The following is a 504,805-nucleotide window of genomic DNA, read 5'->3' as shown; positions in this document are numbered from 1 at the left end:
TCACTGCTGAGTGGCAGTTGGCAGAGACAGATGACCTTTACTTAACCTTGAGAAGAACTCTACCCCTTCCCAGCCAACATAAGGAATGTGTGTCAGTGCCTATTGACAACCCATTTGCAGGAGTTATTGAATGTTTGGTCTAAGTCGATGATATCTTTGCCTTTTTGAACTTTATTTTACAAAATAAATATCTTTCCTGGGCCCGCTTGGGAGTTTGAGAGGGCCACACACCATGTACAGATGCATGACAAATTTAAAAGGTCACTTTTATCTGTTTTGTTTTGGTTTGGGGTTTTTTTTACTCAAACGTTCATCTGAATGAATATGGAGAAATAACCAAGTTCCATGTGCCACCTTCTTCCTGGAAGACAGTCTACTTTCATTCCTCCAGGTATTTAGAAAATGTTTATTGCTGTCAGCAACCCAATAGATAAGTGATTCCAAAACAAATCCTAAATCGAGCACTGCTTCTGGGCTTAACTCCTTCCCTCCCACACCTAGTTGTGTAATGATTTGTTCAGAGATGTGAAGTAAACGAAATCGGATCAGATAGCCCATCCCTCAAAGAAAATGGTTCCAGTGAAGTTAAATCCCAAAACTTGCCCTTGTGTTCACCTCTCTAACCCGTCGTTATCGGGAGCTTCCTGTCACCAATAAGATTAGTGGGAGTTAGTGCATCGGGCTAAATCAGATTTTTCCTGTTGGATTAATCACGAGAATGTCCTGAGCCAAATAACTTATGTGACTGAAGGGTATCGATCAGCCCGTCGACGAACACATTCTATGGCTCCATAGACTACATCAGAAATGCTGTGGTTAAAAGTCTGTAAGATTTTGGCTATTTCATGATTATAGAATTTTAAATCTACCTAAGTAATGAATATGGAATGGTATCTAATGGCCGATGTTTTAAATATTTTCATCGTTTTTAATTACTATCACTTATTTTTAAAGTAACACAGGTGCATTGTAGAGAATTTTAAAACTATAGAAAACAAAAAAAAAATTAAAATCACTCATAATTAATCACCCAAAGATAATTACTCTTAATAGTCTCTTATAAACCCTTCTAAGGATGTGTGTATGTGTTTGACAAAAAAAGAGATCACACTGTAAATATAATTTTGCCTCGTTTTTCAAATAACATTATATTGTGAGCATTTAGCAACTGCATAATATTGTGTCATATGGATACACCATAATTTATCTCACAAATTCCCTATTATTGGACTTTTAGGATGATTCTAAGTTTTTGTTTTCAGAAATTATTATAGCCAATATCCTTTTATATAGTATATACTATATATACTATACTATATACTATATATACCAAATACAATATAAAAATATTTGTCCTTATCTCTAATTACACCCTTAGGAAATATTTATAGAAGGGAAGGGGTATAAAATTTCTAAAGGCTCTTATTACTTATTGCCAAATTGCCGGGAAGGTAGCCTCAATTTTAGGCTCTTACCAGTAAAGCATGGTTGTTCGCTTGTCAACATCAGGTATTAATAACCTATTTATCCAATATGCATCTTAAGCTTTAATTATTTAACAATGTGATAGTGGGCCTTCTGTGGTCATTTTCAGAATAATGAAATAAGTTCAAAGAAGTTACAAAGTGGGCTGTGGAGAGTTGACAGGCCGTGATTTCTTAGGAATTTACTTAGACTTATTTAAAGATTTTTTATTTTTCCTCTTTCTCCCCAAAGCCCCCCAGTACACAGTTGTGTATTTTCAGTCGTGGGTCCTTCTAGCTGTGGCATGTGGGACATCAGCATGGCTTGATGAGCAGTGCCACGTCCGCAGCCAGGATCTGAACCGGTGAAACCCTGGGCCGCCGAAGCGGAGCGCGCAAACTTAACCACTTGGCCACGGGGCCGGCCCCTACTTAGACTTATTTAATAAGCAAATTTGTATTAAGAGATTCCCAGCAGGCCCCGGAGACAGAAAACACTTATTTGTATAGCAGGACTCAAACTTTGAAACTAATTTAGAAAATTCCCTTCACATACAAAATAATTATTTTGCGAGAATGAAAACAGCATGGGCTGGTTCAAATTTTAAACCTGCCTAAATCATCTTGTGTAAACGATTTGCAGGAACTTTCCGTGATACATAAAGACCTTCAGCCTCAGTGAGAGAGGCCTAGCAAACTCTTCTCTGTTGCAGTAACGGAATGCAAAGAGAAGAAATACAGTGATCTGATTATAGACATATGCAAGTTATTGAAGACTTACAGACCGTCCTGTTACATAGGTCTCAGTTAGCTTACCACATTGTTAAAAAGAGAACGGAGAAATCACAATTCTAAAACTATGCTTAAATCATGTCATTTTCACTTTTGGGGATTTACAAGAGACTTTAGAAACTTTTAGAGCCTTAGCGTCATTGTCAAGCACACCCGTTGTCACTCAGTTTTTGAAGCACACAAACCTCAGTTGACAGAAAGCCAGATCAACCCGCTTTCTTACCCAGTCCTTGCTCTTATTTCTCAGAAGTGTCACGAATTTGAATTCTGTTTCGCATTCTTTAGCTTTTTTATCCTAGTTGCAAAGATAGTCTCTTAGAGGAAATCCTTCTTTAAATCAAGTTCCATCTGGACAACGCCTTGTTTCAATCAGTAAGTGCCCAAGGCAAAGGGAGTTTCTTTAAAAGAGTTTGCATGCTAGACCCTTACGAGAAAGCTGTTCTGAAAATTCCTGTCTCAGGACTGGACTTTAGTTGAGATACTGCTGTCACGATGCCCTTCCGGACCTGACATTACCTGTCAGCCCTCCCCATGGAGGATGAGGCTGCCCTTGGCTTTGCATGTGTTACCGGAAAGGGCCAGGTAGAGGTGCACATGCCACACGTGTCCCACTTAAAGCACTTTAGTATCTTCTCCTTGCCGTTAGTGTGCACATGATCAGGCCTGTGCCTGCCTGCCCACCTCCCACCACTGCTTCTCCTGCTCCTTCTACTCCAACTCCACTGGCTTCCTTTCTGTTCCAACCCTCTAGGTTCTCATTTACCTCAGGGCCTTTGCACAGGCTATTCTCTTGCCTGGAAAGCTCCTTTCCCAGCTCTTTGCCTGGCTGGTTCTTCCTCACCCTTCAGGTCGTCAGATACCACACATTTAGACCAGGTTTTCCCGTGTTATTTCCTATCATGTTTTTCATGCCACAAATTGCAATTTATAGTTTAGAATAATGCTTCTCAAACTTTCTCAGGTGTAGGATGAATTTTTCTCAATTTCCAGTTTGTTACAGATCTATACTTCTGTAAAATATAATAAAAATGAATTACTAGAAAAACGAGATGAAAAAAAGACAAACAACAGAAGCTTGATTTTTTCTTTTTCTGCTAGACTCAACAAACATAAAATTACTCTGTCAAATGGCTCCAGAGGATTCTAAACATTTCTCTCAACTTCTGTGCTGACTTGTCTCAGCCTGGTAACACACAGGTTTTTGTCCAGCCTTATTGCACAGACTCCAGTGTGAGAATCATTGGTTTGTCCCCACTAGACTCCTCTGTCTTACTCACCACCTGTCCCTAAGGTCTGGAATGGTACCTGGCATGTAGGTAGGTGTTCGATACATTTTTACTGAATGACTTGAGTGGTTGAACAAACAATCAGTCACTGATAAGGGAGGGTATGTAGCAAAAAGTGGTCCACTGGGCAGTGTGGCCGGGTGAAGGTGGTCAAGTCTGCAAGCATCACGGGGGACCGGCAGGGGCCCAGGGGTGACTCGACAGCACTCTCACTGCCCAGGCCCATGGAGGTCAAGAGAGGCCCGGGGCAGCATCCTTTGCCAATGCAGCAGCTGTGTTTTATCCCAGAACAGCTCGGCTCAGCCCGCCCCCCATGCTCTGACTCGTGGCCCCTCTGATCTCTGACTGGATTCCCCATGAGGACCCTGGGTGGGAATTCCATTCAGAGTCTATTGATGTGACCTGGGTGGGTGGGGAGCCACCTGAGGGGAGATTCAGAGAGACCCTGGGAAGTCAGGTTTCGGTGGGATCGGCTGGCAGTCGTTGGCCCTCTGCTTGTGAGTAGATACCTAAGCAATGTGCAGCCTCGACACAGAGTCCCAGAGCAGGCCAGCAGGGACTCAGGCCTGAAACAGGGACAGAATCTACAGTGGCTGGGGGCAAGAGGGAGACCGGAGGCAGCCGAGTCAAGCCTGGTGGGCTTCCAAAGGTTGGCCCCTCTCTCTAGGGACACATGACTTCGAGAGAGAGTAGGCTTAGATATAAACTCACAACATAGATAAGGAAACTGAACTTTTCTGGACTTATCAACCTGGCCAGGAGAAATGTTGTGGGCAAAACATACAAGACAGAGAGAAATGGGCAAGGGGAGGGGGCTGGACCCAGGGGCCTCCCGGCCAGGAGGAGGAGGTGACGGCGAGGTCAGATAGGAAGCCTGAGCAGCCAGCCTCTTTCTCATGGGGGGTGGGGGCCAAGGTAGGACCAGCAGGCAACGGCAGAGAGAAAGCGCAGCAGGAAGCAGAGAGAAGAGGAGAAGCAGAGACGTGAGGATGCAGGATGGGGAGGCACCGGCAATTCTCCGAGGCTGAGCTGTCTGGTCCAACATGCAAGTCAGTCCGTGTGGAAACCTCAGAGACATCCTTAAAATTCACTATCAGTAAAGGGCCCCAGGAAAGGCCAACCCAGCCAGGAAAACTACCCTATGCAATCTCTAGGGTGTCTGTTATGAGCCCAATGTTTTCATTTTTATTTCTTTCTATTTTCCTATCACAATTAGCAGTAAGATGTTCCGAATAAAAAAGGCCTACATCCAGGTTGACCAATGTGAAAGTGCCATTTTTGTTAAGTCAAAAATGGTCAAATACTAGCTATTTCACGTCGTTCCACCTAACGTATTTGGGTCCAGAACAGGAAGCAGAGGGGAGCTAAGAGACGAACTTCCTCCTCAACTAGTTCTGGGTGTGTAGCAGAGCTACGCCTCAGGGACCAGAAAGGTGATGGCAGCAACGAAGAGGGAAAGTGGCTGCATCCCCTGGAGAAGAGGGAAAAGGGACAGTGACAAAGGGAGCTGCGCAGAAGAGCAAAGGAACAGGGTCCTCTCTGGCAGGAAGAGGGGCACCAGGGAGTGGGGTGGGGGGACTTCCAGGCTGAGCCCTGAGGCGCCGTCATCCCATTCTCAGGAGGGTGCCGGGCTCACACTGGCCCTGGCAACCGGACTGTGAACACAGCGGTGTAAACTAAGCCACCAGAGCTATGTCTGTAATGTATGAAATGTAAGTCTGTGTTGGTTTTAATCAGATTAGTGGGTCATTTTTTCCCTGTTCTGATGTCCCCAGGCAGCCCAACACTAAATGCCCAACCACCCTCGCTGCGATGCGGCTGCCCACTTCTGCCACCGTATAAAGTGGAATCGACCACCCTCAGTACCGCTGAAAGAAGGAATGCCCAATGTCACTGCCCCAGAACCGCCTGCCACTCCACCTGCAGAGGCCTGCCACCAGAAGCATCGGAGGGGAGGGGCCAGCTTTCTGAGGGACAGCACCCTTGCCCCCATTCCCCATGCCAGTAGGCCCTCGCCCCTGCCTGACATGGGAGAAGCTGCAATCTCACTTCCCTCTCTGGCTCCTGACCTTCCCTTTTCTCCCCACTGATGTCAGGATGGTGGTTGGCAGTGGGGAGAACAGTGACGCTAAAGCTGACTTAGGGACACGACACACTGGAGACAAAAGGACACATTCTTGTTTCACATTTGGGGTCCTCCTTCAGGCTGATCTACAGCTGTGGGGTCCCTGCTCTTCCCTCAGCATCCTCTGGCAAGGCCACCTCTCCTGCACGTCACCAGCAGAGCCCTGGGGTCTTGGATGCTGGCCCCCAAGTGTCCCCTATGAGAATTGAACACAATATTAATCTCTTACACTTCAGTATCCTCAGCTGTCAAGTTGTGAGAATAATGGTAGCTACATCATAGGGTCCTTGTGAGAATGAAATGAGTTAAATTCTTAGAACAGCACCTGGCACGTAGGAAGGATTGCATCAGTGTTACATAATGATAGAAGTATTATTGTCGTCATTGTTGAAAAGACACAGAGTTTCTCATGCAACTCAGGGCAGAAATGCAGCTGGGTATCAGGAATGCAGTGGAACCAGGAACTAACTAACCACCAGGTCCCTCGGCTGCTTATCTCTGTTCCTCCAACCACATCTGTTTCGTTTTGTGTCCCTCTCCAGATCAACCTTCTTTACTCCCCAATCCACACGGCCAAATATGTCCACCCGCATCTCCTAAATGCTCTTGTTATGGACTCAGCCGTGGTCCTAGGCTGGTTTCCCTTGTGAACTGGACAGTGGTCCCCAAAGAAGAGGGAAATAATGGTGAGCTGAACAAATCCCCTGAAAGGTGTCTACTATAAGACAGAAGAGAGCATTAATAGGAATTCCTCACACACTGATGTCAAAGTGACAGTTGAATTTCTGTCCTTTCTGGAGAAGTTGCAAAGCAAAAATCTATTGTGAGCTTGGACATCACTACCAAGAGAATTAAATCAAGGTACTACTTTGACTAATACAAAACTACGTTTTCTTCTATTTCAATGTGAATTTTGAAGTGATTGCTCTCCAAATAACAACCAGGGCAGACTGTGATACAGAGAAGGTGCAGCCCTGATCTCTGGGGCCTTGATGACTTAGAAGCTATTTTGAAATTTTTTTATGTTACTTTTCCTGTTTCTAATGTTATCTTCCTGTTGTATGTTAAATATTTTGTTGAATGTATGAGATAAATATGCTAAGAACCATTGTGATAGCTTTTCTGAGGTGACGTGCTTGGCGAAGTTCAGATGAATGCTGAAAAACACTTCGGGCAATTAAAATAACTGACAAACGAAACAACTATGAGGATGAGCTTTGTGGCCTTCCCTTATGTGCAGAAAACTAATTGTGCTCGTTTTCCTGGTTGATTAAGGAAATCTTCCATGCATCTCCTATTTTGTTTTCATTTAAAAGATCTAACAGCAGAGCAAACGGAAGAGGGAGAAAGTGTTAATGGTTTTAGGGATTCATTTAAACAAGGCAGCAGGTGCCATTGGTTTCTATTTACGATTCAACAATTAGAAAAGGAAGACACATGAGCATCTAATGTTGGGCCAGAATGCTTTTCTTTGGTGAAAGCCAAATAAGCCTACAATCATGGACCCTGTTTACAATTTTTTGCTGAAGTGATGCCACTCTTGGAAAGGATGGTCTCATATTTAGGAATAACAGGATTGCAAGGCTAAGATGAACTTTAAGAAGCTATCTAGAGAAACAACCCGAATGTCCATGAATGAACAAATGGATAAACAAAATGTGGTCTATCTACACAATTGAATAGTATTCAGCCATAAAAAAGGAATGAAATTCTGATTCATGCTAGAACATGGATGAACTTTGAAAATGTTACGCTAAGTGAAAGAAGCCAGTCACAAAAGTCCACGTATTATACGATTCCATTCCTATGAAATTCTACAATAGGGAAACTTATAGAGACTAAAGTAGATTTGTGGTTGCTTAGGGCTGGGGTGGGAGATTAGGGGCTTGATAGCAAAGGAGCATGGGGTTTCTTTTTGAGATGATGAAATGTCCTAAAATTGCAGTGATAGTCGCATGCATCTGTGAATATATTAAAACCACTGAATTGTACGCTTTAAATGGGTGAATTACAGTGTATGTGAATTCTATCGCAATAAAGTTGCTTTAAAAAATGAGTGGATGGATAGACAAAAACTGGTCAAAAAAAAACGCTGTCTAACTCATCCATATTTAGATCATTCCAAACATATGAAAAACTGAGAAGTGCTGGTTGACTGGGTTGGTCTCTTGATAAAGCCTTTTCAGACTCTTGTAGTGCCAAACTAGAATTCTAATGCCGACTGAATTTGCATTCATTGTATTGCATCTTATGCGACAAATAATTTTGTTACCCCAAAATAATTTCTTTCCACTTCATAAACCTAAACAAGTAGGTGATCAGTTGTCTTATATCTCTTTATATTGAACATTAGCCTTTTTTCAAATAACACTTTTTTCACAAAACATGTCCTGGGTAAAAGCTTTAGAACACAGCCACGGTTTATCAAAACATGAAAAACGTGACTGCATTCAGGAGCTTGGAGAATATAATTTCTATTCTGCCGATGGCAAACGAGAATGACAAAAATTGTGGCAATTTTTAAAGCAAACAAAAGCAGATAGTTAAGAACATGTGGTAAATTCTCTTAATCCTAAAAGCTAGGCTGCAAGATGTTTCTGGGTATTTGGGACACTAGGGTATGGCAGAAAAGAAATGAAAGATGTAGAGTCATTGCTTGCCATCTAAACCCAAAGACAATGGTGACCGTTCAAGAACTGCTCCTTCTATAGACTAAGTACCTCAGAGACTTGCAGAAGATCAAGCAACGACAGAAGGAATCCATGCAAAAAGAGAGGCTGAAAGAAAACGAAACTGAGACCTCCCTTCAGCCTGGTCCATTAGGGTGAAAACGCCCCCGAGGCTGGGAATTCTGGTGAGCCCATCAACCTCCCAAGGGCAGGCAGCAAGCCGGCGGGCCCCTTGTTTTCAGAGAAAGTTTTCCCCAAACCCAGATGGGCACCCAGTCCAGAGACCAGGAAGTGAAGTTGCTGTAGACACTCCCTGGGAAGTTTTCTCTGGATTTCTAGGACTAAGCTGCGCCATAAAAACATCCCAATGGAAGCACGTGCGCTGAATCAGGACTCCCTGGCTTGAATTCAGATATCAAGGTGGCAGGTCAGGGATGGGCTACGACATGGGGTATTTTGTGAGCCCACAGCTTCCCCAGAAGAACAGGTGATAGGCAAGAGCTTGTAGCCCTCCTGGAAGATGGCCACAGAGCTCCAGAAAATAGCAGAGAAGTGCCGTCTAGGAAGGAAAGACTCAGTCTGGTATCCTGTGCTAATAATTACCTTGGACTTTAAATAAATAGATTTCCAAACCACAGGAGGAAGTTGAACAAACTTAATGCTTTCTTTTGGATCAAAGCCAAGGCAGGAATGTAAGCCGTACTCACCCAGACTTCACCCCGGGAGCTTGCAGAAATGCCGGAAAGTTCACATCGGCGTTTCCCGGGGGCTGAAACCCCCAGGAGATAGTGTCTTTAGAAGTTATGTTTGTGAGACATCACACTCCGGTAACTTTGTGACTGATAATCAATTGTCCTGCTACGACACAGTTTGCTCAGGTTGACTCTGAAGAAGAATGGACGTGTGTTTATATTTAGGAAATTTCTGCATTTAGGTATGTTTACTCTTAAATCAACTCAAGTGACTTTCTAGATTTTAGCAAAATAAAATCATTTCTACTAAAGCCAGACATACACATACCCGAGGACTCAGCAACCACTCCTAGATATCTACTCAACAAAAATGTACACATATATACACAAAAGGCGTATTCAAAAACATTCACAGCAGCGTTATTCATAATAGCCCCAAACCTGGAAGCAATCCAAATGTCCATCAACACTAGAATGGATAAATGAATAGTGCTATATTCCTACGATAGAATACCATAGAACAATGGCTGACTCCTATGTACACAGTGTTGAGTAAAAGAAACCAGACACAAGTGAGCACATACTGTATGATTCCATTTGTAGAAACTTCAAAACTGGCTAACACGAATCTATGGTATTAGGAGTCAGAACAGTGGTTGTTTTGGGGAGGAAGTGAATGTGGTGGCTGGGAGGGGCCATAAGAGGGGCACCTGGAGTGATGGTAATCTATTTCTTAACCCAGCTGGCATTTCACAGGGTGTGTTATCTTTTAAAATTCATCAAACATTCATGATTTGCTCACTTTTCTGCATCTGCTATGTGTTGATAAGAAATATATTTTAAAATCAATTTTTAAAAATATCTTTTAATGGTCTATATGGTAGCTGTAACTATTGCTAGGGGCCAGTAAATTATTATAGAAACTATGTAAAACTTCTGAATTTGCAGGTGTACTGTTTGATGTACCTGGCGAGACCCCAGATTATGACACTGTGACCATTATTTTTGATAACTAAAGCCCCAAGTCTTACTCCTAACTTAAATCTGGATATTGTCTCTACCATGTTGTTTACCGAAATAATCCTGGAGTTTAAAGTAATTTAAGGCACTCACAGAAAGCTCTAGTCTAATGATGACCTGGATCTCCAAAACTGGTCTTCCCTTCATGTCTTACTTTGGAATTGAAATTATCATCCCAGAAGTACACCTGGGACCTTTTTACCTTTACATGATGGATGCTCAGAGGTCACTGCAAGTGTGTAGAAGACACGACCTTTACAAACCTAGGAGAGTCAAAAACTAAGAGTGTCAGGAAAGAAACTACAGGATTTCTTTAGAATGATTTCCTTGGAGTTACTTGTAGAAATTTAAATTTTGTCATGCTAAAAAAAGATTGTATTATTCCTTTAATGGCTCAGTGGCTAAAGAAAAAGATACAAATATTGTTTTACTAGAAGAGTCTAAGCTTTTTTAACAGCTTTATTGGGATGTAATTTACATACCATACATTCACCGACTGGCACTGTACTATTCAATAATTTTAGTAAATTTATAGAATTGTGCAACAAGCACCACAATCCAGTTTTAGGATGTTTCCATCACCCCAAAAAGTTTCTTTTCGTCCATTTACAGTTGATCCCTGTAGTGGGAGTGATGCCACTCCCAGCACAAAGTATTCTGTCACTATAAATTTGCCTTTTCCTGACATTTCATATAAATGGAATCATACAACACAGTCTGTGGTGTCCGGCTTCTTTCACTTAGCATAATGTTTTCCAGGTCCATTCATGTTTGAACATGCATTACTATTTCATTTCATCCCTTTTTATTGCTGAATAATATTCCATGGCATGGATAAACCACATTTTATTTATCCATTCACCAGTTGATGTACACTTGAATTGTTTTCAGTTTGGGATTATTGTGAATAAATGTGCTGTGAAAGTTCAGGTGCATGTCTTTGTGTGGACAAATGTTTCCATTCCTTCTGAGTAGATTCTTAGGACTGAAATTGCTGGGTTATATGGTAAATTTATGTTTAACTTTTTAATGAAACTGTCAAACTTTTTTCCAAACTGTTAATCATTTTACCTTCCCACCAGTGACATATGAAGATTCCAGTTTCTCCACATCTCTGCCAATATGTGTTATTATATTTCTTTTTAAAATTGTGACCATTCCAGCAGGCGCATGACAGTTTCTCATTGTGGTTTTAATTTGCATTTCTGTTAACAATCAATGACGTCGAGCATCTTTTTGACATATCTGAAATGATAAAATCTGTTTGTAAGGATTACTATGTAAGGATACAATGAAATGTTAAAATAAGACTGTATTTTGGATTTGCCCAGTAACCTCTAAGGCAGTTGAAAATATTTTTATAAACATCCATCATTTTCATGATCATCATAAAGAGTACCTATTTATGTATTGGTCTTTCACCAGCAATTCTATGAAAATGAGCCATGCAGACGTGATTCACGCCCTGCAGGAAAGTATTAAAACCTCCCTCTGGTGTTTCTGTATAGGGCAGTTTTTCTCTTGCTTAGATTTATCATCTTCCTAGCGCAAAAAAAAAGGTGATCAAAATAAACTGCTCGAAAAAACAAAGAAAAACTTCCGTCTTCCTAAAAAAAAAAAGCTTCTGTGAGTTCAGTTGATTGTTCGGGGTTCAAAATAAAATCATGGAAAAATCTCAGTAGTCTATGTAATTAACAAGGCAGGGATGTGCAACAGATGAGCGTAGAGACACGTGGCCTGTGGTCGGTGTAAGTAATTCTGGTGAGTGAAGCTGCCCAGTCACGGGGATGGAAGTTGGGGGAGGGGTCCGGGCTTAATGCTGGGAAGGGGGCTTCTTGTGGGATGTGGGTTCCTTTCTCAGATTTGACTCATTCTGTAATTGGATTTTCTCTGTATGTAAAGGGATGAGGCGAGTTCAAGAGCTTAGTTGAAACCTTAGTAAGTTCCTGGAAACTTCTTGGAATCTGCAGAAAAGAGTTCTTAGACTTTGTTCTCCAGGATCTTAAGGGATTGAACGTCCCAGGTCTCCTTTCTCATTTCCATTTTACATCCCATTCCCCAGTGAAGTAAGCTCCTAAATGCCGCTACAAGGTCCCAGTTCAGGAAGAACGAAGAGCTCACTGACTGCGGGCACTCACTGGGGCCCCAAAACACCTCTGAGCTCTGGCCCATTTTTAAAGATCTCACAGAAAAGAATGGCCTTGTTGGTAACCTTGTTCTTTTCCTCTGGAAATTCCTGGTCCACGCCCCCCTCTCCCCAGTTCTTAAATTATTTTTTAGCTGAAGGAGACCAGACATATGCAGGCCAGACTCTTAAAAATTATGCTCTTGCTTCCACTCCTAGACACACACACAATGGAAATGGGCACATATGCCCACCGATAGACAAGTACAGGAATGGTCAAAGCAGTGTTACTCCTCACAGCCCTGAGCTGGAAACTAACCAAATACTTATCAATAGGAGAATGGCCGAATGAATGGTGGTATATTCACACAATGGGGCTCTGTTCAGCAATGAGAATGAGCCTTACAACTGCACACACAGTGTGAATGAATCTCACAAACCAAGGTTAATGAGAGAAGCCAGACACACAAGAACACACGCCCTGTGATCCCACTGATATCGAGTTTGAAACCAGACAAATGACATCTATAGTATTGGAGGGTGGTGACCGGAAGGGAGCACAAGAGATTATTCTGGACGTCTGGTTGTGTTCTGTTTTTGACCTGGGTGCTATTTTCATCAACACGTTAACTTTGGAAAAATATATCAAGCTTATGATATATCTGGTTGCCCATAGATGTGTTATTCTTCAATAAAAAATTGACCTTAAAAAACAGCCTAGAGAAAATAAAGGATGGTTTTATTTTCTTCAAGTCAATATTTATAATACAATTGTTATGAAATTTCCTCTGAAAAAAACAATGCTCTCCAATATACTCTTCAAATAGACCTCTGAAATATAAAGATAAATGATAATCTTTTATGTAATTTCAGAGAGCAGTTTTATGCCTTATTTAATTAATTACTTTATTTATTTTGGTGGGGAAGATTGGCCCTGAGCTAACATCTATGCCAATCTTCCTCTATTTTGTGTATGTGGGACGCCACCAAGTGTTACCAAGGATGTGGAAAATGAGAACCTTCCTACACTGCTGTGGGAATGTAAAATGGTGCAGCTGCTTTGGAAAATAGTCTGACAGTCCCTCAAAAAGTTAAACATAAAGTTACCATTTGATCCAGCAATCCCACTCCTAGGTATATTCCCAAGAGAAATGAAAACATGTGTCCACACAAAAAGGCATACATAGATATCCAAAGGACAATTTAAAAGCCAAAAAGTCAAAACGACCCAAATGTCCACAAATTGATGAATGGATAAATAAAATGTACTCTATCCATACAATGAAATATCATTCAGCCATAAAAAGGAATGAAGTGCTGACACATACAACAGCATGGATGAACCCTGGAAACATCACACTAAGTGAAAGAAGCCAGCTTCCAAAGGCCACATGTTGTATGATTCCGTTAACATGAAATGTCCAGAATAGGAAAATCCAGACAGACAAAAAGCGGATTAGTTATTGACAGAGGCTAGGGGGAGGGGGAAATGGGAGTGACCACTAATGGGTGTTTCTTTTTGGAGTAATGAAAATATTCTGGAACTAGACAGTGGTGATGGTGCAACCCTGTGAATTTACTAAACACTGATGAAGTGTACACTCTTAAAGGGTGAATTTTATAGTATGTGAATTATAGTGCAATAAAAATAATTTCTGAAGAAGCTGGATTGAAAATAATACAGGTAATGCAAGCACAAGAAAACCACGAGAAAATGGCTAGACTCAAACCTTGGCTTTTATTACAAGCTCGTTGTCAGCCACATAAAAGGTAAGACATGTGATGGGATAATTGAAATTATCAAGAAAAATAATTGAATTATTAACATATAATCATTGAACCTCAAGCAAAGCATATATTACACCTCAGATATTACTGATCATATGTTTAATATCGTGTGATCCTAAATCTAGTATTTTACAAATTTTCATCAAACTTAATGATAATTGTTTAGAAAATTGTTTTGCAATTGTTTCTTCAATACAGAAGTTCAAAAAGAAACAGACCACTGGAAAAACACTTTTCCTTCCTACCACAGTAAAACTGGTTAAAATAGCAAGGAAACAATATGGCAACAAGTTGAAATGCATTCTTTTGTTAGCAAATCCGTTGGAATACTCAAGGAAAATAGGAGATTTGAAGAAATAAATATTACAGCAAATTATGCAGTGTGGGAGGTTTGTGATACAAATGTTTCTAACATGTTTCAGCTTGTGGGATTTGCAAGATTCTGCTTCCATAATCAAATTCATTACGAGCTACTGTTTGTGAGCCACTGAAAGAAACAGGCATCAGAGAAGTCAGCCACAAGCATAAATTACTTATTCAAAATAATATATTTTATGGAGACCTGGCTAAGGGTAACCATTGTTGGAGTGGCTGCCTTGATGAGAATTTTCAAGATTCTAGAGAAAAGGTATAGAGATACCACATGTGAAAGCTGTTTATTGCATCACTATTAGGCAAGCTACTGCAGAAAATAAATTGAAAGAGAAATGTAGGTTTTGGAAAATATCATCAAAGTGAGTTTTTTCCTTTTCGTAAATGAATGGAAATGAAGGGTGTGAGCCATAGGGAGTGGCGGTGACTGTGGAAACTGAGGAGAGCAGGTTGTTTAATGAAGAAGCCGGTGCTCACCTCCAGTTGATGGGTTCCATGTGGGAACACAGGCAACTGTGGCCAGAGATGGAGAGTTTTAAAGAGAAATTTCCTAATCTGTAAAGCCCCTGTGACAGGAAAATAAAATGAGTTTTTTGAAGGGCAATTTGTTTTCTCTCTCTCTCCACTGTTTTATTACTGTGGGATGAACATAAGCCAGTCGTGGCCTCCTGACTCCTTCAGAAAGATTAGACAATGTGGTTAATTTGATTAAAATAAGACCTTTAAAGTAGGGAACCTTTGCAAGCTTTTGTCTTCATATGGAGAGTGACCCCAACAGTCTTTCGAACTAAATAGAAGCCAGCCAGCTGTCTTCTGGCAAAAGAAACTTAAAAGATTTTTTACATTTTTCTGACCTTTTTTGGGCCAAGTGATTGTTATAAATATGCCAGTTAGCAAATAATTAAACATTTAATTAATATTTAAAGATTTATTTAAATATTCTTCAATGTAGAGATTTTTTAAAATGAGTGGAAAAGTAAGTGTTGAATCAAAGAAGTTCATGCCTGTGAAAATGCATGTTTGAAATTGTTTTTATCAATAGGGGATTTTTCTTGCTGAAACAGATATGTTACCTTAAAAAACCCCACCAAGTCTGTATATCTTAAGACAAAAACATTTAAACTGTTTAAAAAATTCCAAGACGTTTCAGTGCATTTTAGAATCCCTTGTCTAAAACATAAATATATTATATAGCTAAATAAAAATACAAAATCCAACGTCTCCTAATTGGTTCAAAAAACAACAAATTGACGTCAGAGAAGATGGAAATTTACTCATCAAATTTCAACAAAAACTTCTGCAAAATTGGTGGATGGGATTAAAAACAAATATTGTGATTTAATAAGTGTATGATGTGTTTCTTTCATTTGAATCTATGCTTCTCTGTGAGGTAGCTTAAATGTCATTAAATTATATACATAAATTTAATGAGCACAAAAGGATTTAAAAACTGTTAATTCCAGTTATATTTAAAATGGTTCTTTAGGGGCCAGCCCAGTGGGGCAGCAGTTAAGTGTGCACGCTCCACTTTGGCGGCCCAGGGTTCCCTGGTTCGGATCCCGGGTGCGGACTTGGCACCACTTGGCAGGCCATGCTGTGGCAGGCGTCCCACATATAAAGTAGAGGAAGATGGGCATGGATGTGAGCTGTGAGCTCAGGGCCAGTCTTCCTCAGCAAAAAGAGGAGGATTGGCTCAGGGCTCATCTTCCTCAAAAAAAAAAAAAAGAAAAATGGTTGTTTGATATTTGTATTATCCTTTAAAATCTGTAGTATGTGTATGTTTTATAACGTGAAACATGTTGGCCCCACAGTACATGTAGGTTGGGCATATGAAATTGCCATTTTTGTAGCTCAAAACAACCGAACATCAGCAATTTCAAATGGTTCAACATGAGGTATAGTTTATAAGTGAATATTTGTTAGGGTGCAGACTCAAGGTTCTTTTTTTTTTTTTAAGATTTTATTTTTCCTTTTTCTCCCCAAAGCCCCCCGGCACATAGTTGTGTATTTTCAGTTGTGGGTCCTTCCACTTGTGGCATGGGGGACGCTGCCTCAACATGGCCTGATGAGCGGTGCCACGTCCACGCCCGGGATCCGAATGGGCAAAACCCTGGGCCGCCCAAGCCCAGTGCGAGAACTTAACCACTCGGCCACGGGCGGCCCCTCAAGTTCTTCTGATGACGGGAATACATGATCAAAAGTGTGGCGCTTGCACGGGTTTGGGCTTTTATAAAGTCAATCTATGCAACCGCAATAAGCAAAGAGGGCCAAGGAGCCCCAACCTCGCCCTCTCCCCGTCACAATGTCCAACTCGGAGTACCTGTGGTTCCCTCACTGGCCATGGCTAAAGTGTCCTGTTTTCTGAATTTTCAGTAAGCTGACCAAACTCCAAGTAATTTAAGGAGAGTGTACCACGCAGCACATTTGAAGTTGCGGTGCTGTCAGCATGAGGACTAGGTTTGGTTTCTCAGTGCTAAAGTGGCGATGGGGCCAGATCTCTTGTCTCAGTAAAACTGGCTTACTAAGAAAACTAAACAAGGAAGAGTAAGGGTAAGACTTCTAGTATTTTTCTGTTAAAACGCAGCAAAATAGGAGGCCGTCTTAAACGCTTTCTGAAATAAGGCCAGGTACAGTTTTTTCTAAGTTTGAAAAGAAGTGCTTTAAACAAGTAAAAGAACAATAAAACAAAATAAGTTTAAAAGATTTTCAAAAAAGAAAAACAAAAATAACAAAAAATTTTAACAAGAAAAAGACCAAAAAGAGAAAAAACAAAAAAAGTAATTTTTTAAAGGGGTGGAACAATAAAAAAACCAATTGATGTTGGCTACCTTTGGACAGAAAAAGGGGAGGACAGGAGAGGGTGAAATTTACTTTATTTTGCAACGTATACTTTTCTACACTGTTTAGATTATTAAAATATTTGTGTGCGTTACTCCTATTTTTTAATCTTAATGGATTATTTGGGCATTGATGTTATAGGCCATTTCATCTCATTTTTTATTCTTTTTCTGCACTCTTAAAAACCATAAATATCACTGAAAGAGTTAAATATAAAAACATCCTGACAAACTTTTAAAAACTTTAAAGAACGAATTAAATCTAAAAATGTCTTAAACAAAAAAATTGATTATCAAACATTTTTTCTTTCAAAATATTTATTTCAAGTAGAAACTGGGAAGACAACCACACGTAAGATAGTTAAGTAAGAAACCTTGAGGAATACACTCATTTGATCATCAACATATAACAAAACTGAAAATAATTTTACATTAGATATTTTGATTGAAAACAGGGTGATTCTATTCAAGTAACAAGCCCAAAGCAATTCCCAGCTAGTTACAGCTCCTCTCCCTGTCTATTTATAGGCACAGAACTTGGACAAGAATCATGTAAATTTTTATCCAGAACGGTTCCCTAGAAATCCATGTCTTTTTATTTCTGTTGCTCTTATGGAAATTATTCAGTGTTTTGTTTGTTTTTCATAAATAAATTTTTTTCAGCATGCCACAGAGCAACCACATCAACCCTTGGACAATATCTAAATCATTTTTACAACAGCAGAAATAGCCAAATAATGAGTCTCAGGTTAAGTGAGAGGCATGGGTGGGTTATTAATCTGTATTGGAATGATTTGCCACTTGATCAGCAGAGTGACAGTACTGAACGTGCTTTGACAGTGGCCCTATCCGCTAACAACCCATGTTGACACCAACCTTCTCTTGGTCCTAGAATGCTTTCTCAACGGTATGCATGAGTGCCTGAAGAAGAATCGCCAGAAGGAAAAGTAAAAGCTGAGTTCTTGCCATGAACGGAGTGCTGACCAGGGAGAGTGTAGGCAGCCCTGACCCCTTACACCCAGCAGAAATGCAAAGTGTCCTGGAGCAGCTGTCCCCAAGAGCGTGTGTGAGGTGGGTCTGGCATGGGAGAGAGACCCGGCTTATTTGAATGAGGTGCACTCAGCGCCTCCCGGAGAGTCACGGTGGGGGAGCAGACCCTTACCCCCGAGGCCACCACATCCTCGGTATCTCCGTCCTGGGTTTGTCCGTAGGCCTCTGCCCTTTGCTCCCAGGCTGTCTTCCACTGGACCTGCCACCTCCTGGCACGGAAGGTCAGGCGGCTGGGCTTCATCCTCTTGCTCTTCATCATCTGAATCGGACGCATCGTTGTAGAAGTGAATGGTGGCTTGCACTGGGAAACTGGCCAGCACTTTCTCCCCGGAACTCTGCAGATATTCTTGACTCTTAGAAATGGGTAAATAAAGTCTAACATTTAAGAAACAAATACACCATTAATCAACTTTAAAATCCTTCTAAACTCCATCTAGAGGGTCCTTTTCCCAGAAGCAGCTAACTCCCAATCTTCATCTCTGATTTGGCCTTGGCTGCACACAGCAGTTTTTTTAAGCCACCAGAACACAAAACTGTGGGAAGATGGAGGTACCTGGTCACACTAATTCAGAAAGGAGCCGTAACATGAGTGAGCAAATCCACTGAGACCAACACAGGGAAAAGGGTGGGCTTCCGTGAAGGTAAAAGGAAATTAAAACGGAGTTCCAAGATTAAGAGGCTCACTCTGATCAAATGGAGACCCGGCTCATTCAGGACAATAAATGTTCTATAGTTGTGTGTCCTTAACGTCAAGGATGCGTTCTGAGAAATGAGTCCTTAAGCGATTCCATCCCTGTGTGAACATCACAGAGTGTATTGAAAGGGAAACAAAATTTGCCACCCCAAAATGTGTCTGTTTAACATGAGGATTATTTTATGCTGATTATTTTTAAGAAACAAAAGTTTTAGAAAATTTTTCCTATTACCTCCGCCTTATCTGCCTAAAAGAATTCAGATGAAAAAATCTGTCTCAGGAAGCAAGCTATCTCCTTAACATAACATGAACCAGGTGGTAGACAGGGAGGAATCTAGAAAAGCCTGTTTGTTGGGCTCCCCTCTGTGTTCTTCTGTGTCTGTGCAGCCAAACAAACACTTGTTTTCCATATATTTGCTCCTTTGTGCCTACATGTGAATTGCCTTCCTTCCCATTGAAGCCCTTGACTCTCCCCACCCCCAACGTCTTCTTCCGTCTTTAACTGAGAATGGCATTTAAGGTGAGGGCTTTGACCATTTTGGCAAGTTACTTGATTTTCCTGGGTTTCTCCCAGGTATACATGTTATTAAACTTTTGTTTGTTTTTCTCTTGTTAATCCGTCTCATGTTAATTTAATTCTTATACCGGCCTGAAGAACCTAGAAGGGTAGAGGAAAATTTCTTCCTCCTCTGCAGCACTTACACAGACCTGGATGGTACAGCCCACCACACACCTAGGCTATATGGCACGAATCCTATGGGACTACTGTCGTCTAAGTGGTACAAGACTGTATTTAGGTTAGACCCCACTCCTCCAACACCCCCAAGCATGGGGAATGTTGTGACCCTTTTGGCTCTGAAGGAGACGTGGCTCCAATACCAGGTCTAGAGAAGTGGTTAATCTTTCTGGCTGTTGCTGTAGAGAAGCTGTAGGGGTGGGCCCCTCACTTTGCCAGAATAGAAAATGGCAACCCTGGCTACTTGTCTGGAAGGAAGGAAGGAAGGAAGGAAAAAGAGAGGGAGGGAGGAAGGAAGCAAAGAGAAAGAGAGAAAGAACAGAGAGAGAGAGAGAGAGAGACGGAGGGAAGGAAAAAAAGAAAGAAAATAACTTAAATATATAAAATTTGGAACCTCTAAATCCAGGTTTTGTGAACTTAGGATTCCAGTTATACATGGAAAGTATTAAAAATACTCCCCACCCTCCCCTTAATCTCTTATCCTTGTTCCTTTTACTCACTAATGTGTTTGCATTGTTCCCTGGGGCCTTCTGAGGAACTGAAAGGGATTATCAACTGATCACTGCTTATTTGCAAAGCTGATTTCAATTTCTCGCCTTTTTGGATAAGGGAGAAAAGGGAGAGAGAAGATGCCTTGTTATAAATAACGCACGACCATTTCAAACTTTCTAAGATTTCCAGTAGACCCATGCTTCTTAACCCCCAGGGGACATCTGGCAATGTCTGGAAACAATTTTGTTCTTATAACTGAGGGGAAGCTACTGGCATTGAGTGGGTAGAGGCCAGGGAGGCTGCTCTACCTGCTCGATGCCTGGGACAGCCCCACAACGAGAATTCCCCAGTCCGAAGTGAAACAGCGCTGAAGCTGTAAGACTCTGCAACAGACAGAATGGATATACGTCTATCGAAGACAGAAATATAGGCAGTTTGGTGGCTGGCCATGTTAAGAATTAGCTGTTATGTTGAAGTATTTATAGGCAATTTTGTAGGATGTCTGAGATTTTCTTTAAAATATTCTAACAACAACAACAAAAATAGTTGGGAGAAAGTGATAAATATGAACAGATCTGAAGAAAATGGATAATTATTGAGGCTGGTGATGGGCACATGGGGGTTCGTTGTCCTATTCTCTCCACTTTTCCGTATGTTGGAAATTTTCTGGGATAAAAAGATAAAATAAAATTGTGTATTTAGTTTGCAATGCAGTTACATGGATGCAGCCCATGCCTGGCCAGTCACTGCATTTTCCACCAATCAAAACTTGGGGAGCAACAGCAGACAGTGAGGCAGGCCCGCGGGGAGGGGGGGGGCAGGTAAATGCTGACAGGGCATGAGAGGGTGGTGGCTCTGAATCCTGGCTGCATGTTAGGATCCCCTGGGGAGCCTATAAAAATACGGATAGCTAGGCCTACCCCCAGAACAAGTGCGTCAGAACCTTCCAAAGCAGCCACGCAGAGTTTGTGCTGCTAAAGCTTCGCCAGTGAGTTTATGAGGATTAAGGACCATGATGGAAGGGATGCCAGGAAGGCTTCCCATTTCCAAAAATCACTCTTTGACCAATCTGAGGGGCTCTGGATTTCACCTCTAACAATTAGTGTCTTTGGGTTTTATTAAGGCTTCTGGTTTTCCGGGATAACCCAGATAAACACAATGAAGAAAGGTGGCAGCATAGGCTGGGTTCCTTTTGGTGAAGGAAATGAGAGATGGAGAGAAACAGACTGAGAGAAATGAGAGAGAGATGGAGACAGGGAGACAGACAAAAGTCCTGAGCATGAGCCACTTGCCTAAAATGGATAGAATGAAGAGAGATACAGCAGTGAGGTCCTGATCACCAGCAGGACCATGAAAACACTACCGGGAGAGGCTGTAGGTACCGATTGTGGTGGAACACCCACCCAACTGTTCATTTATTCAGCACATAAATTTTGGAGGTCTACTTGGCACTAGAAAACATATTAACTTCTATAGTGGGAGAAGAATAGAATTGTATCTAAATACCTAAGTAAGTATGTATGTATATACAATTAATATACAATTAAATTTAACACAAGACATAGTATGCAATGAGAGGTATAAACAAAAGGTATAAAGAAAAGAAAAGCCAATTCCAGCTTCCAACCAAACACACAATTAATGAATGGATTCCAGAAACCCAACAAAATATCCTTGAAGTTCCTTGGCATAATAATAACTCAATAATATTGGAGAATAGACTACATTATTTTCCACTTTGTTGAAAATGCATACGGTTGAAGACACCAGGCGTATTAATGCTTCTATCAAGAGGAAGTTACATATTTCTTACTGTGGAGTCATATATTACCTTACAGGATGCTGGAACCCAAAGGCCCCCTTTGATCCAGAAGTTTGTTGGTCACCCCCAGACTCAGGCTGTAAAGACAGACACATACGAACACAGAGACAGTTAAGGAGCCTCTAAAGCAGCATCCCGGGGTTTTCAAAAATCAGGAGGAAGTAGTCCGCCCTTGTCGGTATGAGGACGGATTTTAGCAGTATTTGATAAGCCCTCTTCCTGTTTCTGTTGTCGGCACTGTGAGGGATTCAAAGGTGGAAGGATGGGTCCAGCCCAGTCCTTAGTTCAGACGCTTTAAGCCTAATGGGGAGAGACACATGTGGGCAGCTAACTGCACTACAGAGCATGGTACAGGAAGATGCTAACGATCCTACGTGGGCAGGAGGATCGGGAAAGGGCTCACAGAGGGCCTGGCAGAGGCATCAGTGGCACTTGGGAGAGCAAACTGGACACCATTCCTGGAGGAGGTGAGCATCAAATTCTGAAAGGCGGGAAAACAGGGAGCACAGGTGGGGAAGTGGGGGGAGCCCAGGGTGGAATGAACGAGAGGCTGCGTTGGTCAAAGGGCTCCCTTGGGAAGCTGATTCTCGATTACAGACTATTTAACTCTTTAGATGGCCACTAGTAAGTCTAGGCTTCATTCTGGAGACAGACACCAAGACCACTACTGATTGTTGAGCTGGGAGTTCAACAATCAGGTCTGTATTTTAAGGATAACCATCGCCGTGGGAGCAGCACAAAGCTTGGAGGCGCCTGCCAAGAGGTGATAAAGATTTGAACTCAAGTAACAGCAACCAGGGAGGGAAGGAAAGACAGACTCCGAGGACACTTCAGTAGCCTCCAAAGGCCCAAGACGACCCGAAGATCAAGAGTGGAGAGGAGGGCCCCGAACAGCCAAAGCAATCTTGAGAAAGAAGAACAAAGCTGGAGGCATCACACTTCCTGATTTCAAACTAAATTACAGAGCTATAATAATCCAAACTGTATGGTATTGGCATAAATGCAGACACATAGATCCATGGAACAGAACAGAGCTCAGAAATAAACCCATGCATATATGGTCAACTGATTTACAACGAAGGAGCCAAGAATATAAAATGGGGAAAGGATAGTGTCTTCAATAAGTGATGTTAGGAAAACTGAACAGATGCAAAAGAATGAAACTGGACCTCAGTCTTACACCACACACCAAAATCAACTCAGACCGGATTAAAGGCTTGAACATAAGACCCGAAACCATAAAAGTCCTAGGAGAAAACACAGGCGGTAAGCTCTTAACATCAGTCTTGGCAATGAATTTTCGGATTTGACATCACGAGCAAAGGCAACAAAAGCAAAGATAAACAAGTGGGACTACATCAAACTACAAATCTTCTGTACAGCAAGGGAAATCATCCAAAAAAAAAAAAAAGAGAGAGAGGCCGGCCTGGTAGCACAGCGGTTAAGTTCGCACGTTCTGCTTCTCAGCGGCCCGGGGTTCACCGGTTTGGATCCCGGGTGCGGACATGGCACCGCTTGACAAGGCATGCTGTAGTAGGCGTCCCACATATAAAGTAGAGGAAGATGGGCATGGATGTTAGCTCAGGGCCAGTCGTCCTCAGCAAAAAGAGGAGGATTGGCAGTAGTTAGCTCAGGGCTAATTAATCTTCCTCAAAAAAAAAAAAGAGAGAGAGAGGGAAGCTAGTCTGAGCACCAGGAAACTAAGGATGATATTGATGGGTGGAGACAAGACACAAGCAGAGAGAGAGCCAGGCTTGTCCCTGCTAACTCTGACCTTGGTGAGCAAGCCTTACATTTTAGCAGCCATATTTTTATAATACCCTGTGGGGGACTAAGGCAGTTCAAAGGAGGCTCTTCGGAACAAAATGTTTTCCAGGATGAAGCTCACTCTGCAGGGGCTCCAGGTTTCGCGTCTGTGTTAGCTCTGTTTGTAACCATAAAATACCGCTAATTGCTCAGGCCCAGCCTACCACTGTAAGCAATCCTGTGCTGCCAGAGGGGATCTCACTCCCTGTGAGCGGGCAGGATCTAAAGCGACAATGCAAACTTTGGAGGACACCAAAAGGCAGTGTTCGGTGGTACAGAGAAACAGCTTCCTTAAAGCGATTAATTCTAACCAGACTCTGTGAAACATACAGCACACCTTTATACACTTTTAAAACGTTACCCCACAAACATACACAAACTTTAAGAACTTTACACCACAGATATCCTCTTACTAAAGATCCTTTTCTGAGGCCGGAAATGTCTAAAGATTCACAATTTGATAATTCAAAAGGAACAAAAATGTATACAAGTCAAGCACTGTGTTTAAGGGGGGGTATGTGCAATTTTTTAAGAGCGAGAGAACAGAAACCAGCAAAGACTTTCTGAGGCTCTCGCCTTCTCCCTGTGCACGCCTCTGACGTCACTAAAGCCAAAACGTGGGAAGCCTGGAAGATGGGAGGATGGAGGGGCGCAGGAGAACACAGTCCCTGACATCTCCTTCCAGGAAATCGCCTCCTCCCAGGGCCGGCAAGGGGCCAGGAGGGAAGTGGAACAGAGGTCAACAAAGGTTTGGGCTGTCGTTCATTTTTCCCAGGCAGCAGAGGGAGACAGCTCCCAAGGAGGGGTAGGGGCACCGAACAGAGGAGTGACTCCACTGCTCAGGACACAGGGCCTTGAGCCCTTCCGTCGAATTTAGACTTTATTCTAATTTTTCTCTTCCTGCCGGCAGTCCTTGTACAGGTCATTAGTCAGCAGCCCCACCTCATCCCCTTCCACTCTCCGCCAAAGACATTTCTCGGGAAATAGTCTACAGGGCTCCGGAGCCGAGGAATTGTCCTGCTTTGGCGGGAGAGGGCGCTGTTGAGCAAGAAGCGGTCCCTCCCCGCGCGGCGCTGCGCTCCTCGGGCCGGGGCTCCCGGGGACCGTGCGCGGCACGCGGGGGCAGCAGTGGCCGGCCGCGGACCTCTCCGCCCCGCCACCTGGGCTCTGCGAAGTGCTGGCCCGGGCGAAGCGGGGCAGCGAGCTCGCCAGCTCTGCAGCCCCCACGAAACACGCGCCCTCCCTCCTAAAAAAATCCACCGACACATCTGCTTCTTCCGGTGTGCGGTGCTGACAACCGACTAGAACATTTTTCTGCAAGCATTCCATTTTTCTCACAAATGGCCTTCTCTTCATAACAGGAAAAAAACACTTGTCTTACATTAGGAAGGATGCTATAGTATTTTTATTCTTGCAAACAACTGATAGGCTTTACATACATTTCATTTAAAAGAAAATTGGATAATTGTAAACTTCTATATACTCTCTCTCCCAAGCACCTTTTAAATCTTAGGTTTGAGAACTAAATTCAAATGCAAAAGAAGGAATTATTTTCCATTACTTAGATATTGCACGTAAGAATAACGTGGGTTAAAAAATCGTATCCTTAGTTAATTCGATATAGATTTTATTTGCTTCACTTTTAAAGTAAAAAATAGTCACTGAATTAAAACTCCCATTAATCAGACTAATTGAATAAAGTAGTCTAAGTACAAAAATACGATGGTCTGCTTTCCTGCACCTGGGTTTCTTATCACATTACAAATAAGTGCGCCCTAAACCGTTTGCCACAGCGTTATGTAAATTAAACACACAGTCCTTCGCAGCCTGATTAACCTCAGCATTTTAAAAGTCATCAATTTACATTTTAAAATAAACAAAGGAAAGGTAAATTCTCTGAAAGCAAGTCTTGACTTCAGTAAGTATCAAGCAATGAGGCGACCAATGCAGGGGACAAAAGAATAGTGGTGGCGATTAATCTTCACCCACAAAGCCGTCGGCTGGAGTGTATTTGCTCAGACAACATGAGTTACCCCAGGAGTGCTTGCCGACAGGGCTGAAAGTGCTTCAGAAAGGGCCAGACGGCGGGTGGGGGCTTTTAGCCACACCTTCTGGGCACTCCAGACGGGGCTCTGCCCATATTTGCACGGTGGCACCAGCCCAGCGCTAATGGTGCACTCAGCTTTTCTCTAGCTAATGGTGCACTCAGCTTTTCTCTAGCTAATGGTGCACTCGGCTTTTCTCTAAGGCGGGGGCAAGAGAGACAGCCTTCTCCCCTCCTCCCTCTTATTGTTGGTTTGCAGGAAAAAAACACAACATGGAAGAAATCTCTTATAATGCCCGTGAAACAGCTCTGCCAGAGTGGCTTTGCTTCTCAAGAAAGGAAAAACAAGCAGGAACTGAATCCACACGTGACTCAGGTCTGAACACCTCGCCCACCTACACTCCTGCTCCCAGAGCTGGAGGCAGTTCTGCATTGGATGACCAAGGGAGGGACAGGCCAAGGAGGCCTTTCACGGTCCCTTTGTTTTAGAGATTGTAGCGCTTTCTACCTTAACTGTTGACACCTACAACGCCCACCTTAACCTTACCGGGTTTCCAGTTCCGGCTGGTTCAGCATCTTGGGGCGACCGCATCCAAGGTCTCCATGGTGTAGGGCTGGAATGGCAGGGATCAAGAAGGAACCTCAGCATTTTCTGCTGTCTTTTAAAATTATATGATATGAGTTATCATTCTTATCATTTCTAATGTCTGCCTGAGAAAGTCACTAGACATCCCAGAATGTCTTCTCAAGTTCTCAGTCTGTGGAAAACCCGGTACCATCTGTGTTTAAATCCTCTTGCCACATTCCCAGTTCTCTGCCCTCTCTGGGCTTTGAGAAGTCCCGCATGTGATACAATGATCAGGGAAGACATTAGTTGAGGGATTTCTCTCCCAGCCTGGCTGGATCCTTCCATTCAGATTCCCCACTGTAGCTGGCTACTTTGTCGCTCACTCATTTCAACCGCACCACCTGGGTTATTGAAGGATCTTGACTCTACAGAGAGGTTTCTAGAGCTCTAAGATGCCAAAAGGGGGAATCCATTTCTCCTCTCTGGCTGCCTGGCCACCCAGCCCCTTCCACGCCTCCCCGGCTAAATTGATTATAACTTGACTACCTCATAAAGTGCTGGTGCCGGGGGCAGTGAATGCTGAGCCCCAAGCACACGGCACACAAAGACTGTCACTAAAAGTGTGACAGTCAGACTGAGGAGATCCCCCTGCAAGGCTCGCTGAAGGGCCCCGACACTTCAACGTGCCCAGCCGGGTGAATTTCAGATCTATAAACGAAAGGCTTGGCCCACTTCCTTGGCCGCCACCTCCTGGGCCTCCGCACTTCAGAACCGTGCGTTGGACCGAGCGGACTCTGCGTCCCTGTCTCCGGCTAGGGAACTTGCCCCAAGTCGCCGTCGGGCTCTGGGGCTCGGCGGCGCCGCCGCGTCCCGCTCTGCGCTCCCCGCACCGCGCGCCTCTCGACGCATCCAGCGGGGCCACGGGGACACCCTCACCTCTCGGGCCCGCGCGGCGGCGGTGGCCCCCTGGGACCGTCCCCGGGGCAGTGACAGACGCGCCTCCGCGCCTCCCGGGCTCCGGCCGCCGCCTCGGGTCTCATGGTGCCCGCGGAGCCCGCGCCCCTCCAGCGGTGCCAGCGACTCGGCCGCGCCTTTAACCTCTGGGCGAGGGCGCTCACCTACCAGTGCGCTCGGCGCCAGGTTTAAAAACGGGGGCGGGGCGGGGAGGGGACACGGGAAACCCGGGAGGAGGTGGGGAGGGCACAGGAGAAGCTCCGGGAGGGGACAGGGGGAGGCGGAGAGGAGGAGGGGACAAGAAAATCTCCAGGAGGGAGCGCCGCGGCGGGGTGGGAGGGCGATGTCTAGAAGGGGACTTGGGAAGCCCGGGACAAGGGTGTGAAGGGGACAAAGGAAACCCTGGGAGGGTCTCCGGGGCGGCGGCGGCGAGGAAGCTCTGGAAGTGGACGGCGGGAAGTGACACGGGAAGCCCGGGGAGGGCGCACGGGTGGGGGCGGGGGCCGTGGGCGTTTCCGCAGGGCGCGCTCCCTCTGGGTGAGGGGTGACGGGACGCTAGCCAAGGGGCCTCCTCCGCCACGTGCGGGAGGGGAGAGGTCCCTGGCTTCTTCTCGCCCCTGTGGGGGTCTCCCGCTGCCCTCGGGGCTAGGGTTCCCGCGTGAGCATCTAGGTCCCGAGATTTCCGGAGACTCTCGTGTCCACCTCTTTAGGGCGACCGCGGGTTTTGGGGGGCGGCTACAGAAGCCTCCGGCTCCGCGTGGGCCCTCCCTGCCTTGGGGGCCGGACAGCCAAGGGGAGAAAAGGCAGAAAAAAAAAAAAAAAAAGATTGGCAATAGCTGTTAGCTCTGGTGTCAATCTTTCTTTTTTTGATTCTATTTTTCTTTTTCTCCCCAAAACCCCCCGGTACATAATTGTGTATTTTTAGTTGTGGGTCCTTCTAGTTGTGGCATGTGGGACGCTGCCCCAGCATGGCTTGATGAGTGGTGCCATGTCCACACCCAGGATTCGAACTGGCGAAACCCTGGGCCTCTGAAGTGCAGCATGGGAACTTAACCACTTGGCCACCGGGCACCCTGGTGCCAATCTTTTTTTTTTTTTTTTTTAAAACAGGTTTACCTCCAGCAGATGGGTGGGGTAGTGGTTAAGTTCCTAGCCCCAGTTTGGGGCGTGTTGGCTGGTTTGGATTCTGGATGTGGACCTAGCTAGCACCTTTCGTCAAACCATGCTGTGGTGGCATCCCACATACAAAATAAAGTAAGATGGGCACAGATGTTAGCTCAGGGCAAATCTTCCTCAGGAAAAAAAAAGTTCACCTCTTGGTCCAGTAATTCTAGTTCCACATCTATACCTAAGATATATTTTGAAATGGGAATGAAGATATCTTTAATCACAGAGAGATGTTCATTATAGTGTTATTTATAATGTTGAAAAATATGGCAATGATTAAATAAATGATGGTGGAATATCATGCAGCTGATAGAAATGTTTACTGAGTTTTGAACAGCATGTGAAAACAGTTATGATATAAAGTTAAAAGGGCAAAATTGTATGAGTAGGATCCAACCTGTACACAGAGGCTGCAGACGACAAAACAGAAATGGCCACTGAGTACTAGGATTACTAAGGATTTAAAACATTTTTAAAATGTTTCCTAAACTTTCAGCGATGAGCATATATTACCTTTTTAAAAATTGTGGTCAAAAAAAAAAATTAGGGGCCAGCCCGGTGGCGCAGCAGTTAAGTGCACATGTTCCGCTTCTCAGTGGCCCAGGGTTCGCCGGTTCGGATCCCAGGTGCAGACATGGCACCACTTGGCAAAAGCCATGCTGTGGTAGGCATCCCACACACGTATAAAGTAGAGGAAGATGGGCGCAGATGTTAGCTCAGGGCCAGTCTTCTCCAGCAAAAAGAGGAGGATTGGCAGCAGTTAGCTCAGGGCTAATCTTCCTCAAAAAAAAAAAAAAAATTAAAAAAAAGAAAAGAAAACTTTGTGGTAGGGGCTGGCCTGATGTTGCAGCGGTTGAGTTCGCACATTCCAGATTGGTGGCCCGGGGTTCGCCGGTTCAGATCCCTGGTGCAGACCTACGCACCACTTGTCAGACCATGCTGTGGTCAGTTTCCCACATATAAAGCAGAGGAAGATGGGCATGAATGTTAACTCAGGGCCAGTCTTCCTCAGCAAAAAGAGCAAGATTGGCAGCATATGTTAGCTCAGGGCCAGTCTTCCTCAATAATAATAATAAAAAAGAATAAAGTCATTCATTAAAAAAAATTGTGGTAAAATATACATAACATACTATGTACCATTTAAACTATTTTCAAATACAATTCGGTGGCATTAAGTACACTCACATTCTTGTGCAGCCGTCATCACCATCCATTGCCACTACTTTTCTATCATCCAGAGCTGAAACTCTGTATCCATGAAACACTGACTCCCCATTCCCCAGTCCCCCACCCCTCAAACCACCATTCTACCTTCTGTCTCTATTGATTCGACTAGTCTAGGCACCTCATATAATTGGAATGATTTTGTTACCAAACCAAAGTGGGTCCACTTCCTGACGAGTTGAAATCAAAGCCTTCCCTGAAAGTAGTTGTCACACAAAGTAAGATTTATCTGCAGCAAATAAGGAGCCCACAGGGAAATATTTCCAAAGCGGTGGCTCTCTGAGCAGGGGCCTTTTGTTTTAGATGGGGAATGAATACTCAAAAGGGAAGTTTCGTCATCACATGTAGAGGTGGTATTCGTTTGTGCAGGCTCAGTTGGGAAATGTGCTTCCACATACATCGCATGTTATGGTAATAAGGCCTAAGTTTCTCCCGGGGCAGAGATCTTAACATTAACATGAAGCAAAGGTCATCTCTTGGGCACTTTGCTGCCAGTCTGCACAGATGTTGCTCTTGTGGTGGCGTTTGGACCCGTTCAGGGTGGTTGGTAATTGCATCTCTTAACATAATTAAACAAGAATTTGGAAAAAAAAAAAACCTTCTGAAACCTCCTTTGAGTTCCTTGGGGCAATTGATTGGTGATGATTTGTCCTTTTATGGAGCATGTATATATATATGTATTTTTTTTTAATTGGCCCTGAGCGAACATCTGTTGCCAATCTTTTTTTTCCTTCTTCTTCTCCCCAAAGCCCCCCAGCACATAGTTGTATATTCTAGTTGTGGGCCCTTCTAGTTCTGCCATATAGGATGGCACCTCAGCATGGCCTGATGAGTGGTGCTAGGTCTGCACCCAGGATCCCAACCAACAAAACCCTGGGCCACCAAAGCAGAGCGTGAGAACGTAACAACTCCGCTGCGGGGCCGCTTCCAATGGAGCATATATTAATTTTATGTTATCCATTTAATCGACCCCAACTCTGCTGATAGGCATTATCTTCATTTTATAAATTAAGAAACTGGGCTTCAGCGAGGTTAAGTAATTGGTGTAAAGTCACCGTCTGGTTGAGAGCCAGGACTCATGCTCATGAGTGGTACACAGGCTTTGGAAAGTGAAAGCTACAAAAAATAAATTTAAAGGGTGAAAGGACCCAACACAACACGTACTCAAGGTAGACACTCAGTTTTGTCTTTGTTTGTTTTTCCTTCTGCCAAGCACTTGTAAGACCACGTGGCCAAAGCTGGGACGGGCTGGCCTGGTGGCGTAGCAGTTAAGTTCGCACGTTCCTGTTCTCGGCGGCCTGGGGTTCGCCGGTTTGGATCCCGGGTGGGGACATGGCACTGCTTGGCACCCCATGCTGTGGTAGGCGTCCCACATATAAAGTAGAGGAGGATGAGTATGGATGTTAGCTCAGGGCCAGGCTTCCTCAGCAAAAAGAGGAGGACTGGCAGTAGTTAGCTCAGGGATAATCTTCCTCAAAAAAAAAAAAAAAAGCTGGGACAATTTGAGCAACAAAATAAAGTAGTATTGGATTATAACCCAAAGTATAAAACAAATATCAAGGAGCTCATATTGATATCAATAAATATTGAATAGGTGACTATATGGGGAGAAGAAGCCAGTCTCCTAAACAGAAGAATTCCAAATAATTTACGTAGATACTCTATCCTCAAAGAGGTGAAGTGTCACTCCACAAACCATTAGTAAAATCAATAGTTATGCATGTTTTGGTTGAAAAATAAATTCATTGGTGATACAGAATAAAGGTATTGTTTTTAAAGTTCTTCTTTCTGTGGTAGATGAATTAGAAAACAGTAAAAGGAATAAACTGCTACTGAGATAGTTGGAAATTCAAAGGACTTCTGTGTTACCAAGTGTAATTACTTCTTAAACTTTTTTGGGTCCAAGGAAGACTTTTACGACAGAGGAAGTAATTTGACTAAGGATATAGAAATCTTAAGAAACTTAATTAGGCCTGTGGTTTATAAACTGGGAAAAATTGCATAACTTCAAGTGCGTGAATTCCTGCCTGGGAGGTGATGAGGGAGATAGATAAAACTGTGATGTTATTCCTTACTCTGTTCTCTTTAATTAAAAATTCTTTTTCAAAAGCTGATTTTCTGTCATTGCTTAGAAACAAAGAGTGAAGATGATAACCTCAGGGTTTCCGGCTTGCCTGGGAGGAGAATACCAAAAGTCAAAACATCTTAGAAGGCAGAATATTTTTACGTAAACAGTGCTGAAGACAAGCAGGAAAATGACCGTTTCCTTTCCTTCTGTTGGGCAGACCCCGTTTCCTGTGATCCGTGCCACAAAGTGCTCTGCACCTTTGAAAGCTGGTTCAGAAGCTACCGAGAGGTTATTGCCGTTGATGTGGTTATTTTCTGAAAGATTTTTTGGAGATAAAAAAAAATTAGTGTATTTGTTCCATGGGATTAAGAGAGATTTGTTTTGGGGTTTTAAAAAACTAATTAATTATATTTTTAAAAATTATGGTAAGATAAAAATACTATAAAATTTATCATTTTAACCATTTTTAAGTATATGATTGAGTGGCATTAAGTACATTCACATTGTTGTGCAGCCATCACCACCATCCATCTCCAGAATAGTTTCATCATCCCAGTTGAAGCTCTGTATCCATTAAATCATAACTCCCATTTCCCCCTCCCTCTGACCCTGGTGACCTCTATTCAACTTTCTGTCCCATGAGTTCGATTATTCTAGGTACACTGTATAAGTGGAATCATGCAGTATTTATCCTTTTTTTTTTTTTTTTTGATGAGGAAGATTGGCCCTGAGCTAACATCTGTGCTAATCTTCCTCTGTTTTTGTATGTGGGATGCCACCACAGCATGGTTGACAAACAGTGTGGTCTGTGCCTGGAATGTGAACCCATGAACCCAGGCCACAAAAGCGGAGTGTGCCAAACTTAACCACTATACCACCAGGCCAGTCCCTGTCCTTTTGTTGACCAGCTTATTTCACTCAGCATAATGTCCTCAAGCTTCATCCATGTTGTATCAGGTGCCAGAATTTCCTTCCTTTTTAAGGCTGAATAATATTCCGTTGTACGGACAGACCACTTTTGTTTATCCAGTCATGAATCTGGTGGATGGACACTTGAGTTGCTCCCTCCTTTGGGCTGCTGTGAATAATACTGCTATGAAAAGCATTCATATGAGTCCTGCTTTCAGTTCTTTTGGGTATGTACTCAGAAATGAAATTACTAGATTAAATGTATTTGGTTTTGAAAAGTTACTTTAAAGCTTGAGTTTGCTTTTGAAAAAAAATTTGTTTTAACATGAAGGTTGTATTTAAGGTGTGAAAGAGGGGGAAATTGGATATGGTTCATAACCAAGCTTCTCTCTGTGACTGCGGACATCCTTAGCTTAACCACGTGATGACTGACATCTGGACGCTGGAACCATCTCATCTACAGACACTCCCTGCTTTAAAGCCAGGACCAAGGCAATGAGCCCCCTGATCTCCTTCCCACTCCCTTTGCCTCTGGATCTCATCTACTGCTCTCCCCTCCACCCCTCCCTCTGGAGCCCCAGGCTTCTGGACCGTTTGTGGACCAGGAACATCGCAGGCACAATCGTTTCTCTCGGAGCCTCTGCCTGAAACACTGTCCTTCCAGATATCCTCACAGCTTGTCCCCTCACCTTCTTCAGGTCTTTAGTCAAGTGTCTCCTGAAGATGATGACTTCCTTGATGATGATGATACCGGTTTAAAGTGTCTATTACATTTAACATACTATAGATAAAGATTTTTTGTTTTGTTTTGCTTTTAAAGATTGGCCCTGAGCTAACATCCTCTTTTTTTTCTTTCTCCCCAAAGCCCCCAGTACATAGTTCTATATTCTAGTTGTAGGTCCTTCTGGTTGTGCTGTGTGAGACGCCACCTCAGCATGGCCTGATGAGCGGTGCCATGTCTGCACCCGGGATCTGAACTGGTGAAACCCTGGGCTGCTGAAGCAGAGCATGTGAACTTCACCACTTGGCCACCGGGCCGGCCCCAACATGCTATATTTTTGTCCGTATGTTTTATTTATTGTCTGCCTCTCCCATTAGGACATCAGCTGCATGGGGGCAGGGCTTTTGTTCTCTGCTGTATCCTGGCACCTAGAACAGCATCTACACATGGCAGGCGCCCAGCAGGTGTTGGAGAGTGTGTAGCTGTGATCGCGGTTACCTTCAGAAGAAAATGAAAAAAAAAAAAAATGGGGCTGGCCCCATGTCTGAGCGGTTAAGTTCGCGCGCTCCACTGCAGGCGGCCCAGTGTTTCGTTGGTTCGAATCCTGGGCGCCGACATGCCACTGCTCATCAAAGCACGCTGAGGCAGCGTCCCACATGCCACAACTAGAAGGACCCACAACGAAGAATATACAACTATGTACTGGGGGGCTTTGGGGAGAAAAAGGAAAAAAATAAAATCTTTAAAAAAAAAAAAGAAAATGAAGTACTTTGCAGTTGTTCAACTTAATTACGTACTTTGATTTAACCCCAAAAATGAGAGAATATAGAAAGCAGAGAGTTTTATTCACATATGGCACACGGTAAGTAGCAGTTTCTTGCTTCAGGCTGTCCCCAAAGTCAGCAGGATGGTACTCCATTGGTAGAATAGGGGGTTGAATAGTGTCCCCTAAAAGGACATGTCCAGGTCCTAACCCCCAGAACCTGTGAATGTGACCTTACTTAGGAAAAAGAGTCTTTGCAGATGTTTTTAAGTTAAGGATCTCCTTAAATCCAGAGGCGATCATTCTGGATTTAGAGTGAGCTCTAAATCCAATGACACATATCCTTATAAGAGAAATTATAAGAGAAAGGCAGAGGGAGATTTGAAACAGAGACACACGGAGAAGAAGGAGATGTGAAGACAGAGGCAGAGATTGGTACATCCCTGGTAAATGACTTGGCTCCTTTCTAGCCCATGGCATTGTTTACCCTTGGCTGGATGCTCCTAAATCAGGTGGCTGGTACATAAGCAACACTCAATAAATGCCTTTTATTTTTAAAAAATTTTTCCTACTTCTCCCTAAAGCCCCCTAGTACATAGTATATATTTTTAGTTGTGGGTCCTTCTAGTTCTTCTATGTGGGATGCCACCTCAGCATGGCTTGATGAGCAGCGCTAGGTCTGCGCCCAGGATCTGAACTGGCGAAACCCTGAGCAGCCAAAGCGGAGCAGAAGAAGCCAATTAGTCAGCCATGCGGCTGGCCCCAATGACACATAAGAAATGTCATTTATACAACCAAATTCTATTACGTTTCAAAGCATTTATCTTCCCAAGTAGAATAGAACTGTATTATTCACTTGCATTATAGAATCCAGAACAGTCTCTGTGTATTAGTGCAGACAGAAGTTTAGCTGCACTTCTGAGACCCCGAGAGCAGTGACTTACACAAGACAGAAGTTTATTTCTCACGTAACAGTCTAGAGGGAGGTGGCTGGGAGCGGGTAGGTGGTCCAGCTCAGTGAGGTTGTGTCGGCTCCCTCCATCCTCCTCAGGTGCTGCCATCATCTTCATGATCCACGGTGGCTTGTCACTATGTCCAAGTTCCAAGTCGCAAGGTGGAGACAAGGAGGGGACAGGCATGCCCTCACCTTTCAGGATAAGACCCAAATGTTGCACACAGCACTTTTGCTCAAATCCCATGATGAACTTGGTCACGTAGCCACACAAGTGCACGGGAGGCTGGGAAGTCCATTACAGTGGTTATTCTGGACTACCGTGCATCCAGCTGAAAATTCTGCTATTATGGAGGAAAAAGAGAGTGGATACTAAGAGACAACTAGAAATCTTTGCCACCCCATGTCTCCTAATAGATGCTGAATAAATACTTGCTGAATTAATTAAATATCAATTAATAATATATGGATGTAATAATAATAATGTTCCCGGGCATGATGAAGATCTTTATTTTAAAAATACACCTAAAACATGTAACTTTTTATTAACGTAAGTTGGAATATTTACCATATATAAAGCTAAAGATTTTCAGTGAACACAACAGAAAATATTGCTAGATTTTGTAACCTGAGGAAACAACTCAAAAAAGATGTCCCTAAACACGGGGACGTAGAGAAAAAACCCTCAAAATAGCTAACATATAGGTTAGGAAGCTGAAATATACATTATGGTATCAATGTAAATTTCAAATCTAGACCAAAATAAAGGTCTAAAACGTAAGCAACCTTAAGCAGTATTTTACATGCCAAAAACAATTAGAGTAAATACACTCATATGGTGAACATAACTTCTATGACTAGGATCCATTTATTTCAAGCAGCATTTGATATATAAGAAGTTCAATTTTTTTCTGTGCTGAGGAAGATTGTCCCTGAGCTAACATCTGTGCCAATCCTCCTCCAATGTGTATGTGGGATGCCACCACAGCATGGCTTGATGAGCCGTGTGTAAGTCTGTGCCTGGGATCTGAACCTGGGAACCCCAGGCTGCCGAAGTGGAGTGCACAAACTTAACCGCTATGCCACCAGACTGGCCCCTGGAATTTTTCTTTTTAGATCTTCCTGAAACCCTCTATGTCCAGTCCCAGCTCTCATTTCACTCCTGGATCATGCCACGCCTTCTCCATGTGGGTCTCTCCTCCCTCTCATCTGGACCATGCACTGCCTTGAGATGATTTTTCCTGATTCTATGTCCTGGTTCAAAACATCTGATGATTCTCTGATCGGTTCCTATCCTCTTAGCTGAGCATGTGGGATTTCCATAGTCACTTGCTATTCAGTATATCCAATCTACCCCTCACTCTAGAAAACCTGCTGTCTGGATGTTCTTCTTATTCATTTGATGAGTAGATCATGTGTTCACAGCGTTCAGAAATAACAGCATAAAAAGCGACAGAGGGAAAAGTCTTCTTCCCACGCTGGCTCCCATCCACGTCATTCCCCTGTCCCCACTCTTCAAAGCTTCTTGTGCATGCTTCAGTGTTCTTTATGAAAATATAAGCAAAACAGTTCTATTTTCTTATCAGCTGCCCTGCCTTTTATTCAAAAGGCAGATTACTATATTCCGATATTCCTATTTCTATATCAATACACAAGGAGCTTCCTTGTCCTTTTTTTCTCACTTCCTTTTTTTTTTTTAAAAAAAGAGCTGTGCAGCGTTGCAGTGCTTGAAGCACCAACCTTTATGTAACTGTCCCTACCTGATGGACACTTAGGTGGTTTCCAACCTTCTGTTATTACAAACAATGCCTCAATGAATAACCTTATAAGCACATACACCATTTTGCTCATACCTGACTCTATCTGCGGCGGAAGCTCCTAGAAGGGTGCCTGGGTTTTTCACCACAATGCTGGGTCTCCTATCTTTGGTACCACCTAAGGGCATAGGCCTCTGTGCCAGGGGCCTGTCCCATTGCTTTGGTTCCTTGGAGAGATTTACTCCACAGGACAGTCGGAGTAACTGTTGTATTGTACGCATGACTCATGAGACATAATGAACACAACTTTATCTCCTGCCATCTCCTTTTTTTTTTATTTTTTGAGGAAGATTAGCCCTGAGCTAACTGCTCTCAAGCCTCCTCCGTTTGCTGAGGAAGACTGGCCCTGAGCTAACATCTGTGCCCATCTTCCTCTACTTTATATGTGGGACGCCTATCACAGCATGGCTTTTGCCAAGTGGTGCCATGTCCACACCCGGGATCCAAACCAGCGAACCCCAGGCTGCCGAAGCAGAATGTGCGCACTTAATGCTGAGCCACCGGGCCGGCCCCTCCTGCCATCTCTTTAAAATACATCCAGTGGAAGTTATCTTCACCTGCCCCAGATGAAAACTCTAATAGGCTGTATCAATTTCCCAGGACTTCTGTAACAAAGTACCACAGACTGGATGGCTTAAAAGAGAATTTTATTATCTCACAGTTCTGGAGGTTCGAAATTCAAATTCCAGGTCTTGGCAGGGATGTGCTTCCTCTGAAACCTGTAGAGGAATGGTTGTCTGCCTCTTCCCAGCTTTGGTGGTACGCCGCATCACTGCAATCTCTGCCTTCGTCCTCGCATGGCGTTCTCCCTGTGTGTCTCTGTCTTCACACAGCCTCCTAATAAAGACGTCAGTCATATCAGGTTAGGATCCGCTCTACTCCAGTATGACTTCATCCTAACTCATTACATCTGCAAAGACCCCATTTCCAAATAAGGTCACATTCTGAGATACTGGTGGTGAGGACTTCGAAATATTTTTTTTGGCTGGACACAATTCAACCCATAACATAGGTCCAAAACTTCTCTGCTCACTTTAGGTAGGAGACAAAGTTAGGGTCACTTTAATTCACAAGCTCATTCTCAATTCAGAAACTAGTATGTCCAGTCCTTTGAGCTCCATTCTAAGGCCAACTCCGGTCAGGGTTTGGCAGCTGCCCGCCTGCAGGAAGCGGGTGTGGTTGGAGGTTACCACTCTCTGCTGACCTCCCTGGTGCCCTGCCCATTCGCCTCCATCCCCGCCACGGTTCCATCTCCTTCCAGAGTGGGAGAGGTAGGAGGATGGCTGGGACAGGTCTGACCTGCTGGCAGGCTCTGTGCCTGAGGGCCTGCTGTTGCTGTCCTTTTCTTCTCATGAGTTTTCTGGGCATTTCTTGGGAGATTTCCACCTTGGAGACTTCTTGGCTGCAGATCTCCAGGTTCTGGCAAATGCGACTTGGTTTTGGGAATTAACTTGCAACTTCTTCTTCAGCCCTGGAAATCCAGGTTTCCTCCCTCTGCCCCAGGCATCCCTTTTGGACAAGACTCTCAATGATCCAATGCCAGCCTCCCCTTTCCTCCCCATGGCCCACATCTGATTCAAGGAGTACAGGCAGCAGCATGCTCCTAGCCTTGCCACCAAAGCAGTTGGTCAGCCCACTCTTCTCTGGATTTTCCAGGTGATGTCAGACTTGTGTCTGGCAGGGAGGGGTCCCCCAACTGTGGGACACAGGCTAACAAGCACTCTGGGTTTCTGCCGGGGGATGGGGGAGTCAGGAGATGAAATCACAGCAAGACCAGGGCTGTCCCCAAAGAAATCTCACCCCAACCCTTCTCTCCTCACTCTGACCTCTTGTATGTTCTCATTCTGATTGAGATGCTGAGGGCCCAGGTCAGCATCACTTCGTGTGCACACTCCCTTTGTATCTGATACATATCCATCATTACAGAACCTCAAGATTCCCCTTCTAGTAATCTCTTCCCACCTGTCAGCACACTGACCATAAACATAGCAAGGCAGTGGTCATTTACAAATTCTCTCTCTCTGCCTTTTTCAGGGGAAGATTCTCCTTAAGCTAACATCCACTACCAATCTTCTTCTCTTTTTTTCTTCTTTTTCACCCTAAAAGCCCCAGTACAAAGTTGTGTATAGTTGTAAGTTCTTCTGGTTCTTCGATGTGAGCCACTGCCACAGCACAGCTGCTGACACATCAGTGGTTGGTTCCGCACCCAGGAACGGAACCCAGGCAGCTGAAGTGGAGCATAAGGATCTTTATGCTAGGCTGGCAGGCTGGCTCGCTCAGTCTTTGAAAGAAGGTGGGACCTGAATTGAAGGACCTTTTCTTTTAGTTTTTGTAAAAATAAATTTTATTTTTAGAATAGTTTTAGATTTACAGAAAATTTGCTAGGTAGTATAGAGTTCCCATAAACCAGTTTCCTGTCATTAATATCTTACATCAGTATGGTATATTCGTTACAATTAATAAACCCATATTGGTACAATATCACTAACTATAGTTCATACTTTATTCAGATTTCCTCTAGTGTCCTTTTTTCTCCTATCGTCCTTTTTCTGTTCCAGGATCCCATCCGCAAACCACATGACATTTAGCCAACAGCTTAGGCTCCTCTTGGCTGTGACAGTTTCTCAGATTCTGCTTGTTTTGGATGATCACAGTTTTGAGGTCGATCCAGGTATTTCATAGAACGTTCCTCTATTGGAATTTGTCTGATATTTTTCTCACGATTAGGTGGGGTTACGGGTTTGCAGGAGTGTGGTATTATAAAAAATACATTTGGTCTTTGTCCCCTGTTCCTGGCTCAAAGCTCCTAAGACCCTTGGAATTTCCTGAGTAAGAGCTCTTTGTCGTTTATAATGAGCCTCTTTCAATTATATCTGAGTTTATGCTAATGAGGTGATAATTGGTGTTCTCCTGGATGGGGGCTGGTAGCCAGAGGAATCAACCAAGTGATTAGAGGGGTGGAAATTTCCGCCCCCTCTCCCTCCACTTACGGAAATGAAACCTCCATAAAAACCGTAAACAAAGGGGTTTAGAGGGAGGTGCAGTCTGGTGGGAACGCGAAGAGGGCGTGGAAGCTCTGCGCGGCCCCTTCTCTGCAGCTCTTCCATTCGGCCGTTCCTGTGTTGTACCCTTTATGGGAAAGCAGTAATAGTAAGTAAAGCGCTTTCCTGAGTTGTTTTCTTTGAGTTGTTCTAGGGAATTATCAAAGCTGAGTGGTGAGGGGGCCAGCCAGGTAGTGGAGCAGTTAAGTTCCTGCACCTGCTTCTGTGGCCCGGTTTCCCCAGTTCGGATCCCAGGCGCGGACTAACGTTCGCACCACTTATCAAAGCCATGCTGTGGCAGGTGTCCCACATATAAAACAGAGGACTAACTTTCCTCAGAAAAGAAAAAAACCACTCAACTGAGTGGGGGGGCGTGGGAACCCATGAATAGGTAGGCAGCTGGGCAGAAATGTGGGTTGCCTGGGCACCTCACCAGCGGCTGGCGTGTAAAGTGGGGGCAGAGACTTGGAGAATTGGTTGTCGGGCTTGGAAAACACACCATGTGCTTCCTATCAGGGGGATGAAACCTCTCTGGGAGGCAGACCAGAGAGGGAAAGGGAGGGCCCCCATTTTTGCTGCACATCTTGAGACATGGATCTGTAAGGCTGGAGTAAGGGCCTGAGAGCCTGAAGGAGGGTAAAGACAAGACAAGGGCTACAGGGGCAACGTGGAGGAGAGAAGAGAAACACCGAAGGGCTCTCTGTCTCCCCTAAGGCTGTGGTCCAGCGTCTGATGCTGGAGGACCTCCAGGAAGCCCTCCCCCGGCCCCAGCCCAACCTGCAGAGGCCGGACCGGCCGCCAGGGGGCGCAGCGAGGCGGGGACACGGAGGTGGAGCCGCCTGGCCTCGCCTCCACAGTAGGTCCGGCCGCCGCGGAGCAGGGCGGGAGTCCGGGTCGGGGTCGGGGTCGGGGTCGGGGTCGGGGTTGGCGGGGACGGGCCGCGTCGTCGGTCAAGGCTGCGGGGTTGCAGCGGAGAAGGCCGGGGGACCCGCTGTAGCCGGTGAGAAGGGGGCGGGGTTTCCGGAAGATCCGCGAATGGGATTTCAGGGACCGGACAGCGCCACCGCCCTCGCGCTCCTCCCCGCTGGGCCCCCACCGCAGGATCGGGCCCGCTTGCTAGTGCGCACGCGCAGCCCGCGGCCGGCTGAGCAGCTGGGTTCCAGCGCCCCGCCCGCCGCCGCCCGCTTGCTGGCACTGTCCCCGACGCCGGTATCCCAGTTGCCAGTGTCCGGGGCAAAGAGCAGGACCCGCCTCCCACGGCCAGAAAGCACGGGTGAATTCTTCTATAATCTGGGTGTGGGCAAGGGCTTTCCAATAAGCCAAAGTCCAGATGCAAGAAGAAAAATAAAGATTGCTACGTTTGTCAACATTGAAAAACAAAAACCGTATAGCCAAACGCACAAACAAAAGCCTACCGTACATAAAGTAAAAGACTGGCAACGTATATTACAGATAAAGGGTTAATATTCCAAATATATAAATAAGTTCTAAAACCAAACACGAAAAATCCAATTGAAGAAAAGGCAAAAGACATGAATGGGCAATATGCAAAAAGTGGTATAAAGCTGGCCCTTAAACAAGTGAAAAGATGTTCATTTCCTCTCATAATAAGAGAAATGCACATTACTCTGAGATACCACTGGTAACCTATAAAGTTTGCAAAAAGTCAAAAGCAAAAGCCTGTGGGGAAGCAGGCACTCTGATACATTGCTGGTGGGAATGCAAGATGGTATAATCCTATCATAAAAGGAGATTTGGCAATATCTAATGAAACTTAGTATGCCTTTACCCTTTGACCCAGCAATTTCACAGCTAGGGACTAACCCTTAAGAAACACCTACACCAATATAAAAAAATATGTATGTTCAAGGTTACTTATTGCAGCATTGTTTGCAACGACAAAATTTTGGAAACAATCTCAGTCAATTGCGTGAATGAGCTCTGGCACATCCACACAATGAAGTACTATGCGGTTGTTAAAAAGAGTGAGGGGGGCCGCCTGGTGGCACAGTGGTTAAGTTCACACATTCTGCTTCCACGACCCAGGGTGCGCGGCCCAATCCCGGTTGCGGACCTAGCACCGCTTGGCAAGCCATGCTGTGGCAGGCGTCTTCACATATAAAGTAGAGGAGGATGGGCATAGATGTTAGTCAGGGCCAGTCTTCCTCAGAAAAAAAGAGGAAGATTGGCGGCAGATGTTAGCTCAGGGCTAATCTTCCTCAAAAAAAAAAAAAAAAGAGGAAGATCTCTATGAACTGATATGGAGTGATTTCTAGTATATATTGATAAGTGAAGAAAGCTAACTACAAAAGAGTACACATGTTATGCTACTTTGTGTAAAAAAAGGGGAAATAGTAAAATATTCAAGTATCTGTTTACTTCTACACAAAAAACTCAGGAAGAATAAACTAAAAACTAATACGTTGGTTACTTACAGTGGGTGGGTGGGAATGGTGTGAAAGGCGAGGAGGAAACCACACTTATTCAAGCATAACTTTTTTTGGTAGTCTCAACTTTTGGAAATGTGAGTGTTTTAATATTCAAAAAAATAAAATTAAGTCAACAAAGATGGGGGGAAAAGAAACCTAAAATTGAATCCAAACAGAAGTAAACAAATGAACTAAATTGTATAGTAAATTAACCACAGGAAATAAAAGTAAACACAAGTTACTTTTTTTTAAGGAAGATTAGCCCTGAGCTAACATCTGCTGCCAATTCTCCTCTTTTGCTGAGGAAGACTGGCCCTGAGCTAACATCCATGCCCTGTCTTCCTCTACTTTATATGTGGGACGCCTGCCACAGCATGGCTTGCCAAGTGGTGCCATGTCCGCACCCGGGATCTGAACCGGTGAACCCCGGGCCACCAAAGTGGAACTGCGAACTTAACCCCTGTGCCACTGGGCCAGCCCCTAAGTTACTTCTGAACACAGCTCTTTGACTATACACCTTCTGTATGTAAATAAGCAAACAAAACTACAAAGACATTTTGAACTTCACTTGGTAGTGATCTGATATAGCAATTCTGAAAATATTTTCTGGGTACTGAGGGATTAAGCAAATTAGTAAATAGAACGATATTACTAGGAGGCAGGGTTCTCACTGCTCGAGAAGGGTGATACAAAATGGGGAAAGGGAGGCGAGGAAGAGCTCTGTGGATTGGAATCTATTTCCTAGATCTGTCTGCTGAAGGAGCTTCGGGAGCAGGGCACCCCAACACCGATGAGCATTCCATGTGTCCATATCTTGGTTTCTAAATACCTTTCTCCATTAAAAGAAGTCAGAGCTCCTTTGAGAAATGGCTTGTCTGGGGAGGGGCAGGGAAAGTGAAAGATGGGCCAGGAACACCCTGTGCCAGCTGCGAGCGGGTGGTGCTCAAAGAATGATGGAGATGGTTAGGAGGACACAGGGGCCAGCCTGACAGGGCTTCTAGTTGCCAAACTGGGAGCAATTTGAGCATCAAAATGAGTAAGGACAGTAAAGAATTCTCACATTGAAAAAAAAGTATCCATGGGGCTGGCCCCGTGGCCGAGTGGTTAAGTTCACGCGCTCTGCTGCAGGCGGCCCAGTGTTTTGTTGGTTCGAATCCTGGGCGCGGACATGGCACTGCTCATCAAGCCACGCTGAGGCGGCGTCCCACATGCCACAACTAGAAGGACCCACAATGAAGAATATACAACTATATACTGGGGGGCTTTGGGGAGAAAAAGGAAAAAAATAAAATCTTTAAAAAAAAGAAAAAAAAGTATCCATGAGTCCAGAGTGATACTAAAAAGCAAATAAACGTACAAATAAATAGAGGTAAAAAGGACAGCTCTTCTTTACAGCAGAACACCAACTAATAAACGCTGATTGAACAATAGAGTTAGAAAAGTTGCCACATTGCAACTATTATAGCAATAACTGATTCAGGCAGGAAACATTCATGGATGCAAAAACTGCTGCGTGGAAGCCTGTTGGGGAATAAGATATTCCACAGTCTCAAAGTCTCACTCCACAGATTATTAATTACGAAAATGAAAAAGGAAGTGGAAAAATCCGGTGGGTGCCACCTCAACCACGCGGTCAAAGTCAGCATCGCTAATAATGGTCGAACTGACGTCAGGTGCCAAAAATGCATAACCTGAACTGAATTCTAGGAAACATCAGACGAACTCAACTTGAGCGACTAGCTAAAAAATCATGGGTCTGACTATTAAAACATATCCAGCTCACCAAAGACAAGACTCAGGAACCGTTCCAGGTTAAAAGCAGATAAACAGACATGACAATTACATGAAATGTGTGACTCTGAATTAGGAAAAATGATCTTGCTATAGAGGATGCTATTGGGACAATTGGCCAAATGTGAATACGGACTGAATAGTAGATAATACTATTGGATCAGTGTTAAATTTTCTGAATTTGATCACTGCAATGTGGTTACGCAAGAGAACATTCTCGTTCTTAGGAAAGATACCGTGAAGTACTTGGGGTGAGGAGTCATGAATTCTGCAGCTTAATCTCAAACGGTTCAGGAAAGAAGAAAACGCCTCTGTTATACTTTGTACTACTGAGTGGCTATAACACAACTTTCGTAAATATGCTCCCTGTTGAACGTTTAAAATTTTCAATTTAAAAAAATCACTCTTACAATGTTGCTATTAACATCTTTACAAATCTGATTTCTTTCTTCTTTGGTTACCATTTTCAGGATAAATGCCTAGGATTATGAATACCAAATCAAAGAGTGTAAATGTTTTTATAGCCTTTAAGAAGAGAGTAGTAATTCAAGATGCCAAGAGTGGCTGATTTAAATAGAAGGTTGTATGTAACATGGGAGGTGAGAGCATAGAGCCACAAATAGCAGGAGATTCTGAAAGCAGCTGCTCCCGCTATTGTGCAAAGGACTCTCTCGTGTTATGGGAGAACTCTAAGCTGACAGCAGACTTTTTAGGTTAGTAACACCCCTGCCACTGTCCTAGGACCCAGGGGTCTAATCCAAGCCACCAGGGCCTAAATTTAGTCGTTGAACAATAAGAGATTTGTAATTAGCTGGCTTGTTGCCTCTAGAGGATTCTGACAAAGAACCACAAGGTGTTTTGTGTTCGAGAACCTTGTAATTCTCCAAGGCAGTTGTGAAAAGCAGTATAAACCTAAAATTGAAAAGAAGAAGTGTTCAGCCTAAAAGATTTTTTTTTTTTTAGGAAGATTAGCCCTGAGCTAACATCCGTGGCCAATCCTCCTCTTTTTGCTGGGGAAGACTAGCCCTGAGCTAACATCCATGCCCATCTTCCTTTACTCTATATGTGGGACGCCTCCCATAGCATGGCTTGCCAAGCGTTGCCATGTCGGCACCCAGGATCTGAACCGGTGAACCCCCGGGCCGCTGAAGTAGAACGTGCGAACCTAACTGCTGCGCCATCGGGTCGGCCCCTGGCCTAAAAGATATTGAGTTGGAAACAAATAAAAACCACTGGTAATGGGAGTATAAATTGGTCTAACTACTTTGGAAAACAGTTTAGCATTATCTTTTAACACTGGACGTTAGCTCAACCAGTAATTCCTCTTCTTGGTCCAAACCCAGAGAAACCCTTGCCCACGGGCCCCGGAGACAAGTGAGGGGCTGTTCAGAGCAGCACTGTTTGCCAGAGCAAACAAACTGGAAATAACTCATGTCCAGCAGAACAATGGCTAAACAAATGATGGTTTAGACATACCATTGAACCTTATACAGCAGTGGAAACGAATAAAGTGCAGCTATGCCCAACTGTATATGTGTGAATCTTAGAAACACTAAGTGGAAAAGATGCAAGGCTAAGAAGTCTACTTAATGAATAACATTATTTTTATAAAGTTATAAAACAAAACAGGGTACTTTGTAGGGATAACATTCATTTGTATTTAAGATTCCTTCCTTCCTTCCTTCCTGATTGGCCCTGAGCTAACATCTGCTGCCAATCCTCCTCTTTTTGCTGAGGAAGACTGGCCCTGAGCTAACATCCATGCCCATCTTCTTCTACTTTATATGTGGGATGCCTACCACAACATGGCATGCCATGCGGTGCCATGTCTGCACCCGGGATCCAAACTGGCGAACCTCGGGCCGCCGAGAAGCGGAACATGAGCACTTAACCGCTGTGCAACCAGGCGGGCCCCAAAAGTGGAATATTTTGTATTCATCAAAAATCATGTTATTGAAGATATCAGTTCCAATCACCCCTGAATTCCAGCTCTCCTATTTACCAGAAACCTCAGCAGTGATGGGAAATTCTCACCTGAGATTTTCTCTGACCTAGAGTTATTCTGGAAACCATTCATAAGCGCTTCCCCAGAGGTCAGACATGATTCCTTTCCCCAAATGCTTAGACTTTCCATTTATTTCCTTCTCTTTCGGTGGAGTACTGGAATAGACACTGTGTGTCAGTCTGGGTCAGACTACAGGATAACGAATTCCCTATTCCCCAAAACAGACAGGGGGAAGCCTCAAGTCCTTGTTTGATATTGCTGTGCTGAAAACGAAGGTTTCAGGGTTCAGAGGGCAGAATTAAGACTCCATCCATCCAGCCTTAGGGTTGCCATGGAAATCTGCTTGTGCCCTTAGTAAAGGACAGTAAGAGTTAAGTATCCAGATTTCAGTTACTCTTGTAATGAAGGAAGGAGTAACACTGGGGAAAGAAATCCACTGAGTAAACAACTTGAGCCCATACTCTGTACCTCCTTCTCCAAACACCCTAACACAAGTAGCCCACTTGGGCGACTTTTCTCTCATTGAGCAAAACCTTCAGCCAACGTCACTATGTGCCAGGAATAAAGACAGATCCGGCCCCTGCCCCCAAGGTTTTCCAGTCTCCAGGGGAAGGCAGACACGCACGGTACAAACACTTGCAAAGGGGTGAGTGTTGTTGCAGCGGAGGTGGGAGGGAGCCTCTCTTAGCCTAGGAGTGGAGGAGGCCCATCCCCAGGAGGTGACATTTTGGCATTTAAATGAAGACCTAAAGGACAGGTAGGCGGATGTTGGGGATGTTGGCGAGGCAGTGTTCTGGGCAGCCAAGCGGAGGAGGGCAGCGAGAAGGGCGCTCTGGACGAGCCAAATATCCGGGCCAGTGGGGCCAGTCGTGGCCGGAGCCGGCTGGAGCGCGGTCAGGGTTAGGGGCCGCGCGCGCCTCGGCAGCGGGGCCCCTCCGAGGGGTCTGCTGTCCTGGCCTTTCCCACCGACTGTTCCCCACGCCCCCGCTGCCACCTGCTCGGTGCTGGGCGGCGACGCCTCGGCCCCCTCGGGTGCATTTCGGCGGCGGCCGCCCACTCCGTTGGCCGCGGCGCGGGGCGCAGGTGCGGGCGCGGAGGCCGGGAGCGCGGCGGCGGGGGTCCGGCTCGGCCCACGGGGACGTGCGGCGCTGATTCCTTGGGCTTGGTCTTGCCAGGTAAGGGGTTGAGGCCCCTGGGCTGCAGCTCCTCCCGGGGCACTAGGCACACGCTGGTGGGTGGGCCAGATACTCCTGCTCGGTTTCCCGCTTCGATCCTCCTGTTTACCCGCCTAGGGGGAGTTTTTTTTTTTTTTTTTTTATAGAAAAGAATATTTTAATCACGGCTTGCTCTTTTGATTTTGCTTTTCTCTCATTCGAGATGCCCGATGGGGTCTGAATGCAATCACCCTTCCAGGGCTGGAATCTTGTAGAAAGCAGGCTGCAGAAGGCAGAGTTCCAATTCAGCAGCATCATCTGCTCTTGGCTTCTCCAGCAAAGGGCTCTATTTACTATTTCATAAACACAGAACACGCTGGCCCTGTGGTTACTGAGTTGCTTCTTCCCTTTCCACAGTCTGAATTTCTCTTTTAATGCCACCAGATTTACTGTTATTTTATTACAAACTGCCTGCAGTGCGTTTGCGGCTAAGAAGCAGGGTTTGCATAAACGCATTGTAAAAATCACAGGTTGACTTGTACAGCCAGGGACATCAACAAGGGGCATGGTGGCTTTGCTGCCCCCCTTCCTGGAGACTCGATACTGGTGCCTCTGTGGAAACATAAATGCTGTGAGAACAAGGAAGCAAGGCCACGGGCTGGGAACCTGAGCTGTATACAATGTTCCCGTTCTCCCACAGGTTTTTCCCACCAAACTTCCCTTTCCAGACCCATGAAATTTACAGTAGTAAAGGTTTATAATAGGTATGACTTTTTTTTCCCCCCTTTTAAGCAGTGATTGGCTTTCCCTAAGCACAGAAGTCTCACTTCCCAGGAGAAAATGTTTAGGTTGGCAGAGGGAGAAGAGAAAATTCTGTTATGACGTCACTCATCGGCCCCTTGTCATGGTGTTTTCAGAGGACGCATCTGTGCCGGGTGTTACCACAGTGTATGTCATTTCAGGCTATCTAGTTGTTGATAGTTACTGTCATCTGTGCGTTGGGTGACTCCATACTCCCAAGGCACTCTGCCTGAGGACACTTAGTTTTTGACCCCTCAGTGCCTTTACTGTCCCCATTGTCCCTTGATGCCCCTCTGGTTGTCGCTGTGGTCTTTCCTGCCCCGTCTCAGGGCTAAGATAGGTGCTGTTCTCGATTCTACCCAGATGATCAGGCTGCAGTTTCTCTCAAATGTTTCTGTCCTCCGTCCTACACAATGGGGGATCCTACAGTATATTTTCTGACTTAATGTGATAGAAACTATTTAAAGCAGCAGCCCAGGACTGGATGCTGACTTCAGTTTAAATCTTATTCCGTCGGGAGATGAAATGACTTAACCTGAAGGGGTGGTTCAAGTGGTAGAGACGTCAAGCGCTGTGACTGACAAGCTGAGGAAAATTTTTAGGTGAACCCGCTTTTCCATGCCTGAGAAAGACAGCGGGGTCTAAGGGAAAGGAGCCTCACTTTGTGTAGACCTCAGAGCCCGAGTTTGCTGCTCTGTTAAAAAGAGGTAATAATACCCCAGAGTTCTCACGAGGATGAAATGAAAGCACCTTCCCCTTTATTCCCTTCCTATTGACTGGGTCCAGGTGGGTTGATCCTTGATCAGAGCAGTCACCCCCCAGCTGTGTGCCCATGCTCCGTCTTCATCTCATGGCCACATCCTCGTGGATGCTATTATTCCTGCAGTAGAGCAGTGGAAAGAGAGACCCTTGCCCATGTTCACATGGCCACTGAATGCATTCACGTGTCGGTGTGGGGAGTTGGGGGTCTGCGGCAATACTTGAATCCAGCATGCCTGACTCTGGATCCTGGCCTCTATAACTTCACTATACTAACTATACGGCGCTCAGGCTCAGCCCCAGACTGCTGAGGGATGCGCTGTTAATGCTTTTTCTCATTTTGTTTGTAAAGGTTTTAGTCAGTTTCCACATTCATTCATCTGATCTCCATAATCGGCCCTTTAAACCTGAGGCCTTTACTCAGGAAATGGGACCGGATGGTTAGGAAGACAATCAGTGATGTACTCCGTGTACCTGGAGCGTCAGTAGTCACTTGTTTGCAGTTAGGTCTCCGAACCATTGAGATGGTTTAGTCTTGAGGCTGCTGAGTGTTCGTGTGTGTGTGTGTGTGTGTGTGGGGGGGGGGGGGGGTTGTCTGATCTTCTGGAAGCTTATGGTACTAATTGCCCCAACTGGAGGTTCTGTTTGATGGGCAGGAAGCTCCTCACAGATGCTGACTCCCCTCCCCCACCCAGGAAGGAATTTGACGTGCCCGGGACGTAAAGGACCACTCCCCTCTGCTGGATGGAGATCAACTTGCTTTCAATAGAGACAGTTTTGTGACCACTTCGCTCTCTAGTGGCCAACTGGGTAAAAGAGATAACAGTGCTACCTCCTTTTACACATGGAGGCATGAGCCAGTTTAGTTTCAAAAAGTTGATTGAGCACCTACGCCGTGCTGGCACAGTGCTCAATACCAGGGATATGAAGGTGGGTCAGAGGTCGCTGCAAATCACATCCTTGTAAGTGGAATCACGTGTAAATGTATTAGGACCCCCCCCCAGAACTTTAGAGCTTGAGGGGGCAGTTAGAGATGATCTGGTTTGTGTTTCTCCTTTTTTTTTTTTAAAAACAGTTGAAAAACTGGGTTCCAGAGAGATGAACTGATGTGCTGGAGATGTGCTAGTTAAGGACAGAGAAAAAAAATGCCAGTGAAATTCAGTTGCAAAAATAGTACAGAGTTCTTCACCCAGTTTCCTCCAGTATTAACATCTTAGACAACCGTGGGTTAGTGCAAAACTAATTAAGCCACGGACTTCAGATCGCCCCAATTTTTCCACTGAAGTCCTTTTTCTGTTCTAGGATCCAATCCAGGGTACCACATTGCGTTTAGACCCTGTAATTTTTACCTTTGGGTTTTCCTAGTCTTGAGATTCCTTAAAACAGTAATGAATTGGTGACATTCAGCTGTGACAGTGTATCTCAAGCCTCTTTTGTCTTCTGGTATATGCTTTGTGCGTTTTCAGAGCCAGCTGCTTGCCCAGTGGTCTCCGTGAAATCCCACTTGGTGTGTCCAAGTTCCGGATGACCCCAGCCTGTCCAATATCTGGATACAGAAGGCTGTCCTGGGGCTAGCAGTGGCACACCCCGAACCTTCTGCCGCTGTTCCTCTTGGATCTTGAGTCTCATTTCAAGGTATTAATGTTGTGCATAGAGCATTCTTCGCTCTCCGGTGCCTAGTTTATCCAGTGAAGGACTTTGGAGACAGAAAGAGATAAATTCAACCCCCAGCTTCCCCACCTAGTCATTGGACCTTGACCAAGTCTCCCAGTGGTGCTAAAATTCCATTTCCTCCGCAAGATGGAGACAGTAGGCACCCTTCTGGGTTATTGAGTGGGTTAAATGAAAGAATGGACAGTGAGCTTGGTGTGATGTGGAATGAATGAATGGACGGATGGATGGCACTAAGGGGAGACCAGGCCAGGAGGGTGCAATGGAAGGTCTTGAACGCCAGGCAAGACCCCCTGAACTTCCTGGTGGGCAGAGGCAGACACTGAAGGGTCTGGGAAGGGGAGCGATGGGCTCAGAGCCGCACTTTAGAAGGTCAAGTGTGGAGGTGCGCTGGAGTAAGCAGAGCTGTGGGGCACGCGAGGGTGTCGTGTTAGCTCTGATGAGAGCAGAATGGGGGCCTGGACTGGGGGCGTGGTGGTGGGAAAGAGAGACGCTCGAGAGACCGTGCGGAGGTGCCCTCCACTGATACAGGAATAAAGAGGATGCGGGGTGGAGGGGCGTAAGGACTCCAAGATGACTGAATTCTAGGTCAGGTGAAAAGGAGACTGTGATGTCATTAACAGGAGAGAAATCAGAATAAAGAGGTAAGTTGTGGGAAAAAATGTTATTTGGTTTTACTCATGTTGCATTTGAGATACTAACAGAATATCCAAGTAAAGATATGTAGAGGCGATGATCCTGGCAGTGGAGCCTGGGAGAGGCCAGAGCTGGCAAGGAGAATCTGAGCATCACGCCCAGGAGGGTGGTGCTGAAACCGAGGGCAAGTGGAACCACCAGAGAGGCCAGAAGTTGGGGGCAAAGACCCACTCATACCCAGTGCTTCAAAGGAGGGTCAGAGAGACACAGAAGGGGTTACTGGGAAGTAGGATGTATTAGTCAGCTCCGGCTGCCTAACAGAGTACCACAGACTAGGGCACTTAGACAGAAGAAATTTATTTCCTTACAGTCCCGAGGCTCAAAGTCCAAGATCAAGGTGTCAGCAGGGTTGGTTTCTTCTGAGGCCTCTCTCCTTGGCTTGTAGACGGCTATCTTCTCCCTGTGTCTTCACCTGGTCTTCCTTATGTGTCCTAATCTCTTAGAAGGCCACCAATCATACTGGATTAGGGCCCATCTATATTTTTACCTTAATCACCATTTTACCTGAATCACCACCTTAAAGGCCCTCTCTCCAAACACAGTCACGTTCTGAGGCACTGAGGGTTAGGATTTCAACGTGAGAATTTTAGGGGGAAACAATTCAGCCCATAACACAGGAATAGAAATGGAAAAGTGAATTTTGAAAGAACTCAAGGGAAGAGTTTCAGAAAGGACAAGGGCTGGCTACTGGCATGTTTCTTCTCAGATCCACTCACCCTCGTGCCTCTTCCTCCTCTTTCCCCTGATTCTCAAGGAGCGAGGGCCCTTTGAGGTTCCTCTTCTGTTTGGCTTCCCCTGAGGTTCAGCCAAGGGGATGGTAGGAGGCCAGAGGAATGGGGAAGCCAGGGGAATTTCCCCCTTCTCTCTAGCTCTGGCCAGGTCTCCAGCAGGAGCTGTTTTCCCTGTGGCTCCATCTGCCACAGGACAGATGTGTGAGGTTCAGGCTTCCACCAGGAGACCCTGGCTCCCAGGCTGAGGTCACTCCATCTCCTTGCGGTGTGTAGCGGCTTTCTACTATTTCTATTCTCTGGGTTGCCTCACTGTCCTGTGTTTGCCGTGTGAGCACCTTCATCGTGTCTGTAGCCAATTCTGAATACTTAAATCCCCCGTTTGAACATCTAGAGTGGTTTGTTTCCCTGACTGGTGGAGACATGATGGCCAGGAAGGCAAATGCTGCAGAAGATGGAAGGATGAAAACTGGACACGGCTAGATCTTTGAGACATGAGGGTAGAAGCTACAATTCTGGGGCTGAACAAGGGGATCCTTGTCTATCTGATGGGTTTATACCAATTCTCACTAAGGTTTTAGTGTATATACTTTTGAGATTGAGCACCTTTTCATGTTTATTGGCCAAATGGGTATACTGTCTCTGAAGCGCTTGATCAAGTCGTTAGCACCTCTTCTTTTTTCCTGACTTTCTCTTATTGGAGTTCTTTATATACTGTATTCTAGACATGGATCCGTTATCAGTTGTGTTATCTGATAAAAGTTATCTGTCTCATGTTCTCATTCCATGCCTTCTCATCTATAATGTATTACCTATTCTCCTTCCACAACTTGTCTTTTTTATAGTGTCTCTTAATAGAGGTTCTTAATTTTAACATATCAATCTTTTCCTTTAAAATTAGCATTCTTGGGCCAGCCCCGGTGGCCTAGTGGTTAAGTTTGGTGAGCTCTGCTTCAGCAGCCAGGGCTTTGTTCCTGGCACTGACCTACACCACTCGTCTGTCGGTGGCCACGCTGTGGTGGCGGCTCACGTATAAAAAGAGGAAGACTGGCAGCAGATGTTAGCTCAGGGCAAATCTCCCTCAGCAATAAATACATAAATAAAATTAGTTTCTTAGTATCTCGACTAACTAGTCTTTCCTTATTTGGAGGTCACAAAGATATTCTATATTTTAAAAGCTTTATAGTGTTTCCTTTTTTAATCACAAGATTTTTTTAAATAAAGGGAATAAAGTCGGGGCTGGCCCCGTGGCCAAGTGGTTAAGTGCATGCCTTCTGCTTCAGTGGCCCAGGGTTTCGCTGGTTCAGATCCTGGGCGCGGACGTGGTACCACTCTTCAGGCCATGCTGAGGCGGCGTCCCACATGCCACAACTAGAAGGACCTACAACTAAAATACACAACTAGGTGCTGGGGGGATTTGGGGAGAAAAAGCAGAAAGAAAAAAGAAAAGAAAAAAGAAGACTGACAACAGTTGTTAGCACAGGTGCCAATCTTTAAAAAAAAAAAAAAGGGAATAAAGTCAATTAACTGTTAAAGGACAGAGCAAAACCGATTCCCGGACTCTTTCGATTCCTGTATGCCACACCTTCCCCATCTCTTTACTTTTTCTTCTTTTAACGTTTCTTCCTCCTGAAGTACACCCCTTAGTGAGGGTCTGTATGTGGTAAACTCTCTCAAGTCATTGTATTTCTGAAAACATCTTTTTTTTGTTGTTCTCAGCTTGAATGCTAGTTTGGGCAGGTACGCAGTTCTAGGCTGAGTTGTTTTCTCTCAGTATTTCGAAGCTATTATTCCACTGTCTTCTATGCAACTCCTCTGACTGTGAAGTAATCTGTCTTCTTTCTCAGGTAGCTTTGGAGAGTGACTCTCTCCTTGGTAGTCTTCAGTCCCACTCTGCTGAATCTAGGTTTCAATTTGTATTTATTACATTTGGTATTTTCGGTTAACTGTGGAAAATAAACTGCACATTTGACTTAAAAGCAAGAACTGCTTGGGAGGTAGGTAGGTAAGAAGGAAGGAAGGAAAGGGAAGGATGACAGGAAGGGAGGAAGGAAGGAAGGGAGGAAGGGAGGAAGGAAGGAGAGGTTTGTGCTTAGTATATGCCAGATCTTGAACAGTCAACCTCACAGGTGTCCTTTGCACATGACTGTGGCCTCCCCTCACTCCACAAAGTGCCCCCTGCCCAGGAGGGAAGAGGGGGCTTGTGCCACAGTTGAGGGGGGAGACCTCATGAGGCCAGTCGGGAGGGAAAGGTAGAACTTGTGGTCGTGAGACTTCAAAAGGCTACCTGAAAGGGGTCACAGTGTTTGCCCGAAAAACATTTAGGATCGATCATTTTGTGGAGCATTTTTCTGTCTCCAACGACTCACATGTAGTACTATCTTTTTTTTTTTGAGGAAGATTAGCCCTGAGCTAACATCTGTTGCCAATCCTCCTCTTTTTGCTGAGGAAGACTGGCCCTGAGCTAACATCCGTGCCCATCTTCCTCTACTTTATACGTGGGACGCCTGCCACAGCATGGCTTGCCAAGCAGTGCCATGTCTGCACCCGGGATCTGAACCGGTGAACCCTGGGCTGCGGAAGGGTTAACTGCTGTGCCACCGGGCCGGCCCCTCACATGCAATAGTATCTTATATGGAGGAACTGAGTTCTTTCTCCTCCTCTGTGGACATACCGCCCCCGCATACATATCTGTATATTCATAGATACGGTTTTCCAGAGTTCATAACTGCTCTCCTTCGTTAGACAGACAAGGGAGGAGGGGCAGGGTCTGCCTGCAGTGGGTATTCAGGACGTGGGCCAGACCTCAAGTCCTTCTCAAATTAAATCTCCTTTTTAGGTACTGCAATTGCCTGAACAAACAATTCCTATAAATCTAGCAAATAAAACTTAGCAGTATGGCAAATCTAATCTTCACTTAGATGTTTCTATACTGTTCAGAAACTCAGTAAGATTTCAACTTAAAAGCAAGTACCTGTTTCAAAGCAGTTATAAGGCTGTCCCTGAAACAGCCACATGCTCTGACACATTTCAGGTGTATAAATACCAAATACACATAGATTCTTTATTAATCCAGAAACATAAATCTATGGTTTTGGCTCTTCCAAGCCTTTCTATACTTAACTCAAAATTTTATTGGATTAGGAGATGGATGCTCTTAATGAAAACAGTCACTGTCCCAGTTGACTGAGATCATTTATCTTTGGAGATTTTTGCTGGTTTTTTAATGAGATGCTGAATTGTCAGCTACTGTCATTACGTCAGTGACTGTGCAATCTCAAGGAGCAAGTTCAGTTAGCCCCTCTCGGGATTTGGGTCCAAGCATTACCTATTTCTGCCCGCTCAGAGGAGCCTGCAGCTCCCAGACAGGCTGATCAATTCTCCAGATGTATTTAATTTTTAAGATCTCTGGATCTAATGACATCTTGTACTGTCTCAGAGTGTTAGGACCATCCAGCTCTTCAGGAGCTTAAAACGAGATCCGATTGACTTCTGGTTGTGTCTTGTGGCTCTCTCTGCTGTGGCACACAGCTTATGAGGTCTTTGTACTGGGGCTCCTTTGGGTCAGAAACAGCCTTCTAAAGGGAGAATTTACAATTTACTAATCTTCAGCAATATAATAAATGAGTCAATTATACAAACATAACCAAATAATAAGACTCAACTACAGCATATTTTATTGTACTTTCTTGTACGATACTTAAACTTTTATTGTGGGTCATCATGGACTCATGGCTCTTCATAAATTTGATGCATTTCAATTTGGTACTCAGATTGTCCTAATTTGGCAAGTGCGCGTTCCTTTGGGTTGGCTCCAGTATTCTTTTGACACGACCCTATTTTTCTCGGAAGCTGTCCTGCTTTCTAGCATGAGGTGTCCTGGCTTATCAGGTACCTCCCTTAACACCTGAATTGGCCATTTCTCTAAGGATCTCTAGTTCTTTTTAACAGAAAAAATAGCATGCATACCAGGATCTGAGCACTATGGCGCATTCTGGGGTAAAGTTACTCTGAGGCCATCTCAATGGATACAACTAGAAAAGCCTTTCTTTTTCTCTTAAAGACATGAGTTCACATGAACTATTTTCAATAGTTTAAGGTGTTCTAACTTAAAGTTCTTTTGATCCCCTAATTTTATCTGCTCTTTATTTTGCATAATTAATAAAATAGCTCTTTGCTTGATTTGACAGTGTGATTGTTCTAAAACAATTGATATTAATATGAGTATTAGAGCTACTCAGTAGAGATCAAGGTTGTCTGCACAGTTTCTTTAGTTTTTAGTGTCCCGGGAAGGATGTGGTAATTCATCATCTTGTTCAGTCCAGCTCTTCAAATATTCATCTGATGGAGAGTTTGGTTCCATTGGTTCACTTTGCTTTCAACTTGAGGCTACTGTTATTCTAAGAGGTGAGAGTTTTCTTAGAAGGTGGTAGAATTTAGCAAGCAGTCTCCAGCCACCTTTAGATACTGAATTACCGGAGGAGGGTCCATCTTGCCATTCCATTTTGAAATCAGTTCAGTCTACAACGTTCTGTAAAAGTTTCATCACTAGCGCCTCCATCTATTGTCACTTAAAACATAGTTAAAAGAGTCATATATGTATGATCTCTAGCCAGACTAACTGGTTCTGCCTATTATTAAATTTCTGATATTAGAAAGTACACATTTTACACAGTTGGTAAATACATTTTAACTATACTCAATCCTATCTTAAAACTTAGATCTTGGGCTGGCCTCGTGGCCAAGTGGTTAAGTTTGTGTGCTATGCTTCAGCAGCCCAGGGTTTCACCGGTTCAGATCCTGGGTGTGGACGTGGCACCGCTCTTCAGGCCATGCTGAGGTGGCATCCCACATAGCACAACCAGAAGGACCAACAGCTAGAATATACAATGTATGGGGGGGGGGGGAGTGGTGTGTGGAGGGGGAGGGAGTGAGGGGGGAGGGGGAGGAGGGGGAGGTGGGGGAGGAGGAGAAGAGAAGACTGGCAACAGATGTTAGCTCAGGTACCAATCTTTAAAATAAAAACAAAACTTAGATCTTGTTTTAAAATATATGTAGCATTCTCTTAAAAATTTAACATAGTATGTTACATATTGTTATACCAAGATTTATAGTAAATAAATTCAAACAATTCTCTCAGTTAACATTATCTTGACCTCCTACTAGTCAATGTTTATTTTTACTGCAGGGAGCTAGCTATATTTTGACATTCCATATAATGAAGAAATAATGACACATTACATATAGGCTCTGAAGGTTTTATGTGAAAGCATCTTTTAATTCTTGGGTCAAAATTCACATCTTGCCTTGACCATTATCCATATTTTTTTTTTTTGAGGAAGATTAGCCCTGAGCTAACTACTGCCAATCCTCCTCTTTTTGCTGAGGAAGACTAGCCCTGAGCTAACATCTGTGTCCATTTTCCTCTACTTTATATATGGGACGCCTACCAGAGCATGGCCTGACAAGAGGTGCCATGTCCTCACCTGGGATCCGAACCAGGGAACCCCGGGCCGCTGAAGGGAAATGTGCACACTTAACTGCTGCGCCACCAGGCCGGCCCGTTATCCGTATTTTTAGTTATAGACAACTCTGGTGTAGAACTCAGAGTCTTTTTGATAAATATAAAACGTCCCAAAGCAATAATATTAGAAAAATAACCAAAGTTTATAAAAATAAAATGCAATTAAATTAAAAAAATTCTTTAATACAAAATTTACCCATCTGGAATAAATACTTTTAAAAATTGGGATTCCAAAATTAATCTTTGACCAAGGGTAGCGGTGGTTCATTTGATCCCTACCTTAATAGGGCCGGCGCATTTGCTAATCAGCAAGATTTAAAATGCCAACTTTTTTCCCTTTGAGGCCCTGACCATGGCCCAAACCTTTAATCTGTTCTTTCTCCCATAGCTTGCTTCTATCAGTCCAAAACTGCATTTTTCTTTTTGAGTTTAAACCAATAATAAAAAGGATTATTGGTTTAAAATGGCTTAATTCACTTAACTTTTAACTGCATACACAGATGATCACCCTGACACTTTCTGGCTAATAAACACACAGATCACAGAAAATTGCATATTCAAAGAGAAGCTCTTAACATTTTATATTTTTTACCAACAAAAGCTCATAATTTCAGTCAAATATCTATTTAAATTATTTTCTTGGAGGGCACTTTTTCAAACAGATGGTCATTCTTGAGACCCAGGGGTCTCTGAACGTCATTTGTTTTTAACACTCCAACACTGTTGTGGAGGGAAGAGCTTCTTTTATCTATAAAACAGAGAGTTTGTCCTTTAACTGCTAAATGTGAACAGTTTACAGTGACAGTGATTTCAATTTCAGCATCTACTCAATGCTTCTTACTAGACGGGGATTCTTTATTTCAAAAACAAACCATCCTCCCCAGCTCTGGCCACGTGACTGATTGGCGCCCGGAATGCTTTCCGAGTTCAGACAGGGCTAATGCAGTCTGAAGGCTCCCCCTGGGGAGGGGCAGTCATCCGTTTAATGGGGGGCGGACAGCTTCCTCTAGTGGAGTGACATTCTTTTGGTTAACACCCTGCCTCATCCCCAAACCATCATTTCCAGGCTATGCCTCTTAAGGGTAGGAGACTGGAGCCTATGGGTCTGGGAAGGCTTTTCCTGAAGACAGCCAGTCAGATTTTAATGGGGTACTGGGTTACTGAGGTGATCTTCAGTGGCTGGCTGGTAACCGCTCCATCCTTTCTGCATTGACGTTCTTATAATTAACAAAGTCCTGCTTTTAAATTCCTAGTCTGTGGTTTTATTCTCCACAACAATTTGGAAGAGTCTCGTTAAGACTCTGGAGCAGCGCAGACCCAGGAAATGACAGGTGGTCTTTAGCATGCTTCTCAAACTTAATGTGCTTGTGAATTAACTAGGGGTTGTGTTGAAGGGCAGATTTGGATTCAGTGGGTCTGGGTTGGGGCCTGGGATTTTCCATTTCTAGCAAGCTCCCAGGTGACGCCCATGCTGCTGGTCCAAGGACCAGACTTTGAGTCGCGAGGGACTATAGGCTGTGAAGCAGGTACACACACAGTAAGATCCCCTCATATCTTAGTTTTGCATCCTTCCCCGTTTCTTTTGCTCTGTGGGGATGATGAAGCTAAGTTCCATGCCTGAGCCTTCTTCATCATTTTAGGTAGGATCATAAACAGAGCCTGCTGTGTGACCGTTTGACTTCTCTTACTCCTCCCCTTCTATCTGCCTTCCTGTATTCCTTCCCTGTGTGAATGGTGTCAGTGCTCCTCAATGTAAGGGTCAGGAAGGCACCTTACCCCCTTCTCAATTCATGTTGACCCACTGTGATCCTCATTCCTTATAACCCAGAACTGGTAGACAGATTGACCCCTACATTTTCCAGTGATGTCCTCTGAGACCATGCCATCTTGGAGCACCTAAGGGTAAACCTGGAAAATTCCCATTCTGGCCAGATGGAGTTGTGGTGTCTGTGGGAGGGTGAGGTTGCAAAGCTGTTAAGGAACTTGGAAAAACTGGAGATGCTTGTGACCTTCAGGTAAAGAGATGACCTCTCCTTACCTAGCAGGGGTGGAGAGACTGGTCCTTAGAGCTGTAATTCAGCAGGCTCCAAGAAGGCCATCTCAAGTGTTTGTCCAGTAAAACACTTAGGCCTTACCATTTTGCTAAGCTTTTTCACTAATTCCAACTTACAGCCCCACGTTATCATGGCGGGGCAGAGTCCCTCTCAGAGCGGACTCTCTCATTTATTTCTCTAATGACACCATTTCAGGTCCTGTTACCATGCAGGAACCCACTTCCCAACTGCCATGTCCTGTAGGGAAGTGTAGGATATGGCTTCGGCCCTGCTCATCGCTCTGGTCTTTCTTCTCTTTCTGTGATGCTTACTTTGTTTTTGAGCCCAATTCTTTCTTTTTGGATTCTCTCTCTTTTTAAATCTATGGTTGCTATACGCAATGGGCAGAATTCATTATGTCATTTGAGCAGAAGTCTGATGTTCTGAAGTGGGCTTTCTATACTCCTATCTTAAAGCAGATGCATAAATGTCAGGGTACTTTAAAAATCTATCCCTGGATGAAGTAAGATTAGGAAGTGGTGTCCCTCATTGCTTTAACTGCATTATGCCACTCACAGTGAAAATCTGTGCTCTGCTTCAGAGCTGTGGAGGGCATTATTCTTTACATACTGCCTTTGAAAAAGATGAGGTTTCACGAGAGAAATCTCATGTCAGCGTGAGGAATAATTATGCTTCTCTTAGGGGACAAGAACACTGTGAATCATAACTGATGTCTCCCTTTTTCTACTGGTCTGAGGATGCTCACCGTCAAAACTGGTGGCCCACATGTACAAGAATAGGCAGCTTTTTTAGTGCTGATCTGTCTTCAACTTGTTTCCTGCCCTTATGTTAAAATATGACTCTCTCTCTCTCTCTATATTATTGCATTGTATGAATTTATGTAATTTATCTTAAAATCCTTTTTGCATGAAGGCCTAGTATCATCTAATCAAAACAGCTTCACCTTATTTTCCCAACTGTACTGGGTAGAGGCTGCGTGTGCTGGCACACTGACTCCCGGTATGGTGCTGGTTAATTAGCGTTACGGACATAGACACAGCCCCTTCCTCAATCTGCCTCCCACTCCTCAAGGAAGGGAGGCCGGACTCTGGCTTAAACAGGCCAGGCAGCCACTGAGCCTACCCCTTGGTCCCCAACGTGTCACCAGCCCCAGCATCTCTCGTCTCCCTCCATCACCCCCTCCCACCCGAGCCCGCGCGGCCTCCCGTCGCTATCACCCCCGGATTCCCCTCGCGCGGCCTCCCGTCTCCCTCCATCACCGCCTTGGGGCGGCCTCTCCCAGGCGGCGCGGCCTCTTCCGGCCTCGGGAGGGCGGGCGGGGGCGGGGCCGGGGGCCGGTGGTGCGAGCGTCCCGGGCCCGCGCCCCGCCGCCGGCGGCCGGCCATGCTCATCACGCTGTGCTACCTGTACCTGTGGGCGCGCTGGGGGCGCCGGCCCGCCGCGCTCGTGCGCGCCACGGTGCAGCGGCTGCGCGCCTCGCGCTGCTCCTTCACCTTCTGCGGCGCGGCCGCGCTGCCCCGGGGCGCCCGCGTGTGCCTGAGCCGCGGCGGCCGCGTCTTCTGCGTCGGCGAGAGCCAGGTGGGCGGGCGCGGGGCGCGAGGCGGGGGGCGCGGCGGGGGCTCGGGCGGGGCGGGGCGGGGCGGGGCGGGGCGGGGCGGGGCCGGCGGGGGCGCGGCCTCCCGGAGGGGTGCGAGCCGGAAGCGCCCGCCGGGACCCCGCGCTCCGCCCGGTGCTGTGCGGGCCGCGGGCGCGCGGTGCCCACGGGAGCCGGAGGAGGGGACCGGAGAGCGGCCGCCTCTCCATGTCGTGCCGGGGCGAGTGTGTAGCCGCGTGGCTCGTGGTATCGCGAACACGCGTGGACCTGTGTGCCTGGGCGATGGCGATTCGCACCTGCACGCCGGAGGAGCGCCCGCCCAGAGTCTCTCTCCTGACATCGTTGCCTCCACTGTGGGCTGGAGTTTGGTTGAATTCAGAGAAACTTAAATCCTCAGCTTTCTGTCACGTGTCTCCGGAGGGACAAAAACTGCCTTGTCCCCCTCTCCTCAGTTGGGACATTTACCACCCAGGGCACCCCACTGATTGTCGTTGCATCTTTTTTATTTCGGTTTGCGCACAGTCTTTGTTTTTTGGGCCAGTGCGAGGCCTGGTGTCTCAAGTTTAGCAGGCTCTGTCACCCATTGTGTGACTTGGGCCGTTCGTTTATCCTCTGCAAAACCTCTGCTCTTTTTCTGTAGAGGGAACGACAGTTCTTTCCATTCAGGTACTGGAAATGGACCTGACTTCTCAGAGCAGTTTTGCGTGAATTTCCATTGCCATCACTCATATTGTTTTCATTGACATTTTAAGATTGACACCGGAGCTAACAACTGTTGCCAAACTTTTTTTTCCTTTTTTCTGCTTTTTCTCCCCAAATCCCCCCAGTACATGGTTGTATAGTTGTATATTTTACCTGTGGGTCCTTCAGGTTGTGGCATGCGGGACACCACCTCAGCGTGGCCTGACCAGCGGTGCCATGTCCACGCCCAGGAATCGAACCTGTGAAACCCTGGGCTGCTGAAGCATAGCGCGTGAACTTAAGCACTTGGCTCGGAGGCGGCCCTTGTTTTCATTAAGATTTTAAAGTGTTTGGCTTTCCATTGGTTTCCTGCCCTTTCCACTTCCTTCTGGAAAGTTGGCTTGCTTCTAGCATTAAAGTGAGATTTTTCTATGTGTGTAAAACTGTAACGCTGGTGTGGGAATTAAAATCTTGTCTCCTGTTTGAATATGTTGTTGAGGTTCTGCTCAGGCCTGGGATTATACTGTGCTGCTAGCAAATCAGAAATACCCTTCCTTGTTAGTATGCAATCACACACAGAAAGGGAGTAACTGTTTTCTCAGTTCTAAGAGAGTGTATCTCTAGTACTACCCAGAAGCTGGGGGAAGCTGTTCATTCATTACGTACAATGGAGCCTGGGGGGCAGGCGGCCTTAATTCTTTCCAGGAACGCTCATTGAGAAAGATAAGAAAATGAGGAAAAATGGAGTGGTGGATTTTTCCTTTGCAGTGGTTTCCAAACTGGATTCATTTCCTTAAAAACGTAGCCTCTCAGGTTTAGATTAGAGTAGAAATTTTGTATGTTCAAAAATATCCAGATGTAACTATCTTTAATTTTCTTGGAAGACAGTCTTACTTTTGAAGGCCCCCATGACTTGAGGGGTCTACTGTTGACTGCAGCTGATGCTTCGCTCCAGCCCGGTGCCTGCGGCCAAACCCGCCGTGGGCTCTTAGGGGTTCTGTAAGGTGCTGTGCACCAGCTCTTTGCACAGTTCACTGTACCTCACCCGAGATCTTTGCCCACACGTCACTGTCTCCCAGAGATTCTCCCGTGTTCTCCAGACTAGAGGGGACCACGTGCTCTGTGTCCTCATAGCCTTTAGATTACAGTTCGTATTTCCAGTTTTTTCCTTTTTCTCCATAGGAACTGGGTCTGTTGAGCTTAGCAGCTTGACCTGGAACAGTTGCTCAGCATTTCAGTGAGTGAAGGAGTGTTTGCTGGTTGTTGGATTTAAGCTCTGATGTTGAAGGCCTACAGCTGGAAAGCCTGACAGTTTATTTGTGATTAGCTGCTGCTATGTTAGAATTTAAAACATCATGGGGCTGCTGATTTGGGTTGGTTGGTACCTGGTTGTCAGTCTGCGTGGACTGAAGTAACGTTATAGACCTGAATCGCAGGCCTTTGTTGTCTGTATTTTATATAACTAAAATTGGATGCGGAAGTACTGAACGTGTATGTTTATATAATTGAAGGTCCCACAATAATTGATAAGTTTAACTAAAGATGGTTTATACAGACAGGAAATTTTAAACTTTTTGTTTAATATATGCTTTCTATGTTTAAGTGGACAGTCTGTTTTTTGTTTTTAACTACTGTGTTGATAATTATGTTTACCCGTGGAGAGGAGTTGTTTCTTCCCCTAATTTTCATTCATTCATTATTTCAACAGATGTTTATTAAGCATCTACCATGTGCCAGGTTATTAGGCCCGTTGAAAAGACCTTTTGATCTTCCCAGCAAGGGTGGGTTTGAACCGATCAGCAACACCGTGCAGCCTGACCCAAATGTCTTTTTTTGGTGGTGATGATAAGGTTTGGCCCCTGCAACCTTAGATTTCAGCTATTTCTGCTCTGAATGTGGCTTGGTTTTAGTGGGTTAAAGCCTTTTAAAATAACCACCATTTCAGGCCGGCCCCATGGCTGAGTGGTTAAGTTCGCACGCTCCACTTCAGTGGCCCAGGGTTTCCCTGGTTCGGATCCTGAGCATGGACATGGCACCGGCTCATTAGGCCATGCTGAGGCGGTATCCCACATGCCACAACTAGAAGGACCCACAACTAGGATATACAGTTATGTACCAGGGGGCTTTGGGGAGAAAAAGGAAAAATAAAATCTTAAAAAAAATAAAATAACCATCATTTTAGAGCGATTTCAGGAAGGAGAGCAGAGATAAAGGGACATAGCCAATCCACTAACCAATCTCGATGCTGTAATGACCAGAGGAAATGGAAGAACAGCTCCTCAGGCTTCTGTCCACCAGCATGGCCTTCTGAACCCCTCATCTTTAAATGTGCTTCCGAGTTGTAGTTTGGAAAGCTCTTCCATGCTCCAAGCAGTAAGGAATGGGGAGGAGAAGCTCCGTTTCACAATTAATTGCTTGGTAACAAATATCTAGAGATGTTAAAACTGTCGTGAGTCATAGAGGGGATGTTGCGGCTGTTTGAATAGTCCCAGCTCAGTGAGAAACGCTGGGTTAACGTGGTATCTGGGAGCGCATCCTGTCACCTGATTTAGATCGCACCTGGAATTACAGACGAGGGGCATCTGGATGTTGCTGTGAGTGACAGCTGTGGTTTGAAGTGGTACTGAATCCTTTTATTTTGTTTCTTTCCCTCTGTCCAGTCCATTGATGACTTGAACAAATGGGCCCTGTTTCTCGTTTCTCCATTTATCCTTGAAGCAGAACACGTAGCTTTTGTGACAGAGAGCATTTGGGTGCAAGGTGAGAATTTGCAGAGACCGTCCTCCTCTTCAGAAACCGTGAGTAACGTGTTTTTCACTTGTGTACCCTAAGGAAACTGGGTGTGTTAATCAAAACTAAATTTGTTTTTTGTGAGCGCTCTTTCCGGGCCTTTGTGACTCCATTTCTTTTTGGATATTTTGGGGTAAAAAAATATATTAGTAAAATTCCTTTCACCTGTTTCTTTTTACGTGCTTGAATATGGCTACTAGAAAATTTAAAACTACCCGTGGCTTGTGTTTATGGCTCACATTGTGCTCCCATCACTTCAGCTGCAGCGGAGGCTGAGAAACGTGGTCCATAGCTGGACAGCCGTAGGTTCAGTGAAAACCTGAGGTTCTTTTACTGTAAGGGAGAAAGACAGACTAGATATGGGGAGATAACGAACATCTCTGCCACAGTTAGCATCTCATTTAATTTGTGTTCTAAGGAAAATTTAATCAAGATCTTGCTTAATGGCAGTTACTTATTCTTAATTTCCTGGGGTGGAAAGATGCCGCCCTACCAAGGAAGATGGCTAGTATCCAGTTAACTCATTTTATTTATGATCAGAGAGTTTGGTGGGTCTTGTAACCAGGAGCAGGAGATGTCCCGAGCCGGTGTTTTGACCTCTCTGGCTATGACACCAAACTCCATTTTATAAGTTGGTCTTTAAAACTTAAAAAGGCATTGATCTCATAGCTCGCTGTCTTCTCTCTAAGTCTGCAGGTCCCGTTCAAGTTGATTGCTCAATGGGGTTTGCATTTTGTGGGGGCTCTTCTGAATCTATGTATGTATTTTTCACCTAACCCTAAAGTCATTTGAGTTTAACAGGATCCTAAGTTATTCAATGGAAAATACATACATAAGGAAGACTTTTGAACTTGACGAGATCTTATATTCTTTCACATTTTTAGGACTGTGGAACTCGTACAGATATTTTTATTTATTTATTTATTTATTTTAAAGATTTTATTTTTCCTTCTTCTCCCCAAAGCCCCCCCAGTACCTAGTTGTATATATCTTAGTTGTGAGTCCTTCTAGTTGTGGTATGTGGGACACCACCTTAGCATGGCCTGATGAGCATTGCTAGGTCCGTGCCCGGGATTCGAACTGGTGAAACCCTGGGCTGCTGAAGCCGAGTGTGCAAACTTTAACCACTCGGCCATGGGGCCAGCCCCTCGTACAGATATTTAAAATTATATCTTTTTGTATTTTGGGTATCTCAAATGGCTTTCATTTTTGATCATCATACAGTCCCCAACAAGAAGTAATCTTAGGAATCTTAGAAATTCAGTTTAAAAAAATATAGCCTTCATGTATTCATATTTTCACTTAGTCATTCATTCGTTAACACATACTTATTGAATATCTGCTGTGTTCCAGTTATTTTGCTAGGTGCCATAATAAATGGCAGATTCAGCTCCATTTTCAGTATCTTCTGTAGTGATACTAGCAGTCCTGTTTAGTAAGAATTGATTACCCAAAGAATGTACACAATTCTTTCGTTGTGGAAAGCTCACTTATATTCCTTGTACTCTATCAAGGCATTTCATTCATCCAGGGTGTACTGAGTGCCTGTTACCTGCCAGATCATGTGCTAGGGCTGGAGGTGTGTATCATGGAGATGAAAGATGCGTTTAGAGGTGACGGTGCCTGTCATCTTAAGGAGCTTCTCTCCCACTGTGGTGTGGTAGTGAGCTCATCTAGAGGGGGAGAGGTTAGGAAGGACTTTCCAGGGGGAGGTAGTAATCTGAGTTTTAAAGGAGAGAGGAATTAGATGAAGGAGGAAGGGGCTTCCCCTGCAGAAGGCAGGTGTGGAAGCACACAGAGAGTTTGCACGTGGTTAGTACAATTAGAGTCTGCGTTAACGTGAGTTGGGGGTATGGCCCGACAGAAGGCCAGAGGGGAAAGATGGGGCTGGAGTATCGGGTGGGAAATGACCTTGATGCAGTGGTAGCTTTTAAGAACGGGAGCAGGCAGGCCGTCCCAGCGGCCACAGAAAAGAGCGCCTCGCAGACCAAGCGAAGATGCTCAAATCGTGCAGTTTATTAAATCAATTCAAAACACGCGGCAAGAAGCAAGCGGAGAGCTCTGCGCCAGGTGAATAGTTAGGATGGGGTCCCCATGGGATACACGGACCACGCACCTGAATCCCGGGCTATGCAGTGTTCTCCTGTCCCACCTCTCTGCTGTGTCAGCCCTCCTTGCTGAGGAGGTAGTTATGAGGACCAGAGTGGAGGTTAAATGGGTCTCAGCAGAGAGAAGGTGCCTGTGGCCAGCACACACTGGCTCTGTTGGAGAGACTTGAGACAAGTACGCCTGGAGGAGCTGTGGCTTCCCAGTGATCTGCTCAGAAGCTGTGCTTTTTTTTTTTTTTTTTGAGGAAGATTAGCCCTGAGCTAACATCCACTGCCAATTCTCCTCTTTTTGCTGAGGAAGACTGGCCCTGAGCTAACATCCATGCCCATCTTCCTCTACTTTTTTATATGTGGGACGCCTACCACAGCATGGCTTGCCAAGTGATGCCAGGTCTGCACCTGGGATCTGAACCTGTAAACCCCGGGCCACCAAAGCGGAACGTATGTACTTAACTGCTGCACCACCAGGCCGGCCCCGAAGCTGTGCTTTTTATCTATGTTTCTAGGCAGAATATACATGGGGCCCTAACCGGTCGCTGACTTAGGGATGACGTAACTGTCAATCTGGAGGTGGCACAATTTGTGTCTGACTAATACTTAAGGTTTAATGGTCTATCCGTGACTTTCTGCCTAGGAGTAATACTCTCTTTTGTTCTGTCCTTTTTTTGTTCAACACATGTGTGTTCCGTTTATTTCATCTATCTTTAGCGTGTCTTAGAAATTGCTGACTTACTATATCTGATGAGTTTCATCCGTGCTGTTTTTCTTATTTCCTATGTAGCAGAATTGAATATTCTTTAATAGTATGACAAATACACATAGTACACAGATTGAAGAAGGTTTATATGCACTGATTAGGAATTTTGGTTTTATCCTGTGGACAGTAGGCCAAAACTTTTTTCTTTTTGGTGAGGAAGATTGGCCATGAGCTAACATCTGTTGCCAATCTTCCTCTTTTTGCTTAAGGAATATTGTCCCTGAGCTACCATCTGTACCAGTCTTCCTCTATTCTGTATGTGGGACACCGCCACAGCACAGCCTGATGAGCAGTGCATAGGTCCACACCCTGGGATCTGAACCTGCGAACCCTGGGACGCCAAAGCGGAGTGCATAAACTTAACCACTACGCCAGAAGGCCGGCCCACCTTTTTCTTTTTAAAGCTGAATGATCAGATTTGTGCTTTTGAAAGATCACAATCAAGCAAATTGGAGAATGGATTGGAGAGAAGCAAGCCTGGAACAGCTTGTATTCCATGTGGGGAAAGAGTGGCCTTGAAGAGTATTGGTGGCAGGAAGGGTGAGCTGGAGACAGATGTGTGAGCTTTTTGGGAGATGCCGAGGGGGTTCAGATGGATGGTGGATCGTTGGTGGAGATGAGCATACAGCAGGAGGGGCTGGTGGAGGGGCTGGCGGGGGGGCCTCGGTGAGGAATGCAGTTTCGCTCTTCGTTTTAGTCGGCTCTGCTGAAATGACAGGCAACCTGAGCGTCTCAGTGGCTTCTAACAGCAGATCTATGTTTCTTGTTCCTGTTACACGTAGGCTCGTTAGGCTTGCTGCTGTTCTTTCAAGCTGTGACTCTGCTCTGGGCTCTGCTCTGTGCGTCCTTCCCCCCCGGGGACCCAGGCTGAAGGGGCCTGTCCATCTTGGGATGTGCCATTCTCACGCAGAGGGGAGGTGTAAGAGAGCCGGCAGAACCTCAGTGCAGTAGATTGATTTGTTTGTCCAGTAGGATGTGGCAGAAGTGACATCATTCTGGGACTTGTAAGAACTGAGACTTATAGATCCCAAGGAATCTTGCAGCTTCTGCCTGAGCTCTTGGAACCCAGCTCCCATGTGGGGAAGCTCAAGTTGCCCTTGGCAAGGTGCACGTGAAGAAGAACCGAGGCGCTCGGTGGACAGTCCTAGCTGAGTTCTCAGCCAACAGGCAGCTCCAGCTTGCCAGCTGGGTGAGGGAAGCGTCTTGGAAGTGGATCTTGAGCCAGCCTAGCTGATTCCATGTGGAGCAGAGTTGAGCTGTCCCTGCCCAAATTGAGATTTGCGAGCAAAATAAGTGATTGGTTGTTTAAGCCACGACATTTGGGGGTGGCTTTTGCACCGCGATGGATAACCAGAGCACTTGAGATGTCAGTTGAAACTTCACCTTTCTGGGGGCCAGCCCAGTGGCGCAGCGGTTAAGTTTGCACGTTCCGCTTCGGTGGCCCAGGATCCACCGGTTCAGATCCCTGGTGCAGACCTATGGACTGCTCACCAAGCCATGTGGTGACAGGCGCCCCACATATAAAGTAGAGGAAGTTGGGCATGGATATTAGCTCAGGGCCAGTCTTTCTCAGCAAAAACAGGAGGATTGGCGGCAGATGTTAGCTCAGGGCTAATCTTCCTCAAAAACAGCAACAAAGGCAACAACAACAAAAACTTCAGCTTATCTTCTCAGTGTGCTGGGGATGTAAAGGGGCAGTGACAATTGTGGATGCTACTATAGGTTACTTTCGACAGTGGGCCTCAGGTGCTTATGGGGCATCAAAAGAACACAAATAATATAAAAGGGTTTATGACAAGAAGGGTATTTTTTTTTTATTGAGTTAATGATAGGTTATAATCTTGTGACATTTCAGTGGTACATAAATGTTTATCATTCGTGTTGCAGGTGTACCACTTCACCCTTTGTGCCCACCCCCCACCCCACCTTTCCCCTGGTATCCACTAAACTGTTCTTAGTCCATAATTTTAAATTCCTCATATGAGTGGAGTCATACACAGATTATCCTTCTCGCTGCCTTATTTCACTTAACATAATTCCTTCAAGGTCCATCCATGTTATTGCAAATGGAATGATTTTGTTCTGTTTTGCAGCTGAGTAGTATTCCATTGTATATATGTACCACATCTTCTTTATCCATTCGTCTGTTGCTGGGCACTTAGGTTGCTTCCATGTCTTGGCTATTGTAAATAATGCTGCAATGAACATTGGGGTGCATAGGACTTTTGGGATTGCTGACTTCAAGCTCTTTGGATAAATACCCAGTAGTGGGATGGCTGGATCGTATGGTAGTTCTAGTTTTAATTTTTTGAGGACTCTCCATTACTGTTTTCCATAGTGGCTGCACCAGTTTACATTCCCACCAGCAGTGTATGAGGGTTCAAGAAGGGTATTTTTTATTATTTTCGGATTAACTCTCAGTTATTCAGAAAATTAAAATACCTAGACCACCCTTTTCCTTGAGCGTCTGGTCAGTCACGGTTTTAAATTTCACCTGTGTGAGTTTATCGTTTCAGCTCTTGCTTGCTGTAGAATGTGTTGTCCTTTACACCGTCACTCTATTTTCCAATACCCTCTCTTAAAAGTGCCAGAAGGCATATTATCTTTTTAAGTAATCGAGGTTGGAAATGAGTTTTGTGGTGTTCCTCTATCCTCTCTCTTTCCAAACCCGAAAGACCATGAGCACAAGTGAACATCAAAAATAAGCTCCACCCTTTACTCTCGTGGGTTCACGTTGTTCGCATCTCTGTGCGTCTGGCCCTCCATCCAGTTCATTGCTAGAAGTTTAGAAAACCTAACGCGTAATTAAATTGATTTGGAAGAGGAGAACGAGGGCCAGAAAAATTAGCAACATCAGTCATCTGACTTGGTAACTGATTGTAACTTGTTTTAGTCTGGGTTCTCCAGAGAGACAGAACCAATAAGGTGTGTGCGTGTGTGTGTTTATACATATTCATATATATGTATATATATGCACTCATGCGTCGCTTAATGATGGGGATACGTTCTGAGAAATGCATCATTAGGCAATTTCATCATTGTGCGAACATCGTAGAGTGTACCCACACAAACCTAGATGGGCTAGCCTAGTACACACCTAGGCTATATGGTACTAATCTTATGGGACCACCATCATACATGCCATCTGTTCTTGACCGAAACATGAGTCACATCACTGCACAGAGAGAGAGAGAAAGAGAAATTTATTTTAAGGAATTGGCTCACACTACTGTGGAGGCGGGCAAGTCCAAAATCTGCAGGGCAGGCCAGGAGGCTGGACACCCAGGGAAGAATAGATGTTGCAGCTTGAGTCTGAAGGCAGTCTGGAGGGAGAATTCCCTTTTCCTCAGGGCGGGGGGGGACCTCAGAGTTTTTCTCACAAGGCCTTCAGCTGATTAGATGAGGCTCACCCACATTATGGAGGATAATTTGCTTTGCCCCAAGTTGACTGATTTAAATGTTAATCACATCTAAAAAATATCTTCATAGTCACATCTGGACTGAGGTTTGGCCAAATATCTGGGTACCACGGCGTAGCCGAATTGACATACAAGATGAACCATCGCTTGACTGGTGGTTGAGATTTCTGTTCCCCATTTGCTGCAGAGCTCCAGGGCACCACATGCTGCGGGCGGCATTGGCAAGGGCAGTCCACAGAGGAGCCACCCCCGCTGGTTTAACCTGTGCCTTTCGGTTGAGTGGAGCAGATCCATCACTGCCTGCTGTAATCAGTGCCATCTCAAGTGGAGAGCTGTGGTTGAGGAAGGGATTTCTGTGTGCTGCTTTTCGGAGGAAATCCCTTTGTTTAGGGCTGACCAGGGCTTCCTGAGCTTTGATCTTTGGGAGTATGCTTTTTGCTTGACTTCCCCTTTCTTTCTCGACCCCTTTGTTTCTATCTGGAAGTGCCAATTGGAAGTGCCCTGTTTGCTTTTAGCCCACAGATGGATGGCAAACAGCCCCGGATGAGTATCAGTGACCGTGCGGCTCTGCTTTGATCGGAGCACATGGCGCTGCTCCGAGGCATTTGCACGGTCTGTGGCTCGGGGACCACGTTCCTAGAAAGAGGAAAGGCGTGTAGGTGGGCAAACAGCAGGCGGAGAGGAGAAACTTGATCAGGGACGTGCGTATATTGTTCTCTGGCCGCTTCCTGCCCTTCGCCCTGCCTTGTTCACCTCCCATTCTCTCTCCGTCAGACGGACGTGAGAATTTAATTATTGGCTCCTTTTACACTAAGTGCTCATGGGAGGCATCCCTCCAGCAGGGTGCCACATCAACGTTGGAGCAGCCTAATTCTTGGCTGGGTCTCCACTGGCCGAGCTCCTCTCCTCATTCTTTGATGACCAGTGATAATGCTGAGAACAAAGATGCTTTTAGCTTCATGCAGGAGGCTGCGCTGGTCCTCATGTTTCCCACCCACCCTCCTCTGGCAAGTAAGCTCTTGCCAAGATGGTCCTCCTGAGCTGACATCCTTCCTCATTCCCAGAGCTAGAAATCAACAAAATATCTGTCTGAATTGTAAGCTTCAGCTCTCATCCTAGATCAAAGATACCATCTTTGAAATACGGAGTCCTACTGAAACTTTGGTCAGGCCCGACCCTCCAGGTGAATCCTCCTCTCCTTCTGGCTGTGTGTCTGGGAGGAGGTGGGAGAAAGGGTGATACAGTGCAGGAAAAAGTGGTTAAGTTCGCACATTCTGCTTTGGCAGCCTGGGGTTCGTGGGTTCGGATCTTGGGTGTGGGCCTACACACCACTCATCAAGCCATGCTGTGGCGGCGTCCCACATACAACATAGAGGAAGATTGGCACAGATGTTAGCTCAGTGACAATCATCTTCAAGCAAAAAGAGGAAGACTGGCAACAGATGTTAGCTTAGGGCCAATCTTCCAAAAAAAAGAAAAAAGAAAAAAAGGGACCACTGTATTTACTATTGCTTTTAAACCCAGATTCACAGTAGCTAATAATAGCAGCTTTCATGAATTGAGCACTTTTTCTGTCCCAAGCATTCTTCTGGGGGCATTACATATACTCTTTAATCTCAGTAACACAACAAACCTATAAGATGACCGGTATTAATATTATCCTTATTCCTGTTTTATGAATAAAGGACCTGAGACTTGAGAGGTTCCCAGACTTGCCTAGGGCCACACAGCAATGATTAGAGGAGCTTGACCCAGACCCAGGTCCTGGGACTCCAGGCCCTTAACCCCAGGGGGCTGCCCTTCTGCTTGTCCCAGTTTCAGATTCTTCTTTTATGAGAACTGGAAGGCTTAAAGCCCTGAATTTGGTTTGCTCTCATTTTCCTTGTCCCCCTTGTGGTGGAAGTGGGAACTGCGAGCTCCCTGGGGAGTCTTGAGTTGTTCTCACATTTCAGGAATCGGTGGGGAAGTGTGTTTAAACTTGGTTCCCAGGCTGCAGTTCCAGAGGGTCTGGAGCGCCAGGTAGTGAGTGGCGCCCAGGAGCCCGAAGTTTTTGTGTGCTCCTGGGGAGTTCTGTTGCAGCTGGTCTTGGACCCCACTTTGAGAAAAGGCGGTCTGCAGGTTACGTTATCAGTCACTGGATACTGTGGACTTATTTTCTCCTAGTTCCTCTTCCTGAACTAAAGGGCAAGTTCAGTTTTTCTTGTCTCTGGGGAATGGCCCCTTCCCCTTTTAGTTCCTTGAAAAGTGGTTGTGACTTTAATTACTTTTTTTTTTTTTTTGAGGAAGATTAGCCCTGAGCTAACTGCTGCCAATCCTCCTCTTTTTGCTGAGGAAGACTGGCCCTGAGCTAGCATCCATGCCCATCTTCTTCTACTTTATACGTGGGACGCCTACCACAGCATGGCTTGCCAAGTGGTGCCACGTCTGCACCCGGGATCTGGACCGGCGAACCCAGGGCCACCGAAGCAGAACTTGCACACTTGACCACTGCGCCACCTGGCTGCCCCTTTTAATTCCTTTTAAATGGGAGGGTTGTATGTAGTGCTTGTAAGCCCTGTTAGATAGAAGTAAGAGTGTTTGAGCCAGAACAGCCTTGCTGTTAATAAAATGCAGCGCCCGGTAATTCGTCACGTTTGACTAGAATGTGGTGGGGGGGAGCTGAAGGGAAAAGTGAAGGAGGTGGTTATTTTAGAGAAGAAAAATCTCACCCTCTCCTTTTCTTCCTCCTCCCTCACCCGCTTCTTCTCAGCTTGTGAAGTGGTCAGACTGTTGTTTGCCGTTGGCCTGCAGACCTGGGGATCCGTATCAGTTAATTGCCGAAGCCAGTGTGGACGACTTCAGTAAGCTGGGGGTGGCGTTCCTGGAAGACAGGCTCCAGATGGCTAATGGACTGATCCCCCAAAAGATCGTGTGTAAGTAACTTTAGAAAATGTTTTCATCACAGCTGGATGACATAGGTTATTAGGTTAAGGATTGTTGAGTCCTCCTGTTTGGTATGACTGCAGAGCCTGCTTATTTTCGGTTCACTTCAGTCAACAGGTTGGCTATAACCATAACAGTATAAAATTCACACATATGTCAGGTTTTTGGAGATGCTTATTCCAGAGTATATAATTAGTGCTTTTTAAATTCTTAAACAAGGATTTCTCATAATTGCATTGTCTGTGAGATGGCATGCACATTTAGAACCCATGTAGTATTTATTTCACACAATCTAATACAGTATAACTAGTTTCTACACTGTAGTTTGATTGAATGCAAATCATAGCGAGCATTACTACAAAGTTCTAAATCTAATGGTTTTTTACTTAAAATATACATACCACAATATTTTGGGACACATCTTTTTTCAGGAAACATGCAAGATGTTCTTCCTTAATTAGGCTTAAAAGCAGACTTTCTATGTCCATGAAAGTGTTCATTTGTATCTCAAGCAAATGAGTGTCTCCAGCTCTGGAAATTTGTGTAAATCGCTTAATTTCCCCATCTGCATGTGCATGTGCCTAATACCATGTCAGATGCGTGGCAATAAGTGTTTTTGGAATCAGTGGTTATAGATTATATTCCAGCCCTGAGATAAGGTACCGGGAAGCCCCTTCTCCCCGGTTGATCCTATGAAATGTCCCGAGAGTGAGTTTTTCCTGAGATGTGCTTGGATAGACTCTAGTTATGTGCTTTTTTTGTTTCTTAGTCTTAGTTTCATTATATGTAGGAGATTGACACCCAAGAAATTAAATCTATAAGTAGGTAAGCAAAATCACCTCTCTGAATCTCGTCTTCTTCACAGTCACTAAGGGGACCTGGAGTTTTCCGATTCTTATGGGAAAGGTGGTGTGGAAACTTGGGGTTTCACTAGGGACCGTCTGGGGTCCCCTCCTAGCAGGCAGGAGCAATTGTGTGGGTCTGAAGGATGCTGAGATTGAGGTGGGGATGTGGTGGGAGCCGTGCAGGTGGGCCGCCCTGGACCATACGTCATGGAGTGCAGAGAGTGCACTGAGTTTGTGAACTGAGCTGCGTGACAACGCAGAAGAGCTGACTTACTGTCTTTTCCGTTCATGCCCCAGCTGTGCACTTGCAGGACTCCGCTCTGAAGGAACTTAAGGATCAGGCCTCAAACAAACAAGCTGAAATCCTGCAGCCGAGCCCTGAGGCTTCTGTTGAGAATAAGCCTGAGCTGGACGTCATGGAGCACATTGGCCAAGAGGAGCCGAAGGTTCTCGGGCCAGAAGCCACGCAGCAGAAAGGAGGTGCCTCTGGGAGCGAGCCTGCCGGGGAGAGTGACAGAGGAGTGGGCTCTCTCGAGCTCTGTCACCTCCATCTGTCTAGTTGCCACGAGTGTTTGGAGCTTGAGAACAGCACCATTGAATCCGTCAAGTTTGCATCTGCAGAGAACATTCCGGATCTTCCCTATGATTACAGCGGCAGTTTGGAGAGTATTGCTGATGATGTCTGCCCTGAGAGAGAAGGGAGGAGAGTCAACATCACGGGAAAGGCCCCCAACATCCTCCTCTACGTGGGCTCTGACTCCCAGGAAGCCCTGGGCAGGTTCCAGCAGGTCCGGTCCGTTCTGGCCGACTGTGTGGACACCGACAGTTACACCCTCTACCACCTGCCGGAGGAAAGTGCTCTCAGAGACCCATGGTCAGACAACTGTCTGTTGCTGGTCATTGCCACCAGGGAGTCTCTTCCCGAGGACCTGTCCCGGAAATTCATGGCCTATCTTTCTCAGGGAGGGAAGGTGTTGGGCCTGTCTTCATCCTTCACATTTGCTGGCTTCCAGGTGACAAGCAAGGGCGCCCTGCAGGAGACAGTCCAGAACCTGCTTTTCTCCAAGGTCGACCAGAGCCAGGTGAAGCTCAGCGTCCTGAGCAGCGGCTGTGTTTACGAGCACCCTGGGGAGTGGCTCAGCCTGGGCAAGCTCCAGGGCCACCTGGAGAACGAGGACAAAGACAGGCTGATTGTGCAAGTGCCTTTTGGAACATGTGGAGGAGAAGCTATCCTTTGCCAGGTACAGAGGTTGGCATCCATGATGTGATCTTGGTGTGTGTGTTTGACTGCGAATACGCTCTAGAAGGCTGTGCATTGAAAGGGCTGAGAGTCTGTGTGGGGTGGGGTACTTTTGACCTTTGGCTGGGAATTTTTGCAGATGGTGAGTCGAAGGTTGAGATCACGGCCTTCCTGTCGCGTGAATATCCTGTTTCACCAGAATAGTTGTGATGGAGGAATGAAGCACAAGGTGTTATGGCTAATTCAGGATTGCTGGTTAGCCAAGGATTAGTCAGAAAATTCCTTTTTGTTTTGATCTATACTGGTAATAGTCTGTCTACAATACATTGGTCCGCTCTCTTTCTTCAAAGCACACTCTGGTCAATATCGTCAAGACTTTATTTATTGAGTGCCTCAGGGTGGTGAACCACGATGTTAGGAACCACGATGTAGTTGATGTCCGAGATTTGCATGAATCCTCCCCAGCTTCTGGGGTATCAAGTGTTGCAAACACCTCCAGATCCTCAGTTCCTTTATGATCTGTCACTCGTAAAATCTAAGTGCCGAGAAAAATGTCAAATAAGGGAGTATTGAAGCGATTTAGATTTATGACATATTATTACATAGGTAAGAAAAAACTGGAAAGGGAGATGACAGGAAAATGCTGCTCTCTTCCCATCCTTGGGGGGGGCCTTTGGCTCATCTATTGATTTTTTCCCCCCACTTTTTTTTCCTTGTAGTTTTTTGTTTGTTTAAGCAAATGATAGCAGGATAGACTATTTCAGAATTTCTATCATTTATAGCAAATCTTTTAATGTCTGAGGGCAAAAGTTTATGTTATAGTTAGATGGACAAATCCTCCTTAGGGATTTGATGATGTAATGAGAAAACTAAGTAGATATAGGTATTTTGCCCAAAATAGTTCCCAGGATGAGTATACTAGATTGTGTTTTATTATAGGGATCTTTTTATTGAGTTGGGGAAGTCTTTGCTGTTTTTTGTTGTGTGCTTTCCTTTCCTATCCTATGGTAGGATTTTTCCACCCCTTCTAAAAGCTAAGTCTCTTGAGTTTTCTGACCAAATATTCTTCAAGGGGGTATCGATTTGTTTCTGTACTATTCTAAAGCCCACTCATTTGTTCTTAAGGTAATTCTCAGGCAAAGATGCATATAATGAAGAAATCTGGAGATCAGGACCGATGACCGCGTGCACCCCAAGCAGGTTTCATGTAGGCTGCAAACCACATGAATTCGTTTTTGGAGGCCTAATAAATACTCCTCTTATCTTTTTGTCTGCAAGTACGGTAACTATAGTAACTGTGCATTCTCCGAAAATCCACTTAAAAACCCGACTTCCTAGAGCCGTATTTCAGTTTCGAATGGTGAATTTTGCCACCCCTGTATACAGATTTGTTCTAGAAAATTGATTCGGCACGTTGCGATCCATTTCTGTGAGTTACACAGCAAATCTGCTTGTTGCACCATTTCAATTGACCCCATAACTGTCATAAAATTTGATACTGCGTGCATTGCCCTAGAAAAAAGGCAATATGATGCAGCTTCAAAAATCAGATTCAGAGGATTAGAGTGTCATTTTTGATTTTAAATGACTTCCAGTCTCTGTGACAGGGTCAGTGTTTTCCCCTCAGGCCTGTGTCTCTACAATACCTCGCCGCCGGGATCAACCAATAAATATTATCACAGGCTGGTTAGTTTCCTCTTTCCCTGTTCAATTTCATAGTCTTCCTCTTCGTAATAAATCGAGTCCTGATGTAACCCAGTAAGAGGAGATGAAGTCCTTCAATGGCAGACCACAGCTGCACGGTAGGTGGTGGTCTCAGGGCCAAGGGGCTGCCTATCGGTGCCTTGGCCATTTGTCAAAATAGAGAAAGAGGAAATTTTGGTATACTTGCTGTACTGCTCAGGTTTGCTGGGAAAATGTCAGGCTGTGGATTAATGCAGACTTTTGGTTATCAAATAGACCAGGAGTTTGGCATGAAGTTGTCCAAATAAAGTCTCTAAAATGGTTTTAAAGATATTTTGTTTTCTTATGTAGCTTAGCACATGGAAGAAGTCCTTCTGCTTCTGTAACAGAGTTTTTTTTTCTTTTTGAGGAAGATTAGCCCTGAGCTAACGTCTGCTGCCAGTCCTCCTCTTTTTGCTGAGGAAGAATGGCCCTGAGCTAACATCTGTGCCCATCTTCCTCTACTTTTTTTATATTTGGGACTCATGCCACAGCATGGCTTGATAATCAGTGCATAGGTCTGCGCCCAGGATCCGAACCAGCAAACCCTGGGCTGCTGAAGCAGAGTGCATGAACTTAACCGCTATGCCACCAGGCTGGCGCCTATAGCAGAGTTTCTTAACCACGCTACTGTGGACTTTTTGGGCCAGATTCCGTGGTGGGGTCGTCCTGTGCATTGCGTTGTAGGGTGTTAGCACTACCCACTAGATGCCAGTATCACCCCCCTTCCCCTGTTTGTGACTGGACACATTTTTAGTCCTGGCTTTTGGTCTAGTCAAAAAACCTTAATTTTAGAAGAAGCCAAGTTACAGAAATGGGCCCATCCCTATGGTGACAGCCTTACAGCCAGAGGACGAGACATTTGTCGGATACCACGGAGGACCAGGAGTGCAAATCCAGCACACACGCTCTGGCGTGTCCTTCTGTCCTTGAATCGAGGTGCAGAGCCAGAGGTGGCCTGTCTCCTCGCTTCTGCTGTGGCAGCACCTCATCTTGAAACCAACACAAGCACTCCTCACAATGTCAGTGGCTGTCCTCCCCCTCGCTTCCTGGAACTCTGGAGGCCTGCTCGTGGGGCAAGCGCTCCCTTCCTCCTCGGCATCGCTCGTGTGTGACGATGAGTGCAGTACAGCACCCTGCGTGTGCTTCTCGACTCTTCTGTGTCTTCACTCAGTCCAGGGAGGACATGGGCCATTCATCACACTTGCCCCCTTTGCCTTGGGCTCAGGCGGGGGTAGAACTATGCTCATTTTATTTCTGCCACCTGTCAGCGTTCATCTCCAGGCTAGCCATGTGCTCATGTGCGTTCAATGTGACCTGCTACTGTGCTGATTTCCGTAACAACACGGGCTTTGTCTTCTGCAGAGCAGAGGCACACCTTTAGGGTAAGAGCGTGCGGCAGAAGGATTTGGATACTGTAAAGTGTTTCCCTTTTCACCCTCCTCCCCTGTCCGGGCCTGCTTCGAGGGCAGACTCACCTCTTGCTCCTGGCGGACAGGCTCAGTCGTGGGAGCAGCAGCCTGCCTGCAGCTGTGGTGTGGGGACGCTGTTGGACAGTGCTCTACAAGCCTTTTCAGATTGGCCTCAACTTGCAACAGTGGCACCATTTTGGGCAGTGTTTTTGGCTTGGTTAAGTCTTGGGTGGAAACTGAGAGATTTTAAGTTGCCTGAAGGCTGGCGCCTTGCTTCTTATTTTCATAATGCTCATCTAACATCAGGTGGGGAGCTCTGCATACGACAGAAGCCCACAGCTGACCCCTGGCAAGAGCAAAATAAAACAAAACCAGCATGCCTAGATTGCTTTTCTGGGGACTCAAAATTCTGAGTCCTGGGCTCTAATGCACAGTTAAAATCTGATCTCAAGGGAGCTAGAAGTTCTCGTACATTCCTTATACCAAGACACACACCACTGATAGGAAAGTTCTAGCTCAAGGGAACTTGAAGTTCCAGTATGTTCTTTCATGTCAAGACACAGACCGTTCAGTGATAAGTGGGGGCTGTTTTGATTTTAGCTGGATAACAAAGCCTGAACTAAATACATGATGTTCCATATCTTAACATTCAGTCAGGCGAAGGAGGATGGTGGGGTAGGTCTCTCTGGGGTCCCCCCAAACCCCTCTCATCTGAATTCCTGCAAACACAGCAAACGATGACTGGGGTTCCTCTGCTCCCCAGCAGTTATGACTAATTGGGGGAGGAGTTCGAGCACGACCCTCTGTGCCTGCCCCGGTTCAGGAGCGACTTTAGTTGGTTCTCAGCACAACCGTATTTATAAATGTTTTGGTTGTATATTCAAGTTAAGTGACTTGCCCAAGGTCCGGCGACTGGTTAGCGATAAAAACTGGGACCTGGAAAGAGTTTGATTGCTATCCGGCATCGTTTCGACCACGGCCCCTCTGCCTGACAGCCACGATTCTAGTCTTCTCCTTTGAAGCTTCTTACTGCTTGTCATATGCTGTTGATACTTAGAAGGATTCATTTTTTTTCAGAAAAACTGGTAAAGATGCTGGTTCTCTTTTTTCTTTTTTGGTGAGGAAGATTGGCCCTGAATTAACATCTGTTACCAGTCTTCCTCTTTTTTTTTTGTCCTTCCCCAAAGCCCCGTTACACAGTTGTGTATTCTAGTTGTAGGTCAGTCTAGTTCTTCTGTTTGGGCTGCCGTCTCAGCATGGCTTGATGAGCGGTACTCTGTCTGCGCCCAGGATTCGAATCAGCTAACCCCAGGCTGCTGAAGGGAGCAGGCAAACTTAACCACTCGGCCATGGGGCCAGCACCAACTGTTTTTCTTAATGTCGCTAAATGCCCCCGTTTATCCAGTGGTGTCTTTTTCCCTCAGGTGCACTTAGAACTACCTCCCAGCTCTTCAGTGGTGCGGACTCCGGAAGATTTTGATCTGCTCAAATCGAGCAATGTGAGAAGATACGAAGTGTTGAAGGAGATCCTGACAACCCTGGGCCTCAGCTGTGACGTTCAGCAAGTTCCTGCCTTAACGCCTCTCTACTTACTGTCGGCGGCCGAGGTGAGTGGGCGCGCTCAGTGGGGCGGGAGGGGAGCGCCTCTGATGCCCTTCTTCGGAGCTGACCCTTTTCCTCAGTCCTTCCATTGCAGTGGGTTTCGATTTTGATTTCCAGTTCAAAGGTGTCCAAGTATAACTAATTTTTTTGGTGTTTGTGTGTAAGGGAGGGAGAGAAGACTTGGAGTTTGAAGGTGTTAAGGTTACGGTTTTTTCCACCTAAAGGGGAAAGGTTATTGCTTTACGTGTCAGGAGCGTAGTTGGAAACCACAGTTTATTCATTTGGGATTAAAAACCTTTGTTTTGATTTGGGCCTCTCTCTTGGCGAATCTTCGGAAGGGAAAACCACGGGTTTCGCTTTGTTTGTGCTCATGTCTGCCATCTGGTGGCAGAGGGGCTCTGGAGCTCCGTTTGCATCTTTTAGCTGTATCCAGAAGGGAAAAGCTCAGGGAGGTGGGAGTGTATTCAGGAGGTTTCCCGGCCCTGTTTCTGCATTTGATGCCTGTGGTTGATACCTGCTTTGGGCAGGTTGCCGGATTCTCCAGGGGCGATTATCGCCGATCCCTTCTCTTTGCCCAGCTATCAGTTTCTTATTAATTGTGGCCAATTATTTCGTGGGTCTATTTCTGTGGTCTCCCCTAAATAGGGAAATTTGTGAGTTTAAGGATGTAACCGAGCAGTTTCAGCAAATACCTAATAGTCCATGTGACTCTGAACACCAGACTTACCTGCTTTCCCTTGAAAAGAACAAATGATACCTCCTACCCCAGCATTTTTTTTTTTTGAGGAAGATTAGCCCTGAGCTAACATCTGCTGCCAATCCTCCTCTTTTTGCTGAGGAAGACTGGCCCTGAGCTCACATCCATGCCCATCTTCCTCTATTTTATATGTGGGACGCCTACCACAGCATGCGTGCCAAGTGGTGCCATGTCCGTACCTGGGATTCGAACCGGTGAACCCTGGGCTGCCGAAGCAGAATGTGCGCACTTAACCACTGCACCACCAGACAGCCCCATACCCCAGCATTTTTTTTTTTTAAGATTTTATTCTTTTCCTTTTTCTCCCCAAAGCCCCCCAGTACATAGTTGTATATTCTTCGTTGTGGGTCCTTCTAGTTGTGGCATGTGGGACACTGCCTCAGCGTGGTTTGATGAGCGGTGCCGTGTCTGCACCCAGGATTCAAACTGACAAAGCACTGGGCCGCCTGCAGCAGAGCGTGTGAACTTAACCACTCGGTCGCGGGGCCAGCCCCCCATACCCCAACATTTTTAAAAGAGGAGGAGTTCTCTTTTGGGTTGTACCTTGTCCCTTAGTAAACTTACTTTTCAGAGGAGAGCGAGCTGTGAGCTCTCTGGGTGAGATGTGCTCACTTGGAGGAGAGAGATATAAAACCTGAGAGCATATAGGATTAGGGTACCTTATAGGATTATTTGCAGACTAGATGAAATAATAGACGTGAGAGTTCTGTGTAAATTGTATTATTTATTTCTAAGATAGTGCTATGATTACTTTTATTATTATTACTCTTATTATTATTAGATGGCTGAGAGTTTGAATAAGTTGTAGGTGTAAACTATGCCTGACAAATGCCTGGTGTCTAAAAAGAGTGCAGGAAATATTTTTAATTTTAAAAGTTAATAATATTGCAATGGATGATTTTTTTTTTTATTTAAGAAACATTCTCTTGTTGTGTTTTCATTGCCCCGTTTTTGGCCAATTTGCACTCTCTTTCTTGGGTGCTCTTGGGAGTTAGCGATGTGACTTTTTTTGTACCTTCCTTGCAGGAACTCAGAGCTGCACGTCATTTATGTCTGATTTGCGTGTTCGGTTAACAGAAGAACAAGCATCAGCTGTGTCTTGGGGCTTATGAAAATGTATCAAAACAGGCTGGTCCTCAGAGCTTCCACTCCCGTAGGTGACCCACCTCCAGACCTCCCGCCTTGGAGGGGTGGGCCGAGCCATGTGGGTGAGGGTTTCTGGCCCCCAGGGACATGTGACTGTCACTCTCCTGGACCTGCTCTCTCCTTCCTGTCCTGAGCGAGGAGGGCTGCGGCCGGACATGTGAGGAGGTGCCTGCCTGCCTGCCCCGAGGTCAGGGAGCGAGAGGGACCCGGGCTTACCCTGGGCAGTGCCCGCTGACCTTTCCCGGGAACTCTTCTGACCATGCTGGTCTTGGGACTCACACCTCTTGACTCTTGGACGTAGCAGTGGAGAGGGAAGAGGATCCCAGGTTCCTCTCCTGTGAGCAGAGGTCTGAACTCTGGGCTCTTCCCGTGCTGCTTTAGGACGGGCATGACCTGAAATACCTGAGTAGAGCCTTTGTGTTGCGTGTCTGTTTATATTAACATACACAGTGGATGCTTCGTATTTTTTTTTTTTGAAAGATTTTTATTTTTTTTTCCTTTTTCTCCCCAAAGCCCCCCAGTGCATAGTTGTATATTCTTCATTGTGGGTCCTTCTAGTTGTGGCATGTGGGACGCTGCCTCAGCGTGGTTTGATGAGCAGTGGCATGTCAGCGCCCAGGATTCGAACCAATGAAACACTGGGCCGCCTGCAGCGGAGTGCGCGAACTTAACCACTCGGCCACGGGGCCAGCCCCGGATGCTTCTTATTTTTGTCCTTTGGTTCCTTAAACTGCCTGGAGGTGGGGGGCATATGTTTTCCCCATTGATTGGCACCCACATTCACAAACCATGGGAATGAAACGCTTGAACAAGATTAAGGCAAATATTTGTTCTATATGCACATAAACAAACACTCCACATGGACTCTAAGCCTTGTGGTCCCTTATGACATAAGAAGTTCAGAAAAGAGTGCTCACTTCAGAAATGCTCACTTCTCATTTTGGGTCCTCCATTTGGTCTGCTTGATCTTGGGTGTCTATACTGTGGATGACATTTTCCTCCCAGCTCTTTCTGTCCTGGATTTCCTTTTACTTTGGGAGCCCAAGGAACTGAGTGAGTGAGTGTATGATTGTTGTGTGGATGCTCATTTCTTATTTTTTTTTTAGATTTTTATTTTTTATTTTATTTTTCCTTTTTCTCTCCAAAGCCTCTGGTACATAGTTTGTATATTTTTAGTTGTGGTTCCTTCTAGTTGTGGCATGTGGGATGCTGCCTCATAGTGGCCTGACGAGCGGTGCCATGTCCGTGCCCAGGATTGGAACGGGTGACACTCTGGGCCGCCAAAGCGGAGTGCCTGAACTTAACCACTCGGCCACGGGGCCAGGGGCCGGTCCCTGGATGCTCATTTCCTAGTGTTGATTAACTCCTTTTAGAAGACCTTGAATCTGCCATAGAAGGAAATGTAAGAATTCAGGGTTTCAGAGTAAGTTTTCCTGGAACACAGATTCTCTGAAGGATTAGCGTGCGAATGAATGTGAAGGTTGCTGTTCACTGACTGTGATGTTCTTTCTGGAGGCAGCTGGGTGATTCCTCCTGCTCTTCTGATGCTGAGGCCGAGACATTTTGGAACACCTTTTAGCCGTTGTGCTGGGGGCTCAATTTATTTAGATGACAGATTGGGAATAGAATTGGGTCGTACTTTCGATTTGGCTTTCTTTCCTGCAGCCTTCTTAATAGATCTCATTGATCCTCGTGGAAGTAAGTCACTTGGAGAGGATCTTGGCATCCTAACATCCGTCATCTGTTATGTGCGTTCCATCATCCTTAGGTTCATCACCTGCGTTAGGAATTAGATGCCTGGGCTGGCTCTCTGCTTCCTGCTCTGTGCTGTTGGGAATCAAAGATCTCACCACACGGTGTCGCTGCTGAGCTAGGCTTCCTGAAGGACAGACGCCCTGGAACCACAAAGCAGTTTTCAGAGATTTAATTTTTTCTCTCTCCATCAGTTTCACATAGTATAATTTAGGAGTTTTCCATTATGTTGGTGGCACTTTCTTTTGGGCCTGTAGAAATTATTTCACTGTCACGGTTAATAATATTCATCTTTCATTAAACATTTACTGTGTACTAGGTACTGTTATAGGATGGAACATGAAAGCACAAAATAAACACACTAGTTATCTAAATAGTTCTACAGCGGACCAGCTGTGTTTATACGGTTTGGTGCCTAGACACTCGCTCTTTATGGCAAATAGCACAGAAGATTTACAAGGCACCCGTGTGCTGCCATGTTACTGCGATATAAAGGGAAAAGAATAGTATGGTGATCCAAGTAGGGAAAAAAGGCTAATGCAGAGTGCAGTCGACCCTTGGCGTTTGCTGGGGATATGTTCTGAGACCTTCAGCGATACCCAGACACCACAGTAGCTTGTGATTTCCGCTGTGAAATCCAGTCACGTATGACTTCATGAGCATCTCCATGCGTGACACCACAAGGAAGCAACGTTCTGTGGAGGTGCACACTCTGGGTGCTGAGTTGGACGTCTTCTCTCACCAGAGGGTCTTCCCATTTAATCAAACCGCCCAGGGGCAGGATTAAAACTCGGGCCTCTGCAAAATTACGCTAAGTTAAAGCAAACCAGAAAACACAAGAGCACACGTATGTCACAGGCATATGCCCATAGAGAAAAGACTGGAAAGAAATACAGTATATATAGGATATATTTCTGGGTGATGGGCGTAAGGATGATTTTTGTTGTTGTTGAGGAAGATTAGCCCTGAACTAACATCTGCCGCCAAACCTCTTCTTTTTTGCTGAGGAAGACTGGCCCTGAGCTAACATCTGTGCCCACCTTCCTCTGCTTTATATGTGGGATACCTGCCACAGCATGGCTTGACAATCGGTGTGTAGGTCCACACCCAGGATCTGAACAGGCGAACCCTGGGCCGCCACAGTGGAACGTCTGAACTTAACTGCTGTGCCACTGGGTCGGGCCCAAGGATGATTTTTAAAAATCGCTTTTAAAACTTTCTTTGTATTTTCCAAATTTTCTATAATGCACGTATTATTTTTAATAATAAGCAAAGCCAGTTATTAAAAATTAAAAAAACAAATTACTGTATGTCATTGGACTTTGAAGGCATTCTATAAATGGTCAAAACTTGAATGTTAAAAAGCAAGGACTCTGGGGCCAGCCTGGTGGCGCAGCGGTTAAGTTCGCACGTTCTGGTTCAGTGGCCAAGGGTTCGCCGGTTCACATCCTGGGTACGGACACGGCACCACTTGGCAAGCTATGCTGTGGTAGGCGTCCCACATATAAAGTAGAGGAAGATGGGCACAGATGTTAGCTCGGGGCCAGTCTTCCTCAGCAAAAAGAGGAGGATTGGCAGCAGATGTTAGCTCAGGGCTAATCTTCCTCAAAAGAAAAAAAAAGGCAAGGACTCTCGTGAATATTGATGGTTTATTTAATATTTGACATCTATATTATTTAAAAAGCATTGGCTTTGTTAGTGAATGACTTTACTCTGGTGCATGACTAGTTATAGCTCCAACTGGTAAGTTAAGTTGTGGCTCTCGTGTTAGTATGTGGATGCCTCTGGGCCTCGGCAGTGCATTTGCTCCTGTGGGTGGGAGGTGCTCCTGGTGGGAGCTCGTAATTCAAGCGCCCCCGCCCCTGCTTAGCTGTAGCAGTTTCTTGATAGAACTGTTTCTCTAAGAAGGCCGTATACGTGCTGGTGTCTACACAGTGAGCCGTTTCAAACAGATGATCTCCTTTCTGGAGCTATGGGTGGAGCGAGACTCAGGAGCACGTTACATGGTCGACTGCTGGGTTCTGTGGCGCGAGATTACCAGGCAGCCACCACACCAACCTTCTGCCATTGGGGGTGACGTGCACTTCGCAGGAATGCACGTTTACTGTGGGGGACACAAGTGTGTTTGTGAACGATGCTGAGATTTTAGAAGAAACACTTCTTTCCTTGCAGAACCTAAAGTCCAAGTGAGAAACTCATCCTCTTGTTTCCCCTTTTCTGGGCTCCATTTCCGTTTTTCTCTCTGCCAGGAAAGTGGCAGGAAGGAAGAGGGCATGCAGCACAACCACGAGGGGTTTGTGCCGAGAGGGGCAGCTGTTGATTTGGACAGACCCGACTGGAACCTGAACGCAGGGACTGAGCCTCAGCTGCCACTCTACCCCTGCAGAGCCGGCTGTCAATGGGTCCCTTTGGATCCCCCCCAGCGCGGCTGGAGGAGGAGGAGGGTGGGACCGCACAGCCTGCCCACTGTGCTCCCCTACCCCGCCTGGAGAGCGTGCGCTTCTTTCCGAAACTGCAAAGCTGGGATTCTTTCGCGCGTTGTGACTGGTGGCTAATGATTTGGGGGTGACCTGAGAGACAGAAGCAGGCGGGATGTTGGTGGGAGTCCTGCACGAGGGGCTTCAGTTCCTTTGCCTCAGGGTCAAGATGTAACCCTAACAAGAAGTGACAACGGGGTTTGTTATTAAAGCAACCGGGCAGAAATCACCATGTTGTGCATGTCTAATTTTGGTAGGGTGGGAGTCATGGGTTGGATCATATGTGCTTAAAAACAAAGACCAGTATAACATTTCATTTCCAGTCCACCTCAAATTACTTTCCCTGAAACTTTTTTTTTCCCCCTCCCCAAACAGGTATTGTTGGTAAGGATAATTTTGATATTTGTAAACGTGTCAAAAAACTGCCGTGTGCTCCCTTCCACGTGGGGAATTACTTTCTGGATGTGGTTGCTTTATGAAGAAACATAGACTAAATCATGCCACATGGTTTTTACGCCCCCCTCCTCGAACCGACCTTTGTTTAGCCCACATCCAAGTGGCTACTAACTGAGACCTTGCTGCAGAAGTTTCTGGAAAACGAGATAATTTCTCATCTTCACAGCCTGCTTTATAGTTAACCAGGTGCCTTCCCAGGGGTCAGGACCTCATCTGGATCTCCCAGTGGCCACGATGGCGGGGGAAGGCCCGGGAGGGGTCCTCACCCCTCCGAGGAGCACTGGGTTGTGGGGCTGTGGAGAGTCTCACGTAGTTTTTTGAGTTAATTAGAATTCTCCAATTAAAAAAAAAAACACTTCACTTTCCATTTTTTTGGCTTCTTTTTGGCACAGAATCCTCCCTCCCTCTTTTAATCCTAGTTCTGAATCTTGAGTGTACAGTGAGAGAGAAACTTCTTGTGTTCCTTTAAAATACAACTTCAAAAATAATTTTTAGAGGTCCAAATTAGAGAGAAACGCAGACTTCCAGGTGCGCCCTGAATAGCTTTTGACATGTGGCTGATGTGGTGGTGTGGCGGCATTTTACCATCGCGCACCAGCCACAGAGCAGCTGGCAGATTAAAGCAGACATTTAAAAGCTTTTATAGCTATGAGTGTTTTTAAGGGTCTTTCATATGCCTCTTTCTCTCCTTTCTTTCTTCCTTCACCCTTCACCCAAACTGGAAATTTATTGTTCATTTTAACTGACTTCCTGTTATCAAACATAATACCTATGGCAAAGGGGACATGATGAGTTTTGACATTGAAATGCCAAAGAAATAAGACTTGTGGTGTTTTCCTTAGCTGCCTTTATTTTATGCTATTTTAGTGGGGGAGAGGCTTTTCAGCTACTGTACGTACTGTATTTTTATTTGACTCTTGTTTCCACAGGAATATTTCAAAGGGACTCCTTCAGAGTAAATCCTTCTTGACTGCAGTTGAGGCAGTGACTGATAATATGCCGTGGGAAAAACAGACACAACTTTGGTTGTTTTCTGCTTTTATTTGGTGCTGTTGTAGTTTTGGTTTTCTCTCTGTTGCACCTCTTGCTGGCTACTTGGGGTGAGTGGGTCCCCAGCGAGAGGGAACATCTTTTCCAGGGGTGTCTTTCTCGGGGTAGCAGCCGATCTAGGAAAGGCAGTTTTATTTCCTTAGACTATTTATATCCACTGCTTGTGCAGTCACAGATTTGTGGATGGGAACCAGGCTCTTTTGGAATAAAAAATCCTCTAAGACCAAATGCTTTCTGTCTTCTGCACCAGCTCCTAATAGCTGCCATGTGTGAGCGGGTATGGATTATGGCGTTGCCTCCTGGGGAAGTCGATTGAAGCTGTCTCGCGGAAGTCTTGCAACGTTCTTAAGCGCAGATTTTTGTCTCACAAGTCTGAAAAATACATCCCAGGGAATATGCCCACGGTAGTGCCAGGTTAGAGGGCATGATCAAAGGGCCCTCACGATCGGGCGCCTAGCTGAGGGCCAGGATTGAGGCGGGCATGGCCGCGAGGCACTCCGTGACGACAGCAGGACCATTTGGAGCATGGTTCTGCCAGCTGTGGAGCTGCCATGTCAGTTCAGGAATGTTGGGGTCTGAGCCCTGAACACCGTTGGATAGATGTTCTCCTGCAGTTTTCGGGGATGTGAATTATAGTTCAGGAGCACATTTTGTTTCCATTCCTGCTAATAATTTGAGAATATCGCTCCAAGAATTGTGCTGTCTTGAAAAAATGTTTAGAGTGCTTCGGGGTTTCAAAACTGATGGGCAGTTTGTGGACCTGAATGATCCTTAATCCTCCACTTCCCCTGCCCGAGTGGGAAGGGTAGAGACAACTCAGGGTACCCGGCTGGTGGTATTCCTGTGTTGAAACTCAGCAGTGAGGCTGGGTCGGGGTGAGGCGGAGATTTCTTCGGCTTCCTCATGAAAGCAGGCCAGCTTGGCACCAGGAAAGCTCAGCCAAGGTTAGTCTGTCTGTCTGTCCGTCAGTCTCTTTCTCTTGGAGATAAGAAGAGAATGCTAATTGCTTTCTTAGTTTTGTTTGTTTCAGCCCCCTGGGGCTCCCTGTGAGTGGAGCATCCTTCTAGGCATTCCTGTGCCTAGTTTGGCCATGCATAGCCTTCCAGGTGCTGTGTGTTTCTAGAACAATTCTATATTATTCTTCTGCTTCTGTTGTGAGTATTTCTCTTTCTTAAAATGTTTCCAGGCTTTGGTTTAATAATGTAATCAGTGGAAGAAATATTGCAGTACAGCTTATAATTTTGGTTTTTATTGAATGTCGGAGATACTATTCCTCATGCAAAATTCTGGAGATCAGACCCCATTTGATCAATTGAGGAACAGGCTTTAAACGAAAACAACTTAGAGTCTTTAGAGTATTTGTTTTAATTGATTTTTTTTTTAGCGGTATTTGAGTCTTTATAATTTTTTTCATTTTTTTTTAAGATTGGCGCCTGAGCTAACATCTGCTGCCAATCGTTGTTTTTCTTCTTCTTCTCCCCAAAGCCCCCCAGTACATAGTTGTATATTCTGGTTGTAGGTCCCTCTGGTTTGCTGTGTGGGATGTGGCCTCAGCATGGCCTGACGAGCAGTGCCATGTCTGTGCCCAGGATCCAAACCAGCGAAACCCTGGGCCCCCGAAGTGGAGTGTGCGGACTTAACCACTTGGCCATGGGGCCAGCCCCTGAGTCTTTGTAATTTTAACGTGAATTTTATATATATATATACATATGTATACATAATCATATGTTTGCTTTAACTGAAACTAAGGAAAATACATAAGATTGCTAAACTAGAACCTCTCTTTGTGGAGAGGTCTTTTTCCCATTTACCTCTGAGGATGAGAGAAGACTTAGGTTATAATATCTAGAGATTTTTGCTAAAAAGGACATGTACTTTCCCATTGACACATGGAGATTTACGACCTAATTTTATTGTGGAGGTGGAAGTTCTCCTGTGTGTGTGTCCGAGTGTGGAGAGACAGGGCTTATGAATGAAGAGGGGGACTATGTTATCACTTGCTTCTTGCACCTCTGAGGTTTATACAAGTTCTAAATAAAATCTCTTGGGAAAGTGGGCTGGCATCAACCGTCACCAGTCAGCAGGATCGCCCGATTCCGAACGGACGCATCACCGGACCGTTCATCTTTCCTGAGCACCGAGCTGTGAAACTTTGAGTGTAAATCTACTTGCCTCCTGCAGGCAAAGTAAAAGTTTGAAAAATTAAAAGTGAATGGCGTTCTAAGACAACTTGTAAAGGTTTGCTTTTCTATGCCGTAGGAAAGTATTTGACAAATTGTTTTCTTGTGTTGAGCAAAAATGAATCCTACATACAGCAGTTATTCAAGAGTAATTGAATCATGGCACCCCAATCCCCCTTCCCATTTTTAATGGCGGTAAATAAGGAAATATAGCTTTTAAAAGAAAAGATCAAACTGTGGTTTCATAAATTAAAAAATTATGATTCATTGTTTTGGGAATTGGGCGTGTGGGAAATGTCCAGACTCTTTCTGACTAGCATTGCCTAGATTATTACTCTATATTGTTGCTTTCCATAGGCAAACTTGATAGATGTGATGATTTAAGTTTTTCTGCGTCTTTTTAGTCTACAAAATGCTTGAGGCGTCAAAGGTCTATAATTTTCAAAGTTCTCCTGTCTGTGTGTATTTTCCTTCCGTGTTGATGGGATTAGGTGTGGTGTCTTGAATTGGCTGAATGAATTTGTCACAGAAGATGGCTTTTTAAAGGACAGACCACTGTCATTGAATTCTTCTGACCAGACCTTCGCCATTCTGTTGGGAAAGGGTAAATGAGACCCTTTTCACGTCCTTTCAGGGACTTTGTAGTATTTATGCTGGTCCCAGCGAAGCAATGAGATGGAAAAAAAATTTTTTTAAAACTTTTTAGGCAGTTCCTCTAGATATGGTCTTTTGTGAGAATTTGTGATTATTACCATTTTCATCATTATACTGGAACAATTTGAAATGGTGGACAGGTACCTTTCCATAATTAATTTAAGCACAATGAAAGAACGTGTTGCTTTCTGCTCTATTTATTTCAGGCTCTTTCTCAAATTAATTTTACTGTTAACTTAAGAATTATAAAGGTAATACATAGGAGCTTCAAATTTACAAACAAGTTGTGTTTTCAAAGTTTGTGTGCTAAATTGGTGTTTTAAAAACATGGTCCCTATTATTTATGCCAGTTGGGTTTTCTTACCAGCTCATGTATGTCCTCATGCTCCATAATGCAATTAAACTGTGGAATGCCGTCTGGTACCGTCTGTGACAGATGTGGCTTGGTGGATCACTAACGCAGTGCGGACACCGTGAGTGTCTCTTTCTACTTCTCCAGTGTTCGGCTGAGAATTTAACAGCTCATTTTCAGACATTGATTGAAAATGGTCATGTTGGACACCTAGTAATTCTGTGGTGTGTATATATATGTCCTTACGGGGAATTAATGGGGAATTGGTAGGTTAATTCCTCTCTTATATTTAAGAAAACATTTTTTTCTTTTTTGTAGTAATTGTTGAACTGCACACACAAGTAAAAGAAAACGTTTCATGGGAAATTTCAAATATACAGAAATAAACAGAACCATGTGATGCACCCTTGTGTACTGATCACCGTGCGTCACAATTTTCCGTTCTGACCAATCTTATTTCATCGATTCTTAACCAGTCCTCCTCTTATGTTATTTTGCAGCAAATCCCAGGTATTGTATCCAGTTTCTCATCTGTAAATATTTTAGTATGGGTCTCTAAAAGGTAAGGGTTCTGTTTAAAAACATAACCCATACCACTGTCACACCTAAAGTAAAACAATTCCTTCATATAATGTCTTATCCAGTCAGTGTTCCAGTTTCTAACAGGACATATTTAGAGATGGGCAGTATTATCCATGCATTGTGTATAAGCATGTGGGTCCCTTTATAAAACTAATGCAAGAAGGAGGCACTGAGATTTGTAACTTTTTGGGGAAGTGATTTGGAAAGCTCCTTTCTGTGCTGTTTTGAATGCCATATGTTAGCTCCTGTTATCAGGCCATTCTGAAAATAGCGGCAAATAACCAGTGGTAATAATATGCAATACAACCCTGCACATTGAAATATGGGAATTTTGGTCCGACTCTTGCCCCTTCAGAACTCCCCGCGAGGTTCCCGCCTTCTTTTCTGCACGCGGAGTCCTGGTTTTGTCAGCAGGGACGGTATTGATTTTTGTTCTGTATGCTTTGGTTCGGGTTGGTGTTTAGCCTTTGACCCAGCCACTTTCTTCCAATAAACAGTTTGTTGATGAGAGCAGCTGCCCAGCAGATTATTTCCAGATCCTTCTCTCATGGCCAAGGACACAGTGCACCTTACGAAGAAGTCGGCTTGAGGCTAGTGACTTCTCCTTCCTACAGCTCGCTACCTTTGAAGCCGGCTGTCAGCCTCTGAGCATCCTTCTGTTTATATCCAGTGAAGTGGGGTGAATCTGTGGCACCAGAATTTAGGCCTCACTCACCATGTTGACTCTTTTATTTTAATCTCTGAATGAATGATACCAGCATTTTTTGGAAGTTTCTGCCTCATGGAGCAATTCCATATATATACGTGGAAATTAGTGTGCCAGGTGGTGGTATATAGGGAAGTAGAGAGAAAATGCTTTATTTTGTAAGAATTCATGCACCTTGAATGTTTAAGGGTTATCTACACAATTGAGAAAGGAGATAACTTTCAAACTAAGGTAAGTATTATCTGCCTTGTATTATTATCTTGCCCTTTTAAAGTAAATTCTCACTTTTTTCCTCCTTTTGAAAGCAGTACTCTTTCTCTCTCTCTTTTTTTTAATGCAAGCAATAGGTACCCTAATGACTTGGCAATTTATGTGACTCAAAGGTGCACCTTAGTTTGGATTTTTGTTGCTTCTCTAATAACCCCCCCCACCAGCTGTTACCTAGAATGGCCTGTCGGTTTGCAGCAACCTTCATTAAGGCGAGGTCAGAACTTCCAGCATCAGAGCCAATACTTTTCACTAAACTGGCCACCAGGGGCTGCTGTCAGAATGGTGTGGCTGAGCTCACCTCCCCAGAGGCAAGTTTACTTTTTCTACAACCAGTAAATTTTGTTAAGCTACCAATCCTGGTTTCAGAACTCAGGTCTCACTACACAGCCTCCAGTCACCAAGCATGCTTACGGCTGTATCCCTTCCAGCCAGGTATTACGTAGAACCTGGACTCGGTTCAAGACCTAAGATTAAGACTTGTGTGTTTTTCATTCAGTGCCAGTAAGCTGTTAGTAATACACCGATTCCACATATACTGAAGAACTCCATGGAACGCACTGGGGTTTGTGCCTGGGGAAAGTGCGGCCTGCGTTTGGACTGTTCAGGTTCCAGGCCTCTGGAGGAATGGTCCATGGCAATCAAAGTCTGGTTTTTCAGGGAGGTGTTCTTGCCTGAAGTGGCCTTAGCATCCCTGCCCGGAAGCAGACAGCATGAAGGGTTTTGCTGATCCAACTAAGATGTGAAACGCTAAAGGTATTCTTGGTGGTGGTTGGTTTCTTAATTTTTATTTTTTATTATTATTATTTTTTACAAAGCCTGCATCTTTGATGATCCCAGGATTAACAGCGGAACAAAGATACAGCGACTGTCGGAGCTGGCAGGGGCCTTAGAGTTTCTGGAGCCAATCCCTTTGTTTCTCCCTAACTTTTTACTTAAAAAAAATTTAAAACCTAAGAAAGGGTGAAAGAATGGTGCACAGATCCCGTGTAGCCTTCACCTGCATCCACCCCTCATTAATATTTTGCTACATTTTGATAAAGAAGGTTCAGTTTTTTTGAAAGATGCATATGTCACTGCCTTTAATTGATACACAGGCCACAGAACTAACTGTAAGTTGTTTGTGAGAGCGTGAAGCGTCTGCATTTTTGCTTCTAGGAGTTGGCAAGAGAGTGGCGCTAGTTTCCATTTGGCCCTGGGCTTGTTATTTGAAGTAAAACCAGTAGTCCTACTGGTTTGTCATGGTTCTGGATGGCCAGTCTTCACCTTACTAGGCTGTGGGCACACCCCATCTTCACATGGTCCAGCATGTATAAAATTCTTACAATATGACATATCTAAAAGTCCTAAATTTTGGAACTTAAAACATCTAAGCACCACAACTAGTTGATCTTTTATGCCCAACAAAGCGATTCTATCCTCTGATCTAGGAAAATTCCACCAATGACCCTTCCTGGATCTAGGATTTACACGTTTTCTTTCAACTTTCTGACTCGAGCATGGTGACGCGGGAACTTGGCTCTGATCGCTTGCTTCCATAAGAATTTTTTTTTTTTGGTAAAACTGTACATACTGTACAAATGCCATCGTGTTATTTATGTGAGTATCCGTCTGCCCCACTAAACCGTAATACAAGAGCATTTGAAGGCAAGGACCATATGTTGTTAATCTCTGTCTCTCTTTTCCGGTATTTTCCTATAGTAGGCATTTAGTAAGTGTGTCTTGTTTGAACACTTAAAAAGCATTTTGGCTTTTCCCTCTAATGTATTGTGAAACACTTCCTCTGCTCCTGTGTCTGGGGGACCCACGAGGCTTCGGGGTACAGGCCAGCGGTATACAGCCCACCCAGCTCGGACTGGCTGCCCAGTCCAATCCGACTCTGTCACCCCTTATTCAAGGTATAGCAGATATTTTGTAAATAACCAGGTTAAACAGTTTAAAAGAGTCTGCTGTCAATGTGCCTGAGGCAGACCGACAAGATGGAGCTTCGGGAGAAAGTTGGAAGAGTTTTATCTGTTACTAACGCGCTTTCCTGTTTAGAAACGACACCAAGTACACGCTGGTTGTCCGCCAGCTGCTCCTTCCCGAGAACTCGTGGTACTTTGGGAAACGCATGCTTCTTAGACCATCTCCTTTGAAAGCTTGTATGTGGCTCCGCCGTCTCCTTGCACGCTTAGGACAGTGTCCTGCGCCCCTCCCTGCTCCCCACCAAGGCGCTGTTCCCTGGGATTCTCTGAATTTTCCAGAGCGTCATGGTGACAGCCACTTGAACCAATGGACTTTTGCTAAAATAAGTGGATTAGAATAGTAAGCGCTCAGCCTTCTCTGAATCCTTCTCAAGACTGGCCACTTCTCTCTTTCCATGTACATTTTAATTTTGGAATCCTAGAGATGTTGTTAAGAGTTTTAACCGAGCATTAAACATTTGGGACTAAACAATAAACCTTGATGCTGCATCTTGAATGTCCCAGCTGAAAGGAATGTTCCAGTGTTCTCGTTTTAGAAATGGAAGGACTGAGGCCAGGACAAGCAGGGCCTCTTGGTGTCTCCCAGCTGGTCGGTCACAGAGCTGTTGGCCCAGTTCTGGGCGGGGGTCTCCCACCTCCACACACAGTGCTCTAGAGAGCTCGAGGCCAGGCCCGCAAGGGATGGGCAGATAGTTTAGGATGGATGGGGCCTTGCGATGTCCTCAAAATCAGTCCTGTGCCTGGCACTCCAGACCTGCTGCTCCTCAGCATTGTGGAGGCGGGGACGTTGACATCTGTGTGTGGGTGCGTGAGTGTCAGTGTGTGTGTGCGAGTGGGTGAGCCAGGATGCACCACCTCAGAGCGAGCCAGGCAGGGCCGCCCACAGGCGTTCCCACTTATACCCTGGGCTCACAACACACAGCTTTCTTGGCTTCGCAGCCCACGTCCCCGCTCTGTCAGAAGCCTGTTTGTGTTGGCCTGGGACAAATGGCGGGCGTTTTACACAGGCAGGCTTAATGAAGGCCCTGGAGACTTCGACGGATGTTGAACGCAAACCCGCGTGCCCTGTCAGTGGAAGCTAGCGCCTCTGGAGTAGGAGCCGGGTTTGGGCCCCGACCGGAGAGCCTCCCTCTCTTTCAGGGCTGTCCGTGGCTTTCTTTTGGTCTCCGCGCTTGCAGACTAGATTTCACCTCTAAAATGAGCCCGTTTGGCCCAGCAGAGGTGTGATGCCTATAAAACCAGCCTTGTTAGAAATGACTTATTCATTACCTCTGCTTTACTGGTCCACCTCAGCCCTTTGTGGTCTTCGCTAGTTGGCAGGTAAGAAAAAATGCAGTAAATCCGTGGCCTTTCAGAGCCTGAGCGATACCTTTCCATAATAAAAGGAATACAGTTTAACAGACATTTATTGAGTGCCCACTGTGTCCCAGTGCATGGGGGACCTAGAAGTGACAGTGACAAGTTCAGCTTGTGCATGGGGGACCTAGAAGTGACAGTGACAAGTTCAGCTCGTGAGGAGCTCCTATTCCTAGGACTTAGATATCTGATGCCTTCTGTTGTAAATCTGTCAGAGTTGCAGAGTTACCGTTCCAGGTCTGGTCCAGTGGCTAGTGGTGGATCAGGATGTGTAGACATTTATCCGTTGTTGGGCCCCAGTTGGGCATCAGGGGTGGCATGTGAGGGGCAGTCACTTGAGAGGGGGTGTCCCCAGCCGGCTCCGAGCAGCTTTGGGTTCTCTCTCAGCAGGTGTTGGCCACCGTCCGGTTTACTCTGTCCCCTTGTTCTCTTCTGTTTCCTGGGCCCTGGTTGCTCTCAGCCTCAAGTTTGTGCTAGCAGGAGGTTGACGGGCAGGAGGTGCGAGGTGGATGGGTTTCCTCCGTGCCCTCTGGGTGGACAGCCCCCGTGGGCGGCTCTGTCCTCTTGCTCTTTCAGGCTGATGCTGGTCCAGGTGCATCTTCCTTGCTGCTTTTTGATTCTCTTAACTCTGCCCACAGTTTGTAAGTAGCCCTTCTGTGAAACCCTTTTGAATATGTCCTCTCTTGCTGGGTGAAACCAGAGGGTGGTGAGCGGTAATTCACTTAAGTGATAAAAGCTTTGTTGCTTTGTGAAATGTCCTCATCTGGGCTTGCCTAAGTAGACCCAGTTGGTTAATGGCAGACCCAAGGTTCAAATTTAAGTTTCTTTTACCAAACATCCTACTCTCTTCCCTGCCCGCTCCATTTTTCCCTTCCCCCACCGCAGCTCAAGCCACACACATCTATTTTGTTACTATTTCATAATTGCATGTTGTATGGAGTTTATATCTTTGTGATGCCTTCGGTGTTTTGATGACAGTAAATAGGCATTGTCTGTGTTTCTGCATTTTGGGTTAGGTCCTGAAGACTGGGGGATAGGAATTAGAGCAAGGATTTGGGAGCCAGACAGGTTTGGTGTGGGGGTTCAGATTCCAGCTCTGTGACTATGTGGTGTGGGCATCGTGAATGCTCTCTGGGCCTCCATTTCCTCTTCTGTGGATGGTGCTATAGTGCAGAGGTGTTGCTTGGTGAGGATTGGGGTCCTGGGTCTGCAGCACCCAGCACTGTGCTCCATGTGGAGTGGGTGTGCGGCAAATGGTAGCTTTCATACCACGGCTGTAGTCAAGAGCCTGACGGAGCAGAACTTAAAATCATTCAGCAAGAGGCATTGCCAGTCACTTCTCTGTCGAGGTGGAAGGTCACTTGGGAAAAGATTTATTCTGAGAAATGACTTGAGTGGCCTCTCTTGGTGCTACATGGGTAGGGCAGGGGGGAACCCTGAGGAAAGCATCGTCTGGTCCCTGGGGTACTACACAGGCTGTCCCTCCATCTCCTCTGTGTGTGCAGGGCCGATCGATGGGGAGCAGTGGGCCGATCACAGAGAGGGCAGGGAGCTTCTGAGGATTAAAAGGGTTGAGACTTTGACTCAGTAAATGGAAATTTTTGATACGATGACAAAACTAAGTCTCCATATGACAGTAATTACTATAAATCTAAGCAGATTAAATTCCAACTAAAAGACAGGGACAGATTTCATTAAAAAAATCCCAACAATGGGTTGCCTAAAGTAGATACACTTTTAAAAACTACAAAAACCTTAGACTAAAGAAGTTGGCAAAAGACATACTCTCTCTTTCTTTTTCTTACTGTGGTAAAATATATGCCACTGAATTGTACACTTAAAAATGGTTAAAATAGCAAGTTCTATGTTATTTGTACAACCATTGCCACTATCTATTTCCATAACTTTTTCATCACCCAAACACAAATTCTGTACCCATTAATTGCTAATTCCCCATTCCTCTCTCTCCTTAGCTCCTGGTAACCTCTATTCTACTGTCTGTTTCTATGCATTTGCCTATTATAGATATGTCATGTAAGCAGAATCATACAATATTTGTCTTTTTGTGTCTGGCTTGTTTCACTTAGCATGGTGTTTTCAAGGTCCATTCATGTCGTTGTAGTATGTTATCAGAACTTCATTCCTTTTTATGGCTGAATAATATTCCATTGTATGTACATACTACATTTGGTTCTCCTTTCATCTGTTGATTCATCTGTCGAGACTTGGGTTATTTCCACCTTTTGGCCATTGTGATAATGTTGATATGAATGTTGGTGTTCAAATGTATCTGTTTGAGTCCCTGCTTCCAGTTCTTTTGGGTATATACCTGGGAGTGGAATTGCTGGGTCATGTGTTAATCTTATGAATAACTTTTTGAGGAACTGCCAAATTGGACCCCTTCTATTTTGAGAGTCAGCATCGCTAGAGTCACTCTGATGAATTATGATGGACCTAACTGGAGAGGAACATCATCGGGGGCCCCATGGGAGATCTTGCTGGATTGGTGCCAGAGTTGATACCAGGGCCAAGATGAGTGCTCTCAAACCCAGATGCGTATGGGGCAGAAGCGGTGGCATATAAGAGTCCAGCTGGGGAGTGTGTCCCTGAGTAATGAGTGCTACTTCGCTCCACCCAGTTATTGCCATGTGGGGAAAGAGTTTCCATTTTTTCAAAAGAAGTGGGAAATTTGATGTGAAAAGTCATAATTTTTAAGTATTAGAAACTGGTTCAAAATGGGTGGGCCAAATAAAACACATGCTGGGTTCATTTTGGCCTGTGGGTGCCCGTTGGCAGTGGTTGACCCAGATGTCTGTGGGGATGGATTGGTTTCAGTAAAGTGTGTCACTAAAGCTAAAAGCCCCTCCAGGTCCATTCATTCTGGGGTGACAGTGCTTGGGGTCAGTGGCTGAGCGTTATTAGGGGAAGCACAAAGGCAGGGGCCTTGGGAATCTATGCTAGGATACAGTGCTGTCTAAGGAGGAATCTGGACAAGTGAGGAAAGGGTTGGTCAGACTGCAGTGGGCCCGTGGGGCTGGGACAGAAACATCTGCATAGGGTACCAGTCAGGTGAAGAGGAACACACACGCCTCAAACCCTGCCCGACACTTTGCTCTGCTTAGTTCTGGTGCTCTGAACAGAAGTCCACCCCGAGGGTTGCTACATGAGCAATCCCTGCCTTGAAAGAGGTCAGGACCGAAACGAGTCATCTTTTGATTATAAAGAGGTGCTATGCTGTGTGCCTTCATCATGTGTGTGAAGACACTGAGTCAATGTGAAATTGGCTGTGAATATTTTGTTTGTAAAATTACTAGTAGTAAGAATTGGGTTGTTTCATGTAAATTCCACGAGAGTAGAAGAATGTCTGCTTCTGTTTCCTTGAGAATGTTTAGCTGAGAATGAGACACCCAGAAAAAGAGCTCGTGTTCCATGTCTTTGTGGATTCATTTTCTGATTTACCCACTTTTGGTTGCCTAGCAACTTACAATGTTATGATTGAAGCACAACTAATCTGATTATTTACAATGAGGCAAATGTGTCTCTGAGATGGAAAACCTGTATGTGTTAAGATCAGTTATTTGGTGTTTCTTGGGGAGAGGAGTACCAAAACACAAACAGATGGTAATAAGTATTTTGAATCCACCGCTGAATTAGAGCTGAAATGGGTTTCACCCAGTGAATCTTGTTAGGTGGGTAAATTTAGCAGATAAGACAAGTGACAGGGTTGCAATGGCTCTAATGTGATGGGACACAGTGCACTGTAGGTCTCTGATCTTAGTTGCATGCTCTGTAACAGATGTTACAATATGATAACTAACCATAGAGTAGCCACTTTTGTGTGTTTGCACTAAATGTAATTTTAAGCGCTCATTTCTTCAGAAGTTGGGATTCTGGTGTTCTTTTGGACGTTAGTGAATATAGAGTCTCATGCACTTTAGTTACCATTTGGTGTTGCACAAACTTGTTGCTGTTTGCATTTAAAAAAATCAACTTTAGTTATGATTTATATTCAAGAAAATGCACTCATTTCCGTGTAGAGTTTGATAAATGTATATAAACCAGTAACCAACCATTACCATCGAGATAGAGAACATTTCCAGTATCCCACAAGATTCCCTTTTCTCTTTCTCACTCAGTCCTCATTCACTCTCCCACCCCCAGGCCCAGCCTTGGGCAATCAATCACTCGTCCTCTTCCTATCGTTATAGATTAGATTGGTCTTTTCTGAAGTTTTGTTTAAATTGAATCATACAGTATATACTCTCTTGGGTCTTTTCTTTCTTGTTTTAAAATCGGCATTATGTTTTTGAGATTCATCCATGTTGTTGCATTTGTGAGTAGTTCATTTCTTTTTATTGCCAAGTAGTGTTCCATTGTATGGATATGCCATAATTTATTTATCTATGCATCTGTTAGTGGACATTTGGGTTGTTCGCATTTTTGACTGTTATGAGTAAAATTGCTGTGACCATTCATGTATGAGTCTTTGTGTGGACATGTTTTTCATTTCTCTTGGGTAAATACCTAGGAATAGAATTTCTGGGTCACATGGGAGGTGTATGTCTAATTTTATAAGAAATTGCTAAACTGTTTTCCAAAGTCGTTATACCATTTTATATTCCCACCAGCAATGTATGAGAGTTCCAGTTACTTCACGTCTTTGCCAACACTAGATATGGTCAGAATTTAAAATTTTAATCATTCTAGTGGGTGTGTAGTGGTATCTCATTGTGGTTTTAATTTGCATTTCCTTGTTGACAAATGATGCTAAGCATTTTTTCATGTGCTTATTGGCCATCTGATGTTTCGTTCTGGGCAGTGTGTGTTCAGATCTTCTCATTGATGTTCTAAGTTGAATTGTTTGTTTTCTTATAATTATTTATTAAAAACATTTTTTTTTATCCTTTCTGGTGAGGAAGATTGGCTCTGAGCTAATGTCTGTTGCCAATCTTCCTCTTTTTTTTTTCCTCCCCAAAGCCCCAGTATGTAGTTGTATATCCTGTTGTAAGCCATTCTAATTCTTCTATGTGGGATGCTGCCTCAGTATGGCTTGACGAGCAGTGTGTAGGTCCATGCCCAGGATCTGAACTGGTGAACCCCAGGCCGCCAAAGCGGAGCACACGAACTTAGCCACTCTGCCATGGGGCTGGCCTCAGTTTTCTTGTAATTCTGTTTTAAGAGTTCTTTTTATATTCTGGATACAAGTCCTTTGTCAGATATATGTATGGAGAATACTTTCTCTCAATCTATTGTTCATCTTTCCGTTTTTCTTAACATTAGCTCTTGAAGAGCAGCGGTTCTTAATTTATATGAAGGCCAGTTCATCATTTTCTTCTTTTATGGTTCATGCTTCTTTTGTTCTGTCTGAGAAAAGCTTTACCAGTGCCAAGCCTAGAAAGTTTTTTCCTATATTTCATTTTGGAAGTTTTGTAGTTTTAGGTTTAGGCCTATGATTTGTTTCAAGTTCAGGTTTATATACATGCAAGGTAAGGGTCCAGATTTTTTTTGCACATGGATGTCCAATTGTTTCACCATGATGTATTCAAAGATGATCCTTTTTCAAGTGAATTACCTTGGTGCTTTTTTGTTGAACATCAATTGAATATATAATGGTGGCCCTCTTTCTGGAGTCTGTTTTGTTTCAGCAATCTATGTCTGTCTGTATGCCAATACCATACTGTCTTGATTGCTGCAGCTTTATAATAATTCTTAAAATCAGGTAATATAAGACTTCCAACTCTTTTCCTCCCCAACTTGTTTTGGCTATTCTAGGTCTTTTCCATTTTTGTATAAATTTTAGAATCAGCTTATCAATTTCTATTTAAAAAAAGCCTGCTGGGATTTTCACTGGGATTGCATTGAATTCATAGATCAATTTGGAGAATTGATGTCTTAACAGTATTGAGTCTTCTGATCCATGAACATGGTATACCTCTTCAATTATTTAGAGCTTCTTTAATTTTTAATTCAGTGATGTTTTGTAGTTTTCAGTGTACAAGTCTAGCAAGTATTTTGTTTAATTTATCTCTAAACGTTTCAGACCCACTGATACCATTGAAAATGATATTTAAAAAAATTTCAAACTCCAAATATTCATTGCTTTAGAAATATACCCAAGTTTTGTATATTGACCTTGTATTTTGCAACCTTGCTAAACTCTCTTACTAGTCTAGTACTTTTTTTGTAGATTCCTTGGGGTTTTCATGTTGTGTGCAACATGCAACATGTCATTAAGAAACAAAGGCATGGGGCCAGCCTGGTGGCACAGTGGTTAAGTGCACACATTCCACTTTGGCAGCCTGGGGTTTGCCAGTTCGGATCCCGGGTGTGGACATGGCACCGCTTGGCAAGCCATGCTGTGGTAGACGTCCCACGTATAAAGTGGAGGAAGATGGGCATGGATGTGAGCTCAGGGCCAGTCTTCCTCAGCAAAAAAGAGGAGGATTGGCGGCAAATGTTAGCTCAGGGCTAATCTTCCTCAAAAAATAAATAAAAATAAAAAAATAAAGAAAGAAACAAAGGCATATTTACCTTTCTTGAGAGTGGCTAGTGTTTCCCTAGTTCTGTGGCTAATTCAGAAAGGCTGGCATTTGTGTGACTATAAAACATTCAGTTTTTGGTTCCACCTAAATTGAATTTAATTAGCCTGCAATCTTAGAGAAAGGTAAATACTAAATTCTTGAAGTTCAAATGTCAAAAAAATAACATTAATTAGAAAGTAGTTATGAATTTCATTGTGGTGTAATTTGATAGCAGTAGTTTTGTTTCCAATGATTTGGCTTTTCAAAGATTTCTGATTTCTTTTTGATGTGCATGTATCTGTATCAAGACCATCTCTTATCATTGCCTTTTTTGGGTTTTACCTCTTGATATACCTATATATCTTGTGGAAATTAAGACAAGAAGCCTTAACTAAATTGGAGTCAGGAAGGCCTGTAGGGGGAGCTCTCAGGCCCTATCACCCATCATCAATTACACCAAACAGGAAGAGAGGACACTTGCGTCTCTGACAGGAAGTACAGCTACTTTACTACTGAAGGAAGATTTTGCTTCCCACCCGGCAACAGCCCAGCCAATGAGAAACTTCAGAGCTGAGCCAGTGAGAACCATTGCCACCCTGAACTGTTCCTTTCCCTCAATGGACTTTCTTACAATCGCCCCTCCCTATGCTCCCTTTTTCTCTATAAAAGCAGTCCCCTTCCTTTGTTTGCTGGATTTGCCTGTGGTTTGCCATAGCATGCATATCCCAAATTGCAGTTCTTTTGGCTATTCCCAAGTAAACTTAGTTGAGTTCAAAGAGTTAGGTAGATTTGGTGGTGGGGGTGGGTAATACTAGTTATGTCAGCCAGTTTGCCTTGATAGAGGTGATCCAGACTTTTTCTTCAATAGCATCTGCACACTAACTTAGTGGTCATTAGTGGACTTAAGTCAAGAATCATGAATTAATTCCTTTTCCCTACATATGTTAGCAGCTACTTCTGCAGCTCTTAAGTCGTTGTAACTTGAGTGCATTAGAGAGGACATATCAGGCAGATTTGCATCGAACAGGTAGTAATTTTGACATGTCTTGCAACCAAAATTTTATTCTCCTGTCCGGGGATAATAGGGGCTGAGGAGGAGGCTAAGTGTTTACCATCTTTACTCAGTTTTACTTGATGGCTTAAAGTTGCATTCAACTATAGTGACTATAAATATTTAGGAGAATTATAGGTGGCATACAGTTATATTTCTTAAGAGGTTCCAGGTCTCATTTTATATCTTGCAGATTCTCTTTGTTTGGAGTAATTCTCTTGGTTCTAAGTCCTGAAAGATTATGTGGAAGAGGTACAAGGAAAAACCCCCAAGTGCCTTGCTTTCATCCGTTTTAATTTATTTTGCCAATTTGTGCATCTCTAAATATTGCTTTCAAAAACAAATAATTTGGACTGTTTAGTAACGGTAGACATAACAATGATAATGTAATTCCTTGAGAATCTGGCTCCCAAATTGTATGCAAATAAGAATTGATGATTAATTTTGGCAAGTCAGGCTGGCCTATCTGCCAAAGGGAAGTGTGTATTTGAATAGTTGGAGTGGATTTTCTTAGCACTCGTCACACTCTGTTGTAGTGGTGCGTGTACCTGTCTTTCCTCCTCTCTTGAGTCTGTGGTACCATTTTTGAGACACAGTAGATGCTCCATATAGATTTCTTAGATGGATGATGTATAGATGGCCAGTTGGATAATTCGCTCTAGAGGAGAGTCCTGCTCTGTTCCTCTTCTGAAAGTTCTCCCTGGTGCTGGCTGTTGCTTTCTGGCTTCATCTTGGCTTTCATTGACTTCGAATGGGGGATTCACGTTGCCCATCCCTGCTGAGTGACCGCTTTACTCTCTGCTCCAGTCAATGAATCTGGAGTTAGTTAAGAAACATTTATCTAGATTATTTTATCTCTCTATTTTTGTGATTCAACCTCTTCACCAATATGTGTCTTTAGCATGCATGGTGCCTTTGTGACATCCACCTGTCCTGGGGACTGTGATGAAGGAAATTCAGATCTGTTCACTTTGTGCCTTAAGGGTGTTGACCAAAGGAGCAGAGTTGGTTATACCTCATGGCCAGATTTGAGCGTTGGGGGTGTCTTAGTCAATCCAGGCTGCTAAAACAGAAAAGCATAGTCCGGGCGACCTATAAACAATAGACATTTATTTCTCACACTCCTAGAGGCTGGAAGTCTGAGATCAGGGTGCCAGCATGGTTGGTTCTGGTGAGGACTCTCCACCGGGTTGTAGATTGCTGTTTTGCTGTGTCTTCACTTGGCAGAGAGGGCGAGGGGTCTTTCTGGGGGTCGCTTTTTTTTAGAGTTTATTTTTCCTTTTTCTCCCAAAGCCCCCCAGTACATAGTTGTATACTTTTAGTTGCGGGTCCTTCTAGTTGTGGCATGTGGGATGCCACCTCAGCATGGCTTGATGAGCAGTGCTATGTCCGCGCCCAGGATCCGAACTGGTGAAACCCTGGGCTGCCGAAGCGGAGCACACAAACTTAACCACTTGGCCACGGGGCTGGCCCCCTGGGGGTCGCTTTTATAAAGGCACTAATCCCGTTCTGAGGGCTCCACTCTCACGACCTCATCACCCCCAAAGGCTCGACCTCCTAATACCATCACCCTGGGGATTAGGATTTCAACGTGAATTTTGAGGTGACACAAACATTCAGTCCGTAACAGGGGGCTACCTTTGTATGTTATTTATTCATTCTGTCTTCTTCCTCCACTAGAGTGTATATCAAAGCAATAATGGTGAACAGGGAACATTATGTATGATCGGTTCTTTGTGCAAAGATGGAAAGTTAGCGCTGTGGCTTCTGGTCACTCACTGCAACTTGACCTTTTCCGGTGACTTTTCCGATGCTCCTTAAAGCAGGCTCATCCCCTATTTTGTACCCCTCCTGTGGCCCTTCGTTCTTCCCTCTGGCACCGTCTGTCTTGTTTTGTCCTGGGGTGCTCCTCTCACTCTCCCCCCGTCCCTGGATTGTGAGATCCTTGGCCAGGACCATCCTGTTGTTTCTCTTTCTATCTCCATTGGTGCCTCATCAGCAGTAGGTCGATCACATTGCTGCTGTACATACCCCTCAGCGTCGTCTGTGCCTGTCAGCATACCTGTGGAGCTGAGTGTGGCTGCCTAAAAACACAAAATCGCACCGACTTCTCACTCTAAATTTGGGATCACTAACCTGAAGTGGACCCTGAACGCTTCCAGTTATCTTCCCTGCTTCCCTCATTTTCTCACTCTCCCTTCTCAAACCGCCAACACCTCCTTCCTCCTTTTCACTCTTAGTTGATATCTTGCTTCCTATTTATTGAGAAAATAGAAGGAATCAGAATATGACGTCACCAGCCCCCAGCACCAGGACTCCCACCTCCCTGTGGCCTTGGAGCAGGGTGGCGACAGCATAGATCAGTTCCCAGGGCTGTCCTGTAGGCCCTCGCGGCCAGCAAGGGGTGAGGGAGGGCTGCAGCCCAGAGCAGAAGCAGGACCAAGTGTCCCCAGAGGGCATGTGAGCCCTGCCCATCCTGATGGATGAGCGGCTCTGCTCCCAAGGCCGACCTCTCTGCTTGAGCCTTAGGTCCCATCCCCTCACCTGTTCACCTGCTTTCTTTTCTGGGTGGGACCATTCCCATCACCATAAAAAACATGCTGTGATTTCTCTTATTTAAACCAAACCAAGTGAAACCTGTTTTGACCCCATTCCTCTGTAGCCAGTGCGCCATCTTCTTTTTCCCATTGGAGGAAACTCTGTCAGAGTTTCTCTCCTTCCACATCCCATCAGGCCTCGCCTCCACCGGATGGGCTCTGCTGTGATGAGCCCAGCGGTTAATTTCAGCCGTCTTCTTCCTGCTCTGTCATCTTGCCACCTTCTTGTTGTCTGCAAAGACTGCCAGGACACTCCCCCCACCTTACACACTCATACACACTTACACACTTTATTTTCTTTTCCTTCTCAGTCTCCTTTGCAGACTCTTCTTCATCTCCCTGACATCACAGCATTGACACTTGTGTGGGTTGGATTTTGTCCCCCCAAAAAGATACGTTGAGGTCCCAGAACCTATGAATGTGACCTTATTTAGAAATTGGGTCTTTGCAGGTATAATCAAGTTGAGATGAGGTCATTAGGCTGGGCCCTAATCCAGTGTGATTGGTGTCCCTATAAAAAGAGGACAACAGACGCAGACACACGGAGGGGAGAAGGCCATGTGACATGATGGTGGCCAGGGAGCGCGAAGGATTGCTGGCAACACCAGAAGCTAGGAGGGAGGCCTAGGCAGATTCTCCCCGAGAGCCTTCAGAGGGAGCGTGGCCCTGCCAACATCTCTTCAGACTTCTGGCCTCCAGAATTGTGTGAGAATAAATTTCTGTTATTCTAAGCCACCTGCTTTGTGGCACTTTGTTATGGCTGCCTACGAAATCAGCACAACCTCTCTTTTCATCTATAGTCACTCCCTTGTTGCTCTTCTCCTGGCTTCAAATTATCAGCTGTAGTCTGGCGACGTCCATGGCATGGACTTCTCCCCAAAACTCCTCGCTCACGTGTCCTGCTCTCTATTTGTTGCTTTGGTGGATTTCTAATTGATTTCTCCAGCGTGACGTGCCCAGAGCTGAACAGTGCTGTTCCTTTCCAAACCTGCTCCTCCCATGGTATTTCCAACAGCAGCTCCATCCTTCCAGGTGCTTAGGCTAGAAATCTTGGGCTCATTTTTGACTCCCCATTTCCTCTAATGTCCCAAATATAATCTGTCAGCACATCTTGTAGCCTCTGCTTCAGAGTTCAGTCATGCACCGCGTAATGACTTTCAGTCAAGGATGGACCACATACATAACGGCGGTCCCATAAGATTAGTACCATATGGCCTAGGTGTGTGGTAGGCTATCCCATCTAGGTTTGTGTAAAAGCATCACTCTATGATGTTTGCCCAACGGTGAAGTCACCCGAGGATGCATTTCTCAGAAAGTATCCCCATCCTTAAGCTCCGTGTGACTGCACGTTCAGAATCCCATCCCTTCTCACCGTGCCCACTGTCACACCAGTCCAGGCATTAACACCTTGCTTCTGGGTGATTTAAGTGGCTTCATAACTGGTCTCTGCTTCCTCCGGTGTGCTGCCCTGCAGTCTGCTCTCGGTACTGCCCTCAGGGTGGAGTGATCCCACGGAGTCGGGTCACCTCACTCTCCTCCTCAGAACCCTCCAGGGCTCCCCATCACTCCCAGAGTGAAAGCCTCAGTCCTCGCTGTAGGCTCCAAGTTCCTACACTGTGTGGGCACCACTTCCCCCACCACCTCTCTGCCCGCGTCGCTCCTTGTCCTCCTCCTGGCTCGCTCCGCGGTCCTGACACTTCTCTCATCTTGCTCCCTTGGAGCCTCAGCACTTGCTCTCCCTGGAGCCCCTCTGAATAAATAAATCTAAGTGATATGTTTCTATCAGTTATATCTTAGCACCCCCCCGGCTCCCCTCCAGATCTTTCCTTAAATGTCACCTTCTCAGAAAGGTCTTCATCTACCTGAAAGGTCTTGCTTCCCAAACTTCTTTTCTCTCTTCTCTGCTTAGTTTTTTCTCCTTGGCACTTGGGTCTGTCTAACAGTCTATGTCTTGTGCTTATGGATTTTTTTATTATCTGCCTCCCTAACTAGATATAAACCTTTTGAGGATGGAGGCTTTGGCCCTTTTGCTCACTGCTGAATCCTCAGAGGCCATAAGAATGTCTGCCGTATGGTAGGCATCCCGTAATACCTGTTACATGAATAGATTACCAAAATATTTTAATTGAATCTCTTGTTTTTATGATAGTGTTTATTTTACCATTTTTAATGGTTTTTTTCCCCCCAACTTTTAATTATGACAGTTTTCAAACATGGAGAAGAATAGAGAGACTAGCGTAATAAATACGCCAAATGCCCGTTGAGTAAATTTAATGATTATTAGCACTTTGCCTTATTTGCTCCATCTGTTTTGGGAATAAATGATAGATATCATGACATATATACATTTCCAACATTAAGGACGTTTTCCTATGCCTCCACAGTACCTCTTTCATGCCTACGGAAACTGACTAATTCATTTTGTTGTCTAATATATGCTGTCCATATTCATATTTCCTAATTCTCTCAAAATGTCTTTTCCAGCGAATTTGTTCAAACCAGAATCCAATAAAGGGCCATTCCTTGTATTTGATGCTCTCTCTTAAGTCCCTTCTCATCTAGACCGGCCCAACGCCCCCCCCCCCCCGACCCCGCCCCAATCTGGCTTTTTCCTCTGTGACCTTGTCTTTGTGAAGATTCCTGTCCTGTAAAATGTCTCACCTTCGGGATTTCTTTTAATTGCTTCCTTCTGAAGTCATTTAACTTGTTCCTCTATCCTCTCTATTTCCTGCAAATTGGAAGTGATTTTTAAAGGTTCATTAATTGAAGTTAGTTGAATGAAATTTCATCTTTGAAGCTGCTTCTCTGTAGCCACATGGAGCTTTGGGGCATTCATACCCCTGATGTTAACTGAGGGACATGTTTTCTCTATTGAAAGGCCTGGCGTTTGCACGAAGGTGGCTAGGAGCCTGGATCTCTATTTGCTGTGACTGAAAGATGTCAATACATTCTATGCTTGGGATGATGACTCCCCTAACCCTGCAGGTCCCTGATGCCCCACTCCAGAGGGAGGCCTCTGGGCCCTCTGGGGTCTGAGAGGAAGTTGCACCCTCGGGTAGAGTAGAGACCTCTGTTCTGGGTTACAAAGGTTTCTGCCTTCCCCTCCCTGGACCTACATTTGGGGCAAAAAGAAAGTAGCTTTTGCGTACCCCGTTATTTTCCCTGTGTGAAAATTCTCCATCCCTGTTGGTGACCCGTCAGGCTGGTGGTGTTCAACTTGTCTGCAGGATAAGGCCGAGACTGAATGCTCTGTTATCTTATAATAGATAAGATTTGCTTTATGTTCTGTGACTTCTTTCACCTAGGGTCCCTCTCCCAGATAGGATAATGAATTTCCGTGTGAGGTGAAAGTATAAAGCTATAAGTTTTCTGTGAAATGCACAGAGGACTAGCAAATTACTCATGAACTAGAGCTGGAGGAAGATTTCAAGAATTTAGGATATAATATAGAATAGAAAGTATAATAATGAATTGTACTTATTTCCCTGGATCCTGGGTTATGAACAGTATTTTTTTTTATAGTATAAGCATACTTCATATGTTTATTGTCTATTGTATAATAGTTTAAATGTATGGAATATGTTAATCTAGCTTTTATTGGTCATGAATTAGGAAGTACTTGTATTACCAAAATGATATTTTAAGAAAAGTTACCGTCATCTAATGTAATGCCGAATTATGACCTTTCCATTTCTTTCTTTGTGACACAGGAAATCCGGGATCCTCTTATGCAGTGGCTGGGGAAACGTGTGGATCCTGAAGGAGTAATACAATCCAGCAAGGTCTCCCTTAAGTTTGTTTCATCATACACATCTGAAATAGAGATCACCCCCGCTGCTATACCTGTGGTGACTGACGTGGAGGCCTTCTCATCAGAAAACTTTAACTTAGACATCTACCGACAAAATTTGCAGACAAAGCAACTTGGAAAAGTAATTCTGTTTGCTGAAGTGACACCCACCACGATGAGTCTTCTGGACGGGTAAGTTCTCCCTCTGCTTAGAGGAATCCAGTTGTGTTTGTAGTTCTCTCCAACCAGTGCAAGGGGAGAAGGGATAGAGATACAGAACAAGAGTCTTAATAAACCCATTGGCAAGGTGGGAGTACCCCTGTCCCAGAAGAGTTAAAATGTTGGAAGTGAAATTAAAGTTCTTTGATCAAAGGTTTGTGTTTTAAAGAATGGGGGATTTTTGTGTTTTGCGACTCTTTGCCTTTAATGAGGCCTTTCAGAATGTCCATGGAAAAAAGAACATTATGAAAAAACATGTTTAACAGGTGGCATTATTGTTCAAGTTATCATTTTACTTTGGTGTTGTTATAATCAGTGTTAAACATTTAGTTTAAGATATTTTGCAGGAGTGTTAGGAGAGCAAATTTGAACAACATGTAGGCTGTGTTAAATTGAAATAAATTGGAGCTTTGTATTTTGAAAATCTGTTTTGGTATGTTCCTATCCAACACATTTTTTAAGCACTCTGTAATCCCATTTGGATGTTCAAAATTTACTCTTATGGCAAGCTTTTCTTTTCATTCCTTCTGTTTTATGGACTTTGATTAAAGCTTAAAAAATGGAAAAGAGATGAAAGGAATTTTTTAACTCCCAAATTAGTCAGTGTTAATTAATACTCTTATATTATGTTGAGATAGTTAGTTTAAAAAATAGGGTTCCAGAGGGGGTGAATAAGAAAAGCATCTTTCCTCAACATCGGACTACAATTTAAGGAATGTAAGATTCTAAAACAACCCCTGGATTCACAGTTTCTAGTCATTTTCACCTGTGGGACTGCACAGTTACATGCATAACTCTACGTGATAGAAATATTTTGTCTTTTCTTCTTGATAATGATTTCTGGAATTTGATAATATGTTGATTTAAAATGATGAGATAACTTTAGGATTTTCTTGACTCATATTCAAAGTCATGGAAATGGCAGTTTTGTGTAGATAGCTTGTAGAAAAAGCATTAGATGCAGGGGAATTGGCAGAATGTAGGGGGCAGAGCAGGAAGGGGAATATGAGCCGTGGTAATGAACGGTTCTTGTTACTGAGTTATTTTGTCTTGTCACTGGTGCTTTCTTCCAATGTTCCAACCTCTCCTGCCTCCACTCCCCTCCCCCCCACAATCCCTTGATCCCTAGCAGAGGAGAAAGCCTGTTCTTGTGGATGGAACAATCATTACTTGCTTCTATGAACTCTGTGATAATCTTTTTTACTCAGTAAATACTATATTGTATCTAAAGGGTGACCCATTATAATTACATTTTCTAAATAGAAAAATCAGATACGACATTTAACAAAAGATTTTAGGGGCTGGCCCTGTGGCTGAGTGGTTAAGTCCACGCGCTCCGCTGCAGGCAGCCCAGTGTTTTGTTGGTTCGAATCCTGGGCACGGACATGGCACTGCTCATTGAGCCACGCTGAGGCGGCATCCCACATGCCACAACTAGAAGGACCCACAATGAAGAATATACAACTATGTACTGGGGGGCTTTGGGGAGAAAAAGGAAAAAAATAAAAAAAAAAAATCTTAAAAAAAAAAAAAAAGATTCTGGGAGGTAAAATTCAGATAGGAAAATACTGGCACTCCCAGACCGTTTTTGTTGTTTCTGTGGACAATAGTGAAGAATATTTTATGTCGGCATGATCTTGAAACATTGGCGTTACAGTCTCTGAGCTTGGGAAGTGGGCAGTGTGTTACCAAGAGGCTGGGAGCCCTCCAGAGTGGACGGACCGAGACTCCTGTGTTGGGTTTCCTTATACCCTGGTGAGCTAGTGTTTTAGGATGGAAAAAACTGCCATGTAAATACACTCCTTTCGTACCCTTGAATATCAGTAAGTTCCTTTTTGATATTGAACTTTTTTTAAAAAATAAAATTTCTGTCTTAAGCAACTTGGATTTTTAGAAGTATATTACAGATATTGAAGCTTTGTAGCTGAGCTTGACAATAGTGGAGTTGGAACCTTCTGTAGGATGAAAAGTTTTTATTTTTACAAAAGAGAGAATTATTTTAGCTTTTCCGAGAGCATTTAGGAGTCTTCTTTCTCATTTTGTCCAGTTTCTGCAGAGCACAGAGTGAAAGCGTTTTGACGATTAATGATTAATCCTTGTGTTTGGCACAGAGCAGATAAATGAATCAGTAGTCTTTGCTCATCTTAACTGATCCTAGATGTTCTCTTCCACTGCACACATGGGTCCCCTCCTAACGCTAGGAGATAAAGTCAGTCACCGCAGCCTAGTGAGTCGGCGAGCCTGGTGAGACGTTCCTGGGGGCTGTAGCCTTTTTTAGAAGAAGGAACTTGAGGAGGTCACCTTGATACCCAAAGGACCCAGCGTTGTCCACAAAGGGACCGTGAGATAGATAAGCGAAATATTTGGCCTATTACTTTCCAAGAGTAAGACCAAAATCATTTCTACAGCTAATATTGTGTTTGATCGTACGTGAGCTATCCTAATGGAAACACGATCTATTGTTATGGTAAAAATAACGATGGTAATAGCTAACGTGTATTGAAAGCTTTTATTTTCCGGCCACTGCTTTTATGTACTATACACGTATCAACCAATTTCATACATCATCTCTTAGTGCCTAGGATCATCACTGGAACAGAGTCAGGCTCTAGTGTCACACCGCTGTGTAGACTGGTAGATCACAGTATTTTCCGTATCTGAAATTGTTCCAATTTCTGAATGTTTATAATAATTATATGGTACATCACATCAATGGGTCAACTAGGCAGGGCAAGAAGAATTTCCAAAACCTAATGGACTGGTGTAGAAGTGAAATTTAAATTAAATGTAGATCTTTATTGTAAGGTTTCTAAAATCTTTTTTCTCTGTCTCCCTGGGACTTGTAGTGGCTAAAAATTGGGAGTTCTCTTCCTAAGAAAGGAAGGGAAAGTAACATGGGGAGGAACAATCTTCAGTTTCTGCCACAGTGGTAAATATCCACGTTGCATCTTTCTTCTCCATATAAGACGCTCACCCCCTCCTCCAGGAAGACAGCCTAATATCCTATTCATTTACTTCCGCTCGATTGGCTTCAGGATCTCTGGGGATGTACAGCTTTCTCTCTCAGGGCTGGACGTGGCTCGTTGAGGTCTGGCAATCTCTTAGTTAAAACAGACACGCTCTCTGCCTCCGTGAACCGTGCTGCTGTGGTTGAAATGGGGACCATGGAATAGCCCTGGGCAGGGAGCGGAAGGACTCCTGGGCCTGGCAGTAAGTAAGTGCCCTGGTCACACACCTGGCAGCCTGGGTTACCCTCTCCCGGAGGAGCTCTTTTGCCTGGTGTCCCTTGGGGTCCTGGCTTTGCCTTTTGGGAGGGTCTTGACTGTACCACATCTGAGATGGGCATCAGAGAGGATGGGCATTTTCCGTCCGCTCCCTGTGAGGGTTTGCAGTCTGCCTCTTGTTTTGGGGGTGAACTCTCATGGCCTTTTGTAGGTCAGCCTCACCGTTTCTATGGAGATAGAAGTCTCTCAAAGCTTTAGTTGGCCTCTAGCCTGTTTGCTTCTGATGGTTCCATGGGAATAACCATTGAAGATCCTGTCTGGAGAATTTTTCCACCTAAAACTCTGGTCTTTTAAAGGCCTTGTTGCTCTGCCCATCCTCTTCTCTCCCAATTTGACGGCGGCTCCCTTGGGCCAAATGAAACAGTGGGCTTGGGTGAAAGGCCTGGCCCTTAATCTCATCTTTGGCACAAGGCTCCTGGGCTGTCTATGCTGAAGCATCTGTCTAATGGCCTGGGGGGCTGCAGGGTCAGTCCCCCAGGCTCCAGCTTAGATTGCTGGTTGCCCACAGAGAGCCCATCTCATCAAATGTGTATTCTTTTCCACTTTCTTGAGACTAGATAGTTCTAGTGGTTAGCATTCTTTCCATGAAGAGTGTCAAGAAGGACTGACAAATACTGATATTTTGAATTATCAGAGCTATTTCCTATAATGATACAACTTCTAGTGGACACATGGTCTACCTCCCAAGCTACAGAAAGCCAGGCCTCCATCGGGCTAAAGTTTGCCTTCATCATTCATGGAATAAGCATTTATGGAGTGCCTCCTGTATGCCAGCTACTGTGTTAGGAACTGGAGAGATAACGAAGGAGAAGGTACTGTCCTTGCCTTACGACATGTTGGAAGGAGCAGAACCCAGGGCATGTTCCGTTCATACAGTTCTGTGCACCCTTCTTGGTCTGAGTGCTGGGAGTTCGGGCAGAAAGGAGAAGTGGGTGCAGTAGATCACATGTTGCAGGGAGAGGGGTAGACTGGTCAGTGAGTTCTTTTTTTGAGCACTTACTGTGTGTCTGGCATCGTTCTTGATGCCATAAAACTCCCAGTCTGGTAGGGAAAAGGCTGGAACTGAAGTCTTGATCACCACCCAGATGTGTAACCTTGGCCATATCAATACTTGCCGACGCCCTGCTTTCTTCAGCTGTGACATCTGGGGCTCTAGACCTTCCGAGGCACCTTCAGCTCAAGTCCTTTGATCGAGTGATCAGAATCTTACACCCAGCCAGCCTTTCTGTCTCTCAGCAACCTCCAAGCTTTCAGAGGGCTGAAATAGCTTTGTGAATTAGCCTCGCGTGAGTTGAGGAGACCTTGTGTGGGAGACAGTTGACTTTCTACAAGCACAGGGAAAGAAGAGGAAAAACAAACCCGTTAAATCGCTTTTTAAAAAATTTTGGGGGGAAATTGCACTGGGGAGACTAGCCAGCATCATTTAAGAAAGATACTATTTTTGTTTCACAATTCGGGGCCAGTTCCAGCTTTTCGCCTCTCTGTGTGCGTGTCTAGTCAGTCCCGAAAAAACACCTCTTCCCCTTTTCTTCCCTTCTGATTCTGCTCCCCTCACTCGCTCTACTGCACACCGTCCTCCCCTGAAGTCGAGGCCTGAGAGGACAGAAATTGGGCTGGAACTAATTTAATGGCTGAGTGACCTCACAGTAGAGAAACAGCCGGATCCTAATAGGGGTCTTTGTCTACATTTCCACCCTGGCTGGTAGCATGCCAGTCAAGAGTCAAGCTGGAGACACAGGTGGAAGCGATTAGACCTGTCATAAAGTTTGAAAAATTGATTCTGGAGGCGAAGTGAATAGATTGAACTTGACAGTGTTGTCCTAAAGATTCTAAGGGAAAATTCTGTAGTTTAATTTGAAATCCCTTGATTATTCATTAGCTTTCCAGATGGCTTTTGTTGATGTTTTACATATTAATGCCTGTATTGTGTTATTGGTGTACTCTTAATGTGCACATAGGTAATGAGCAAAGAATAAATACATCGGTAAGTGTCCCAAATTAATGGGATGTTAGTGTAATTGTGAAATAAAGGGTTTTTAAGAAGTTGATTGCTTTGGAATAATTAGTGTCAGCTTTTTTTTTTTTTTATGGACCAATTTGGTACTTTTAAAGTGAAAATTATTGGAGAATTTTGAAGAAACCTTCATTTTAATGTTTACTTCTAAATTAAGGTTTAGAATATAACTTCAGCCTTTGGCTCTGGGGGTCATGACTGACGGGTTATTCTGGCAAACTCTCCATACATGCTTTTTTTGTCCCAAGTCAACACCTGAGTAAGTTAACGTTTCACGTGCTGAGCCCCTGGAATTGGATTATATAGTGGCCTTTTATCTGCCAGAGATGCTTCCACATTCGTCTTTCACGTTCAAGGATATTTATTTTTACATTTTGTAACTGATTTTTTAAAGTAGGGTAAACTTCTTGTAATGTTTGCCATTTTATGATGGTTACAGTGTGTTCTATTTAGATGGCATTTTCATTAGAATTGGACTTTCTTCTCTGTCTCGCTCTTGGCGTTGAACAACATTTAAGCTATTGGACAACCTGAAAGGTCCCATTTTTGCTGAACAGAAGAGAGAGGGGGGTGTAACCATCAAGCCAGTGCCATGCTAGTGATGGACACCATCTGCTTCAGGGGCACGTAGGACCAGCCTCCCAGCTCTGGTGGTGTTTCTGCTGTGCTTGAAAGCCAGTGGGAGCTCTTCCTCTGGAGCCCACTTCCAAGGAGTCTTTTGCCTGTTCTCAATGGTGGCAGTCTTAATCTTTTGAGGATATACCAGATTTTTAGGGAAAAAACCCTAGATACTATGGTAGGGTACCCATTGTGGGAGGTATTTGCAGAAACTGCGTAGTTCCCCATGGTTCACTCATTTCACATTACTGAGGATTGAATATCTTGGTTTGACCTAGGGGCTTAGCTCTTGGGATGGGGTGTTGCTGCCCTGGGTTGGAATCCCAGTTCTGCCTTTTACTACGCCAGTAACTTTGGACACATCAGTAACCTTCCAAGCTTCCATTTCCTTATCTGTAGGATGTAGCTGATAATAGTCTCTGCTTTTTTGTTTTTCTTTTTCAAGTTCAATCACTTGACTAATTCTCTTCAGCACCAACTGTGTGCTGGTCTGTGTAGTAGGCTCTGGAACCTAGTGGGGACCTGCATCCCACCCCAGGATAGGGTGAGGATGTATTGAAATATGTCTGCAAAGCCCTTAGGACGTGGCTTATATTTCTCAAAGTCTCATTATTCTTTAAACTTTCGATGTGGTTCTTTTTTCCTTTTTGACCTTCACAATGCATTCTTCAAGGGCAGTGCTGTGAGTGTCCATGAAACAAATTGGCATTGTCTTGGCCCAGGATTGTGATGTGTTGTCTTGGGGTGGAGTTTTTGCTGAAGATTTGGACAGTTTTTTCTTGTCATCCTAGAAACAACGATGGCTCATCACTGGTTACTATTTTGCCAAAAATGTGTTGTTTGAGTCCAGCTATTCTTGAAAGATGAGAAAACATAGTCAATTGCCCATGTTTGTGTTTCCCTTAAAATATGTGGAGCCAGTTCTCTTTTCATCAGAGTTTCTCTTTGTTTAAATCTTAATACTTTATCATTTGCAAGGGTATCAACAGTCGATTTGAAAGAGCCAAGTCTTCGATGGTTTGAACATTTCCTTCAGTCCCATGGATTACCCATGTCTTCCTTAAGACCTCTAAACCTTTTGCACCGGTCAGAATGCATGGGTTTGATATTGCTTCATTCTCTTGAATTTCTTTAAACATCTCAGATATTTGTTTCTCTGCAGAATTGCTTGATTGTATACTATATTTGATACTCATTTTTTCAGATGCCTCTGTTACATTTAAACAAACAATGAAAGACTACAAAAGGCATTAAAGCAATATTTGGGTCTAGAAAATGCAATCAATAAAGATGGTGACAGGGAATTCTCTAGATGTTTTTTGCCCAGTTCAGATTTATCTTAGAGAGAAAGCCGAGTATTAACTGTGGTGTAGAAGGGAGTTGAGTCCTCTGGTGGTTGGGATCTTTTCACTATAGTTATAGAGTGCAAGGGAGTTATTTCTTAGCAGTAGGGCCGTTTGAATGACCCTGGAGTACCCAGAGTGAGCTTCTTAGAAGGCTGGCTTACACTAGGTGAGGCAGTGTGGGGTACTGACAGCACTGACAGTGTGGGGTACGGCCTTGGAGCCTCATGGGCTACTGGCCTGCGGCAAATTCCATGACTTCTCAGCATAGAATGGATGAGCTGTTGTGATGCCAGCTCATAGGAATGTCTCTCATGTCTTGAGGATCAAAGGGAGTAATGAAATGTAAAGCCCTTTGCACAGACTGACGTGGAGTGGGTTTAATCTCCTCTTTGCCTTCCAACTAAGATGGGTGCTTTCCCCAGGTGGGGGCTGCACATAGCCACCTCCTTGGAAACTGCAAAGATGAAAATTGAGACTATGTTCTGAGGTTCTGATGCGGTGAGAAATGCATGATAAGAAAACAGCATTGCCAAAACTTGGTTTATGAATTAACAGTTTCTCCATGGAAAATTTTGAACTATCCTTAGAATTTCATGTTCCCGATAATTTAGGTATGGCTGCTCACTTGTGCTGACGGGACAGAGGCTGAGCCCGGGGTTAAAAAATGTGTTGTAGTAAAAATCTGGAACTGTGTTGGATGATCAAGCAGATATTTTTCCTTCTCCCTGTTCTGCATCCCACTCCTTCATTTCCATTTCTCCCCTGACTTTAGTGTGTGACTCACTTAGAATAACTGCTGTTTTTCTTTCAAATAAAACACTTACCTGCTTTGGAGGTGAGGGTTGATTTGCTTTCATCTGCCCCTTTGCAACCTTTTACACACCTACCATTTGGCCAAACATACTCGGGCTCTGAAATACCTTTGTTTCTGCTTTTTGTTTTGGAAAGAAGCATGTTCTGTTTCTGCATGAGGGGTATTCCGTCACTTTGAGATCCCAAATGCCACATTTTTTCTGCATTGCACAAGGAGTCATTCATCATTTTCATTTTTTGTTTGACTCTCCCACAAGAGTATTCAAATTAGCGAGAAGGAAAATGATGAAGTCATTGCCTGGCAGAGAAGTATTTTCTTGGGACGTGGGAAGGGTAGAGGAGACAAGAGAAGAGGCAGGAATTATGGGGAGGTCTATACCTACCTCTTTTTCTGTCTTTTGGTTCCAGAGGTCATCTGGATGCTAATGTAGTTTTCAGTTTAAAACTGGATGATATGTGTGTATAGAATTTACTTAGAAATGAAATTACGCAGGGGGCGATGGTGTCGACGACCCTGAAAACTTAGGCTGTAACTTTATCTTGTGTCGTTTTGACACACTAGCTGTGATGTTGGGTGAATCACGCAAACTTTCAGGGTCTGTTTCCTCATCGGTAAAATAAGAGGGTTGTACTAGATCTATTGCTTGAAAAATATTTTTAAAGCAATAAAGCCCCTTTTTGAATGAAATAGTAAACAGAGTCCACTGTACAATAGGGCTGGGGAGCCTTCTCAGAGCCCAGGTTCCTCAGGGCATGGGTGTCAAGACCATTGCCCAAGAAGGTACCCAGGGTCCTTCCAGCTCAGACACTCAGGCCCAGCTGACCGAGGACAGTTCTTATATTTTCAGGGCTGGCTGACTGATTGGCTGAATTATTTCTTTTTATACTTTGCCTTGTTCCAAAAGGATTTAAAGCCATAGGGATTTAAGTTTATCTGTTACAGGGTAAGTTCTTTCTGCCTCCTGTAGGTGCTGTACAATCAAGATAGAATACAACTATGTTTCTTTGGTTTTTATGTGTCACGTCCAAGCTATATGCGTATTAGTCATAAAACTCAGCGTCCTTCAGAGTTTCTTGACTTGCCTGGACTAAGAGTAGTGATGACTGAGTAACTGAGGTTCCCTTCTGGAACCCAGGGAAGGCTGTGTGGGTTCCATGCCCTTGTAAGCTAAGCAGCCATTGTGTTTTGGGGGCTGATTATCCAGGTGGTTATTCACATGTCTCCAGTGAGAGATGAGTGACATCTGAGAAGAAAAATCTCTACTGGAATGGCTTCCAGTCCAAACAGCCAGAATCCAACAGGGGATGATGCCATGGAGCAAAGCACTCGGCTTGGGTGGAGAAAGCCCCTGAGTTCACAGAACCCTTAGGGGTGTACTGGGAGGATAAAGTGGGTGGAGGCGCAGTGGTAGGAGTTGGGGGAGGGGAGTTGGGGCTGGTCTGTAGTTGTCTTATATGAGGTTTTGGCCAACATTTTAGAGTTTGAAGTTCCACTAAAGCTTGCTTGGCGCGTTAAGATAGAGAACCTAGAATTTTCCCTGGAATTGGAGTGTGTGTCGCAGATGCTTGCACTCAGTGGAGAGTTTGAGGTGGAGGATTTATACAAATTGTAGCTTTCTCTCTGTTCTCCTGGAATTTTTATTTATAATCTTTCAGTATTCTTCCTACTTCTGAAAATATCCTAGGGTTCTCCCCTTTTCCAAATGTAAACAAAACGAAAGGTAATTTGATTTTGAATATTCTGCGATATCTGTGGAGGTAAGAAGCTCGGATGTTGCCAGCCAGGGCTGTGAATTTCTGACGTGGAGCTTGTCTTACAAAAATTCGTTTTGTTTAGAAGCTAAAATAAAATGCCCCCCTGTAGCTTTTGGTTTAGTTTTGGCTCCTTCCATTCTCTTGCCTTCCCTTCCCTTCCCCTCTCTTTTTGATGCAGAGCATAAGTGCCTCCCACCCGTTAAAGGTCCTCAGAAACTTTCTTCTTGGAGCTTCCTGCAGGTCGACGGAGATAGAGCACCGTTATTAGATTACAGGCAATTCCACATTTTTGCTGTGGCACCTGGAAAACAGTCATGAAACAGACCAAGTTTTTCCAGCACAATGGTGTCCTAATTGGGATAGAATGAAGGATTTGACATCTAATAAACCCGGAATTAGACCAGCAGTGTATACCCAAGCTCTCATAGCTTCTTGGGTCGAGGTGGTGCCTGCAAGTCCCGTCACCCCCTGCTGCCCGAACTCCCTCTGCAGTGTTGCGGATGTGTCTGAGCATCCTGATGGTGAGCAGCTTCCTGCATGTCTTCAGGTGACAAATATCCATTGAGTTCTTATAACCTAAGGCAGCTTATTCAGTTATCTTTGGATAGCTCTTTCCCGGGATGGGTCCTTTTAACCCCATCCCATTCCAAAAAGGAAATGTGGCCATGGGTCCAAATAGAGAAAATTTGACTTTCTCCAAAATGGTAGTTAAGATATTTGTTAATTAGTTAAGATAGTTTCAGATATTGGAAGGTAGTTATTATGGCCTCCTTTATCCCCATATCATCTTTTCTCTAAGCATGTCCAGTAATAAACATTTCATATCCCCATGTTGGAGATCAAAACTTTAGGTCTGAAGGACCAAAACCCTTGATAAAGAAGTTAATCAGGTTACATAAAACTACTCAAATTAGTTTTCCTCAAAATATTTTTCAATTATAAAAGAATTCTTTTTATTATAGAAAACTTGGAACTATAAGGAAATGAAAATCATCTATAACCCACCACCTGTAAAAGTCATGTTAATCTTTTGGTATATTTCCTTCTAGTCTTTTTTCCTCTAATACAACATATGTAAAATTATGATTATATTGTGTATGAAATAACCATTTCCCATGCAACCAAATGGTCTGCTAAAAACATATCTTTTACTGAGTGCATATAGTTTGGCCATAATTTATTTAAGCATTCTCCAATGAATACATTCCTGTCATTTCCAGTGTTTTCCTATTATAAATAAATAAGCATATTTCTTTTTGAGCCAGCGGTTCTATATAATTCTTTAATGACCCATTATGATATTTCTTTTCCAAAAGATAATTGGAAAATTATAAAGCAAAAGCAGACACACTAGAAATTGAACGGGATGAACCTAATAATATTTGTTATTTACAATATTTTATCACTATTATACAATTATTTCACATTATTCCATCTTTTATCCACAGAGATGTCATGCCTTAATAATAATAGTTAACATTAATTTGGCATTTGCTGTGTGGCAAGTGTTGTGCATTATGTGCATCTTTCCTGTTCAGTCTTTACCAAAACCCTAGGAGATAGGTACCATTATAGTTTCCATATTAAGAGATGAAGGAGCTATTGTTCAGAGAGTTGAAATGGTTTGACCAGAGCCACATAAAGTGTTAAATGATGGCAGCAGCATTTAAAAGATCTGTTTTTCTTGAGAGCCTTAATTCTTAGTCCCTAATACCATATTACCTCCAATAGATGCTTTGCTGGAATCATAATACACTATACCCCCCCCCCCCCCCCGCTGTATTTCCAACATCTGCCTATATGCTAATCTTGTGACAAAAGGAAATCAGGTTAGCTGACATGTTTAATTCTTAGTAATTTTCTTAAATTTTTTATGAGATGTGTGCTGGAAACAGCCATAGTGGGAGCTCTAAGTTAAAGTCCCAATTCTTGAGCTTTCTACTGGGACAAGTTACTTAACTAGTTTGTTCCTCTGTACGATTGTCTGTAAAATACGGCAATAATACCTACATTAATGGGTTGTGATCTGGATTAAATAGAAGGGTATATATGAAAGTGCCTACAGCTCCTGTACTGTCTTCGTGCTCAATAGTAGTACTTTCCCTATTTCCTTGAATTTCAATGGGGATATGACGTCTCTAGTTAGTACAATTTCCTTTGAAAATTAGAATGACATAACTTTTGGCTTGTTTAGTTCACAGTAACCCTTCAAAGATCAGCCATAATGAATTTAATTATATTTCCTCATGTTCTCAAGTTCTGTGAACTTGAAAATAGAACAATGATAATTATCCAGTGTGAAGAGGAGAGCAAAACATTGAAAAAATAAACTGAGCCTCAGGAACCTGTGGGATGATATCAAAACATCTGATATATGTATAAGTGGACTCCCAGAAGGAGAAGAAAGAATGGGGCAGGAAAAACTATTTGAGGAAATAATGGCCTAATGATCCCCCAATTTGGTGAAAGATGTAAATCAACTGGTTCAAGAAGTTCAGCAAACCCCAACCAGGGTAAATATGATGAAAATAGACCTAGGTACCTCCTAGTCAAACTGCTAAAGACCAAAGATAAAGGGAAAATATGGAAAGCAACTTGAGGAAAATGACCCTTTACATACAGAGGAATGATGAATTGAATTTCCACAGATTTCTTGTCAGAAATGTTGGAGGCCAGAAGAGAGTGGAACACTATTGTTAAAGGGCTGAAAGAAAAAAACCTGTCAACCTAGAATTCTATACCCAGAAAAAATATATTTCAACAAGGAAGGTTAAAAAATACATTTTCGGATAAAAGAAGACTAAGACAATTTGTCATAGTGCAGACCTGCTGGAAAGAAATACCAGGGGGAGTTCCAAAGGGTGAAGGGAAATACACCAGGTGGAAACTTGGATCTTTAGGAAGGAATGAAATGGCAAATATCCGAGTAAATTTAAAATATTTTTTCCCACCTAATTTCTTTAAAATGTTTAAAGCAAAATTTATAACATCATTTTGCATATGTTCTTGTAATACATATAGCAATTCTAACATAAAGGACAGTGGAGGGGTGGGAAATGGACCTATGTGATTGCAACATTTCTACATCCAATGTGAAATGGTACAATATAAACTTGGTAGATATATAAATGAAGCATGTATATTGTAAACTCTAGAGTAACCACTAAAAAAGTAAGACAAGGAGGTATAGCTAAAAAAGCAATAGGAAAATTAAATAAAACTGTCCAAATAATATGAAAGAAAGCAGGAAGAAAAAGGAATAGAGAAACAAAAAATAGAAGGAAAAAACCAAAAATGAACAGAATGGTAGACCTAATTCAGCCTTATCAGTAATTACATTAAATGATAATGGACTAAGCCCTGCAGTTAAAAGGCAGAGAATGTCAGAATGGATTAAACAGAAAAGCAAGACCTGAGTGTATGTTCTCTTTAGGACACACTTTAATTAAAAAGACACAGATAGGGGGCCGGCCCTGTGGCTGAGGGGTTAAGTTCTCATGCTCTGCTTTGGCAGCCCGGGGTTCGCTGGTTCGGATCCTGGGCACAGACCTATGTACTGTGTGCATCAAGCCCTGCTGTGGTGGCATCCCACATAGAAGAACTAGAACCACTTGTAACTAGGTTATACAACTATATACTGGGGCTTTAGGAAGAAAAAAAATTTCAAACAAAGGACTACCTCCTTTAAAAAAAGAAAAAGACATAGATAGCTTAAAAGTAAAAGGATGGAAAAAGATATACCATGCAAACAGTAAGCTTAAGAAGGTTGGAATGACTTTATTAACATCCAATAAAACAGACTTCAAGACAAAGAGTTAGAAAAGATAAAGATAATGATAAAGGGGTGACTTCATTGAGAAGACATAACAATCGTAGATGTGTATTTACCTAATAAGAGAGCTTCAAAATACATGAAGCAAAAATTGACAGAATTAAAGAGAAAAATAGGACCAGAATCATAGTTGGAGATTTTAACACCACTCTTTTAACAAGAGATGGAACAACCAAGCAAAATCCATGGAAGGCACAGAGGATCTGAATAACACTATTACGACCTTTACCTGATTGATGTTTACAGAACACTTCATCCAGCACATTCTTTTCAAGCGCACATGGTATATTCACCAAGGTAGACTATATGCTGGGCTGTAAAACAAGTCTCTATGAACATGAAGTGATTGAAATCATATAGAATACATTCTCTGTCCTCGATGGAATTCAATTAGAGATCATTAGCAAAAATCTATCTAGGAAACTTACAAATATTTCAAAATTAAACAACATACATCTAAATAATCCATGGATCAAGGAAAAGTTCACAAGAGAGATTAGAAAACCCTTTGAGGTTAAGGAATATCTAAATAAATAGAGATACCATCATCAAAGATCAGAAGACTCAACATTCTTAAGATGCCAGTTTACTTTAAATTGATTTATGAGTTCAAGGCAAGTTTAATCAAAATCACAGCAGGAGTTTTAGTAGAAATATATAAGCTGATTCTAAAATTTACATATTATTTACATACGAATACAATTTGAGACAAAAATAAAATTGCTTTTGAGGTGTCAAAGCAATCCAATGGATAATGGAAAGTCTTTTCAAGAAGTCATGCTGGAATACCTAGATATATGCTCCATCTAGGAAAATAACTGAATCTTGACCCCTGCCTCACATCATACACTAACATTAATTTGAGATGGATCATACATCTTAATACAAAAGCTAAAATTATAAAGTTTCTAAAAGAAAATGGAATATCTTCATGACTTGGGAGTAGGCAAAGGTTTCATCAACTGGTTACAGAAAGCAATAACCATAAAAAAATTGATAAATTTTGCTTATGAAAAAATACTGGTAAAAGAATGAACAGACAAATCACACACTGGGAGAAAGTATTTGCAAAACATATATCTGACAAATACTGATATCTTATCTACAATATATAAAAAACTTAGACAACTCAATAATAAAATGACAAATAGCCCGTTGAATAACAGTTCACAAAATAACGTCCGCAGCCAAATAAGCACATGAAAAGATCCTTAACATTTTCTGTGTTCAGGAAAATGCAAATTAAATCCACAAGGAGATACCACTTCACACTCACCAGAGTAGCTAAAAATAGAAAGATTGACCACACCAAATATTGGAGAGGATATGGAACAACAACGGTTTCCAAACATCACATCGTTGGTAGGAATGTAAAATGGTACGCCACTTTGAAGAAACGGCATGGCAATTTCTTATAAAAGTAAATGTCTACCTCGTTTCCAACCCAACGGTCCTATGCCTAGTTATTTACCCAGGATAAGTTAAAATATGTGTCTGCACAAAGACTTGTACATGTTTTTCATAACAGCTTTATTTGTAATAGCCAAACCTGGAAACAACCCAAATGTCCATCAACAGCTAAACGGATACACTGTAGCATATTCATAGAGTTGAACACCACTCAAGAAAAAAGAAGGGACTGCTGATACATGCGTCAGCTTGCATGAATCTCAAAAACTTTATGTCTGCTGAAAGAGGCTTTCCCCAAAAGAGTACATATGGTATGATTCCATTTTATGAAGTTTTAGAACAGGCATACCTAATCTGTGGTGGGAGGAGATCAGAAGAGTGATTATCTCTGGGCAATGGGGGTGGAGATCACTCCGAAGGGCCATGAGGAATCTTCTGAGTGATAATGTTTCTTGTTTTGATAGGGGTTTTGGTAAGGCAGGTGTATGCATTTGTCGAGACCCAGCAGATCTTAGACCATATCAACTGCAGGTAAATTTACATAGAAACTAAAATATTGAACTCTAGTTCAATGGTATTCAGGCTTATTCAGGGGAGGGTATCTGCACTTTCCTTTGGAATGCATACAGCAATAAGTGGATGGGCAGATGGGTTGATAGATATGTACTAAAGCAAATATAACGGAACATTAATGGTCGGCTCTAGGTGGTGGGTATGAGTGTCCACTCTAAAACTCACCCTTGCGGTAATGTGTGGATATCTTTATAATAAGTAAATCACTGTGGAGGATTTTTAAAAATAGATATGATAGTATATTTAAAATAAATTTAAATTGACAAAAATTGGATTTTAGGATTTTGGGTTTTCTTTTTAAAATCCAAAAAATAAAAAGTGAAGTCTTTTGGTAGCCCCATTTGTATATGTACATAACGACTGCATCATAAAAGGATGCATATGGTGTTTCCCACGTTCATATGTTTTCCTCCCTTGCTTTTTTCTTTTGCTTAAATGCACACAATCTTCTCTTCTTCCTTGGACAAAATAGCTTAAAGTATATGAAAAGGATGAAGTTACCACCGAAGTGTTGCTTTTGGTGACTTGCTGGATTATTTATTCCTTAGGTATTGGGTATTCTGAGTACTAAAATTTTAAACAAACATCACAGTCTGTATTTTCGTTTTCTGAAATCCCAGTGGCCTAATTTCTCTTTATTTATGCCCCTAGTGAAAATATTTGAAAAATCTAAATTTGTCTGCACATAAAGTTTTCATTTCTCACACCTCATATCATCCAGCCTGCTGTCCTGGCCTTTACAAGTGTGTGTGGAGTCACAGGCTCCCGGCCGGGCACATGGTGGGTCTCAGGGTTGCTGTAAAGCGTTGGGCCTCACGTTAAAAAGAAAAGATATAATTAGCAGCGTTCTCATTATTTAGAATATTCTCATTAATGTATATTCTGATGTAATTTTACTCCATAATTGCTCAAAGAGTCTCTCAAGGTTCCAGCCGGAGGTGGGGTGATGGGGTAAGTGCCAAAATTCCCTTCCTCTCAAGATGCTGTTTTCCAGATCCTTCTACACAGGTCATTTAAAACAGTCAGGGTGGACCTATGAGGAATTAGCTTTCTTCCCTTAGTGTTTGGATTTTAGTCTTTGATATTTCTAGCTTATAGTTTTATTGAAAATTCTTCTTAACTAGTCCTGAAGATATTTTTCCTAATGTGGTATTTTGTCCTGAAGCCCCCCTTTCAGACTCCCCATTTACTTTTTTTTTTTTTGAGAAGATTAGCCCTGAGCTAACATCTGCTGCCAATCCTTCTCTTTTTGCTGAGGAAGAGTGGCCCTGAGTTAACATCCATGCCCATCTTCCTCTATTTTATATGTGGGACGCCTGCCACAGCATAGCTTGATCTGAACCAGTGAACCCTGGGCCGCCGAAGTGGAACATGTGACCTTAACCGCTGTGCCACCAGGCCGGCCATCCCCCGTTTACTTTAAGGGACGCTTTTAACTGTGATTCCTTAACCCTGACCTCTGGTAGGAGGACTAAGATGAAAATCCTCATAACTCCAAATCTAGCAAATTTACCGATAACTGATGGAATGATAACATAGATAGTGAGCAGCTTTTATCTATGTCCTGATAATCTAGTTTTTAAATTAATAATGAACTGTTATCTGGGAAGATATTTTAAGAAATGAGAAGGAGAGGTGTGCTCCTCTAGGCGAAAATCATTGAGAATAATAACTAATAAAAACAATGAGTTAATGGCTAACAAGCATGAGGAGCGACTGCTCAGATGGTGTGTGAGGCCCACTGATAGCAACTTTCCATATATTCTCTTTGACTCCTCCCCGCACCCCTGTGGTCATAAGAAGCCTGAAGTGGGTCCAAGGAGATGTAGTGGTCCAGATGCATGGCTCCTGGGAGGGTCACTGGCTCTGAGTGCAGGCTGGCGGTGGCCAGAGACTGCGCTCCTAATCGCAGTCCGGGGGTGAAAAATGAATGCAGCCGGTTCTTGCCGCTGACAGTTTTGCAGTACCCATTTCTGAAGTCTCTTAAGTGAAAAACACACATGCTTTGGTGCGGAATTAATTTTAAAATTGTGGCAAGCAACTTTCATTCTTCAGATTCTTTGCAGTTTGAGGGCACGTTAACCAGGGCTCACAGGTTTTATTTTGAAGGCGATTCTCAACTGTTCCTATACCTGTTTCGCTCCTACAAGATTCCAAAGCAATCATCTAGGGTTTCTCCAGGAGCTAAGTTCCCTTCTTGTTCATGAAATGATTCTAGGTGGGAAGCCCTCCATTCTTTTTTTTTAATGAAGGGCATTGGATTTGATCGCTGTGGTAGAGCTGAAGTTCTGAGGGTCCACTGTTTTCACTCGGCCGATATAAACACAAGATTAAGGATGTCAACAAATTTAAAGTGAAAGATTTACAAAATTAGGATGTAGAATCAGAAAGAAATTTTCTTATGGGGCAGATAATTTAATAGGACTAAGAGAATTTGGTAACGATAAGAATTATCGAAGGTAGAGTTTTTTTTCTCTTGAGTGCCATGAAACTTCTTAAGCATGTCATGTTCTTCCAGTGCTTTTTAAAAAGCAAAGGACATTTTAAAAACACAAAATGCAGTTCGCATGGGTCATCCTTAGGAAAGAAATGAGATTTGAAAATGAAAATCTCTTTTCTGGGACATCAGGAGGTGGCTGGAAGAAACTCAGCTAAAATCAAACATCTTTAAAAATGGACTCAAATCATTAAAAAAAAAAAGTTGTAATTTTCCTCTTAGAACATTCCAGATGAGGCTTGAATGGGAGGAGTTAAAGCTCAGCCACAGCCTGTCTGGTGTCCCCATTTTTCACGGGAAGAAAGTGCAGCTGGAAGGGACAAAGGGCTGCTCACCACTCTCTGGAGGCAGAGGTGGGGCACTGGTGGTCTTTTTGGCCCCAACTGCTGGCTAAGCCCTGTGCTTTCCTGGCCGGGGGGATGAGCTGCTCCTCAGTTCCGGAGATGCTAAAGTGGAGGTGCACTGTCAGCACTCATATGGTGTCCTGGAGGGAGGACGTGTACAGGACCGCGTTCCATCGGGACCATGTTCCCTGGTTGTGCTAGTCAATTGTTTCGTCCTCTCTTGGAGGGTGTAGTGATGGGCAATCAATGTTCCCTTGGGACTTTTTTTCTATTACAGATTTTGTTTTGGTCGTCATTTTCTTTCTACTTTGTGGAAAGATGTATTTACTCGAATTCATTAGAATTGAGATACAATCTCAATGCAAAATTTAAAGGAAAAATGGAATTAGTCCTCCAAATTATAAAATCCTATAGATGGTTATCAGCTTTCAGTTGCACAAGTAGTACATGAATAAATTTTCCATTTATAAAATTAAAAATTACGAGTAATGTTAAAGTTCCCCCCAATCCTGTTTCTCTCTTTTGCCCCTGCGCTTCCCCTCCCTCACTGCCACCTCTGTAATCACTGTTGGGAGGTTGATCTGTCTTTTTCAAGGACTTTCCTATATAGTATTATATTACAGGAGTCTTACTGTGTGTTTCTGTTATTTTTATTAGGGCAAAAGACTAAGTTGCTATATAGCGAGAGACCCAACCATAATTTGGCTTTAAAAGAAAGGCATTTAGTTCTGCATCACGTGATGGTCTGGAATAAATAGTATAGGTCGCTGGGCTGCTGTGTTCCATGCAGTCGTTCAGGGACCCAGGCTGACAGTGGTTCTGCATCTTTAACATGTGTCTTCCTAGGTCAGTCTGGTCATTGCTTTTCCAGTACCAGGAAGGGCCAAAGGGTAGAAATAGAGGGCCAGAGATTTTCTCTTAGACAAACAAAGCTGGAGTGGTGCACCTTCATCTTTCTTTGGCAAGCCTGGTCCTGGCTAGCCCAGCTGAAAGGAGGGAAGTGAGGAGATGCACAGTACAACTAAGAGGAGGGAGAACAGATTTGGGGAGACCACTCTCTGTCTTTGCTACTGCGTTATTCTCTCATTCAACCATACATCTTGGATACTTACCTATTACAGCATATCAATCTAGCTCATTCCTTTTAACTGCTGCATAATATTCCACAGCAAGAACATCCCACTCTGATTAGCCGTTGCCCTCTTACTGGATAGGTGGCTGGTTTCCATGTTTGCTCTTAGAATCAGTGTTGCATGGCAGCACACTGGTCATTATGGATGCATGCGCTGTTTCTCTCCTGTGGGGACTGGGTCATCAGGGGTGTGTCTTTACTTTGGATAGCTTTTGTTAAACTGTCAGACTGAGTGGATATACCAGTTTAATACTTCGGCCCTTGGGATTTGAGAGAACTGTTTCTCTACAATAGTCTGTGGGCTGATTCTTGCATTTTAATTCTGACAACAAGAGAAGTTAACCGCACCCCTCCCCCCAAAAAAGAAAAATGAAACACTAGTATGAAAATTCTTTGGAGAAATATTTATTATTGAGTAGATCCATTAGAGGAGAACGCTTTTTTAAAAACTACTCAAGTTCTTGGCTTTGTTTTATAGCCAGCATCTAATACTAATTTATTTCTACTTAGTTACCCAATTTAGTAACAATATAAAAATCTGTGGTTGAAGATGATAGTTAAAGATGAAACCAAGTTATTTAAAGGAAATGAAAGTTACCTTTGATTTAGAACCAGCTGCCTTCAAGCAAGATTGTTTTTGAGGAATTTATGATCGAAGGAATGTGATCCTTGTGTTTCCGCTACGGATTTGCTCAAATCGTGAGAATTGTCATCTAAATTAAGAGGGACTCCGCCTTTCATAGACCAGAGCGGGAGGCATAGTGCTAATGCAACAATTTATATCCAGTCAGATACACGATTGTAAGTTCGAGCTTGCAGAAATTTGTATCATTTTTGTAGATACACTTACACCAATCTCTCAGAAAATGTAATAACATGGTTGAGATGGTTGTTTCTTTAATTATAAGATAATGTTTGTAATCATCTATGCGTTTGTTGCTATCTTTATTTCCTAGTATATATCTTCCTTTTAAATCTTAAATTTCATTTTTGAAAAAAAAAATAGGAATTTTTCCAAGTCTCAGGTTATTGATTTAATTTAATTTTCAGCATTTCTGCTCTTTCCTTTACCATTCCCTTCCCCCAACCACTATCCAGAAACTTAAATGTATTATTACTTTGCACTACGAACCAAACTAATTTTGTCCACATTGAAAGGTTATAAAATTTATATAATTCAGGCCCACAAAAGTGAGATAGCACATGTGAATTCAAGAAGCCGTTAGTTATGAAGCTCTTTTCCTTTCTGAAAGGAAAGTAGTTTTAAGCTTCATTGAACGGATCTATGAAAAAGGTTGAGTATTATTTTACAATAATTTTAGACTTTCATGACTGGAAATTAAATACAGCAGTTTTAGAGGTATATTTTACTTGAACTTTTACAAGCTCAGGCCATGTTTTTATTAAAAAATCGGACTCAGCACCCTGTATGGAGTACAATACCAGATGTGAGAGGTAAGAGAAATTGCTGGGGCCACCTGCTTACTGTGTATTAAAAACTTGTGTGGTAGCTGATGTCATATAAGGTGCATATGATAGGGAATAATTTTGAGCTTTTAGACCATATCAGAATAGTAAGGATCACCCCTGATGAAATGCCAGAATTTTCTATCACATTTTACTGTTTGTTTGGAAAAACTAGGGTTGAAATGATGACCCTTTACTTTGAAAACAACAGCAGCAAAACCCGTGTGCAGTGACTGAAGAGATGCTGTGAACACATTTAGGGGGAAGCAGGAGCTGGGGAGGAGAGAGCCAAAGAAGGTAAATGTCTTAATTTCAGGGACTTCGTTTGGGGCAGGCAGCAGGATTTTGATTAGTAGAGCTTTTCTCTATTTATTTATTTATTGTTTAAGGGAGATTAGCCCTGAGCTAACATCTGCCGCTAATCTTCCTCTTTTTGCTGAGGAAGACTGGCCCTGAGCTAACATCCGTGCTCATCTTCCTCTACTTTATATGTGGGATGCCCACCACAGCATGGCTTGACAAGTGGTGTGTAGGTCCGCACCCGGGATCCGAACTGGCGAACCCTGGGCTGTGCAAACTTAACTGCTGCACCACTGGGCCAGCCCCTCTTTCTCTCTCTTTTTTTTCAAAGCTGTCCTTGTTCTTTTTATCTTTCCATTCTTTTCCATCTTTGCTTCGTTCCTGCTTCCCTATCCTTTCTCAGGGCCGATAGGAACAAAGCCTCCTAGGCTTTGTGTAACCAGAGCGGTGGACCCAGGGGTCTGCATACGTGTGCCTCGGAGCAGTGGTCTTTAAACTAGGGGCGCCTTCTGGGGTACGTTTGTGGGGAGGGTTTTGTTTTCAGCTGCTCAGCCTCCATGTGGACTCTTTCCTGAAATTGATTGCCTGAGCAAATGCATGGGGTGGGGCATTAGCCTGTTTTATGTGCACCCTCTGCCATTCCCTTCATATTGCTGCTGTCACCCATCCAAAATTTTATTTTGGATAGAGCCTTGTCTGATATGGAGCAACCTCTGGGCAGGCACTCAAAAGGACAGTGTGAAAGATGGGTGTGAGAAAGCGAATGACACTGGGTAGCAATTCCTTTTGCATGTCAGGTAGTTTCCAATTCTTTAGATGAAATTGAAGGAGGACCTAACCAATCTATCAGCTGATGGATCATTTAAAAACGACTTTTCTGGAGCCGGCGTGGTGGTGCAGCGGTTAAGTTCACAGGCTCCATTTTGGTGTCCAGCGTTTTCCAGTTTGGATCCTGGGTGCAGACCTATGCACTGCTTATCAAGCCATGCTGTGGAAGGTATCCCACATATAGAGTAGAGGAAGATGGGCATGGATGAAAGCTCAGGGCCAGTCTTCCTCAGCAAAAAAAGAGGAGGATTGGCTGCGGATGTTAGCTCAGGGCTAATCTTCCTCAAAAAAAAAAAAAAAAGACTTTTCAATGATACATAAAGGTGTAATTTTGGCACATATGCTAGAAGGAGTTTAAGAATTGCGTGACATCTATAATAAAACTCCTTCTATTTCCCCATACTTATGTATGTGACAACATTTCTGAGTGTTTACGTCTATAAAAATGGAAGGTAGGAATGGAATTGATGTTGACTCCTGTCTCATTCTAGCAGTAAGCTTTATTCCTCCTAGGATACCAAAAAAAAGGGCCCATTCATCTTATTAAGAGTTGGATTTCCAATGGTTTTCAAGTTCTTATGTCAATATTTTTATCAAGAGTTGAAACATTTATATTCTGACCAGTTCTATGCTGTTGATGATTATAACTATAAATCATATCATAATAAAAAAATTGTAATAGAGCTTTATGGTCACAGGAAATAAAAGAAAAATTCAATTTTTACATATATATTTTTATTGTAGACTAGAAAAACAGGCAGGTTAAGACTTTCAAGCATAAGATGATTTTATTAGGAGGAAATTCTGGGGGTGAAGTGGAATTTTCCTTTTTTTTAAGGTATGCTTTTTGGTGAGGAAGGTTGACCCTGAGCTAACATCTGTTGCCAATCTTCCTCTCTCTCTTTTTTCTCCCCAAGGCCCCAGTACATAGTTGTATATCCTAGTTCTAAGCCATTCTAGTTCTTCTATGTGGGACGCTGCCACCGCATGGCTTGATGAGCGGTGTGTAGGTCTGCACCCAGGATCTGAACTGGTGAGCCTGGTGCCACCAAAGTGGAGCGTGTGACCCCAACCACTGAGCCACAGGGCCAGCCCCAGAAGTGGAATTTTGTTGATAGAGAAAGGGGAATGAAAATTTCTGACTAAAGAAGTCTGATCATGTACTTTTTATATAGATGATGGTAGATAACACATTTCTATGGTATTTTGATTCCTTTGAATATATTTAGAAGAGTGATGTGGTAGTTTTATTTAAAATGTCAATGTCTACCCTAAGCCAGAAATTTCATCCTTTGCAACTATCCAAGCTTATATTGAAAACCTTTATGTGTCAACTTAAAAATATGCAAAGGTTTCATAGCTTTTTTGTAATTCTTTTAGAGGATGTGCAAACCAAAAGTTTGAAGACCACTGCTTTGGGTACGCAGCAGAGCTCCACACGGCACTGGAGCGTCTCTTAACCCCATGGTAGAGGGTTGAGATGGGCTGTTTGATCTTGAGCAGCAAAGCTTCCCCAAAAAGAAATGATACTCTTGGGTAAGTTTAGGTGTTCTTTTACAGTAATTTTCAGTTTTCATCACTTTGCTGAAAAAGTCTGTATGATGATCAGGACACTCTTGCTTGAGTGGGCTCTTTAAGTGCAAATCTGATCACGTCCCTTCCTCTCTCAAAAACGTTCCGGCTTTACATTTCCTAACTGCAAAGCCCCAGCCCTTCGCATGCCAGGGAAAACTCAACCACTCGGCCCCAACCCTGCTTTCCAGGCTTGGGTCTGCCCATGATGCTGCCTGTGACCCTGCCTGTGACCCTGAGACTTTTTGTTTCAGTTTCACAAAACACCTACTATTTCCTGAAACTGGATCTTTGAATGTGCTGTTCCCACTGCCTGAATACTTTCCCTTCCATTTTCCAACTGCTTCGTTCCCACTGGACAGTCTCTGTCAGATCTCCACTCTGGACGACTCGTTCACGTCTCCAGGTCAAGTCAGTAGCTCCCTCCTTGGAACTTGTACGTCTTGGTGTCACCTTGGCTCCTGTATGCCACGTCTTCCCATTGTGTGCACCCAGAGGCAGGATTAGTGATCCACTTGTGCCACGTTGGGTCTGGGAGAATAATGGGCACTGATATATGTGATTATGTGTATATTTTTGGCTCGTGGGATTTGGGGAATTTGTGGCAGTTAAGAAATGCTAAGTGTTGAATTATGGGCGTGGCACGGCTTGGTGGAAAGAAGAGTCCAGAGACCTTGGAGCCCGACTGCAGCCATCACTGCGTTGCCTTTGTGAGTCACCAGGCCTTGCCTCCGCTTCCTTCTCCAGCCTGTCACACGTATAAGTGCATGGTTAGAGGTTCTTTCCTCCCCTTCCAGGTCTGAGAGCTGAGACTGTAGGCTCTGAGGGGCTCACAGCCTCTGACTACGAGGCAGGCAGGCACACCACAGACAACAGCAGGGTGAGAGGAGCCGATGCCGAGCGTTTCTGAAGTGGTAGGGCCAAATGTGAAATTTGCAAGAATACGTAAAACCTTAGGAAGTTTTATGAGGGAGAACAGATCTGTTCCGAAGCGCATGGAAAGCTGCCCAAAATCCTTAGCCATCAGGGAAATGCCAATCAAACCACAACGAGATACTACCTCACACTCAACAAGATGGCTGTAATAAATAAGACACACAGTAACAAGTGTCAGTGAGGATGCGGAGAAATTGGAACCCTCCTTCACTACTGATGGGAATGTAAAACTGTACCATGGCTTTGGAAAGCAGTCAGCTGGTTCCTGAGAAGATTAAACATAGAGTTGCCACAGGACCAGCATTTCTACTCCTACGTCTCTACCCAAGAGGATGAAACGTATATCCACATAAAAACTCGTACGTGGATATTTATTGCAGCATTTTCATAGTAGCCAAAAGCTGGAAATGACCTAATGCCCATCAGTAGATGAATGGATAAACGAAGTGTTTATGTGAAAGAAGCCAGTCACAGAAGACTACATATTGTATGACTCCATTTCTATGAAATGCCCGGAATAGGCTAATCCATAGAGACAGAAAGTAAGATTAGTAGTTGCCAGGATTGGGAGCAGGGGGAAACAGGGATTGACCACTAATGGGTATGGGGTTATTTTGAGGGGAGTTGATAAAAATGTCCTGGAATTAGATAGTGATGATGGTTGTACAATTTTGAGAATATACAAGAAACCACTGGATCGTGTGTGTGGACACACACATGCACCCACACATACACACATATAAACTTATCAGTGTTATTTTCCAAATGCTTAAATGCACTAATTGGTTCCAGTTTTCCTTTCCTGCAACTTTCTTCCTCTAGGCCTGCTGCAGTGTTGTCACCTGGAGCCATCCCCTTTGCCATCATCCTGGGACAATGCTCTGCTGTCTCTTCGGTTGTGTCCCCTATTTCATGGACCCCATGGCATCCTCCTTTTTGGCATCCTCTGTGGTTTTGCAGGCGTCATCCAATCGAGAGATGTTTATTGAACACTTGGGTGTCCTAAGGGGCTTTCCAATGCCTCCTCTCTCCCCCTTACTGTGCCAGCGAGAAACATGAAGCCAGAGAAGTTGAGTAGCTTCATCTCTTACAAATAATAGTTATGCTTCCCCAGTTTCTACCCTCCTGCTGTAGGGCACGGAGTCCATCCAGCAATGCAGGTCTCAGTCACAGGAGTCTCCAGATCTGGGCCTGCCCGTGGATCTGATGGAATGCCATCCCTGCCATTCTCCTCTTCTGTCAGGTCAGTGGGTGGCTTACGCCTTCTCTTGGAGGCCTCCGTGTCTTTCTGGAGCACTGGTGCTGGTCTCAGGGCAGCAGCCTCATGCCTCCCTCTCCCTGTTGTCTTTGACCCTTTTAATTCTCCATTATGTGGCTGCATGTTGTACCCTTCTGGTTTCGGCAAGCTGTCCCTTCGCCAGCGTTCCATCTTTCTTTTGCTCCTGTGCAGGGAACTGCTGTTAGTATGACTAGAGTCTGAGGCTCTCTGGGCACCATGGTGTTCTTCTTCAGGACCTCATTGCTTTCCATTTTCCATTTCCATTTTGCAATAGTCATGGAAATCCTTTAAGCTTTTTATTTTGCAATAAAGGCAAGTATAAAGAGTCACCCAGGGGCTGGCCCCATGGCCGAGTGGTTAAGTTCATGTGCTCCAGTACGGCAGCCCGGGTTTTCACCAGTTTGGATCCTGGGCGCGGGACATGGCACTGCTCATCAAGCCATGCTGAGGGGGCATCCCACATAGCACAACCGAAAGGATCTAATTAGACAAGAGTCTAGAATATACAACTAGAATATACGACTATGTACCAAGGGACTTTGGGGAGAAGAAGAAGAAGGAAAAAAAAGATTGGCAGCAGATGTTAGCTCAGGTGCCACTCTTTAAAAAAAAAAGAGTCACCCACTGCTAACATTTTGCCACATTTGCTTTCTTTCTTTTACTCAATGAATAAATAAATATGTCCACACATGTTGTGTGTGCATGTGTGTGTGTGTGTGTGTGTGTGTGTGTGTATATGTAGGTATGTATCCTGAGCTATTTGAAACTTAGTTGCAGCCATCATGCCCCCTTGCCCCTAAATGCTAAGGACGAGGCCTTCTCTTTTGTAACCACAGCACAGTTATAAGATTCAGTAAATTTGGGGCCGGCTCCGTGGCTGAGTGGTTAAGTTCACACGCTCCGCTGTGGCGGCCCAGGGTTTGGATCCTGGGCGCGGACATGGCACTGCTCGTCAGGCCACGTTGAGGCGGCGTCCCACATCCCACAACTAGAAGGACCTGCAACTAAGACATACAACTGTGTACAGGGGGCTTAAAAAAAAACAAAAGATTCAGTAAATTTAACATTGGTACAAGGCTATTACCTAGCAGTGTGTATTTACGTGTTACCAGTAATCCCAGTCATGTCCTTTGGGGTCATTGACCCATATTCCAGGACCACTCATCCCATTTAGTTGCCTTGTCTCTGGAGTCTCCTTTAATTCAGGATTCGATTCAGGCTGTTTTGGGCAGAAACACAACACGTGACGTTGTGTCCTCAGAGAGCACACAGTCATCCCACATGAGTGAGGCTAATTTTCATCACTTGGTGAAGGCGGCATATGCAGATCACCATTTTCCTTTTGTAATAAATAAATAATCTATGGGGAGATGCTTTGAGGCTAGTCTCAAACTTTCACCCAATAGTTTTATTATGATTCTTGAGTGAATCAGGTGGCAAAATGGCAAGCTTCTCTTTCTTTCCGTTGACATTTAGTTGTTGACGTTCTTTGTAAGAAATAGCCTTCCTGTCTCATTCTTTATTCATTTATTTAGTTATGCCAGTACAAACTCATGGATGTATTTATTTGTCGTGTCTCCTTGGTCTCTTCCAGTCTGTGACAATTCCTCCATTTTTCTTTGTCTTTCATGACCTTGGCACTTCTGAAGAGTACTGGTCAGATATTTTGTAGAATGTCCCTCAGTTTGGGTCTGTCTGATGTTTTCTCATGATTTGATTTAGCTTGTGCATTTTGGGATGAATACTTCAGAGGTGATAGGCTGTTCTTGGTGCATCATCTTGGGGGTACGTGGTATTTGTTTCTTACATGATGTTAACCTTGACCACATGGCTGGGGTGGTGTCTGCCAGGATTCTCCACTGAAAACTTAACTATTTTCCCTTTGTAATTAATAAATATTTTGACGGAGATATTTTGAGCCTATGATTTACTTTTTAGCATAGAAAATCTCATATAGAAGTAGACAGAATATTATAGTGAATGCCCATGTATTTATCACTCACCATCAATTACCAGCTCGTGGCTAATTGTATTTCGTTTATATACTCATCCCGTTTCCAGCCTCCATCCTGTAGTTTTCTGAAGCAAATCCCAAATAAGATGAGTCTTTTGGATGCCAAGAAAGTGTTGGAGAATTATCCCACTCTCTGCATCCTGCGTTTTCCCACCTGCATGTCTCTGTTTCCGGCCCTTTAACAGCATAGTTGCATCTGTCCCCTGGAATTAGCGGTAGGAGTCAATGGCTCATCCATTCCTTGGGGCCGTGGAGTTGGGCTGCCCAAGACTGATGCCTGGGTCATTCCCTGGGTGACTGCAGCAGCATAGGGGACTATCTAACTTCTCTGTGCTTCAGTTTTCCTGATCGTAAATTAGAGAAAGAATTCCTAATTTACAAGTGTCATACAGATTAAATGAGCTACGTAGAGCTCCAGAACAAGATCTGGCACACTGTCCATGCTCAGCTTAAATATTATGTAGAAGGCACCATGGAGAAGAAATTTAGTATTTCTCTCATAGGAGGATCACAACCAATATTTCAAATTATTTTAAGTAGGTAACTGTACATGAGCACGTCTTTAGTCTTTCATGCAAGCAGAGATAGAGTTGCTTTGGTGGAAAAGTAATTGATCAGAATTGGGAGGCTGGGCACGAGCTTTTGGAGCTTGGAAGAAGACCTCTCATCCTCCAGCAAGACAGACTCTTTTCTCCTCTGCAACAGGACTTGATGATACTGACTGCTTTAAAGACCAGTGGCGCCCACAGGGAAGTGCCACTTCAGCCCCACTGGTGGGGCTCAAACAAAAATGTTGGATGATGAGAAGTGTTGGTGAGGATGTGGAGAAACTGGAACCCTCGTACGTTGCTGGTGGGAATGTAAAATGGTGCAACCACTTTGGAAAACAGTCTGCAGCCTCAAAAAGTTAAACATGGAGTTACCACGTGAGTCAGCAAGTCTGCTCGGAGATACCTACTCAAGAGAAATGAAACATCTGTCCACACAAAAACTTGTGCACACCTGTCAGTATTCACAATAGCCAAATAACCCAGATGTGCATCAGTGGATGAAGGGACCAATAAAATGTAGTCTGTCCATACAATGGAGTATTATTCAGCCATAAAAAGGAATGAAGTTACAATGCATGATACAACATGGATGAACCATGAAAACATTTTGCAAAGTGGAAGAAGCCAGACACAAAACACCACATACTGTGTGGTTTCATTTATATGAAATGCTCAGAACAGACAAATCCATAGAGATTCAAAATAAATGAGTGGTTGCTAGGGGATGGGGTAAGGGAATGGGGAGCTGTTGCTAATAGGTAAGGGATGTCTTTTTGGGATGATGAAAAATATTCTGGAATTAGATAGTGGTGATGGTTATACAACTCTGTGAATATATTAAGACCACTGAATCTTGCACTTTAAAAAGGCAAACTAATGGTATTTGAATTATATCTCAATAAGGTTGTTATTAAAATAAAGATGGGTGGTGTAGAAATTCAGAAGCGTATGTCAGAAGTGATGTAACAGGTAGGTATTGTTTAAAAATAAAATGCAATAAATAACTCTTGATGAAAAAGTATTTCCACATCTGGGAGTAGCTGGAAGTAGCTTGACAACTCACATAGAATAACCACTCAGGTAAATTGTCTGGACAAAGGGCAGAGGGTTTTAGGTTGGGAGAGGATCGGGGGGCTGTTGGGATTGTTGGGCCCAGAATTTCTTGGTATTTGCCTTCATTTGGACTGTAGAGACATGGCCTGTGTTATAAGGTAGGTTATATGTGCTCCTTAACGATGGGGAACCACATTTCATTCCTCTTTGTCATATCCTGTCTCCAAGCCCTTAGCACAGAACCTGGTCAGCATTCCATAAATGTCTGCTGAAATAAAATGAAGTAATTTTTCTGTCAACATATCCACCATTGGGAGAGGTGAAAAATTGAGAAAATGAATAGAATGTGTTTAACTTATTTTCACACTCATTTTATTGAAGCTCTCTGTAAAAATAAACCCATGTGGATGGTAATTGATTGAGTGATAATTTCTAAGTAGCAAAGTGTGAAAGTAGATAAGTGCCTCCTACTGTGGAGAAATTGCCTGGCCCAAGTCTGAACCGCTGAGGTGTTTATTTTAACACTGGGAAACATTTATTACTCTAAACTTGTTTCCTTTCATACACAGCATCTATCATACCAGATGTGCCATGTCTAGAGTAGACATGGTGTAAAAAATGCAGTAATCCCCGTATCAGGTGAAATTCTAACAGAAATAATTTTTCCTTTTTATTTATTGCCTGTTTCTTCAGCCTCGTTTCCTTCAAAAATAAAGCTAAAGTTGTCATTTGGCTTAGTTTATTTGACGTACACAAGAATTAATAGGAGCATTATGGTGTATTTTTCTCAGTTAAAAATAGCTTAAAATTAAAAATTGAGTATCACCAAATAAAACTTGGACTCGGGGTCTTGTTAACAATGAAACGTTAACAGCTTTCCATGCCCATCGGTTTGAAGGATCCTTCCCACTTCTTTAATTCAAACTCTGCCTTAGGCGGCCAGAGGGGAAGGAGCATGACTTCCTGGAGGGGCGTGGCTCCCCCGAAGGGCGTGGCTTCCCGGAGGGGTGTGGCTTACTACCTGGTTTACTGCTACTTACTACCTGCGTGACCTTGGGGAGGTTATATGACTTTCTCTGCATGGTTTTTTCATATGAAAAAACAGGAATAATAATACCTACTCAGAGTAAGATGAAATCAAACATTAAATTTGATAACTAGGAACAGAGCAGTTACTCAATGAAAATTAACCCTTCCCCCAACAGTACTACATACAGGGCACATGTGTGCACACATGCAGAGATACCCATGCATTTTTGTCCTGCTAATTCTGACCTGAAACCTGCCATATAGTGAGCTCTGGATAAATATTAGTTGAATAAATATGTGACCTACAAGAAACAATTCCAGGCTAGGGGTCAGTGTCAGCCTTGTCCTCAGGCAGCCACCAGTTTCCGTGGCGTGACTGAGGGTTGGTAGACTATCTTCCCCATCTCGCTGTCGCTGTGCTGGAACACTGGCACCTGAGCAGTGTTACTGCTGGAGGCTTGCACATGAACACATTTGGGAAAGGTAGTTCCTGAAGCCCACCTTGAGACCACTCATTCCTCATTCAAAATCCTTACAATTTCCGTTTAAACTATATACAAAAGATTGAGGGGTAACGTTGGTTTTTTAGCTGGATGTTCTTTAAATACTAGACAGCCTGTGCTAAAGGCAGTTAATAAAATGGGAAGGGTGCTACGCTCTGACACATGGAAGTCATTGTACTGTGCATAATGCCCCTCCAGCTGCGGTTTTGAGATAAACTTTCGAGATTAAAAGATTAAAATTCTGAATCCTTTTGCTTTTGTGAAGTTTCTGTCCACTTAAGCAAAAGAACAAGTTGGCAGGGCTGAGCTGGTGGCATAGTGGTTAAGTTGGTGCGCTCTGCTTCGGTGGCCTGGGATTCGCAGGTTCAGATCCCAGGCGTGGACCTAGCACTGCTTGTCAAGCCACGCTGTGGCAGCGTCCCACATAAAACAGAGGAAGATTGGCAACAGATGTGAGCTCAGGGCCAATCTTCCTCACAAAACAAAACAAAACAAAACAAAAGAACAAGATGGCAGCTGTTGCCTGGTCCCCTTTCTTTTGTGGACCATGTGGGTGTCTGTAGGGTTCACAGAGGGAGGGCTGTGGATGCAAAGCCAGACCCAGAAACCAGAAAAGCCAGGGAGTTTCATGAACATTTTGCTGAAATGTCAGCAAACCAAATCAGATGAGAGAGGATGCAAGAACAAGAGACAATAAAGTTCAAGCCAAACGTCTTGATCTGGGAGAGGGTCAGCTGAGGGGAGTCTTCCTGAACAGGTCTCCTGGGGAGATGGGTGTTATTTAGACCTGTGGTGTGTGGTATATATGCTGTCCATTCGCTGGAAGCCTCTGTCCCACACAGGTGCATGGCCTGCTCTCTGTCTCCCTGGGGGTCTCTGCTCAGCTGTGCCCATGGGGGGCTGGCTTATACCATCCCGATGACAGCGGGGGCCACCTCACCCCAGGCACCCTCTGTCCATGCTTCTTCCTGGCCTCCTGCCCTTTTGCTGTCTCTCTCTCCCTTTAAAACCTGAACATCACAAGGTCAGGAGCTTGTTTACTGCTGTGTCCCTCGAGCCTGGGCTAGGCGGGGGCTCGGTAAATGTTTGTTGGATGAGTGGATGCATTTCGAAAACACATTCAAGGCTGTTTTGATTGTTTCCCCTCAATCCTCTGTATTTTTTATCAGAGATTGATCTTTCCAGCCTCAATTTCCCCAATCATGATTTCTCTTAGAAATGAGGCTTGGTGGTTAGAGAGAGTCCTGACTTTATATTTCAAGTCATGCTTAGCCAGCAGCTACTTCCGGAGTTTTCTATCTTTTGGAGATAGATCAAAATAGATCCTAGATGGGTTAAAGAATGAAATATAAAAACATGGGAAAGGAGAAGACAGTCAAGTGGATATTTAGCCATGCTCATGATGAGATAAGACTTTTTAAGTTTAAGGGCCGTGAAGGAGATTTTTATAGAAATTGTTAATGACTTTAAATATTTAATGAAAATGTTTAAAATATAATAATAAATAAATAAACAGGGCCCCAGACTAAATGACAGCCAGCTAAGAACTGGGCTTCTGTGGAGAAAACAGGGCCACTCTGCCTTGCCCAGAGAAGTTTGTATGAAGCAACCAGAACGTGAGTGGGTCCCTGAAGTGCCAACATGGAGTGGGGGCTCTGGGAAGCCAGGGCTTTTGCTCCCCCACCCAAGGGAGGGCCCTGGAGGTTTGGGGTGGGGGAGCAAAGGAGCGTCAATGCCAGGGCCTTGGACCTACAGCTCACAGATTTTCCAGGGCCTCGTCCAGACTGGCTGGTCTCTTTGATGCGTAGCTAGACGCCCTCAGGGATACGCAGGTAAAATCGCCAATGGCGTGAATCATTACAGGCTTCTTGGGAACAAAGCCAATGGTGACAGGGCTTAGGAAGAAGACCGAGGTTTTCTGTTTCTCTTACCCCAGTCCTGCCCTCTGCCTTCCCATCTCCGGCTTTGGGATAGGGTCGGACAGAAGGAAAGGTTAAAGGAAGGGAAGGAAAGGATCCAGAGGTTTGCTCATCTTCTTTGGGAGTGTCACTGATGCAACAAACGCAGAACTGGCGTACCTTGTGGCCTCGGGTAGGAAATGGCAGGAGGAACATGAGGTAAGCCATCCTGGGGCAGGTTTTTAAGCGAGTTCCCATATTAGCAAAGACTTTTAAAATCATCGTTAGACCTGTTTTCAAGGCATTCCTTGCTGTGCATGCCGCTGTGGGAACTGAAACCTGCACATGTCAGAACAGTGACCTCACTCTGTACAGTTTGCGAGGACACGGTTCCCATAGCATGTGTTTCAGTTAACACGGGACGGTGCAGGGTAAGAACTGCCCATATTAATAGATTAATAAATTTAAGGTCATCAAAGTATGACACCACCAGGGAAAAGTACATGGGGTGGGGAGGTGTGTGTGTGTGTGTGTGTGTGTGTGTGTGTGTGTGGTTTCACATGCTAGTAAATCTTAGTTCCTTTGCACTGGTTTTCTGATTTCAAAATACATTAGCCATTTCGTGCTCTGGCTCATACCCACCTCATAACCAGAGGTGAGGGAACATGATCCCTAGATGTGGTTTTCTCTTAACTAGGTGATTATTGGTGGTGGGTGCTGTTTGGGCATTCATGTATTTTTTTTTTCTTCTATTTTTCTTTTTGTTGCTCTAGGGACTGGGTTACGTTGCCTGATGATATACTTCCTAGAAGGGGTTACGTTTTACTGCTTTTTCAGTGTGTTAATTGGGTCTGGAGGGTTTCAAAGGGTGGCTTTTGGTATGGTGTATGTTATTTATGTCTTTCTGACCCATAGAAGCCATGGTATTTACTTGTAATCGGAGACCGATTCTATTTTCGAAAGTCTCACCTACGATTATCGCCATTTGTATGTCCTTTAAAACTAAAGCCGTCCACAATCTAAATACCAGAAGTGCTCTGTCACTTCAAGCCGGTTTTAACTCAGCAGAAATTCCACCGGGATGCGCCGGCCTGCCTTTTCTCCAGCGGTGCTCTTCCATGTGAGGAACACTAAACAGAGTAGCGGTTTCCAGCCAAATGACACCCATTCTATATATTTTTTTTAAACAACTCTTGAGATAGAATTCACATCCTATACAATTCAACCACTTAAAGAGACCAGTTAATTCAGTAGTTTTTAGTCTATTCACCCTTGTGTAACCATCACCACAATCAAATTTAGAACATTTCCATCACCCCAGAGAGAAACCCTATACCCATTAGCAGTCACTTCTCATCCCCACCCCCCCCCATCCCTGTTCCAGCCCTGGGCAACCAGTGTCTACTTTCTGTCTCTGTAGATTTGCCTAGTCTGGACGTTCCCTATAAACGGAATCATGGAACATGTGGCCTTTTAGGTATGGCTTCTTTCACTTAGCATAAGTGAAAGGTTCATTCTTGTCTGTACCACTTTTTATAATAAGTATTTTGTATTGTCATCTTTAACCTCTTGAAGTTAAATTCATAGACTGTATAACCAATTGACACACCTAATTTTAGAAAATCGATATATTCTAAACATATATTCTAAAACAGAAATAAAAGGAAAGGAAAGTAAAATAGCATGCATCTTAATATGTGCTCCTATCCGACTGTTCAAGGATTCACAATGAGCTAGTTAGATGCTTGCACCTGTACGTAAAATCTTGACTGTGACAGCTGCTAGACAGACTCTTAAAGGTGTAGTGCATTGGGCGATTCAGACACTACGAATGGTACTGCCATGGATGCTGTGGTTTTACATAATGGGAAACAACCCTGCTTTGTTTGGACTTTACTCATCTTCTCTTGATTTATACAGTGGCAACATCCTCGGAAAATTGAGAGCATAATAAAACTGCACAGAAAGTACTTTTTGTTTACAGGTAAAAAGTAAAATCAGGTTCTCAGGTCAGATAATTATGAACAGGTTTTTCATCTATATGAGCGACCAGCAGGACATTAAAAATTTTGTTTCAGTAGTGGGGAGAGTCTGGTTGTCCAGAGCTGACCTTGTGTACTGCAGGACAACCTGAGTCCTGAATTGTCCCCTAGGGGGCAGTCCTGTACCCATGGAGGACCTCTACTCTGGGGTTTACCTTGTGGCATCTGCATCGTCAATGCAGTATCTCTAATTGCTTAAGCTTTCTTTTTCTCTTTGAGCTGTTCAAATTATTGGCCATACTCTCACAAACAGGAGGAAAGCTTGTACCTTCTTCAGGCGTGGTGAAAAGGAAGTACTCTCATCTGATTCTCCCTGCCCCTCTGCCCCACAGGATCCAGCTTACATTTCCCTTCTGTTCTGAAATGTCGAGTTATCAGACCAATCCCAAGAAATCAATCCTTCTGCAGAGCTCCGAGGATCCGTATAGTCTGTATCTTCTTTTGATGCTTGCTGTGACTGTTGAGTGTTATAAATTATCTTTGGATGTGGATGGACCTCCTCCTCAGCATCCCTCTCCGTGTCCAGGATGTCCCTGCATTGGGTGGGAACCCAGCGAGCATTTGTCTCCCTGGAAGAGTAATGGGACACTGTTACAGCAGTGGTTTTTAAACTTTGTCACTTGTGTACCCCTAAATCTATAAATCTCCTCACATGTATTTCAGCTGACATCTTAAAAATTTTCATGAAAAGTTTAAATAATTGCAAAGGTTTTAATTTTCAATGTATGATAAATGTTGACATTCAAAGGAGTAGCATCTCTTTCTAAAATTTATCTGGTGAATCTAAATGCTTTACTTATTTTAGGCCTACCATCACCCATTAAAAATTATATGAAGCTCTTCTTGAATAGTCAAAGTTTTATGTTGTTATTTTATCTCCTCGAACTCATATTTCCATTTCACTTGCCCCATAGAAGTGGTGGGGAAAATACCTAAAGCGATGGGAGGAATGCATAAAAAGAATGGAAAGAACAAAGACTTAGCTCTCTATACCCGAGGGTTATTGCCAGGTAGGTCGGTCCCTTTGCAGAAGGCACCTCTTGTGCACCAGGGCTTGGAAGGGATCTCAGGGCCTCAGGGTATGGCTTAGGAAACAGGCTATAGAGTGAAACTTACCAGCCAAGGATCAGGTCCCCAGGGACTATGCAGGAATGAAGTGGGTATACGTTCTGGTGAAGGGCTCTGTTCCCCTCTTACTCTCGCTTCATATGGGGCAAATGAGAGCCCCCTCATTAGTGGGACAGCAGATGGCCTGGCACTGGGCAGCAGGACCGGGGGTGTTGGCTGTTTGCAAGAGTTGTCTGGGAAATCCAACCACCTTACATACGGGAACTTGTGGGCTCACAGGAAGCTGGGGACAGCCCTTTCTGCCAGGAGAGGAGACCTCTGGTCTCAGAGGAAGATGAGAGAAGGGAGGAACCCCCAGTACCATGTGGTTTGTAGTCCAAGTACCCCAGAGGGAGCTTATGGGTAATTTCCCAGTGATCCTGCTTATCACTGTTATAATTTTTTTCTTTAAATTTATTACAGCCAATGTAAAGGGCAAAATCTGGTCTGTTAAAAAAAAGTCACAGATTAAAAATGGAGGAAATCTTAGAAAATATAGAATTATTCTTAGAGGTGAGACCAGACAGGAATTTCTTCCAGATCTTCATAAGAGAATGCTGTATGAGGGTGACTAGCATCCTCAGAAGCATCTTTACAGTAGGAAGGACCAGGAGTTTCACAGGGTGGCCCTGTAGTATAGAATCTGTCAGGTTAAAAAAAACTCTTTAAAGTTTACTTAGGAATCAGTACAAAAAAAATTTGGTAAATTTAGTTCTACTTTTTTCTAATTTTTACTTTTCAAATATGTGTTTCTGAAATGTAGAAGGCTCTTAACCTAACTGTTGAAATATCTCGCTTTACTCCACAGCCCTTTTTCGGAGGAGGGTTGAGGGAGGGGACAGTACCAAAAAGCTTTTGCTGAGAGAAATATGACCAGTTTTGGACTGTATGGTTCACTGCCCACCCCGCCACCCCGCAGCCATGGATGTGCACCCCTCAGCTCCGGCTCATCCCCACATCCTCACGGGGCGGGGGGAGCTGCCAACACCCAAACGTGCAGCGAGGGGGGTTCTGGGAAGTCACCTTCTCTCCTTCCTCTGCTTCCTGGCCACCCTGGAGAATCTGACTGCCCCAGGATGGGGGACTTCTCATTGGAACTGGAGGACAAAGGGACACAGAAAATGCAGCAAGAACATCTGAGGGCAAGAATTTAACCAGGACTTTAATACTTGTTGACCGACACCACCCTGCCATCCACCGGTCCCAGAATCCCCAGAGATGGCCCCAGACAAAGCCCACTCTGAGGGCATCTCTCCATTCCGTCACCCTTCCATGAGGAAGGAGCTGAGGGGAGCTGGGGCCTAAATGGTCAGGGTGCTGAGGAGAGGAGTGTGCATGTGTCCCCTCTCTTGTGTAGCACGTGGCAGTGCCTTCCTGTCAGGGGTTGGCCCCCAGGAGAGGGCTTTGTGGGATGTCCCTGCAAGCTTGGAGAGGGTCAGAAGCTCCAAGGTGCAGGGTGGAGAGTGGTCTCCCCTGTTTTCCCCAACTCCCCAACCAGGGTAGGGCTCCTGCAGCACCGAGCATCTGCCTGTCCCACAGCCTGCTCAATTCTAAAGGGAAACCCCAGTCAGGGGTGGTGAGGCCGGAGGGGCGAGCCGCCCTGAGGTCTCTGCCACATCATCTCTTTGCCCACTGCCTCCTCCAAGTCCCTTCATTGCACTAAGAGAGAATACACAGGTATTGAAAAGTTAACAGTAATGTTAAGGTGCAAATCCACATCTGACTCACTTTTTAATATATTTATAGGGAAAATAAAGTTAAGCCTCTAACAGTGATACCTACAGGAAAGCTGCTGATGCCGTACAGATATTTTCTGAAAAGTAGTAGGGAATTGACCAACTTTCCCATTTTCTTCTCTCCTCTGCTCTCTCCCCTCACCTCTCCCACCAGACCCATTTTAGAGAGGGGAGTTGAGCATGAAGAAAAGAAAGCGAAAGGGAGAAAATCAAGTGTCAGACCATGTGAGATGTACAGGGAAAGAATGAGATGGAACAAAGTAGCTTGGAAATAGAGTATGCATCCTTCAGAGCTGAGGGTATTTGCATCAAAGTGAGCGCTCACGAGTTTTAATTTGTTTCGGAAACTACCAAGAGCTTGTACAAGTCAAGGTTCATGATTGCAAGCAACAGAAATCAACTTGGGTAACTTCAGCAGAAAGGAAATGTATTGGAGGCTGGATGCTGGGTAGCTCAAAAAATTAAGAGGAAAGTTGGAGGATGAGGCAGGGAAAACAAGTTAGAAAGTGAAGGCAGGCAGAGCCAGAATTCCAACAGTTCAGGTAGGGTCTGGGGAGGATGCTGCTGGGTGCTCCTGCCCCCGCCTCCAGCCAGGATTCCAGACTCTCCAGCACCTGGGGTCTGGGCAAGCAAGTCTCTGCGTCTGTGGCCTCCTCCCACCCAGATGCTCCCAACAGGGCTCCATCTCCACTCACAATAAGGAGGTGCAGGGGCTTGGCCAAAGCGGCCGAAGTCATTCTTTTCTGTTGGACTCTGATGAGATTATGATTTTGTTTAATGCCTGGAAACATGGAGCAAATTTAATAGATTTTATTTTACCTTTTGAAATAAGTAAAACTTATATGTATATGTAATATATTTATAGATAATCTGTTTATAAACAATATACAAGTTAGCCCATTGGCACACAATTATTGATTAATTGATTGCAGACAAAAAGGCCTTTTGCAGATATGTTAGTGAGAACCCGTGGTTCTCTAAGTGGGTTTTATCCTCCCCAAACTGGGCATGTAACAAACTACTTTAGTTCAACATTTTCTGGGTCATTGTTAAAATAACATAACCTAAATGGAATTGATTCACCGTGCTGTTATATCAATATATTCTTTATTATTTTAGGGTTAGATTTCCTTGTATAACAAGAATGTTGTTATTGTCTTCAGAGAGGATTTTATTATTACCGTTCTAGAATGGACCCTTTATTCCTCCCCATCTCCATTTTCTCCTTCATTAACTAAGAGGCAAATTAGACTTGCATTTAGCCGATGTCTGCCAAATGTTATTTTTAGAAGCCTTCTCACCTCTTTCTCGTTCCTTCGGGATTTCTTCTTTCTTTCCTTAACTATGTTTTGCCCTCTCAATCATTGCAATCAAAATCAGTGCCCTCCTGATATTAGTTCAATGTGTAAAACAGATTGTTTATTTGCTCTTGGGATAGAAAAGGCCTTTCTAGGCTTAAAAACCCAAGGAAAAATGATAAAAGAAAGAGATAGGCTTCTTATAGTAATAAATTTCTGTATGGCAAGCAACACGTGAAAGTCAGGTGACGGATGGAGAAAAAAATATTTGGAACATAAATAGTAATCAAAGGGTTAATATTTTCAGTACACAGAAAGTTTTACAGTTGAAGATTGGGTAAAGGAAGTGAGCAGTCAGTTCCCAATGGAAGCAATGAGGTGACCAGTAAAAATATCTGAATATCGTTGTTAAAAAAAAAGGAAAAATACATAATGTTTTGCATGCTAAATTGTGAAGATTAAAAATTATTTGGACAAAGGTGTGGGGAAAATGGTATTCTCACTGTTGGTGCAGAATTGATACAGCCTGTCATGTGTCTTGTGTAACACACGCCTTAAAATATGCATGTATTTTGACTTGACAATTCAGTTTGTAGGAGTTTAACCCAAGAAGTTGAAGTAGGCACAAAGACGTACATGTCTGCATGTTCATTGTTCCACTATTTATAAAACAGAAAAACAGAGACAGTCTCCGTGTCTAATAATAGGAGGTTAAATTTTGTATCTATTTGATAACTGTATAGTTTGTTAAAACTATTATTATAGCTGTTAAAAACCGTAAAACCCATAAAAACACATCAAAAAATGATACCCATGGTATGACCCAATTTTTGCTTTAAAAAAGTAAAGAAATAAAAAGGTTTGTGTATGCATTGAAAGAAGATGAGAAAAGTTTACCAGAATATATTAAAGGCTGTTCTCTTTGGGGGATGGAATTCTAGGAGACTTTTTTCCCCCTTTCTTTGGGATTCTGAAATTTCCAAAATTTCTTCTGTGACTATGCATTGCTGCTATAAAACAGGAAGAAAAAACTATAAATCCTGTTGAAAAGAATAGAGCGTCATTGTTTTTGGCATATGGAGTATTAGGCAGAGGACTCTCTTTATGCTGGTCCTTTCTTTTCTAGCTCAGTGATATCCCAGCTCTTTGGAGTTTTGACCCAAGTGTTATTTTGGTTTTACAATTTACCATGTGCAGTATTTTAAATAAAAGTTACTTTTGAGAATTTTTTTATTGAGGTACCTTGAATATCAGTTCCTTAGCTTATATGCACTTCTAACAAATTGAGACCCGTTAGTAAGATAGTAAATGAGATGTAAGTAAATCTACTATATGAAGTATAAAAAATATGTAAAGATATCTATATTTACCATTAAAGCTTACTCTAACTTTCTGTGCTGATGCCGTTGGCACTATGGTATTCCTTTTAAATGATTCGCAGAAATGAATCTGTACTAGAACTCGGATGATCTTGAGTTTAGCGGCTGCTCTGGCTACCAGCTCTTATTTATTAATCACTTTTTATACCAGCTGCCAAGCCAAACACTTTATGTTTAAAAAACGGAAATTTTGTTCTCTAAACTTTCATTTCGATATTAAAAAGATTCCCAGCATCTGGTGCCATTTGTATATTCTGAACCCGGGGTGGTTCTGCCATTCCCTAAGGCTTCTGCCTGACGCTTTTCAATTATAAAACTATGGTAATTTGTGGCAAAAGAGAAAAACACAATCATTTTATATTGTGGCAATGGTGGTGTTCCAAACATCACTATTTACAAAAGGGGGGGGGTGGTTAAAATTAGTTTAAGCTGGATTGCCAAAACAGTGAGCCAAATAAATTCGATTTTTGTGTTTTTGAAAAGGCTACAAAAATTGCGAGAGCTGTTCCTGGAATGGCCTTTTGAAATCCCCTTGCACACTGGATGAAGGATGAGCGGACGGCTCTAAGTCCACCATTGTTGGACCAATCGAGCAGAGACGGCTGCATTGACAGGAATGTTGCTGAAGAACCACATAGAGCAGAGCTGTTTGCTCTCAGATTTAGCGGTTGTTTAGACAAGCAGGGCTCTTTATTCTTGCTCAGACCTGAGTGAGCTGAGCCTCAAGGTTGAAAAGTAAAAAGGGAGCATAAGAAGAAAAAGTTCTTTCTCAACTTAGATTTCTCTGTGTGATATTGACTTTCCTTCAGAATGTTCTTTGTTCCTAATGCCATTTCTCCCCACCCTGCTGCCTGAAGGATTCTTTTTTTAGAATTTACTGCATACTTTCATTATCCAGTCTCTTTTTTGTTTCACCAGAAACAAAGCAAATAATGACGACAACAGCATCAACAATGCAAAAACTGAATAGACCTTCCCCTCAAAATAAATAGACAAATAGAAACTGAAGAGAACTGTCCTCTCCTGGTCAGGAACATGGGTTCAGGCTCTTTAGAAGTGTCTTGGTAGAGGTCCTGAAGGTCTCAGAAGGGCAGAAACCCAATGTTTATTGAGTGCCTACTGTGTGTATGATTTTGGGAAATCAACATTTATTGAGTGCCTAGTGTGTACAATTTTGGTAAATCAACATTTATTGAGTGCCTACTGTGTATCAACTTTTAAAACTCTAGAAGGTGACAGTATTCCCATTTTATAGATGAGGAAATAAATTTTGACATCAGTCAGCTAGAATGTGCAGAATTTGAATTTGAATCTAGGTCTGTCTAACCTTACTTTTTCCCCTCTCTATAAAGAGAATAATTCAGTGGTTAGGGCCACCAAAAAAGGGGAAAATACTCCTTGGTGGCCATCCCTCTGAACTCATGGGAAAGAAGGTTGATCAGGCTTATTTCTTTTCTTTTTTTTTTTCTTTTTAAAGATTGGCACCTGGGCTAACAACTGTTGCCAATCTTTTTTTTTTTTCTTTCTGCTTTATTTCCCAACCCCCCCCCCCCCCCCGCCCCGTACACAGTTGTATATCTTAGTTGCAGGTCCTTCCAGTTGTGGGATGTGGGACGCTGCCTCAACGTGGCCTGATGAGTGGTGCCATGTCCGCACCCAGGATCCGAACCCTGGGCCGCCGCAGCGGAGCATGCAAACTTAACCACTCGGCCATGGAGCCGGCCCCAGGCTTATTTCTTATCCCTGTCAAGCAGGCCATTTTGATGCCTGGGACATTTGGACATTGATGGCTACTTAGTGATCTTAAAAATTGAACTATTAAACTTTCAGCTTTAAGAAAAATTACCTAGTAATGTTTGGGGTGGACAGCCCCTCTTCACTGACCCTGCGCCTCTGAGTCCCACTCCATCCGTGGCACCAGCTGTCGAGCAGCAAAGGAGTCTTGGTCTTTGCAGCATGGCCTAGAGTTTCCTAGGAGCGAGTTCCCAGTATTATCTCTGACGTGCGTGAGCTTTTCATACCGTGGGACAATTTTCGTTTTTGCATGTTTAGATTAGAGAGAGTCACATTTGTCACCATTTTACTGGTTATAAACTTCATGATTTTTCAATTAAGGACAGTGCAGATGCTTACGGTAGAATAGCAAATGCTCCCAGTTGCAATGTCAGCCCAGCTAAGAGCACTGTTAAGTTGATGTCACAGTACTGACTTTTCTGGAGATGGCTCTTGCCCTTGTTCATTCTGGTTATCCCTCACTTCCCTGGTAACTTGGGACAGCAGGCCCCCTCTCACGGGAGCTGAGCAGCAGGCTCTGAGGGTGGAAGGGGGCTGGGAGGGAAAACAAGCCATCGTGAAGGAAAAGGTGTGCAGCTAATGCCTTGAACAGAAAGTGTGTCGCTATTTTAAAAAACCACAATCAAAATGGACAAAAGTTGTTATTAAACCCATTTCCTGTGTTTAAAAAAAAATTGTGGTTGAAGAAAGTAGAAGCATAAAAAAATCAAGTCCATGTAAGCTTGAAAAGAAACCTACAGTGGTGGATTTGCACATCGGCCTTAATTGGCCCAATTGACCTTCTCCGCTGTATTTACAATTGCCTTGAAATTGTAAGCAGATGTTTGAAACCCCTTCTTTAATAGGGCTGCAACATCTGTTTCACCAACACTGCTGCCCACCAAAGCAGTCGTAATTAGGGAGCGCCTAATGCATACATCTTTCCTTATGGACCCAATCGATCGGATTTCTCCCGGAGGTATTAAAGTCGACCTTTATTCTTGCTTTTATTTGAATACATTTTGCATTGTATTTTCTTGCACAGAAGAACAGTATGCCAGCCCAGTACAAAAAATGCATAATGAATTTTTAAAATTGTGTCCATATCGTCACTAACAATGGGTGAAAAATGTTTGTATGTACAATTGTCAGCCCTGAAAATGTGTGAAAGCCTTTGTTCTGTCCTGCCACTTTTGTGTTCTAAATGGGCATTTCCTGCAAAACCAGCAAAGGAAAGTGTAGAAATCTTAAAAGCTGAGAGGGAGCATTATTTTATTTTATTTAATTAATAGACTTCATTTCTTAGAGCAGTTTTAGGATTATAGAAAAATTGAACAGAAAGTGTAGCCATCTCATATATTCCCTTTCATCCTGCTCCCTCCTCCCGTTATTAACATCTTGCCTTAGTACGGAACATTTGTTACAATGGATGAAGCTGTATCGATATGTTATTATTAATTATAAGTCCATCATTTGCATTAGGTTCACTCTGTGTTGTACATTCTGTGGGTTTGGACAAATGCATAGTGACATGTTTCCACCACCGCAGTATCATACAGAATAGTTTCATTGCCCTAAAAATCCCCTGAGCTCCGCCTAAGGAAGGGAGCGTTACCGACTGAAATACTCTTACGTTAGGATGTGTTTACTTTGAAAAGAAATTGTTTCTCATGCATAGTAATCCAAAGAAACAGTTGTTTTGATGTTTTAGAATTGAATGTACAAAACTTCAGAGAACTTAATTTTTTCACATGCTTTAATATTTTAAAATAACATTGCATGTTATTTTGAATACATATGCCTTATAAATTTTACTAAGGTTGATGTGGTATGATGTACACCTAATAATTGGAAAATTCTATGAAGTCCAAGCCTTCATTTCATTTGCTTACAAATAAATTATTCTTTTAAGGATTAATTTCTTGAAAATTGTATCTTTAACATGGACACTTATTTTAAATGACTTCCCTGAGGTGAGATGTGTTGAATTGGAAGAGTTTGGGTATCAGTAGGTTCATTTCAGCCCTGTATCCTGAGGGGTGTCTTTTACCTGAAGATTTCTTCCATACAGATGATAGCCAAAGTCTAGAAGAGAAGAAATATGGCAGGAAAAGTGCCCAGGTTCAAACATGAAAAGCAATGGAGAGATGCCAGGCTTAGAAATGAGTGAGGAAATCGTGGTGGGAGAAGGCGTTGCGTGTAGCCTGTCCTCTCCCAACAGGCGGTGAGGTTGGTGAGGCCTGTGGCATTCAGGGCTGGGAGTAGAGTGGTGTGGGCTGCCCTGGGCACGTGGCCCTGAGCGGGGCACAGACGTTTTATTTTTATCAGCTGTAGAGGTGGATTTTTAAAAAACATTTTATGGAAGTATAAGATGCATACAGAAAAGTACACATATCCTTAAGGGTGCAGCATTTGAACTTTTACAAACTAAACTCATGCATGTAACCAGATCAAGACATGGGACGGTGTAGCACCCCAGAGGCACCCATCATGGTCCCTCCTGGTCATTGTCCTCCTCTGAGGGACACTGTCCTGACTTCTGACCCTGTCTTAGCTTTGCCTGGTTTTGTACTTGGTGCAAATGGACACCTACACCACAGACTTATTTGTGTTCATCCATGTTGTTGCATGTGCTTACTGCCCATCCCCACTGCTGTCCAATACTCCATTGGGTGAATATTCCACAATTTGTTTATCTGTTCCACTATTGATGGGCATTTGGGTTGTTTCTGGCTTGGGGCTCTTATGAATAGTGCTGTTATGAAGAGTGTGAGTCTTTGGTGATCGTACGTAATCGTTTCTGTTGAGCGTATACCTAGGAGTAGGATTGCTGGGTTGCGAGGTACGCACATGTTAGACTGAGGAGTTTTCTACTTAGTCTGCCAAATAGTTTGCCAGCCAGCCGTGTCTGAGAGCTCAGGGTCAGCAGACCTTCAAGGTCGACGCTGGCATTCTTTCTTGAGGACCCTGTGTTATCAACAGCAAGCATTTCTAGGATGCCCAGCCTAGCCTGTGGCTGTGGAACAGAGCCAAGCCAACTAAGGGACACAACGAACATTTGTAATTGCCCACGATGGGCCAGGCATTGTGCCTGGTGCTTTCACATGCGTTGATTCACAAGAATCATAAATTACCCCCATTTTACAGATGAGAAGACTGCGACCAAGACGATGTAATTTGTTGGGCGTTAAGACTACTAAGGATAGACTCAAATCCCAGCCCAGGCTGTTGACTCCTGTGCTCTTAGCCGCCATATTGCACAACCCTTGCCTGTTTAAGCGCTGATTAAATGTTCTTGCCTTCCAGAGAAGTTGGATTATGTGCTTTCTAGATAACACAAGGAGGCCATTATCTTTATCCTTTATTCAGGCCTCAAATGTACATACCATTTTACTTTACTGTGTAGTAATAGTAAAAAATGTATGAATGGTTTGGGGCTATTTATTATCAAATTTTAGGAACTCTAGATCTTCGCAGATGTTGTAAATTGTTCCTAATATTTGAACAATGGTTATTTTTTGTTTGTTTTGTTTGCAGATGGAACAATTACCTTCAAAGCCAACTGAATACCCTTGGTTGCTACATTCAACCCATTAAAACTTAAGTATAAGCCAACTGAGTTTAAATATTTTTGGCAAATTAAGAAATACCTTTAATTTATGGCCATAAAATGGGAAATATATAAATGCCCCCATACACTTTTTGTATGCATGTGCCTAAGCCTTTCTCATTTTTTTACTGAAATATAATTCACATCCTATCAAATTCACCCTCTCCAAACAGTTTTATCTTCATATTTCTTTCCCATCCCTCTGTGAAAAATAAAAATTTTAATGGAAATTTCTAACAAAGATTACAAATTTAATCTAAAAGCAGTGTTGTAATTTAGCCTTTATTTCCTTCTCGTCATATAGGAATGTTATTTTATAATCTCCTATCTTTACCATGATGACAAGTCACTACTTAGTTTTAATTTTAAAATATGGGAGACATTTATCATTTTTGCATATCATAATTTCTCTATAAGCAATCTAAAAATACTTCAAAGGAAATCATTAATATGTCATTAGTAACCAATAATATCTGAATAAATTAAGATTCAGATGACTCTGTTCTTTAGACATTTGATTATTTTTCCATGGAGGCTATTTTTGAGTTCCCATCCATAGTTGTGGAAACAGTACTGCTCCGACTGTAAAGGTAGACTGAAATTTAAAAAAACAAACCTCACTTTTTCTAGAGATAGGTTATTTTTATATTTAGCACTAGTAATTTTTGCCTTAAACCAAATTTAAGTGTTAGGCAATTGTCTATCTCAGTTCTATGATTATGTAAGAATTAGCGATGAACTTCCTACTAGGATAAGAAAATCTATAAGATGTTAAAGGTTTCTTAAATCAATCCATGCATGCTTTTTCTGTTTATGAGCTATTTCAGATACATCCTTAACCTTTATTATGAGTGATGGAATCTTACTGAGGATTAGAGTTTGTTTATATTTAGAGTTTTTTCCCCCTTGGACAGCACTTCTCAAGTTGTGCTAGAAAATTACAAGTGGACCATTTATAAGCTAAGTAACACTTTTGTTATTCAGTAGTTTTGGCATCCAGTGAAATAAATGTTAACTTTAGAATTTATCATTCAAGTTAATAGGTAGTATTGTGCTACCATCTTGAGTTTTACTTGTGTTAATGTAGTCGGGATGGAAAACACACATAGTAACATCATTACAAATCCATATTTGGGTTTGAGGAGTCTCCTTGTATTTTAAACATTGTGAATTTCTTTTTTCATTGAGGTCATATTGGCTTACAACATTGTGTAGATTTCAGGTGTACATTATTATATTTCAGCTTCTGTATAGACTGCATTGTGCTCACCACCAATAGTCTAGTTTTTATCTGTCACCATACTTATGTGCTCCTGTCGCCTTCCCCACACTGCCTTCCCCTCTGGTAACCTCCAGTCTGTTCTCCTTATCTATGTGTTTATCTTCCACATATGAGTGAAATCATATGGTATTTGTCTTTCTCTGTCTGACTTATTTCACTTTGCATAATACCCTCAAGGTCCATCCATATTGTTGTAAATGGCACCATTTTGTCCTTTTTTATGGCTGAGTAGTATTCTGTTGTATATACACACACACACACACACACCCACCCACATCTTCTTTATCCCTTCATCAGTTGATGGGCACTTGGGTTTCTTCCACATCTTGGCTATTGTGAATAATGCTGCAGTGAATGTAGGTGTGCATAATGTTTTTGAATTGTTGACTTCATGTTCTTTGGATAAATACCCAGTAGTGGAATAGCTGAATCATATGTTATTTCTATTTTTAACTTTTTGAGAAATCTCCATACTGTTTTCCATAGTGGCTACGCCAGTTTGCATTCCTACCAGTGCGTATGAGGGTTCTGTTTTCTCCACATCCTCTCCAACACTTGTTATTTCTTGTCTTGTTAATTATAGCCATTCTGACAGCTGTGAGGTGATATCTCATTGTAGTTTTGATTTGCATTTCCCTAATACTCAGTGATTTTGAACATCTTTTCATATGCCTATTGGCCCTCTGTATATCTTCTTTGGAAAAATGTCTGTTCATATCCTCTCCCCATTTTTTGATTGTGTTCATTTTTTTGTTGTTGAGTTGTATGAGTCCTTTATATATTTTGGATAAACACTGTGAATTTCCTTTTCTATTTGTTTTTGGTGAGGAAGATTCACCCTGAGCTAATCCTCCATTGCCAGTCTTCCTTTTTTTGTTTTTTTTTGCTTGAGGAAGATTAGCCCTGAGCTAACATCTGTCCCAATCGTCCTCTATTTTGTATGTGGGATGCCTCCACAGCATGGCTGATGAGTGGAGTAGATCCGTGCCTGGGATCCAAACCCGTGAACCCAGGCTGCCAAAGTACAGTGTGTGGAACTTTAACCACTCAGCCACATGGCTGGCCCCCATAAACACTGTGAATTTTAAAAACATGCATATAAGATATCAGTAATGAGCTCAACCATCTTCCTATGAACTTTGACTGTTAGGATCTCCTCTGTGATGTGCCTGTTAATTTCCTGTGCCCATATTTTGAGCATTAACTTTGAAGTTCTTCCATCTTGTCATGTCCATCTCGTCCTCTCAGGCATTCAGGGGTCCCCTGCTGCCTTCTGTTCTCCCACTGTCCTTTCTTCCCTGGGCAACCACCTGTCTCTTCTGTGTCCTTTTGAGGATAGCTGAAGTGTGGTTGTTTTTGTATATAGAAAGAAAAGCAAATTCTCAAAAAATAGTCATTAAAATGTGTGTGAGGAAGCTTTTAGAGCGGGGCATCTTCCCAGCCTGCTTCCTAACATGTGAGTCTAAGGAAGATGGTCAGATGCATTTCTGAAAGAGAGCCATCCATGTTTGACTGAAACAAGCCTTCTGCCTTTCAAGCTTGTGTTTACTAAAGCAACACAGAAATGTGTCATTTTTTTTTTTTTGAAGTGGACATGCTAATGCTGTCCATCGACGCCTCGTGTCTTTCAACCATGGGTATTTGCACAGCACTGAACACGTGAAGCAGTGCCCACGTTCAGTCCCATTTAATCTACTTGTAGGGACTAAGTGCTTAGATTGCTCTAAAGACAAGGAGTTGGTCCTTGCTACTGTTTAAGTGATGTTTCTTTGCTGCTTAGAAATGAGAGTAGCATATCTGTGTGTCTGGAATGTATTCATTTCATGAGGCTGCTGAAGCAAATTACCACAAACTGGGTGGTTTGAAACTACAAGGAATTATTCTCTCAGTTCTGGAGGCCAGAAGTCTGAAATCAAGGCGTCGGCAGAGCCGTGCTCCCTCTGCGGGCGGGGTGGGGTGGGGTGTGGGGGTGGGTTCTTTTCCTCGATCTTCCAGTTTCTAGTTGTTCCTGGCGTTCTATGGCTTGTAGAGTCATCACTCCTGTCTCTGCCTCGGTCTCCATGGGGCCTTCTCCTCCGTGTGTCTGTCTTCTTCTCTTCTGTCTCTTAGAAGGATATACGTCATTGGATTTAGAGCCCACCTGGGACTCAGGATGATCTCACTTCAGGATCTTTAACTACATCTGCAAAGACCCTTTATCCAAATAAGGAAACATTCACAGGGTCTGGGTATCAGGACATAGACGTATATTTGCTGGGAGAGGGTGTGTCACCATTCAACCCACTGCAGAAGGAAAGAACACTCAGTTACTAAGAGCTGATGGCGGGCAGGGTGATGGACTGTCACTGGCCAGTGTCCTGGGAGGGTGGAGACTTGTACCTTGGCGCTGGGCGCGGGGAGAGCACAAGCATGCCGTCCTCTGCTGCTTTGAAATCAAACTGCCACCTAGGTTACGCTAGTCAAATAAAAATGGCATGAAATGACCTAAAAATAGTTCCTAAGTATTCTCTGGCTTTAAAATTGGCCCAGATTCCCATGTTACTTAAGAAGTAGGGAAAGAAAAACTTGAGAAACTAACTGCATAAATGGTCATTACTTAAGGATTATTCAGATTTTGGCTTTGTTTCAGGAAACATATTCATTTTGTTTTCAATTTATATTTTGTTCCACCCCTTCCTCCCCACCCCTAGTGTAAGAACTTGGTTAGCTGGACAGCATTTCAGAGTTTCAACAGGGGCTGGGCTGTACTGAGCCCACCAAGACAAAAGTGGCTTTCATTATTGAGCTTGATACAAGGTTCGCGATTGCAGCTGACTTGCACATTTCTCTAAAATTATACTTTTATGAAAAACCAACTCTTCCAATGTGTAAAAATTACCACTCATTTCTTCACATTTGACCATTGTGGATCTTACTTATGTTTGTTCTTCTGTGGACTAACCTTTTTGGGAAAAGAATCTTTTCTTTTTTTAAAAAAAACACAGTATCATTTTATTCTTGCTGATAATTTTGTGAGCTTGATTTTGTGAGTTGTGATAATAGCAGCCCCTAGATACATTAAACATTAATTCTCTCTTGATAAATAAAGTTTTTTGGCTGGGATTTATAATTCAGCCCTTTCATACTGTTTGGACCTCCCCTTGGCATGGATGTGGCCAAGCTACTGTCTCTGTGGAGTAGTTTTAAATGTCTAAAGCTTGTGACGGTGTGTATTTGGGGGGATTTCGAGTTTCCTATTAGTAAAGGTTTCTATTTAAAAGGATCCTGAGATTACAAAAACCTGTGTATCATAGTGCACAGTTTTTGTAATACTCTAGGTCTTCCCAAAACCTTTATAAATAGCTTTCTGAACAATAAGCAGATCAGATCCCAATCCTGAGAACGTCCAGGGCCATCCAGTTTGTGTACGTTTGTCATCATTCAGCAAACAGTTTTGGTGCGGTTCCCGCTACATGAGAAAGCAGCTTAGATCATTCCTTGACACTTACTGCATTTTTTTCCCTTTTACATCAGGGTTTTCACTGTACTGGTAGAAAAATAGGAGTCCTGTCACAGCCTCGGGTGAGCCTAGTTCTCATTCCTGTTTTACAACGGGAGAGGCAGAAGGGTTGACCGTGTCGGCCCTTCTGAGTATGGAGCTATATAAGCAGGGCTGTGTTCCAGAACAATCTTTGATAGGGGTGGATTGACTCAGGAACTTTTTGGAGACTATCTCACTAAGGCAAGGAGACATAATATGGATGAGAATTTAGACAGTGGCATTGGAGACAGGAGTCGGAAGAGGCCATGGGCATATTTGTTCTTGCTGTTAGTGCTGTTGAGTGGATTCTGACTCCTGGCACCCGTGTGTACCGCAGAGGGGAACCCTGCCTGGTCTTTTTGTGCCATCCTCTCACTTTCTGGTGCTGTATCAGATAATGCTCTGCTGCTATCCATAGGGTTTTCATGGCCAACTTTTTCAGAAGTGGTGGCCAGCTCCTTTTTCCTGGTCTGTCTTAGTCTGGAAGCTCTGCTGAAACCTGTCCACCATGGATGACCCTGTTGGTATTTGACATACTGGTGGCATAGCTTTCAACATCATAGCAACACACAGCCACCACAGTATCACAGCCGAGAGACAGGTGGTGTGGTTCCCTGACCAGGATGCGAACCTGGGCCACGGTGGTAAGAGTGCCAGTTCTTAACCAGTCGGCCACCAGGGCTGGCTCATTGGCATATCTACATGACATCATTGAGTAAGATGAGTTAGATGTGGGCAGGGCTGGCTAGAGGGTGAATATAAGCCGGGTGACTCCTGGTTGGATTAAAAAAAGGTGCTCAGCTCTTTGCAGCTATGACTCAAGCACCAAGAGGCTCACAGAAAGCCAAAGAAAGAGGGCACCACCTCTGACATGCCATAAGGGATATCTTAGGGTCTAAAAATGTCCTGGTACTGATTATTGCTGGCAAAACATGACATCTTTAGTGGCTAATTAGACCACTCCAGTGGCATGTCTGCCCGGGGACAGCTGATCCAGAGAGTGCAGGACACTGTACTCCAGTTACACCTGATCCCAGCCCTGGACTGGGAGACACGCCTGGAGCCATAAACACGGGGAGCGGGAGCCTGGTGTGGCCCTGCTCGGGGAGTGAGGCCCCAGAGAGTGGAGCACCTCCCCTGGGTCTGGCTCTGAGCGAGATATCGCCCTGCAGTCCAGAGTGGCTGTCTGAACTCTATTTGGATTTATGGGCCAGAGAGCTGCTGAGTTATAAAATTACTGCTTCCAACTGTAATCTAGAGAAATTGTGACTTCATATTACAGTTTTGACACATGCTCTGGATTTAATCTTACTGCTAATAAAATACGTTTTAGTTGACAGTTGGTTTTAATCAAAATTTTGACCCAAAAGGTGATAGTTATGATTGCTGCTTTTGCCGCCCGGTTTCTGTGGGACTCATATAGGAGTATTCAGTCCTGGAAAGCTTCTTGGCGCCATAAAACTCTTGACATAATATGAAATTAAAGTCTTTGTCACAGTGTTTAGGAAAGACAAAACTGTAAGTTGCTTTATTGATAATCTGAGTCCGACGCCTTGAAATCCCCTGGCTTTAAATCTTGGAAGCAGTTGCCTGCTCTGTTGGAAATGGCTCCTCCCAACCCTTGGGTTCCCTACCAGGTTCCGTAAGGCCAGGACACTGGGGATGGGTGACACGAGGCTGAATACCTTCATCCCGGCATCCAGGAGGATAGGGGTCTCCTTGAGAAGGCTCGGATGGGCCAGGCAGCTCTCTGCCTGTTCCTGACCCCATGCAATTCCTGTCCGATAATTGCTCTTTCCTTAAGAACTTGTTCTTGTTTCTCAACCTGTAGATTTATTTTTGAACTCTGAATATGAAGCCTTAGAATTATTTGCTGGAAGAGTCTTTCAAACATAGCTCAGTCTGCAGGACCACCTGGAGCTCCAAGACATGCGCACACTGAGTCTTGATTGCCCTTGCTTGCTCATGGTTTTCTCGCGATACGTCATACTCACGCTTGGCCATTCTCACGATAGGTCACTCATGCTCTGTCTTTCTCGCGAGGTCACGCTCCTAGTTGGTTGCGCTCGCGCTTGCTCTCGCGATGGGTCACGTTGTGGCCCGTGGCCTTTGGGATGCTCGGAGATGCTCATACTTGGGCATGCGCATGCTCACTTGCTTTCTCTGTTTTTGTCTTATATACGCTCGCTGGCGATTAGAGGAGAAAATTCACTTCCACATTTGGAATTGAATAACCTCCATGTGAAGTGACTAGTGACCGCATAGTATTGATGAAGAGCTACAATGTGTCTAATGGTAAATGCTAAGTACGAGCAGGTTCTGTTAAATCTGGACAAACACGTGGAGAATCTTCTCTTCTCGAAACTGAAGCCCACAGTTTGTGGGCTAATTTCGATCACTGGAACTGTTTCCAAGCTGCAGGTATATCAGGGCTCATTTTGGTGTGGGAGTCTTTGGAGCCTATATCCTTTCTTACTTTGGAGCTTTTCCCTTTGTTGTATCTCATTTCTCCCTCTGGCTTGGCTGCCCTATTTTCTTCTTTTTACGCCAGCTGTTTCCACGTCGTAGTCTGCCTTTATTGAATATTGAAATCTCCTTACAGAATCAGTGTCCAAATCAAATATGTTTATTTCGAAAGGTTTGTTGAAAGGTTTCCTGGTTTTTGGGTTCTCTGCTCCCTGCGTGTCTCATGGTCTCCCCCACCAAGGGGAGAAAGTTCACTTTTTTGGCTCTTCTAGAAACTGGAAAATAAAGAGCAAATTCCTGTATTCCCGTTAGTCATCCAAACAGTGAAACCAAAAGTTGGGCTCTAAGAGAAGGCAGCTGTGAATCTGGGAGTCTTTTCAAGGTTCATGCTAATTTTGAGGGAACATGTATTTTTTTCTTACCTACCTTTGAGGATGCATTTTGCTCTTAAGTTAGCATAATATTCATTTGTTGAAGGAGGCAATTTAAAGGCAATGTTTGGCAAGCAAAGAACAAGGAGTTAGGGAATAACCATTAATGTTGGGTCTGAGGCTCTGCCACTTGCTCACTGTGTGACTTTGGGCAAGTTATTTAATCTCTGTGTGCCTCATTCTCCCTATCTGTAAAGTGAAGATACTGTGATGTGAGTATTAAATGAGCAATGGCTATAAAGGACTCAGAACCATGCCTTGCATGCGCTAACCTACCTGTGGTCCCGGGAATCCTTGTCTAGGCTGCAGGTGAGGTCAGGGAGCTCTGGCCCTCACTTTATGGTTTCATATTTAACCAGGTCTCTTCAGACATGAACTGAGTTACATGTTGAGGAGAAAAGCTCCCTAGGTATGTGATCCACGTTAGATCCTTCATCCAGCCTCTCCAGTGTGATAGTCTGCCTGCCCAGGTTCCCAGCAAGGAGACCCTAAGGTCGATGCTGTGTTCTTCTCATCCTCTTCGTCCTCATCAGGCGTTTCCTTCACATTTTGCCCTTCATTGGGTTATAGCTCAGAGCACATAAAAGCCAGAAGGCCTCTCGCCAGGCAGCAGACGGGACAGAGATGGGAGGTGCTGATGCAGGGACAGTAGCAGTACCCTGCCTGGCTGGGACTTTGTTGCTTGGCTTTGAAGGACAAGGTCTTCGGTGTCTAATTGAACCTCAATGCCAGTTTCTGTGCAAGAACACGTCCCCCAGGGATTGAAGGGGGTTTTCCCCTTCCACTGTGGGTAGAAAGGCTGAAAATCTGAGTTCTAAAAGCTTGGCTGTGTCCTGTGTCTCAAGCTGCTTGTCTTCTGTCTAATCAATTATCTCGATGCTATTAGACCAGCGCAGGTCATCGGGGAGCTTCACTAGTGAAATCCCTGAGAATCAGTGATTCAGAAACCAGTTCTGGAGCTGAGAATATGAGAAACTGGATTTTTAAAAAGTTTAAAATATATTCCCTTCTACCTACAAAGAACAGCTGAGGCCAAAAACCTCAATACCTAAAGATCATAATATTTTTCAGTTTCCAGATAAAATAGCTCTTTTGATACAGGAACTTTATTTCTCTATTCTGAAACTTTCAACTTCTTTCCTTCCCTTGGGCTACCCTCAAAGATGTCCATTTCTCCAATTTTTCCTGAAAATTTTTAATAGAGCTTGAAAAAATTGTTTTGTGTAACTTGTTATGTGTTCATTTAGCTATTTGAGAATGTTAATTGTGGTTAAGATAACTCTGAGTCTCTTCTTTCTTTCGTTCTTTCTTTTTTTTTTAAGATTTTATTGTTCCTTTTTCTCCCAAAGCCCCCTAGTACATTGTTGTGTATTTTTAGTTGTGGGTCCTTCCAGTTGTGGCATGTGGGATGCCGCCTCAGCATGGCTTGATGAGCGGTGCCATGTCCGTGCCCAGGATGCCAACTGGCGAAACTCCGGGCCACCGAAGCAGAGCGTGCGAACGTAACCACTTGGCCACGGGGCCGGGCCCTCTTATTTCATTTACTATCAGGCAACAATATTCAAGAAAAACTATTGGCGTGTCTAGTTCGAGATGATAGCCCGCACATGTGTGTTTATCTTCTCTTCTTCTTGAGCCTCCATTAAAGCGACTGTGTGAGGGTAAAAGTCAGAACATCTACAGCATCAAAGAACATAAGAGGCAGTTATCAGCAGATGAGATGTAAACCATTTTCCAGGAGATGGAAAGCAGATGGAAGGAGGATGGCTGGTGAAGCCTGGGGCACGTGCGGGGGTCTGCAACCGCGGAGGGAGTCCCAGCAGAGTCCTTAGAAGCTCTGACTTCGGGATGTCTGTTGCAGAGGGCTGAGACCTAGGGCCCCGCGGTACTCTCCGTTGTCAGTACCCCCCTTCTCTGCCCCTACTGCAGAACGGCAGGTAGTTTTACCCCGAGTAAAATATTCATCGGATTCTTATCTTTAAAGAAATTGAATGACTTTCTGGTGGTAATGAGGGCAGTAGGAAGAAGCGTATATATTCAGAGTAGCATATATCGAGATATTGGTATGTTCTAATGAGAAACAGGAAATTCCTGAATCAGAGAACAGAGCTTCTCTTACTCACAGAGCTTCTTAGTGCTCCAGTCCCCGTGGGATGACGCAGGAAGAGGCTGGAGTGACCCTTTGTATTATTTTGCTGGGGCTGCCGTAACAAAGTACAACTGACCAGGTGGCTTAAACAACAGGAATTTGTTTTCTAACAGTTCTGGAGGCTGCTTTGAGATCTGGGTGTGGCAGGGTTGGTTCCTCCTGAGGGCCGTGAGGGAAGACCTCTCTCCTCGGCATGCAGATGGCCGTCTTCTCCCTGTGTCTTCACATCGCCTTCCCTCTGTGCTTGTGTGTGTCCACGTTTTCTCTTCTCATAAGGACACCAGTCATATTAGGCCCACCCTAATGATCTCATTTTAACATAATCATCTCTAGAAAGACTGTATCTCCAAATGTAATTACATTCTAAGGAACTAGGTGTTAGGACTTCAACTTATGAATTTGGCAAGGAGGGGGACACAGTTCAGCCCATAACATGCTGCACATGCAACTGGGTTGTACCATAGGAGAGGACTTCCCCAGTAATGAGACTTGGAGCTTATACAGGGTGGTCGGCACATCTGCCTCGCCTTCCCACTGGGGGGAGAGAGAGAGAGACACTTGACTCTGGAATATAAGCAAGTTCTCTCTGGGGAGGGGAGGAAAGGGGACAGCAGAGGAGGGGAGAGAAAGTCACTAGGGTTTTATGAACCTGAAGTGTAAACAAATGACTCCAGGGGAGATAAGTCTCAGTCTCTTTGGAGCATTATACTATTGCTAGCTTCCAAGGCATTTTTTTTTGTGTGTGGAAGATTAGCTCTGAGCTAACATTTGCCGCCAATCCTCCTCTTTTTTGCTGAGGAAGACTGGCCCGGAGCTAACATCCGTGCCCATCTTCCTCTACTTGATACATGAGACGCCTGCCACAGCATAGCTTGACAAACGGTGCATAGGTCTGCATCCAGGATCCGAACCAGCAAACCCTGGGCCACCACAGCGGAACATGTGAAGCCAACTGCTGCACCACCAGGCTGGCCCCTCCAAGGCATGTTTTTTACTCACTCATCCTTTAATCACTTTGGCCATTGCCCTTTGCTATGAATGCCTGGACTGTGCAAAAACGTGAAAGTACTCCTGGAGAATTGTCTCCCAACACACAACAGTCTTTTCATTACCGAAAGTTTGAATATGAATGGAAAACCAAGGATTACCAAGCATGTTATTAAAATTTATGTGAACAAGGCCAAGGTAAATAGGAAAAGTGACTACTGAGGAAGAAGAGCTAATTCAGTGAAATGAGTAGAATTTAAACACATCTGATTAGGGTATGGATCTGCAGTCAAGAATATCTCACTCATCCTTAAAACAAGAATAAGATTCTGTAAAAGAGTTACAATATTAGAAATGTATAGCGATTGCCAAATTTAAAAAATCAATAAAGAGGCTAAAGACACTGTTAAGAAAATTTTCTAGATAAGGGCTAAAAATATAAAAAGATGGGCAGTATGGGAGGAAATAGAGACATAGAAGATAAGTCTTAAAAGTCTAAGTGACTGCACTGTCTAATATAGTGGCCACTAGCTGCATGTGGCCATTTAAATTTAAATTAATAAAAATGAAACTAAAAATTCAGTTCCTTAGTGACACTAGTCTCATTTCAATTGCTCAATAGCCGTCTATGGCTAGTGGCTACAGTATTGGACAGTGCAGATTTATAGGGAATTTCCATGGTTACAGCAAGTTCTGTTGGATAACCCTAACCAATAAGGGTTAGAGAGAGACTAGAGGAAAAGGGGTAAGGGGGAGAGACTTTTCAGATAAATAATACATGAAGACATGATTCTTCACGTCAAAAGGCCCTACGTACAGCCAAGCAGAGTGAATTTTAAAAAGATATGTGTAGGCATATTGTGAAATTTAGGGAACCAAGGGTAAAGGGAATATTCTGAAAACTTCAGGAGAGGGATAAATACCGATATCTGCAAGGGAATCAGAATTAGTGCTCAAGTTCCAAGGGAAGATGATTTTAAGTCTAGAATTATGTTTCTACCCAGACAATCAAATTTGAAGACAGATAAAGAGATTTGGGGACACTCAAGACCCAGAAAGTTAGCTTCATGTACATCCTTTCTTAGAAAGTTACTTGAGGATATGCTCTAGCAAAACAAGAAAGGAAGCCAAGAAAGATGAAAACACAGGATCCAGGAAACAGTAGGTTCAACTCATAAAAGCAATTAAGGAAGTCCTGGGAAGGCAATTAGAAAAGAGGCCTAGATTAACCTATTCAGAGTAGAATGGGACAGCACCCTCCAGGAGGAAAATCTCTGAGGGAAAAAGGAAATTGCTGGTGTGTGTGCTGTCATTGACTGTTTAATAAAACCAGGATATGTGTATTAGTTTCCGGTGGCTGCTGTAACAAATTACCACAAACTGGGTAGCTTAAAACAACAGAAATTTATTTTCTCTCAGTTCTGGAGGCCAGAAGTCTGGAATCAAGGTGTTGTCAGGGCTGTGCTCTCTGTCAAGGCTCTAGGGGGAGAACCCGATCTTTGCCTCTTCCAGCTTCTGGTGGTTGCCAGCTTCCTTGGCTTGTGGCTACATCACTTTACTCTCTACCTTCATCCTCCTCTGAGTGTCTGTGTCTTCTCCTCTTCTTTCTCTTAGGAGAACACTTGTCATTGGATTTAAGGCCCACCTGGATAATCCCAGATAATGTCATCTCAAGATCCTTAATTTAATTATGTCTGCAAAGAGCCTTTTTCCAAATAAGGTAACATTCGCAGAGCCCAGGGCTTAGGACATGCACATATCTTTTAGGGGGCTGGCATTCAATCGACTACATAACGGTATCTGTTAGGATGGAAAAAGAAAGTATGTTCTTTACTTCAATACTGGAAACATTCTCCTACTGGATGGCACAGTGAACCCCTTGAGAAGGACACATAATCCTAGCATACTGTTTGGCTCCATAACAAATAATATCTATGTAGTTAATAATGTATGTGTCATAACAAAAAGTCGGTATGTATCAACTTTTAGGATGAACCTACAGACAAATAACAAAAGATACAACAGTTGTGACTGAAACACGTATAAATGTCCTTAGATTGATAATGTGATGGGTGACAGAGGTGGGAGAGGAAGCAGATGAGAAGTGCCGTGAAAAGTTGAGTACTGATCTGCTTCTCTCGTGAACTGAGCAGCAAGACATACCGTTGGTGGATAAAACAATAAGTGGGTTTTTTGGTGTGTTATCTGAAGTTTCACAGGAGTTCAGTGGAAGAGCTGGCAACAGTGTCTAAGTGAGTGAGGGGGACAAGATGGATGGAAGGTGAGTTGAATCCTTATAGCAGGAAGCCAAAGACAATGTATAAAGTTGCCAAACCATGAAATCCAGTAAGGGGCTGTTGGAACCAGGTGAATAAAGCACACTGCATTTTTGACAACATTTCTTATACTAGTTCAGGAGCTTAGCTAAAGATCCCAAGGGGCTTTTTAATCACACATTTTCCGTGATTAGCAATATGGCTTGATACTGACACGTTTGTCTTCCATGAGTGGTTCAACATTTTAAAATAGGTATTTTGCCATTTTCTGAAAACTAAGTTCCGCGGCCATATTTTTATTACATTTTCTTTCCCAGTAAGTGAGATCAAAGGAGTGATCCTGAAAATTATGCTTATGGTGGACTTAAGTAAAAAGGATTTATGCAATCAAATTTACAGATTGTTTTTTATTGATCACAACTCTTGCTAGGGATCAATTTTAATCTACTTGGCATCTTTAATTGCTTATCCACTTAAAAAATTAACTCTGGTGGGTGGAAGACGCCTTCTAATGTGAATTATTTTTGCTGTTAGTGAAAATATGGTATTGTGTTATCTGTTATAGTCAGGGGAAAAAAAAAGAAAGAATTGCTGAATAGGCCATCATCCCTTTGTGAAAAAGGAAAATGGAGGAAGGAAAGCCCTTCCCCTGAGCAGAGTTCCATTCAGCACATCCTTTAACATTTCCAGCATGTTGATCCTGCCTGCTCGAGTATAACATAACCGTTCATTCATTCTACAAACTTCTCAGTACCGTCAATGTACCAAGTCCTGAACTCTTTCAAGATACAGGTATGAATGTTCTTTCAAGAAATTCGGTCCTATTACTAATGCTCCACCCCTTGTTGATATGCTCTTTTCCGGTACCTGGTTTTATTCAGTTCCTTCTGAACCTGCTGAATCAGACCTCAACCTGCACATACAGCCCAACTTAGTGTCCTTTCTCGAGTTCTCAGCACGTGCAAGAACTGTAGGAAAATACTCATCCCCGAGTTTCTTTCTGCCGTGGGGATTCTATGCCCATCTCTTCCCGCAAGGCGATATTTTTCACTTCCCGGTTCCTCTCATTGAAGAACTCTTGGTGACTTTGAGTACTTTTCTTAACTTTCCGTCCCTCATCCTTTTTTATCCTCAAAACAGACTTCAAGTGTAAGCTCCTCATGGATTCGACAAGGCGCCTCCGTTTCCCAACCTGCCCTCAGACATCTGTGCTCTCCTGCATCTCTTAGGTCTCCTTCGTGGGCCGTCCCTGCTGTCCATAATGCTGTCTCCCACTTGTCTAAGTCGTTGGGTCTACCGTGAGCACTCTTTTTATCCACACGTTTGACGATTCTTTTTCTGCTCTTCTTTATTCCTTTTGCCTATAAACATGCCCACATCATATTTATACTTATTACGCCAATACTGGACCCTCTGTCGCTTCCAATTCCCGCCCCCCCTTCTCTCATTTGGATATTTGTTCTGTATTCACTCTGGAAACTTTTACTGGGAGGCAGTATAGCAGAATGGAATCGCAGTTCCATTGCTAACTATGTAAACTTGGGCAAACTTCCTCATTTGTAAAATGGTAGTGGTGATATTACGTGTCTCGTTCATGGTGTTGTGAAAAGTTCACTAACAGTGCATGGCACGATGTACAACTTGGTGTAGCCATTCTAGAAAATGCCACGCCATAGAATGTTATTGTTTGCCCAGTACCAGTTGGAGAGGGAGGAGGACACGTTGTGGGTGTGGCGGTCAGGGCTTGGTTCCAGGTCTTTTGAGCAGAGAGGGATTGAAGGCAGGTGATTGGGTACTTGGGTGATCATTAAGAAGGCTGGAGGCCCTGACTCTGAGCTGACTCCAAGAATGACCTGGAGACCAGCCCCTGAAGTGGCCCGCTGCTGAGGAAGGGGGTCAGGGAACTGCTGACTTCAGGAGCACGCTTGCTAGCTGAGACCAGGGGTCAGGTCCCCACTGCTGCTGCACCTGCTCAAAACACCCAGCAAGCCTGTGTCCTTGGGATGTTCCATCTGGCTGCTTCCACCAAGCTGGGACTGGACACAGTGGCCACAGTGGCAGGAGGGCGTCTCTCCCTCTCTTTCTTCTTCCAAATCTTGTGAGCACATCTACTTGGGAAGCCTATGTCGGTTGCCTCCAAGGCCTTACCTGTAGGGAGCCTGGGAATGCCATTTTAAAATTTCTTCAGCTTCTGCAGGACAGGAGGGCACCCTAGAAGGAAGTTGGGAGGATTCAGGGTGCCAGTCCCCCTTCCCTACCCCAGGGGGTCAGCAGAGGCTTCTTAGAGCAGGAGAGCTTTGGCTTGGTCTTTAGGGATAAACGAGATTTGGATCAATGGGACGTGTTCTTGGTTGTCTCTCCTTAGCCCATCCTGTTTCTCTATGTATCACTAGGTGATCAAGTCCTTCCTTTTCCAGCTTCTCTGGCCCCAGAGTTCATCTGCAGAAAAGGCCCCTCCTGTTGGCCTCTTCACTCTGGAACCCTCACTTTCATCCTCGACCCATCTCCTGATCTGGTTCCTCCGTAAAGTGCCACAGAGATCTTCCATCAAACTCTGGATCACATCCAAGCCCCTCTTTTTGTTTTTAAAGACTCTTCACGTAGGCACGGGAGATCTGTCGCTTCCTGTGTTTCTTCCTTTGCAAACTGAGCCCAGCTCTTCCTTTTATCTCAGGCTCCACCACTTAATGTCTCTTTCATGTGTCTGCTTACTGTTGCCTGTGCACTCTCATCAAAACAGTGTCGTCACTTGCCTGGAATGCTCCTTCTTCATCAGGCCACCCAGCAGCCTTTGCAGCTCCTGAGACCCCTCTCCTGGGGGAAGCCTTCCCACACCAGCACCGGCATTCTGTCTGTATCACAGTCAGTAAGCGTTACACTCCATTTTACATATATTTTTTCAGTGACATTTTAGTGAATATTTTCATGCTAAATTATAAATAAACTGGTGTGGGATTGATTTGTTTGTCACTTAAAAAGTTAAAATTGGCCCTTGGCACATGCCTTTAAGGTTTGGGGAAAAACGACCCACCATTAACTTACTAGAATGGAAAATAGAGGAATTAAATACAAAAACAGACACCAAATCTTAAAGATCAAGAAGTAAAAAACCCCACTATGCGATAATTGGAGAAGCTCTTTCTGTCATGTGGCCAGCCCCTCTTTTGGGACGTCTCAGCTTCTGGAACTCTAAGAACATGAGAAAATAAAGAATGGGCTGGCAGAGGAGGGTAAAAAGATTAAAGGGTTCGTTCATTGGAAAAAGTACTTAAATCAATAGTAGTAAAAGGTGGTTATGTATTTTAAATATTGGCTTATAAGTACTGAAATTCGTTCAGGCTTGTCAAGAATCATTTCATGAGGTGTGCAGTGTAATGCAAAAGCATGGCTTTTGATCAATTTCCCATCCTTGTCACTCTTATGTTAAAATTGTTGTGGAATAGTAGTTGGTAGGATTCTTTCATTTTTCCTAATATTTTTATATCACTTTTTATACTAGCTCCTTGTACTGGGCGAAAAAGCTCCCTCTCCCTTCCAGATAGTTCCAGTCCTTGGTTTGGAGAGGCTGTCCCTCCCTCTCCTCGTTCCCTCTGCCCGCCAAGGCGGGGGTTGGCAGCATGCCAGATTTCTGGTCCTGTCTTTGTTGTTTAAAGCCATGTTTCATCTGCAGGCATCTATTATCCTTGAAACAGTTCTGATTCCCAGCTTGCCACTTGTTCTCGGGTGGGCAAATCCCCAGGGCTGCACTGCAGCATCCCGATATTACAGATGCAGTCTGTGGATGACAGTCAAGATCACCCATCTGTGCTCTCAGTTTCACTATTTCTGCTCACAGAGTGATGGAATCCTGGGGCTGGGAGGCACCTGGGGCTTCCACAAGACCCCAAACAACACCGATAGAACCAGACCCACCGCCTGCGTTTTAGTTGAATCAAGAAGTCTGATTTGGAAAACTAATGAAGCTCATATTTTAAAAATATCACTTAGAACAACATATATGCATAAACGTATGCACACACACGGATCAGAACCAAACTGATCTCAAGAATTGGTTGACACAAAGGCTATGATAATTATTGTTTTTAAAAGATTAATAATAATAGATATTTTACTATTTTATTTTTTTATAATTATTCTTTAATACAAAACTAAAGGAATTTGAAATCTAGGCAGTATGATTTTGAGAGTTTTATAAAGGCTGATGAATTTTTTTGTCTTGAAACTGCAGAAATTTCTTGTGTCACAGTTTTGCAGGCTGGACATTTGCAGTCAGGGCCGTGTGCCCTTGGAAGGATCTTTCCTGGCCTCTTCCAGCTTCTGGTGGTTGCCAGCACTCCTTGGCTTGTAGCCGCGTCACTCCAGTCACATGACCTCTTCTCCCTGTTCTTCACGTCATCTTCCCTCTGTGTGTGTCCAAATGACTCCTTTTTATAAGGACAGCAGTCGTATTGGATTCAGGTCTTAGTGACCTAATTTTAACTCATCTTTGTAAAGACCCTATCTCCAGATAAGGTTCCATTTCTGAGATACTGGGGGTTAGGACTCTAATATGTTTTTTTGATGAGGGGGCCATTATTCTACCCATAACTGCCCCAGGGAATCACTCAGCACAAGCCCAAACTCTGCGGTCAGTGGCTCCCAACTCCCTCTTACCAGGATGTCTCACGGTTCCTCTGTGCAGCCCTTCAGCCACTGGAACACTCTCCACTCTGACTTCAGACGGGTCCCTGGTGGTCTTTGACAGCTGGGCTTCCAAAGTTCTGTCATTTTAGATTGTCCTACACACCACATGGTATATGCACCGTGCCTTGCTGACCTCTGCTCTAACAAGGCCAGTCTAAGCTCAGTATTAACCAGATAGTCCCCTCACCCACCATGGGTTACATAATAGAATGGTTAAGAGCTTTTAACAAAACCACATAACCGGCGTTCAAGTGGAAGCACCTCTATTTATTAGCTGTAAGTTACTGATTCTAAACCACAGTTGTCTTATCTGTAAATAAATGTAGAATAGTACTTACCTCATTTGAAGTGAGGATTAGATGTAATAATGCAGACAAAGTACTCACCCAGCCCAGCCTGAGCACAGCTAATTATTCAATAAATGTTGGCAGTAATGATGATGAATAGTGATGTCAGTTACTATTAAAATTGTTGGGAGATTATCAGAAACACTCATTTCGGAAACTTTCCAAGATCCATAAAATTTCAGAATCCTTGAGCTAGACCAGTCCTTAGAGATCCAGGTTGATTAAATTTTTAATGTTTCATATTTATGGTACAAACTGTATTGTAATGAGAATAACGTAAAAGAAAGAATTCCATTATCACACCAAGTTAATATATCAGTTATTTTAATTCTCCTAGAAGCTCTTCTGGGCCAAGTCCGTAAACAAAAATCAGTTTATAGGGTTATAATTTCAGTGTGATCAGAATTTTGTGGTGGTTATTTTTCACCGTATTTTATACTAGAACATGTTTCAGTGTTGGCACGTCGCCTTCATAGTTAAAAATTACAGCAAAGGTGTATTGGACTCCTCTTGTGCCCGTCTTCTCCCCAGGCCATGGCTGCAGTGGCCAGCTTTGCACAGGTGCAGCCTGGCTGCACCTCCCACAGCTTGCTTTGTGCCCTGCTACTTCTCCAACTCAGGTAACGTGGGACCCTGCCGGAGCCCACCTGGCATTCGTACAGGCGCACCTGGGAGGAGTTCCATTGGGCATGCCTTGACCAGTAGGGATGGGAGCTAGTAGGTAAATGCTTCCTTTCTCCGACCCTTGTGTCCGTGAGTCTGAGGCATTTTCTAGACAACAACTCTGAAGAGTCACCCTAGTTCCAACCCATCTTACTTTCCAAAATAAACCACCTGCACTGAAGCCCTTGCCGCAGGCTCCTTCCTGGGGAGGGCTGTGGCTAAGACGGTCAGCAGAGGGGCCCTCTTAGTTGGTCATGCCATAATCTCCTTAATGGTCTCAGCACTATTGGATATCTAGGTAATTTCAAATTTCCATGGTTCTGAGGCTATGTTGACTGTTTTTATGCCAAAGTCTTGTCTTTCTTTCATAAAGAAGTTTTAGGACAGACCCAGGGAGCAAGGCCACCAAGTTAAAGACCATAAGCCTGTTCATAATAGGCTGTACATCATTACTGCCAACTCGCTCCCTAAAGGGCTGCTTTAACTTAGAGCACCACTGACCTGTGAGTGTAACATTCCACTGCCATCTCTTTAGTCATTTAACTCTGGCCCCTTGAATAGGAAGAAAATGTGCCATCTTTGATTGTTTTAATAGCTCATGTTTGTTTCATGGTTAGGAGGGTTGAGCACATGTCTTCGTTCTGTTTGTGTGTTTGTGCCTCTCACTCGAGTTTGGGCTTTGGTTCTGGCTCTCATAAGATCTCCTGGTGGAAGACATCTCCACATAGCAAGGGCAAAAGAAAACCTTGAAGCAGCACAAATTCTGCATGAGATAGCAGAGGTGGCATCAGATTTGGCCTTGACCGTACCAGATGGCATCCTACAGTGTGGCAGGGAAGCCTGATGAGGAAGGCAGAGCGTGGGCAGTCCCTGGGTTGTTTGCTGAGACGCTGCTTTGACAGCTTGCTAATGGGCTTTCATCGATAATTTATGGTTCACATGGTTATACTATAGAAGATTTCTCTACCTGTGCTCCCAGGGATCCTGCAGGTTTGGTGTCTTGTTAATGAGTTTTGAATACCCTCTTGTTTTCTCTGTTGTTTTGGTTGATAATTGACAATCTTTCTGGTACTAATTCTCTTCATTGTCCTTCATCCTCCTTGTTGATATTCCGGCAAGCATGGCATCAGTGCTCTTTCGTTTCTCTTGATGTCATAGTGTTAGGTACACAGAGAACCTCTGAGGACAAGTTGAGTTCTGTCCTCCATGGGTGGGAGGGGTTAATAGCTAAACAGGCCTGGTCTACGTGGTTCAAATACAGAAAAATATTTATCTAGATAATGCAAACACAAAAACCCAATTGGATCTAATTTACAAAGATGACCCTGACTGTGCATCTGGTGGTAGGAGACCTATAAAGTAAATTACACAGCATGTGCCTTGCCCTGAAGCACATTCGTGCGTACTTCATGTCCACCGTCGGTCTCCCTGCCCCATGCAGAAACTGAGAAAGGCAGAGGCAGAAGATGAGCGCACACACATCCTGCACATCTGAAGCTGGTAAACGGATGGCTGTTAGTCTTTCATAGACCAAGTTCACACATACACGTATTTGCAAGTCCAGAGTACGTGAAAGGATTCGATGAGTCTTCTTGAGTGCTTGAAGGAGGTTAACAAGTTAGTGTTTCTAGTTTACATGGAAATTATCATGTATAGTGAAGAGGTATCCGTAGTGATCGAACTGATTATTCCTTACAACGAAGGGGTTGGAAGAGGGGTGTCCCAGGCACAGGCAAGTGCAGAGGGGAGGGAAGATGGTGTGTCAGCGAAGTGCAAGTAATTCCGTATTAACGGATGGATATCACCTCCTAGGCCATCCATTGATTCAGTAAATATTTACCTAGTTGCCACTCTCTGCCTGGCCTTGTGTAACATTATCCAAATAAATAGCAAAAGTGTAGTTTTGGTTGGCTTGGGCTTAATTTGATTACTCTCTCGTCAGTTCTAAAACACGCGTTTTAACACTTCTGAAATTGGCACGTGTACTATGATCGGTAGGGTCTTAGATTAGATGGAAAAGCTATTAGTCATTACTATATTTAGCAGAGCTGAAAAAAAAAAAGTAACAGAGAAGTCCAGGCTCACAGCTCAAGAAAAGCTGAGTGCTTATGCCCTGACCTACAGAACAGATAAGTCCAGTGAGTGATACGTTAACTTTTACGTGGGTATTTGCATTTCTTTTGACCTTTAATCTGAATTAAATGCTATTTTTATTAGTAGTTTTTAAAAATAATTATCTTTCTTTTTAAATCACTATCTGCTATGACTAAGTATAAACAGATCTGTCCTGTTCTGTTCTTCTATTTTCTGGGCATTTTCCAGGTGTGGACAATTGGCCTACTTAACCATGTTGAAACAGCACAAGAGGTAAAACTCACCGGAAGGATCATCTAGATAGTGTCTCTACATCTGCTTCTCTATCTGTATATCCCCAAACCAGTTGTTGATTGACTGATTTGGGAGGGCGTGTGTGTGATGATGGTGGCCATCACACGCCCTAAGCCCTGTCACAAAGGCAACCATGTGGTTACCATGGCATTAAGAAACAATGCAAATGTAAAATTATTCCCAAATCAAAAGTTTATTTTAAAAAACCCATCGGGTCAGATAGATACGCTTTGTGCAGTCTGTGCTTCATCCGTAAGTTGAGGCGTGACCCTTTATCATGACATGGTACTTACCGAGGGATAGCAGCAGTCATTTAAATTACTTGCCCGTGGCCTGATGGTGCCCCTTGTTGGACGTGGGAAGGTGAGCACAGCTAGCTTCAGCTCTCTCTTCTCATCAGGGAGGCTGCCTGGTTCTTGTGCTTCTGTGGGACCCCGTACACAGGTGTCAGTTCCTCCTCTCCATTGCCTCTCCCCTCCCCTCCTCTTCTCTTCTTTCTCTCTTCTCCCTTTTCCGTTTCTTCATCTTGGTCAAATTCTCATTTTAAAGAATATCCTTTAGTTCTTTGCACTCCTGCTTTTTATAGCCTTCTTCTAAGCCTGTCTTAAAGCTTATGTCAGTTTTTTTTTTTTTTAAAGATTTTATTTTTTCCTTTTTCTCCCCAAAGCCCCCCGGTACATAGTTGTGTATTCTTCGTTGTGGGTTCTTCTAGTTGTGGCATGTGGGACGCTGCCTCAGCGTGGTTTGATGAGCAGTGCCATGTCCGCGCCCAGGATTCGAACTAATGAAACACTGGGCCACCTGCAGCGGAGCGCGCGAACTTAACCACTCGGCCATGGGGCCAGCCCCAAGCTTATGTCAGTTTTAAGATAATCGCTGTTTTTGTACTGAAAACTCAGCAACAGGTCTTCGTTCTATTCAGATTAAATACTTGAAGGTTTTTTTTCTTCAAACAAATGCTTAAATATCATACAAGACATTAATGAGGTGCCCAGGAAGTAACAACGTGAACATTCAGGTCAGAGAAGTACTGAAACCTTGTTTTAAAATCCTAACATCGAGGTCACACTAGAGCAAAATACCAAACGTGAGATTTGGCGAGGAGAGTTCCGCGGTTGGCAGAGGCCGGATCTCCCAGTGGTCCTTTTTTGGTGAGTGTGACAGTGATCATCTGAGCTGGGAATGTCAGTTAACTGAATGAATGAATGAATGCGTGAATGTATGTCTGGCAATTTAAGTCAACTCACTTTTATAAGTGTGCTTGGCAGTCATTCAACAAAACCCTTGAAATACAGTGGTTTTCTCTGTTCTTCCTAATCCTCATATGCTCTTACTAGGCACAAAAGACAGATGGAAATTAAGGCAAATCTGCCAAAGGAAAAATTCTACTGGAGGCAGTATCCAGCCCGCCCCTCACAACGCTCACCCTCCCAAGGTGATGTCAGAGCAGAGAGGAATAAAACTACCAACAGTCAAGTGGACTGTGCCCCAGTTCACAATCGTTTGTGCTGTAAAGTGATGTGCAGTGTGTTTGCCCCTTCTCGCCTCCCTGAGCGCTGAGTGGTTTGTCCTTTTACACTCTTGCTGGAGCACCCTCGCGTCCCAGGCGCCCGCACTGGCCTCCCAATTCTTGACTCATCTCCCTGCTTCCTGGTGTGCATTCCTCCCACCCCTCCTCCTCCACTGGGCAGCGCCTCGCAGGTCTCTTCCAGCTCTTCATTGCTTTGGCTGCCTCTCTCTGGGTAGCTCAGGGTCATCTAACAGACATAAGCGGCTCAGAAGCAAGAAGTAGAAGTCTGGGAGTGGAGTCTAAGACATGATGGATGGCAGATACTTTGGGGTGAGGAATTCAACCTAGTTCCACTCAAATCCTTATGTGAGGTTGGTAGAATTACTAGAGATTTTTAAAAGTTCTGTTACTCCATATTTTATTTTTCTGCAATGGACAGGTCTTTTCTTTGTAGAGAAGTGCAAAGAGCTTGGATTTTGGAGTCTGACAGATCCCAGTTCAATCCTCTCTCTGTTTCCTGCTAGCTTTGTGACCTTTAACAGCAGACTTGCCCTCTCTGAGCTTCAGGTGTTTCATCTGTAAAACAAAGATGCCACCTACCTGAAGGATTGTGAGGATTAGAGATAATATATGTAAAATAGATGCTATATAAGAAGCTCTCCGTAAATGGCACTATTAGTATCATTATCATGATTATTATTATGTTCAGATGCAACGTAGTTTAGACAGATGAATGGTTTCTAGTGGGTTTGATTAAATCACAAAGAAGTGATCGATGCTGATGTGTAAATGAAAGGTCAGAGGGAATGACTATTATTTTCAAATTTTTTCAGTGTAATATTTGATTCCAAAAGAATAAAGGCAGCACATATGTAAGTTAGGAAGTGCAGAGACAAAGTGGACGTGATCGCCCTTCATCCATGCTTCCTTCCATCCTCCTACACTGCTCCTCTCCCCCACGCCCCTTCCCGGGGCAGCCCTCTGCTGAGCCTTGTGTTTCCCATTGAGGGTGAACTTTTGCAAAACATGAGCCAGTTGCGTTGCTAGAAACGTCCTGAGCCCAGCAGCCAAATCCGACTCTGTTCATTCTTTCATTCATTTAACAAATACTCTGCCTGGAGGCGCCCCCACTTCTAGGTGTGCTTCCCTCCTCTGTACTTTTTTCTTTCGGGGCCCCCTCATCTCCTGCTTCCCATCAGTTCCATAGCGTCTCAGGTGTTACATTCTTGGCATTTCTGATGTTCAAATTGACGTTGCTTTGTAATTTGTCACAGCCGTTCCTGAGGGTAGTCCAGCCTTTCCCCGTGCCTGTTGACGGGGACTAAAAACGCACTCCTCAAGATGTAATTTCCAGTCAATATTAGGCCCACCACTATTAAGTATCTTCTAGACATAGTTACAGATTTTTGCCTGCAAGAAAAGCTGTGCTGAAAGCCTGTATAAATGCCTAGTCCTGACTACATCTTGATAAATGGCTAAATTATCTCTTAATCGAGTACAAGCAAAATACAATGGGAGAAAAAGAGAAGTGTTCAAACACTGCAGCTTCTTCAAGGGAAATTGAATAAGCGCTCTTTCATGTCTGATTTTTTAAAAGTGGGTTTAATGGCGCTGTTGTGTGGCTAATGCCGTGGAAACACACATCCTCCCCTGAGTGTCGGCGCATAATAACGGTATTTAAGCTAGCTCGTGAAAAAGGGCCTTTCCTTGCCGTTTCATGTCGCGTTTCTCGTGTGATCACTTGGACAACCTAATGTAAAAATATTTTGGCTGCAGGTGTCACAAGTGACACACTGGACCCTCTCTCCCCAGTGTGTGAGGACAAAAGCGGGTTCTTTAAGACCTGCACTTTTAATGAACCGTCTTATTGTAGACACTCAGAATCTAATAGTGTGCCTTTTGGTGAAGTTGTTGAGAATTTTAATGCATTTTAGTTCTCATTCATCACAGCCTATGTGCTCCTGGCGGGAGGGTCTTTAGAAATAGGATTAACTTCTAGAGGAATGCATTAGCCATGCCACAGAAGTAGGCAATGTGCTAACTAGTCTGATAGATTGCTCCAACCTTCAAATCCTTCTGGCCGCCCCCCTCCCCGACTTTTTTCCCTTTATTGACAGCTTCTCATTGAATGGCCCGAAGCATTAGTGTATTTAGGAGTTAGATGTTTTGTATGATCCTAGGCTGATCTCATATTCCCTTTCTGAAATTAATTCGACACTGCTTTACATGTTAATCCGCAAAGGATTGATTTGGAGAAGGTCAGAGCGGTGCAGCCTCAGAAAATGGAAGAAAAGCTCCACTTAGAACAGCTCATTTCAGTTCCCAGACCTAAGCCTGGCTGCCTTTTCATTGTGCCACTTAGACAGCTGTGGGCGGCTCGGACACCTTGCAGAATACATCAAACACTGGGGTTTGATGTGGGCTGTAGGATCGTTGGACTAATTAAGTTTAGCTTGGTTAACCAATTGCAGTTTGCAAATTGAACAATTGCACTTTGAAAGCTTCTGACACAATAGAACACAGAATCTTCTTTTTAGGCATAAACATTCCCAATAATGGAGTCGTACTTTTTCAAAGAAGCTTATACCAAATCCACACAATTTGGATGTCTCTAATGTAAAGTTCGTTTCACTGGTAACAAAACTCCAGTCTCCTTTATTCAAGGAATTGCATGATGTCAAAGACAAGAAGCCCCACTGCAGTGGGTGGGGAAGGAGGTGGAGGAGTGGGGTGAGGGAGTGAAAGACCCTGGGGGTGCAGAATAGGTGTTTGAGAATTAAGAGATTTAAATTCTCTTTAAATTTTTAAATCTTGAGCCACAGTCCAGCAAATGTTGGAGAACTGATCAGAACTGTGGCACAAGATAAGTGGTGATTTTTAGAAGATGAAAACACCGTAAACCCAGAAAATCAAATTAAGGCGAATGCAAGGTCATTTGGTGAAACAACTCAATTTTATAGGGAAGAAACCAATTAAGTCCAGACTGAGCAAAGACACAAACGATAAGACCAGAGTAATTCCAAATGCAAGTAAAAAGGACAGTATTGATGTTTATCATCTACCTTTACGTTGAAGAATTCCACGTTCATGTTTTTTCTTTTTGAAAATAATGCATGTAATGCATCCTATTATCTAAAGCTTCATCTCATTTTAATCTAGCCTTAATCTTTATCAAATGCTTAGTCTTTGCTCTGAAAAGTTCCTGCAACAGCCATGGTGTGTTGCAGCCAAACAAACTTGCTCTGAATGATTGCCAGGAAGGAGGCAAGCCAACTTTAATTTTTGCTAATGGAAGCCTAGTGGGAGCTGAGCAGTGGCAACAGCTGACTTCTCTGATCCTTGGCTTAAGTAATTAGTATCATCGTCAGGCTTTTTTTAAAAGGTTACTGTCCATGGAAAAGGAAATATTACCACCTATTTCTCTCACAACTGTGGGTATAAAGCAAAAAATGAGGAGCGGGGAGTGCTTAGAATACTGGTGGCTGCGGCTGTCCCACCTTTGGCGACATCACTGCAAGACACGAGAAAGCAGTAACGTTCTAACCCTCCTCTGGGGTCAGCTGAGGTCCTGGTGCTCGTTCTAATGCCAGGCTGTCCCTTACATCAGTACAGTCTCTAGGGAAGGGAACTTTGGGAAAGCCTGCTTGCTGTTCTTATCTGTGGGGGTGACTAATGATAAAACAAGTTGAATTGTGCCTCTTGCCTTCTTTTCTTCTTGGGACATAATTTCTTATGTGCTAGGGAGAGAGCTCTCCGTCATCTGGATGAAATAATACTCGTGTCTGAAATTAATTAGGTGGGTCATCAGTTGCTTCTGGAACATTGAAATCTAATGTGTGGGAAAAACAGGCTTTTTGTAATTAAAATAACTGTGTGTGTGTGTGCATTTAGGGTTTATTGAACCAGGACTCTGCGCGTACCAACCAGAGAGCTGTGTATCTCCACTTCTCAACATAAATAGTTGAGACAGATCATAATTTCTTATCTATCAACACATTTCGCTGTCACATCGACTTACATATAAAACTCTATGTCCTTGGACCCAGCTACTTGGCTTTCCCGCTGGGCAGGCTAAATGGGAGGAGGTAATCTCAGGTGACCAGTCCCTGGTTTCAGAGTAATATTTAGCGATTCAGAACTTCATGCAAAGTAGCAAGATAACAATAACTGTGACAATAGTAATGACAATACGTTAACAGAAGAGGTTATTAAACTATTCCTAGATGCTTTGCTAAGCACTTGATACGTTTTCTTCTATTTATCCCTCACAGCAACCCCCTGACAGATGTGGAAGCTGAGTCTAAGAGTGCGTATGTAACCTGGGTACAGCTGGTGAGCACTGGGGCCAGGACTTAGCCCAGTAATTTGACCATCGCACTTTTGAGCCCCCAGAGTCAAGAAAAAATAATTGCCAAAACCTTAAAACCCCAGACAAGTGTCCCAATTCAAATGGATGACTAATGGAAAGATCCTATTCATTATAACGATGAACCGAGTAGTTTAATTTGTGGGTAGGGGAGTTGTGGCCTTCTGTGGATGACCAGAATGATTCCTGATGTTTCTCCAGGTTCCTGGTGGCTTTTTTTCTGTCTTGAGTCAAAGATATCAGGGATGCTGTAAGAATCTCATATATGTATGCCCCTGGAGCCTTCGCTGTCCACCCCTGGCCTGCATAATAAGCCACTGAGCTAGAAGAAAATCTTTTCTCCAGATAACTCTTGGAGAGTGATGTGTGTGTATGTGTTAGTGTGTATGCTCTTGCCTCTGTGCGTGTCCTAACAGTTCTGGCACGTCTGTTCTCTAGTTATTGCCTCCAGAACGTCAGGAGTCCCACTCCCGCACCCCCAAGAAGCCAAATAAATACAAAAACTTTTGAACAATGCCCAAATCTGCAAAAAAGCGTTAGTGTGGATAAAACACTCACTTTGCCTAGTTACACCATGAGAAATTTACATGTTGGGGCATTCTTCCTAACTAAGACATAAGGAGAATTTAGAGAACGTCTGCCTCTTTTCTGGCCACTTGTATGTGTGCAATGATTCGTGCATTCGTACGTGGCCGTGGCTCTGGGTGGCTAGAGGATGGTGCACGGAGTCCTTGCCTCCTGAGAGCTCACATTGGCACTGTGTGGTCCAGAACATAGACACAAACCAGGCTCATTGCTGTCAGGGGCACGAGATGTTCCCTGGAGAGCCAGGCCTTGCCTGTCTTCCAGGAGGCAAAGGAGAGGTGGGCGGTGGGATCTGTATGAAGTTGTGTGCAAGGAGAGACTTGGATGGCTTTCCTGGCAGCTCTCAGAGGCCTTCCCCTGAGGGCCAAACCATGGCCAGAACCTCAGGTCTCAAGTCAGTTTTTTTTTGTTTTTTTTTTTTGAGGAAGATTAGCCCTGAGCTAACATCTGCTGCCAATCCTCCTCTTTTTGCTGAGGAAGCCTGGCCCTGAGCTAACATCCATGCCCATCTTCCTCTGCTTTATATGTGGGACGCCTACCACAGCATGGCTTGCCAACTGGTGCCATGTCCGCACCCAGGATCCGAACTGGCAGTCCCCAGGCCGCCGAAGCGGAACGTGCACACTTAACCGCTGTGCCACCAGGCCGGCCCCTCAAGTCAGTTTTTAAGAGCACCAATTTGATGAATTCTGCACAATTTATACTCTGTTTTTACTGGGTTACCTAAATGTGACATGGCTTTTGTGCGGGTATCTTAAATGTGCTGCTGTGTTTCTCAACAATAATAGGAGAAGCATGCATGTCTAAAATGGTTTGAGGCTTTTGCTTTTGGTGTGTTTTTTTGTTTTTGCTTAAAACCAATTTCTTAGTATGTATGATGACAGTGGTTATTTCTCACAGTGGAGAATTAGAAGGAAATTCAGGAGAGACCAAATCGTTGTATTTAACCTTCAGTGCTAGAAAAGCCTCATTAATTGCTGGTCTCTTTCTTCCTCACCAACCACGTATCTGCACCATTTGCACCTCCCTCAGTTTGTCTAGCAGAGCTTCAGAAAGTGTGGTCTTTGCACCAGCAGCATCAGCGTTACCTGGGATGGGACTAGAAATACAGACTTCCAGGTCCCCTGCCCTACCAAACCAGAGTCCACATGTTAACTTCACCAGATCGGGTGATTTGTATGCATGTTAAAGTTAGAGAAGCACCACAGTTCTACTAAAGCCCTTATTTTCTCTTTGCATTTCCCCTTCCCTCACCTCTACCCACACTTCTCATAGCTACCTTTTCTCTGCTTCCTGGACTGTCAGAACGAGGGAAAGATGTTAATTTCTCTTTCTCAGTATTATGAATGTGCTGTATAGGTTTGCCAGGGAAAATATAGGACACCCTGTTAAATTTGAGTTTCAGATAAATAAGAGATAATTTTTTAGTGTAAACACATCCTGTGCAATATTTGAGACATGCTTAAACTAACAAATGAGCTATTGTTTATCTGAAATTCACATTTAACTGGGCAGTCTATATTTTCATTTGCAAAATCTGGCAACCCTAGTTGGAAGAAAATGAAAGTATAACCCTTTGGGGGAGAAAGTGATAGTATGAAAGGTTAACAGGTGATTTTATTTAATTTTTTTATTGAGTTAACATTGGTTTATAACATTACATAAATTTCAGGTGTATATCATTGTATTTCAATTTCTGTGTAGACTACATCATATTTACCACCCAAAGACTAATTGCTATCCATCACCATACACATGCGCCCTGTCACCCCTTTTGCCTTCCTCCCTCCTCTCTTCCCCTCTGGTAACCACCAATCTAATCTCTGTATCTATATATTTGTTTGTTATTGTTATTGTTTTTATCTTCTACTTATGAGTGAAATCATGTGGTATTTGACTTTCTCCATCTGACTTATTTCACTTAGCCTAATAGCCTCAAGGTCTATCCATGTTTTTACAAATGGCAAGATTTCAATCTTTTTTTATGGCTGATTAGTATTCCGTTGTATATATATACCACATCTTCTTTACCCATTCATCCTTTGATGGGCACCTAGGTTGTTTCAAAGTCTTGGCTATTGTGAATAATGCTGCAGTAAACATAGGGGTGCATATGTCTTTACGCATTTGTGTTTTCATGTTCTTTGGATAAATACCCAGCAGTGGAATAGCTGGATCATATGGTATGTCTATTCTTGGTTTTTTGAGGAATCTGCATACTGTTTTCCATAGTGGCTGCACCAGTTTGCATTCCTACCAGCAGTGTATGAGAGTTCCCTTTTCTCTACATCCTCTCCAACACTTAAACAAGTGATTTTAGAAGGGGAATCCTGGAGAGTCATGCATTCACCTCCCTACCTGTGGCCTGGCCAAAACTTTGAAAGGGGTGGGATTTGGAGATATCAGTGGCATCTTTCTCCTGACCCAGATTGTGGGTGTGTTTAGGGGGGAGGATGAAGACAGGGGACATCAAGGGAAAACTATACTTTATTCTCTCTGAGGCTGCAAAGACTATCAAATGAATTAAGCCATGGATGGAAAAATCCATACTGACCTAGAATTGGGGGCACTTTTTTCCACCAGGTGGCTTTAGGTAAGGGAGCTGGCAAAGTTGAAACGCAAAATCTGGACTAGAAAATGCCCTCCATGTGAGTATTTTCATTTATACAGGGTTCAAGTTTGGGCTTATGATGTCAGATTTAACTATTAAATTTTCTCATTTGATGAGAACTTGAAGCTCTCGTTTATTCACCTCGTTAGGTGAGGGTATTGCAGGTGTTTCTACAACAGCTCGTGACCTAATATTTCTTATTGTTAGGCACTTCCAGATGATGGAGTTTGACTCAAATGCCCCAAAGCAATGAAAGTCAGATTTAAGGTTTCAGCATTTGCCATGACTCTTAGCTTTTTATGCCACTTAATAAGTTGTACATACATATTCTAAGGGAAATTATGAGCTGCCTTATTCATTACACATTTTTCCAACTTGTAATTGTGTTGGCATCAAATATTGGCAACATTTGAAAGAAATTGGCATATTACTTGATTATTGTAAATCTCCCATTGCTTTTAACTGAAAATGACATTAGAACCATTTTCTTAAAATTTGCTTTCTTACGTTGTCCCTCTTCGGGCAATATGCGGTGGTGTCGGAATTCCTTCAGGACTCATTTGAGAAGCTCAGCCTTTCAAGAACAGGTCTTCTTGCTGTTGGCATACTGACCTGCAAGCATAAATAAGAATATCTTTGGACCTCAGGCATGAATGAGATTATTACAGGAAATTATGTGGTGGAAGAAATGGAAGTTAGAATATTAAAACATTGGTTGTTTGGCAGTGTGTTTGCGTTGCTTAGTATCATAAAGTAGGTTGTACAGAGGAATGCTGACTAAATTTATAATCTGGTAAAGAAGTATTCCTAGTTGCAGCAAAATCATCCATGTAGTTTATGTATTTGCAAATACGTATAGCATAATATTGCCAGAAAACAGGAATTCAAGACTCCTTGTATGTTTGACTTCTTTTTTTCAAGAGGAAGAAAAGTCAGAGATGAAAATTTTAATATTTTTCTTTTCTCTATCCTTTCTGTATATAGTCTCTGGCTTGCCCGTTTTTCTTTTTCTTCTTCTTCTTCTTCTTCTTCTCCACAAAGCCCCCTAGTGCATAGTTGTATATTCTGATTTCAGGTCTTTCTGGTTGTGCTGGCTTGCCCTTTGATATATAATTTATTTTAAACTTACTGAATCTAATGAGTAGTATTTGTTTGTTGAGGAAATAATTTTCTTAGCAATTTAAGCAAACAGTTGGAGTCAAAATAATGAGAGCTACATTTGGGGGCTAATGAAACCTCATATAACAACGTTTAAATTTATTTTTAAAATTAAAATTCTAAAACATAATTGGTAGAATTCTGTGGTAGGCAATCTTATTCTGCAACTAACAGTTGATCAAAATCAAAGGATAGGGTCTGGCCCCATGGCCGAGTGGTTAAGTTTGCACGCTCTGCTTCAGTGGCCCAGGGTTTTGCTGATTTGGATCCGGGGCATGGACCTAGCACCACTCGTCGAGCCGTGCTGAGGCGGTGTCCCACATAGCAGAACTAGAAGCACCTACAACTAGAATATACAACTATGTACTGGGAGTCTTTGGGGAGGAGGAGGAGGAGAAGAAGAAGAAGAAGAAAAAAGATTGGCAACAGCTGTTAGCTCAGGGTCAATCCTTAAAAAAAAAATCAAAGGATAAAGTATAGCATGAATGATAAAAAAGACATGCGACTTTAAAATGTTGTTAGTTAACATGCTCTGTGTGTTATAAAAATTGTAAGTAATACCATAGCAGGTAGATAGTTTCTTTCTTCTCCATGAAAATTCGTTGGGAATCCATTGTCTCCCAATTTGAACAGACTTTCCGAAGGTTCGAGGGAGGAAATACCTATTAAGTAGATTTTAGATACAGAGTTGATTCCATGAAACCTCAGTCATTTCCACCTTGACCTGGCTATACAAACACCTTGTCCTTTGTAGAAGGACAACTTTTCTTGTGTTCTTGAGGCTAGTTTATGTCTCCTGAAATTTCCTACTCAAGCAGAATGATCATAGTGGGGTGGAAGGAGCTGTCCAGTATTCTAGGTGCCCCAACCATTCCTAGAACAATATAGAATCATGGAATGTCAGAGAAGAGACCTTAGCAAGCTCTTCCCCAACCCTCCAGTTTTACAGGTTAAAAAACCAAGACTCAGGGGGATGTATTCACCTCTCTCCGGTCACTCACCTGGTTAACGGCCAGTCCACACTAGCTGCTGTGGCTCCCACCTCCGGGTCCTATGCCCTTTCCACTCTCTCACACCATCTCATGCTGCTGGCCTTCTTCAGGCATAACGTTCAGTAGCATGTGGAACACAGAAAACAGGCATTTTGAAAGTTTAGAGATTAATTATTACTAATATATTGATATATAGGTGTCATAAGCGGGAAAGAGGTCTCTGTAAATTATTTGACTTTTGGACCACATTTCTCTAAGGACCACTGCTAAATGAATCTTATTTTCATATTTAGTTTTCTAAGAGGCAAGCCATGTTGTCTCCCAGTGCCCAGACTGTAAAGCTGAGACTCTCATTCTCCTAATACTCTAGATGATTAGTTCATTCTAGTGGCAGTGGGAAGGGTGTTCAGGCTCAGTAACAATACGGTAGTTGGGCCCTCCTTGCTCCTCAATCCTTGAGGCATAAACCCAGCCTACCAAAGGGAGAGGTTTCTGTCTCTCTGGCCTCACCTCTCCTGCAATGGGTTATAGTTTTGAAGATCAATTTCTAAAAATGAAGAGATGCATACTATTCATGTTCCTGAAAGATAAGTAGATCACTACTAGCCTGAACTGTGATAAACTAGAATAAAATTTTAAAGGGCATGGCATTTATACCATTAAATGGGTGAAAGTGTATTCTCTCTGGGTAGAATGCAATAAATCAGGGACTAGATATTTGGCAATTAAAAGTATGAAAACTAGAAGACATGAATGGCATTTTAAGGGATAATTTATTAAAATATAAGACAGTTACATTGCATAGTCTATAAAAAGGATTATTTTAGAGTCTATCACAAGCTTTCTTAAATAGGAGCTAATGTATGCCCCATGGCTACCAAGGTTAGCTTAATGAGATTAATGTTCAGTTCATAGTCCCAGTGTGATTGCATTATTGTTTTTTGCATACATTTAACCAAAGTTATTAGTTTCAAAATTAAAATGTGTTCCAGTTATCTATTGCTGCAATTCAAACCACCCCGAACATTAGTGGTATAACAGTTTTATTATATCCTGTGATTTTCTGGGTGAGAAATTTGATCAAGGCTCAACTGGGTTATTCTGCTCCATGCTGAAGTCATGATACTCACTGGTGGATGGGCCGGTCTGGAGGGACTAAGATGGCTTTACTCACATGTGTGTCACCTTGGTGGGGAGGGGGCGCTGGAAGGCCGTGGTCAGGTGGAACTGCTGGCCACTCCAGCGTGGTGGTCTCAGGGCTTTCAGACTTTTTACGTGGCAGCTTAGGACTCCCAGAGAGAGTGTTGCAAGTGTTCCAAGAAACAAGCAGCAAGAGCTCCCAGTCTCTTAAGGCCTGGGCGAGAGATTGTTCCATGGTATTCTATTGGTCAGGGCATTCACAGGTTCAAAGCGAGAGGATATAGACCCCTACCTCTCCATGGGAGAAGTGTCAAGGAATCTTTGGCCATCCTTAATCTGCAACAAAGTCTTTAAACAACTTAAATGGTGGAAGGAGTTGATGAAGGTCTTATAGAGAGAGAAGATTAAGGTCATTCACAAAAGTAAAGTACTTAAAATCTTCAGGAGTAAAGTCTTTAGGCTTTGTGACCTCTCCTGATGGTAGTAATAATGATAATTTTTAGGATATTGCTCTTCTTATTGATTCTTGAAATCAACCAAACTTCCTGGGTAGTAGGTGGACTTCTCAGAAGCACATGAATGTCAGTTTCTAGTTAGGTATTATTTTGATATTTGAGCCAAATGTAATTTAGGGGCAGGCAGTCAGATATTAACACTCTGAGCTGGTTTCAGGTCTGCAATTGTGAGGTGACAAGACCAGAGTGAGGAATTGGAAAAGGCCAGAGCTACTAATTATGAAGGCATGGTGTGGGGTTTATGCTTCATGCATGCGTATATTTTAGCCAATAGATTTTTTTTAATTTAAATATTTTAAAATTAATAGTCATTTTTCAAATTATATTGACTTAATTAGGGATGTATAATTTAAAGGGATCCTGTGTTGAATATGTTTGGGTTTTGGAATTCTGTGTGGCTAGAGCATAGGGCTGGGAGCCCACCTGGAGAAGACAGAGAGAAATGAGGATATAAGTAGACACCTGTTGGAGTGAATCTCGGGACTGTTAACTCCCTCTACCTTTCCTTCTTCTCTTCTTGGCTCCTTGGGCTTTGCTCATTATTGGCATCCATGAATTCCATCCCATCAGAGTTAATTGTATGTGTATTTGGCTCCCTGCTAGGTTGTGAGCAATTAGAAAATGATGAGCATATTGGTTAGTCTTTGTATTCCCTGCAGCTCCTGAGACAACACATAGTAACTGCCCAGTAAATGTTGAGTAAATGAATGAATATTGGGTTTAGTTAAGGAGACTTTTGTCAGTTTTGTTCTTATACTGGAAGGCAATGTACATTGTTTTCCAAAGCCTTCTTTGACTTGGTAAGGAGAGCCCATGATTTGCTACCAAGCTCCAGGCAACAGATGCCGTACATAGTGGATATTGAAGAGTGTGTGAATGTGTAGTGTGTGTGTACTGTGGTTTAAGGTAAATATACGCTTTCAGATCTTAAACAGCCTATTTCAAAGTGAAAAATGTGGCTAGGATTTATCCTTCCATGGGTAGGTAGGCTCCATGTCCCTCTCCTTGAGTCTGGGTGGGGTCTGTGACTGCTTTGACCAATGGAATATGGTAGAAGTGCTGCTGCTGGTTTCTGGGCCCAGGCCTTAAGAGATTCGTGGCTTCTACTTCCTATCTCTTAGAAAACTTGCTCTTGAACCTGATTATCATGCTGTGAGGAAGTCCATACAGCTCTATGGAGAAGAACTGAGCTGCTGGTCCAGCTTCAGCTGAACTCCCAGCTGGCATCAACCTGCCAGCCATGTGTGTGTGCCATCTTGGAAATAGGTTCTCTAGACCGAGTGGAGCTGTTGCAGCTGACACTACTGCTCAAATCTGCCCAAACTGCAGATTTGTAAGCAAAATAAATGATGGGGTTATTTAAGCCACTAACTTTTGGGGTGGTTTGTTATGGAGCACTGGATAACCAGAACTAAGACCAATGTGAGCATCACAGTTATCTGAAGTGCTAGTGGGGACCAGCGAGAGCATGGGTAATGGAGATTCCTTTATTTATTTACTAAACACTGCCTGTGCGCCTAAGATGTGGGCCCGGAAGTGCAGTGTGTCCTGGCAGTGGCTGGAGGCTGTCAGGTTCTCTTGAAGGAGGTCTGAGTGGTGCCTCCTCATGGCCACCACAGTGTTCCTTTTTTTTCTGCCCCTTCTATTTTTGCACTCCACAGTACTTTACTTGACTCATCATCCTTTTTATTCCCCTGATTTATAATGGCCTGTTTTCTTCTCTCTCTCTGACTAGACTGTCCTTCCTTGAAGGTTGGGGTGTATCTGGCATATTGTAGGCCAATATGTGAATATTGTGAATATGTGAATTAACAGCATTGAAACCTCACTTTTATCCCGTGTTCATGGCCAACCTTATTCTCAGAGGTGCTGTATTTTATTTTCCCAATGTCTTGGGTCAACAAATTATTGACCGTGGTGGGACAGGTGTTACCTACCAGTCACTCTTTCCTCTAAGCCACTTTCAGAGTGGAACGTGCAGTGGTTGGCTTGTTGCCTAGATACCATTACAAGATTGACCACAAAATTCACTTTCATCTGAATTTTATCCCTGGTTTAGAGTCACACCCATCCAAAAGAGTGGACTAAAATTTTTCTCAAATTTTTATTATGAAGAAATTTAAATTCACTGGAAAGTTGAAAAAAAACAGTATAGTGAATACCAGTATGTCCAACACCTGGATTCAGCAGTTGTTTATATTTTGTCCTTTTCTTTCTTTCTTTTGAATGGAACATTTGAAAGTAAGTTGTAGATATCTTTACACGTCACCTTTAAAGGCTTCAGCTAGCATCTCTTGCCAATAAAGATTTTCTCCCTACATAAGCATAATGCCACTACTTCTTATATAAACTTTAATTTAGTAATATCCAGTTCATATTCGAATTTCCTCAACTGCATAAAAAATCTTGTGTTGTTGTTCATCTTCAACTAGGATCCTATCACAGTTGTGTATTGTATTTGTTATGTTTCTTTCATCCCCTTAAAAAAAGTGATATTAAGTTTTTAGAGAGACCAGGCCAGTTAAGAATGCCCCACATTCTGGATTTGACTGTTCCTTGTAGTGACATTTTTTTCCCTCTAGCCCGTGGAATTCTTGTAAACTGGAAGTTAGGTCTAAAAACTTGACTTGATTCAGATTAAATATCTTGGGCAAGAAAGCTTCCTAGGCGATACTGTATACTTCATAGTGTATCACATCGCATGGTGCCGTTCTTCGTAAGAGTAAGTTTGATCACTTGGTGAGATGCTAACTGCCTCTTCTCTCCATTGTAAAGGGCTGTTTTTTTCTCTAAGTTATCTGTGGAGTGTTACTTTGCCATCAGGCAATATTCTGTTCTCCAGTAACCTTAGTGATCCTTGCCTGAATCAATTCTCTAAGGTTTGCAAAATGGTGAATTTTCTTATTTTGTTTTCCCTCTGCATTTATTGGCTTGTACTATTCTCTAAAGAAGCATTTTCAGAGTAGGAAGTTGATGTCGTAGTCACTCCAGAAGCAGCAAGTGGGTGATTTACTTCTCTTTCTCTTTCTCGGCGAGCCCCTTGGACTTATGAATTATTATTTTATTATCAATTAAGGTCTTTATTCTCTGCTAAATTGTCCCAGATTTGGCCAATGAGAGCCCTTTCAAGCAGGCTCCTATGCCCTTGAGAGTCCTGTGTCTCCTCATTTGCCTTTGAGTGTTTTCTTATTCTCTGGCCCAACAAAATCCTAGGCACACCTTGCACCAGGCTCTACAATTAGCCATTTCTACATCTTACATTTTTAAAAGCAACTCTGGTTCCTTTTAGTGGAGAAAGATTTTTAGAAACCAAGATCTTGAACTTCTCCTTCTGAGAAGGATGGACCAAGAGCTTTACCGGAAGTTGCTGGAGAGTGAACAGAAGCAGGCAGGCTCTGAGGGGAGTCCCTCCTTGGAAAGGGTAGGACTGGAGCTGTACAAAGTAAGCCCAGGGCCCAGTGCTGCCTGTGCAGCAAGGGAATCCTGGAAGGGAAAGGCCGGAGAGGGGCTCCCCAAATTCTGTCTACACACTTCTTTGACTGCTGAACTACATGTGCATGGAATGGACTAAATGCACCTCAGATAATGACAGAGGATCTGAACTGAGACTGAAGCTGCTGCTCAAAGGAACGGATTTTGCAGTTTAGTTCAGCCAAGATAATTGTCAACCAAAACAGACGAACCAACACTCATTGAAGAAAAATGTCAAAGTCTAGGATCTGTACAATTTCACATTCATTGTGTCTAGGATACAAAGCTAAAATACCCAACATTCGAAGAACCAAGGAAATAGAACACTGTCTCAGGAGAAAGGAAGATCAACTGAGTCCAACCCCAGGATGAAGCAGGTATTAGAAAGACTAGAAGAGGATTTTGCTGTGGAGGTTATAACTATCCCAAATGAAGCAAAACAGCGTATGCTCACAATGAAGGAAGCATAGGATGTCTCAGCAGAGAAATAGAAATGAGGAAAAAAGAACCAGGTGGAAATTCTAGAAGTGAAAATACAATTTCTGAAATAAAAAACTCACCGGGTGGACTTTACAGTCAAGTGGAAATGACGATGGAGAGAGAAAATGGGGGTAGAAACAATGTTAGAAGAAATAGTAGCTGAAAATGTTCCAAATTCTATGAAAAACAGGAATTTCTAGATATAAGGTAATGAAGGAACATCAAGTAAATGCAAAGAAGCCCTTGCTGAGTCTTTCAAATTGTTGAAAACCAAAGGTAAAGAGCAAACCTTGAAAGCAACGCGAGAGAAATAATACAAGGGAACCACAATCCAATTAATGACTGACTTCAGAAGCCATGTAGGCCAGAAGAGAATGGAACAACGTCTTTAAAGTGCTGAAAGAAAACAGTTTTTACCTGAGAATTCTATATCCAGTAAAAATATCCTTCAAGAACGGAGGGGTTGGGATGATGGAAAAGTTCAGAGATGGATGGTGGTCATGGTTGTACAACAACATGAATGTCCTTAATGCCACTGAATTGTCCCTTTAAAAATGGATAAAATGGTAAATTTTATGTTTATTTTACTACAATGAAAAAATTTCTTTAAAAAGAGTGAAGGGAAACTGAGGACATTTTGAGGTAAAGGAAATTATGAGAATTCATCCCTAGCAGACCTGCACTTCGAGAAATGCTAAAGGAACTTTTTAAAGCTGAAGAGAGGTGACACCAGATAGGAACTCACGTCCTTGAAAAAGACAAGACGAAGAACATTGGAAGAACGTTGGAAAGAGCAAAGAGCATTGGAAATGGAAAATACTTGGGTAAATACAAACTACTCTTTTTTTCTTTGTGCTTTTCTCTCTCAATTTCTTTACTAACCCTGTAACTATTTAAAGCAAAAATTCTAACTGTCTTAAGGGGCTTATAACATTTGTAGATATAGTACATATATCAACCATAACATGAAGGTAGATATGGACCTCTGTTGCAAGATTTCTGTATTTTACAGGAAGTGGTACAATATTGACTGTAGGTGGATTATGAAAAGTTCCGACATATATTGTAATTCCTGGTGCAGCCAGTTAAAAATGCAAAGAAATATAGCTCAAGAGCCAATAGAAGAATGGAAATGGATATTCAAATAATTTTTTTAAGGCAGGAAATGAGGAACAGAGGAACAAAATATTGATTGTTTTTGACCTGTTAAATAAAGAAAAGGAAATCGTTTTTTAAAATTAGGTTATAATAATATGATGGTAGGCATTTAAAACTGAGTTTTCTGAGGAACACTTATTAACATGGGAGAAACACTGCCGATGTCATGTTAAGTGAAAAAAACAGGACACTCAGCCACTGTAGTATGACAGCAGTTTTTGAAGAGTATGTCGATATATTCACACACCCACATAGTATAGAAAAAAAGGTTAAATAAACCAAAATGGCTTTTGGTGGTAGGATCATAGGTGACTTAATGTCTTAGTGTTACTTTTCTACGATGAGCATGTTATCACAAAATTTACTTTTTAGCTATTGCTAGTATATAGTCATGCAGTAACAGTTTTTTTATATTTTCATTTTGTATGCTTTACTAAATATATTTTTATTCTAATAGCTTTTCTTTTATTCCTTTAGTTTTTCTAGGCATATAGTCGTGTGATGTGTACATAACATAACCATTCACTCATGAGATCTCTTAATGTCTAACTGCCTGGTTAATGCAACAGAGAATCCCCAGGAGCTAATGGCACTAATCTTGCTAATGGGTGGATCCCAAACAATGGGGCATCACACCTCCTGGGTACATCCCTGCTTCCTCATCTATAGAGCAGGCTCATTGTAAGGATTAAATGTGATGATGGATGTGAAGTCTTGACTCAGTACTTGGCCATCACATACTCTCTCATCATATGCATCACTAGCAGATGTTAGCGGTTATTACTATGAGGATGTCTCTCTTGGTACATACTTTTCTTCTGGAAAGGCTCAGAGCTGAGCCCTGGGCAACAGCTACACTCGTTTGTGGGCAGATCACACAGAAGGAGGAGCCACTAACAGTCAGCCCTCAGGGGGACCAGTTCTGGGCAGCTGTGACTAAAAATGGCATCGGGCCGGTGTGTGTGTTATAGATTTTCTTTATATTTAAAACTCCACACCTTAGAGGAAGGTGTTCTCACTTATGTGAGAATAAATGATGAATGTAAAGATGATAATGCAGATGCATAGCCCAGTTCTGTAGTCTGAAGAGGCTCGCTATGAAAGAATCACTGCCCAGGTTTACCCGAGGAATAAGGAATCTCTCTGATAAGCAGCCTTTGAGATGGTCCCAGTAATCTCTGCCTTGGGGTATTCATGCTCTTCTGTAAGCCCCTCCCCTTGAGTGTGGGCTAGACCTATTGGCTCACTTCTAACAAGTAGAATATGGCAAAGTAATGGGATGTCACTTCTGAGATTAGATTATAAACAAGACTGCGACTTCTGTCTTGCTTGCCTTTTCTTACTCTCTCTTTTGGAGCCATTGCTCTGGGAGAAGCAAACTGACATGCTGTGAGTAGCCCTATGGTGAGGCCCACATGGCAAGAAACTGATGTTCATTCCCACGAGGAGCTGAGGCCTCCCGGCAGCCCTGTGAGTGAACTTGGAAATGGGTCCTCTCCTAGGCAAGACTTGAGTGAGCACAGCCCCAGCTGACACCTTGATTGCAACCTGTGGGAGACCAAAAGCATCCAGCTGAGCTGTACCCAGACTCCTGACCCACAGAACCTATGAGATAATACATGTGTGCTGTCTTAAGCTGCTAAGTTTTGGGTTAATTTGTTATGCAGCAAGAGGTAACTAATACATTCTCTTTAGCAATTAGGTATCTTTACTGACTTCCCCTACCTCATCCCATCCCTCCCACCTGTAGTCCTTGGGGAATTTATGTAGTTTCTCCATGGCACTCTTTTGTTTCTTAAATTTTTCATCAAGGCATCAAATGCCTTTCTTGCCCATTTCTTCATCTTTCTGTTTTGCTTCTAGCCCAGTCACCACCTTTTGCTTTGTTAACAAAAGATAACAAACTGGCTATTGCTGTCATTTAATCTGTTTCTTTGGACACCTCCCTTGCTCCTTTCAAAAGTCATAGAAAGATGTGGCTTCATTGTGATAAGAGCCCAGAACAGGGGTTTGCAGGCTGCTTTTTGTCCCTTTGTCACATCTCAAGGAGGATGTCACACGCAGGAGCCACACTCAGAGTTGCTCACTGTGGGCCAGTGCAATGAGATGCCCTCTGACTGTGCATGGTTCCCAATCTCCCAGCTCCGAGCCCTTCTCATCCACCACATGTTGACCTACTGAGATGAAATGGCAGAAAATTCCCTGACCTACAGTGCACTCAACTGAGTACCGAGACCCCTGGATTCTAGACCCAGCTCAGCTGCAGCTTTGCTATTTGAAGCAGAACCAAGTATCTTTCTTCTAATTTCTATATCTGGAAGGTCTAAACAATAATGACCACTATTTTACTCTTCTTAAATGGATTTTAGGGTAAGGTTTCCTCTATAAGTGATAGAAAATGAATGTTTAATATTTTAAACCTGAGCGGAATGATTGTACAATTTGCAAACTATAATAGAAGCCACCCTTGTCTCTAGACCCATGAAGAGTAATAGGGAAAAATAGCACGTCACCTAATGAAAATATTTGCCAATTGAAAATTAGTTTCTCATACATTGCCTCTTTATTCTTTTAGCTCATACTAAATAAAGTGGACATTTGGTGATGGACTTCCCAATGCTGTCCCTGTGGCCATCGGCCTATTCACACCATTCCTGGCTGCATTAAGTATCCCCAGTGTAGAGAATTAAGCCCCAGTAAAAGTATACTCTGGATTTTACCGAGAGGTCACGGAGAGCCCCTCTTCCCTTGGCAGCCAGCAGCATTCTGATTACACTTCATTTATCTCCTTGGGAGGACTCGGGAGGACCAGCTGGGCCCCTGTCTGCACTCATCAAGAGTTAATTTCTGAGCGAGGTGCTGTGGTCATGAACAAGTACAGAAGGTACCCCGGTGGTCCTGCCAGACAAGAGGGGCCCTTAATTAGCAGCAACGTTCAATCAGGCTGCTTAACCCGCCCCAGGGCTGAGGTGGTCATGTCCTTGCTGCCGCCTTCTCGTAAACACAGAGCCCACTGCCAGACTTGGATGTCCATGTGGCCCGGGACAAGGAAGACGGCGCAAACCCGAGCTGGACACACGTCCAGGGGATCCCCGAACATTGCCTTTCTTTTTGACAGAGGGGTGAGGGTTAACTGAGAGAGATTGTTTTTTCCCTTTAAAATTTGGAAGCATCTTTGGTCTTTGCTGACTTCACATTTCCCACGCTGGACATAATACTGGCTTGCTTTCTTTGCTGTTAAAACCATTTCGTGTTGTCCTGTTTCTGGCATCTCTTGGGCTAACAGTGTGTCTTGAGACAGCCCAGTGTGGGTGAAGGGCAGACTCCCCCACTAGCTTTGAGGCCTTGCTTCATCTCTGCACACTGCGGTTTATTCAAATGGTTTTCGCACTGGAGGTGATGGTACCTGCCCTGCCTACCTGGCAGAGCTGTTAGGAAGATCAAATGTGGAAACAGTTCATAAATTGTCACCCATTACACAAATCTGAGATGATGTTACTGCTTTTAGTTGACTCATTCATTATAGCCAAGGTCGGTTGTATTTTTAGTGGTCTTATAGAGAACACTAAAACCTGGTGTTCTTGGTAGGTGTTTTATACTTTATTAGAAATGCTATCTAATATTGCAGCATCTAATAAATGGTAAATAAATATAAGTGCTTCCTCAAGTTCTGGCCCTGTGACTCCAATGCACGTTGAGGACCGTGGCAGACAGAGGGCTCAGTGTGGTAGGAGGAGGAAGGGAGAGAGTTTCTTAGCTCAGTGTGGCATCTTTCTTAGTCATGAGACCCTCCAGGCCCCGTTTAACAGGAGAAACTGAAGGTGGGCTGTGTCATTTTGTCAGTTCCCTAGTCCATGGCTGGTAATTTTGGGACGGTCCACCACGGAGTCCCTGAGCAGATCCCTGGATTACCTGTGGGTGAGCATGGCTTCTGATGGCCAGTGACGAGCCTGGCATCTTCCCTAGCCCAGATGAATAACTGGATTTACTTACCACAGGTGGCTTGAAATTCTTTCTGGTGATCAAATAGCCCACAAAACAAAAGTGGAGGCAGCTCCCCATGTCCTTGTCAGTGACGCAGAGTGTAACTTGGGGGGTATAAATGAGTGGAGTTTCAGCACCTGCTGGGAGCATGGCATCGAGCAGGGGACTGGCCAGGAGGAACTAATGGGCCTCGTGGAGCCTCGGCCATGGGAAGAGTCGCACGGAGGCCAGAAAACAGTTGGTAGAGCACATTCGTTGAAGATGGAAATGCTTAGCATTTGAAACGTTACTGTAAATTTTAAGCTTCGCTCTTTATTTCCCTGGCAGATCGAGAGTGCTATGTCTTGGTGTAATGAAGCATTATGTTGGTATAGCAAAAAGGAAACTGCCCTCCTGTCGGGGAATTCAGTCTCACTAGAAGCTCATGGTCTGGTGCGGGGATCCCCTGGGAATGGATGTGTGTATATGTGTTCTTGCCGGCGTCGTTCCTGATGGGGAAGTCGACACCAAATTGCCCATTACATTGCCTAATTCCACCTGATGGTTTTCTGAAATAGATGTTGGATAGCAAATCGAGCCCTGTTTGCAGGCTTTTTTTTGTAACCTAGGAAATTTTTCTTTTTTACTTGTGGGGTTTTTCCCTCCACTTTTGCTTGGGAAACATGGAAATGACTCGTGAAGAATTATTTTGATGGAGAGAAAAGAATTGAAATTGAGGACTAAATCTGTTACCGGATAGTTCTTGCAGCCAAAATCTGTTGGAGCCAGAAGCTGGCGCCACATCCGGAACCTCGCTCCAGTCCTCGTGGGCATAAACTAGAACCTTGGCAATAAACTTCTGGACACAAGGTCACCCTATGCCAGGGTTTCTGGAATCCAGATTTAATAGTGCACCTTCCTCCTTGTCTGGAAAGGAGAGAACCATTACTTTAAATGCTAGGTAAGTCTATTCCATCCTGAACATGGAAATATTGTTGCTAGAGAGAGAACACGGGGGAGGATGCTGTGGACAGTTCATCCGCCCAGCTCCCGGCCACCAAGCGCAGCCCTAGCTCTCTAAGGTTGTTCTTTAAACCTTTTGCCTTCAGGAAGGCCATCTTGTCGATGGAGGGTGGTGTACCGAACAGCGACTCCCATGGCCAGTTTGGGATACCTTGAGCTCTGAGTGCCTAGCACTGTGTTCTGACCCATCTTCAACCTCCATCCATCTCATTGTCACCGTGACAACCAGTGTTACACGTGGGATTCACTTTTAGTTTAGGGAGTAGGGTTAGGAACTTGACCCCGATTGCAGAGGAGTTCTTTGTTTCACATCATTAATTTTCAGTTTAATCATACCTACCCGTATTTGTACCTATGTCTTTGAGCCCCAAAATTATTAGAGGTCGAACTTTGGGATTGTTGCCATATTAATTCCTATTTCAGTTTCGAAAGACTCCTGAAGTGGCTAATGTACGATTGCTTACTAGTAAAAGGTGACTTGCTGCTCAGACTGTTCTGGTGATTCCACCCTGGTGAAGCGTACAGGGATGGGACCTTTTTTATGGAATTACGTGACAGTGAATGACTTTGAGAGCGAAAAGGTAACCCCAGTTATGTTGTCAATCTGTTCTGTCCCCGGAACTCCATTGTTCCTGAATTTTAATACAATGCAGAGAACAGTGGCTTGAGATTTGGATCCAGTGGGCAGGGATGTCTGTTTTCCTGGTCACTCATCTGCTTGGACGCTAAAAGACTGCAAGCTTCAGTTTCTTCATCTGGAGAAGGGCAATAACAATAGCAACTTTTTAACTTTTTCTAGTAATGAATAAATAAGACATAACTAGAAACTGCCATGTAAACATTTGTAAAATATAAGGCAAATGTTAACTGTATAGGTAGAGAATGTTGGTGGCAAAGAAAATATTATGTAATCACAGTTTTGAAAAAGAATATTATTTGCTACTGTGAGCGTGTAAAGTAATTGTATCACATTATATACATCATAAATATAAAGCATTATTGTTTCAGGCTATTTATATCATTATATACAATGTTCTTACTAAAAGTGCAAATGAAAATCAATCTATTTGCAATCTTTATAAATAAGTAGGACATAATTGCTTGCAATGAAGCAAATCCATATCTTAAGTTTTACTAAATTTTTGTTCATGTCTTGACCAACAAGGGAAATTAATAGACTTGTAAGATGTGAGTTCCTGCTAGAAACATTAATAGTAATAAAAGAAGATTAACTGCCATTGATTAAGCTCTTACCACATGCCAGACATACTGTGCTAAGAGCTCTGCCTACGTGATAGGCATGTGCCTGAAATGAGACATTTATTTTTTTCTTACAAGTTATTTTTGTTCCTGTTAAAATTGAATTCTGAGACAAAGCTTGTTTTTTCTTTTTCTGGTTTGTCATAACTCTTCCCTGTTGTTATAATAGGATGTGGCACAGATGAATTGAGCCGGGGAGCTAATTATGTGTGAGAACCTGATCTCTAAATATCATAGGGCAGGCAAATACTAAAATCAGTTTCTAGCAGTCGGACTGTTGCAGGTTGAAAAATTACATGTGTCTGTGTTGTGAGGTGGGTGTGTTTTGGTGGGCATGAGTAACAAGGAGAACTATTCAGGGGCATTTGTGGCTTACCAGTGATTTATCAGTCTGTTATTTAATTTTCTTATGCAAATCTGTCCAGCCAAATTTGGTTTCCTGCATGTTTCATCCATCTGCATTAAGCATCTGAGCATTATATCCACAATATAATTTCTACCAAGGCAAATGCTGCCATCAATGATGAGATCCCCATGGCCACAAATGCTTTATAGTGACTTGCCTTCAGGTTTGTAATCTTATCTCTTTCCTTCAGCACCGCTCTCCAGCCCCAAACCTGAGTGGACAGAATTCACACCCCAAGGTAAAAAAATCAGGGGCTGGCCCAATGGTGTAGTGGTTAAGTTCATGCACTCTGCTTTAGTGGCCTGGGGTTCGCGGGTTCAGGCCCTTGGCACAGACCTATGCACTGCTCGTCAAGCCACACTGTGGCGGCGTCCCACGTACAAAATAGAGGAAGATTGGCACAGATGTTAGCTTAATGACAATCTTCCTCAAGCAAAAAGAGGAAGATTGGCAACGGATGTTAGCTCAGGGCCAATCTTCCTCACGCACACACAAAAAAATTGCACCAAAGCTGAACTCGGTATTCTTGGTGGGTTCTTTAATAACTGGGCTTGCATTCTGAAGTTGTGTGAATTAGGTTGTTTTAAAATAACAAACAACGAAAAAGGAATTTTCAGATACCGCCTTATACTTGAGGTGAAGGAAGCACTCTGAAGATGAGCGTGGTGGCCGGGGAACCCCACAGCCAGATCACCTGGCTTCAGGTCCAGCCCTGGTCTTGGTTTTCTTATCTGTCAAGTGGGGCTCATTGCAGTGCCTTTTGGCCTCTGTTCCCTCACCAAGAACATGGAGTCAGTAACAGTACTACTTCATCAGATTAATGAGTCATTTCGTGTGAGTCCCTGAGAGCTGTCCCTGGAGGGAGGGAGCACCCCAGTGCTCTCATCACTGTCATTACTGTGACTGCATCTGTTGCATATGTAGTGTCGGTTTTCACTTCATTGGAAAGCTTGATTACAGATCCTCTGTTTTCTCAGCTTAGCGTACAAATGTCTTTTTTATGTGTGTCTCTTTGTTCACCAAGTATTTATGAAGTACCTGCTGTATGCTAGACACTGTGCTAGGAGTGTATCCCAGGTATGTCCATGTCCCTACTGTCTGCTTTCAGTGGGCAACACTGTGCTGTGCTGACCTCTGCCACATCAGCACGGAGACTGGCTCGTCCTTCAGGCATTCACCCTGAGCCTTTGATGATGTAGCGATGGGGTCAAGCTGCCCTCAGAGTCTGTGGGGTCATTTGGGCTCAAGATGACCTGTCCAGAATTTGTTAGCATGCGTTCTCTGCAGCTGATATTAAGCACAGTTCATAGATATGGAAACTAATTGTATGAAACTCAGACACCCTCAGTAGAAAGAAAGATGGCTGGTTTATCCTCATGCGGCTGTTTCTAAATGTTTACATTTTACTGTTATTAGCTGCTCACAAACAGCCCTGTGATTTTGGCTAGTGCTGAATTGCCATTTTTCCAAATTCGAGAACTGAGGCTTTGAAAACTAGAGTGGCTTCCCGAGCCTCCGGGCTGAATCTGCAACTCGATTTGTAGGGTCCAGTTTCCTGCTGCTTGGAAATGTGGGAGATCCAAAGTGGATAGAGCTGTCTCAGAGCCTGCTGGCACTGCTGGGGCTAGAAACCTAACTGCTCGCAGATCAGAGAGGTGGGAGACTGCACTTGATTAGTGTAAGCAGACCAAGGTGAGATAACGGGCACGTGTGTGGGCAGCCACACCTTGGTGGGGGGGGGGGTCCCCTAGTCACCTGCCCTTAAATATCACCTCTAAACTGATGGCTTCCAAATTTACGTCTCTAATCTCTGCCCCCATCTTCAGAGTCTCACATTTATTTGCTGACTGGATATATATAAATAAACTATAATTAGACTTAGATATCTAATTTTTACATATTCAAGAGACATCTTAAAATTAACTTGCCCCAGTAATCAAGATAGTGTCTGGTGGTATAAGGGTAGAGGCATAGGTTAATGGAACAGAGTAGAGAGTCCACAAATAGACTCACATTTATATGGCCAATTGATTTTTCTTTTTTTTTTTTTAAAAAAAGATTGGCCCTGAGCCAACATCTGTTGCCAACCTTTTTTTTTTTTTCCTTTTTCTTCCCAAAGCCCCCCACTACATAGTTGTATATTCTAGTTGTAGGTCCTTCTAGTTCCTCTATTTGGGACGCTGCCTCAGCATGGCTTGATGAGCAGTGCTAGGTCTGCGCCCAGGATCTGAACCTGTGAAACCCTGGGCCACCAAAGCAGAGCATGCGAACTTAACCACTCAGCCACGGGGCTGGCCCTGGCCAATTGATTTTTAATAAAGGTGCCAAGGTCATTCAATGGGGAGAAGAGAGTTGTTTTAATAAATGGTGCTCAAACAACTGGATATCTGTATGGAAAAAAAATGGATCTCAGCCTTTACCTGATAACGTATGGAAAGATTAACTTGAAATGGATCATATACCTAATGAGAGCTAAACTATTAAACATCTAGAAGAAAATATAGGAGAAAATCTTTGCGACATTGGAATAGGGAAAGATTTCTTAAACAAGACACAAAAAACATGAATTGTAAAAGAAAGAAGTTATTAAAATGGACTTTGTTTAATCAAAAAAACTTTTGTTCTTTATAAGACACAGTTAAGAAAACAGAAAGGCAAGCCACAGACTGGGAGAAAATATTTGCAAAACATGTATCTGACAAACGGCTGGTAGCCGGAATATGTAAAGAAACTTACAACTCAATATTATGAAGATAATTTCTTTTTAAAAAGGCAAAAGATTTGAAAACACACTTCACCAAAGAAAACATATGCATGCCAGAAAGCACGTGAGAAGATGCTCGATGTCACTAGTCTTCAGGGAAAGGCCAGTTAAACTACAATGGATACCACTACATATCCATTAGTAGGGCTGACAGCGACTGACAATACCACATGTTGGCAAGGATGCAGGGAAACTGGAACTCTTGTATATTACTGGTGGGAATGCAAAATGATACAGCACTTCTGAAAACAGTCTGGCAATATCATATGAAATTAAATATACACACACTATACAACCCAGCAATGCTATTACTGGGATTTACCCGAGATAAATGAAAAACATGTCAACACAAAGACTTGTATGCAGATGTTCATAGCAGCTTTATTCATAATAGCCCTAAACTGGAAACAACCCAGATATTCATCAATTGGTAAACAAATGGCTGGAATACTACTCAGCACTATAAAGGAGCAAAATGTTAATGCATGCAATAATACAGGTGGGTCTCAGAAATATTATGTTAAGTGAATATCGATAGTTTTTACCTGCCTGGAAGCCCTACACGATTGTTCCTCCTTCCTCCTTCACAGACCTACACACACGCACAAATGCACGCACACACAGACACACACACGGGTGTCAGACTTCAGACATGTCAAGGACGCACTCCGTACCTCACATCCTTGCACTTGCTCTCCCCCTGCCTGAACCATTCCTCTGCCAGATATCTTTCCTGCTGTCACTTCTTTCAGGTCTCTGCTCACATGTCAGCATGTTAGAGCTACCTTCCATAACCATCCTTTACAAAGTATAGAACAGCATCCACTACTCCCTCCCTAACACCCTTACCTAATATCTAATGTATTTATTTGCCTTTTTGTTTGGTATCTGCCTCCTCCCGCCAGAATGTGAGCCTGCTTTGTTTACTGCTGTATTTCTTGGTCCCTAGAATAGTGTTATATAATAAGTGCTCAATAAATCATTGTTAAGTAAATATGTGCAGGGAGCGGGACAGGATGGGATCAGACTGCGTGTGCCCCATCAAGATACGTACCACCGCGCTCTGTGAGCAGCTTTCCCCTTTGCTTTCTCATTCATTCACGTGCTGCCCAGTCTCTGCCTCTGTTTAGCTTCGAGAAACTGATGAAACGCACACCAGGAATGCTTGCAGAAGCATTTAATACCTCGTTTAATATGTTCAAATGGGTTAGCTGGGAAATCCTCAGCGTTTTTTGCAAAGATATTAAAGTAGAGTTTTTTACACAGGAAACTTCTCAAATGATGTATGGCACACTGATTATTAATTAATCACCTGCCCCACCCACCCCCCATTTATGAAAAGAAAAATATAAGGCAAAACTGAGAAAAGAATTCTAATAACATTTATAAGATATTGGGTGTACATGCTGTTAAAATAACTGTGAACCAATACTGTTTACTGAATTATCACTCTATGCTGTTGGTGAGGATTTGTTTGTTTTAATGCCAGATTAGAAGATTTTAGACATAGCACAAAATACTGTCTTTGGGATGGCACAGCCATAAATTATGTAGGGACAGTGTAAAGAGACACTGTGATCAAAAGTCACCTTTGTATAATAAACTTGTTGATTTAGGTCCGATGATCTTTTCTGTGGATGCTGCCTTACTCCTTTCCCCCATTCCTGAATTCTTCCTTCTGGAAGTTACTGCTTATTAGTGCGGACACGGCACTTATCCTCCAGAGAAAGAGTCTAAGAGGGAGATGATGCGTGAAGTGGTTTTCCTCCCGCCTTGTGAGTGGCCCTGGTCAGTTTGATGGCTTCTGTGGGAAGACTGAAGGGACAGAGTGGTACTTGGGGATTATTTTCCAGTTTTGGAGAGTGGCGGTTTTTTATTTTCCAGTGTCCCAGATGATCTGAGTGCTGGTGCCCCACAGCTCTCACAGGCCCTGCCAATACATTTAATATAAATTGCTGTAATATTTTAAATAGTAAAAAGAAACATGCTTTTGGGAATCAGAAAATTTGGTAAATTCTTGAAATTGATCATCTGACTAATAGGTGAGTTGGAGAACTGACCTGGATCCGCTGACGTTTATCAAATGTCTTTGCGCATCTATTGAGATTGTCACGTGATTTTCCTCATTTTGCCCATTCATGTGATGCGTGACATTGATATGTTTTTCTAATGTTAAACCATCCTTGCATTTCAGGATAAACACTACTTGATTATAATGTATTATGCATAAGAAGCACGATTAAATTGGTTAGCTAGCGTTTCACTTAGGATTTCCATCCATGTTTATAAATGAAGATGGCCTATTATTTTGTTTTGTTGCTTACTCAGAATTGAGATTATACTAGAATCATGAAATGCATCAGGCAGCTTTTCCTCTTCTTCTAATTTGTGGAACATAATGGAATGTTTTCAGAGTTAAAAATCGCAGCTGTTTTAAACCCCAGTTGTGTCTGGTTTACGTAAGTCACCAAATATTTGTTTTAAACCTTGTCCTTAATTAACCTTTCAAATTAAAAAGATACTTTTCTAGTTTCACTGTTTTTCTTTTTTCCACTGAGTGACCTAAATTAACTGTCCAGTTAATTTTTAATGAATATTTATTCACTCATTCATTGGACATTCATTTAGATTTATCGGGCATTTGCTCTGCACAGGGCATTATCCCAGGCACTGGGGGAGAAATGAATGACAAGAGTCCTTCCCTCATTTCTTCCAGGAGGGAAACAGACTTTGTTCACTTAAGAAAGCCCGTCTCATTCTATGAGAGGGAGGGGAGGGACCACTTGGGACCCTCAGACATCTCTCATGAATAGGACTTTTGCATATTTGTTGAGCTGTAAAGGAATCATGTTTCCAGATTTTCTAGTTCCAACTAGAAATATACATAGTCATCCACTCATAAAATATTTATAAAGTACCTACTATATGCTAGGCAATGTGTGTGGCATAGAAGCTGTGAAATCGATTCCAGTAGTTTGTGTCAAAGGCCGTCAGCATTTTGGAAGATGTATATTGTCATCCTTTACTTCCATTTTTAACATATTAAACTGTTTGAAGGCATGAGCTTCTCAGGAGGTGAGCCCTGTGTTCCCCTGTCCCTCCTGCTCTGCGCACACGGATGCCTGGTAATGAGTACCGTCCATGTCTCTTAGCGGAAGAGGAGGTGCATTTCTGCCTTTTCTCTGTTTGCAGCTCAGGTCTGATGATGTGGCACGGTCACCATGCTTCATATTTCCGAAAAAGAAATCAGAGGTCTGGGTTTCTGAATTCTTAACCTGGTGCCTTTGCCAGAGAGCAAAGTCAGGTTAATCATACGTCTTCCCTCTGTAGTCCGTCTCATTCCCTAGCTGACCTTACCTGGTCCCAGGGCTCTAAGTACAATCTCCATGGTAATGGTTCCCAAATGCATAGCCTCACCCAGACCTCTCCTTTCAACTGCAGACTACTGCATAGAGTCACTGGGCTGTCCAGTAGGCGTCTCCTACTGCCGTGTCCAAACCCAGCGCCGGATTCCACCCTCTACCTGCTCGGCTCCTGGCTTCCTCCTTTCAGCCAATGGCATATCCTTTTTTTCCAGTTGTGGAGGCCAGAAATCTTGGACTTGTCCTTGACTCCTGTCTTTCTTTCAGGAACCCAATCCATCATCAAATCCTGTTGGTTCCACTTTCAGAATGTCTGGAATCCATCCACTCCTCCAGCTTCCGGCACTCCCACCCCAGCCAGGGCAGCCTCGCCTCTCCCCTGCATCACTGCAGAGCGTCCATCTGGTTCCCCTACTACCCTCCTCCCACCGTCCCCCAGGCTGTTTTCCATATAGCAGCCAGGTGAATCCTTTTATTTATTTATTTATTTTTTTTGAGGAAGATTAGCCCTGAGCTAACTGCTGCCAATCCTCTTTTTGCTGAGGAAGACTGGCCCTGAACTATCATCCGTGCCCATCTTCTTCTACTTTATACGTGGGATGCCTACGACAGCATGGCTTGCCAAGCAGTGCCATGTCTGTACCCGGGATTCCAACCGGTGAACCCCAGGCCGCCAAAGCAGAATGTGCGCATTTAACCGCAGTGCCACCGGGCCGCCCCCAGGTGAATCCTTTTAAAATGCAAGTCAGATTGTATCATCCCTTTGCTTAGAATGGCCCAGGGTTGCTTTTTATTTCATTCAGTGTAAAACCCAGAATACAGACCTTGAAAGCCCTAAATCGGCCCCCCAACCCACAATCCGTTAGCCCCCCCCCCCCCGCAATGTACTCAGCCTCCTTGGTCACCTTGTTCTTCCCCAAACCCACTCAGGGCGTTTGGCCTTGCTGTTCCCACTGCCTGGAACACTCCTGTCTCAGATGTCTCCTGGCATGCACTCTCCCTTCCTTCTGCTCTCTGAACAAATGTCTTTTCTACCGGAGGGACAAATTCCCTGATCATTCGACACAGAATCCACACCCCATCCCGTGTCCCTCTCTATCCCCGTTACTCTGCTTTATTTTGTTTTCACTGCAGTGACACCTTGTGTATTCACCTGTTTATCCCCCGCCCACTATGGTGCCAGCTCCCTGGGGGCAAAGACGCAGAGCATTTTGACTGTAACAACCCCAGAGCCTAGATGAGGGCCTGGCCCATAGCACACGCGTTCACTGAATTATCTGTATCCTGGCTGACGTGCTCCAAGGAACTTGAAGAGATTGCCCCTTGGGAGAAGTTGCTCCTGGAAGTCCAGGCTGCCTGGCTCAGGTCACACCCCTTGGCAGAAGCTGGGAATCCAGGGCGGGTCTGAGCACCTTCCATGGAGAAGCGTGCTCCCTTTCACAGCGGACTAGGGGCCTCTAAGCAGCTGTCCATGTAGGTCCGGACTCAGGGGCCCTCCTGGAACTCTGTGAATGAGACAGTGAGTTATCCCCATTTGATAGCTGTGATGGATGAAGAACCTGAGGCTCGGAGGGGTTAAGTAACTTGCCCAAGGTTCTCTGCCAGAAAATGTTGGAGACCAGAGAAGCGGACCATCCTGTTCTAGCAGTAGCTTCCCGCTACAGGCACATCCACTTTGAAGTCTGATTTATCTTTAACATTCTTGCAAATTGTGCATAATTTCCACCCCATAATTCTGCTGTGTATTTGTTTTAATATAAAAATAATATTTTAGCCTATCAGCTTACTTAGCTTTTTTGTTCCTCTGAGTGAAATGGATGCACTAGTGAGAATGCGTCCTGCTATCCTGGGTGTCGTGAGCCCTGGGATGGGCAAGCCTCTGGATGTTCTTACAGCTCACATGAGAAGCAGGGGCTCTAGAGAAATGTTATTGTGCCTAAGGAAATGTCCTGAAGCAAAACCAGAATATTAGAAAGGGTAATTAGTTGACTTAAAGAGCTCAAGAACTTTCACCTTTTATTTGTCTAAATAAAGTTAAGGTTTCTCCTCTTGGTAGACACCACCTGAGCCTGTGAACAGGTCATTTAATCAGAGATAAAGTACCTTAGACATTCACATCCGACTGTGGACGTTTCTACAAGGTGGGGAAGTGAGGGCAGTGTTCAGTAATGTGGAATGGAGGGGGACTGCTACACGTTCCCCCCACGTCCAGAGTAGTAAGCGGACCCAGGTTCTGAATGATCACAGATGCAGTTACCAAGGACGTTTAGCGTGTGACTTCGAAAGGAAATAAAAGGGAACAAAACCAAGCTGTTAGGATAACTGTCATAGTTTCGGTGTAGACTGCGTTGTTATTCTGAGTCATTCTGGAAGGGCTGGGGGGCCGGCGTGGCTCAGCCTTCTCAACCCACAACCCCTCCCTGCATCTTCCTTTGCCTGTTCTTGGCTGCAGTTCCGCATCTCAACAGCTCTGTGGTTCTCAGATGAGACATCGGCTGTCGGTTGTATTACTTGGGAGCGATTATTTGTCGTGGGTACCAGGCACTCCCCTTAGCAGCCGTGTGACCCTGGATGAGTAATTTCAGTCGAAGCTTCATCTACAGATGGGGTTGTAATAGTCCCCTGCTTGGAGCACTGTCCCAAGGGTTAAGTGGAATCACCAGCAGCAGCTCCCCCGGGGGCTGACGTAATAAAAGCGGCTGATGATGGTTCTCCTTCTCCCGAGTTGGAATCACAGGCCTGTGCCGTGTTTGCAGGGTTAAAACGATGGACTGTCAGCACTTCATGTGGTTCCACCTGACACTTCTGCTCTGACACTAGTACAACGAACCGTTTGTAAGCAGATGGCAGCTGTCCCTGGTCACACAGATGCCAGAGTGAGCTGGTTCTCCTGCCGTATGACAGAAGAAAAGGCTGCCTGTCCCCAGGGGTTAGCGCTGGGAGCCTGATGAGCGGCCGCCAGGTGATTTAACCAGGGTCCTCTTGTAGGTTTCACTATCGGCACCTGGTTAATGGGATGGGGATTTAGGGACCTGGTACCGAGATTGTCTTTTCCTGTTCTGTGCAGCAAAGTCCTGAGCTCCTTGGTGACAGGTAGTGCATCCCCCGCCTGGGTTTTTAAGGCACGTGAACTCCTGTTTCTGTGGCTGGCCCAGGCCTTAGTAGAAAACGGGTTTCATTCCTCGGCTTTTCCTCTGGGGTTCCCAGTGTGAAACCTGCTCCACGCATCCTACCAGCCCGTATCTTAAGTAGTGAGAGGATGCCCTATACTAACCTGGTGTTTCTTCACCTTTTTTCTTTTTTTCCTCTTTGTTTTCCCTTTGCAAAGAGTGTGTTTTGCACCCCAACCCCCCAAGGTTTCTGAAAGCAGAGAAACTTAATCCTTGTGGTCTAGCAAACAGGCCCCTTTGAAACAGCCGCATTCCACATGGCCCCGTCCATACCCCCCTGTATGACTCGTGGCCCCTGCTTATGTGGCCTCCACTTACGTGGCTTGTGAGGGCCTGCCTTCCAGGGTGCTCAGTGCTGGTCTCAGCCCCAGCCTGCCCATCACATGTTCCCCATCACTCTCTATTTCTCTCCTATGGTACAAACCCACCTAGAGTAGGTTACATTTAATGGGGTGAGAAAAATCCACACCGTAAGAGAAAGGTCACAGGTGAGGGCACGCTGCTTCCTCCCAGGAGGCAGAATGATTTTCTCCTCTCTGGCTCCCACGCTGAAAATTCATACAAAAGAGCTCTTTTTATGTTTGATGTATTGCTTTTAAAAAACAAATCCCTCATGTTTTTTCATTTTTGGTTCATACCTCTTGGCCGACCCAGCAGGAATTTGGCAGTGGGCTGTGCTACTTCTCGCAAATGCTTAAGCTGCCTTGCAGAGAGTCACTGGCTGCGTGGGCAAGGAGGGCTGGTGGGCGGGGGACTGCGCCGTCCCAGTCTGCATGTGTCAAGGGGTTATCGCTTGTTGGGGTTCCTTCCACGCTTCTTGCTGCTTGCTGTATGGTTGAAATTTTTTATAGTCAAGAGTGTTTCTTAGGCACAGCTAGGTGTGTGTAGATTTTGTTTTGGACAAGCCCATACATTGCTATTTTTTCCCCGTGTGAAATCTTTTTCTGTAATGATTCATGTTCCAGAAGATCTTCAATAAGGTATATTTAACCCACTGTAAATACAAGCGAGCTCAAACTAAGGCACACCTTAATTTATTATTTCATTTTATTCTGCTTACAAAGCACTGTGTTCAACACCTGAATTCCTTGCTTTCAAAAGAATCAGAAGCCACATGGGTGCCAGGTCAACACAGATAGGCAATGACGGTGAAAGGAATGACTTAAGAAAATTTTGCCGACTTTGTAATTTTTTTCAAATGGAGAGAACACCAAAATTCTGCCATCTCCTGCTTCCGGAAACTCCAGTGATCTGCAGGCTGACTGGAATCATGCCCTGCCAGAACGGTTATATGGCGTCGCCCCACCCGCCTTCCAGTGCAGACAGCACCCCCTTGCTGTCTGAGTCTTGACAGACCAGATTGGAGCATTCCTGCTGCCTTCTGGATCTTTCTCTGTGGATGAGCAGAAACATAAGACTCTGAGAGAGGCAGCCAAATACAGAATATGTCTTTGTGACTATTTTTATGTCTTTACTCTGAATGTAAGGGCCAAGCTAACTTCACAGGACCCTACTTCATAATCCTTCACAATTCATTGAGCACTATTTCAACCACTAAATTAGCCAAAATACATGGTTTTTTTAATGATACTATCCAAAATAGGCAAAGATATAATGAAACAGATACTCTTGCCTTGTTTAAGCCTTGGTGGGATGTAAACTGGAATAACGTTTGAAAAGCAATTAGGTAGTAGGTCTCAGGAATCATAACAAGTTCATATCCTTTGACCCAATAATCCCACTTCTAGTAATTTACTCTTAAGAAATAATCAGATATATGGGAAAACCCATACTCATAGAGATTTATAATGAAATACATTGTATGCAGTCACTCGATGGAATCTTATCCATCAACAGAAAGACTAACTATAGAGAAATGCTCAGATCAATTAAAAAGCAGGTTAAATTAATAGCAGATTAAAATCTTAAAACATGTATCTGAAAAAGGATAGAAAATATGGAAAAGAGATAATAGTTAAGTTAGGATGAATGATTAAATCTTTCATTTGTTTTCCAAACTACGTATATTATGATTACTTTCATAAATTAAATGTCCTACATACTTCTGACCATAGTAAAGGAAAACATTAATTTAGCTTCTACTAATTTAGGATTCATGATTATCTGGACAGAGATTAAATTGGAACTTCCTTTGTTTACAGGCACAGACGAAATGATAGGGCAAATGTTTAAATTACTTGAGTGGTTCAAGCCCCAACTCATACTTTAGCATAATTTTAGTTAATTGAATGCATTTGAAAGAAGTAGGACTACATTAAAAAATTTTTTTTTCACCACGTCAGACTACAGTTGTCTGACTCAATGATTTCACTGTCTTTGCGACATTAAATGGATGAGGTGGTATGTACTGGTGAAGAAGTAAACAATAAATTATGTCGGGTGGCCTATGTGGCTATAGGAGATGGGTCTTCTGTTGCTTTTCTCTAATAAGATAATCATGATACTCGTTGGCTAACTGAAGGCACTCTCTCATACATACTAGAAGCTTCTTAATCAAAGAATTTGTTCCTGATCTTTCCAAAAAAAGAGAAAAATGCCTTACAAACACAACAAAATCCAACTAGTACTGGCAATTAAAATACCCCAGTCTATAGGAAATGGAGTGACTGCTCTCGGAGCTCCCCCATGCTCCAGAGTATTATAATATGAGTTATTCATCTTTCCCAAAGAAGTCATTCATCCTCACTAAAAATTCCTTTGAGTTTTTATAACTTCAGGATCCTTTTAATAACACACTCATTTTCTATAAGAATCTCCGACTGTAATACAGGGCATAAACCTCTCTCTTCCAGACCCCGCCCACAAGTCCTCCCTCCCTTCCTCATTACAGACCTGGTCTGTAGCAGGAACTTTCATCTTCCTCTGTGCATTTTAATGGTTATCGTAAAAAGCGTTATGAGACGTTCCAGGCGGTTTCATTTTGTGAAAGCACACCCAGCAATCTCAATTTCATTAGAACGTTAAGCTCCGTTTACTGTCTTTGGCTTTACGAGGGTCATTTGCTGGGACAGCGTTTAGCAGTAGGTTTAGAGGTGTGTCAGTACCCACGTTCTCCCGGAGAATCCACTCAGGTCCCGTCTGTTGACAAAGGGTGCCTGTGCTGTGTCGCTTTGGCTCTGCGCATGCGTGTGCCTGCCCAGCTGCAGCGTGAAGCCAGCACATCCCATGTGGGAGTTAGCTGCGTCCCTGAGTTTTGTGTTCCTCGGGGACATTCTACAGGACGCTTCACCAGGCAGGCATTGAGCACGGGTGCAAAGAGGACTTGTGCACAGTACAGCTTCAGGAAGACAAAGTGCCATCTCCAGGAAATGCCACAGTTTTATCTTTTCTGGGGAGTGGTCATGAACAGTTGACTAGAGGCTTGAGGTTGTTGAGCTAATCTAGCAAAAGGGAAGCACAATAAACCTATGATCAAACTTAAGCCAACCCGAGGGATGATAACAAGCAAAGGGAATAAGCACAAGGCAGTGACGTGTCCCCAAGGAGCCCTGACAACCCTCTAGGGGATAGGCCAATGGCCAGGCAGCTCCAGCCTGGTTGTCAGCAGAGGCGACCTGGGCATTTCTTGGCTAGGAGACAGGAACAACTCCCAGTGTGAACAGAGCTCTTGGTAGCTCTATCTGATGTTTGTGCAGATCTTTTCTCTTAATCTGTACACTCATGTGAGGTAGGACCGGGACACAAGACGATTCCTGTTTTCCCAGAATATCCTTGATAGCACACCTCGGACAAGAGTGAATGTGCCCTGTTGTAAAATGGCCTAATCTGGAACGTAGGAGCTGCCTCCTCTTCTAGAAGAGATACCGCCAAGGAGCTTTCCATCCCTTCCATCCTGTCAGTGTGACAATGGAGAGGAAACCAGGGAAGAGGCAGCACCCATGTTAACTAATTGCCTGTGTGGGCCAGGCACTCCTCAGGGTGCTCAGGCAGGGTGACACATTTGCTCCTCACCAGGCCCTGTGAGTTAAGGAGTAGGGTCCAGTCTTATCTACGAGGAGCCTGGGGCTCCGCATAGGCTGGTGACACCCCCAACGGGCGCCCCCAGCCAAGCACCTCTCCTGAGTTTTCTGCAACCCCGCTGTGGCAGAGGCTCCCTGAACCACCAGCCCTTCCGTCTGGATGGAGCAAGTGCCTGCGAGTGGTCGTTGTGCTGGAGTTGGGATGGCCCAGCCCTCCCAAACGATAGGCACTACATTGCCAGTTTCCTGGTAAGATTAAAGTGGTGCCTCATCCCATCGTGGCCTTGGGGGACGCTCGTGGAAGAGCACCCAAAACTGAGTTACACCAGGGCTTGGAGGGGAAGTGACAGTGTCCTGGGCAAACCAACGTGTACACACACACATGCACACACATGCACACACACGCACACCAACAACTGAAAAATCTGAGAAATCCATATTCTTGCGATTTGTTCAATATTTCTTGGCCCTGATAAGTTCCAGCTTTGAAACGTGGCTGAATGCATGCCGTGTGTAGATGAAACTATAAACTACAAAGGTGAGCTTATTTTCACACGTGTTCACGTCTTTAAATGCAATTCAGGGTTTGTTGTGCCTTGACCCTGCCCCACCAGGAAGTGAGCCATCTCCCCTTGAACTCTCACACCTCTTATTGCCCCTCCATCGTTGGTGGCCCACATAGCCTGGTATTGCTGGTTATCCTGCCTGTCCGTGTCTTTTTTTCCCATTTGATTTAACATTCAGTGAGAGAGGCAACGTTGCTTAAGATTTCTTTGCATTCTCCTATATATCTAACATGGCATTTTAATTAATAGGAATCCAGTAAATAAGTATTTGCTATTAAAAACTCCACTCCCTTGACTTACTCTCTCGTTGTTTCAGATGGTTCAAGATGCCTTTTTAAAAAGTTTTTTTTAAGAAAAATGAAACAAAGAAAACGCATGGAAAAGATTTATGTATTTGGTTGGGGGAGGGGGAAATTAAACTTCTCATAATAGTTTTTAAATTAAATTTCGTACTCGTCCAAATCCTTTCCTTCTCCACCCCTTCCTCTGATATTCCCTCACTCATTAAAGCATAGGATTTTGATGGTATTCGCAGGGAAGCTGATTTACTGGAATAAAGAAGTTCTTTAAGTTTTAAATTTTGGAACATTCCCAGTGTGTCTGAACCTGGGTTTCAGATTTTACTGGCATTTTGCTGGCAGGGCAGTCTGTGGAGCCTGTCCTTATTTGAGCGTGTTTCCTGACACCTTCGGCGGTATGGTACTATGTTTTTTACATTTAAAGAAAAAAAAAGAAGCTTAAATAGAAAAGCATATATAAACATATACAGAAGATTGATTATAAAATGTCCAGCAAAATAAAAGGGCGGTGAAAACTCGCAAAAATTAACAAATGGGAAGCACTTACTTTTTAAAGGGGCAGGAAAATGCAGGGTAAAGACAGAGACACCAAGAGAGACACGTTCCAGGAAAGCCCAGGAGAAGCTGACTTTTCATCTGTGCTCGTTCTCGTCTGCGCGCACAAGTGTCCTGTTGACATAGGGCGAGGGTCCCATACTTCCAACTGCACTGAGCACGTGGTCAGTACCTGCAGCCGTCGGGGCCACAGACAGAATCCAACTGAGATGAAGGGAAAGCTTAAGGAGGTGAGGGGAGGGTGACAGAACCCTGCACGGAATTGGTGTGTCCCCAGAGACCAGCCACAGGGAGAATCCTTTGCCACCCCTCGGCCTGAAGGGGCAGGGGAGGAAATAGTATTTTTCAGAGCCCCTTGGAGAGTCTGTGAGAGCGGAGACCAATGTTGGGAGAGATGGGGGAAGACCCACTGAGTCTTAAAGTTAGAGTCCCACTTAATGGGAAAACCCTAAGAGCATTTTCATGAAGACCAGGAACAAGGCCAGGATGCTCACTATGTTGACTTCTATTTAACATCATCCTAGAGATATCAGCTATTTCAAATAGACAAGATAGTCAATTAGAGACATACACATTGAAAAAGAAGTAAAACCATGTCTCTTTGAAGTTGATAATGGTAGTATGCCTGGGAATCCTTAGCGAATCAATGATAAAACTAACTGGACAATAGAAGAATTCGGTAAGGGAGCAGAATAGATAGTGTCCTGCCAGCATGGAGCCTGACCAAAAGCCCCTCTAAGGGGGTCAGCAGAGTTGGGAAGATAATGGGATTGAGGAGGGGGAATTGGAAAGTAACCATTCGAACAAAAATCTATTGTAGAATTGGATTCTGAACCAAGGTTAGTTCCTGGGGGCTGTAAACCCAGAATATCATGGAGCAAAGCCCTGCATTAAAGAAAGAGGCCCCTTGTCCCATTGAGTGAAGAGTTAAGCTGGTGCTAAGCTTCCTGGTCCAGCAAGCTCTGGCATGTTGCTTGATCTCTGGCAGGGCGGGGTGCAAGGAAGGCTCTGGAGAGAGGTCTGAGCTGTGAGAGGCAAAGAGGAAGGGTGATACCCAGGGCAGCGAGGTGGTGAAAGAAGCAGTGGTTTTGAGGCCAGCTGGCAGAGGCAAGAAATTCTTCCTCATAATTACCCTTGAAGCAGCGACGGCATTGGGGAGGAAAAAAGGGCCCAGTGAGGGCCTGGGTGGCAGGGTGGAGCTTCCCTTGCTAGAGGAAGAAATTCATTACCTTCTCATTGCTTTGTCTGCCCCAATGTTTCTTGGCTCAGTAGGTAAAGAAACTGCTTATTATAGCATTTTAGGTAAATCTGGTGAGGACAGATCAGCGTATTTGAAACAGAACATCTCTAGAGCAGCGAAAACCTCCTCAGACCAGCGAGGCCGAGCTGATGAACTTTGGCACAAGTGTAGTGGTGTATAATTTTTAAAAATTTAAGATGACTCGATTTCAATTCTAAAAAAGAGCAAGAACCCCATTTTAGTATTATTCTTTGGGTATAAGTTTTTATAACTTTCCAGAAATATGTAAAACCCCCAGGACCATCAAACTTACACAGCTAGAAAATGCATTTTAAGAGACTGGTGGCATTTCTACCTTGAGGTTTTGTTTTGATAAAGGAAGAGATTCTTCGGTAGTGACTCAGAGAGTGGGCCTCTGAGTTAGGAAAACCTGGTTAACTGTTCTGGGACCTCACCAAGTTGTTTAATGCTAATAACCTCCACTTCCTCGTCAGTAAAATGAGACCACCTGGCAATGGCCATCATGAGAGTCACTGGAGAGTTTAAGTGAGAAAATCGCTCATACCAAGGGCCCAGCACATGACTGGGTGCTCAGTAAATGGTACCATTGGGTTATACGCAGTCTAGACCCTTGTGGTACTTTCCGAGGACCCAAAGATCCCACTCTTTATCTGTAGTTGAAGATACACGGCTCATTAATTAGTTCACAAGCCCTTGGAGAAATCTTAAAGAGAGTGGAAAAATGGTGCTGTGTTGGCTGGTGTATTCACTGTTGGAGTCCTGTCATATTGAGGTGTCGTGGGGCGGGGGGGGCGGGGGGGGGGTGGCGGGGTGGTATGAAAGAGAGAGAGAGCGACCCAGCTCTTAACTTGCTTCATGGGGCTAAACTGTGTCAGGCTGGACATTGGTGACCATGAATGAAGCTGCTCTGGGGGCACAGAACACTAACAGGGAACTCTGACATTAAAACGTTACCAAGTCACCATCTTGTACATAGTGGCGCTATCTGGTATACACTTTTTGTCTTGCTGCCGATCCCATATTTCTTTCTCCCTTTTTCCCTTTTCCAGTCACCACCTTAGCTCTAGAAAATAAAATCTCTTCATTTGTGGGACTGTTTCTGTTCTATCCTAGACGACATAAAAAGAATGCAGTACTTTATTGCAGTACTTGTGGTGGCCACAGGAGGATTATTGGCTCTTTGATGTAGCTCTCAGAATTTTTCAAGAAATACAGTTTTTTAAAAAGTTATTGAGAAATAGCTTTTGGTGCAATGGTTTCAGAACACCAGCCTTTGGATCAGCTGCATTTTAGTCCCGAGAACGTACCCAAGCTCTGGCTCTGGAGATTGGGTTTCAGTAGGTCTGTGATGGGGCCTTAGCATCTATTTGCTTTGTTTTTTTAAAACTCCGCAGGTGGTTCTGATACACAGGTTTGTTAGAGGACCTAGCCCCAGAGTCAGTTCTGATTCTGTGACCTTGATTCTGTGGTCAGGAACCCACATTTGCTGAGCTTGGTAGTTCGTAGTAAAGACTGAGTCATCTGTTACAATTGAGTGAAAAGTACAGCATACAACATCCATGTTATTATTTTTTTCTGAAATTTTAATGGAGATGATTGAGGAGATTCTTAAAACGGTTCCCTTTGTGACCGCCATCTTGTTAGACATGAGGAATGCTTTGTGGAGTGTCAAGAGATCTGGTCATTCTGGGCTGATCTCTGCCGGACTCGACCCAGACCTTCTTGAGAAGGTCTGATGTCTGTCCTGTCCAGCCTGACTGTCTAGGGTGAAGCCTCAGTTCAAGTTCTTAGGCATAAATTCCTTAACCCAGTTGTGTTAATGGGACTCATTGCCTTGTTCCCCACATGTTGCAAATAACTCACACAGAGCTGCAGGTGCAGAGAGTTGATGCAGACCAGGAGTACTAAAGCCATTTCAAGAAGAAATAAAAAAGATTTCCCTTGGAATTGTCCTATAGGATCATTGGCTAAGACTTATTTTAGTCTTGTTGGGAGGTAGTACTTCAGTGAAAAGAGCATGGGCTTACAGAAAATAAAGGAAAAAATTCACATTCTTTTTAATGAAGTAAATAATGTTGATATTTAAATCTGTTAAAGACAATATAAAAAATTCTAGACCAACATTACTTCTAACATCAATGCAGAAATAATAAATATTAACAAACAGAATCCAACGCCACATTAAGAAAATAATACACTATGATCAAATATTTTTGTCAGGAATGCAAGGTTGGTTCAATATTAGAAAAAAATTAATGTATTTATAGATGTATTAGTTCATTAGTATATTAACGGATTGAGGGAGAAAAAGTATTGGTTATCTCTATAGATGCTGAAAAAGCATTTTATAAACTTCAGCATTCTATCTTGATAAATACATTCCCCAAATTTCCTAATATGACCGTGTGTATGTGTTTGTACACGAGTCCTAAACATAGCATCTTCCTCCATGGAGAAACCCTTAAAACTAAGGGTTCCATTAAGATCAGAAACAAGGCAAGGATGCCCACTATCTCCACTTCTACTTAACCTTGTACTGAAGGTATTAGCCAATCCAAATAGACAAGAGAAGTCAATTAGAGGCTTAATTGAAAAAGAAGAAAATGATCTCCATTTGCAGATGATATGGGAAACCTTAGAGAACCAATGATTCTCTTACTGAAGCAATAAAAGAATTCAGCAAGTGAGCGAGATATAAAATTAACACAAAGAAATCAATAGTCTTTATATACACAAACAGTAACCAGTAAAGGATATTATGGTATGCGTTTACAATCACAACAAATAAGATAAAATACCTAAGAATGAACTTAACAAGAAATATGCAAATTTCACATGAGATAACGTTAAAATGTGTTTGAGAAACACAAAAGTATACTTGAACAAATGTAAGACATCCCTTGCTCATGGCCAGAGAACTCAACATCACAAAGATGTCAGTTCTCCCCAACTTAATGCATTTGGACTAAAAATACCATTAAGCTGTTTTTGGGTGTTTTTTTTTTTTTTTAACCATTAAGCTAGATGCTAAAGTTTACTTGGAAAAATAAATATGCAAGAATAGGCAGAAAAACAATGAAAAAGAAAAGACATGAGGTGGTACTAGCCTTGCTAGATTTTAAAACACACTGTAAAGCTTCTATAATTAAAATAGTGTGATATTGGCACATGGATAAATGGAGAGACAGCAGAAAGGAATAGAAAGTCCAAAAATAGACCCAAGTACCTATAGAAATTTAGTATAAAAGAAAGGTGGCATCTCAAATTCCTAGGCCAAGGGTCAACTTTTTAACAAAGTTCCTGGGGCAATTTGATAGACATATGGGGAAAAAGATAAAATCTGATTCATACCTTTCACCATACATAAAAATAAACTCCAAATGAGTAAGGGATCTAAACTTAGAAAGTGAAACTCTGCATACTATAAATAAGCAGATAAATTCCTGTATAGCCTGAGTGTCGGGAAAGGTTCTGATGACACAAAAACAAGAGGCAGTAAAAGAAAAGATTGATACATTGGAATACATAAAAATTAAAAATAAAAAATTTTGCACAGTAAAAAACAGCAAAAACAAAATCAAAAGACAAATAAACCAGGAGAAAATATTAGCAGGATAACACAGATAAAGCACTAATACTCCCTAATATACAAGGAACTCTTAAAAATAGGCAAAAGACGTGAACAGGTAATTCACACTATATACATATAAAAATAGCCCTTAAACATATGAAAACCTCACATATAAGAGAAAAGCCAATTATAACTACCCTGAAATACCATCTCTCACATATCAGATTGGCAAAAACTAAAAAGTGTGTCATCGTGCTCTGTGGTGAGGCTGTGGGGAACAGGTGTCCCATACGTGGCTGGTCCTTCAGTAGGGGAGGCGAGTCTGGCTGTATCTAACAAGCCACATATGCATATTCCTTCTGAGCCAACATCCCACTCCTAGGAATTTACTCTGAAGATACACCTCCAACAATATGAAAATACATGTGAATAAGGGTATTCATTATACTGTCATTTTGGAAACTACCTACTTGCCTACACATAGGAGAGGGGCTGAACAAGCTATGCTACATCCACACAGTGGGGTGCTACTCAGCTTCAGAAAGAATGAGGAAGAGCTCTATGAACTTACAAAGAGTGTTTCCAGGTTATGTTAAGTGAAAAAACAACAACAGGCAAAGGGGTATCTTACAAAACCGAAACTTTCTATAAGGAAGAAAGAGAAATAAGAAAAGATACATGTATCTGTTCATTGGTACAGAAAGAAACATCGGAAGAAAAAACCAGAAACGAGAGAGATTAGTTGAACTGTTATTTACAGAAAGGAGCAGGAGGGGGAGATCCAGGTAGAAGGGATGGGTGGGGAGCGTGACACTTCTCAGAGTATTACTTTTCTGTGCAGTTGTGACTCTTGGAATCAAGTTAAAAAATTTTAAAAAACCAAGGATTGGAGGAGGACCTTGTAATGGAATACAGAAGCGCAATTAAGCCTAACCTTACTTCAGATGATTCATGTAACCACACTAAAGTGAAAGCAAAAAGGAGCAAGCCCAAGGAACCTTTAGACCAGTGTTTGTGTTCCCTCGGGCTAAAGACAAAAAAGAACCGTAGACAAATATTGACTCGTAGTTAGTTTGTTTTTCATGGTAGCATGGTTCAGCAGTCCTGAAACTACTTTCTGTTTATTACAGTATTGAGCAAATAGGTATATATGTTTGAGATAATGGGAGCCAGATTGGTCATTATTGGAGAAGGAAGTTACAAATATAGAAAGGGGGAGAATAGAATGAACTTTGTGATGTTGAATTGCAATTGGAGTTTTCGAGGAACTCATGTTTTTTTAAAAAATTATAATTGACATATAATACTATATTAGGTTCAGGTGTACAACATAGCAACTTGATATTTTTAAACATTACAAAATGATCATCAGGATAAGTCTAGCCACCATCTGTCACCACACCAAGTTATTACAATATTATTGACTATATTCACTGTAGTTTTTAAGGTAGGTGGATGGATGGGAGGGAGAGAGAAAGGAAGGAAGGAAGGGAGGAAAGGAGGAAAGGAAAGTAAAAGCACACTTTCTATCTCTTTCCTAGCACCCAGATTTGCTTTGTAAATATCTTTCTCTACTAAAAGGAACCAGAGCTCCTTGGAGAAAAGGCTGATTCCAGGGCTGGGCTGAGAAAATTCAACGTGAGCCTGGAACTTCTTCTTATGCTAGAAAGTAAGGAAGAGCTGAAAGATGACAGGGGCATGTCCATAGGACCCAGGAATCAGCTGAAGGTTCCAAATCTGGGTCAATTTGAGCATCAAAATAAATAACAATAGGAAAGTATATAATCCATTGAATAAAATTAGAATATATATGTCCATTCTGATATAAATAAATAAAAAGATAAATAAGTGGAAGAGAAGAGAAAGGTCTTCCTTATGGGAGCATCCCAACAAGTAAATATGGAAGAAATAGTGGAATCAGAAAATCACTCTTTGGCAGCCATCAAATAAATAATCGATTCAAGCAAGAATCATCCACAGATGCTGAAACTAATAGATTCAACTTTATGAGAAACATAATATTTATCTCCCAGTAAGTACTTACTAATTGCAATGGAAAAACAGGAACTGTACAGTGGAGAAACCTAGCACATACCATCTTAACCAAGTGGATCAAAGTTAACTCACCAACACTGGAACAAGGCGACACCGTGTGCCTCTTGATATGATGCACTGAGAAGGATGCAGCCTCACTGATGTGTGTTCCTGCCCAAAATGCTAACTGAGTCTAATCACAAGGAGATTTCAGATCATCTAAACTGAGGGACATTTGACAAAATATCTGTAATGTCTTACACTCTTCAAAAAATGTCTAGATCATGGGAGACAGTAAGACTAAAGAATTGAAGCAGATTAAATGAGAGTAAGGAGACATGACAGTTAAAGGAAACAGATAGTCCTGGATTAGATCCGAAACCAGAAAGAAGATTGTGTTTTGCTATCAAGGGCATTATTAGGCCAGTGGTTGAAATTTGAATAAATTCTGTAGGTGAGATCAAGGGTTGGCAAACTCAAGCCCTCTGGCCAAATCTGGTTTGCTGCCAGTTTTTGTACCGCCTAAGAGCTCAGAATGGTTTTTACATTTTTAAATGATTGGAAAAAGTTTTAAAAAGAGTAAAATTTATATGACATTTTAGAAAAGCAAAACTGTAGAGACTGTAAAAAAATCAGTGGTTGCCAGGGGCTGAGGGGAGGAAAAGAGGGGCAAGTAGGTGCAGCACAGGGGATTTTCAGGGCGGTGAAACTGTTCTATATGATACTGTAATGGTGGACACATGTCATCATACATTTGTCAAAACCCATAAAACTGTACAATACAAAGAGTAAAGCCTAATATTAACCTATGGGCTTTAGTTAATAATAATGTATCAATATTGGTTCATCAATTATAACAAATGTACCACACTAATATAAGATGTTAATGGGGAAGCTATGAGGGGAGGAAGGGGCGTATGGGAACTCCGTATGTTCTCAGTTTTTCTATAAATCTAAAACTGCTCAAAAAATGAAGTCTATTAGTTAAAAAAATTGTGACACATGAACATTATATGAAATTCAAGTTTCTGTGTCCATAAAGTTTTGCTGAAACACAGCCACACTTATGCATCTTATCTACGGCTGCTTTTGCTCTGGGACAGCAGGGTTAAATAGTTGCAACAGAAACCATATGGCTCACAAAGACTAAAATACTTACTATCTATCTTACTATCTTACTTAATACTTATCTTATACTTACTTAATATTTAATACTTATAAGATACTTATCTTAATATCTTACTATTATACTTACTATCTAGTCTTTTACAGAAAAAGTTTGCTGACTCCTGGATTAGATAATAGTGTTGTATCGATGTTAAATTCCGATTTTGATCATTGCACTCTGATTATGTAAAATAATACCGTTGACTTTTAGGAAAGATACATTGAAGTGTATAGGGATAAAGAGAGATTATGGCTACAACTTACTCTCACATGGTTCAGAAAAAAAATTATGGATGGACAGACAGACAGAGAGATGGACAGCCTATGTGGGTAAAAAGTTAACATTTGGGACATCTGGGTGCTGGGTGAAGGGCACGCAGGAATTCTTTATCTCATCCTTCCAACTTTTCTGTAAGTCTGATTCTATTTCAAAGTAAAAGGTTAAAAACAAAAACAAAATAGCATGGGCCTTAGAACCAACCAGAACTTGATCTGAATTCCTGATTTGCTGGCTCTGTGGCCTTATCAAAGTGGTTTCGCCTTTCCAAGACTGTCCTCGTCTGGCTTGTAAAGCCTAGATGGGAAATGCATGTAAAGTGCCACTCGTCGCGCAAAAAACTGGCATCAATTCCAAGTGACCAAGTTGAAACGGCTACCCAGTGCCTGCGGGAAAACGATTCTCAGATGTCTGCTCGCCATGTGGTGAAGATGAGTCAGTGTCCATCTTCTGAAATGGCAGCTGCATTTCCCAGCAGAAGGCCCTCTGCTGGGGTAGATGACTCGTGGGGATGGCGGTGGACACACTCCAGAGAAAGCCCCTCCACACCTAGTTGAAGATGATGGGCTCAGATCAGCATGAGGGGTGGGTTGGGAAGATCCTGTGATCAGGGGACTCCTTGTGGGGGGTTAGGACATGGTCTGAGTTCCCATATGGGGTGGTATAGTGAAGGCTCTCCTCCAGAAGGCAAAGATCCAGATCAGGATTGTCATCGAGGCGTGGCCACAGAGGTAGCTGTGGGCACTGTGACTGTTTCAATCTACGCAAGCTTAGTTGTCCATCTTTGAATTCTGTAACTGCGCTGGTCTAAGGTAGAAAGAGGTGATGCTCAGACAGCCAGTTTTTATGGTGCAGTGTCATGGGTAAGAAACAATGGTTTGTGTTCATCTTGATTGAATAATACAGACCAACATCAATAAATGCTTGATCTGCTGGGAAGGTACCTCATCCTGAAAGCTGAGTCCACAAGACTCCTTCCCTGTGAGCAATGAAATGATTTAGCAGTAGTGTAGATGCTGTTATGATATCGGAGATGGGGAAGATTAGCCGAAAACCTATGAACGGTTGGTGTGCTAGGAGACATGGAAATTAAACAGGCATCTCTAACACGGGGCCTGACCCACAGTTATCCTTCAACAACAGAAGTACAGGTGGGGCCTCTGCTTCTGGAGAACACGAAGGGGGGTGGTTTGTGATGTCTCTACTCTTGAGCATTCCAAATTCCCATTCTGCCTCTAATTGAAATGCTCATCCTGTTATAAACCAAAAGAGGAGGAAGGCAATGTGATATACAGCTTTCTTGTCTGACAGCATCCCCAAAGGGTAGAGGGTTGATAGGTCGTTCCAGCTCTAAATGTCAAAACCGGAAGCTAATGGAAGAATATATTAATAAAACTACTGTATTATGTGCCTGTGTGCGTCAGTGAGCAAAATTATTTGTAAGCAATAACCTAAAGAAAGTGCTACCTTTAAAGTCAACCAAAAGACTACTTCAACCAACTGTTTCTGGCTTTGCTAAGTGGGTTCAGAGAGCCTAGGACTGGAGGTGGAGATTTTACAACCCCAATGACCAGTGTTAATCTGAAAGCTTTTTAGCCCCAGGTTCTGATCTGGCAGCAAGAAGTTCTAGGATATGGGAGCCAGCCCCGGGGCTGAGTGGTTAAGTTTGCACGCTCTGCTTCGGCGGCCCGGGATTTTGCCAGTTCGGATCCAGGGCGCGGACATGGCACCGCTCATCAAGCCATATTGAGGCAGAGTCCCACATGCCACAACTGGAAGCACCCACAACTAAAAATATGCAACTATGTACCAGGGGACTTTGGGGAGAAAAAGGAAAAATAAAATCTTAAAAAAAAAAGTTCTAGGATCTGCATGATAAAGAGAAAGTGCTATATTTAAGCAGCTACTCTGTGTTGGACCACTTTGTGTATTCCGTCATGATTCATTCTTACCAAAAATGCACCAAGTTCCATTTCATAGGCGGCTGAAGAGATTTAGAGAGATGGAGCCCCTTACTTGATGTTAGTTCACGTCGACACTGGGGTTTGCATCCACATCTGTCCATTTCCCTGTCTGAGTCTTTCCTCCACAGTGGTGTTTCTGAAGTTCCTCTGAAACTTTCCTTTCCTGCCAGGAATAATAGCCCTGGGGTCTCTGGATAGCATTGTGCTTCCTTGGGACCATCAACCTCAGCCTTGCGCCCACGTGCCTGGCTGCCTGTTCAGAAGTCACCGGTCAGAGGTCCTGCATATTCCACCCCAGACCACGTCCCTGTGCATTGTAGGACCCTGCCATGCCCCTTGCTCCATTTTCTGTGTTGTTGTTAGCAGGAACCACTACTCATTTTTCTTTCAAAAAGTAACACTATGCATTCTTGCACAGAAGATAGCTTTTTAAAAAAATTGGTGGTTCCGTTAGAGTGATACTTTTTAAAAAACAAAATATCTTAATATTTAGCTTTATAACTTTTTAAAAAGTGCTACCCAAATATAATGATTGGTGTTCAAATGTAATACATTAAAAAACATAGTTTTTGAAATGAAGTTAGGACTGTTTCTTTGAACTACACAGAAGTCAACAGGGTTATGAATAGTGAGACTTCATCTTCCAGGGAAGTTTTTCAAAATCAGAAATAAGTAGTTAACCTTAAAATCTGACTTCCTGGGTCGTCTTCCTCCTCCTGCCTCCTCCCTACGCCCTTGTTGGGTTTCTTTTTCACATACACACCAAACATGAGGGGACTGTCTGAGAATGTCTTTCTGAACACTAAGAAAAGAGAAGTCAAAACTGAGAAAATTGGGGGGAGAAAACATCAAAGAAAAGATGCAGCATGTACACCAAGAACACAGTTGATGGAGCTCCTCAGTGCCCCCAGCATGCAGACCCCGAGGATGCTGGCAGCCCGTGCGCGCCGTCTCCCCCACCCAGAGGCAGTCTGTGTGAGGACGTAACCTGGACTCAGCCTGCCGCCATTGCATAGGCCACATGCTCCACCAGGGAACTAGTCTGAGGGACAAGTGTGGCCATATGTGTGATGTGTGAGTTACTGGGAGGATTCATACAGCAAGCCTGGTGAAGCTCAGACCCTTGGCTGCCGCTGCATTGTGAGTCTGTGATTTCTCGGGAGAGCATGAGCTGGCGGGTGCATGCTTAACCTACTTAAAGAAAAATTGGGTTTAAATACATCTTTTTTTAAATAGCATTTTCCTTGATTATAAAATGAATCTACTTCAAGTCTAGAAATACTGGAAAATTCAGAAAAATATAAAGAAGAAAATAAAAACTGCTTGAAACCTTACCACCCAAAGGTTACGCAGAAGAACATAAAGAAGAAATTAAAATCATCATATAATTCTGCCTCCACATTCTGGAGATAACCACTGTTAATCGGTGTCCTGTATTCTTCTATAAATGCACATAGGAATACGTAGCCTACATAAATTGGATCAATAATGCTGTTTCTAAGCCTGCCTTTTTAATTGTCAACATAATAACATCTATAACTATCCATCTACAACATCATTTCAATAGCTCCAAAATAAGGAATTTTTCCAGTTGTCAGAAACTTATTTTGTAAAATACATCCATGTGTATTTTTTTAAAAGGGGAAAAAGTCTAAAAGAATATACTTTTTTAATAAGAAGAAGGGCTTGTATGGATGGCTTATTTTCTGCGTGGTACTTTTCTATACTTTTCAAATAATTACACTTCTCAAAATAATCACAGCTAATATTTTGTTATATTTCCTAAAATTTTTTAAAGTATATCTTAAGACATCCTGGGAACACACTGTATATAGACTTTTGCATCCTGATTAAATGACCTAAGGGTGTCCAATGGACGTTTGCCCATATCGCTGACGGCTACACGATATTTTTTCATGTGGGGATGCTATGATTTCTTTTCATTCCCCTATCATGGACTGTTTGTATTGTTTCTGACTTTTCACAGTGTAAGGCTGTGATGAATAGTTGTGCCCTTGAATTATTTTGTTCCCCTCTCTGAATACTCCTTAGGATTCAATCTTACAAGCACAGTCGATGAGTCAGAAGGTATAAAATTTTTAAGGCTCTCATTCATATGAACAGACTAGTTTTAAGAATTTCCATTCATTAATTACCCTCAAATAAGCTCCTGCTAAGTGCTTATAAGGAAAATGGGTGACATAAATAATTATTTTTTTATTTATTTTTAAAGATCTTTTTGTCCTATTCTTAGAAATATTTATGAATAGTTAATTACAAATATTATATCTGAACATAAAAGTCATGCTTTTTCCCCCCACGTTTTTCAAAATAATTGTAAAATTAAAGGTAACCGATCATCTTAAAGTTTAAAAATAAAAGAAAAGGAAAAAAGTCATCCTGATAAAGCCACCATTATTGTTTTGTCAAATCTCCCTCCCTTTTCTATGAATTTTACATAGTTGGAATAAAAGTGGGTGTAGTTTTTTATCCTGCTCTTTAAACTTAATGTTCTGTTGCAAGCCTTTCTTCCGTGTTGCTAATAGTCTTCATAACTGTCATTTTTAATGACTACAAATTACTCCATTGACTTCATGTACCATAATTTACTTATCCATTCCCCTACTGGACACATAGATTCTTTCTAAAGTTTTACTTTTATAGCACTCTGGTAAATGTGGACTATTTCCTTAGGTTTGAATCCCCAAAGTGGATTGACTGGGCTTAATTAAAATTTTTGTTCATTCAGAATTTTCACTAATTCACACTGGCCTGTCTTCTAGATTAGTCTTATTGTTGAAGCTTTATTCCAATGACCACGTGAAATTCAGGACGTTCCCGTTGGCAGAGCGTCCAGTAGGAGCTATGATATGATGTCCTTAGCAACCAAAGTGGTCAGGATGCTGTCCCATTTGCAAAGTGACCTTTACAGGGCTCCGGATGTTTCAGACAGAAACAGAACACTTTTCTTGGTGCCCCGTTGGTATGACATTCAACGCACTTGGCTGCCACTCACAGAAACCTTTTATTCCACAGCCTTTGCCAAACAAGGAAGGAAAATATACAGAGACAGGGAAGTAATCATTATGTAACACCCTCCTTTTTGTTCTTTTTCTGTTTCCTTTTGTGAGAACATCATCAGCTCAGGATGGAAGTGCGTGTACAGTGTCTCCTTTCTGCTAAAGCAAACTCTAGCAACTTCATTTTCAGAAATGCAAAATTTACAAAGTTCATAAATGCTTCTTTGTTGACCGTGAGCCGTGTGGTTTGGCCCCCGGAGTTATCTCAGATAGCACAAGTAAATCTGGCGGCCTCCAGTTGTCTCAAGCTAAGCCGTACCTCCTTCCCCCCGTTGTCTCCCTCCTTGCAGAATTTCCTCTTGGCCTTCAGCAGCACAAACTCCATCTTCTCATCAATATGCCCTGTTAACTGCTGCCAAACCTCCAGCAGTTTAGTGCATATGTTCCCTTAATCATTTCTCTTTGTTCTGGAAGTCTGTGTTTGGTTTCTGAACCTCACCTCCCTCCCCCCATCCCCACCCCAGCCTAATTCCACCATCGCCATCACTGGCTATAGACATGACTGTCTACCATCTACATGTCTATTTAAAGAACATCCTAGATTGCCTGCCATTGAGAGAGATTTCACAATCTGCTCACAATGTGCTAAATCATCCCCGCCTTCCCACAGAGAAGTTTGTTAGCCACCCCCCTACCCTGAGCCAAGCCCGCGGCCTTAGGAGCCCAGGTGAAGGGGTGCTGCTGCTCTCTGGAAAGCAAGAGGTTTCTAGAAGACAATGGTTCTTCCCCACATGGACAAGGATTCCTTCTTAGGATTTTCTCCCGGTCCAACACAGGAAAAGGACGCTTTATTCTTGGAGCCCAGCAGCATATAGGCGCAGCCGATCTCAATGGGTTATTCATGGTGTCCAAGAGAAATACTTCTGGAGTTGTATTTCATGTGAGATGGAAGTGGGCTTGGCACGCAGACCGTGGGGCGGCCTGCTCACTGGGAGTGCCCTGTGCCTGTTGGACCAACCCAGCCCCCTGCCCGAAGTGGCCCGGCTCTTCCCAGCAAGGAAAGGGGTCTTCTGGGCGCCTCCACACCGGGGCACAGCTCTGTGAGCCACTGGTGCAGAGACACCATGCTCTTTCTCCGCTTTTACGTATTTCTCTTCTCTTGCCATTTGTAAAGTTCCATCCTGTTCCCAGTGCCCGGAGGAGGGGATGAAGAGCTGTCAGAGCATGGGCTTCCTTTAGAGTCCCTTCTCCTCCGCACAGGGGTGCTGTGGAACCCTGGGAACTATTCTTGGAAACTTTATGTTTATACCAAATGCCATCTCTCCCTCATCCCTGCCTTCGCCACTTCCCTCCCCGAAAAAGAATTTCAGAGAGGCCCCAGCAGCTGCACAGACAGTGGGAAAACCTGATTTTCGCTTTGTTGAATAAATCCTACCATGAGCTGTGCCTGCTCCGTCCCTGGTCAGCATCTCCCGGGCACACAGAGGAAAACCTTCCGAACGGAGCTCAAATATGTGGAACGTATCAGGCAAGAAATTCTCAGAGTGAGGGATTTTTTTCCTTTCCTTTTCTGAAAAAAAAGAGTTCATGTTGACTCATTCGGTGGAGATATAGTGCACTTTTCTACCTCTCCCCCAAAGGGAAGTTGGTATTCTTTTAAATGAAACCATTTTAAAAGCAGAACTGAAGCCTAAAACGACCCAAGCTTCTCCCTAGTTCTCAGAAGGTGTAGATTTATTTACTATGGTTAAAACATAATTAGTTCTCAGGGGACAGTGTATCTTTTAAACGGCTTTATTGCCACCATATTGGTTTGGTGAATAATCAGAAACTTGTGTTATGATTATGTTCTAGTGTTCGGACAGAAACGCACGGTAAGTAGAAACAAATGTCAGGAATTGCTAGTTGTCACTCGAGGAAGGGACCCTACATTAGAGTGGGGAGAAAGAACTTGATAGGGTAGGATATTTCCAAAGAAATATAATCTAATAACATCTTCAATAAAACTGAATAATAACTCAGGCAGGTACACATGCCCTCTCAGATTCCTGCCTAATCTTTTTTGGTATTAAATGGTGTTTTCTTAATCCCTTTTCCATCATTCTCACCATAGAGGCTGGGAGTGGGGTCAGTATCCCTTGAAACCCGGAAGGTGGCCCTTCCTTAGCCACACATTCACAAATGAGTGCAAACAGTGTCCCTCCCTTTGAGCTGCGGGTTCTCATGTCCTTGCCTGTTCTGGCTGACCAGTCTTTCCCACCGTCCACAGGTTGATGTTTGAGATGCCGCAGGAAATGGGTTTAATAGCCATCGCAGTCCGCCAAACGCAGGGCAAAGGTCAGTCATCTTTTGTTATTGTTCCCGTTGTTTTTGTTTTCTGAAATCTGTGACACTCACGGCCAGAGAGCTGACTGTGTGTGCCGATGGCCGAGACGACTCTTGTGAGAAGTCATCTGTTGTCACACCCCCTAACAGGGAGGAAGAGGGAGGGGAATTGACCAGAAGATGGAGCCTTAGTGGGATTAAAGCATTCTCTCAACCCGAGATGTTTATTAATCACTTGACATTCGCTTGTGATGGTTTTAACATTCCGTTACCTACATCTTGTAAATTCTACTTTCTGACACATTCTAGGCACTGTAGTGTGTGAATCCTAACTGTGTTATAGAAACATTTATTTTCCTGAAGGTTCTCTGTGAGGCACCTTCTGTGTCTATGCTCAATGTGATATGCGGGGGGGCTTTTCATCTGCCAGCCCCCACCCTGCTGGCACTGGAATTTGCATGGAGTGGGCACTTGATCAATGATTAATGATCATTCACAAAGTGACCACAGAGAGGCCGAGGGTTGCTCAGAGGTTCCACCACCAGCCGACCCTCGGAGGTGAGAGCCCCCATCCTCCCAGAATCCATTTGGGGTCTGGCTGAGAGTGGATTCCCTGCTTGGTGGTCGTGCAGGATGCACTTGGCCCTCCCCCTCCCCACCCCAGCTGGTGCCAGGCCAACCTAGACAGGCTTTAACTCTCAGAGCCTCTTGGGCCTTTCTCAGAAGAAGCAACGAAATAGCAAATCCACCGTTTTCCGCTTCTTTCTCTTGGACGTGTCTTTTGAAGAGAACTCAAAAGAGAAAAACTCATTTTATCCAAACCTGTGGGGCTCAATATGGTGGTTTAAAAAAAAAGACATAGAAGAACTTTGATTATCCCTCCCATTTTGATATTTTATTTTCTTGACTTCTATTTTAAAGGAAATAACTTAAAGTTAATATCAGGGATCACTTTTTAAATTCAGCTTCTTTTTTTTTTTCTTTATAATAGTGAGATATAATTCACATACCACACAGTTCCCCCATTTAGAGTGTATGACTCTGTGGCTTTTAATATATTCACAGGGCTTTGGGACCATCACCACAATAGGGATCACTTCTAAAAAGTGGCTTCCAGGACCTCTCCTGGACCAGTATAGATTTGGTCCAGTTTTCCCACTGTCTCTGCTTTTGCCTGCATTACCATACGGTGAGAAGTAAACCGAGAGTGATGCTCAGACACTGTAAGACTTTGAATCATCAGTGCATTAATGATATGCTCACAGAGGCAGAACATTATGCTAATTATTGGCAACTTGTTCAGCAGCAGAGCTTCAGATTTTAAAAGCTTCTCTTTGACTGAGTTAACCCCAGAATCTCCAAGCATCTTTATCAGTCCAGGTTTATTCAAGTAGGACACATCTTCAGTGTGTGGCTCTGAGTCCTCAGCACATTTTCTGGCACAACGTGCATCTGAGTCTGTCCACGTGGCAAAGTGGCCGGTTTCCTGATGGGGCCTGTGTTCCAGGGCGGGGAAGGAATGCTTGGCTGAGCCCCGTGGGATGCGCTCTTTCTACCCTGCTTGTCTCCATCCCGCTGAGATCCCAGCTGGGACAGAGGATTCCGTTTGTCCAGCATCTGATGTCCCTGGCGGTCGTGGAGGCAGTCAGGTCCATTCCTGAGTATCAGGTACGTGCAGTTTTATCACCGTTCCATCCCCGCTGTGTGTGCACATCTCAGCTCAGGTTCGTCTGTGTTATCCGTCTGGATGATTGCTGCGTGTGGAGCCTCAGCCTGCTCTTTGCAAAGCTGGCAGCAGAGTGCTCCTGGAGTTTTAAAAGCACTGTCAGATTTTATGGCTGCTTCAGGCTCACTGGAATGCGTTTATTCCCCAGAATTCCCTTTCTGTCCTGTCATCAGATTTCTCAAACATCCTAGTAAGGGCAAGCCTTTTTTTTTTTTTTTGGTTTTCTTTGAAGCATGTTGGCCTGGATGGTGGGGCCATTTGTCTGTGTTTTCTGGTGAAGAGGCTTATTTTATAGACCCCAAAAGCCTTCTCACTTCCTATCTTCATTCGCCACAGTCCATGCTCAGCAGAGCCGTCCTTTGTCTGAGGCTGCCCAAGTTCAACGTGCAGGTTTGTTCGGAGTTGTCTGACCCCAGCTGTATGGACACACGGGCCTGCTTCATTGTTGCTGTTGGGTGTTTTGGTGTCAGTTATTAAGAAGGCAAGGAAGTGAGAGCAGTTAACACAGTGGCTGCAGCCTTTTCTCCCAAACCCAGCCTTCATTACCATCTCCCCCTCCTCAGTTTTCCTGGAAGAATCTCCTATGGCTATAAAGAGGAGGTTCCTCCCCACTTCCCTCCCACCTATAGCTCTAATATTGGGCTAAAAACAATTATTGTATTAATTCCTGAAACAAGATGCTAAGATCATGACTCTTTTTTTCTTTTCCTTCTTGTTCTCCCTAAAGCCCCCCAGTACATAGTTGCTTATTCTAGTTGTGGGTCCTCCTGGCTGTGCTGTGTGGGGTGCAACCTCAGCATGGCCTGATGAGCAGTGCCCTGTCCAGGCCCAGGATCTGAACTGGCGAAATGCGGGGCCACTGAAGTGGAGCATGCAAACTTAACCACCTGGCCACGGGGCCGGCCCTTAAGATCATGACTCTTAAAGGAGGCCTGTCATCAGCGTTTAAACAGAGAAGCAGCCTCTCCACTGCCCCCTTAAACCCCCTCCGATGTGGCCATGTCCTCACAGCCCCTGTGTGTAGGACTGCAGGACGTGTTTCCATATGACGTCAAGTCACTGGCCTGCACACTGAAACAGGACATTTATCAGCAGGTGCTTGGCATCCTGGCTGTGTCTGACGGGCTCAGGCTCCTACACTTTCACAGACCTTCACAGGCCCAGCCTGCAGCCCTCTAGCTGGGCATTTGGCCTGGTATAAAGCACTTGAGAAGATAAAAGTTCTGTCATGAGGGAAAAGATTTTTAACCCTAGCAACAGGTTAATTCGTCTTAGGAAAATAAATTTAAATTTAAAATTAGTCTGCTTAGCTTTTTCATGGCTTTGATTTTGACCTTGTAGCCTCACTGGTTCCCTTAGCGAGCATTCTTTGAGTGCCTGCTGTGTGCGAAAGCTGTGCCAGGTGCTGGGGGCAGCAGGATGGGGGCTGGGAAGCTTGCCCTCAACAGTGCACCTGGGGGCCCTGGGTCCCCCGTTGTCCTTAAAAGGCTCCCACCAAAGTTCTTTTCCTTTGTCCACAGTCGTCCAGCTCAGCCTCACCTGTATGATGTGACTTTGGTTTTATTCTTATTTTATTTTCAGTTTTGCTAAGATACAGTTGACATACAGCACTGTGTAGGTTTAAGGTGACAACGTAGTGACTTGACTTACACATATTATGAATTGATGACCACAATAAGTTTAGTTAACATCCATCACCTCATATGGTTACCAAAAAAAAAATTTTTTTTCCTTGTGATGAGAACTTTTAGGATCAGCTCTGTCCGTATTTATTTTTAACACTGTCCAGTTAGCCTCCACGGTATAGTACAGGATGATTGAAATAGGACCCAGCTGCATCGAGTTTGCCATTCTAAGGTCCTTCGCTCAGGCCCCAACTTTCCCTGGCCAGATGTCACTCTCAGCAGACAAACCATGCCCAGTCTCCCGGACCAGAGGCAGCATCACTGGAATATTCGCCATTCCTTCCAGAACCCTCGTTGGTCTGCCCACTCTTCCTCCTGCTGTTTCCTCTGTCTGCAGGGTCCTGCCGGCTGCCTGTAGGCCTCTTCCCACCCACACATTCCTGCTCCTGCTCCCTTCTCTGCACCTTGAAGTGCTCTTCGCCCTGGGAGGCCCAGCTCAATTGCTGTTCCCAGAGCCTTCTAGCCACAAACCCTCCCTCCTATAACACTTCACGGCACTTTAAATGTCTAAGCCCCTTTGATGGTGTCTCCCATGGATTGCTCTCAAGCAGAGTTCTTGGTGCTCCTGTTTTATCTCCTACAAAGGAACCAGCTGTTTGAATGCACGGTCAGTTTTATTTTGGTCCCCAAAGAGCCTGGCATGGTGCTTTCTGCACAGGAGGCCCGCGGCAGCTGTTTGAATAAATGATGGAGACAGTGAAAAGTAAGCACGCGGCCTTTCTCTTCATCTTGGAATAGATGGCTTTGTTTACTTGCTTGAGAACCCAAAATGGCATAAGCTGAAACATGAACTAAGCAGATCTGAAAATGCGAAGTGAAACAGGAGAGCAGGGCCAGCAGAAGCCCCCGCGGTGAAGGAGCTGCTGCTGAGCTATGGCAAGGATGCTGCTGGGCGCAGTAGGACACAGGAAAGTGGAAGAGGAGAAAGGAAGGGAATTGGGGGAGTGACCAAGACCAAAGGCTCCAAGTTATGGATTTTCGGGACCAGCGTTCCTCACCCTTGGCACTATTGACGTTTGGGCCCACACATCTTGGTTGGAGGGCCATCCTGTGCATCAGAGGATGTGGAGCAGCATCTCTGGCCTCTCCTCACTAGATGCCAGTGGGACTCCTCAAGCTACCACAACCAGAAATGTCTCCCAGTATTGCCAAAATATCCCTGGGGGGGGGGGGGGAGGGGGCGCAAAATGCCACCCGTGCACTGAGAACCCTATTCTAGACAGAAGAAATATGAAGCTCCCGCTCAGTTGAGGGTCACGGTGAAAGCCCCACATTTTATTTGAACCTTTGTTCTTCTGTGCTCCTGCATTTCTTCTCTCAGCCTAGAGAATGCTCTGCCAGGGCAGGTGAGCATCTGAGGACCAGAAATGTATTCTAGCTGAGCAAGGTGGAAAGAAGGCCTGTTGGCAGGAGAGAGGGGGTTTCTTGGGAGCTGCAGTCTACACGGCATGGTATTAAGCACCCGGAGGATTGGTGTCAGCAAGCCCTGGGTTTGAATCCCAGCCCTGCCACTTCCGAGTTGTAACCTCAGGCAAGCCAGGCAATCCCTTTAAACTGCAGTTTCTTCCTCTGTTACATGGGGATGACACTAGCACCAACACATGGGTTTGGTATAAGTAACACACAGACCAGTGCTGAGATGGGGCTTGGTGCCGTGCCAGCCCCTGGGACTCCAGCCGTCAGCTTCTCTCTGGTCTCGGTTTTATTTTGCTGAGTGTCTCCTTCTAGCCTTATGTGTCCAGATGGGCTTTGTCTACCCACACGTGGCACAACCTGGCTGCCAGCTCCACGCCCAGGAGGCCTGGCAGTTCTGGTGCCTACAGGGTCTCACCCAGTCTGTGTATCCCAACTTCAGAGTCACGGCGGGAGGTGGGGGTCTGAGTGGCCCAGCGCAAGGCACTGTCCACCCTTGGATCATTCCACTGTGACTGGGGCACACCCTTCAGGATGGAGACAGAGCGGGCCACAGGACAAGTCCATTTCTGTTGCCCAGGCTGACAGCTGGCAGTTCTCTGAGGCCTTCTCTGATCACTCAATAAAACCAGTTCCTCCCCTGTATCTCTGTAGATTGTACTCCAGATGTTTCTACGTGCCTCTTATGTCATTGCTTAATTCAGGGCCATCTTTCTCTCTCAAGCTGTTTAAGGGAAAAGAACCCTGAGAGTATCAGTCTGTCCCTGTCCCCCACCCCAGCACAGGATGGGGACTCCATGGTGATGGTTTTTGATACTGAGATGATGGACCCAATTCACAAGATAGGCATCATCAGAAAGTGTTTTTGATGATGATGGAGGTGGGGAAAATGCTGGGATTTCAGCCGAATGTGTTCTTTAGGTCTCTCCTTATAGCTCCAAGAGGTGCTTTAACAGTGCCTTGTCCTGAAGGAGTGATCAGCTGTCTGAAAAAGAAGAGGGTGAGCCCTGGGGTTCTGTTAGTTTCAAGAGTATTCTGCACATCTTCCTTTTAGCTGGATGACCTCACCTGGTCCCTTTGTGTCCTGTCATTGCTTGATTAATATGCAGATTTTCCTTTAGGATATCGACTTACGAGTGAAGTGGCCCAATGATATTTATTACAGTGACCTCATGAAACTTGGTGGAGTTCTGGTTAACTCAACGCTTATGGGAGAAACGTTTTATATACTTATTGGTAAGTTTTTAAAGCCCTTTCTTCAGCATTTTTAGATTAATAAAAATTAACATGGGGGACTGGCCTGGTGGTGTGGTGGTGAAGTTCGCACACTCTGCTTCAGTGGCCTGGGGTTTGCATGGACCTACGCACCACTCATCAAGCCATGCTATGGCAGTGTCTCATCTACAAAATAGAGGAAGACTGACACAGATGTTGACACAGAGGGACAATCTTCCTCACCAAAAAAATAAATAAAAATGGTTTATACATGGCTACACTGGGGGAAGTGGATTATCATCTGGGATTACTTTTGCCATGAGTCTTGAGTTAGAGAACAGAATATGTATGTGAAACAGGCCAGACTGGTTGAAAGCCCTTTGAGGGGTTTAGCATTCCTATCTGCGGCCATGGAAACCACCAAATTGGTTTCACATCAATCAGGCATTTTCTTACACCTCTCCCCACTGTGCTTCTCCTTGAATTAGGAGTGGTGAAGATAGACATTTAATGTACCAATTTATAATAAGAAAAGAAAGTTGATTTCAAGGATGGATCTCCTGGTGGTCTTGCACTCTTCATTTGACCTTCCCAGGCCGTGAAAAAGTTGCCTTCTTTTTGACCTTCAAAAGAAGCACCAGGCTGGTCAAGGTCGGGTAGAGAATGGCCGTTTCACTGCAGCACGTCCGTATCAGGCGAGGAGATGGATTCAAAGCAGTTTCAAAAGTTCTTAGGCCCCTGGGCATCCAAGCGTCAGCTTTTCCCTAATGCCCAGGAGGACTTGATTGGTGTTCAAAAATCAGTAATAGACAGAAAACATGTGACCGTGTGTTGGAAGTGCCAGCCAAAGAACACAAGGCTTGTGTTCCCAGCTCTGCAACCCACTGGCAATATTATTCTGGGCAAGCTGCTTCATATCCTCAGAGCTCCATTCCCCATCTTTAAATGAGTAATTGTGCCAAATGCAGAGATTCCTGAGTAGAGCCCACAGACATCAGGAGGCCTCAGGATGGCTTCAGGGGAGCTAAGGAGTTCTGTCAGGGCAGGGGAAGTAAACATTTTCCTTGGGGAGAATCTAGAGCTTTTATTAAATTTTTAAGGCCATGGGAGGTGGTGGGAGGGTGGCGGGGGGCATCTTTGGGGAAAGATTCAAAGTCACCAACACGGGTGCTCTGTGGGCCTTTGAAAGACACAGCCTAAGTTGACAGTAGTCAATGTTGCTATTTTCCCCAGGACTTTGAGTTCTCTGAATCCAGGGGAGATTGTTCAGTGCCATACACCCTTAATTTAATACCTTACGCTCCATAGGTGCCTCAGCTATTGTGTATGCTGTTGGAGGAATGAACAGATGAACAACTGGAGTTTCTGTCCCTGTTGCTATAGTTACTTGTTTTTTGTTTCAGATGTAATTTACATTGCTTTGTATTTTAATAGCCAGCATACTGGGGGTGGGGGTGGGGGGGAATCTGAGGCCAATCAGTCCTTCCCTTCACCCTGAAAATGGCTCAGAACATTTACCAAAGAATACCGTTACTGTGACTGTCATCGTTCTATCTGAGGCGAGTATCTGGGGCATTTTTTTTCTCAGAGGCACTGAAAACACAGTCGTCTTACTGCCTAGTTCCTGCAGTATTTCATTTCTTATTGAAGACTTCTTTCTGGTTGATTCATGGCCCTGCTGAAGACTGAGGGTCGGCTTCTCGGAAGACGCTAACCTCTCCCGGAGGGGATGGTGATATTAAGTAACAGCAGAGATAAGCCTATTCAGGCCCCACTGCTGGTAACTCACTCTCCCGAAGCCTCGGTTTGGGAGCCTGTAAAAGAGCCACTGAACATGGGTTGGCCCCTCGCCAACAGCGTAACCCTAGCACCGAAGACTTCCAAGGATAAAGTATTAAAAGATGTGTTCTTGGGTTATGCCTTGACCAAGGTTTGAAATCTCTGAATCCAGAGTTTATCCTTAAGACCTGAGTAACATTCTTTATTTTCAAGCGTGTGTTCTATTATTCCAGTAGGAAAAGAAAGAAGAGATTTTATTTTATATTGGGCTCAGTGTGGAGTTACAATTCCTAGCTAGACCACACGAGGTGGCATTGCTTCAGAAGCGACTCTAAGAGATTTTGTCCCGTTCATAGCTTCTGTTTAATTGAACCCAACGTGGCTTGCTTTTTTCCAACTTATTGGCAGTAAGGTTGGCATGGTCGTAGTTTGAACAAGGATAATAAAGAAACATGAAAAGGAAGATGTCTCAAAGATATATTATTCTTTAAGTGGCCAGAGACAGTCAATTTGAAGTGACTCAGGAAGTTGTCAGTAAACGCTGTAACTTTTTCCGGGTGGTTGAGAGCAAGCTGTGATGCCATCAATAGGTGGAGCTGCTCATGTTTTTCAATTATTTGTTTTTGTCCAGGCTGTGGATTTAACGTGACTAACAGTAACCCTACCATATGCATCAACGATCTCATCCTAGAATACAACAGGCAACACGGGACAGACCTGAAGCCCTTAAGAACTGATTTCCTCATCGCCAGGACTGTGACCGTGCTGGAGAAACTCATCGACACGTTTCAGGACAAAGGGCCCAATGGCGTTCTTCCCCTTTATTATAAATATTGGGTACACAGGTCAGTGTTGGCTCATCTTCATTCTTTTAAAATTCCTTATTAAGTAAATAGTTCAGTATCTTAAACCGAGAAACTAAGCACTGGTCTAGAGCATGGCTATTTACCTTTCTGATGGAGAAACCTGGTGGACCGCACCTTGAGCGAGTTAGCATCACCAGTAACAGGAGGGACTGGCACGCCGTGCCTCCTGGTGGGATGCAGTGGGGAGGACCCAACATCCCTAGAGAGTTTCCTGCCCAGCGTGTTTAAGCTGAATCTAATGTAAGGAAATAGACAATGTAAATCATAGAACATTCTAGATAATAGTGGTTTTCAGAGTGAGATCCCCAGGTGGCAGCAGCAGCCTCACTTAGGAACTTGTTAGAAAAGCAGATTCTTTTTTTTTTTAAAGATTGGCATCTGAACTAACAACTGTTGCCAATCTTCCTTGTCTTTTTTTCTGCTTTTTCTCCCCAAATCCCCCCAGTACATAGTTGTATATTTTAGTTACGGGTCCTTCTAGTTGTGGCATGTGGGATGCCGCCCCAGCATGGCCTGATGAGTGGTGCCACGTCCACGCTCAGGATGTGAACCGGTGAAACCCTGGGCTGCCAAAGCGGAGCACACAACTTAACCACTCGGCCACGGGGCTGGCCCCAGAAAAGCAGATTCTTGAGGCCCACCCTGGACCTCCTAACCCAAAAACTCTGAGGCTGGGGCCCAGCGTCTATGTTTTAACAAATGCTCCTGGGTATTCTCCGGCATGGAAAGTTTGAGAAGCAGTGATGTACAGAAGAGGCCTCCACCGTTCAAAATGTCTCAAAAAACCAAAAATAAAAAGAAGGTGGGAGAATCTTTACTCTCTTGTTTGACCTTAAAGAAGACGTAAGAGGCGTGACAGTTAAATGCAGTGTGTGATTCATAATTAGCTCTTGGATGGGAGGGAGCAGCCACAAAGGCTCTTTATGGGGCAGTGGGGGAATTTGAACATGGACTGTGTATTAGATAAGGTATTGTATCGAGATTAGATTTCTTGAGGGTGCTAATGGTATTCTGGTTTTGTAGGAGATTGTTTTTATTCTTAAGAGATACATACTGAAATATTTAACTACGAAGTGTCCTGATGCCTGCAACTTATTTTTAAATGTCAGCAAAAAAAGCATGGAAGTGTGTGTGTGTGTGTGTGTGTGTGTGTGTGTGTGTGTGAAGAGAGAAAGCAAACATGGAAAATGCTATCAGTTGGTGTGAATATAAGTGAAGGGAATCTAAGGTTCGTTGTACTATTTTTTCCAACTTTTCTGTAGGTTTGAAATTCTTCAAAGTAAATATTTGGGGAGGGGGAGTTCTGTACTTTAAAAATTGTTGACAAGGATCTAACTCAACAAGCACAGTTGGAAAATATTCGAAAGAAGTAGTCTTAGAATGAGTTTAACTTATAGTTGATACCACCCAAGTTTGTTTTATAAAATAAAGCTTATCTTTTCAACTCAGCTTCTTTTTCCCCCAGTCTCAGCTGAAAAACCTAGAGAGTTGTACAGGTTTCTTAGAAGTGCTAGAAGATGAGGAAGTGGTCAAGTCGCCATCCCAGAGGAACACAATTAGGAGGAGTGACGTCATTTATAAGAGAAGAAATTCCTGACTCCCTGTTGGACTTTGCATCATCCCAGTTATTCTAGTAGTTACCAGAGCCATTCATGTGGGAGCAGTGCCAGTCAGAGCAGTTTACCCATATCTAGCCGAGCCCCCTCCCTCACCATCCCCAAATCCCTTTGCATAATGGGTAATTGCTTAACTAATCATCTCGGGCCACTGCATTCCATTTCCCAGTGACTATGCTCTTCTTTATTTTCAGTGCTCAGCAAGTCCGGCTCGGAAGCTCCGAGGGGCCAACGGTGTCGATAGTCGGCCTAGATGATTCTGGGTTCCTTCTGGTTCACCAGGAGGGTGGCGAGGTGGTGACCGTGCATCCGGATGGCAACTCCTTTGACATGCTGAGAAACCTCATCATCCCTAAACAGCGGTAGTCCCCGTCTCCAGGAAGACAGAGAGACAGAGACAGCCCCGGGCCTGCCGTCCTTGCTCACTGGGCCTGCTGCTTGGGCTGGGCTGCGGGAGAGAGGGCAGAGAGGGCAGCAGCTGAGATGAGCCGGGGGTGACGGAAGTGCAGAACCCCCAGAGAAGCATTCCAGTTGAATTTCTGCAGCCCGTGGATTTGGAAAACTAATTTAGAGTTGCAGGCAAATTTTTTCTCCCTCCAATTAATCTGTTTAATTCTTTAATTTTGTTCTGTCTGCTATCATTTTATTTGAAGATGTTCTGGAGTAGAGGGTTGACAAGTGGAAGATTTAGTTCAGGTAAAGCCCCACCATAGGTGTGAAATTGTTCTCTCCCTTGAGCTTTGATGTGTGTTTCTTGGCCGGAAAAAAAAAAAAAAAAAAAGGTTTATACATGGAAACAGAATGGAATAATGCAAAGGTTTCCCAGTAGTGAAGACCTTTATCCCTAGACTATTAAAAGATAAATCAAAAAAAGCTCTCCAGCCTAGGCTAGTGGTGAATTAGAGGTATGGTAACACTGTTTATAAGCATCCAGGGAGGTGTTTTCCTACAGGAACATACATCATCACTTAGTCATTTTATTTATTTTTTTGTTAACGAAGAAAAGAGAAGGTAGAGTTCCGAAGAGTTCCTCTCGGCCTCGTGGTTTGGGGTCCAATAACAGCGTCTGAATGCCTACAGAGATGCGTCTAGCTGGTACGGTTGCAATGATCTTGTCCAGGAAATCAGTTCATTACTTTGACGTTAATTTACGAGCTCTCCTTTCATAAGTTTAAATTTACTGCCTACTCTGAAGTGATGAGATCAAGTTCAAGATCCTTAAAGCGTTGATTAGGCATTGCCTGGATGTGGGGGTGGGTGGTTTGGCTCTAACAGCTGGAGATGAAGTCTCGCTCTCATACCGCATGCAAGGGAGGATTTAGAGCTTTTAAGCCAGTTTCAGGCTTGCTTTGAAATGGGGAGCGTTCCTGCCAGACTGTGCAGTACACAGAATGTAGAAGTATGTGGCATTTTATTCGTAAGTCTTAATTTTTTTGCCCCTTTTTCCTATATTGCCGCGCGAGAAAATGTTACTGATACTGAATGCCATCATTTAGGAGGGAGGATGTGTGTGTGTGTGTGTGTATGTGAAGCTTTAAAAGATGTTCAGACTCTGATGCCCTAAGTTTTCCACGGAAGAACAAAAGAAAGGAAGCCTTTTGATACGCACTTGCTATTTCCAGATGGACTCCACGCTTTTTCCATGTAACTCCTATCTGTGTTGAACTTCTGAATCATACACATTACTTTTCAGCCTTAAAAGGCCCATTTTTGTCCACTTTTCTCTCTTCCTGCCAGTCCCAACTGAAATTAGTGGAAAGAAAACTTGATGGAACTCTCAGCTTTAAACAAAATCCCCTCATTGTACACCAGCACCATCTTTATCCAGTTCTTACCCAGTCAGGCTAATTCCAGAAACTTGTGGTTTTCAGTATAAAATCTGTCTACCTTTAGCCAGGCACAGGCAGCCCCATAGGAAGGAAAAAAATAACATGTTTAGTTAAGTACACCAACCCAATATGTGTTTTTTGGAAGTGTAACTTTAAAAGAAGTTCAAAAGTAATTTTTGCAAATAAGGCTTCAATTAGAATTATTTTTCTAAAAAAGGAAAAAAAAAAATCACTCTCCTAAATGCCCAAATCTTCCTGTGGAATTAGTGACAAGTTTAAATAAAAGTCCATACCACCCCAAAATTACAAAATGGACTCACCCTTGAGAGGGCATCTGCAAAATATCATCGAGAAGAAAGATCTCCAGGCTAATGTTGCAAGTTTCATTTCTCAAACTTTGTAATATAAGGCAAGTCATCTCTCAGAGCTGCCATCAAGACTTTTTGAATTTCTTTGGGGGGTTATTTAATGAAAAACATGTTTTGTTTTAAGCTGAAGTTCTATTCTAGACAGTTCTGCTTTGGGGAAAAAAATGTTATCATTTAATTTCCTTTCTGTAAATTAAAACTAATGACGTGTGGCCACGTCAAAGCAGATGGAGATGTTCGGGGCAGATTGCTTTGCCTCTGTGCTTTTAAGACCATTCTTGTGCCGACATCCACTTGTCTTAAGGGAGATAGAACGGACTTGAAGCAGATGCCGCATTTTTCATAAACCTGATTTTACCAAAGACTTTTGAAATTCTGCTTCATATAGAGCAGCTGAATAAAGGCATTTTACTTACAGCTGTTAGCATTAGGGAAACCGATACACTCATCCATTTGGGGCGTTTCTGTACCCGGCAATCTACGATCTCAAGGAACTTTAAAGTCTTAACAGAAAATCTTGCATTTTCTTCTTAATCTTTAAAACACAGCAACGAAACTAACCTAAGCACAGGACTGGCATGTGCTTCTAGGACGCTGAATTATCCCCCAGTTTAGAGGCTGTGCATTGAGCATCTCCCAGGTTATGTAAAAGGCAAGACATCCTCCCTTCTGGCTTATAGCAGATTTCAGAGGAACTCTTGGAGAAAGGCCCCTAAAACAGGACAGCAGCAGCTGGGCTTCCTTGTCTCCCGACCAGAGCAGTGCTCCTTGGCACTGGGAATCCTGGCTGCGTTCTCAGGGTGTGGGCAAAGTAGGATTTGTGTTCGGTGTCAGTCGGTGGGTTCGCTGATGCAGCATGCTGACTTTGCCTGCTGTGGGAGCGAGTGGCCAGATGAGCGGGGGGTGCACAGGCCCAGGTGGGGGAAGCCCGTAGCCTCCAACTCCCCACCCCCCACATACACACGGGGACACGGGGAGGCCTACTTAGTCACCCCCCACCCTAGTCTGGGAGCGAGAGAGAAGCCAGCCTCACCCAACACTTTCAGAATGCAAAAAGGAGGCATTTGAGGCTTATTCTCTAGATTTGTTTGCTTTGAACCGGCAGAAAACTGAGCATCCTTATTCCTGGGTAATTACTATGCATATTTGAAATAAAAGAAAGTGTAAACCTTTGCATTTTTAGCTTTTCAAAGATTCATCTCTGAAAAGGAATTACTTTAAACCAATGCCTATAAAAAGCAAGTCTACCAAAATAAACTTTGACTTTCTATATAGTTTGGGCTTGTTCTTATTTTTACCACAAATTTCATTTTTAAAAATAAGCAAGTACTTTTGGTTACAGTATTTTTATTCATATTTAAACATTTTTACAAAATAAATAGTTTTACATAGTAAGGAATATGTATGTATTTCTAAGTATTAAGAAACTGGGTGCTTTTTTCCTTTCTTTTTTGATGTATTTTTGACAAATGTATTATGCATCATACAAAAGAGAAATCTTATTGCTCCAAAGAATGAAAGTCAGCAAAACCCAAAAGTATAAGCCTTTTAAACTGAAGTGAGAAAAAAATTAAATCACAATTTAATGTGTTTTTAGACTTGAAAATAAATTTAACGTAATAACAAGTTTAACATAGGAACAGATTTTGTTCTTGTAAAACTTTTCTTATTCTTTTGTGAACACTGCTTGACTTTCGTCTCAACAGTTTTCTCCCCAAGATTTTAACCTGAGATCTCATACTTAAGTTTAGGAACTGCTTGAATAATGCATTTTAGATAACGCAAGCGGTACAATTCACTAAAAGTTTAAGCTACTGTAATTTTCTGGTGTCTGTTTGAAGATGTTTTTATTCCATTTTATCCATAGCAGCCCCCACAGTCTACCTTAACTGTCTTACAGTTAGAACAAATTACAACTTTGGGTGGACTTTATACAGGAGTCATTGACGGGATACTGCTCTCCCACCCTTAGGGTTAGGGTCCGAGGGAGGAAGGCGTGGCCCATCGGACTTTAAAAGGACAAGGAGGTGGGGGGTGAGCAGCCCTTCACACCCTGTTCACTTCTCTACAAAGGTATGAATGGAATCGCCTTTCTAGAAAGGGCTTCCATGAACATAAAGGAATTCCTTTCCCTGGGAGGCCATGGAGGGCCGAGCCAGTCTTGAACTGGGCTTATTTCTCAAATCCATTTGATCTGGCGTTTTTGTCAACATGTTAGGACTCACTGAGATTTTTCTTTTTCTTCTTTTTTTGTGAAAGGGAGGCATATTTATTAAAATGCTTCCTCTTCCCCTGCCAGAGCCTCACAGAAGTCAAGAAACGATATCCCCAGCTTAAATGTGCAGACTCTTAAAGAGGGAGGTAACAATATTAGGTTGCCATAGAAACTGCTGTTAACTTTGCATTGAGCTGCTGGCCGCCTGGAAGCCGGCTCGTGTAGGAATCTGCCTTCCTGTTCTAGGCTATGAAAACCGTGATGTGTGTTTAGACAAGGAAGTTTTCTCTAGTACATGTTTTATTTTTCAAGTACATACACACTCATGTTAAGCTTATTTACGCTATCATTTGTAAATTTATAAACCATCTGGGGCCAGCCAGGTAGCACAGTGGTTAAGTTCGTGCACTCCACTACTCTGCTTTGGCAGCCCAGGATCCACAGGTTTGGATCTCAGGCAAGGACCTACACACCACTCATCAAGCCATGCTGTGGCAGCATCCCACATACAAAATAGAGGAAGACTGGCACAGATGCTAGCTCAGGGACAATCTTCCTCACCAAAAAAAATAGATACATAACGGTTTTATTCAGAGTAACCTTTGATCTTAAACTGCTCCGAAAGGCTTCAAGATTTGTATTTACTAAATATAGCCCCCAATGGTTAATAACAAGGTAGACAGAAAAGCATACTGCAGTTCTTTATTCAAAAATGTCAGGTGATAGCGCCTGCTCCTCAAACTTGCACTTTCCAGGAATCATGGTTTAACTACGAGACTCGTGAGCATAAAAAATAATACCCCAGGCTTATTTTGTGTATGCACACACTCAAAGAGCTCCTAATGAGGTACAGGTAAGTGCAGGATAGAGTGTATACATCCGACGCTTATGACCCAGCCCTTTCACTGCACAACGCATGTTCCTTAATTTGCAAATTGTACCATAAGGGAACCGACACCATGTGAGGGAGTGGGGCAGGTCCTCATATGACACTGGGTGGGCAACAAATCATTTCACATTTTGAGAACAGTCGATGTAAGTGCACTTTGAGTCTAGAACGATGAATTAAAGACATTTCTGAAAAGCCTTTCTGCTCAGAAAGGTGGAGTTCCTAAAAGTAAACCATTTTTGAAAAAGCGGCAAAATGATGGTGTGTTTATAGTGTGGAGCAAATTGAAAGATGGCAGTTTGATGCACTGATCCGCTTCAGAGTTTCAGAGCCATGAGAGGATTTTGAAATGGTGAAATCTTGAGGCAAAAATATAAAAATCAAACAAAAATCAATGGAAGTTTATTTTTAAAACACTGCTGGCGCTTTATAAAAGGATTTGTTTATCTGTTACACATGACACATTCATATGGAGTTTTCTTGCTATGTATAAAATGCAGAAAATGCTGAAGAAAATGTACACATCATTTTCATTACATCCCTTTAGCAGGTTTTCCTCACGAGGCGCAGTCCATTGACAATTTTCCATATTGCACATGCAATTTAACTAACTTTATTAGCACTACTTGTAGCAAACACGAGCCTAGGGAATTAGGGGTCTGTGTGGGCCAGGGGAATTTTGTAATCACTTGACCCGGGTAGCCAATCGCCTTGGGCACCTAACTCATCCACATGTCATTTTCATAAAATATCTGGCGCTCTCTATATATTTTTTGCATTTAATGCCTATTCAATACATTCCGAAGGTGCTGTTCTTGGTGTTATCAAGAGTTCATAGGCTAGGAGGAAGTATGCGCTTGTACGTGTACTTGTGAAACACAACCATGTTCCCCTTGGTCTTCAGCTTGTTTTTTGTATTGAAGAAAGGGTTAAATTAAAACAACTTTTAATGAGACTCATGAACGTCTTTTAAAGACAGCGGGAGTTGTATTCGCTGGACTTAACTCATCAGGATCTGCCTTGACTTCAGAATCTAAAAGGGCGCTCCATCCAGGTCTGCCGCCCGCCTGGCATGTCTGACTTTATCCGGGTGGGGTTTCCTCCTTAAAGCGGAGGATACTCGTGGAGTGGAAACCCCTTCGGTCCCCCAGTGGGACCGTGACAGCATCGGGGACAAGGCAAGAGGCGCGAGTCTGATTTCAAAATGAGGAAACCAAGTCCCCCCAGAGACGGGGCAGTTTGAGGTCACACGTGGGAAGCGGGGGACGCCCAGCTCTGCCCGTTCAGAACCCCGGCCCTCGGAGCACGAAGGTCTGGCGGTCGCGTCTCCCAGCGTCGCCGTGCCAGCCCTCTCCAGCGGCGTTCATGGGCGCTACGGTACAAATCTAAAAGGCGGCTTCGGAGTCCTATTAAAATAGTTGTCTCTGTATAAATTAATTTAAACCGTGCATATACAGCGCGCCCCTCTGCAGTCGGCTGGACTTGGGGAAACAGGAGCCCCAGAGGCCTGGCCTGTGGCTTCCCCCTGCGGGCAGCCCCGCGCGCGGCGGGACGCCCCGGGCCCCCGCGGCCGGCGCCGGCGTCACCTGCCGTTGGTGATGATGACCGAGGCGCCCAGGTAGTGCGGCAGGGGCGCGCCGGGCGGGGCGGCGGGGCCGGGGGGCCGGGGCCGCAGCGCGCCGGCCGCCGCCTCGGGGCCGCGGGGGCCGCCGGCGAGGGCGGGCGCGCCGGGAGCAGCGCCCCCGAGCGGCGCGCGCCGGGCCAGCACGCGGTGGTAGTTGAGCAGCACGAAGGGCAGCTGCGCCGGCGCGCCCGGGGGCTCGGGGGCCGGCGGCGCGCAGCACTCGGGCGCCGCGCGGGCCAACGCCAGTCGCGCCCCGTCCCGGGCGGCCGGCCGGGCGGCCTTGGCCGGGCCCAGCGCGGGCTCCTCGCGGTAGTGGCCGCAGCTCGGGAAGCTCGGCGGCGGCGGCGGTGGCGGCGGCGGTGGCGGCGCGGTGTCCTCGCCGAACCTGCGCGCGGCGGCGGCGGCGGGCGCTGCGGGGACAGGCGACACGTTAGACGCCCGCGCGCGGGGAAGGAAGGAGACACGCCCAATGCCACACCAACGCGGGGGGCCCGGGCGCCGCCACCATCACCACCCCTCGGTGCCCCGCCACCCGCGCCGCCCACGCGCTCCACCCACGGAGCCGCCATCGCCCCGTCCCCTCGTGCGTCCCAGGCCCGCGCTGTCCGGTGGCAAGATGCAGTTTGGAATGGTCTAGTAGCCGCATTAAAGAGCGAGGAGGAGCAGGTGGAAGTGAGGTTAACAGTACACTTAATTTAATGCACCATATCCAAAATATTATTTCAGTGTCTAATCAGTGTTTTAAAATTGAGGTATTTTATTGTTTCTGTCTTTGAAATGCAGTGCAGGCACTTAGAGGACATCTCATTGCACTAGCCACATTTCAACGCTCAATAGCCACACCTGGCTAGTGGCTACCATATTGGTCTAGAGGCTTCCACGGGCCTTGTGTTTACGTGGTCCCAGTCTGCCCTGACCTTTTTTGCTTATCCCTCAGTGGGGAGGGTGGAGTATAATCACTCTGCCCTTTAGTATTGTCATAATTAAAGCAATAACCACCCTCCCTAATGAGATGCCTGCAATCGATTAGCTCCTTATGTTTTTTACCTTAAGACCTTTAATACCAGAAAGACTAAGAAGTTGATCACAAATTGCCCCAAATTAGCACCTTTAGTCCCTTTTTTACCAAGTGTGTGACAAATGAGGTGGTTATTAACCTCTTTCACTTTCAAAATAATAATTTAAAAAAATCAAATATGGTGTGTTCTATCATTGGCCGACTTCCACACACACAGAAAAATAAGTCCTTGAAGTCAATCTCAAGTGGATGATATTTTCAGCTTTCTCAAAACCCTTGGCTTTGTCTTTCTTGCCTTGGCTGTTGGGGGAGATCCCTTCCTGGGTTATTTGAGGGACCCACTGCCCTGACTGGTATTGGGGATCCTAATCTGAGGAACCAGTGGCTGCTGGGCCATGTCCAGGCCAAAGGGCAGGGCTGCAGTGCCCCGGCCTCAGGTCTGTTCTTTTCTTAAGTTAGCTGCTTCTGAGAAACACGGCCTGGATCTCCAAGAGGGTTAGATCGCTCCCGTGCTCTAGTCCTCTGCTCGTATTCGGAGACGAAATGTATCTCACAGCTTCGTGAAGCCTGGGGCACAGCACACAGCGAGAGAGTCCCAAAGCAGCGTGAGGAGGCACAGAGCCCTACTCCCTCCAAAGAGAGACAGAAAGCTAGAGGTGGGAGCGGGGGCTCCAGGCAGCCCACCTCTTCAAGCGGGTGATTCCCTTCTGGGGCATGGAACATTTACCTGGCACTTAGTGGCCCCACAGGACATCTGCACCATCTTGGTCTACACTCCGAGCAGGAGTTAGGTCTGGGTGAAACAGGAGTACACCTCTCACAGCTAACCCTCAACCCCCACCTTCTACCCTCTGCCTGCGGTTGGCCCAGTGAGCAAACAGAAGTCTGTCTGGGCCTGGGGCAGCTGGTGGCACCTCCACAGAGGACCTTTGCTTGCCCGCCACCAGGAGGAGCTGGCTGGAAAGCCATTCCTGTCTCTCTGTTGTTGAACTAGCATGTGCTGGGCAGGCACCTACTATGTGCCAAGCCCTGGGATAGGCATATCCCCCCGCTTATGACGACCTTTTACAGATGAAGAAACTGAGTCCTGGGGCCGGTTTATGTTATTTGCCCTGGGTTGGTGAGTGGCACTTCTGTCCCTGAGCCCATGAATTTCCACCACTGTTTTCCCCACTCTGAAAACTGGCATGGGAAGAAAATATAGTATATGAATATGAGAATACATTCATATTCATTTTGTGTGGGGTGGAAAGTAATCTTGTAAAATAAATGCAACTGGGGCATTCTCGGTTCACGGGAGCTGGTTCTGAAAACCACTTTGTCTCCCTTTTGGGGAGCAAGCAGGCCAGGATTTTTATGGAGGGTGGTGAACACGGTTTCCTCTGCCCTTTACACGGTCACTAGTGCCCACAAGGCGCACGGACTCGGTCAGCTAGCTTTAATCAGCACTCGCACTGAGAGCAGGAAAGTGTAGCAATTCCTACTTAGAAGCAGAAGAAGGAAAAGTCTGCCCAAAGTGTAAGGATCCTTTTTCCATCTGCCACCCACCGCCGCCACGGCCGCTGTTCACAGTCCTGTCCCCTCCCCCCGTGCAAACATGACCCACCTTCGTAGTTTGGCACGAGGCTGTGCCGAGCAGTGTTCCCCGGCGGCTCAGAAAGACTTTTAGCTGGAGACGGGCTGCTAGGCACTAGGGGGTTGGCATAATGCCATTGGCATTCGCCGCTGGGCGGTAGCGTGCTCAGGAAAAAGCGTGCCACCTCACACGGGGATCCTTGGGGCTGCCCGAATTTGGCCGGCAGCATCGGCTTTTTGCTGCTGAAGACGTGAGAGTCTAGAGGGAAGTGTCCATAATGGTAGGAGAAGGGCAGGCTGTAGGATGGAGCGTACAGAAGGTCGCTGCCTTCTGAATGGAGCTGCTGTTCTGGGGGAGCCGGAGCGCTCGCCGGGGGGCTGGCTCTCCAGTTTCCGAGCTGGCCGCATTCCAGTTTGTCCATTTGGAATGAGCTGTATTGCTGCATGGCGGAGAAGACGGATGAAGGGGCCGGTGGTAAACTGCCCTCCAGCCTCACAAGAACCAATCCTAGAGTGCCCAACCCCATCCCAGGGCTGGACCCACCCTGGCCACCACGCCGAGGTCCCACTGGGGACAGGTGCATGGCAAACAGCACCCCAGTGACCCGCCCCCTGGATGGAATGAGAACTCTCTGCCCTGAGCTGACAACACATCAGATGCACGTAGCCACTTGCTATTTCTGAGAGGTTGCAAATTACTTTAAAAAAGAAAAAAGGGAAGGTTTTCATTAAAAAAAAAAATGCTATACAAACACAATGCACTGGTGTTCTGATCCACATTTACGGGGACTCTAGCCTTCCAATTAGTCTTCTTTTCCCTAAACCCGACTGGTCCACCCCAAGTTTGCTTTGCCCACTGTGCCCAGATGTCATGTGGGCGGCACGTCTCAGTGGGATTTAGCCTTGCTCCACAGGGAACCTTCCAGGCAGGGAGACCCCTGCTAGGCAATCAGAGGCTCGTCATTCCTTAAAGTGCCCGGGTGTCCCGACCCCCCGGACAGATGTCAGCCGCCCCCGCCCCTGCAGGCCACGTGTGTTACCTGTGGGGGGTAAGGGTTTGTTCTCAGCTTCGTCTTCATCTTCGTATTTTTGGGTTTAGCTAATTTCCTAGTTTCTTGTGAGGTAGACAAGGTGGTCCTCCAGGAGTCCTGGGACTTCGATGTGGACACCTGGTCCAGGGACAACTGCAGTTCCTTGTATTCAATGTCCCTGGGAAGCAAGAGTGGGACAAGTTACGTCCAACGGCTGTGGGGGACGCCGGCTTTCCTGACACCATCCCGTGAGCCGGGTCATTCGCAGAGCTCCGGTGTATCATTCATGGAGCTGGGATGTGAGGGAAGGACGTCTCACCCTCATAAAAGCCGCTCCACAGCCCCGGGGCTCGGCGACCCCAGGAAATGCTGAGTGCGGTTCATGCTATTTGGCAGGAATAGCGGGAGGCTGCGGGGGCCCTCTCCGATCCCATAAGGCCCCAAACACACTTCCTGGGGATACCCTGGACCACTAGGAAAGAAACACTATTGATCAGTGAGTATCTGTGGCCAGGCTGCTTCTCTATTTAGGACTCAAGGAGGCGTGGGTGGGGGAACCTTTGAGGGCCAGGAGCCTGGCTCCCAGGGGCTCATTTCTGCCCTAAAAGGCCAGCTAGGCGTGGTCCTGTTCATGGGAGGGCAAGTCACCCAAAGTACCAGCCCCCACCTGTTTGCTCAGGAAGAATCATTAAGGGGCTAAAATGCTTTCTCCCATACAGTTCTGTTAAAATCACTCCACTTCTAAAAACAAACAAAAACCAGGGACCTGGCAGTCATTCCACCAGTGAACTGACAGCCTAAATCCTACCGCATTAGAACACACACGAGGACCCTGCAGGGTGGGGCTGCTGGAACTGCAAGGATCTCAAGTTCAGGGCCAGAGCTGGGTGCACGGGGGCTTAACATACAATAGCCACGGTGGCCAGAGAGTAATAGATGGTCCCAGGTAGACTTAGGTCCTGTTCCTTATCTTGGTCTTAAAAGTATTTGAGACTGAACTTGACCTTCTGGGGTTTTAAAGGGGCCAAATAGTTACCATCATTTGCAACAGGCTATATAGGAAGACAGGGAAAAAATGGGAGATAACCCCTGTCCCCAGTGGAGTACGCAGGGTGACCCAAATGTCTGTGGGCAGGGAGAGCACAAGTTTGCATTCCTGGTCGGGGCCATGCATGCTATTTCTGTCCTGCTCAAGATGAGGAGCAGGCCCCCCAGGGCCCTCTGCCCACCCACACCCCTCATCTGGGCTCTCTGATCCCTTCCTAAGTTACCCATGCCCCCCAGCAGGGCTCCCTCCTCCGTGTTCCCACCGCAGCCTAGCACCTAGCCCTTAAGATGAGTACAGAAATAGTCTGGACCTTCCCAAACGACCAGATTGTTCAACTAAAAACAAAACAGGAGACAAATGAACAGTTCCAGAAAGAGAGAGAGAGAGATGGTGCTTATCCGGGCGATCTGATGAGGGACAGGGGAGAAGGAGAGAGCAAGGAGAGGAACAAATACGTCTGACTTACGTGAGGACATAATTGACACTCACGATGCAGTGGGGCCGGGACGAGCGGCTGTTGTGCACGACGGTGGCGTAGCTCTGCACCCACACCCAGCCGCCCAGCTTGGACAGCAGCCGGTAGTACTTGGTGGTGACCTGGCCCTTCACCAGCACTGCAAGCACAAGGTGACATGAATCCCGAGGCACAATTAGCAGGCTCCGCCTTTGGGCACGCTGCCCCCACTGATGACCTACAGCCCTGGTTGTGGACCTTTCTGGGGTCAAGGACACCTTGGAGAACTTCACAGAGCGGGTGGGCTTTCTCCGCAGGAAGGTGCATGCTTGTGCGTAGTGCGTGCGCGCGCACACCTGCACGCACGCGCACGCAAGACTTTTGCCAAACGTGTCGAGGGCTGCACAGAGCAATCTCTCCCTCCTTGTTAAGAACTCTAATTTAATAGTCACTGCTTTCGTTGGGGGAAACAGCCGCCGAACAACGTTTGCACCTGGCACAGTGAGAAATTCAGATTTACTCTTTAAGTTTTCAAAACGCCACGATTATGTTATTATCCCTCAAACCCTTAGTAGGCGGGGGGAGGGGGCGAGGGGGAGGGACGGAGTCGGGGCGGGGGTTGGTGTACTTATTTAAACAAAATAGTAAGTTAAGTGCAGTCAACTAAGCGTCAAATTGTTGCCGATATCTGCTGTTCCCCAGAACATGTGTGTATTCACAGTGAGCCTGTTTGTTACTCTATTGCCATTTATGTTTTCTTCTCATTAACCCAAGTTTTCTTTGGGCCCGTTAATTTCCTCTGTTGCTCCTGTAGGAAAAACCTCTGCTTAACTGTGTCGTTCCTGAAAATTAGGCTGATGGGCCCATCTTCTATGCATGGGTGCAGATTCTGGGCTGCCCAGCAGCTCATTTCCAGAGCCTCGGTGTGCACATAAACCAGCTGATACCCCCTCAGGGCCTGCGAGGGAGCAGAGGGGAGAGCTGGAGGGGAGGACAGTGCTAGCAGCTTGGGGTGGGCAGTAAAGAGAAGAAAGCCTGGGTTAAACTCCAGGGAGGGAAGGCCGGCGAAAGTCTGAAAAGGCACCCCTGGCTGCCCAGGTTGCAGCTCCAGGACATTCCTGCTTCTCAAGGCAGGGCTGGCCCCAGGGCCCTAACCAGCAGGCGCCTGAGCAGGGATTTGGGGAGGAGGCCAAAGGGGCCAAGTCTGTGACTGCACCAGCTGGCACTGAAGGAAATCCCTGGAGGCTCACAGACAGAAATTCAGCTCTCCTCTTGTACCACTAGGCACAGCCTCCTCGCTCTCCACCCACACCCTCCCTGGGCTCTCCATGGCCTTTTGTGGCTTCTTTTCACATTGAGGTGGCTCTTTATCATCCACTTTAACAGCCTAGCAAAATATTCTAGTGCAGAAGAAAAACTGCTGCCAATATGATAGTCAAGGACTTATCGGCCTTAATATATAAAGAGTTCATACAGACTGATAAAAACACTAAGACTCTAAAAGTAATACAGGCAAAGACCGTGAACAAACAGTTCACCAAAGGACAAACATGAATGATTAACAAATGTTGACCTCATTTGTTTAACTCAAAGCTAGATACCATCCATCAAATCAGTAAACGTTAAAAAAGAAAGAAATATTGCATGATTGCATTTATGTGCAATGTCCAGAAGAGACACATCCGTAGAGATGGAAAGCAGATCAGTGGTTGCTTGGGGCTGGGAGTGCCTGCTAATGGGTACCAGGCTTCTTCGAGGGATGACGAAAAGGGTCTGGAATTAGATAAAGGCGACAGTTGCACAACATTGTAAATATACTACAAATAACTGAAAATGGTAGAAATGGTGAATTTTATCTCAAAGACATAATGACATGACAATGGGCGATGCTGGCTAATCTATGATGTGCTGATGGAAGCGTGAATTGGTGTGGTCCTTCTGGAAAGCAGTTGGAAGGTCGTACCCACTGACACACTGATTTCACTTCTAATAATTGATCCCCTGGGAATTTGAGTAATGCAAACAAAGACTCCTGTGGAAAGAGATTCATTGCAGTCCTGCCTCTAATCCAGGAAAAAAGGGAGGGGAGACTTCACTGTACACCAACAGGGAGGAGGGTAAATAAATTATGGAGTACTATGCAACCGTTAAAACAATGATTGATAAGAATGTGTATCCTGGGAGTGTGTATGATATAATAGTAAACGAAGAAAAGACAAGATTCAGAACTGCAGAGAGTATAATCCTAATGAGGAAAAAGTATGCACACACATACACACATCTCCCCAACTAACTGTGTCATCTTGGACAAGCTCCTAACCCCCTGTGCCTCAGTTTCCCCATTTATAACAAGAAGATAATCATAGTCCCTACATCATCTGGTTGTTGTGAGGATTAGGTACCCCACGTGAAGATTTAGAACCGTGGCCGACGTGCGTAACGGGCCCAATGCATATTAGGTCTCATTATCAGACTGATACAGTGACAAATCATTTTTGTTTTCTTTTCTTGATTTTCTAAATTTCCAACAATGAGGAGGTATTAGTTTTATAATCAGAATGAAAAATTAGTTATTTTTTCCATGGGCACGCAGTTTGTATGGGGGTTGAGAAGTGGAAATGGAACAGATGTCAGGCCCTGTGCACACTGTCTAGGAATGAAGCCAGGGATGAACCTGGCAGTCCTGCTGTGTAACAACCATCTCGCCCAGGTGGGGAGGCCAGTCTCTCTGGGACAGTGCAGAGAGCAGCTCCTTTCTGCCCTGGCTTAACATCTGCACCTCAGTGGACTCCCTTGGCAGGAACAAGACCCAATGCTGAAGAGTGTAGACAAAGGCAGCAGGAAGGAGAAAGGCTTCACAATGCTTCTCCCTCAGCAGTTTGCCTTTTTAACAAAAAAAATACACCGTTTCTATTTCCAGTTCATTTTCGAATACATTGCCTCATTTTACCCTCACGACAACCGTGGGAGGTGGACCTCAGCAGGAAAGCCGGGCCAACAGATCTTGAGAGCTCAGCTGGGCCCCAAGCTCAGATGTTCTGAATCCTGTTTCTCAGACTGGCCACTGTGGGAGGCGGGGGCAGGAGCCTCCAGAAGGTTCTCTGGGTGTAGGTGCATATGGGAGTGGGGGCGGGCCAACTTTTAAGGGAGACTCAATTAACCAATTTGCTTATGGCCCCAAAACAGATGGAATATGATCAAACTGAGGTCCCGACAGTGGATTTCCCAAGAATTCCTTCTTTCTTTAAGAGAAATGCTGTTCACCTCTTCAGCTTGGAAATCTATTCCTAGCTGCATCTGCAAAGCCCCTAGGAATAAGACCATATACTTTTCCGTTTTCTTATCTCGTACTTTATACTTCCTCTTATTTCTTATAACATTCCTGAAACCCATCTGTAATCATCTTAGACCTGGCTACAATGAAGCCCGTTTATTCCAGATATTTTATATTCAGACGCAGATGGCAGACGTTGTAGAGATTTGATTCTCTCTGACCCTCCCTGACTCTGCAATGATGAGGCTTAGATACAGAGACCAAACCAACAGAGACACAGAATTTCTTTTCTTTGCTTTCCTATGACCCATGGCAATAGTCAACGTATCAATCCAAGTTGAAATCCTAGACACTTAGTCACAACATTCTTCGTTTTGCTCCAGCTCCCCGTCCAGTCTGTCGTTCTTAATTAGCTGCCTGAAATGGTCTCAGGCCAGAGCGCTATAAAGGGAGGCTGTAGATATGGTGGTGATGACAGGGGCGGGGAGGAGATGGCCCCTAAACCCTAAGCTCTTGAGCGCAGAGGTGCTGCCTCTTGCACCTTGATGCCACAGTATCTCCAACATCATGGCCTAAGACGGTTCTGAAATCAGAGTGACCCAGGCCTAGGTGCAAGATAGCAGGCACAGTTATCCAAGCCCTGGGATGGAAATTCTAGTTCCATAAATACACTATCTGGAAAAGTAGGTGGCCTTCCTGGTTCCTCTGGAATTCCTCCGGGACGCAAAGCCATGGCTAGGAGCCAGCCTCGGGGAGGAAAGTAAACCTTGGCTTCAAGCATCATTTCTATTTCTGTTTTGAATTTTAAGAGCTGAAAATGACACCAGAAATGTCTATCGTGGGTTGGATAGTGGTCCCCAAAAAAGATCTGTTCCCTGTCCTAATCCTCAGAACCTGTGAATGTGACCACATTTGGGAAAAAGAGTCTTTGCGGATGTGATTAAGGATCTCAAGATGAGATCATCCTGGATGAGGGTGGACCCTAAATCTAATAACAAGTGTCCCCATAAGAGACAGAAGAGAAGACACCCGCACACATATGGAGGGAGACAGAGGCAGAGACGGGAGGATGCAGCCCCAAACCAAAGAAGGCCAGCAGCCACTAGAAGCTGGAAGAGGCAGGGAATGGATTCTCCCCTTGAGCCCAGAGGGAGCCTGGCCCTGCCAACACCTTGGTTTTGGGCTTCTGGCCTCCAGAAGTGTGAGAGAATGAATTTCTGTTGTTTCAAGCCACCCAGTTCGTGGTATTTTGTTGCGGTGGCCACAGGACTAATGCACGCCCCATGGGAAAGAACGGTAAACGCAGTCCCTGTGCTCCTCTTGGCTCTTGTCTCCTCCGCCAGGTGGGGCCTCAAGGAAGTGCAGTTGGTGAGATTAGAGACAAGCCATGTGCCCCTCTGGGGAGTGGGCCTCCGCATGCTCGCACGTCCTCAGCACGGCCCCCACCTCATGCTCTGCACCTGCTCCCAGAAGCAGGTTGGTGCTAAGAAGGCATGGAAAGTGCTGGGAAAGAGAAAAGCACCTTAGGGAGGAATTTCCACAAGGGTCACATTGTGGAATGTCTCCAAAGGGACACTGACCATGGAAGATGGGCTCGGCCTGACCCATCAAGTCCCATTTGGCACAAAGCAGAAGAGGCAGTCTACTCTTATAAATGTCCCAAACTGCTTCCAGGAGTCAGTGTGTAGATCGCACTGTGCTTTCCAGGATTATTTGCTGTGTCCTTGCTTCTGACTCCCCCTTAATGCACAGGCTCCCCACACCTCCGTCAGCAAGACGAAGCCACTTCTAGCTGCTTCTACCTCCAGACTCTGCTTGAAGGGCAGCATCTAAAAAGGGTCTGTGTCTGAATTAAACCCCATTGTCCATTTCCAGTCCAGAAGCAAGTGAGGCCGGCAGTGGAAGCAGCCCTTGTAATGTCAATTAAAACTCCTCATGATAGATTGGAAACTCCTTTCAAAGTTATCTTCTATCTCATGATCTTTGTCCCTGTTCCATAGCAGCTATAGAGCGGTTGCAAACTGGTATCCCATGCACCACGTGTGTCCACAGATGTGCTCTGTTGGTGGCATAGTGTTGTACTTGGAATGTCTTTGGATGGGTCACGTGGTCTCCAGTTAGCCACAGGCTCTACCACTCCCTATTGCCCTACACTTGCCCATTCATACACTCACGGGGCCGTGCCTGGCCCCATAAGCTTGTGACTCTTACATGTCATTTAGAGTATGTTCTCCACGAGTCTATACAAGGTGTCCTGTAATTTTTCTATAACAGTTATTGCTTGAAATTTGTAGACCACATATTCAGGCTTTCAGCCTTTTTGTGACATTGAAACGTTTTGCTAGTCGGACACAGACTGTGTTTTCTTTGGGATGTGGGCTTGGCCCACGGTGGACCGGGGCCTACCTAGAGAGCTAGAAGTTCTCCACTACCTTGGACGACTGGCCATGTGGACACCACAGTTCTTCCAAAACATCGTGTCCACAAGAAGTCTGCCCAGAGTCCTCGACACAAAGCATCAAGTCCACCCACAGTGATCCCCTCCCTGCCTGTGCCTCGGGCTGCCCCCTGTCCACCCCCAGGGCCTACAGGTCAAGGGAGCACAGCCCTCTGCTGGTTCCCCCATATATAAGAAAGCGTCTCCCAAACGCTTCACAAAGAGAGCGGGGAGAGCATGGAGGCAGGCGCCGGCCAGGGCCCCATTTCCCTGAGGCCGTGTGACTGTGGATGCTGGAGCCCACCCTCAGCAGGGCTGCCAGGGCCTCCCCTCCACCCACAAGGCCATGAGCATCAGCAGAACGGGCTGGGAGGGTCAAAGGCATTCCCTAGAGGATCCGTGTTTGCTTTGCCTTCCAGAAGGTTCTGGAGAAAGCCCTGGCACAGTCTGACTCAGAGAGCTCGCCTGGGAATGCCCAGGCCCACACTGACCCAGAGGCCGAGGTGCCAGGGCCATCCCTGCGCGCCCCCCATTGTTGACCTCTGGAAGCCTGTGCTCCCGGAAGCCCGGACTGCTGGGCCCTGCCTCTCCTCATGACGCTGACTTTCTGGAAGGTGTTGAATTCCCTTTCTTTGGGGGCTGTGCTTCCTTCAGACCCTGTGGACTCCTGCTCCTGGTTAAGACAATATTTTGAAGAATGTGTGAAAACCATTTGGCTGACTTCGGTTCTCCAGAACCACCGCTTTCTTGCATCCAATTAGGCCTCTGGCAGAGCCCTGCACCCCGTCTCCAGGGATTCCTTGGTTTTGGACATAGTGTGGAGCGAGCTTGGCCTTGGAAAAGGGGACAGTGACCTCCCTTTGGTCCGGGGTGTTGGCCACCGTTTGCTTTGTTCCTGTGCTCAGCTACCCCATCAACTGCAGAGACAGATGCGTCTCTACGTCTCGCTATAAGAGGAGGCCAGGCTCCCCCTCCGGCCTTGGAGTCCTGAGGGGCCCAGATGGGTGGGTCAACAGAGCTGCTGGCCACTTCCAGCCACATCCAGTTGTGGTGGATGGAAGGGAGGCAGCAAAGGCTGCCCAGTGGGCCGGCACCCCTGGGACAACCCCTGGGCCAGCTCCAGCTGTGATCGGATTGAAGGACTTGAGTCCCAGGTCAGCAGCGGCCAGTGTGGGATCCGTGTGGAGCCTGGCGGGCAGGAGGCTGGAAGAGGAAGCCCCGGTCCCACGGCCCTCCCTGGGGCCATGTCCCTGAGCCATTGGTCACCAAAGCACTACATGACAGGACTGAAAAGTCACATTTCAAAATGACACATCTGGCCTTCGCAGACTGGTCACCTGTGCTGCCCGAGCCAGCCTATCCAACTGAAACTCGGGAGAGGGCCTGTGCCCATTACCTGGGCAAGGACGCAGGCATAGGAAAAGAAAGTCCCTGTTAGGGGCTGAATTGTGTCCCCCCAAAATTCTTATGCTGGAGTCCTAACCCCCAGTACCTCAGAATGTGACTGTATCTGGAGACAGGGCCTTTATAGGGGTAATTAAGGTAAAATGAAGTCATATGGGCGGGCCCTAATCCCAGGTTAGGACCCAGACATGCACAGAGGGAGGACCACGGGAGGACACAGCCGGAAGACGGCCACCCACAAGCCAAGGAGGGAGGCCACAGAAGAAACCAGCCCTGCCAACACCTTGATCTCAAGACTTCCAGCGCCCAGAACCGTGGGAGAACAAATTTCTGCTGTATAAGCCGCCCAGTCTGTGGTGCTTTGTCATGGCAGCCCAAGAGGACTAGGGAGGCCCCCGTGAGGATCTGTGTGGACAGCATGAGGGGGAGCAGCATCCAGAAACAAGAACTTAAGTCCCCGGATAGGGCTGGGAGGGGCCGAGCTGGACACAGCTCCACCCTGAGGAGAGGTGGCGGCCGTGGGCATCAAGCCGGGAGTGGAAACAGATCTGGAGAGCATGGGGGATCGGCTTTCCTCAGTCCCCAGAGGGCACAGGGCAGGAACTTGGGTGTGGAGGACACTCTGGCCGGCCAACAGGGACCCTGGGCAGTGAGGGTGACAGGGCCCACCAGAGAGAAGTGACCCATGTTTGCAAGGAAAAGACGACAGACCGGGCTGGGAGCAAGGAGCAGCTTGCGGAGGGAGGCCTGGCTGGAGAAGGCCTTCATGCAGCCAGGAAGGGAGGAAGCTGAGGAGAGGCTGTGGAGAGGTGGGGCTTCGCTCTGGCCAGTGACTCCTCACTGCGCAGCCCCCCCAACCCCATGGAGTGCACCCATCTCCCGCCAGAGGCCTTTCTTCGGCAGAGCCCATTCTGACAGATGTGGGGCAAGCAGAGGGATTAGCACTCCGAGAGAGCCCTCAGCTGATGACTGGCAGGCGGGGTGTTTAACTGCCTCAGCCCACTCTCCCCTCGGCGCCATAACTGAGGCAGGGGTCCCGCACTGGCTCCCAGAGTCCCCAGGGGGATCGAGGGTCCGTCACCCACGGCAGTAGCCAGGCAGACAACATCGCTCCTATGGCTCCTTCTCTTCTGTGGCTCACTTCTCTCTCCTCTATCCGTGTTTCAGTCACTGTCCAAATAAACTCTTGCACTTGAACTGCAGGCTCAGGGTCAGTTTCTGGAGCTGTCCCCTCTGGCCCCAGTTCTGTGACCGGGAAGGAGAGTGAGGCCCCAGGCACCACACAATGAAGAGGTTTCAAAATTGCCCCAGCTCTACACCATGAAGACCCCGCCTCCCCAAACCATGCTCTGGTGGTTGACTAGCTTCCTTTTCTTCATCTGAAAGGTCCAGCTTTGGAGGAGAAAGTGACATCCAGGTCAATGTCATGGCTGCCCTGAGGGGGACGTCTGAAGGGATGAGCTCTGGGAGACCAATTCCCAGCCCTCTGCATGCATAAGAGTCTCGGCTGTTTCTTTCTTTCTTTCTTTTTTTGGTGAGGAAGATTGGCCCTGAGCTAACATCTGTTGCCAATCTTCCTCTCTTTGCTTGAGGAAGATTCTTGCTGAGCTAACGTCTGTGCCAATCTTTCTCTGCTTTATGTGGGATGCTGCCACAACGTGGTTTGATGAGCGAGCTAGGTCTACGCCGGCGATCTGAACCTGCAAACCCTGGACTGCTAAAGTGGAGCACCTGAACTTAACCACTACGCCATCAGGCCGGCCCCAAGCCTCAGCTGTTTCTTGCTGTCACTCTCTGGTTTATATCTGGAAAAGCTGGAGCAGGGAGACTGGGGCAGACTCCGGCCTCCTCCAGCCTGTCCCTGTGGTGGTTTCTCGACCACAGTTAAGGTTAGGTCACTGCACAGTAGCAATCACTGTCAATATCATATTGCTATTTTCTGTTTTCTTTGATTTACCCATTCTTGCCCATTTGGGGAAGAAAGCCGTGCTCCCTCTGGTTTCTAAACACTCCGCCCTTTCTGTGTGTCCCTTGGAAGGCTGTGTACACCTTTCAGGGTTCCCTCGGACATTGGAAATGTCTGGAATCCAAATTCCGAGTGAGATAAGGCAGATTTATCATATAAATCTCAGGAGACCCTCTCGAATCAAATCCCCGTGCAGGTCTGGTAACCCAGACAAGCTCAGGAAGATGGGGGCTCCTGGGGAACAAAGACCAGCCCACATCTCCAAGTTTAAGACCCATCGTGTCCCCCGACACGTCCCTCCACTTCGGAGTCTGGCTTTGCTCACCTGGGAAATGGACGCGAGAACAGCCCCGCTCCCGCACTGACAAACGGTCAGAGTGGACACACGAAAAGCATCCGGTCCGTGTCGGGGTACAGGAGCCTCCGACTGGTCATCGCTGTGGCCTTCATTACGTTTCCAAAACACAAATTGTATTTATTGCCTCTTAAAAAATCCCTGCTCCCCTCTGTTAGCCAGGCAGTGCGAGAGAAAAGAAATGGGACCGGAAATGAAGACTTTTAATTCCCTACTTTGTTTTTCTCTGCGCTTTGAGGCCTGATTTCCCACACAGCAGCCCTGCTTTGAACAACTCTCCCTTCATGGAATTCGGAGGTTTCCTTTCAACTAGAAGCTCCCAGACATGCTCCTGCCTCCACGCAAGGGGGCTGGGAACCCCCAGACCTGGGGCTCTCAGAGCAGCCCTCTCCACCCGACAGTGGCAGGGAGCCGACCTCTGGGAGGGGGAAGGTATGAATCCTCACATTGCTCTCCATTCCCACCGTCTTCCCTTCCAGACTGTTCTGTGGTGCACCCTGCTGCTCCATGCTCTGGAAGCAGATGCCCCTCCCACCTCCCAACCACTCTCCTGACTTCAGAGCACACGCTCCCCTCTTCTCACCTGCCCATTGCAGTCTCCCAAAGATCTAAGTCTAAAATCGACACTTTCTGCTCTGTTTGTGCACGAAAGAGTTCTAGCTCCCGGATCAGTGATGCTGACCTGCAGCTCCCATCCAAACACCAGGCAGTTGCTCCCCTACTGAGCTTGGTTTCGAGAAGGACAGGAATGTTTATATGAGATCATGACTTGGCTATCTTCACAAAAAGAAATAAAAAGGCTGTGACAACTCTTGAGTCTCTCCATGCACAGAGACCTTTTCACACTGTTTGAATTAAAAGGGAGCAGGAAGAAGCCGTCTGCGTCCGCCCAGCCAATGTCCTGGTTGTCACGGGTCTCTGCCCCTGGTGACTCAGGAGGACAGAACAGCTATGTCCTAGTAACTGCCGTGCTCGCTGGGTCCCAGTGGACACTGAACGGCCAGGCAGACAACGTGGCCAAGGATCGAGCGGCCCCTGGAACCGCTGTCCACCTCCAGCTCGACACCAGCACCGTGTCCTCCAACACCCCTTAGTCAACACAAAGCAGGGCAAGAACAGAGGACATGCCATCTGGGCCACGTTGCAGAGGATCTGGCTCCTCCCGCCATCTGCACCCCATTAACAAGCACCTGGACCAGCCATGGGCATCGCTGGGCTGGATGGCGGGAGGATGAGCTATTCCACGCCATGCAAATTATTCACTGCCTCGATTTGGATTCTAGAAGAAAAGTGTCACTTCTTTAAACACTTCAGTGACTGGAACCCCCCCAATCCACATGCTCCCCAAATTTCCTCTGTTGGCAAATTGAATACTGTTTGTTCACTCTTTCCACACTGACTTCTCCCAACCTGGGAACCCGTGATTTCCCTTGAGCTTCCCCAGCCAGATGGCGGACAGTGGTCGGAGGCCGGACGCTTCTTGGGTTCGGCTCCCAGCTCTGCTGCCTCCTCGCTGTGTGACCATGGGCAAGTGGCTTAACCTCTCTGAACCTCAGCATCCTCAACAGCAAAAGGAGGAACATGAACATGAGAATCTCCCTCACTGGGTTCGTAATATATTCGATCACTTAAACTAGTGCCTGGCCATAGTAAGGGCTCTGTAAGTCTCGGTTCTTCTACTGCTGTCACCGTTATTCACAACTGGTGTCCAGATGTCAGAGAGAAATTTAGTTTCCAAATCCACAATCTAGAATCCAGAAACTTCTGCACCATCCCGCACCTGCCAGAGTTTCATTGGGAGCGTGAGCTTGAATGTTTGAAAACTGACAGCAAATAGCTGTGCTCGAGCAAGGGGTAGACTGAGTCAGGCTTGAGGTTAGAGACTCGTGTGTACACAGTGGCTGATTATTGTCCCAAACAAGGGACGCTCTGCCCACTCAGTCCTAGTCGCCTCCCCCCTGGCCAGCCACGGCCCACCCCCCCGGGGAGCGCGGTACTCACGGAGGTGGTGCGCATAGCGGAGGTGGAACACGTCGCAGCCGTGGACGTGATGGTAGAGGGTCTTTTCGATCAGATCCTGCGGCTCATACCCGGTCAGCTCGGTCACCCTGAGAGAGGATGGTGGCCCCGTGAGTCACACTGCTCTGCCGATTGCCTTTCATTTAAACTAATATTGGTCTTGCCAGCTAATGAAGAGCTAAAAGGCTGGGGGCTGCCTTTTTTAAAAGGCTTTTAAATCCATGTTGATTTTGGAAACTGAGAATGATCTTTTTTACAAGAAGAAAGTCTTTGAACTTTGGCGTAGCGCAGGATGTAGCGCTATGCACGGGCAGGAAGGTTCTTTTGAAACCACTGGCTAGAAGAGTGTTTGGGATGGCTGCAAATTTTATCCCTTTTCAAGGTGAAGCTTATCTGAGGATGCTTAAGAGTGCACTTTGATATGTGGGGGAAAGCTGCCACGGTGAGAAAGAACCCATTCTCGGGGGGTTTTGGGGGAACCCAAAGTCTTGTGGCAATCTTTTTTAAATTATTGTGGTAAAATACGCATAACATAAATTTTACCATTTTAACCATTTTTAAGCATCCAATTCCATGGAATTAACTACATTCACAATGCTGTGCAGCCATCACCACTTCCATTTCCAGAACTTTTTCAACATCTGGAACAGAAACTCAGTCCCTGTTAAACAATAGCCCCACTTCCCCTCCCTCCCACCCCTGGCAAGCACCATTCTCCTTTCTGTCTCTATGAATTTGTCTATTCTAGATATCCCATCTAAGTGGAATCCTACAATATTCGTCGCTTTGGGTCCGGCTTCTTTCACTCAGGATAATGTCTTCAAAGTTCACCCATGTTGTAGCACGTGTCAGAACTTCATTCCTTCTTACGGCTGAATAATATTCTACTTTATGTAGATAGCACAGCCTGTTTATCCATTCTGTCTGATGATGGACACGCGGTTGTTTCCACATCCTGGCTACTGAGTGTTTGAGACTTGAAATCTCCATTCCACAATGGACACTGTCAACAGGCAGAGCTGGTCTCGGGATGATGCTATGGTTGGGCAACTCCTACTGATGGGAATTATGGAATAACTGCGATGTTTAAGCCTCCTATCAGCAGAGGATTGTTTTCGAGCCCCCAGACAATAGTATAATAACACCCCAAAATATTGTGACTAGAAAGTAAGCCTTCAGCTTTTTATGGAAATGGAAGCAGGTTCCCACTGCTTATCTGACTTTACCCGCTCTTTATTCTCATCAAGCCCCGGGCATATTAATTTCCCACTTCAGCTCTTTGAAGAAAAGTGAATCTCAACACCCAAGACCACATCATCACCAGCATTTGGATCACTCCGTCCGTAGGTGAAAATTGCATGTGGCAATGGTATCAGTTCCCAGGCCTTGGGCAACGGCAGTGGGAACCATGCCCTCGGCCGAGGTGGCCCAAACATCTTGGTGACAGATGTTCAAGAGCAGATGAAAGAGGGGGACAAGAAAGGATTCCAAAAGAGGTGAGGCTATGGTGAGAAGTCAGTGCTGGGGGGCGAGGGGTGGGGACTGAGGACGGCCGGACCGGGGTCCCTGCTGGCCCAGATCTGAAACGTTAGCTGTAAATTAAAAGGGGAAACTTGACCGCGCTTTCATTCCTTAACCCGCTCTCCTTTCTGTTGAGTTCTGCGCGGGCTTCGGGTCGTAAATCTCTGAGAGCCTCATATTTCCCTGGAATCGGTCACTATTTGGTGTACACATTTCCATGGTGTTCCTCCAGGGCAGGAAGGAGACGGGGCTCGAGGTGGGTGGAAAGTGAACTTGCACAGGCCAGAGCCTTTCAGGGCTCAGGGGACTGGTCTAAGGGCCACCTAGGGCTTCGGGCCCCATCGGAGTCTGACTCTGTGTGGCAGGAAAACTGAGACGTCTGGCTTCCCCCCAAAAGAAAACCAGGCATCTCTACGGTGTGGGGATGAAAGAGACTTCCCAGACCCTTTGGAGGGAAAGTTACAGAACAACAGCCCCGAACGTGTAAATGAATCAGAAACACATGTATTAAGTTTCTCATCAAAGTACACACTGGCTTTAAAAATTAAAGGGGAAGGGAAGGGTTTGGCAGCACGCCCTCCCCATTTTTTCCAACCCTCTACTGTCTGAAGACCTGTCAGAGGGATTTGCCAAACCCCAAACATCTCTCGGTTCACCCGTCCTTAGCAAAAGCACCAGCTACGGTTTCAAAGTGAAATACCACAAAACCCCCATGAACCAAACATCAGGTTATGCCGAGTTCAGCGGAGTCTGGGATTCCGCTGAGGTCTGAGGGCCCGATGGGGTGAGGCCCACCATCCTGGCCCCGTGACTTTGGGGCTGCCAGGCTTCAGGCCAACCCCTCGCGGTGGCTCCTGGGGTTCAGATGTAGGAGCTGACATCTCCCACCCCATTGGGCCATTCTGCTGACCTCCAAGGACTGGGCCAGCCCCTCTGTCCCCCGGCCCTTCCCCCTGGTGACCTTTCAAAGACCATTGAGCTGTAACAGACCAAAGACCAGAGTGAGTGTGAAGAATTCTCCAGAGCATTTCTGACCCCCTTGAGCACCTCCTCCATGACTGGAGTTCAGAAAAAGCCTCAAGGCTTTTCTAGAAGCTTCTCTCTGGCACTTAGCAGGAAGAACTGCAGAGTCTTCTGTGAAGACAGGAAGTCTTCCTCAAGATCGCCGTCTTTCTTTTCTACTCACATCAGGGGTACGGCTCTCACACCCTGAAGTAGAGAAACGTTGGCATTCAAGAAAGCCCACGTCTGAGGCTCCCTCCGGGAGCAACGTGGCCCCTGATCTAACTTCATACATCCTCTTCTGTAACGCCCGCCCTCTGTCCCTCGCGTGTCAAAGCAGTGTGGATGGAACAACTTGAGAAGACCTGAAATCTCTCTCTGAGGAGAGCCCCTCTTTCCTCCTCTCAAGAATTCACCAGGTCTTAGGGATTTTTGCCAGAACGGCAAAGAAAAACCAGGAGACAAAACAAGGGAGAAGCCAGTCGTAGCCTCCTAAATTTCTACAATAATGAACTTGGGCAGCTGGGTTTTCTTTCCATCGACTTTTAGAAGTGGCTCGTGAATCTGGAAAGAACTCCTCTTTCACCGCGAGCTGGTACTTCTTGCACACCCCCAGGCTTCGGGGCAGCTGGCCAGCCCCAGGCTCCTCTCCCTGCAGGTGCCCCCATCTTCGCTGCAGGAGAATGGCACTCGTCAGCGTTTGGCCATCCCAAGAGGAGCTGCCATCTTTCCCCCGAAGAGATACATGTACTCATTGCTTGGAGTTTCTGGGAGCATAGTGGCAACTCTGTAATGCCAACCCTTGTCAATTCTCCACCTTTGGATGGTTCTGAGGTCCATGAACGATGAACTAGACTAATTCGTGTCCTCACCTCCCACTCCTCACCAGGAGGATTTGGTTTTCTTCAATAAATAGTTAAAATGATCAATTTTATGTTATGTATATTTTACCACAATGAAAAAGTGAGGGAAAAAAAAGAATCAATAAATCCTAGCTTCAGGACATCCAGAAAACAAATATATATACATATATATATCCTTTCTCCAAGAAAGCCTGACCACACACACCAAAAGTCAGGAGTGGGGGCTCTGAAAGCTTATTCTTGTCTGTACAGCTGAGGAAGGAGCCAGGAGGCAAAGTGACTCACGCTGCAGGCATATCAGGCTTTTTACCTTTGCAAATGCTTCATGTCTCTGATCTGATGTCATCTTTCCTAGCAGACCTGTGGTAGCGGAGTGGGTGGGGCCTGCCCTGGGGACGGGCCAGACGGCCCCAGTACAGACTTCTTCTCCCTAGGCCTGCGCAACAAGCAATCAGCGGTTCTGCCTTATTCCATCTCCCTTCTCTCTCTCTGGAGATTCTCACGTTGGCGTGAATTCCCAAGTAGGAGAGGAAAGGACAGCTGGGAGAGGTAGTTCTGGGGACACTGCTGCCTCGCCCTCCCAGCCCAGACCCAGACAGGGTGCCTGCTGAGCCTGTGGTCACAGCTTCCCCCGGGAAAGGCCACCTCTCTGCTCCAGCCTCAGCCCTGCGGTGGCTGTCACAGCTCAAACTTCTCCCCACCACAGACACTCCTCAGTGTGGAAACCTGTTTTAAAGTCCCACCAGCTTGATGGAGATACGAGGCAGAATCCTGACACTGTGAGCTTTCACAAGAGGAAAAAACTAACCTGTGCTCCCAACACATTTCCAGCTCACCCTCCAGTGAGATGATGAAAATACAAATAAATAAACAAACACTTGTAAGCTGGAGAAGCTGCCTACTCCCTAGGCACTAAGGCTGATATTAATTCTTTCACTTCATGACGTGGTTTCACTAAATCCCTTTCTAATTCACATCCTTAGGACAACTCGTTCATTGTTACATTTTGCCTTAATCGTGTCGTTTCAGAGGCCAGTTTCCACCATGGGTATCTTCTGGAACTCCGCAGCAGCTGTGGGTGCCAAACTCACCTGGAATCCAGGAATATCAGCTTCAGGTCGAGGCTGGCCCTGAACATGAACATGTTACTGTGCAGCTTGATCTCTGTGATGGCGCTGGGCGGCAGCGACTGGCCCACGGCCACCAGCCCCACGATCTGGTAGCACGAGTCGTACAGGGACATGTCCAGCATATACTGCCTGATCTTCAAGTACCCGCTGCAGTGGATGACCTGGGAAAGCAGAGGGCAGGGTCAGCCGCCAGCGATGTAGGGGTCAGGCTGCCACGCGCTCCTCCCGGCTCTGCGCCTGCTGGTTGGCTTGAACGCACTGGAATATCCCCCAGCCCAGGCCCCGCCGAGCTGTGTGCCCAAACGCCTTATTCACTGCTCCGAAGAAATGAAGCTGTGTTTCTTTCTTAGAAAACAATATCATAATAAAATATAAAGGTTGTCATACCCAACTGACTATACTCCAGTAACTCCACAAGTTACGGCTCTCTAATATAGAACGGACTGATACTTATTTAACTCATGGCCAAGCTGTGATTAGTTGGCACAGCAAAGGCATTTTGGGGAGCTCACCGTTGTTCCCTAACACTCACTTCAGTAACTATAATGCCTATTATCTTCCAACGAGATTAAATTTGACATCTGTTAACTTGACCTTTATATCACTTGACAAGCTATATCACGCTAGTAAAAGTAAGAATTCTGTCAATTGAATCAAATAAAAGTCTTCATCTTTAATGTATTTTAATTTTAGTTTATTTACAGTTCAAGATTTTATGCCCTCGTAATAAGCAATAAGCCAGAGTTGCTCCATAGAAACACTTCTAATTGTCCTAGCCAACAGCCACAGAGCAGAGCGTGGATAGTGTTCCAAATGTCAAAGAGAAAGCGTTGTACAGCCTAAGCCTCAATATCTGAAACGTTTATACAAGTTATAGTCAGTAAACTCTTCGAAGGATCGTGGTCTTTTATAACAGCTGTGATGAACAGCCAAAATCTTAAATCCTCTTTTCAAAAACTTTCTTCCAGGATTTCTGAAGGTTTTCACAGTCTTTAGCGCTGGGACCAATCTTAAAATCCTTCTAGTCTATTGTCCCATTTTACTGATGAGGAAACCGAGGACAAGATAGCTGATGTGTTCTGCTTAAGATTAGACACGTAGTCAATAACTGAAGGCCCAAGTCTCCTGAAGAATGTGTACTGCGTGCACGACGATGCTGGCTTCCCCAGCCCTGTCCCTAAGAGGCTCAGAGTCTCGGACAGCAAACAGGAAAGGTAGCCCCCAAACTGTGAAACAGAGTGAAGTAAAAATCAAGAGGAAGAGCTCAGAGTGGGGCTCAAAGGAGGGGACTGAGGAGAGACTGAGGGAAGGCACCCCTGGGATGGGAAGGAGGTGGGGAGGGGCTGAAGGAAGGTGGACTCTGAGATGGGACAGAGATGCGGAGGGGCATTCCAGAAAGAGAGGACAAAGGCACAAAACTGTCCTCTCTCTCTTCACACTCCTCTCCCTCCCTTTCTAACATGCAAATACTCCTGCAAAAGGGCTCCCGTCCGCCTCCAGCTCCACAGTGATGAGCTTATGCCCTCTTTCCTCTGAGGCAGGAGGAACAGCAATTGCAGACTCCTGGGAGGAAGGCGAGGAACTCCAGAGAAGGGGGTGCTCAGCGCGGACTGCCCCCAACCTGCCCTTGCATCTGCAGAGGCTGACTCCCAGGCTGAGCGCAGCGTTGCCCCGCGGCTCCTTGGGTGACCTACTCCTAGAGTCTGGAGTTAGCCAGAGCAAGCGGCACGTCTGGCAGAGAAGTGCTGCCAGGAGGAGCGAGGGCTGGCTCCGAGGCCCAGCACCGCCCCATTGGCCTGGGCGCCCTTCCGCTGGGCCTTCTTCTCAGCTCGTGTCTGATTAAGAAGGAGGCCATGATCCTCCCCTCAGGGGGCTGCTGTGACTATTGATTAGATTAGCCGAGAGGCTGCAGATGCACTCAGCATGGTCACATGCACCATCATCATCACTGGATTTGGCCAACATTCCAAGGGCAAGAGCGACATTTCTGTGCTCCGACTACTCACTGCTGACCCCAGGATGCTGCCCTGGAATGCGGATTCTCAGTAAACCCTAGGGGCGGCTGCTCCAGCGGGACGGACTGGTGTAGAACCTGAAGGTGCCGAGGAGATTTATTCCTGATCTACGATGAAATCCTGTCTGCCTGGCACAGCCTTGTAAAACACCAGCTCTCGCACTTGCCTTGCGAGCAGCCGGGAGCAGCGTTAATAGAAAGTTCTACACCAGCTACATTAGGCAGCGTGAAATGTTTAGGTCCTGGTCCTCAGACGTTCCTGAGTGTGGAGCAAGATACCAAACACAGTGAAGACCTGCCACGCCCCCTCCCTCCCGCCCACCCGAGGCTCCTCGTACCTTGTATCCGCTGCACGTGAGGCCCGCGTTTCTTTTTGCCAAGACACACTTCATTCGAAGAAAGAATGACCTCTCTATCTCATACTCTGAAAGCAGAGTGAGGTTAGATTGGCAAACTGCCCCACGATGTTTCCCGTCCTTAGCCCAACAATATCCATAAACCCTGAGGACCAGATCCGGCCGCCAGGGGGCTCGTCCCAGTGTGCCCAGACCTGACGCAGACGGCTTCCGCCAGTGGCCAGGACCTGGGTGGGGCTGGGAGATTGGCCCGCTCCTGCTCTGGCTTCTGTGTGCTTCAGAGGAAAGCAGCTGGGAACCCGGCCATAGCAAGAACTTGGGACACGCCAACCTGGGGCCAAGGTGAGGACTGTACGTGCAGTGGGCCCAGCCTGGCTCCTCTTGCACTGGTCCCCTCGTGGCGGCCACAGAGAGGCCTGGTGCCAGGAGAATCGCCTTGGCCAGCCCTGGGGCAGGTGCCCAAGCCTGCCAGGAAGGCCCAGAAGCATCTGACTTCCCTCAGGGCAGCAGATTCTGAGTAAAAGTCACAAGGGCAGTCCCTTTCCCCAGCAGAGGGAGCCAGCCCCAGGGCATCTCCTGCCACCTGTGCCCGTGGGCACCGAGACTGCCCAGCAATGCGGCATGGGGGCCAGATCCAACTGACTCGCTTGGCCAGATCAAAGCTTTCACCCTCATTGACAGTCCTGGATGGACCACCCCCTCCTCTCTCTGGGGCTCTTACCCTCCCCACTCTCTCTTCTCACAAATGAGTCCCCTAAGGAAACACCATCTTCAATGAGGGGACGCCAGCTCTTCAAGGCAGGAATGGCGAAATGTCCTCACCCCTGGGTGAGGGCGAGGTCACTCCACTCTAAATAAACAGCCATTTGATGGTGGTTAATAAATTAATTTTTAAAGGAAGGTTCCCACTAGGAATGGAAGCGAGGCATTCCGCCCCTCCCCAAGGGCACTACCCGATGGAAGCCAGGGACTCGCTTAGGATGCCCCCTGTTTCCCCCAGCTGGAGAGGCTGCCATGTTTACCCACAATTCCTCTGCAGCAGGCTGGGGTTTGTGGGGCATAAGGCTTCCAGTTAACATGGCCACCTATCTGTACCATTTTCAAATAAGCCACGCTCAGCTCTAAAAAACATCACCCGGTAATTATCCAGTTTTGGGGAGAGCCCGTTTCTCATACAGTTATCATAAAACAATGGGTCAGTTCAGGCACAGAAACCAACTCTGCAGAGGAGAGATTGGGGAAAAACCCGGGGGCTTGGGACCCTGAAACCCTGCACGCTCGGCTGGCTGTGGACATTACTCAGTGGGCAACCCCAACCCTCCTAGCTCTTTCTACTTCTCCTCTTCTACTGTCGCTACACCGCAGCCTCCATCGAACCCCATGGAAACTGGGGGTAGGGGCATCTCATGCTATTCCCAAGATTCACTTGCTGTCATTTTCTAAACACTTTTTTCAAGGCTATGACGTGGAAGGATAAAATGAAACCCAGAGCTCATGGGAGAAAACACAGTCCCATGCAATTAACACACTGCAATTTTTTAAAACAATAATGACACAACGTTCCGAGGAATTCTCCAAGACTCCCGCTGTCTTTGCCCAGGTTTAAACAACCCCATTGTGAAAGAAGCAGATCCAGGCGCAGCGTTTACTCCTGGCCCTCATTTTGTTAGACGTTACTTCTTCAGCGTCTTATTCATCCTCCTTTGTGCAGCCAGACCACTTCCAAGGACTTAAGAATCACAGACCTCAGCTATAACTAAGACTCCCACGTCATCTCAGAGACCAACACGCCAGTCTCTCTCCTTGGGAAGGAACAATTAAACTCACAGTGACTATTCCTGGAGCTAGAACATGGGGGCCGCAGAGCTGTCTGCAAGGGGTTTTAAAACTGAGCGTGCTATTCTGTATTCGCTCCCCTGCCCTCAGAGTGACTTTTCCCGTGAGGACGCAGGAAGAGCGGAACTCAATTTTCTCGCTGGCTGGCTACCCCACTCTCATCACTCTTGAAGTTCCTTCTCTTGCATTTTGTCCCACTGGGCAACTTTGGCTAAGCTGGGATACCACAGTTCAAAGCAGACAAGAGACCCGTTGGTCAACATGCTGGTTGGTCTCATTGGACTATCAGAGGGAGTTACAAGGCGGCCAGGGCTCCTGGAATAAGTTCTTCTGTGTCTTCCCAGCGTGTATCGAAATTGCAATTTAAAGAGTCATTTGTGTCATGATATGTTCCACATCCTCCACTGACAATCACACCACACCTGCCCTAACGCCACAGTAGGGACAGTGATGGGACTGTCAGGAAGAGGACCTTGTCCCCAGATGGAGCCAGGCCAGTGAGAGGGACCTGCCTCTGTCTAGACCAGGGCTTCTTAACCGATTCGTGCCATGGCACAAATCCTACAGATCCCTACTCAGAAGAGCCTTGTTAAATGCATAAAATAAAAACTATGAGATTACAAATGGAACCAACTCTGTTGGAAAATAGTTATCGAAATATTAAAACAGGTGGTGATATGGTTATAAAGGTGCTGCGTTAGTAACATATTAAATCACAAGATCCAGGAGTGGGGCTTGTAATTCCTGAAATTTCCAAATAGCAATGAGCATAAACCATATGCTTAAATACTTGCAACAACCGTAATGTGGTAAAAAAAAAAAAAAAAGTCTGTGATTTTTGTTGTTGGCCAAGCCACAGGTACTAGCGATAGTAAGATGGCTTATTGTCTACAATCTAAAAGCCAAGGAAATGCTAAATTTCAACTATAGAGAATAAAGAAGTAAGTTTCCCCATGGAATTTCATGCACCCCTGAGTTCTATCCTCCGACTCGTTGGTTAAGAAGCCCAGGTGTAGATCTGTGTCGCTAGAACTCTAAAGCCAGAGCACATTAGGGGAGAAGCCTTGACTTTATCTCCCACCCAGCACCTCTCTGGGTTCCAGCACCTCTCAGACTCTGGAACATGAATGGGGATCAACAACGTTGCTGGAAAGGACAGAGGCATAAAAGCAAGTCCCTCTTGGTGGCTGCTGCATGTTTGCTGGAGAAGCCTGACGGGGCAGCCCAGTGGCACCTCCCCTTGGCAGCATGGGAAGCAAAGCCCTGGGGTCCCATTGAACAGCATCATCTTGTATTCCTCCTGGTTTCTTTTCGTCTGGAGGAAATACCTTGGAGCAGGTGATGGTGAAGAGGCTGATGGGCCGCCAGGACAGCCGTCATCTCGTCGTGGTCGGAAGGATGGATGTACTCATAAATGCTGTTGCCCGTGAGCTCCACCTGCCGCAGAGGGAAGGGAAGGATCAGAAATCTCTAGGACCGCCTGGGGGGAAGGAGGTGTAGGGTGTGTGTATCACAGGTCTGCACCCGCCGGGGACCGCACTTTGACCTCCGCTGACACCCACACCTTCTCCCCAGGCAGAAACATTAGTCTTTTTGCAAGCAGCACCCTGAATTGTCTCCCACACTTTCCAACCAGGCCAGAGAGCAGAGGCTTCAGCTGAAAGCCAAGAGTCCTGAGCAGGAGGAACCGGAAAGTGAAGGATGAAAAAGGTGTGCCAGGGAGGCGGGTGACCCTAACGACCTGGGCGGCATCCTTCATATGGCAAACAGCTTAAAACAGGCCTTTGCCCTTCGCCTGTGCTTGAGTGCTGCCTGAGGGGGCTGACCAGCCAGGAGACCAGGGCCACGGCCAGAGTGTTCTCCCTGCAAGAGCCTTGTCTACTCAGAGGCAGAGGGGCGGGACCCCCCGGGGGCTCCACTGAGCTTGAGAAGGACTCGAACCCCGACAAAGGCCCTTTCTCCGTCGGCTCTGAGCTGTGCCCCTCAGGCCCTGCCCAGCCTCTTTCACGTTGCCAGGAACGTGTCTCTGGCCTTCCTAGGCCTGGATGACTGTGTTAACCCCTGGTTCCTGCCCACAGGTGTGGCTGGGTGGCTGCGTGACCTGCTGGAAGGTTTGGGCCCACTCCAGATAGCCACGTGACATGGGGTTACTTCCTGAGGCTGCTACACTGACACTCAGACACCACCTACTACCAGACACACCCCAGGGAGGACACCATGGCAGGGCTAGAGGTCACGTCTGTGTTGGACAGGACCCTGCTTTGCAGGGGTGGGGGCTCTAGAGAAATACCACAGTATGACCTTCACACAGAGGTCCCTGGTGACTCAGTGCCTAACCTGGAGACCTTTCCTACTGTTCTCCCAAACACAAATGCCATGATAGGAGATGACAGGGGTTCTCAAGACCTGAGCCTCCTCACCCATCTCAAGATGGGCAGTGGCATAGAATGTTCCAGAAACTACCACCATCAGAGCAGCCTTCTGAACAGAGATGGGTGGATCCTATTTCAGAGGTACAATAGTGCAGACGAAGACAGTGAGTCAGCGCACCCACGCCTGATCAGGGGGCCCCAGGGCAGTGATGGTACTTCTGTCACAGCCAGTAGGAGCCCCACAGCCCCGTGTGGGAAGAAACTCAAGGTGCGTGAGAAATTGTCCCTGGATGGCAAAGACCCTTGGGTGGGTCTGCAGAACTCTTCCTCAGCCCTGCCCCAAGGGGAGAGGAGCTAAGGGCGCAAAGACAGGCTTGCAAGAGCTTTGTCCCCAACCACCCCCTCGGTATTTTTAAGTGTGTTGCACCGCCTGCTTCTTCGGGAAGCCCGTTGCTCTCACTCAGAACAGAGACACATGATCTTCTGTCAAGGGGCAGCCAGGACCGTGCCACCTCACGCAGCAGGACAACCCCAGCCAGGCGGTTTAATGACATTCTCCCAGGAGCCACCGTGCCAAATGAGCAACAAGGCCATCAGCTCTTTACTTGGGACCAAGGGGCCATCGAAAGATGAAGTGATTTATCCCACTCCAGCCAGTTCTTCCAATTCGTTAAGATGTGCGAGTTGTCTCTTTATTCAGAATTTATCCAAATTATATTTCTGGCCTGCAAAGCAATCTTGTCCCTAAAACGCCTTTCACAGTTCTATTTTCCCCATTATTCACGGAACGTTTCTTTCCAATCTTATGCAAACAGAGCAATGGAGGGAATCCTGGTCCAGAAACCCTCCAACCTCCCTACTTAACGCTCACCTCCCAAACCTGGCACTTGCCTAATGACCCAGATGGATATTTGCCTATGAATAAAGTTATTACAAGATTTCATTAAAAAATAAAGAATAAAAACTAGACATTCTTCCTTCAAGTCATTCCTGTTAATCCTTAAAACGTTTAAATAGGGACCAGCCAGGTGGCGAAGTGGTTGAGTTGGCATGTTCTGCTTGGCGGCCTGGGGTTCATGGGTTTGGATCCTGGGCACCGACATACACATTGCTCATTGAGCCATGCTGCAGCAGCATCCCACATACAAAACAGAGGAAGATTGGCACAGATGTTAGCTCAGCAACAGTCTTCCTCAAGCAAAAAGAAGAAGATTGGCAACAGATGTCAGCTCAAGGACAATCTTCCTCACCAAAAAAAAAAAAAAAAGTTTAAATAAACCAGCAACATTTAAGTCAGCCATTTGGGACAGGACAATCTCCTTTTTCCCAAGGAGAACGATAGAAATTCCTTGAGAAGCTCTGTCAGGTAGAGAGCGACAGAGGCTAATAAATAATGGAGCATATTTTTTTATTGATTCACAATTTCAACGCTTATTTTTAAAATGAAAAAATAGCAAAATTGTTTGTGTGTGTTGGCCTATCATTTCTCCTTTACCCACTTTTTTAGGGAAAAATGATAATTCTGATTACCTCCAAGTTCTTATTTAGAAAAAAGCAATTGTCTTTTAGAAAGCATCTTCATATACTTGCAGAAAGATTTCCTTTTGTGCTTACAGAGATTCTATTCTTGTTTTAATCCCCAAGTAGCTTCATGTGTTTTCCAAGATCCCGTTCTTATCACGTGTGTTTGGAGAATGAGAAAGGTGAAGGTTCATGAATGAAAAGTCTTGATTTTCTGAATACTTAGGTCAACTATAAAACTCTAAGGCTGTCTAGGAAGTCTAACAGTCTTCAAATAGCGGAAATGTTTTTAAAGAACAAATTTTGGAATGATAAAACAGCGCTGACCTTGACTCAAAATTATGGTTGACATGGCGTTTCCTGTATTTACATATCTACTCGTGCTTTTGAATGTTGAAAGAAATGTGGCTACCTCACCAAAAAAAAAAAAAAAATTATGGTTGTTGTTATATAACTCCCCAGATCTCATACATCAACCTTATTAAAACAGACCCTCCGTGGGATATTTTAGTATTTGTAAAACCCCGCTAACTACAAAATGAATTGCTTGCCTACTAAGAGCTTTTTTATGTTGCGCTGAATAGCTTTTCTTCCTGCCAAGAAAGCTACATGTGATAAATACAGAACTAAATGGATACATTCTGGGTCGCCATAAGGGGAAAGCGACCCAGAACGCAGAAAACGCATGTCACTCTGCTCTGGGTGTTTTCCTGACTATGGTAAATTAAGCATTTAAAAATAAAATGGTTTGGGTTTCAGGGTTCAAGTTATGTCAACAAACATAAAACGCTGTCCTTTCTCTTTATTTCAAAAGTGAAAGGATTAGGTCTTATGGCCCCGAACAACGCCATGGCTATTTTTACGGCCGAGCTTCTAGCCGCAATCTCAAATATTACATTTTCCTTCATGTGTCTCATAAACAGCTATTTCATACATATCTATATCTATTTGAAAATGTATCCTAGTTACTTAGATGCTATATAATGTATGCAACTTTGGTAAGGAAATTTAAACCACAAGGATCCTTAAAAATGTTCGCAGAAATACCGAGCAAATACCCAGGGCTCTTCCTTCTTTGACTATGTCCGTCAATTATATTAACCAAAAAACCCTGGAACGAAGTCATTTAATAACTTACATGGATGAAGAGCGCTTCCCCAGTCTGGCTCTTCCACATAGATATGAATTCGACTCTATGAATTATTATGTATTATTTCTGTGCACATACACCGAATAGAATTTTCAAGCCAGAAGCTGGGCCCTAGTTCCTGACACTCAGCCCGTGGGCTGAGCAGACAGCTTGCATTTTGGGGTTGTCTCTCTCACTCTTTGGTACAGCAAGGATCTCTGTGTTTACTAATTTAAAAGCAAAAATAAACTAATAAAATCTGCCATATGAAATAGATTTCTTAATCCCACACTTGTTTAAAAAAAGTTCAATAAAAGTCCTTGAATTGGGATGACCTCATAACGCACAAAGAATCATTTTTATACTCTCAGATAATTCAGATAGTTGTTTAGACGTTGCAGATTTTTTTTTTTTAAAAAAACACCACTTTGCTGTGAATTATCACACAATTATGGCAAACCTAAGAGCTTATGTTCCCTAGGAGCTGCTAACATAGAGTTTAACCCTGAATTAATGTAAAAGATTGCTGTTACTTAATGAGATAATGTCATTGAGAGTAATTGAAGGTTCTTCGAACATGAAGGGTGCTTTGTAAATATAAGCTATTTCTACTATCTTTATTCATCAGAAAATCTGTTTAAAGGGTTATTCTGACTACTGGGTAAAATTTTGTTAACACTTTTATCTCTGGTGATTTAAAAAAAAATTTAAGCTTATTTTAATAAGCTTAATAAGATTTAATAAGTTTTCATGTTTGATATATTTGCTTAACTTTTTACTACCAATAAAAATAATCTAAAAGGTGCAAAAATCTTTTTTTTTAAGAAAAGAGAAGTTGAGTATTTGACATCCTATTCAATACTTCATTTTACTATTTAAGTAAAGAAGACAGAAAAAAATACACATTGTGATTCTGCCTAGATTGCCTTCTGCGGAGTTAATGGTGAACAGGAGGCAGATCTGAGGGGAAAGACTGTCGCTGCTTATTTAAACAGTTCCCCGCGGAAGACTCCCCAGGCACGAACGAGGGCTTGCGTCTGCATTAGAGTGTTTTTGTAGCTGGAGACTGAGGCCAGCGCAGTCCCGCCAAGAGATCAGGAAAAAATCCCTCGCTCTACACAGACCACCAGTTTGACTTATCTTTTTGTAAATTGACACTTCTCCCGGCAACATATGGATAGAAGGCATCTCTACAACTTCCTTGAAAAATGGTAGTGTATCACTCCCTCCCCTTTCACAATTAGGATACAAAGTTTTATTTCTGCATTATGACCAAAAGGAGATGCAATTTTCATTGTGCTTCTGCTTAGGTTTCCTTCTGTGGAGTTAATGGTGAACAGGAGGCGTATCTGTCACCCATCCAATATTTTGGTCGCTTTTGATTATCATGTTCATAAACATTCTTATATCCCACATAAAGAGAGAAAAATGACTGAGAGATGTAGGATGCTAGCTCAAGCAGCTTGACTGAATGAACTGGAATGGTCTGGTATGTGCGCAGGCCCTTATGAGGTGACAGGACATTCCAAATGTCCACATAGCCCTCATATGTGCCCACCAACCAACACTATTTGAAGTTCAATGCTAATGAAACTGCGGTGATGCCTGATGTTGTGTAGCTCCCTATAGCTTATAAATCACATAAAATGGGCACTTTGATATGTTTCTTACCATGATCCTAAAAGAGGGGTAGAGCAGACATTATTATTTTAGTAATGGTTCAGAGAAGTTAAGTACCATTCCCTATCAGACAATGAAAACCATATAACTGAATGCATTTCCCTTTTTGCTTTGACTGCTAGGGAGCTCAAATGTAAATTTAATATATGATAACAGTGACTTTACCTATTTTAAAATACATTTGACCAGTCATAATGACAAAACATTTCAAATGACAAATATGTCATTTGTCATAAATGTTTGTGGCATTATTATAAAAGTAATCAAGGCTTTATAAATTAGGATAGAAAAACTTAAGTAATCCGATCAAAGTCACTCAGCCACAGATCAAGTCAGGAGTAGAAACCAGGCTGGGTACAACTAAAGGGTCTTAAATAATTCTAAATAGGCCAAGGTGGAAATTCAGAGAATAGTAACTTTGGAAAATATAAAAACAGTAAATGTCATGTTCCCGTTCTGCCAGTACACTCATGAATCAAGTAGGTGTAAGAGCCAAACTTTAGTAACTCTTATCTCGGAGACCTGGTTTCATAAAAAAACAGAAAAGGAAGAAAAAAGAAAGCACCAAACAATTTTAATATGAGATTCACTTTAAAGGACTTTGCATAAGAAACACATAGGCACAGAAACCCACTGGGACATGAATAAGGACACACATTGAAAGAGAAGGTGGTAAACAAGTGGCAACTTTAAAAAACGTATTGGCAGAAAAAGAAAAGGAATACGTCAGATGCAGGTTTCCAAAGCGGTAATTTCGTTTTTCAATGAGAAAACCCGCGCCACATTAATTGGCTTGTTTTATTTTGGCTTTACTGGAGGAGGCTAGTGTAACATGGATTCTTCACATGCCTCCTGGGAGCCCATTTCCTGTATCTAATTAATTCTAGTGTGTCTTCAGCTGTGATGAAAAAAGGCACTCTGATAATTCACAATGTAAAGAAACATTTAGTCCCTATGTATATAAAAAATGTGACTTTTAGAACTAGGATCCACGCTTGTTAAATCAGAAATGTGAATGGCAACAGTTAGACCACCCCTCCCCCCATCCGAATGGGCCCAGAGAGCAGCTAAATTCTCCACCAAACCCTCAGCCTGATGGAGACAGATAAAGCTGAGTGCATCTCTTTCCTCTAAGGGATGAACTCCTTTTTAGAAGGGGGTTCCAGAAAAATCGGTAATATTTAAATGTTCTAAAGAAACCAGGACCTTGCTGTGCAAAACAGTAGTAAACTGAGTTTTATGAGTTTCTATCACAAGCATATAAAATGCTTTACTGAAACGACCACTGAACTGGAAAAACTCAGGAAAAATTACCCTGAATTCCATGTGAACAGTCATAAATCTACCCCCCTTTTCTCTCTCCCCAAAGCACATTCTGCATAAAATCCATGTTCGGCACCAGCTTGCCCCTTACTTTCACAGCAACTCCCAATACCACATGCAGACCATCAACTGCGGACTGAAAAATCTCCCTTTGTGAAGCTCTTGTTAGTGGCAGAGAGCATTACTGTATAAGCAGAATCCAGGCGATGGGACTGAATCTCAGAACAAGGCTGACCATTGCAAAGATAGCCTGGTCATTAATCCCAAGGGAAAAAGAAACTAAAAAAGTGAAATATAACACAGAGAAGAGAAGCCCCATGGGACAGCCTAAAAAGATGATTTGGCAATTTTGGATTATGTGCATACACAAAAGTAGACGTTGGGTAAGACTGTCAAGATCCACCAACACTTAATTTAATATTTTGGTTGTACATAAAATTAGGCAATACCTTACCTGGGACAAGCCTAAATGTACAGAAGCTGTTTCTGATATATACATGATTTTGCCATCAGATGCTACCACGAAAACGAATCCGTCCAAAGTCTGTAAAAGAAAAAGTGTCAGGGTAAGCGATGATAGTTACACATTAGAGTCAGGTCTGATGGGTGTACCGTCACTGGGATGGAGGAAAGTATAAAACATTATCATCAAGGTGTATTTATTAAGAGCAGAAATGGAGCCCAGGGCCATGGGAAGGATTGTAGGTTACGACACTCAAGGCTTCGTTCCCGGCCAGGTTCTCAAATGCTTTTAAAGCACTTTAAAACCAGTCTTACGTCCACATCACAAAAACCATGCAAAACGTTTGAGAATTCCTACCATGCTCAGTTTAAATGTAGTAGCTTTATTGTTTGGGGTTATTTTAGCACTTAGCACAAATCCGGAGTTCTATGGTTCTTAGGGGAAAATCTACCGCTATATAGACCATTTTATGTCATAATTGGCTGTCGTTCGTACCACTAGGACATAAGCTTTATTTGCCACAATTTGCTAGTTACCCCTAAGTACCATTTGAATAATAAATTCCGAACACTACCAGTCCCCAGAAAATAAAAGAAAATGCCTGGTTATTTAAAGAGACTATGGCTACAGAATTAATTATTTAGAATTTGCAAGAGATCAAATAACCTTTGCAAAATTCACGGGGAAAAAGTATCAATTTCTGAAAAATTAAAACAATCTACATGATATTCTGATTTTGCCTAGGTTGGCTGGCCCTCAAAAAAATAAAGTAAAATTATAAGAGGTAATTAAGACAAATAAAAAAGTAACGATTTTATTTATGTGTGGTGAGGATAAAAAGACTAAATTATTTTTTGAAAAAGGAAACTGCATTTTATTTACCCGTTCATATTTTAGATCCAGAACCAAAGAAAAGCAATAAAGTTGGTGAAAGACCCATACAACCCACAATGCTACCCCCATAAAAAATATTCCAAATTAATTTCTGGCCACAAATTCTATTTTTACAGCATGTAATTGAAACCAGATTACCTTTGGGTTTTTCTAAATCCACTCCCTTTTTGGAGGGGGGCCTAAGGAGAATGTAGTAGAAATGAAACTTGAAAGATATCTTTACACTCTGTTGTCTCAAATACAATTTTGCTGCAAAAATTCTTTGCCAACTAAATTATTATCTTTCCCTCCGCTGAGGCTGAAATCAACATCTTGATTATGAGCCTTACTTTCACGTTTCTAACTCAGCTACAAAATATTTTCCCAACTAAACTCCGTTTCAAAAATACAAATGATACAGCAATTTCTAAAGTTATAAACGTTGGGGCACATTTTGCATTCCTGCTGAACTCCAAACTCATTAAAGAGATACATTTAATGAAACAGTATCTGACAGCTAGCCATATGAGTTAAAAGAGAAAAAATTATCATAATTAAATTCTGAAAGTTGCCAGCAGTAGCTAAAAAAATAATATCCTTAACGGAAAATGTTGGGTATGCCTTCATAGCTTCAAATTACCTAATGCGCTTGCATGTACATTAACTGCAAAGACGCCGTCCACACACCACTCCGGAATTAATTAAATGCACAGTGGGAGAAACTTGGGGGTGTCGACTTTGCCCACCAGGTTTTCACTGGAGTTCCCAGGCACTTAGTTGTCCCTGATATTAGTGTCACTTATAATATGTAAGAGTGTCAAACATGCAAAATACCGCGCGCGGAGCTGGAAGAGAGGGTGGGAGGAGAGCGCGGGGCGCGCGGGAACGACTCCAAGAGCGCCATTACCCGCCCGGCTCCCACACCGTCCGCTTTCTGTTGTAAAGCTTCGGGTTTCAAATATGCCCCCGGATCTTCTCTTCCCCAACGCACGCCTTTTTAAAAAATAAATCACACTGGGGCATTTGGGGCAAAAGAGTTTTGAAAAGATCTGCTTTTTCGAAATGCGGAGCTCATGGTCGACTGGCCGACCCAAGTCACAGTGTCCCGCGGCCAACTTTTTTTTTTCTTTTAAAGAAAACACAAAATAGAAGGAGGAAATGCAAAGTAGCTCTCGGTAGGCATTTTTCGATGGCAGAGACAAATGACGGGAGGGGGGCAATGAATCGGGTCATTGATGAGGCTCTGTAAAGGGCATTTGAAAGATTCCGAGGCACGAGGCTTTGCTGTCCCCGCCTAGCGCCAGCCGCCAACTTGGAAGTGGCCAGTCGTGCGCACGGTTGCTCGGCCCGCGCCCCAAACACTGTGGAGGGAAATCCGAGGTCAGGGGCGGTTTAGCAGCCGTGGACTGAACGGCTCCCGGGCTGGGGCGCTAAGGGACGGGCCACAGACCAAGCAAGAGTTCCCTCCTTGAGCCAGGTGACCCCGGAGGCGCACCATGTCGTGAGCTAGATCACTCAAGAACTGAACCACTTGGGTTGAACCCGGCTCCACCACTTGCTGTGTGACCTCAGGCCCGTTACTTAACCTCTCTGTGCCTCAGCTTCCTCCTCTGAAAAAAAAAATGAAGCTAAAAATAAAGTCCACTCTAGGTGGGTGGTGAAGCCAGGAGATATGGTAAGATTTAGAACAGAATCTGGCCCGTGGTAAACTCTCAATAAATGCCAATTGTTAATATTCTATTAGTGATGCTGTGACTCCTTTATTTCCCTCCAGACACACACAACTGTCAGACGCCTTAGAGCCGCGGCACTCTAGCTCAAGGCGTCCTGATCATTCTTTCTCTGGCTCCAGCGCCTGGCACAGCGTCTGGCACGGAGGAAGCTCTCCATAAAAGTTTGCTGAGGGAAGTAAAGTTGGAAAGGACTTAACCACGCCCAGGGGCGCCCTTCTGCCTAGGTCTGGGGGTGGGGGTGGGGGGGCTAGAGAGTCCTGGGTCTGCAGGGTGGGGGCGTCGAGGTGCCGGGTAGGGGTTGGGGCTGGCCCGAGGCTGCACTCGTTGAGCTGAGTCCATACTCGGATCTGACCCTCCCAGGGGGTGGGGGGGCCTCTTGCTCGGGGTCTGGGCATTATTTCGGGATGACTGCTGCAGCCTGAGGGCGGCCTACGGATACGTCTGGAGACCGGGATGGCGGGGTCGGAAGGGAGCGTCCACCCGGGCGCCCGCAGGGCCGTTGGCGGTGCCTCTACCTGCAGCAAGTGTGATCCCAGCTCCTTGGCGACGCTGTCCAGGGGCCCGGCGCGGCTCGGCTGTCCCCACGCGTCTCCTAAACCTGGGCGGGAGAATAAAGCAAATCAGTAAACGGCAGCGCTCAGCCAGAGGCCGGGGCGCCGGGCGGGGCGCACGGAACCTCCGCACCCGGCGACCTGGTTGCCCCGGAGTCCCGAGCGTCCTGCGTGCCGCCTCCCCCCGGACCCTGCAGGCCACCGTCTGCACCCTCGCCGTCGCTCCTTTGCCCTCGATTAAAAAGAAAAAGGTCAGAGGAGAAATTCCTGCTCCGCCGAGGCCTCAGGTCCAGGCGCCCGGCGCGCACTGAGCCCGCCAGGCTCCCGGGGGTCGCTCAGGTGCTCACGGCTCTGAAATTGCTGTTTTATTCGAAATGCCACAAAGTAATCTAATCCGCTTTGAAATCGGTCATCCTCGTCGCCAAACGGGGATATCGATCTGACCCGTATTTCCCAGAGCAGCCTCCCTCACCCCTCCCTTCCCCGCATCGCTGGCAACCACGTTTTCCCAAAGACAGCCAGCCACCGACGAAAAGCCCTCCCCGATCTTTTGGCATAAAAAAAAGATCTTTTTTCAACCTCTTGTAATCTCTCGGACGCGCCGGCCCTTACAGGCGTCCTGGGAGCTCCAATCCAAGAGCTATAGCCCAGGCAGGGTTTACCTGGGGACTTCCCGAGCGCAAACTCCAAAGGAGCCAGCGGCGGGGCGGGGGATGGGCCGAAGGCAGTGACAGCCGATGGTAACTAGGTAGTGTCTGTTGTCACTTAATTGGGGTCCCCTAGCGCCTTTGCTTCTTAACCGGCCCCTCCCAAGGCCTCCTCTTGCTCCCCACCACCTCCTCGAAGGCCACCAGTGTTGCAGAAAGCGCACCAGGGGAAAGGCGGCCGTGCCCAGCAGACCTCCCTCTGCTGCACCCTCGGCTCAACTGCTGCGACCCCGGAGATCCCAGGCTTTTCCCCTCACCCTCGGGAGGAAGCTGGAAAGCCGAGTAAGGTTTCCAAGCAAAGCGCTAAGCGCCAGCTGGGAGAAACCCCCAGCCGCTCCCTGGAGTCCCTTCGCTGGGGGCCTGGCCCTCAACCCTCCACTTAGTGCCGCAGCCCTAGCGCGAGGTGGCAAAGGCCGGTGACCTCTGTGTCAGCCTGCGCCCCGTTCCCTCCCCCGCAGAGAACGCGCCCCCAGGCTCCAGGCCCACTCGCGCATCTCCCACGGCCGGCTGCGACCCTGTGCGCTATGGCTCCGCTGGCGCGGTCGCCTCCCCTCCGCCCAGAACTGCGGGCCAGGCTGGCCTCCAGCCCGTTGCGCGCGGGGAGCGTGGGACCAGAGGCCAGAGCGCGACGCGCAGGGCAGGGAACCCTGCCCAGCCATGGCGAATCCAGGCACTGTTTCCAGGACCGCAAAGCCCATCTGAGCGGGCGGCGGGAGTGGGTTCCCGGAGAGTCGCTGCGTAGCCGCCCTGGGTCGCCCACTGTCCCGGCGGGCGCCCGGTGCATCCCGGCTTCTGGAGGCCTCGACCCCAGAGACGCGGAAAACGCAGCCCTAGCGCGAGGGAGCCTCCCCGGCCCAGAGCACCTCGGGGCCCAGCCCCTCTCCCCGTGCCCCCGGCTTTGGAGACCCTTCCAGACAAACTCTGTTGGGCAACCAAAAAAGGGATGACCTTTAATTTCTCCTCCTGGGCTCTAGGAATTAGGGGCTTACCCGGGTCTCCCCAGAGGGAAGTGGCTGATTTCCACACATCCCGATCTGATCCCACAGATAGGATCGCAGTCCCGCAGCGTCCGCCACGTGAACCGAGGTGTCTCCTTAACCCCAGGAGACCACCGTCGGCCCCATTCCGCCTTCCAGGGTGACCACAGTGACCGCAGTCGTGCGCCACTGGCTCTCACGGGCAGGTCCTTCCTCCCCTCAATCCAGGCAGCCGTCCTGGCGGCAGTGTTTAATCCACTTAACCAGAAATGGAAAGAACCAAAACTTCAAAGCTGCGGGGCTTGAATGAAGAAATAATTTAATAAGAGCCTGGGGAAGGCTGATTTCTGAGAGTGGACAAATGTGCTCTGGCAACAGTCCTTTACCCTACTCATGGGTTCTTCCCCCGCTTTGGGCCAAGCCACCCTTGCCTGGCTCGGTGGGGACAGCGGTCTCAGCCTCCCGGCCTTGGGCTTCTAGAAGAGTCTGGGGCCCAGCGACCTGGGGAAATCTCCACCTTCAATACTGACCCCCAGACCAGATTCCCCATCCAGCTCTCCCAAAAGCTTTGTTGCAGGCTCTAGCCTTGTGTGCATTGAGTACACAGGACAATTTTCCCTATAACTCAAATACCCTGATACTTTAAGAGAGACTTATTCCCTTATATCATTATCATTTTTCCTACAATTTCCCGAAGCCTCCACTTTTCAGGCAGAGATTTGGTCCAACAGCCCCTTCCGGACCTGGCAGAGGTGGTAGGTGTGGGGGAGATCCCCTCCAGCATCCCTGCCCCCATGCCACCTCATCCCAGGGCCTTGGTGCTGCCAGCTCTTCCATTAGAAACCACCGTGGGCGAGGCCTTTCGCTCAGCCCATAAAAATCTACTTTAGGCTGAACACGGAGACCAAAAAAGGTAAGATTTGTAACAGAAAAATAATCATCTTGGTACTATAAAGCCATATATACTCCCCAAAAAGTGAGGCCCTGGGCATGTGGCCCTTACCTGGACCTAACAAAGGGCTTTATTTGTTTGAAAAATGAGAGGAGTGTAAGAAAAGACTGGACTAAGTTCCTCCAAGGTTATCAGCCATTGGTGGTCTGTCTTGCCTGATCTCGGGAGCCACTCTTCACTTTAGGGGAGCAGCTTGGGGTCCCGAGCCCCACCTGTGGCTTCCTGCAAGGGTCCAGCTTGTCCTTCATGTGTCAGCAAGGGAATCTGAGGGGAACTTTCAGCTACTGGGAGTCCAGATGGCCAGGTAGGTCATGGGGAGGGCGTCAGCCACTGGGTCAGAGAGAAGAGGAGCCAGGTATCCCCCTTCCCCCTCTGCCTGTGAGGATGTGTGGGTGCCTGTACCTTGGTATCCACACTCAGCTGGCTCTTTGGCCTGCCACAGGAGCTATCAAAATATGGTCCCTCCTCTCTGGATGCTCACTCAGTCAACAAACAGCTCTTGAGTGGCTGCTGTGCAGGGGCCCTAGCCAGGCCCTGAGGTTACCTGCTGGGTCCCATCCTCCAGACGCAGGTAACAGAGCATAATCATGGAACCGCACAAATAAGATGATTCTGCTCAAAGGGGAGGTGGTGGAGGGGTCCCCTCACTGTGAGGTAGGGTCACCCCTTTCAGTTGAGGGGACACACGAGTTGAGACCTACAGGAGGCAGCGAGGTTTGCTTCTTCTGGGCCCGGGAGCAGGACTCTTGCTGCGGCCAGTGACCCCTGGGTCCGACCCTGGAGAAATGGTCTGGACTTTGAAAAGAACACCTAGGATGGACGGCAGATCTCACATGTCCCCAAGGGCAACCTTGGGTATCTAAACCGATGACAAAAAGACTCCTCTAGGATCTTATGAAAATTAAGTGGGGTTAATAACAGGGGACGGCCAGACCGTGCCACCACCCTTCCACGAAAAATTGGATCTGGGATTGATAAAAACGCGGAGGACAGGTGCGGGGGCGGGGGGCTCACCTCCTCCTGCCTCCTCCTTCCACGTTCAAGATGCCAGCTGGGCCAGTCTGGACGCTCTGATCCCCAGCAAGTGCCCTGACCCCTAACCTTTACTTCTTACCTCTAAAATGGGGTGGTTTGGGGATTAAATGAGCTAAACTGCCAGGCGCCGAGCGAAGAGCTCAGTCCAGCAGAAGGCCTCCTTGTTTGCCCAGGCTGCCACCACCTTGGTCCCGCTTTCTCTTGCTCTCCCTTTTCATCCTGCCTCCAGCCCTCTCCTCGGCTCCCCCTCCCCCAGTAACTACCCCGGCGCCTGTGGAGGGGGCGTGTTATTACCAAGCGTGGCCTTTCGCGTGTCGTGGGCCATCTGAGGACACAAGTCACGCTTGCTGATTGCAAAACACTCCAAAGTCAAGAAGGGTGTGTGCATAGTGGGGGAGTAAGGATGGGCTATTCGGCTCCCACCGCGCTCTCTCTTCTCCCCTCACAAGGCGCACGTCCCGACAGGGCCCACTGCGGAGCCAGCGTCCAATGCCAGTCATTACGGCGTTTACAACACGGAATTCAGAGCACGACCACCGCGGGGGCGCATGCTCAGGAACTCCCTTCGGGGCTACCGGGCCCCAGGAGCCTGTGCAAGGTTGTAACGGGGGGAGCTTGGGACCGAGCCCCTGCCTCGCTGTTCTAGGAGAGCCCGTCGAAGAAGCCTGCATCTCTAATATAGCCTTCTCCCTCGACTCCAGGACCCCAGGAAATCGTCGTGGTTCTGGGGCTCCTCCGCGCACTTCAGCCTTTTTCCGGTGGTGGAATGCTTCGTTCTCTCCGGGATCCCTGAAAAGCCCGGCCCTTAAGCCCTGTTCCAAACCAACAGTCGCAGCGCGGGCTGGGGACCGGGTGCGACGGGAGTGGTAGAGATGGGCGCCTGGAGAAGACCTGACTCGGGCCGACGACGGAGCAGGGCAGCGGAGGGGGCCTCCAACCTGGCCTTGCCTGGCCGCGGGCCAGTGTCGTACGTGCTCAGACGACAGACGGAAGTCCCCACGACCCCAACGCCTAATGCTTGGACTTTGAGGGGTGGGATGGAGGCCGGGCCGCCGCCGCAGTAACGAGTGCGCAGCGCCCAGCGCCGCTCGGAGGAGGCGCCCTTGCCGCGCCCCGGAGCGCCTGGGCCGGGCCCTGGGCGCCGGCTCCCGGGGGTTGAATCTGCCACACGCGCGCGCTCCAGTTCCTCGCCACCGCCAGGGCCCCGGGGAGGTCCCTTCACCACTGCCCGGAGCTTCCTGCTCAGCGACTGCAAGCTTTACCCCCGCCGGACCCCACAGCATGTCAGGCTCCCAAGTAGAGATGGGGAGAGGATTGTAAAAATCCACATTATTCTAAAAAATAAGGCTTTTTTTTTTCTTTTTAAAAGCTACATTTCGGGCTGCGATAAAGACTTGGAGTCTGTGACCCCATGTCAGTTTAGGGCGAGTGTCTCCTCACCAAACCCTCTAAGTCAAAGTGCTTCTGTTCCTGACAATTTCTAGGAGGGCCTCCCTTCTCCTGGCCCTCTAGTGTGTGTGTGTGTCTGGGGGTCCCTGCCAGAATCTAAAGCCAGATAATTCTCCACACTGGAATAATTCAGACCTCCAACCCCACTTACTTTTGTGTATGAAGGCCATTTTCACTTCTTTTTAAGTGAATGTTGTGCTCAGTGTCGCTGTCCCTTCCCCCTCTTTCTCGCCCACACCTGTCTGGAGACTTCTGGTCTGGGAAAAGGGGCTGGGGCCTCTGTTCTCCTTCCCACAGTCACTCTTAGCTTCCAACTCCATTTCTGAGCCCAGACCCTGGGCCAGTCCCTCCTGCCAGCCGTGCGAGGGCAGGGAAGGGAAGCCATCCTCTGCGCACAGGAATCCCGGTGAGATTGGCCGCGGAGCTCCTGCTGCCCTGACTCTGGCTTCCTGAGGCCCAGCGTAGATCACCCTGTGGTGGAACATGCCCTGCGTCCTGCCTGGCGTCGTCTCCGTGCAGTCATGGCCAGAGAGCAGAAGAGTTTGCCCACCCCGGTGCTTCTGTATTTCCAAAGCGCCCCCTTTCCTGAAGGGAAGGCCGGCCATACTGCAAAGAGGGCAGGCAGCCCATGGGCCCCAGCAGTCCCCTGAGCCCTGGGGGTACCAGGCCTTCCCAACCGGCCAGTGAACTCACAAAGTTTTCAATTCTGAGTCCACTGCAGAAGCCATCCTTGCTCTCCTGCCCGCTTTCCTGCCCATCTACCTCCCGCTTCCTAGTTCGCTGTGAAAGGGGAGAAAACGTGGCCCAGTGAGTCTTCCAACTCCCAGCAGTAAGTCCCGGGAGGTCCACGGAGTGAGGCAATCGGCTGTTTAAGCCACAGCTGGCCATGGAAACTTGGTGAGCTCACAAAACGGAGTGACTGGAGGAAGAATATGTTAGAGTTCCACCTGCACCGCCTGGTCCCTCACTCTTGATCCCAGGAACCCTGTGCAGCGATGGAGCTGCTAAGAGGCCCATTTTACAGACAATGAGAACAAGGCCCAGGAGGGCAGGCAGAGCTGAGTTTTGGACTGGCTGTAAAAACTACCAGCACCCCCAAGCCAGTGCTCTGGCCTATCCTTGGAGCATCCACCCTGGCTCCAGTCGCCTCTTTGCTCCTGCACAGGGACTCTCCAAGGCCCTCTTTCTCTCCTCACGCGGGGGCAGTCTCGAGAATGAAAGGAGCCCAGGCCGGCTGCCTCTCCTGCGCGCGGCCGAGAACAGGCGGCCCACCGATCTGCCACGGTGACAATGGCCTTCTCTTGTCCTTGCGCTGGCACCTTGGGAGAAAGGTCCTCCCCTCTCTGGTCTCAATTTCCTCAGGTATAAGGGTTAATCTGGTGATTCCTGTGGCTCCTTCGGACTGTGTTATTCATTTTCTGACTCCCAAAGTCCTAACTTGATCTCTAGATCCTTCTTCACCCAGGGATCCTGCTCACTCTGGGGCCATCAAACAGTGAGATGGCTCTTGGCACATCGGCTCCACTCGTGATCTTTCCATCCGCAGCCGCCGAGAGAGAGCCGGAGCAGGTCTGGGAGCTCCCGCCGCCACCCAGGACAGCTTTGGCCCTAAAAGCTCCCTGACCTCAACGGCTCCCCCACGCCAGGCCCAGTCCCAATCCCGCACCACATTCCCCGGAGCAGACCTGAGTCCCCCACAACAGGTTAAATCAATGAAGGTGCGGCTTCCAAGCCCCGGCCCTTCCGAGCTCCCGGGAGGGCGAACAAGTTATTCTGCATAATTCAGATCAGTCTAAACGCATCTTTTCCTCTGCCCGAAGCTGTGGGCTTCTCAACTCCTCAGCCCTGACTGATTTGAGGGGAACGTTGCTGCCATCCAGATCTGCCAGCTAGAGGCCTCTGAGCGAGCGCAGGGACCAGTCCGGAGGCTGTGGGTCCACCGCTCGAGGCCAGTGCTGCAGGAGACCGCTACCTCCTACCTGTCCGGATCAATGGCGATCCCACAGGTTCAGGGCCATTTCCAAGACTCTAGGGCCACACAGCTCTCTCCTGACCTCACAGAGTTCCAACCTAGATGGTCACCTCCCAGAGATGCACAGGCTGCCCCTCAACCAGACCACTACCAAACAAAGCACCTGGGCCTGGTGCTCAAGTGTCCTGCGACCTCCAGCCACCCCACCCCTGCCACCGTCTCAGGGCCAAGCCATTCCGGGCCCAAATGCCTGGAGACTGGTTTTCCAGAGCTGGAACACACAGACTCGGTTCAAATATCTGCAGAAGCAGTACATGCACCACTTCCCAATTTCCACCAGGCTCTCCTAGAAATCCCCCACCCAACAAACGGCTTACAATTAGTCCTCTTTCTCCAGACCTCCCTTTCTAACAAATTTCCGGCTTATTTGAAATCATCAGTAACCACACCATTTAATGTTCTCATCATTTCTTTGTTTGTTTCTATTTCCAACGGGGAGGGGGAGAGGGGGCGGGTGTCCTATTGGGGTGCCACACCGGCTTTGTAGCATGCGGATTAAGACTCAGCTCACCCAAGCAAACCAGTGACCACCACACCTCCCCGGCTAGGAAGGAGACTTGTCCTTTATGAAACTTAATTCTCTTTTAATTTTCACTGAAACTTCAGCTGGAGACGAATTATTTTTTCTTCTCCGCTGGAGGGGTCACCTGGTCCGAAAGCTCCCAGTGGGAGGACTGGAGGGGGACCTCGGTTGAACGGGGTTGGAAAGTGGAAGAATGCACGCTGGGCTCCAGTGGGCCGGTCTGGGGCTTCCGTGCCAGGGATGAAAGCACCCTGGGCCTGTACCCCCGCCCAGCTGGGAGGCGTGGGGAGGCCACAACCCTCGGCTCTCCGTCCTCCCACGCTTGGCTCCCTGGCCAGGCCAGCCGCGCTGCAGAGCCGGATGTCGCGCTGGCGGACAGGCCCTCTGCGCTCCACCCGGGAGGCAGTGTGAAGCGCAGCTCCAGACCCAGAGACGATTACAAGTAACAGGGTTAGAGCCGCTGACCGCGAAAGGTCGAGCTCACTGACTTTGGGAGGATCACCTGGCCCAGGGACCGCCTTAACTGAGGTGCCCAGCGGTGGACGGACACCTGTCGCTGCACTGCAGCGACCCTCCAGTGTCCCGGGGCTGAAGTTGTCTCCCTACTCCCACATGGGCTTCTGGAGCTCCAGAGGCCGATGCAGCCCTCATGGCTTCTCAGCCTGGAGGTCTTGGGGCACCCATCAGGCCAGGTGTCAGAATCTCTGGTGCCAGGCCCCAACGACCCCAGCAGGGGACCGAGCCACTGGAAGATGATCGGTTCAAGGCCGCGGGGACACCAAAAGCGAATGCCGTGGTGACCAGGCCTCTCCCAGCTCTGCTGCTCAGAGGTGCCTGGCCTGGCAGCCACAGTCACCCGCAGGCAGGCCGTGAGCTGGAGGTGAATGCCGGCCCAGTGCGCCACCATTTCTGACCACCGCGGTCTGCCGGATCCTCGGGTCCCAGCAAACTTTACCCGCTGTGGCACCTGCCCCTCTGAGTTTTTAATGCCAATGCAGAAAAGAAGACTATGCTCAGGCCTGCCTGCCATTTCTGAACTGATAGCCTCTCTCTCTCCTGCCGGTCTCTCCTACCCTGACTGCCCGCACCCCAGCCCCAAGAGAGGCGAGCAGAGAAGAGGGGACCCGAGAAGCGGGAGTTTGAGGCCTCTGTCCTCACAGTGCTCTCGTCCGCCTAGGGCCTGCAGGGCCTGGGCCTCCTGGGGCACTCCACTCTCTCCCAGGGGTAGCAGCAAGCGCCCTTCACCCCTGCAGGGTGCATATGATTCCCCTCTACAGAAAGAGAGAGAGGAATGAAGGAAGGAAAAGATAAAAGGGGGAATTAAAGAAATGAAGAAAGAAAAAAAGGAAGTTAGACTAGAATGGACTAGCATGAACACAGAACAATTCTTGGTTCGCCCCAGCCCAGCCCTGGGCCGGGAGATGGTCTGATCGCCCGGGTGCCAAAGCCCTGGCCTCTCTCTCTCTCTCCAGCAGGAGCCGAAGCCCCGCCGCGGCCTCCCCAAGACGCCCTGGCACTGCCCGGAAGGCTGAGGCGGCCCCTCCGGTCCGGTTTCAGCTCCCCGCTGGGGCCAAGTTCGCGGGGATCCCCGGCGCTCCCCGCCGCCCACCTGCGGCCTCACCTTCGGGGAAGACCGCGCGCATCTTCAGGTAGCTGGTGGTGAGTCGGATGATGGACGCCTTGTCCAGCTGCGAGGTGATGGCCGACGGCAGCGGGAGCAGCTTGGCCAGCTCATAAAACTCGCCATTTTCCTTCTCCCTCCTGGTCTTGGCCGCATTCTTGGACTTCTCCTTCATCGCGCCTCGGCTCCGGGCATATTAGACCCGGCCGTGCTCCAGGCCCGCGGAGCCCCGCTCCGGCTGCAGCGGCGGCGATGGGGAAGGGGGCACCGGGGGCCAGGTGAGTCTGGGGCGCCGGCCGCCGGCAGGTGCGCGGGGCCGGCCTGGGGCACCGAGACGCCTCTCTGCAGCCGCCGGCCCCGAGCTTGGCGCAACCCGGCCGCGCCGCCCCGGGCGCAGCCTCCTCCCGGCTGGACTGTCCCGCGGCGAACAGAGCCCCGACTTCCCGCTCCCTTCTGCTGGCTCTTGCTTTCTCCCTCCTGTCTCCCGCGCCTCGGCTTTCCTTAGAGGGTGGAGAGGGGCCGGCGAGGAAGCGGCGGTGCTGTTTAGTCCTTGACCGAGTGTTCGACCCCGCTGCCGCGAGGCCCCTCCGGCCTGGAGGGCGGCATGGGAGGCGGCGGCCGCGGAGCCATGGAGCGGGAGGGTAGCGGAGGGGAGCTGGGCGGAGGCGGCGGGGGCCGGGCCCGGGCGCGCTCTCCTGCCCTCCCTGGCGGTTCCCTGTGCCTGAAGACGCGGCGCCCGGAGCCCGCGATCTGTCGCGAGGCGCAGAAGCTCCGCGGCCCACGTGCGACCGAGCCGCGTTTGTTTATGGCGGACCCGCCTTCGGGCGGAGCACTGGGCCGCCGAGGCCCAGGGAGGGGGGGGCGGGAGGGGGGAGGGACCGCGGCGGGGGCGGGGGCGGCGAATCTCGCCTGCCGACCCCGCCGCGGCCCCGGAGTCACAGGCGCGCCTCCGCGCCGCTGCCTCCAGCGACTCTCCCAGGAGAGACCCGCGCGCTCCCGGGCTCGAGGAAGTCGCGGTGAGTGCACACGGCGCGCCGCGGGGACCGGCTCCTGCGAGCTGGTCGCGGGACCCGGGCACTCGGAAGGGCGGCGGGGAGGGGCGAAGGAGGGAGAAAGGGAGAGATGCCAAGACCTCCTCTGTGGCTCCTGGGTAGGTCCCGGGCGGGCGCAGCCGAGGGGAGGCGGCGCGACACGCCGGCCAAATGCACTGCCGGGAAGGACCGAATCCCCCGAGCCCGCGCCGCTCCTGCGCCCGCACTGTCCCCTCTTCGCAGGTCAGAAAGCAGAAAGCGGGAGGCCAGAAGGGAAGACCGCCCCCCTCCCCCCATCAGGAAAAGGCGGGAGAGAGGCTCAGAAGTGACCCTTCTGCCCTTTCTCTCCTCGAAACCCGAGAGCGAAAGGAGGTCGGCGCCTTAACCCGGAGGGGCCGGAGGCTGCGGGGACGCGCGGCCCCGACGGAGGGAGGGGGCCGGGGAGCCGAGCCTAGCGGCGAGGCCTCGCCCACGGCCGCGGCGGGAACAGGGCTCAACAGCCCCAGGTCCCGCAGTCCGACCTAGCGCAGTCGGCATTTCTGGGACTCGAGGTTGGGGCGCGCGCTTCAGGACAAGGGTCATCGGGCGAGCGCTGGTGCGGGCCACGGTAATGGGGTAGGAGGCAGTTGGAGTAGGGAAGCGCAGTTGGAGACGCGGCCGCAGGGCATCCTGGCATTCTCCCTCAGGGCCACTCTGGGCCCCAAGAGTCCTCCTATCCGTCCCGTCGCCGCCCCCTCCTCCGCCCCCGCCCTCCGGTGCCTGCAACCCCGAGAGGATCCTCCTTACATCCTGCCGCGGCAGCAGCACAAACCCCACTCATTCTAGGAGTCTGAACCCTCTAGACACGGTGCAGACGCGTGCGCTGGGACGACGCCAGCTTCCCCGGCGCGCGGGTCAGAGGGCAGATGCCGTGGACGCAGGGCAGGGGGTCCTGTGGGTGCCTTGGCCGTGTGCAGGCTGTGGGGCTGTGGGCCGCCTGATCTGGAGGTGGGCGCGGGAGGTGAGACGCCAAAGCCGCAAGGTCTGGCGCTAGGATCTTGGTTCTTGGTCCCATCTCCACCACCCCCCCCCCCCCATCCCCAAGGAGCTTGCTGCTCCTCACACTCACTGCCCGATGATGTCCCGGCACCCACCTCCTTCCCCAGCGCCCGGAGGGCCTGGCCTGCGACCGCCTTGTCCGCAGCTGGCGCTCCTTTTCCAAGGACCCCTTTGAAAGTCATAAGTTTGACGGCGATTGGAGTCGTCGTAGCTCCCTCGGTGGGCGGGACAGTGCGCAGACACCGGCTGGGCCCCCACCTGTCCCCAAGCCCTGCCAAACCTAGAGCCGTGGCCTTGGCTCACTGGGCTGGTGTTCTGAAACCACGAAGCTGCACAAGCTTTGGAGTTGGTGGCCCTTCACCAGACGCCGGGCGCACCAAGGAACCAGCACTTTCCCTTGGGATTTCAGATCCAGGAGCGCTTTCCTGTTTGCAGCAGTAAGCGCAGAGGGTCAGGGCCGCACGCGAGCGGCGCGGGTACGCAGTGCCCAGCGCAGCGCGCCTGGCCCGCTTCCCCGCCTGGAATCCCGCGCCGGGCTGCGCCGACAGTTGTCGTCTCGGGGCTTCCTGGAGAAGGGGCTCCAAGGGGGAACCGACTGCCGGCTAGGCCCCGCCGCAGCTTGCGCAGGCCGCCCTGAGTGCGCTCCGGGACCTCTCAGGCTTGGGGAGGATTTAACGCTTCCCTCACCCCCAAGACTTCCAATCCTCAATTACAGACCCAGGAGAATTCCTTCGGGCTTGAAGGGATTACGCAGATCGCAGAAACATGGTTAAGTGGAAGTCGGAGAAACCCGACAAGTAACAAGAACAGAAACTTTCTTCAAACCAAATTTCCCGCATTTTACGGGAAAGCGTACTCGAGATCTCGCTACTGGGTCTTCACAGTGGCAGCCGCTGTTCTCTCATCGGCCAGACAGGTTCGAATCGCGCGGTCTGAGAGGGAGCTTAACAGAGTGTTCAAAGGCTAGCAGACATATCGGTGTGGGACAGTTTCAGGCCAAAAGCCAGTCCCAGCAGATGCCAAGGGGGCATTGTTTACCCACCCCAACACATTCATTCAACACACACACACACACACACACACACACACATGGCAATGGGCCTGGGCTCTCTGCACCACCAAAAGTACCCTAAGTATTCGGGTGTGGACCCCGAAATTTCCCAGGTGGGGAGGATAGTGATATCTTGTGAAACAGTGAAGTAAGAGCCCCTGCGCCTGGTTATGGTTTTCTCCTTACCGAAGGGAAAGCCCGGGCCGCGGGGAACAGGATACTTAGGATGAACACTCACAGGCTAGAAGCTCTGTGTAAACTGGAAAAAGCACTAAACGCACGGTCCCGGCTTGGGACACCTGCTGCATGTCCCTCGCTCCTGGTCTCTTGGTGCGAGGAGTACTTCCTGGTCTATGGTTTGGACCTAACGCCCAGCGCCTCACACACAGCATGGACACTGGCCTTTTGAGACCAGAGAAAAGGCATAAACGCAACGGATGACCCCAGGTCGGTCATCACCAGAAACAGCGATTCCCCTACCGGCTCAGAAAGAGCCAGCAGAGTCTAGAATGAATGGAAGCTGAGGGCAGGAAGAGGACGGGTGGGAAGAGAGTTCCGACACATTGAGGCCTCGAGCTTCCAGCGCGCGGCCTGCTTGCGGGGCGCCCCCACCCCCAGTCTGTCTTGCTTGAAGCGCTCCTGCGCACCCCGAGGCGCAGGAGCAAGCCTCGGCATACCCTCCATCTCTTAGAAATTTTCCATTAGGAAACTGATCTGGAAGAAATTGAGGCCCCAAGAGGAAAGGGGCAGGCCCAGGCCGCCCCACATCTGCTTGGATTTTCCGCTTCAGATGCTCCGCAACTGTTTTTCCCCAGGCCGCGCCCGGCGCCTACCTGAGGCCCATCCCCCGCGGAAACCGAGATCAAGAGGGAAACGCGCAGATGTTCCACTGGGGATGGGCTCCCGGAGAGGCTGCGTGCGGCGATGGCAGGAGGGGATCAGAGACTTAGTCACTGAGGAGGAGGGGGCGGGGGCAGGACCCTTCCCATTCCGAGCACTAGATTTGGGGGAGGGGGTTTCGAAACTCTGCCGTGGTGTTTAAGGAGAACTTCAACCGCTGGAGCAAGCCAAGGCAACAGAAAATCCAGGACTACGGAGATTCGAACGCATTCGTTTTATAAGCCCTTGTCTACACAAGCAATTAGCACCATATGGTTTCTACAGAAAATTCCGCTTGCGTCCAGTATCGCGTATATGACTATTTCATGGCTCGGAGGCTTTTTTAGTCTGACCTATCTCCCAGAGCTCCTCGATTTCTCTCTCCTCTCCTTGTGGAAGACCCATGGAGATACCACCACCTCTGCCGGGGGTCATTGCTACTCCCAGAAATGATCAGACAACTACTATATTACTACTCATTATTTAAAAGTAATCACAGGTATCCAGAGCAATTTCGTAATGAGTCATTCCTCACCAGGTCAAGACAGTAACTGGCTCCCCTCACTCGTCCCCAGACAGTAGAGGGAGCGAAGTTTACTTCTCTTTTTGTTTTGTTTTTAATCAATTCTCTCAGTGGAAGATGCTCCTTTGGAGAAAGTGTTTGCTTTTTCTCTCCGATTATTTCATTACATCGCAGGAACTAGGGCGGATCCGCAGGCACCCCCGGTCCCTGAGTGTTCTGTCCTCCGCGGGGGGTGCCCCGGCCGCGCCGGGGGCGGGGGAAGAGGGTGCCCCAGGGCGGGAGATCCAGCCGCCCATCCGGGCCTGCCTAAGGCTGCTTCTGCCCTCTGCGATTCCGGAAAGAGCGCGATCCTTCTCGCACTTGCTTGTCGGGGACAACTTCGGGTTCTGGGGTTGGGGGCTCCAGGGGGCCGGCCCGGGCAGTGTTTCCTGTCCGAAGAATGGAGTAACTGCTGCCTCCTTCTCTCCCTCAAGGCCATGCATTTAGGAGAACAAAAACAGTGAGTGCCACTGTAATTAATTATAGTGATTAGCAAAGTCCCTGAGCGAGGGCCACAGGGAACCACCGAAGCCGCGCCAGGTTTGAGTAAACAGCGGCCACACGTTTTTGTCTAATTTTACCCGGGGGTGAGAGGGTAGCCTTTCCTCTGCATTTTCCTTCCCGGTCTTCCAAACCCGGCCCCGCTTTCTCCCCCGTCTCTGAGAAGGTGCCTGGGGACTTGGCGCGCCCCTCCCAACGCACACAGACACCCAGTGTCCTCCGGGGAGGGTGGGGATACTCCTGGAGCGCCCGGATCGGCCAGGGATGGGGCAGAGGAAGAGGGCAGCCGAGCGTCGCCGACCTCCTCCCACCTTTCCACGACCCTGCGGCCTGGAGCTTCCGCTGTCCTTCCCCGGGGGGCTCTCGGCCGGGCTTAACGGAAACGTCGCCTCAGAGTCGCAGTTCGAGGAGAGGCAGTCCATCGCTTCCTGGCAAAGCCCGGCTTCTCACCTCCAGCAAGCATAGGATGGTGTCTGGAAGCGCTTGAGCTGGAGGAGTTTTAAGAGTCTAGTGTGCGCTGAAATTCCTGAGTGGTTACAGCAATTACACACCACCGCCTTGAAATCTGAAAATCAATTAGTTCATTAACGACGGCGCTGAAACGGCCTTTCGAAAACATCAACCAAAAAATTTCGTTACAAAAAAAACAAAGCCTATCGGCCAGAGACACATGTTTCTGCACATCAAAGAAAGCACCAATACGATGGGCTTATTTTTTTTTTCTTAATGTAGGGCTGACTATAATATAGGGCTATTATAGTACTTTAAAGGCACAAACTCGGTTCATTTAATTAAGGGGGCTATTTGCAAAGCAAAGCGAACATTGGGGAACTCTCTCCTTAATCTGAACAAATCTGTAGGAATAGGTAGGCTAACTGATTCGAGGTTTAGCAGAGAAAAGTCACAGAAAGGCCGACGGGCGGGCGGGAGGGCCACATTAGCCCCCTCCAGCCTGGCCTGGGCGCGCACGGCCGCCCCAACCCCAGGCGTGAGCATCTTCCCGCTTCGCGCGGATTTTTAGTTATTTATTCTTTTCTTTTAAAGGCCGGCGTGGAAGGCGGGTTTCCTGAGAGGTGTATGTCCCAGAATACACTCTGCCCTCCTGGGAGGAAAAGGCGACGCCTACGGCAGAGGGCCGTCCCGCATCAGAGGTTCCAGGAGCGTCAAAGCCGGACTTCAGATCTGAGCGGCGGCGGAGCCACGCTTGTGTGGTGTCCGCGCCCATCTGGAGGCGGGTGGCGGGACCTCCTCGCCAGCGGTCCCCGCCCTGGGCCGAAGCCAGGCTTTGGCAGCAGCGGGTCACAATCGGGGACAGGGGTGGCCGGAGGGGGCCCGAGCATCAGGCTTCCTGGTCGCTAGAGGTATTTTTAATTCCGCAGAAGAGACTCAGGACTCCTAACTCCCAGCACTGGGTGCAGGCTCAGAAGGGGACTGTGTCAGACTTACTTTGCGGCGCGGCCCAGCCTTTTGCGCGCGCAAAGTCTCGGGACCGCCGGCGTGGTTAGAAACGCGGCCTGGGCCGGTTGGCGGAAGGGGGCGCAATGCGCACGGCCGCTTGAGGAGCTCTGTAAGCATGGAGGGCGGAGGGCTAGCTGAACACCGGCAGATCCGAGCGCGGGATGGGGGTAAGGAGGATAATATACTCCGGGGTAGGGGGCGCAGGGCACGGGGGAGTGGGAGGCTCAGACGCACGCGCGCGCGCAACGTGCATGGCGGGAGCGCAGCGTACCCTGCAGCGTCTTAGTACGCACCGGGCAGGAGGGGTGCTGGGGTGCGTGCGGCTGTTCGTGACGCTCACATGGGTGCCAGAGGCCGTGCGGCCGTCGTCCCGAGCCTGAACTGGCAACCTGTGCTCGTCTCCCCTCCCCCCACCGTCCCCCGCGCGCGCTCTTGTCGCTCGGCTTCCGCCCTGCGAACCGCGCCCACTCCCCCATTCAAGCGGGAAGTAGGGACCAAAGAGAACGGGGACCTGTAGGGCAGGCAAGAGAGGAAGGGACCCGGTGCATGTGGGTGGTGGGATGTCTGGTGGGAATTAGACACTGGTGCTTTCATCTTGGCTTCGCCAAAGCCCCCTGAGCCGTCCTCAGCTCGCGCGCACTTAGTCCGGATCCAGAGTCGAATTCTTGCGCTGGCGGCTCAGCCTTCTGTGGCGAGACCCGGCGTGGTCCCCGATTGGGGAAGAAGGTCCAGCTCCCCCCCCCCCCACCCCCCCGCCGCCCCTCGCCCTCTTGTAAGGGCCCCAAGCCGGAATTCCTTTTAGGTGCCAGAGCAAATACCCCGGAGGACGAGGCGCGGGGTAGAGCACGTTTTCATATAAAACGAAAGACTTTTAAGATTAGCACTTTTTCTCACTTGAAGAATATTTTCCCTGGCAAAAGCATCTAGCTGAACTGATCAACTATAGGGTAGATTCAAACTGTGCGGTTTGTGAATATTTTTGGCCCCACATACAGCACCTTCTTCATTTTTTGGAGGACAGAAACAAACTAATCTTGATTATTGCACCCACGCTCTTTTCGCCCTGCGTGTGTAGACAAAGACATTATTTAATCTGACTACGGAATTCTCTGTGCTTCTCTCCCAGGAGCTTTTGGACCAGGGTGGGTGAGGCCTCGAGCGCCTTCCTCTCTGGGCGCGCAGTTTCCCGTTCAGGGGATCGTTCTCGTCGCTTTCCTCTTGACGGGAGGGGTGGTCAGGGTGCTAGCGCGCTCACGGCTTCAAGGAGCTGTGCAAGGGCGACTACTACGTTCCCAGTGTCCAAGCCTCAAGAAGCCGCTTTGTTATGGGGCTTGAGAGACCTAGTTCAAATCTTGCATTTCATTTTTGAGAGTTCCTACCAATTGCCAGGGCCTGGGCTGGGCATGCGGGGGGCGGTGGGGTGGGGTTCGGACAAGAGAGGTGGATATAGAAAACTTTATTGAGAAATCTAATTTTTGAATAAATTACAAGCCGGGCGTGCGGGGCGGGGGGGAGGGCACACGGAGAAAAGCGCAGAGGTGAATGTCCGCGGAGGAGTGCGGTTCAGTAAACAGAGAGACGCTGGCTGCTCCTGGCAAGGCAACGAGAGCCCTGTTCCACTTGTTTCGGAGCTCTCAACACTATCTGGACCGAAAGCGACAGCCTCAAACACTTTTTAAGCACTTTAGACAAGGTACTGAATACAAAGCTCGTATGTGAATTTACGTTACTTCCTGGGTAGTTGGGAGCAGGGAGGAAAAAGATGAGCGCCATTATTACGCATGCCCAAATAATTTTTAGTGTTTATTGAAGTCTTCTTAAAGTAATTGACCAGAAAATATCTTCCTGTTGAAGCAACATAAAGAGTGCTCCATTGAAAGCTAATTGACTTATTTATATATCTGTTTAGCCTGATGTCTACACCATCATTTTTGGAGAAGCTGTCAACTCTGACAAATGAAGGAAAGCGGAAGGCAGCGAGCCGCACCTGCGAAAAGGCCTGGAATTCCAGGGCCAACCCCGCCCATCTGTTCTTTTCTAAGAGTACTTGGACCCTGCTTGATTGTTTGAGATCCAGCGATTGGATTTTCTGAAAGTAAATCTCAGAAATGGAAATTCACGCTCATTACCTTGCACAAACATTTTTAATTTCTGAGTGGCCTGCATTGAGCCTAGAGGCAAGAATCCTTCTTGCTGGAGCCATAGTCGAGCCTGTAAAAGCCGAAAACCTTCCGCTGAGGTTAGAAAGGCAATAATTTAGACACACAGAGAAAATTCCTAGCTGGAAGACAAGAGAAAACGCTCCAAGTGAAGTTAGAAAATTTACCTTTGTATAAAAATCCTTTGAACATTATTGGACGGTAAGTGTGTTTTTCCAGTTATGGTTGTTGATCTGAATTTCTCAGCGACACTTTGCATGTGCAAATCGTGAGATCCGTTCTCAGTGAAGATGACTAATGGATCTTTTAGGAATCCATGCTTTAAAGTAGATTTTCTATGTTGGTCATGGAAGCTGCTTCACTTTACTTTATGGGATGGTTGTCAAGGGAACCTTGGGTAAAATTTCTCAGGAGTGTCTCTAAAAACATTATTCATAATTAAAAAGTGATTCATAGAAATCTCCAGAAAAATTATGGCAAGTTATGTTCGAACATGTTTTTTAGGCCATGTGGAATAAATAAAATCATTAAGGTCTGGTTGGGTAATACTGCCTCCCAGCTTCCTCTGACTGTGCCAGGAGGACCTGATACGGCTTCAGAGATGTGAGAGCAGCCTGTGGGACATGAGCTAAAAAACATCTGCATTTTCTCCAGCTATTTTCTATATTGATAATGCAGGTTCTAATTCCACCCCTTTAAAGACCGCTGAATAATATCGTCCAAGAAGTGGGTAAGGGAGCACTAAAAGGAGTATCTTTAATAAACTTAGGGATTCTTTTCTTTTGGGGGGTGGGAATAAGGACTGTGGAAAGCTCCCCATGACCGAGTCTAAAGGCAGAATGAACCCATTGGAACACAGACCTGCTTGTTTATAGGCCAGCTGATGTTCGCCAGGTTTTTTGGCACCTTAGTGGTGAAATTCCCCAGACAAACCATTCTGCCAACCAAACTTTGCTCTGCAGAGGAAAGCAGTGCTTTGAGGTCTCAAGATTTTAGCAATACAAACCTCTTCAGTTGGGCATTGTGTGGGTACAAATTGTTTTCCTGGTGGAGAAGTAGGGCGAGTCTTGTCAAGGCAATTTAGTGGCCTGCACTAGTTATGCAGCTGACACAGCTGCCAAAGCCCTGGGTTTCCAGTCTAACTTAGCTTGGACATTGGTGGACTCTGACAATAAATGTCAGTTGCTAATATTTATTTGGAGAACTGGCATTTAATAGGGCCATTTACTTATTAAATAATCCAAACGGAAGCAGTTGCACTTGCTAAAAAATTGCTACCATTTACACACCTAAAGGAAGAGATGCAATTTCCAGCCCTGTGCGTGGTCACTCAGATGCACCGTGGCGTGACTTATTAGGTCATTTTAGACTTCTTCACAGTCAACCAAATCCTGGGCCTGGATGGTGAGTCACCTGGCATGTGAAGGTGGCTAAACCCAACAGACTGAGGGAAGGAAGGCAGTGCTTTGAATTGGGGAGTCCTCACGCATGCCTACTTGCACATGCGCTGTTACTCATCCAAGAAGAATTCCTCTCGTGGCCACAGTGTGCCAGGCGCTCAGCCAGACATTCGAATGATAAAAGTGAGTTCCTGCCATTGATGCGTTCTCAGTCCTAATAATGACTTTGACTGAGAATCTGGCCTTAGAAATGTTCACAGCTTTTGAACCAGTAATTCTATTTCTGATTATTTGTCTTGTGGAAATCATTGCTAGTATGAAAAAAAGCCTTTTGTCATCAGTATTTGGGGAATGGCTAAGGTTGCAAGCTTTGGTGTCAGGTCTAGTTTTGACTTCTCTCCACCCCTCAAGTTTTGTTATCTGTACAATGGGGATAATAGCTACCTCATAAGAAGGTTATGAGTGTTAACTAAAAAATGAATGATAAATATAATGAATATAAAAAGCCTGGCACACTGCTTGGGAGAAGGAATTATTCAATACACTTATTGGGATTGTCATCACAGAATTATTTATAATATTAAGCTTTGGAATATTAACATTATTAAATGCTGGAAACAAATTATCCTAAATGGGTGGGGGTTGATGCATTGTGTTGAGATATATATTCAGTGAAAAGTTATGCAGCTATTAAAAAGATTGTAACGTTTGTGACAACTGGTATGGTAATGTCTTCTTAGAGTACAGATCCTAGAGAGCCAGCAGTTTCTTTCCCAGACTCCCTTGCAGCTAGGGTTCCCGATATGAATTAATCATGGCCATTTAGATGCACTTATTTGAGAAGTAAAGTGGAAGTCACACTTCTGCTGCCTTCATGGTTTCTGCTGATAGCCATGATCATGAATACTTTTTGGATGTGTGTACGTGTGGCAGAGTTGGCAGAGGTCCCAGTGGCGTTGCTATGAGGTCAACAGTTCCAGTGCCTACCCCTGGCTTGAAAGTAACTAGGGCATTGCTGGATTCAGCAGTCAAGGTGGCAGCTTTCTGGTGCCCTACCTTCCTGATGGTAGTGCTAGCAGCTGCCCTGGCTGGCCAGTCCTGCAGCGCTGTCCATCCCTGGAGAGCCAGCCTTGATCCTCTCCCATAGTCCTTCCCATAGTTTTGTAAGCACTGAGATCCCTCTGTTAAATCATTTCTGCTTAAAACAGCAATTTTTGTTATTGGCAACTAAATCCTCACTGATGTATGTTGGAAGGCATGCCAATACTATAAAACTGCATATTGTATGATCACAATTAAGTAAAACAACAACAAAATTATATGGAGAGAAGTACCAGAAAGATATTCCTCAAAGTGGATAGTGAGTATCTTTGGGTAGTAAGACTATGAGTGATCTTTCAATTTGCTTTGCATTGCCTGCATTTTTGTGTGTGTGTGTGAGGAAGATTGGCCTTGAGCTAACATCTGTTGCCAATCCTCCTCTTTTTGCTTGAGGAAGATTATAGCTGAGCTAACATCTGTGCCAGTCTTCCTCTATTTTGTATGTGGGTTGCTGCCACAGCATGGCTTGGTGAGCGGTGTGTAGGTCTGGGCCTGGAATCAGAACCCACCAACCCCGGGCCGCCAAAGTGGAGTGAGTGAACTTAACCACCATGCCACTGGGCTGGCCCTGCCTCCTTTTAAAAAACAACTTTATTCAGCTATAATCACTTACCATAAATTCACCCATTTAAAATGTATAATTCAGTGATTTTTAGTATACTCACAGATATGTGCAAGCATCACCACAGTCAGTTTGAGAACATTTTTATCACCTCAAAAAGAAATTCCATTACTATTGAATCCTTATCCTCTCGTCCCCACTACTAGCCCTAAGCAGCCACTCATCTACTTTCTGTGTCTATAGATTTCCCTATTCTGGACTTTCATATGAACAGAATGATATAGCTTAGGGCTCTGGCTTATTTCACTTAGCAGGATGTTATCCAGGTCGTAGCATCCCTGTTGTAGCATGTGTCAGTACTTCAATCCTTTTTACGGCTGAATAATATTCTATTGTATGGATAGACCACATTTTGTTTACCCATTTGCCCACTGATGGACATCTGAGTTGCTTCCACCTTTTGGCTATTATGAATAGTGCTGCTATATCCCTCCAGCTTTTATTTCGACCATGTAGCAATTTTTTTTTTTTTAAAGATTTTATTTTTTCCTTTTTCTCCCCAAAGCCCCCCCGGTACATAGTTGTATATTCTTCGTTGTGGGTCCTTCTAGTTGTGGTATGTGGGACGCTGCCTCAGCGTGGTTTGATGAGCAGTGTCATGTCCGCGCCCAGGATTCGAACCGACGAAACACTGGGCCGCCTGCAGCGGAGCGCGCGAACTTAACCACTTGGCCACGGGGCCAGCCCCCCATGTAGCAATTTTATGATAAATATTTAGTTAGTTTTATAACAAGGAAAATCTGGCTTGGGTAACTAGTCCTTTTGAGTTTGGTGTTGAGAAGAGGGCAAGATTGTAGATTTCGTCCTTGGATTGGCCAGTTAGCTTAGGACGCAATGAAACTCTGTTCCAAGCCAGATCACAGCCTCCATCTGTATCCCCATGTCCACAGACCTTTCTATAAGTAGTGCTCTTGGTCACTAGAAGGATGAGAAAAGAGGCTATAAATTCATCTCCTCTGCTCAGGAAACGGCTCTGATGCCAGGAGGAGTGATTGTGGTCACCTAGCAGAAGTCCTGAGATTTGACTTTCGGTATTTTCCCTTTAAAAACTGTATCTACTGGGATGCGGGAAATGTTCTGTATCTTGATCTAGGTGGTGGTTACATGGGATTCATGTGAAAAATTCACCAAGCTGTATACTTAAGACTTGCGGATGTTATTATATTTGACTATGAAAGTTACATCCGATTAAAGAAAAGAAATTATATCCATGTGGTTTCCCTCAGATCTTCCTTTCACCCTCCCTCTCCAGCTCTGCTTTTCCTTTCTGGCCATTTCTAACTGACCACAGGTTCATACCACACAGTTGGTAAAGGACAGAGCTGGGATCTAGTCCAGCCCTTACGAACTTGGTGTGGCATGCTGCTTCCACCAGGAACTCTTCCAATGCCTAGAATTGATGTGATTTTTGAGACTTGGCCTCCAACCGCATGGCCATTGAGGACAGGGGCTGGTCTAGGGGGCCAGACCTCTTGGTTCTGGGGCACATGTTCTGTCTGTCCCATGTCCCTCTTTACCTCTGGTACCCAGCTTTGTACCAGGCACATAGCAGATGGCCAATAAATATTTGTGGAGTCAGTGCGACCAGAGTGGGGTTATCACCAGAGGCCAAGCAGGCTGCCCACGTGGCAGTTGCTGGAAAAACCAAGGCAGGAAACTCAATTCTTATTTTTTTTTTCCCGTGGCAACACCAATGGGTGTTGGTCTGTCACAAGAGCATGGAAAGTTCCCACTGAAGATATCTGAACTCTCTGGCAAGACCTATGAAGTGTTAATTTTAGCTTTCAACCACCGATGCCCTTGTACGATTTAGTGGGTCAGGAGGAGCTTGAGCCAAAGCCAAGATTACTCACTCTGAGGTTTCCTTTCCTGTAGAGTACTTGATGTGTTTTCAGTTTGTAGAGACTTACTGCTTACACATTTACTTGGAGAGAGTTTCCACTGTTTTACATCTAATCTGATTATTGTAAGCTATTCCTTAAACATATTAGTAATCTATCCTATCAATCAAATTTTCCCAGAGCTCATGCATTAAACATGAGTTGGACTTGAAATGTTAAATGCTAAAAGGCTATAGTAAGAACCATAAAATAAGTAAAATATTTGCATGTCCCTAGATATTCTGAGTTGAAAGATACATAGGTTGAATATCAATTACGTGGTTTAAGGAAGTGTATATGCAGGGGTTTCCGTGTCTACCCAGTTTTCTTCCTTGTATCCTGGTAGGAAATGAGGAAGTTCCACGCCGAGGGGAGACGCCTGTGCTCTGGGAGGAATGATACCTCAGCTGCCATTTGCAGCTGCCCTGGGCTCACTGGGGATGGATGAGTCTCCAGCAGAGCACAGATTTAGGATGCGTAAGAGGATGTGTGCACCTCCTTGGGAGATCTGTGCACCTTACATGACCAGATCCAGGTGCCCATGACTCTCATGCGTTTGGCTTTGTGCAGTGTCTCCTCACACCCTATGCATGACCCATCACACCTGGCCTCAGGTGTATCTGCTGATGGAGGACCATTTTCAACTGTTGCCTGGTGGAGGTCCCTGCTAGCCCACAGGACAGCTTCAGCAGGTTGTGTTCTTCAATTGTTCATTGACGTTTGCATAATTCTTTGAATATTATATTGCATCCTTTCATAATTAGAATTTCCTAATTCGAATTAATTTTGAAAAGTTAGTGGAAAATGGAGAAAGGAAATCATAGACCTCATGAATGCAATACAACAGAATTAGAAAGGAAACTTTAGATTTTGTGAATGTGTGAGTCTTTTAAAAAATTTTTTTTTAAAGAGGAACATTTGAGTCCTATGTGGGCTGAAGCCAGGCATTTTATATTTCTGGCTCACTCTCTCTCTTTTTTCTTTTTTGGTGAAGAAGATTCACCCTAAGCTAACATCTGTTGCCAATCTTCCTCTCTCTCTCTCTTTTTTTTTTCTTTGCTGGAGGAAGATTGTCGTTGAGCTAACATCTATGCCAGTCTTTCTCTATTTTGTGTGTGGGTTACCGCCTCAGCATGGCTGATGAGTGGTGTAGGTCCATGCCCAGGATCTAAACCTGGGAACCGGGGCTGCTGAAGGGGAGCACGCCTAACTTAACTACTATGCCATGGGACCGACCCACGTTTGGGTCTTTAGACTCAACCAGACACCCCAGGAAGTTAAACTGCCCAACTGTGGATTCAGTAGTGAAGGAAAAGAATAATAGTAGAAGCAGGTATGAAATGCTGGAAATACAACATTAGAATTACATCCAAGGGTAAGCAAATAGTTAACCAGGGAAATTTTATCTTTACAGAAGTATTCTATTATAAAAGTAGAGAGGATAGAATTAAGATACTCCATTTTGTAAACTTCTGATGAAACTATGGATTTTATCAATGATCGCTTGATCATCAATGGCTGCTAACCTCAGGGGCAGGGGGAGAGAGAGAGAGAGAAAAATGTCCAGGATAATTCAGAGATCTTACATGCCTCTTGGTGGAGTGTATATACTCCTTATAAAATAGTCTTGCCAAAAACATCAACTCTGAATCTGATTCAGTCCTTAACTAGACATTCTAACTACCAGTTTTCAGGAAATACAGGAACAGAGAAATATGTTAAAGAAATCAGGGACTGCTACCAGCAAATCTAGAATATGGGAAACTATAGGAAAGACTGATCAGTTTCTTTGGCAAATAAATAGCAAGGTGAAAAAGGCGGGTGGGGGGGGGGCAGGGAGGGAACCTGGGGATGAAAGATGCTGAGACACATTAATCTCGTGCAAAGTGGAGAATTTGTTTGCATTTTAATTCAGGCAAATTACCTGTAAAAGATGTATGAGAAAATCAAGGAAATGTGGAGACCGGATGTTTGATGCCATCAAAGCATCGGTGTCAATTTTTAAGGTATGATAGTGATATTGTAGTTATATATTTTAAAAAGAGTTCCTATCTTTTAGAAAACCATATCGAACTACTTACAAATTAAAAGGCGTACCTAAGGGAGAAAGTGAAAATTCAGATCTTAGAAGAATTTTCAGTTCTCCAAGGGTACATCTATTGTTCCGACTTCTCACGTTTGACCCCAGTGCACAATTTCGGGAGTGCGTTATAGACAAAGCCGGGGACAAAGCCCCTGCCTCCTCCTTCACCCCACCCTCGTTATCACGGAGATCTTATCTGGTCTAAGCTGTGCCTTGAGGTATAAAGGGAAGCAGGGCCATCTCCCTAATTTTCAGGGCCCAGTGAAAAATAAAAATGTGAGGCCTCTTGTTCAAAAGGCAGGAAAAAAGTGACATTGAAGGTATTGAAATAGACAAATTTCTCCTTTCTCCTTTCTCCTGTGGTCTCTCTCTCAACCTGTCATCGTGGGTTTTGCCAATTAAGGTTACTTTCCCTCGGGCAAGAGGATGACTTCAGGGCGAGACCAGACCCTCGCGGGTCTCCTAAGGCCCCACCCCGTGACTCAGTGCGCCTGCGTGCAGCCCACCTGCTCAGGGTTCTCCCTCCTGCGGCCGCCAGAAGGATGCACCCTATCGCAGTAAGAGGCAGCTGCGTCAAGCCAGACATCGCTCCTTCCCACGGACTATGGGCAACCCCCAAAGAATTATAGCCTCTGTGCCAGGACGCCCTGCTACCTGCATTGCGGGGGGGACAGGGCACTTCCACCGAGCTGCCCAAAGAACGTGCTATGTTGTCTGTAAATAATTGCAATTTTATTTCATTTATGTCAATGCCATTTTGAAGAGAAGTGGTTAGAACAGACATCCTTTCTCCATTCCTGGTCTCAAAGAGAAAGCTTTCCATATTTCACCACTAAATATAGTGTTTGCTGCAGGTTTTCCATAGATTCCCCTTTTCCCCTCCTTAAGCAGGTTCCTTCGTATTTCGTTGTCTTCTGTTGTTCCTGTTGAAAAGTCAGATGTCAGTCTAATTGTTGTTCCTTTGAATGTAACGTGTGGTTAAGATTTTTTTTTTTGTCTTTGGTTTCCATCAGTTTTATGATTTACCTAGAAATAATTTTCTTTATATTTATCCTGCTTGGAGTTGATAGAGTTGATAGAGTCTGTGGTTTGATGTCTTCTGTCGGTTTTGGAAAATTCTCAGTCTGTCTGTCTTCAGTTATTGCTTCTCCCTGTCCTCTCCATCATCTCTTCTCCACTCCAATTACACTTATGTTGGATCTTTACACTGTATTTCACATGTATCTTATCCACTTTTCTGTATTTTTCATCCTTGAGAAGATTTAGTCTGGCATTCAGACCAAATTTGACTTTCCTTTTCTCTTAGGCATAGTCCTTCTGGGGTCTCATTTGAAAGCCTGGGATATTTACCTGAGCTCTTCCTCTCTGGCAGGCCCTGGATTCTAATTTTGGCATCTTCACCACTGCAAGACTTATGTTAGTTTTCCGGGATTGCCATAACAAATTACCACAAACTTGGTGGCTAAAAACAACAGAAATTTATTTTCTCAGTTTTGGAGGCCAGCACTCAAGGTGTCATCAGGGCCATGCTCCCTCTGAAGGCTTTAGAGAAGAATTCTTCCTTGCGTCTTCCATCTTCCAGTGACCCAGGACATTCCTTGGCTTGTGGCTGCATCACTCCAGTCTCTGCCTCCATGGTCACATGACCTTCCCCTGTGTGTCTCTGTGTCCTCATCTCTTCTTACAAGGACACCAGTCACTGGATTTAGGACACACTCTTAATCAGGATAATTTCATCTCAAGATACTTAATTAATTACATGTCCAAAGAAGATCACTTGCTGAGGTTCTGGGCAGACACAAATTTGGGGGTTCCACTGTTCAACCCACAACAAGACTCTTGAAAGTTCTGCTTCAATTTTTGACCTCTTTATTGCAATTTTATGATTTGTTTTTCAGCTCTGTGCAGCAAAGACCTCAAGCAAAACCCACACAGAATGTCAAGCTCGTATCTCTGCAGGTCATCTTTTTTTTTTTTTTTCCCCTGGGATTTTTACCCCTCAAGTACTAACTACCTTGGCAATCCTAAACTCATTTTTTCTTCTTCCCAGTTTAATGAGACTGATGCAAACTTCAGGTTGCTGCTTTTCATTCATCCTCTGTTGCCTGTGCTTCAAACTGGCAAATGTTCCAAGGGAAAAAGTAGTGGCCAGTCTGGGGTCCAGCTCAACGCACTTCTCTCCACTCCAGGATCTCTCCAGGATTGCGTCCTGGGTGTCTCAGTTGTTCTCTGATGCATTCAGCAGCTGTCTTTCATATTTTATCCAGCTTTTATAGTTGCTCCTAGCACAGAGTTTGCTCTGACATTTCTTCAAAACTAGAAATAGAAGTCAAATATGGCATTTCTTTTGTTCTAGTCTCATGTCTCCACACTGCCAGGGGAACCTCTCGGGTGCATTGCTTTCGGAGACCCACTGATTGAGGGATGTGCCTCTTTTCCCCCCTCCTTTTTACTGTGTTTAGAGAGAGACACACCTGTAAGATCGCCTTTATTCTCTGTGTCTGTGGCTGCTCAGGGCAGGGATGCTTCTGCAATGTAAAGAAATAAATAGTGAGAAAGGACTTGGGAAATAGTGGGACATATCAGAGCTACGTGGGGCTCTTGTCACCTTCTTCCTGTATAGGATCCTTAAGAAAATCTTGCTATCAGGCATACAAAAGGGAAAACTGCATGAATAAGCCACATAGTATGACCTTTCTGTGCTGAGGTCTGAGCTACCAGAGCAGCGGAGGAGTTATGTCCATCAGGGTGTGTTTCTCAAAGTGAGCTTTTCGAGAAGGTGGTATGGACGGTACACATTTTACCTGATATAATCCTCAAATCCTATAGTATAGGTATTATTACTACTCTATTTTATAGATGAGGAAAGTGAGGCTCAGGGAAGTAGTTATCCTGCAGCCTACCTCTGGGTAGATGCTGTTTAACCTAAAGCCCTCTCTTATATTGCCTTTCATTTATTCCTTTGGTAAAACCACATTTTAAACTACAAAATGCAAACTTCTATGGAACTGAACTCAATGAAATGAATGAAACTTTTTGTAATTTCTAATTTTTATATAATTTCAAACTTACAGAAGTGTTGCAAGAATAGAATGAGGAACTCTCTTATACCCCTTACCCAGATTCACCAGTTGTTTACATTTCCTCCCATTGATTATTCATTCTCTCTCTCTGAATCATTTGAAAACAAATTGGAGTCATCATGCTGCTTCAACCCCCCAATACTTTAGTGTGTATTTTCCTAGAACAAGAATATTCTCATACATAACCTCATAACAATTATTAAAATTAAGAAATTTACTGTGGTAACACTACTATTGTTTAATCCAGAGTTTATATTCACATTTCATCAATTTTCCCAATAATGTTCTTTATAACTTTTTCCCCTCAGATCCAGGATCCAATCCAGGATCACGTGTTCCATGTAATTGTCATGTCTCATTAGTTTCCTTTCATCTGAAACGGTTCCTCTGCCTTTCTGTCTGATCTTCCTCATGATTAGCTCCAGATAGTGCTTCGCTGCCATTAGTGCCGTGTTTTCATTGCATCCTGCAAAATGGTGCATGACTTTCATTGCCCCATTGCTATTGATGTTACATTTGATCATTTGATTAAGGTGATATCTATCAGACTTCTCCACTGTAAATTAATCCTATTCCTTTTTGTAATTAATAGGTATTTTGGGGGGGAGGTACTTTGAGGCTATATAAATGCCCTGTTCCTCATGAGACCCCACTGGGGCTCCCAAGTGTCAGTTCTCTCTCTCTCATCCCTTTATCTTACTTGGTCTGTTTTTCATTTGGTGGAGCACATCCTCAATTAGCTTCCTGAGAAAGGATGCAAGGGAAGTCAAATTTTTTAGATTTTTGACTTCTGTGTCTTCATTCTACCCTTATTCTTGAATTGCTACTTTGACTAGTTATAGAATTCTAGATTGGAAATTTTTCTTCAGAATTTTGAATGCATTGTTTTACTGCCTTCCAGTTTCTAATGTTACTGTTGAGTAGTTGATGTCGTTTGAATTTCTAAAAACGTGAACTATTTTTTCCTCTCTGAAAGTTTAATAAATTTTTTAAGTCTTTGGTGAGGGCTTTTCCTCCCATTCATCATGCTGGGTACTCTCTGGCCTGTTCAGTCTGGAAGATCATGCTCTGTGGTGGTGACAGTTGTTTGGGTATTCTTTCATTCATAATTTCTTCTTCTCTGAATTATCTGTCTTCTATAGAACTCCTGTTGTTGGATGTTGACTTCTGAATTGATTTTATGATTTTCTTTTATTCTTTCTCATCTTATTTATCTCTTTGTCATTTTTTTCTACTTCCTGGATATATTTTCAACTCCATCTTCTAACTGGGCTATTGAAATTTTCATTTTAGCTAATGCATTATTACTTTCCAAGACCTTACTCTTGCTCTCTGACTGTGCCCTTTTTCCTATCATCCTATTCTTGTTTCATGGATACATTATATTTCCTTTGAGAATTATGCTCATAATTTTTGAAGTTTTTTCCAGCCACCCACATTTGCCTCTTTTTTTTCTGTTTGTTTTCTGCCTATCATGCTAGAGGTCATCTCATGTTAGAATGCTAGAAAGAAGGTCTCTAACATGATGTTAGAGGATGGTGTCTAATGTGATAAAACAGAATAAAAAAAGAGAAGAAATGAACAAAAGGGAAAGACCTGGTCTGTCCACATGTCAGAGGAGGAATCTGACTGGAAACTCTGTGGAATTTGGTGGGACATGTGGGTCTTCAGTGAGAGTTGATTGAAAGGCTATCTGTTTTTTCCATTGGGAGCCCCAACTATTAGTATCTGTAAGTCTTTCTACTGGGGTCATTTAGTTTCTCCAGGACAAATCCTCCAATTTCTCCACTGGGGGAAAGACAGTTCATTTCCAGTGTTCTTGGAGCTAAGTGGCAGAACATGGCTGTTCAGCATATGGATGTTCACTTAATTCTCTATTTTCCACCCAGTATCCTGCTGCCATCTTCCATTCTGCCTGGGTTCCCTGGGTTCAGGGCTTCTGTAAATGGAAGATTTTAAGACAAAAGCATTTAGAAACCAAGCTTACTTGAAAAAGATCTGCAAGAACTTCCAGGGGTTAGAAAGACTTGGATCATCAAATGAAAGTACAACAGGTATTTAAAGGAAAAAAAAATCCATAATATTACCAAGGCTACTGAGATTACAGCTAGTCTGCACATGGCAGGAAAACAGCAAATTTATCACATGATTATCATATCCAGGAAGGTCCTGACAGATCTCCAGACAGCAGCATTGCGAAAGTCTGGGATAAAGTTGTTTTGGCTACAGAGTTAGGAACTTACGGGAAAGACTTGATCCTGTTTTAGTTCTTTTGTCTCAGGTGTGATGTGTTTTTTCTTTCTCTCTATGGGATGAGATGTGCATGATTGCTGATAAATGAGATGCCATTTCACCTTTACAGTTCCATCCACCAGTCAAGTTTCTGGCCCTAAGGTACATATTTAACCACAGGAGTTTGTTTTTATGATTTTATAAAATTCAATATTTATTAATTTGATGTTTTGTTTTATTTGACTAGTAGTTTTATTTACATAGGTGTAAAAGAGGTGTTAATTACTAATAAGAAGCAGCGGCAGCACTCCTTATGTATGGTTAACAAAATTAGAGTCATATTGATCCTAAGACCTAAGTTAACTTTTGTCTGGATGCTCTGTCCATCTCCTACTCATACCTGTCTAGAGAACTTATTATTACCAGCTCATCTACTAAGAACAGGAACCAAGGACCAACCTTTCATCTCCACCTGGTTTTGCCTGCAGTGCCTACATTCTTTCTCAAGTTTGTCGATACTTCGTCTGATCATGATTCTGGGAGTTGACTGGGGTCTGCTGGGTGGTTTTTCTGCTGCAAATGCTGTTGCCTGGAGCTGCAATCATCTGTGGACTCGACCGGACTGGGACATCCAAGAAGGTTCACCCCCATAAGATAAGATCCCCGGGGCAGGACTGGTTGCACCTGAGCTTCCTCTGGGGGAGTACCCTGGAATTTAGAAGGCCCCGGGGGCTCTAGTCCTGAAAGCCAGGCCCTGGAAAGGGACAATTGGGAGGCAAAGCTGGAAGCCAGTTCCAAAGTGTTGCACGGCAGAGACATCTAGAAGACTGGGCTCACTGGAAGGCTGGATGGCCCAGCCGTTCTGTCTTTCTCCATGGAGTCCCAGGGTCCTGTTCTCTCTCATATGGCTTCTTCATGGACTCTCTTCATCAGGGTGCCTGCACTTCTCATGGGGCAGCTCAACCCCCTAGAAGTGTAAAAGCAGAATCTGCGAGGGCTTCTGAAGTCTTAGGCCTAGAACTGGAACAGCAGCATGCATCACTTCTGTCACATTCCCTTGGTTAAAACAGTCATGGGCCAACCCAGATTCAAGAGGAGGGGAGATAAATAACAGCCCTTATTGTGATGCGGAATGACAAAAGACTTGGAATCATCTTTGTTCTACCACACTAAACAAAATCTATGTTAGTGGCCTTGGGCTGTCATAACAAACACCACAAACTTGGTGGCTTGAAACAACCTAAATTTATTCTCTCACAGTTCTGGAGGCCAGAAGTCCCAAATTAAGGTGTCAGCAGGGCTGCACTCCCTCCAAAGACTCTAGAGAAGGATTCTCCTGGCCTCTTCCAGCTTCTGATGGCTCCAGACATTCCTTAGCTTGTGGCAGCATCGCTCCAATCTCTGCCTCTGTCTTCATGTGGCCTTCTTCCCTGTGTCTCTGCATCACTGATCTTCTTCCCTTTTCTGTTTTTCTGAATTTAGGGCCTACCTTAAATCCAGGATGATCTCACTCAAGATCCTTAATTTGATTACCTTTGAAAAGACCCTATTTCCAAATAACGTCATGTTCACAGGTACTGGGGATGAAGACTTGGTCATATCTTTTTGAGGGCCACAATCTAGTCCATCCAGCAAGCGTAACTCTTCTCTATTCTGCTAAGAATATCTTGTATTCTCTGGATATGTGGCTTTGTATTTTAAATAGTTCTGGAAAATTTAGTCATTATTTTTAAAAATGCCACCTCTCTTCCTTTCTCTCCATATTTTCCTTCTGGGTTCCGAGTCATATATACACTAAACCAGGGCAATTTTTTTTCTATGAAAGAACAGAGAGAAAATATATTAGACTTTGGAGGCCATAGCGTCTCTGTCACAATTACTCAACTCTATTGTAGTTTGAAGGAAGCCCTTGGCAATACATAAACAAATGAGCATGGTAATGTTCCAATAAAACTTTATTTAAAAAAACAGGTGGCCAGCTGGATTTGGAACTCAGGCTATAGTTTGCCAACCTCTGTGCTAGACCTTTCATTCTTTTCTCCGTATCTTTTATACTTTTTCATATTTTTATCTCTTTTTCTCTGCTGTCGTCTGGATAAGCTCTTCAGATATATCTTCCAGTTCATTAATTCTCTCTTGAACACTCTTTAATACTCTCAAGTATAATCTACTGTTTAACTTATCCATTAGGTTTTTTTCTTCAACAATTACCTTATTAATTTTTAGAAGTTCTGTTTGTTTTTTCCCCAAGTCTACCAATTCATGCCCAATGGTGTCCTGTTGTTTATTCCTACATTATATGTGTGTCCTTTCTTCGCTAGATATTCTATACTTCATAATTCTGCATGCCGTGGCTACAATAGAAACGTCTATGGTCCTTGGGTGACTTGCCTTCCCAAATATTTGTTGATTTTTGTTTGTGAGGTCATGCTTAATTTTAATTTGTGGCATTCCCTGCAAACTAACGTGGGGGACTTTCCCTCAAAGGGGGTCTATGTGTGCTTTTGCCAGTAGGTGGGAAGACCCATCTCTTCCATACCAGATCACCTCAGAATCCTTTAAAGACTTTTTTCTAGAGTAAGAATCTCAGGTTCGGGTCCCCCTTTGAGACCCTAGGTCGGAGCAGCCGCACCGCCTCCCTGTTGCCATATGTTCAGGCCAGTCCCTGCCACTCCGGTTCCTGGTTACTCGGCCCTGTCTCCCTGCCCTTCAGCCTCCTCCTGGGCATTCCTGCTCTAGTCCTTGGTGATTTCCACTCAGCTTCTGGTCACAGAAATCTTGTGCCCCCATCTGCCTCCTTTCCTCTCTATCCTTTCTCAGACTCAGCTTTTCTTTGTCTGTGTCTGTCTGTCTGTCTGTTTTGTGGCATCCCTGGAGACCTCTTCCACCTCCAGGAATGTGTCCTGTCTGAGATCTGGTTGTGGAGCAAGCTAGCCCCGAAGCACTTATTTTCCCATGGTCTGGAGACAGTTACTTTGTGACACTCAACTTTATATGGATGTATACACTTTGGCGACTTGTTGGGATGGGAACAAATGGGCTTAGGTACTGCCTCTTAGATCTCATCCTGCTCCTAAATGGAGCAGCTTTGGTGCCTGCCTCATGGGTTGATGTGAGGATTAAATGAGATGATCTATGTGGAAGGCATATCTCTGGGCACAGCAAAGGCATTTCATATATTTAGTTCGCCAGTAAACTAGGATCACCGGGGACCTTCCTCCAGCATAGCCCGACTCAGCCTTGCCTTTGATGACTCTTCAGTCTCAGTGGTGGCTCCCTATCCCATCCAGTGGATTATCCTGCACTCCCACCATACCACTTGCTCTGAGAAAATACTGGGACAAATATATAAATAAAACCGTGCTTAAAGTGTGACCCCTTCCAGCAATATTAGAGTTTTGACCAGGGGCAAGTCCAAAGGAAGGAAACTCTAACTGTAGTATTTGGGACGTTGACCTAGTTGTTTTGCAGGCTCAGAGGGGAGGGATATTGGCATTCGGAGCCTTTTTGGCTCCCCTGAAATCACACTAAGTGTTCAGCCGCCACTTGCTTGATCTAACAATGGAGATGGGTACATTTGGAGAAATGCCTATCATTATTCACGAACATTATCATTATAACACGAACAGCTGAAAGAACATGATGCAAAATCCCCTTACATATGACCCCCTGCTGCAAAGAACAAACAACCTACTACACACTCACATCCATTTCCATTGCTGAACGAGAGCTGTTCTTTGCTGAGTTATAATGAGGAGTGAGTTTTCCAAGGCTGTGATTTATGAGCCTTTCACAAATGGGTTTTAAATGGGGGCACTGACAGTTGCACTCCAGCTGTGGCTGGCTTGGGAGCCCTTTGGCCCAAAGGAGCCAAAATGAGCTGGTGGGAGGCAGGGGAGGGGCTGGCTGGGCAGATGGCATCACCATGAGCCAGGGGCACACAGCCAGCCCCGGCTCTTCCACTTGCGAGCTGTTCTGCTCAGCAATACTGGATTATTTGTTTTTGTTTCTCTCAAGGAAGAAATAACACATGTTGACATGAAGATTGAAGGTGGGATCTCTCCTGTGCCGCAGACGGCACCAGAAACGGAAACACTAGCTCTTTTCTAACCGTGCTTCTCTCTCCACTGAACTGTTGGGTGGTGAAGTTAGTATTTCATTAGATTTTTTTCCTTTTCTCTCTCTCTGCTGTACATTCCAACCGGGAGCGTGAGGATAGTATGGTAGGTTGAAAAGTGGTCCCCCACAGATGTGTCCACGTCCTAAACACCGGAACCTGCGAATGTGAACTTGTTTGGAAAAAGGACTTTGCAGATGTGATTAAGGAGCTTGCGATGAGGAGATCAGCCTGGATGATCAAGTTAGGCCCTAAGTGCCATCACAAGCATCTTTATAAGAGCAGCAGAGGGAGATAAGGCAGGTGCACGCAGGAGAAGCCAGGGGAAGATGGAGGCAGAGGTTAGAGTGATGTGACCACAAGCCGAGGAATGCCGAGGAGTGCCAGTAGCTGCCAGAAGCTACAAGAGTCAAGGAAGGATCCTCCTGAGAGGCTGCGGAGGGAACGCAGCCCTGCCCATACCTTGATCTCAGACTTCCGGCCTCCAGAACTCTGAGAGAATAAATTTCCGTTGTGTTAAACCCTCCAGTTTTTGGTAAATTTGTTACAGTAGCCTTTTTTGTTTTTCTTTTGTCCCTTCATTTGCTTACATAGTCTCTTCCATCTTATTCAATTGCATATTCAACCTTGCTCCCTTTGGGTTCAAGATTTCTCTCCTGTTTCTGCATTTGATTAGCCATCATAAGAGAAATTCCCTTTAGTTTTCCAGCACATGGATAGAGAATTGGGAAGTAGGAGAAAAAGATTCTTTAGCAGACAAAATAGGCATCAGGGACAGTGTTCTTTTTGGACATGACAAGCAGAAGAAAAGACTTATTAGAGAGAAGAGAACTTAAGCAGTTTTCAAATTGAATTTTGTTGGATGAAGGATGGATCCAGGTCATGCGTGTGTAACCCAAGTGGATCCAGTCTAACTCTGGGGCCCCCCTGGGCTCTCATGTTTGGTCCACAAAGCCAGATGAAGGAATGGCCTTTTCAGATGAAACACAATGCAGGGGAGGGCAAGAAAGAAGGTGAAACATGCACCCAGCCCTGAATGGGGCCCGAGATGTCCCCTCCCCAGCCCAACGGGGTGTGGGTGAGGAGTGAGTATTTCTGGGTGCCTGGAGGGAGGTTTTCACAATGCCAGCCACCAGGTCCCTGAGGTGAGGGGCCCTGTGGGCATAGGCTGTGGGGTGGGTTGGAAGCCAGACCTGATCAGAACAGCGGTGGCTTTGTTGAGGGACATCAGCAATGCCAGGAAAGGGGGTGACCAGAGTGGGCAGACAGGAAGCAGAGGCTCCTGGTATCGCCTCAGGCTTAAACCTGGAATTGATCTGAGAATCCCAAATTATCTGAAGAGTTACTTCAAAGTGAGTGTGTCTTAAACGGTAAATAGCTGGAATTTACCTTGACTTGGCAAGATTAATACATCCTGCCACCAGCAGAAACAGGGTCTTGAGAGCTAATTTAAGTTATAGAGAAAGGACAAGCTGCCTCCCCCTGCCCTGCTGCAAACCGAAGCGAGGTGTCTGTGGGGCTCATGTACTCACTGCACAAGCCTCCTGGCGCGTAGCCCTTCCCAGCAGCCCTACCCCTTCTCCCTGCGGGTTGTCGGCTGGGTCTGAGACCAGCAGAGACAAGAGGAAGTCCTGCATGCTGAAAACTCAGGTTTTCACAGCAGTTCAGAGACAGCACTGTGGCAGGACTCATGGGGCGTCCACACAGCCACACGAAAAGTCCTGCATGGTGGCAGTGGTGGACAAGGATGGTGGCCGTGGCCTTCGCAGAGGCTGGCTCTGTTGGATCCAGTGGGCAACAATTTTGTACCAATGAGGGCAAAAGTAAATACATATTGAGCACTTTTTCTCCTCCTTAATCTAGCGTTAATTGCATTGGGTACCCATGTAATTCAGACTTTGATAATACCAAAATGTGACTTTAACTTCAAATGACTAAGGTAGTTTTCCAGAGCCATCAACCCATCGGGATGGGGTCCCCACTCCCCAGCTCTAACAGCTCTGGCCTAGGGGGCAGCTGGCTCCTTCTACAACTGAAAGAGCGCTAGCAGTTGATACGTTGAATCGTGGGGTCTTGAGACCCTCCATGGGGTCCTGGGGTCATTGCAAGGGCCCTGAGAATCGGCATGAGCTGATAATACTCACAAACACATCAGTGCCTCTGGTTTTCAAATGTGTGCAGATGGTGATGGAATTAAATACACGTTTATTTCAATACCATTTGGGAATTCAGAGTTAACTTTTTGTCATGGTAAATTCTCTTAACCAATGAGTGCTACCTGTGTGACTTGTATCATATGAGTGTGTGACAGATGCTGTCAATGCCCCCTGTGTCCCTTCTGGGTGCTCTGGCTGACTTCCCCCTGCCTAAGGGCTCCTCAGCCCCAGTAGCCTTCAGGCCAGAAAAGCCAGGACATTTGCACCCCTCCCTGGCTGCCCTCAACTTCTGCCTGTCCAGAGCAGATGTATAAGGACCGCAGCTCCCTCGCCTGTTGCGTGGGATAATTCTGAGCTGCATGTTTTGCAAATGACCCCAAGTTGCCCTGTGGGATGAAGCCGAGTCGCCCACCATGAGAGCTGGCTTCACGGCACACCTTTTATTTTTCCCTCGTCACTCCTCTCCTTCCTTCCAGTGCTCTTGCAGCTTTGAAATAATAAACCATACGCCTCTAATCCCAGTCCCAGGATCTGCCTCCAGGAGAAGCCAAACTGGATAGACAGAGTCTGAGCAATTTCTTTTTTCTCCCTCTTTTTTTAAATTGAGGTGTAAATTACATATGGTAAAGTACACAAATATTAAGCAAACAACTCAATAAATATCTCTATTTGTGTGTCCCTTGTAATTACCACTCAGATCAAGCTACACGGCATTTCTAACACCCCAGCAGGCTCGCTCACTCATCCCACTGTCAGTAACATCCTGAAAAATAACTATTCTTCTCTCCTCTATCACCATAGATCTGCTCTGTCTGTTTTTGAGCTTCATATAAATGGAATCACTCAGTGTGTTCTCTTTGAGGCAAGGCTTCTTTTGTGCAACAGTGTGTCTGTGAGATGTTTTTGCCTGTAGAAATAGTTTCCTATTTTTTACTGCTACGTTATATTCCATTATCAGACAATTAAAAAAATTCTTTCAGCTCTTGGTGGACATTTGGGTGGTTTCTTGCTTCAGGCTATTGTGAATAAAGCTGCTATGAACCCTCTTGTGCACGTATTTTGATTCATACAAGCACTTGTGTCCTTTGTGTATATGCCCAGGAGTGGAATTGCCAAGGCATAGACTATGCAGTTTTTGCCTGAGTAGATGCTGCTACACGTGTTCCAACATAGTTGTAACAGTTTATTTCTCCCACAGCAATGTGAGAGTTCTAGTTGCTCCACTGTTTGACAACACTTGATATTTAAATTTTAGCCTTTAAATTTAGCCATTCTGGTAGCTCTTTGTGGAATAAAAATCTGGCCATTCCTAGAAATGTGACTCAATCCCTGGCCGTCTTTAATTGCTCTGTGGTCTCGGAGAAGGGATGAACTCCCTGTCTCTCCATCAGGAAATGGGGGAGATTACACTTGGCAACTCTGTCTGGAGTGGCTGGTTCAAGCCCGATTAGCCTGTGGGGAAAGAAGCCTTGGTGACCTTTTTGACCATTGTGGTCTTCACAGCCTGTCCCTTTCCCAGATCTGCATGTGACCTTAAAGAGCCCTTCTTCCCAGCTGCACTTTTTGGTGGGCAGGACCGTGGTTTAAACATCCCTTATCTTTCACAACATCCAGTACAATTTAGGGCACATGCAAGTGCTCCACAACCACTTGTTGGATCTGCCCTCTGGCTCACGGGGCTTAGGACAGAAGGGTCCCTTTCCAGGTGTCATCCAGGCTTCTCAGGTATCCTTGGCCTCCCCTGCTGAGGTGGAGTCAGCATTACTGCACCAGGCAGGGTCCAGGCAGAAAAGCAGGACAGGGAGGGGTTATGAGAATAGAAGCTTGGAGGAGGGACCCGTGAATTAGGGGCTCAGACCCCCGAGGAGGGGTCCTTGTCTGCCAATGCTGTCACTTGGAGTGGGTACACTGAGGCTGGTTCTGGGAACGTGGAAGGGCAGGAACCAACTGCTGCCGCCAGGGTGGAGGGCTGATGCAGTGTCATCGGGAACAGCAAACCGGAAGGAGCGAGCCCCCCGTCCCTCCTGGAGCCTTACAGTCTCTTACTGGCAGAGCGTGACAGAGCCACGTGGCAAAGAAGCAGTGGAATCTGCAGAGCCCTGTCCCAGCTCCCAGAGCACAGGGTACAGGGCGGTTTAGCACTGAGAGAGAAAAACTTAATAACTAGCTCCATGAGTGACCCAATTTCTACTGGGTCATTCACTGTTCTCACTTTCCTACAGAGCCTCCAGGCCTTGCAAAGTCCTGGGGTGTGGCTGGGATTCCCGGAGGGGGATGCTGGACTTGTGTCCTCCCACTCTGGCCTCCTTGTGCCATCTGCAGCCCACAATCCACTAGAGGGAGGTGCTTCTTTATGCTGCCACTGCTGGTGCCCTCTATGAAGGTGGCCATGCCTGGGGCCGAGGGTGCCATCTTCAGATGTGGCACCCACCACTATCTTTGAGGAGCCAGGAAGGATGTTCATTCCAAACAGGAGGCAGAGAATGCCTCTCCTGCCAGTCCTGACTGCAATTGTCCCTGAAGCTGTAGCAGTCAGCTTTTGTTACTGGTATGCTGTGGAAACAAACAGCCCCTAAAATGGTAGATGCTTGCAACAATAAAGGGTTTACTTCTTGTGCACCCTGTGTTCACTCTGCCCCGTGTTGTCCTCATCTGCGGACCCAAGCTGACAATCCAGGCCCCAGCTTCCCTCCAGGACAAGCTGGTTCTGTGGCAGAAGGGAAGGAGCAAATGGCCTCACAAAGCAATAGCTCTTAAAGCTTCAGCTCATAAGTGTTACACATCACTTCTACTCACATTCCATTGGCCAAGCCCAATGTCAACGGGGCAGAGAGGTATAATCCTCCCACAGCAAGGGCAGCAAATACTTTGAATAATAACACAATGAGGCTGCGCTGCCCACACTCAGAATCTCATAATCTCAACACACTTCTCCACTGGGACGCAAACCAGCCCAGAAGATTGGGAGAGGTCGTTCTCTGCTGGGTCCTCCACTCTCCTCATCTGTCTTCTGTTCCTTTCTCCTGCAAGCTCCTACACAAAGCCCCTCCCTCCCTCCGAGTGTAGAAAAGGCTCTCGTGCATTTTAACACGAGGAGATCAACGTGAGAAGAACAGCCAGCTCACCAGTTTGATAGGGGCCAAACTCTGAATTCCAGACTGCAAATTTAGGAATGCTGCTCCCCTCCAAGGCTGTGCCATACTTTGCAATGTCATTAGTTGGGGTGGGGTTATCTCCCTCTTCAGAGAACATGCTTTCCACTTGTCCTGCCCTCAGCTAGGTTCAGTGCCCCGAGTCTGTCTGGTTCAACTGGTCAGAGAGAAAACTTCTAACATTCTGAAGGGGTGGGCAGGGAGTGGACATTCTGAGAGAGGGTGAGTAGCACGCCATCCGGAGTGCAAAACAGTAAATGTGCACTGGAGGAGGGGACCTGCGGGTGCCAACCACTCCTGGACGATCTTTCAACCAGTCCTCCTGTTTTCAGCATGTCGTACTCCTCCTTCCGAAGTACCTGCTCTCGCCAACGCCTGAGCCTTTCTGTGGCTCTGTAGCACGGATAATTTGTTTCTGTCAACTTAACAGGCAAATTCACCAGTTATTTGACCCTCAGAACAAGTTTATTTGGGAATAGCCAGAAGAATTGCAATTCACGATGTGCATGCTATGGCGAACCATAGGCAGATCCAGAAAACAAAGGAGCGAACTGCTTTTAGAGAGAAAAAGGGGGAGTAGGGAGAGCTGTTCTAAAGGAAAGCCCATTGGAAGAAAGCAACAGTTCAGGGCAGACACAGTTTCTCCTTAGCTCAGCTGTTGCCAGGTGGGGACAGAATCTTCCTTCAGGAGTGAAGTAGCTGTGCTTCCTGTCAGAGACACAACCATCCTCTCTTCCTGTTTGGAATAATTGATGATGTTGATAGGGGTGTGAGAGCTCCCCCTACAGGCCTTCCCGACTCCAATTTAGTTAAGGTTTCTTTTATTAATTTCCACATTTCTTAATGGCCTCCTTCCCTCCACCTCCCTCCAACAGGTGGAGTTCATCTTTCTCCCTCCTGCTAAGTCAGATACAGTTTGTCCATTTAAGTTTTCACCTTTAAAATAATGTTAATTTCTCTTCTGATGCTTCTTCTGACCTTTGGTTCTTTAGTGGGATTTGAGGAGAGTGCAGAGATAAACACGTGTGTGTTCCAGCCCCTAGGTTTACCCAGAAGTCCCTCTACAAGATCTCGATGTCTAGAATAGCCTGGACTGGTTCCTATATGGAGGAGGGCTGCCGCGGCAGGGAGCTCAAGGGCCAGGAGTGGGTCAGGGAGGGAGCAGTGGGAATCCTGGAGGGCCTCTGTTCTCCCTAGAGGCCAACCGAAGTGCTAAGGTGCACACTTACCTAAGTCACAACCACCTCATTTCACAGAGGCCCAGAGAACCAAAGTGATCCCCTGCACCCCACAGCTAGTCAGTAGCACCCGCAAAATGACAGGGCTGGGGACGTGGAAGAGTGAGGCGGGGGTGTGGCCAGGGCCAACAAGGACTGGGCGTGGCTAGGGAGAGTGAGGCGTGGGCGTGGTCAGAGAGATTGAGGTCTGGGCGTGGCCAGAGAGACAGGTCCGGGCGTACTCAAGCAGAACAAGTGGTTAAATTTTGTGTAATAGCACTGCCCTTCAGCTCTGGTGTATTTCCACTCATTCAATCGTTGCTGCAAGGTTTTGTTAATTAAATGGAGTTTATCAAATATAAAACAATATAATTTTCCTTTCTCTCTTCCAAGAATATGCCAAAATTGTAGTCTTACCCTTTTTTTGAATTTTAATATGCTAAAGCTCCCTCCTCTCTTCCTTCTCTAGTGTGTGTGTGTGTGTGTGTGTGTGCGCGCGCGCGTGTTTAAGGAAGAGAAAGGCTATTGATTCTGGAAAAAGTGTAACTAGACTCTGAAACTGAAGTCCAAACTCCTGTGCTGCAGAAGATTGGGAGATGGTAGTTCTCTGCTGGGTCCTCCTTCTCATGTTCTTCCTCCAAAGGCCCCTTCACCCCCTGCTTGGGCCCCCTTCTTTCTCACCCACCCCCGGAAGTTCTCTCACTTTCTCTCTGGCCTCCCTGCCTTGGCACGTGTGGGTCTCTCCTGGGAGCGCTCTTCCCTCTGCCCTCTGTCTTCGCTCCTCACGTCCGTCCGTCCTCCTGCAGCTTAGGAGCCGCTTCCTCCGGAGCATCCTGAGTCTGCAGACAAGGAGGCAGTCACTGCTGAGGCTCCCCTGGCCGTCCCGCCCCGCCCGTGCTTCCTGGCAGTGGTCCCACACTCTGTACTGACTCACCCCGAGAGCCTGAGCCCTGGGAAAGCAGGGACCAGTTTGCTCTAATCCCTGCGGTGTCCCTGGGCCATCGTAAGCACTGCCCAGTACTCGGGGAATGAACCGAAGAATGAAAAGGTAGAATTCATCATAGACACTCTGCATTTCCTCAGTTTGAGTCCCACCTTTCAGATCATATTCAATTTCTCCTCTGTTTTTTTATTAAAAGTGTTATCATGGGGGCTGGGCCGGTGGCGCAGCAGTGAAGCTCGCACGTTCCGCTTCTCGGCGGCTCGGGGTTCGCTGGGTCGATCCCGGGTGCGGATGGTGGCACCGCTTGGCAAAAGCCATGCTGTGGTAGCCGTCCCACGTGTAAAGTAGAGGAAGATGGGCATGGATGTTAGCTCAGAGCCAGTCTTCCTCAGCAAAAAGAGGAGGATTGGCAGTAGTTAGCTCAGGGCTAATCTACCGCAAAAGAAAAAAAAAAAAAAAAAAGGGTTATGAGAATTTACTTGGGCTATTGTCATTTCTTTTCAGTTAGCTATTTTGGTATTTTAGCACAAAAATAACTCTTTGAGTGAAAGATGGGCAAAGCCATTAGGTAAAATTAGTTGGAGTAGTTAAATGCAAATAGTTTTCCTGGGAAAACCAGGTTTTAAGAGCTGGTCCAGGGCGGCTCCGCTGGGGAGCCACCGCTCCTGGGGTTTGCTCCCCTCTGCTCTCTGCTTTTTCCTCGGCTCCTGGTGGTTCTCACTGGTAGCCGCTATTAGTGGCGGTGACACATTAATTGAACCTCACTGCTTCCAGGTGTGTGGCACACTCCGGGGTCACCAGTGCAGGGGGTTTCATGTGTATTCAATTACTGCTGGGAGATGAAGGAATGCAACATGTCATACGTTAAAGTGTCAATTACCACCCCTTACGGGGTTGCCTGCAAACTAAACCAATCAGCCCCCTTCCTGTGGAGTGGGTTCTGTTTGGGCTGCAAACACTGTAAATCGTGTGCGTGTTTCAGAGAAGCAGGGAGGAAACAGAGAACTGAGGGGGAAGGACAAAAAGGTTGGAAAATGTATCTTGAAAATTCAGGCGGTTGTTTCCATTTGTTTCAAGATTGGGCGATGGGGTGTTGTAGGGTATATGATTGGAGTCGTGAAGCCACCAAGAGCTGAAGAAATACCCTCAAGGATACAGCCATCTGCTAGGGGCCCAGGGATGCTGATGAAGTATCTGTCATTATATATATCAGAGTTATTGTATGGGGCTAACCTATGACCTTTACTTTTTTTTTTTTTTTGAAGTGAGGAAGATTGGTCCTGAGCTAACATCTGTTACCAATGTTCCTGTTTTTCCTTGAGGAAGATTGTCTCTGAGCCAACATCTGTGCCATTCTTCCTCTTATTTTTTTGTATGTGGGACACTGCCACAGCAGGGCTTGATGAGTGGTGAGTAGGTCTGCATCTGGGATCTGAACCCATGAAACCTGGGCAGTTGAAGCAGAGCGCATGAACTTAATCACTATGCCACCGGGCTGGCCCCTACGACCTTTACATTTTAAATGTTTACGTTTAGGATTTACATAAAGTGAAGAGATGTCTACTTACCTGCACGATGGCCCCAAGCATATAAAGCTAAAATTGTGATAATTTAACAACTGAAACATGAAATTAATTTAGGTAAGAAGAATTTAAAAAAATAAGGTTTTCTGCCTGCTCTTGCTGTCATGAACTGTCACCAAGCCTTTTTCCCTTTGGATCCATTCCGACGAGCAGAGGCCACGACACCCCCTGGCTGCCCCAGGAGGCCCTCTTTCAGAGGGATTTTCTTTTCCTTCCTTCCTTTTTTTAAAAGGCATTTTTCTTAGAAGCCAAGGCGGGTTGTTATAATTAGTATTTATCATACCGTCTTCCTCCCCAAGACTCTCAGCAATCAATCATGTTTACCGTCCTTCAGCACAGCCCTGTATGGAATAAGTATTATCCTCCTTTCTCATGGCGACAAAGAGAGGGTTAACAGCCTTGTTCAAGGTCACCTGACAGATTGTTCCATATTAGAAACCACGGTTGCTTAAGCTCCACTATTGCTTAGACAAACAAACCGTGTTTTTATTCTCCGTTCCTTCACTGGGGTGCTGGTAACGCTCTTCTTTCTGTTGACCTTTGAGTCCATTCATCCGTCAGCAAATACTTGTTAAAGACCTACTTCCAAATGTGTTAATTGTAGGACTAAGATTCTTTGGTTGAAAGAATACAGATCGAATTTCCAACCTCAAAACCACACTCAACTTATATGTCTAAGAAAAGTGGTCTTTGTTGGTGCCGTTTAACTTACTGCCCATTTCTCTTCCTTTCCCCTCTTTCTGCGTCTCTTCTTCTAGTCCTTCCCTTCTCAAGGCCTCTTGCTCACTCATGCTGTTTTCTCCGCCAGAACTTGGACACTGACTGTCGAATACCTTGAACTGTATAAAACCACCGAAATTCAACCATTTTTGGCTTCCAAAATTGCCAATTTCCTATGGTTCACCTTAATATGAGGCTGCTACAGAGGTGTGGGACTTCTGCAGTTATGATCAAATTGCACCATATCTGGAAAAGGATTTTGAAAACGGTGTGATGCTGCATGTCTAAGGTGTATGTTACTGTTTTTATTACTGAAGTAATGATCTATTTGCTTCTGGATTTAATTGATAATTTACCCATGAAAGCTCTCCATTAGGATCTTTTAAAAGGAGCCCCGTTCTTCCCTCTTTTTATGGGATGGTCAAGAAGGAACACAGCTGGACTTGTGCCCACATGAACTCTTCCACTGACAAAAATAAGACAGGATCCTTGTTGTGGCTCAGCCTACCTCGGAGAGAGAGAGAGCAGGTAAGCCTGGTGGGGGGGAGCCTTCTGCCTGCCACACTCACTCACCTATATTTGTCTGGCCATATTTTCATCATTACGTGAGAACAAAACTCTTTTCTATGTGACCACATCTTGACTAATTGTTTTAAAATAACACAAGGCAAAGAAGAGAAAACGTTTTGATGCTCTGTCCTTGATTGCGTTGTCTAGGCTGACTTTGAGCCAGAAGACTCAGCCCCAGACACAAAGGGGCTGGAAGTAGGGTTTTCTGGACTGTTCTGCTGGAGCTGCACAGAGCCCATTGAGGTGAGCTGTCACATGGTACCCACAGCCTGTTGCCGCAGCTTTTCTGATGTCTTGGGCTCCAAGGGGCCAGCTAGCCTTACCACATGTTATAGTCAGTTTAACTGTTATAACAAAATATCAGAGACCGGGTGGCTTACACAACAGAAATTTATTTCTCGCTGTGCTGGAGGCTAGAAATGCTGACCAGTTGGGTTCCTGGTGAGAGCCCATTTTCTGGTTTATAGACAGGGTCCTTACAATGCAGAGAGAGAGAAGGCAAGCTCCCTTGTGACTCTTCTTAAAAGGGCACTAGTCCCATTCATGAGGGCTCCACTCTCATGACCAAATTACCCCCCAAAGTCCCCACTTCCAAATACCATCACACTGGGGATTAGAATGCCAATATGTGAATTTTGGGGGGACACAAACATTCAGTTCACAACACCATGTTAACCAGGCATTTAATGGAATCTACTGAGTGGACTTATGAACAATCCTGGCCTCTGTCTTGTATACGGTGTCAATTCAGAAGCCTTTTCCCCTGTTCTTTAACTTGTGCATCTTTTAAATGGTCTGTGTTGGTCCAGTTTTCCTAGAAAACGGAGCTTGAGACAAGGATTGAGTGCTAATGATTTATTTGGGAAGTGCAGTCCCAGGGCATGAGAAAGGGGAACTGAGGCAAGGAGGATGGGAAGCGATGCAGAGAGCCACGAACACAGAACTAGTTGCTTGGGAGATGTACTCATCAGCTCCATGGGATGTCTCTGTGTCCAAGAGTAGTCCTTTGGAGGGAGAAAGAGAGAAGACATTTATTTCTCTGGCGTCCTCTAATCTTCTGCTTCCCCTTAGCCCAAGTCTACCCCTTGGGGAGTTAACTCTCCTGTCCTATCGGTTGTCTCATCCAGCTCCTTCCAGGCCAGCCCCTGTGGTGTGGAGTTCATCCTTCTTTGGTGAGTCCATAGGGGTCAGGAAGAGCCAGAGACTCTGGGCGTGGAGGTGGTTGACCTCAGGCAGTAGAACCTCATGGGCCCAATGAAGCTGGTCTGCCACTGAGGCTGAGCAAGCAGCTAGCGGGCCCAGGAGGAAGGTGAGGCTGAGAGAATCTGAGAGGCACGTGAGGTGTATCCAATGCACAAGCCCATTCACATATTGATTAATAAATAGTAATTAATTCCTCCTAGGCTTGGGGCCTACGAGGACAAATCACACCAGGGCATCAATTACACACGTCCTCAGGGGTTCCAGCCTGGCATCGGATATACACCCGAGAGCACAGATAAAGTGCCACGGGGTCCAGGTGAGGAGGAATATTTGTTTAAAAGAGTGTTGGAAACATTCACAAATTTGCAATTGCTTATTAGCTTTATGAGTTTGAAGGCTTAGCTGCTGGAACCATCAAGGTTTTATTTAACCTGATTTTAAGTAACCAAAATAAAGGCATTTCTACATTTTAATTCCTCAGTCACTGACTCAACAGAGATTTGCTGAGAACTTACTATGGCCTGGCAACGTGCTCTGGGTTTTCATAACTGTCTCATTCAGTAATCCCCATGGCCCTGTGGAGGAAGTTTATGACCCCTGTGTTAGACAGGTTAGGTAACTGGCCCAAGGTCACACAGCTTTCAGGCGGCAAAGCTGTGATTTTTTCCCCCGGTTTCTGACTTCAAGTCCACTGCTGATTTACTGGCTATAAGCTGTGAGGAAGTACCCATGGGTACAGTGATGCCCACTCGGTAACCAAGCCATTTAGCGAGGTGTATTGAGTTAGGGTCTGTGACCCAAGCATCACTAGCAGTGAGCCCCAGGTGCTCACAGGCCTCCGTGGAACACAGGTGATCCAAGAACAGATGGTTTAAAATCTAAACCAGTTCTGGCCTGCATCTGAGGGCTTTTTTTTCTTTTTCTTTTTTTTAATAAAGTAGATTCACTTTGTTCCTTAGGTTTTGTTTGAAGTAGTGTTAAATAGGACCGGCATGTTGGGATTTGGCAGCCCGGGTTTGCTTGATGGAGATGACAGGAGGATGAAGGTGAGTCTCGGGTGGAGGGCCGTGTGGGTTGGGAAAGCTTGCTGGCTCCACAGAGCTGCACAAGGACAAGCTCCAAGGTGAGGAGGCAGGATGAGCTTGGAGCAGTTGCCAGTGAGGTCTGTACTACGACCTGGAGGCTGCCTGGGGATGGAGAAAGGAGCTGGTTGCAGGATTCTTAAGACACCAAGAGCCACTACAGGGAAGAGAGATGTCCACAATACCGGTGCAAAGCTCAGTCCCCAACTGGACTTGAATAGAGACAAGTAGGGGTTCAGAGAATTTAGGTATGGTTTGAAGACCTCCGTTTGAAATATTGTCTTGGCTTGAACGCATCTTGGCTTCTGGAGTCAGGAGACAAGTCTGAATATGGGTCAAAATGCACAAAACAGGAGACCCTTATACGGATAATCAAGAGAGATCAAGTTTGCGTAGGAGTCTCCAGTGCTTGGTGGTTTGTGAAAGCAACCCAACGCGAGAAGTCAAAGTGTTTGCATCACGCACTTCATCGCTTTTTTAAAGACCTGGTATTTCTGTTGGCTAATCCTTATCAGATTCAATCCTGGTATTGCCTCAGGCACAGGGGCGAGTGTAATATCAACCACAGCGTTAAGAGCAAGGGGTTCCAGCCCAGTCCATCAGAGTGCATTTGGAATGTCATTTCTGAATTATCCGAGTCTTCCAGGAGCTTGGGCAGGAAAGGGGGATGGAACTGAGGGAGAAGCTGGTTACACCACTTTATCCCCTACCCTGGGGATAACCCAAGCCCAGAACCCTGGATTTCATTTAAGACTTGCTTCTTCTCTTTCTTGCTTCCCCAGAAGGTGCTGTGGGCACGTCTCCATCGCCCCAGGCTGGCTTGAGATCAAGCCTGGAGTCAGGAAACCCCTCCTTTCTGAGTCACAGAGGGCTTTCCTTGGAGCCCCCTTCCCCTTGACAAATAAAACCAGGGCATGCAGATCATTACGCCGCACGTTATTAGGCAAAATTGGATTAATTAACCTTGTCTGGCCTCTCAGCTTGGGAAACAGAAAAAAAGAGGTCTCGTTCAAACGCAGCATTTTGAAAATGTCAGCCATGACTTGGTGATAAATATTTATAAATATATATGCTGCATATCAACAGGGTGGCCAGTGTATTTTTACATGTAAGTACACAAAGGCACTCTGTTGTTAACACGCATTCAAAGCAGCAGCCTTGAAAGGGCCATTATGGCTTGTACTATGAATGTTTATTAAGAATAATATGCAAAACGGGGCTCCATCTGAATGAGCCCATTGATGGGATATCAGAGCAGCCAGGGCTGGGATGGCGGATGGTCAGGAATGATAGTAATGTTCCTAACAGGACGCGGCCTGGCCCGAGAGAGTGGTGTGATGTGTCCGCAGCCCTGGCCACTTCTGGTTGTGGGTGTTTGTTCTGGAAATGTTGACTTAGGGCTTGAACAAGTCCTTAAACCATGGACCTCAGGCCATGAGTCACGGAGCCATGTAAAGGATTTTCCGCCTTGAATTGAGCTCCAAGTAGTAATTAGAGTTTTAGATGTGAGTCTCAAATAAATCCTTCCTCCTCCCGATCCTCTGATCAGGAAACATTTCCTGGGGATTTTCCCACATCAGTCCTTTCCCAGCCTCTCCTCTGCTTTTCTTAATAGAGACCCTTTCAGGTTAACTCTCTCTGGGTATCTCAGATCCCTTCCTTGTTTTGGGGGACTTTTCATTCATTTATTCAACCAACATTTATTGAGTGCCTACTCTATGCCCGACATACACTTAATGCTGGGGCTGCAGTGAGGGATAAGATAGACATGGTTCTTGCTCGTCCTTCTTGGAGGAGACACAAAAAAACAAGTCGGCAAAGAACAAGGATGACTTCAGAGAGGGATGTGCCACCAAGAGTCAAGGAGGTCCATGTTAGGAAGGGTTTTGGTTGGGGGTGAGGGGAGCTGTTTCAGGATGGGAAGTCCAGGAGGTGTCTCTAAGAGTGACAGGTGGGTTAAGAGCTGGCTGGCATGAAGGAGCCAGCCTTCCACCACCATGTGAACATCTGAGGCTGGAAGAGCCTCGCAGGCAGAAGGAGGATCAAGGGCAGATGGCCAACGAGCTGTTAACATGGTGTGTTCAAGGATCAGAAAGGTAGGAAGGTTGGCACAGAAGAAGCCAGAGAGCAGGCACCAGAGGACTCCCACCCTGGACATTAGTCTCTGGAAGCTAAAAATGGCTGCTGGAATGCTGGCTTCTCTTAACCTGTAGTTGCCTGTGCCTCCATCGTTACGAATACTTGGGGAAGCCAGGAGATATTTTTGAAGTGGTTGATTCAAAATCACCCTTGCTGATTGGTTCACTTAGAAACATCCTGGGAAAAAACCATGGTCCACGGATTTCGGGTATTTTCCCCAACTCTGTATTTGGGTTTGAGCTTGCTCCATCTGCCATGACATTTTTCATCATGGAGCTCGATAGATCCCTCTTTATTTGATCCCAGTTCACCTGGAGGCCTCCAAGGTGACTTATTTCCCCTTAGACACTCCTTGGCTCACTTATCACTCAGCATGGTTGAAAGACAAAATTTAAAGTCTCAACTTTATTTATTATTCGAGGAATAGTTGACATCAGGATCAATACATCTGGACAGAAGCTATTAACATTTTAATGAGTTACTCAGTAATATTCCAAAGATGTGTCAACGAGTCATGGCCCCTTTGATTAAGGATGACTTCGAAAACTACTGTAAATATATATAAGAAAGGCTCAGAGTGAGGACCTGTCAGCCATCAATCCTAAGAAGAGGGAGGATTCATGAATAAAGAAGCTCACAAGGTGACTGTCCCTGGGCTATACAGTTTACTGTAAGAGACATAACCTTTTAAAATGCCATTGGTCTCCACTAAATGACAAACAAAGATGTCTACCTTTGTCAATTGTCGGGTGCGTGTGTTGGGGGGGTTGGAGTGGTGATGCTGCGGATGAAGCGGAGAAGAAATGTCTGTGCATCTTTCTTTCAGATTCATGTGCCATCAGTGAGGTGAGAAATAAAGCTTTGGAGGGGAAAACAAAGCCAGAGAAAGGGAAAATGATTGGAAAAGAGGAGACTGGGCAGCTCTGAAAAGAGGGGGCGGGCATGACAGAGGCCAACAGAAGGTCCTGTGCCCATATGGTTCCAGTCAGTGTGTTGAATGCTTCGGCACAAAGACCCTTTTGAGTTCCCCCTCTCTCCTCTTTCATCCAACTCCCTAAAACTTCCTAGACAGGTCCTCTGGAGGTCTCCCTGGTCTGACCGGGCTTAGACGGCTGTGGTATGAAGCCCACCCCTCCCAGGGAAGGCGGGTAGTGATATTTGATTCTGCCGTTGGCCTATCCTTGGGACTGTGGCCTCTGGAAGGCGAACTTAATTCTGTGATTGTGCCAAAAGGAAGGGGCCCACTCATGTGCGCACTCAGGGTGAGGGCATACCACAAGACCCAGCTCATCTTCTAGGGCATACCCGGAACCCATGGTTGGCTCTTGGGCTAGACTGGGACTTGGGAGAAGTGGAGGGAGACTGAGGGAGTTGATAGGGACTTACTGGTTTTCATCACCCTGTGGAGTTTCCAGTGATGAGCATTGACTCATGAACCAGAGTGTGGGAGATGGTGGACTTCAGCAGCTTGCACCTCGGGCTAGGAAAAGATGTTGGTAAGTGGTGATGAGGCAGGGTTGAGGGTGAGTCAAGGAAAGCATCCAAAAATATTAACGCAGTTCTGTGTGCGAAGGAGGAGGTGGGGGTAGGACGGGGAATGGTTGCAGTAAATTAACCAGGGTGCTGTGTCTTCACAACACGGAGTCTGTGAATGCCAATGACATTTAAGTCAGAATTGATCCAGTGTTTTCCATCGACTTTGCCATTTTGCTTTCATTCTTCCCTACCAGAAATAGGCAGACTATGAAGTCAGAACAACCCAAGCAGTCCCAGCACACCTATTTGGTAGCTGGGGATTCGCTTCTCTGGATCACACAGGCTCAGCATTTGTAAAGTGTGACCTTAATACTGGTGTGACCCTACAGAATTATAATGAGAATCAAATGAGATAATGCCTACAAAGCATTTACTACAGTCTGGTGCATGGTGTATAATTGCTGTCTAGGATGGCAATCTGGATGGTTGCTAACAACAGTGACATCGGGCTGTTCTTATCTCTTAGTTGATGAGGGCAAACCCATTAGCCAAATGGGAAAGGGAAAGCTGGGTGGCACCTGTAATATTCATCATATTGTCTTTCAAATAGCTGGAGAACAATAGGGCTGGCAGGCAACCTAACCATTGCTCCTCATTTTCTCTGAGATGACAGGTCACGGGGGCATTTTCTCCGTTATTCTGAATATTGACAATATTTTATTGAGTGCGTACAATGAACTTCTGGTTTTGGCAACATGGTAGACCAGGCTGACATGGAACAGCCCTGGACATAAATGCCTATAAAAGCTGGATAACTAAAACATTTGAAAAGTCATAGCTGAAAGAAAGGGAAAATCCCAGAGCTAGAAACAGAGGAACTGGAATCCAGAAGGAAAGGACACCATCTATCACTAACGTCGGAGCACCCAGGGTGGAGTCTCACCTGATCTAGGTCTTAGCACTTGGTTTTAACACCCACTTAAGGACAGGGGACCTGGAACTCAGACCTCCTGCATAAAGTTAAGACCCCTCCAAAGGCAACGCCCTCTGTAAATGGAAGACTCAGAGGCCAAGAAAGGTTTTTTTCCATCCAAGGCTCTGAGTGGAGGAAAAAAAGTTATCCTATGAGAAATTAAAACTTTAAGCCCAAGCCAGATGCCGTTTATAATGTCGATTTACCTCAGTGGTGTGGTAATTCTTAATCTGAGAATTTATGGAACAGATGACAAAGGATTCCCTCAAAAGAACAATTCCCAGATGAAGATAAGCTCATGACAACTCTAGGACTGGAGAGGAAACATCATGAGCACAGGTCGGCTGCAGAGCCAGCAAGGAGAAGGGTTCATCAAGCGCCCGCCATTGTGCCCAGAGCTGGGGAGAATGTGAGCTGCACAGGGTTCAGGAGGCTCTGGAACCTGGAAGATGGATCTAAAATAATGGCCCATCACAGTCCACTCTGTAGTTATTTATGAATTTTCTTTCTGAACAAAAAGGCTGACAGTCGTATATAACTTTCAAGACACAAACTTTATGAGAGGTGCTGAGGTCTCCCCAAAAGGTTCACCAGCATAGGGGACATCTGTGGCTTTAACCTGCTCAGCATTCTTTCTCCTTGCCTCTTGAGAATAGCCACCGCCTTGTTTTGGTTCTGGAGAGACTGCCAATCACATACCCTACTCCTGGGCACAGTTATGGACACAGGATACCTACTTGGTCAATCCTAATACCCCAGCTCCTGGCCACAGAGAGTGACCCAGACGTGGGCATGTAACCCAGGCCAGGGCACCAGAGTTCTTTCCTGGGGCTTTATGGAGGAATGCTGGAAAGAGTGAGGCTCTTTCTGTCCTTCAGGTTTGCTGAGATGGAATAGCATAAGGCTGGAGCTGTCTGTGGCTATTCCTCACCCCTCTCCCACCCCCACCCACCCCAACCACATGCAAAGAGACCATCTGCAGTAATGACAGGGAGAGCTGACATTTATGGAGGAATTACTAGGTGCCAGGAGCTGTTCTGAGTGTTTAAAAGACTATCTCAATTAATCCTCATGTCAGTCTCATGGGATAGGTTATTACCTGCATTTTGCAGATGGGGAAACTGAGGCACAGAGAGGTTAAGTAAATTTCCCTAAGACCACACAGCTATAAGTTACGGGATCTGAACTTGAACAGCAAGAGTTCGACTTCAAAGAGAAGCAGGAGCATGAGAGACGCAGATGGACGGATGGACGGAGGGATGGATGGACGGATGGATGGATGGATGGATGGATAGATGGATGAGTAGTTAGCCAGATAGATAGATAGGAGATCTGGTGATAACATGTAGGTGTCTGGAATCTTTGAAGCTAGCTCTGCTCTAGGAATTCCCAATTTCCCATGTAACCGAGTTTCCTCTTTTGTATAGCTTAGCTTGAGTTGTTGCAGCTGGCTTTCTTTGTTGTGTGTCCAACACACTTTTCCATTGCCTTTCTAGTAGCAGCACTTGCTTTTCCTCTGGGAACCATCCCCTTTTCCCTGTGGTCTCTGACAGAGCTGTCAATCAAGGTGCCTCACCCTCTCCCAGCCATATGATTGGAGCACATGACCCAGATCTGGCCAATCAGAGTATCCTGTCTCCTGGCACAGCGATTGGTTCAGCGATGGACATGTGACTGAAGCTGAGTCCATCAGTGTCCCTTGGGAATTTCATTTTGCAGAGAATGGGGGAGACTAACACTTTCTATTGGACTTGCTGTGCCGGGTGCATGGGCAATGGGGCTACTGGTCAACTCCAGGTCATGGGCTGTTCTGTTTCTCACAGCTGACTTCTTCATTGGGATGTCCCGCAGTTGTCTCATATGCAGCCTAGTCCAAGCTTGACTCAGTAGCTCCTCTCCAAACCTGTCCTATCTCGCCATTTAGGGGTGGAAGTCCGGGCTTAGAACACAGACATGAATCCATCCAATTTTAGATACTCTTCCTAGAACTTGGGGCCCCTTCACTCAGGATGGGGCTTGGATATCTAGAATTTTCTTGTATATCAACCTTCCCGCCACCCCACATGGCCTCACCAGTGTCACGGGCCTGAGACCTGTGCAGTCCACGGGGCCCTGTGCTTATAAGGCCCCGTGCTTGGTTTAAAGTTATTCTGTTGCCATCTTGAAATTCTTAACAATTTTTGAATAAGGCTCCCCTCATTGTCAGTTAGCACTGGGCCCTGCAAATTATGGAGACTCTCTTCCCCTTCAAATTTTCTTCCGTTTCTGGAGGGAAAAGCAGCAAAATGGACTTCTCTTGGCTTTCTCCGCCTTTCTTTGACTTGCCTGAGCCTCTGGCAGAGGTGCTGTCAAGCCAAAAGGGAGTGAAGAGAGGGGAAGGGAAAGGAAGCAAGAGCCCTGAATTAATCCCAAATTGGGTAAGTCTGCTTTGGAATAATTGAAGGTAGACAGTCAGTGGTCCCTCATCTGACACGGGGGCGTGAGCAATGAGCTTCTTTGGGGTGAGTTAGAGCAGGAGCCTGTGGTGCAGCAGTGAGGGAAAGCGGGGTCCCCAGTGGGACCTGTGATTTTGCTCCTCACCAAATGCCGTCAGCCCCATGCCCGCCTGGGAAGTGATGCCAGCCTCAGAGGACATGACTTCCCACTCGAGGCTCACTCTGGAAATGGCAGAAACGAAAAACCTGATTGACAAAGACAACTTTCAGCCAATAGCTTGTTTCTACAAATTGCAATTAAGCAGCCACTGGCACTTCCAAATAAACACAGTACCAGTTTCCATCTCTGTGCGGCTTTATTTAATGCCTTGTGACATCTGACAGCCCATATCACTCCTCAAGCACCCACACAAGAAATTGTATGTCATTCAACCCCTAACGCAGATGTGGATGTCAATGGGCAGAGTGTGGTTCCTAAGGAGGCTGTTGTTATGGTCACATCTACTAAAGGGACACCAGACATGTATCAGGAACACAGGCTGGGCGAGAACACCCGAAAACTAGACGTTCTTCTGTAAATATCCCCATTTCTGGACTGATGATGTTTCCTCTAGATCCAAATGTTCTGAAATTGTGCCATTTTCTCCTCTCAAGCAAATTATTCTTCTCAAGGCTTTTCAAGGTCTGACTCTACCGCAGATAGAGCGCTAGAAGCTGGGCGCCCTACACCAGATGTTACTCCCCTTCTTTAAAAAAAAATTAATATCAAAATCCAGGAATGTATCCTGTGTGTTATTGGAAAGGAGTTTTTTTTACTAAGGCATGAGTACAACTTATAAGAGAAATCCGGGGGACGTTAAAAGGTTAAACTCATGGCCTCTTTTCAGGTTGCAAGTAATGAGTGTGTGTGTGTTTATTGAGATGAAATTCATGTAACATAAATTTAACCATTTTAAAATGAAAAATTCAGTGGCATTGAGGACATTGACAATGTTGTGCAGCCACACCCCTAGCTAGTTCCGAAACACTTCTATCACCCCAAAAGGAAATCCATGAAGCAGTATTCCCCCTTCCCCTCTCCTCCCCGCCCCTGGCAACCACAGTCTGCTGTCCATCTCTATGGATTTGCCTATTCTGGATATTTCGTGTAAGTGCAATCATACAACATGTGGTCTCTTGTGTCTGGCTTCTTTTACTCAGCATAGTAGCTTCAAGGTTCATCCACGTTGTAATGTGTATCAGAGCTTCATTCCTTTTTTATGACTGAGTAATATTCCACTCTGTGTATACGGAGTGTATGTGGTTTCTTTTTCAAGAAGTTGCTTTGACTCTGTTGCCTTGGTTTTCTGTGATCAAGATGTCTTTTTGCCACTGTCTTATGCCTGATTTTGTACACACGGCCAAGGGTGGCTCCCTGGTTGGGAAGTAATTAAACGCCACTGTAAAAGTGCCTTCCACCTACACTCTGGAACCGCAACGGGGCACAGCAAGCTTGCCAAGACACATCTGCAGCAGCACTCGAAGAGCGGGTTTGGAACAAGAGTAAAATTGTGCTGCCAGTGAGGCTTATGATGGAGGCATTTTGAGCCTGTGGGTCATCCCTGGCTATGAATGGAGTTTTGACCTTGCAGAGTTAAGAAAATAGTCAGTAAAGAAGTAAATTTGGGGAAGGTTAGGGGAAAGGTAATTCAGTTAGCGTTCTTGGGGTGTGCTCCTAAAATAAACTATTTGGGGAGCTCTCTCGCTGGTGTGGAATTACATAAATAAACAGAGTCTCTCAGTGGAAAGGAGGGTCCCTCACTTCGGACTGCTTGCAAGGCTGTTATTAATCCGCTCTTTCACTTTCAATGAAATCCACTATTTCACGTTGACAATGAAGGATTTTACTCAACTTTTCCTGCTTGAAATTTCCTTCATGAGCCTTCTTTCCCATTACCTCCCCTCCTATTGTCCGTGGCTGACGGCATTTCCTGTGCCCCTTAGATGCTATCAGATAACATTCGAGCAGGAACTGTTTCCAACATTGATAAGATCTGAAAGCTGAGCCCCTCTGTCCTCTCAGGGTTGATGAGATGGTCACTAAAGTCTGTTTAGTGTTTTTCTTTTTTTCCGACCAAAAAGCATAAATGTGCCTTTGAGATGAAGACAGATGATTTCTTGAGTGAAATGGGGTTTTATAAATGGGAATGTTTGTTTATGGGTTCGAAACATTGAAAAACAATACTGTACTGACCCTCAAGAGAAAAATGAGTTGTTTTTCCTCCCTAATGAAGTGTTTGAGATGGTTGTTGGAGAAACTAATGATGGAGGGTTTTTTTTAATGCTTCCTACCGGGCTTGTCAAGAGCTGACTGTCTCTTTCTCTCCCTCTTTCTCTCTTGTTCTCACTCACACACACACCGTTTAAAATCTTTATTGAATCTTTGCTTTGTGAAAAGACTCTGAGACTATTAAGTAGCCCCAAATAAATATGATTCATGACTGGTTCCCTCCCGGAGGGCAGGGGCTGTGGTTCCTTGGCGCCCAGCACAGGTCCTGGTACACAGGAGGTGGTTAGTAAATGCTGACAGAGTAATGAACGCTACTTCTTGCTTGGCTGTGTCTGTATTGTCCTGGTCCTGGCAGGCTGGGTATTCACTCTGTAAGCCTTTCACATCTACTCGCACATGGGGATGGCGAGAGTGGACATTCTCAACCTGAGCAGCAGCAGGGCCTGCCAGCCAGGGAAGGGAAGGGTCAAGCAGATGGCAGTCGGTCTGGCCAGGCTCAGCAGCCCAGCGGGGCGTAAGGAGCCCCACGTTGCCTTCTGTAACCTGCTACGGGCCCTTCCCTGTGAGGACGACAGAGAGCAAAGCAGAGGAGTCCGTAGGACAAAGTCAGTTCTTTGCAATGGCAAAGCCAAAATGGAAAAAAGAAAATGCAGTCCCAGTGTGACAAGTGGTGTTCCGATGGGAATTCCCGTGGACGGCTTCACAAGAGCGGGAAAAGGCTGATTCCCGGAGCCCCCGGGAGGGAGGGGCCCTCATCCACTCTCTTCTCCATTTCACCCCAGATCAGAGGCCAGGTCCAGGCTCTGGAATTTTCTGGAGCCCTGAGGGCAGAGGCTGGGTGGCCAGCTGTGAGCATCCCCAGATGGTCCCCTGCTTTCCGGGACACGGCATCAAGGGGGCGGATGCTCTTTGCAGCGTCAGAGCGCATTTGAGAGGGAACAGAGTTAATGCACAGCCGTGGCATCGCGGCCGAGGAGAAGGTTTTCAAAGTGAATTGACGGTGTTTATGCAGTTCTGGCTAAACTTTAAAAAAAGTTTATATGGGGGATACTCAGATATGCATATGATGTCACACTGAATTAGACCAAACATTGGAAGTTGGGTGCGATCTTATTCGTTTTCCTTGCCAAACTGGAACATGAGTGTGACTGCGAAGTTTACCAGGCATTTGAATCTAGAAGGAAGCTTTAGGAGAACAATTTCGGGTGTGCTGTTCAAGAGGAGAAAAATTTTTAGTTCATTGGTGGCCGACTGAGGGTCATAAGAAGAAAATAAAGATAATTTTTTAAACTTACAGGACAAGAAAATGTTTATCAATGAGTAGCCGCAATTTATCATCAAGACTCCACATCAGTTGTCTCTTTAATTTGGAGGGCAGTTTCGAAATAGAAATGACACCTGCATTAAGGTTGTCCAGAGAGACAGAACCAATAGGATATATTGAGAGAGAGAGAGTGTATATATACAGAACTGGATAAGATAGAGAGAGAGAGGGGAGAGAGATCTAAGGAAGTGGAAGTGGATTTAAATGTCTCACGACTAAATAATGGTTTGGCGTCATTTTTTTATTGTTTCTTATTTCTTAAGAAATATTAATTTATTTATAATTTTGTATTCATCATTATTATTTCTCAGCTGGAGAAACCCTAGACCAGGGTGCTGGTCATGCAGCCACACAGCCACCATGTCATGAGCAGGCCCGTCTTTCCTCCCAGGTCCCTAGTGGTGTAGCTGCCTCTCAGGGACACAACACACAGCCACATGGCACCGTCCCTCTTTCCAGGCGGGCCCGGCACTCAGGAAAAGAGTAAGAGAAGGTGGTGAAGATGGCCACCAGCTGGCCACCAGAATTGAGTCTCCCTTCTTCCTGGACCTCCCAACCTTCTTGCAGCAAGGCAGCTGTGGGACTCAGTTCCTGCTAATAGAGTGTGAGTGGGGGCATCGGTGCTTTTTCTGGGTCTGGCGCCAGGATCCCTGCACAGTTCTCATGTCCTCCATATGCTCCCCCTTCCCACTGGCTGGAATCCAGACTTGGTGCAACTCAGCTTCAGTCACGTGGACAATGAGAAAGCCAGAGAGGATGAGCGAGGACACATGACAAGGAACCTGGGTTCCTGAGTGACCGTGTGGAGCCGAGCCATCCAAGCCACCCGGAACGCATAAACCTCTGCAGTGTAAAGTCACAAGGGCTTAGCTTTATCCCATGGACAGAGAAGACGTGCACTAGGACAAGAGCCGACATGGTCTAGAAAGAACACGTATGCATGACATACAGAGTTTACCAGATTGATACCAGACTTTCCCTCAGACGGAGATGCTTACAGAAGGACAAGAAGTACCTGGACCAGGAAAGGCAGGCACCTTTGGATGTCCCAGGGTGGCAGAAGGAGCTCCACTTTATGTCCAGCTGCACATGAGCCCAGGGTGCTGGCCAGAGGTTGGGTGGCCTGAGCTCACAAGCCGGGCAGCCAAGGTGGCATGTTGGGACTGTTACCATGAACCCAGGCCTCAGGGAAAAACAGGAGAAGCTGCTAAGATCAGGCCCTCAGGTCAGCTGCAGAGCAGTGTTGGCCTGGGCCCAAGGGGTCCACACAGCAGAGAGCTCCATCAGAGGAGATGCTGTGGATGCCCTATTGGGAGAAAATAGGGCAGGACAGGACAGGGAAAGAGTGTTTGCTGCATGCCTATCAGATGCCAGGCACCACATGCCTACCATCTCATTTAATCCCCAAGAGCCCCTGAAGTGAGTGTCATTATCCCCACTTTATAGATGAATAGACTGAGGCTGCCTTGCCCAAGGTCACGGAGTATGATGGTTAATTTTATATGTGGACTTGACTGGGCCATGTGGCACCCGGATATTTACTTGGTCAAACATTATTCTGGGTGTTTGAGGGTGTTTTTGAGTGGCATTAACATTTTAATAGGTAGACTGAGTAAAGCAGATGGCTCTCCCTAATGTGGATGGGCCTCATCCAATCAGTTGAAGGGCTGAGTAGAACAAAAAGGCTGAGCCTCCCACGAATAAGAGGGACCTCCTCCTGCCTGACCGTCTTGAGCTGGGTCTTTTCCTGCCTTTGGACTTGAAGGAAATGTAGGCTCTTCTTGGGTCTTGAGCCTGCCAGCTTTCGGACTGGAACTCACACCATTGGCTCTCCTGGGTCTCCAGGCTGCCAAGTGTAGATCATGGGACTTCTCAGCCTCCATAATTGGCTGAGCCAACTCCTTATAATCTCTCTCTCTCTCTCTGTGTATATATAGCCACACACCTAGACACACACACTCATCCTATTGGTTCCATTTCTCTGGAGAACCCTGACTAGTACGCCCAGGTAGTTAGGAAGCTAACTTTGTGGGAAAAGTTAGCTTCCACTGGAAGCTGTCTTACTACACTGCGTGGGCCCAGCATCTGCCAGAAGCCTGGGGTGCTTTCTCAGCTGGAACAATGCAGGCCTGCTTGCTCTGTGTTGATGGGCCTTCACCAGTCCTCAGCCAAGGCTCTGTCACTGTCCACATCTTCTGGCAAGAGCACCTTCTCCAGTTGGTCTGGGTGCCTGGGGAAGGGAACTAGATAGCTCCCAGGACAAGGATTCAAGTTGTCAGCCTCCTCGTGGACACCGCTGCCCTTCTACATGGATGGAAGGGGCCTTGGTGATAGGGATCTGGATTATTCCAAGGTTTCAGATCCTGTCTCCTACCAGCCATAGGGCAGAGGGTTCTAGCAAGGTACCGCACATCCTAGAAACAGCAGGAAAAACTAACTTCTCATGTCTTATGATATACTGCACTAGAAAACTTTGACGCCAGAAAAGGGAGTTGGTCCATTCCCTTGAAAGATCTTGGGTGCCTCCTGTGGACCAGGCATTGGGGTGCTGTGGGAAGAAGGCAGTGATGGGGCCCGGAGAGGCATCAGAGAACTTGACCACAGAGAGCAGGGATTCTGTACCAACTTAATGAAGGGGTAGAGGAGGCTGGGCCTTCAAGGGGTGCTTTGAGGGACACCCAGAGAATTCTCTTGTCCTTATGTATCGTACTCACTAATCCAATGTTTGGCCATTAGAGATTAATTCCTTTGGATATGAAAGACTTTTAAGACATTCAGGCTCCCAGGAAAGTCCTGATGTCCCCAGAGAAAGGTAACACCATGAGTCATTGCTACTTGAGGGTCAGGGTTAGTGACCACTGGCCCCCTGGCCCTGTGGAAGAGTACATGGATGGGCACTAAGATGAAAGGGCAGCCAGAGGGGCAGGGCCCAGAGAGGGACACAGGCTGCTCAGGACAAAACTCTGTTGGCTGCACGACCTGCGCAGGCCCTGATCCTTTCTGCCCGGGAGGTGAGCCTGATCTTGCTTGGCGACCCACCCTCTTCCTCCTTGTTGTCACATCTGTGCTTTTGCTCAGGTCTCCACTCTTTGGGGAAAGCATGCCACCTGCACCTGAGGAGTAAACCAGAGCTGTCTGCGCCCACTGGGGTTTGGTCAACGAGATACAGGCGGGGCGGAGAGGGCATCTCCCAGGGGCTGTGGGAAAGCTTCCTGGCTTTTCTTTTTCTTAAAGATTGGCCCCTGAGCTAATATCTGTTGCCAATCTTTTTTTTTTTTTTCTTCTTCTTCTCCCCAAAGCCCCCAGTGCATAGTTATATATTCTAGTTGTGGGTCCCTCTAGTTGTGGCACGTGGGATGCAGCCTCAGCATGGCTTGAAGAGCGGTGCTAGGTCTGTGCCCAGGATGCGAACCAGCAAAACCCACGGAACGGCAGCATGGGAGCTTAATGACTCAGCCACAGGGCCGCCCCACTTCCTGGCTTTTGAAGAGATGGGGAGGAGACCGCATCTCCCCTCCCGCTGGGCACTGGTGCCTCGGGGTGAGAAGCAGAGCAGGAGGTGACCTGGAGCCAGTGGCTGTGGCCCGGCTGAGTCGGTGAACGCTGGGGCTGCCTCCCCCAGCACCCTGGTTCCCTGGAGAACGTGTCTCTTCATTGTTTACGCCACGTGGAATTTGGTGTCCACCCATTCATTTGTGAACCAATTGTTTTTTGAGCACCCACTATGTGCCCGGAATTGCGTCTCTTCTAGCAGGAGAGAAAGAACATGAAACAATAACCATGGTCAATAAGTAATGGAAATAGCAGGTGAGGGTAAACAGAGTGGTCAGGGGCGCCCTTATGGAGAAGGGGACGTTCAAGTCCAAAGCATCATCACTAATTCCCTCTGTGAAGATTAATGAAATAACACTCTCTAAAAATGCGTGGTTTGAGCTCTTTCCAGCAAAGATTCCTTCTAAATAAGCGGTTCCTAGCTACGGGCAATTTGCCTTCCCATCCCAGGGAATTTCAGCAATGTCTGGAGACGTTTTTGATGGTCACGGCTGAAGAGGGTGCTACTGGCATCTAGTGGGTAGAGCTCAGGGGTGCGGCTAACATCCTACAAGGCACAGGACAGCCCCTCCCCAACAAAGACGGATTGGGGCCAAGTGTGACAAGCGCCGAGGTCGAGAACCCTCGTCTAGACGGGCAGACGGGCTTCGGCCGCAGACTCTGGGAAGACAAGGTGGATCCATCTGCCCTTTCCCTCGGCGGCAGCTTCGGCTGAAGTGTGGACCACCCAGAGCTCAGCGGGAGCAGATGGGGACGCCTGGTGAGCTCAGATCCTGCAGCCCCTGCACAGTTTGCCGACACAGGGGTAAGAAGGAGAGGGAGGAAGATTTGCACTAACTCGTGCAACCTACGGCCAGATCTCCAGGGAAGGAAAATGAAACACATCCCAAGAAGCTCTGTTTATGGCGCAGGAAGGGTTTAGTGACTTTACGGCTCAGATTACCATTCGGATATCAGTTTCATCATCGTCAACCTCCAATTTCCTGTTTTGCTTATCTTAGAATGACTTTTTTTTTTTATGTTTGCACAGTCCATATGGCTTTGGCTTCAACTTGATTAGATACGGAACTGGTTTATAATGGATTAGAATGCAGGATTTGTTTGCTTTGTAATATTTTAAGAAAGAAATGAAAGAAGCTGCAACTATGGAGAGCGATATTGTATATTTACAGTCTTCTTTTTTCATGACCGGAAAAGACAACTTATTTAGGAATGTGGATTATGGCTCTTGGTCACTTTCTGATTTGTGTTTCACTGTAGGGTTTTCCTGAGTTACAAATCCCTACAGATTTGTGGGACTTAAGAGGTACACTTGTACATTTATTTTTCCTCTTCGCCTTTTCTCTTTTTTTTCCCTGGGGCTGGTTTCTCCTTTCCCCCTTCATTTCTGTGTTTCCCTATAAGCCAATCGGTGCGCCACTTTTTCCTGCATCGCCTGTGCAGTTGGAGACATTATTCAAATTAGCCCTGTGAAACTGATGGCCTGTTGCCCCGGTTGTTAAATGCTGATCCACTGTACATTGACACTCAGCATCCGGACATCCTATTTCAGCTCATATTTTGGTAAATATATATTTTCTTGATCATTTCAAACTACCATGCAAAGCCACATCCTGCCCTTTGTTAGATGCTCGAAACTGCGTGATATGCCATGGATGGCTTTGCAAGCAGAGGAAGGCTGCGCGTGCTGGCTCTGTGGCAAGGAGACCATCACAGCAGGTCTCCACACATCCTAGTGGCCAATAAGATGGCCTGCTTTGGGGACCAGGACTGAGAGCTTCGATTCCTGGGGCTCTCTGAGTCTCAGGGTTAGAGGGTCTTGGGCATATTTCAACATAACCAACCCTTAGAGTCATTTGATGTTATTGTTAGAAATAGTGTCCTAGTCATGGGCTGAGAACTTGGAATGAGGGTGTAGGATTTTTTGTCTGATAGCCCTGGATTCCCGCTTCCTGCACTATAACCAGACTAATGTCTGTGGGATTTGGTAGGTAGTTGTGGGCTGTGTCCCACCAAAGAGAGATGGTCAAGTCCTAACGCCTGGTACCTGTGAATGTGACCTTATATGGAACTAGGGTCTTTGCAGATGTATTTAAGATGTACATTATAAGAAGAGGAGGATAGGCACAGAGACACACAGGCAGACACTGTGTGAAGGCACAGACACCTGGAGGGAAGACAGTCATGTGACAACAGGGACAGAGATTGGTGTTATGCAATTGCAAGCCAAGGAGCTCAGGGTTGCCAGCAACCACCAGAAGTGGGAGAGGGTCATGGGGCAGATTCTCTCTCTGAGCCCCCATGAAGGAAACAAGCCTGCTGACACCTTAATTTTGGGCCTCTAACCTCCAGAACTATGAGAGGACAAATTTCTGTTTTTAAGCCACCCAGCTTGTGTCACCTTGTTACGGAAGCTCTGGGAAACGAATACAGTCGCTCACTAAGAGCAGCAAGGGGATTCTCCAACCTCCAATTTCTAGGAGAAACTGAGAGCCAAATGTAGTTAACCCAGAATAATTAAACTGAATCTATTTTTTTAAAAAAAAGAATGGGAGAACTTATCAATAGTGGTCAAATAGAGCCCACGAATTAATCAATAAAGGAGTTGGGAGTAGAATACAGGTATTTGTATTTTTAATCAAAACAAAGAACTAAGTAAGGCACGGACATAGCTCTGACTGCTGGTTCACTCTCGGGTGTTCCCAGTTTAGCTGGAGAACTGGTCAACCTGGACACGGCACGCAGAGCAACTATGAATTTCTTAGTTGAACAGAGTTCAAAACATTCTGGTTTTACACTGAAACCAATTGATATTTTTACTCTTTCCTTGGGAAATCCCTCTTGAGCAGCGTGCTTTCTCTTGCTCCTCACCGTTCAGCAGTAACGTAATTCCACATTAAAGTTGCTAGTAAACTGGTTAGCTGATTATAAACGACCCGCACACAGTCCCCACTGCAGACTCCTGAGCGTGGAAAACCTACCTAGCGATCTTGCATGTTAATCACAGGAATGTGTTGGCTGCTGGAAACAGTTCTCTGGTTTCCAGGAATGGTTCTATCCATCTCCAGCCCTCAGTTTGCCAAGATCCCATTATATACAAAAAGCAGAAAAAAGAAAATGGAGATCGCATTTCTGCTTCAGGCATGAATCTAGGACTATGGAATATTGTTAAATTCCATGCCAGTGCCTTAAGTCTCAACACCCAGGATCCGCTTTGAGGTCTGTGAGTGACTGTGCCATGGCGGTTCACCAGGGGCCACAATGTTAAATGAACTCCTTAGCCTGGTCAGTTATATTGTCACATATCCAGATGGATTATATGTGCAGACACCAGTAGCCTGTACAGGCTGCTTGGGTGCATTAATTTCAGGGTTTCTAACACCCTGTTCACAAAATGCTCCTACACACTTCAGACAGGCAACAGGTATCTACTAGGCACCTGGGAAATGCAATAACCTGGCACCAAGGCAGTGTCCTTAGGGATCTGTTCCAATGCTGCCAATCCCCCTGCAGAGATATTGTAGACTAGCTCACACTGTAGGGGTGCACTTGTTGGAGTTGTTGGTCGGGCTAATTGCCTGGGGAAAGAGTCCTGTAAAGGGGAAGAGAGAGTGGTCTTTGTGGGTAGAAGGGGAGAGGAGGAGAAGGCAAGATGATAGAGAACAAACGCTTTCAATCCCCAATGAGCTCATCCAACCAGCTGGTTGAGCTACACAATAACAGAAAAAACTAGGTGCCTGTGCTGATCAGTCCTGTCTTTGGTGTATAAATATGAGTAGCAACCAAGGATCACCATACATTAAAAGGAAAAATAGCCCCAAACAGGAGGACCAAGAGGACAAACAGAATAATTGATGTCTGATAAAGCATGGATAAATTAGGCAAGAGATAAAGAACTCAACACAAAATTCTTACCCAAACCTCTAAGAAGTATCTTAGAAAAATTTTAGGAGCTATTGTATCCATAAGATGAGAACAGTTGCTCTGAAAAAGGAGCACTTAGAGAATAAGGAAGAGTTCTTGAAAATTCAAAATATTATTATCAAAATAAAACCTCTGAGAGCCAGCCCTGATGGTCGAGTGGTTAAAGTTTGGTGTTCTCATCGCTTCAGCAGCCTGGGTTCATTTCCTGGTCTCAGAACCATGCCATTCGTCTGTCAGTAGCCATGCTGTGGTGACGGCTCACAGAGAAGAACTAGAAGGACTTACAACTAGCTGTATAACCATGCACTGGGGCTTTGGGGAGAAAAAACAAAAAAAGAGGAAGATTGGCAACAAGTGTTAGCTTGGGGGCAAATCCTTCCCTGAAAAAAAAGAAATAAAAATAAGTAAATAAATAAAACTTCTGATAAAAGGCCTGGAAGACAAAGTAAAGGTAATCCTCCAGAATAAAAATATGGAAAATAAGAAAATGTAGGCGACAGGGAGGATCAATTCCGTAAGTCCAGCAGTTTATCAGATGGCAATTCCAAAAATGCAAAAGAGAAAAACTGAAAGGAGGAAATTGTCAGAAAAAAAAAAAGAGGGGAATTACCAGAGCTTAAAAACTCAATCAGAGCTGAAGAGAAACACAGGCGCAACTAAAGGGTGGGTAAGTTGGATAGGTCAAGTTTTGCAACTAGATGCATCCTTGTGAAATTTCTGAGCACCAGACATAAAGACAAGACCCTAAAAACTCACAAATACAAAGAACAGACACGTACGAAGAGACAAGAATCAGATTTGCAGTAGATTTCTCGTGAGCAACACCGAATATTAGAAAACAGTGGGGTGATGCCTTCAAGGATCTGAAGGAAAGTGATTTTAAACATAGAACTTTATTTCTAGCAACTTGTCCATCAAACGAGAAGGCAAAATAAAGACATTTCATACATGAAGAGACTCAGAAAGTTTTACCTTCTGCATACTCTGTTTGGAAAAATTACTTAAGGATATGCTCCAGAAAACTAATGACAATAATAACCAGCACTTATTGGGGCTTTCTAAATGCCAGGTACTATTTTAAACAGTACACAAGAACTAATTTCATCCTCACAACTACCCTGAGTTAGGTTACGTTAATCATCATAATCCTCATTTTATACACAAGGAAACTGAGGCATAGAAAGATTAGTTAACTTGTCCAGGGTCATGCAGCTACTATGTGGTGGCCCTGGGAGTTGCACCGAGACTTGGCTCCAGTCTGGCACTTAACCATGAGAAGGCATCACCTTGTGGAGCTCTAAAGGATCCAATGAAGTGAAGGCAAGACTGCAGTGACTCTAAACCAGGAGAAAATGGCAAAGATGTTCCAGGATGAGAGCCACTCAGAGGATCGAGGAAGCAAGCATCTCAAATTAGGCCAAGAAGAACAGGCTTCAGGGAACACAGCTCTAAGGGGAAACTAGATTCTCTTAACAAATGGTATGATTAAGAAAGTTGGATGATCTTATGATGGGGTGAAGGAATATACTTCTTTTGTGAACAAACGTTTAAAAACACAGTTAAAACATCATCAAAACCAAGAAACTATACAAAGATGTCATGGTTCAAATGTAAAGCAAATCTAAGTGGGGGTATGACTGGAGCTAAGGATGAGGTGTAAGAAGAGAATCCAGTTGACCCTGACATGTGGCCCTGTCTCCGTGGAGGGGCTCATGTTGGTGGCAAAGGATCACGCATCCTTCTCCAAGGATTAAGTCACATCACATGGTTCAGATCAATATTTACATAATCATGGTGTTAGACACACTATTCATTGAGTTTTGGATTTTAGAACCAACCTTTAAACCACACTCTCAGTTATTGTTCTAAGTAGAATGTGGATGAGAAAACTTGGCTGAAAGAGAGGGAAGAGATGGAATGAAGTAGAGAGGCCACATTTCTTCAGCACAGATGATGCAAAGTCCAATATTGTCTCAAGTTAATAGATCAAGAGATTTTAATGTGTTGTTTCTCAACTTGGCATTGTTAGGATTCAGGCTGGATAATTCTCTGTTGTGGGGTCTGTCCCAGCCTCTACTCACTAGACATCAATAACACCCCTAAAATTGTGACAACCAAAAAATGTCTCCAGGCATTGCCAAATGCCCTCCTCCACACACACCCAGAAAGATTTCCCCCAGTTGAGAACTACTGGTTTAGAGTTATAAATATAATCATTAGAAGAACTAAAAATAAAATAAAATAAAACGAACAAAAATTGGGAGAGGGTGGAGGTGTTGGGGTGTTGTAGATAAGCTAAATGACTCATTTTCATAGCTATAAATTATAAGATTTTTGGTCTAAAGTTGATAAATCATCGAGAAAAGGCAAAGCTGTAGTGATCAAAACAGCATGGTACTGACAGAAAGACAGACACACAACTCAATGGAACAGAATTGAGAGCCAAGAAATAAACCCACACATCTATGGATAGCTAATCTTCAACAAAGGAGCCAAGAATATGCAATGGAGAAAGCAAAGTCTCTTCAGTAAACAGTGTTAGGATAACCCAAGAGCCACATGCAAAAAAAATGAAAGCTGACCACTTTCTTACACCGTACACAAAAATTAACTCAAAATGGATTAAGGACTTGAATGTAAGACCTGAAACCACAAAAATTCTAGAAGAAAACATAGACAGTACACTCTTTGACATCAGTCTTAGTATCTTTTTGAATACCATGTCTACTCAGACAAGGGAATCAAAAGAAAAAATAAATAAAATCTTCTGCAAAGCAAAGGAAACCGTTGACAAAATGAGGACAACTCATCAACTGGGAGAAAATATTTACAAATCATGTATTTGACAAGGGGTTAATTTCCAAAATATATGAGAATTCATACACTCAACAACAAAAAAATGAACAACCCGATCAAAAAATATGGGCAGAGCATATGAATAATTTTCCAAAGAAGATACAAACATGGCCAAGAGGCACATGAAAAGATGTTCAACATCATTAACTATCAGGGAAATGCAAATCAAAACTACAATGAGATATCACCTCATACCCATCAGAATGGCTATAATGAACAAGACAAGAAATCACAAGTGTAGGAGAAGATGTGGAGAAAAGGACACCCTTGTACACTGTTAGTGGGAACTCAAACTGACGCAACCACTATGTAAAACAGTATGGAGATTCCTCAAAAAGCTAACAATAGAAATACCATATGATCCAGCTATCCCACTACTGGGTATTTATCCAAAGAACATGAAATCAGTAATTCAAAAAGATTTATGCATCGCTATGTACATCACAGCATTGTTCACAATAGCTAAGACATGGAAGCAACCCAAGTGCCTGCCCATCAACGGAGGAATGGATAAAGAAGATGTGGTATATATATACAAGGGAACACTCAGCCATAAAAAAGGTGAAACATTGCCGTCTGCGACAATATGGATGGACCTTGAGGATATTATGCTAATCGAAACAAGTCAGGCAGAGAAAGACAAACACCATATGAGTTCACTCATATGTGGAAGACAGACAAACACATAGATAAGGAGAACAGATTAGTGGTTACCAGAGGGGAAGAAGGTGGGGGGAGGGGAAAGGGGGGAAAAGGCACTATAATTTTAATGTGGCAACATTTTGAAAATTATGTGTGATAGAGTGAAAAATGAACCCATGGGCAACTAGGCTGCAAGAGGAGAGAAAATTGAAAGAGAGGCCACGACTCGCAGAGCTGTGCTGTGACTCTCAGACTAGAAGCCTCACCAAACCGTGCCAGGCGGCAAACCAAGCTTGCTCAGCTCTGTGTTCTCAACCAGCCCACGGACGTGCCGATCTCCCAGCAACTCTGCTTGGACTCGTGCGTTCTGAAGATACGATGCTGCTCTGGCAACTCGCCTATTTACAAACTGACAGACCATCCTGAGACCCATCTGTGCCGAGCCTGCGGCTGGGTCTCTGCCGGTTCCTGTAATTACACTCTTCCTGACTCCTCCCCTCAGAAGTTCTGTGGTGGCCTGCACGGTCTTCCTTCTAAGCCAAGATACCCTCTCCGTCTGACTGCAAGGGTGTTCCTGGTGCTCTTGGGCTGGCGAGCTTTAACATTTGAAGCTTAATTTAAAATTTAAAATGTGGGCTGTCGGTCACCTTTGCTCTGGCCTTCCCAAGATACCCATCTGCCAAGAGGGATACGCGGATTTGTTGCAGAAGCAAGGCAAAGGGGTAGAATTAGGCCTGAGAGGGGATGTTCCTAGTTCATTTATCCCTGCCATCTTCCACCTTCCAAGGGTAAGCCTGGGGGCCCCAGCTAAAGGAGCAATGCAGCCAAGACCCCCTTGTGCCTTTGAAGGGAAGCCTTCTGTCTGTCCCCCACTCTAAGCAGGACTCGTACGTGCCTCATGCATTTGGTTTACAGTACCGTAAGCGGCACTGCTGTTCCTCATCGTGCAGGAGGAGAAGCTGAGATTGAGAGAGACTCAGGGACTTGTCTCAGCCCTCCTTCCCAGGCGATGTCTATGTCCAACACGGGTTCCTCCGCTCTCCCTGGGCCAGCCTGGGCCAGGGCGGGCAGGCGGCGTGGGAGGTGTGTGGGAGGTGAGATCTGCCCTGTGGTGCCAAGGCGGTGTGGGATGGGAGTGGATGAGCCAAGGGCCAGCGGGATGACGTTCTTTCGATGGGATATGCTAGGCTGGCCCTGCACCCCATCCCTCAGAACCTGCGTGGCCGCCATCTCCACACCTCCTGGGGGGGGGGTGCGTCACTAAGTTGCCTCCAGGAAGGATAGGCCTCCCCTTCCTTCCTCCCTACACCCACTTCCCCACAGGGTTTTGTTCCAGCAGGTAACGTTTTCTGCATGGCTAAGGTCACACAGCAGTCACGGCCATGGAGGCACACGTGCTGAGACCTGCAGCCATTCGTGTCCAGCACCCTGGCCCACTCCCGTCACTAACCCACCTAGAACTTTCTCCAAAGTGGGTCAGGAAGTCAGCCCCTTCCCTGGCACCTCTAGGACAAAAACTGATTTTCCCAACCCCATGAATCTGCCTTGGGTTTGGTTTCAATTGAGGAACATCGCGCTGTGCTCCCGCCGCCCGCCATGCGCCGTCTGCAGCAAGCGCTGTGGGGAAGGATAGCGAGGAAGGCCCCAGTCTTACGGCTCCTGCCAGTGCCAGGTGGGCCTGGCTAACTGCAGGCCTCCCAGCAGAGTGGGCTGGGGAAGGAAAGAGTGTTCTCACTATTCCAGAACATTCTGTCCACACAGGACATGATGGAGGGTCAAACAACAGCCTGAGATAACCATGCAGTTCTTCTCCCACGGACTTTCGCCGGGGGTTGTCCTCTGGGACCAAGATGCCGGGTTCCCAGACCTCCCCTGCCCATGGCTTCTGCCCTTCTTGGGAAAAGAATTTAAAACAACCCAGAGCCCCGATGCAGTTATTATTCAGATGATTCGCACCAGAACACTCTCATTCATTTTGTCTCTGTCTCACGCAACCCTTTTCTGCATTACCCAGGTGACCAAGACCAACGCGGGCTCCTTCGCTTGAGTGATCTGACCGAGGAGGCGAGTGTCCAGGTGGCTCAGATCCTCCACCTGTTTATCATCATGGAGGGCCAGCCTGCCTGGCCGAGGGGAAGGAGTGGCATAGCTGCTGTCGGCCTGGCTGCCCAATTCCAGCAACAATCAATTCCACAAGCAGAAGGGGCCATTTTTCTTAGAAGTTTCTGGCACTCGGACTTAATAAGAATCGATCATTCATCTACTCACCTATGGCGCTGTCTGCTCAGACTATGGCGACACGAGTCCATGGAATTTATAGTCCTGAGGAGTCACGCCTGCCAGCAGTCCTCCAAAATGGAATAGTGGGCAGAAAGTAGGAGAGGGAGCAGGGAGACAGGGCAAAACACAGGTGATTCCTGCCAACACACGCTCCCCTTCAGTGTTAGAACGTGGTCTTTTTTTTTTTATTTAGAATTACAAGGAAAGATGAACTATTTTCAAGTTGATCAAACTCACTGAAGGATAAAGCGCCAAATCTGTCTGTCTGCAGATGGAGTAAAAGAAGCTATTTTTATTCTAGCTTAGGAAAGGGAAAAAGGTTCGACTCTCCTGAGCTCGCTGCTCTTATCAATGGCGGCAGAAAGCTAAACATTAGCCTTCTTGTTAATGGGTTTTCGCAACTCAAACATCGACGTGGGTCAGTTTCGAAGTCGGCTGCTCAAGCACATACTCTTGTCCCTCTCTCCCAGAATGCTGATGGAGACCAAATAAGCTGGCCGTGTGTCGGCTGGAGGTTGACTGCCGGTCAGCTCTCCAATCTGAGATCCATAGGCAGTAAGAGTGTTTTCTAAACTCCACGGTTTCCAAAGTATTGTTGTCCAGGAGGAGAAGGCAGTCTGAGCTGGGGTTAAGACACTGAAGTCTATGGAGTGGCGATCGCTTTGGGGACACTGCAAAAGACCATTGGAATGCTTGGTTCGCCAAAGCAAGGCTGTGGGGCCGGCCGTACCCAGGCTTCACCCCAGCCTTCCTTCCTCTGCAGCTTCGTGCCCCCCACCCCATTCCCCTTCGCACTCCCACTCCTGCCATCCTAGTTGGGTCCTGACCTCAGACAGGAGTGCGTGCCCACATTCAGGTGCTTGGCTTCTCAAACTGCTCTTTCTGCCAGGCCACTTCTGAAAACCTGGGCCTTTCTCTTGTTTTCAGAGACACAGCTCTTCTCTAGCATCCAGGCCAAGATGCTAGTTTGTGCTCCCAGGGCAGCTGCTCCCATGCTGGTGAGCTTCCCAGTCTGTCCCTGGAAGACCCAGCCTTGCTCACCGTTGCTCCCCCTCTGCTTAGGTCTGATGTTTTCTTCCTGATCTACAGCCTGCAGCCTCCTGTGGGCTTCTCCTAGCCCAGTTGCCCGCCTCACCGGATCCTGGACGCCCTTTTCCTCCCGGGTCCCATGCCAGGGCTCCCCAGTACTGCACAGCGGTGGGCCAGGCCCTGACTGCTGGCCCGGACTCTCCCTTCCCTGGCTCTGTGCACAGTGCACTCTGCTTCCGGGCTGACCTCCTCTCCAGCCCTGGGGCCTCTCTGTCTCTCATCACCTGCCCAACCTGGGGAACAGGGGTCAGACCCCCTGGGCCCTGCCCAGTCACTTATTGTGTCTAGTCTCAAGATCCGCAACGAGAGCTGCTGATGGCTGTGTGGCCTGGAGCACTCCTGGGATGAGCCACCGCTCACTCTTTGCCTCAGTGGCTTGGAATTTCCCAAGAGAAGGGGTCCCCTCTTTTCCTTTGAAGAGCAACATAAAATTAGAATATTTGTACCAAATGCTGTGAGCCCAAGAAGATCCATGTTCTCATGGGCAACTGCTACTCCAGGGCCAGCTTCGGGGTCCAGAGGCTCTTACCCACTGACCAGCCAGACGTGTGGATGCCACACTGAGGTTCAGAAGGTGCCCTGACATCCTTTCCTGGTCAGGGTGGGACATGTGGGCCAGCTGCCAGCACTATGTCTGCACATGGCAGGCTTTCCTGAAGTGCTGATTGGATGGAGAAAAGCTTAAGGAATTGAAAAGAAAAGGCTGAAAAGAGAAGGAAGAGAGGGGGAGGGCTTTTCCACATCCACCTGCCCCAACCTGCTCCGGAAGAGCAGAGTAATTACCCCACCAGACCCGAGGACCTGCTCTTTAGGAAGCAGATACCTCTCTGGTTGAGGGCACTGGGGGCAAACGCAATCCTTAGGGCAGAGGATTGGGAGATTCCTGAGGGCATCTGGTAAGCGTCCCTCCATCACTGCTTCCCAACGTGGTCTCCCGCCTCCTTTCAAGAATCCTTTGCTCCTACCAAATTGATGCCTCTTAATTCCCAGAGGCCATCTCGGGCTCACCGCCCTCTGCCCCTGCCTATCCTTCCCCTCCTCACCTCCGGCCTATCCTCTGACTCCCAGGAGCAGGAGATGGTGGGGAGAGGAGGTCTTCTCCACAGGGGCGCGTTAGTTTACTGGGGCTGCCGTAACACAGAGCCATAAGCTGAGTGGCTTCGACAACAGAGATGTGTTGTCTTGCAGTTCTGGAGGCTGGAAGTCTGAAATCAAGGCGTCAACTGGGTTGGTTTCTTCTGAGGCTGCTCCCCTTGGCTTGTGGATGGCTGTCTTCTCCTATGTCTTCACACTGTCTTCCCTCTATGCGTGTCCATGTCCAAATTTCCCCCATTTATAAGGACATCAGTCATTTTGGATTAGGGGCCGCCCCAATGACCTTATCTTAACTAATTACATCTGCAATGACCCTATTTCCAAATAAGGTCACATTCACAGGTACCAACGGTTAAAATTTCAACACATCTTTTTGAGGGACGCACAACCGGTAACAAGCATGTTCTACAGCGCTTTGGAAGTTCTGCAAAAGCCTTAGGCATAACACCCTGAAGAATCCAAGAAGCTTGACTGGAGGCACAGAGGAATCTGGTGTCTGAGTGTAATACACCCAGAGAATTCCTACATGGCGTGAGATCCCAGCAACAGATAGCAGTGGCTAAGACAGCGTGCTTTACCTGTGGATGACTACAGCTTCCATGAAAGGACATCCTGGGAGAATAGTACCAGCACACTCCTCCACACCCCTCTGTCCCAGCCCCTTCCCACCACCCGGGACTCTCCCTGACCACTCTGAATCATAGTGGTCATGCTGGCCCTGCCCAGTTCTCAGCGTCTGGGAATCAAGGGCAGAGATGTAGACTTTTTTCAACTTCACCCAGCTCTCAATTTCTTGGCTTCCGCTGGAATCGTAAGTGAACAAACTGAAAAGATGTTTCCCACGTAGGCAGCTGGCCCCAAACTACCAAATGCCAGACATTTCAGAAATACAGAGATGTCCAGACCAGCTGCTCGGAGGTGTGAATAAATTGCAAAACAGGTTGATAGAGGAGATGGTGCGTTTCTAGCCTGACCCCTAGGAGGACCTCACATCCTTGGATGTCTGGAATCCTTCCAGGACTGGGTGGGAAAACTGGGGTCACCCCACCTGTCCACAGTTTGTCCTGAACCCCTGCCACTGTTTGCAGTGAATCAGGCGCCCCCTGGTGGACATGGCTGAATACTCCATTTAGGAAGGCATGGGCTGGCAATTCCAGGAATGGTTGGTTCCATGAGGATGCAAATAGGCTCAGATTGAAAGGAGACATTAAGATAATCTAAATCTTGTCCCTGATTTCAAAGTTAAGGAAATGAGGCCAGGAAGAAAAGTGACATTCCCCTGGTCGCAGAACTTCTAAGGGCAGAGTCGGGACTAGAATCCTTGGCTATCCAACAGAACACGAAGAATAATTTAACATCATGATGAATGAGGTCTTTCTCGCCTCCTCATGTATTTACCGGGAAAAATCTTAAATTTGGGTGGGATTAATTTTAGGCTCCTCCCCAGCTCATGGGTATGGTTGACAATAGGTTACTTATTAGGTGGTGGCATGCAAAGTAGGGAAGCCACAATATTTTAATCACCTTTTCTTTCTTTTTTTTTTTTTGAGGAAGATTAGCCCTGAGCTAACATCTGCTGCCAATCCTCCTCTTTTTGCTGAGGAAGACTGGCTCATATCCATGCCCATCTTCCTGTACTTTATATGTGGGATGCCTACCACAGCATGGCTTGCCAAGCAGTACCATGTCCACACCTGGGATCCGAACCAGCGAACCCCGGGCTGCCAAAGCGGAACATGTGCACTTAATCACTGCACCACCAGGCTGGCCCCTTAATCACCTTTTTGAGATGCTTCTGCCTTAGGGTTCTAATTATCTTCCAGAAATTGTTTTTCTCTTTTTAATCAGTGACAATGTCGAATTTCTAACTGGGATTTCCTTTTAAATGAATATTCTGGAGGGTGGTGGGGTGAGGGTGCACTCTTATAGAAAACATTTCTTATAGAAAGTACTGCAGTCCGTCCCATCGTTTCTCAGGATTGGGTTGGCAAACCCGCCATTCTCAAGACTTGTTGGTGTTTGCCTTTCAGTCAGAACATCAGAGACCTCTTGCATTAAGTTCACAGGAATTCCTTCTCCCCACATTTCTAGGATTTGCAAATGTCTTAGAGACTTTCATTAGCAGGGACCGCCCACCAGTGCTGTGGGGGCGTCTCCAGACCTGAAGATGCAGGTGACTCTTGCTGACGTAGAGAGCACAACTTGTTATGGGGCTAGCAATATTTAGCATTAGTTAGCTATACTCCATCTCTTTCCAAAAAGGCTTGGAAGCTGCTACAAACAAACCAAATAATATATATGACGATGTTAATGCAACAAAAAAAAACAAGAGGAGGAAACAGACCTAGTAAGCTCAGCCAGGTCATGACCAAGACTTATCCTTGAATTTGGCTCTAAACTTCGTAGCAGCCACTGGGTTGCATCATATTCCTTATCAGAAAGAGGGGAGCCAGCAATCTCTTAAGGGGCTTTCCCTCATGGCATTATATTCTGAAAAAGAAATCTTTCCTTGGATCCTCAATTGGGGACCTGCCCCCCTCAAAATGAGCCCCGCCCTTGACAGTGATTTCAACCCAAATGCAGAAGCAATCTTCACCCAGCTGCTTTTTGTAATGACCTCAATTGTATCTAAGGGCATAACTGTAAACACGAACACGTTGACGCCACTCTTCTAGGTTCAGACCAGTGGGGTCCAGGTAGGGGCTTTCCTCGTACGCGAGTGTCATGGAGGGATGGGGCATAAATCCATTTAGGACTGGAGACCATGGCCAGGCATGGCCGAGCCTATGCGGGGGAACTCCTGAGTTGCACAAAGCATTCCTCTGGAGCATAGCTTCAGAACCTCCCCACACATGTGTGTGTTGATGCTTCAAAATCTTCATCCCAGCCTGGTCCAGGTGGATGCTGGCAGGGTGATCGTCTCCATGCATTCGTCTTTTGGGACGACCCTCATTTAGGGACATAGGAATACAGCAATTAGCCTGTCCTTAAGCACTTGAGACACTCGAGCTTTATTGCCTACACGCACTAGTGGAAGTTGCAGTTTTTATTAAACTCAGCCTCCTGCAGACGCCCGGTGAGTGTGTGTTAGAAAGCCAGGCTCAACTCTGAGGATAATGCAACCCACATGTGGAACTGCTTGCTTCGCTGACTTACAGAAATATCTCAGGTAGCAAGTCTTTTCTTACTGCTCTGTTAGAAAAATCCGCACTGAGCATCCCCTGCTTGCCTTGTGTATCCTTTGCTGTTACTGAAGGAGAATGGATGTGCTGAGTGGGAGGTGTGTAGATGGCACCCTGGGCACCACCTTGGGGAGTTCGGGGTTCTCCTGACACAGCAGATGCTGTGATAATGATAATAACCCATAGAGCAATTCAGCATTTTGTGATTGCCAGCAAGTCCGGGAAGTGGCTCACTGACTCCGTGGCTGCTTCCCCTCCAGCAGTGACAGAGAGCAAGTGGCTTATGCTTGTTTCTTTCAACACGCCCTGCAGTCCTGTCCCATGGAGCCCGATTTCAGGAGAACGGTGCCCCTGGAGATCCGAGGGCAGTGTCTGCAGGAGTGGGAATGGTGGGGCAGAGCTGTGGCCTGAGGTGTGTGGGCCCCGTGGGGCTGCTCAGCACGACTGCATTTCATTCCTGGGAGTGTGTCCTCCAGGATGCAACCGTGGGCACAGGAGGCTGAGGGTGTGTGCACGCTCAATAAAATGTTATTTTCTCCTTCACAAAACAATGGCTCCCCGTTCCCCCATGAGGCAAGGAGTGCACAGACCCCAGCGGTTAGCGGGGCCTCCAGCTCACCTGGGTGTAGGTGTGGGAATGCCAGGCCCCTGGGCTCACAGCACGAAGACCCGCCAGGTTCCCGGAGCCTGACCGGACTGACCGGAAGAGAGACGGACCAAACTCTCACCTCCCACTATTTTTATTCTTTCTCTCGACCCGGCACAGAAGCAGGATTAGATGGGATGCAAAGGGGAACATGGAGGAGAAAAAAAGCCCTTGTGTTAGTTGAAGATGTCTGTGATCTGGTAAAACAAGAATTTGACTAGACTTTTCTTTTGATACCCCGTCTAAAAGATTTATATTATTTTAAATATATTTTCAATGCCATCTGGAAAACAACCTGAAATCTTGGATTTAGTGCGGGCTACTAATAAAAAATGACAAGCCGCTTCATCCTGAAATGGCAATAGAAATATGATGCAAATCTATGAAAGTGATCTACATGGTATATATGCATATACACACTGCTGGTGTGTCAGTCAGTGTTACTGCAGAACAAATAGCCCCACATTCTTGGTGATTGGCTCTGGGTAGAAAGGCCACGTCTTGGCAGTGTGGGACACAGTCACGGTGACACAATGTGACAAAGGAGACAAGGGCTTCCAGTCCCACGTGGCTCTGATGCCACCTGCCCTCCCGTTGTCCCCACTTTCGGGGTACAGCAGTTCTAGGATGTCTCTGCCCAGTCTTGGGATGATGGGCCCAGAGGGCTCCTTAGGCCAATGTCCATCTCCAGCAGCTGAAGGGCCTCAGAACCATTCACGCCAGGAGCAGCCCAGGAACGGCAGATGTTGGCCTGGAAAAGAGAAGATGGGGAGGAGGATGACGGTCTTCAAAGATTTGAAGGGACTGTCATGGAACAGAATTAGACTCGCTTCCTCCTTCCCTGAGAGGTGGAAATCACAGGGAAGTGTGTTTTGTTCACACATAAAGGACAGTTTTGTACCACCCGATCTCTCCCAGGGAAGGAAGCTGTCCCTGTGGACCGTCTGGTGACCTGGAGGGACGCGTCCGGGAGGACTCAGGCCCCAGATGAGCCGGTCAGTGGCCTTCAGGCCTCTGCCAACCTAGGAGCCTGTGGTCTGTGGGGCTGCCTGCCTGACAGCACTGGATATGGGGGCCGGCTCCTCAGCCTCAGTTACCATCTATTCCAATACGTCAGACAATTCTTTAGAGGGTGACCGGAGCATATTTCACAGTTTTACTTTTGAGCCATTTGACTAGGATTTTAATTTTTGGGAGGGTGTGGGGAAATCTAAAATCATGTGAAGTTTATTTTAATTTCACAGATGTTGCACATCAAAGGGATCATCCTGGAAAAAATACCCTCATGATTTGAGATGATCAAATTCTTGTAGCCATTCTCAGAATAGTTCAATGGCCCAACCAGAGGCCATTTATGGCCCTTTAAGTTGTCTTGAGAATAAAACGGTGTTGCCATTATCACACCAAAGCATGGGTTTTCATTTTGTTAAAACATATTTTAACTGTTGAGAAATTATATGTAATATTTGTTGTTTTTGTCAAAGAGGAGAAGACTTGTATTAGAGAGGCAAACACGTTTTCCAGATACACATGATTCATCCACCAAAGACTTTATGAATATCTGTTTCATTACATTTATTACATTTTGGGCTGCAACTGGAAAAGAAAAGAGAGTGGAAAAAAATAATCAAAATTAATGATGGCCTTACAAAATAAGATGAATGTTCTAAAATTTCTATTTCTATTTCTAAGCTGTGAAGAATTTACGTGAAGCTTATGTTATTTTAAAACATTCCTTATAGCAATATGAAACTTGACGTTTCATGTTCCCGATGGTGAATTAGAGTCAATTTGGTTAGCTGGTGTGGTGCTGCTGTGTTTCCCAAAGTGAGTTCCTGGTAGCACCAAACCCAAAAGCTGCTCCTCAGCTGGTTCTGTGAATTTTGTGGTCGAAAAAGCCAGGAAAAACTAGAACCTGCTTCCCTGACTTGCAGAGTCATAAATTTCAATGGCGTTAAAGGCTCTGATGGAGTCTGCCTGTGGCATAGTGGTTAAGTTCCCATGCTCCACTTTGGTGGCCCAGGGTTTGAGGGTTCAGATCCCAGGCAAGGACCTACACATCGCTCATCAAGCCATGCTGTGGCAGCATCCCACATACAAAGTGGAGGAAGATTGGCACAGATGTTAGCTGAGGGCCAATCTTCCTCAGCAAAAGAAAAAAAAAGATTCTGAGATGTCTTATAATAAAGACTCTCATTAATTTCTCTTGCAACACATTTCTGGAAACTCTGGGGGTAGGATTACTAGCATTGGGTTGATTACCAGGAGATTTGGTGCTGGCCCTGGTCCTGCTACTAACTGGATTGTGGACCTTGGGGAAGCCACTTTCCCTCTCTGTGCCTCAGTTTCTCCAGGTGTGTATCAGAGTTAGAGCTGTGCCATCTGCAATAGTTGAGTTGTTCACAATTATTCACTCTCCCCTTCCATGTTAAAGGATTGCACATCCTTGCCCCATTGCTTTGGGCTTATCCATAGGGTATGCTTCAGCCAATGGAAGATGCGTGCATTGGACTTAATCCACATGTGAGAAAAGCTCTATCTAGGAAGCACTGTGGGAGCTTCTGCCTGCTCTCCGGCTCTTTTCCTCTGCCTTGAGAGCCAGAACAGGGCTGCTTCTTGAGCCTGGATCCCGGAATGAGAAGATGCTCGGATCAGGGCCACAGCAGCAGACCCCGCAACACAGTGAGAAAGACGTGTTTGCTGTTGTAGCTGCTGAGAATTCAGGGCTGTTTGTTACTGCAGTAACGCGGCCTCCTATACCGGCTCAGGTCCCCTCCGGCTCTGACACCCCAACATTCACAAATGCCTCTGACCCCCCTAAGTTGTCCCCTCCAATCTCGCCATTGGCAGCAGCCCCCTGCACACGAGACGCCCATGACACTCCTCCCCACAAAGTCTCCAAGTGGCCCCTGTCACCATCCCAGGATTGAGGGTCAACAGCCTCTAGTGGGGACACAGCAAGAACCCAAGCCTGCCCACTCCAGGGTTTTGACAGATTTGGGCATTTCCAAAGCCTGTGGGTGCTTAAGCCAGGACTGTCCTGGAGGCCTGAGAAGCCCCCTAGGAAAGAACCCGTCCAAAGGGAGGAGTCAGCAGATCTACCAGTCCAGCATAGTCATACTGTCGTGGCACGCGGGTTCTCGAATCTTCCAGTCCGCCTATGCACTCGTGTCTGTGGATGGGGACAGTGGGAGCCAGGGCAGTGCTGAGCTTGGACTGTGTGTGACAGAGCTGGGGGCTACTCTGCCATCCTCCTCAGCTCAGAGACTTGTGGCACCAGAGAGGGGAGTCGGGTCCTCAGCGTGGGGAACTGGGCTGTGGACATCTCATAAGACTGGTGCGGGGAGGCGAGAGGAAGAAAGTGGAGGAAGCTGCAGGGTGGCCTAGAGGCCCGGGTGCTGCTCTCTAGGTGTAGAGTCTAGAGGATGCTTCAAGGGGGTTTGAGGGGTCCTGCAATGGCAGGCATGGGCAAAGCCAAGAACGCAGGTTGTATTGTTACTGGGATGTGGCTTTTTTACCCTCAGAGGGTGTGGCCCAGCATAATACGCATGGTGACACAAGTCTTTTCAAACCTGCCCTGTAAATCTGTCCTGAGCAAATACTTCAAGATGCATGAAGATGTATGAGTATTTGGGAAATGCTCCTTGCAGGGTTGTCTGTATATCACAACGCTGAAAACACCCCGTATGCCCGTCAAAGAAGAATTTGTTAAATACAGGTCCATTCATCGATGGAATACTCTACAGCCCTGAAAAAGGACAAGCTGCCTGGGAAGCTGATGCCGTGGAAAGACCCCTGAGAGACAGAGTGGAGTGAAAAAGCAGGTTCACAATGGTATGACCATGTGGATTCCCTTTATTCTAATTATACACGACCCTCCACCGTGATTCTTGCAGAGTGGGGAGAGGAAACGCAGAGCTACTTTTTTTAATGTTTTTGGACATTTTATAATGAACATGCATTTCCTTAAAAACTAAAACAGTAAGGCTATTTCCATTCTGAAAAAAAATTTTTTTTCCCCCAAGAAGTGACAACAGTAGCCTACGAGTGATGTCTTGGCTTCCTGGCCTCATGTTACGATGTTCCTGCCTTATTTTCCCAGTCAATATTGGGGTGAAAACCAGGCAAATCAAGTTCCTTTGGATCCAGGGCAACTTACTCATAAATCTTTCCAGCAGAAATTTTTCCACCTTGGTGCAAACAGAGTCGATCCCTGTGGCACGTTACTGAAACTTTGGACATTATCGCAGTCACACAAGTGTGGATTTGAATCTTGCGATTGTGACTTCCTAGCTGTGAGCTGTACGTGCGCTGTGGGCCTCAGTTTCCTCAGATGACAGAGACGGTTGTGAGAACTTCATGAGTAACATGTGTTAAGAGCTCCGTGCTGTGCTTACACAGCAGACAGTGCAAAGGTTGGAGCGTGCCTGCATCTTCTTTCTGTTTCTGTGTTTCGTCTGCCTGTTCTCTTTTCCCCTTTAATACATCTTGCTCTTCTGTCTCATTTCTGTTCTCATGCTCAAAGTCAGCCCAACTGTCTTCCATAAGTCCTTTATGTCCAGATCGATGGCAATCCTTCCCTTTCCTGCCCGTACAAACTGAGAGAACAAACGGCCTCATAGTTGTTTGTCTGTATCTGTGCTGTCCAGGACAGGTAGCCATCAGCCGCGTGAAATGTGAAATCTGAGTGCTTAAAATGTGGCCAGTGCAAACGGAGATATGCTGTAGGTATAAAACACACAGCGCTTTCAAAGACTTGGCAAGAAAAAAGTAATGTAATATATCTCATTAATAATTTTTTGTATTGATTACAGGATGAAATGGCAATATTTTGGAGATATTGGGTTAAACAGAATGGATAACTAAAATTAATTTCACTTGTTCCCTTTTATCTTTTTAATGCAGCTACCAGAAAATTTAAAATTACATCTGTAGTGTGCATTACATTTCTGTGGGGCAGTGCTGATCTGGGTCTGCCGTGAGCATTTATTTCTCTCAATATACTTCTCATGTGGTGTATTGGGCAATACACCACGGTGGGCCTGCATGTGGACAATGGCACGGAGGAGACCCAGGGCAATGGTTCTCCGCTATGTGGGAGAACTCTCTGGAACCTCAAGTTCAGACAGCCACTTCTTAATCTGCCTCAGAAATCTCTTAGGTCTGCACAAAAATATTGGACACATAAAATAGAACGCATCTATTTAGCCAATATTTATTCTATGTATCTACTGAGCCAATATTTATTCTAGGTATCTATTTAGCCAATGTTTATTCTATGTATCCTATTACTCTATGTATTCTAAGTAAACTTGACTTCCCAGCCCAAAGAAGCATGAAACAGGTGGGTCTGAAGAAGGTACAGAAGCAGGAAAATGTGGTTTCTTACTTTACAGAAAAGATGAATCATGAGCCTCCTTGAGAACCTAAATGTCCCCTAGGCATTTAAAAAACCACTCGGTCAGCTGTGGTGACCTTTCCAGGGGAGGGTTATTCTAACCTGGTGTCTGAGTCTCTGTCTGTCTTTTACTCACTAACCAGAATAAGCTCCAAGAGCAGGACGGACACCTTCATCGGCTCCCATTGACCCAGCTGACTGAGGGCAGCAGAGGACGAGAAACATCCCACAGGCTGAATCCGATGAAGGATTTGGGGTGGGGCAGCCTGGCTCTGTCCCCTGCCTGCCGCGCGCACTTAAGCCAACTCTTGTGTCTTGACTCTGTTTTCTTCTTTTCTTTTCTTCTTGATGCTCTGGCATTTGGGGCCTCGATCCTGGAGGGACGGCCCCTCCCAGGGCAGGCTAATTCCTGGAGAGAGCCAACAGCTCCCCAGCAAGTGTGCCTGTGATACACCAACCAACCAACCCACCCAGAGCCCACACCTCAAACGTCTCCTCCATCTTACCCGCCAAGTCAACACCCCCTCTGCCCTAGGTCACCCAGGGCCAGGTGCAGATACGAGGGAAGGCCCCACGGCCCAGAGCCCACCGTAATTATTCAAACTAGTTATTCTCACCTGTGGACTCTGCCCTGCCTTACCTTCCCACAAAAACCCCAGGAAAGGCCGTGGGCCATGCTCTCCCCTCTCCTGCCCTCTGCCCCTTGACGGACCCCGGCGCCTTCCTGTGTAACCCTGCACGGTCTCTGTGCCTCCTGTTTCTAGGCAGCTGTGAGGATAAACTCCGTCCCTCATGACAGTCATTTCTGCGTTTGCATGTCTTACCATTTCTGATGAAAACAAATCCCAGGCACATCTTTAGAACATCCAGGCTTCATGGAGTCTTGGCTTCCTCATGGATGTCGGTGTCCCCTCCACAGGGAGAGTCTGTGTGTGAATGTCACTTGGCACATTGCCCTTCCCCACAGAGCTCAGAACACCTGGAGAGATTTTCAAAAGAAGGTGCCTCCTGGGCCAGCCCCAGTGGCCTCGTGGTTAAGTTCAGTGCACTCCACTTCAGCAGCCTGGGTTTGGTTCCCGAGTGCTGACCTACACTGCTCTGTTAGAAGCCATGCTGTGCTGGCAGTCCATGTACTAAAAAATAGAGGGAGATTGGCATGGATGTTAGCTCAGGGTGAATATTCCTCAGCAAAAAAAAAAGAAAAAGAAGAAGAAAAAGAAGGTACCTCTTATGATTTCATTCTCTTTTTCCACTTTGTTCCATGATGTACTGTTATGTCTTTTATTAAACAAACAGACAAATAAAAATGAAAGTCCCTCAACCTTGGAGAATGTGGGCTCCAGAGTCCAGGCTCCAGGAGCCTCGGGGTGGCCTGCATGAGGTCAGATTTGGGCACATACACCTCTTCCTCGGCCTCAGCCCCAGCTCTACCCAACCATTCCCCTCAGCCCCTCGCAAAGAGGGGGGGGACCAATCTCCAAGTCCCCCTTCTACCCTCAGCAGCCATCGGCCTGACACCCACCGAGGGGAGTGAGCTTCTTCTCCCCCTGAGTCGAGCTCTTCCTTAAACTGGTTTGTTTGGTGTTCCCAGCATGGGAATGAGTCAACTGGAGGACTGGTGAGCAGTGTATCCTGTCCCATGTGCATCAGCTAAATGGGAGCCTGCAGTCCAAACGCACATCTCCACAGTGGCTCAGCCTGATCCTCCAACTTCCTTTGTGACTGAGGTCACCGTGCTCCCCCAGCTTTGAGCCAGAAGATGCTGCTGGCGGGAAGACTCAGGGCAGGCACCAGGACTGCAGGGTTCTGGGCTCCTGGACACACCAGGTATCTCTGTTCGCCTTTCTCAAGAAAAGCCAAAATCTGAGAAATGCCCAGGGTAGAAATGGTTGAAACTGACGCGAGCTACTTCCCCGCTGGAGGGACTCACCCTGCTGCCCTCTGTGGAGGACTTGGCGAGAGGAGTCCTCACCACCTGTACCTGCGCACAGGTACCAAGGGGGCGCAGGTGTCTCCGCCAGGCGGCCAAGCATTTCCCGTATGTTTCCTTCTCCAGAATCTGTCCTTCAGTGAGGGCTGTTTGGGAAGCAACCCAGCAGACACTCAAAATAAAAGAGTGACACTTGAATATTTGAATAAATCCCAGAAATGTGAGATTCCAAATGGCCTGCAGAAGGGAAAAATTTAGAAAGCGATGTTGAACGAAATAAAATCAAAGAACAAATGGAAGCATCCTGGGAGGGATCAGAGCAGAGGACCCTCCAGGCCACAGGCAAAGACGTCGACATTGGAGTTGATCCAAACCTTGTGATTCTCCTGCTTTGCTCGCGCAGAACATTTCTTGCGCACAATTTACACGATGACATCAGCTTTCCGGGTGAGTCGGAAGAAATGAAAACACTATGCATTAGCTGTAATTCATAAGGTCAAAAGAAAATGATCGGACAGATACTTAACTGTATTCAATTACTAGAAAAGTCTGTTTATTGTAAAATAAGGTAATCATCTCAAATAACTCACTTTATAATGAAAAAAGGGATTTTAAAACTTTTTTTCCATTTACAGCAGAACATCTTTAACTGAAGAAGAAGTTGAATCAGCTTTTCACGATTATATATTTCAGTTAGCTGCCTTAAATCCTTTCTGGAACAAGGCACGGTACAATAAATAATCTATGTTTTACAGTTAAATCTGGAATATATCACAGTAAGCCAGCTAGTTGGGGCCCGGGTTTGCCACAGGTGTTCAACAGAGAACCTAGAAATGTTTGCGTCTGTGTGGTAGGCGGCCTGGTTTGCAAATTTTTTTAAAAAGGACAAAATATGGTTAAGATTTTACCCAATCCGTTTGCTTTCAGTCTTTAGAGAACTCTGTTTCTAACTCTCTGGCTCCCATCTCGATCAGATGATGTCCAGAAGACCCCAAAAGGAGTCTGCTGATGGAATGCTGCAGGTATGCAGCCATCAGGGCTCCTGAGGCCTGACTAGTCAAATCCATTCCCTTAGAAACAAAGCATCCTACTCTTCTGGGTCCACCTTCCACCAGAGCCAGACTGTGGCCCTCTCTGTGAAGGAAACCTCCACCTCGCCATTGCCTGAAGGGTGAAATTCTGTTGGAAAGTCACAAGGCTAACTTCATTCTGTGTCACCGGGTGACAGTATTACAGGGAGAGGCGTCCATGGTCAATGCCAGAGCCATGGGCACTGGGTTAGATGTGGGGCAGAAGACAGAAGGAAATAATCTGTGTGTTTTTCAGCCAAAGCCTAAAGCTGGAAAACCCATCCATTGGTAAGGGATCCAAGGCCTTGATCATGGCAGAAAGTGGACAGTTTCATCCTGATCAACTTATGCACTCACGATGAAACAACGGAAGCAAGGGCATGGAATTCCACAAAGACAGAATCCAATGACTTTTCATCTGCCTAACCCATGCTTTCCTCCCAAAGGGCTCTAGCCTACGCCGATCCAACAGAAACACATTTGAGAACACACCAGGTACCACTTAAAACGACAAAGGAGGCAAGAAAGTTGGAACATTAAGGCTTAAAATAAATGTTGGTCTGTGGAACCATTAATAAAAAACTGACTACCTTTGGCGTGGATTTGTCCCACTGTCTTATTCTGAGTTGAAAACACTAATAAAAAAATAATATAGCCTTGAATGTAAAAACCATATTACCCCAGTCCCAAAGATTTCTTCTGTCAAGAAACCCCAGGGAGTTGTCAAAAATAAATAAAATCTAAGCTGAAGAGAAAGTTATTGAGAGGGTGGGATATGGTAAGAACCTTGTCTGTGGCACTCAGGAATGCTGGGTTGACAGATGTAGCTAATTCTGAAAGAAAACCTTCCTATTTGAATAACAAGTAAAAGGTGTTTAAAGAGAGAAAGGTGATATTTTCCTTCAGCAAGTACAGCTTGTGGTGAGTGTTACATAAATAGTGATTAAGGGCCCTGTGTCACTTTCCTTCCCTCTAACAGAGAGAAAGAACATGAGCTCATCAGAGTCTTTCCTCCTCGGCTGGTCCATTGCAGAGGTCAGATTGGCCAGAGCTCCTCGGCCATATTCAGGGGAAACCAGGAATTTCGATTTTATGTTATTTTAATTCAAAAAGTAGAGGGTGCTTGTTAGTTTGGCATTTGGTTTCGCTTGCTTTTTGCAGCAGTTTTAATGATGACTGTGTTTACTGTATGTGGAGTTTCATATGTTCTTTGGGGCCGGGTCACATCACATGAGTTAATTTGCTTGGAGAATGAGTCTGGGAGAAACGGTTGACAGGAATATTTCTGCAGCTTCTGAAAGGGCAGTTGACCAGCCAGAGATGGTTAGTGCAAAACTCAATGGAGAGGCCATACCAGACAGTGGGAGGGATGACCAACCCAGGAGACTACGTGTGTTCGTAACTCGCCTGGTCAAACTCTTTTAAATCTCTATCCTTTATTTCCTGCTCTGTTAGGAAGGCACAATAGTAGCTTAAACCCTTTCTAGGTAAAAGACTGCCTTATCAGTCTTTTAATACTGATACTGATAATAGTGGTGACAGTACTACTAATAAGGTAATTACACTCATAGTGTTCCAGTTCTTTTTTTTTTTTTTTTGAGGAAGATTAGCCCTGAGCTAACATCTGCTGCCAATGCTCCTTTTTTTGCTGAGGGAGATTGGCCCTGAGATAACATCCATGCCCGTCTTCCTCTGTTTTACATGTGGGACACCTGCCACAGCATGGCTGAATAAGTGGTACATAGGTCCACACCCAGGATCCAAACTAGTGAACCCCAGGCCACCGAAGAAGAACGTGCAAACTTAACTGCTGTGCCACCAGGCTGGCCCCAGTGTTCAGTTCTCCATTGCCATGTAACAAAGTACCCCAGCACCCTGCAGTCTAAATCAATCATTTAATTATAGCCTGATTTTGTGAGTCATGAGTTCAGGCAGAGCTGGGCTGGGTGATTCTTCTGTTGCACACTGTGTTGAAGGATGGAGGTCCTTGGTGGCACTCAGCTGGCAGCTTGGCTGGGCTGGAGGGACTATGGCATCTGGCACCTTGGCAGGGATAACTGGAAGGCTGGGCTTGGCTGGACTGTGGACCACAGCGCTCCCACATGGCCTGTCTCTGGGTAGTCCATTTACTTATAAGGTGGCTCAGGGCTCCAAGAGCAAGCATCCTCTGTGAACAAGGAAGAAAGGACATGGGCTTTATGACTCAGCCTCATAAGTCACACTTTTTCTATATCCTAGTGGGCAAGGCAGTTGAGAGCCCACCCAGATTCAGGGAGAGGGGGTGTAGACTTGCTCTCCCCACCCCCGCCCCTGCAAAGGGAGGAGTGAAAAAAAATGGCCGCCCTGTTTTAAAACTACCACAGGCAATGAGAGTGAACATTTGGTGACTATTTCCTGTGTGCCAGGCCATCTCTATGAACTGTATTTGTATTAAGTTGTTTCATCCTTACCACAATCCTATCAAATAGGTAGAATAATCCCCATCCTATTGACGAAAAAATTGAAGAACAGAAAAGTTAACTAATTTGCCAAAGTCACACACCCAGTAAGGGATGGTGCAAGGATTTGCACTCTTATAAGGTTGTTTTGAAGTTCAAATAAGATAATGTGTGAAAGCCCTTTTAAAAAATATGATTTTTTTAATAGCCACCTTGTCCTGAAAAGGATTTGAGGTGACTTTGTCAAGGGCAGAAAGCGGTATATGGAAGCAAGATACTACTGTCTTGCTACTGAGGCCAGAATGACTTTAAGACACATTTCTGACTCCCTCGCTCCCTTGCATACCACCCTCAACAGTTCCTGTCACCTTAACGACAAAGCTCATAATCGTTTGCAACAACACGGAGGCAACTGTCTTCCTCAGGTTCCAGGGAAATTGAGCATGGCTGACCTGCCCATGGGAACACCCCTTGGGGACAGGCAGATGGCCCAGTTGTACCTCCCTGGGGACTACGGTTGGCAGAGAGGGACATGGGGAAGACCACAAAGGGTGTTCGTGCTGTGCGACACAGAGGACACATCCTTCCTGCTGCCACACAATTTGCAGGAAAGTCTGCATTGTTTGCTGAGCCTCCCTGGCTGCCTTATATATCATTTCAACTTCCCATCCTTATACTTTTTTCCTTGGCGCACACCAATTCTTTCTCTTTTTGGACTGTCTCCTTCGGCAGAATGTAAGATCCATGTGAGCAGATATTTTTGTCTTTGGCTTTATTCCCAGCTCCTGGAAGAATATCCAGAACATAGTATGGACTCAGTAATTAGGTGGATGATTTCATTGTCCACTGAGTTGTTCACGGCCATAGAGGCCCTGTGTGGTTCCACAGTCTCATCAATTATCCAATGGCCATAGGAAGGACTCATTGGTTAAAAGAATGAGTACTTTAATGTCGGTGGATTTCTTATCCTGGTTGAGGTTCAAGGAGAGTCCCATCCTAAATTTGAAGGCAATTGAGGAGATTGAAGGTAAGATAGAAGAGTAGAGATCTTGGAGACGGCCATTCTTGGTCAAAGTTGGGGAGGATGTGAGCAGCAATGAGCATCCAGAATCAGACCAAGGCCTTGCTATGCAAAGCGTAGTCCCTGGACCCACTGCACCAGCATCTCCGGGAGCTTGTTAGGAATGCTCACGCCCCAGGGGATTTATTTGCACCGTAGGGTCTGAGAAGCACTGGGTGAAGCACTGGCAGCCCAAAAGAACCCAGCTCACAGGATGCAGGCTTTTAAGAAGACGAGAGGGAGGGAGCCAAATGCTCTGGGAACTCTCTCCTCCGGGGGAGAAGAAGGGAGAAGGGCGAGAGGACGGGAAACCTGGGGGATGGGGAAGGAAGGCGTGTTCTGCAGGAGGCTGGGGAGTGAGACGGCGCAATGAAGCTGCTTTAGGTTGAGGCAGGCGGAGGAGAACAGACCCAGGGCCCTAGGTTATAGTTACCTAACCTGGGCCCTCTCTAGTATCCTCCAGGCCTCCCTCCGGGCGCCTTCTAGGTGCCTCCAACGTAAAGCCGTCCATCTGCCACCCTCCCACGCACCTGCTTAGAGCAGGGACCTGGCCCTGCCCTCTTCAGCAGATGCTCGCCTTCCCTATATTTCTTCTTCTCCTGCCTCCTTTCCCTCCCCATCTCCTAGCAAATTCTATCCACCTTGAGGTCTCCACTTCATGGTCACCTCCTTCAGGAAGAGCATCCCCCAACTAGTTAGCTCCCCTGTGACATGGTCCTAGAACTCTGACGCCTGGAAGTACTCATCACACATGAAATTACATGTTCGTTGTGGATACTTCCTCGCTTTGCTGGAAGCTTCAAGAGAGCAGAGACTATATTCCCAGCACCCAGGGTAGGGCCTGACATAGTCGAGTTCAACACATATTTGTTCAGGGATTGAATAAGTGAATGGATGAGTAGTCCATCAGACTTTGATCAGTTGGTAAGTTTTGGTTAATAGGAAAATAACACTTTTTCATGAGCACTCTGGCAGATGTTTGGTTCCTCGCTTTCTTCCCGGCTAATAGAACACCAGCTCTGTTGAGTGTTGGGCAAGCCCAGGAGAGGCCCTTGCCCAGCCCCAGGGGGTGAGTCATGACAAGGATCCCAGGCCTCTTTGCAGCCACTGGCCTGGTGGTGAGGGTGTGACCTAGATCTGGTCGGAAGACATAAGGGAAATGTGCTGGGGCTTCTGGAGGAGATGTCTTTCCCCACCAAAGGAGGGCCATAGGGTGACCAACTTGTCCCAGTCTGCCTGGGACCTTACAGAAATCTCCGCTTCAGTCTTGGGCATAGGGGGCTGGTTGGTCACCCCAGGCGTTGACCCTGGGCATTCTTTCCTATTTGAGACATCCTTGTGTCTGCAGCTACAGCTGCAGAGGCATCTTATGACCATGAAGTGATGAGTTGAAAGATGAAAATCTAACTTATTGAGAAGACCTGAGCAGAAGAAGAGTTCTCAATGATATCACTGAGCCACACAAGAAGAACCATGGAATTTTCTACTTCTCACTTCTTGTTACACAGCACAGTCGATTGTCTATGTTGCTTAAGCCACTCTTGGCTGGGTTCGCCATTACTTGCAGCTGAAAGCAGTCTAACTGATACAATCCATAAACTGCAGGGGAAATGCGCCTGCAAAAATAAGACCAGTGGAGTATAAGAAACGCAGAAGGCAAGGTCTCTGCATGCTCCAAGTTCTATAAACATTATTGGCCAACAACGGGACACATTCGGATCCGGGTCTCAGGCTGGAAACCACTCGGGCATCTCGCTGTCATAGGTGCTGCCACACACACCATCTGTTCAAATATTGTCAAACAGAGAAATCCTGTGTTGAAAAACTCCAGCACAATTCAGCTACACGTTTTACCTGCAGCAACAGGCAGAGCCATTATTTGAGAATTTCCACTAAACAAACAAGCCTTCCCATTTCATTTGGTAAGCCATGTGTGCGACGCGCATGAAAAGCAGAGTCACGAGCATTATTTCGCCTCCTTGATGTGCACATTTTTCATGGCCCAATAGAGGTGTGTGTGGTTTGGCTCCACTAAAAATTCTCTGCCCTTCCCCGTAAGCTTCAAAACAAAAGTGCTCTCTTTACGTGTCTTTCAACAACCTTTCGTCTGCAGCCTTCCTGTGAGCTGGATTGACTGACTGCTTGGAATTTCAAAGGGAGGCTCCCCGAAACGCGCTGGGACCTCCTGCACCTCCCTTCACTTTCAATTACGCTGGGTGTCCTGTGCCTTTTGGTGCCTCTCCAAGTTAGAAGTCTCCTGAGGTTCTTCATTCCTCTGGAACAGTGTTGGCAGCTCCCCCGGGTAAGGAAGAGCAGCTGGGGGTCTCAACTCACAGTTGAAATCAAGTAGATCCATCTAGCATCTAGAGGATGCCCTTGGTGACACATTCCTAACCGTCCCACAGACCCTAGCAGGGCACTCATGCTCAGCGCTGCTGACATTTTGGATCAGATAATCCTTCGTTGTGGGGGACTGCCCTGTGCACCGTAGGACGTTTATCAGCACCTCTGGCTTCTGCCCGCTAAGTGCCCGTAGCACATTCTCCTCCCAGTTGGGACAACCGAAAATGTTTCCAGACATTGCCCAATGTCCTCTGGAGGGCGAAAATCACCGCTGGTTGAGAACCACAGGTTTAGGGGAACACAGGAGTTATAACAGAAGTTACGAGGTTCACGGACGCTCACCAACTCCTATTCTGGGGCTGGGGATGGGCATTTGGGAGAGCTTGACGTGAGTGACCGACATGGGCAGGATGTCAAATCGGCTCAACTTTTAGTGACTGTGGGGAAAAGGTGGAGAAAAGGAGAAATCAATTTGCAAGTCGTCCACTGTGTTGCATGAAAACATCCCCATAAGTCCCAACCCATTTATTGCATTTGATTTTCAAAGAGCTCTTCTGAGCCAACCCCCCATGTATCGCTTGGCACGGAGGAATCAGACACCAGTCACCGTGAGGCTCAAGTTCGCCAAAGCCTCTTGTTAGGCTGGCTTCGGGAGCCCCACACGCGTCAGAGTCTCAGCGGTATGGGAGCCTGGGGGGGTCCCTGCAGGTTAGAGGAAGGCCTGGAAGTGAAAATAAGGAAGGCTGGCTCTGATCTGTAAAGAGAGTGGATTCCAGTGGGCTAAGCACCATTGGAATGCATCTGTCGCCCAACCATTCTATCATCCAACAGATGCACATACTGAGCACTGTGTGAGCGTGATGTGACCCTAGGTGCTGGGACTTAGACCAAACCAGGAGCCCCTCGGAGCTCACAGGCTGGCGGGGAAGCCAGGATACAGACACGAGGGGAAAGCTGATGAACAGCAAACGCAATCAAATGGCGCTGAGGGCAGGCACTGGAGGAGTCTGGAAGGGAGGCGAGGGTGAAGCTGGAGGGGGCTGGGCAAGGATGCCCAGAGGAGGGGGGAACTGAGTGAGTGAACCCTGGAGGCCGTGTGGAGCTGGAGAAAGCGTGAGTAGGCTGAGGCCAGCAGGAAGGCTGGGGCAGGGCAAGACACACCGGCCAGGCAAAGGGACTGAGTGGCGGTTGGCATTGTCCTTTCCAGAAATGGTGGCAGCGCTTGAATGCAGTAGGGTGTCAGTTTGGGGGACTCATGGGAGATGAAATGGAGAGAAGGAGCAGGGGTGGCATGGGGGAGCCTTGAATGCCAGGCCAGGAGGCCAAGGTCCTGTCCTGTGGTCAGGGAGGGAAGCACGATGGGGTTCTGCACAGGATCAGGGATGCAAACACCGAGTGAGTGACTGAGTGAGTGGGGTCTGGGCCAGATGGCGGGGGTCCCACAGGGGGCCAGGCCCGAGCTCAGTTGACACCAGCCCACTGCCTCCCTGAGGAGCCAGCCCCTGCCCTCCACCAGCCCCCACACACTCCCTGGTGGTGTTCCTTTCATTTTAATGGCCGTAAACAAAACCCTCCTCCACAAAGGCCCAGTGTGTGGAAAGCGAGAGCCTGCACGTTTCTCAGCGTCACACCCCATTTATCCCACGCGAGAACTGCAACCCCGCCTGGAAGTGGGGAGTCGGGCAATTATCAAGAGAATGTGATCGATGGAGACAACCAGTTGGGAATAATCGGGTCAAAAGCTCCTCTGTTTCCTAAAGGACCAGTTGGCTGTGGCTGAGTTTCTGCCGGAATCATCTGGAGATCGACCAGGACTCTGCAGTCCCCTGGGCGTGGTGTGGGTGGGCCTGGGAGCCCACACAGACCCCCTCGGCCCCTCCTGGCTCTGGGGAGGCCAAGGTGGGGCCTCTGAGGGCGGGTGTTCTGCAAGACAGAGGGCTGGGAGGCAGCTCTGCTCCACATCCAGGAGTCGAGTCCTGGGGGCCTGTGTGGAAGGCATCTGCTCTGTGTCCTTCCTCCACGTCCCTGGGCCCTCAAGGTGCTAGGCTGGTGGGAGCCAGGCTGGGGCCTTTCTCTGGCAGCAATTTGGGTTTTCTCACAGCCCCTCACTGTGGTGCTCAGTGTGAGGGACAGGCAGGAGGGCACATCGGTGGGACAGGCGCCCAGGATCACCGCTTCCTCTGATGCCCAACTCTGTGCGTCAGATCAAGAGCAGGTGGTCCCCGATTCCCGTGCAGGAGACGCTTCTTTCTAGGGAGGATGTTGAGCCCCTAGTGCTCACCCCTACTGGCTCTCCAGATGTGAACCGAGCAGGGTGGGCTCAGTCTCCATTCCCTGGGACCGGCTGTCTCTGTTGCAACCATGTGGAGAGGATCTCCTGCCTGGGGACGGAAGCCATGCTTGCCAGGCTGGGGGTCTGGGGGGTGTTTGCTCTGGAATGCCCTCCTGTGAGCAGATGGGCCGCCTCCTTAAATCCTCCTTATGCAAAGCAAAGGTTTTAGGGCCCAAGGGCCAGACAAGGCCCTAGTGGCTGGGATATGAAGACAACTGAAACACAGCCACAGGCCTCTCTAAGCGAGGAATGAAGTGGAAGAGAGTCACGCACGCTAACAAGAAGCCATCATGTTGGCGAGTGCTTCACGGCTCAGGGGAGCATCCGCCCACCTGGGGAGTCAGAGCCAGCACCCAGAGAAGCAGCCTGCAGGCTGCATCCGAAGGGAGGACAGGAGTCTTCCTCACAAAGAAGGGGGCATCGGTGGAGGAAGAGTCCAGACCTCACGTAGCTGGGAGAGGGACTGGTGAGTGCCTGGAACCGTGTGGGGTGGGTGGAAGGGGAAGAGCAAGGAGAAGGGGCCCAGTGTCCATCCTGGAGCCCCACCACTCAAAATTCAGATTTGCAGAGAAAGACTCCAAGGGGCCAGCTCTGACGCATCCTGTGCCCAGGATGCTGGTTACTTTGACCAGCAACCGAGGTCACATGCATAGGTGAGGGTGGTTCCCCAGGAGGAACAATCCAGAGTGCTGTTGGTGAAGGGGGGAGGTGGATGGAGCACTGGTCCTGGTGGGGAGCAGAGAAGGAGAAGTTTTGTCCTCCAGTCTAGGATGGCTTGAGGAGCGAGAGGAGATAGAGAGTGGGCAGCCCATTGCCCGTACCAGCAGGAGAGCCCAGGAACTAAGGAGGCAGGAGCCGCTGGTGGGGGTGGCAAAGGCCTGGCTCTTCCTGGGGTCCTCCCCTCAGGGTGGCTGTTGGTGTTGACTATCTTTTACTGGGAACAATCTACTTTGCTAAGGGGCTTTCCTACACTGGCCTGTGATTCTTCACATCCCCTGAGGCAGGTGATATTTCTTCATTTTATGGATGAGGAAACTGAGGCCCAGAGACTCCTAGTTCCTTGCTTAAGTCCACATGGCTCTGAGGTCCCCTTGACCCCCATGGTCCCTTCTGAAACTATGGGCTGCTCCTCTGGGTATGCTCTTTAACAAACAAATCAGTAAACTCAAATGTTTCTAAAAGTTTCATGATACCCTTTACGGGAACTGTGATGGGTCCAGGCAGTGTCTTAAAACCAGAGCCAGGACACACCTCATTGGCCAGGGGCACTGCTCTTCACCATGATGCCCAGCAAGGCCTGTGGGTATCATCAGCACTGGAGTCTCCCCTTGGCCAGGACAGAGGAGGAAGATCAAGCAGGTGGCCACGAAACTCCGGTGGGCTGGAGATGCAATAAACAAACATCATCCATATTATATTTTTAAATTACCTTTTTATTTTTCTTTTTAGTCTGGGTACTACAGTCACATGGTTTAATAATCAAAAGAATACAGAAGGTACAGAGTGAAAATTTGGCTCCCTCCCGCCTGCCCCCTCTCCTCTCACTTCCTACCTTTGTTGAGTATCTTTTCAGAGTTCCATTAGAAAGCATCATTTACAGACTTTTCACATTCGCATTCACGGCTGTCTATCGCCCGCTCAGGAAACGCAGCGTGTTTAGTGAATGTCGAATACGCTCTTCAACTCAGAGAAAAATCTCTCTCTGAGCCACTTGAAGGAGTTTGAAAATCCTGTTCTGAAGAATCTTTGCTCTGAGGGAAAAACATCAACTTCATAGCTTTGTACATCGGATAAATTAAAGCAAGACCCAAACTCTCCTTGAAAACGTAATCTATCATCTAGGAAGAGATCCTGTGTTTCTCTGGCTTGGAAACACTGCTGCTTTGTCTAACACTCAGAAAATACATTAATAAAGCCCCAGGGATCCTTTGCATCTGGAACTGCCTCTGTGATAACAAGATCCCCAGATGCCCTGTCTCCTTTGTCCTTGGTGTTGAGTTAGACACTGGAGCTGGTCTTCTTGGGCCACTTAAGAATGCACCAGAATGGAGGAGGGCATGAGCGCTCATCAGGCGAGAGATTGTTCTTTTCTGTAAAGCCAAATGAACAGAATCTCCTCTCTCTGCGTCTCCACAGGCTTGGCATTTGCTCAGCAAGAGGTGGTAATAAAACCTTCTCCAGCGGGGCCAGTTCCTGAGAGTTTATAAACAGCACATCAGAGAGGAGCAGATTTCCACCAGGAGGTTCTGGATTTTTAACGAGCAGTGGTGTGCTCTGAGGAACTTACAGGGGATGAGGAACGGCCAGTCTTGCCAGCATTCAGGACTTGGAGGGCCCGGCCCTGTGGCCGAGTGGCTAAGCTTGCATGCTCCGCTTGGACAGCCCTGGGTTTGCTGGTTTGGATCCTGGGCGTGGACCTACCCACCACTCATCAAGCCGTGCTGAGGTGGCGTCCCACATAGACCTAGAATGACTTGCAACCGGGATATACAACTACGTACTGGGGCTTTGGGGAGAAAACAAAAAAGAGGAAGATTGGCAACAGATGTTAGCTCAGGGCCAATCTTCCTCATCAAAAAGCATACCTTAAAAAAAAAAATAAAAGGCTTGGAGGCCACGGTGACTGCAGAGCGGCGGAAGCGCCCGCTGACTTCCTCTGGATGTAAAAGTTCGGTTCGGAAAAGCCCCAGAGGCCCAGCCGGGGACATGGAAAGGGAGCCTGTGTTGTTTTTCAGGGACTCCAGCAGGAAAGCCTCTGCTCTTTTAGATCCCTTAACCTCCTAGGCCAGGGGTTGACGCACTCCGACCTCTGGGCTGAATCCGGCCTGCTGCCTAGTTTTATCAATACAGGTTTATTGGAACACTGCCCCACATACTTACTTTCATATTAAGCAGTTGAGACAGAGATCCCCATATGGCCTGCAAAGCCAGAAATATTCACTATCTGGCTCTTTACGCAAAAAGCTTACTACCTGTTATAGGCAGCAAAGAGGAGCATCGCCTGCAAAGGAAAGATATGAGGCATCTTCCTGGGCTGTGAGTTTACTCGAGGAGCATGGACAAAAAGAAATATGGTAGGTCGTTTCCACAGAAATAGAGAGGAAAGGAGGCAAGAACACAGCCCCACAGGCCCCCCCCCCCCCCCAAGCTGGGCTGTTGGAGGAGCTCCAGCCCGTCGGTGCCTGTGGTTGCCAGCGACGCCGGGAGGGAGTTGGGAGTTACAAGAAGAAGAGCTGTCTCAGGGACACCTGGATCAGAGAACTCTCAGAGCTGTCAGGCCTCAGCGGAAACTCTCCGATACGTGGCCCTTTAGTTCCAGCTGCCAGGGGGTCCTCAGAAGATGGGGTGCTTAGGTACCAAAGTCTCGGGCAAGGTCAGCCATACACCATCCCCAAACAAGCAGCTCCTCGTCTGTCCAGAAGCCTCAGAGTCTGAGGTCACCCACAGCTGACCGGGGGTCTCTGAGGTTTCACCCTCTGCCTGGTAAGGAGGAGATGGCCCCTTAGGCAAAGAGAGGCCTGCAGGCGTAGCCTAGCTCTCCCGGGGAGGGAGGACACACCGCTGAGTTGATGACCCCCCCGGGCTGGGTCCTCCAGCTGTGAAGACCATCCCCTCCTGGTCTCACCCCCAGTCTCAAGCTTCTCCTATTTGAATAGTTACAAACTCTCTCCTTTTCCTTTTTTTTCCCCTAAAAAATTAACTATATATTTATTTAATTAAACTTCATGCATAGCATTATTACCAGGTGCCATGCACTGTTCTAAGTGTTTTACTGAAAAATAACTAAATCAATCCTCTTAACCTCAGGGTGAACAGATGGCGTTGTCTCTGCTGTGGGATGGGGAAGGGGGAGGGAGGCAAAGAGGATAAAGCGAGAGAGAAAGGACAGTGAGGGGTACAGAAGAGGAGTGAAGAGGAAAGAGTGGAGGAAACAAAAATCCATAAAGAGAGGGGGGAGGGGAGGGAAAGTGTGTGCTTTTCACCAAGGGCAACCATGAGACGCAACCGTGAAAACTGTGAAAACTCTCAAAACCACAGACGCCATGATTTCTGACACAGCGAAGATCTTTGGTTATGAACAAAACAAGATACAGTCTTCCCTCCATTTATATAGTTGTTGCATTCCTGGAATACATAGTGCAAAATTCACCTTACACTCACAGGGAATTAGTTTCCAGGCTCAGACACTCATAAGCAGGTTTTCACTTACATCAGTGGTGCGTGGGACAAACGACAAGTTTCTGTTGAGAGATACCGTTCTGTGCCTGGCCTTGGCTTCTGTCCCCTGGATGCCAGAAGCCCCGGTTGCCCACTCCACCCTAATCGTGCCAATCCAAAATGCCTCCTTCAATTTCCAGAACAGCCCCTAGGGGGCAGTCCCACCCCTGTTGAGGACCACGTATCTATTGGATACTTACTCCTGTGCCAGGCGTGTGCCAGGCTGCGGAGGCGGAGGGGCCTGCGAGCAGAAATGAGTCAAACTTGGAGTCCAACCCCACAAAACATGTCCTTTCATTAAATTAGGGCTGTCAGACTTAGCAAATAAAAATATTGCGTGAGACATACTTAGGCTACAAATTACTTGTTTATTTGAAATTCAAATTTAACTGGATGTCCTATAATTTATGGGGAGCCCTACTGATTACACAAAGACCATAGGAGTCGCGGTGGGTGGGCCGGCATAGGGGCTCAGGGCCCTCAGAGGAGGATGTGCGGGAGAGGGCTTGTTGGCTGTTTCGGGCACTGGAGTGGCCCCTTCCATTTGCAGAGTTCTACATAAGCAGCAAGTCCCTGAATGCTCACACGATCCATGGGTTGGACATCATTATCCCCAGCTGGCCAGTGAGGCCATTGAGGTGCTGAGGTCATGTGACTCCCCCCCAAACACGCATCCCACAGAGGCAGGAGAGGGGAGGCTGACATAAAGCTCCCCACGACTGTCTGCAGGAGGCCCCACACCCTAAGGTTGGCTGAGGTGTGTTAGGAAGGGCAGGCGTGGAGGCTCGTGGTGGGAAAGCCTGCCGCCAGGCGTGGCCTTCTCAAGGGAAGAACTCAGTGTCAGAGAGCCTGGTTTAGATCTGGGGTTTAGCGAGAGGGGCTTGGAAGGGGTGACGGTCTGCATGGCTGCAGAAACCAGAAGCTGCCTGGAGCGTGAGGAGAAAATTGTTTGCAGGTTTTCTTGTACCAGGGAGGCCAGCCCACCTGGAAGGGAAAAGGATAAGAGATGTGCACTTGTTCCTAGGAAAAAAGCGCAGGCCTCCCTTTGGCACATGCCTCTAGCCCAGCCCAGCACCCACAGTCCCACACACTCAGCATCCCGGCCCTGTCATCACCACCTTTGAGCCTCAGCCTCAGGACTGTCCAGGAAGCCACGGACCTGCTGAAAAGTTTGTCCCTTCCGAGACCTGGGTCTACAGCTGGCTCCTCACCAACAGGGGTGCTCTTCCAATGGTGAGGTGAACAGGGACGGGGGTCCCCACTCAGTGGGGTGCCCAGTGGCCTGTCTTCAGGACAGGGAGGAGAAGGCCCTGTTAATGCCCAGACACACAGCGACACACGGCGAGAGATGACAGGAAGACGCTGGACGTGGCAGGCTTCATTCTTAGCTTAGGCGTGTTCTTATTTATACATGGCTTAACTGGACCAGTTTTCACTGAAACTCAGATTCCATATCTTTGGGGGATGAGTTCACAATTGGTCATGGAATATTCTCTCAACAAACAATAGCAGAGAGGCTGGCCTGGGACCTGCTTCGTGGAAACCCTTTCTACGCCCGTGGGAGCTGGAGGCCGAGTTCTCCTGCTGGGAGCAGCCTGGGTAGGTTGCTCAGAAGATCGTGTCCTGTTGTTTGTTATTAACATACACACAGTTTATATACAAACAGATGCAAAGCTGGTTTTAAAAGTTTCTTGAGAACGTGGATGTCTCCTTTTAGTCTCTCCTATGAATTTCCTTGTTAAGCCTTTTTCTTAATAGATGATCTAAAGGTAAACTTAGCTCAGCTCTTGTTAAAATAATTAGAAAGTAACAAGGTCTTGGGCCAGCCCCGGTGGCCTAGTGGGTGAGTTAGGCACACTCTGCTCAGCAGCCCGGGTTCGGTTCCCAGCGCAGACCGACATCACTGGTCTATCAGGGGCCATGCTGTGCAGCAGCTCACATACAAAATAGAGGAAGATTTGCAACCGATGTTAGCTCAGGGCGAATCTTCCTTTGCATTAAAAAAAAAAAAAAAGCAATGAGGTCTTGTCTTGCTGTATGAATCCTAATGCAAGGCTGGATATTTCAAAAACAGATCCAAAGTTGCACATGACCAGGTTGGGAAGAGCTGGGGGTAGAAAAAGAAGCTAACTAGTAGTCATTCCTCAGCTTGCAAATGTTAACTGACAGGCAGGACATTTAAACCTCTGAGCCTCAGTTTCCCTTTCTGTGAAATGGAGGGGTGTGATGCATCAGCATCTCCCACCTGAGGATGTCCATTAGAACCACCCTGGGGAGCTTTCTAAAATACTCATGTGGGGTCCCCACTCTGGTCCAGTGGGCCTCGGGCAATTGTGGGATGGGGAGACAGGGAGGGTTCTTCGGTATTTTTAAAAAGCTCCCCAGGCAGTATGTCCTGGAACGGCTTGTTCCAACTTGAGCCAATTTTTAAATTTGGGGGACTTTTGTGAGCTTGGGGGTTAAACAGTCACTATTGAGAATTTAAAAATATAAACTTAGAATTAAATGTTATATTTAAAACAGACGTAATAAATCCTCAAAACTCATCACTTCCTCATTATTGTAGTATGTTTCACTGCTACCTATGCTCAGAGGTTGTTTGTGTCTATTGTGGCTGTAGAGCGGAAACATTGTATAACGCAGCAGGCTGCTTCATACCTCTTCCCAACTCCCCCTCACTGAATCACATGGTAGCTTGAAATCAGCAGCTGTGGGAGCGTTTACACCACAGAAATTGGCAGATGCTACAAATCCATGTTCTTTCCCCTGGAGGATCCAGCTGGTAAACACGCCCCAGCACACCACTGTCCCCAGTGTTGTGTAGGGTTAATTCAGACCCCTGATAATACAGTGATTACTGGCTCACTTTTAAAAATTTTGATCTGAAGATTAGGCTGCTGAACTTTCACTTGCTGAGATGGCAGCACCTCCTGGGGTGAGTGGCTTTGTGGCTACAATGCCTCTTTGGCCACACATTTCTTTTAAAGGAGAGACTGTTTGCTCTGCTCTCCCCTGGCGCTGAAGAAGCAGGTGTGTTTGTGCAGGTCTTTAAGGCATCGTGAAAGCAAATAGGCTTGATAAAATCTTTTCTTTCCTCTTTTCTTCATTCTTCTGTTACTTGTATTGATCCAGGTCTTTTCCACAGGCAGAGAGTAGGCTGGCTGTGTTTGTACATTTCTGCAAATAGTCGTGGAAGCTTATTGTATAGAAACAGGCTCTGTTGCAACGAACCACAGCCAAGCGGGTGGCTGTCGACTTCCTCTCCTTTGAGATTTTGGTGTTTGGAAGATTTTCACTTAAACTTTTTTCCACAACTCGGCCTGGCTCCTTTGTTGCCTTATTTGGAATGCATACCAGCTATCGGCAGGGTAATACCAGCAGAGAAATCAATTCTCTCGCTGGCCTTTCATGGAAAGTTCAAGCTTGCCTTGGGTTGGGCCCTCTGCTTTCCAGCCTCAGTATGTTTTGTGGCATGTTAAGGGAATGAGGCTGATGTGAACAGATTGTGTGTAAAGTGCTGAGAAGTTAGTTGGTGTTAAAAGTGAGCCCTGTGGGCTGCTGAGGTCTTCGAAGTGCCCAATAAATGGCACGCTCTTCCTTACCAAGTTCCCATCCAACTGAGAAATGAATTGAGGGAGTAAGGTGTCCCGAAGATCGTAACTGGTAAAGTCTAGGTGGGAGGATATGGCTTATATCTGCAGACAAATAAGCCCCCAGACACCGAACACCGAAGCCCACATTTAGGCAGAGGTGTGTGGTGGACCTGGGACCCCACCCCCACCCCACAGGGAAAGCCCATCTCTGGGGGTACAGGTCACTCCCAAGAGGAAACCGACAAGCAAGGGCTCACCGCTGGTAAGCTGTTTCCCCTTTCAGATGTACCAATCAGGAAGGAGGAGTGAGTGATGGGCAGAGAGAGACGGGAGTTACGCTAATGAGCTGCCCCCTAAAAGGAATCCTGAGGGGCTTCTCACAGCTGCCCCAGCCTGCCCCAGCCAGCAGACACTGCTAACACGAGTCCTTGTCATTAGTAGCTCTGGAAAACTCCTTTGTTTGAAAGCTGAGCCCTGCCTGTATTATAGCAGGTTTACAGAATGGAAAAGAGAGACCCATCCCATGGTCATTTCAGAGTGCTTTCAGGAGGGAAACAGGATCCTATAGTTGTCTATCCTCACAAAGTCAAAAGTTCTGGCGTTCTTTACCCTTAAGTTACTATCCCAGATTGAGAAGCATTCTTCCAAAATTCATGTCCACCTGGAACCTTGGAATGTGATCTTACTTACAAATAGGATCTTTGCAGATGTCATCAAGTTAAGATAAGGTAATCCTGGATTAGAGTGGCCCTAAATCCAATATGACTGGTGGCCTTATAAGAGGAGGAAAATGCAGACACGGAGACTCAAGGAGAACAACGTGTGAGGACGAAGGCAGAGACAGGAGTTACGCTGCCATAGGTCAAGCAATGCCAAGGATTGCCAGCAAACGGCAGGAGCTAGAAGAAGCAAGCAAAGATTCTTCCCTGGAGCCTTCAGGATGGCAAGGTCCAGCACGTGGCCACCCCTGCGGGCCGCTCCAGGCTGGAAGAGGTAGATTGTCCTTGCTGGAGAGAAAATGAAGGAATGGCAAAACCCAGATGTTGTTGGACCAGTACAGGTGATGGCAAGGATGGGGTGCCCTACGGCTTAATGTCTAGTGAGACCCCACATCTCCTAGATGCTCACCTCCCCCTCGACCCCCATAGTCCATTAACCAAATCCCCAACTAGAGCAATTCCCCACCCTCTTCCCAGGCTTCGCCTTTGGCAGGAAACAAAACCTGGCAAGCAACTCTGTAAGCAACCCCACCTCACAGTGGGCTGGGAAGGGGCTGTGAGGGAAGGCCCCATGTCGGGCAGTAGGGTTTTGGGATCTTTGGAGGGTCACTATAGGATGCCCCTGTATCCTTCCGGATGCTGCTGAGGAGCTGACCACTCCTTCAAGGCCTCAGCCAGGTACTCTGCTGTCATTCTTGACATCGTGGAGGGCTGGGGACAGGAGAGCTGAGCTGCAGGTCTTTCTATGTCATTACCAAGCTTAATTTTCAAGATAATGGAATGTACTGTAATGAGAAGCTCCTTTCCAGGTGGTACTTTGTTGTAGGTAGAACTTGCATCAAATTCCCGGTTTGAGGCAAAGTGGTGCACATTGGGTCCAGAGTGGAGATTTAATGCTACACCCTGGCAGGCCGATGAGCTGCCTCATGGAACCCAGTCCTTGTGTAGGGGCGAAGCAGAGAGCAGCAGACTGACTCTGACCTTGGACATTTGCGTTCTCAGCCCCCAGCACTGGTCTGATTCTCATCTCAGCTTTATCCTTTCTCCTCCGGGGAATCAAGGCCTGCCTTTGGCATCTGTTCTCCATCCTACTTCCTGACCCCTGAGATTGAGGCCATTTATTAGGTTTTCCCCCAAAAAATGTCTGATTCTACTGCTGAAAAATTGCCATGGCCATTCTCAAGGAGGATATAGTCCCTGTGCGACTTCTTGCTTCTTTTAGTTCAAGAAGAAAAGTTGCATTTTTCTACGTAATCCTGTTGCGGTATTTTTTCCTTCATTCAATGTATTCATTCAGATAACAGCTCTCAGCCTTCTCATTTCTCATTCCTAATCTTTTCTTTCTCTTTTCTGAGATTTATAACTTACATATGCATCTGACTCTCTCTTTAAATTTATTACGTTGCCTCATTTTCCTTCCCATCACACCTCTGCATTCACCTCCCGCCTGCCCGCTGTGGGTCCTTGGTGGAGCCCAAATGCACCTGATGTGTGCTCTGCTGCACGCTCTCTTCCTTTGCCCAGTACATTCCATTGTTCTCATCAAAATCTGTAGCCTTCTAAAACGTCTTCACTTTGCTCAAAGATGATGTTCTTTTTTTTTTTTTTTTTTTGCTGAGGAAGATTTGCCCTAAGCTAACATCTGTTGCCAATCTTCCTCTTTTTGTTTGAGGAAGATTCACCCTGGCCTAATATCTGTGCTAGTCTTCCTCTATTTTGTTTTTGGGCCACTGCCACAGCATGGCCACCAACAAGTGGTGTAGGTTCATACCCAGGAACTGAACTTGGGCTGCCGAAGTGGAGCATGCAAAACTCAACCACTAGACCACGGGTATGGCCCCAATGTTCATTTTTTTATTCACAACTTCTGATGAGGATTGAAAACAGCAGATTCTAATCTTCGTGAAAGAAAAAACACTTGCTTTTCCTGCATCTCTAATCAAGGGTGTTTACCTGAAACAACAAAGAGACAATGATCTTTGCATAGAGACTTTTTTAGAGTATTAGGCAACTCAGCAGTTTCACCATCACATCTCCCATTGAATCTGCAATATATGTTTCTCTTTTAAGACTATTCAATTTTGTTAGAGACTGTAAGAGAAACGAGTAAGGAGGACAAATGAAACCATGTACGGAAGCAATTAGCTTGAGATCCGTCAGCATAGATAAAGGAAGTACAGTGTTTGTGGGTTGAACAGAGTTAGAAGGGATGGAAGCAAATACACACGAGGAACTCGAGATTCACGAAGTCTTAACTCAGCCCCCATTGGTGCCACCCATTCTGGCTCCACAGGTGCTCTGCCCAAGAAATGTAGCTGTGTGGGTTGACAGCCCCTGGGTCTGTCGACCATCAGCTAAGACTAGGAAGAGGAGGGTCACTGTTGACATGTTCATGGCTATCTACAGAGGACCTCTCAAAGGTTATCTTCCCTTAGGAGGGGCCACTGGAGCAAGTCACCCTAAACATGTACTCTATATGAGGAGAAAAATGGTGGGTAGTTTAGACGTATCTTGTCTAAAATGTGAAATAGGGAAACTTGGCACATGTCATCTCTTGTCTAGAAGCTTCTCTCTCCTTTTGCCCTCTGGGGTCTTCAGTAGGCATGCTCACGTCATTCTCACCTTCACTGGTTCTCAACCATAGTGCTGCGTTTTAGTGGAAAATTCTTGATAATAAAAGCTCCTTTAACATCCGAAGAAATGGAACCATTCTAGCAGAAAGACTGGTCCAGAGTTTGATGGCCACCTTATCTAGTGGCAACTCACTGAATGAGGCTGAGGAGGAAACTTGATCAAATCACCATTCTCTCCAGTGTTGGACCACCGGCCAATGCTGGGAACAGATGTAAGAGACACCTTTTGTAAGAGCACTGTTTCTGCTCTAACAGAAGCATCGAGGACATTGTTGCATCACATTTTATGAGAACGTTCATGGAACCCTGTCTGGGCTAAGTGCTAGCAGTGAGGTAGTTCTGTTTTCCCTGAGTTTATGGACAAAATCTTGTATAATTGTCCAAGTTTCCCTTTGGGTGTTGGCTGTGGAAAGCTTAGAGCAAATTGGTTTTCCACTGCCACAGGTTGAATTATGTCCTCCCAAATTCATATGCTGAAGCTCTGACTTCCAGTACCTCAGAATGTGACTGTATTTGGAGTTAGTCTTTAGAGAGGTAATTAAGTTAAAATGAAGTCATTAGGGTGGACCCTAATCCAAAATGACTGATGTCTTTATAAGAAGAGGAAATTTGGACACAAACACACACAGAAGAAAGACCATGTGAAGACACAGGGAGCAGACGGCCATCTAGAAGCCAAGGAGAGAGGCCTCAGGAGAAACCAACCCTGCTGACACCTTGATCTTGGACTTCCAGCCTCCAGACTGGGAAGAAATAAGTTTCCATGGTTTACACCACCCAGGCTGTGGTACTTTGTTATGACAACCCTAGCAGGCTGATATACTGACACATAACCGTCATATAGATATTTAGTTTGCTTGTGTTTTCTCCTTTATGCTTAGTTTCGTTTTATGTCTCCCACACTTGCATTTTCTTCTTTTTCACCTACTTTTTAACTTAGACTGCTCAATTGTGTTTTAGTATCCTTTTACATTTTCTGGACTCAGGCACATTAAAAATAAATTTTAAAAATTCTTAAAATGATATCTACTGGGCATCTCTTGTGTTTAAGTTTCTGTCCTGGGTACCAGGGAGATCCAGCTTGGCAGACTGGGATGTGCTTAGCAGAGTGCCTGGTGTTAATAAGGTCTCAATAAATGTTGGTTATTTTTACCAGCTAGGAGTTGCTGTACCAGTTAGCTTTTGCTACGTAACAAAGTACTTCCAAATTTAATGGCTTAAAATGGCAAACATTTATGATGTCTCATGATTGTGTGGGCTGAGTGAGCAGTTCTGGTCTGAGTCAGCTCAGTTGGGGCAGGGTGGTCCAGGATGGCCTCACTCCCATTTCTGGGACCTCAGGTGGAAGGTCGGGACGGCAGAGGCCTCTCTCCACATGGTCTCTCACCCCCCAGGAAGCTAGCCTGTGCATGTTATGTAGTGGCTAATGGATTCCCAGCAGTGGGAAAAGGCAAGCTCCAGTACACCCACCCTTCAGATCTCTGCTGGTGTCACGTTTTCCAATGTCCCATTGGCCAAAGCAAGACACATGGCCAAGCTCAGATCAAAGGATGGAGACATAAATTCCACCTTCTAATGGCAAGATCTACCATGTACACTGCGAGGGCATGGATGCAGCGAGCAGGGAGAACTGGGGGCTGTTTATGATTACTGAGTCCAAGGCACTGAGCGAAGTACTTCACACCTGTTCTTTTACTTGATCCTGCAGATATATCCAACCTCATTTTAAAGATCAAAAGAGAAACTCAGAAAACATGTGGTGCTCATGCAAGGCCACGCAGTTAAGGAGTAGCAGAGCCGGGATTCAAACCCAGCCCTGTCCACCTCCAAGACCAATTTTCTTCCCAGTCAGCCATGCTGAATTGCCCTGGTGCCCTGGACAGAGTCTTACGCACTAGAGGTGCCAGTATGCATTATATTGTTGGTCAAACTTGAATTGAAGGGGAGGACAGACTCTGTGAGGAAGGAATGAACAATGGACTAGGAAGAGCACACCAAGCTTTAGGGTAAGCTCTAGAATAACGTAGGGCCTCCTAGTGGGCAAGATACCCACTTCTAGACCCCAGGCTTCAGCTGAACCCTTGAGACCATAATGCCTGCCTGGTTTGCGTCAATCGGATGAAGCCCACATGGGAAAATAGAGGTGGATTTTGAAAAGTTACCTGGGCAGAAAACACACGGAGGGAAGAAATTTCTTTTCTCTTCATCTTTCCCAGACAATAAAACAATTTTAACCCTAATCTTCAAGTTCCTCTTTTTTTTTTATGGTCTTGTCTTTTTCTGGCCTTCACCTTTCCTTAAGGAGTCACTTCTGTATATATTTCTCCTGGCCTCCTGGCCTTCACCCTCTGGCCACCTCTTCCCTGTCCTCTGCCCTCCTCCCAGGGCCTCAGTGCTGGCCTTCTTGCCATATGTATTTCTTCCACGGCCCCTCTTCATGCTTTTCCTTGGAATATCTTCCTGTCTCCTAATGCTGTTCTTACTCTGGACTTTCTTCTGAATTTGAACACCAAGAGGCACCAGCGGTGACCAGCAACAATGAAGCCTAAGAAAACAGGTCATTTGAGCCGGGAGAGACGTCAGTGAAACCATCTTAGTATTTGATTGGCCTTTTGTTAAGAGAATAGTGACTCTTTAAGCTGCGCCCGAGAGACACTGGCCCCTTTTTAGAGTGGACAGAGTTGGGATGGCAGGTACTGAAAGGGCAGCGTTGATAGCTGAAACTAGGTGTGCCAGAAGCCTGGATTGTGGCGACAGTTGAGAGACAGCCACACAGGAGCAAGCTGGGCACCAGCTGAGAGTCCAGCGGCCCCAGGAAGGACGAGCAAAGTGAAGCCCAGGTGAGGATTCAAGCTGGAGGAAGCTGCTGAGGCAGCGCACTCGACCCAGCCAGACAACAGTCAGGAGCCAAGGGGCACCTGGCAAGAGGCTGAAGAAGATGTTTAAGAGGAGCCCAGAAGAGCTTTCACATGCAGCACCAGACCACACTGGGGACACATCAACACGGTGAGATGCACTTACGCTTTGTAAATTACGTACCTGCTTCATTTTATCTTCAGGTCTGCGTCTCTGCCAACCATGGAAGGTTTAAATAATTAGACAGGCAGGTGAGTTGGGAGTAGGATGGGCAAGGAGGTAAAGGAAGGAAAGAAAGATGGAAAGAAGGAAAGGATGAGAAATTTCTACACTTCTTAACTAGTACGTTGGGTGGTCAATGATTAATTGACCAGCTTGTTTTATTAAGTGACTCTCACTGCCTAGAAGCTAGACAGATGTATATATTTGGACTCTAGAGGATGTCAGCAAAATATATTCCTATTCTTACCTTACTGCAGTAAGAAGGGATGGTTTGTATGCTTTTGAATCATTGAGTACATGGAAATGGGATGGTAATTTTGAGATTCACAGACTGTGTGCTCCTGTAGCTTAATGGCAAGATTAGTTTCCATTCCAAAGAAAGATAAACCCCAGTGCATTTCTGGACTGTGTGGGGGTCTCCAGGAGAGCCACTGAAGAAATGTCATATCATTCTCCATTAAGGGACTCCAGGCAGCCTTGTGCTATCTGTGAGCTCGTCTCACTGGAAAGGTTGGTGATGTTCTTTATGGTCCAAAAGCAAGATGGCTGCTTCTAGGGAGTAAGTGAAACCAGGTATAAATCCAGAGGAACTTGATCAACAGCTGCAATGTTATAAAGTTCAAGACCATAAACGTCTGTGAAATCTATGAGATTTGGGTTTGGGAGGGTCTGTCTATGTCAATAAATAGTGTCCGTGCTTCCTGTGAACAACGGACCCACTCCCCAGACTGTCTCCATTATCAAATACCACACACACAGCAGCAGCATCTGCTTATGGTTTTATTTGTCCCCTTTTGTTAAAGCATTAGTGAGGTTGCATGAGATGGTGGCTAAGAACATGGACTCTGGGGACGAAGCCCCTGGATCCAGACCCCAGCTCTGCCACTTACTAGATATAAGTTACATAAGCTTTTTCTACCTCAGATTCCTCACCTCCAAAATAGGCATAAGGATAGTCCTACCTCCTAGGGCAGTCATGGAGATAAATATTAACGTAAGTAAATACCTGGCAAGTAAGGGTCAATTCACATGATCAGTTATTCTTGGCTTATTATCACCGTTCGGCATCACTAAGCATCAGGATCAGTTAGAGCTGATAGACCCAAGGGAGAAGCCAGGAGTAAACAAAGGGGCCCCTGCACATTGCCTGGTGGTAAATGAGACAACAAACAGGCAGAATGACCGGCATTAGCAATCTGGGTTCATTTGCAAAACAGAAACTTCAGTTCTATTAAGAAGAGAATACGATATAGAGAATTCCATTACATAATATGTTGACGTGCTCTACCCACTTTTGTCCTTATCGAGAGATGGGGATGTCTGTTTTTCAGTTTGATTTTTCTTGCTAAATATGAGTTTATTTCTTAAAACTGTCTCTACCAGTAACTAAAGATGAAGGGGTAGGGAAGGGATGGCGGGGAAGGAAGCAAAACATTGGGAACTGGCTTTAATTTAACAGGAACATAAAAAAAAAATGCAATCAAAGCCTTGTCATTTAGGTTAAGTGGAGAAGATAGTTTCTTTGTTAGAAATTATTCCGCCACAAACAGTACAAAGTATTCTATTGTTTTCACTACTCAAAACAATTTCATGTGAAAAGAATTCTAAACATTTAAATAGGGCTACAGTTTGAGAAGTCACGCAATATGATCCATACGGTAACAAGACACGTATTCTCGAAAAAGCATGTAGAGAAAAGCAGAATAGAGGTAGCAGGAGAGCAGGTCGCTAATTAAGCATTAGTTTAATTAATAATGATTCATTAATGATGACGATAATTTAAAATTTTTCGTTTCTTATTTTAAAATATTTTATTTAGATATAATTAACATAAATACAATGTACAGATTTTCGGTGTTTGGTTCAGCAAGCTTTGAGGATTGTATATACTTTGGTAATCACCACTCAAAACAAGATATAGAACATTTTTTATCACAGAGAAATTCCCCTTGAGTGCTCTCCAATCTCCTTTCCCCCATCACTTTCTGACTTATTTGTAGATTTATATAGAGAGATTAGTCTTGTCTTTATTTGGATTTCCTATGAACAGAATCAAATTGTTTGTACTCTTTTGAGTTTAGCTTCTTTTGCTTGACATATTGTGTTTGAGAATCTTCCATGTTGTATCTATAGTTCATTATTTTATTTATTGACAAATAGCATTCCATTGTATGAATATGGCATATCCAGTTCTAGCAATATTTATTACAAAGACTTTTCTGTCTCCATTAGATTACTTTGGCACCTTTGTGGAAAGTCAATTGACTGTCTATGTGTCAGTCTATTGATCGACTCTCTATTTCATTCAGTTGATTTCTGTGTGTATCTTTCTGCCGATGCTCTACTGTCTTGACTACTGTAGCTTTATAACATATCTCAGAAGCACATAGTGTAAGTCTTCTGAGTTTGTATTTCTTTTTCACAATCATTTTGGATATTCTGGGTCCTTTTGGAATCAGCTTACTTATTTCTTCAAGAAAAGCCTGCTGGAATTTTCATAGAGATTGTGTTGAACCAGTATGTGAGTTTAGGGAAAATGGACATCTTAACGTTATTGAGTCTGCCAACTGATGAACACGAAAATATTCCATTTATTTAGATCTCTTTCATTTTCTCAGAAATGTTTTGTAGTTTGTATGTGAAGTCTTACACACTTTTCAGTAGATTTATTTGTTTGAAGTTTTGAATGCCATTGTAAATGGTAGTGATTTTTAAATTTCATTTTCAAATGTTTGTTACAGGCATGTGAAAATGCCACTGATTTTTGCATATTGACTTTGTATATTAAGACCTTGCTAAATTCATATAATTCTAGTGATTTTTTTTTGTATCTCCTTAGGGTTTTCTCAACATAAAATAAATAATTCGACAAGTTAAATAGTAAATAAATTAAGAAAACTAGCAGCAATAGTTTTAACCATCTATTAATATGCCTTGCTTCTAAAGGTCTTATTCCTGTGGTGGTGGTGGTAGTTTCAATGGGGAAGATTTTTACAAAGGAAAGTTGATAAAGCAAATTCTTCATATCAATTGAAAGATTTCAAAACCCCATGCAGTTAAGCTTCTAAATAACACCCAGACACACACGGGCACCAGGACTTTGTAACTATTTATAATTCACACCTTTGTCTATACACCTTTCAAACTGCAATGACTGCAGTCTTAATACCTAGTGCTGTCATTTTTTCTCCGATTCGTACAGTGTATTTCCTGTATATGTACAGTAGACAGTGTTTTGAAATCCCCTCTGATTGTCATTTGGTAAATCACATCCCCAGTTCTGGCATGGAGCAGGAAGGAGCAAGATTGGAAATGATAATAGCTATCTTTTAGGGAGCACGAAATATACACCAGAAACAGAGGTAAGCAATCTATATGCATCACTTCATTCATTCTTCACAAAGACCTTATAAAATTAGAATCACCATTAGACCTATTTTACAGATGAGGAAACTGAGGCTTCGATTCAGTTGTTCACCAGGTCACACAGTTAGTGAGTAGCAGAGTCAAGATTTGAATCAAATTTCTTGACTCTGGAGCCCACAGTTTTGACCGGTTTCTTCCAAAGCATCTGTTTAAAAAGGAATCGTAATTCTCTGCACTCACTGGGTAGAGAAAAAGGAATGTAGCCAAGCTTAAAAATTCTTAGGCTGATAAGAAATGATACCAACTTTTATTTATTACCATGTAATGGTTGAGGGGTGGTAATAAGTCTCCAGTGCAGCTAAGTGAGATGCTCAGAAGTCCAAGCTCTCCTCTTCAATCCCTGGTCGCCATGTGGAGCCGTGTGAGGGGTGTGGAGCTCCATGGCTGGAGAAACAGCACCAAGCCCAGCCTCTGTGAGGGCACGTCATCCACGGTGCCGTATGCGATGGGCCACATCAAGCTGAGTTAGGAGGCTGCGTGGTGCACCTTGGGGTGCTCCCTGCTTTGAGGAGCACATCCAGTTCACACGCACGCACACAACCCACAACAAGCCCCCTGTACAGATGCAGACGACGCCAGGGCTGGAATTACATAGCGACCCCCAAACAAAACAAAACAAACCCAACCATGGGCAGTAAAAGCCTGGGATAACAAGCCCAGAGAGCATCGGCACCAGCATTGCAAAAGATTCCCCAGTATGCTGCGGATTACGGAACCATAAAGGGATGCTTGTAAAACAAAGCCTGTTGTGCTTCTGCGCCAGCCGAACTTGGCAATCCCATTGCTATATCTGATTTCATCCAGGGAGGAGGGCGCCTTTAAGATTAAAATGGGCTCGAGATGATTCAATCAGACTCCATCCTTTGCAGATTCTTCTCAGTTAAATCCACAGCGATGTTTTTATGATAATTTAAATTTTCTATATGTTGACCTTTACCCTTCATACCTTAGACACGTAGGGGTGGGGAGAGTACTTTATAACTCCTGGGGACATTCCAAGAAAATGTCACTCACCGGTACCAGCACTATCCTGGAATTTCCAGTCTGCAGAATGGAATTTGGCAGGATCCCTCTCCATCAGTCAGGGCACCTGGAGGTAACGGTATGTTCCTCGGCTCCAAGCGGCATTCCATGCCAAGAATCTCCATCTCCTCAGTCTGCGGTTGGGTTAGAAATTCACTCCTTTACAGGCTTCTCCCCCTTTAAACGCTGGAAACCTTCCAACCTGAAAGCCTGCTCTGAACTCTGGGGTCCGTAAACTTAGATGCGGAGAATGAACACTGCTCGTCTCTAAATGCTGAAGGGCACATTCTCCTGGGATCTTTTATGCCGCTCTGAACACCATTGACCATGTGGTGGACAAAGAACATAACATAGAAACAACAGTTAGCAAAGCTTCTCATTTCATCTAATAAACTCCGCATCTCGTGCAAGAGATTGAGGAAGAGGTTTTAAAAGCACTTTAATTGTGCTGCCTTTTGTAATTTTAACCACACTCAACACAATTACTTTTATTAACATACTGCAGTAAGGATGGTATAGGGAGCATGCTGTGCATTTCTGTTCTCTGAATGGCTTATTTTTCCAACTTGAATTGTTTCTAAACTGGCCCGGTAATATTATCATTTTCACAACCCCCCCGAGCCTATGCGACTTTCTACACAGAGCCATTAAAATACTTGGTTAAAAGTGGGTGTATTTTCTAAACGTTTTCATCTAAAATTTTTGTCTACCACGATCTCCCTCTTCTACTTTATATTGTGAAAATTTTCAAACGGACAGAAAAGAAGAGAACATAGTATAATGAACACTCACCTACTAACCATCCAGATTTAACAATTGTTAATATTTTGCCATATTTGTGGCTATCTGTGTTTTTGTTGTTGTAATTTAAAATGTTATAGATATCACTATGTTATGTAATAGTAATGACACTATGTTACTATATACATTAGTAAGTATCTCTAAAAAATGAGAAAATATTCCTCCATAGCCTGCACCGCATTCCTTGTCTTCACTGGTAATCCGCTATCCTCTATTACTTTCTGTACACTGGCAGTTACATCTTAAGGATTGGTTAATTTCGGGTTGAACGGTTTCTGCCAAGATACCTTCCCTGCTGGTGCTGTGCACTCCATGTTCCATCACATCAGTGCCAGGTTGCCCCACTGCTAGTGATGTGCAGATTTATGCCTGGGTTAACAGGGTATACTTGGATCTCTCTCTCCATTATGAAGTTATCTCTCCAGTCTTACAAGCAACGAGTCATTTGCGGGGCAAGACTTTGTATCTGTGAATTATCAGGTTTCCCATCAATTCTTCCCTGAACACTTCCAGCATCCACTGATGACCCCGATCCACTCAGTTGCTTCATTCAAGGTTACAAAGTGGTGGTTTTCTAGTTTGATCACTTATTTGATATTTATTAGATAATATTCTTTCATAATGAAGAGTTTTCCCTCAAAATCGGGGCTATTTTATAACCCTGATGTATGGCCTAATACTTTCCCTTTAGTTACAAATTTTTAGAGTAAGTTTGCTTAATATCTGAAACCTTGGAAATAAAATAATTCGCTGTCCTCTATTGTAAATGTCATATTATTTGTGATTTACTAGTGTAAATGGCTTTAGCGTGCTAATATAACTTCAGGTCTATAAGACACCAGAGCACCAGTAAACTCAGTAGAAACACTTAATTCAGCAGTAAACAAAAGAAAACGTCAAATTGGCTAATCGAGTAGGTTGATTGACTATTGGCCTCAAATGACAGAACTTCCATACAATGGCTTGTCCAGTAGCATCATAGTGACACAGGCCCAGTCTGAATTTTTAAAGGAAGAGTAGGGAGGGTGTGTTTGTGAGGAAAGGAGAGAGAGTATAGAAAGATAGATTTCGCCTCTTTGTTTCTTTTATTAGGATTTCAAAATTTTTCATTGTCATCAGCCAAAAGCATTTGAGTGGCCACTCAGTCCAAACTCTCTCCACCCCCATGCCAGGGGAGCCCAGAGTGTAGACTGTCTATTAGGGGAGCCCCAAGTCAGGTGGCAACGCCTGGGAACTTGTGCCTTCTTCCTGCTCAGCCGTTGTCTTGGGCAACCCCAAGGACAGCATGACCTTGCCTTGAAAGCTGAGGAGACCCAAACACAGGGCAGTGAGACCTTTCTTGAAGGGGGTTTGGAGCAGCGCATCCCCTGTGGCATGCTCAGCATGTAGGACCCTGTCTACCTCACCAGCACCGCTCCCACCACCCCGTGCTCCCTCCAACCCCAGGCCACCTGCAGGTTCTCCAAGAAGCACAGTTCCCCCACACGTCCAAGCTGGCTCACCTCGTCCACTCACTAAACCTTCACTTGTCTTTAACATTTGGCTCCAGGGTCCTCTCATCCTGGAAACATTTCCTAGAAGCATTTCCTAGCTGTCTTTTCTATAGGCCTCCAGCTCGACTGTAATTCCTGATTTTCTCATTGTCTCCCCTATTAGACTGCAAGCTCATGTGAAAAGGGGGAATCTTATTTCTCTCCAAACCTCTCTTGCCTAGCATTGAGCTGCCACATAGGAGGGGCTAAGGAAGTGTCCTCTGAGTGAAAGAAACGGATGAGCAAGAACAATGAATGACTGTGGTTTATCCCAGGGCATGCATAGATTTCCCTCCTTCCCTTTTCCATCAACGAAGTGGTGAGCTGATTTCGCTCAAACCACGCTGAGTTAAATACACCTGGGTTGGAGGTGCATTGAGCCTGAACAATTTCAGGCTCAACGAAGAAAATGTTTTGCTTATTAAGAGTAGCCATGGAGGATATAGGTGGGACTAGAGAAGTGAGAGGCAGAAGGGACTGGATGGGAACTGTGCTCAGATTACGAAATGCTTTCACCAAGAGCATTGTTATAAAGAGCTAAGTTACCAAAGCTCAACGAAATAAACAGACCCCCCCCCCACCCCCATCCTCCCAAATGAAAGTGGTCACATAATCGTGCTGTGATGAAGGAATGCCGTGAGTCAGATGCTTCAGAATATGTGAATAGTCATAAATCAGTGATTCCCGGCTTCGAAAGCAGCATTCTTGAACATCCATTAATCTGCGGTTGGCTCCTCGCGAAGCTCTTGGGCCCCTCTGGGCTTCTCTATCTCTTAATTGAAGCGGTGTGCCTTGGAGAATTATTGCTTTCCTGCATCAACTTTCCCTTCCAAGGGTGGATTGCAAAACAAACACAGGAAAAAGAAACTGGATTCAATTTCAAGGCAAGAACCTTCTCTGAGTGCGTCTATGTGGACGCGCACGCCCTCGAAGTTCCATCCCGAGGCAGGATGGGCTCTTCGATCAGGCGTCCTAATTGTTGCTGAGTACAAGATGTCAGGCTGTCTTTCCCGGCTGACTTAGAGGTATATCGCAGTTGATGAAATCCAGGGCTGCAGATCAATTCACAATGGGATGAAGATGTGCTCTGGAAAATGTAGCTCCAGCATCTTTAATGTCTGCCTGCTCCTTTCATCCCAACCTTCACACTCCTGGGAGCTTAAGTGTTTGTAGTCAGCCCAGTGGCTGCAAGCACCTCCTTCTTCCTGCTGACAGACAGATGTCTTCCGGCCTCCTTGCCCATCAGCATGAGGCCCCTGATTTATAATCCTGAATCCAATGAGCAGGGCCTGCCGGGGCTAGACCGTCACCTGCCTTTGGAATTAATCTGAAGGGGACCATGGCCCAGAATGAATGGGCCACCTCATTTAGGTTTGTGTTGTTCGAATGAGAAAGTGCTTTTGCACATGGCAGCCTGCTGGTGCCCACATTTGGAAGGGGTGGAGCCAAGGCCATTTAAATCATACACAGAGAGCAGCTGCATGAAGCATCACCTAAACTGTAATTGCAAGAGCTTATAGGGATGGGCTGAGGCAACCGTACGGCTGTAGGAGCCCAACTTAGAGGACAAAGTCACTCTGAGTGTTCCGTTTCACTGGAAAAAAAAAAAAGCTTCCGTAAAAAAATGCAAAGGAGAAATTATTTGGTTAGGCTGGGATTTGTGTTTATAGTGGTGGGTGATGTTTAACTTCTCCCAAGTCGAAGACCTCTTAAGTTCTCAATTTTAAAAAATAATAATTATTTGTTTATATTTGTTTAACACTGTGAGCCTAAGTGCTTTATAAATATTAGCTCACTTCCTCTTTCTAACGATCTTATGAGGTAGGTACCATTATTACCCTTCTCATATACCTGATTGCAGGTCAATGGTCATATTGTTAAGTACACATGCTATCTCCAATAAGTGTGTTAGAATTCCACCAGCAAACTGATTTAAGCATTTCATACCAAATTACTAACTAATGGGTAAGAGATAGAAATGAGACTTACTGGTTCGCTTAGGTATGATGGATAGAAAATGAGACATGCTAATATGATCAAAGGTCTCTTAAAAATTTCCCTGAGAATGATGGTTTCAAGTTTCAGTGGTTTTCAAATAACCTTATGGAATCAAACTAGACTGAAAAATAACCATAAAAAGGAGAAAGGAATTACAGAAAGCACACTCCAGAGTTGAAACTAGTCTTGACCACTGGTAACCAGTGTCCGTAATCAACTTGTGGCCGCTGTGACTCTGTCCTTTGTCTCTTCGGAATTTCCACCGGTCTTCAGCAGCTGCCGCAGGGGGATGAGGAAATTTAGTTATAGGATCAGCTGTAAAAAGTTCAACTGCTTCGAAAGACTCCACAGCGTGGTTTATGCCCAGCGCCAAACTTCTGCACGTGTGCCGTGCTTTCTGAAGGCCTCGGGGCTCTGCAGTGAAAACAGTCCTCTTGGGGTGTCCAGACATTCTTCGGCGTGCACTGGAGCCTGCCCAGTCTGGATGGTGGACATCTCTTCCCACCACCGCATTCAATGATAGTAGGTTGGTAGCTTGACCTCAGCTGTGGTGGCAGCATTTACACCACGGAAATTGGCAAATACTATAGCAAGACCACTTTTCCACCCCCAGAACCGGCTGACACCACACCACCGGGGAAGGAAGTCTGAAACTTTATGGATCTTTCCAACGAAGCAGTATAACAAAGAACTGTTAGGAAAAATGGAAACCATAGTGCTCTAAGAAGATTGCAGAGTTGCTTCTAAAGAACCAGTGGCGCTGGTGTTCGAGATGGCCTTCTTTCAGAAGACCCAGGGAGAGTGCGTGGGGTCTGTCCTTACCAGCCACAGGAAGAGAGACAAAACCGCTTACCCACTCACTACCTCCATTCCGTCCTGCGCTTGCTTTTACGCACGTGCTGGGCATAGCGACTTCTGCTCTAAACCTCTGTTCCCACCTGACTTGCTACAATTCTGAGAACAGCAAAATTAATTATTTTGTAACTTGTGTCAGTCAGAGGAAAACACTGAGGCAACTGTTAGTTTCCTATGGCTGCTGTAACAAATTATCACACGCTGAGTGGCTTAAAACAACACAAATTTATCCTTTTATGGTTCTGGAGGTCAGAATGGGTCGGCAGGGCTGCGTTGCTTTCTGGAGGCTGCAGAGGAGTGTTCATTTCCAGCTTCTAGAGACCGCCTGCGCTCCTTGGTTCATGGTCCCTTCTTCCATCACCAAAGCCAGCAATGGCTGGTCCAGTCTTTCTCAGGTCGCATCACTCTGACATTGGCTCTGTCTCTGTCTTCTGCACTTAAGAGTCCTAGTGATGACAGTAGGCCCACCCAGATAATCCACGATAATCTTCTTATTGTAAGGTCATCTGGTTAGCAACCTTAATTCTGTCTGCAACCTGAACTGACTCTTGCCATGTAACATTCACAAGTTCTGGGGATCAGGACGTGGACATCTTTGATGGGAAATTATTTTGCTTTATCACAGCAACTTCACCTAAGGTCACCTAAGGTCTTCCATGAAACACCCTGGAAGTGACTTCAGAATTCCATCTGTCTTTTTTGGAGGGACCTAACCAAAGTGACTCCTCCCCAGCCTCTCTCCTCCGTGATAGCCAAGGAAATGTGGGGTGAAACCATATCTGTTCTAGATACTGGGAGTGGGTTTTTCTGCTGTTTCTGTAGTCTTAAGAACCAAGATTGGAGGTGCTAGTGTTTTCCTTCCCCAAATGGTTACTCTATCCGAACTCCTTAAAACCATGTCCTTAGTTCTAGCTCTGCTTGGCTTAGATATAACGGGAAGTTCTCGGGTGCCTGACACCCTTGTACACATGCTAAAGCCCAGCACACAGCAAGTACGCCTCACTTAGAGAATCAGGCATCCTTCTTGACATAGACCATGGAGTGTGTGATTGAAGATTTATCCATGAATGCAAAGAAGTTTAATTGTGCCGACCTCAGGGCACTTAAACACCAACCTGGACTCCCCCGTTTTGTGTCAGGCTTAGCCCTCAAGGAGGTATGTTCCCAACTTCGCATTTCCAAGGACCCCACAGAAATGGGGTGCAGACAGTTGGGGAGCAGGGAGGCCAGACTTAAGAAACGTGGACTTTTAGGTCATCAGATACGCTTTCCTGCCAGGGAAGGAGTATGTTGCCTTAGAGTTTCGGGGACCGGAATTAAATCAATATCTGTCTTTTGATAACATAATTCAAATGGAGTGTAATTGCATGTGGGGGAGAGGGAGTGGATTTGGGAATAGGTCCCAGAGGAGCCCACGCAGAGGGAGACCCAGCCCAACAAATTGCTGAACCCCTTTGGGTTTGCAGAGCCCTGTCAAAGGGCCCTGAGTGTCACCCATATCATCACCCCCCCAACATAAGGCCTCCGCACTAAACCTCTAAGCCACCATGTGAGCCAACATTTTCTAATAATCATTTCCTACATAAAATCAACAAGGGGGAAAATTCCTCTTCAAGCACATGTCTAGATGGTTCCATTTCTCTTTGACAGAGAATTATCAATGACGGCCCCATGGCTCACAAGACTGTAGCGATTGTAGACCTCTGATTAATGGGGTAAGACAGATTGTTGATATTCGTGGAATTCAATATTCTAACCTCAGACCCATGTTTATGCACATGGACTTGCAACTTTGAAAAAAGCTCTACTTTTCTCTGGTTATTAAGAGAGAGCTCTAGAGCAAGAAAGCCAGGGCCAACAAGACTCTTTGGGTACCCTAACCCAGCCCATGCTTTTTATGCAATAATTTAGGATTTAAAATCCAAATGATGCATAGTGATCCTCTGGCCACAATATTTTTCCTATTGTACCTGTAATTGGGCCTCAAGGAAACCCTGCAAAATCCTCTAGGATTAACTTTTCAGAACAGTGTGACACTTTTCTCATTCTCACAAGCAGCAGAGAATGTAACTCACGTATCCCAGGCTGCCATAGTTTATTTTTTTTCTTTGCTTCTTTTATTTCTTAAAAAACTTAGTGTGTAAGACACAGAGCTCTTCACGAAATGCGACCCCTCTGAAGAATGATAACATTTCATTTTGAATTTGTGCGGCACCCAAGTTCATGGTGAGATGAAGGTGACCACTTTCATTTCCATCATCTTGTTATGGCTTCAAAATCATGCTGTGTTATTATTTGCCCCATTTTGCAGAGCAGCTAAATGAGGAACAGAATGAAAAATGTACCCCAAATTACCCATGAAGCCAGGGTTATTAGAATTCGCAGGTCACTGGGCTCACCACAAAACTACCCCACTTGATAAATAAACGCCGTGAAGAGAACAAGGCAAGCCTCCGTCCCACACGATCACTGGCTGCTCCTCAGGCGGGGAAGAGGCCAGATGCAATTTGTTCCTGCAGAAAGAGCACAGAATGAGCAGGGGGTCATTTGAATATTTTAGAGATAAGACAGAAAGTATTTCTTTAGAGGTTACCAAAAATTATTCTTTAAAGCAAAACTGACGAGTAAATCATAAATACAAGGTGACATGTGGATTGGAAGTTCTCCACTATGGAGAACTGGTGGGGCTTTATACGAGGGAGGAAAATGGGTCTTTTTCTTCAGGAATACTCCAGAAAAGTTATTGTCATGTTTTTAGAGCCAGAAAGTGGGAATAAGCTTAGTATTTAGCTGAAGGATGAACTGGAGCAGAATTGTGAAGGGGATAAATTTATCTTTATTCTTTTCCTATTTCCTCTTGGGTTCCACTTCTTTGCTGCAGCCTACTTCCTGTCTCTGGATTGTCCTGGTGACTCATGCGTGCTAAAAGGGCCCTATGATGAAGGCTCACCAATCCCTACCGAAAGCCCCATGGTCCCAGACATCCCACTCCATCCAACATTATCCATCCTAGTCTCATTCCTTCAGAGTTTCTGTTTCCCTACATGCAAATGGATGTGGGTGGGTTTATCAGAGAAATTATCCTTAGGAATACATTAGCTAGATGGTATGTCACCTCTCGTAGATGGTGGTGATGATGATGATGACATTAGTAATAATGGTAATAATCTTCACTGCATTTTCATGCATCAGGAATTTTGAGTATCATGGAAGGAATGCACAAAAAGTGAAAAAATAATATTTAGCTTCTGTTATTCAAAATAGGATTTTGCAGCAAAAGAACACACTTGAAAATCATTGGTTTTTGAGAAAAAGGATTTCCTCAGTTCTTTTCTAGCCACTGGCATACCCAGAGCCAGGAGGGGAGGACTTAAAGCGTAGAGTTTTACATTCAGAAAGAAAACGAGAGTGGCACCTGCTCCTTCCAGCCCTGGAGGATTGTGGGATGCAGGCAGGCAGCCAGCAGAAGGAGTTAGTGGTGAGATGTGTGGGTCCCAGCTCACGTCTCCAGAGAGAGGGAAGTGCATTTACTAAGTCGAAGAAAATATACAAGGCAGAGGGGTTCATGTTGTGCTCTCTATTTGGGGGACATCACTCTGCTGAATGGTTCCTCACCAACTTAGAGGGCCCCCGAGAAACCGAGAGGATGGAGGGCACTGTCTGGCAGAGAGAGTCTTGCGGCACTAGACTGAGGCCACCAGATAGCTAAGCTGACTCATAGAGGGTCTGCCAAGTGGCCACCCTGGTGGGCACCACGTGACCTGCACCAGAGGATGTCTAGAGGTAGATGGAGTCCACAGCAGAATCCCAGGGGGACCCCTGCCCTATAGGACAGGGCGCTTAGGATGGAGCCATTTGGACCTAACTTGTCAAGACGGTTTCATCATCCATGGACATCAGCTGGCCAACTCGACCCCAAGGGGGGACAACCAGGCCCACCCACAGACTGTATTCGTACCAGGTTGTTTCCCCCCAGGCCCCCAGAGCACATAAACCCTCTCCTTCCTCCATTTGCCCAGATGCCACCCTGGAGGGGGCAATAGGATGAGACTTGGTTTTACACCAGACTAAATACATTTTTTCCCTTCAACCCAGTGACTAGAGACTTGTAGAGGAAGATCAGATTCGTTTTGGAAAAAATAAAGAAGCAATATTGCGACATTTCCTGCCCCTCTGAATTGTAATGAGAATTAATATTTTCCTGTTTTTATCCCCACTGCATCTTCCAAGTCTTCCTTTTGTCCCCCATCCCAGGCTGTGTTCATCCCCAGAGGGCCATGTCCTAAGGGTAACTAGTGTGGGGCTTCGACACAGACAGGCTGCAAAGGTTGACTGTGAAGATGTGAGAGCTGGCTCAGCTGGAGGAGAATGTTAGAGGACCCGAGGCTGGTGTCCCAGCAAAGTGTAAATTTATGGAGAAACCAAGTTCTGAGTGTAGGAAGCTTACGTTCCAGGGCAATGTGATGGTGATCTTGGCCTTGTCAATGGCGATCATTTTAAAGATAAATATCTGTTCACAGATCCCATAGAGAAAAATCCACATTTACAAAACCAGTGCACTATAGAGGAATATTTTTGAATTTTGAGGATGCTTCACTTTCAGATAGATCTATTTATCTCAGGTTCCCTTAAATAGTGACCTCCCCAAACATGTGCAAGTCACGTGTTGGGGATAATTAGCTTAATTACCCCTGAAGAGAGGGAAAGCATAAACACAGAGCAGGAGCTTCTTCAACTGAAAATTGGTCGGAAACAAGGGAGATATTTGTCCAAAACTGGTGTAAGTCAATGGGCAATGCAATTGCATTTAGTGAGACTTTTTTTTCAGGCAGACAACTGTGGGTAAAGAGAATTCTTGGTAAGTGGTACCTCTCCTTCCTGTGATGCTGTGCTCAGTACTTTCGCAGTGGTCATCCCCTTTGATGCCAACAGCCAACTACTGAGGCCAACATTACTCTCAGCTCAGAGAGATGAAACCACAGAGAGTTGAGATAGGGAATCTCCCCGAGGTCACATGTCTGGAAGGGGCAGAACTGAAATTCCAAACCCATACATTGTACTCAAAAGCTGTGATCTGCCAACCACATCCGTAGCCTGTTGGCCATGAGACCTCAAGAAAAGGGACTCAATTGAGGGGACCACAGGGTCCATGGCCACATGGGCAGCACCCTCACTTGCTTTTCTGTCTAGGTGTAGACTTCTGACTTAGGTCACCCCTGACTCTGGGCGAGTGTGATACAAATGGAAGCTTTTCGTACCTGTAATGTAGGCCGGTTTAACTAGAAAATACTGGAGGACACACTTTGGCAATTGAGGACTCTAGAGAAGTTAAGGACAAGTCCCTTTGCTCTGAGAACTGCAGACTGGAAGACGAAAGAGTCCCGGAGGCTGAGCTGTAGCTGCCCCTCTCATCCGCCAGCCAATAAACAAGGGGGCCACACTCAGCATCTGGAAGAGAAGTAATAAAGTTACTCACCATCAACCAGAAAGCTCAGACCCCTGCAAAGGGCCCTTAGAGGAACACAGCGATTTAGGGCTGACGTTTGCTGAGTGACTTCTCTGGGGATGCTACTGGAGATGCAGGTTGGGAAATGATCAAAGTGAAACTTCCTAGAATTCGTTATCCTAGGGAAGTGGAACCCAAATCAGATTTACCGTGCAAAGTGACTGAGTACACACACACCCACATGCACACACACCCCTACAGAAAAGTAGAAGATTGGCCGCGTGTGTCCACATTCACAGTCTCAGAAGCTTCCGTTAAATCTAAAAGAATGCCAGGTGGGACCGACAAATCTTTGGAGAGTGTCACGCACACCCACTGACCAGTCTTCACTTAGGAAAGAGAAACCCCCTGTCTGTGGCCCACGGAGTTGTAATGAGCTGGCTTTTAAGCTGGCCTGGAAAAGCTCCTCACAAACTGCACATATATCCATCACCCGAGCGAGCCCCAGTGGGCTCCTGCACTCTCCGTTTTACAAAACATTGGAAACGTTTGAACGTCTGAGAAAACTTACGACCTTGGAACACGTTACCTGTTTTCTTACAACTTAATGAGACTAAATCGTTGATAAGTTCTGTTTTGAAGCCCAAGAGTGCACCCCCCGGGCGGAGCTGGGGGGGCCGCGTGCTCCTTTCCAGGGATGGATTGCTGGGCTGAGCAGCGTGCGGGGCCGTCAGCCCGCAGCCCCCTCCCTTGCCTCGTGGTCTCCAGTGATTTCTGGCGAAGCCAATGCGGTTTTAGGCTGTTATAGCTTGGCAATTTGTCTGAAACCCCTCCTAATATATTCCAAATACTGGAAGAGCAGCACTCTCTAACTCAGGGAGGGTTATTATGGGTATTCTAGCACAGCAGCTCTGCGAGCATCCTCAGAGTTAGGCAGAGCTAACGGCATCCATTCCTTCATTTGCCAAATAAATGATGGCTCGTGGCCTGCCAGGGCTCTGGCTGGCCCGGGGGAGCCCAGGGGCTGTAAGAGAGGTTTAACTTTGCTCTCAGGGGGCCCCACAGTGTGCTGGCATGCCCAGCAAATGAGGAAATAGTTCTATGACCATTAAAGAGCTGGCAAAAGGCATTTGTGGCTGTGATTCAGGGGAGACTTCAGAGTTGGGGGGGTTATGAGGAGACACATCAGATTTTGCAATTCCCTCCCAGGCTGCCCCAGGCCCCTCAATCCTGCAGAGGAAGGGGCAGAACATAATCAGTATTTGTTAAGTACCTCCTCCATGATAATCCATCCTGTGGGGATCAAAATATGGTCCTCTGCCCTCCAGGAGCTTACCACATATGAGGGAGGTCAGTCATCCTTAGGCCTGTATGGCTGGAAACACTGTCACATAGTGGGTAAGGCACCAGAACATCGGCTCTCTCCTCAGATCTCAGGTTTGTCTCTCGGTTCTGCGACTTTGGGCGAGTTTTTAACCTCTCTGTGCCTCCCTTCCCCCTTTGTGAAATGACAATAATAACAATATCTACCTTCTGTGAATGTTGTGAGGAATGAGTAGGTAGAACCCTCAGAATGAGGCAGGTCTGATCCGCGCTCAGCCCTTCTTGTGTGTAGCCATTTATATTATCACCCTGGCCCTTTCTCTGTCCCCTCTCTGCCCCGTGGGGCACCTGTAACCCTGGATTGCAGTTCTCTGTGCACAAGTCCATCTTTCGGGGCAGGGTTTGTGTTGCTGGAGTGCCAGGGACCAGGAAGTAATCAACAATCTCTGAGGGAAGGACTGAGCAGAAGGAGGGCTGGAATGACCGTGATAGGTGGAGAGAGAGGGTCTGGCTTCAGTGGAGAGGTGTATTCTGGCCACAGTGCCTCGCCCTGGTCAGGTGCAGGTGACTAACTGGGACCGGAGTGAGAATCTTGTCTGCTAGGTGCTGTTGACTATAGCAGGGTCCTGCCAGTGGCTAACCACTGAGGCCAGCGTCCGTCCTTGGGGAGGGGAGGCTGACTGACCACGAGGAGGAGAGGTGTCCTGCTTGATCACCTCCCCTGGCTCAGCGCAGCCAAGCCTGGCCCTTCCTGAGGAGTCACCAGGGCGGGCCCATAGTGGGCACAGGGCTCTGGGGAGGGTGGGGGCAGGAAGCGGGCAGAAAGGCTTGGGGTGCTGAGGTTGGATTTGGGGCTCCCTGAGCATGGGTGCGGGAGGGGAACCCAGCAGAAAAGAGTTGGAAGGTGCGTCCTGTGTGAGCCCAGGAGCAGTAGCTGGGCTGCAGACCCACAGGTGTCTGTGCCATGGAGGGGGCCTCACCTGGCTAGAGCTGCTGGCCTCTCCCGTGTCGAGACATACCCCCCCTTCCCACCTGCACTTCCACCTTCCTCTCACCCCTCTTTCATCAGAAAGCAGGAGTCCATGGAAGGGACTAAGACCACCTGAGGCACTGTCAGTTCGCTCGGTCAGCTCGAAGGGAGTCCTCCATCAGAAGGGTCCTCTGAGGCCACAGCAACCTCCTGACGCTCTGTCACAGCTCGGCAGCCTCTAGAAGAGTCAGTGCACGTCCCTACCCATGCAGGAACGGCTCCCATTTGTCGGGCGCTGTCTTGTCAGGCCTGTGCCCAACGCCTGGCGTGTCCCATGTCAGCCAGCTCCTGGGCAGCAGCTCAACCGAGGTGTCCTCCTTACAGACGAGGACAGGAGGGGCCTCTGCACCCCCAAACCCGGCAGGTAAAACAACACTCCCGGGAGCCAGCCGGAGAGTGCCAGAATCAGCAGGAAATCCCAAAGCGGGAGGCGCTCCAGCTCAGAGCCCGGAAGAGGGATGAGCAAGGCTTCGTTCCAGAGGGAAAAAATCGAGGTTTCAGGCAGAGACGGCGCCGCTCGGCAAACGACGGGCATTCGATACACTCATTTAGGAAATGGAGAGGCCCTTTGCAGTTCAGTAAAGAGTTTCGTTTTTGCCTCATTTTGTGATAGGGATTCAATTGAGTTTACTTCCTAAGTCAGTAAAAACTAGTTTGGCCAAAAGTAGCGGGTTTTGGCTCAGGTATGAGGCTTAATCCAATTCAATCATGGCCATTTCTAGAAGGCCCGAGTGAGAGTGTTAGAGGCAATCACTTCCAGCAAATATCATTAGCGACCCTTTTAGGATAATGAGGCCTCGAGCAGGTCATCTCAGTTCAGCCATGAACGTGACCGAGCGCCCTCAAGGCCCACGAGTCCAGCCACTCGACACAAGCACCTCCCTTTCCCGCATGGGACATCCTTTAACAAGGACAGGGATTCAGAAAGCCCACTCGGCTGTTAACATCGGCAGCCAAAGCACAGGCATCTTTGCAGTTGCTAGAACCATCCTTATTTTATGGTCATTATTTTTAAAGCAACACTGGATGTTTTGCTGCTGAGTAAAGCAACTACTGGTCTCCATATCTTTTTTATTACTTGGGAGAATTTTTCTTCTGAACGTGTTTCAGAGGTACCTTCTGGTTTTCCTGCATTTGGCTCATGCCAGCAAGCCGCTTACGAGAATCCCTCATGACTCCGTGCCAGCTCCGAAGCACGTAATCAGTTGCAAATGTTTCGAGGCGGATGACCGATGAATTCAGTAACTTTATCACTTCTCGCATTTTTTACTGTTAGCAAACTGTAGAAATCTCACAGGAGACAACCTCCTTCCCTACTTCCTCCCCCCTCCACAGTCCTTTAAAAATGATGAAAACAGCAGCCAAGAAGGATGGCTTGTCTGCAGCGAGGAAGGGCAGGACTGACAGGGTCACGCTCAAGGCTCATCTCAGCCGACAGGACAGAAACAGTTGAACGGAGCTGCCGTTTGTCTCAGTGATTGCCAACAGCGAGTGAGAATTCCACTTGATGTTATTTTTCTTTTCATGTGAAATCTGTCCCCCTGGTGTGGTCCTGCAGCACCGTCAGCTGAGGGATCGCGCGTGGCACAGCTGGGGTCTCTGGGAGGGGCTGTGATGACAGAGCTGGTTCAGAGGCACCCGCCCCCGGGTTGTGTCTCAGACCCAGACCAGAAAAGCAGCTTCGCTGATGGCTAAGACCCGTCTCCGCTGTAAATAATGTGCAGGCTACAATCCAACAGCGATTTGTGGCGCCTCCGCCCCGTGCCAGGCAGTCTGCCCAAAGCCGGGAACAAAATGATGATGGAGCCCCCCAAAGAGCCAGTTTGCGGGCTGAAGGGGGAAGTCAGACAAGAAAACTGGGCAGTTAGAAAAAGCGCTGAGTGCTGACATGGGACTAGACCCAAGCTGCACTGGTCAGCTCGTGCGAGGAGGCAGCTCTGGGGATGAAGCCTGTCTCAGCATAAACAGCGTGTTTGCTTGGCAGTCTCCCTGGGTCTGCTCCTTCCTCCCAGCCGAGAGCCCCGAGGTCGGCCGGGGCATCCTGTCTGCGTGAGTTTCCTAAGGGCTGGTAACAAAACCACAGCCTGAGCAGCTTAAACAACAGAGAGCTATTGTCTCACAGCTCTGGAAGCCAGAAGTCTGACATCATGGTGTCAGTAGGGTTGCTTCCTTCTGGAGGCTGAGGAAGAGTCCCTTCCATGCCTCTCCAGCAGTTCCTGGTGGTTCCAGCAACCCTTGGCTCTAGCTTGTAGATACGTCACTCCAATATCCGTCTCCATCCTCACGTGGCCCTCTCCCTTTGTGTCCCCATGTGTTGCTGTGTCTCTACAAAGATTTCTTCTGAGGACATCAGTCATATTAAATTAAGGGCCCACTCTACTCCAGTATGTCTTCGTCTTAACTAATTATATTTCCAAACAAGGTCACATAATGAGGTTCTGGGCAGACACTTCTCAACCTACCACAGTCTCTGTAGAGAGCTTGGCTGGCCGCACGTGCGTCTCTCACCTAGCACAGTGGCTGTTGCTGGCGTAAGGAATCAAGCAGAGAGAGAATTTGGGGGGATGCAAGTTGACTCAAGTGGAGCAGGGACCTCTGGACAGCTCACCAAGAACTCGAGAAGGCCAGGAAGAAGGACCGAGCCCCACAGAGTGGAACTTGGAAGAACCAGGAAGTGGGGGCAGATGATCCAGGCCCATGTTGGAGACAAGTTAAGAAATGGCGCCAGCTGTATATAACGGGCAGAGATGGAACAAGCACTGGGCACTCAAATGCCATGGGCCTAACTTTCCAGATACCACCTGAGAAATCCCAGCAAAGAGATGGTTAGGCCATTCCTCTTTGACCTCACTTGATGGGATGACCCTTAGCATGCCAATTCACTTTAGGGCCCCTCAATTTCTCCATTAACTCATAATTATTAAAACTCTGCCCTGAAGTGCTTTGGTGTAGAATAACTGTAAAGTGAAGCCTACAGAAGTCTCTATCCACTTCCACACCCATGAAGGGAAAAGAGTTTACCCAACCTTTTGCATCCCAGTGAGAGGACCTAAGTGGAAGTTGTTGCTGTGACAATGGTCAAACTTCCCAATGCAACGGCAGCATTTATTGGCTCTCTTGGGGTCACTTGAAAACCACGAAAAATATTTTCAGAAGAAAATTACTTAATTCACTGAAATTTAAATATAGGTTGGGACCCCCTAGTGCATCGGGGCATTTAGAAAGGCCATGTCTTAAAATGCGTCAGAACACAGGGCAATCACCATTCCAGAAGGAAATCTTTGATGACTCCCAGTTCATTCATTCTCTCAGCCAATCGCTAGATACTGATTTCAGACCGTGTAAGTGCAGGCAGGTTCTAGACACCAGGTTACAGTCTGGGGAGGGAGAGAGAGATTAGAGAATCGGCAACATGCACTGGCTTTGGAGAGCCCTCCGTGCTCAGGAGAAAAACAATGTACAGCAGGGGTGGGAATGTGGGGGCCATGAGGCCAGGGAGGGATTGCATGTAGGAAGCTGGCCAGGGGAGGGCTCCTGGAGACGGTGACACTTGAGTGAAGACCTGAGGAGGACCGGAAGTTCTCCAATTCATGTCCCTCCTTGGCTTCAGCATCCTTACCTGGGGCAGGTGACTTCTTCCTTGAGCTGCGGCCAAGAGCCTAGAGTCCCTCCCCCACCTCCACCCCACCCCCGGGGTGCTGCTGTTGGCTGGAGATTCTGAGAGCAGCCTCTCCTTTCCCCACTCAGCCTCGTGGCGGGTACAACTCCCAGAAGCAATTCCTGCTCCACCTCCCCTTCTTCCAGGAAGCATTCTAGAGGACATTTGGTCTCTGCAGAAAGGGAGTGAAGACCACTGTCGCTCAGGGCCTCTGCAGGGCTCTCCCAGACAGACCCGCACACCTGCCAGTCGGTCTTCGGCTCCGGCGGGGCCCTCTGTGTCTCGAGGGCGGCTCGTTTTACCAGGGAGCCCACGCATTACTCCTCCTCATCAATTCACTTTTCAGCACCAAATACATCTTTCTCGTTTTACAGCATTTTCTTACACTTCTGCCACTTTTGGCTTCAACGAGAATTCTCAGTAGCTGAGAGGTATGTGTGTGTGTGTTTAACAAACATCCAAAGGAATATAAAAATCTTGTTTGAAGAAAATACCCTTTCTTTTGGTCTCCATTTCTGTTCATGCCAACAGAAATCATGGCAACATGGACAAGTTTAAATTAAAAAACACCAAAAATTAATTCTCTGGGCATGGTGACATATGATAAAGTAGGAAGCTGATTTTGTTAACATTTACTGAGGACCTTGATAATTGAGGCGTTGTGCATTGTTTGGGGATCAAAAGGAAGAAAGTAAAACTGACAGTCCTTGCCCTCAGGGGGCTCACAGCCCCAACCGGACACATAACAAGGTCACTATCACCATCACGTAGCAGCTGGAATATGCCCAGGGCATTATGAGAGGCCGGAGAAGGGGCATCCAATGCAATCTGGGGTCATTGTAGTCAGGGAAGCCTCACTTTTGTAGAAAGGAGAACCCCTCATCCCTCTCCTGTGTCATCCTGGAAGGATTGTCCTGAAGAATCTCAGCTCCTCTTCCCATGGGTTCCCACCTCTACTGACCAATCTCGGGAGGTAATTAATTCATCTCTTCAGCACCAATGAGGTCCACCTCACTCCATCAGGACCAGGTAGGAGAGGGGAGAAATAGAAGAAGCTGAGGGGTGGTCAGGGCAGTGATCCAGGTGAGCTCTGTCAGAGATCAGACCTGGCCACACACAGGAACCCACACTTGGTGAAGTCACAGAAGATTCCACGATGCCCAGGCCCTGTTTTCCTACATCTTGGAGGCCCTGGTGCTCCTCCTATCTGATCTGCTCTTTCAGGAGTGTCTTGACCAGCTTTTGGAGGTGCACACCTCTGAGGCAGGGCCGTTTCTATTACTCATTGGTCACTTGGTCAACAGATACTTCTTGATTTCCAAGAATGTGCCAGGTGCTGCTCCAGGATCAGGCAAACAAATTAGACTCAGATCCTGCTCCCATGGAACTTATAGTTCAGCATGGAGACAGACATTTATCACATCATTGCACAAACCGTAAGAAGATGCATCTCTCCAAATGCTGGGAGAGAGAGGTCCCAATGACCTAATAGGGGAGTCAGGGGTGCTTCCTGGAGGAGGTGAAGCATGTGCAGACATCAACCAGGAAAGAGGGGAAGGAAGAGTCTGCTTGGTAGAAGAAACAGCATATGCAAAGGCCCCATGGTTGAAGGGAGTGTGGTGAATATTAGGGACTAAAACAAGGCCTTGGGAGCTGGAGTTGAGAAGGCAGGGGGGTCATGGAGGAAGGGAGAGGTGGGAGGGCCTGTGAGCCTACCCAGAGCAGCAGCCTCTTTGCCAGACCTATTAGAGAACTTTTCTCTGCGAAAGAAGCAAGGGGCCCACCTCACTTCCATCACCACTTACAACTCATCACGGCTGTCTCCTCTGGAAGATCAGGGCAACGGCCAGTGACTTCCCTGGGGCACGTGGCCACTAGTCGGCAGAGGCAGGACTCAACCTCGGGGCCTGGGGCCACTCCCTGCCTGCACCGCTGCCGAGCAGGGCTGCAGGTGCCCCCACCCCTCCCTGTTCTCTGAGCTAAGGGCTCATTAGTGTCAGAGGCTTGGCATGGGGACCGTGTCGTTTTCCTTCGCTCTCCCACAATTGATCCATCATGCTGGGACCAGACAGCCGCCCCTCCAAGTGTTTCTGATTCGCTTAATGGCCCCTGGGCTCTGCTGTGCTGCCCTCGGTGTCTGCCAGACTCACCGTGCTCTGGAAAGCCCTTTCAGAAGGTTCTTTTTGGTCTCCTTACCCAACCATTTTAAAAGTGCTATTTTTAAATAATAGTTTTGTGTTGTCCAATTCTTTGACAACTGTCATGTACTCCATGTTATTGAAATGTACTATTTCAAGTACATAACACACACACAGTATAAAACATAAAAGACACGAACGGGGATATGGTAAGTCTTTGTCCTGCTCCATCCTCCAGCCACGCAGCTCCCCTCCCCAGACACAACCACTGTTAACCAATGTCTTAACTGGTGTTCTAGCCTGTGTACCATGATTTCACTATTAGCCACCAAACCTATTTAGAACACTTTTCAACTTGAAAATGCCGGTTTGCTTTATTCACGGTTTGCTTTATTCTCAATTTCCTAGGAATATTCTAGCTTGAAAAATGCTCCTTTTCATTTAGTGCAAGGTTTCTCAACCTCGGCACGATTGCTGTTGGGGCCGGGTCAGTGTTTGCTGTGGGGCCATGCTGTGCATTGCAGGATGCTGAGCAACTTCCCTGACTCTACACACTGGATGGCCAGGTAACACTGCCCCCCTCCCCCCCCCGCCCAGTTGTGACAACCAAAAATATCCTCAGATGTTGCTAAATGTCCTGGGGAGGCGGGGAGGAGGGCAAAATCACCTCCAGATGAGAGCCACTGACTTATTGTGGTTACTTGGAATGTACTCTCCATCTCGTTAGAAAAAGGACCTGGGGACTTGCAAAGATTCAAAACTCCAAAAGGAGTAAAAATAAATGTTCAAGATCGACTCTAAGTTGAACATGGTTGAAGCTTGGGGAGGGGTATAGAAGAGTTCATTACAGTACACTCGTTCTTGTGCATGGTTGACATTTTTTATAAGAATGAAGATAAATGTTTACATTTTGTTTGAAATTTTTCATAGTAGAAAAGATAAGTGTCTATGTGGAGGAAGTGCGAGAGAGGAGGACAGCAGAGCCAGAAATGAGAAGACGCGCGTAGAGGGCCTGCGCTAAGATCACGTCCATTTTGCTAGCGGTGCATTTGATCTGAGATTCCCACAGTCAACCAGAGATATAATGTGATCTGTTAGGAGCATCAGTGTCTAGAGATAAAAAAATAAACCAGCTGCTCAGCACAAGCACGGCTCTTCCTAGCAAAGCGACCTGCAAGATACGTTACAGGGCAGTTGCCTTGACGCACAGAATCAGCGAGGGGCAGCTTTCTAGAAACGCTGAATCAGACTCCAGGGTGGGGCCGACAGTGTTTTCTTAACCAGTTTTCTTTAGAAGTGGGTCACTAGATAAGACGAATGTGCTATTTAGTAAAAGTAATTCAGTAAGGCATGAGAACAATGCACCCATGTGCAGATCTCCGAAGATCTAGATGAATCCAAGAATAAACTTCAGAGTCGCTAGAGGTTGGACGGCCTCAGAAATACTACTTCTCTCCGGACTTTTAGTAAGTCCTTGTTATAACCCCTGACTGTGCCCGTGCAGGGAAACCCATTTAGGCCGGCCCCGCCGGCTCTCGCTCTTGCAGCTGCAGCGAAGTCTTAAAGCCTCTTGGAAAAACTGACCATCCTCAGTGAGGTCTGGCATCTGAGAAGTGTTCAAGGTGTCCCCTCCCACCCCTCCTCCACTCAGCCTCCCAACAGGGCCTGCCACACATCTCCTGGGGACGTGCCAGCAGAAGCAAACTTGGTCCTTAAAACTCTGAAAGTTCAAGGCATGATCATTTTAGTTGGAAAAACTGCTCATTGCAACTATAACAACACTCCCATAAAGTGCCAACAGCAGCCCCAAGTTTCATAAATGCAACATCTTGTTGAGATATAGTTAAATATAGAGTGGAGGCAGATACAAACGTAGTTCAAAAAAAATACTTTGGCCTATTTTTTTTTAAATATTTCAGAAAGATTAAAAAAAAAAGAAGCTTGAATAATTGAATGATGCAAATCCTTGATGAGCTGGGCAACTTGAAGAGAAATGTAGGCACAAAGAGCCTGCCTGCTTAGGGAAATTACAGTCCTTTGCATACCGGTGACTTATTGAAGCTGACGTGGTTGATGGCTGTCTTTGATCTTCTGGAGGGATAAGGGTCCTTCTTGGCTCCAAACAACCTGCATCTCCCCCTGATACCAGGGAGCAATACCTAATTTCTGATGAAGAATCGTCTCTAACAAGAAGCCCCCAAAAGGCTCGGGGACCCAGAGACTGAAGGCTCTTTACCCAACCCAAGAATGGGTTCCTACATCTCCTTATGACCTCATTTCTAACCGTTCAACCTCAAAACTCCAAGGCTCTGTAAAACACTGCATTTGGATCTCTACTTGTTAAAACTCAATTCTTAAGCCTCCAAAATCTGAGTAACTCCCGTCACTCTAGTTTAAATGGAGAAAGTGCAAAAGGTGGTGGAGAACCAGAGAGAATCATAGCAGGCGAGGGGCCCTGCTCCATTCCTTTTTTTCTCTCCATAGGTTTAAGAAATACCTCAACCCCCTTGGGCCCTCTGCATTGGTTTGAGGCTGGAGAGTCGTTCACTTTTCAATTACCAAAAGCCATGCACTCTTTTTCGCTTGATGTCCACAAACACAATGACACTGGCCTGATATTTACAACCCCTCCAGCAAGCAAAATGCAATTGGCACACGCTGCAGTAGCAAGGATTAATAGTGGAGAGCATTGTGGTTTTGTTATTAAGTTACTTTCAGCAATTAGTAAATTTATTGTCCTAATTGTTTTCACATGGCTGCTCGATGCACATGTCTTACTTCACCGATGTCCTTACAGTCTTGGCCCTGTCATCATATTTCAGCGTGATCGCTGCCCGTCTCTCAAAACTGTCCAAACCGTCCAAACCCATCAAAAGCTGATTTGCAGTCAGGTCAGCAGGAAAGAGGAGTAAGAGTTCATTCCAAAGTCCAAGGCATCTTTGGATAAAACCTAGAGAAATTTCGTTTTGGCTCACGGGGCGTCTGAGAGCGTGCTGCGGGGGAGGGAAGAGCTGCCTGTGGTTAATGCACAGGAAAGTCCAAATTCTCCCCAGCCTCAAATTTGCTGCTCCTTCCTAATCCAGACTCCAGTTCCTCTTAATCCTCCTATGGAAGCAGTCAGGTGGCGGGGGCAGGGATGACATTCTGGGGACTGGGAGAATTTTGTTCCAGTCTCGAGGTCTGAGCAAGATTTCTAGGGTGCCCAGAATCCAGCCATACCTGCCCTGTGGATGGCGTCTGGGTGCCTGGGAGTCTTGGCTGGTTCCGCACTCAGAGGCTTGATTTCCCAGTACCCTTCTGCCCGGGAATGGTCATTACTCTTGGTGCTACCCTCCTTGCAAAGAGGGGTGATGGCAGCAGAGTGGGGCCCAGGGTGAGGAACTCACCAGGGCATGGTGTGATTCTGCCTGTCTCCCACTGGTTCCTGAAGGGCACCCACTATCTGCCCAGCTGGCAGGCAGCACCCCTGTAATGAAAACCTGGTTAGTGGGAGCCAGGAGTTGGTGTGACTCTTGTCTTCTCAAGTGTCACCCACCGGGTCCCCAAATTGAAACCCGGCCACTAGTATCGCAGCCAGAGCAGGTGCAGCCCAGCATAGCAGGTGGAATCAGTGACACAGGTGCTCTGGCTGCAGGCAGCCTGGGGGGCCCCTTGGATGACTCAGTTTCCTCACCTTGTAAATGGACCCTATAATCATGCTCACTTTAGGAATCAACTAGAAATTTCGACAAGAACAAGGAGAAATCCCAGGTAATGGGGTGGCCCTTGACTTTCCATAGTGCTTTTATGCAGATTAGGTTATTTTTGGCCTCATCACACATCTGGAAAGAACGGAGAAATATATATATTAACTATAGCACAGCGCTTCAGAGTGGGGCCCTGGAACCAGCTGCCTGGGTTCAAGTCCTGGCTTGATCACCCATTAGCTGTGGCCTTGGGACCCATCGCTTCAATTTCCTCCTTTGTAAAATGGGCACAATAAGATCCATGTCACTAGGTTGTTTTGACAATTACATAAAGCACTTATCATAGTGCTCGATAAGTGCCATCAGCAAATAGTAACATAGTTATTAAATTATAGCAAGAATCTGAGAATAGCTGGATGGAAAGGCACCTCTTGAGCATCTTGAGTAACTTCTCCATCCCTCTCCTCACCCTTGCCGGGTAACTGGGCTAATCACAAATCCCTCCACCCGCCACTTTGTTATTTCTCTATTGTCTGTCTCCCCCGACCCAAGTGGAGGCTCCATGAGAGCTTTGTTCTGTCCACTGCTGTATCCTCCCACCTCACACAGTGCATGGCACAAAGGCTTGATACATATCTGTTGGGAAAAAATGAATGAAAAAAGGCAGAATGCTCTCTCTGAGCATCTCTGGCTGGAAACTGGGGCTCCCTACACCTCAGAGGACAGCCCCGGCCCCAGCAGATGGGTCCCTCTGCCTTCCCTTGGGGTGGGGGGCTTGTTGCAGCCTGCTGGGGTTTTCACACCCCTGCTGCCAGCCAGGAGGGGCACATAGCCAGGTTGTGCTAATTAAGCCTCTGTTTTATGCGCACACGTTTGAACCTGACCCGGAGTATGCAAATGTGTTCCCAGCCAGAAGGTAATGCGTTCTGCTGGTGCTGGCACGGGTGTCGTTTCTGAAGAGAGCAGTGCTCCCCGGGGTAGCAGCAGCGGCAGCCACAGGACAGGCTCAGCTTCGGGAGAGACCGGAACCCGCAGCGGTAATTCCACTCCGCTGCTTCGATTTGTCAATTATTCATCCCACGCTGCGCAACGGGCGTAGCGCTCTGCGTGGCCACCTGCGGGCCACTGAGGCCCCAGACCGGCTCAAGGCGGCTTCCAAGGAGAGAAAGGGGCGCCGCTGTGCCTCGAAGAGCGGCCATGAGCTGGTGTGAAGCCGCCCACGAGGGGTGAGTTCACGGGTTGCAGGGCTTGGCCATCCCAGGGATGCTTCCAGCTCAGCCAGGGGCGCTTCTTTCTAGTCCCAGCCTCGGGGACATTTAGAATGGGCTCAGGCTAGCCCCAAGGAGCTGACAGTGCTCGGTTCCCCGGTAAGTAGGTTATGAGGTAAGAGAGGCCTCCCTGGCTGCCTGTCACAGTGGGGTGGGCTGATCAGGGGGCAGAAACTAAGGAGTTCTTGTGTCTTTATTTTCATCGTGATGTGAACAAGATCTGGAAACCATTGTGTGAGGCTGGTTCTCCCAAAGAAGTGGAGTCAGAATTTTCCAGGCAGGGGGAGGGAGCGTGTTGAGGTTTATTAAAATGTCTTAGAAAGTCTGCAACTAACTCTCAGATGGTTCACACACACACACACACACACACATCCACAGAGAGAGGAAGAGAGGATGGCAAAAGAGAGGTGCATCCTGAGACAAAAGAAACTGTAGTTCACAATTAGAAGTAAAACCAAAGAAAGAAAGACACAGACCTGTGCTCTTGACCCATGCCCTCTATGGTCCACTCTGCTGGGCGTTTGGGCCATCGTTTTTAGACTTCGTATAGAAGGCCTTCATATTTGCTGTAAAATTGTCACTGACTGATCTTTTTGCCATTTTGGTCATTTGCTCTTAGAGAAGCTATGTAGTGATAAAAATGCTTTCAAAGTAGAGAGTAAGGACAGTTTTATTTCTCCATGTAAGCCAGCATGCTTCCTGTTCTTAAACAATTAGCTCTATAAAACTCACATTTTCCTTTTTGCTTTGGCTGCTGGGAAGCTCAGAGCTGTGTTTTTCACTTGCATTGTAGCAGCTTCTTTTAGAAATAGGACTAGGATGTGATTACTTCCATCCTTTTGTTACTTGGTTCTTATAACATACACACATGCACACACATACTCCTTTTCACTAGTTTTCTTGTACCTGTGACTTTTATTGCAAGCTCTTTCAAGTCGTCTTTAAAAATAATATTGTCAAGGCAAAAGTGCAGAGCTTCATACATGGTGAACCCTCAACAAGTACCAGGTTGATTAACCGACCTACCGAAAGGAAGGAGGTATTTTTCAAAGATGCAAATCTCTGTCTGAACGCTTCACTTCAATCTTCTCTACACAAATCTGTCCACTTCTAGTCATCATCCTCCTGTCTACCTCTCTCCCTAATTGATGCCACTGTTTGCTTAAACCAGAAATCCAGAAGTCACTCTTGGTTTCCCTTCTTTTCTCAACCCTAACGTCCAACCCATTAGCAAAGCCTGTCAATTCCGTCCCCTTCTCTCCTGCTCCCTGGTCACTGTCTGACGGTGAGGAATATATGATTCCCTTGAACCACAGCAATAGCTTCCACTCCTGCCCGCTTGCAATCAACTTTCCACAGTGGGGGGTTTAAAACCTGAGTCGCATCATGTCCGTCCGCTGTATAAAATGATTCAGTGCCCTCCCATCCACTTAGAATAAAGGCAGACCTACTCATTGCCACCTACAAGGTCTGGCCCCATGACACCTCTGCAGGTGCATCTTGGGTCATTCTCCTCCCACCCAGCCTGGCCCACCTCATGCGGTTTCTGCACTGGGTGCTCTCCTCCCCCTGCTCTCATCCGCACTGGCTCCCTCCTTCCCTTCCTCTGGGACTTCACCTCAAGTCACTTCCTCAGAGACCCTCTCCTCAAACCCCCACCCACCCCCGTTCATGGCAGAAAGGGGCTGGATTTCAGAGGGCGGTGCTGTCCGATGTCCCCCATCAGAGGGAGAGATAAATGCCACCATTCAATGTGCCCCTTCGCTTCCTTTCCAGAACGCATCCATTTGTAATTAGATATATGTATATGTCTAAACACACACACACATATATTTGTTCTTTTGCTTATTTCATTACTTGTATCTCCCACTAGAGCTTGGACACCATGAATGCAAGAACCTTGTCTGATTTATTCATAAGTGTATGTTCTCATCTGGTATGGTGCCTGGCACATCGTAGGTGCTCAATAAATGAAGGAAGGAATAAGTGATTCAGAGCCCCTTCTCGGCATCCCTTGCATTGATATGAGTAGCCACAGAGACTCTCTAGCCAACGGTTTGGGGTGGGGTCCATGTAAAATGTCTGGCTCTGAATCCTCAGTTCGGAGCCCAGGTGGAAGAGGGTTTCCCTGGTCAGGCGTGAGTAAGAAGCTCTCTGCGTGGTGGGTGGAAGCTGGAGGAATGAAGCTTTCGAAGTGGGGCTGGTGGACAGGTGACAGGGGCTTTCCACTGCCTTTATTTCGGTCCCCACCTGGGTTGGGTAATCTCCACGGTTAGAGGAGGAGGTCCGTGACTGTCTTGGTCCTGGCTAGGTTGCATGTGTGTGATACCTCTGTCCACACAGACTGTGGAAATAAATAGGGTCTGATAGAGGTGCTTCACTTTGAACTGTAGCATCCCACGTGCCTTGATGGACCACCGGAGAGGCAGCCAAGTCTAGCCATCGCAAGTGAATACAGAGAGCCTGGAGGGAACGTGGCAGTTTTCTCTCTAGTGGACATTGGGCAGCACTGCCCTCCAAAATCCCGTCCCTTTCTGTCGTGCTGCTCCACGACCTGCCCGCCCCACACACTGTGACAGTAGTAAAATTGTGGTAGTTATCGCTTTCCCTTTTTCTTGCTAAGCTTTATGACTTGTTCCTTGAAACCCATTAATGTTTGCCCCAACCACTTAAGTTGTTTGGGGCACAGCTGGGGCTCCAGAAAATGGTGTGCCATCAGGTTTACTGTATCTTTGGTTGATCTATACTATAAGTGTTGGACTTTTGTAAACCTCCGCCCAACCTACTGTGGAAATTGTCAAACACACAGCAAAGATCAAAGAATAGTACAGTGAACAACCGGAGACTGTCAGCCTGGACCCAGCGATAGTTATATTTTACCCTGTTCATTCTCTCTCTGTATATATATAATATGTAGACTATATATCTATGTAGATACACATATATGTTTTGTTTTGTTCTGTCTTATCCATTTAAAAGTAGATTGCAAACAATCGTGACACAATAAATATTTCATTCTCCCAAGAACATTCTCCTATAGATCCACAATACCATTCCTACATCTATTGAATTAACTTCAATTTAACATCATCCACCAGCCAGTCCAGATTCAAATTTTCCCAATTGCATCAAAAATATCTTTTAAATCTGGGTTTTTTTTTTTCCTCCAACCAAGAACCAATCAAAGGTCCACATGTTGCTTGTTGTGTCTGTCTTTTAATCCAGAAGTCTCCCAGCCTTTTTTTGTTATGGCTCTGACTTGTGAACTGCCCGGTCCCGTCATCTTCTAGAAAGCCCTGTATCTGGATTTGTCCTGGCTGTGGATTTGCTTTTGGTTAAGCAAGGTTAGCAACCTGGTTTAATGTATGAACTGTGCTCTGCCAATAGTTAATTTCTTCAAGATATGGTGCTAGGCAGGTTTATTTATAAACTGTCTACTGCTGAAAAGAATTTAAAGCAGTTTACAATAAAATAGAAAGTCTGTTGAATAAAGAGAAAATGTTTTATAACATGTAGGAGGATGGGAGATGGGATGAAGGGGGAAATATGCCGTAAACATATATTAATGAGGTTTGTGTAACTAAACCTGAGATTTACCCCAGAGTTTTCTGGCTGCCAAAGCAAAAATCAAAATTAAAAAGTTAAAAAATCATCTTCGGGAAAGATGAGCTTTCCTTGCACTGGATATAAAACTAATTTCTCCCATGGATCCTTAGACAAACAGCATCAAACAAAATAATGAGCAGCTTCGTAAACAGTTTCAAAAATGATTCAGGAACATTCTTCACTGAGCTGCTTCTGTAATATAGAAGGTCACCAGCAAGGGCACAACATTAAAATATAACTCAGTGAAATCATTTTTTAAATGAGTCCAGTGTTGGGAGGTTGATTTCTGCATCTAACCTGATTTGAGGACAGAACTGGTGTCCCCTGAGGATGGGGACTCCTGGCCCCGACTCTGCTGTGTCTGCTGGCCTCCCCCGGACAGGTCCTCAGGAGCAGACAGGTCCCAGCTGAAGCTGGATGCTGGGACAGAAATAGAGCAAATGCAAGGCTGGCCCCCAGGGAGGAAGCTGAGAGAGGCTGAGCTGTGGGCTCCCCAAGGCAGACAGCCCCCCATCCGACAACCTGTCACAAAGGTGGCCACGAGTGAACTTGCAAGCTCTGCTGAGATTTTCTCATAAATATTTGCTCTCTTTGCTTAAGTGCAGAACCCAAGTTCAGAACACCACAGCCGTGCTGCCTTCCTCCCTCCCCTGGAAAACATTTCGAGAAGGTGTAAGAGTGAGAATGGGTTCCTGTTCTCCATGAGGGAGGACCTCAATCTGGCACCCTTCGTGCCAGCCTGCCTCTGCCTCCAGGCAGTGAGTTAGCTGCAGACGGTGCCCCTTGCAGCCTGCACAGTTTAGCATGTCCATTCAAACTTTGGAAAGTGTCTGCCAAAAGACAAAATGCATGCTCTTTCACATAATAATTTTTCAGTTATATATTATGTATGACATCATAGAAATTTTGGGCATAGAGAAAATTGATGATCCCACCACTCTTGAAAACCAGCTAAGTCAGTTGCTCAGAAAGGCTCTTGGAACAAGGGGTGGGAACTGCCCTTTCTGTCAGCGCACCTGTTTATTCCCTTCTGCAACAGAACTTGCGATTACACATGTATTTATATTTAGATGTATACATGTACAAACACGTGTCTATATTCGTATTCCTTTAGTCTTTACATTTTTTCATATTTATAATCATAATTTGTATATAATTTTTCACAGCACGTTTTCTCACTTCATTTTGTATCATATGCTTTGTTCCATTGCTGAGTAGTCTTTACAAAGTCATTTTTTAAAATAGGTGTAATTTTCCATTGAATGGATGTCCTGCAATTTAATTACCCACCGCCAGAGTTGTGGACAAGTCTGGTGTTGCACCTCTTCTTTTCATCCCACATAAATCGCACTCCTGGGGCTGTAATGATACAGTGAGATCACAGCTCCCTTTCCTGGCTTGCAGTGGCTCAGTTCCGCCATCATCGCGGGGGAAGGCGGTTGCTTTTTTCTTGCTGTGGCTGGGAAACACGCAGCCAGCTCCTCTAAAGTTGTGTCATGTTATTGAAATGTGAGTGTTGGGAGAGAGGTGAGGACACGGCCCTAGCAGGAATGAACCGAAGCTGGGTGGCATTGTGGAAGCGGGGCCCTGAGGCTGGCCCTGGCGGCTTGCTCCTGGTGGAGGACGTCGGGCAGATGTGGCCAGGCCTGCACTTGGCCGGGAAGGAGTCCGTGCGTCGTCGTGGTGGGATAATGCTGTGGTGATTCTGTCCCCCCAGCCTCTCTCGAATGCATTCGCCCTAAAGCACAGTGTGTGTTCATGTGGAAGTGACCTGAAGGTCTCTGGGTGTCAGCCGTGCTGGAGGCTGTGGTACGTGAGTCGTCCGGAAGCCGTCTGTTTTCATCATCCTGTCCTCGTCAGAGAGCTTTGAAGTTCATGGTCCTGCTCTGGCTCCCTCGGGGGCTGTCCTGTGCCTCTACCATAACTCTTTTCACAGTCGACCTTGGGGTGTATTCAGATGCCACCCCCTCAAATCCCCCGGGGACTCCAGGATTCCTAAACAGCAGGGATTATATCTTTAAAAGGATTAACTTCCATTAGTATAACGCCCATTAATATAATATAAAATTATTCATTTCTGTTAATAGAATGAAAAATTTTTAAAAAGAAACACTTCACCCAGTAAACTGAACTAGCACTGTTTTTCTGTGTTCAGTGCTGGCCCTGGGCTGCATGCAGGTCAGGTCTTAGCAATTTATTACCGTGGTATCGTTGCTGCCCTGTGTTCTGTCTGCTCTCTGTCTCTGGCTTCATCTGATCATCAGTATCTTCCCATGCTGGCACAATGTCTACATAACCATCCTTCTTATTTTTTTTTTTTTTTAAGATTTTATTTTTTTTCCCTTTTTCTCCCCAAAGCCCCCGGTACATAGTTGTATATTCTTCGTTGTGGGTCCTTCTAGTTGTGGCATGTGGGACACCGCCTCAGCGTGGTTTGATGAGCAGTGCCATGTCCACACCCAGGATTCGAACCAACGAAACACTGGGCTGCCTGCAGTGGAGTGCACGAACTTAACCACTGGGCCACGGGGCCGGCCCCCATAACCATCCTTTTTAAAGGCTCTGTGATAGCCCAGAGATGATGGGCCTAACCTAACTCTCTCCAGTGCTGGACACAGATGCTGAGTCCACGGCTGTAAGCTGTGAGCATCTTTAAACACAGGCCCAGTCTCAACAATCCAGTATCTAGGGGGTGAATGCCACTGAAGCTCCCTCCCGACCACATGGCAACAGAGCAGACCCCTCCCCGTGCTCAGTGTCCCTGTCCCTCTCTGGCCAGCTGGACTCTGGTGCCCCCAGTTCCTCCTTCCCACGCTTGCTGAGGGAAGGTGAAGCCAGATGTGCGGTCCCGCCTGAGCTGAGCTGTGCTCAATTACCCACCAGCCCCTCTGAATATGGTTTCTATACAGTTCGTTTCTACGTTCTGGAACTTCAGACCATGCTGAATTTACTTGTTTTATGGCTCGGACTTTCAGGAGCAGCATGATAGATGTTAAACGTGTGAGTCTCTCAGTGCTGGTAAAATAAACCTTAATCAAACTGGGGTGTCGTGACTCAAAGAGTTAGATAGCCCTTAATACATGATGTCAATCACCAATACAGATGTTGCAAGTTGAGTCATTTGGTAGCATAGTAACTTTATATGGTCAGAGAGCCAGCTGTGGACATTTAAGGGGGAAAACCCTTTTTATTTCCATACAAATATATTTCTGATCATAACTTAAATATTTTCTTTAGGCAAAATACTGATTTCTCTTTCTCACCATATTCTGTAGGGAAACTCTTGATATCATTTTGTTTTTCCACTCCACCAAACTAGCTTTCGAATTAGAGATCCTGCAAGACTTCGATTAGAATCTCACTTTTGAAATAAGTTTGAAGCACGTTTTTTAAGGCTAGTATTCTATCCTCGAGGATTAAAGTCCCACCCTCGCTTGTTGACAAGCAGTAGTGTTTCCTGAGGGCTCGGAAAATCCCTGGTACTAGGATGGGGACCTGAGGTTGGCTCATGTCAAGGTCACATGGTGTCTTCTGGGCACAACTCATTCACTTGACTCCCGACCCAGTTACTAGCATGTTACACTCAAGCATTGTCAGAATAGTGTCCCCTTTGCAGAGAAAATGGCGTTTATGGTTGGGCCATACTTAAAGACAACAATGACTTTTCCATGAATTATTGTACATATTTCTTCCTGTGTCCATAAACAGAAAGACCATGAGAAACCCACACGTCCTCATTTGTGAAGAACGGAATCAGACGAGGTGAACTCCAGGTTTTATGGATCAGTATTTCCATTTCTCCCAAATCCATTTGACTTTGAAATACCAAACCTAGATGCAGACAGACACAATGTAATATCCTTAAGTGCCACACGTTATAATGAAAAGTAAATATTATTGATTAAATTTTTAAAAATATATTCTAATTAGGTAGGTAGTACAGAATATATTCTCCTTAATTAAAAAAATAAACATTACAGAAAAGAACTAAAGTCCACTCTGACTCCCACCCCCATCCTAACACCCTCCTGCCCCTCCTGGAGACTATTATTGGTTTGGGGGTGTACCTAATAGAGACCTTTAAAAAAATGCATTTACAGACACATGCCACTATATATGTGTGTCTTATAGGTATATATACCTGAAAGATATATAGCATTGTTTTTTAAAAAAACGTAATTTGTTTCACATCTTGGTCTTTCAGTCAACCATGAGTCTTGTAGATCTTTCCTGTTTATAGAGGTAGCCCCCGTTTCTTTATCTGGCCTGTTTGAAGATTCTCTTCTGGTCTCCCGTCTCCCCTCCTCCAACCATCCTCCTTGACCCCACCAGGTGCATCTAAAGCATGACTTCCTCCTGCTGTTTGAAAGATTTCCCCTTTTCTGTCTGTTCATTCTTCAGAGCCCCATCAGCCATCATCCATGCGGGGGCTCTCTCCGCCCCCTACCTCTGTCAGATGTCATCCTTATCTCCCCTATCTCTGTAACCTACATTTGTATCTGTTATCGCTTGGATTTCGCTTATATTTTTATCACATGGACTTCCCTTAATTATCAATATAATTAACCTAACCCTCACCTAATAAAGGCTTTTTTCTCCGGCTGTCTCTTTTACCAGACTACCTCTGTGAAGACGTGGACCACATTTCTGTTGATCGATCCACCCTGCATGCATGCACAATGTGTGGCTCATAGCAGGTGCTCAGTTAAGGTTGGGTGGTCTGCCCGAGGTAGGGCACATGAGCTTCTCTGAGGAAACTTCTGCCTAAACGTGAGGGCAGAGGGAAGGCGGAGTTGCTGCAGACCAGCCTGTGGCCGGGATTGCTGTGCAGAGGGGACCGTCCCCTCACACACATCCGTTTGGGAGACTCGAGGCTACTTCTGCATTTGCAGGGCACAGTCTGTGGCTGAAACGGAATTTGCAAACCAGCTTCCCACAGTGCTTCTGTTCCTGTTAAAAATAAACCCAACTCCATCCATGAGGGTTTGTTTTCTTAAAATAAAGAAAATACTCCACATCCCTCCCAAACCTGCCTTTGAGCTAAAACCTGACGCAAAGACTTAATCTTTAACTGAAATGCAGGGTGAAGCATAAACGAATACTGGCAACGCTAACCTTTTGAATCGTCCTATGAAAACCCACGTCCCTGGGAATCGCACACTTGGGTATCTATTATGCTGGGTCCATGGAGGGGAACAGAGTTAGCAGGACTGCTCTGACATTAACATAATGTAAAAACTATACAGCAGTATTTTGTTCTGCATAAAACATTTCTTCAGCTATATTAATTTCATATGTCAGGTAATGCTAATTTTTTGGACTAAGAAGTATAAATAAGGAATAAGAAAAATATCATGGGAAAATTTCCATAGCTCATATTTCATATATCAAGGGATGCTAATTTTTTAGACTAACAAATAGAAATAAAGGATAAGGGAAAATATTACGGAAAAATGCCCGTAGTGGTTCATTCCTCGTAACTTCACACAAGTTATCCAGGAAGACCGTGACTCAAAGGGTGCATATATGGAATAAGGATTTGAATTTTTTGCTGCAGGGACGGTGGGCAGGAGATGAAGAAAGAAAGGAAGCCGTGTGTTCTCTCTGTTAGAAAGTGCCATTAGCTATAAGTACAGGTTGGGGAAAGTTTTTTTCGATTTGAGAAAATTCTTTGTATGAAAAGACACATCCTTTCAAACATGATTAATATGTCTTGCCTGTGGCTTTCTGCTCAAATTATTTGTAATTCTAGTGAGGAGGAAGCGTTTCTTTCTAGCCAAAACAGCCGTCTGGATGAATACAAATGAGTTTATAAAAGGCTTGAGTTCCTAATGGGGTAGACTCCGTGCAGGTCACCTTCATTTGAGTTCTGTTGCTGAACGCTGTTAGCCACAGCCTGGCTTCATTCTCCTTGGGCTTGGTGGATGGAGGGCCGAGGCAAGGTTGCTGCTCGCTCTGCAGCAGATTCTGCCTGTGGTAGACATGGGGAAGAGGAGGAGGGAGGAAGCTGTTTCCAGAACCTTCCACTGCTTCCAGAACCTTCTGCACCTTCCATAACCTTTTGATGCCTCCACATGCAGACTGTTTCACTGAGCAAAGTCGATTTGCTGGGCAACCTGGGGCCCAGGGTGAATCACTAGTCTCCAGGACAGGAACAGATGCTCCCTGCATGGAGGGACGGCGCTAGGGACCACAGTCTTCAGGATCGACTGATGGGGAAAGAAGCCCAGCCCAGCTCCATGGCTCTGCCCTCCAGTGAGGACCAGGCAGGAAGAGACCTGCAGCTCAGCGGAAAGAGCAGAAACTGGGAAGTGATCGAGTTGCCTTCTTTCTGAGAAGGGGAAGGTTGGGATATTCCAGAAAGAAGAATTGCCCAGCATTTGGCTTCCCCAGTGCACAGAAGTTAAAAGCTTGAAATCAGATTTGTGGGTTCAAATCCCTCTCAGGCTGTGACCTGGGCAGGTTGCTTTTCCTCTCCAGCCTCACCTGCCTTCACTGGAAAAGGTAATAATAACACCTGTCCCAGAGGACAACAGGGACAATTAGATGACTTAAGCGGGGAATACTCTTCCCACACTGCCTGGCACACGTTAAGGGTTAAGGAAATGTTAGTTTTAGGTATGCACACTTATTAATAAGGCTATCATTGTTACTTACTCATCTTTAACAATAATTAAAGGGAGTGACAGCTAAAGAAATTTACCTCCAAGGGCGAGACCAGAGAAGTTGAAAACCAAGAGTGATCTTAGAGTATTGGCAACATCGTGTCAAACACTGAAGAGTAAGAACTAATATTTTAAAAAGTAAAAGTTTTAAAATGACTTTGAACAAGAATTAAGTGAGTTCGAGTCAGTCCAGATGATGAAACTGGACTTTTCCCACTAATTTTTGCCACCTTAGCTCTGCGTCAGACTGGTGTCTAGAAAAGGGACATCCCGGTGATGTGGCCAAAACTAGGGTGTCTGAGGACCCCTTCTAAAACTTGAGCTTAATTTTTCCCAAGTAACAAAATAAAAATATGCAACAAGGCAAAAATGAAATTAGGAAGTTAAGTTTAGAGGTGCTTCTGAATGCCTGAACAGCGACAATTCCGTTTTCCTGCCAAACACGGTGAAGTGCTGTTTCTCCTATTTTCTCCCTTGGGAATTAAGAAATTATTGCACGAGAAGTCATTTATCTTTAGTGCAGGTACAACAAGGCTATAACCACATATTACCCAAAATGGGGAATTCACGTCACATTATTTTCTATCAGTGAGTAATAGACGGGAAATGGGAAATGTCACCACAAGGCTGGCTGGCCATCTGGTCAAAGCTGCTCCGTGCATACAGCAGCTGATCTGCATGGAAATATTAAAGCAACAAAGTCTGAATCTGTTTGGCTTCTCCAGGGAACCTTAGTTCATGCATGGAAGGAAGGCAATAAAGTCCAATTATTCTGGACAGGGCTGCACAAGGCATATGAAAATTATCTCATGGAGGGTAACTCTAAAGCTAAGTATTTTTTAAAACAGCCATCCGTCACTCCAAGTAACAAAATCAAACAAACTGATCAATCTCTGAGGAACTACCCATTAATCAAAAGATGGTGGTGAAATGTTGGCAATTTTTCATCATTCCACGTGTAATATTTTAAATCTGACATGCTGACAGGGTGGTCCGAATATATGAAATTATCAAGTCCTAAAGGAAGGATAAGGAAGCTGCTTAGTGCGGGACCATTTGTGCATTGTCTGTTTATTGTGGATCCCCAAGATTTCCAAGAAAGTGCTTGCTTTCTGCTTATTTGGGGCACACAGTACCTGTAGTTAAAAATGACAGTAATAAGAGGCTCTTACTGCGGAGCATGACTGAATCATTGGGGAAACCCAGCGCTTTTCCAGCACTCCCAGAGCCAAGCTTTGGACCGTGGAAGCCCCACGTCTCAGGAGGTCGGCGTATTGGCCCCACCTGTCTGTGCTCGCGAGCTGTCTCACACCGGGCAGAGTGGCTGACTGCAACAGTGGAGATGGATTGTGCTACTCAGTGGGTGATTGAAAGATTAGCTGTAGTTAAACTGGAGTGAAATTTGTCACAGGTGTTATTGCCTGGGCCAGCCTCGCAAGTGTAAAGTGCTGGTAGTTGGCTGGCAGGATTGAAAGTTTATTTGAATGAACACACTTTAAAAAAATAATAACCATGTTCTTCGTCTATTTTTATTTTCTCTACTTCAGTGAAAACACAAACATCCCAACAGGTCCTGCTGGATTTTCAGATCTCTAAGTCTTGCCCGGCACCACACTGTGCCAAGAGGAATGAGCGGTGGTAAAGAGGGAACTTAGATTGAGGAACTGGCATGCTGAGTTCCGGACCTGGTTCTAGATGCTGTATGGCATTGGTCGAGTCAGTGCATCTCTCGGGGGCTCAGCTTCATGGTCTATAAAATGAGAATGTCGAACACTAGATCAGGAGCCAGCAAACTATGACTCATAGGCTGGACCCGGCCCTCTGCCTGTTTTTATAAATAAAGTTTTATTGGAACACTGCCACACCATTCATTTCTGTATTGTCATGGCTGCTTTTGTGCTACCGGGGCAGAGTTGAGCAGTTGCAACAAACCTAAAATATTTACTGTCTGGCCCATTACAGGAAAAGTTTGTCAACCTCTGGACTGGATGAGCCCCATCCAGGTTCCTTCCAACTCTGAAACCTATGGTTCTAGGAAGAAGGAAAGAATATGAGACCTTTGGGTACCTGAGTGGAAGGGACAGCACTGAGGTGGAGAAAGGATCAAAAAGATGGGGACTGGATGGGCCAAAATAAGTGCTTTTTATTTATTTATTCACCTTTTCCCCTCATGGTGTTGCTTCCCCCTGCCCCAGGGGCCGTGCTTTGGGGGCCCACGATGGAAGTGTGATGGGCTGGGAGAGGGGCCCAGCTCATGTTTTAAAGACGCAATAACCCTTTAGCAGCACACGATTCCCAATAAGAAATTGATGATAGCCGTGGCTCGTTGGCGCCATTCTGACAGCCTGACTTTCCACAGGCAGGACAGTTGTGTAGCTGGTGGGTCAGATCTGGTCGGTGGTCTTCATTAGGCAGCACCTGATGCCGTGCAGAGGGCATCTGCTCTCGGTCTGCCTCACTCCGTGCAGCCCACATGTGGCTGCCAGACCCGTCCCTGCCCTTCCCAGCCCACCAGTTGTCCACTTGGGAAGTCGCCATTCGAAGCCTCTGCCGAGGTGCCGAAAGTCCCCCTCAGTCTGGCCTCCCTGAGCCCTCCAGCTCATGCCGGCTCCTCTGTCCTCATCTGCTCTCCCTGCCTTGACTTTTGGGCTCCCTCCTCCAGTTCTCCTCTCTGACCACTGTGCTGCTCCCGGGCCCTGGAACCTTCTCTGTCTCCCCACTGTTAGCTTCCACCTCTTCCTCCTTCTAGACTCAGCTCAGCGTTCACCTCCTCCATGAGGCCTGCTGGCCTCTCCTTCCTCGGAACTCCTCTAGCATATTTCAGCAGACAGACATCTGCTCATTCCGTGCACTTCAGTTCTGGCCCCGTGCCACACATCCACACGTCCTTGATCTCAGGGTCCCCGTCTCATATTCCTCTTGTGGTTGCAGGATTGGGCCTTGACTAGGGAGTCAGTGCTTAATCGATTATCGAGTGGTTTGGCCAGCCCTGCTGAGGGGGCCTTGGCACTATTCTCCACAGGAGGTGGAGACTGGCGTATTTCACAGAGCACCTGCGTGGGGTGGAGGGTCTGCTCAGCTGTATCAAGGTTCGCAGAGCAGCTTCCATGGGCAGCAGGAGCTGGAGAAGGCTCTCAAAGGGTCCTGAACTCCAAAGCCATCAGTCAAGGTGTCCTAGGAGCCGAGGGCGGGCAAAAGTGGAAGCACTGTGCATCTGTGTGCATCCCTGCATGCGCCAGAACGATCTGAGAAAAGATGCACGTCCCTGGACCCCCACTCACCCGAGTCCCAGGTCAGTCCCACTCCCACACTGTGTCACGCCTGGTGCAGAGGATGAGGCAGGACATCTCCACCCGGGTCCTGTTTCCCCTCCTAACAAATGCTTACCACTCCTGCTGGAACGTGACTAGGTGGCTGTGTCTGAATGTCATATTTGAATACCAAATGGCTGCATTCGCCCTCATGGGCCCAGGTCTGAGAGGGTCTGATATATAATCCTGGCTCTCACGTGGCACCCACACTGACCACTCCCCTCGTTTCTGGGCCTCTACCATGGTCATGTGGAACCTAGGCCGTCTGCCTTGCTCAAAGTGAGGAGAGCCTAGCTTCTCCCTGTGACTGACTCTCCCGATTTCCCCCATGTGGATTAAAATTCAAGGTAGACAAACACTGCCAGCAGCTTGCACTGTTGCAGGGCATGGATCTCCCTTGTTGTGCTCATAGAGGGCACCAGCCCTGGTACTGAGGTCACTCGTCTCCCCATTCTGCCATGTCGCTGCTCCACAGTCCTGGGCGCTGGAGGCAGGGCTCTCATTGCTCATGACAGTCACCAAGGCAGACATCTTCACTGTCTGTAGGGCACACACCAGAGGATTGAAACAGGATGGGAAAAAGCCATCTTGCAGTAAAACTTACACTCCTCTCCAACTTACCTTGAGCACAAAAGGCCAAAGCTTGGGAAAGAGAGAAATGTCGATACTTTCCTTCAAATCTGAAACAGTGGTTTGTAATTTATGTGTTAACTCCAGGGACAGAAGCATCTTCTTGCAGCGTACTTGGGTTACCCTCCCCCGCGCATCTGTATCCTGTTCTCTGGAAGGAACCATATATCACAGCATCCTCCAGAGGCCAGCACACGGAGTGTGTGCAAAGGAGGGCAGCGGGAAGGGGCAGGACCGAGCTTCCGTCTCCAGAGGGGCTGGGGTGGGGGCGGGGATGCTGGGCTCTGTTCCTCCCGCCTTTGCCGGGCTAGGAGCAGGCATCTTTGAAACCCCCCGCCCATCCTGGGGAGCTTCCCGTGCCTCCTCAAGTTAATAAGTGAGGACAAGGAAAGACGTGTGCCAAGTCAGGATACACGATTTGGGTCTGAGTTATTCCCCTGGGGTTCTGATTCATTTTATTTCAAGAAAGGCTCCGAGCCCACCAGGGTAATGACATGTATTCTTAGATAAAGTAAAGTGGGGTCTGGAGTTGGAGAAAGAGAGGCCAGATGAGCTGAGTGTCGGGTGTGGCTGCCTTGATTATACTGGACATGAAAAGAAGATGAATTTTATAATAAACGTAGGTGCCAGCGAGCCTGCTATTATCTCAGTTTGGAAATCAGTTCAATCCACAAAGAGGAGTGCAAAGATTTTGCTTGGAGGTGCAAATCTATTTTTAAAGTTAAGGCATTGGGCCGGCCTGGTGGCACAGCGGTTAAGTTTGCACGTTCCGCTTCAGTGGCCCGAGGTTTGCCGGTTCGCATCCTGGGTGTGGACCTACGAACCACTTGGCAAGCCATGCTGTGGTAGGCATCCCACATATAAAGTAGAGGAAGATGGGCAAAGATGTTAGCTCAGGGCTAATCTTCCTCAAAAAACAAAAAAAAAATAAAGTTAAGTCATGAATAAACGTCATATAATAACTTGATAAGGATTTTTTTATCTGACATTTTGCCATTGAGAGAAAATTCTAAAGCCCGAGGGTGTCATACCGGCCTCTGGCCTTCATGTCTGAAATACTAAAGATTCTCCAACATGATTTTTAGTTAGGAAATCACAATGCTGACATTTCTCTTGAGAAGTAAGGGGCAAGGAACCAGGATGATAAATGCATTCCTGAATCCTTATGCTGCTGCTCCCCCATCAGCCGGCCTTGGGGCCCCCAGCCCAGCACGAGCTCTGCATCAGGGACCCAGGTGCCCCCTCCAGTCTGCATTCTGGTCCCCCACCCCCAGCAGTGACCACCAGCTTTGGGCCTCACTCTGTGGCTCCCAAGACATCTGCCCACACAGATGCACCTCTGATGCGTGGAATATGACTTCCTTGGCCAAAAAAATTCCAAGCCATCCACAGGACTCAATTTCAGGATTTTCTTGGAATGTTGAGAAAATCTGTGTCTTTGCCATGGGAACATTCAGAAGTAGAGGTTTGTGTGGCTCTAGTTACAAGGCGGTCTGTCTGAAGCTATATGACTGTCTGACTGGCTATTCGGCAGCCCACCTCACTCTCCTCTCCTGAGCATCAGTAACCCGGGAAAGAATGGAAACTACCTTTAGAAAATCCTCCCATCTACTTCCTATCCTTTTTCTCTTTCTCCATCTCCATTCTTCCCAAGAGGATCCCAGAAGGGACCATGTGATGCCTCATGCTTCTCCCGGAGCAATCCGCTGGCCACTTCCGCGTGGTAGCTCAGATGCTGCCAGGAGCCCGCTGGATGCCCTGGTGGTTTAAGAAGGAGCTGAGCTTTACAAAACAGCCTCCACTTTCAGACGCTTTTGGACATAGCCAAGTTTTTAAATCTTTGATACTCAGTGCCTATCGGAAAAAAAAGGAGGGGTTTTTTTTTTCTTCCTTTCTGAAATGACAGCTTTTTGAAAAAGTCTGGCCTGCCCCCAAGCCACTGCCATTTCGGGCTGTCTGCTCTGCACAGCTCACAAATTGAAGCAAGCACCCTCACTGCAGCCTGAGCTATGACAGCATCCCGCGAGAGTCACTGCAGAGCAAGGAGCCGGCTCCACGGGGTGGTGGGAGGAGGGCAGTGTTTTAAGAGACATGCTGGCTCACTCCTGCCAAACATCTAATAAAGATGGATGGCTTGTTTTCTCTTCTCCACCCAGGTGCCATGGGAGGGCCTCTGTGATGGCTGCCGTGTGCACATGAATGCACGCAGGGCAGGGCTGGACAGGCTTGGAAAGAGATGTTTTACTTGGGGTCACTGTGGCTTCTGGTGGATTGTTTAGAAGTATAGAGTCTGCATCTTTTGTGGGTTGAACTGTGTCTCCCCAAAAGAGGTGTTCAAGTCTTAACCTCGGATACTTGTGAATGTGACCTTATCTGGAAATAGGGTCTTCGCAGATGTAATCACGTTAAGATGAGGTCGTACTGGAGTAGGGTGCACCCTGATCCATTGACGGGGGTCCTTATAAGAACAGGAAAATTTCTGATGCACAGTCACAGAGGGGGCAGAGGGCCATGTGAAGACAGAGGCAGATAATGGAGGGATGTATCTACAAGTCAAGGAGTGTCAAGGATTATGGACAACCCCGTGGAGCCTTCAGTGGGAGCGTGGCCCTGTGACACCTCGATTTCTGACTTCCAGCCGTCAGAACCATGAGCCAATAAACTTCTATTGTTCTAACTTGAGTTGTTTACCACCCAGTTTGCGGTAATTTGTTACAGCAGCCCTTGGAAACTAGAATACCAACTCTGATGTCTGTGGCTCTTGCCTCTGAACCACATGTCCTCACACAACACTGTGAGATCTCATACAAGTACCGAACTGAGTGGCTGGAAGTAAGGGAAACGCTGCGCTGGCCCATGGCATCACGCTCAGCAGGCTCCCTTCCCTGGCGGTAAGAAAGCAGACTTCACTGGACAAAAGGCTTTTGTTGCAGTAAAGCATGAGGTGGGAAAATGAGAATGGAGGTAATGGGCAATTTCCACATTTTACTTTCCGTGCTACCGAATGGTTTACACCTTTACGACGAGAACATAATAATGCAGTTACTTTGCGTGATTGAAAAGTAATGGAAGAAAGATTCTTTAAAAAAAAAATAGCTACATCCAGGCAAAAATGGGGTGTGTAACCAATGTGGGCAAGATCTTCTTTTTCAGCAGCTGAATTGGGTGAGGTCCTCAGGGTGGAAGGGTGACGGAGCTGAGAGATGAGAATCTGCACCGAAGGCTTTTCTCTAACTGGATTTGGGTGGGAAAGCAGAGAAGCTTGTGGCTTTTACTGATACTGATTGGGAGAGAAATAGCCCAGAAGGGAAAAGGAGAAGAAAAATAAAAATACATTTTGCCAGTGCCAAGGCTGTGTTGGTGGAGTTATGGTCTCCCCCTCCAGGAAGCACACCCACAGGCCTGATTTGCAGCTCTGTGTTGCGACTTCTCAGTGCCGGCCTGCTGTCCACGTTGACTGTGTACCTCTTGGTCTCTGTCTCGAAATTTTGGGTAAATTGGGGCAGAGATGATATCTTGTCTTTGCATTCCTCTCTCACTGCGTCTACCAAATGTGCCACCGGTGTTCAGCTAACCTCAACATCGTTGAATTACAGTCAGAGGTGCAGAAGTGTGAGAGAATTTTTTTATCATTTGATAAGATGAAGTTTGCAGTTTCATCTCATTTTTAAAATTTTTAACATTTTGAAATTTGAAAAAGAAGTGAAATTTGTAAAGCACAGGACTACTAGGCGGACTGAAAACCTCTTTCAGACCAGAGACTGAAAAATTTGGGTAATTGTATTAGTCAGCAACAGAACCCACAGGGTGTGTGTGTGTGTGTGTGTGTGTGTGTGTATTACGCCTTCCTCCCCCAGCCCCCGGCAACCACTCCTCTTTTTTCTTTCTCTATGAATTCAACTATTCCACCTCATATACATGGAACCATACAGTGTTTGCTCTTTGTGACTGGCCTATTTCACTTAGAATAATGTTTTCAAGGTTCATCCACATTGTTGTGTGTATTGAAACTTCATTCCTTTTTAAGCCTGAATAATATTCCATTGGGTGGATATACCACATTTTGTTTATCCAGTCATTCATGAATGGGCACTTAGGTTGCTTCCACCTTTTGGCTACTGTGAGTATGGCTCCTATGAACGTTGGTGTACAAGTATCTGAGTGCCCCTTTCAGTTCTTTGGGATATATATCTAGGGGTAGAATCGCTAGGTCTCACAGTAGTTCTATGTTTAATTTTTTGAGGAATCTCTGTGCTATTTTCCACAGTGGCTGCACCATTTTACATTCCCACCAGCAAAGCACAGGTTTCGATTTCTCCACATCCCCACCAATACTTGTTTTCTGTTTTTGTTTTGTTTGTTTTGGTTTTTGTCTTTATATAATGTCCACCCCACTGGGTGTGAAGCAGGAAAATGTTTAAATGAGATCTGACTTGAGCATTTGCAGCCCCCCAAGCCCCTTCATGTCAGTTTAAGTTCTGCAGATCAGTTTGACAGCCAGAGCTGGATTTTCTACCCCCTCTCTGAGTTTGTGATTTAAGAGTAAGCGTTCTTCGACTTCCCTCCAAGAGGTGAGCGGGGTGACTGATTTCAAGCTGGAGATGAGACCGGGAAAGGAAACACACATCTCCATGCAAGGGCTGGTGTTCCGAGCCCACGTGGGAGCCGGCCAGGCCCTCTTTAGGATCAGGCTGAATGAGAAATCATCCCAGTCCCTTTGCCTCTCTTTCTCTCTCTCTGAATCTCTCTCGCTCTCCCAAGCAACCACAATAAGTAAGACTTCATTTCCCTGTTCTCCCTTCAGGGGCCCAGCTCCAACACTGCGAGAGCTTATCCTGGTTTAAAACATTTTAAATCAATAGCAGTTTGGGGCCACTGGAGTTTAATTCAGGTAGACTCCTCTACAAACCAATCGAAACCGTCATCGCTTCTGGGGCAAATCCTGGTGGATCCTGGGCACACCTGCAGTGGGCCGTCTCCCAGCCTCTCTCGCCTCTTCCCCACTGCACAGCGGCTTTGAGACCCCACTGCTGGCCCCACCCCACACTCCCTCCAGCTCTCAGGAGGCTGCTGTTCCCCTTTCCCACTCCCCCAGGAGAGCTGTGGGGCTTTCTACTCCATGGTATGGTAACTTCCCATCGAAACAGCCTTCCATTGGGTTGGCTCCTTTGGCCTCCCAGGGGCAGCAGCTCCTGCCTCTGTTAGGAATTCGGATCGCACGCCCCAAGGTCCAGACTGAGTGACCACTTGTCTGATGCCTTCCTACATCACACTGGCAGTCCCACTCACCCCTGAGACGGCAGGGGGATGAGTGTCCCCATCTCAGGGTGAGCTCCCTGCCTCCCCAAGGCTCCCTCTCTCCTCCCAGCCACAAAGGGCTCATGACCCCTTCTCCATTCTGCAGTGTGTTCTAGTGCCCAGGAGGCATGGTCCTGAGGACCCAAAGGTCCCCTCAGATGTGCCCAATAGGTTTGAGGCCCCAGACAGGGTTCCTGCTGACTGGTATGTCGGTCAGGATGCATTAGCCCACAAGTAATAGATAATCCCACCTCAACAAAAAGAAAAATGTGTTCTCTCATTGGAGCAGAAGTTCTGAGGCAGGGCAGCCACAGGGTAGGTTGATTCAGTGGCCCAATAATGTCTTTAAGAACTCAGTTTTTTCCATCTTTCTACCAGCATCCTCAGGGTCTGGCTTGGTCCCCAGGGTAGCTCCCTAAGACACAAGATGGCTGCCACACTGCCAGCAATCGCATCCAGATGCTGAGATATCCAGTAGCAGGAAGAAGAGGTGCTTTATCTTCTTCATTCTTCTCTTTAAGAGCAAAGAAGCCTTACCCAGCGCCCCCTGGACATCCCCTTAAATCTCACTGGCCCTGACTGTATCACATGATCAGCTCAAGGAATCACTGCACAGGGACGGGCGCACTCTGATTTCTCGTTTTCTCCAGGTATCTCCTGAGACACTTGTACCCATTCCTGAGCAAAACTGGGCTCTGAAGACAAGGAGAAACAGATGTTGCAAAGTTTGTGAGACCGGCACACTTACCTTTGGGGTCACTCCTTGGTACCTATCATGTACTTACTTCGTTGTTATATTTTTCACTTTTTTCCTTTTTCACATAAGAAATACATAAATATTTTCTGGCTATAAATAATTTATTCAGTACAGACGTATATGCAGTAAAAATATGTCCTTCACCGCCCTCCCCAACCTCACTTCCCTCCCTAGAGGGAGCCTCTGTCTCTGTCGTGGTGTGTCCTCTTCCTGTCCCCTTTATGCATTTGCATATAGGCACATGTTCATACACACATAGATGCTTCACTTTCATTTTGACATAGATGGCATCTTGTTTTGCTGCTGGCACTTCTCTTCTTAGCTCTCAGTACTTACAGATCCATTTCATTCACTTTAATGGCTGAACATTATCCCATAGGGTGGATATTCCATTGCCTTGCATTTTAACTAGCTTCTCAATCTTGTGCCTCATCCCCCTAGCTAGGTTATAAACATCCTGAGGGCATACTTTTCTTTCTATCTCCAAGCACTTAATACGATATTTTCCTACAAAGGGAAAGTCAATTACTAGTTATTGATCGGAGAGGTCCTCTCTCCCCTGGCCCCATAAGCGTTGTCTTAGCACTTCTGACTGCCTGAGGTGGAGCCATTCTCTGAGCCAGTGGAAGGCACACAGCACCATAGTCTGTCAATTTGTCACTCTTTTGTGTATCGACAAGAGTGAGAAGTCAATCTACTAGCAAGAGATGGGTGATAACTTCCCACTGTTCCTTTGGAGATGTTTTCTGGGTTCAAGATGGCACACCATCTTGGTGTCCCTGAGCAGGTTGTCAATCCAGAGTACTGGCTACTTGCAAAGTTATACATTATCTCATTGTTCGACTCAGAAAGGACCATCGGGGCAGAGTTATTAACAGCCTGTGCTTCCTGGAGAACCGTTTCAAGGGCTACTAATGGTGTTCACAGACTATTGAGCTGGAACAGTTATCCATATGCTTAGACACACACTTAATGACCCTTTCCAGGTTTCTTGAGGCAGTCACAACTGCATAGAATAGATTACAACTGGAGGTCTTCTAGACCCTTTTAGTGGTGAGAAATTCCTTCAATACGAGGCTATCATCTCAAAACAGACCAACCAAATCTGGGGCTGGGATGCAGTTTTCAGGGCAATCACTCTTCAAGCAGATGTTGGCGTTCAGACCTGCTGATAGCATCAATGAATATCATCTCAGGCCTTGGTGGGGCTCCTTGTACTTCTGAATCTGCTGAGCTTCCTGTAGTAGCCAAAGCAATTACCATTGTGAAGGAGCAAAGAAACAGAACACATGTCTCCCAGATGTGCTCTTTGCATTGGGGAGGACTCTCGAAATTTGGGCCCTAACAGGAAATCTGGAACGATGAAAAGAAATCAAACAATAGGAATAAGATTAAAATTAGCTTATGTCCCTCAGCTGATAACACACAAGGGGAAACTTTTTGATCAATCATTTTAATTAATATTGATTACAAAAACACTGGTCCCTACTACTAAGAAGTCTACAATTGAATTGGAGAAATATAGCATCCGCATATGAAGGATTGGAGTATGATACCAGACAATACGGGATCAAGACTAAGTAAATGCCTATTATGGGTTCAGAGGGAGAATCCATTGAGATGGCAATGCTGTGCTTCCAAACAGGGCTGATAATCTGCCTTGACACATCCTGAAAAGACTGAGCCTGACCACGCCTGCTCACTTATATAAAAACACAAGCACTTGTCTTTGGGACCCAGCCTGAATTGCTTTGCTGACTTGCGTACCACCGTTTGTGTCTTCATTTGTAGAGGTTGGAGGGTTCCCAACCTGCCTCCCTGTGTTTCTACCACTTCCCTTACCTTGAAATAACCGTGACCATGACCACTGAAGACCTTGATTACTCTTCTCGCCTCACCTACACCCACCCCCTCACCCTAATTTGTTGAGAAAAATATTGCCGGCTGATAGAGAAGATAGAATCAGGAGAAAACCTAGATACCTCTTGTTAAAAAGGGTTAAGTGGGTTCATAGTAAGTAGGTTGGAACCCAACTTGATGGATTTGGCTGGGGGTTACCATACAGGCCCCACCCCTGTGCCCTGGTACCCATGTCCCCAACATTCTAGGTGGGTGTTTCTGTAGACAAATATTTTTTCAGGCCAACATTGGATTATATGGCTGCAGCCCTGGGATTTAAAAGGGAAAGATGAAACCTTCACAGCAACTTGGAGTTTTCTTGCAAGGGGAGTTTTCTCTACAGAATGTTTTGTTTTAACTGGTAATTAAAGATGGGCAAAACACTCCTGGAGAAATGGGTTTTCCTCCTCTCCAAGCCCCTTTCTCCAAGAGAAACAGGCCCAGGCAGGGCCACAAGGCCCACCCTCCTAACCAGGGCCAACTGCTCCCAATAGTTTATGGTCTGGTCCACTTCAATTTCTCATGTGTTACCTTTCTAGGAGCTGCACAGCCCAGCAATCTGGACACAGGCCAAGGAGTCAAGAACTGTTGACATCCAGGTCTCCACTCTCCCACTGACACCAGCGACCATTCAGCCCCGGCAAACCATATGGCCCCTTATTTTCCTGATGTATGAGGTGGGTAGAATGCTTTCCCCCCAAAAGAGGACTCCAAGGGATTAATTAGTTAAAATCTGTAAACATGGATCATTATAATTATTATTCCAGTTTCTAGTTAAAAACTGAGCTGGCCAAAAGGAAAGAAAAACCTTTGCTTTTCCGGTATTTCCAGTCTGGCTGGTGGGAGACTGTCCCGGGAAGCTCGGTGCTTGCTGGGCCTGGGCCCAGAGCTGTGCTCACCAAATTTGGGGAGGAGGAGGCCAAGAATCCAGTTGAGCCCCAGGTATAACTGGGCTCTGGGTGTTTACACCATTTGCTCCAGCAAAGGCTGGACATCTCCCGTGAGACCCAAGGGGACATGTCTACAGTAGGGCCCTAAGCCTTTAAGCTCTTTGGGGATTGACAGGCTGTGGAGGTGACTGGTAAACTGCCTTTTGGTTTCTAATGTGTCAATCTAAAACCAGTGCGTCTTCCTCAGGAGAACCTCTGGATTTCTGACGTTGTTAGAGAAAATGTCTGTATACTAAGAGGAGCCCCCAGCTCAACAGGGACTCTTTCCCACCATATTTATCTTCTTCGTAGCAGCCCCTCCGTAGACACCTCAGCCAACTCACCACAGCTCCCCTTCTCTAGGTCTAAAAAAATCCCATCCCATCCCAACTTCTGCTTCCATGTGGAAAGCACCCCTTCCACTTGTCTACCCTTCTCAATAATTTAGCCCAAAGACAGACCACGGGCAACTCTCTCTGCCGGGTTCCAGTCTGAGTGTCCGCCTCTTCCCAAGACGGCCGACACCGGCAACGCCCTTCACGGAAGGCAGCTGTCTCCACCCACAGGGCAGGGCCTCCTCCTGCTCCACCAAGAAAGTCAGGACATAACACCGTAAGCAGAACAGCCATGCCCAGGGCCAGATGGAGACAGGATAATAATTTGACACTGTTTAAACGGTGGTTGTAAAATATTTGCTCAATATTTACTTAGAGGAAAGACTTAGTGCTCTAAATAAACAAAGGAAGGCCCTGGAAGGGGGAAAGGGCCCCAGAGGGTGGCCTCAGCCTCTCCCCCACCTCCAGAAAATTCATTTCTGGCCCCAAATGTGCCGCCTCCTCTCAGCAAAACAAAAGCAACACAGTTAAGGGCACCTTCCTGTCTCAGAAGGCAATGTCCTGGAGCAGCTCCCTCGGAACCCCTCCTTCCAGGCCCTGTTCACTATTCCTTCGCTCTCCTCGCTCTTTCCGCTGAGGGCAAGTTCTGGAAAAGACTCCTGTCTCTCTAACTTGCTACTGTTTTCTGCGATGTTGCAGCCATTCACCTGGCCCACCCTGTTTAAAAGGAAATGTAGGGGCTGGCCCCGTGGCCGAGTGGTTAAGTCCGTGCGCTCCGCTGCAGGCGGCCCAGTGTTTCGTTGGTTCGAATCCTGGACACGGACATGGCACTGCTCATCAAACCACGCTGAGGCAGCATCCCACATGCTACAACTAGAAGGACCCACAACAAAGAATACACAACTATGTACCGGGGGGCTTTGGGGAGAAAAAGGAAAAAATAAAATCTTAAAAAAAAAAAAAAAAAAAAAAGGAAATGTAGCTTCTTTCCAAACGCACTTGGAGGCGTAGGGACTCTGGTCTTCCTGTAAGGGGCTCTGTGCCTGCGTGCCCCCTGCCCACCACTCCTGGCTCCCCGGGCCCCCCAACGTATCTGTCAGATGGGCCATGATGTAGAAGGTGCACAGAAGTTAAGAGGGATTGCCCTTTGGGTCTTTATTTTCTTTCTTTTTCTTTAAAAATTTTTTTTAAACAGTGATTTGGTCCAAGCCTACATTTTAAACATAGAGAATTAACTAATTCCTTGCAGAACATGCTCAACTCCAGCTAACACTGAAAATACTCATTACCAAGAGTGTTTATAGTGCAGTGTGCTGTGCTGAAGGCCCCAAAATGGACAGGGAGCCTCCCTCCCCAGCTCTCATCCTCTGTGGGTACAGACTGTGATGTGTGTGAGTGTATATACATATATATGTATATATATTCATATGGATGGATGTATATGGTAATTACATACAACTTTCAAAAAAAGGTTTTCCGAAACCAATGGTATCCTAATGAATTGGCACTGAGCAGGGGAGAATGAAACAGGAAATGTGTGTGTCCAATTTGTTAAAGTTAACAGCACTACTGGTAGCCAAGACACTCACTCTATTTATGAAGCAGGGCCAGGCAACCCTTCTTTTATTTAAGTAACCAACCCCAATCCCCTTTCTGCCCATTCCATTTCTACAGAGTAATTAAATACTCAGGCGGTTGCCTCTGGGTTTTCTCACCTAGTGATGGCTGTGATCTCTGGAAGCCTGGGGTCCCTTGCCACACGTTCCACTGGGTTTTATAGGGTCCCCCGAGCCTGGTATGGCCTGTTACTATAAATATTCACCAGCTATGGATGAGAGCAATCTAGGAGTTGTGGTTTTTTCTTTGTTGATGTTTCTTGACTTTAGAGCATGACCCTGTTTTGTGCAACCCCTCATTTCAGATTGTATCTTTGGCTGACTGATATTTGTTGCCATTGCTTGTACCTCTTGATTCTCTGCAACAGGCCGTTTGTTCCATATTAAATTGATGCATATTTTTACTTTAAAAAAAAGTACAGAAGGATGTGATGTTAAAAATGAAAGTCCTGGGGCCGGCCCGGTGGTGTAGTGGTTAAGTTCGTGTACTCCGCTTAGGTGGCCCTGGGTTCATGGGTTCGGATCTGGGGCGCAGACCTGTGTACTGCTCACCAAGCCATGCTGTGGCGATGACCCACATACAAAATGGAGGAAGGTTGGGAACAGATGTTAGCTCATTGCCAATTTTCCTCACCAAATAAAATAAAATAAAATAAAACAAAATAAAATAAAATAAATGAAATACCTTCTCCCCTGTCGAGACTCTTAGCTCCACTTCCCAGAGGTGACCCCTGTGGACAGATACAGCTTTCGGGAGGGTTCTGTGCCTGATCAAAGTGCGTATTCTCCTTTTTGACACGAATAGGATCATACGGTACCCATTGTACTTCACCACGCTTCCATTACTTCAAATTGCGTCTTGGAACTCTTTCCACATCCAGTCTTTCCACTTCTCCAGTACCTGCAGAAGCATTTAGTCTTTTAACGGTGCATACTATTCCATTGTGTGGGGTGCCTTAAGTTAACTAGTCTCTTATGGAAGGACATTTAGCTCTTACTCAGTTTTTTTCTCCCACTGAGTCAATGAGTACTGGATGTTGTATTATGTGTGTCTTTGCTTGTTGTAAGAGTATATCTGTAGGGTGAATTTGTAGCAGAGAAACTGCTGGGTTAAAGAGAATTCACAATTTACATTTTGATAATTATTACCAAATTGCTTTCCAAAAGGTACCAACAGTAGCATAGTGCAACAGGGCATTTTTTAGAGAAGCCAAAGTGCCCATTTAGTTATCCGTAAATGGAAATCCGTGGTGCTTTTAGCATCCCTTCCATCAAAGTCAGCTGATTCGGGCTGGATGGAGCCAGGAACGAATTTAACTATGGACTTCTCTCTGTGTTTCTCTTCTGAAGCTAAATATATAAGATTTGAGCGATTCTGAGTGGTTTTGTATTTTCTTTTCACTGCGGCCACCTGAGTCCCTCTTGTTGCAAGGTCAGTTTTAGGCTTGCTTTTGTGTGTGTGCTCTGGACAAGGGGAGCAGCTCGGGGGTGACAGGGTGAGGTCTCTGGGCCTCTTCAGAGCTAGGGGTGCTTCTAGGGTGAGCTACCGACTGCAGGCTCAGAGGCTGGGGCTCCCCGAGCTGTGTTGTTCTTAGAATTTCTTTTTACCTCTCCAGTCATCCTGTCCTTCACCATCCGAGTGCCCCTGTTCTTTGGCCCTTTTCTGCCTGTATTGTCCAGTAGAAAATTTTCAAGAGGTTCAAGAGGGACGTCATTCCAGGGTTGCCCCCTCCGCAGCTCAGGGTGGGAGCGTCTCCCAAGGTGTCTGGCGTGAAAAACTACTTTTAAGAAAAATTTCTAAAACCTGTTATGGACCGATACTTTTGTAAAATACTGGAAATACCACATTACTAGAAAAAGGAAATAAGAAATAAAGACAAACAAAATACAAACCTAATTTCTTTTTACTAGATTCAACAGACATGAAATTACTTTGTTATTTGGCTATGAAGGTTTTGAAATATTTTCTCTCTTTCTGTTCTCATCTCATTGGAGATGGGGACAGTTTGAGTAGCATTGCTCTAAGCGTGTCTCCAGAAGCTTCTACAGGCTTCGTTTCCGCCCTAAGGCTTCTATCATTTTGCTGGGAGAGCGATTCTCATTAAACAGGGGAAGTCGTCCAGGTTTCAGCCGTGGAGGCCGGGGGTCAATCCCCAGGGTTAACACTGGGCTTGGGTTGAAGTCGGGGCCCTGTGCCATTGACCCTGCTCCCCCCTCCCCTCAGCTCTTCCTGTCGTGGGAAGCAGTAACGCATGTGTCCGGGGTATCGTGATCTGTTGTCTTCACATCAGAAAACATCATATTGTTTCCTTCAGGTTTTACTTTTTATTTGATTTAAGTCAAACATCAACCTTCCTCTTACTTTCTCTTCTCTATAGCCCACTGCAGACAAGCAAAATGGGAACCCTGGGGTTGTGGATAAAAGGGAAGCAATAGTACCTTTTCTATCAAGCCATTAAAACTTGTCAATTCATTTTTTAAATAATTTTACATTTTGTGAGCTAATTCAGATAGGTCTTAATACAAGGAAAATAACGAGCAACAACCCCTCAAAATGTGAGATGTTTAAGTTTTTTTGTCTTTAAAAGGGGTGGATATTTCATTTTTAAATACTTGGAAAAAGTTGGTTTTCAGAGTGCCTCTGGGAACCTGAAATAGCAGGTCACAGCGGCATCTAGTGGAAATTAGTGGTATAACAGTTGGAGTAGACGGCAGAAAAATTAAAATACTGTAATTTTGAAGTAGTGCGTTTCATCAATTATAAGAGAGATTTTTTCCTGTTTTAAACATTTTTTTAATTCAAATTTGGCTTGTAATATATGGCATGTCGTAGTTTAATTAAATTTTTTTCTTTCTCAGTGATACTTCATCTTGCAATTGATGACATCTTAGTTTCAAAATATGATTTGTCATATGAAACTTCATATGATGTTCATTGTTATCCTTTCTTTCAGTAATATTTGTTGAGCATATACTTTTTATCTGTAACGTAGTGACTTATTGTGTGTATTATATTCGTTCCATGTATTTTTATTGCATTATGTTCAAAACTCTCAATTGTAATGCATAATGTAGATCTTTCTCCTTTGTGATACATTAATGCACTGATATTACTCAGGACTAATTCCATGAATTTAAAAATGCTCATTGCCTAGGCCCACTAGTTCTCAACGCTGGCTGCATTAGAATCACCTGCAGAGTTTTTCTAAACTGCACCCGGCCAGACCACGCTCCTCAGACATCTGATCTAATTGGTCCAGGGGGTGGGGCCCACACATGAGGAATTTTTACAAGCTCCACAAGCTTCAAAATTCTAATGTTCAGCCTGGGCAGAGAACTTTCTCCTTCATTCGAGTCAGATGCTTTCAAGATTATAGAGATTTTGGGGGCCCGGTGGCGTAGCCGTTAAGTTCACATGTTCCGCTTCTCGGCAGCCTGGGGTTCACTGGTTTGGATCCTGAGTGCAGACATAGTACTGCTTGGCAACAGCCATGCTGTGCTAGGTGTTCCACGTATAAGGTAGAGGAAGATGGGCACGGATGTTAGCTCGGGCCAGTCTTCCTCAGCAAAAAGAGGAGGATTGGCAGTAGTTAGCTCAGGGCTAATCTTCCTCAAAAAAAAAAAAAAAAGATTATATAGATTTTTTAATAGTTGAGAAATATTTGGTATTTTGTTTTATAGCAAACAACTCGTTTCTTATAGCTATCATAATTATGAATGCAAAGAAACTCTACTTATTAAAGCAATAATAGGTAACACTGAAACCCTGATATTCTAGAAAAAGTCATTCCTAAAGACGTCATCATTTAGTGTATCATCAATAACGGGCAACTTGCATTGGGTTCCTACACGCTCATTCGCACAGCATTATTTGAAGGGAACACCACAATGAGATCAGGAATGCTGATGAAGTGTGGAACAGTAGCTATAAAATTTACGAGATGTCACAGTCATATATCTTTAACACACCATAACCCTCTCAAGTAATGTCTACCCACTAAGGAAAAAAAAAAATATCTAAGATATCATTTCCTTGGAATATTCTTTTCTTGGCTCAGAGTGAACTCTCCGAATTCCAACACCGACCCCTAAGCACACTACAAGGATGGCATCACTGCTCCTGACCTTCTGGCTGGTGCAGTAGTAGAATGTGATACCACATCAGACCTCGACAGGGATAAGAATAGTATTTCATGGGAGACAGCTTGGAGAAGAAAGGACCGTGTGCATTTCTGGGCCCTCCCACTCGCTAACTTCGTGATCTTGTACAAGCTACTGAACCCCTCAAAGCTTTTGTTCCCCAAGATGCAAGCTTGGGATAACACCAGCAACTCCAGCTCTCGCAGGTGTGAGGGTTAACGTACGTAAACACAGAACACGTAATGGGCAGCCGATACAGTAGCAATTACGGCTGCTCACAGTAGTTTCTTCTTACTGCTTTTAGCTCATCGCAAAAAGTCAGAAGACTGAGTTTTCCAGCATATTCAAGGCAGAATAATACCATTAACCCCTTCCTGCCTCGTCCAGCCTCTACAAACTGTGGTGTGCAAGGCCCAGGCATTGGATACGTGTTTAAACAATAGCTCAGCCCCTTCGGGGTTCCTTGGATTTAATTAATAACCGGGTTTTTTAAATTCATAGGACTCTTTCTTCTATCCAGTATTCTCTCATGGCAAAATAACAAAGTCCTAAAATATTCCCACTTCAATCTTCCTCCTTCCACCATAAACAACCCCTACCAGGGGCTGGCTGGGAGCCTGCTACGTGGCTCTTCAGAGAGAACCACGGGTCCATTAACTAAGGCCCAGGCTGCTGATAAGAAAGGTTAACAGAGCCTGCAATCGCGATCGCTCCATCGCAATGGTGACCCTATGGGTATGGGGCAGGAGGACTGTGCCCATGTCAACACAGCAGAAAACAGAGAAGAGAAACGGTAAGAAGGGAATCTTCAAGTAGGAAATTGGGGAGTTCCTGGGCCCATTCCCTAAAACCCATAAGTTCCAGTTTAGTTTTACTGGTTCACCCTCAAATGTCCCAGATTCCACCCAACACCCATGACTTTGAGCATCACCCTCCCTGGGTAGGATGACAGTGGCCATATCCCAAAGGTCCTAAAGGATGTTAAACTGTTTCTACCACTTACACTAGAGAATCTCAATCATGCTTTTCACTTTTGTACAAAAGAAATGTGCTATGGACAGAATCTCCCACTAATAATGTATTTTAATGTCCTGCAGATATGTCAGTATAAACCAGCAACTGTCCTTGATTTTCATTTTGCTCATATAAACTGGGTAGATATGCCTAATAGAAATAGAGGCTAGACTTAGGTGAAATCTTTCAGTTAAACCTTTGCTCCTTCCTTCTTCAAAGCAAAGAAAGAAGCTCCAGGCTGAGGTAGGTCATCTCCAAGCAGACAGCATTCACATCGCTGAGGAGATGGGCGCTGAATTGCAATCCCTGCTCCCCATTTATCAGCTGGGTCGCCCTGGGCTACTCACTTCACTTCTCTGCATTTGTTTTCTCATCGTTAAATGGGATCTAATAGTATCCACTATGTAGAGTTTTGCGCAGGTTAAATGAAATGATGTAAATGGAATAGCTGGCTCAGGGATGGCAGTTACTATTAACATGTAATGTGGCATCTATTTGAAACTTGAGAGTAAACATCAAAAGGGATCAGCAGTTTACTATCGAAAGTTAGTTGAATTTTTAAAAAGAAAGGAAAATATGTAAGCAAAACAGAGCTTAAAAAATAGAATACATCTCTTTCTTGAGAAAGAATCCTTTAGACGCTATTGTCGGGCAGGCAGAGGTTAGACGTGTCACCCAGCCCAAGGCATCAATAAGAGGGCTGCAATGACAGGTCAGGGGCTGCAAAGTTTGAGGCAGCCTGCTGGCCAGCGTGACCTCGGGTTAGCGCCAGGCCAAGAAGGCAGGGCTGGGGAAGCGCGATTCACCCCTCTCAATCTTTCATTTCGTTTGGCTACCCCCCAATTCCTGTTAGACATGGTGTTGGGCTCCTGAATATGGGGCCGTGTGCTAACTTGCAATAAATAGACTAAAAAGGGGGAGCTTTGCAGCTAAGCCAAGTCAAACAGCACTGAGAAAACCTATCCTGAGTTGCCCTGAGGTGTTTCCAAAAGCAAAGCAAACATTATAAATGAACAGCATGCTCTAATCCCCGCCTCCAGGGAAACCAGCAGGGAAAGACAGGTAGACTCTGTTTGCTGCTGGGGCAGGCTTCTGGGCTTAGCACTGCCCACGGGGTCACTCCAGAGACCCCCCAGATTCTCCCCACTGGCCCCTGATTTTGTGAGAATGTCGCTCTGCATCGGGAGACCAAGCAGCCGTCGAAGCAATTGATCACCCAGGAAGCAATAAATCATTCTGGCTTTGCTCTCGCTGGCTCTACGAGCTATAAGAAGTCACTAGTTTGTCTTCGGCTCTGCAAGCGCATCTAAAATCAATATTTATTGTCTCCATGTCTAGATCTGTGCTTCTCAACTGTACCACGCATGGAATCACCCGGGTTGGGGCCGGGGCTGACACAGAGTCACGATTCCCAGACCCGCCTCCTGATGTCCGGATTCAGTAGTCTGGGTCGCGGCTCTGGAACCTACACTTTAACGAGAAACCCTGCAATGCTGAACGAGGCAGACCACAGGCCGTCCTTTAGAAACTCCAGTCACATACAAAACAACCCAATTCTAACCCCAATCTTGTTGTATTAACATCCTAAACCGACTCAATCCTTAATCAGAAATTCTCTGTCGGAATCCAGGGCCAAAAAGCAAAATGGCTACACTTGTGCACATTATAAGTGAAAACTTATTGAGTGTCCTCAGTCTTTGGATTGTGTCACGGGGGCAGAAGCACAGATAGGTCACGATCTTGGCCTTCCACAAGCCCAAACTCGAGCCGAGGAGATGGCTTGTCAGTGCAACACCAGCGAACTGGAGAGGTAGCGAGTAACTCGGGGATGGAGGGGTTCCACCACACGGTTGCTCTCAGGTGCTAGAAACAAAGGATATCGGAGTGGCTCATAGTGCTTGGGAAAGACCATGGGGAATCCCATTCAACGGAATGAGCATGAACTGAGACCTACTGTGTGCCAGCACAGCGCCCGGTGGACAGTAGCTGCACTGTGAGGAGGATGATGGGCAGGCTGGAAGGGAGCAGGAGAGCAGTCTGACTGGGGCATGGCGGGCTGAGGGCAGAGAGGGGCAGGGGCTGGGAGGTGGGGCAGGTGGGAACCACTTGCATAATAGGATGATCCAGGCTATGGGGTGGGGAGAGGTGTTGGAAATTCAGGTAGAGGAGTTTAGACTTGATTAAATAGGCAAAGGACAAATGGATTTCTTAGTAGAAGCATAATATTAAAAGAAGGGTTTCTTCTGGATCAGAAGAGAAAACTGCTAGGACAGGCACAGTCAGAGAGGAGATGAGCTGCCAGGCTAGGGTCTTCCATGATGAATTCCATGGAATTCCATGGCTTGAGTTCCATGGATTTCAGTGTCAGTGGAGAATGCGGGTATACTGGGTTGAATAGTGTCCCCCTCCCCAAATTCATGTCCTTCCTGGAACCTCAGAATGTGCCCTTATTTGGAAATAGAGCCATTGCAGATGTAATTAGTAGAGTTAAGATGAGTTCATACCGGAGTAAGGTGGACCCTTCATCCAGTATGACTGGTGTCCTTATAAGAAGAGGAGAAAAGACACATAGACACCGAGCGATGATGACAGAGGCAGAGATTGGGGTGATGTGTCTGCAACCCGAGGAATGCCAAGGATTGTGGGCAACCACCAGAAGCTAGGAGACAGGCATGGACAGATTCTCCCTGTGAACCCGCAAGAAGGAACCAACCTTGCCAACACCTAGATTTTGGATGTCCTGCCTCCTAGTCTGTGGGAGAAGGAAGAAAAGAAGATGAGGCCAGGTCTCTAGGGAGTGAAGGATGGCAGGGCAATGACAAAGAGTCCACTGCGGGGGCGGGGGGGGGCGTGGCACGGAGCCAAGGGAGCCCAGGAGGCATCAGCTCTCCGTCCAACAGTGTCCAGAAGACAGAGTGAAGTCCTCGGAGGAGGAACCTGGTAGACACAGCAGCTCCCCCACTCTGCACTCCCTGCACATCTTCTGATCCCCTCATCCACATATTTATTTCCTAAACAGGTATCACAGTAGCCACATGCTTAGTAAAGGTTTCTGAGCCTCCTCCGGAAATTAAAGGATTTTTCTGGTTATTAAATTCATACCAAATGATTGTTAAGTGGGCCTCGTTTTTCCATTTAGGTATTGGGTTGTTTCAAAGAGAAAACACAATGCTCCCATTTTCCTCACTAAATTATAGCCCTGGACTTCCCCTATAAATTCAAAATTGGAGAAAGCTGAAGGCAGAATGGCCCCATTCACACAAAAACTCTAAAGGCTAGTTTCCCATGAGTTGAGCGGTTCATTGGCCCCGAAACCCATGTGTATTATGTCGCTTACTTCTCAAGGCTTACCATCATTGATACCATGTCTCTCTCCCCCTCCCTCAATGAAATTTGCTAAAAGAAACCACACGAAGGTGGTCCTTCTGTTGTATCAGGGCAACTCATGTGCACTGAGACTGTGCAAATTGGAAAAAAGGTGCCTCACCCAGGAGGATGGATTGCAAAAAGACATACCTGTATGGGTGGCCAAGGGAGACGCTTAGAAGAAATGGAAATGGCCCCACGGGCAGGTAACAAGGCATTGCCGGCCAAGACCCAGTTGGATTTCAGCCCCTACGAGACCCACATTTGCCTCCGGACAGACACAGCAAGCCGGGTCCCAATTCAGAACCAAAGCTCCTTTGAGCATCCCTTAAGTGGAGCTGAAGGACTCTGCTAAGGGCTGCTCCTGCGTTCCTGTAGACTGCTTGTATGCATATGTCTTTTCCTGGATGGAAGAGAAGAAAGCTTTGCTGTCAGTCTCCGTTTTCACCTACCCATCACCTAACACAGTCCTCGGTCGCAGCATCCTCTCACAGTATGTTTGTTGAACTTGAAGGCCCGTGTCCAATTTGAGACTTGAAATCCCTCCTTTTATTCAACCAACCTGTCACCATGCAAGTATTTTTCCCATCGGCTGTTCTACTGGTCTTTAATAGCTACATCCAGACAACGGATGTAAAATAAAATTCCGTGTAGAGGGAAAGGTCAACTTTTAATCCTCCAGCACTGGAGAAAAGGCATTGTTATTATTTATTTTTTTCTTCTCTCCCCACTCACACTTCTTTGGGCTCACAGAAGCATCCCCTCCCTGTCAACAACGTCACTCTGTGCCGTCACCACGAGGGGCTGAAACTGAAGATTGACCACCATGGAGAACCATCACTTCCATCCATTTCCTTCCATACAACCTTGAAAGCAGCAAAGGAAATTAAACCACAGCCCTCGTGAGGCCTCCCGGCCATCGCTCCCCTGGAATAACATCCTACCACTGGCAGCTGATCCGGGGCACGGCTCGTAACTCAGCCCTTGCAGGTGTCTCGAGGCGGTTGGGACCCCGGTGGGGGCAGTTAAGGTGACAGATGTGACCTGCAAGGGGGAACAATGTCTCAGTTACATGGCGATGAAATAAGGAGTGATTTCTCAGCCTCGTTCTGGCTTTCCTCGGCTTAGGTCAGGCCTTTCAGATGATTTGTGCGAAACTTTTGAAGTTCGGTATTTTCACAGCTCGAGCTGGGCCTGCTTGAGTTTGCTGAAAGATAAGAGTTATTGGCGATATGAAACATCGATTTGAAGAGGAGAGAAAAGAAAACAGACTCGGAGCCGCTTCCTGTTGGAAAGCAAAGAAAACCTGTGTTCTCCCTGCCATCTTTTCCTTCCTTCCCCACTGGGTGGGAGGGAGCCCTGTGTGCACTGTGAGCCTTTGCTATTAGGGCTCCATGTCAGATGATTTAAACTGGGAAGGGGGAGCAAGGGATGCTCTGTGGACGTGTCCCGTGACCTCTTGGGCCCTGAATTCCCCACCTGGTTCTAAATCTGGAGGAATTTTGCCCCCAGGAAAAAGGCTTCTAAATCCTCTTAGACTGAGCGCGGTCCTTCAGAAACGTTGATTTCTGTAACGCAGTGTATTTTAGCTTCCTAGGACTGCTGTAACAAAGTACCACAAATTGGATGATTTAAAACAACTGAAATTTATTCTTTCATAGTTCTGGAGGCTAAAAGTCTGAAATGAAGTTGTCACAGGGTCCTGCTCTCTCTGAAGGTTCTAGGGAAGAATCCTTCCTGCCTCTTCCAGCTTCCAGTCCTTGCCAGCACTCCTCGGCATCCTGTGGCTTGTGGCAGCATCACTCCCATCTCTGCCTCTGTCTTCACATGGTCTTCCCTCTGTGTCTCCTCTCAGTGACTGTGTCTAAGGACACCAGTCATGTTGGATTGGGACCCACCCATCTGACCTCATTTTACCTTAGTTATCTCTTTAAATACAGTCACATTCTGAGGTCCTGGGGTTAGGGCTTCAACATAGGAATTTTGGGTGGGATGCAGTTCAGCCCATAGCAATCATCCTTCTTCTTTTTTTTTTTTTTGAGGAAGATTAGCCCTGAGCTAACATCTGCTGCCAATCCTCCTCTTTTTGCTGAAGAAGACTGGCCCTGAGCTAACATCTGTGCCCATCTTCCTCTACTTTATATGTAGGACGCCTGCCACAGCATGCCTTGCTGAGTGGTGCCATGTCCACACCCGGGATCCGAACCAGTGAACCCCGGGCTGCAGAAGCAGAACATGCAAACTTAACCTCTGCACCACCGTGCCAGCCCCATAGCAATCATCCTTCTATGCCACAGTGGTGAGGACTCAGATTCATGTCCACCACTCAGGTGTGCCAAGGCCACAAAGCTTCTCTAGTTCTCTTCCTTGTGAGCCCCTCTCCCACAGTAGCAGAGGGGACTTTAATTTGTCATTAATATTATCTCCGCCCTCTCTGGTTGAAACAATCACCTTTGATGGAACAGGCTCCATTAGGAAAATATTTATCGGCAGAGTTCAACTCTTATCAGAGCTGTTTCTCTCTGCCCACCCTTATATCCAAGATGGCAGCCAGTGCACTGGGAAGTTCATGGTCCTTATGGAGGAGGGGACAGGTCTGCTGGCCTTCTCCAGTCCCTGCCCTGGCCTCTTCTGCCAGGAAGCTGTGCTGGTCCTGGTGAGCGTGCCTACTGGCAGTCACTCAGGGATGTGTGGGCTGGGTATGCCTTTTGGGCACCCAACTGATGTCCCTGCTAAAGACAAGGGACTGAGGGCATAGGCTTGGGGGCTTTCAACGTGCAACCAAGCCAATGTGGAGACCCCCCAAGGTCTGATGGTATGCCCACTCCATCCCTGGCCAAGGTGGGCTCCTTGCAGCCATTGGCTCCCAGCCAGACTCCTGGCTGCATGCTGGTGCTTCTGGGACATGTGAGGGTCCCTAGGTCCCCTCTGTGCTGCAGAGGAGATGAAGGCACTCCAGATTCCTGACTTGAGATCATCCATCCCACTTTCCTGCAACCACACTGTGCTCCCCAACACCCAAGCACCCCCACGTTGGGAAATGGTAGTCTCCTCCAAGGATTCCAAACAGGGAGCAGAAGAAAACCCCATTTGCTTTGGGCTCCCCCCAGAACATTCGATGTGGGGGAGATTGGGGCAAATGTATGTGACGACTGGCTTCCCCTTCCTCAGCATTCCTTTTCGTCCTTATCCACCAGGTCTGGAAGAATTGCGCTTCCCCCATTCCTCATGGCAGAAACTTGCGTGTAATGTCCTGAGTTTTCTGGATTATAAGAACCTCAGAGAGCAAATCTCCAGGGCTGAATCTTTATACGGTAATACAAGCTAAAGGAATTTTGAAAATTCTCTCTCGCCAATGCTTGGCTTTCAAGAACACTGTCTTTCTGAAAATATAACAATCTATATTGGATAAAAGAAGCCAAAACCTAGTTTTTCTTGCTCTTTCTCCTCCATGCCTCGCCTCCTGGGGCAGCCAGAAGGGCAGCCCTCTCTAATCACATATCCCCAACTCAGCTGGGACTTTTAGGGGGACCTGCCTCTCTGTGGAGCTGACCTGAGACCAAGAGTTTGGGACACAGGCCCCTTCTCAGAGCCTCTTACCAGCTGCTCACTCCAGGGCTGCCCTCTTTCTTCCTTGAGCCCAGGAGAGTCTCCATGTCTCCCCAGGTGGCAGGAAAGCAAACCAAAAAACTGGCTCCACAAGGATTCTTTCAAGATCAGTTTTGTCCTTCTCCTGGACTTCAACTCCTAACTTTATTAAAGGCCAAGAATTTGACCAAGTCCTTGCTCTAATATGCCCCATCTCTCCCAGCCTAAACAGCTCCCAGCCAGAAAGGGGGCTGTATGAGTTTCCGGCGGCTGCCATAATAAATCCTCACAAACCAGGAGGCCAGAGGTCCAAAATCAAGGTGTCATCAGGGCCATGTTCCCTGAAGGCTCCGGAGGCTGTAGGGGAGGATCCTTCCTTGCTTCTTCCAGCCTCCAGTAGCTCCTGGTGCTCCTTGGCTGGTGGCTGCATCACCCCCATCATGGCCTTGTCTTCACATGACCTTCTTTCCTGTGTTTCTCCTCTTTTCCAAAAGGACACCAGCCGTTAGATTTAGGGCCACCCTAATCTACTAGGACCTCAATTTCATTACATCTACAAAGACCTTTTTTCCAAATAAGGTCACATTCTGAGGTTCCAGGTGGACATGAGTTGTGGGGGAGACACTATTCAACCTACTGCAGGGGCTCATGGGTTAATGCTCCGTCATAATGTTCTTACTCCCATAGTAATGGGTGCTCCGAAGACAGTGGTGCCTGCTCCTCCTCACCCATCCTCCCCACATTTACCATATTTATTTGAAAGCTCTATGTGTTTTCATATAGCCTTACACATACCTTCGGAAGTCGGCAGCTCCTGCCGACAGCAGCCTGCAGCCTTTGCTCTGGGCTCACCCACACTCTGCCTTTCCGAAACAGCCCTCCCCCGTCCCTGATCTTTTATGACCATTTACTTATTTGTTTATACCCCTTCTTATTCCAAAAAGGATTTCAGGCAGATGCCTTTTATTACTGGGCTAAATGAACACAGCAAAATCCTGTAGCAGATACAGTCTTCTCCGCAAACGTAAATTTCCATGAAACCAACATGAAAAAACCCAAAAGCACTTGGAAATGAAAATGATCGTGTTAAGCTTGACATTGGGCTCCCTTTCATAGTTTCGTTGACTCGCTGAAACAGATTCCATTCCTTGCGTTCTGCTTTCGCAAGCTTTGTGTGTTCCTCCTTGTTCTCTGGTTAACCTCTTTATGGGCGCTGCCTCTGGATGAGAAGAGAGACTCCAGATTGTTAGGAGCTGAAGATAGTGATAAAAGTGCCTTGTTTTAGGCCACGAACCTTAGAAAGGTGGTTGTGAGTGAAGTTCTTTAGGACATCTGGGGAACCCTAGTTCATGGACCAGAAATGTACCCTGCGGTCCATGTGACCCTAATTGGTTTGCTCAGGGGAGCCACTGACCAATGTTTTGCAAAAATGGAGAAGGGCATGCAGCCGCCTGATTTAACGATGGAAAGGAAGGTCTTTTTCGGGCTCGAAGTTATTCTCCTTTTTACCTTATTGACAGAGAATTAGAAAGCTTTGGCTTTGCTGCTGCCAAAAGTCATTTCAAGAAAAAATGTGTATGTGGGTGTGTGTGCATGCACGTGTGCATGTGTCCATGTGCACACACGTGTGCATGCGTGTGTATGAAGGGGAGGGAGGCAGAAAGCAGAGGTGGAGGGGAGAGCACAAACCAGCATTGCTCCACGCGTATCAAATTGAATCTTCAGCGTTTCCCTCGCCCTTTGGAAAACGGCCTGAAGGTGTCTGAGCATGTCTCATCCAACTGCTGTCTGATCTGGGCCATCCGAGCTATTTTGAAGGTATTTCAAGCTAGGACCCAGCAAAGTTATCCTGGGCCCTCAGCTGCAGTGGACAGAAACCAGGATTGGAAGTGGAGAAAAGACCTTTCAGAAAGTTGTGCTTGTGGGGCTGGCCCCATGGCTGAGTGGTTAAGTTCGTGCGCTTCGCTGCAGGCAGCCCAGTGTTTCGTTGGTTCGAATCCTGGCTGCGGACATGGCACTGCTCATCAAACCACGCTGAGGCAGCGTCCCACATGCCACAACTAGAAGGACCCACAACGAAGAATATACAACTATGTACTGGGGGGCTTTGGGGAGAAAAAGGAAAAAATAAAATCTTTTAAAAAGAAAAAAAAGAAAGTTGCGCTTGAGACCCACAGTTCATCCAGTGAATCCGGAGTGCTCAGTGCCTATTTGCGGATCTCCACCCTCAACCCACTTGCTCATAACAAGCGCCCTTTCTGACAGCTGGAGGGAGGCTTGGCCACTCTGGGCCAGCAGCCTGTGGAGGAAAGAACTTGGGGCTTGGACAGGAGGCCCAGGGCAAGCTGTGAGGACTGGACAAGATGCCTGCTCATGATAACAGCTGCCTCACAGAGTCATCCCTAAGAATAAACAACAGTCAACGTAGACGCACTTAGTAAATTACAGGGTGTGAGGCACCCAAGGTGTGACATTTGGCGTCAGTAGACCTTCTACGTGTTGAGGGGATAGCGATCAGGAGGAGCCCAGATGGGTTAGGCTTTTGTCCAGAACAGCAGGTGGATGAGCTGGCAGTCTTCTCCCGCCCCACCTGACGCTGTGCTGCCCACCAGGTCCTGCAACAGGCTACACGGCTGCCTCTTTGTGTGATAGCCGGGCCTGCCCACACCAGGCCGAGTGGCCTTCCCCAGGATCTGGACTTGGCACTTGGCTTTCAGAATTAGCTAGAACAGAGACAGGAGGAAAGCTTTATTTGGATTAGTATCTGAGGAAATTTATTCCAATGGAACTCCTTACACATAAACTAATAGACAGGTACAAGACCACACTGGATGGGCTGGCCCAACTCAGAGTGCCTAATATCAGATCAGTATGTTCTCTCTTTATATATACGTGTGTGTGTGTGTATCGCGGTAAAATACACAGAACATAAAACTTACCATTTTAACCATTTTTAAGTGTACAGCTCATTGCACTAAGTACATTCACACTGTTATGCAACCATCACCGCCATCCATCTCCACAACTTTTTCATCATCCCAAACTGTGTCTATGTCCCCATTAAATACTAACTCTCCATCCCACTTCCCCCAGCCCCTGGTGACCACCATTCTATTTTCTGTCTCTGAATCTGACTACTCGAGTCATCTTATATAAGTAGATCATATAATATTTGACTCTTGTGACTGCTTATTTCACTTAGCGTAATGCCTTCAAGGTTCATCCATGTTGTAGCATGTGTCAGAATGTCATTCCTTTTTGAGGCTGAGTAATATTCCATTGCATGGATAGCCCACATTTTGCTTATCCATTTATGGTTCAATGGATATTTGGGTTGTTTCCACGTTTTGGCTATGGTGAAAAATGCTGCTATGAACATGGGTGTTCAAAAATGTGTTTGAGTCCCCACTTTCAATTCTTTTGATCTCTTTATATTTTAAGACATAATTTTTTGGCTGTCACTTATCAGATGATCCCTGGGCACCTTGGTTGGGAAGTTACTGGTATCCATCTCATCCAAAGGTTAACTCTTCCTGTGTCCAGAATACAAAAGGGCAGTCAGCAAATACAGGATCATGTCAAAACGGCTGTTGCTGAGATTGTTGTCAGCTAAATTATGGGCACCAGATAAATAAAAGTGAGGTCATATTTCACAAATGTGTTGTTTGAATTTCAGAAACTTCTCATTTAAACCAACTGACCAGCATTAGCCTGCATATTTATGCACTGACAGCACCAAAGGAGCCCAAGCTGAGCTAAGACATACCTAGCCCTGGAGAATGAAAACATAAACAGGAACCTATTTAATTCATGTCCCCACTGGTCTCCTCTATTAAACACCTTTGCCATCAGTTAACCTGTCTATTCTCTATTTGGAAATATCCTTGCTAAGCAAAATTCTATCTGACTCTCTAAGCAGACTATGAAGCGCTATTAACCTTAGTTATTTGGGAAGGATCATTGCAAGAAACAGGCAAATATTATAATTCATAGTCGATGGGAAATGAGGGGTTCTCCCACAGTAGGCTGAGTGGTTTCTGGACAGTTACTTGGTTTGCCTTTATTGTCACTCTGTTGTCACTTATCTCAGGATGAGAGGGTATCCCAAGGCGGCCAAAGGGGCAGCTTCAGAAAACAAAACAAAGCATCAGATTAGGAAGGCATCTTGCTTTTGCTTTGTATTCGGAAATGAACTTGACTGCTGCGGTTACTGTGTAGCATCCTTCACTCTACGGATTTAACTTGCATTCAAGTATCATTGTTGACAGATGAGATTTTCCCGGTCCTAATGAAAATCACAGCCTCATGCCACACAATAGAAATAGTAATAAGTAACTAGTGAGCCACTAATTGTTATGGGTTGAATTCTGTCGCCCCAAAAGATATGTTCAAGTCCTAAGCCTGGTACCTGTAAATGTGACCTTATTTGGAAATAGGATCTTCGCGGATGGAATCAAGTTAAGATGAGGTCATGGGGGAGGAGGGGCTAATCCAATATGACTGGGGTCCTCATAAGAGGAAAATGCCACGTGAAGAGAGAGGCACACAGGGATGAGGCCATGTGACAACAGAGGCAGAGACTGGAGTGAGGCAGCTGCAAGACAAGGACACCAAGGGTTGACGGCCACCACCACAGGCTGGAGGAGGCCAGGAAGGATTCTCCAGAGGGAGCACAGCCCTGCCAACACCTTGATTTTGGACTTCTGGCCTCTGGAGACAATAACTTTCTGTTCTCTTAAGCCACCTGGTTTGTGGTACGTTGTTACAGCAGCCCCAGGAAGCTGATACGCTGGCCAAGCTTTAAGGCTATTTACTTAGTGAAAAGTAGTAATCCTCTAAGTCTGATTTTGCAATTCATTCTTCATCTCAGAAACGATGATCCTAAACCCCCAAATATGGGGCTTTCCAATCCAAAACCTAATGGACATTCATGTATAAACGATCAGATTCTCTCCTTCTTCCTACCTCACTTATCTTTGGGGCCGTTCCATGGTATTTTCCTAAAGAAAGTATCTTTTTCCCAAAACAGCCCAGGGCCCCAATTCTAAATCCTCAGACTGTGTCCGGGCAAGGGTGGTCTGGCTTGCCCCCACCTTCCTCCACCCTGGTGGGTCAGCAACTTCTGAGCCCTCCTCAGTGAAGAGACGAGACCGCCCATCCTGCAATGGATATGTCCCCCTCAGCCGGTTGCAGGGCGACAATGGCTCTGAGGTTGGTTGGTGCAATTGGGCTGCTCCTGGCTTCTTGTCCCACCTAAGCCAACAGCAGGCAGGGAAGGAGTCTTCTCCATCAAGATGGTCCCTCCCCAGTTAACGCCGTCATCAATGCCAGGACCCTGAAAGGTCCCAAATCCCCAAACCAGCACCTTAGCAATGTGGCACCCACAACAACTCTCTCCAGAAAGGAGTGACGAAAACTCTCCTTCAGTGATCCCTGTGACGGACAAGGCACCATCCATCAACTCCTTCAACCAGACCCTTACCAAACCCTGAGCCCCCTATTGCTTTAACCAAAATGGGGGCTCCCTTTCCAAGGATGACCCATGCTCCCTAGTTGCCGTGAGCAGAGAAGAATCCCCTTCTCCTTCACTGTCTGGCTCCAAAGATGCTCAGAAGGGACAGCTGCCTTGAGCTCTGCTCTCTGGACCTGACGTGACCTCTAGACCTCCCTGGACACTGACACTGGGACCCCAGACAAAGGGTCAGGCACACTTCAAGGCCCAGCCAGCAGTTCCTGGGAAGATGGCTCCATGGTTTGAAAGTGAGTGATGTGTCTCTGCTCACGGCGAAGCCCAAGGGCTATGAAATGCAAAGCTCGTACAGGACTCAGCTCCTTCCATGGGTCCTCTGATCCCTGCTGAGATGGAGGCAGACCTGAATCAGAAACGATTCCGCCTGTCAGCACGGGCCGGTAGCTGATGCTGAGCTGTGAGGGCTGCAGCAGGGTCCAGGCAGAGCCTGCAGCAGGCAGCTCATTTCAGAGATGTGATATCCACAGTGATATGAGCCCAGACACTGAGGCCAATCTGCCTGGGTTCAAATCCTGCCTCCACCACTTAGCATGACCTGGAGCAGGTTATTTAACTTCTCAGAGCCTCCGTTTCCCATCCCTAAATGGAGCTAATAGCAGTACCTAAAGCAAAGGGTTGTTTTAAGGAGTAAATATATGTAATGTGCTGAAAACAACAACTAGCACACGAGTGCTATGCTGGTGTTCAGCCCCATTGCTGTTACCGTTATTATTAATACGAGGAATCCACGAGTCAGACCTCTGCAAAGTTAACATGAAACTTTGAATAAACTGAGCAAGGTCAGGTTTTACAATGGCTTTCACCCCAGCAAGAAAGACAGAGCCCGCTAATTGCAGGCTCTAGTTGCTTGTGTGTCGCTCAAATCAAGAGACCCAAAACAGTAACCCAAAACCACAGGCCCGCTGCAAACATTACCTCCCTTTCATTCATTCATTCAACAAACTTTTACTGACTTCCTAATGTGCATCAGACCCTAGCCTGGCTCTAGGAGGAATCAAAAAACGAATCAAGCTTCAAAGACCAGTTGAGATCAGAATAAAGGTGATCTATTCATCCATCATCTATCCATCCATCCATCTATCTGTGCATCCGTCCATCCATCTAATCTGAAATATCTACTGGCTTCCATCACATCCATAAGGACAGAGGTTGCTGTAACTCAATGGAATGATTTTGGGGTGTTAGGAAAATCCTTACAACCCTCCTTCCCCAAATCCTCTTTTACCTCCTGATTGGTGTTTGAAATTTCACTATTAACTCTTTATCCCTTAGACTTAAAAATACCTCCTGGGAGGGATAAAATGTTAAGCCATTATGAGTCATTTACACCTGAGAGTTTAAAAAAAGATCCAGTGGCAGGTGGGAGGAACGAGGATGAGCGTCCTTGGTGGGAGAGAAGGGCTGGAGCCCCAGCCTGACCTGTCTGCTAATTGTCCTGGTGCGGCTGGCTCTGTGCACCCGCGACCCCCACACTGAGAGGGCAGGGCAGTATCTCTCTTGCTCACACATGCTGGAGGTCAATAAATATTTGATGAGTGAAAAGTGAATCGATATCTTTATACTGAGACTGAGTCACACAGTGTCCCTGTGACTTTGCTCTCTGGCCCAGGAAAGTCTCTTTTGTCCATCAGGAGCCACCGGCCAGGGCCATGGGCTTGGGAACTTTCCCACTTCAGCCCATAACAGGAATGAATTGTTCCAGCGAAAATCAAGATGAATAAAGGCTTAACGAAAGTCTACAAAACATAACATTATGCCCACTTCATGCATTGTTAAATGTAGTATTCCTAAAAGTATCGTAATATTTTAAGACAATCTGGGGTTTGCATTTTCTCTGTCTGCAGGGTTTCCCAAGAACACACAATGAGTGCCAAGAATTAAAGGCAGTTGTAAATTAAATGTATTACTTGTAGCCAAATCACTCCAAAGGCAAAATTACAAAAATTCCCCCAAAAAATCCCAGCATAAAATTATAGGTAGCATGGGCACATTTTACTACATATGATATTTACTAAATAGAAAAGGATCTAGATGTAGGAATGACCCTGAACTAAAGAAGATTTTGTTTATGACGGTCACTTCCAGAGAAGAAACAAACAAACAAAACAGCTTTTTGGATTTGGATTGTGGATCAATCCTCCATCACTAATACTTAACAGACACTCTGAATTCCTGCCCCGGGTTCCCAGCACTGTCCCAGGACACTCCCCTCCTCTGCCGTCACCATCCCGTTGCCAAGGACACAGGCACAGGCTCTGGTTCACGCCCAGGGCCATTTGCCCACACGAGTTCCTGTGCTGGGCCTTTTTTAAAGCACCAACCAAAGCCACCCGGATGGACGAGCACACAAGTCTGAGTCCCTGCCCTTGGAGAATCTCCATGGAATCCATGAGGAAGGCACAGGCACACGTGGCAAGTCAAACTATGGTTCTCAGCGATGCTGAGTCCCAGAAAGGCCGGCAGCACACCTGAAGGGGCTGGAGGCCTCCCCAGCAAGGCCCAGTTCCCTGGGCCACCTTCAGGCACTGTCCGAACTTTCAGAAGAACTATCCCCAGCCTGTGGGACTCTCAAGCATTCTTCTCACATGTCCCAAGAAAGCCATTTCCTTCACCACGTCTCCTGTCTCCAACTAGTAACAAATTGCCCCTCGTTCCACCCGTGCTCCATGACCCACCCAGCTCCCCACTCTACCCACAGAAATCACTAAACTGCCCATATCTGCACTTGTAACCCCCCCCCCAAAAAAACAAAAACCAAAAAACAGTTGCATGTTGATCGAAATTCCCTGGCATGCATCCAGAGCCCACAGCAGCCTACAGGTTGAGAAACTCTGAGTTGCCCAATATGATAAAAGTCCAAAGCAGTATGGGGACAACGGCCAGGTGACGGGCTCAGAGGAGGACGAGAGGTCAGGGCAGCAGGAGGGGATCCGCCGGGGGTCTTTAGCCATCGGCAGGAATCGGACCGTTCGCTGGGGAGCCGTGAGCAAGAACGTAGAGGACTGGGTGCGCACAGCCAATCGCCCGGTGCAGAGAGCGAGGGCAGGTGGGCCGCGCTGGACTGTGCACGGCCGTCAACGCCGGGCTGGGCGGTCAAGGTTTTATCTTGCCAGCCCCTGAGAGTCACCAGAGGGTGTTTTAGGGAGGCGGTGACTATGCTCAGATGTATCAGGCATTTTTCCAAAGTGCAGATATGACATTTCTGGTTGGTCCTGAATGTCTGCCTTGGCCCAGCTGCCTCCTGTCGTCCACGGGGCAGTTAACCATCCAACCAAATGACACATGTGCCCACACAGGCCCTTCTCAAAGAACACAGTAATTGTCTAGACACTTTCCTTCAGTTACCCTGGCCTTGAAGCTTCCAGTCGGTGGAAGCGGGAAGACAGGAGGGCAGCATCGTCCCTGCAGAGTCCTTTTTTCACACAGGCCAGTGCCCAGCCGGGTTCCAGAGCAGCCCCACAAGGGGCTCAGGAGACGGATGGGCCTCTGCACGTGAGTTTGGGGTGAGGCTATGAGTTGGGAGGGTTTGGGGTTGACAGTCGTTTGTGTTGGGGCTGTGAGGCCCCCGCCGGTCGGGTCTGTGGGCAGGTGAGAGTTCTCTAGACGAGGTGGTCATAACCCCTTTGCAGAAAGGCGGCTGCAGCTGGGCCTGGGGGTCCCGTGGGACCCAAGCAGCCGGGTGTGAGGGAGCCGGGCTCCTAATGAGCCAGGAAGGACAAGAATCCGGTTCCTGAGTGTTTGGGCAAAACTCTTTCATCGCTGGCCAGGCCTGGGTCTGGGAGCAAGGACTGAACCTGTCGAGTGTTGGGAGAGAGCGTCAGCTTGGGGGGCCTGTTGTCACTGCCCTCTGTGTGCCGTGAATGTTCAGAGTTTCCAGACTTGGGAGCCCCCCGGCTCCCCACCAATGCACACAGACATCGGCAGGGGAGAAGGGGAGGGCAAGTTAGAGATCTCTCTTAATAAGGGTAAGAAATGGTCCTGAAGAGGGGAAATTGCCTGCAATTGGATACATGAGTTAGTCCTTCAACCACCTCCAAGCCCACATCCCCAACAGCTGCCACGGCCTTCCCAGGATGGGTGGGAGGGCCAAGGCCAAGTAGACAGAGACCCTGGATTAGCGCCCTGAGTGGGTCCTTGGAGCCACTCCGGGCACTGGCTTTTGGTTGCACTTTACCACCATGAGATTTAATTCCTGCAGTTCTCAAGGCCAAAAATCTCTTAATCACTAGGGTTAGTTTTGAAGTCTTTGGAAACCAAAGGCTAGCCCCATCATCGCACTCTCCCAGCATCTCAGCTCTGGGTCTGGGCTCAGCTCTGGTGCCTGCGTTGGCTTCAAATGGAATCGGGAACAGATTTATCTGCAATGGTGATAAACTTCGGTAGCACACACCTTGCATTTGCTGGGTGTCCTTCCTTACAGGGATCACAGGTTTTTCCATGTATTATCTTAGCATCTTCCAGACAGCTCTGGGAAGCAGCTGTTATGATGTTGACAGCCAGGTGACTCATGTAAGGCTGAGCTGTTTGCCCAAATTAGTCAGACTTGCAGCCAGCCTCCATTCTTATCTGGCTCCATCTGCTTTGCAAATCTCTTAAGCTTACTGTGTTTAACTTACCCATCTCTGTCATGCATCTCTTCTTAAGCATCTGCAGAGAAATCTGTAAAAAGAAAGAAACCAGTTCTTTCTTTAGTGCCATGAAAATGTTACTATAAATATTTCCCATTTTCCAGTTAGCATTTTAAAATTAAAGACCAATAAAATTGAATGTCAATTTTTGTTTTCAAAAACTCATTTTCTCGAGGCCGGCCCGGTGGCACAGTGGTTGAGTTTGCACGTTTTGCTTCTCGGCGGCCCGGGGTTTGCCAGTTTGGATCCCGGGTGCAGACACGGCACCGCTTGGCAAAAGCCATGCTCTGATAGGCGTCTCATATATAAAGCAGAGGAAGATGGGCATGGATGTTAGCTCAGGGCCAGGCTTCCTTAGCAAAAAGAGGAGGATTAGCAGTAGTTATCTCAGGGCTAATCTTCCTCAAAAAAAAAAAATCATTTTCTCTCTTATATCAGAGAATATCTTCCATTACACAGAACAAGAAGTCTAAAGGCCTGTTTTCAAGGCTTCCAGCGATGTCGTTTTTAAAATGCAGACAGTCAATCTTGCCAGTTCAGGAGTGATTCTTGGCACTTTTAAACCCAAACCTTCCTCCCTCCAGCTGATCTTCATGCTCCTTACTCAGGTAGCAGGTCCTCACACCCTTTGCAGGACGAGTGGCTGCCAGGACCACAGGCTTTTCCCTGGGTGGCCAACAGCAGCAATGCACAGGGAATTTTCCACTGGGGGTCATCTGCTGGGAGGGTGCCCAAGACTCGCCCTAAGAGAGCCTCCGTTGCAGAGTGACTCTGTGAAAGGAAAGAAGGGAGAAGCTGGGACTCAGGACCTTGTCTGCTTCTCTCCCCGGGGGCTGAGCCCTGCCGGAGAGCAAGGAGGCCTCGAGCAAAGTCTCTAGGGTGAAGAAGCAGGCCACCCAGAGGCGGCTGTTCCCTTCAGACCCAGAGGCGGCTGTTCCCTTCAGACCCAGAGGCGGCTGTTCCCTCCAGACTTGGATGCTCACACCCACGCCCACGCACCTACAGCCTCCCTGGAACAAGAGAGAAATGAAAACTGAGGTTTCGAACACCAGGTCTGTTTCCACTGGCGGCCGTTCTGGGGCACAGGAGACCAGCCATAGCTTTGTTTTCAAAAGGCTCCTCCTTGGCAGCTATTTACAGAGGCATCTGGGCTACACTTAAATGAAGAAAAAATAAACATATGAAACCATATTTTTTATTCTGCAGAACACTGCAAAAGTGTCTCCTATTCCTTTCAACATTTAAACTAGATGTACTCATTGGTTTAGGGGAGGAAAAGTCCCAGTGTCTAGTTCCTGGGTCTGTCCTTAACCGGCAGGGCAGGCTTCACGGGCCCGCACCCTGTGGGGTCCCGTAGGACCCTAAGCTCAGAGGGCCCTGCGCTTGGGTGAATGCGCTGTGGTCGCCACTTTGAAATTCTTAACTTCTGAAGAAGGAGCCCCACATTTTCATTTTGCACCAGGTTCTGCAAATTATGTAACCAATCCTGAGAGCAAGGGTAACCAACAGCACCATGTACCCTTCAGAGAAAATGCACGATGTGGCCCTGTGCATATGTGTGAAGACTAAGCTGGAAACACCTCGCGCTATTTCATCCACAGGGCCTTTGCTTTTACAAGGACCTCTGCTACCCGAAATCTCATACCTCACACAATTAATTCTAAACTTCTTAAATGTTTTAAAAACACGTACATCAAAGTAGCACTGGCCTCCCCCCGAGGACTGACCTGGTCATGTTCTTTTTTTGTTGTTTTCTTTTAAAGATTTGATTTTTCCTTCTTCTCCCCAAAGCCCTTAGCTGTGCATTTTTAGTTGTAGGTCCTTCTAGTTGTGGCATGCAGGATGCCTCCTCAGCATGGCCTCATGAGCAGTGCCATGTCCATGCCCAGGATCCGAACTGGTGAAACCCTAGGACGCCGAAGCGGAGCCCGCAAACTTAACCACTCAGCCATGGGGCGGCCCCTACCTGGTCATGGTCTTATACTGCGAGCGTCACTGTGGGGGCCACGGCCAGGAGGGGTTTTGTTTTCAGGGGCCATCCAGGAAAATATCAATGCCTGCAGGGTAACTTCTTGGCCAAGATTAACACATGAGGTGGGCCGAGTGCCCAAGAGGGGCTGGGGTCCCAGAAAGAGGACATGGCTGGTAAGAACAGGCTTCTGGGGAGGGCGCTGGAGGGCAGGAGCCAGATGGCAGAGGGGTGAATAGGGAAACTGCCTCTTTCTAGGTGCTTGGCTGTCAAAGAAGAAGAATGGGGGTAGGTGGGGCTTGGGGTCAAGGAAGGGCAAAGTATGGGACTCACACAGGTAGGACGTGTGGATGGAGAAGGGAATCTGAGGCAGACACAGTGTGAGGGCAAAGGCTTACAGGGAGAGCCGAAAACACTCTGGGGACAGTGAGAAGACCAGTCTGGGCACAAGTGTCCCCACATTGGGAGAGCCCAGAGAAGGCCCAGAGTCAACAGGCAGAGCCCGTGAGTGGAACAGACATTTGTACTGTGACTCTGCTAAAGAGTTTCAAACTCTTTTAAGGCTCCTGGTAGGACCTTCCCAAGTCACATCAATGAGGACAGTGGTTCTCAAACCTAGCTGCCCATCCAAATCACCTGGGGGCAGGGCTCAACAGTGCCCATGTGTGGACCCCACCCCAATCAATGGATCATCCTCCCAGGGGTGGCCACGGCATCGGATCTTTTTAAAGCTCTCCAAGTGATGCTGACACATTGCAGGGTGGAGAGCCACTGGATTCAGGTTACTGTACTTGGCTGGAAGGCGCAGAGTTGGGGGAGAAGGAGGGTGAAACCAGAGCAGAGCAGCCTCCAGCCTGGGTGAGGGCCAGCTACCTCTCCCCACCCACACACCAGGAAGCTCCCTTCCTGCAGAGACCAGCCCAGCAAGGATGAGGGAAAGAGGAGAAGGAGAAAAGCAAAGAACTTAAATCGTAATTTATTTCATCTGTCGAGTTATCTGGGGTCACACATCCAAGAATGCGGTCTGTGCATTTCCCGGCGCAGTTCAGATATCATTTCCCCAGCCCCAGTGTCTTGGATCCTATCCTCCAAAGTGCAAAGCCACAGTCCTTCCTTAGCCTCTCGCTCTACAGAGAAGTACAGGTGTCAGATAATGAGGAAAGAGGGGTGGCTTATGAAAACAGAAATTGAAAGCTAAATTCTAGGAACAATATGTTTTTCACATGGCAATCCAGTGAATAAAAGACATAAAGAGCAGAACTAAGACCTATGCCAAGATTTGCTTGACCATAAGCAAGCAGAGTACTTACTAGACATGCACACTTCTGTGCCGGTCCTCTTTCCAGCCCTGTTTCTCTTTCTCTCACCTTCACAGGCAGAAATTAAGTCAACAATCAGGGAAATGTAACCTCAAAAACAATGGTGAAACAATCAGATTACAGATTGTCCTAAGTAATTCGCGGTGGCTCTATGTCCACGGGTGGTCCTTCCCACCAGCTTCTCCACCTCCTCTCCTACCAGCCTTTTATTCCACCCTCCCCGGTGGTCCCAGCCTTGCCATGGTCTTACTCTACTGCTTGCCATTACCCACCATCATCGCAGTGACGAGCGTGCCAGTCTCCAGCCACCACCGCCTGTCCTTCCTGCTCATTCCTTCATGTCCTCACTTCCCCCCTTCCCAGTGTCAATTCCACCATCCACCGTGAGACTCACTCCTCTGTATACACACTCATCTCCTTTCATCATTTTCTCCTATAAAAGTCCCAACTGAATTCAGTCCAGCCCTTTGTCCTCTTGGGGCCCACACAGTGCTGCCGACTGTGCTGGAGAAGGCAGCTGATGGTCTCGTTGTACCCTCGTGACCACTTGCCTCCCACAGGCACCTGCTGCTGACCTTGTCTGAGTCCAAACATGCTGCTGCTGTCCTACGTGCCCAGGAAAGCCCTTCTCTCTCTGCCCACACCTCCAACACCTCCTTCCCCATCCTCCTTCCCAACACATCATCGTGCTTCCTATTTCCCTGAGGATACTGGAGCAATCTGAGCACACCCACAGGTGCCCACTGCCACATCTCCAGGCTCCCTGCATTGGCCTCCCTCCTGTCCTGGAATGAACAGTCTGCACTTGGTCTGAGCCAACCTCTCTAGTTGCATCCCAGAGTCCCTGCTGTCCTCCATTCAAGAACATCTCTACCACAGCATCAATGTCTCCCTTCTTACTGGATCATCTCCAAAGGCCTTCAAACATGCTTCTCATCTTCAACAAATAACAAAACAGGACAAAAATCCTCCCTTGACCAGACATCCCACTGGCAACGGTTCCTAATGCTTTTGTTGGTTTTTTTTACTGATGTTGCTGTTTACTGGACTGGTTGTTTGTTTTGTCCTGGGTCCCTTTGGCAATCTATTGAAGTCTTATGTATCTCGTCTCCAAACAATGCTTTTAAGTGTATAAACTAGTACACAGGATTATAAAGGAAGCCAATTGCCTTGAAATACAGTTAAAATATTTTAAACCTATTTTGTTCATAGTAATTTATGTGTTCCTGTATTAATGGATTATATTACAAGACCTAGCAGGGGTCTTATAACTACCGTCATTTTGAAATCATAACAAAGGCAAATGGTCTGTCCAGGTATCTGCAACACCTGTAATGCAATACCATCTCTCCGTGATTTCTATCGGTGATGAAGTTCTAGGCACTGGTAACATTGCTGTAGATGGCTGCCCCTATTCATAATACAAGGAAATGCTAATTTTCAGTGAGAGGATGATGAAATCAAACATGCAACTTCTTTTTCCCCACCCAAGTTGACAGGTACCCTGAATTAGATGGGCCCTGGACCCCAGATTAAGAACTCCCATCCTACAACAGTTGCCTCATTTCCTGGTTCCCCTTGATGGTCCAAGTCCTTGAAAGAATTCTCTGGGCTCATGTACCCCTGTCCTGATTCTCTCTTGAACCCATTCCAATCACTCCACCGAAACTATGCTTATCAAGGTCTCCACTTGCCTTCATCTTGCTAAATCCAATGATCATTTCTCAGTACTCAGATTACTTATTTATCTGATGTCTTGACACAGTGGATCACTCTCTCCAACTTGGAACTCTGTCCTCACTCACCCCTCTCCCTCTGGGTTGCCTCCTTTCATCCCCCAGCAACTCCATATGCCCCATGGCTGGTTCCTCCTCATCACTCCAATCTTTGATGTTGGAGGGTTGCTGGAGTCACCGGTCAGGCTCCTGCTCTTCCCTGTCTATACCCACTTCCTAAGGGTTCTCATCCAGTCTCACGGTTTTCAATCCCATGTCAATGCTGTTGAGTCCCAAATAGACTTCTCCAGTTCAGTCCCCTCTCTGAACTCTGCACTCACATATCCAACCATTGGTATCCCCACCTGGGTGGTGATAGCCATCTTAAACTCAACACATCCAAAGCAAACTCTTCTTTTCTGCCCTTCACCTCCAAACCCAGATCTTCCCCCCCACCACTGTTTTCATACCCTCAATAAATGGCAACTGCATTCTTCCAGTTGCCCAAGACAGAAACCTTAGGGCTGTTTTTGACACCTGTCTCTCACAGCCACAGCTAAACCATCAGCAGACCCTGCCAGTCTCACTTCAAATGTTTCTAGAAACCAACCTCTCCTCAGCACCCACGTTTGTCATTGCCAGCATCTCTTACCTGGATGATCACAAGAGTCTCCTATTTGTTCTCCCTGATTCAGCCCGTGTGTGACCTCGGACAAGTTACTTAACCTCTCTAAGCCTCAGTTTCTCCATCTGTAAATGAGGACAACAACATGCACATTATAGATTTGTTAAAGGATTAACTAAGTCCCTACCAAAGGAAGCACTTAGCACATATCTGACATATCGTAAACACGCAGTAAATTTAGCTGTGATTGTTTTTACTCTTATCATTAATAACTAACAGCTTCTGTGCACCCAGGCTCAAAAGGCTAAATTTACAGAGAATGAGCATTAAACATCCCTTTTAACTGCTTCTTAGTTAGCATTAGCAAATTTTGTCTTAGGTTTTCATTTGACACCACATTTTTAATCACTGCAATATAGTCCCAGTTCAGTGCTCAAATAAATCATTTTCACAGGCTTAGAAAATTCCGAGAAGAGTTATCTTATTCATGGAGGTTTCCAGCCCAGCTGGGACAATGTCCTGCTGCTTGTTTTCATTTCTGCTTTGATGGAAGACCCAAAGGGAGGCCCCACTGAGCTCAACTGGATTTCCAAGGGAGAGCCTGGGCAGCTGTCTGAGTCATCTTATCCAAACTTGGCCTGCGCCCCAAATTTGGGTTTTTATGGTCTATGAAACCAAGACCTGTTGATTTAAGAAAACCAGACATCTAGCCTGAAAAGGCCAGCCCACCCAATTACATACAGACTGGAGAACTGAGCCCCCCAGACTCTTTGAGGAATCAATGGATTCATACACTTTTCCAATCTGGAGAAGCCAAGTCATTTGATCGCCGTATGGGTTGCTTACTATAGTTGGCACTTGTTCTTGAGTTTTCGCAAGGACAGAGGGCCTTCCAAATTCTTCCTTCTCCATGTCCTCTAACCTCCCCCTGGATTCTGTCCTCCACACTTTGGGACATGAAGCTAACCACTGCTTTGTTGTTTTCCACAACAGATGCAAAGCCACTATACTGTTCTCAGTGCCTGTTCTGGAAGGGGACCGACTTGCCCTATTCAGACATGAGTGCTTTTTTCACATGAGTAACTCCCCATGCTGCCATTCAGCTAGTGCCCGTCTTGGTTCCCTAGGGATGCCATAAGAAAGTACCACAAACTAGGTGGCTTCAAACAACAGAAACTTATTCTCTCCCAGTTCTGGAGGCCAGAAGGCTGAAGTCAAGGCGTTGGCAGGGTTGGTTCCTGCTGAAGCCTCTGAGGGAGGCTCTGTTCCGTGCCTCTCTCCTAGCCTCTGGCGGTTGCTGGCAATCCTTGGCATTCCTTGGCTTGTAGATGCATCACTCCAATCTCTGCCTCCGTCTTCACATGCCATCCTCCTTATTTCTCTGTTTTCACATGGCCATCTTTTTATAAAGACACCAGGCTTACTGGTTAGGGGCCTACCATACTCCAACATAACCTCATCTTAATTAATCACGTTTGCAACCATCCTATTTCCAAATAAGGTCACGTTCTGAGGTGCTCGGGGTTAGGACGTGAACATATTATTTTGGGGAGACACAATTTAACCCACAACATCCCTTATAGAAAGCTTTCCCATAGAACATCTTAGCTATTAGTCATCTAAACATCATTTAAGACTTCAGAAAATATCCTTATAACTCATGTTTTTTCACTTTTCTAATATTTCTCTTGTATAGCAAGTTTTTAGTCACCTGTACCTTGACAAATGAAAACAACAACACAGCAAATCTACACTGCTGTCTTGTCAGGGAAAACGGCTATGCAAAGGCACCAGTGTATTTTAGTAAATGAAACTGAATAATTTCATTTTAAAATGTGTGATCTACGGCATTGTTAATGCATTCTAATGAAATTTGGTGAGTTGAAATTAGAGAAATAATGCCTCCTGGGAAATGGTTTAGAATTCTTATGGCCGTGGTAACTTAAACTTGTATTTTTCACTAAACCAATAGCTTGTGCAATCTTGCTGAGTTGAAAATGGCCTCTGCCATTATTTAACCAAATACCATGACTTTCATTTGTAATAACACAGGCTTTTCCCACAACCAGTTCTTGTTCTGAAAAATAGATTTTTCTTTACTCATCCAAAAGAGAGGGGAAACATTTAACCTATAAATTGTCATTTCTATATGACTTGGGCAAGATATTTCACATTGGTCTTTCTGAATAAGACCAGCAAGCCCTAACCATCAAGGTAGGAATAAGTTGGCCACATAATCATTCTGTCTCTGCCTCTCAGAAAGACTGAGTTTCTTCTGCACTGGGTGTAGACAGCATAGAAGTTCTCATAAATTTAAAATACAGATGCCTGCCAGTCTGGAAATAACCCAGGGAAAGTTACAGAAAGTTTGGAATAGTAAAGAAGGAAACTTCATTTTTAGAGCCAAAAAAACCCACAGTTTTTAGGATGCTAAATGAATATGAAACGGTTTTTCCAAGGTATTACTTGATCACTTTTCATAATTCTTCTATATTTGTGTAAGACGGACTAAAATAGTGCCTCCAGAGTATACCTAAGCTTCTAGGAAAGAGGTCCATTTGCTTTGTACATTATTAAGAAATACAGTATCCAGTAAGTATTTAGGAAATGCCAATTGGAGTTATTTCATTCTGATATAGCATAAAAGTCATTTTCTTTTCTCATGTTGGGTATTTTTGCTAATTTATCTCATTTAGGTAAATCCAAATCTACCTTGCATTTATTCTTAGTTTCCAAATTCTAGCATTTATTAAGTATCTACACAATAATGAAGAGGCAGTCTGGATGGGGTGACAGCAAGGACTGACAGTTTTTTGAAATAGACATTATTCTTTTTCTTCTTCTTCTTCTTTTTCTCCCCAAAGCCCCCCAGTGCATACTTGTATATTCTGGTTTTCTAGTTGTGGGCCCTTCTGGTTGTGGCATGTGGGACGCCGCCTCAGCATGGCCTGATGGGCAGTGCCATGTCCATGCCCAGGATCCGAACTGGTGAAACCCTGGGCTGCCGAAGTGGAGCGCACGAACTCAGCCCCCTCAACCCCGGGGCCGGCCCCAAAACAGACATATTCTTAAATTGCTGACCATCTAAGCTGAGGCAACTCTGCATTCTTTCAAGGTCCAAGGACCATGTCCGTTTAAAGGCAGCTCTTCATTTTCCTGAGAAAGCTCTAGGAAGCAGAGTTTTAAGCTGTCTTCACAATGGCGCCGACACCACTTCAGCAGCCCTGGGGGCAGACGTGTGTGCCCTGGCCCATTGCCAAGTGCTCCAAATCTGCTCTGACTGCAGGGTAGTCAGAAGCTGAAAAGAGGCTCGAATGGCCAAATCGTCTGACTCTTCACCCAAACAAGAGTGCCCCGGGTGGTTCTGGGTAAAGAAACTTCTAACACGCCTGGCTCGAGCCCTGCTTCCCCACGTACAACCTGGACCGCTCCCACCCCGGGTCTGACATTTCCTTCAGCACTGTGGGTGGAAAAGAGCAAAGGAGCTATGTGTCCACAGGAAAGCTATTCATCGTAGGGGCCCAGGGACACTGAACAGTGAGAAAGCAGGAGCAGAGGCTAGGCCAACAATACATCTGTCCCTTGTCCTGGCCAGGCTATCCCCACTGGCCACCGCTGTTGAAATGATACCTAATTCAAAAACAAAGCTCCAGAGTTGACACAGCTGGGGTCCAGGTGGGCTGGGAGGTGAACTCGCTGGAGAGAGCTCTACCATATGCTATAGATTCCTGCCTTTTAAAAAAAGTATTATTCTTTCCTTTAAAAAGAATATAGCTCACAGACAACAGAGGAAGGAGACAACATAAAAGTTTATATGAAAAAAAAGAAACCCTTGCCTTTCAGATCGGGTGCTCATAAACCCAGATCCAGTTGGAGGGGCTGACAGCAGCTTGGGTGTTTTTCGCAGCTGCCCTTCGCAGATTTTCACATTGCTTTATAGCCCTGGGGTTTTCTGAGACTCTGTTGGGGGCAAATCAGAGCGTCCTGTTGGCACTCCTCTTTGTGCTCATTCACTCCTCTCGAAAATCAAACTGTCTTTTTTTATAGCAACCCCATCACATTGTTGCTCCATTAAACTTTCAAGGGACTTGCATCCTCTAAGTCCACTTGCCGAAGGGGTTTGACTTCAAGTTGTCTCTTGGGAAAGTGGGGGGAGGATGTCATAGTCAAATAAGTTTAGGAAATGCTGCACAGGAGACTTTTCTTGATGCACATTTGCATATTACCAGCAACCAGAAGTCCTACAGTTACTAGCTTTTCACAAACCTACCTAGCATTTATATCTTCCACACCAGGCAGCCTGCAAATGCAGCCTTTCAAGAAGCATTCCGTGGCAAACACTGCCCTAAATCCTGCTTGCACAGGCAACTAAGCCACCTACTGCCCACCCAGGAGGGTGCTTTGAGGGCTCCGTGAACCCAAAGGCAGGACCCAACATGTATTCCTGGAATGCCTCATCTCATCACATTCAGCCCCACCCACTCAGCCTGTCAAGGTCTTTTTGGAACTTGATTTTTAGAACCATATTTGTCTTGGACTCACAGCTCTCTAGCAAATGTTTCCACAAGTACACACGTCTGCAGGAAAAGGGGCGCCCATAGGTGAAGCCACCTGCAGGCCTTCAGCACGGCCAGTGGAGCCCCACACGCACTGCATCCTTCTGGGAGGCCATGCCGGGGCAAGTTCCTTCCAGAGCATCAGGGATGAGTTTTATGTGGTTTCCAAGGAGATGCGTTCCTTTGACGTTGTTTTTCCATCCACTGGCCCCAAAGTGAAAAGTGGTTGTTGGGAAGGTGAATTATGACCTGATGCCAGTAGCAGCTGCTGGAAACTACAGGGGAAGGGGGTTGGGGGGCCAGTGTCTGGGAGTCGGGGGCTCATTAACACTCACTTCTTAAATTAGCAAATCCTTCCAGCACAAGTTTAAAAATAGCAACCTAATGGTTTCTAAAATTAGCAGTCACTGCTCTCCATAAATATTTAGACCTCCAATAAACCTCTGGTCCACTTCCCTAGACTAACGGGGTCAAGCAGCCCTGGCTCCTACGCCGCATTCTTTAGGATCAGGATACTTAATGATTGACCTTGACAAGCAAGAGCTGTGAGAAGCCTCAGAATGCCCTGGACCAGGGACAGCCCGGGCGGCCGTCAGCCTGGGGGCAGCCTCAAGCAGGACTGGATGGATCTCAGAGCCATTTGGAGAAATCGGCAGCCTCCTGGCTACCTGGAGAAACCGACCGTGCTGGTTTGCCTGAGACTGTCCCAGTTTCAGCACTGCCAAGTCCCCAGTGCTGTGCAACCTCTCAGTCCTCAGCACACGGGGACACTTGGCCACCCTGGCTACCTGAACCATTGCAAAGGGATCCAGGCCAGTGTTCTGAGACGTCTTCAGGGAGGAGAGTCCACTCTCCAGAAAACATTGATGACAGCACTACTACGCCCTCCCTCTAACTTCAGTCCTACCTGCTTGAGAAAGACAGAGTGTGAAGGAGGAATTAAACCACGGAAAATACTAGTGAGCCTAGGCATGAAACTTTCATCCCCTGCACTCAGTTTCCCCATCTGTAACACAGGGATGGTGACAGTCCCCACTTTACTGGGTTATTGTGGGGAATACACCGGGCAGCATATGTCAGTGCTTGGCCCCTGGCATCGCTCAGCCCTGATAAATTGGGCTCTCGGTGTCAGCTCGTCTCAGATGCCCGGTGCATCCAGTAGGTCGGTGGCAGGTGCTCTGGCCCCACACATCAGAGCGGTGCTCCTGTGAGCCCTGCCTTCTCCCCAACAGTGACCCCAGGACAGCCAGTCCCTCCCTTCCCTGGGCAGCAGGGACTGTGCGGGTCTCCCTAGCACCTGCACAGAGTGAGTGCTTACTGAGCAGGGGAAAGAAGACTTCATGCGGAGTCTAAAGCCAGCATTGTGACAAGATGCATGAGGCCAATCAGCATGCAGCGTGCATGAAGAGAACTGGGTCCTGAGCAAATAATCATTTAAAACATCAGCAAAAACCCTAACCTCGACCACCCCCTCCCCCCCAAGACCACTGCACGTCCTGTCCAGCACCAGGTTGTCACCTAGTTTTGTTTGTTTGTTAACCAGGACAGAACTAAGGATTACCTCCTACAACGCTAAGACATTCAAGCCCTGTGTATATTTTTAAATCCAGTGAGACGATCATGCAGGCCCCCAGTGGAAGCATCACTTGCTTTTACTAACCAAACCCTTCCTCGTGATTTCATAGCGGATTTCTTTACAACAGACCCAGGATTAAACACAAGAAGGCCTGGGGGCCCCCGAAGACATCACCATGAGCATCCGTGTTGCCAGGGAGACGCCCTGCCAGTGCAGGTTTTGCTCCCTGCAGCCTTCCCACACTTAATTGCAGAACATTCCTCTGCAGCCTACTGAATTCTTCGCTGGTTTGGGAAACTGAAGTGACTTGTCATCAGTAGAAAAGGCTCCCTTTTCTCCCTTCAGAATGAGAAGATGCTTTGGGGCAATGAAGTCCAGCTCTCTCGTTTTAAACAGGAGGAGCTGAGCCCCAGAGAGGGGCCCCCAGTCACCCAGCAGGTGGGGGCGGCACCATGCCCAGGATGCCTGATTCTCTGTCTTTTGCTCCTTATCCTGCCCCAGGCAGGAGAGAGGAGCTAGTGGTGTCCACTCAGGTATTTCTGCTCTCCCTCTCTCCCTTCCATCCTTCCTCCCTTCCTCCTGTCATTTTCCCTGCCTCCCTCCTCCCTCCCTCACTGCCTCTCTCCATCCTCCCTCTTAATACTTCCCCTATATGCCTGGCACTACATAGGTCTGGGGTCTTTGCCCCTAAAAAGTGTTCTGGATTTTGCCATAGTTAGAATTTTTTAAAATCTCTGCAATAGCTCCGAGTTCCCATTTCCCTGAAAGCCAGTGGCAGCCTTTGATTTGCAACAAGCTCACCCTTCTGCAGAGCAGCATGAGGGGAGGCACCCTGCCCAGAGGCGGAGGGTGGTTGGTTTGTGGTCCTGGTCACAGCACCTAAGGAGCTGGTGACCTTGGTCATTCCTGCCCCCTGGCATCAGTGGACAATCTCTAAGTTCACATCCAGCTCTGGGATTCTGGAAGGCAGCATCTGACCTGCCTATGGGGGTAAACCTCTCCCTAGCTCAGCGCATAGGGAAGTTGCCCACATTCAGAAAACATTTCATGCTGACAGGCAGTCTACATCTATTTCGTAAGTCTTAGGGGCACACAGTTTAACACTTGTCAGTCCGTTTGTTGATTTCACAATTGAACCCATGACTGACCAGACAGAAGGAAATGAGATTCAAAGGCAACAGAAATGTTTGAGGGCAGACATAAGGTAGAACTTCCCACGCAGTTGGTAAGTGCTGAGAGACGGGAATGCGGGCTCTGGAGTGTCCTTCCCTGGGGTCCTTGAGAAGGGCAGGCCAGCCAGATTTCTGCACATCCCTTCTAGTTCTGGCCTTCCAGGGAAAGTGTCTTAGACAAGCAGCTTATTCTTTCACCCAATGAAGTCTCCGAAACTATTTTAAAAAGTATGTTAATTGTGGTACCAACTGCCTATGGAAAACTCAGTTTCAGTGGCAGAAATAAATGCATTGAGATAATATTTAACCCATTTCCTTTCTCTCCCTGCCCCGCCTCCCCGGTTCATTAGGACTCCAGCAGGTGCCTGAGTGAGCGCGGCAGCCGGCCTGCGGGGCCATGGCCAACACGGCCGTGCAGCTCCTGGGCTTCGTGCTCAGCTTCCTGGGCCTGGTGGGCACGCTGATCACCACCATTCTGCCGCACTGGCGCAGGACAGCGCACGTGGGCACCAACATCCTGACGGCCGTGTCCTACCTGAAGGGGCTGTGGATGGAGTGCGTGTGGCACAGCACGGGCATCTACCAGTGCCAGATCTACCGCTCGCTGCTGGCGCTGCCCCGCGACCTGCAGGCGGCCCGGGCGCTCATGGTCATCTCCTGCCTGCTGTCGGGCGTGGCCTGCGCCTGCGCCGTGGTGGGCATGAAGTGCACGCGCTGCGCCAAGGGCACGCCCGCCAAGACCACCTTCGCGGTGCTGGGTGGCGCGCTCTTCATCCTGGCCGGCCTCCTCTGCATGGTGGCCGTCTCCTGGACCACCAACGACGTGGTGCAGAACTTCTACAACCCGCTGCTGCCCAGCGGCATGAAGTTCGAGATCGGGCAGGCCCTGTACCTCGGCTTCATCTCCTCGTCCCTCTCGCTCATCGGCGGAACGCTGCTCTGCCTGTCCTGCCAGGACGAGGCGCCCTCCAGGCTCCACCAGGCCCTGCCCAGGGTCGCAGCGGCCCCGGCACCCGCCTACCGGCCACCCGACGCCTACAAGGACAACCGGGCCCCCTCGGTCACCTCGGCCTCGCACAGCGGGTACAGGCTGAACGACTACGTGTGAGTTCCCAGGGCCTGGCCCTCCCTGAGCCCCGAAAGGCGCCAGGACCCAGACTGCCCCCTGCTGCAGGGGTCCCGTGGCACTCAGCTTACTTTTGGGCTGCTTTTGGTCCAAAGGAATAATGTGAACATGAGGAGATGGAGGGAAATGTGAACAGGGAAAGAGGGAAAAAGAAGAGAAAAGCTCTATATACCAAAGACTAAAAAAAAGAAAATCCTTTCTTTTTGTATTTATTACTATATGTATTTATGTGGGTGATTTAATTAAAAAGTGACTTGGGGGGGGTTGGTCAGTGGGGTTTGTTTGCAATACAGGAATAAACCTTTTGACGTGGTTGTTTATGAAATAGCGTTCGTCTCTGTTTCCAGACTCTTATTCTGTCTGCTAAAGGTGCTGGTAACCATAGTCAGTGCATTGTCGAGGTTCGGCGTCACAAGGCAATGGGGACGCTCCGGGAGTGACCACGACCCACGCGTGCCGGGAAAATCAGAGGAGGGCCGGGCTTGAGCAACACCCACTAAACACAGTTGTGGTATCCTGGCTTAAAGCCAGAGGCAGGGCGGACGTACAGGGCTTCCTTGGGAAAAAGATAATTGCCATAAATCAGAAAGTAGAAACAATGTCATTTTCTGCCACTGAGCTGTAGGCTCTCACTAGCAAGAAAGCAAAAGTCAGAAGAAAAAAAAGACGACGCGGACCGTGCCTGGTGGCTTGACTCTCCAGGCATTGGCAGGAAGCCCAGTTGGAAGCACTGCTCACTCCGGTGGGCCGAGGCAGGACGTCACTGCCTTCTTGTCTCGGGACAGGACATGATGGCAGCTGCCAACTGAGCAGGTAGGAGAGTCTGTCGACTGTTCCTTTAGCTGGAAAGATGGGCTGGGAGGGCTGGATGATGTCCACACTTTAAGAACACTGATGATGCTCTCTGGCTGTGATCTAAGTCACACGATCAGAGAGCTGTAAGTGGTCTCACACACCCACAGTCCACCACTAGCCCAGGGAGCTTGGTCCTGTGCTATATCCGTCCATTTCACAGTCTTGCCCGTGATGTGCTCTCATGGTGTCCTGCTCCTGCCTTTGTCCTGAACCTCAGGCTCTGAACTTGGGGGCAAATACCCTGCTCTGTGGAGGACTGAGCCTGAGACTGACTCACAGAGCGGCTGTTACACAAAATCCCTCCATTCTCGATGGGTCTTGGAGTAAGGCCACCAGGGCTCCAGCCATCACTGTCTGCAAGGAAAAGAGTCACCGTGGGTCAGTGGCAGACATGGATCCAGCGGGCCAGGCTTGCTGGCGTGGCCTGGTGAGGCCCAGACCCCAGGACGAGGGAGGCAGAAGAAGAGGCTTCTAGAGAAGGGTTAGGAGGCCGGGGGGTCACAGCCCAGCACCCCTGGATCCACAAGGCTGTAGGTCACTTTATGCTGCCCTGACTTCATGCTTCCTCCTGATGGGGTCCTCCAGGCTCTCAGACCAGGCCGTCGAGATGGTGGTGGGAAACCCAGCCGCCACATGCTTCTCCTGCAGGCAGAGGCTTTCGCCAGTAACCAGTGTGCACTGAGCGACCCTCTTCTGATTCTGTAGGCTTCACCTGTTACACTTACTAAACTACACCATTGGTGAGATCTAGCAACATGAAAACCATCTAGCAACATTAAAAAGTGGGAGTTTAAGGAACAGTCCTACACACAATTTCCTTTCTATTTTCTGCTGACCTCTAGATCCCAAGCAACAGATGCCACCTTTGTTTGGGACGAGGGGATGCTGTGCATTTTAGCCTTTATTTGACCACAGTGAAGCTAAGAGGGTTGAGATGTGCCATTCCATTTGGCTAAGGATTTAGATCAGAGAGGTCATGATTTATTTATGATGAAACAAGAAATTCAAACCTACTCTTTAAATTATAAAAAATAGGTAAATCTGGGGGCTGGCCCCGTGGCCGAGTGGTTAAGTTCGCGCGCTCCACTGCAGGCGGCCCAGTGTTTCGTTGGTTCGAATCCTGGGCGCGGACATGGCGCTGCTCATCAAACCACGCTGAGGCAGCGTCCCACATGCCACAACTAGAAGGACCCACAACGAAGAATATACACAACTATGTACCGGGGGGCTTTGGGGAGAAAAAGGAAAAAAATAAAATCTTTTAAAAATAAATAAATAAATCTGAACCAATAAAGAAGAGAAATAAAATCTTCTAAAAGCAGAATCATACCTTGATGGGCACCATCTAGGATGTGTTTAGTGAAGTTACTCTAGTTAATAGGCCTATTACAAATTAAAGAAAAGATAAAGTAGCTTTTTTTCAAACTCTTCCTCTTAATTCCGTTATTTCTAAAATAAAAGATGTCCCTGTCTCCTACTTAGGTGAAAAACTACTAATGATAGTGATCGCCATTTATTGAGCACTTCCTACCTGCCAGGCACACTAACTCGGTCCAATGAGATAGGTGAGACCCAGTGAGATAAATGCTATTCTTAACCTCATTTTACAAAGGAGGAAATTAAAGCACATAGAGATTAAGTTACTTGCCCAGGATCACAGAGCTAGTGGGTAAAAGAGGCAGGATTCAAAGCCAGACAGGTAAGCAGGGGGCAATACATGAACTCAAGTAGAGGCATGACCTATAGTCTAATTACTTTTAGGTCCAGACTGTTTCCAAATAATTAAGAGAATTATTTCATGATCAAATTGGATTCTTTCCAGAACCATCCCTCCACAGAGCTTCTGTTAACTGGGTTCTCACTGGACTAGATGAAACATGATATCAGACCCCGAGGTCTGAGTTTGAATGCCCTTAGAAAGCAGAGAAGTTGATCCGAATAAGACCTTGATTCCCTCCCTCAAGTAACTCTAAGAACACAATTCCCAGTCTCCTCTTGCTCTTTGCTCTTGTCACTCCTGAGACAACAGCCTCAGGTCCTTTGATCCCCTCTTTTGCAACATTACCGCCAAGGCCATCAGGTAGATGCCTGTTTCTGCCCAAATCCTAAGGACTAGGCAGTCTTAACCAAGGTTGTTTTGACAAAAAGTATGGTCTCCTTGAGGAGGTACACCATATAACCCCAAATTTCAGAATGAAAAAGACACATGCGTGAGACTCTGATGTTTTCCAGGAAACCGTTGTTATGGATATAAATTACACCATGACCCTCATGGGATAACAAATGCTATATTTCTTTGCTTCTCTAAATCAGATCAAATTTGGCTCTGCTACAGAGCTGTCTAAAGCCAGCCATGTCTTCTGGTTCTTCCTCCTGCACTTAGGAGGTCTCAGGGCCCCAGTACTAATAAAGGGCCTCCCATTGCTCCTCCCAGGCCGTGGCCCATCCATGTCATGTCCCAGTCCCTCCCTGGCCCTCTGTATGAGTAGGCACTGGAACCTTCCACCCTACAGAACCCTGGAGAGAAATAACCTTTGTCCCAGGCCCAGTCTCTGGGAAGCCACTTCCTGAGATGGAGCCACTCTTCTCCCATATTTAGAGTACCCGAATGTCCCCTCTTAGATAACACACCCTAATTTCTTTTGTGGGTTTAACTTTGTGAAATCAATGGCCCCTGAAATTGCCCAGAGAACCCTGCTTTCACGTCAGCCACTGTTGCCTTAAATGGAAATAATTTGACAACTAATAACAGTCCATTACTTAACAGTAGTAAACTGAAGACGGAGCCAGGATTTGTAGCCTACATGCCTGGCCTCAAAGTCCCACGCTTGGCCACCATGCCATCCTGCTTCTCCCTGCCTTGGTCCCTCCTTGCTTTCTCACTGCCAGGCAGAGAGAACAGCATAAATGGTGACAGCGGGGCCAGAGATGTGGGTGTGGATCAGGCAGCAGAAGAGATCAGGATGTGCCTGAAGGCAGAGCTGGTAGGATTTTCCGATAGCTTGGTTGTGGAGTGTGAAAGAAAGAGGCTTGAAGGATGATGCCAAGATTTGGGGCTGGATCAACTGGAAGAATGGGGTTACTATTTTCTGAAAGGAAGAAGATTCTGGAAAGAAAAGATGTTCATCTAATAAAGTAGGTTAAGTTCGTTTTACATATGTTTGGTCTGAGTTTGCCTCAAGTGGCAATGTCAAGTGGGTTCATAGATATATGAAGCTGGAGATGAGGGAGAGATCAATTGGGGACCCGTCAGCCAGGAATGTTATTTGAGCCCACAGCTAGAAAGGATCCATTGGAAGTGAACATAGATGAGGAATCAGAGGCCGAGAGCTGAGCTGCAGAGCAATTCACATTCAGGGGCTGTGAGAACGAGGGACATCCACAAAGCAGCCAGATGAGGAACGCCCAGTGAGCGAGGAGAACCAAAAAGAGGGATATTCTGGAAGCTAAGGAGAAGGGAGCAAGCAGCAGTGTTTACCTCTGTCAGTCTTCACAGTAACGTAGGCCTTAGGCACTGTGATGGGCTTCATTTCACAGAGGAGGAAGCTGGGCTTAGAAAAAGTAAAGGAACTTGCTGAGGACTGCCAAACAGAAGGAGCAAACTGCCTGGTGTGGAGAACACTCACACGGAAATTAGAAAATTCTGGTTTCCAGTTCAGAGGTTGCAATAGCCCTTAAGAAAAAGATGCCTGTCCCTGCTCTTTCTGCATAAACATTAGGGCCGACCTGGTTACAGATTCGTCCCTGGATAACAGAACAGGGTCCCCTCTCCAGGTTTGGTGCTGTGCACCCCTAGAGCAGTTTGTGATTATGGATTCCACCTCAGATTAGTACTCTTAAACAGAAAGACAAGAGATCAATAAGATTTCAAAGGGAAACCAATTATATTGAAATATGTTATCAAAATATTTTAAAAGTATGGCATAGTAATATTTACGCTCCTTTATTAATGCACTAAATGACAATACCCAGGAAGGGATCTAATAAATACTGCAATTTCAAAGCAGTAATAAGTATAAATGATATTTTAAGAAATTTGCAACAACTGTAATTTTATGTGAAAATATTTATGATTTCCAGTAGTGATAGTCACAAGGGCTGATATACCAAAAAAAAAAGTAAAGAAATTTGCTCAGTTGACTTGAAGATATACTTCAGGCCCCTTCACATGACAAGATGTTCATGAAACCAGAAATTCAGATTATCTTTTGCACATACGTGATAGGTCATTGAAATAAGCCCCAAGAGCTACCTGAGGACCCCCCGGAGGGCGTTATGTGTGTGTGTGTCTGGGCGTGGCTGAGGACACCGGAACAGCAGGGTGGAGCTGGGCACCATTCCCGAAGACAGCAGAATCCTGGGTCCATCATTAATTCTCGGCGTCCCTTCCCCAATTTGTCCAATGAATACAATGATAAACCTAGAATGTTTGATGTTTGCACAGTAAGAGCCGTCTCAATGCCCTGAGGGGAATGCATCCAGTGCTCCCAAAGGCAGTATTCCCAACTGTTATAAACAGTTAAGGGAGTTCCCTGCAGAGGCCAGAGGAGCACCAGGCTCAGACACCCAGTCATGGGTTTCAGTCCAGGTACCACAGGCTGTCATCTGCACATTCCACAGGGAGGACGATGAGGGAAGGAGGTGGAGTCCCTGGGAGGGGCTTTGCTAAACCAAGTCAGGCCAAGAGCAAAGGCAAACCCATTGCATATTTCTTCTGTAGGAAACGTCAATTTTAGACAAATGAAATTAGAATTGACAATGTTCTGTATCTTAACAGTCACTATGGGGAGAGGAGGAGCAAGCAGAGAAGCCCCGGCGGGGAAGGACAAGTGAGTGAAACAGGTTTGCCCAAGACTTCGAGGACTGAAAAAAAAACCCACCCCACATCTCTTGTTGTATCCTCACCCCTTTATCACCTAAGAAAAGACACAGGGGTGTGTGTGTGTGTGTGAGACAGAGAAAGAGAGAGAGATTGAAATCTGAGGTCCTGTGTATTTGAAGCCATTTCTTGAATCAAAAAGCACAAAGCCAATTACTGGGCAACAATCCAAAGGAAAAGACAGAAATTTCATTCTAGTAAATTATTTTAAAATACTACCAACTGGCTTGTGCAGGTGTGGGTGGCAGGGGGAAGGCATTAGCAAACAGCCTATTTCCTGCTTGGGAAAGTCCAGTGAGGTCGCCCCATAAATCTGGGAGGGCCCAGCCCCCAGGGGGAGATCACCCGCATCCCCCTCACGCCTCTTGCTCCACCAGCTTCGCCCAGGAAAGCCCAGCACAAGATACACTTTAATTCCTTTCTCACGAGGGGCTTTCTGTTTAAAAGCTCATCACCCTGCCATCCCTGCTAGGTAAATGATTGACGGCTCAAGCTCTCCATCCCACCAGGGCAGCCTACCAGCTCCTGCCAGGAGCATCAGCTGCCTCCAACTCTGGGGAGGTCTGGGATTTTTTAAGTCATCTCAGGCATTTTTCCAAAATAAAGCATTTGCATAGATTTCCCATCCAGCATAATAAATAGCAAGAAGGCAGGATTTAACAGCCAGGAAAACATAGGAGAGTTTTGGTCTAGTGGCTTCAGCAGGTGGCCGGGGAAGCTGGTTCCTGCCTTGGGTAGGAGCTCACCGTGACCTTGGTGAGCACAAGTTGGAGGCAGCCGGGGCCCAGGACAGTGAAGAGGGTGTGGGAATGGGGAGCCCCAAGTGCTACACTTGGGGGTCTTTGGACCCGGCCAGCACCTGATTCCCAGCCCTCTCCCCAGACAACCCTCTCAGGAGGAGGAGTAGCCTCTTTTCCCATCCAAAGCTCCATAGATACTTCTGTTAAGAAATTCATAATTCAGCTTTGCAATGGTTATGAATTACTTCATAATGCCCAGGTGTAAGAATATCACATGCCTTCATTTTTTTAAATCCATTCTGGTTCTGATTAAAACCACAAGGAGGTACTACTACACGCCTACTAGAATGGCGAAAATTTGAAAGATTGACAGTATCAAGTGTTGACAAAGAGGTGAAGCAGCTACAACTTGCATTCCCAGGAGAGGGAGCATAGATTGGTACCATTCCTTTGGTAATTGGGAGGGGGCACTGGGAGGACTTCTGGTTGCTGGGAATGTCCCCTCTCCTGACATGGGTGGTGGTTATATAGGTGTATTCATTCTATGATCATTTATCCAGGTGGACACTTACAACTGGGCTATTTTGTTTCTGTTTTTGTTTTCTCTACAGCTCACCCTGTGCTCATCTCTTTTCCCCACCAGATGGTGAATGTTTCTGCTCTAGTCACTTTTTCATTCCCACTGCCATGCACATAGTAGTTCCCCAACAAGTGACTTGTAATAGAATGCTTGGCTTTGTGCTTTACATAAGAATGCCACCATGGAATCTCTTTAGATATACAACTCCTCCTATATATTTTACAGATGACTTAGTTTATTTAAAAACTCCATTGGTACAGACCTTCCCAGGACCACACTGTGTGGAAAATAAGACCTCCTGGCACCACAGGCCCCTCCACTATCGGAAACTCCACTACAGGGCAGGGGACTTGATGCAGGCTAAAAGGGAGGAGAGAATGTAGGGTGATGCATTTCGTATGGTGCCCAAGAGTTCACCCCTTTCCCAAGTGGAGGTTGAACTTCATTTCGCCAAAAGACTCAAAAATAGACAACAGAGAGAGATGCATTCCCCTACGGGGTCCAAATGTGGTCAGGGTTAGGGTGAAACCAGGGTCTTTGGGGAGAAGCTCTGAAGTACGATTCCGGTGCTCTAAAGCATCTACATATCTGCTCTTTCGTGCACGAAATTCTTTTAATGAAAGCAAAGGCCTTCCATTTATATTTAAAGAAAAGGCTTTAAACTTCCTCTCTCTTATCTCCGAATTCTCACGCTTACTTGAGTCTATTCCCATCTTCTCCTGCTCTCTCTATTCCTCTCCCCTTGAAAAACCTTCTTCACACAAATTGGGGTCCCAACCCCTCCAGACTTCTCTAGACTACCTCCTTGACTAATTCTCTCTGTCCTGTGTTGTTCAATTCTTTGGTATCCTTCCTGATTTTTCTATTTGGTCTACCAGTTTTTGTTTTTTTTTTAAAGATTGGCACCTGAGCTAACAACCGTTGCCAATCTTCTTCTTCTTTTTTTCTTTTTTGCTTTTTCTCCCCAAATCCCCCCAGTATATAGTTGTACATTTTAGTTGTGGGTCCTTCTAGTTGTGGCATGTGGGACGCCACCTCAACATGGCCTGATGAGCAGTGCCATGTCTGTGCCCAGGATTCAAACTGGCGAAACCCTGGGCCACCAAAGCGGAGCATATGAACTTAACCACTCGGCCGTGGGGCCGGACCCAGTCTACCAGTCATTGAAAGAGGAGTATTGAAATCTCTGACTGTAAATTGAGGATCCGTCTATTTCTCCTTGCAGTTCTGTAACTTTGTACTTCCCATATCTTGAAACTTTGTTATTAGCTGCATAAATTAGAATTACATCCTCTTCATGTAAACCTAACCATGTCAATAATCTTATTAAATGTAAATAGTCTAAATACCTCAATTTAAAAAATAGAGATTGTCAAACAGGATAAAAAAGTAAGATTCAACTATACAATGCCTACAGAGAAATCCACTTTAAAAATAAAGACAAAACAAGTTAAAAGTAAAAGGATGGAAAAAATGTACAAGGTTAACACTAATTAAAAAAAAACAGATGGATTGTCTATTGTGGGAGATCACAATTGGCCACTGCAAAATGTGTCTCTTTTGGCACAAGGATTATTTTGGGCTGCTTACTTTTAAAAATGGCAGACATGAGAAAAGTTCTGAAAACCAAGTAGAAGTAGAAGCTACCCTTTGTAAGAGACATTTACATTTGTAAGGGGAATCTCCATTTGTAAAGATGTCTCCCTTTCTATACCAGGAAGAGGGGATGACCTTATCCCTAAAAACTCTTATCAGTGTGGAAGGCAAGGACTTAAATCTGCATAATAACCATATTCTTATTTACTGTGCTTTCCTGGTAATCTCCTATAACTGATTCCCCGGCCCCCCACCAACATCCTCCTTTGTCTTTAGCTGAAGATAGTATTTAAGGTAACAGCCTCTGCCATTTGGGAAAGCGGCTCAGTTTTCCTGGGTTTCTCCCGTGTATACATGTTATAAAGCTTTGTTTTATTTTCTCCTGTTATTCTGTCTCATGTCAATTTATTTCTTAGACCAGCCAGAAGGACCTAGAGGGTAGAGGAAATGTTCTTCCTCCCCTACAGTTTGGTGATGAGGATGGGATAAAACTTCACTGGCTGGATGCTGGTCACTCCTGGACTACTGCAAGCTGAGAGATCCTGGACCCCTGACAAGAGCCAGCAGGAGGTAAACGTTCTTACCTCATCAGTCTCCTGGATCTCTGTCTGCAGGGTCCATTGGAAGCAAGAGTGGTGAGGGATTTTTTTCCTTTTCTAAATCTAGATTAGCAGGAGGCAATATTGATGAAGCTAGCTTCTTGGACTCAGAGACTCTAGGAAATTTGGTCGAGTACTCATTGGTTAATTCATCCTTTTACTCCCAGAGATAGTCACTGTTTTTCCTCATCTCTGTTTTTTTATTTGTCATAAAAAGGAAAAACCATAGGGCAAGATGCAGGCATCTATAAGCTTGTTGTCTGGGAATATGTGCATGAAGTGGAAGCTGTTGCTAAGGGCATCTTGGAAGCCAAAAAGGCTGCAGATTTGGTGGGCATGGGTTGAGCAGGTAAGAGCCATTAGGGTGCTTGTCACCTCAAGAAGTCTCCCACAAAGGGATGAGTTGGGTCATGGAATGGGGTAGATGACACAGGTCCCCTGCCAACTCTAAGAAAATGTCCACGCAACAATGAGGTACTCTGTAATACCACACACATTCCCCAACCCCGAGGCACCTCCCTCCTAGGTATCATTCTGGCTCCAAGAGACCCACAGCTTAGCTAAAGCTGTTAATGTGCACATCAGATGAGGATTTTCTTTTGTCTTATTCTTTGTCTTGAGAACTTGGCTTTGTGACCTTTCTGATCTCTGCCCTCTGGAGGATCATGTACCAGCACGCATCTTGGCAGGCAGTCTAGTAGACTGGGGTTCCAGGACTCATTCTCCTTGTCCGGCTGTGTCAGCTCTCAAAGAAGTCTGTCATAAGGGGTCCCAATCACCTCCATAAGAGGCCTTTGTCATCTCAACCTTCGCTGTTTGTTGTGCAAGGATGGCCTTTGCTTTCTTAGACTATTTTTGGGAGTGAACTTTCTGGATCTCTTTTGGGGATGCCTCTTGCATTCATGGGTAAGCTTATTGTATGAGTTACTGTTAAGAGCCTACTCCTCAGTGTGGTCAGACGATGGGTCATTTAAATTGGAAAAACTTCTAAATTGGAAAAAAAAATTTTGAGAGCTCTCATCATAATTTTTATTGGTACCTATGAAAAGGCCAAATTAAAAAAGGAAAGAAAAAAAGACAAAAAATGACTACCCTTAAGACTCTGACTCAGGTTACAACTAAATTGAGGAAACGTAAAAGTGTTGATAAGATTACAAAGGTTGGAATGTTTGAGCAAATTTTACATAAAGAGGTTATATCAACTTTGCCTGAGTATGTTTTAAAATGTCTGACTGGGAATACTTCCCTTGTCCAAAATTATAAGACCAAGACCTATTGATAAAGTCCTAATGGAAGCTATGATTAGAGGTATAAGAGTTGATGGAATTCAGATGAAGTTTTGTAGGAAACTGACATCTATTATGGGCTTTATGTGAAGTGATTGTATCTTTTTGCCTGATTGTATAGTAGATTGTATTGTAGGGATAGACATTGTGTCTCACTGGGGAACATTTCCCCTGCCTGACTGTAAGACAGCATATAAATCTGCCTTTCAGACAATGGTAATTAAACATACCAAAGGAAAGTCAGTAGGGTTGCCTGAGCCCACACCTTATGAGATAAAAATTAGAGGCTAATATCAGGTGCTAATAAAAAGATAATAAAATCCCCACCACCACCTAAGGTAAATTGGTCTAGGGTTAAATTGTACACTTAGAAAAAAAGGACCTTTATTAAATGCTTTGTGCAGACTTTAAAGGTGTGATATATTGTCCTGAAAGTTTTAGAACATAGAAATCTTTTGATTCACCTCTTAAGTTAAAAATGTCCCTAATATAAAGAGGCAATTGGAAGAGTATAACTGGAGGGGTGGGTCAGCTCTTTTTGTCATTCAGACTGTAATCCAGTTCTTTGGGGAACTGGAAGCAACCATCTTTGTCTTGCAAATTTCTGCAAGGCCAGAGGTATGACTCTAGAAAGCAGTTCAAAGTTCCTTTGCCAATCCCCAAACCTCCCCTGTTTCTCTCAAAATGCTCCTAGATACTGATTGAGAGAAAAGATTCAGACATTATAAACTAATAAGGCAAATATGCCCCAGAAACTCCATCCTGAAGAAAACTTGACTGCTTTCTCTGTGTCTTTGTGATGTAGAGTTTCTGCTCCCATCTTCTCTAGGACCTGAGAGCCATCCTTTGAAATGCAAATGTTTCTCACCAACTAGTGAGTTTTATGTTACACTGGAATCATAACAAAAATTTAAGAAGCTGTAAGGTCTCTGTCTGTGTCTACCTGTGAGTTCATGTGTGTCTATATATATGTCATATATGTGTGATATTTTACCTCCAGATGGTATGGTCAAAATTAAGAACTCTGTTTAATTGGCTTAAAGTAATCACTTACACAAATTATTTTTAAATATAATAGAAACTAACCCAAATGTCTCTCAAGTTAACAGGATATGAAATACGCTTTGGTGAATGAAAGCTTGTTTGAGTTTGTTGGTTTGATTAAAATAGACATGTCCTTAAAGTTATCAACATTGGATATGATGTAGACATGCAGCCTGGGTTTACTCGTCAAATAAGCTCATGTCATCCCTGTTACAAATTTGTCAGCAAAAATAGCTTAGAATGATAATTTTTGTCTAATGTCTCATGAAGTTTTCATGAGTAATCTAAACATAATTGTTGGGAACCAATGATTTAGATGTAAATGAGATAAGAGTTTAAACTTTTAGCAATAATTATATTTTATGACACATTTAATAACTTCCAAAATCTCTTTGATAACTGAAACCTTGACATTTTGCTAGATTATTTTAAATGATAAAAATTCATTGAGTATCTAGATCATTTCCAAATAAGATAAAATATTAGACACTGATTATTAAATATAGGTTTACCTACTTTTGAATTCTTATTACAGAGAAACTAAAAGGTGTTTGGGTCTATTGGTAAACATGTCCTGTGTTTTATTAAAAGATCATACTATAAAGTAACATATTTCTAAAAATTATGAAAGGTGTTTATGAATTTGTCAAGCCACAGAATGCTAATGTAAAAGAAAGTTTATAATTGCTTTTGTAGGGGAGGATGCCATTTCCTCTACCCACTCTAGGTCCTTCTGGCTGGGCTATGAATTAAATTCACATGAGACAAAATAACAGGAGAAAATTAAGCAAAACTTTATAACATGTATACATGGGAGAGGCCCAAGAAAACTGAGTAACTTGCCAAAATGGCAGAGGTTTCCGTCTTAAATACAATCTTCAGTTACAAAGGAGGATGTTGAAGGTGAGGGGAGTCAGTTATGGGAGATTACCAGAGAAGCACAGTAAACAAGAGTAAGGTTATTATGTAGATTTAAGTCCTTGCCTTGATGAGAGTTTTTAGAGATAAGGTCATCTTCCTTTCTTCCTGGTACAGAGAAGGAGACACCTTTACAGATGGAGATTTCCCTTACAAATGTAAATGTCTCTTACAAAGGGTAGCTTCTACTTTTCAGAGTTTCTCTCATGTCTGCAGTTTTTAAAAGTAACCAGCCCAAAATAATCCTCATGCCAAGGAAACATATCTTGGGGTGGCCAATTCCAATCCCCCACACTTACATAGTTTTTACTTGGAAATTAAGGTTTCTAAGGGTTAAAAATTCTAATATGTGATTAAAGCTACTAAAAATTAAAGCTACTAAAATTTCCTTGTATTCAAGGAAAGTATATATATTATCTCAGTAAAGAAGGTATAAAGAATGGAAATATTTTTCTTTGTTTGGTTAAGAAAGATAAATTTGTCCTAAAGAAGAAAGAAGGCATGGGATAAATTCTGAATGTGTAAACAAACAAACAAACAAACAAACACAGGAATAGAAGGTTTGTGAAAGAGAAACCTCGAGAAAAAAGTTTTGTATATGATCAAGTTGGCTAAGATTGAAATGAATTTAATTAAGTAAATGAGTTTTAATGTCAAAAGTAAGCTGGTGCAAAATTAGAATTTGGTCTTCTCTCTCTTAAAAGGGTAATTTTCTTGAACTTTTGGTCTGTTGTTAATAAAGAGGTTATAAAATGTTTTTCTTTATCTTTGAGTAAGTCTACCTAAAAGATAGAGAAACTATGTTTTGTTAAAATAATTTCCTATGTTCAAAAAGCTGAGGTCCCTCTATTAAGGTTTTTTTTTCAAGTGTTTCTGTTGTCACTTTGATTGAATGGGTAACTAGGCATTGTTTCATATTGACCAAATGCTTTAAAACTTTTTGATATTTTTTAGGAAATTCTCTCAAAATTAAAGTGTTTTGACTTTAAAAAAAGGAAAAGAAACTTAGACAATTTCCAACTAGCCCTGTGACTACTCAAGGAAATTTGTCCCCTCTCTCCCTAATAAAGAAGATACTAAACTAATTAGGCTTATTTGTTCTGTTAAATTACTTGGGAAGCATTGTCAAATAAGTCATGGTAAAACTTCTTAGGTGGTATTATGTGGGTAAATGTTATTTATGTAAGTGTTTTAAAAATTATCAGTCATAATCCCAGTTATCTTGAAATGTATGTCACAGAAATAACCAAGTTTCTTTGTCAATTGTCATTTTTGTCTTTCATCATTTACAGACACTTATTGTTTTACTCTGATGCTTTTGCAAATATGTTTCACCTTTAAAGAGATTCATGGAAGGACTCTGACACTTACTCTGAAATACAGCTTTCTGATAAAGCTTCAAATCATAAAACTGAACTGTATAAAAATTACGGAACTCTAACAGAGAAACTGATTACTTCATGAAACTGTTAACAAAAGATAAAAATCAAAAGTTGATTACATGTGACTGAATGAACTGATGAAGATGATTTTAATTTTTATGACTTTTCATTTAAAATATTGCTGATTTTTTAAATGGTTTTTTTTTCAGATTTAAGGAAAACTTTTTCTCTTTTCTCTTAAGCTAACTATGATTTATAGCAATTTGAAAAATTATAATTTTGTAAACAGAATTGAGACATTTACCTTTTTATCCCTACTTGATCCCTCCAGGATTTGGAAACTCTTAGTAAGTATTGTTATTTTCATGGCAATATAGTTATTTTCATAAGTTCAATAACAGGACACAATTAGAAATGTTGGTTATGTTAACAAAGCTTTCACTGGAAGGTCATATTTGAAAGAAACATGGATAGACTCAAATATGACCAGACAGCTTTTGAGAAACAAAGATTGGACTTTATGAAATAAAGCCACTTGGAAATATTGGCCTGGCACCTTGTTTACAGGGTTCCCAACAACCTTACCAGATAAGTAAAAAACGTCACTTATCTGGCAGGAGCCTGGAACCTCAATATTTTGAGGACCTTGAGAAGAGAGAAATTCACCCAAATCTATAGGTATTACAGGAAAATCTGATGACAAAGTCCTTGGCTTGGCTTTCCTGGCCTCAAGAATCATTTAAAGTTCAATCTGAGATTCCTTATAAAAAGTTCCAGCAAAGCAGATTTTAAAAAGCCTTTATGATCAATTGCTATTCTTGCTGTAGTTATGTAATAATTTGGCCAAATTTATTGAAACTAGACTTACTTTACAAACCAGTTAGTCTTAACTTGGCTATCTTTGGTAAAAATGAGGGTGATTTTAGAGAGAAAAATTATATTTCAGTAAAAACTATAGTGCATATTTGTGGATATTGGATCCTAGCTCTGTTAATTGTCTTTGAGGTTTTTGTTTTCTACTGTAAACTGGACTAGATCCTGAATTCTTCTAGTCTCCTGAAATATCTGGCTACGAATCTCCAAACTAACATTTTCAATTTTTTCCATCATTTTTATTTGAAGTCAATGAGAACTGAAACCACCCTTATTCCTGAAGCCCTGAAAACTGAAGCTGGATAACTTCATATAAACTTTGTAAAAATCACCACGATAGCATGCCTGTTGCTGTGTAAGCCACTCAGAAGGATACCTGAACACTGATGACATCATCAGAGACATTTCAAACTGCCAAAGATGCTTCAATCTTGACATCTAGAGATCTTGACTGATTGTCTCCTGGGCTCAGAAACTAGTTTATAATTTGCTTCAACCATTAACCTTGTTTTTCTTTTTGTTTCCATAGAAATGCTTCTTATTAAATACATGACTGCTTGCTTCCACAATATAGGCCTAGCTTTGGGAGTCCACCTGCATCACTGTTTTCCAAAATGAATTTAACTGGACTGATCTATTATCAGGACTAAGAAATGTATTCAGTGAGATGGAACAATCTACCATCTCAGCTTCTGGGCTATGAAACTTCTTAAAGTTTCAAAGGACTGTGAAACTTCTTAAAGTTTCAAAGGTAAGACTATGAGGGGATCAGACTTGGCCACCCCAAAATGTGTCTCTTTGACATAAGGATTATTTTGGGCTGGTTACTTTTAAAAACTGAAGACATGGGGAAAGCTCTGAAAACCACCTAGAAGTAGAAGCTACCCTTTGTAAGAGACATTTACATTTGTAAGGGAAATCTCCATTTGTAAAGAGGTCTCCCTCTCTGTACCAGGAAGAGGGGGATGACCTTATCTCTGGAAACTGTTATCAATGTGGAAGGTAAGGACTTAAATCTGCATAATAACCTTATTCTTGTTTACTGTGCTTTCTTGGTAATCTCCCATAACTGATTCCCCCCAGCCCAACATCCTCCTTTGTCTTTAGCTGAAGATAGTATTTAAGGTAACAGCCTCCTCCATTTTGGCAAGTGACCCAGTTTTCCTGGGCTTCTCCCATGTATACATGTTATAAAGCTTTGTTTTATTTTCTCCTGTTATTCTGTCTCATGTCAATTTATTTCTTAGACCAGCCAGAAGGACCTAGAATGGGTAGAGGAAATGTTCTTTCTACCCTACACTAAATTAATATCAGACAAAGTAGATTTCAGAGCAAAGAATATTAACAGGGATAAAGAAGTTAATTTCATAATGGTAAAGTGGTCATAACAAATCTGGACAGTTCTGAAATACTCCCTCTGGCTTCCTTTTGACAAGGCCTGTTTACACCAACGACACTCCCTGCCAGCTTCCTTATTGCTTTGTGCTTCAAAGAAGCATAAGACATTTGAGGAAAGTCTTCAGCATGAAAGAAAGAAATGATAAGGAGGAAAAACTGACAGTAGAGGAAACAGATAGTTGAGGGAACAGAAGAGAATGTTTTAAAATCTCTATTCTATATTCTCAGAGAAATTCAAGATCTTATTTCATCCATAAAAAACAGAATGCTCTGGAAAAATCAGAAAATGGATAAGGCTCTTAAATTTTTTTAAAAATAGAATATTTAAAAGTTTTAGATAAAATAAATTTTAAAAATTAAATAGAAGGATTGGAACAGGAAATAGAGAAAATATTCCAGAGCATAACAAAGACTAAAATACAAATAAAAGGGAACCATGGACTAGAAGACAAAAATAGAGCATTATTATAGGAGGTCAAACCTCTGATGAACAGGAGTTCCTGAAAGGAACAGAGAAGATGGGTGAGTGGGAATAATCTTTAAAAATGATGAAAAAAATTTCCCAGAAAAAAATCAGCACAGCATCCACTTCCCTCACAGCCTTTCTTAGAATATGTAATTGTTTTATTAATTTGTTAATACATTCTTTTTGACTCCTCCATTAGACTCCAGGTCCTTCAGGACAGAGATTTTGTCCATGTCCTTCACTATTCTATATGCAAGACCTGGCACAGCCCTGGGTTAAAAATAGGTCTGCATTTTAATTGGAGAAGAAGCGGGAAAAGCAGGAAGCACACATTCCGCCTTGGAAAGCTAGCAAACCAGCTTTGATTCATACTATGGTGTAAATGACTGCTACCTTAGCAAGTTCAAGTGCCTAAGAGAGGAAGGGAAAGGGCACAAAATGAGAAAACTGGGCACTAAGATTAACTTGGGTCCTGCACCACCTGGCAGTCTACACAACTAAAGAACATTCATTGGAGAGCCCTCAGCCCAGAAGCTGCCTTTGGAGCTTGGGTTTAATTCACTCCAAAGTTAACCTGGTTTACTAGAGCATGAAGTCGGGGGTAGGGCGGGTTGGGGCATAGGGGTGAGGGCAGCAGGATGAGGAGGAAAGTTTAGGAGCCCCAGAAGTAGCAGCTGGGTCTTCAGCCTGTTCTGTCTGTCTAGACTCCACCTTGCTGCTCAGGCAGGGTGACTCTCTATGAACAGCAGACACTCTGGTCAGACCCCTCTGCCAAAGCCCCAAGGCCACAGGACCCCCTCCCTCATGGGCCATGGGTCTCATAGCAATAACTCTCACTCTGCGGCAGCTGAGGCTCCATTGGAAGCTAGAGTATACAGCTTCATCAGTCTCTCTTGCCCTTCCATGTTGGCCAGGCCACATTGGCAGAGAAATCCCCCTCTTTTATGTACTCTTTCCATTTCAGCTGCCTACTTTTTCCACTCCTGAAATACCAGAACAGTGTGTGAGGGCCCAGGTGTTATGGGATTAAGAAACCCTAACAATGTGTACCTTGGAGTCCATGACTAGTTCTAAGGGAGAATTTCAAGTAGGTGAGACTAGAGAATTGAGAAAGTGTGAAAGGATGGATGGGAATCCTACAGGAAGCCACAGAAAAGAACTTTACCAACACATTTTGAACGGTAGAAAATCCTTGTAATTAAAATGTAATAACAACCCAGCAATTCCACTCCTAGGTATATATCCCAAATAATTGAAAACAGACACTCGTACATGAACGTTCATAGCAGCATTATTCACAATAGCCAAAAGGTGGAAACAACCCAAATGTCCATCAACAGATGAATGGATAAACAAAATACAGTATATCCATACAATGGAGTATACTCAGCCATAAAAAGGAATGCAGTACTGAATACATGCTTTAATGTGGATAAACCTCAAAGAAAACATGCTAAGTGAAAGACACCAGACACAAAAGGTCACACATTATATGGCTGAATTTATACAAAATTGCATAATGTCTTCAAGATTCATCCACATTGTGGTATGTATCAGAATTTCATTCCTTTTTATAGCTGCATAATATTCCATTGTGTGGATAGACTGCACGTGCCATATGTGTTCCCTGCTGGACCAGCCCAGTCAGATTGGTGGTGCCCAGGGACTGGGAGTGGAGAAGAACAGGGAGTGATTGCTTGATGGGTATGGGATTTTCTTTTGGGGTGATTAAAATATTTTGGAACTAGATAGATGTGGTGGCTATACGACATGGTAAATGTACTCAATGACACTGAATTGTACACTTTAAAATGGTTAATTTTATCTTACCACAAGTTTTCAAATGGTTAATTTTATATTATATGAATTTCATCTCAATTTCTAAAAACTATAATAGTAGATGGTTCTCTATGGCTGTTACCGGGGAGCTCACAGCCTGAGGCTGCAGCCAGGCGAGGCAGAAAGGATGGCAACAGCCCTGCTGCTCTGCTCTGACCACGCACAGAGAGGAGAAATCTCCAAGTGATGGCACCGAGTGAAGGGGAGACCTAGAGAACCAAACATCTGATGAGGACTTTTCAGCGGTTTCCAATGGAGTGCAAGATAGAACTCCCTCCTATGTCCCCTACCAAACCTTCAGTAAAATCTGTACAACCACTAATGCTTTCTGGCAACTGGGAATGTCTGGAGGGAAACTGAAGAAGCACTGAGTTCTATGTCTGGGCTGGAGCAAAAGGACAAAAGGGCAACTGATATCCGGGTTCCAGGAGAAAGAACACTCCAGTTAGGCTGAAATTATGAAAGGCCCCAACCTGTTACTATAAACTTCAAAGATCATGGTCCAGATAGGAGTGAGAAAGGATGTAGCAGGAGCACACACACGAACACCCAGCTTGTGAGCAGAGTGAGTGTTATCAGAGGAAGAGAAGGGAATTCTGAAAGAATCTGCCTCTCCCCACAACGTCCCCTGGCTTGAAGGAGCTGAAGGCATGGGTGGGCTGGGGAAGGACAGGAAAGCCTCACTTAGAACAGTTCCTCCATTGCAGATCAGCAGGTGCAGCAAGCCTTAGAGAAAAGGCTTTCAACTGAGCAGCATCCAGCTTCCTCCAAGCTCTGGGCTTCTTTGTCTACTGTTCCTTCTACCTAGAATGCTCTCCTCCTAAATCTTCAAATGTATTGTTCCTTCCCTTCATTCATGCTTCTGCTCAAATGTCAACTCCTTGTAGAGGCCCTCCTTTCCTAACTGGGAAGGTCTGGAGGCTGCAGACAAGTGGCAACTGTTACATAAAAGTAAGTCCTAGTATACAAAATAAAAATCTTACAAGCCAGGTTGCAAGGCATCACTCCCACTCAACTTCTCACACCAATGCAGAGGAACCAACTAAAGTCCAAGGGTAATCCCGTGTACACAGAACAAGATAAGACATCAATCCAGTTTCCCATGGAATCAGCAAATTCAGAGAGAAACCACAGGGCCAGAGGTTCCAGAATGCAGCTGCCCACAGCCTTGTTCCTCCTCCCAAACCCTCAGGCAACTGGAGATCTAAACAGAGAACAGAAAATATTAACCTCCCAGAATAAATGCTAAGGGGAGGATTTAAATAGTGCTCGAGAACAAAGGAAAGGGAAATTCCACCCATATTATTTTTGAGGAATCAAAATAACAAACATTTCCATCATCTCCAAAAGCTTAGTCATGCCCCTTTGCAATCTATTTCTCTCTCCACCTCCATCCCCAGGTAAATACTGTATGGTTCCATTTATGTAAAACTTTAGAAAATACAAAGGGTGGTAATCATACTTTGTTGCTTCTTATCTTTATGGCTTTTATTCCTTTTTCTTGCCTTATTGCAATGTTTGTAACCTCCAGAATCATGTTGAATAGAAGTGTCAAACGTGAGTATCCTTGCCTCATTCTCAATCTCAGGGAAAACAACTCAGTCTGTCTACCATTTGGTATGATGTTGGCTGCCATCAAGTACATTTTAGAGAAGACAATATGAATGATATAGTTCACGAATTCCTGACAATTGGATAACCTCTTTCTGTTGCCTTGTCATGTGAATGATAACTTGGCCGAGTATGGAAAATTGGATCATAGAGTACCCTTCAAACAAAGTCTCCAGTAGTCATTGTTCCATTTTTCTTCTTTCATTTAAAATTTCTGGAGCTGGCCTTGTGGCTGAGTGATTAAGTTTGTGTGCTCTGCTTCAGCAGCCCAGGATTTTGGCAGTTTGGATCCTGGGCACAGACCTAGCACCGCTCATCAAGCCATGCTGAGCAATTTAATAAAATTAAATTGCTAAGGAGAAATCTGAAGTTAGACTGATTTTTCTTTAGTAGATAATTTTATTTCTGCCATATTCCCATTAACCTTGCCTTTCAATAATTTTACTTGGAGCTTATAGTTCTTTATTATTTTTGTCCTAA

The 504,805-nt window shown here is 45.8% G+C and overlaps 4 protein-coding genes and 4 long non-coding RNA genes across 20 annotated transcripts; 3 read left to right on the top strand and 5 right to left on the bottom strand.

Moving 5' to 3' along the window:
• Positions 1–17,761: 17,761 nt before the first annotated feature.
• Positions 17,762–27,799, bottom strand: RIPPLY3 (ripply transcriptional repressor 3). Of its 2 annotated transcripts, none has more exons than XM_008519344.2 (4): positions 27,318–27,799; positions 26,361–26,427; positions 21,973–22,040; positions 17,762–18,594 (listed from the first exon to the last, which is right to left on the bottom strand). In XM_008519344.2, exons 1-4 carry the CDS (start codon positions 27,419–27,421, stop codon positions 18,270–18,272), a joined length of 564 nt encoding a protein of 187 aa, XP_008517566.2. In that variant the 5' UTR covers positions 27,422–27,799; the 3' UTR covers positions 17,762–18,269. The 2 variants fall into 2 exon arrangements, with proteins under 2 accessions (XP_008517566.2, XP_070453736.1); XM_070597635.1 differs by having other exon boundaries at positions 17,762–18,572; positions 27,318–27,684.
• An 18,905-nt stretch (positions 27,800–46,704) lies between these two features.
• HLCS (holocarboxylase synthetase) lies at positions 46,705–246,490 on the top strand. Of its 9 annotated transcripts, none has more exons than XM_070597628.1 (12): positions 46,705–46,868; positions 64,545–64,682; positions 73,708–73,870; positions 75,023–75,966; positions 80,524–80,706; positions 110,283–110,554; positions 136,417–136,545; positions 232,664–232,731; positions 234,227–234,387; positions 238,665–238,779; positions 241,169–241,382; positions 243,214–246,490. In XM_070597628.1, exons 3-12 carry the CDS (start codon positions 73,837–73,839, stop codon positions 243,383–243,385), a joined length of 2,292 nt encoding a protein of 763 aa, XP_070453729.1. In that variant the 5' UTR covers positions 46,705–46,868; positions 64,545–64,682; positions 73,708–73,836; the 3' UTR covers positions 243,386–246,490. The 9 variants fall into 9 exon arrangements, with proteins under 9 accessions (XP_070453729.1, XP_008517560.1, XP_070453728.1 ...); XM_070597627.1 differs by having other exon boundaries at positions 46,812–46,979; XM_070597626.1 differs by lacking the exon at positions 46,705–46,868 and adding an exon at positions 60,927–61,187.
• Positions 186,030–188,882, bottom strand: LOC139079915 (uncharacterized). Its single transcript, XR_011533945.1, has 2 exons — positions 188,558–188,882; positions 186,030–187,450 (listed from the first exon to the last, which is right to left on the bottom strand). It is a non-coding gene; the product is annotated as an uncharacterized lncRNA (long non-coding RNA).
• On the bottom strand, positions 212,719–214,839 carry LOC139079914 (uncharacterized). The gene is made up of 2 exons (XR_011533943.1): positions 214,554–214,839; positions 212,719–213,093 (listed from the first exon to the last, which is right to left on the bottom strand). It is a non-coding gene; the product is annotated as an uncharacterized lncRNA (long non-coding RNA).
• A 2,221-nt stretch (positions 246,491–248,711) lies between the features above and the next one.
• Positions 248,712–296,968, bottom strand: SIM2 (SIM bHLH transcription factor 2). The gene is made up of 11 exons (XM_070597634.1): positions 296,189–296,968; positions 286,857–286,939; positions 283,727–283,816; positions 276,576–276,684; positions 273,394–273,479; positions 271,003–271,202; positions 266,508–266,614; positions 255,083–255,230; positions 253,578–253,746; positions 252,569–252,977; positions 248,712–250,354 (listed from the first exon to the last, which is right to left on the bottom strand). The coding sequence occupies exons 1-11, from the start codon at positions 296,361–296,363 to the stop codon at positions 249,903–249,905; spliced, it is 2,028 nt and encodes a 675-aa protein (XP_070453735.1). The 5' UTR covers positions 296,364–296,968; the 3' UTR covers positions 248,712–249,902.
• Positions 296,969–297,089: 121 nt separating this feature from the next.
• LOC103550460 (uncharacterized) lies at positions 297,090–321,937 on the top strand. 2 transcript variants are annotated; one of them, XR_011533944.1, is made up of 5 exons: positions 297,090–297,204; positions 302,295–302,875; positions 304,618–305,068; positions 311,786–311,876; positions 321,286–321,937. It is a non-coding gene; the product is annotated as an uncharacterized lncRNA (long non-coding RNA). The 2 variants fall into 2 exon arrangements; XR_544791.2 differs by lacking the exons at positions 311,786–311,876; positions 321,286–321,937 and having other exon boundaries at positions 304,618–306,981.
• A 68,889-nt stretch (positions 321,938–390,826) lies between these two features.
• Positions 390,827–391,846, bottom strand: LOC139079792 (uncharacterized). Its single transcript, XR_011533728.1, has 2 exons — positions 391,617–391,846; positions 390,827–390,947 (listed from the first exon to the last, which is right to left on the bottom strand). It is a non-coding gene; the product is annotated as an uncharacterized lncRNA (long non-coding RNA).
• Positions 391,847–422,381: 30,535 nt separating this feature from the next.
• CLDN14 (claudin 14) lies at positions 422,382–484,584 on the top strand. 3 transcript variants are annotated; one of them, XM_070597624.1, is made up of 4 exons: positions 422,533–422,847; positions 445,595–445,732; positions 459,653–459,769; positions 483,484–484,584. In XM_070597624.1, the coding sequence occupies exon 4, from the start codon at positions 483,531–483,533 to the stop codon at positions 484,239–484,241; it is 711 nt and encodes a 236-aa protein (XP_070453725.1). In that variant the 5' UTR covers positions 422,533–422,847; positions 445,595–445,732; positions 459,653–459,769; positions 483,484–483,530; the 3' UTR covers positions 484,242–484,584. The 3 variants fall into 3 exon arrangements, with proteins under 3 accessions (XP_070453724.1, XP_070453725.1, XP_008517557.1); XM_070597623.1 differs by lacking the exon at positions 459,653–459,769 and having other exon boundaries at positions 422,382–422,847; XM_008519335.2 differs by lacking the exons at positions 422,533–422,847; positions 445,595–445,732; positions 459,653–459,769 and adding an exon at positions 468,419–469,065.
• Positions 484,585–504,805: the final 20,221 nt, after the last annotated feature.

The sequence above is a fragment of the Equus przewalskii genome, chromosome 27 (genome assembly GCF_037783145.1).
Source record: "Equus przewalskii isolate Varuska chromosome 27, EquPr2, whole genome shotgun sequence".
Classification (NCBI taxonomy): Eukaryota; Metazoa; Chordata; class Mammalia; order Perissodactyla; family Equidae; genus Equus; species Equus przewalskii.
This window is presented reverse-complemented; position numbering and strand designations above follow the sequence as displayed.

Excerpts from the sequence above, each read along its gene's own strand:
- RIPPLY3 (XM_070597635.1), bottom strand. The coding sequence starts at position 27,421 with ATGAGACCCGAGGCGGCGGCCGGAGCCCGGGAGGCGCGGAGGCGCGTC. Across the intron at positions 22,041-26,360 it reads CAGCCGGAACTGGAAACCCG|CCTGAGTCTGGGGGTGACCA; the intron begins GTAAGGTTAAGG and ends CTGTCTTTACAG. Across the intron at positions 18,573-21,972 it reads GGGTTCCAGCATCCTGTAAG|AGTCAAGAATATCTGCAGAG; the intron begins GTAATATATGAC and ends CCCATTTCTAAG.
- HLCS (XM_070597626.1), top strand. The coding sequence starts at position 60,993 with ATGCTCATCACGCTGTGCTACCTGTACCTGTGGGCGCGCTGGGGGCGC. Across the intron at positions 61,188-64,544 it reads TCTGCGTCGGCGAGAGCCAG|TCCATTGATGACTTGAACAA; the intron begins GTGGGCGGGCGC and ends CCCTCTGTCCAG. Across the intron at positions 75,967-80,523 it reads GAGAAGCTATCCTTTGCCAG|GTGCACTTAGAACTACCTCC; the intron begins GTACAGAGGTTG and ends TTTTTCCCTCAG.
- SIM2 (XM_070597634.1), bottom strand. The coding sequence starts at position 296,363 with ATGAAGGAGAAGTCCAAGAATGCGGCCAAGACCAGGAGGGAGAAGGAA. Across the intron at positions 273,480-276,575 it reads TCACCATCACCTGCTCCAAG|AGTATGAGATAGAGAGGTCA; the intron begins GTATTTCCTCCA and ends CTCTGCTTTCAG. Across the intron at positions 252,978-253,577 it reads CAAACCCTTACCCCCCACAG|CAATACAGCTCATTCCAAAT; the intron begins GTAACACACGTG and ends TCCGCCATGCAG.
- CLDN14 (XM_070597623.1), top strand. The coding sequence starts at position 483,531 with ATGGCCAACACGGCCGTGCAGCTCCTGGGCTTCGTGCTCAGCTTCCTG.